Here is a 545,265-nt window from a genome sequence, read left to right on the forward strand (position 1 = left end):
TTGGGAGGTGAAACCCTGCGGGTGAACTTTGGGACTCTGGGTGGCACGGACCAGGCACAGAGACTTTTGGGGTGTCGGACTCTTTGGACTTCAGGTGATTCTTGACTGGGGAGGAGCTTAGCTCATGTTTGGGTTATGAACTCTGTTTGTGGTGTTTCCCTCAAGTTAATGCTGTATGACTTCTCTCTCTGTTTCATTAAATGTTTCTTTCCTACACTCAGACTCAGTGCTTGCGAGTGGGGAAGCATTGCCTCTCAGAGACACCCAGGGGTGTGTGAATTTCCCAGATTACTGGGTGAGGGCTCGAGCCAGTTCGGTGTGAGATGGACCCCAAGATATTGAACCCAGCCCTGGTTACTGCCAGGCCTACCCGTCAGAAGGGTTACCTCTGTAATCTAATTAAATGACAACCCAAGATGCCGCAAGCCGCAAAATGTCCTAGGGAGGTTGGCCAGCCCCCCATGTTCTTTCCGGTTATGTCCATGTGACTGACTTATGGAATTGCACATGCATGTTCATATGGTTCATCCAATAGTGTGGATTTTACAAGCAGCTTGCATAGCCCAGAAGCTAAGATTGCATCTGTGTTGCAGCTTTTGTGAAAATATCCCAGACATTTGTACAGTGCCATAATTAGCCCATAGTACCAGTTTCACCATATGAACGTACATGTGGAATGCCATGCTTTGGTCACATGGACATAACCAAAGGGACATAGCCGGACTACCAGCCTGGCAGGGTCATCCTAAGGAGGAGCGTGGGCCTGGCACAAGTCTCCCCTCAGTTCCCCAGACATGGGGCTCAGGGCAACCGCCTGCTGCAGGCCCCATCCCCACTCCACCCCTTCTGCAAATTCCGTCTCTGTTCTGTGCCCGCCCCCTCACCTGAGCAACATGGCTAGGGGAGATTACAGGGGCCAGGCACAGTGGCAGCAGGGGTTGCCTCCCCCCCCGACTCACCACATGGGTGGCAGGAGTCAGAGCTGCCTGGTAGCCTGCTCGACTCTACACCGCCACCCTCCCAACTCTCTGTGCCCCACTTCTTCATGGTGGCGGGAACTGGAGTGCTCTGGGGCCAGAGTGCATTGCTTCCCACCGCTGCGGAGAAGCTGCCTGCAGTGGGCTGGGAGAGGGCAGCAGAGTGGAGAAGCCTGCTGCATTGCTGCTGCCGTGATGAATGGCGGGAACCCCTGATGTCACTGTTCCATACCCCTTGTAATCCTCTGGGTCCCTCCTGTCCATAGGATGGTTGGGGCAGCTACTGCGGAGGCCGCAAAAGTGTGGGACCTGGGTAGGCCACCCCAAACTGTCCTATGGACAGGAAGGCTCTGTAGCCTGACCAGATTCTGTACATATATAAATACTGAGTCTGATACTCTAGGGCCTTACACTCTGCCTCGCCATTTATAGCAGTGCAAATCGAGTGCTATGTGGAAAATGCTGCTTCTCTCAGAGCAGTGGATGCTGCTGCTGAGCATAGGTGCTAGGCAGGACCAGAAGGCTCCATTTTGGACCCCACAGCAGGAACTAGGTGTCCCAGTAACAGAAGAAATGTGCAGGGTCCCACAAGGCAGCTGCAGCAAGTGCAAGGGTGAGAGGAGTCACGTTGCGGTTTGGGTGAGGGGCTGAGGGAAGTGGGTGGCTGAGGCAGGTGTGTAGGTGTGGGGTGGGCCTGGGCAGGCTAGCGGAGAGGCTCAGCAGTTAGCCAGGGCAAGCTAAGCTCTCCTCTGTGCCGTGGCCCAGAGGCCCTCAGCTCCCAGCAGTGTCTCTCCAGGCAGCGGGAAGCCAGGCCTACAGGGTCGGGGGCTGCCTCCACTGGCCCAGAGCAGAGCCCCTGGAGAGGTGGCAGCGGGAGGAGGTGATGGGCCAGAAAGGTGCCAGTAGCAGCAGATTGGCACAGGCACAATACACTGGGACTGCCTGCTCTAGGCACATGGGCTGCTCCTGGTGAGGCTGGCTGGAGAGAGCCATCTCTAGCCCCTGTTGGAGCCTGGCAAGTGTCCAGTCCGAGAGGTGCCTCAGGACTCTCCTCAGGAACAGGTGCTACTCTGCACCTGCCCTGCTAGCCTACATGGTGAACCTGGAGTTGGGCTCCCACCCTGGGCAGACATCAGCTACTCAGTGAGGGTATGTCTACACTACCCCGCTAGTTCGAACTACCGGGGGTAATGTAGTCATCCGCAGTTGCAAATGAAACCCGGGATTTGAATTTCCCGGGCTTCATTTGCATGAAGCCGGCCAGCGCCATTTTTAAATGCCAGCTAGTTCGAACCCCGTGCCGCGTGGCTAGATGCGGCACGGAGTAGCTAGTTCGGATTAAGCTACAGGTGGCACGGGGTTCGAACTAGCCGGCATTTAAAAATGGCGCCGGCCGGCTTCATGCAAATGAAGCCCGGGAAATTCAAATCCCGAGCTTCATTTGCAACTGCGGATGACTACATTACTCCCACTAGTTCGAACTAGCAGGGTAGTGTAGACATACCCTGAGTGCGCAACTTCCTCATCAGGGCACCAGCAATGCTACCTTGCGCACAGGGCAGGCACCTGTCAGCCTGCCCACATTGGCTGCAGACACATTAGGCTGTGTGCTAGGCACTATGCACTGCTGGGATCCGGTGCTGCCATTTCTAGTTCTGCAGGGTGTTGTGTGTAGCCAGGGCATCTTCCACTGGTGGAATAAATGTCCACGTAGTCCCCCAGTACACTTTGCAGCTCTCTGATAACACACCTACTGCCTCTCTTACTGTTGCATCCATAGTAGAGCAATTAATGGATCAGAAGGGAAATAGAGAGATTATCTGTCATATTTTTGTCACACATTCAAGTAAGATGTATGCAGATATAAAATTGAATCTGGAAGTGTGTCTGTAGCACTGTATACTTACCGATCTCACATCTTTATACTGTACTAGGTTTAGGATGTGGTTTATATTCGCCAGTTCATACCACTGGGGCTAGCAGCAGGCTTTTGTGTGACATCTACCGATAACTGAGTATTATCTTTTATTGGACAGAAGCTATCCAGCTGTACAGAGCTCTTCTTCAGGTCTGGGAAAGGTACTCAGAGTGTCACTGCTAAATGAAAGAACAATACACTGAGCACGTTTCCCAGACCTGAAGAAAAACTTTGTGTAGCTGGAAAATTTGTTTCAGCAACAGAACTTGGTCCAAAATTACCTCACTCACCTCGTCTCTCCAACACCCTGGAACTCACTGCACACCGCATACAGCTACCAATGAGAAATTCCATGGATCTTGAAGACTGTCACTGAAAGCTTTTCAAAGCAGGGAAGGTCTAAGCAGTTATTTGGGGGTCAGATTCATAGATGAATCAGTCCTGCTACAGATCTCTTCAGAGTATGTTGCATTTAGTGCATGATTCAAAGCTCATTAAGGTAAATGGAAGCACCTAGAATCAGGCCCTTACTTTCAAATATTCTCTTCTCTGCTTTTCACCACTGCTATGTTTGGTTCTGTGATATCTCTGGTAGCCCTCATAAGCTTGTCAAATCTCCCTGCCAGACAACCCACATCCCTAGGACTGACTGAATAAATTCATGCTTGGGAAAGAATCCCCAACTATAATGCCCTTCTCACTTTAGTTGTGGTGCCCTTTGTTGTTGCTTCCCCTGAGGCAGAGAATGTGTATCCATGCCCCTGGCCGACATCAGTCACCACAGAAATCCTAATGGAGTTGCGATCCACATTCTGCCACTCTCCTTTGGAACATTAGGGCTGTGTCTACATTAGCACCCTTTTCCAGAAAAGGGATGCTAATGAGACACTTCGGAATTGCAAATGCCACGGGGGATTTAAATATCCCCCGCAGCATTTGCATGAACATGGCTGCCACTTTTTTCCGGCTCAGGGTTTTGCCGGAGAAAAGCGCCAGTCTAGACGGGATCTTGCGGAAAATAAGCCCTTTTCCAGAAGATCCCTTATCCCTTATTGCTTTGAAAGTAGGAATAAGGGATCTTCCGGAAAAGGGCTTATTTTCTAGACTGGCGCTTTTCTCCAGCAAAACCCCGAGCCGGAAAAAAGCGGCAGCTATGTAAATGCAAATGCCGCGGGGGATATTTAAATCCTCTATGGCATTTGCAATTCCAAAGTGTCTCATTAGCATCCCTTTTCCAAAAAAGGGATGCTAATGTAGACACAGCCAGGGTGATTAGATTGTCTCCAGCCCATCACCCTCAGTGATCATCAAGTACATGAATAGGTCCCATCCCAATCTTTCCCTATTTCTTTTTGCCTTTTCTTTGGAAGGGAAATAATCTATTTGTTCCCTTTAAATGGTGACTCTCAAACAGGGGTTCTGGGCCCCCCTGTGGGGCCATGAACAGGTTTCAGGGCATCAGCCAGCATAAAGACTCACTAGTGCCCAGGGCAGAAAGCCAAAGCCTTGCCACACAGGACTACAGATGGGGCACTGGGCATTACCACCTGGGACTGAAGCCAAAGCCCAAACAATTCTAACTTTGCAGTGCTCTCTTTGGTGTGGGGCCCCAGGCAATTGCCTTGCTTGCTCCCCCCTACATTGGTCCTGGTTTTTATATACAGAAAAACAGCAGCTGTGGTACAGCTGGGCCACAAAGTTTATATAGATTGGGGGTAGGGGCTCAGAAAGAAAAAAAATTGACAACCCTTTCCTTAAAAAACAGCTTACTGCTTTAACCCCTTGCAGTTCTTTACGCAGTCCCCATCCATAGCCTGTCAGGAAGTAGCCCCTCGATCTTAACCTGTTTTGTTCATTCCTGCATAGTTGCTGGAACAAGGGATTCTGGAGGGTGCTGCTGCAGCTCCTGCCTTGAAATAATTTCCTTCATATACTGGGCTTGCAATGTGGATCTATGCCTCTCGGCAACCTACTATACAAATAGTTCCAGTGCCCCTGTACCTTGGGCAGTGTGTGCTGCCCCCTGTCTCCATTGATTTATCATCCTCAACCACTGAGCACTCATTTCCCCCTTAAGAAACGTGTGTGACTATTAGTCTCAGAGTGGTATCCGTGTTAGTCTGTAACTAAAAAACTTTAAAAAGTTTTGTGTGTATATTAGTTGCAGTAGGGATGTGAAAGGTTAACCGGCTACCTGGTAAGCATCACCCTAAATGGGTACTGTTAACTGATAGGGGCTGGAGTCCCATCGACAGGAGCCAAGTCTCCACACCACCCAAGGAGATGGGGTGGTGCATGTCCCCAGCCTCCCCGGTCCAGGAGCATGGGAAGGATGGGTGGCATGTGGCCCCAGCCTTCCCAAACTCAGAGTATAAGGAGGGCGTACAGCTCCAGCGACCCAGAGCTTGGGATGGGCAGGTGCAGGGGCAGCAACACTCTTCCTCCAGTATTCCTACAGTAGGGCTGTGTCTAGACTGGCCACTTTTTCCGGAAAAGCAGCCACTTTTCCAGAAAAACTTGCCAGCTGTCTACACTGGCCGCTTGAATTTCCGCAAAAGCACTGACGATCTCATGTAAGATTGTCAATGTTTTTGCGGAAATATTGTGCTGCTCCCGTTCGGGCAAAAGTCTTTTTTTGAAAAACTTTTGCTCAAAAGGGCCAGTGTAGACAGCAGAGATTTGTTTTCCGCAAAAACGCCCCAATCGCGAAAATGGCGATCAGGACTTTTTTGCGGAAAAGCGTCCATGGCCAATCTAGACACGCTTTTCCGAAAATGCTTTTAACGGAAAACTTTTCCGTTAAAAGCATTTCTGGAAAATCATGCCTGTGTAGACGTAGCCTAGGTGTTCTGGGGGCAGAGTGTGAGCAGGGCTAAGCTGGCCAATGCCTTCTCCTGCCTAGGATACTGGATGCCCGTGCTGCCTAGCCCAGGCATGAGGCTTCTCCAGTCCCACAGGACCCATTGCCGGTAGGGGCTGCTCCAACCAACCCCAGTCTGTGCCAGGCCCAACCTACCGCCCTGTCACAGGTTACATGCTGGCTGTGGCAGTGAAGCCTCCTCCTCAGGAGGAGGGCTGGCAGCTCTTGTCAGCTCTGCTCCTGGGAAAGTGGCTTCATTCCTACCAGTTAATTGGAACCAGTAAGCTTCACCCACTGAGGGTGAGGCTAACCAGTTAACCTTTTACATCCCTAATTATTACATTGTAGCATGTTCAACAAAACAAATCCAGTCGTATTATTGATACTGTCTGTATCTCTCCAATGGAATGCTCATTAACCACAGCTCATATTTGCACATACCAGTAATTCTACAAGTGACTCCTTGTCACGGGTAATATGTTATGAAGTATGAAATAGAAATGCAGCACAATGTGCACCTGGTCTATGCCTGGAAGGTCTAATGTGCTATGATAATATAAATGACAATAATATACACACAAAACTTGAAAAGATTAGAAGTAATCCATTCCTCAGTCTTAACCAGTCAACAATTGACAGGATAGCAGGACTTAGGCCCTGAATTTTCTAAGGTAAGTGTTTCTAGAGCACCCATGCCACTATATATACATATAATGACTCTGTGCTTCCTGGAGCCCCTTTGACATTACTGGGGTCCATGTGGGAACTAAAGTCTACCTGCTGGGAGTTTACTGTAGAACCAGAACCTAATAAAAAGTTAGGCAACACCATCTTTCAGGGTGGTTAAGCACTGGAACAAATTGCCTAGGGAGGTTGTGAAAGGCCCATAATTAGAGATATTTAAGATCAGGTTAGATAAACATCTCTCAAGGATGATTTAGTCCAGGAGCTGGCAACCTATGGCTCATGAGCCAAATATAGCTCACTAGGGAGCCAGATATGGCTCTTTTGAAGTTCAAGCCCAGCCCCTGCTTGCTCCTTCTGCAGCAAGGAGCCTATGCAGCAGGCCTGGGCAAAACAATCAGGCCTACAAGCGCACCAAAGAGCCTCAGGCAAACACCCCTGCTTGCCCCACCCCCGCATGCCACTCAGAAAAGCAGCTGCAGGGCCCTTTGTTTTTCACAAAGGCTGTGTCTAGACTGCATCCCTTTTCCGTAAAAGGGATGCAAATTAGACAGATCGCAATTGCAAATGAAGCGGGGATTTAAATCCCCCCTGCTTCATTTGCATAAACATGGCTGCCGCTTTTTTCTGGCTCAGCGCTTTGCCAGAAAAAAGCGCCAGTCTAGACATGGATCTTTCGGAAAATAAAGCCTTTTCTGAAAGATCCCTTATTCCTTATTTTTAGAGGAATAAGACCATACAAGAGCACTGAACAGAAACTGCTCTAACAAATAAACCCAGGCTTCCTGGCACCCAGTTCTATGCCATTCTTCCTCTTATGCACAATAGCTAAGAATAAGGAATGAAGGTGAAATCCTGGACCCCCTGCAATCAATGGGAGTTTTCCATTGATTTCACTAGAGTCAGAATGTTATCTTGGGATGCTGTCTGAATTCTTTTTATCTCCCCAAGCAAACTTGCAGATCACAGTTTAGGCAGTCAAATGAAACACATTTGTCAGACTTCTGAAGATGTTTTAAAGAGCTCTATCCATAGTCAAATTTAAAGATGGATTGCTAATAAAATATTGAAATTCCAACTACTTTAACCAATGTTCAGTGGATGCCGCAGTTAGCAAGCTAAGAAATACATTACCTACAAACCACACCTTCCTCTTCCCTCCCCCGCTTCAGGCTCTATGAAGTCCATCCTACCTGGATTGTTGGCCCCATGCCATTACTGTGCTGGTGATTACACAACCATGATAGTTCTTCAGTGTGACATTTTGCATTTTTTAAAGTTCTTATTATTTTAAAACTCTGGGGGAATGATGATAATTAATACTGGAACAATGTGTAGACTTCCTTTTTAAGCTGCCCAAATGAGCAGTCAGCAGTTATTGATGAAAAGGATGAATTTTTCATATTTTATTTGCAGTTCACCTTTTAACATTCTGAAAAATTGTTTACAGATTAACTCCTTTTCTGTGGGGACACATTTTAAAAAAAATACTACTTTGTGTGAGTTTTGTGACAACAGCTGGTTGGAATGTTCAAGTATTTTGAGTATTCTGCCCTTTAATGGTTGTAGCCTACATTGCAAATCAACTGATACCACTATAAAAATATGAAAGATTGGCAGATCAGTTATCGTGTTGTGCAAATAAATTGCTAGGGGAAAAAACTATTTTTTAAATTTATTTTTTGGTTCCTGAGAAGATAGTACAAATAACGAAAGGAAAAATAAAAACAGAAGTATCCTTTATCCAGATTTTACTGGTTCTGACTTATGTAGATAGAAACTTTAATGTACAGTTAGTTCTGAAAAGTCAGACACTATGCAGGTTAATAGTAAATCTAGGTGGGAAATCAAATTTTAAATTCAACAAGAGAGCAGTTTTGGAAATTAAAACTGACCAGACTCTGAACTATCATTGCTATTCAGTGAGAGGCAGTGGTGATACTGACAGGAATGATCAGTTTCAGCCTGCAGATGCCAGGGCTTCCAGGATCCCCAGGTCCATGGCAGTCAGCCTGGTGGGCTGCTGGGAACCCAAAGAGCGTAGAAGCCCAGGAAAACTGTGTTCTCAATAGGACTCATGGCAGGCTGAAATGGAGCAGTGCACTTGGAATTTCTGGCTATGAGCAACTAAGGAATCAGGTGGAGGACCTGGCAGGAACCCAGGCAGGAGGATTCTATCAGAATAAACCATTTTGAAGAATTGGCAAATTTCAATACAAAAGTGTTGAAATTTTTTTGAGCAACTCTACTTAACAGCTGATCTATTTCAATCCACATGCCAACTGTAGACATTGAGCATGTCCCCGTTGGAGAAAGCTTTTTAGCAAAAATAATAATGGTATGGTAACAGTTGTATTGGTTACAAAGTTTTTTGTCATTGCATTTTCAATATTCATACATCCTTTTCTATTTTTTAATGATATCGGTTATTTCTGGAATAGGTATTTCACAACCTGTTTTTATTATCTTATATACAAATACAAGCCAGTACGCAGGAATTTCTATGCGGGGTGCTTTTTTGTAAATGTGGGCCGCCAGGGTACAAATGCACCCCCTTCATGGTCCTCCAAGTAAGCATGCTCCGGTCGGCTAGGGGAAGGCATGAGTAGTGTGCTGCCTGAGCCTCCCTCCCCCGTGCTCTGGCCAGCTGAGGGAAGGCTGGGTCCAGATTCCAGGGGGAGCGGTGTGTGAAATCAGTACCAGCCTTCATCTAGCTGGCTAGAGCATGCTTACTTGAGGAACCATGGGGAGTGTATTCCCACCCTTCGCACTCTACCCTACGTACAGGCCTGGCATAGCAGGCCCAGCTGGGCTGGAGCAGTCCCTCTACCTGTGACATGACCTGCTCAGGCCAGGCCCAGCCCACCATGGGTGCACTGCAAGCAGGGGGCTGCTCTGGTCAGGCTAGGGCACCCCCTCAGCCTTTTGAGCAGTGGGCCCAGCCACCACGAGCTGCTCTGGCCAGGCTAGGCCAAGTCTGCTGCAGGTGAGGACTGCAAGGGCCAGGCAGGTGACATCATGCCATGGGCAGGGGGCTGCTCCAGCCAGGCCCAAATTCCCTCAGCCTGCGGATTGGTGGGCCCAGCCAGTCTGGAACAGCCCCTCTGCCCAGGTTAGGCAGAGGAGCTGCTAGAGCCCAGCCAGGCCACCAGTTAACCAGGAAGCTCACCCTGTAAGAGGTTGGGAGGCCACTGCCAACTTTAGCCCAGCTGCTCCTCAGGCCAGTACTCCCCACACAACTGGTAGCAACCAGCTATTCAAACTCCCCCTCCCCTGAGAGAGCAGAACACAGCATGAGCCCCTGCCCCAATTAATGATGCCCCTCTAAAGAAGCAGCACTGGGTAGATTTCCCTCTCCCCCACCATAAGCAGGGCTAGGGCTGGACCTTGCTCCTGGGGGTGGAAGATCAGCCTCAGCCTTCCCCAGCTGGTATCAGGACGATTGGGGGGGGGGGGAGTATTTGCACCCTTCCCATACATCCCTGTGTACAGGCCTGAAATAGTACCCAGTCTTTCAATATTAGTCTTCAATCTAATAATAGCAACTGAATGCTTTACAGTTTTGTTCAGTGGATTTCAGCACCACCATTGCAAAAATTGTCCCAGTGTTATCCCAATAATAATAGCCATAATTGTTTACAAAGAAAAATAAGAGAAAATATTTCTATTTCTTCTTAATGCAAGGTGTTCTTTCCTTTTTGAAAAATAAGTTTCTTCTTCTTCCCCTTCCATCTCCACTGTTGCGCTCTTCCTCTGCTCATGAATTTCTGCTACTGGATCCCTCCTCTCCTACAGCATGATTCCCTGTTGCCTTGTCAGCCTGGGGGTCACAGCAGCACAGAGGCAGAACTATAGGTCAAGCTCAGCAATATGGGAGGTGCAGTGCCAGTCATGCACAACCTCAGCTAATCCCACCTAGCCATTCTCAGAAACTTAAGAAGGATCCAGAAGCTCCTTCGATGCTAGCAGACACCTCCAGTCCGCCCTCGATGCTTCACACATACTATATGGAAAAGATGGTTATGTACCTCTCAACTGTTATTCTTCAAGATATATTGCTCATGTGCATCCCGTTAGGGGTGTGTGCGTGCACTACGTGCATGCTCGTCAAAGTTTTTACCCAGGCCACTAGGATTGGCTGTGGGTCCTTTGGAGTGGTGCCTATATAGGACACTGCTGATCTGCTACATGCTCCGTTCCTTCTTGCTGGAATACTCTGATAGAGGGTAGGCAGGTGGGATTTGGAATCGACATGAGCAGGGGTGGATATAGGGCAGGGTGAACAGGGCAGCCGCCCCGGGCCCCGTGCTTCAAAAAGCCCCGTGCATGCGCCGTGGCAAAGGGGGGGCCCCGCGAAATTATGCTGCCCGGGGCCCCACAAAACGGTCATCTGCCCCTGGACATGAGCAACACCTCTCGAACAAAAGTTACAAGACGTAGGTAACAGTCTTATCATCTTTGAGTGATTGCTCACATGCATTCCAATAGGTGACTCACGAGTAGTTCTATGGGAGAAGAGGTCAGAGCTTCAGCTTACCCTGTTGCTGATAGTATGACAGCCTTGCCAAATGCTGCATCATCTCTTGTCTGATGGCATATTAGGACATGAAGATGTGGAGGAGGACCACGTCACTGCTTTACATATGTCCCGAATGGGGAAGTGCATGAGGAAGGCTGAAGAAGAAGCATGTGCTCTTGTAGAGTATGCTGTCTGTGGCAGGGGTGGGACCCTTTACCACGTAATAGCACATCCTGATACAAGCTGTGATCCAACACAAGATGTGCTGGGATGTAGGCTGACCCTCCATCATGATAAATAGTTATTATGTAAAATAGGTTAATAGGTTGATAAAGTTTAATGGTATTTGGGGCTGTTTGAGTAAATATCAAAAAGGAGTTGATATGGACAAAATGGAGTTTTATAAGACGTGACTTTGGGGAAGGGAGAGGTCCTTCCTATGGAGTGGTAAACAAGAACCAGTGCGAACTGGATTTTCCCACCTTTTTGTGGACCGAGGACAAACCACCTCAGAGGGTTTCCTGCCCAAAAGTTTATATAAGCTCGGACGCAGCCCAGGAGGGGTGCTGTCCACCCGAGAGACAGTGTTTGCGCGGGTACTGAGAGACCTGATCCAGACTGGTGTAGCCAGACAGCCCCCCCCATCTCAAACAATCTTGCTTGCCCTCTGAGATGTCTGTATACAGAGCAGAGAAGGAACAATAAGAAAATCAGCATAGCCATTAAGCTTTGATCTGCTTTGATGCAAGACCAGAATATGCGAGTTTCTCTGACTCTGAGTAACGATTAAGGAAATAAACTGAGCTCGAGGCTGCAAGAAGTGCCCGGCTGGCACCCATGTTGATTCGAACACACACAGTCCCTGGGAGAGGAATTTCCCACTGAGAAAAAAAATGTCCAGTACTTCCAATTTAATCCTCTCAACTCTCTCTTACAAGTGTAAATTAAGTTCACAACTCCCTTGTAAGAACTGGTCTCACAAAAGACAGACCAGCATCATTTGGCATTACAGATAAGAAAGAGAAATATGTGACCCAATGGGTATATAAGTGGGTACAGCAGCGCACTCACTTTTGAGTGTCAATCTGCCCTCTACCTGCTGGTCGGGTTAGGTGTTTGACCTCCCAAGGTTCCACGGGGACGCCCACCTCGTATTTTCGTCTTTCCGAGGAATTGAGGGACCGATCCTGGCCTGACAAGCTGGGACCGAGTGACGCAGAAGGGGGTAAAAATTGTACCTGTATGTGTCCTTTTGTTATAGTGCATGCATAGAATAGAGCTCTTTAAAGATTAAGCTGTCATTTGGTACCATTATTTTCTATTTCCTATCTTTATCTTCTTTGTAACCATTTTTTTCTATATATATACATATATATTTGTCAGCAGTTAAGAAATAGAACAATAGCCATTGCAACCATATGATTTATAAGCTTCCTCAATAAACCTGTAAATGTTTAAGTTTTAACCTGACTCCTTCAGTTGCTGTAACAGAACCAGGCACAATTTAAAAAGAACTTCAGCCGGTCATTAGGGACAGATATAGGAAGAGCTTGGGCGTTTGGATTTGTGTCACACCCAGGTGGCAAAATCTGTTGGGGCACTTCTCAGCCTCCCCGAGGCTGCCCGCTGCTAAGGAATCACAGATTCTAGCAGCTAAAATCTGAAGTGTAATAAGCTCTTCCTGTATATTTATTGGGGCGCCCATCAACCTCTTCCAGGTTGCCCACTGCAAGGGACCCCGGTCTCAGCAGTTGAAGTCTCGGGTGTATAGTATACACACACACACCACTCACTGCCCTGACCGTCGGCTGACAACTGGTCTGCAGCTGTGGAGCGGAATCCCATCTATCACTTTCCATCCTGCAAATACCACCTGCCTGCCATCCTCTTCGGGGCTCTTTTAACATCAGCGAGGGACTCCCCGGTGTACCGCCCTGAGGGCTCTCAACCAGCCTAAGGGTTGCAGGGTCCGAGCAACGCTCTCCGGATTCTGTCACTCCAGTTCAAGAAGAGCAAGTAGCCATCTGTAAATGGGGTACAACTTACCTTTATGTTCTCACTGTCTGTGGCTATATGAGGGGTTTTGACTGTTCACTTCCACTGTTTTGTTGATGATTATTAGTTTGCTCCGGGCTTCTTCCCCCATTCTTCCCATTTTTGTACACAGTCCCTAATACAGTTCCTTCGTGTTTTCACCTTTAATCTGAGTCTGTTATTCTTTTCCCTTTGGTTTCTTACGGGTCTAAATCACAGGTGATAGACCCTGAGGGACGGGGTGGATCTGTTTTCTTTTGACTGGGGCTGTTACCAGCAGGCCATATTAGCATGTTATCCAGGCCCCAGGGGTAACAGGGAGGAGATGAGAAGTCCTCTCATTCTCACAGCAATTGCAATAAAGAGCTGTGGTGACTTACAAAATGGCTTTGTGTACTTAATGTAGAAAGCTAGGGCACGTCTGACATCCAGAGAATGGAGCATTTGCTCTCTATGGTTAGCACATGATTTAGGGAAGAACACAGGCAAGAATATGTCCTGCTTTTACAGGAAACTGAGAGACCACCTTTGGTTGAAATGCCAGATGTGGGCATAGTTGTACCTTATACTATATTTTATAAGGATATCAGGGCTCAGAGTGAAGAGCCCAAAGCGGAGACCCTTCTGGCTGATGTTATCACTACAAAAAAGGGCCCTTTCCATGACAAATATGAGAGGGGGCAAGTGGCCAAGGGTTTGAATGGCGGGGGGAAGGGAGCCTGTGAGCTTGGATTACACAAGGCTGTGGTCCCACTGGAGAGTAGGCTGTCTGATATGTGGGTATAAGCTATTTCACCCTAAGGAATTGCCCAACCATGAGGTAAGCAAACATGGATTTATCCTGTGTCCCTGGTGAATGGCAGAGATGGCTGCTAAGTGCACCTTTATAGAGGATATTCCCAGATCTTTCTGCTTCAACTCCAGTAAGTAGCCCAAAATCTTGGAAATAGCTACCAGCCATGAGAGAGAACCCTTCTGCTGGGCCCAGATGGCAAACTGCTTCCATTTTGCCTGGTGTGCGGCTCAGGTGGACAGTCTTCTGCTTCCCAGAAGGATCTCCTTCACTGACTCCGAACACTAAGTCGAGAAGCTTCAACCATAGCATCTCCAAGCCGTGAGGTGGAGGGACTCCAGGTTGGAGTGATGGAGTCATGGCTGTGGCCTTGTGTTATGAAGCCCTTATGTAAGGGAAAGACTACTGTGACTGAGAGGCTCCATGGCGCAATGAACCAATGTCAGTGGGGCCACGCTGGTACTATCAGGATACTCAAAGCTCTGTTCTCTCTGACCTTGAGGCAGAGTCCCCCTAGGGGGAGAATGGTGGGAAGGCATAAAGTGGAAGTCTTGCCCATATCGGGTAAAACACATCTGAGATAGAGCTGGGGCTGAATCCCAGGAGGGACCACTCAGCCACTTCCTGTTGCCTTGCGCTGCAAACAGGAAACTTCCACTTCTGGAAGAAGGAGGGGGTAAAAAAAAGCACACTGACCTCGGGGACCATTCGTGGCTGGAGAACAGGCCACTGAGTCGATTTGCTAACCTGTTCTGTCTGCCTGGTGGCTATAAGGCTTGTATGTCTGGGAATTCTGCATTGTCATTTCCCTAGCTCTCTGAGGCTTCCTGGCAGAGGGGAAAAGAGCAAGCACTACCTTGCCAGCATGTTGTCCTTGAGCACTGACATGCAAGCCCTGGGGGTGATCCTTGAACACTCCAGGCGGATGGCTCTGAATCTCCGTACATTGATGTGTAGGGCCAGTTCCTCCTGTGACCGTAGGTCTTGTGTCTGGATCAGACCAATGTGTGCTCCCCACCTCAGTGCCCATACATCCATAACCAGTGGCCTGGTGGGTTGTGGCTTGATAAAGGGGACTCCCGCACACACTACTTGTTGTTGTAACCACCAGCATAAGGTCTGGAGGGTGTGCAGGGCAAGACAACTATCCTGTCCATTGGGCCCCCACTGGGCCTGTATCCTTGTGCTAACCATATCTAGTGAGGTCTGAGCCGGTCTTATGTGTGTGACCATATGTGCACATGGCCACATGTCCCAGCAACCTCAATCATACCTGGCTGTTGTAGGAAACTGAAGGCAGTTTCCTATGATGAATCGAAAGGCATGGAAGCACTCCTCTGGCAGGGGTGCTCTGGGTAGCTGAGTTCAGTAGAGTTCAAACGAAGGCAGTCTTCTGCTTAGGCACCAGAGTGGATTTGGATACATTTACTGAGACCCAGTTTGTGGAATGTGGCACACACCAGTGACATGTGATCTGCTGCTTGTGCTTGTGAGCTGGCCCTGATGAGCCAATCATCCAGGTATGGAACACCTGAATCTGGCGCTTGCAAGCTAGGCTGCTATGACTGCCATGCTTTTCATGGATACATATGGAACTGTTGAGAGCCGAACAGGCGCACGTGGAGCTGAAAATGTTGGCCACTGACCACAAAGCATAGGATAATGGAAATGTGGAAGTATGCATCCTTCATGTCGAGGGCAGTGTACCTTCCCCTGGATCCCGGGAGATCGTGCAAAACTGCATTGTTCTGATGAATGTGTAGAGGTTTCACAGGTCTAGGATAGGCCTGAGGGGGCTCCCCCTTTCAGTTTGGGGTTTAGGAAACATCTGGAATAAAACCCCTTGCCCCTGAATTCCTGAAGAACCTCCTCTAGTGCCCTCCCATAGCAAGAAGCGACTGCACCTCCTGCAGAGAGTTGCTCATGAAGAGAGATGGGAAGGAGGGGAGGGAGAGTGGTACTGGTACCCTGTCCACAGGAGCACCCTCAAAAGTTTTTTTTTTTTTTGGCTCGTGAGTGTTTAAAGGAACCCTGCCTTTGGCTTGAAGGAGTGTGGCTGTTGCTTCCTGTTATTTCTGCTCTTCCTAATAGTCCTCTCTTTGATGTCTAGAATAGAAATGGGAGGAGGGGTTGACGTTTAAATGTCTTTCTCTGGGGTGCTGGTGTGTGGATCCCCAGGAATTTTAATGCTTCTCTTGAGTCTGTTAGACTGTGCAAGTGAGTCTGTTTGCACCTCAAAAAGCCCTGCACAATTGAAGGGTAAATCCTGAATAGTGTTCTGGACTTCAGGGAGTATGCCTGAGGCTTGTAACCTAGCACTGCACCTCACCATGATCGCAGTGCTCATGGTCCTGGGTATGGAACCAGCAGAGCCCGAAATGGCTTGCAGAAATGTTCTTGATACTGCCTTGCCCTCCTCCAGGAGAGCAGAGAACTCTGTACTAGAATCCAGTAGGATCAACTCTCTGAATTTAAACCAACGCACTCCAGAAGTTGAAGGCCTATCAGCTAAGAAGAGCTTGTTGGTTGCTCACTCACAGCTGCAGACCCCCTGGGGTATAGAATTTGTCGCCAAACACGTCCATACTCCCACTGAGTATTCCAGCAAGAAGGAACTGAGCAAGTGGTGGGTTGGTTAGTGTCTGAGGCGGGGGGCTTAGTGAGCCTCTACGTTAAATATCACCCAACTGCAGCAGCTTTCCCCTATTGATTAGGGAGTCCCATCAAATAACCCTCACCTAGAAATGCAAGTTCCATGAAGAAGGGAAGAAAATGGACAGAAAAATCTGCTCCCCAAATGTCCGTCACTTTTCATTTGGCCTTTTAATATTTTAACCACAAAATAGATTGGAAGACTCTTTACAAAAAGCCTGAAAGCAATAGGTCAATTTTTTAAAGAGATCCTGACTTCCTGTCACACACAGGAAACTCCTCAAATAAATTGAAACCCAACAACAGTTTAATATAATCAAGACCTTTATTGATCTTGTAACAGCAACCATTATTGAGAGCTTTTCCCCAAACACCTGTTTGTTTAAAGGACAGTAAAAAACTGAATTGTACAGAAGCTGCCCAGTGACTATTCAGGCAGTCTCTGCTTTTCAGCCAAAATAACATTTAAAATTGAAAGGAGGTGGGATAGGAAAGGGAGAAAAGAAGGAGCTGACAATGGGACTTTTTAAAATTTATAAAGGCTTTCTAAGAACAATGAGTTTAAAAATGTGTCTCAGACACCCATGAAATATCATACGATTGGTACTGTCCTCTGTGCTCTCCTAAGACACCTTCACAACTCAGCAAAGAGTGTTTTGCAATGCTGCCGCTTTCCTATCTGAGGTGAAGAAAGGCACTGGGTCCCCATCTCGCAGTGATGCAGATATGGACAAGGGAAGCAGAACGGGGAAGTCACTGTTTTATTCCCAGTGTCACTAGGAACCAGGATACTTGCTGCCCTTGATTTTTTTTCTTTCACTTCTAGTGTGACTAACAGATACTGCATGTTACTCTTGGCTCCTGTTTTAGGTTAATTATCCTTTGATTTTGGTTTCTAGAGCAATTTTGTGAGAAGAGTTGCTCTGCTAAAATGGATACTTCACACAGCAGCTATTTGCCCTTCTTATTTAGCAAAGTTAATCTTCCCTGTGCTGCTCTATCCAAGACTCTAACAAGACTTCCTGGGATTTTAAGTAAAATATATTTATTTTTATATATTTGTGTGCACTATTAACATCCACATTTAAATTTGAACATACTCTGCCTCTGCCCTTCTGTGGAGATTTCTCATTTGATGAATAACCACTCAATTTTAACAGGGAAGTATCAAAGCATACTTCTCAACCTGCCAAACATTGTATGTGAGAATAAATCCCAATAACAGTAGGGCAAGTAACTTAAAATAATGCTCTACAATAAGTATTTATTTCTATAACACCAATTTTATGAATCAGAATTTTAGATCAATTTATAAGCACAAAAGAAAGCTCATTCCAAGCCCGTGTGAAATGGCTGAATTTAGACAGAAGTAGGGGGTGATTTGAGAGATGTGCTATTGAGCCTCATAAGAGTACCCACCTTTTACTACATCACTCCCTCCCCACCAAGAGGCATTACAAAAACCTCCAGTATGAGTTTAGGTGAAGGGGTGTTTTCCCTAGATGGACAACTAAGGGGAAGAACAGATAGAAGATGGCCACTGAAATCTAGGTGCTGCAAATCACTTATCAAAAAAGAGGCAAGCCCGGCATCTTTGATGCCAAGTGAGTCCCACTACAAAACTAAATTTGAGTTCAGATCATGGGGAAAAATACTGATTTGTCATGAAGTGGTATTTTTCACATGTAAGCAAGGGCAGGATCATTAACACAGAACAGGCACTAGGAATTAAGGCAAAGGAATACTAGCTCAAAAAGGGCAGGTGCAGTGAAAGGAGATCAGTGAAGAACAGCATCACATTTTTTAGGGTCTGGGAGGGAAAGCTACGAGTTAAAAGGTAAATAGTTCAGAAATAAAAGTGGAAAAAATGAAATTAAAAACACAGATAACCACACTGTCACTCCAAAGATGCAGTTCTCCTTTCTTTAGCTATGAGCAAATGGTTAACCCTTTCCCAAAAAATGGATTGGATTTTGTTGTGTCTTGGAGACTGGTTTCTGAGTGTCAACAAAAAGCCCCTGTATTCTGGGACCATTTAGAGGTTTCCTAGATATGAATAGAGAGACTGGGAAAAATAGATAATTATGAGGAGCATATTTTCCTTAAGGACGGTCAATTCCAAGTGCAAGATCATAGTCTAGAGAGGATCACAGTGCCCTCTGATGGCAAAACTGGTAAATTTAAAGTATTATATCACAAGGAACACACGTGCAAGAATTACACTGGCCTTTTCAACAGCATGGAAACAAGCCAAGACTACTGACTTGTCTGAATGATGGAACCTGAATGCAAATGGTCAAGGTGTCAAAAATGTGGGATTTTTCCAGTTCACAGACCACTGGGGAGGAGGAAAGGAAAGATGAGCCGTGCTCCGTGCCACATGCACAGATTCTATTAAGTAGTGGAAATGAAGGATGTTTAATAGCCAATGACAGAGAAGCAGAAGGCACAGAGAAGGAAAGTGCTGTGCAAGCTTCCCATACATCTGCTAATATACCTGATTTATAATAAATGTGTGACCAGCAGCACTTCTGACAGCACCACAGGCCACTCTTAACACAGAGAAGTGCAGAAGCCCAAACAGCAACCAAGCATGGGGTTTAGACCAACCACTCAATTCAACTGAAAATTAAACCACAATTGACTCCTAATATTTAGAGCTGAAAGGAGACTGCTTCTTGCAAGAGACATCCACTGGGAACAGTATAACTGGAAGCTATTTTATCCTTCTCTCCTTTCTCCAAGGTCAGTTTCAGAGGACTGACTCACAGGTCCACAGGATATACACGCAGGCTGAATAATTAGATAATTAAGAAGAGTTAATTCAGAATGGAAGCATGCATTAGTTCTGTCAGAGGTGCTCCATTGCTGATATCAAAGCTTATAAAGGAAATCATCACTTTTGTAAAACTTTGGAGACCTTAGGTGACAAAGACGCAAAATGGCTTATCAGTAATTCTCATAGCTCTTGGCACTATAAAGCAGCTGGCAAGTATTGTCAGATATGGCCCCTCCGCTTAGGCACACAGAGGAGATGCTGCTTTCAGTATAGGCAATTCAGCACATGAACCGCCATCAACAATTGCTGATGTAATGCTATTTTTGAGAAGCTTAAAGATTACTTTAGGTTTAATGTCAATGCTAGCCTGCCTCTAGGAAACAACCCTTACCCATCCCATGCAGTAGATAGCAACACTTCTGTAATCAGTTCCGTTGACAGAATCCTGTACCCGTGCAGCGACCCACTGACTTCAGTAGGGTTTCATACCAGCATTGTGACCTGTGCTGTGCAAAATCAGGAAAAACTTGACACTGGTTATAAAAATCAAGGCGAGAAGACTGATTCTCAGATGTGAATGTTGACTGCAGGTTTCTATAGTACAAGTCACTATTCTACATCAATCGCCATTCTCTTATATAAGCTGTGATCCTTTTTTCAAAATTCTGCATGCCTCTCAGGGCAAAGATGCAGGAAGGTGACTGAAAGGGGCAAAAAATTAATTTAAACACAATCAAGTCTAAACAAGCAGCACTTGGATTTTGAGTTCCCTGTACTATTGCTCTTTAAAAAAAAAATCACATCATTGAAGCCCCCTCAAGACTAAAATCAGCATTGAGAAAGACCAAACCAAAACTAAGAAAGGGAAAATTGGTCACGCCAGCTGGGACAGTGGATCATTTGAGAGGTAATAGGGGTTTTCTGTCTGTTTTTGAAATGTATGATTTTTTTTTCCTTCTTGGCAATGGAGTGTTTAGGGGGGTAAGGCTGGCTCTGGGCATAGTACTCCTGAGGAACAATGCCACAAGAAGATTAATGGAAAATGCTAATGAAACCAAGGTAGACACCATCTTATAGCATTGTCTATCACCCTGCATCATTTGTGCTCGCAGCATTACTGGAGGAAAGGATGCAATAATGTATATTCATCCCCATCTTTTTTTTTTCCCCCCAAATACAAATTTAGTACTCATGGAAGGAAGACCAAAAGCCCTAGCTAGAGCCAGGCACAGAGTCAGACTATGTTAGTTTGCCTTCAGCTCTACTGCTATATCCCCCTTGGCAGTCTCATCCTGTACCTCTCCTGAGTAGCAGCTGCCCATTATCTCAGACTGGTCTGCTATATGCCGGGGAAGTCTCCCTCCCCTCCAACTAGTTTAAAATTAGTTGAGCTAACCGATTTTGAAGTTAGCTGGAGCCTTAGTGTAGACCAGGCACCAGATAGTTTGAACTGTTTTGTTCACAGAATTGGTTTTTAAAAAAAAGTGCTCTGCATTATGTTCTTATGTTCTTAAATATCAATTAATTGAATAGTCAAGTAACCTCATGAATTCTTATTGGTTAGTCAACTATTCTGTAGTCCCTGGGGGTGGGGCTGGCAGCAGTGTGGGGTGCCAAGCAGGAGCTAGTCCATGAGGGGAGCCAGTTTAAAAACCAGCTCCTCTTGTGGACTGGCTTCTTGTCACCCTGTGCTGCTGCCCCTGATAAGAGGCAGAACCCCGGTCTGGGGTGTGCATGTCTGAGGTCCTGGATCCAGTGTGAACTGGAACTGAGCCAGGCTGCCTGCACGCCCAGCTCCTAATATACTTGAATACATAGCCACAGCGGGGGATAGGTCCCGGACCCGGCCTGAGCCAGAGCTGAGCTGGGCTGCTGGCCAACCTGCTAAAAAATTTACTGGTTGGGGGCGGGGAAGGGGACGTGCATGTAGTCTATAGCATTACATCCCTATTCTGCAGATTGTGAAAATTAATTCAGTTAAAATGGCTTAGGGCACTTTTAGCATAACCCATACTGGGTTGTGGTTTTATGAAGTGCATAAATAGGAATTAGGATGAATCTGCTAAATTTACTTATGGTTAGAGATAAATTCTGAAATAGGTTCCTGCACTAATCCAGTACATCGTCCAGGCCGTTTATTTTAATGGTTAAAAATAAGGATTAAAGCTGTGCATATTAGGCAAGGGGGAAAAAACTGCTCCCCCATCTCAGAGGTAGACCCATAACACAGATTAGAGCAGTCTAAGTGCTACTCTAAGGCAGAGTTCCCTCCATCTATGTACAAATGTGCACCACCAGTAGAAATGCATGTTGCCAGCTATAGACACTCTGGTAATCTGCTGGGTGTCATCTGAATCTCTCCAGGGTGGCTGCTGAAGTGCTTAGCTTACAAAAAACGCTGATCTAAGGGTACGTCTACACTGTCATGTAACAAGGCTGTGTCAGGACTTTTGCTGACAAAATATTTCTAGCCCCCATCAGAGTGCTCCTGCTGACAAAGTTTGCATTTGCATTTGCCACGGCAAATCTTTTGTCATTTAGAGAGGAGAATGTTTAAGCATCTGTGAACCACAAGTTTTGTCAATCTATTGCAAGTGTAGACAAAGTCTAACTCTGCCAAGAAGCCAGTACTATAGCCAATGGTTGCCCTAACCTTGTCTCCTGAGCTGGATGCAAAATGGAGTTGTGTGTACGAACTGCTATAATTGGCTCTGCACACTTAAGCATCTCACGATGCATGGAGAATCCTGCAGTAGCCTAACACTGGTTAAAAAGGGCACTGATGGGATGATAAAAAGCTGCCCTAATGCAGAGAAAGATCTGGCCTGTATAATGTCTGGAACCCCCAAAACTTCAGGTTTAATAAAATAAATCATTTACAAAACTGAACATCTTTATTATCTTCCCATCAGTTTTAACAAGAGCATTCAGACTGCATGTAAGTAAGTGTTACCCTGTAGTTGTAGCCATGTGGGACTTAAGAATCGTAAAGTAACTGAACATTTTTCATGTTCAAAGCTAAGTGTACTGGAAGTAGTAAACAAGATTATTAATGGAAGTAAAAATAGATTATATTATATTTTGGATCAATTTTATTAACAGGAAAGGACATGTTTTAGTTTGATGGTGCCATTTTAAATATCAAACAACTGAACTCATTTTGATTGTTCAACCAGGATTACACCAAAGTGGAAGTTAGGTTAGGCCTATTCCAGGTAAGGCCTATTCCACATGGCCGCTATCAAAGATGTACTTGATTGCTAAGAGAACAGGTTAATCCAAATCTAAATTCAAAGTGAAACTGAAAGTGACAGTGTGTGGCAATATGACTACCTGGAATAGTTTCTTATGGGCATTAATGTTACAGGACTCAGCCCTGAGCAAAATAGGTGAGAATTTCTTATCCAAACTGATTAACAAAAAGTGAGAGAGCTTGTTGAGTGCACTATTTTTAATTCAGTCATCATTTTTCATAACCAGAAGAGACAGGGGAAGAGAGAAAGCAGAAAGACAGTAGAGACCTGTCACTGCACAACATGCTGATGCTTTTAACACAACCTCTACTTTCATGACATCCTTCTGTGTTATCTGATGGTCACTCAAATACTAATGAATTTATCCTCACAATACCCCTGTGATGTGGGGGTAGTACTGTAATCCATATTTTACATGTGTCAGCCAACAGCTAAGAGGACAGTTGCATAATGGAAGCTCTTGCTGCACTGTACATTTAGGGAGACATTTTCAGTGTTGTGACAGGTTTTTGGCTGCACAATATGTTGTCAAATAGCTGAACCCCTGGTGCAGCACTATGTAAAGCTGTGAAGTTATCAACAAAATGTATCTCTAGCATGAGAAAAGTGACTAACAATACCTTATCGCAGCCCATTTATTTTTCCTGTTTCTCCCAAATCACCTCTGCTTAGTTCACTGACAAACCCAAGTTTTTAGTATTATCAGCACTACAGAGTAAATCTGGATTCTGTTCTGCTTCATCAAAACTGCCTGCTAAATTTCTGAATCTACTGGTAGTAGTGATACATGAAGCAGAATGAAGGGGAAAAAAAGGTCAAACAATATTTCCTATATGAGACAGACCTCACAGTGCACTTTAGAAATGTCTGAACTGAGCAAACTGGATCTGAGAAACACAAAGTACAACTGAGCTTTTTATAGCATCCTTCATACCAAACATAGGTGGAATAATGCCAGAAGATAAATAGAAGACAGAGATGTAGTTTTTGTCACTTTTCTGGCCATAGCCAAGCTTTAAGAAGACCTTGTATTTTCCACATCCACTACAGAGTCTACTGTATTCCTGAGAGAGCAAATTAAGCGTTTTGGCTCCTGCATTATTCACATTTGGAAGGGATGAGGGAAAAGGGAGAGATTTTCAGGAAAACTTCCTTCCGCAAAGAAGTGAAGTGCCCCTTTGTAAACTAAAGGAGAAAACAAGGGTCTTTTCCAATTTATAACTGAACTATGCAAATATCTGACTCACAGGTAATGGGAAACAAGTCCAGCTACAGTTTGAGCAATTCCCTCAGCAACTAAATCAAACCTCCCAAAAACTTCAAGAGGCTAGGCCAGACAGGAATTGGCCGGAAGCACCACATTCTTGCCAAAATCCACACTAGTTCAACTAATCCTTTTAGCAAGTCAGGAGCAGCACTGGAAAACATGGAACAAAAATGTCCCATACAAGTAAATGGTCAATATTACAAGTCAGCCAATGTACACCCCAGCAGTGAACATAAAAGTTGCCAACAAAGGGTCTTGGCGGAAAAGTAATGGCGCTAATGAATAAAAGTAGCATGGTGAACTTTAAAAGGAAGGATAGTGCAAGATGAAAAACAGACTCTCTGTTCTTCAGAAAGAGTTTGCTGACATTTGCTTTTTCCCTTCTGATGGAAGGTATTAATAAATGTTTAAGGTTTCAATTTTAAGTGTTTTCATTAAAACTGTTAGTGGGCAAAACACTGTTCCTAATGCAAGAGAGGTAAGGGATGTTGGAAATTAACCATTACTCTAATACCTTCAATATGAATAGACAACAGGGTAAAATAGCAAAGAAATCAGGAGAAACTAACAGGCAAAAGGAGGAAGTCCTGAAGATAAAATAAAATAAAACCTTCTCTGATAGGCCAGAAAAAAACGTTTTGATTTAGCATCGATGGACTTAAAGTACTCAGGGAATAAAGGGTTAAATTTTTGAAAGTAGTTTTGGGTGACATGCTTCTGGGATGGAAAGAGAGAAAGAAAGAGGAGGAAGTAGCAATATAATGAACTGACATGCTCCTCTAAATATACATAAGATCAAGAAATATTATCCAAAGGAAGTTTGAGGGCACAGGGGAGGACGGAAGGGAGGAGAAAATCAAGGAGGTGCAGGAACAAGATGAATTAAGATTATGCTTCTCCAGATGAGAAAACATGTTACTATTGTGGGGCACACAGAGTCTTGGAGAAAGGTCACAAGTGGGACTAGAAACCAGGGCCCCCCAGAGTTACCTAAGTGAGTGCTCTGCCCACTGAGGAAAAGAAACTCATACTGAGCAGAGACTCTTACCTCTCTCTCACTGTTCCTTGCAATTTTTAAAATGTGAGTGATCAAAAGTATTTGAGACACCTTATTACAATTGGTTACTTGCTGTGTGCACACAAGCCCTTTGTGAGTTGGGATGAGGCTGAAGGGAAGGATACAGGCAAAATATCATCTCCACTGAGCATAAATTCACCAGTCCTTGGCCCCTTTGCTATTTGCAATAAATATCCAATTGGTGATGGAGGTACGTTCTCGCTTGTGTACGGTTTGACGGGTTGCCTCTAAAGTGCGAGATGCCAAGGTTCCACTCGGCGTGTTCCTCAGCTCTGTACAATTTGACAAGGGCATCCATTCAGTCACAGAACAGGGAGATGGGGGTTAAAAACAAAGGGGAGGGGAAGGGTTGGGAGAGCTAGTCTTCTTATCCTTTGGCACTTGGAAGATGAGGTGGGGAGTCTAATGGAGACTGCTGCTGCCGCCGCCGCCGCCTCCTCTTCCACCTTTCAGTTATTGATCCTATTAGCAGAATCGGGTATGCACAGGTATCAGGAATTGCTGCCTCTCCATGGTTACGCTCTGGGGCAATCAGATGTCCATCTCAAACTGAGCATCATCCCCTGGTAACAGAAAAAAGAGCAGCATTACAAATAGATCTCAGGAAGTCCTCAAGAGAAAAGACAATCACTGCACTTCTACAAACCCTATTTCCTAATATATTTTCTGGCAGATAATATAATGGCAGATTTCATTCCCATAATTAACCTTGCACAACAGTCGGGGGCAAAATCAGATAATTCATTATGGAAGATTATGCTCTTCTTGGGATACTGCAATCACTTACAATGTGCATTAAAGACAGGAGAAGACAGCCCTGTCTCAGCAATCACTAGTTCAAGTTGGCAGCCTTACAAAAAAAAAATCACCAAAATATCACAATTTTTTTGTCATTTGAATTTATTTGCCAAAGGATTCTATGAAGATCAGTTTACAGCCTAGATGTCAATGCAAATAACCTAGTTATTGCTCAATATTAATTCGTATATGTAAAGGGCTATATTCCTGGAAGAGACACTGTCTCTTTGAAGTTACAAGCATGAATTTTGCTACCCATTTCTCATTACAGAAAAAGAAAAACTGAAAACCACCCAGTGGCCATTATCAATGAGGAGATACAATACAGCAGGAAGTAGCTACGGCTGCGTCTAGACTGGCATGATTTTGCGCAAATACTTTTAACGGAAAAGTTTTTCCGTTAAAAGTATTTGTGCAAGAGAGCGTCTATACTGGCATGTGACTTTGCGCAAAAGATCTGCTTTTGCGCAAAAGCAACCGTGCCAGTGTAGATGCTCTCTTGCACAAGAAATTAATGTGGCTGTCTACACTGGCCCTCTTGAGCAAGAATACTTGCGCAAGAGAGCTTATCTTTGAGCGGGAGCGTTGGAGTATTTGTGCAAGAACCACTGATTTTGTACATTACAAAGTCAGTTTTCTTGCGCAAATACTCGCGGCCAGTGTAGACAGGTGGCAAGATTTTGCACAAAAGCAGCTGTTTTTGCGCAAAATCATGCCAGTCTTGACACACCCTACCTGTTTAATCACATCCTTGTACACATACAAACACCCTTCATGGGCCAGTTCTGGCCTGCCAAGTCACTAGATCCAGTCCATGGATGCAGCAGAGAGACTCAGGCAGACTCCCCTGCTTGCCCCGCCCCTGCATGCCACTCAGAAAAGTGGACACAGGGCTGTTTGTGTTTCACAAACTGTGAGCCTGGACAGGAGGAGGGAGTGGTGCTTCATGGCTGCATCCCCAGCACAATCCCATTGGCCAGTTTCTGAAACCAGATGAGTCTCTTTCGCTGTCCCTGAGACTTAAACAATTACTGAACCATTACAGAAAACAAAGAACTCTGGCAAAGGAAACCTACATATTAAATTTCAGGCTTCGGGTATTTATGAGCCCATCACCATGGTATCTGAGCACAAGATCCACTAATATGACAAGCAAGGGAGCTTTAAAGACATTAACCATCACCCATTCTCTCTTACCCACTGCAGGCTTCCTGTCATGATTGTTCAGATTGTTTACTTCCACTTTGGAATCCTCAACCGTGGTACCTGGACTGGTGACTCCTGGAATATTTGGGAGATGGCATGGTGGCGTCTGAGCCATGGGGGAATTGCGGCGATCTAACAAAAATTTACGGTCGTAGATGATTCGGGTACCTAGCACATAGTGAAACAAAACGAGAAAAATCAGCAAGTAAGAATACACACAGAACATGTTGATAATGTTATGTCAATGTGAGCAGGATTCAGAGGAAAGAGGCACTTGGAATCTCATCACCAAGCTGGTAAAATAAAATGGAAATGAAATAAAAGAAGCATCTGGGCTTGGGAGCTATATTAACACCAATCACATCTGCTGTTCCATTTACAGAGAGTACCTGCCTTGTAACTCAGTTCAAAGGCCTTCTCCCCCCAACCCTACTCCTACAATCTTAAAGAGGCACAGATTAAAAATACATGTCACCAGGCCACATAGGAAAGAAAGCCCCAAACATTCTACATGTAGGGGCTCTCAAGTCAAAACTATGTCCAGCACTGGAGAATTGACACACTTGAGCCAACTCACTGTGCCCTCAAAATGGGAATACAAAATAAGTCTTATATTGAAACTAGTCCTCCCCAACTCCACATTTCAATCTCTTTCTGTTACCCAAGGAAGCAATAAAAGGAAGGAACCGCTAGGCAACTTAATTTCAAACTCTTCAGTGTTTTTTCAAACTGTACAACAAACATCAACATTCCCTATGTCCCAAGCTCCATATGAACACCAAATAAGATGAAGTCGACTTGCTCAAGTTTAACATTATAGACACTACAAAGCCCAAAAAAGACTCACTGATCATAATTAACTTTTACAACTTTTAATGTAGTGTTTGCAAAAGATGCCGACTGACAGCTCTGGTCAGCGGTCTTCTATTTATCAATAGTATAGGACAACATGGACTTGATAATGCAATCTCCAACGTGCTTCTAGTGCAGTGATCTCCAACCTTTTTACACCCACAATCACTTTTTAAATCTCAGAACAGGCGAAGATCTACCGCCCCGCCCCTTCCTTGAAGCCCCGCCCTCTCTGTTCTCCTCCTGTCCATCACTTGCTAACCCCAGCCCTTACTTACACACTCTGATAAACAGTTTATTTTTAAATTATGTGATACATACAATTAAAACCACACGTTTATAGTTATGAAATAAATGGTCTGTTTTTTATTCATGCTATTTAAATCTAAAATGAAGCATTTATAATTATACATTTTGTGAGGACAGAGTTCTGCGGCTCGGGGCAGGGGAAAGGGAACAGGGTGCTGGGAGGGCAGAGGACAGGGTTCTGCAGCTGGGGACAGGGTGCCAGTGGGGACAGAGTTCAGGGAGTGGGGACAGAAATAGGGACAAAGTTCGGGGAATGGGGACAGGAGAGTGGGGACAGTGTTCTGTGGCTGGGGTCAGGGGAATGGGGACAGGAGAGTGGGGACAGAGTTCTCTGGCTGGGGTCAGGGGAGTGGGGATAGCGTTCGGGGAGTGGGGACGGGAGTGGGGACAGTGTTCTGTGGCTGGGGACAGGGGAGTGGGGACAGAGTTCTGTGGCTGGGGAGTGGGGTGCCAGTGGAGGCAGAGAGTCCCCTGCATCTGCCTCCTCCCAGGATTCCCCCCGCCGAGGGAAACCAGCGTGTGCCTACCCCAGGGCCAACCCTCCCAGCGCAGGAAAGCCCCGCGTGCATGCCTGCCCCGAGGCCAACCGCCCAGCGCGTGGCAGAAAACCCCTTGCGCGCCTCCCCCGGGGCTGACTCACCCCTCATGTGCGGTGCAGGGAGCCAATGCTCCCTCCCGCAGTACACCTAGCAGAGCAGCTAGTGCACTTCCAGGGTCGCCGGAAGTGGCGCTAAGCTGCGGGACTTCTGTCCATCCCCGGGAAGCCGACACTACCTCCATTTTCACTTGAGGTAAGTAGTGGGGCTTCTCGGGGGTGGGAGGGAAATGGGGGCGGGGCGGACAGGACGCCTCGATCGACCTGTTGGTGACCACGGTTCTAGTGTAACCTGGTGGGATGGTGAGGGAAAAGGACAGGGTATGGCTTCTATACCCATGAGTGCCAATCATGGCAACAGATTTTGTGATGTCAGCACCTGCCCACTGTTACTATTACCTGTGATGAGCCCATTTAGGAAGGATTAAGTGAGGAAGAGGGGACAGGAAATGACACTATGTAAAAATGGCATTATCTGTTTCCAAATCTCTGATAACTGAGAAGATAATGATCTTGAGGGATTAATGGATCAATGCCCTAACACCGAAAGCATAAAACAGGTTACTAGTTGGTGTTTGCGACAAACAAATCACACTGGGAAACAGGAGGACCACTTTCTTACTCATCTTTGTATGATGAGCAGGAAAGGAAAGTGTGATCCCATGGCATTCCAATCTACAGTTATGTCTAGACTACATGCCTCTGTCAGCAGAGGCATGTAAATTAGACATACCGACAGTCAATGAAGCGGGGATTTAAATATCCCCCGCTTCATTAGAATAAAAATGGCCACTGTGTTGTGCCAGCTCAGCTGTTTGTTGGCACAAAGCAGCAGTCAAGATGGCGATCGGTCAGCAAGGAAAGCCTTTGCCGACCGATCACTTATACCTTGTGCAACGAGGTTTACAGGATCGGTCGGCAAAGGCTTTCCTTGCCAACTGATCCCTGTCTTGACTGCCGCTTTGTGCTGACAAACTGCTGAGCCAGCACAACGTGGTGGCCATTTTTATTCTAACGAAGCAGGGGATATTTAAATCCCCGCTTCATTGACTATGTCGGTATGTCAATTTAAACGCCTCTGGCAACAGAGGCGTGTAGTCTAGACATACCTTTAGTGACATGCTAGAGCTCTCATGGTGCCAGTACTAAAACATCCTTGGAATTTCTAAGCATTACAGAGGGCAGATTCCTAACTTAAAAAGTGTTGCAGCCAAGATGGGTGAATTCTATATTAGAGCTTGTCCTAACAAATAAAAGGGCAAAGGCACCGATCACAGAACTAAATTTAATGGTAGCTTAGGTACAAGTAATCATGACTTGATCACATTTATAATGTGCAAGCAGAATAAAGTCCAGAGTAGTAATTTATCCATGCAATCCATATGTACATTACACAGCAAAATGGACACACACAAATCACATGCACTTATGAGTGCATCTACATCTGGGGAAAAAAGAAGGCGGCCAAACTTACAGGACGGTGGACTCTATCCTTGGAAGCAGTGACTGAAAAAGATTTAGGCGGGCATGGCAGCTAACCAACTGAACATGATCTCCTAGTGTCATGCTGTGGCCAAATGAGCTAATGCAGGGGTGCGCAATAAAATGGCAACAGTTTGCCAGAGTTAGCCCCTGGTGGGCCATTGTCGCTACATTTCAGGGATGTTAGATGGCGTGTAACTGAATAGTCGTTTAACCACATAAAATGTTTCTCAACAGACCCCGAAGGTGGGGCCAGCAGCCAGTGTGCTCCCAGGCCCATTCCCAGGGAGCCCCCTGCCACTCCGTACTGCTGCCTCTGTATCAGAAGCAGCAGTGTGAGTTGGCAGGAGGCAGCTGGTTCACAAGGTGAGCCATTTTTAAAAAACAGCTTCCCACACACACCAGCTCCCAACACTGAGGCAGCAGCACAGGGTGGCAGCAGTCCATGTCTGTGCGGGGGTCTGAGCTCCCTGGAGACAGAGACTGCACCGTGACAGCAGCCCCTGTCTGCAGGGAGCATGGAACCCACCTCCACAGACAGGAGCTGCTGGTGTGGATCAGCCTCTGTTGGTGGCAGGCCCAGACTTGCTGCAAAGAGAGGCTGAAGGCAGAAATATTAAGCACTGGCTCACCTCAAAACAGTGCCAGAAGCCTTCTGCAGAAGGAAGGTTATTAAAGGTAAGATCTCTTTCATATAACGATTTCTGTCAATGTGGGAAAACATTCAATGTCCATGACAGGTGACAAGGTACAGTCAAAGCTTTCAAATTAAAGTACCACCATGAACTCAAAAGGACAGGCAGCTGTTTCCAGAAAACAGAAGGGACTTTGTACAAATGGGAGAATTTATCCTAGCTAAAGCCTCAGTATCCTCATTCAGAATTCTGTGTTGCTGGTCCTTAGTTTCTGCTGGCTGCTAATGTTCCCAAAGTGCCCAACTTGGATTCTGTTTCCGCACATTCCCTACAGGTAAGTTAAATATAGTTTAATTAACTAGTTGATGGATTTTCCATTGACTAGTCGATTAGTCAATAAGCGGGGAGCCGCAGCAGGATTAGCTCCTAGCCAGGGAACTAACCCCGCTGCTGCTCTGCCTTTTACATGCATTAAGAACCTGTTGGCTATTATTACATTTAAAAGGCTAAAGTGTAGCAGGAGGGACCCAGCACAAGCAGAGAATCAGCTGTCCCAGCTCGTGCAAGGTTCACCCTGCTGCGCTTTAGACGTTAAAATGTACATTCAAAAGACTAAAATGCAGCACGGGACCCAGCGCAAGCCAGGAACTAGCTGTCCCCACCTGCGCAGGGTCCCCCAACCAACAGGCTCTTAATATATTTAAAAAGCAGAGGTGCAGTGTCTGGGACTGAGAGCGAGCTGGGAATCAGCTGATTCTTGACTTGTACCCAATTCCTGCTACCCGCCAGCTTGACCTGCCCCCCGTGGAGACGATGCTGGGGGAACTCGCTTTTAAGCCAGCTCCCCCCACACTGGCTCCTGTTTCCCAAAGGCAACGGGTGTGGGTGGAGGTGGGTGGAAGGAAGCAACTAGTTGAGGGACTGCCTATCCAGTAATCTTTTGCTTATTGGATAGTTGTCTAGTCGACTAGTTGCTTACATCCCTAATTCCCTATCCCTTATAGGTGTCCTCAGCCACACTCAAAATGTTTCCAATACAGAGGGCTCTTGCATAACAGTGAGGACAGAAAAATAAGGAAAACAGGTAAATAGACCTGACAGTGATTTCTGTCCAAATGTGCAAAGTAAGTGAACAGCCACACAGCTGCCTAATAAGCCCTGTGAAGAGATTCAGGGCTGCTGTGGATGGGGGAGGCTCCTTCTCCCTTGCCACAGCAGCTCCCTGCTTGCCCTGCTGGTGCCAGAAGAGTGCATATCTCTTCTGGCTGCGCCATCTCCTTTCTGAGGCTGAAGGAACTCTCCGACAGGAAGTGCAGCAGCCAGGCAAGAAATGGGCTCCTCCGGAGCCAGCAGCCAGGCCATATTAAAGAGGTTTTAGGGCAGGACTGCACGACATGCGGCCCGCAGGGGCTCACTGTGCAGCCCGTGACAACTACAGGCGATGTGGCCCCATCCGATCCGCTGGCCGGGCGGAGGAGCGGAGCGCCGCCGGGGAGGGGGAAGTGTGGCGATACTTGCCGCCAGGCTGCCTGTGAGCAGTTCCTGTGCAAGGAGGCAGAGCGCGAGCCAGAGGGTGGGACGCCGGCAGACGCCAGGACGCTGGTGTGATGTGGCATCGTGACGTCACAGCCGGCGACTGCTGGATTCAAAAAGGCTCCGGCAGCCCCGCAAACTGGAAGGCAGAAGCAAGGTAGGGGAGGGGAAGGGCTTGTTCTGAGGGGAGGGGGACAGGTCAGGAGAAAGGGGAAGGCACCAAGGGACAGGGTGCAGGAGAGACAAATGCCAGGGGGCCAAGTGGAAACAATGAGCAAAGGGGCAGGAGGGGAGGAGTCAGTGGGAGAGGGGACAGGGTAATGCTGGGAGAGGAGAGGGTAAGATCACTGGGAGCCGTATGTTGTGCAGGCCTGATTTAATTGAAAAATTCTTAATAAAGTATCACCCACCTCCCAAATCTACCCTTGCAGCTAGGGTTGCCAGCTGTCCGGTTTTGTACCAGACAGCCCAGTATTTGCGATCTCTGCCCGGTAAAAAAAATTCAGAAAATATCGGACATGTGCAATGTCCGGTATTTTCTGAATTTCTGGCTGGGCACTGGATGAAAGCCTCCTGTGGTTGCATGCTGAAGCCAGGCGGTGTGGGGTTGTTGTTTTTTTTTTGCTCGACAAAAAGCCTGAGTGTTGGGTATTTTTTGGGAGAGCATCTGGAAACCCTACTTGTGTCCCGCAGCTGTTTTCTTTGGAGTAATATAGCCCTCACCACTTTCCGAGTTGTGCAGGCCTGTTTTAGGGGCTGCAACTTGTAAAGCCTCTGTGTTCTGGGGCAGCACTTTTTTGGGAAGGAGGAGGGGGCAATAGGTAGTTCCGTGTACTGCTGTCTTCTGCGAGCGCCGGGAAGCTCTGTCCCCACAGCTCCCATTGGCTGAGAATCATGGCCAATGGGAACTGCGGGGGGCAGTATCTGCAAATGAGAATGGGTCAGCATGGAGTTACCTGCTCCACACCACTACCTAATGGGAGCTGCTCCCATGTAAGTGCCTCTCATGCCCAATGCCCTGTCTTGAGCCCCCTCCACCACCATAGCCCCTTCTAGACTTCACACCAAAACCCTGAGCCCCTCCTCATCCTAACTTCTGCCCAGACCCCATCCCTCCACTCCATCCTCTTGCCCTGAGCCCCCACCCACACTCCAAGCTTTTTGGCCCCAATCTGGAGCTCCCTCCTGCCCCCCAAACACCTCATCCTCAGTCCCTCATTCCCCCAACATTGAGCTGCCTCCCACATTCCAAACCCCTCAGCCCCATCCCCACCACAGACTGTACATGTGCAGAATGAATATTGGTATGTGCACCAATATGGAGGTGATGTGTCAAAATTCATTTTGCACATAGACATAAAAATTTAGAGGGAACACTGACAGTGAATAGGGATGGTAAATATTGATTAATTGACTAGTCGATTAACCTTATGAATTTGTATTGCTTACTCAACTATTCTATAGTCCCCGGGAGTGGGACCAGCAGCCAGTGCGCTCTGATCCCACTCCCAAGGAGCCCCCTACCACTCCACACTGTTGCCTCTGATACAGAGGCAGCAGTGCAGTGTGCCAGGCAGGAGCTGATCTGTATGAGGAGCCAGTTTAAAAACTAGCTTTCCTCGCAGACTGGATGCCTGTTGTCCCACACTACTGCCTCAGATGCAGAAGCAACAGCGCAGGGTGGCAGCAGCCCTTGTGTGGGACGCTGGGGGCTGAGCTCCTAGACCTGGTTTGAGCCGGAACTGAGCTGGGCTGCCTTCCCACCTAGCTCCTAATACACTTTAAATGCAGAGCTGCAGCAGACCCAGTGCAAGCAGGCTCTGAGCAGGGCTGCTGGCCAGCCCACTAAAAAATTTACTGGCGGGAGAGAATGTGTGTAGTCTATAGCATTAAACTATAAACTTTTGCCCGTTGATTAATTGGTTAATCAACTACACTAGTACATCCCTAACAGTGATCCGTTGTTTTGGGTGTATTTTACTGGAAGGCAACAATTCTATGGAGCAGGGAACTGGGGAGTTGTTTCGGTCTATGCCTGACACCGCCACTTCTCTTATAAACCTTGGTAAAACACTTAATCTCATAAGAAAACTGAGCCCAATCTGTAAAATAGAGATTAATCATAGAATAATAGAATACTAGAATTGGAAAGGACCTTGAGAGATCATCAAGTCCAGTCCTCTGCCTTCATGGCAGGACCAATACCATCTAGATCGGGGTGGGCAATAATTTTTCATGGGGGGCTACTCCAAGATTTTGGAAAGTGGTCGAGGGCCACACTCTTCCATGATATTAATGGAGAAGATGCAGGGTCTGGAATGGAGGTTGGGTGCAGAAAGAAGCTTGGGGTAAGGGACTGGGGTGCAAGAGGGAGACTGGAGTCTGGGAGGGAATTGGGATGAAGCAGCTGGTTGTGACCTAGGGCAGGGGACTGGAGTGCAGGGGCTTGGGATGTGACCTAGGATAGGAGGGGATTGTGATGTGGGGCAGGAGACTGGGGTGTCAGATCTGGGGGGAAGGGAGGGAGGGTGTAAGAGAGTTTGGGTATGTTGAGTACAGGGGGCAGAAAGTTGGGGCAGGAAAGGGCTGGGGTGCCAGAAGCAGGCTGTGGCTGCCAAACTAGCCCCCTTCCTGCCTGCCTGCCTAGCTTAAAATGTTTCCCAGCCAGCCCAGCCTGCCTGGCCATGTGCTTCATGAATAACTGAGCCCAGGAGAGAGGGCGTGATTCTTCTTAGTTGCCTGTTATTCTAACAAGCACCTTCCATTGGCCGGTTTCTCCCAGAAACCGGCCAATGGGAATGTGCTGGAGACGGGGCGGCTCCTAAAACTCCCCGCCCCCTCCAGTTTTGAAACAGAAATGAAGCTCTGCAGCTGCATTTCTGCACAGTGCGCAGGATAAGCTGGGGAACCTGCCTGGGGCTCCCCTCTGCCTCTGACGGCCAGATCCGGCCTGTGGGCCATATTTTGCCCGAGCCTGATCTAGATCAGACCTGACAGTTGTCTGTCTTACCTGCTCTGATATAATACAGTAGTATTTCCCATCTTTGTAATGTACTTTGATATTCTTGGATGAAATGTGTTTTAAGTGCAGAGTGATGGCACTATCCTAAACACCAGGGATATTTTGACATCACAAAAATAAGCACACAATTCGATACTTATGCAGACACTGCCAAATGAAAGATCAAAACAGCGACATCAGATACAAAACAGATCTGTACTAAGTGGCAGAACCACCTGTAATGTTAGGTACGTGCAGAGCACAAAAGTGTTATAGCAGACTAAAGATTATGATTAAGATACCTTGGCAGCATGTGTGGGACAAAGACGTTTTCAGTGTCTGCTTGTACAGGCTGCCCCCAACTTGCGACTCGATCGGCTCCGGGGATAGCATCGCAAGTCGGGGGTGTCGTATCTCGAGCTCGCATTTACGACAGGCGTTGTACGCCGTTGTAAATGCGGGGGCCGAGGACGTAAGTTGGAGGATTTCAGCCCCTTCCGCACTTATGGAAAAGGTCATAAGTGCGGGAGGTCGTAAATCGGGCTGTCGTAAAGAAGGGGCTTCCTATAGTACAATGGGCTCAAGCTAAAGCCATAGCTCCTTTATTTCTCTGAGTGATCCATTTAAAAGGCATCCAGATGCAGCTACCACTGACCTATTTATAACCTGAATATTCAAATACTCCATTAAAATAAACAGGGCTTGACAAATAATACAATCTACTTGCCTGTGACGAGTAGATTGCAACCCGGAAGAGCCGAGTTCGGGCGATCTGCACATGCGCAGAACGATCTGCACATGCGCAGATTGCCGGATAGCATGGCTGGCGAGCGGGGCTCGCCGTGGTTTGGCGAGCCCTGAAAATAAAACCATCAAGAACACACTGAATGGAAGCAGGAGAGGAGGAAAGGAAAATGTGAACTGTGTGAAAAATTACTTAGCATTAGTATTGTTCAGTGTTCACGGATTTGACCCTGTAAAGTTTTAACAAAGTACAAAATATTAAGTAACGAAATAATGCAACATACTAATTCGCACTTAACATCATTTTCTTTTTGGGACTCTCAGAATCACTGAACCATTCACTGAACTGTCACATCTGACACTGAATCAAGCAATGTGGCTTGTTGCAGGAGTCATGAGGAGGAAGAAGTTTACTGCTTTTTAAATTCATATATTTTTCAGAAAGATGAGTTTATTTTTGAGGTTCACCTCTCTTTCCCTCTCACTCACGCTTTGATTTAATTAAAAATGTATCTCCTCCCACCCTTTATTTTCATAATTTCCTTTCCCATTTCTTCTGTGCATGTCTCCTCATATTTATTTAACTGTGCCTCTTTTTGTTGTGGGATTCTGGGATCTCCCAATGAACATGTTCTATCTAAATGTTACTTCTTCCTGACCACACCAGGCTGAACAAGGCAGAACTTAACTCCTCTATAAGCCCACCAAGGCACAAAGAAGGACAAAGTGAAACTAACTATTCCAGTCAACTGCACTCTGCTGGTCCTGCTGGGAAGTGTAATGCAAGATAAGGGGTGTGATGTGGAAGACAAGGCAAACTTGCTCAGCTTTCCTCTGCACCCCAAATTCTAAAGCATCCATCCAAAACCCTTTGTGCCTCTCTTTCTCCTGTTTATATTCTGCAGCAGAAGCAGCAAACAGATTCCAGTCGATTTCATTCTGGTGCTTCTGGACAGCAAAAGTACAGATGTGAAGCTCCTGTGGGGTATTCTTGTCCCAGAATAATTTTTAAAATGTAAGCTAAGGAAAAATAGGAACACAAAGTCCAGAAACCCTGCTCTTAACACAACAGAACCATACTGTACACTAGCACAAACCTCTGAGGTCAAATATTGATATTCTTTACCTTCTAAAAAATTGTGTCATTTTATGAAGTTTTTAAAATCATCATCCATAAATCTTTAAAACTGTGGTACCAACCAGTTGCTCACGATTGACTTGTCGATTGTGGGGGCTCTGCCAGACAATGGCGAGGCAGTATTCCCAGCGCCCTCCACCCCAAATGAGGAGACTGAGATGGTACTACAGCCTCCTGCAAAAATAGTTAGCTCCGGCTTCCTGCGGCATGGGGGGTGGGGTTGGGGGAAGCCCTGCGGCTCCATGCCAGATCCAGAGCCGGATCTGGTGTGGAGCCTCAGGACTTCTCTGCCATGCCGCAGAAAGGAAGGCAGCACGAGGAAAGAAGGGAAGACGAGAAAGTGCGCACTCCTCCCCCGCTCACAACAGTGAACGCACAAGCTTTCTTGTCTTCCCTTCCTTCCAAGTGCTCCAGGAAGGCAGGGAGGAGGGTGGGGCGTGTAGTTAAGATGGTGGCACATGATCTGGAACAGCTGGATTTCTTAAAGGAGCCTCACTTGGGCTTCTTCCAGCGCTGCCAGCAGATCCTGCCCCAGAGAGTCTCATCCCTGGAGACTTCCAGGTACCAGCCGAGCTGCTCCTGCCCCCTCTCCCTTGGCCAGACCCCCGCCAGTACCCTGCCCACACCCCCACCAGTACCCTAGCCCCTGACCCCAGGCCAGACACTCACCAGGATCCTGCTGCTGCTCCCTGGCAAGATCCCCAACCAGCACCTGCCCCCTTCCATTGGCCAGACCCCCACCAGAACCCTGTCACTTGCCCCCTGGCCAGACTCCCACCAGCACCTGGCCTCTGGTTTCAAGCCAGACACCCACCAGGACCCTGATGCTGCTCTCTGGCCAAACCCGCACCAGCACCCTGCTCCTGCCCTCTGGTCAGGCCCCCCACTAACCTCCTGTCACCTGGCCAGACCCTGGCCACCAACACTATGGCCCCAGGCCAGACCCCCACCAGGATCCCGCTGCTGCTCCCTAGACAGACTCCCACCACCATCCTGTCCTGCCCAGACACCTACCCTCAGCTTGCTCCTGTACCCTACTTTTCACATTCTGCACCCTCATCCCTATACCACTCACTGGCAGCCCTGTCTCGTACACTGGCTCCCTCATTTTTGGCCCCACGTCAGAGCCTGGGGACAAAAATCCACTAACCCTGCAACCCACAGAAGGGTTAATCTGGCCTGAGGCCTTGAACCTCAGTCCGACCTACCCTCTCTCACCATGGGGCAGAAGTGACAGGGGAGTGTGGTGTCTCAGCTGGGGCCACATCAGTGAGGCTTGGGGGATTTTTGGAGGGGTTGTTTTTTTGCATCTCGCTTGTGTGGTCCCCAGCTGATTTTTCTGTGGGTCAATGGCCCCTTACCCAAAACAAGTTCCCCGTTCCTCCCATAAATAAAGACAATGCTGAAATGTTTTGTGTTGGACATAGTATTTTATTTAAAAATGAAGCCTGGCCAACAAGTCCCCAATTGGGGCCAAGCCCCCATCTGACCACACATCATAGCACTCCTGAACCACCCACATACCCAAATCCATCATACACCTGAACCCCCTGCCCAGAGCCCCTCACATCCCCAAATTCCTGCACCACCCACATCCCCAGTTTTGTGCCACAACACTCCTGCACCATCCACACACAACAAACCTATGCCCTGAGCCCATTATACACCTAATCCAGGGGTGGCCAATTCATTTAACAAAGAGAGCCGCGGAAAAAATGCGAAGTCTCACAGAATTATCAAGCAAAAAAGAAAAAAAAAAAGAGGCCGCCCCTTTAAGGAGCAAGCAATCTTAGGCTTTCTGGCATATTAGGCTCCTGTCGATGGCCGCCATCTTGAATCACCAACCTGGTGATCACAGGAAAGCTGGGGAGGAGGTACTAGGGGCCATTTGGGGTGGGCTAAGAGCAGCTTCATGAGTCACACTTTTGGGGGAGGGAGAGCCGCGGACTGGCCACAGCTGACCTAATCCCCCCTGCCCTGAGCCCCTCATATACTCCAACCCAAACTCCTGCACCCCCACATCCACAAGCCCGTGGCTTGCTCCAGCACCCTGACCCTCCACCTGACTACAACACTCTCCAGCCTGGAGTCCCCTCTCTGAGCCAGCATCCCCTTCTCCACCTCCTCCTGCGCCCAAATTCCCTCCCAGGGCTTGCACCTCTCACCCCTTCCCACACACCCAAATCCCTTATTCCCACCCCAAGCCCGCATCTCATGTCTCAACCCAGTGAGAGTGAGTAAGGGTTGGGGACAACAAATGGTGAAGAGGAAGGGAAAGGAGAGGATGGGGTCTTAGGGATGGGATGGGGTACATCTTGGCTTGCCCTGCCATTTAAAAAGTGATCATGGGTGTAAAAAGGTTGGAGACCACTGCTTTAAAAGATTCGGTACCAGCAGTATAATACATTCTACAATGCCACATCAAGTAGGTATTTCACAACCCACAGTAAATTCTGAACAAGAATGTGTGTTACACTCATTTGCTAATATTATGTTCCTCTTATCCAGGTTCTATGTCATATTCTGCATATACTTCTAATAATAATTATTTTTCTCCTTCATTTTTCTCCTTCATTTACAAATAATTTTTAACGGCAAGTCACCTCCTGCCAACACAAAATATCACAACAGAAGCAAGACCCCACTTCATAGTTTAATAGCCAGAACGAGTTTTAAAATACCTAATATGGAGGAAGGATACACAAGGGGATCCAGCAATTTTAATCAGTCTTGGCCTGTGAAATGCACACACCACTGAGCTGTCTTTGCTACTTTCTGGCAACCACAAAAAAGTTATACTAATGTTTACATTTTTATAGCCATCTGCAAATCCAGCAAATGATAAAGTCAAGATAGGTTTGCTTCTTTAGCAGATACCAATAACAGACACAAACATGTTTACAGTCAACAGAGAAAAGTTATAGGTGCAAGAAAAAGAGAGTAGAGCAAGACTTAAATGATGTAGAATTCATGTATTCACTGACTACCCATCCATGAAATGTAGGTTATATAAATTCATAATTTTATATGCATAAAACAAAGAACAATGAATGGGCAAACAACATCCAGTTTAACAGGAATGGAAGTAAAGTTGAGCCTAAAATGGAGGGGAAATAGGAGGTCTGGGCTTTGAGACAACCATACCATACCCCAAAAGAGCAGCAGGTTTTCAGCCCTGAATATTATTATTTTAGTCCTCTTTGACAATCAGGATAGATTCGAGTTCCACTAATAATTTATTTCCACATATTTTGCCATTGATCTAAGCCAGGAACTAGGGTATTATTTTTAAAGCGTCTCTGAAAGCTACAGTGAAATGGCTGCTTGACTATTTAACAACAAAACAGCTTTGCCTCTGAAATATCTGTGAGTGCTTTTCTAATAGCTCCCCCTCAGGGGAACGTAATCAATATTTAGCTCAGGAATCCTGTCTTGCATGTATGTCAGCCTCTATGGCTTCTGCAACTATCAAGACATGTAACATATGATGGGACTTGCTGTTAAACGATTTTTATTTGGGGGCAATGGGGAGGAATATTTCACAGAACAGCCTTGCCTGTGGGAAGATGACACGGTTAAGCACAGACAGGATCTCCGATGCTCCTATGTTTTGGCTCCTATTGAGCTCTTGATAAAATCAACACGAGCAGCAGGCATAACCATAGGTTTATACAGGCCTGGTTTTCCAAGAACAGGCCTATCTGTCGATTGCTGCATTATCTACATCCGTGTTCGCCTGCAAAACTAGCACTTCCTTAAACTGAGCCCTCCACGCTCACCGATGTACTCAGGGCTAAAGGAATCCCCCGCCCTCGTGGTGAGGGCCAGAGGCAGGTTTCACACTGGGGGCGTCCGAGTTCTTGGCGGAGTTCGCGTTTCCCTCCTTGCTGCAGCTGCTGGAGAATTCCCCTTACTCCTCCCCTCCTATTGTGCAACAGTCACTGGCTCGTCCTAGCCTCTTAGGCCTTGTTTACAAATATCCCACCACTAACCCCACACTAACGAAGGAAGCGTTTGGGATCCAGTGTAACTGGCTCCAGACCCAAAGCAAGCTCCTCCCCTCCCCCAAATCCCAACATTACTATTAAATGCACAGAGGGAAAGTCTTTTTCGTGCTGTTGTCTCCCCCCTCCCTCTTTACAGTGATCTCCGGTGCAACTGTTTCTCTTTGCTCTTCTCCAGAGGCTCTGCTCCTGGAAAGCACTAGCCCATGCCCCTTTGCTTTGAGAACCCCAGCGAAGACGGAAAAGAGGAGATCCTGTAGATGAGCTCCTGACCCCTACCACATGAGGAGTAACAAACTCCAGTGCTTCAGACGTGGTGGGAATCGCGCCTGCCCCGCATATGACCAATTCCTGCACTTCCCTCTCCTCGACAGCACCCAGTGTAGTATTAATTGTATGCACCCCTTTCTCTGCAAATTCCCCTCCCCCATTTAACTGCATGCCCTTTCTTCTCTCCCCCGCCCCCATTAAAACTGCCTGTCGGGTAACGTTAATTGCATGTGCTTGGCTGCAGATCTGTCTCCCGTTAATTGCATACACCTCGCCCCGCAGCTGGTTGCACGGAGGAGCGTGGTGCGCGCACAGACGGATGCCTCGGCCTAGCTCGCAGAGGTAGGGGTGGGGCGCTCTTACCTCCAGGGGTGGTGGAAAACAGGGTCCCGCCGGGCGTGGTGCAATAGTCATGAGGTAGCTGCGTAGCGTCGCTGATGGGCACCGTCCTGGTGGGGATGGCCCGGCTCTGGCTGTGCTGGTGGCCGCCGGAGGAGGACATCTCCCTGCGCTATTGTCCCGGCTGCTGGGGGAGGTAGGTGGCTGGGGGGAGGGAAGGGGCAGAGACGCTGAAGGAGGAGGTGGTGGGGGCGGCGCTGGACTCAGTGGGGGTGGGCGGGCAGCAGCCGCCTCGCTTCTCCCGCTCCGCGGCGTTTTCTCTCCGTCCACCGCCTCCACCGCCACCTTCTCCCTCGGCCTCCGCCAGCAGCAGGAAACCCGGGGGCCGACGGCCGAGAAGGGAGGGGGAGGCGGGGACAGGCGGCGGGACTTGCGGGGAGGAGCAGCCCAGGAGGCGGGAGCGACGGCGGCCTGTGGCAGCTGCTGCTACGCGAGCTGCTGGGACCGCTCCCGCTCCAGGCACGCGGCTCTAAGGGGCCCTCCCGGCGCTTCTGCCGCCCGCGGGGAGGCGACTCCCCTGGCGGAGAGGCCGCGCGAGCGGGGACTAGGCCCTTGCGCGGGTCCCTTGGGCCAGGCTGGCCGGAGAGCCACCCAGGCTGCTGGACACGCGCTGGGGACACGTGCGTTCAGTGCCCATATGCCTGGCGCACAGACCCGCGGGCGGGCTCGGTGCGCACGTGGCCGGGGTGCCGCCGTGCCCAGGAGCGCGCGCTTGCACTTAGTGACCAGTAGATTCGGAAAGGTGCCGAAAAGGCCGCACCGGCACTCGGCAGAGTTGCCAGCACGCGCAGCCGCGGCGCCCACGAGTTTCCCAGCTACGTTGCTGACATGAAAAAACTTACAGCAAATAGTCCAGTAGCATCAGGGTGTGTGTCTAGACTACAGGGTTTTGTGGACAAAACTAAGGGTACGTCTAGACTACATGCCTCTGGCGACAGAGGCGTAGATGAGGCTACCAGGCACAGGAAAATGAAGCGGCGATTTAAATAATCGCCGCTTCATTTAAATTTACATGGCTCAGCGCGATAGTCTGGACGCGCGGGTGTCGACATCAAAGGTATTTGTCGATCACCCAGGTAAACCTCCTGGGATGAGGTTTATCTGGGTGGTCGACAAATGCCTTTGATGTCGACACCCGCGCGTCCAGACTACAGCGCTGAGCCGACAAACAGCTGATCAGCTATTTGTCGGCTCAGTGCGGCAGCCATGTAAATTTAAATGAAGCGGCGATTATTTAAATCGCCACTTCATTTTCCTATGCCTGGTAGCCTCATCTACATGCCTCTGTCGCCAGAGGCATGTAGTCTAGACATAGCCTAAATCTGCGTCTACAGTACCGCTGAGTTCTGTCAACATAACGTCGACAGAACTCAGCAGTTTTGTCGACGCTGGTAAACCTTATTTTACGAGGAATAACGCCTTTTGTCAACAGAGTTCTGTCGACAGAAGACGTTATTGCATCTAAACTGTCCTTTGCGTCCACAGTTATGTCAACAAAGCAGCTTGCTTTGTCGACAGATCTGAATGTAGTCTAGACACTCTTTGTCGACAGTATCTGTCGACAAAACTTCTGTCGACAAAACCCTGTAGTCTAGACGTACCGTTAGAGACTAACAAAGCATGTAGCTGGTCTCATGAGCACTACCCATTTCTTCAGATAAATGGAGTTAAGCAGTCCAGGGTACAAATTGCAGAGGGAGCGAGGGGATGGGGAGGGAAAGAGGAAGAGGGAAAATATTGTCAATGAGTGTGTCCCTGCTAAATGAGGCTAACAGGGTGATCTCTTAAGTATTCTAAGTACCCTGCTGCATAGATCATATTGGTAGAAGTGCAGTTATATGAGCCTCTGATGCTGTGGCTTATGTGGTTAGCTCCTGTGATGATGTTGCTTGTATAGATGTGTGGACAGAGAACCAGACGAGTACCCAGGCATCAGAGTCTTCAAGATAGGCCCAACAAAGAAAACAGAACATCACTGGCCATCACCTACAGCCCTCAGTTTAACCCTCTCCAGTGCATCAACAACAATCTAGAACAGTAGTCCCCAACACGGTGCCCACCGGGGCATTTATGTGCTCCTGCCTAGTGACCAGGGCCGGCCTGAGCCATTCTTGCGCCCTGGCGCATGCGCGGCCCCTACCCCGGGCATATGTGTGGTGCCGTGCCCGGCAGCCCCAAAAAGTTGGGGACCACTGATCTACAACCTTTCCTGCAAAATGATCCTTCACTCTCACAAGTGTTGGGGGAGAGGCCAATCCTCGCCTACAAACAACCTCCTAACCTCAAACAAATTCTTTCCAGCAACCCCATGGCACACTGCCATCATACTCATTCAGAAACCTACTCCAGCAATCGATTCCGGTGCCAACTCTGTCCACACATCTATACAAATGACATCATCACAGGACCTAACCGCATAGGCCACCACATCAGATGCTCCTATAACTGTACATCCACCAATGTGATCTATGCCATGAAATGCCAGCAATACCCCTCTGCCATGTATATTGGCCAAACTGGACAGTCTCTAAGACAAAGGATTAATGGACACACATCAGATATTTGAAATGGTAACACACACAAACCTGTTGAGGAACATTTCAGTTTGCCTGGGCACTCACTAGTGGATCTAAAAATGACTATATTACAAAGCAATTTAAAAAACCAGCTGGAGCGAGAAGCTGCAGATCTTGGTTTCATTTACAAGTATGACACTTTGAACCAAAGTCTGAACAAAGACCTTTGATGGGCCGCTGCATTCCACAGCCATATGACATAAAAAGTTAAGCACCACGTACTTAGAATACTTAGAGCCCACTCTATTAGCCTCATTTAGCATGTACACTCTAGCTGATAATATTTTTCCTCTTCTCTTCCCTCCCCATTCCCCCTCTCTTTCTCTGCTATTTATTTGTACCCTGGACCTCTTAACGCTGTTCATCTGAAGAAGTGAGTTGTGCCCATGAAAGCTCATGATACCATCTACATTTTATGTTAGTCTCTAAGATGCTACAGGACTTTTTCTGTTTTAAGTTTTTTTCAGTTACAGACTAACACAGCTACCCCTCTGAAATTTCAGACATGATGCAAGGAGTGAGTGAGAAACAGTGGGTCAATGGGGGAGTACAAGGGATACAAAAACAAGGCCAAAAACATCTGATAGGTACCATGTATAGCAATGTCACTCTGCCTACTTTTTGGTAACATGGGGTAAATAAGAAAGGATTGGCATTTGTCTTTAAAGAAAATACGTAACTCCTAATTTAATTTGGTGGTGGTCATCCTGGTTACATTAGTTAATTCTCACATGATTTAAACACAACACTCTATACTATTATTTAGATTTTTAGTATGAAGTGCCTATCAAAACACAGTAAACTTCCGATAATTCGGCACCTTTTAGGACCCAGGGTGTGCCGGATTATCAGATATGCTGGACTATCGGAAGGGGGGCTATGAGGGGTCTAGGGTGGGGTGGGGGGGATGCCGCCCCAGACCCCTCATAGCCCCCCCCTTCTGATAGTCCGGCTCTGCCCCAGGCGTCCCTGATTCAGCCGCTGCTGGTCAGTTTCAGCAGCGGCTGAATTGGGGAAGCCTGCAGCAGAGCAGCTGGAGTGCTGCCAGGTTGGTCTGGTAGCACCAACCCTTCGTGCGGCGAGACCAACCCGGCAGCACCCCAGCTGCTTTTGGGGACGCCTGGGGCAGAGCAGCTGGGGTGCTGTTGGGTTGGTCCGGCAGTGCTGCTCCTTGGCACTACTGGACCAACCCGGCAGCACCCCAGTTGCTCTGCCCCGGGTGTCCCCAAGTCAGCCGCTGCTGATACTCATCAGCGGCTGACTCCAGGAAGCCCGAGGCAGAGCTGCTCTGCCCCAGGCTTCCTGGAGTCAGCCGCTGGTCAGTTTCAGCAGCGGCTGAATCGGGGACAGCTGGGGTGCTGCTGGGTTGGTCCCACAGCCCTGAGGGGCAGCGCTCCAGCTGTTCTGCCCCCGGCTTTCCCGATTCAGCCGCTGGTCAGTTTTAGCAGCGGCTGAATCAGGGAAGCTAGGGGCAGAGCAGCTCCAATGGTCCGGCTGCCCGCAGCACTTTCAGGTTCCTGATGGTGCCGGACCATCAGATGCCGGACCATTGGAGTTTTACTGTACATGGTTAATATTGTCTTTTAAAATCTGATTTGGCTGTTTTTATCCCTGCTTTGTTCTCTCTGACACTTCCATTTTTTGGGGGGGACCTTTCATGTTAATTATTGCCTCTGCCCCTTTCTAAATAGTCATCCACAGAATGGGTTGATTGGGTTACAAAATAGCACTAGCACAAAGTACCATGAAATTGCTTTTCTTACAATATTTTGCTGTTGTGCTGTTACTTTTATCAACTGTATCTGGGTAACTGGGGCAGTTTTATTATCACTATACTCATATGATTTGTTTAGTAAAATATCTAAGGACAAGCTAATTGCAAATACTACTAAGTATGCAGTGTACTTTGATAGCAATCTATATTAAATTTGTCAGACTAACAGATCTGGTGTTGGATGCCTCAGGAGCTAAGAAGTTAAGCCTTTCATCTCCTGCCCACTGGTTGATGTGTAACCCACATTTTTAATGATAAAAGTAATTAGTGATGGCAATTTGACCTGTGTGAAATGAGCAGGTGTTCTCAATCTATTTCCTAGTGGACAGGTGTCCACATGATGAATAAATAGCTGTGCCTTATTAGCACCCTTATCAGTAATGTTAGGAGAGAAGCTGATGATTCCCTATGCATGGATTGGAGACTGAACTGCTTTCACCTTGCCATGTCTGAACACAGTTGTCAACACTCACCGTACCTGAATGAGAGCTAAACACAGTTGGCTACGTCTAGACTGGCATGATTTTCCACAAATGCCTTTAACAGAAAAGTTTTTCTGTTAAAAGCATTTGCGGAAAAGAGCGTCTAGATTGGCACGGACGCTTTTGGGCAAAAGCACTTTTTGCGGAAAAGTGTCCGTGCCAATCTAGACGCCGTTTTGCGCAAGAAAGCCCCGATTGCCATTTTCTCCATCTGGGCTTTTTTGTGCAAAACGGTTCTCAGTTGTCTACATTGGCCCTCTTGCACAAAAGCATTTGCGCAAGAGGGATTTTTCCCAAACGGGAGAGTCATTGTATTTGCGCAAGAACACTGACTATCATGCATTAGATCGTCAGTGTTCTTGCGCAAATTCAAGTGGCCAGTGTAGCCAGCTGGCAAGTTTTTCCGCAAAAGCAGCTGCTTTTGTGGAAAAACTTGCCAGTCTAGATGCAGCCAGTTGTGTTGCTAGTTGGCAGGTCAGTGACCACAATTTGTTGTAGTACTCTGTTCAGCTTTCATTCCGCTAGCATGGCTACTGCCGACAGCGTTTAGAAACAATGATTTCATTGTGTAGACAAGGCGGCAGAGATGCAGATTATGATTAAAACAATTATGGAGCAAGGTTTAGAAACTTGCATCATCACTGCCTATGCTGAATTTTCATGAGGAAAATCAGTTTTTAAAAAAGGAGGGAAAAGACCTCATAGTCCAGTAGCTTGAATACTTATCTATATCTGTGTTCCCAAGTGTATTTTATGTATCAGCTAGATCTTCTGCCTTTGGTTTTCCCATTCTCCTAGCCAAACACAGAAATTGGCAGATACATGTGGGTTTCCTGCATGGGACTCTTGTGATACTTCCTGGGGTATCCAGGGTTGTGAGGCACCTCATTACCACCTTTCCTCAGGCCCACTAAATTGAATGCTGAGGGCACCCCTGATCACAAGGAGTAAAGGAAGCTGATAGGAGCACTTGTCTTATCTCCCACTGTGATGATGGCACCAATCTCAGTTTAAGGTATATGGACTGCAGCAACATTACTTATGTAGCTGGAGTTGCATACCTTAAGCTGACATTCTGGCTTTAGTATAGACCTAGCCTGAGCGTGAGGCCTACTGTATATCACTTCCCCAATACCACCGGCCTCTGGAAACACAAATACTGCTTTCCAAGCTGTGATGCTCTCCCCACCCCTTACAGATTAACGAGAGGCATGCTCTAACGAACTCCTGAGTCCTCTGAGCATCTCCCTGAAATATCTAGCACCTGATTCTTCCCAGGAAAGTCACAACACTAGGAAACAGTACTTTACAGCTTACTAGTTACACCACAGAACACAGCATTGGTTAGTACACACTGAGACTTATTTATAGAGACATCAAGTGACAGTAAGCAGAAGTAATAGAAATAAAGGTTAAATATAAAAAATGCTCGTAGTAGAGCCTAAACTTAAATAACAAGACATTGTCAAGTCACACAGCAAAAGTTTATCCAAAATACTTCCATTGTACTGCAGCTAGGCTTGGCTGTGATCTTCCTTTCATGAAGCAAACCTTTTGTTTGCTTACTTCCTAGGTAAAGAAAGATTCAGGCTGTCTCTGTACCTACACTTAAGGCTTGTCTTCACTATGTGATTATTTGATGCGGTGTTCAATTCACCAGTGGCTGTGCAGATGCACTAAATCAATCTTGCAGGTCCCATTGACTGGTGTCTGGCCAATGGGAGATGCCTGGGCCATGCTTGCAGCTCAGGCAGCCTGTGGAGGGCCCTCCCCAGAGGCATGTGGAGCACTGAGATGTGCACAGACCCCCCAGCAGGCCACTTTGAGTGGCTTATGGGGCATGGCAGGCAGGGAGACTTCCTGAGGCTCCTGCTGGGCTGCTGGCCAGGAGATGCCTAGGTTAAGCATCTCCCCAGCCAGAGCCTGCACCTGGCACCCCACACTCCTCTGCTCTCCCCCTCTCCCAGCTCCTGTCCTAGGTCACAGCCCAAACCCATGCACTGCCTCCTGCACCTCTGGCCCAAGTGTCACACCCCTCCCAGACTCTGCACCTCCTCTTACATCCCTCCTCCAGGTCAGAATCTTCTCCTGCACCCTTACCCCTTTCCAGACCCCACACCTCCTCCTGAACCCCAATTACCCCAAGCTCTCTGCTGCATCCAACCTCCATCCCAAACCCTGCACCTCCTCCATTAATATCACAGAAGAATACAGACAGCAGCCACTTAACAAATTTTTGGCAGGGCCTCCCATCAAAGATTATTGCCCACTCCTGCCCTGGAGATTTTTCAATTAGTGCTAAGTTCAGACTGTAAGTAAGTGTTCATTGAGAAGTATGCAGATTTAGTTTACATGTAGACAGATGGAAAAAATCCCTCTTATTTGATTCTAACCTTTTGGTGAGCAGCTCCAAATCTCAGACGTTAACATAACTTTCAGTATATGTACATAACTCCTTACATCTTAGGCATACATATTTCATAGTACAGTAATTATGAAGTCCAGAGTGACACAGGTTTGCAGCAGCTATCTTGCAAACCTGAATGTAGATACCTGGGGATCCCTGAATTCTGTATGCACCCCGTGTTCTTGGTCAGTTGGCCCCAAATGGCGACTGCAACATAACTCCAGAATACCAACCATTAGCAGCAAGACCAACTATCTTGAGAGCACAAGGGTGGCAGTGACTATGAAGTGCTATGGTGATCAGAGATTAGATTGGCTTGGTTTGGGGTGATGAATGAATTGATACTTTTCTCTGGTGGCTGCATCTTTTTCTCCAGAGTAGGTAGGTCTGTACTGCACACCACTGGATGGTGGCGCTGTACAAGGTATATGTAGAGATGTGCTACAGTGAAAGGATTCAGCAGGTGGGGAGCAGAAGGAAATGGTTCCAGCAGCTCCTTGCAGTTGGAGCCTTTCCCAGTGTCTGGGAAAGGCTCTGGCTGCGGGATGCTGCGCTGCTAAAAATAGCAGTGTAAATTGGGGAGGTGCTACTTCAGCATGTAGAGCAGTGTAAGGTACACAAGCACAGGACTTAGCAGTGACTTATTCATCAGCCGTACTTCACCATCAACACTGTTATTTACACCCAATGCTGGGGGCTCTGCAGCATATGTGTCATGTCAATATGCCAAGTGTGTAGTGTACCTGTAATAACAAAAGAAAAACACTTCTAGTCCCTATGAATGCAAAGATAACCAAAATAAAAATCGCTGTAAACTACAGCAAGGATCTATGAGTCAGCAAGCAACTAGAAGCAATAGCACTAAGGCTTTGGCTACGTTACACATCTTTAAGTGACACAAATGTGCCGCTAAAAGTTGGGCAGCGTAAATGCTGGCTGTTTGGCCACAAGTAGGGAAACACTGTTTACTCTAGCACTTGTCCTGGCAAACCTTTTGTGTGGGTGCAGGAGAGCTTAAGCACCTGTGAACAGAGTTGTCCTGTCCATAGGGTGGTTCGGGGTGGGCACCTCAGACCTTGTGCTTTGTGGGGCCTTGCGCCAGTCACCTCACCCATCTCTGAATAGGCCAAGGCAGACAGAGGATTACTTGGGGAGCCTGGTGTGGGGCATCAGCAAGTCTTAGATCCCCCTGCAGTCATCACAGCAGCAAGCGCCTGAGTGACCTGGTAGCCTGCTCTGCTTGTTGTGGTGGGAGACAAGGCATCCCTGCACCAGGATGCTCCGCTTCCCGTTGCTGCAGAGAAGTGGAGTAGAGCTCAGCAGGCAGTGGTGCGGAGCAGAGCGGGTTGCTGGTAGGGATGTTAAAATGCGGGTATTAACTAATTGAGTAGTCGATAGAATTTTCATCAACTACTTGATTAGTTAATAGGCAGCACTGCTGCAGTTCTGCAATTTAAAAGGCAGTAGGAACTGGGTAGCCTGCCTCCTGGCTCCTCCTGTGTGTTAAATTGCAAAGACACAGCGGGGTTTTGTCCTGCCAGCTGGAATTGAGTCCAGTTGCCTGCCTGGCAGGCAGCAGCCCCTGTGTGCAGGGGTCCCAGTGCGGATTTGGTATCTCTCATTCATAGGAACTACTGTTGCAAAGCAGCCCCTGCCCTCCCACCTCTGATAGAGGCAGCGGAGGGATGGGTGGCACTGTGAAGATGGTGCTGTGGGGAAACCAGCTTTTAAGCCAGCTCTCTTTCCCCTCCCCCCCCCCTTGCAACCAGCACAGGCTTCTGCTCCTCCCCCCACTTGATACAGAGGCAGCTGGGGGAGGGAATGCAAGTAGTCGATTTGACTACCCAATAGGCATAGGATTATCAGGTAGTCCACTACTTCTTTACATCTCTCTTTGCTGGGTCGCTCTGGCTCCTGCCTTTGTGGTGAGTTCAGGGGTCCTAATCCCTGCTGCCACCCCCTGCCAGGCTCCCTGGACATCCCCCACAGCTGACATTGCTTGGGAAAAGGGGGCTGTGGGCAAGGAGTGCAATCACTGAGATCCCCAAGTATTTCTGAAGAGATGTTTGAATGCCACATCTCCCATAGTAACCCTGTGTAGTCAGATCTGTGAGCCATCAATATACGGCTTTCTTTCCATCTGTCTTTGCACTGGACTGGCACATCTGAATTTCTTCTATTCTCTCATCTCCCATTTATATGGCAGTCTCTTATCTACTAGATAGCGACTTGTGCATCTCAGTTACAGGGCAGACCTACAGCCTAGTTGTGAAATCCATACTAAGGATTTTAAGGACTGCCGTGGTATTTCAAAGCAGCAGTGCAGCATGGAGCCTGGGGTCAGTGGGGAACTCTGAGTCCCCTGTCCCTCGCTGACCTTGGGCTCCATGAGGGCGCTTCCACTTAGAAATGTAAGAGCCCCCGCTAGGGACTCTTGAACATTTCAAAGCTGGCATGCTGCCTGCAGCCCGGAGTCAGCAGGACTTCTGCTCACTTCATGCTGCATACGGAAGTCCGCATTCCTCCTTTGAAATGTACAAGTGCCTATCGACTAGCAGACTAGCGGAAATTCCATCGACTACTCAACTAGTAAATTAACCAATATTTAACATCCTTAATCCATACTTTCCCAAATACGCTGTGATTAGAAACTTCTGAACCCTACTTAGAAAGTGGTATCTATCAGAATGTGCTCCAGTAAATTGGAAAGTATGAAAGTCTAGTTATCATGCAGTTGCACATTATTTAGCTTATATAAGGAGTATATATAAAAAATGCCATGTAAGACCTGTTGTATATCCTAATCTCTCTTTCACTGGTTAAATACAAAGAGTAACTGTTGAACCTAGTTAAAGGGTTTTCTCTCTAGCTGTGTCAAATTAGCTAAATCTAACAATATTGAGCAAGCAAGACCTCTAAACCCCAATGATGGTGTTGTCTTCATTGGCCCGTTTCCAACCGTCCTCTCCCACCCCCATCTCCGGTGCAGGGAGCTACAGGGAGCAGCCACCTGCTCTGAAGTGGCTGGCTATTCCGTGTCTGACGGTCCCGCCAGGGCAACCCATGGTCCAGATCTGGCGGTTTGGCAGGTCAGATGTAGCATGTGGGCCATATCTTGCCTGCCCCTGAGCTAGATGATGGAATTTAAATTAGCTCTTATCACGCAAGAAAGTCATCTTGGAATCCTCCTGCATGGTTCCCTGAACATGTTTTCAATGTGCAGCAGCAGTAAGCTAACAGAATGTTAGGAACCATTAAAAAAGGGATTAACAGATATTTATTATTTACATTATAATAGAGTAATGTATATAAAGCTGTAATACACCTGCACCTTGAATCATGCAGTTCTGGTTGCCTCATCTCAAAGAAGATATATTCACACAGGAAAAGGTGCAGAGAAGGACAATTAAAGTTATTAGGGTGATGGAGCAGCTTCCGTATAAGGCAAAATTAAAAGGACTAGAATTGTTCAGCTTAGAAAAGAGATGATTAAAGGAGAATATGATAAAGGTCATATTAAAGGGGAATATGATAAATTATATGGAAAAATGCACAAGTGTTATTTACCCCTTCACATAAGGACTAGGGATCACTCGATTAAATTAATAGGTGGCAGATTTTAAACATAAGGAAGTCATTTTTTGCACAATGGGCGGACAACCTGTGCACCTCTGTGATGTAGTGGGGGTGTTGTCTGTTCTGTAACCCGGGGTTCCCCTGCGCTGTGATGTGTGACTCCCACCGACTCACCCACATGTGTATTGGCCCAGACATTTAGTCCCAGCTTGAGCAGATAACAAGTCTCTTCCCAGAGGGAGAAACAAAGGAAGGGAAGTGGAGACGGCCACCTGTTAGCCGGTGGCTGGGGTAATGAGTGGTCTGTGAGCCCTATCACACCCAAGTTTTTAACTGCTAGGACAGAGTCCCTTTGCAGCGGGCAGCCAGGGAAGCTGACGGGTGCCCCAAGAGTCCGCCCTGTGGAGACAGCACGACTCAACGCTCAGCTTTTATTGCGTTTACCCCTGGCCACGGCAAGATAGCCAAACCGGCTATGGTTCTTTGATTGTGTTCTATTCTGTTACAGCAACAGGAGGAGTCAGGTTAAGACTTAAACAGTTACTACAGTAAACCTCCGATAATCCGGCACCTTTAGGACCCAGGGGGTGCCGGATTATCAGATATGCCGGACTATTGGAAGGGAGGGCTGTGGGGGGGATGCCACCCCAGACCCCTCATAGCCCCCCTTCCGATAGTTCAGCTCTGCCCCAGGCGTCCCTGATTCAGCCACTGCTGGTCAGTTTCAGCAGCGGCTGAATTGGGGACGCCTGCAGCAGAGCAGCTGGAGTGCTGCCGGGTTGGTCCGGTAGTGCCGCACCTCGGCGCTACTGGACCAACCCGGCAGCACTCCAGCTGCTCTGCCCCAGGTGTCCAAGTCAGTTGCTGCTGAAACTGATCAGGGGCTGATTCCAGGAAGTCGAGGCTGAAAGTTGGAACTCAATGACTCGGTGGATCACTTGAAATCTTCTTGGTGTGTTCATTTCTCTGAAGCATCTGGTTAACTGGCCCATCAGACAGGATATTGAGCTACCTGGACCATTGGTCTGACCCAGTATGACTGTTCCTACGTTCTAGAATCGGAGCTGTCCTGTCTATAGATTAATTTGGGGTGGCCACCCCGGGCTCTGCGGTTTGGGAAGCTCTGCAGCAGCTGCCTCAACTGTCCTATGGATAGGATGGTCCCCACATTTATGGTAGCCCGGGAGACTCGGGGCAGCCTGGGGGATTACCACGGGGGCCTGGTACTGGGTGGCAGCAGGTGTCAGGCCTCTCTACCCTCATTGCAGTGGCAGGCATGTGTGTTCCTGCAGCCAGCATGAAGCTGAGCAACCTAGCTGGGAGATAGCGGTGGAGCTTATGTCCTCTCCTGGTATGGGTACACTCTCCTAAAATGTCCTTTGTGCCCTCAGGAGTAAGGGATCTTGGGTCCTAGCCCCAGCCTCCAGCCCCAGGTGACTGATCTCCCACACCTTCTGTTCTGCTAGTGGGCACTTGCCCCTGGTGTCCTGCCTTCTTTCACTAAACCAGCAGCTTCCCCTGTTCTCCTCTCATAGCAGTCAGAGTACAACTAGCTGCAATCTGCTACCTGGGTCATATAGGCCCATAGGTTTCCCTGGGCCTTGCACTGTTGCTGCTTGGCCCTCAGTAACTGCCTAAGTAATGTCTGCAGTCCTTCTTGCAGTGAGGACTTCTGCTCCAGTGGCTATACTGGGAGAGTACATGAGCCCTCTGCAAAGTAGACTTCCTCATGTTGTGCCTTGATAGTCTCAAACTCTCCCTGTGGCACAGTTCATTGGGTCCTTGCTCCACCCCTTGTATCAGCAGAATACTGTGTGCACCCACATTCTCCACTGCTGATAGCTTGATTTAAAAATCACCAGTGATGAAGAATCCACCATGACCCTGGTAAATTGTCCATGAGTCAGTTACCTTCACTGTTAAAAATAGACATACTATTTCCAATCTGAATTTGTCCAATATTAATATTCAGCCAGTAGAGAGTAATATACTTTTCTCTGCTGGACTGAAGAGCCCATTATCAAATATTTGTTCCCCTGTGTGTACTTGTAGACTGTCACGAAGTCACCTCCTAACCCTTTCTTGATAAAGCAAAATAAATTGAGTTTTTTAAAATATAAGGCATGTTTTCTAATCCATTAATTTATTTTTTTGTTCTTCTCCAAATCCCCTCTAAATTATTGGTATCCCTCTCAAATTGTTGGGACCAGACCTGGACACAGTACTACAGCAATGGTCACAGCAGTCGCAGTGCTAAATATAGAGGTAAAATAGTCTCTTTATTCCTATTCAACATTCCCTGCTTGTGCACTCAAGGACCACATTAGTCCTGAATATTTACCCTAGTTATGATACCAATTGTAAAAGGTATATGAATGTTCAGAAGAAGTTACAATGAATTGTAGCAAGAAATATGGATGGAAAGTAGATTAAGTTGCTTTCTGTAATGAATGTTACAAATAGTTATGAGAGAACCAGACAGACTAAAATAGTACAAAGTAAGTCATGGCTGATATTAGGAAAATGCAGCTGTGTATACAATTAACCAATGAGCTTGAACTCATTGGTTAACCTTCACAGTTGCTGGTTCCTCCAACACGATGGATCCTGGGGAGCTGCTGCCCCCTATGCTGCTGCATCAGTATCAGAGGCAGCATCATGGGGAGTCAGGTGAGGGCTGCCTCCGCACCTTCCTGCATGTAACCATTTAATGGCTGAAAATGTTAGCGGTTACATGGTTAAACACATTTTAACCTCACTAATTGATATGATTCAAGGAATATGTTGAAATAACCTTTGGTAAAATCAGAGGATGTGGAATGGGAAATTAATGACCTAGAATTGGCTTGTTGATTATTAGGCCCTTCTGGTCACTGCAGCTGTGCAGAACAATCTCTCTCACCACAAGACACTGGTTTCCCAAGCCAGAAATAGTGCTGCACCATGAAATAGTGCTGCTCTAGAAACTGCTCCTTTAGTAGCAGTTGCTTGGTCTCATCCTCATTTTCCTTGTCCTCTTTCTTCCACCACTGCTGAACCTGTGGTTCCTGCTGGAGGAGCTGCTCCTCTTACTGCATCCAAAACAATAGGTATCTGGCCTTAAGTGCTAAAAAACCAGCCAAAGCCCAGCCTCTAGGTGTTCATAGTTGCTAGCATAAAGGCATGGAATGCTGATGCTAGCCAACTCAGCAATTTAACAATCCTGTAACTAGTAACCACCATTGAAGGGATGTCTAGTTGATGAACCTGCAACCATGTCCATTACACCTAAAGTTTCTTCACTGCGTGAGAGATGGAACAGTTGCCATTGAAATCTCTCATTCCAGCCAAAGAGTATCTCACCGGGTAAGTCTACGCAGCAACATTATTTTGAAATAACACTAGTTATTTCAAAATAACTTAGTCTGCGTCTACACAGCAGGCAGTTACTTTGAAATAATATTGAAATACTGTCAAGCTGGAAGACTTCTTACTCTGACTCTTGTAACCCTCATTGCATGAAAAGCAAGGGAAGTCTGAGGAAGAGTGCTCTATTTCGAAATAAGTGCTGTGTAGACACTCCCAATTTCAAAATAAGCTACACAATTGACATAGCTTATTTTGAGTTAAGCCCTACTGTGTAGATGTACCTACAGGCTGTTGGTGTAATGAAATTTGAGGAACCAGTTGTACTTAGTGAAAATCAGAAAATTCATGCAGTTACTTGGAAATGACAAGTTCAGTCCTCTTATCTCAAATTCCCATTGATCCAGCTTGGAGACGGTGAAGCAGAGCACGGTGGGGCTGGGTTGCTCCGATTCCTATAGCTCCCACTGCTGCTGATGAGTACAGAGGTAGACCTGGCCCCGGCGTCTGGTACCTGGGCCTCCGGTAGTCTCCTAGGCTTTCCTGAGTCCCATGGGGCCCAGGATGGCTCTTCCTAACCTTACTCCACCTCTTTGCACCCTGGAGCTGCCAATCAGCCATGGTTGGTGGGTGCTGAGCATGCATGCATTTTTTTTTTTCCCTGTGCGTGCTCCAGTGCCTGAGCACCCATGGAGTCAGTGCCCATGGGGGCATCTATTTACATCCCCATTGTGTGTACTTTTTCATCTTCTTTGAAAATCATCTCCAGCTGGGGGTGCAAGAGGCAAGAAAGTCTGTGGGGATGGGAACTTCTAGCTGTTTTCTTTACCAAGATGTTCATTTCTCTGTGTCACCATTTTTCCTGACCAAGAATGGCTGCTGAACCAGGTGAAAGTCCAGCTGATTTTGTTGAAAGCTGGCTGATATGTCAGTTTATTTTGTCTCTGAGGAACTGGCTTTTATTCCAAGTCTGCATTGCCTCAGTATTATTATACAGCAGAATCTTATAACTTTATGTACAGGGTTGCCACTCGTATTTTACCCGGACAAAATGATCAGCAAATCTTGAGTTTTCAGATGATACCTCACAAGGCATTCTTTATACACTATTTATCATAGCCTTGAAAAAGGGGTGAACATAGGGATACAGACTGTAACAGTTACCCACAAGTGACAGTTTTTGGTCTGTCCTACTGCTAAACAGCAATGTCATATACAGAGCTCATGATAGCATTTTACTGTGTCCTGCAAAGGCTTTATTGATGATCACATCACTTACCTACCTCCTAATTCTTTTTTTCCAGTGGGTATGTCTAGATTACATGGCTCCGTCGATGGAGCCATGTAGATGAGTTTACTAGACATAGGAAAATGAAGCAGCCATTTAAATAATCGCTGCTTCATTTACATCAAAATGGCCGCCACGCTGTGCAGATCAGCTGTTTGGCGGCACAGCGGGGCAGTCTGGACGCGCCGCGATCGACAAGGGAAGCCTTTATCGACTGCTCCAGTAAACCTCATTTCATGACGGAGCTGATGGAGCCATGTAGTCTAGACATACCCAATGTGTGCTTGCCACCCAATGCCCTTGCTGGGGATTAATTTTTGTTCAGGTATTTCTTTGAATTTGCAAAGCCCCTCACTGCAGCTGAGTGACTACAGGATGTAACCTTGGCTTTTATCCCTAAATGTATAAGAAACTTTGGGTGTTTGCTGATCAGGTGTATTTGATATGAAATCAATTCCAAGGAATCTCAAATTCTCAAGATAAACATTTTCTTTTGAGGAAATCTTTTGACAGTAATAAAAACTTCTTAATTGCAATCCTGTAACTTTAAAGCAACACTGCAAACATGCTTAGTGAGCTGTCGGAGGACACATAGGAATCTGCACTCCAAATGCCAAAGTGGGGTTCTGTACGCATGTTTACATGCTGGCCTACAAATCCAGGGCAGGAAGCTGTTTTGGTGATGCATTCTATCTTCTGTGTCCTCCAACAATTAGGCCCAACACAAGCTGTTTGACCAAAGAGAAACAACAACTAGGCAGGAAAGGGCTGTCTTATTTCTTGCTTCCATTTCCTTCAGTTCCCTTGAGGTTAATTTTTAATGAAGACTTTGCTGGGAGGGTTGTTTTGTTTAAAATCCATTGTTTTTGTGTTTTAGGAACATGATATTTCCTATACCAGGTCAGACTAGTAGTCCAGTCTGTTTCAGCATCTTTCCTCTTAGGACAGCGATTCCTAGCCGCTGGTCTGTGGACAGGCAGTGGCTCTGGGGACCAGGGCAAGGGTACACTGACCAGCACCTCCCATCCCACTTCGGTGGCTAGGAAAGGCATTTCCTGCCCTGCCTCTCAGCGGGCAGGGGTTGGGGTCTCCTCCTGGATGCGGAAGAGCAGTTCGCTGCATGGCGGGAGGGCCATGCGGATCCTGGCACAGCAGCCTTTGAGCAGCCACAACCTGGATAGCAGCGCTCAGCTGGTGGCTGGGAGGCAGCACAGGGCTAGGCTAGTGCTGGGGAGGAGCGGGGGCTAAGGGTTGGGGGGCTGACACCAGAGGGCACTGGAGTGTCCAGGGTAGGGAGTTGCCGCTGGGGGACTCTGAAAACAGGAGGCTGGCACTTGAGGGGGGTCTGGTGGGGAGGTTCTAGGGGGTAGGGGGCTGGCACTGAGGCATTTGAGATGGGGGCTGGCACGTGGGGGTTCTGAGGGCAGGAGGTTGGCCCGGAGGGGTTGAGTGCAGGGGAGACTCGGTCAGTGATTGGAGCTGGAAGGGAATGGAGTGCTCTAGAGATTAGGGTTGGCACTGGGGGGCCCCCAGAGCTGCCACAACCATCTGGCTTCAGCTGCGGCAGCCACCCGCCACTTAGCGACTGCTGAAGCTAAAGCTGACTGATGAAAATAAAATATTACTGGTCCACCAAAAGTTTGTGAATGGGTTTGCCGATCTGCAGTATAAAATAGGTTGGGAACCACTGCTAGGAGTAGCCAGTATGTGATGCTATATAGGGCGGAAAAATGCTGCCCCATATACCTAGCTATGGAAGGAAAATTCCTGCCTGATTGTCATAAGGGGGTTTAGATCTAAAGTAAGGGGGCTGACAATTTCTGCAGGCCCCAAGGCAAGGGGTGGGGAGGTCAGCTCTGCACCTCCAGAAGGAGCAGGGCCATGGGCAGCCAACCCAAAGTGCCACTGGACCACAGCAGTGGCCTGCCTTCCCAACTCTGAAAGTGAATATAATGGAGATTGCCTATCTCCTAGAACTGGAAGGGACCTTGAAAGGTCATTGAGTCCTGTCCCCTGCCCTCACAGCAGGACCAAGTACCATCCCTGACAAATTTTTGCCCCAAATCCCTAAATGGCCTCTGCAACCCTGGGTTTAGCAGGCCAGTGCTCCAACCACTGAGCTATCCTCCCCCCAAAGTTGTGCTTTGATGGTGATTTAAAGGGCCCAGTATTCTGGCTGCCACCAGTAGCAGTGGTGGCAGTGGCTGGGAGCCCTGGGCCCTTTTGAATTGTCAGACCCTGGGGTAACTGCCCCTGTTGTGGCTCCCCCCATCAGTAGGCCTTATCTGAAGAATGAGATTTGATGATCAAGGATAATTTTCTCTTAAATAATAAAATACTTAAACTGTTCCAATAAGGATTCCTGCTTCCCTCTCCCAGACTTTTTTTTTAGATTTTTCCAAAGAAAAAAAGTTGTTCACAACTGATATTAGTGAACATTTCAAGATTGTTGAAAAAAATTTGACTAACTCTCTAAAGTACTCCCACACTTACGTGATAACTCAGGGTATGTCTACACTACCCCCCTAGTTCAAACTAGGGGGGGTAATGTAGTCATACGGAGTTGCAAATGAAGCCCGGGATTTGAATTTTCCGGGCTTCATTTGTATAAAGCCGGCCGGCGCCATTTTTAAATGCCGGCTAGGTCGGACCCCGTGCCGCGTGGCTACATGTGGCACGGACTAGCTAGGTTTCCACGAGGCGTACAGCTAGTTCGGATAGGAAGCCTAATCCGAACTAGCTAGTCTGTGCCACGTGTAGCCGCGCGGCATGGGGTCCGACCTAGCTGGCATTTAAAAATGGCGCCAGCCGGCTTTATGCAAATGAAGCCCGGGAAATTCAAATCCCGGGCTTCATTTGCAACTCCGTATGACTACATTACCCCCCCTAGTTCGAACTAGGGGGGTAGTGTAGACATACCCTCAGAGACCAATAAGTATGCAAAGGGAGGGGGTGTAGCATGAGCATTACTACATGCATCTTACTTCAAAGAGACTTAACACTAGATTACAGAGAGAAACTTCAGAACTTTCATTCATGCTTAAATTTGACACTTTACGAATGGGCCTTAACAAAGATGCTAATTACCTTACACATTATAAAGACAGCTTCCCCACTTATCACCCCTGATTAGCTATTCATTGACTTATAAACAGCTATTCCCTCCCTCCCTCCCTCTACCTTACCCCACCTGCTGTTGTAAATCTGATTTGTCAGTTTAATAATGTGTTCACTTTTTTATTATATTCCTGTGTATATATGGTCATGCCTATGTCTCTTTCAGAATACAATCTGAGGAAGTGGGTCTGGCCCACGAAAGCTCATCACCTATTAAACCATCTTGTTAGTCTTTAAAGTGCTACGTAGTTTTTCCTTTTGTTCTGGAAGAGGTTGCAAGTGCTTTGGTGGATAGGATTATAATTCAAAAGATTGAGACAAACCTGAGAAATGGTCTAAGGTAAATAGGATGAAATTCAACAAGGACAAATGCAAGGATTTCATTTAGGAAGAAACAATCTTCTTTACACATATAAGAAGGGAAATGGCTAGAACGGAGTATTTCATAAAAGGATGTAAGGGTCACAGTGGACCACAAGCACAAATTAGTCAACAGTGTGATAATGTTGCAAAAAAAGCAAACATCAGGTTTGGATCCATTAACAGGAGTGTTGTAAGCAAGACATGAGAAATAATTCTTCTGCACTGATTAGGTCTCAACTGGAGAATTGTGTCCATTTCTGGGTGCCACTTTTAAGGAAAGATGTGGATAAATTGGAGTAGTTCCACACAAGATCAACAAAAATGATTAGCTGCCTGTAGTATTGTGAACCCAATGTCGTGAGGTGAGGTGCATGGGAGGCAGGTGAGCGCCATGACATACACAAATTGAAACTATGCAGAATGAAGGGCCTGAGTTTGCCCTCCTGTAGTACCTTTCATGTGGAGATATCTGAGTGGGTTCTACAATTCAGGGAATTAAGACTCCTATCCCCTCTCCCTTCCCCCGTGAGCTATAAAGGTTGAATAGACTATCATTATCTTTATTTCACAGATTAAATGAGAACTGGAGAGGGTGAATTATTGACCAAGGAGCTACATACAGTGAGTCAGTGATGATGTAGGACACAAATCTGAAATCTAGCTAATAATAATACTTAGTTCAGATACAGCAGTATCACCCAGCAACTCAGTGGCAAAGCTGAGAATAAAAGCCAGGTCTCCCGTGCTCTGTTTGTGAGGTCATGATGCATGTAACAATGTCTTGTCAGTATCACTCTGAGCAATCCATAGTTCTGCCTGTCTGTAGTGTTCGTTTAGTATCTCACATTTAGTGACCCATTGCTGTACTATTGGGAAGTCCTGTGCATAAGGGCACAAGACTAGTCTATGGAACTGTACAAGGGAGGTTGGCTTAATGACCAAATGAGACCAATACACCCTGGCTACGTCTACACTGGCCCCTTCTCCGGAAGAGGCATGCTAATTTTGAACTTTGGAATAGGGAAATCCGCGGGGGATTTAAATATCCCCGTGGGATTTAAATAAACATGGCCGCCGCTTTTTTTCCGGCTTGGGGAAAAGCCGGAAAAGAGCGTCTACACTGGCGCGATCCTCCGGAATAAAGCCCTTTTCTGGAGGATCTCTTATTCCTTGCAAGTCTCCTGTCTCCTCCCCTCACTGCCTCAGCCTTCTCTGTCATTGCCCCCAACCTCAGCTCATGTACCCACTTTTACTGCCTCAGCGCTTCCTGCTTAAGATGGATCCTTTCACACCATTTATGCCCCCTCAGAACTTCCCATCCAACCTACTGCCTGGAGCTGCTTCCCTGACTGACTGATTCTGCTGCAAGGAAAACAGACGCTCACTCTGTCTGAGCACCAGGAGCGCTAGCTCATGCCATCGCCACATCGCCTCCTGAGCCTAATTCATCTTATGCCAATTACCTCTCACCATAAAATCTCCCTCTCACCATGAGCCATCTGAATTGGGCTTTGACTATTTTTAACAAATACTTCTCTGGTCACTTCAAGAGACATGTGACCATTAGGCTAGTCTGTGACCTTTAGGCTATTCTGAAGTAGCTAGTGAGTAGGGAATCCTCTGATCCTTGCTCCCAATGTTCCAGGAGCCTTATCAGTGAGGTGGGGGTGTGCCCTGTGCCAGCATAATACACAGAGGCAGTTAAAGGTTCAGGTCAGGTAGTGCAGTATTCGGTCTCAAACCAGGCTAATGATTTCACGGGGGAGGAGGGGAGGGGTGACTCAGGGAGGGTGTGTGTGACCGGAGATATATTTTTGCTGCATAACCAGTCAGTCAGTTAAACCCAGTCCCTTATTCTAATAATCCTTCATATCGAATTCCTGATGCAATTGGGCACAGCAGTCAATCTTATTGATCTTGGTGAAATTTCTTTAGAAAGCAATTTTACATGAATGCAGTTCCTAAGGCGTCTTGACCTGGGAACTGTCAATAAGGAACAAACTGCACCCTTGAGCTCCTGCCTTTATTGGCCCTGGCTCTTTCCTGTTGCTGCTCTGTCCGGTCCTCGTGGTTGGATTCTCTCCCCTCCCCCGCCGCTCGCCGTGTGGCCTGGAGGCAGCTGTTGCTGTTCTTCATAATGGTTGGGGGCGAGCGGACAGACGGAGCTGGGAGCTCGGGCTGAGACGCAGCGGGGGTAAGAGCTGGCTTCCCTCTTCTCACCGCTGCCTCTGGCCCCTCTCGCGCCATGGGGCTGGGATATCGCCGAGCTCCCCGATGGCGGGGGGATGGGGGTGCAAAATGCACGCGCAGCCCGAGCGAGTTCGCAGTGCTCCGTGCAGATCAGCCACTCGGAATGGTCTCCCCGGAGCTCGCCTGGCCTGCTGGCTGGAGGGGCTGCAGCCTCCGGCTCCAGGAAGCAGGGAGAGCCCTGCAGCTGAAAGCAAAAGGAAGCTACTGTCCTGCTCGCACCCTGCTTCCTGCTGCGTGTAGCTGGAGCGCTCTGTTCAAATGCAAGGGCGCTGAGGACAACAGCGGGGGAGGTCCTGGCTTCCCGAGCCTCAAAGTGGGAGATGTGGAAACGAACAACTTCTTATGCTATAGATCTTGCTGTTGGAATTGGAACGTGGAAGGGTGGGGAGGGCGAAATGGCACCAGGCCATGGCATTAGGGATATCCCCTGCCTCATCAGAGATAGGTGGCATGGAAAGTAATTCTAGCATCTATGCAGAAATACTGTTAATCGTCCTTAGGTTTTTTTTATTTGAGGAAAACTTAAGTGTTGGATCAGTGCAGACTCTGACAACATTTGGTTGTAATATCACTAGGGTTTGTTTATAGGGTTGCCAGATGGTTTCAACAAAAATACCATACACACTTGCAGGACGGGACGGAGGCATGGGCGAGCCAGGCAGCTGCCCAGGGCGCCAACTCATGGGGGGGCGCCTGATGGCAACTGTAAGGGGCGTGCAGTGTCCCTTACAGCTGCCATCAGGAGCCGTGCGCCTGGCTCCCGCAGCACCCTTCTCCCTCCCCCCCCCCCATGGCCACGGGGCCCTGCACGGCCCAGTGTGTGTGCCAGCAGCGCTAGCCAAGCCGGGCAGCGCATACGCCGTGCGCCCTGGGGTCAGACCCCGGGCTGCGCGCCAGCGGCTGTGGCCGGCCTGTGCATGCATTGTGCGCCCGGGGGGGGGGGGGGAGCGCGTTCCCGGGCCCAGGGCGCCAAAAGGGCTCGGGCCGGCCCTGCACACTTGACATTATATCACAATCTATATTACATCTTTAGAAAATACCGGACATTTATATTTTCTCAGTTATATTTTCTCAATTTGTTTCCTGAACAGAAAGCTCAAATACTTGAGTGTCTGGTTCAAAACCAGACACCTGGCAACCCTATTTGTTTAGGGAATATTGCAGCCCAATAGTGTCACATTTGCATGGATAGCTTGGTTCTGAAGTCTTGGGTTTCTGCCATTGTGTAAGCCTGTAGGGCTTGGGGAAGGGTGCCTCCCCCTCGGGGTCAGTGGGTGTCTTCAAATAGCCCCTCTACCTCCTGCTTAGTCTCTCTGGGGAACTAGCTAGGTCCTTTAGCTCTTCAGGGCTGGTGGCCAATCAATAAACAGTCCAGGGTCCAGTCCCGGCTTGGGGCAGGTGGCAGACAGTTCAGAGCCCCAGACCTCGGTTCAGGGCGGGGCAGCACACAGAATCCAGTGCCCCAAGCCTCAGTTCAGGGCAGGGCAGCACACTTGTTTTGCTGACGCGCCCTGAGGAAGGGCTTGGCTTTTGGAACTCTTTGGGTGTGCCTAAACTACACCCCTCTGTTGGCAGAGGGATGTAAACTAGACACATCAAAAGTGCAAATGAAGCCGGGATTTAAATATCCTGTGCTTCATTTGCATAATGAAGATCCTCCGAATACAGGATCTTTCAAAACAGGGCATTTCTGTTGAAAATGCCCTGTCTAAACTGCATTTTTGTTTTTTTTTTTCTTCCGAAAAGCCCAGTTTAAAAAAAAAAAAAAGCGGTGGCCACCATTATGCAAATGAAGTGCGGCATGTTTAAATCCCAGCTTCATTTGCAACTTCAATGTGTCTAATTTACATCCCTCTGCCGACAGAGGGGTGTAGTTTAAGCACACCCAAAGAGTTCCAAAAGCTAGGCCCTTGCTCAGGACAGGGCAGCAAGGAAATAACCAGTTCAAAAGTCTTGGTGTGCACATCCAGCTGGGGCCCCTTGTTTGGGCACCAGTTCTGCAGGTTCAGGCTGCTGTGCAGTAACAGCCAAGGGGGGGGGGGGTGATTGCTACCCAAGGGTGGAGTAGCAGGGGAACACAGGCCCACCCACTCCACTGCATCCCAGCCCAGAGCCCTAGTAGCAGCTGGGCCAGGGGGTACCTGCTCGGAAATGCACTGCCCAGGTTCTGGTGCAGCCAAATGGTGGTCGGTGACCCTGGGCTTCTTCCCTTCTCTCCCTTGGGTGGTACCTGAGCCTGGTGCAGGTCTTCTGGGCTTCGTAGTTCTGGAACCCCTGACCAGTCAAGCAGTCCCTCTAGGTCGCCATCCAGTAGGGGCCCTGGTGGCCCAGGCCAGTCCTCCACCTCTCCTGGGTCTAGCTCTTCCTTTAGGTGCACAGGGGAGGTTTCTGGCTCACACGGGCCTCTCTGATAGGCCTTTTATAGCTCTGACCCCGCCTCCTGGCTTCCTGTCGTCAGGTGTTATCCACCAAGATTCGGGGAGGGGCACCTCCCCCTCAGGGTCAGTGGGTGCCCACAACACACCAGTACAGTATTTTAATTTTACCACTCAATCAACTAAATATAGGACTACTCCTGGTGACTGTCCAGAAGGGCTTAGGCATACTCATTAGTAGAGTTACCAAAAGCATCCAAAGGAGGCATGATGTGGAAATGTGCTGCTCCATCAGCTATAGACTGGGGTTCTAGGTTACTGCTTTCTTGCGTGTCACCTTGCTACAGACATTCTCTGATCCTTTTCTAGTTCTTTCCTATTTTGGTTCATATATTGCTATTACAATTGTTTTTGAGCCAAAGGTATTTGTTGTTTGTCTCCCAGTTTTCTGTCAGTTCATACCAACAGAAGTGCCACAGGTCCCCTTTGAAAACAAAATAGATAAATAGCCCCTTCTGACCTTCAAATCTATGATAATGCTCGTCTGATATCAAAACACATACTATCCAATTCCACAGATAACTTCTGAGTATTGTGACTCTCAAAAAGGGCAGTTCAATTTATTGCTCAGAATTACTGTTGGTGTGGTAGGACTGGGCTCTGCATCCTAAGACATTCAACCAGTGTTCTCAGGAGTCATTATGATAGCTCCCCAGGGATCAGTTCTGCATACTTCCAGGTGAAGTAAGTGTAGAGTTGGCTGGCTGTAGCAGAGGTAGTTAGAAGTGACATGTCAGGTAGAAGGCAGACTTCTGCTTTCTGCTCAGTAAGTGAACTCTAGGAAAGAGATGATGGAGATCAGTGTGTCCTAGAATTCAAATCCCCCAGGGAAATACCCCAGAGAAGGCCTGATATTAAAGGCCCACTGTCTTAATTACTGGAGTTATTCTTCTGGATATACCTAAGTTTATATTTGCATGTATTGTTTCCCTGATTGCTTTTCCCCCCATGTTTATTTGTATATTTTTCTGGGCTTCAATTTGTGTGTGTAAATAATTAATGATCCATTACCCACTCAGTCGCTTGTAAGGATTTTAAAATTAGGCCATATATTCCATTTTTTGACTAGCTTTTGTGCTATGCTCTATTTAAGACATGCTATTGGGAATCAAGGAGAGGCATTCTGCCCTGGCAAGACAACAAAAGTGGGTCTTGGTGAAAAAGTATAATAAAGAAAATCCTTCAGAGTTTAAGGAGAATATTACAGGTTTTTTTTTTTTTTTTTTTCTTGTACTCTTCTCCCATCTGCACACCAGGGATAATCTAGTTCTTTGCAGTTAAATATAGAGAAGATTGCAGGGTCATGTCATGGGATTCCTTCTGATTTAACATAGTCAGGTATTCTGACGTCCTGAACAACTCAGATCATATGGAGATCAGTTTGTGTAAGGTTTAGGTGTTTTGAGTTTTGGTGGGAGGTGTTAATTTTTTTGAATACAGGTTGAAACTCTCTTAACCAGGATATTCTGGTCCAGCAACATCCATAGTCTGACACAGATGTTGGAGGACTAGTGTCCTGGTGGAGGGCCAGTGGCAGGGATCCCTGTGGGGTCTGCCCAGCGGGGTTGGGAGACACTCACGTGGCTGCCTGACAGGGCTGGGAGCTATGGTAGATTGGTGAGGCAGGGATCCATGGTGCGTAGCTGCTCAGCTGATCCCAGATTCCCAGCATGGTGCATGCAGCTTCCCCGTGAGTGCCGGAGCCCCAGCGCAACGTGCATGGTTGCTGTGTGGGTCCTGGAGCCAGGGCAACGATGGCTGTCCTGTGGGGTCTGCTGGCCCTGTTGCCCTGCTGGAGGTGAGGAGCCAGTTGGGAGGCCAGTGGGCAGACCAGAAATGATCTCCCTGGGTCCAGCAAAATTCCTCATCTGGGACCAGTGAGGTCCCAAGGGTGCCGGACCAGGGAGGTCCAACCTGTATATGTATTTATTTTTTGTGTGAAAATTTAGTTATTGCCGGGGGGAGAGTTACCAAAAGTAATCAATAATATTTAGAATCTACAAATGTGTCTGTCTTATTTTAATAGCCACGGCTATCAATTTTGATTTGAGAACTCAAAAGCAATTGATCATTTTAAAGATACATTTACTGATTTTTGCAGTCTTTTGGATGGTGCAACAATATTGCACCAATAGCAAGAGTAAGTAAAGGGGACTTATAACTGAAGTTTATGGAGTCTGTTAATAAAATCCAAAATTCAGAGGCCTTGCATGAAATTTAGAATTTAAAACTCAGAAGAGAAGGTTCACAAATCCTTTTTGTGTTAAGAAACACCTGTTTGATGCAGTAGAAGATAAACAGAAGTAAAATATGCTTATTTACTTAAAAATCATAATTGACTGTTAGAATTCATGAAAATTTTAAATTGGTTCATAATGTTAGGAAATGATGCTACAGTTATGGTTGAGGAAGCATTTTTGTTATCCACTCTTGTGTTTAGGGGCTTATAACTTTTAATATCATTTGGATGGAATCTCTTTTGCTTGTTCTTAGCTCAAGTTTTGTATATTTGAATGGAGCAGAAGGTAAGCTTGATAAAACTATTTTAGAAAGCATAAAAAGAATTAAATTGTTTAAAGACTACATGCAAAAAGGGCTCTGTGAGCTTATTTGATGTATAAAGTAGGCCTGAAAGCTTTTAAAAATTCCTTCTGCCTTACATGTAGATGGATATAAAACATACCTCTGAGTTGGGTTGAGAAGAGGGAAAGATACTGGGCAGAACAGACAAGGCCAGCTTTTCCATTGCCCTGTATCTTGTGTAGTTACAAGATTGCTGTTTCTGATTTAGTAGTATTTCACACTTTGCACTACAGGTTGGACCTCCCTGGTCTGGCACCTGAGGATTTTCTGGGGAGGTATCCCCTGCCCTGAGCCAGCTGGCCTCCTGCCTCTGGCCTCCTCTACTCGCTCTCCAGCTGGGCTGTCCATCACACTGCCACTGCCCCCTGGTCCCCGGCTGCTGTGGGTGGCCAGGTTTCCTTGGCTTTGCGCTGCTGTGGGTGGCTTGTGTTCTCTAGCCCTGTGCTGCTGTGGGTGGGTGGACTTCTTCACCTTTGGGGGCCCCCTCACTGCACAGGCAGCTAAGGTTCCCCAGCCCCATACTGTTGCATGCTGCCAGGTTTCTCTGGTCCCCAGCCCCACGCTGCCACGGGAAGCTGGGGTTCTCTAGCCCCTGGCTCCAAGCCACTGTGGGCAGCCAAGGTTCCCTACACTGCTGTGGGCTGCCAGGGTTCTATGGCCCTGGCCCCAGCACTGCTGTGAGGCTCTGGCCCCACTACCTTCAGCCTTGGCTGGACTGCTGGTCCTCCTGCCATTAGTCTCCTGGGATCTCTGGTCCAGGAGCATCCGTGGTTCTGCCGGACCACAGATGTTGCCAGACCAGATAGTGCTGGTTTTCAGAGGTGCAACCTGTATTGCAAATGACTACATAAAATGCAGGGCAATGGAGTACTGGGCTCATTGAAAAAATTAATTGCACTCTGCAGAGTGGAGTAGAAAGGAAGTGAGAGAAGGAGGATGTTCCATGGTTAGAGTGCTAGCCTAGGACTTGGGAGACCTGGGTGGAAGTCCTTCCTCTGCAATATTCCTCTGTAATACAAAACTTTCTGTGGGACCTTGGGCAAGTTCTTTAATTTCTCTGTGCCACAGTTCATCATCTGAAAAATGGGAATAAGTAGCTGTGACATTAAATACAACAGATTCCACTTAATAGGAGACCTGATATTAACAACATCTGGTCAATAACATCTACTTTTAATTGTCTGTTTCATGATAGGCTAGCACATTGGACCTCACTGTTTTTATTTCCTCATTCACAGTTTCCTCTGTGGAAGTGCTTCCCTGGTGTGACACCTGTATGGAGAAAAAAATGGGGGAAGCTGTAGCCAGAGTTGCCAGAAAGGTGAATGAAACAGTGGAGAATGGAGCAGACTTCCTAGGTGAGTTAATCAGTCTGGTTTTGCACATAGTATGAGTTGGTCCCATACAGAGTGACCCTTCAGCAGGAAACATTAGCCATGGTACTTGGACTCAATCATTTAGAACAGTGTTACCAAGACAGCCGAAGAATGGTTTTTGTTTTCCTACCCACTTGTTCTTTTATATTTTAGAAAATGTTGACTTCTGCACCTCCCGATCCATGTTTCCAAAGAGAGTAGAGGCCAACATGGCTTCTTTGACTTAACTATGCTAGCGTGTGCATGCCAAAGTTAACAATGCCATCAGGTATGTGCGTGGTCCAAAACATAGTGTAGGAGTGGGCAAAAGGGCCTCCATGGGCCAGATTCAGCCTGCCGAGCGGGTTGATCTGGCCCACAGAGGCCCTGCTGCTTCCCCGCCCCCAGGCCAATCAGGGCATAGGGACTAGGGAGCATGCAGTGCTTAGAGTCAACCTAGTGGTTGACTCTAAGCACCATGTGTCTGAGGGCAGGGAGCAAGAGACTTTTCGAGATCCCCCTACCCCCAGGCTCTGATTGGCCTGGGAGTGGGGAGAGTGTACGAAGTCTCCTCTTGCCCTGCAAGGGGCGCAGCACTTCTAAGCGTCGCACGCTCCTTGCAGGACAGGGGCAGGGTTGGAAGAGACTTTGTGTACTTCCCTCCCCCCACCTCAAGCCCTGATTGGCCTGAGGGAGGAGGGGCGTGTGCAAGTCTTCTCCCACCACCAGGGGCACAGACACCTATAGGAAACTGCCAACTGTTCAGAACAGCTGGTGGTTCTCAGGAGAAAGGGGGCAAAGACTTCTCATGCTTCCCCCACCACCAGATCAATTAGGGTCTGTGGATGGGGAAGCATGGAAGTGTCCTACCCCCCGCCCCCTCCTTCTGGGGCCACTTCAAAAATTTCTGAAGTGGCCCCTGGTCAGAAATTATTGCCCACCCTGACATAGCGTTAGCAATTAACCGTTTGCAGCAGATGGATACTTTAACTATTTTCGTGAAACAAAAATGTTTGTATTTATTTTGATGGAATTATGAGTTTTAAATGTGCCAGTATTGGTTAGCTTTCTGGCAGAGGTCCTTCTGCCACCTATTTGGAGTGGACACTGCTCCCCTCTGTGCCCCTAACCTGGTGTTTTAACTACTAGGTGCTTCATAGGAGCATTGGAATAATTTCTCTTTGAAAATATCAGACAGGTTTGTAAACAGAGGGCTAGATTCTACCTTTCTTTGAGTTATGTTTTACACTGCCATAGTGGTGCAAAGGGCCTGCAAAAGAAGTGGGAGCAGTCCTTACAGCCTCTGTCACAGGAGCAGTTTCTCCATTGAGCATAGAGCCAGCTCGATCATCTTATGCAGGCCATCATTGCATTACAAGTCCTAGTGTTGTGGTAGCAAATTATCCGTCCTCCACATTCAACACACATCAGTCATTATTTTTATGGTTTTTCCACCCAGAAATGGAAATTTTCTTTGTAGTTTGGGAATAAGACCACAGAAGGTTTCTCTAGTTACCATTCAATTTATTACCATTCAATTTATTTCCTTTGTCCTCTATCAGATAATGTCTGCACAGCAGTGTTATTTCGGAACAACGTCAGTTATTCTGAAATAACGTAGTGCGTGTCTACACAGCAAGCCCATTACTTAGAAATAAATTCAAAATAATGGTCTTCTTACTCTGACTCCTGTAACCTCATTGTATGAGGAGTAAGGGGAGATGGGGGAAGAGAGCTCTGTTTTGAAATAACTGCTGTGTAGACAGCACCAAAGGTCGAAATAAGCTATTTCAACGTAAGTTACGCAATTAGCATAGCTCAAGTTGTGTAGCTTATTTTGAGTTTAGTCCTGCTGTGTAGACGTACTCTGTGTCCTCATAAGCTTTCTAGGCTGGCTGTTTCAGTAGAATTTGTTACCCTGTGTTCGCTCTGTGTGTAGCCAAAAAGGTACATAAGTGCTGCCGGATATGGGCCGTTTTCTTTTTTAAAACTTTGACATATGGGCCCTTGGATGCTACCATGAAAGAAAGTATAAAGAAGAATAAATCTGGGCTTGCTTGAAATGAAAGTACCACAAGAACACTTGGAACATCTGTTCATTGCTCCTTCATCTATCAGTATTCTTACCTAGCAGCGACATTTCAGCGGAACCTGGGAGTCCCCTACTGGTGCTGGGCTCCATGGCTTTGAATGTACAAGAGGTCCCCTGGGGACTCTTGTACATTTCAAAGCAGGCACGCCCACAGGCAGCCTGGACTCAACAGGACTTTCTGCTGGCCCTGGGTTGCACATGGAGTTCCATATTCCTCCTTTGAAATGTACAAGAGCCTCAACAGGAGGGAAAAGACTGAACAATCCGACTGAGGGAGAATGCGGAAGTGCCTATTGACTATTCAAGTAGTCGATGGAAATTCAAAAAGCAGCACTATTTTGACAGGTCTTTCCTTACAGGTGGTTGTTCAGAGCAGTTGTGCTGATTGCCAACTTCCAGGACATCAAATTAACTGGGGAGGCACCTTGTCATTTAGCTGGCTGGATAGAGGGGGTTAAAAGGCATCAAAAACATTTTTCATCATGGGCAGCAGAACACTTAGGGGCAGCCTTGTATTATGATTCAGAATGATGCTGTGGGGTCTCACAGAAGTTCAGGTGCCTTTATGCTTCCATTCTCCTCCATGGATTGGGCAAGGCTCTCTGGCTGAACTGCATCTCTCTTCATGTACCATGCCAGGGATGCTCTCGAGACTGGAGAAGAGTGGTGTATCATGGGAGATATGGTTTGGCCAGAAAGCAAAGCTCAGGGAGAATGACAACTCCCACAAGGTACCACAGTGCCATGCTGAATCAAAATATTTCAGTTTGGGAACAAAATACTTCACTGAAAAGTCAAAATTTTCTGCAGAAGAGCTTATTTTCCAGCCTGCTCTACTCTCTCTAGCCTGGCTCTTATTAGAGGCATTTAGGGTCCTCCAGAGACCCATCAGATGTGTCACTCTTCTTTCTTTTCAGTACTCTGGTAGCTCTTCCACAGCTTGGAAAATTATAGACATGAGTCTCATGTCCCATCTAAAAAGGTAAATTTAAACAAGATAAAAGTCTTTCTTCACCAAGTGTTTTTCTTTATGTAATATGGTTGCTATATTTATGGAAATTTTTACTAAATATATAAAAGAGCATCCATCCTAGACTCTGGGTGTCCTTGAGAAACTCATAGTGAGTCATGCATAAGACTACAGTTGAACTACTAATACTACTACTCAAGCAGCAGCATACATTTAACAATAAATCCCTACCAGCAAAACTACCATTTGATTTTTTTTTTCCAGACTCACCCTTTAGAATATGTACCAATTTTGCCAACTCTCACAATATTTGTGTTTTCTTAAAGCACCAGCTCCAGGAATTGTGAGATTCTGGGACTGTCCTCTTTAATTGAAAATATAAGTAAAGTTTCTAATTTCCTTTTTGTTGCAGAGGAAACTTGAAAATGTGATTTAAGTGCGCCCTAAATGCACAGAAATCAGATGGCAAATAAAGCACCCAACTTCTTTTTACTAAAAATCTCATGATTTTTGTGGTCTGACTCTAGATTTATAAATCCTTGGATTTGGCAATATTGGTATATTTAGACAGACATCTGCCTGAATAAAGGCTAACTACAGACTATCAGATTTGGTCTAAGAGGTATTGAAATGTATATTACAGAGGTGGTGGACATGGAACTGACAAGCTTGTATTCTACCACAAGGTTACCCCGGACTTACTGACCACATTTCAGAGAGAATGTGTGCCTTTTATGTCAGTTGTTTAGGTTGATGTGTGGTGTTCTTCTTTTTAAAAAGTAAAAGATCATAGTTAAGGCTGGTAGATCAGAAGTTGTCTTGAACTTACAGTAGATGGTAATTTATTACTCAGCTATGGGGAAATGGTGGAATTCTCTGTGTTACGGCACGAACTGGCTTAGTAATAGACTTTATAATAATTAATTTCTTTAAAAAATGTGTGCGTTGTGTAAAAAAGCTCAAGCTATTTAGTTTATCCAAGAGAAAGATAAGGGGTGACTTGATCACAGTCAAGAAGTACCTATGATGTAGAAGGTAACTGATGGAAAGAGGGCTCTTTAATTTAATAGACAAAGGCATATGAAGATAAAATGTCTAGAAGCTCAAGCTTGATGAGTTCAGGCTGGAAATAAGCACTAGATCAACGAGTAAATCATTGGAGTATTTTATCAAGGAATGTGGTTCATTCTCTGTCACATGATGGGGGAACTGGTTACTTTACCGGTAAATCAAGATTGGATAGTCTTCTAAACAATATGCGATAGCTCGGCCATAAATTATGGTCTTAATGCAGGAATTGCTGGGTAACATTCTGTCAGACTTGTCAACTAGGGATGTAAAAGTTTAACCGTTTAAATGGTTAACGGATAAGCATATGTTTATTGAGTTTTATTACGGTTATGTATCTGTTCTGCAATATAAAGTTTTACTGCAGAGTCTGCAGCACAGCCAGCTCCCTGGAAGTGGGGTTGGCAGCCAGGAGCTAGTGCACACTGGGAGCTGGCTCCATTTCTGGAAAGCTGGCTGTACTGTGGGCTCTGCAGTGTATATATATCCTTTATATTGCAGAGCTTTGGCAGTGTGTGTAACCGCTAAGATTTTTAGTGGTTGCGATGTTGCATTTTAAAACAATTTTTTACATTCCTAATATCAACACCCTATTATCCTTGACAGACTTTTAACAAATTTCATAGGAAAAACCTTGCAAATACTGCCTTGCAAATACTTACTTACTCCTGTGCTTGATTTTTCTCAAGTCCCAACAAAATCTTTTCTCTGAAACCTTAATTAGTCACTTGATTTTTCTTAAAAACCTCTCTGACTCAAGTGTCAATCCTTTCCCTTCTCAAATACTCAATTTTTACTTTCATTTTTCTTATGTCATAATTTTACTAGTTCTCCAATCACTATAATAAATTATACCAGACCATACAGGACTTGACTTCCTGCTTTAATGAACAAACTGGGAAAAAATCCCTTTCTCTCTTTGAAAAAAAACAGCTAGCCAACAAAAATACCTTTCGGGCCTTTTTTTAAACTCAGAAATAAGCAAAAAGGTTGCAGAATCCTTTTTGTTGTCCTTTGCAGGTTCCTGTTAAACCCAAATTTATCTTTATAAATAAATTCCCATATGGGGAGACTGCAGGAAGAGAACCACTGTATTGGTAATTATATGGAATTTGGCAATGGATTTATTTCCTTGAGGGACTTATGACAGAGAGATGACTGGCTACTTGTTAATACTTAAATGTTAAAATAATTTAAAAGAAACATAAAGACAAGTAAAAAATATTGGTATTATGAGTCAAACATGTAATTGACTTGATTCAATTTGAATAGTAGTCCAGCAGGTGGTGCAGTTTCATTTCTGAAGAGTGGTTAAAACTAGGTTATTTGATAAATTCACCTCATTCTCCTGATTTCCCCCACATACACACATCCTGACAGTGAAAAAATGAATGAGGCTATTATCAGACTGGATTTCAGTGCAGCCTTATCACTTCTGATTATTGCATGCTCTCCCAGATCTATCTTCTTACAATTAAAGACTTGCTGCTGCTGTTCCATTTTTCTTTAATTCCTGACATGTTTTCCTTATGGTATCACTTCATACATCTTAATGTTGTTCTAATATAGACTGCCTTGAAAGTAAGAATAAATCATTGGCTTTGATATTTCATCTTGTTGACAAAAATTAATAGCAAAATAGGAACAGAATGGCTAATGAGTATTTCTGACTGAAGAGAACCTGTTCTGGTCCTCTTCACAAGTTTAGAACCCATAATTCTAAACCCATAATCAAGTGACTAATTAAGGTTTTGGAGAAAAGATTTTGTTGGGACTTGAGAAAATTCAAGCACGGGAGTAAGTATTTGCAAGGCAGGCCTTGTGGATATTTTCCTATTAAAGTTTATTAAACGATTGTCAAGGATAATAGGGTGTTGATATTAGGGATGTAAAACATTGTTTTAAAATGCAACCACATAACCACACACTGTGGCCTCTGCACTATAAAGGTTATATATAACCTACTCTAGGGTTACACAGTACAATGGTAAAAGTTATCTGAATCCTGTCTGTTCAGACAGCTTCTTATACTTGGGAAACTGCTGCAATGAGGAATGACAGCTACATAATATGCTGGTATAGATACCACCTATTGGCCTGATCCAAAGTAGCTACTGAAGTCAAGGTAAAGACTTCTATTTATTTCAATGGCTTTGATTCAGGCCCTATTAGTGAGCTGGTGCATATTATGCATGCATGGTGACATAAATCTTGTTTAAAATGACATTAGAAAATTTTAAATTTCATACTCCTACGGAAAAAGTCCTGTGCAGTTTTAAAAGAAGGACACCAATAAGGTTCTGTAGGAAATTACTGTTATAATTTTCTATTAAATTCAGTAGAACTTGTCCAGAAGGGCTTTTTCGCCATGCACTTTACTGTTTGCTGTCAAAAACCAGGCAATGGCAGAATTTCCTGGAGGCAGTCAGCAGTGTTCCCTCTAATTTTATCCATCAGTGTGCAGAATAAAGTTTGTTATGCTCACCAACTCATGTGCACCAATAGTAGAAACATATGCTGCTGGCTTGGGCACTGGGGGTATTCAGCTGGGCAGCATTTGAATCTCTCCTGTGTGGATTACTGGCAGTCAGTCTTTTGCTCTGTGGCTCTGACCAAGGGCTCCAAGTCAGTTTCCACTTAAACCTCCTCTTCCCCCCCTCCCGACCTCCCCATGGAGCAGAAGTTTTTCTATATGTCTGCAAATATACGACAGTGATTTATGCCCAAAATATGAACTGGACCTTGAAAGAAAGAGCGAAATATTTTAAAAAGAGAGAAAACTATATTAAATCAAAACTAAACCATAGAAAATAGCATCTAGTCTAAACAGTACAGCCAAATAAGGTAAACTCTTACCTTAAATCTGTGACTGTAACTTTAGGGTGTAAATGAAGACTTTTATGTTTGTCCAAATCCTCGAGTTATAGCCTCATCTTCACCCCTATATTCATTGTTTGTCTCAGTGTTATTCTATATTAGGGGCTCATCTAGACTACAGGGAACAGTCGAAAGAAGATATGCAAATTACTGCGGAATTTGCATATCTTCTGATTGCACTTTTGAAAGTGGAGTTTTCGAAAGTGAAAGTAATTAAGACATGGCTTTTTCGGCGAGCCCCCCACCCTTTGTCAAAAAGCCGCGAAAACCTCCTTTTTTGAAGGGGCAGTTCACCGTAAAAGCCATATCTTAATTACTTTCACTTTCAAAACCTCTGCTTTTGAAAGTGCAATCGAAAAAAGATATGCAAATTCCCGTGGAATTTGCATATCATCTTTCGACTGTTCCATGTAGTCTAGCTATGCCCTTTTGTGAAACTCTCTGTTTTGGCTTATTAAACATTGTGTGTTCCTATCCTCTTGTCTCTTCATATATGCCTGAAAAGCTCTTACATTCTTGGTTATGTATTACATGAGAACAGCCATACTGGGTCAGACCAGACAGTATCCTGTCTGCTGACAGTGGCCAATACCAGATGCCCCAGAGGGAGGTAACACAACAGGTAATCGTCACGTGATCCCTCTCCTGTCCCCCACTTCCAGACAAACAGAGGGCAGGGAAACCCTTCCTACCCATCCTGGCTAATAGCCATTGAAGGACCTAACCTCCATTAATTTATCTAGCTCTTTTTTGAACCCTGTTAAAGTCCTAGTCTTCACCACATTCACTGGCAAGGAGTTCCAGAGGTTGACTGTGTGCTGAGTGAAGAAAAGCTTCCTTTTGTTTGTTTAAAACCTGCTGCCTATTTATTTCATTTGGTGAGCCCTCCCCCCTAATTCTTATATTGTGGGAATAAGTAAATAACTTTTTCTTGTTCACTTTTTCCACACCAGTCATGAATTTATAGACCTATATCATATCCTCCCTTAGTCTCCTCTTTTTTAAGATGAAAAGTCCAAGTCTTTTTAATCTCTCTGCATATGGGACCTGTTCCAAATCCCTAAACATTTTTGTTTCCCTTTTCTGAACCTTTTCCAATATATCTTTTTTGTGATGAGGCTACCACATCTATACACAGTATTCAAGATGGTTTTATATAGAGGCAATAAGATATTCTGTCTTATTCTCTATCCCTTTTTTAATGATTCCTAACATTCTGTGTGCTTTTTTGACTGCTGCTGCACACTAAGGATGTTAAACATTGACTAATTGAATAGTTGATGCATTTTGCATTGATTATTCGATTAGGTGATAGGGTGATTCCGCCTTTGAACTGAAAGGCAAAAGCATTGCATGGAGCCCGGGATCAGCTGCGGACTCCAGCTGATCCTGGGCTCCATGCAGCACTGCTGCTTTGAAATGCTACGTTTGAAAGTGCAGCCTGATGATGGGCTCCCTGCTGCGTTTCAAAGCAACAGTGGAGCCTGGGATCAGCTGGGGATTCCCTCGCTGACCCAAGGCTCTGTGCAGTGCTGCTGCTTTGAAATGCGGCGGGAGCATCAGGCTCCTTGCAGCATTTCAAAGCGGCAATGCCCTGTGGAGCCCGGGATCAGCTGGGAACTCCCGCACTGATCCTGGGCTCCATATGCCGCTGCTGCTTTGAAACGCTGTGGGGAACCCGGGGTCAGTGGGGGAGTCCCTTGCTAATCCCGGGTGCATGTGGCACTGCCTCTTTGAAACCCTGCATGCAGCCCAGGAACAACCCAGCTGGCCCCAGGCTGCAGATGGTGTTTCAAAGTGGCAGCGCTGCATGGATCCCAGAGTCTGGCCCAGGCTCTGCATATTGCTGCCGCTTTGAAGTACCCCCTCCTCTTCCGCCTACCCCTTGCTGCCTCTTTCTGATAAAGGCAGCAAGGGGAGCGGAAGTGACTAGTTGACTAGAGTGTTGACTATCCTATCCAATAAGAATTTGCTTATTGTGTAGTTGACTATTTGACTAGTCCTTCACATCACTAATTATGTGACAGTCCGGTTATATTTACCAAACAGTCCAGTTATATACCTCTTGGACCACATCCTGAACTCCACTTAAGACTAAATCAAGAATAGCCTCTCTCCTTGTAGGTTCCAGAACTAGCTGCTCCAAGAAGCAATCATTTAAGATATTGAGAAATTCTATCTCTGCATCCCATCCTGAGGTGACATGTTCTCAGTCTATATGGGAATAGTTGAAATCCCCCATTATTATTGAGTTTTTTATTTTGATAACCTCTCTAATCTCCCTTGGCATTTCATAGTCACTATCACTCTTCTGATCAGGTTGTCGATAATATATCCCTACTAAATTCTTATTATTGGAGCATGGAATTACTATCCATAGAGATTCTGTGGAACATTTTGGCTCATTTAAGATTTTTACTTCATTTGATTCTACATTTTCTTTGACATATAGTGCCACTTCCCCACCAGCATGACCTGTCCTTCCAATATGTTTTGTACCCTGGTATGACTGTGTCCCATTGATTGTCCTCATTCCACCAAGTTTCCATGATGCTTATTATATCAATATCTTCCTTTTAATATGAGGCACTTTAGTTCACCCATTTTATTATTTAGACTTCTAGCATTTGTGTATAAGCACTTCAATAGTTTGTCACTATTTATCTGTCTGCCATTTCCTGGTGTTAGACTTTTTTTCATTTGATTGTGTCTCATCTGATCTGACATATACTTCCATCTTGTCCTCCTGACTAGAACATAGAGAATCTCTATTAATAGACCCTCCCTTATGAGATGTCTCCGTTCAATCCATGTGTTCCCCCGCACCCATCGGCTTTCCCCCAGCCCTTAGTTTAAAAACTGCTCTATGAACTTTTTAATGTTAATGCCAGCAGTCTGGTTTCATTTTGGTTTAGGTGGAGCCCATCCTTCCTGTATAGTCTCCCCGTAAATTAACTTTCCTGTACATACATCTTTGTTAAATAAAGTTCATTTACATGCTATCACCCTGTGTAGGTACTTTGGAAGTGTGTGTCTCCTGTCACATTAGTACATGAGCAGGTAAAACATATTAATGAGTATGCTCACTACATTGCTAAAAGATGGATAACTGCTATTATCAGATGAGGAAATTGAGAGAAAGAAAAGCTAAGATTTATGCAAGGAAGACTGGTAGGTCTGGAAATTGAACCCACATCTCCTCAAGTTCCAGCACCCTGCTGTAATCATAAGACTATTTTCTTTCTTGTTGTTTGTCTTTTCCTTAAGTGTCAGCTAAGAAATCATCTTCTATCTAGTTTCTGTAATAGGTAATTATATTTTTCTATAATTCCCTATTTCTAATTAATACTAATCTATATTGGATGTAATTTCTTAATGGACCACCTTTTTCCCATCACAGAAATATTGGATTGTTTAACTGAAGTGTCAGATTAAAGATACACACTGTTATTCATTGAAATAATCTGAAGCTGTCCCATGAAATAATTGACCATGATCACGATTTAATGCAGTATTGATCCTTTCATCCTTAAGAACGCAAAAGAGGGTGATGGGTAGAGAAAATATATGCTTGAGAACTACTTGGATACTCAGATTATGTGTTAAACTCTGAACATTTTATAGTAGAATCACACTGAGATTATATGAAATGTGATAATTCAGGCAAACCATGACCTTCACTGTAGACAGGAATACCTCATATTCTGAAGTCAAGATCCCAAAATACACAAATAATGTTTAGGAGGTAGGATGGTAAAATTAGTTGAATCAGTAAGAGTTGATAGGAATTAGGGTCAGACACTGGATCAGTTAGGCCAGGGGTTCCCAAATGTTTTGACACGGGGACCAGTAAATCCATTCATGAGCTTTTGGAGAACTGGTAATGTTAATTTGCATATTCATTAAGCAAATGATGAATATGCAAATAAGTTGTTTCTGGTCCTTCCAGTGCCAGCTTTAGCAAAGCTTTTGATATGGTCACCCACAATATTCTTGCCAGCAAGTTAAGGGAATATGGATTGGATAAATGGACTGTAAGATGGATAGAAAGCTGGCTAGACCAGGGTTTCCCCAACCTGATTGGGCCCAGATGGGGGATTTTTTTGGACCAGGGGAGGTCATTTCAGGGCTCCTGGTCCCCCCCCCCCCCCACTAGGCTTCTTTGTACCTCCCTCCCCTGCAACCCAATTGAGCTGCTCACCCTCACTGGCTCCCTGCACCACCCCCAAAACCATCCTTCACAATCCAAGGGAGTGCAGCCCCAGTTTCCTGCAGCCCCTCACAGCCCAACTGAGCTGCCCTTCTGTTCCCTATGCTTTCCCCCATCCACCTCAGCCCAGTTGAGCCCCACACTGGTTCCCTACATGCCTCCCACACAGCACAGCTGAGCCCCATTTCCCTGCACCTCCCCCCCAAGCCCAGCAAAACTGCTGAGCCCAGCTCTGATTTCCTGCCCCTCCCTCCCCTTGAGTCTAGCCCCAGGTTCCTGGCACCTCCCTCCTCCTGCAGCCCAGGTGAGCCCAGCGCCCTCGCACCTCCCCTCTTTGTCCCCCTCCCCCCTCCCAGCCTAGCCCGGCGCCCCAAGGGTCAGAGGAATAGTGAGGATGTTATGCACCCGGGGGTGTCACGTTATTGGATTTTGAGGGGAGCAGCTGGGTCACTGCTGCACCCATGGGGGGGCGTTCACCCCGAAAGTTGGTACAAAAGGTGCCATGTGAGGTATCAAATAGAAGAAAGTAAGCTTCTGATTCTATATATGCTATTCATGTAATTGTATAATGTCTGTGTGTGAAGTTATAAGCACGTACTTTGTATGAGTACTGAATGTTTCTCTGTATGTGGTTGAGCAATGGGCAGAGCTCAGCCTATGGACATGCTAATGAGCAAAGCTCTATGTAACAATGGCCCTTTCTAGGCTAAGGACACACTTCAAGAATGATTACTGATACCTAGGGGCTACCAGCAGGGGACACAGGTATAGGCCGCTGGCCAGGTGACCTGCTGCAGCCAAGAAGAGACCAGGAAGGAGGTATATATATGCCATGTGGCCGACTCCATCTTGGTGCTCAGCTCAGCCCTTCATCCCAGAGGCAGCAGTGCAGGGTTCGAAGAGCTGGAAAGAACTGTGGACCCATCTTGACGTAGGATGTTCACCAAAGACTTTTAAGCCAGCAGCTATCACAGCTCTTCTACGAGCCTGCATCGAGAACTGGGAGATTCGATGCATGTAATGTATGATACCTCAACAACCTTACTCTCATGCTTTTCTTTCTGGTAGTAATAAACCTTTAGATTTTAAAGGATTGGCTCAGCGTGATTTGTGGGTAAGGTCCAGAGGGTAAATTGACCTGGGATCTGTGGCTGGTTTCTTGGAACCAACAGAACTTGTTCGGGGAAGGTGAGATTGGGCTCTAAAACCCCTCACCTGTGTATGAGGCCTGGGGCTATCTGGAGCACGGATATTGCTGGGGTGTCAGAGGGGTTTTGCTCGTGAGGCTTCAGGCAGGCAGCTGAAGTGCTCTGTGGGACTGGCTTGTGGCCTATTTGGGAAGGTCTCCAGTCTGGGGGCTAGAGAGAGCCCTGAATTTGAGCAGTTTGTCCTGAGTGGATGCCCTCAGCTGTGCCCAGACCCAGCCCAGTCAGTCGCAGGGGGGGGGGCAAAAGAAAAAACCTGGCGCATGGCTGAGCTGGACCCTGAGAGGAAGGGAGCTTGTACTGCATCTTCCCCCGCCCCCTCCAGTTTGGGGCAGGGCCCCACATGCACTATCCACAACAATACATGCAGGGAATTGATCACCTCAGTAATGCCAACTCCTTTAGAATTGAGGCCCGGATTATCCAGCCCGAGTTGAGGTAGAGCGGGCGTTGTGTGCACGTGTCTGATATATTTGTACCAAAACTGCTACCTGCCCAACTTGCCAAAGGAAACAGGGAGGCCAACAGGAATGGTTTGGAGCAGTGTTTCTCAAACTTTTTTTTTTATAAAGTACCCCCCTTTTAAAAAAATTTTATCAGTACCCCCAGCACAGTTTTCAGACACACACAATTTTTTTCTACCATTGCAACACATTTCTTTAAACAACTTAATCATAGCTGGGTGGATGGCAAAATTTTTGGGTGTAAAATGTACAAAAATAATAAAGTACTGAATAACTTAAACCAAAAATTTAGCTTTCTCCAAATTTCAGTTGTGTTGATGTACCCCCCCCCCCCCCAGACTTCTCTCGACTACCCCTATGGGTATTCATACTACTGGTTGAGAAACACTGGTTTAGTGCAGTGTTTTTCAACTTTTTTAATAAAGTACTCCATTAAAAAATTATAAGTATCCCCGATGCACCCACCCCTCCCCAGATCCAGGCATCCCCAGCCCCCCTACTCCAACATAATGCCCCATCTGCCCCAGAACAACCCTTCCACCCCCCCTCCAGCCCGCTCTAATCCAATGCCCAGGGCTTGACAAACCCCAACGAGAGCTACTCGCCAGCCCCACCCTGTGCATGCGCCAGACCGGCACTGCGCATGCACGAAGCGCCCGTGAATGAGGTGCACAGAGTGACTGGCTGAAATCTACTTGCCACGGATGAGTAGGCTCGACCAACTGCTGAATCCTGCCAATGGCCCATACCCCAGAGCCGGGCACCCACAGTTTCCCTGCCCTAGCCCAATCCCTCTCCCCTTTCCGCAGAGCCAGGCAGGATAACCCTACCTTTACAGTGGCTGCTTCTGCCGCTTGGCCCTGCCTCGGAGGCTTGATTGCACAGGGAGCACGTGGCCCGACAACGCTCGTGCAATGTAGAAAGCTGCTACCTTATAGGAATGTGCTACTGGTAGCATTTTCTTATCTGAGTTAGGCCATGTCTTCGCTATGGGGAAGATTGATGCTGCCGTGACTGATCTTCCAGAGTTTGATTTAGCATGTCTAGTAGAGATGTTAAATTCCAATTCATCAGCTAATCGGATAGTCAGTGAAATTTGCATTGACTATTTGATTAGTCGATAAGGGTGCCTGCACCTTTGAAATGTAGCAAGAGCCCCACAAACTCTTGCTACGTTTCATATGTAGAAGCGCTATGTACAAGAGCCCACAGGGCTCTTGTACATTTCAAAATCTGGGAATATGGGGCCAGCAGAGGACTGCTTGTGTCCCCTGCTCACCCCATGCTTCCTGTAGCACTTCTGCTTTTGAAATGTAGCAAGAGCCCTTTTAAGCCAGCTCCCCTCAGCACTGGCTCCATCTCTCTTATAGAGGCAGCAAGGGGCAGGGGGAGTGACTAGTCAAGTCACTGTTCACTTACATCCTTATTGTCTAGTAAGACCTGCTAAATTGAACTTGGAGGGCACCCTGTTGGCACTGATGCTCCTGCTCCCCCACGTGTATAGGGAAGGTTATAGAACTCACCTGAAGTTCCTTCCCAGGGCTTGCCTGAACCCTGGAAGACATCCTGGGCGAGGGGGACTGGCTCCAGGCTGAGCAGCAGGTCCTGGCTGGTGGACACGGTGTCCTGGCTGCTGCTGCTGCTTCTTCCTGCAGAGCCTTGCCCTCGTGGAGGCTGGCATTGGGCATGGCCTTGCTGGACTCATATGATGACCCGGGAACAGGGGGGTGGAGAGGACAGAGACTGGCCCACCTTCCAGGATGGCATCCAGCCACTCATAGTAGTGGCAGGTGTGAGGAGCCACCCCAGAACGTGCACTTGGCTCTCTGGTCTTGATGTAGGCCTGCTGGAGCTCTTTGATTTTCATGCAGACCTGGTCGAGGATCCAAATGTGTCCTTTTTCGGCCAGGCTAGCAATCATATGGCCATAGACATCCACATTCCTTCTCCTGGTGCAGAGATACTGAAGGTTTGTCTCCTCCCTCCAGACCTCGATACGGTCCAGAATCTCTGCACCAGTCCAGGCTGGTGCCCTGTTTTGTCCCTGGTTGGGGCATCTGGGGATGTTGTAGGAGTGCTGGCAGACTTAGGGGGAGCGGAGGGAGTCACTCATGGCTCCAGCAATGGGTGCTGCATGGCATAGGGCTGTCAAAGCTCTCCTTGTGCCACAAGCTCTTTCCCTCTTGCCTGTTGCTTTCAGCTCTGCAGGAGAAGGGGAGCAGTGGATGCCACAAGTGCAGCTGTGAGAGGCCTCTGGAGGCCAGTTATTTTGAAATAGCAGCAGCTGAGCATCCGGACTAAACCATTTTGAAATAACAGTTTCAAAATAAGTGGTGTTCCTCACCAAAAGCTGGAGTTGCTATTTTTAAATAACCAGCCGGGTTATTTCGAAATAATGGGCTTGGTAGTGTGGATTCTCTATTATTTTGAAATAATAGAAGGAAAATACGGAGAAGTAATAGAATTGAAAATAAAACAAGGATCATTTAGGGTGAACACCAAGAACAGCATTTTGATAGTGAGACCAATTTGTGGAATGATTTCCCAAGGAAAATGATGGAAGACTCACTGCCTGAGTCACTGAACACTAGTCTGGATAGAGTACTGGAAACTTCCATAGATTCATAGAAATGAAGGGCTAGAAAAGAGTTTGAGAAGTCATTAAGTCCAGACTACCCGCACTGAAGCAGGACCAAGAAGACCTCCTAAACCATCTTTTGCAGATGTGTGTCCAACCTGTTCTTAGAAACCTGAAGTAGTAGTAGAATTGCAGATTTAAGTACCCAGAAATCTGTTGCTAACGTAATATGGCAATACACAAAATTTCCAGTAACTTCTTGGAATGAACTGGGGACAACTTTTCGCTTTAGAAAATGAGGGCAGTAACCAGCACAATTTTAGAGTTCATTCTGACCAACAGAAAGGTAGCGAATCTGAAGGCAAAAGGCAATTTTGTTGAAAGTGATTATGAAATCATTTATTTTATGATTGTAACAAAAGGAAAGTGAGAGCAGCCGAATGAGGACAATGGACTTCAAAAAAGACTAACAAACTCAGAGAAATGACAAGTAAGTTCCCCATGGAAAGAAAATCTAAGGGACAATGGCGTTCAGAAGAGCTGGCTGCTTCTCAAAGAGAAAATACTAAAGGCACAATTCAAACTATCCTGAAGAAAAGGAAGGATAGGAAGAACAGTAAGTGGCCAATATGGTTCCATCTGCAATTCATAGGGGCCTGAAAATCAAAAAAAGAATCCTGCAAAAAGGGAACATGGATAATTTGCTAATGAGTACAAAAGAATAACACAAGCATGTAGGACAATCGGAATGGTAGAGGCACAAAATGAATTACACTTAGCAAGAAAAGACAACATGAAGTTCTTTAAATACATTAGGAGCAAGGACAAAGAAAAGTGCAGGTCCTGTACTTCATTATGGAAGAAGAGCTAAAACTGGTGGCTGAAGTGATTTAATTCCTCTTTTGCTTCAGGCTTCTCTGAAAAGGTTAATGGTGACCAAATACTCAACACACTTTAATATTAACAAAGTGAAGGGACACAGGCCAAAATGAAGGAAGAACAGGTAAAAGACTATTTAACTAGCCTAATGCATTCATTCAGCAGGGCCTGATTAAATTAGTTCTAAGGTACTTAAAGCATTAGTTCAAACAGTCTCCAAAAGGTATGGCTAGACTGTGGGGGGTTTTTGGGATACCAGAGGTATCCTGAAAAAACTGCCACATTCAGGGAACGCATTTGCTCTTCTGCTTTTTTTTGGGGGGGGGGGGGCAGAAGAGCAAACGCACTCTTTCAGAAGCCCCGGTATTTCTCGTTCTACTAGGAAGAAGGGGGCTTCTGAAAGAGGGTTTTTTCCCCCACATTTGGCCCAGTGTAGATGGGCCAAATGTTGGAAAAGCCTCTTCTGACAAAAGAATCGGAAAAAGTTACGCAAAATGAGGAGCGCATTTTGCGTACATTTTTCCGACAAAAACTTGTTGTCTTGCCATACCCGAAGCCATTAACAGTTACTGTACCTTTAAGAACTCCCCAAGCTCAGGTGATGTCCCAGAGATGTGGAGAATGGCAAACATAGGGCAAGTCTACACTAGAAACTTACTGCAGTGGTAGATATCCACACTACACTCCTGTCAGTGATGTGTGGCCTCACCAGAGGCACTTCCACTGACTTAAGAAGGGTAGTATGGGGGCTGAGAGCCCAGGTTCTCATCTCCCCACTAGGAGCCTGGCTGTCCCCCTGGGCTCTTGGCTCCCCACTACCCACCATAGAGAACCTGCCTGTCCCCCAGAGGGAGCTCTGTGCCCAGATTCGATGTGGATCCTGGGAGGAGCCAGGAGCCTCAGTGTAGCTGTTGGGTTCCCCTCAGGAACCAAGGGCACACTTCAGCTGGGAACGAGAGCCTGAGCAGCAGCTAGGAGGGGGAGCTAGGATCAAGGGGCAGCCTTGCTTGGAGTTGCAAGTGGGCTGGGCACAGTCTGGCTGGGAGTGAGGAGGGGGAGGGGGAGGAAGAAGGAGAGGGCAGGCAGGCTCTCCTGTCAGTTTCATAGCTTCATGTTGGAGCTGATATTGACAAGAACAACAGAGTCCTGTGGCACCTTAGAGGCTAACAGATTTATTAGGCATAAGCTTTTATGGGTAAAACCCACCTCATCAGATGAATTACTGTAATTTACAGAGGCAGGGGTGTGTATATGGACAACAAAAGAAAGAGGGTGCTTGTATAAATGCAACTAATCAAGTCAGTGTGGAAGTATCTGGTTCACAGCTGTTGATGTGGAAATGTGGCTATCAAGAGGGGAAATTGCCTTTGTCATGCATTAACCAGTTAAGATTCTCGGAGACAGGCAATTCAGCTGTCTCCCTTTGTAACAGGGATTTGAAATTCTGTTGTAGAACAGTGGCTACTTTTAAATCCATTACTAAATGTCCAGGGAGATTAAAGTGTTCTCCTACAAGTTTGTGTTAGTTCCCATTCCTGATGTCTTATTTTTATCCGTTTATCCTTTATATGGAGACTGTCTGGTTTGGCCAATATACATGGCAGAGGGGCATTGCTGGCACTTGCTCTTACATAGGAGTATGCTATGTAAGACATAGGAAGACAATTACCTACTAAACTTGGCACTGGTGAGGCCTCAGCCAGAGTTCAGTCTCTGAGCTATCTCCAATTCTGGGTACTACACTTTGGGAAAGATATGGACAAATTGGAGCAAATCCAGGGAAGAGCAACAAAAGTGTTAAAGGTTTTAGAAAACCTGACCTGAGAGGAAAGGCTAGAAAAAACTGGGCTGCAGCAAGGGAGATTTAGATGAGACATTAGGAAAAACCTTCTAATAGTTAGGCTGCAGTACTGTTCCACCTGTGTACACTAGGGATGTAAGCCGCTAGTCACTAACTGAAAGCAGAGCTTACTGTCGACTAGTCGCATCTCCCCCCACACACCTCCCCAGCTGTGCCTCTGCAGTAGTAAGAGGTAGGGAGCCAGTGTGCGAAGATGCTGGCTCAGTCCCTGCTCCCGCAAATGTGAAGGGATGCGAAGATGACGGCTGCCCAATCCCTTGTAATGCAGAGCAGCAGCGGAGGAGGTTATGTGGGCTGATCAATGACCCGCAGGAGCAGGGACTGAGCTGGTGTCTTTGCACACTGGCTCACCTGTCACTTGTAGTGAAGAGCAGCAGCGGGGAAGGCTATGCTGGGACCTGCAAGCCAGACAGCACTGTAATGGCAATCTTTACTGACTAATCGACTAGTCGAAGAAATCGACTAGTCGAAGAAATCGACTAGTCGAAGAAATCGACTAGTCGAAGAAATCGACTAGTCGAAGAAATCGACTAGTCGAAGAAATCGACTAGTCGAAGAAATCGACTAGTCGAAGAAATCGACTAGTCGAAGAAATCGACTAGTCGAAGAAATCGACTAGTCGAAGAAATCGACTAGTCGAAGAAATCGACTAGTCGAAGAAATCGACTAGTCGAAGAAATCGACTAGTCGAAGAAATCGACTAGTCGAAGAAATCGACTAGTCGAAGAAATCGACTAGTCGAAGAAATCGACTAGTCGAAGAAATCGACTAGTCGAAGAAATCGACTAGTCGAAGAAATCGACTAGTCGAAGAAATCGACTAGTCGAAGAAATCGACTAGTCGAAGAAATCGACTAGTCGAAGAAATCGACTAGTCGAAGAAATCGACTAGTCGAAGAAATCGACTAGTCGAAGAAATCGACTAGTCGAAGAAATCGACTAGTCGAAGAAATCGACTAGTCGAAGAAATCGACTAGTCGATTAGGAGAGTAACCACATTTTTAATATCCTTAGTGTACACACCAGCAGTGGGCAAACTTTGTGGCCCGAGAGCCACATCAGGGTATAGAAACTATATGGCAGGCCATGAATGTGGGCTATGAAGTGGGGCTGGGGATGAGGACGTGGAGTGCAGGCGTGGGCTCTGGGCTGGAGCAAGGGGTGGAGTGCTGGGGGGAGGGGAGTGAGTCAGAGCTCCGGATAGGGATGCAGACTGTGGGATGGGACTGTAGAAGAGGCATTTGGGGTGCAGGATGTGGCAGGGGCTGGAGCACAGGAGTGTGTGAGGGCTCTAGTTGGGGGTGCAGGCTCTGGGGAGGCATTGTAGATGAGGGGTTTGGGGTCCAGGAGGGTCCTCTGGGCTGAGACCAAGAATGAGAGGGGGGAATCAGGGCTTGGGCAGGATATTGAGTTAGGGGCGTGCAGGCTCTGGGTGGCACTTACTTCATAGAACCATAGAGCTGGAAGAGACCTTTGAAGGCCATCAAGTCCAGCCCCCTGCTCAAGCCAGGACCAATCCCAATTAAATCAACCCAGCCAGGGCTTTGTGAAGCTGAGACTTAAACACCTCTGGGGATGGAGACTCTACTACTAAATAACCCATTCCAGTGCTTCACCACCCTCCTAGTGAAATAGTTTTTCCTAATATCCAACCTGGACCTCTCTCACCGCAACTTGGGACCATTGTTCCTTGTTCTGCCATCCATCACTACTGTGAACAGCCTTTCTCCAGCCTCTTGGGAACCTCCCTTAAAGAAGTTGAAGGCTGCTATCAAATCCCCCCTCACTCTTCTCTTCTGCAGACTAAATAGACCCAACTCCCTCAGCCTCTCCTCGTAGGTCATATGCTCCAGTCCCCTAATCATTTTGGTTGCCCTCCAATGGACCCTCTCCAATGCATCCACATTCTTTTTGTAGTGGGGGGGGGCCCAGAACTGGACACAGTACTCCAGATGTGGCCTCACCAGAGCCGAGTAAAGAGGAATAATCACCTCTCTGGATCGACTAGCAATGTTCCTCTTAATGCTACCTAATATGCCATTAGGCTACAAGGGCACACTGTTGACTCATATCCAGCTTTGTATCCACTGTACCCCCCAGGTCCTTTTCTGCAGACCTGCTACTTAGTGATTCAGTTCCCAGCCTGTAACAATGCTTAAGATTCTTCCGTCCCAAATGTAGTACTTTACATTTGTCCTTGTTGAACCTCATCAGATTTCTTGTGGCCCAATCCTCCAATTTGTCTAAGTCACTCTGGACTCTATCCCTGCCTGCCAGTGTATCTACCTCTCCCCCTAGCTTAGTGTCATCTGCAAACTTGCTGAGGGTGCAATCCATCCCCTCATCCAGGTCATTAATAAAGATGTTGAACAAAACCGGTCCCAGAACCTAACCTGGGGGCACTCCGCTAGAAACTGACTGCCATTCTGACATCAAGCTGTTGATCACTACCTGCTGGGCTCGACCTTCCAGCCGTCTTTCTATCCATCTTACCGTCCATTTATCCAATCCACATTCTCTTAACTTGCTGGCAAAAATGTTGTGGGAGACCCTATGAAAAGCCTTGCTAAAGTCAAGGTATATCACATCCACTGACTTTCCCATATCCACAGAGCCAGTTACCTCATCATAGAAGCTAATCAGATTGGTCAGGCAGGACCTGCCCTTCATGAATCCATGCCTAACTATTCCTGATCATCTTCCCCTCTTCCAAGTGCTTCAAAATGGATTCCTTGAGGATCCCCTCCATGATTTTTCCAGGGACTAAGGTAAGACTGACCAGCCTATAGTTCCCTGGATCGTCCTCCTTCCCTTTCTTAAAGATGGGCATTGCATTTGCCTTTTTCCAGTCATCCAGGATCTCTCCCAATTTCCACGACTTTTCAAAGATAATGGCCAAAGGCTCCTCAGTGATATTAGCCAACTCCCTTGGTACCCTTGGATGTATTAAGTCCGGACCCATGGATTTATGTACCTTTAGCTTTTTTAAATAGTTCCTAACCTGTTCTTTCCCCACCAAGGGCTGTCCACCTTTGTCCCATATTGCATCACTTAGCGCATTAGTCTGGGAGCTGACCTTGTCCATGAAGACAGAGGCAAAGAAAGCATTGAGTACCTCAGCTTTCCCCACATCATCTGTCACTAGGTTACTACCCTCATCCAGTAGGGGCCCTACACCCTCTCTGATTACCTTCTTGTTGCTAACATGCCTGTAGAAATCTTTCTTGTTATCCTTCACATTCATTGCGAGTCACAATTCCAATTGCGCTTTCGCCTTCCTGATAATTACCCTACATTCTCGAGCTATACATTTATACCCTACCTAGTCATCTGTCCAAGTTTCCACTTTTTTATAAGCTTCCTTTTTGTGTTTAAGTTCACCAAGGATTTCCTCCGTGAGCCAATCCAGTCTTCTACCATATTTGCTTCTCTTGCTATGCATTGGAATGGTTTCTTTCTGTGCCTTCAATATGGCTTCTTTAAAATACTGCCAGCTCTCCTGGGCTCCTTTCCCCTTCATGATAGCATCCCTGGGGTTTCTGCCCATCAGGTCTCTGAGGGAGTGTCAGCCGACGGTCAGGGCAGTGAGTCCCTTATGACCGGCTGAAGTTCTTTTAAATTGTGCTTGGTTCTGTTACAGCAACTGAAGGAGTCAGGTTAAAGCTTAAACAGTTACTATTTTATTGTTACAGGGTAAACTTAGCTGTTAAATGCTACTACTGTGTTACAGATAACACAGCCACTACAAAGGACAGGACAGAAATTACACTAAGAAAGTCACTTACAGGTACCATGAAACCCTTTTGGTTCTCTGAGCTCTTATTAAATGCATGCAAAATAGACACATAGCAGGTATATATTCTCACCCCTGCGTTCCAGACTTGGCGTGGCCAGCGTTTGTCTCTCAATCCCTCGGGAAGAAGTAGGGCGAGGTTGGGCGTCCCACAGACCTCGGGAGACAATCAATACCTGCCAGCAGGTATAGATGATTGGAGCTCAAATGGGGTGGGCGGCTGAACCTCTTTTTATACCCCTTGGGTCATGTAGGCTTCTTCCTGGTTTCAAGTGGCCAATTAGGAAAAATGGCTTTGAATGCCAAGTTTCCCACGAAGGGTGCAAAGCATAATTTACACCTGGGAAAATGCAGACAATGGGCACCTCTGGTATGTGATGGGCGAAGATTCCTCTCCTGGGACAGTGCAGGCGTGTCAATTACTGGTACTAGCCATCAGGGCAACGGGAGGCCCCGGGTCGTCAGCTAGCCCATTTACTGTCTGGTTTCTGTTTATGGTAGAGTCAGGGACAGGCAGCAAACCTGTGTTCCCAGGGCATCAAAGGCTGACTGCCTTTCTCTTGCTCTCTGGGGGTGGGGTGGGGGGGGAACAAGATGGGGCTCGTGGCAAAACAAGATGGGGTTTTTGTGTCTGGCTACAGGGAGTCAGTCTGCTTTTCTGAAGTCCAGGGTGTGTATTTTACTACTTTCTTTTCTTCCTTTGGTCAGGATCCTGAAATCTACCATCTCATGATCACTGCTTCCCAGGTTGTCACCCACCTCTACTTCCCCTATTAGCTCCTCCCTGTTTATGAGCAGCAGGTCAAGCTTCGCACGGCCCCATGTCGGATCTTTAAGCACTTGTACCAAGAAGTTATCCTCAACATTCTCCAAAAACTTCCTGAATTGTCTGTGTCCTGCTGTATTGGTCTCCCAACGGATGTCAGGGTGATTAAAGTCCCTGATGAGAACCAGGGCCTGCGATCTGGAAACTTCTCTCAGTTGTCCAAAGAAAGTGTCATCTACCTCATCCACCTGATTCGGTGGCCTGTAGCAGACACCAACCACAACAACACTGCTGTTGCTTACACCTCTAAACTTGACCCATAGACTCTCAACAGGCTTTTCTTCCTCTAAATACTGAAGTTCTGAGCAATCTTAGTGCTGTCTTACATACAGTGCAACTCCTCCTCCTTTTCTCCCCCACCTGTTCTTCCTGAACAGTTTATACCCTTCCATGACAGTGCTCCAGTCATGCGAGTCATCCCACCAAGTCTTTTATCCCAATCAAATCGTAGTTATTGGACTGGGCCAGGGCCTCCAATTCTTCCTGTTTGTTACCCAGGCTTCTCACATTGGTGTACAAACACCTCAGATAACCAGTTGATCGCCCTACCCTCTCCATTCGAATCAGGGGTCCTCCTTTGTTGCTCATTCCTCTTTGCATTTCTTCCTGGTATCCGACTTCTCCACTTCTCTCAGGGTTTTGGTCACCGTCCCCCAATTAACCTAGTTTAAAGCCCTTCTCACTAGGTTTGGAAGCCTGCCTGTGAAGATGCTCCTTCATCTCTTTGTTAGGTGGATCCCATCTCTTCCTAACAATCCTTGTGCCTGGAACAGAGTCCCATGGTAAAAGAAACCAAAGCCTTCTCTCCAACACCACCTGCCCAACCACGCATTTACTTCCTCAATTCGACGATCCCTATCCAGTCCTTTCCGTTCAACTGGGAAGATGGACGAGAACACCACTTGCACTCCAGATTGTTTGATCCTTCTTCCCAACTCTGCGTAATCTGCGGTAACCCGCTCAATGTCATTCTTGGCCATATCATTAGTTCCCACGTGAAGAAGCAGAAAGGGGTAGCGATCCGAAGGTTTGATCAGTTTTGTGAGATTCTCAGTCACATCCTGAATTCGAGCTCCCTGTAAGCAGCACACCTCTCAAGATTCCAGGTCCGGATGGTAGATGGATGCTCAGTCCCTCTTAGGAGGAAGCCCCCAACCACTACCACCCACCTTCTTCTTTCGGGGAGGTGTTCGTGGAACCCCCATTCCTAGGACTATGCATCCCATGCCTTCCAGTAGATGGTGTTCCCTTCCGGTTTCTTCCTTGTGAGGTCCCTTCTAAAGCATTTACCATTTCAGAGCCTGTGGAGAGAACCTGAAGGTGATTACTTACCTGTGTAGGAATGGGGGTTCCTGTGCTGGCCTTTTTTTCCTTCTAGAAGTTACATGCTGCTAGTTCTCTTCCTCATCCTGTACTGCCCTCTCTGGCTCTTCTGCTTGCCTTGCTTGCAGGATTAAACGCTGACTTCTGTCGAGGAAGTTTTCATTCTCTCTGGTCGAGCCGAGGGTTGACACTTGGGCCTCCAGTCCTCTAATTTTTTCCTCCAAAATGGCAACCAGCTTGCACTTAGCGCAGATGAAATCCCTTCTTTCTTCTGGGAAGAAGACAAACTTGGCACATGCTGTGCAGGTAACAACAGCAGGGCTATCGCTATCCATACCTGCTGTCCTAAAAAAGGGTTTAAAGGAAAGGCAAGAATACCTCGCCCCCTTCCCTCTCCAAATTCCCTGTTGGCAATCACCTGTTCACAAGCTCCCTGGTCTCTGACTCACTCCTTTATAAAGCCCCGGACTTCCTGATAGTCCCTCCCCCTACCAAGGCTCAGCCAATCAGCAGAGGCTTCTAGATTTCAAACTTTAATTAGAAGCCAACAATTTCTAGCTGCCAGTCACAGCACACACTCCATGGGGTGGAGGAAGGAGAAAGAAAGGGAAAAAATAAAAAACAGAAAACAAAACAAAAAAATCACACTCACAAACACAAACTCATCACACAGCAAGAAAGCCCTAAACACAACACACACTACAGACAGCCACTTCCCTCAAGAGTCCTGTAGTCACTTCTCCATTACCTGGAGAATTCCCTCTCTAAACTCCCAGTTTGCAATCACCTGTTTGCGAGCAGCTCCTATCCTAGAAGAAACAGCATGTGTCTGTCTTCTCTCTCCCTCTCCCCCCGGTGCCTACATGGAGGCATAGCTAAGCAGCTTAGCGTGCCTCCCTGTCTGCAGGCACTGCTCCCAGGGTCTATGGGTGGGGAAATCACGCAGTGTTACCATTCCCTCTGGTTGCCCCATGCTTAGGAGCTGGAAGTGGGGCGTGCTGCTGCTTCTAGGATCTGGGCACTTGATCCTGCTGCGAGGGAGCTTGAGGGATGGATTAAAATGGCTGATGGGCAGGATGCAGCCCACAGGGTGTAGTTTGCCCACCTGGGGTGTATGCCCCAATTGTATGGTCTCTCCCTGGTAGTGATGCTACAGTACTGCTTTGACAGAGGTTTGTTAGTATCCCTTTTCACTGCCTCCCAGCTAACTAACAAGTCTGCTAATATGAACAGTGATACTAAGAAATATACAAATGCCATTGTTCACAGAAGCAGACTTACTGGCTATCAAGTCTAAAAATAAAAATGTAACCAAAAAAGCAAAAGAAACAACAGGTTAAAAAGAAAAGCGAAGAACATGCAAAGCACTCTATTTATGTTTCTATTCTATTTTGGTACAGGAAAGACGAGACAACTGTACATTATTTTTATAATTGGGTCTGCAAAATAACCTCTGCATAAATAAATTACTGTGGTTTGGACAAGTACATGTGCATATTTATTTGTGTTTTCCTATATTAAATATTTTTAGAAAAAATGGTGGCCACCAGCAAAATTTTGTGGACACATTCTGAGGCCACCAAAAGTTGGTTGGAGAACCCCTGCTCTCGCTCATGTGTCATCAGAGATGAAGACTGTTCGAGTGAAAGCCTGTGCTCATTTTCACCAGTACAAACCTCTGGCATCTTTATTTATCCTATGTAAGGCAACTGGAACACAATTGAGTTCCACAGGTAGCTCTGCAATTGGAAACTGGTTTTCAGTTGTGTCTGTGAAGCATTAGCTCACTGTTTCCTAGCAGTGATGGCTCTGCAGAAAGTCATACAATGTTGTCACTAAAGTCAGCAAAGGTGGTTCTGAGTCTATATGGGGAATAGACCTGTTACATTGAAGAGGGAATACTTATACAGAGTTCCCATTTCAAAACAGAAATGCCCTTTGAATCTAGTTCATGTAATACCTTCTGACACAATTAAAGGCCTGTCATTTGGGGAAGGATGGGGGCTACTAGAGCAAAGGATTTCCCATCTTCTGCCACCTATACACTTTCCTTAGCATTGATAAGGTGGGAGGGAAAGAGACAAGTGATTGATTTTAAAATGTGAATTAGTTGTGTGGGATTATGATTTAGATAACTTGGAGTATGTGACAAATGGGGGCTTTAATCAGGTCAATCGCTGTGTGTTTATGCTGTGAACTGAGATACATTGAGATTAATCCCAAATGAAAAACACAGTGGCTATGTCTACATTGGCATCCCTTTCCGGAAAAGGGATGCTAATGAGACACTTCGGAATTGCAAATCCGCGGGGGATTTAAACATCCCCCGCGGCATTTGCATTTACATGGCTGCATTTACGTGTAGATGCGATTCTCCGGAAAATAAGCCCTTGAAAGTAGGAATAAGGGATCTTCCGGAAAAGGGCTTATTTTCCGGAGAATCGCGTCTAGACTGGTGCTTTTCTCCAGCAAAAACCCCGAGCCGGAAAAAAGCGGCAGGCATGTAAATGCAAATGCCGCATGGGATATTTAAATCCCCCGCGGATTTGCAATTCCGAAGTGTCTCATTAGTATCCCTTTTCTGGAAAGGGATGCCAATGTAGACACAGCCAGTGATTATAAAAATTCAAGTTTGTCAAAACCATCTGTGCTTCTGCCTACTATGCTTTATTCTGCTGCATATGTCCATGTACAACAATAGATTCAATATTGTATTTGTCTGTAATGCAAAGTAATACAGTGGAGATAATTTCAATTAGGAGCTTGAGGGAGCCTATGAGAGAAATCCAGTGAACAGCAACATATATATTGAAGAGGCAGATGTTGATTGCTTGCCTTCTGAACTGGACAGTTCATTAGCATGAAAAAACAATTCCCTTACTCTCCTAAAAACAAAACCAATTCTCAGGTCAACTAAGGCCCTCTAGTCACTTCTAATGAGCCAATCACATGAAGTGCTTTTTGCTCAAGGAAATTCTATGATGCTTAATTTGTTTTCATAGGTGTTCTAGGGCCCTCATCACAATACATGAGTGAGATGTAATTTAGCTTTTTCCTCATTTTCCACAACAAGTAGCTAGAGATGAAAGAACAACAGATACTTGACCTTCACCATAGGCCAAGAAGAAATTATTGATCCTTGCTCAGAGTGGCGGGAGGGGCATGTTCCGTTGTCTGTGAGGAGCAAGCCAAAACAAGACTGTCTGACAGCAAAGACCAGGGGTAGCCAGACCGGTGTTAACAGCAGAAATATAAATGTAACCCTACTGCCAGATAGCGCTAGCAGCAGCCAGGGCCAGGTTCAGTATCTAGGCCTTAGGGTTCCTCTCCATCCATCCAATACAGAACTGGCTTAAGCCCCCACCCAGTAACCTGGGAAATTCACATAACACCTCTGGACACCTCTGAGAGGCAATGTTCCCCCACTCGCAAGCACAAAGTCTGAGGCTGCGTCTACATTGACGCGATCTTGCGCTAAAGCGGCCGCTTTTGCGCAAAAACATGCTGCCTGTCTACACTGGCGGGGAGTTCTTGCGCAAGAACACTGTTCTAATGTGTGAAATCAGGGCTTCTTGCGCAAGAGCTATGATGCTCCTGCTCAGGAATAAGCCCTCTTGTGCAACTGTTCTTGTGCAAGAGGCCAGTGTAGACAGGCAACATGAATTTCTTGCGCAAGAAAGCCCGATGGCTAAAATGGCCATCAGAGCTTTCTTGCGCAAGAGAGCATCTACACTGGCACGGATGCTCTTGCGCAAAGGCACATGCCAGTGTAGATGCTCTCTTGCGCAAATACTTTAATGCAAGAACTCTTGCGTTAAAGAGTATTTGCGCAAGATCATGCCAATGTAGACATAGCCTGAGTGTAGAAAAGAAAGCTTTAATAAAAGGGAAAGGAAGTAGTGTAGCATTAATTTGGGGAAACACCACAAACCATAACCAAAACCACAAGTAACCGTCCCACCTCAAATAGATTGGGCAACTTTTTTTTCCCTCTCAGGTTCTTAAGTCCAGCAATGTAAATGTCTAGGATTGCCAGGTGTCCAGTATTGAACTGGACAGTTCAGTATTTTTGCCTCCTGTCTGGTAAAAAAAATTCAGAAAATACCAGACACCTAAAATGTCTGGTACTCTCTGATTTTTTTCCTGGTCAGAAGGTGAAAATCCCGGCTCAATACAGAGGCAGCCCGGCAGCCCTACTGCTTACTGGGTTCTGCAGGGGAGCTGTCTGGTCCCATGCAAGGAGGCAAGTTGGTGGGCAGCCGCTGGCAGCCTTTTAAGGCCGAAAAGCCTCACCACGTGTTTTTTTAAAGGGGCCATGCTGTGTGTGGTTTTTTTGTTTTGGTTTGGTTTTTTTGCTTAACTCTCGAGGGTGGGAGGGGTTTTTTTTGGTATTTTTTCTGAAACCATCTGGCAACCTTATAAATGTCCCCTTCACATGCCCAACCCTTCTCTTTACCCAACTCACAGGTGCTGCCCTTAGTCAGGGCAGACCCAGAGTTCAGAGGTGCATCTACAGAGTTCACCTCCCATGCTGAGTGGGAGGAGGCATCTTACTCACTCCACTGGTCACTTGCCATCTGCCTGCTTGCTGCTCTCTGCCATGACCTTGCTGGCTATTCGTCACCTCGTTGCTGCCGCTCTGCTGACTGCTCATTGCACCTCTCTGTCACTGCCCTGCTGGCCATTACTCCTCTCTGCTGACTGCTCGTTATGCTGCAGCCACTCTGTTGGCCGGCTGCTTGTCGCATCTTCTGTTAGCTTGTAGTGGGTTTGGCTTTGGGCCAGGCTTAGTGCTTTCAACTCTTGGCCCAAAGCACAATCCAGCCACAAGAAATTCTAGCATCCACTGGAATAAATTTAAACTAATGAAAGAGACTCCTTATGGAGTCTAGTTCTGCTCTAGTTCTATCATTGGGGGGAGGGAAAGAAATGGGTTGAACTGGTCTTGCAGCTCACACCTGGAGGGCATGTAGCCTGCTGATTCAGAGTGCTACAGGCTCCCCCCCCCCCCCCCCCCCCGTTAACTTCACAGAATCTTGGCAGACGGGCCCTTGTCCATCTGAGGTTCTTTACACTGTCATCCTCTCTCCTTTTGAACTGAGTTAAACATAGTCTGACTTTTCTGCCTTCCCCCAATAACTGCAAGCATTGGTGATCATATCTCACAATTCCTGCATTTAATGTTAATGCAGTTTGTGATCCCACAACAGCCAAATTGGTTACAATGAGCAAAACACCATTGTAACAGTTGAATATCATAGCAGGATAAGCAAAATGAGTGAACTGTATTTACATAAACACACCGGCTGTGTCTAGACTGGCAAGTTTTTCCGCAAAAGCAAGTGCTTTTGCGGAAAAACTTGCCAGCTGTCTACACTGACCGCTTGAATTTCCGCAAGAACACTGACTTCCTACTGTCTGAAATCAGTGCTTCTTGTGGAAATACTATGCTGCTCCCGTTCGGGCAAAAGTCCCTTTTGCGCAAAAGGGCCAGTGTAGACAGCTCAGATTTGTTTTGCGCAAAAAAGCCCCGATCGCGAAAATGGCAATCGGGGCTTTTTTCCGCAAAAGTGCGTCTAGTTTGGCCATGGATGCTTTTCCACAAAAAGTGCTTTTGCGGAAAAGCGTCCGTGCCAATCTACGCGCTCTTTTCCGCAAATGCTTTTAACGGAAAACTTTTCCGTTAAAAGCATTTGCGGAAAATCATGCCAGTCTAGACGTAGCCACCCAGGTTTTCTTTCTCATTCCAGCTGGCTGTAATGGAAGTATTGATTAAGACCCTGCTTACAGAAATAATCTCTTCTCGTTTACACTTCTGCCAATGAGAGGCTACAGTTATACTCTGGAGCAGCAATGTTGCCTGCAGAGAGCCAGTGCAAGCCCAAAAGTGGGTGGCTGTTGATCAGGGAGGAGTATGGACAGGATGGCTGAGGAGTTTCTACTTCATTACATGCCCATTGCAGCCTTTATCTACAGGATTCCCATAGGCACCTTAGTTGAAAAATAATCTGCCCTGCTCGGGTGCAGCCATCCTTACTGGCACTTCCCTGGGCCAGTAGGGGTGATGCTTGCCCCTACATGTAAGGGGACTGGGTTTCTATCTCTCAGCAACAGTTACTCCCCTTGCTCCTATCTGCCTGGCCACATGTAAGTTAAGTGGTGTGCTGTAGACTGCAGAGCTTTCAGCAAGAATGATAATCATTGCTACAGACCGACCAAAGACAACTGCTTTGTACCAGAAGTTGATTGTACAGTTTGTGTATGCTGTGTGTATCTCCCTTGTTTCTGTTCCATCGCTCCACTCTGGGCCTACATCATGGCTGCCCTGCAGTTCCTTTGTGCTGCGGCCATGGAGCCACAAAGCAGCTACATGTGCCCCCTGTGCAAGGGGCTGGAGCAAGAAGTTCCCTGCAGGAGCCAGAGGACAAGCTCTGTGCCAAACCTTGGAGGTGGCTCTATTCAGGAATGGGGGGGCATGTCGTGGGCAGGAAAGGGAGTGATTGGGGGTTCTTGCATCCTAGGAATTTTAGATCATTGTAATGTCTGATGAGAGTAATTCCAACAAGAATACAAACTAGGGTTTTGGGTGGGGAAAAGGCCCTCTGATAAAATGTCACTCTCCTTGTTAAAAAGTTGATGGGGCAGAGAAATAACATCCTCAGAGCAAAAACGAATACTCTCATATCTCTGGGCAAACTGTAGGCTGTAAAAATCTTGTTGCATCATCTTGAGCAGGGGCACTGGATCAACTTTTTAGTGGGAATTCTGAGACCTATTAAACCAAACTGTAAACTCTGTATATAATGGAAACCACTTCAAGCCAGGAGGTGTGGTAGCATTCCCAGCACCTATGATTTTGAACTCCTCTCAGTAAAATATGTCCCCTGAGCAATGTATATTGATAATGCACCAGTAACTTTAGAAGCTTGACAATTTGTCTCTTCTTATGTTGTTTTTTAATTAATAGAATAAAATATGTGAACATGGTAGTTACTTGAAGCCATTCTGAGTACGCTATCCTGCTCTGCATGTTTGTCTTTTTCAATTTGTTTCACTACAGATTTGGCTGACTGCAAGCTGATGATGTTCCCTATTGGCATTTACAAAGTCATGAGGAATGTCACTGAAGGGATACATCTCATCACTCTAGCCAATAATGAACTCAAGTCTGTGACCAGCAAATTCATCACCACTTTCAGCCAGATGAGAGGTAGGAGTGAGTCTCAGAAGTACCCACCACAAAAAAAGGGGGAGGGGCAGGAAGTGGAGGAAGACGGGGGGGGGGGGGGGGGACGGACAGGATAGATCTGTTTTTTGCTATATGCCTATAACACAAAGTTTTTGACACACGTGTCTGCAGCTCTGTTTGTGATTCTGCATCAACACTATTCAGTGCACCATTCTGTTGCAAGCTTGGGCTAAATGGAACACAACATTTTTTCCTTATTTCTTCATCCATGCTATATTACAATCTCCATCTAGTAAGTTGGGAGCCGTTCTTTCACAAAATAAACTTGGCTTTCAGAAATCCCTAATGTGAGACATGATATTAAGAGCTGACTGCCTTAAGTTATCATTGCAGTCCTATAACTTATTGACATAAATGGTGTAACTCTTAATTTGCACTTCTGTAAAAGAGATTAGAATCTGGTTTTGTATCTTGATAATGTGCCTGTACATAAGAATACAGATTGTTCTGTATCTCAATAGAGAGGTGGTGAATTGACAATGCTCTGTGGTGTCACAGGACTTCAATAGTGGGAAAAACTGCAGGTCAAGACTGAGGTCCATTGGCAGAGTTGGGTGGAAAGCTTATATGTTGCCATCCTGCACTTAATAGGTTTTTGTCAGTCAGCTAAAATTCAATTAACTTTTTTGAGGTGACAAGTTAGTTACATCTATTTAAAATCAGGTCAGAAGGGGCTACCACGGACGAGTAGATTACACTAATTGTCGAGCCCTGGTAATAGGAGATGATGGGACTCAGAAGAGTATTGCTATAGGAAATAACTAAGGTACCAACATTTTAGTAGAAGAAACTGGGAAATGTATAGCAACTATAGGGAAACCAGACAACCTTCCGTCAGTTCATTAGAGCTCCTGCAATTCAATTTTCAAAGAAGGTTAATAAAAGTTTATCTCTATTCAGAGCAGTTCATTAAACAGTTTAAAGAATTAGTGCTGACTTGTCAGCTGTCTCTTTTTATTCAGAGCTAAGGGAGGTTAGTAGTTATTTAATTCTCAGTCTCCTCCATTTTGGACACGGAGGCCAAAAAACAATTGGGCATTCCCAGTCTTCATGGTAACAAGAGAAGGAACAGATCTAAAACTGGGTTTAGGATTGTAATGCAGGAAGCACTCCTAGAATTTTATGCCTCCAAGCAACATATGTGCCAGACTCCAGGGCTTCCTCTGAAGCAGAAATTTCACGGGATCTTTGAACATTTTTTAATTAAATGTCTGTTTCTTCACTGGCTTTGGTGTTTTCCTTCTCAAAACTGCTAAATGGAAAACAATTCTTCTGGCCCTGTGAGTAGGGTGAAGGACAGCAAGCCCCAGGAATTCTGTTTTCATGTGGTGGTAGGGAAAAGGCCTTGCCACCCCTTGAGAAAAGTTTGATGGGAGCACGTGGGGGAGGGAAGACAGCAGGGGTGGGACCTTGGACAGAGGGGGAGATGCCAGGGACTAGCCACCTCCATGAGTGGCGTTCACCTCTCACCCATCCTGGAGCCTTCTCAATTTCAGGAGAACGCAAGGTCTCCTCCCATAATAACCAGGAAGAAAACAGTCCTGCTCTTACCTATCACATATGCCTGGGCTGTGCTGAGGTAGTTAAGATGTCCACAAAATTTACCCCCTTCCCACTTGCTGTTTTAGGTGCAAGGTCTCAGGTGCCATGAATGGTGTTGGCCTCTGTGACCTTTTTGATAGCAGTGACTTGTTTGTCCTTAATGGTGCTAGCTCATGTCTCTCTTTGTGCAGTTGGCTCCACTCAGTCCATTCCCGGCAGCAGTCAGTGTTGGTGATGTGATTCAAGTTCTCTTCCCTAAGAGTTGGGCTTACCTCTTCTCCTCTTTCAGGAGTCCCATTAGAGTCCATAAAGTGGCTACTCTTATTTTCATGGAGATAATGCAGGTTACAAGTCTGCAGACTGTCCTTTCAGTCTGTCTGGAAGCACACTGTGCCCCTCGCAGAAACCCTCCCCATTTGTAGTCTCGGGGGTTTGGCCCAGGGACCAGTTAATGATGTTGTTCACAGTCTGTACTTAAAAAGGGCAGTAGAAAGTCTTAAAACCTCTCATGGAAGTCTCCCCCCTAGATCTCTAGAGAGGAGGAAAAATAACAACAGCTGGGATTTTGAACAAGATACCTCAAATCCTCAGCAAAGCTTCCAGCCTTAAGCATAAATAGGGGGTTTGATTTCATGGCTGTTAGGGTTTTTAGATGACCTAGACTTTTGAGGTTATTACAAGCTTGATTGTAAGCCTGTTGATTAATTTTTTTGCATCCAGCTTCAGTTGGAAAACTAAAAAGGTGTGTGTAAAAAAATTCAAAAGCAGAGGTTATCTAAAAAATGGTTTAAAAGATAACGGCTGCTTGCTGCTCCTCTTGGCCGTGGGTCGCTATTACTGGCCAATAGAAGCTGTGGGAAGTGGTACAGACCAGGCCGCTACTTCCCACAGCTCCAATTGGCTGAGAATGGCGAACCGCAGCCAACAGGAGCTGTGAGCACCCATACCTGTGGATGCGCAGGTAAAGAAAGTGCTGGTGGCCTACTAGAGGCTAACCCTAGGAACTGCACCTGGTTGCCTACCCCTTGTAGAGATCATATTTAGTCCTGCCTCAGTGCTGGTTGTGACAGTCCCCCATGCTTTATGAAAATGACTTCTGGATACAAATATCTATAACTTGAAGATGCTTTGGACAAAATGTCTCATGTGACCTATCAATTTTAATGTCACGATCTGCTGGATCTGTAGATCTTATTTCAGTGTATGTATCACTCTTGTATGAAAAGTTAGAAATATGGAACATGGAATGGTTTATTGTTTTAAATGTGCGAATTAAAGTCATCAAGGGTGTTTTCCTCAGTGTTTGGGTGATCACTTGTAAACAGCCCCTTTAAGTCTTAGCAGTGATTGTTCGTAGTAAAACATGTGTTTTCCCTAACTGGAAGGGCCTGACCAGGTAGTTTTCCATGGAAGGGTAGAAACAGAATTCCTGCCTATTCAGGAAATAGGCTATTTAGGATGCAAAGTTGTCAGGCTTTTGTCTTTGGCTCGCCTGTCACTTTCAAAAGAATGAATGAGAGACCCCAGAGAGAAAAGATCTTCCCTAGCTTGGAGGGTTAGCTAAAATAAGAACAGTGTTTGGGTGAGTTTGCAATAAGCTTGAGTGTGTGAGACAACTATTTCTTATTTTCTTATTTTCAGTTTGTAATTCACTTTGCTCTGCCTGTTTTCACTTGCAACCACTTAAATCCTACTGCTTGTACTTAATCAAATCACTTTTATTTACTATCAAGCCCAATGTAAATAATTGTTACCTGGGGGAGCAATCAGGGTATACATCCTCCTTTCATTGTTAAGGGGGCTTACCTGAATGATTTATTTGGGTCCCATTTGGGGAGTGGGTTTCCTGAAAGCTGTGCCCAAAACTGCATTCTCCTCAGACGTGAAGAGGTTCAGTGTTTATATTGATCTTTAGGGGGGAGGGCAGTGTTCTCGGCTCTGTGCCTTGGCTGGGAAGAGGAAGAGATCTGGCCCCGCAGGACAGGTCACAGAGATACTGTGATCATACGTCCCCCCTTTTTCTGGGACTGTCCCGGATTTAAAGGTGCTGTCCTGGTGTCCTGATAAAGGTCCCAGAAAACCCATTGGGATCCAGCTACAAATGGCACTGCCATTTCCCCCCCCTCTCCGGGACACCCTCGCACACACCCAGTGCTAGCGCGGCACAGCAGCAACGCCCTGCCTCCACCCCACACGTAAGTGGCTCCCTTGCTGCTTTGCGCGGGCACCCAGGGCTGCTGTTGGTGGTGTGTAGTTTCCAGACCGCCAAGCTCCCATGCAGCACATGCTGCTGTCTGGTACGCCCTTCCCCCCCGCCCCCCCAGCCCGGCCTTCTCCACCCACAGGTGGCTGCCACCTCTGCCAGAGGGGGAAGGGCGCTGTTTGCAGCCAGTGAGGTGCTCCTTGGAGCTGCTGCCGGAGTCCCAGCAGAGACCCTGCAGAGCCCAGCAGGAGTGCTGCAGAGCAGGGAACGTTCTGGCTCTGCCGGTGCCCTCTCTGCACAACTAATGGGGGTCAGGCGCGTGGCTAATGTGTCCCTAATTTTGGTTCAGAAAATATGGTCACCATACCCAGAGAGCAAGGAGGAGAATGTCAGTGTGTTTGTCAACACTCCAGGAAAACCCCAAAGGGGTGAGTGCACCCCATCACATAGGGGATTAGTCTAGATGATCTATCCAGGTCCCTTTGGGTATGTATATACAGCAGCATTATTTTGGAATAACAGGCATCTACACTGCAAGCCATTATTTCGAAATAATGGCGAGTTGGAGGACTTCTTACTCCAACTTCTGTAACCCTCATTTCATAAGGAGTAAGTGCAGTGGAAGGAAGACAGCGCCAAAAGCTGAATTAAGCTATTTCGACTTCAGCTATGCAGTTGATGTAGCTGAAGTTGCATAGCTTAATTTGACTTTAGCCCTGCTGTGTAGGTGTACACTTCCAGTCCTGCATTTCTATAATTCAGTGTCAGTCTGATCCTTCCTTGGGGGAGTGCATTATGTGAAGGGCTCTTTTCTGGATATTTCTCACTCGTTAAGTAGTTTAAAGGGGAAGAAAGTGTTCTTCCAGAAAATCTTTACACTTTGTCAAGGCTGTGTGGCAGATAGTTTGAGTTGAATAGTACTCTGAAACGTCTTTAATCCAGCAACCCTGGGAAACAGTGCGTGCCAGAGTAAAGGTTTTGCCGCGCCAGGGAGGGTGCTGCAGCTTCTGGGCATGAAAGGGTGGGTAAGGGGCTCTTACCTGCCTCCCCACTCCCAGGGTCACACGTAGTTCCACACTCCCCGCTGTTGTGGGAGCAGCAGGGGAAGCAGCTCTGCATGCTTCCGTTCCCCCCAAATGGAGGGGAGCAGCAGCAGCATGGAAAACTGCTCTCTCCTTGGTACCACTGGTGTTCACAGATTAGGGACACCCGGAGTACAGAGGTTTAAGTGTACTTATAAACTTTTGTGTTGCTAGCTTTCCCGTCCCCCCCTCCCCCCCAAGCTTTGGAAGCTATAATGGTGAGTTCTTCCTGAAGAGTGGTGATAAGCCCAGGCTCAGGAAAAGATTTGCTCTGCCTCTAGTTGCCATGGAGACAAGGAACACTACAGAGTGAAAACTGACATAATGCTAGAATGAAAATTCATAGTAAATAGAACACAATTTCCCCTTGTGCAGGAGTTCAGGGGGTGGGAAAGCACCTCTTTCCAACCAATTTGCACCCAAGAGCACAATAAGATTCTGTCAGGGGATTATTTGAATGCAAAGGGAGAGCTGGAGTTGTTTGTGTGCTGGCTTAGTTGCTTGTTTGAGTGGAACAGGTGGCCTGTTGGCTCCAGTATGGATTATTGATGGGCTGACATTTTGTGCTAGAAATAGACCTGGAAGGATAAATAACCCTCTTCCAAACATGCTTGAACCAAGAGAAAGTTCAGTTTCAGGTACAAATGTCCCTGGCCCATCTCTGCATCATGGATTTTGCTGCTCACTTCCTTTGTCAGTGCTGCCCCAGACAGACGCACAAGTCACAAGACAGTGCTGGTATCTCAGCTGTCTGTCCTTTCTTTCCCAGGCTAGAAGAATGAATCCAGTTCCTTTTCTGCCTCTAGTTCTGTCCCACACTGCTGAAGAAATGTAGTTAAGAAAGCAGTTGCTATTGCTTGCATCTTTATTTTAAACTAGCAGATGTACCTGGTATTGCTCAGGTCTTTAACTGAAGGATTTTTTTTAAAGTACTAGAGGTCTGTGCCCCTTGCTCACTACTCTCACCAATCCCTCTCTCTGGGGGTAGGTAGCCCCGGCTCTCCCGCAAGCCACCGGGAAAGAGCCAGGCTGAGGCGTGGAAGCCCTGGCCTGTCCCGGGTCTCCCCTAAGCTGCTGGGCTCCCCTGAAGCTGGGCCAGCCCCAGCTCTCCCTTCACCCCAGCTACCGGGAGGCTGGACCGAGCTGAGGCAGGCCTGGGCCATCGTCAGCCCAACTCTCTCCCTCCGACTACCAGGGGGTTAGGCCAGGCCAACACTGCAGCTGGTCCGGCTCTTCCCTGCTGCCACCAGCCATGAGGCTGCCCTGGCTCTTGCCCCCTTCCAGTGCCTGCTGTCCCCCTCCCCTTCCCCAGGCCGTAGCTCTTCCCCATTCCCTGACAGTCGCAGAGGGGGGCCTGGGAGAGGTCATGCCTGGCTCTCCCCCCAGCTGCTGGTAGGGTTGCCAGGTGTCCGGTTTTCTACCGGACAGTCTGGTATTTGCGCCCTCTGTCTGGTAGAAAAATTCAGAAAATACTGGACATGTGCAATGTCCGGTATTTTCTGAATTTCTGGATGGAAGCTTGGCAGGGGTGGGAGAGCGACCGGGAGGCGGGGCCACGATTGGCGCTGGGAGCCCTGTGGTTGCGTGCAAAAGCCGGGCAGGGCGGGGCGAGGCGGGGACTGAGACTCCCAGCCACTCCCCCCGCCTGGCTTCTGCACACAACCAGAGGCTCCCAGCGCCAATCGTGGCCCCGCCTCCCAGCCACTCCCCCCACCCCCGCCCGGCTTCTACTAGCAACTAGAGGTAGTGCCTGCCAGGGGCGCGGCCTGTTGGACTCCGGCTGCGGCCAGTGGCTGCACCTCCCCTCCCTGCCAGGTCTGCTTCCCGCAACCCTTCCTCCGGCCCCCCCTCCTCCCGACCAGCCTCCCCGATCCCCCCCAGCTCTGCTTCCCGCCCTCCTTCCTCCAGACCCCCGGTCTCCGATCCCCCCCTAGCTTTACTTCCCACCCCCCCCCCTCCTGGCCAGTGCCACGGCCCCTGACCCCTCCCACTGCCATGCTTCATTGGGGGTGTGGCCCAGCCAGGAAGGGAGCGGTGCTGGCCACAGGAGGGGGGCTGGAAACAGCTAACGGGGGGAGATGGGGGGGCCAACAGGAAGCATGGCTGGTCATGGGGGGCGGGGCGGGTGGAACGGTGCTGGCCGTGGGATCTCGGGGGAGGGGCTGGCCAGGAGTAAGGGGGGGGGCGGGAAGTATAGCTGGGGGGGGAGCGGGGGCCGCGAGGGTGGTTGGGAGTGCAGCAGCACTGGCTTGGAGGAAGGGGGAGCGGGAAGCAGAGCTGGCAGGGGGGGGGGGGGTGCAGCGGCGCTGACTGGGAGGAAGGGGGGGCTGGGAGGAAGGGGGATCGGGAAGCACAGCTGGGGGGGGTCAGGGGCCGCTGTGTGTCAGCTGAGTTTCTGTTAGCTGAGTTTGTGTCAGCTGAGTTTCTGATAGGCTACGTCTAGACTGGCCCCTTCTTCGGAAGAGGCATGCTAATTTCTAACTTTGGAATAGGGAAATCCGCGAGGGATTTAAATATTCCCCGCGGGATTTAAATAAACATGGCCGCCGCTTTTTTTCCGGCTTGGGGAAAAGCCAGAAAAGAGCGTCCAGACTGGCGCGATCCTCCGGAATAAAGCCCTATTCCGGAGGATCTCTTATTCCTACTTGCAAGTCATAATTCAAAATGACTTGGACAAATTGGAGAAATGGTCTGAGGTAAATAGGATGAAGTTTAATAAAGACAAATGCAAAGTGCTCCACTTAGGAACAATCAGTTTCATACATACAGAATGGGAAGCAACTTTCTGGGAAGGAGTACGGCAGAAAGGGATCTAGGGGTTATAGTGGACCAGAAGTTGAATATGAGTCACAAGTGTGATGCTGTTGCAAAGAAAGCAAACATGATTCTGGGATGCATTAACAGGTATGTGGTGAGCAAGACATGAGAAGTCATTCTTCCGCTCTACTCTGCGCTGGTTAGGCCTCAATTGGAGTATTGTGTTCAGTTCTGGGCACCTCATTTCAAGGAAGATGTGGAGAAATTGGAGAGGGTCCAGAGAAGAGCAACAAGAATGATTAAAGGTCTAGAGAACATGACCTATGAGGGAAGGCTGAAGGAATTGGGTTTGTTTAGTTTAGAAAAGAGAAGATTGAGGGGGGACATGATACCAGTTTTCAGATATCTAAAAGGGTGTCATAAGGAGGAGGGAGAAAACTTGTTCATCTTAGCCTCTGAGGATAGAACAAGAAGCAATGGGCTTAAACTGCAGCAAGGGAGGTTTAGGTTGGACATTAGGAAAAAGTACCTAATTGTCAGGGTGGTCAAACACTAGAATAAATTGCCTAGGGAGTTTGTGGAATCTCCATCTCTGGAGATATTTAAGAGTAGGTTAGATAAATGTCTATCAGGGATTGTCTAGACAGTATTTGGTCCTGCCATGAGTGCAGAGGCCTGGACTTGATGACCTCTCAAGGTCCCTTCCAGTCCTAGTATTCTATGATTCTATTAAATTAATAGGCAGCAGGTTTTAAAAAAACATAAGGAAGTACTTCTTCACACAACATAAAGTCAACCCGTGGAACTCTTTGCCAGGGGATGCTGTGAAGACCAAAACTATAACAGGATTAAAAAAAGAACTAGATAAGTTCCTGGAGAATAGGTCCATCAGTGACTATTAGCCAGGATGGGGAGGGATGCAATACCATGCTCTGTGTCCCTATCCTGTTGCCAGAAGCTGGGAATGGGCAACAGGGGATGGATCACTTGATTACCTGTTCTGTTCATTCCCTCTGAAGCACCTGGCCTTGACCAGAAGACAGGATACCGGGCTATATGGACCACTGGTCTGACCCAGTATGACCATTCTTATGTAAAAATTAATTATACAGGCAGTCCCCGAGTTACGTAGATCCGACTTACGTCAGATCCGCAGTTACGAACGGGGCTTTTCTCGCCCCGGAGGACGGGAGCGGCGGGACGCCCAGGTGAGCCGGGGTCCCGCCGCCTGCGTCCTCCGGGGCGAGAAAAGCTGCTCCCCGTCTCCCTGGTCTGCTGGTCAGACCAGGGAGCCGCGGAGCAAAGCCACGGAGGACGCCCGCAGCGGGATAGCCCAGACGCGCCTGGGCTGTCCCGCTGCGGGCGGCTTCCAAGGCTTTGCTCCCCGTCTCCGTGATCTGCTGGGGGGGGGGGCGCAGCTAGTGCCCCCTCCGCCCCCAGCAGACCAGACTTTTCTGCCCAAGACGCCTGGGGCAGAGCAGCTGGGGTGCTGCTGAGTTGCTCCAGTAGTGCCGAAGAGCGGCGCTACTGGAGCAACCCAGCAGCACCCCAGCTGCTCTGCCCCAGGCGTCCCCAAGTCAGCCGCTGCTGAAACTGACCAGTGAATGACTACAGGAAGCCCGAGGCAGAGCTCCTCTGCCCCGGGCTTCCTGGAATCAGCCGCTGATCAGTTTCAGCAGCAGCTGACTTGGGGACACCTGGGGTAGAGCAGCTGGGGTGCCCCAGGCGTCCCCAAGAGCAGCTGGGGTGCTGCCGGGTTGGTCCCGCCGCGCCAAGGGTCGACGCTACCAGACAAACCCAGCAGCACTCCAGCTGCTCTGCCCCAGGCGTGTCCGATTCAGCCGCTGCTGGTCAGTTTCAACAGCAGCTGAATCTGAATGCCGGGGACAGAGCAGCTGGGGCGCTGCCGGGTTGGTCTGGCAGCGCCGACCCTTGGCACGGCGGGACCAACCCGGCAGCACCCCAACTGCTCTACCCCAGGTGTCCCTAAGTCAGCTGCTGCTGAAACTGATCAGCGGCTGATTCCAGGAAGCCCGGGGCAAAGCAGCTCTGCCTCAGGCTTCCTGTAGTCAGCTGCTGGTCAGTTTCAGCAGCGGCTGAATCGGGGACACCTGGGGTACAATATGTACCAGTTCCGACTTACATACAGATTCAACTTAAGAACAAACCTACAGTCCCTATCTTGTACGTAACCCGGGGACTGCCTGTATTTCAAAATAAGTGCTGTGAAGACGCTCCCAATTTTGAAATAAGCTATTTCGAAATAATCTATGCAATTGACGTAGCTGAAGTGTAGATACACCCTGAGAGTCTGACACCTGGCAGCAACATTCTGACATCTGGCAGGAAAAACTTATATATAAAATACAATTTTATTTTCCTCCCTCTCCCCCTAGCATCATATAGGACACTGTTTGGCTGAAGAGGTTTGGTTTGACAAAAGCAAGCAAACAGATCTTTGAAAACAACACACAGATTTATCTCAGTGGCATATTTGATTTTATTTTGTGAGGGATTTTTGTTTTTTGAAGAACAGGATAGAGCAGGGGCAAAACAGGAAGAGCTGTGCTATTATTCTTGATCTTATGTCATGATGGATCTCCAAGATATATTCAGAGACATGAGACTGAAGGCAGTATGCCCAGCAACCCCAAAGGACAAGTATCATGTAATTACATATTCTGGACAGTAATATGGAACAGATTAAATGGCTGTCTAGAATGCTTTGGCTGAGTTCTGACCTATGTGGATTTAGTCTCATCATTATACAGCTCAGACGTCGAAGGACAACTGTACTGTAAATCTAGAGTTAACGCTGGTAGTTTACACTGGTTTAAGTGAGAGATTATTTTGCCCCTAGTGGTCAAATGATTAGATTGCCTCCTTAGCCCGAAGCCGTTTAGTTATGGTAGATAAATCACAAATCCTCTTGCCTACAAAGGAATCTATTTCCTTTGATTCTCTAATACCAGTTGGGTGGTCAGGGACTTGGTACCAAATAACTGCCTACTTTAGGGTGAGGAGTATAATTATGTGTCCTACTTCTTCACTATGCGTACGGAGGCATTGAGAAACAAGTTCAAAAGAAAGGAAGGGAATCTGGATACAATTGAATATAGAAAGTGGAAAAAGAGGCACAAGTTGATGTGATGCTTCTGGATCCAGAATGCAGTCTCTTGATATGGACTACTGGCTAATTAGCCTTCTTCATATAATATTTAGCATGTATAGGTAATAGTTCTTTACACTCTGTGCTCTGCACTATCACACTAATGTATTCCTAGTGGTGTTATTCATACATAACATTAATGCTTTGGAGAGAGAATGTCTGTAACATTAGTTCATCAGTCTCATAGCAGCTGGAAGCATTCACATGAAGGGAATGTTAGATCTGCTCCTCTGCTCATTCTGCTTCGGCACATCTGATCGGTTTGTGGAGACAGTCTGCATGCAAAGCTGCAAGGCACGGAGAGGGAGAGGTTTGGCTGACTGAACACGGAACAAGACAGAAGTAAATTGCTGTTTACTTTCAAGGAAGAGTGTAACTAAGATATGGAGCAGCGGTCCTCAAACTTAAGTGCACGGCAACCCCCTTCTGGCAACCATAATAACCCAGAAGGGGGACTGAAGCTTCAGCCTGCCTAAGCCTCACTGCCCTCTGTAACCCAAGACCCACCCTCCAGGGCTGACGCTCTGGGCAGTGGTAATCAGGCTTCAGCTTTGGCCCCAAACTGTGGGGCCCAGGCGCTAGCTTCATCTCCAGTTCCCAGCAAGTCTAAGCCAGCTGGCAACTCCATTAAAAGATGGCTGGGACCCATTTTGGGTTCCCAATCCACAGTTTAAGAACCCCACCCAAGTGACTCCTGCCTGTGCCACCTCCATCTTGGGAGAGAGCCTTGACTGTGATCCTAAGCCCTACCCCTGCTCCTCCCCCCTCCTTCACTGCCTCTGCTCTGCCCCGCCCTGCTATTCTCCTAAGCCTGCTCCCCCGATGCGGACCAGGCCATTAGTGAGGACCAAGCTGCAGGGGCGGGGCCCCTCCTCACTGGCAGTGATGGAGGGAAGTGGAGTGATGCAATCCTACCTCACTTTGCTCCCCTGGCTCCCAGCCGTGTTGCTCCACTTCCCACCGGCGAGTGCAGGGGGTGGTCCCACCCCTCCCCCGAATGGAAGCTGGAGGAGTGGAGCCCCGTTGCTCCACTTCCCCCTGCCACTGCTGGTGAGGACGCAGGAACCTGACCCCTGCTGCAAGTGCCAGCCCCCTCCCACTAGCTCCTCATGCAGCCCAGACCCTTTGACCCCTTGCCCCTCCTGCAATGACATGGGGGGGTTACGTGCCTCCTTGCCCCCTACACACATCACCCCTGCTGATAATTCCCTCACATTGTTTAACATGATGACCCAAAGCCTGAGTTAATAAATTAACTACTGGAACAACTTCTGATGATTACAAATCATTTGCAATATTGTAAATATAAGGTGTCCTGTTTAGGGTTACTGCATTTCAGTAGTAGGGCACTGCCGGCGAGAGGGGTGGTACAGCAACAGCCACTCTCCAGCTGTCCAGCTTGGTAGGCTGCATTGCCTCCAGCATCAGTGCAGCACCAAGGGTGGCTGTACCACTGCATCTCACCTTTACTTCTGTGCTGTTGATGGTGGTGGGTGCTACTTTTGGAGCAGGGTGGCTGACCAGCAGCTGCCACTTTCCAGCCGTTCAGCTCTGACAGCCGCACAAAAGTAAGCATGGCAATTCCAAATCTTGGCACATTTGTTTGTCTTTCAAAAATCTGCCCAGAGATAAGAGGACCAAAAAAGAGGTCATTTCCAGGAAAACCCAGATGTATGATAACCCTGGTCCTGTTCAAATATGTTTTGTGAATTTTTATAGTAAAAGTGAGATGGCAGTTACCATAAATTAGCATGTATAACCCACACCTGTGCATAATCCATGGTTTTTCCTGGATGTATAAAAAAAGTTTTAGATAACCCGCGGATGTGTCTCACTTGTGGGTTATATACGCTACTTTAAAGTAATTGCACATACCAGGATAAACCGCATCTTCTGTTAGGGAGCCAACTACTGCCAGCGGGGGGAACATAGAGCACGGGGCAGGTGAGCTGGCTGGCCTGCAGGAGGGGAGCCGCACTTGTGCCCAGGCTCCGCGCAGCCGCAACCAGACACAACCCACCCTCCTCCGGGCAGGGGGAACGTAGAGCGCAGCGCAGGCGAGCTGGCCGGCCTGTGGGAGGGGAGCCGCACTCGCGCTCAGGCTCCACGCAGCCGCAGCCAGGCACAACCCACCCTCTTCCAGGCGGGAGGAGCAGAGAGTGCAGCACAGGTGAGTAAAAATAAACTTGTATACTCCGTGGACACGTATACCCCATGGGGATGGGGGGGGCAGGGTTTGTAAAAACGTGTATAACCTGCAAGTTATATATGCTAAAAGACGGTAAATGCAATGGAGAATTGAAAACCAAAGTATAATCTCTGTCATTTTATGACAGAGAATCAGTTCAGTTTAACTGTGCTGTCATTGTATGCCAGGGAAAGTAGGCAAGAGCGAGCAACTGCTTCTTGTTTATTTGCTTCCCTAAAATCCTGTGGTTCCTGAATAAGTTTCTGCATCAGTGGAGATGCATACCTGTGATGATGATAAAAGGGTGGAAAAGAGGCAGAAGTACAATAGCCTGTTGAATTTCACATTTTTATAACTTTTCCAGTTGCAGGGAAATTTGTATAGATATCAGATGGATTCTAAGTGATAGTGTATCGAACTTCATTTTGTATTTATTTTCCCTCAGAAGAATGTGATTTTGATGGAAGTTGAAAGGTGACAGTGTTGGTCTGGGAATGCTATTAATCCATCATATATAATAGTCTCAGATCACCTTTTAAAGTTCTGCAGTCTGTGTGCCATATTGAATCTAGTTCAGGGTCACGTAGGTAAGGGCAAAACATTTTTTTTTCTGTGGGTAGAACAGGTTGATGTGCTTTTTATGTTTATTTTCCCAGGATTGAAAGAGACAAAGTCAAATTCGCCCCCAGTGTTAGTTTTGTGTAAACAGTTCTCCCAGAAGCTAAAACCAAGAGAAGTGTTTCCTTGATCTTTAAAAATGTCAGTGGAAAGTTCCCTTTTTAAAAGTAAAGCAAATACAACCTCCTGCAGTTCTTGCACCATGAACACTGCAGTGCTTTGAACATTTAATGAAAGTGCCTCATCTACATTAATTCTCTAAGCAGAGAAAAATATGCAAAAAAGACTGTGGGGCAGGAATGAGAAAAGCACATGTGTTTCTTGTACCATCTGCCTCTGCTGGGCTTAGAAAAGATGATGCAGCATGGGACTGTAATTTGGAGGTGCATCTCCTGGCCTTTTGAGTTGGGGCCACATCCCTCTGACTGGAAAGGGTATATGTATGCCAGGCAGTGAAGGGGTGTCCTGTGCAACAGCTTCCCTTCAGAGATTTCCCCACCACTGCCATGGGATAGGTAGTCTAGCCCTAACTTGACAGTGTCCTATAAGAGAGCTTGTGCAAGAAAATCATGCTCAGATACTCCTCTGCCTTCTCTATTTTCCTCCTCCTCAGCTCAGTCCCTCCTTTTAACTTTCACTGTCGGTAACCTTGGTTTCATCTAGGGCAGTAGTTTTCAAACTTTTTTTCTCATGACCCAGTTAAAGACAGTTGTTGATGCCGGTGACCCAATGCAATTTGACTAAGTGTATGAGCTCTGGGGCAGAGCTAAGTATGCGAGCTTTGGCATATCCGAGGAAGCTCTGGATTTTGGGTGGGTGGGTGGGTCAGGGCTGGGGTAGAAGGGAGTGGTTCCCAGTCAGCAGTGTAGCAGGGGCACTAAAGCAGGTTTCCTACTAATTCCTACTAAGGATGTTAAACTAGTCGACTATCCGTTAAGCATTTGCTTTGCTTATTGGATAGTCGGTTGACTAGTCGAGTTCCCCACCCCCCTTGCTGCCTCTATGGCTACGTCTAGACTGCATCCCTCTGCCAAAAGAGGGATGCAAATCAAGCACTTCGGAAGTGCAAATGAGCCTGAGATTTAAATATCCCGGGCTTCATTTGCATACTCACGTTCCGAGGTTGTGCCGATCAGGCTCAGTGTCAAAAGTACACCATGATGCAAGCTCATGCAAATTCATAGGATCTCTTCCCCTCTCTGTGTGAAAGGGCAGAAAGTTGGCCAGTAATTAATGAGTTTACAGCCACTTCTTTTGAAAGAGCCTTCTCCTTTGAAGCTCTTGCCCTCTGGAGCAGCCTTCCTTTACTCTCTGCTTTCCCGAGATGCTCTCATTTCAAAATTTACACACACACACACACACACACACACACACACACACACACACACACACACACACACACACACTATTCCTCCCACTCCTACAATGTATTGTTCAACTCTGCAAGTACTGAATTATGTCATTAGGGACCTCTGAATTTTATCAGTTCTTATTAGTCATCAAACAAACTAAAGTTGTGTTTTATCATAGAGCTTTGGAGAAATCTATGTCCTTCCAAAAGTGGCTCAGAAAAGAAAAGAAACACCCTTAATATATTGTTACTGTAGGAAATGAAGAATGATCTTCTGTATTTATATGAGACATACTGTGAAACAGGGGTGGGCAATAATTTTTGATTGGGAGGCCACTCCAAGAATTTGGTAAGTGGTCAATGACTGTACTTTTCCATGGTATTAATGAAGGAAATGTGGGGTCTGGGATGGAAGTTGGGAGTAGAAGGGAGTTTGGGGTAAGAAAATGGGGTGCTGGAAGGATCTGGGAGGGAGTTTGGTTGAAGGAGGAGTTGTGACCTGGGGCAGAACACTGGGTGGAGGAGGTGGTGCAGGATTTGGGAAGGGGTTGTGACCTGGAGGAGGAGTGTAAGAGGGGGTGCAGAGTTTGGGAGGGAGTTGTAACCTGGGGCAGGAGTGCAAGAGGAGGTGCAGAGATTTGTGTTGTGACTGGGCATACAGGATTGAGATAGAAGGTCTGGGAAGGTTTATGGGTGCAGGGACAGGGGTGAAAAGGATTTGGCTTACATGGGGGAAGGAGGAACTGGGATGCCAAAGGCAGCTGGGCAGCTTAGCTGGTTCCTCAGCCAGGGTCCCTGCCTTCCATGCCACTGGACTGGCTGCAGCGGCCATGTATGGGTGAGTCTGAACACTGCAAGCCTGGATGACGGGAAGGATACGTCACGTGCTGCCTATCCTAGAAACAAGCAGCTCCCATTGGCCAGAAACCAACCAATGGGAGCTGCAAAATTTTGCTGGGGGCATGGGTAGCACACAAATGTTCTCTCCTCTCCTCCCGGATTGACAGCATTCAGAGAACTGCTCTGAGCACAGAGTGGGGACAGAATAGGCAGGGAGCCTGACAGAGGCTGCTGCAGGCCAGATCTGGTGGCTTGGAGGGCTGGATCCGACCCAGGGGCCTGCCTGCCCCTACTGTAGAGCATTATGTAATAGCATTTCAGTGGATTACAGAGGTCGTTGTGAAACTAGATTGCCTTCCAATCCATTCATCAAAGTGTTCACGAGTGATAGGTGAAACATTTAATTACTACAGAGTAAAGAAAATTAATCTGTCTGAAGAGCAAATACAGTTATTGACAAAAAGTAGTACATATGTTTCTTGTTGCCCATGGTGTTTGTCAGTTAAAATGAAAAGAGGCTTTAATTATGCCATAAACCTGCATATTTATTGGCTTTATTGATGCTCTGGGGAGGAAAGGGCTGGTAAGCAGAGATGTTTTTATTCCATCAGAGTAACTGGCCAGCAGATGCATAATAGGAGAATCTGAACAAGAGCCAGTGCTGCATTCCCTAGTGAGCTCCTTCTATTACTGATTACCTGTCTTACCCAGGACTCCTATTAGATAAATGGCAAGCTCACTGTTTCACTCTGAGGCATACCTCAGTAGCTGAAAAAAACCAGTCAGTTCACCAGAAAGAAGATTTCTCATCGGCCATGAGAATACAGGGGCTCAGACAACACCATGATGGGGCAGCAGAAAGATGTGAATCAGACAGAATTACACTTACCAGGCTCAGGCGGCAAACAATCGGGCATACAGCTAAGTGTTTTGATGCATTTCAGTATTTCCCCCTGTAATCGGCCCTGAGTTGTTGGGGGTGGTGGAAAGAGGAAACTATCACCAGCTCTGTGATTCTGATCATCAGGATTGTGTAACCGTAAGAGAGAGTTATTCTCTCAACTCTCCTACATCCTTTCAGCTGAAGATGATTTCCTGGTTTCCTTTTGAAGTCTTTCATTGCTTTTGAGAGTGCAGTTGCATCCCACTAGGCTGGGACAAGGCACTGTGCTGCACTGCCAGTGCCATGTAATTTGGGAAACAACATAAACCCCAAACTCCAATGAAATAATTAAAGACTTTCTCCTAGAGACTGAAGAAGAAGAAAAATTATTTCTAACCAGGGAAACGTTCAGAAGCTAGAGCGATGGAAACCATGTAAGTAGCTAGATTTGTCCCAAGTCAGTGTCAGCTTTCAGAGCAACTTCATAACTTATTTCAGTAGCTTGGTGTCTGACTTTACGGCCATGTCTACCCTAGGAAACTATTGCGAAATTACTACATTTGACTTCAGATCTCTTCATTTAACAAATTTGAACTAGTGTGTCCTCATTTTGGGAAGCCTCAAAATTAGTTCGAATTCGTCTGAAATAGCACATCCATATTGAACAGAGCCCACCTTGGACTTAGAGCCCCCAGAAGCACTCTGGGGAGGGCGGATACTTCCTGTGGCTGCTTGATCCTGCAGTCTGCGACGCGTGCTTACAGGGGCTCCTCTCTATGGCTGCATCTCAAGTCACTCCTCCATTGCCTCCCACTCACACCATGGAGCCAGAGATGCTGTAAAGCAGTGCCAGGGTCACAGGTCTCGTGCTGCCTCTCATGGCATGGGTACTTCCAAACTGCCTGCATGTTGCTCCAGCAGGACGAGAACGAGGATGAGGAGGACAAACCCCAGCGTGGCCTGCAGGCCCTGCTCAGCCAAGTACTGACACTCCTGTTGCTGTGCATGCCCCTCAATCCCCTGGACACTGTGGAATGCCACTTCTAGTGGAGAGACACGAGCTCAGGCTGGTAGGATACAGAGGCAGCAAGTGGGGAAGAGGGGGTGGGGGGACTGCATGGATGAGGGACTGCAGGGAGGCCATCTGCTCCTGTGTGAGCTCTGCTCAGGTACATTTTTGCTTGTGGATCCCGTTCAGTTGGGTAGATGGAGTGGGAGGTGGGGGATGTGTCAAGCTTGCAGCTGTTCCAGCTGTGAAGAAAAGTTACAAGGGCAGTCATCTCAGAAGACACTGTGTTGCCTAGACAATGGGCACTTTCCAGCAGGGGCACAGATGATCATCGCAACACCCACATCCTGGAGACAAACAAATGGGAAGGTGCTTACGAGGCCAGGAGCCTGCAGGCAGGAGAAGGGAATGGGGTGACTTGGCTTCCTTCTGTGTCCCACATGCACCAGGTCCAGCACTGGCACAGAGAGAGAACTTCTGTCCCTGCCAGCAGGAGGGATAGGGTTTTAGGGGAGGTGTGTGCGGCTGACACCACTTGCCAGAGAGAGTGCTCCTGGGTTCTCATCCTCTTCCTGGAAAGTTCCCATGCCTGATATCAGTCTTCTCCACATCACCACATTTGTTTGGGAGTAGTTGCTGCCCCAGTGCGGGCATGGCCCTGTGCTGTGTGTGGCACTGCTGTGTGGTTCCATTACCTCAACTGCTTAGTGGTGGCTTGTCATGGGAAGGTGTACCACTACAGTGGTTGGAATAAGGCAGCCCTCTTCAGGACTCTTATGAGAACAAATGAGGGGTTCCTGTGTGAGCACGTCATAGGGCTGTGTGCTCTGGACTGGTGCTTCATGTGCACACACATGAACAGGTCACATGTTGTGTGACCCCCAAGTTGAGTAGGCCAAGAGAGCCCTTGCAGTCCATTGCTTGCTACCACTTGTAGATAAGGAAAGGTAGAGAACTCACCTGATGTGCCCTTCTCGGGTTCTTCGGAAGCCTGGGAGATGTCCTGTGAGGGAGGACCGGCTCTAAGTGAGGAGCAGATGGTGGGCATGGTCGCCTGGCTGGCCTCCTCCTCCTCTTCCTTCTGCAGGCTGATGCTGGGTGTGTGCTGGCTGGACTTGATGACGACAGCTGGGGAGGTGACTGGCTCTCCTCCCAGGATGGCATCAAACCACTCATAGTAGCGGCAGGTGTGCAGTGCTGCCCCCGCCTTTGCTCCCTGGCTTTGTGGTAGGCCTGCTCCAGATCTTTTGTTTTCATACAACATTAGTCAGGAGTCCTGGTTTGCCCTTTCTCGGCCAGGCTGGCAGTGATCTGGCCTTAGATATCCACGTTCCTTTTCCTAATTTGAAGATCCTGGATATTGTACTCCTCCCCTCACACCTTGATGAGGTCCAGGATCTCCTCATCAGTCCGGCTCGGAGTTCTCCTGCATCCCCGTGCAGTGGCAGATGTAGGAGCAGCAAAAGTGCTGGCAGCCATTGGAGAGCCTAAGGGAGCATTGGGGTCACTCATTTCTACCCCGGGTCCTGGTCTCTTGCAGAGGGCTTGCAAAACTGACCACGTGCGAGAAGCCCTTCTCCTTTGGCTGGGACTTTGAGAGCTCTACAGGAAGAAAGCAGTGGAGACTCCTGGTGTGACCAGAGCAGTCAGAGCTGCAGCTGCGAGAGGCCTCTGGAGGCCAGTTATGTCGAAATAGCGGCACCGGCACATCCACCCAACCGTTATTTCAAAATATCTATCTCAGAATTAGCACTATTCCTGATGAGAAGCAGGCTTACAGATTTCAAATTAAGTGCCCAGTTATTTGGAAATAATGGGTTTGGTAGTGTGCTTATCAATTCAACGTTGGAGGGGTTATTATGAAGTAAAGTCCTAGTGTAGACCAGGGCCATGGCTTGTGAAATGACTCGAAGTTTGAGGAAGGATCTGTGTGTGTGAAAGCTGGTAGATACTTCTTTGGTGCTGCTCTGTTTTGCAAGACATCATCGCATTTACTTTCAATTGATCTGTGGTAATGGCCAGCAGGACATTGTGTCTTACCCCAGGTCTGCCCCAAGAGTTGTTTTATTTAGTCTTTCCTTCCTGAATAAACCACAAAGGAAATGTCTTTCCCAAAGATAATTCATATGTTAGGAACTAACCAAGATTGTGAGGACTAAAAGATCTGGCTGTTAGTGAAATGCTTCTCCTCAGCAAAATTGTATCATGTTAGGGCAAATGTGAGGAGTCAGGGTGGTGAATGGAATGTTAACTGTTAGTTTGTCAGTGTAAGACCTAATCCCCTTTAATGAATACAAAGCCAGGGAGGACATTCCTATTTTGCTTTGCATCAGCTTGATTTTCCTATAAGTGACAGCTGCAGTGGGCCAGATTCTCATGCTGTCCCTGCTGGGCTTTGCAGCTATCTAGAATAAATACCAGATTGTTCAGCTTTTCTTGTTGTCTCACATCCACAATTCAGTCTGTTGCAAACAAAGTTCCAATATAAGAATGTGAGATCCTGGAGAAAGGTTATACACCCCGTTAGCCTTATTGTGGAGTGCTTTAATGAGAATGAGAATGACATAGTGCATTGATCTTGTGCTATCCTCTCTGCATAGGCGTCAGTTTCACCTATAGGACTAAAATGAAGTCAACTTCAACATGACCTCATTAAGCACCCATATAATTGGAATCGTCATTGTGCTAGACAAGAAAAACTGAGAGATGCATCAGAGTGACATTAAATGATCTCCTCCTCCTGAAACTAGTCAATTAGCCTAGCCCCTAACAATACTGGGACCATTGGGTCAGATGTAGGATGCAAGTTCTGAGCCCTTGCAGGTCAGTGTATTGCATTAATGTTACTATTCTGTAAATCCAGATTCTAACCTGAAATCCCCTTTTTAATGGTTTAAAAAGTTTGTTCAGCGTACGGTGATAATCTACCTACTATCTGTTAAAGAAAAACAGAGATTCTCAACTATCGCATTTTCCACTCAAATCATCAACTAGGTTTGAGTTGGGAAATCAGGGCTACAGTTAAATCAGGACAGATAATGGCACTCTTTATGAACATATGCTAAACCTGTGGTGTCCAACACGCTAGTCACTAGCCACATGTGACTGTTTGGCTGATTGAGTGTGGCTAGTTGGTTTGAACAATAAAAACTCAAAAATCATTGTGTTAAAAAAATTTTAAATCAAAAACCAAAAATTTTCAAAGAATAAACAAAAGTTCATAAGATCTTTCTGAGTTCTAAAGCCATTTTCCATTAATTTGGCCTGTCTGCTGGATAGAGACTTTCACTAGTTTACGGAATACCTTAAATATACCACTTAGGGCAGTAATCATCCTACATTATCGTAAGCCACATGATATTAGTTTTCAATTGGTACAGTAAAACTACGATGGTCCGGCATCTGATGGTCCGGCACGCCTGATGGTCCAGCACCATCAGGAACCCGGAAATTCTCCGGGCAGCAGCGGGACCATTGGAGCTGCTCTGCCCCCAGCTTCCCCAATTCTGACGCTGCTGAAACTGACCAGCGGCTGACTCCAGGAAGCCCGAGGCAGAGCTGCTCTGCCTTGGGCTTCCTGGAGTCAGCCGCTGGTCAGTTTCAGCAGTGGCTGACTTGGGGACACCTAGGGTAGAGCAGCTGGGGTGCTGCCGGGTTGGTCCAGTAGCACCGCTCCTAGGCGCTGTGGGACCAACCCGGCAGCCCCCCAGCTGCTCTGCCTCAGGCATCCTGATTCAGCCGCTGCTGAAACTGACCAGCAGCTGACTCCAGGAAACCTGGGTCAGAGCAGCTCTGCCTTGGGCTTCCTGTAGTCAGCCGCTGGGCAGTATCAGCAGCAGCTGACTTGGGGACACCTGGGGCAGAGCAGCTGGGGGGCTGCTGGGTTGGTCCAGTAGTGCCAAGGAGCAGCATTGTGGGACCAACCCGGCAGCACCCCAGCTGCTCTGCCCCAGGCGTCCCCAAGAGCAGCTGGGGTGCTGCCGGGTTGGTCTCACCGGGCCAAGGGTCGGCACTACCGGACCAACCCAGCAGCACTCCAGCTGCTCTGCTGCAGGCGTCCCCGATTCAGCCGCTGCTGAAACTGACCAGCAGCGGCTGAATCAGGGACGCCTGGGGCAGAGCCGGACTATCGGAAGGGGGTCTATGAGGGTCTGGGGTGGCATCCCCCCCACCCCACCCTAGACCCCTCATAGCCCCCCCTTCCGATAGTCCGGCAAATCTGATAATCCGGCACCCCCTGGGTCCTAAAGGTGCCGGATTATCGGAAGTTTACTGTATTTATCTCTGAAGCCTTTCTGAAACTACTTATGAGTTTCTCTGTGAAATTATTTGTTCTTGTGTGAAGCAGATCAGTTTTCAAGCTGGCGAGTCTTCTCCTGGCATTCATTTCAACATTTAATTTAAATGCAGGTTCATCATGGGCACACAATTAGGTTCAAATATTGGCGATTAAGTAGCCAAAAATATAATAATTTATTTTTCTTGGTGGCTGTTTATGGCCATTCTAAACTTCTAAACAACAAAATCCAGCATACAAGCACACATTTGAAGAAAACAGTTTGAATTTTTTTTGAAAATTTAAAAAAATCTTTAAGTAAAATTGCATCCATGCATCGGTTTGTTATGAGAGAGCGTAATTCTGAAGCAGGTGAAGTACTAGTACAGAGTCAAACAGTGCTGGAAAGAACAAATCATCAGCAGAAACTGCAGAGCAAAGAAAAAGACTGGAAGGACATCAAATGTACATTTCAAGAGAAATGGAAATTGGAATATACCATCATTAAGGGGAATAAAAAGCCAATGCTTTTGCTATATTGTACAACAATTCAGGCAAATAAGATCGACAACATAAGAAGGTCAAGGCTTTGGGTTCCTTGACCATAGGACGCTAGTCCAAGAAGGACTGCTAAGCAGGGATGGGGTTCACCTTTCGAGGATGAGGAAGAGCATATTTGGATGGAGACTGGCTAACCTATTGAGGAGGGCTTTAAACTAGGTTCGATGGGGGCAGGTGACCAAAGTCCACACTTAAGTGAAAAATATGGAGACCTAGGAGATGAATCAGAAATGGGAGGGAACATGTGCTATAATAGCAGAGAAAAAGGAGGGACTAGGCAGAACTGGGAGGAAAAATCAAATCAGTATCTTAGGTGCCTACATACAAATGCAAGAAATATGGGAATAAGCAGGAGGAACTTGAAGTGCTAATAAATAAACATAACTATGACATAGTTGATATCACAGAGACTTGGTGAGATAATATACATGATTGGAATATTGGTATAGAAGGGTACAGCTTACTCAGGAAGGATAGGCGGGGTAAACAGGGAGGAGGTGTCACTTTATATATATTAAAAATGTATATACTTGGACTGAGGTGGAGACAGATGTGTTGAGAGTCTCTGGTTTAGGTTAAAAGGGGTAAAAACAAGGGTGAGATGGATGCTAGGGGTCTACTACAGACCACTTACCCAGGTAGAAGAAGTGGATGAGGCTTTTTCTAAATGTAACCCTTCTGCTAGGTAGTGCCAGTGGCAGCCAGGGCTGGGTTCAATATCTAGGCGTCCCTTTTCATCCATCTCACACACAACCGGCTTGAGGCCCCACCCAGTAGCCTGGGAAATTTACAGACCCCTGGGCGCCTCTGAGAGGCAATGCTTCCCCACTCGCAAGCACAGAGTCTGAGTGTAGAAAAGAAACTTTTAATGAAAGAGAGAGAGAGAGAAGTCACATGGCATTAGCTTAGGAAAATACCATAACCAGAGTTCATAACCAACCCATGAGTAACCATCCCAACTCAAATGAATTGAGCACTGTCCTTTGCCTCTCAGGCTCACTGGTCCCATTCACCTACCCAAGCTTTCTCCATACTCCACTTCAAATGCCCCACTTACAGCTCTGTCCAGTCAGTGCAGACCCAAACACAAAACCCTGATGACGCCACTCATTGAGCCTGAGGCTATGCCACCTTTGTACTGCTCTTGTGGCCCGCTTGCTCCACTAGCTGCCCTGCTGGCTGCCCGCCGCTGCTCCTACCAGCCGTCCGCCGGTCACTTCCACCAGCCACCCTGCTGGCTACCTGCCAGTGCTCCTATTGCCCGCCAGTTGCTCTCACCAGCCACTCTGCTGGCTGCAATGGGTCTGGCTCCAGGCCCTATCACTGACTTCAGCTCTTAGGCTATGTCTACACTCGCAGCTTCTTGCATGAGAAATATGCAAATGAGGCTAAGCGTGGAATATTGCCGAGCCTCATTTGCATTCCTAATGAGCCACCATTTTTGCAGAAGAGGCTTTTGCGCCAAAAGGAGCTGTCTACGCTGTGCCTTCTTGCACAAGAAAAACCCTCTTGCACAATGCCATTATACCGATTATTTTCAGGAATAACAGCTCATTAGGTATGCAAATGAGGCTCGGCAATAGTCCATGCTTAGCCTCATTTGCATATTTCTCACGCAAGAAGCCACGAGTGTAGACATAGCCTTAGTGATTTCAACTGTTTAGCCACCACCTAGGTTGGCAAAAAGATTCCAGCTTTCACTAGAACAGTGGTCCCCAACATGGCGCCCGCGGGGGCATTTGTTTGCGCCTGCCAAGTGCTGGTGGCTGTGGGGGGCGTCAGCCCCAGGTGCGCGGCTATGGGGGGTGCCGGCCCCAGGAGCACGAAGAATTGGCCATCTCCGGGCGCACAGCTGTGGGAGCCGCTGGCCCCGGGAGCGCAGCAAATTGGCTTCCCCACCCCCAGGCACGCAACTATGGGGGGGGGAGTGCTGGCTTTGGGTGCACGGCTCTGGAGGACACTGGCCCCAGGCTTGCTGCGAATGGGCGGCCCTTTTCCCCATGGCCACGCGGCGCATAGGGTTGCTGGCTCCAGGCATATGGCTCATGGGGGTGTGGCATATGCGCGGCCCCGCCCCCGGGTACACGAGTGTCCCCGCCCTCTGGCGCCCGGCAGGCGAATGGCCACATCCCCGGTGCCCGGCAGCTCAAATGGTTGGGGGTCACTGCACTAGAATAACAAAAAGACTCCTGATGGAGTCTGCTTTAGGCCTATCCTTAGAACAGGGGCGAAAGAGACAGGTTGAGCCAGTCTTACAGCTTACACCTGGCAGGCATGACGCAGGCTACCTCAAGCCCTTTCCCCCAACTCACTTCACTCATCTCTGGAAGGGGGAGGCTTTTTTATCTGAGGGTATGTCTACACTACAAAGTTAGTTCGAACTAATGGATGTTAGTTCGAACTAACTTTAATAGGCGCTACACTAGCGCTCCGCTAGTTCGAATTTAATTCAAACTAGCGGAGCTCTTAGTTCGAACTAGGAAAACCTCATTTTACGAGGATTAAGCCTAGTTCGAACTAGCTAGTTTGAATTAAGGGGTGTGTAGCCCCTTAATTCGAACTAGTGGGAGGATAGCCCTCCCCAGGTTTCCCTGGTGGCCACTCTGGCCAACACCAGGGAAACTCATCTGCCCCCCTCCCGGCCCCGGACCCCTTAAAGGGGCACGGGCTGGCTATGGTGCCCGTGCCAGGTGCATATGGCTCATGGATTAAAATGTTGAAGTGTTCTGTTGACATTAAAAGACAAGAATTGGTATGTTCCGAGAGTCTCACAAAATTATTTACATTTTCAGAATAATGTGGCTAGTTCACTATAGTGGCTAGTGCACTATAGTGGCTATAATGGCTATAATGTTCACTATGGTGGCTATAATGTTCACTAAAATGTGGCTAGTTCACTATAGTGGTTACTGCTTCAGAACTGGTTGGACACCACAGTGCGAAAGAATGTAAGGCCTCAATGCAACTGCCACTGAAGTCCAGAGGAATCTTTCCGTTGACTTTAAATGGATTTGGATCATGCTCTATATCTGCTTAGCACATAATGAACTTATTACAGTAATACTGAAATATCCTGCCAGGACCAGAGAGAGAAAGAGAGTGGAAATGATGTTATAGTCCAGTTGTTACGACACCCATTTGAGAGCAGGAGGCTGGGGTCTCATCCACCTGTTTCAATAATTCCCTTTTTAGCCACAGGCGAACAGTTTCAAAAGGACAGAGCGAGGGAGTCCTACATCAGACTATCCTATAGCTCAGTGGTTAGAATACTCTCCAGTGAGGTAGCAGACCCTAGTTTCAATCCTTTCTCCCCCTCTGCAGGGCATGGGGAATTGAAGTTGGGTATCCTGCATCCCGGGTGAGTACTCTAATCATTGGGATGAAAATTATAAGGTAGCCAGTGGTGGCACCACTGCCTCTTTGGCTTTTGAATGGGGCCTGAGCCTGTAGGCACACTTAAAGGGTGCTTACTAGATCAGCCCCCTCCCCCCAGGCAAGTTAGGTGGCTATATGCCTGTTTTTTCCTGGTTCATTAATTACTCTGGGGCTTAGGTGTGAGAGAGTTATCCAGACACCTGGGCCATGTCTGCACTGGCAAATTACAGTAAAGTAAATCAGCTCCCAGCATTCGTAACTCTCGAGATGTCCACACTGGCAAGGCACTTGTGTGCACTAACTCCACAGTTGCTGCGCTCTAGGTAAACCAACTTGACAAAAAGTGTAGAGCTTTCTATGCAGTGGCTATAGCACTGGGATGACAGTGTAAACACTTCAGTTGTCTCCTGCAAAGTAACTGGCCTCCAGAAATGTCCCATAATCCCTCATGAGGCCACTCTGGTCATTGGTTTCAGAGGGGTTACCATGTTTGTGTGTTTCAGCAAAAACAACAAGGAATCTGGTGGTACTTTAAAGACTAACAAATTTATTAGGGCAGAAGCTTGTGAGGTGCAACTCACTTCTTCAGATATGTGAAGAGGAAGAATCAGATGGTAAGAATTTATCCGTACATCAGAGATGGTAGGATTACATCAGTGCTAATTCAATCAGTGTGGATGTGGCCCACTTCCAACAGTAATAAGAAGGTGAGAATACAGAAAATTACTTATTGTAATGAGAGAGCCATTCCCAGTCTCTGCGATGCAATTCAAGTTAGCAGCACTGCTTTGTGTACCCGCATGGCCCCACAGTACGCAAACATTGTTATGGCTGACTAAAAACAATGCTACCTCTGCTCTCACTCCCGAGTGCCACTCCTTATGCTACATTGATGACATCTTCATCAGCTGGACCTCCGGGAAGAAGGCCCTGGAAGAATTCTACAGGGATATCAATAATTTCCACCCCACCATCAATCAAAAAGCCCTTCAAAAACAGGCTTCAAAGTGAAAAAGCTCAGTTGGCTGCCCTGTAGGCATGTGCATCGCGCCTTTCAAAGCTCTGTTTCTGACAGCGTGCATGCTGTGCTTTGGGACGCAGAGCAAACCATTCAGTCAAACATTCCTGCTGTTGAACAACGCAGAAGGAGGGGTGTGTGTGGGTTGTGTGTGAAGGGTTGGGGACTGATGCCCTGTCTCAGGACAGGTTATTTTCTGATACTGTCTCAGGTTACAAAACTGCATGCTGACACCCCTCAGAACACACACTCCCCCCCCTTCCCATACAGATTCCTCATGTAACTCCCACTTTTCAGTTGAAAAGCGGCAGTGAGTGTGATAGGAGAAATGGCTGTCAATGACCACGGAGAAGTGGGATTGGGAAACCTGCATCATGTGACGCTGTCTGCCCCATGCAGCATTGCAAAGCCTTTCCAAAGCGCTCTGCAGCCAGTTGCACAGTGGGATAGCTGCCCACTGCTCTCTGTGCTGTTGCAAGAGCTGCTAATGTAGATATGTTCCAGTAGCACTTTCCCTGCAGTGCTCTGTAAGCAGCACTATAAATGCCCACGCTGTATTTCTGCCAGTGTAAACAATCCTGGACAGATAATTCTGTCCAGCCAGAGGCACAAACTTAGATACCTATGGACTATTTACTTTGAAAATATCTGAGTGAGTTTAGATGCCTACAGCATTCAGCAGGAGTTTTATGGCTCACAGTGGGGAACTTAAGTGACTGACTTTTGGCAGGTCTACATTACGGGACAATGTTGACCTGGGGGTACGTCTAGACTACAGGGTTTTGTCGACAGAAGTTTTGTTGACAGATACTGTCGACAAAGCTTCTGTCGACAAAGAGCGTCTAGACTACATTCAGTTCTGTCAACAAAGCAAGCTGCTTTGTCGACAAAACCCTGTAGTCTAGACACAACCCTACATGCAATAACACCTTGTGTCGACAGAACTCTGTCGACAGAAGGCGTTATGCCTCGTAAAATGAGGTTTACCAGCGTCGACAAAACTGCTGAGTTCTGTCGTCGTTATGTCGATAGAACTCAGCGGTAGTGTAGACGCAGGTATAGTTTTGTCGACAAAAGTCCACTTTTGTCGACAAAACTCTGTAGTCTAGACACACCCTGGGATACACAACTCTAGCTACATGAATACCATAGCTGGAGTCAACATACCTTGGGTCAAGTTGCCATGGGGTTTTCACTGCAGGAAACTCTCCTGTCAACTTCTCTGACACTTCTTGTTCTAGTGGAGTACCAGGGTTGACAAGAGATAGTCTTTACTAGACTTGATAAATTGATCCATGGGAATTAATCACCACAGCACCAATCTCCTGGTAAGTTTAGACATGCCCAAAATATGCCTCCATCTGGGCTTAGATACCTAGTAGCTTAGTAGATTCCTCCCTAAAAAACTAGCTGTGTTACATTGTAAGCTATCAGTACAGATCCAGCACCAGGCCACAGCTGAGAATCTATTAATTAGGAACAGGAGTTCACAGGAAAATTTGGCACAAATTTTGCAGGTGCCCACCAATCTCCTCTGGAAAGAGAGATGGTCTAGACTTTTCTACTGTTTCTGTTGAATGATAACAGCTGAGGAAGAATAGTTTCAGCTCTCTACTTTCTAGTGGCTTTCCAGACTGCATTGCACAGATATTAATTAGTTGATGTAATGTGTAGTGCCTACATTTGGAGACATGTAGCTCAGTCAAGGGGACAGAAGGATGGTTCCAAACTTTTGCTCTGAAAAATGATTGTGTAAAAATCATGATTATTGCCCCTGAATGATTTGTTAAGTGCGCACATTTGATCAGCAATTGCAAAGGTTTTGTTGACCAAGTGTCAGGCCTGTAATCTGAGTGTGTGCCCTGCGAGTGAAGCTGGATTCTTTCTTCCATGCCGCATTGCCACTAATAAAGATTCTGCAAGTGCAACTCATTGTCATCAAATTGTGCCCTATTGGCATCTGCGCTATACTTGTGCCATTAAGCACATGTGGAGCTTAATTAAGCAAAACACAGTATAAAGGTTAGGTTTGATTGTGAAGAAGTAAAATGAGAAGGCTTAATCCATATTTATAAATCAAAGGTTATTAGTCAAAGCTTAATCATCACAATACTGAATACAAAAAAGTCATACATTACCAGGCCAATCTGGGAAAGAGGTCTTGCCAGTTGATTCACTTTCAACCAACTTTCAAAATTTCACCTCCTTCAATATTATGCTTGAGACAAAGCAATACCATTCCGCTAACTTTATTACCTGTGGGATTCCTTTCATGGTGTCTTAGCTTATATGATGAATAAAATGAAGACATATGTAACCAAGCTATTATTGCAGAAACCACTTCTGGCAACAACTCCAGATTTAGCTAAATTATCTCTCAATAGATTATTGTCTTGTCAATTAAAATAGACAGCTTCAATAACAGCTCTCCCTCATCAATCACAGAAGACAGCTACAATAACAAGAATCCTTCATTTATTACAAATGGTCACTTTCTGCACATCTGGACACATTCCCTATGGGACAGAGTAAAGGACTATACACAAACCCTCATTGGCAACACACTAAAGTTCAAACTAAGTTCAGAGTGCTTAGAATAATAGATCTGGAACACTTTTGGTTCAGATACAAAAGATCATGGAATTTGGGCAGAGAGTTATGGCAATTTAGTTCTTACTACCTACTAACAAGAAAGAATATAATGCATCTCGTTCTTTGTTACCTGCAATTGTGTGGCTTTTCCATGGCAAACAGGATTTAAAAGCAGTAACAACATAGATTTGTCATACAAGTAAACAAGTAGAAGAACTGCATTTTTACATGATAGGAGAGTATGACTAACAATTAGGGATGTAAAATCACATTTAATTGGTTAAACGGTATGTTTAACTGGTTAACCAATTAAACAAGGCGAGTGGGAAGGCCACTCCAGCCTGACTGGGGTGGCAAGACCCCCCCCCCCCCCCACCATGTATGGGGGCTGCTCCAGCCAGGCTGCTCGCAGTGTGAGTCTGCTCCATCCCCCACTGGTTAATCATAACTGGTAAGCCTCACCCATTAAGGGTGGCTTACCAGTTTACCAGCTAACAATTCGGCAATAACTCAAAAGTTGATTTGGTTAAGTTTCTTCTTGTTTTGAAAGTGTTCTCTCAACCGTCTGTAATGTAACTATTTTGTAGGAACACCTACTTTGTAAGATTGTTGAGAGGCTAAATTAATACTTGTAAAAATACCTGGCAATTTTCAGATAAAGTACAAAGAATTCTAGACTTCAGATACATAGAAGGGCAAAGTATTTTTATTTATTAGTGTAACAAAACAGTAGCTGTTCTGTTCATTAGCTTTTATTGGAGCAACGTGTGTGTAGCTTTGTGTAGGGCCATGATGTCCAACCAGTTCTGAAGCAGTAGCCATTTAGTGGCTACTTGTGGCGTATGAAGGCACGGACTCTGGCCGGTGCAAGCACGAAATCATTTTATTGCAAGATTACAACTATCTTTATACCCTCTCAAACTTCCCAAAAGTCCACAAACTGCTTTTTTACAAACTGCTTTTTCCCAGTCCAAAACACAGCATTCTCGAAGGTCATTGACTCAGGCAGATGTTATTGTTGGCTCAGGACTCTTGCTTGGTTTCGTCCTTGGGACGCTCTGTCACGCGGCCAAAGCACTATACTTGCCGATTCTCTACAGCTACTGCTATAGCGAACTAGCCACACTCAGCTGGCTAAATAGCCACATGTGGCTAGTGGCTAGCATGTTGGACACCATGGGTGTAGGGGAACAATATGGCTATGGCTTGTCCCTAAGCCTTGATAGGAAAGCAAGCAGACGCAGTTTGTCAAACATTACCAGTTCATGGGTATGGCCAATGGAAAAGTTACTACCAAAGTGCCGTCCTATGCACAGAGGGTCATGCTGTCAGATTAGGGTTGTCAGTTTTCTAACTGCATCAAACCCAATATCCTTGTCCTGCCCTGCGCCCCAAGGCTCCACTCCTGTACTTCCCTTCCCTGAGATCCAACTTCCCACTCATGCCATTCCCCCTCCCTCACTTGCTCATTTTCACTGGTGAGGACTGTTTGGGGGGGTGGACTCCAGGGAGGGGCCAGAAATTAGGGGTTCAGAGTGTGGAGTGTGAGAGGCAGTGAGGTCTCCAGCTGGGGGGATGGACTCTGTGGTGAGGCTGAGGATAAGAGGTTTTGGGGTACAGGAGGGTGCTCCAGGCTGGGGACAAGGCGTTCTGAATGTGAGAGGGGGTTCTGAATTGGGGCAGGAGGTCGGGTATGGGAGAGGTGTGGGATGCAGGCTCCAGGAGAGAGATTGAATGTATGAGGGGGATCAGGGCTGGTGCAAGAGGCTGGGGTGCAGGAGGGGGCAAGGGGTATGAGCCCTGGGAGGGAGTTCTGAGCAGAGTCTTGGAGTGTGGGGAGGTGGGGGCTCTGCCTAGGGGTGCAGCTGGGGATGAAAGGGGTTGGAATATAGGAGGGCACTCCAGGCCAGGGCCAAAGGGTTTGCCAGGTGTCCAGTTTTGAACCGGACAGTCTGGTATTTCAGCTTTCTGTCTGGGAAACAAATTGAGAAAATACCGGACATATAAATGTCTGCTATTTTCTAATTAAGTACATTTTATTATCATCATGAGTATCGGTACGTAGTTGCGTATTGCCTGGCTGGTAGACACGCTGACAGTGCGTGATTGTGTGTACCAGCCAGGCAGTACGCAACTACACAGTAGAGAGGAGGGGGATGGGGGTGGGGCCAGGGCTAGACTCCCCTCCCCCACCCCCTCCATTCTCCCTTGGCCAGCCCTGCTCCCCCTGACATCCTGCCGGCCAGCCCCACTCCCCTCCTGGCCAGTCCCCACTCCTATCTGAGATCAAGTGTGTCTCGTATTTTTTTGAAATCATCTGGTAACCCTAAAATCAAGTTACGGTGAAGAGATATTTATATTAATGGACATTTAGAAATTAGAGGCTGTTCCTTGCCACAGTGTGACTGTTTTAAGATGAGTGTAGTTTTGATCTTAAATAGCTCAATAGCATTCCTTAAAGGAGGAAGAGCTGGGAAAATTGTCATTTCATATTGCAAAGGAAACAAGCACAAGTCACCTCTGTAGTTCTAAATGTTTTACTTCTTGGTATTAAACTTAAGTAGTAAAGGGCTCTACACCTAATTCTGACAGATTTCCATACCCCCCTTTTTGCTTCATGTTCTGCCCTCGCATCATTTTTGGCTGTGTATATTTCTGAAATGGTGGCCATTTTGAATTTTTTTATTTTTTCATGGTAAATGTTAGAACTGCTCATGTGTGTATTTTTCCTCACATTTAGAACCATTTAAAGAGCTTTAGGTTAGAAGGAAAAAGATTCTTCTGAAGAATATAGTCTTTTTACATGTTAGGGCCCTTTTAAATAAAGTTTAGTAAGCAGAGAAATAAAGTGTTACAATAGAAATATGTTAATGGGCATTTTGGAGAAAATACATTTTACGCATTTTTTACAGAAAAGCATTAAATATTGGTAACAGAATATGTATTTTAGAGAAAATAAAGTTATTAAAGAAGACACAAAGTGAGAGAGGCAGTAGCACAGCCAAGGATAGCAAGAACCTTTCAGCTAAATCAATGAAAAGACGAACACTGTACATAACATAAGTTTGTGTAAAAAATTCACCATCCTTTAAAAAATATTGCTAGTTGGTATTTAAAGTTTTACCTAAAGGAAATACCTGTTACTTGTAATCTTTAAAGAAAGCTTTAAATTTACACATGCTACCCAAAACACAGAGAGACTATCTTATTTAAAACAATAAATGGCACTTTTTATTACAGATAAGAATGTGTGTGTCCCCACCCCGCAACTTTATAAAGCTCAATACTATTAAACCAAGTAAAGCAAAACCAGCCACAAATCTACTCTCTGCATCCTCTTCCTTTCCTGACTTTTTAGAATTGTAAACTGTCATCTTCTCCATGTTATTTTGCTAAACATACAGCTTTTAATGATATGAGATAAAACTGCGGGGTTTTTTTATTTTAAAAATTTAACATGTAAAACAGGACATGGGGAAAAGGGAACTCTCTCGGATTTTAGAGGAATATTGATAACTGAAATCCTTTTTAGTGAAACAGCTTTGTAGTAGCCATTCTTTGTTAGTTGCCATGGTTTTAGCATGGGCAAGCCTTTGTCTGGTAGAAATTCTTCCCCACTTTATGGGGCATCCGCCCCATATCACAGACTATCAAAAATAAAATATAGGTAAGATTTAAAATATTGGAGCATTACGTGCTTGAAGATATTTTGTAGCAATACCTGCAAAGCAACAATTACATTTTATTTTGTGTTTTTGTTTCTTATTACATTCAAGGGGTCCTGGAGTATTATTTCTCTGCTTGTATGTATCACCTTAGATGTTTTACAGTGGTAAACAGTGTTCCCTCTATTTTTTTCCATCCCATGTGAAGAATAAATTTTATGTGCACCAAGGCATGTACATGCACCACCAATAGAAACATATGCTAGCAACTGTGGGCGCTCTGCTAATCACCTGGATGGCACCTGAATCTCTCTGGGGTGACACCCAAACATTCAGCTTACAGAGAACACTGGGGTCAAGTAATGCAAGCCAGTAGAGGAGAGACCAAGAAATTACTAAAAACAGCAGTTGCCAAAGCCCTAATGCAGAGAGACTGTCAGGGAATTAAAAGGCATATCTGAAGTGGAAGAGAGCATGATTTAAGAGGGATTCTGATATACAGTACAATGGCCCACTTGTCCTACTGTTTGTATTGATCACACACAAGCACACTGGGGAGGGGGCTTTGTTAGAACAAGTTAACTATATGCCTTTTGTTTTTGACAGACTGTAAAATAACTACAACAATCATACAAAATTAAGAGTACTGAGTATTTCCCTTTTGACAATAACCCATCTCCCCTAATCCTACTGTGACACAGTAAGTTTCTCCTTGCCTAGATAAGGGAGACTAAAGGACTTCTGAAGCACTAGTTCTAAACTGTTAGTTAAGAAATCATTGCACAGCCAGGCTATGTCTACACTGCAGGCTTCTTGCACAAGAACTGTTTTGTGGAAGAGTTCTTGTGCAAAAGGTCTTCTATAAGAGCACGTCCACGCTGCTGTGTGCTTTTGCACAAGAGATGTGCTTTTGCGCAAGAGCATCCATGGCAGTATGGACGCTCTCTTGCGCAAGAAAACTCTGATGGACATTTTAGCCATAGGGGTTTCTTGCGCAAGAAATTCATATTGCCTGTCTATGCTGCCTTCTTGTGGAAGAGCTCTTGCGCAAGAGGGCTTATTCCTCTTGGGGAGAGGAATAGCTCTTCTGGAAGAAGCCCTGTTTTCCTATGCTTTACTGTAAATTTACTTGCGCAAGAACGCGCCTGCAGTGTAGACGTAGCCCCATTGTATAAAAGAGGATGGTCTGTTTGATGAGTCCTAGGGATGTAAGCAACTAGACCAATGACTACTCAACAAGTTGCTTTCTCCCCCTGCCCCACTGCCTCTGTATCAGAGCCAGCAAGTGGGGGAGGGGGAGAGCAAGAGCTGGTGCTGGGGGAACTGGTTTAAAAGCTGGTTCCCCCTAGCACTGTCTCCACAGTGCAGGGTGGGCAGGGGAGGTAAAGCTGCAGCAGACCCAGGGGCAAAGCCAGCTGGGACAGTTCAGTCCCAGCTTGCACCGCCCCAGGAACTAACCCTGCTGCAACTCTGCACTTTAAATGTAGTAAGAACCAGCCAGAAATTTCATCGACTACTCAATTAGTTAATTAACCAATACTTAACATCCCTAATGAGCCCTAGGGAAGGAGAAACTCAGCTTCAGCAATACCTTTTTCCAGGAATACCAAGGTATCAGAACCTGGCCCAAACGAAATCAGGTTGTTCTGCTTTCTATTTCTCTGTAATAGCATGGAAGGAGATGACTTTTTTGGTTTTTGCAAGGCGTGAGAACATTTTTCATTTGGAAATTTAACTCTTTTGCCTGGTAGCACCAGCAACTAGGGCTGGGATCAATAGCTAAGGGTTCCTCCCATCCATCCAACACAGAACTGGCTCAAGCCCCCACCCCATAACTTGGGAAATTCGCACAACACTCCTGGCGCCTCTGAGAGGCAATGCTTCCCCACGTGCAAGCACAGAGTATGAGTGTAGAAAAAGAAACGTTTAATAAAAGGGAAGGGAAGTAACATCCATTAATTTGGGGAAATATTACAAACAAGAATTCATAACCCAAACCATGAGTAACAGTCCCACCTCAAGTAAGTAGGGCAATGTCCTTTTCTGCTCAGTTCTTAAGTCCTGCAGTGTATATAAGTGCTCTATATAAAACTGTGGTACACCCACATCTTGAATACCGCGTGCAGATGTGGTCGCCTCATCTCAAAAATATATTTTGGCATTGGAAAAGGTTCAGAAAAGGGTAACAAAAATGATTAGGGGTTTGGAATGGATCCCATATGGCAGAGGTCTATAAAATCATGACTGGTGTGGAAAAAGTGAATAAGGAAAAATGATTTACTTATTTACACAATATAAGAACTAGGGGAGGGGGGGTCACTAAATGAAATTAATAGGCAGTAGGTTTAAAACAAACCAAAGGAAGTTTTTCTTCACTCAGCACACAGTTAACCTCTGGAACTCTTTGCCACAGGATGTGGTGAAGACTAGGACTTTAACAGGGTTCAAAAAAGATCTAGATAGATTCATGGAGGTTAGGTCTTTCAATGGCTATTAGCCAGGATGTGTAGGAAGGGTATTCCTAGCCTCTGTTTGTCTGGAAATGAGTGACAGGGAAGGGATCACGTGAGGAATACCTGTAGGCTGTGTCTACACTGGCATGAATTTCCGGAACTGCTTAAAATGGAATACTATTCCGTTTTCAGTTTTTCCGGAAAAGGAGCGTCTACATTGGCAGGCTGCTTTTCCGGAAAAGCCCTTTTTCCGTAAAAGCGTCTGTGGCCAATGTAGACACGCTTTTCTGGAAAAGAGCCCCGATCGCCATTTTTGCGATTGGGGCTTTTTTCTGGAAAAGACTACTGGGCTGTCTACACTGGCTCTTTTCCGGAACAGTGTTCCGGAATAAGGACTTATGCCCAAGCGGGAGCAGAATAGTTTTTCCGGAATAGCAGCTGATTTTGTACAGTAGAGCGTCGTTGCTTTTCCGGAAATTCAAGGGCCAGTGTAGACAGCTCGCAGCTTATTCTGGAAAAGTGGCTGATTTTCCGGAATAAGTGGCCCAGTGTAGACACAGCCGTTGTGTTCTCTCCCTCTGGGGCATCTGGTATTGGCCACTGTCAGGAGACAGGATACTGAGCTAGATGGACTTTTGGTCTGACCCAGTACGCCCATTTTTAATGTAAACATCCCCTTCACATGCCCAACCCTTCTCTGCACCCCACTCACAGTTGCTGGCCTTGGGAAGAGCAGACCCAGAGTTCAGAGGTGTATCTGCAGAGTTCACTTCCCATCCTGAGTGGGGTGGGGGGAAAGGTTAAGAGGCAGATTATTCACTCTGCAGTTCACTTGCCATCTGCCTGTTCACTGCTCTCTGGTGCTGCCTTGCTGGTCATTCGTCTCAACTTGCTGCTGCCAACCTGTTAGCCACTCATTACGCCTCTCCATTGCCACTTTGCTGGCTGATCATCGTGCTGCTGTTCCTCTGCTGGTTACTTGTCACATCTCTCTGCCACCCACTTGATGCTTCTGCTGGCTTGTGGTAGATTCAGCTTTTGGCCCAAAGACCATCCAGCCACAAGAAATTCCATCATCCACTGGAATAAATTTAGCTCTGTCATTGAAACAGTGAGGAGAAACAGCCTGAACCAGTCTTATAGCTCACAACTGGAGGGGAGAGGGTATGTAGCCTGCTGACTCAGCTTAAGTTCACAGGGTTTTGGAGCTGTAGCCTCTGTCCATTCAAGTTTATTTACACCGAGGCTACAGCTACACCGTGACTTTTTCTGCAACAGGCAATGCAAATGAAGCACGGATTAGCATTTTCTCATGCTTCATTTGCATACTCTCTTTCATTCCATTTTTGTGCTAGGGGGTTTTGTGCAAAAACAGGTAGTGTGGCCATCACCATTTTGCGCAAAAACCCCTTTTTCCATAAGATCCTTATGCCTCTCCGGGACAGGCATAAGGACCTTGTGGAAAAAGGGGTTTTTGAGTAAAACGGCGACAGCCACACTGTCTGTTTTTGCACAAAACCTCCTAGCGCAAAAACGGAACGAAAGAGAGTTTGCAAATGAAGCGTGAGAAAATGCTAATCCGCGCTTCATTTGCATTGCCTCTTGAGGAAAAAGTCATGGTATAGCCGTAGCCTGACAGTGTTTCTCTTCTTTGTGCCAAGTTAAACACCGACATTCTTCTGTTGTATTCCCACAATAACTACAGACATTGCAATTAGTGTTAACACAATTTGTGACCCTACACCAGCCAAGTTGATTACAATGAGCAAAACACCTTTGTAGCTACCAAATATCTAACACCTCTAAAGGAAAAGGGGCAAACTGTATTTACATAAACACACCCAGGATTTCTTTCCCATTCCAGCTAGCTGTAATGGAAGCATTGATTCAGACCCTGCTTACAGAAATAATTAAGTGATGAGTAGTAAAGTCACACTGGAATTGTTTTAGAAGCAGAGCTGGACTTGGAGAAAAGGGGTTGGCACAGTATCACCTCTTCATTTCTATATACAAATTGTAACATTAAATATATGTATTCACAGCAGCTACTAGTGTGATTTGCATCATGGATAGATGGATGCATGTGGGTTGGCTCTAGATTGCTGTATTTAGCACACTGTGTGGCCACAACAGCACAGGCTAGCTACCCAAGTCCATAAATCACAAATTCTCTGCAGTCAAACAACATCATCAGAGGATGCATTTCAGAATGAAATACTACATAAGGATTCCTGGGCAAGATCAGGAAGGGAACATCACTTTCCAAGCAAACTGCTATTAAATGCATTTTCTGGGATTGTTTAGAATTCATCACAAACAACTGCTTAGGGAAAATGTATTGAATATTTGATTGATAATACAGGCAGTCCCCGGGTTACATACAAGATAGGGACTGTAGGTTTGTTCTTAAGTTGAATCTGTATGTAAGTCGGAACTGGCGTCCAGATTCAGCCGCTGCTGAAACTGATCAGTTTCAACAGCGGCTGAATCTGGACGCCAGTTCTGACTTACATACAGATTCAACTTAAGAATCCCAGGCATCCCCAAGTCAGCTGCTGCTGAAACTGATCAGCGGCTGATTCCAGGAAGCCCCGGACAGGGGCTTCCTGTAGTCAGCCACTGGTCAGTTTCAGCAGCGGCTGACTTGGGGACGCCTGGGGCAGAGCAGCTGGGGTGCTGCCCGGTTGGTCCAGTAGCGCCAAGGAGCGGTGCTGCGGGACCAACCGGCAGCGCCCCACCTGCTCTACCACAGGCCCGGGGCTTTGCTCCACATTTCCCTGGTCTGCTGGGGGGGGGGCACTAGCTGCGCCCCCCCCCATAGCAGACCAGGGACATGGGGAGCAAAGCCGCAGCGGTGCGGGACCCCTCCGCTTCCCCGGCTTTGCTCCAGGTGTCCCTGGTCTGCTGGAGACGGTCCCCAGCAGACCAGAGACACCCGGAGCAAAGCGGCAGCAGCAGCGTGGTGCCGCGCCTCTGAGGCTTTGCTCTGGCAAAGCCTCAGAGGCGCGGGACTCCGCTGCCGCTTTGCTCCCGGTGCCTCTGGTCTGCTGGGGACCGTCTCCAGCAGACCAGGGACACCGGGAGCAGCTTTTCTCGCCCCGGAGGTCGAGGTGGCAGGACTGCTGCGCTCTGGGCGGTCCCGCTGCCTGCGAGCTCCGGGGAGAGAAAGCCCCATTCGTAAGTGCAGATCCGACGTAAGTCGGATCCACGTAACTCGGGGACTGCCTGTATAGCATACTAAAGAATTCCTGAGAGTCACTACTTCTGCAAAATGATCCATACAGATGGCTGGACCAAAAAAATGCAGGCAAACCTTCCTGATCATGTTTTCTTCAGATATTTTATTGTTGTATATTTATAGCTGAAATCCTGTAACATACTCAAATCCCCACTGCAATAATATTGCCCCATTTCATTTTCAGAGAAAGTATAAATCCGAAAGTCATAAAATAGATGTTGTGACGTAGTGGGGGTACCTGGCTGGTTTCTATGCTGCTGGCTCTGGGGTAACCCCCACTGGCTGCCGTGGGTACCACGACCCAGCAAAACAGGATGAGTCACTATGCAAGCCAGTATGGCCAGACACCCCCCATGGAGAGGAACAAAGGAAGGTGGAATGCTGCCCTGGCTGGGGGGCAGGGCTGGAAGAGAGTTAGTTAGTTGCTGGCTGGAAGCATGGAGGAGACAGCCTAGGGAAAGGGGCTGGAGTTTAGGGGCCCAGTCTCCCCCATCTCAAGGGGGCCTGAGGCATCCTAGCCCAGCTCTGTGACCAGATTACATCTGTGCTGTACTGTATCCTGGAGAGGCAATAAACTTCCTCTATTCCACCGGCTGGTGCAGTCTGTTTGTGCCATTTCGGGGTGCAGGAGACGGGGGACCCCCAACGCGCCGTCACAGATGTACATAATGAAATGTAGAAATATAAAAGAAGGTACACTCAGTCTGTGTAGGCCTAAATGGAAATTGAAGGAAATTTTGTTCTATATTACATCCTTGGGAGTGTGTGTCAGTGTCAAACAGAGGGAAAGAAACAAATGTACAGACTTCAAAGGATTGCAATGTTTAGACTAGACACATTTTTTTAAACATATATATATATTCCTTAGGATTGCATGGGACCCTAACATAACATCACTGAGGACCCAAGCAATAATTTAAAGCCCTCTAAATCTCTTAGGGTATGTCTACACTACCCCCCTAGTTCGAACTAGGGGGGGTAATGTAGTCATACGGAGTTGCAAATGAAGCCCGGGATTTGAATTTCCCGGGCTTCATTTGCATAAAGCCGGCCGGTGCCATTTTTAAATGCCGGCTAGGTCGGACCCCGTGCCACGCGGCTACACGCGGCACGGACTAGCTAGTTCGGATTAGGCTTCCTAAACTAGCCGGCATTTAGGGGTCCGAACTAGCCAGCATTTAAAAATGGCGCCGGCCGGCTTTATGCAAATGAAGCCCGGGAAATTCAAATCCCGGGCTTCATTTGCAACTCCGTATGACTACATTACCCCCCCTAGTTTGAACTAGGGGGGTAGTGTAGACATACCCTTATAATCCCCTTATTAGTTAGTACTTATTTGTATGGATCTGATAACTTACATTCCCCAAATGAATTACTATGAAAATTATTTAGTGTTGTTTCCTGCCAGTAGGTACCTCATAAAAACCAATATCAGGATATTTAAAGTGCAGAAAAGGAAGCCAGATATTGCCACAAATGTCATTAACTTTAGGGTTTTCTCCAGTTCTCTTTTCTTCCAAACTTTAAGTTTGGCAATTACTTGATTTATTTCCTAAGTCTGTGCACAGTCAAATCTCAGCATGGGAATGATCACCAACAGCAGAAATGAACATTAATGAAACACTTATCATCCTTATTGAAATTCAAAGGTAGCATGCAGAGCTAACTAACAGTTAAGTGACCATATAATACAGGCACTATATGCTAGTGAAGTGAACAGTGTTTCCCAATTTTATTTGGCTGAGGAACCCTTTTCAGCTTTTCAGAATTTCAAGGAACCCCTAGGTTTGTCAACCAAAAAAAGGGGGGGGGGGTGAGAGGGAAAATTTCCACCAATGCATGAAAATCACATTCCTTCCCTGAGACCCCTCCCCCCTCCTTCCTTGAGGCCTCATCCGCTCTGTTCCCCTCCTCTCCATCACTGGCTATCCCCAGCCCTTATACACTCTCACTAGGTTGAGACAGGAGGTGTGGGGTGGGAACGAGGAATTTGGGAGGTGGGAAGGGGTGAGAAGTACAAGCTCTGGGAGGGAATTTGGAAGCAGGAGAAGGGGATGTTGGCTCGGGGAGGGGGCTCCAGGCTCGGGAGTGTTGGGCTCAGGTGAAAGGCTGGGATGCTGAGCAAGCCAGGGCTTGTGGATGTGAGGGAGCAGGAGTTTGGGCTGGATATGTGAGGGACTCAGGGCAAGAAGATTGTGAGTATGACGGGCTCAGGACACAGATTTGCCATGTGTGGATGGTGTAGGAGTGTGGTGGCAGAAGACTGAGGATGTGGGATGCAGGAGTTTGGGGATGTAAGAGGCTCAGGACAGGGGGTTCCAGTGTATGATAGGCTCAGATTTGGGGCCAGGTGGTGCAGGAGTGTTATGATGCTGCAGTGAGATGGGGGTTTGAACCCAACTGGGGGCTTGTTGGCCAGGCTTCATTTTTAAATAAAATATTATGTCAAACTCAAAAGGTTTTAACATTGTCTTTATTTATGAGAGGGGTGGGGAACCTGTTTTGAGTCAGTTGGGGCCACACAAGTGAGATGCAAAAAAACCCTCCAAAAACCCCCAAGCCTCACTAATGTGGTCCCAAATGTGCTGGTGGGGGCAGGGGACAGAGTGAAAGTGGGGGCTGGGGAGAGGGTGCTGCTGGGTGGAAGGATGCTGGCTCAGGTGGCAGGGTGCTGGGGTCAAGGACATGGTCCTGCTGGGCACTAGGGTGACTGGCAGGGTGCTGGAGCCAGGGCCAGGGTGGTGCTGAGTCCTGGGGTGTGAGGCAGGGTGCTGGGGCCAGGACAGGGAGGGGACTTGGGTAGGAGTTGAACCTCCCTGATCTGACACCCTCTGGACCTGACTGGTCCCAGATGAGGGATTTTTGGACCAGGGGAGGTCATTTCAGGGCTCCTGGTTCCCCCCCTCCCCCCACTAGGCTTCTTTGCACTTCTATCCCCTGCAACCCAACTAAGCTGCCCACCCCTGCTGGTTCCCTGCACCTCCCCCAAAACCATCCCCCACAATCCAAGGGAGTGCAGCACCAGTTCCCTGCAGCCCCTCACAGCCCAGCTGAGCTGCCCATCTGTTCCATATACCCTTCCCCATCCACCTCAGCCCAGCTGAGCCCTGCACTGGTTCCCTGCATGCCTCCCACACAGCACAGCTGAGACCCGTTTCCCTGCACTTCTCCCAAGCCCCACAAAACTGCTGAGCCAAGAGCTGATTCCCTGCTCTTCCCTCCCCTTGAGTCTAGCCCTGGTACTCAACACCTTCCTCCTCCTGCAGCCAAACTGAGCTCCCCACACACACACTCCCACCCCGCAGCCCAGCCCAGCCCAGCCCAGCCCAGCTCCCCGGACCTCCCCACTCTGCAACCCAGCTGAGTTCAATTTCCCTGCACCTTCCCCCAAACCATGCAGACATGCTGAGCCAGCGCTGATTCCCTGCGCCTGCCTCCCTCCCACCCTGCCCTTGGCTGTGTCTACACTGGCAGGATCTTGCGCCAAAGCGGCTGCTCTTGCGCAAAAACTTGCTTCCTGTCTACACTGGCCGTGTGTTCTTGTGCAAGTAAACTGACATTCTCATGTATGAAATCAGGGCTTCTTGCACAAGAACTATGATGCTCCCACTCTGGAATAAGCCCTTTTGCGCAACTGTTCTTGTGCAAGAGGCCAGTGTGGACAGGCAACGTGAATTTCTTGCGCAAGAAAGCCCTCTGGCTAAAATGGCCATCGACACTTTCTTGGGCAAGAAAGCATCCACACTGCCATAGATGCCCTTGTACAAAAGCACAGCTTGCAAGTACTGAGTTCATGTGGCTTGTTTAGATGTGCCACTGTGGCACCCAAGTTATTAATACATATTTTTAAAACTTTACCTTTTCTCTCTGCTGCCATGTCTCCTCCCCTTGTTCCATCAGCTCCCCTGGTGCCTGCTGCCTCCCAACTCCTCACTCTCCTCTGCTGTCCTGACTCCTGCCCTTCTCACTGCCCTCAGCCTTCCTGAGACCTGCTCCCCTCCACCAGCCTTTCTCTCCTCCCCTCTGATCAAGTAAGCTATCCCTCCTCATCCCCTCTTCTAACATTTCCCTGTACCAACCTGCCCTGCATCTCTCCTCTGGTGCTGGTCCCTCCCCTGCAGGTTTCTGCTCTTCTGCTTCACCCCCAGAATCCCCTGGCACTTGCATCTTCTCTTACTCCTGCACCCTCCTGGTGCCTCCCCCTTCCCTCACTGCCCCTACCTCCTTTGCCCTCTTTTTCCTTGATGCCCACCCCCTCACCACCCTCTGCCCCCATTTCCCTCATGCCCCTCTGTGCCCTCACACATGACTTGCTCCATCCCGGCCTTCCTCATGCCCACCCCTTCTTTCAAGCCTTCTCCCAGCACCTCCCCCTCCAGCCCCTAATGCCCTTACCCTCTCCCCTCCCAGCATCACCCTGTCCCCCTCCCACTGACACCTCCCCTCCTGCCTTTTTCCTCATTGTCTGCACTTGGCCCCCTGGCATTTGTCTCTCCTCTACCCTGTCCCTTTGGTGCCTTCCTCTCTCTTCCCTCCCCCTCTGCACAAGCCCCTTCCTCTCCCAGCCCTTCCCCTTCCCCTACCTTCTGCCTTCCACTTTGCGGGGCTGGAGTCTGCACTCCGTCCCCGGACTCTGAACCCACAACTCAGCTGTGCGGCGCAACGCAGCGCCCAGCAGTTTTAAAATCCTGGGCTGTGATGTTACGTCATGCCCAGGCATCTCCCCGCCCACCGGTTTGAGCACACCGTGCAGGGCAGCAGCAGCTGGCAAGCGGGAGCACAGTGAAGGTTGCGCACGGCAGGGATGGGCCAGGGACGGGGCTGGGGGAGAGATGCTCTGGGCCGGGGTGGGATGATGCACGGCGGGGGGGGCTGCTCCAGCTCCAAATATTGGTGGAGCATGGGCAACACGAGCCCATACAACTCGCCGCCCATGCCTCTGCTGGCTAGCCAGCTCTCTCTCTCTCTCTCAGAGGGGGCGGGGGAGTGCCGGCTCCTCGCAGAACCCCTAGTTTTGCTTCGCGGAACCCCAGGGTTCCCCGGAGCACCAATTGGGAAACACTGCATTAGAAGTATCTGGTATCCTTTCAGATCATCAGGGGTCTCAAAACATGTAAGATTAAGATAATCTCTTGCATTTTCCCAATGATTTCTTGGATTCGAGATAGAATTTTGCATTATTTAATATTGAAATATGACGTGTCTCCTGAGTGCAGAAGGCAACTCCTGTGTATACAACCTCCCACAGAGCTTTTCCCACTGAGAGCTTTCTTTCAGGCTATTCTTCCATTGCCACTTTAAAATCACAGCCTCCTGTCTCAGTTACTTTTTTCAATTCTTCCTGCTGTTCTTGCCTCTGTTCCTCTTCTAATAGACTCCCTTATGATTCTTCCCTGTAAACGCAGTTGCCAGGCGGTGGGAACTTAGGGTTGTAAAGCCCCATAAAACATAAATAGACTTAAATTGAGTTTTTATCACTGCAAAACACAGTTTGTCCTTAAAAACTGTGAAAATTGTTGTAAACACTTATTTCCTTTGCTGTTTTCAAAGGGCTCACAAAGGAGATATCAAAGTAGGGAAAGGTCCCCTTTCAAGTTTCCAACACGGTGACTAAGTTTTGAGCACTTCTCAGACCTGTAATGTCTAGACAGAGCTCCTTCCCTATTGGTGTATACCACAATAGAAAATCGTCAGCTGCTAACGAGTGTGAAACAGCCTCCCACCACTTAGATACTATGCAGAGGGCTTGGAATAGCCACTGCAGGAGTTTCCAGTGCAGAAAGCATTCTTGGGAGTAATGTTATATATGCCCCAATTACTGCAAGACCTAGAGGTGTCCTTGTAGCCCAGGTGCAAGTTAGAGTGGACTTCAGGATTGCCCTCATCTCCACTGGGGACCAAACAGGGAGCCATACAATTGGAGGGATGTGTGCTTCTCCTTCTCTCGGAGTAACTCCTTCCACTCTGACTGGTTAGCTGGTGAGGTCCATGGAATGGTTGAGAGCACACAAAGCCTGATCCTGCGAGGTGGCGAGAGACTTTTTGGGGAGTTAAGGATCCAAAGAGAACAGGCCTCAGCCTGCACTACCAAACTGTCTTTAACAAAATATCTATATAAGAATAACAACCAAAGCTGAAATTTTGGTCGTGCTTTCAACCATTTGAAATCCAGCCAAGTCAAGGGATTTCTTATCCAGCGGAAGCCCCATCCCTTGCTGAACCATAGCTATCTACTTCAACTCAGCTTTCAACCCTCACAGACCAGAGCAAAATAATTTTTGTTGTAAATGTCAAGGATAGAGGGCTCTGCCTATCCCTGACAGCTCTGATATCAGACAAAAGCTCCGTGCAACAGGGAATCGAGCCCTTGTGGCATTTCAGTTGGTTCTGCAAAACATGGAGGCACTCAACATCATGCTGTAATAGCTACATTTATTTATTATTTATAACACAAAGCTGGTCTCTCACTGCCTCTCATTTTTCTGCAGGGAACATTGCTAACCCCGTGAGACTAAAGGTAACTGGAAAAGTTAGTATAGAAAAGTAACAATGTATTGTCCAGCCATCTGATTTTTTTCTTGCCATTTTTGGGAATGATGGGAGACAGTGACTGCAGTAATGGTTGAAAACTGACAGCTGAAAAGACTCCATTGCTGCAGGAAGGTTGAACCACTGACTTCAGATTGAAAAGCAGGTGCTGTTCCACTTGAAGTAGACAGGCTCTCATAGCTAGTGTTAGTAGCCATTACACCAGCAATGGGCAAATGAGGCTAGGGAGTGAGCTGCATGAGTGGCTCTCCTTTGTCTCAGTGGGCCGCAAAATGGTCTCTTGGGATAGGGTAATTTTTCTAACTGCGCTCGTATACCTTCAATTTGCAGGGTGTGCCAATTGAAACATCACAGAGGGAGCACATATCTCTCACAGTCCATGTTAAGGATGTTAAAATGTGGTTACTTTTCTAATTGATTAGTTGATAGATCTTTTATTGACTACTTGATTAGTCGATAAGGGTAGGCAGTTCCAGCACTCAGTTTGGCTCGCAATGGTCCCAGCCTAACTTCCCCCACTGCCGCTCCACATTGCAAGGGACAGAGGAGTCAGCACGCAAAGATGCTGGCTCAGTCCCTGCTCCTGCAGGTCTCTAATCAAACTTTAGAGACCCGAGGGAGCAGAGACTGAGCCAGCGTCTTCACACACCAGCTCCTCTGTCCCTTAATATCGAAGAGTGTCAGCGGGGGAGGATGCAACTAGTTGATAGTGCTAACAGATAAGCTCTTTCTTACATCCCTAGTCAGTGTAGTGTGCAATCAGAATATACCTCGCTTTATATGCGTGTCACTTTAGTAATACTGGTAGGGGGAAAAAACCTACATGAACGGAAACCAGAGGAATCTGTCAACCCTGCATGAGGGCATGTGTCAAGGCTGTGCCCCACTCTGGTACTCTGAGTGCAGAAGAAAGGAGCCAGCAAGGTACCTTGCCTCTATAGGCTGTGCTTACAGAAACTCTCCAGAGTAACAGATTTACTGACCGTGCGGGGTAACTGCCTCCATCAAGTGATTTAACCCTGAAAAAACAGGAAGGAACACTTAAATTCCTTCCCCAGGGGTACCCTAAGCTCTTTTGCCCCATGAGAGCTTGAAAAAAGAAGCAAAAAGCCCAGAAAAACATACTGTATCTCTGATAGCTGACTTCCAAGGCAAGGCAGACACATACAGACCTCCCGTTACCTTCTAGGACACAAGAATCAAATCATTGCCTTAAAAAAGGTGATCTTATTAACAAAACCAAAAGATATACTCGATAAAGCATACTTGGTTGCTAGTGTTACAGAGCAACTAAGAGAAAAACAAATCAAAACCACAAAGAATCATAGTTCTTCAGGCTGTAACTTAAATGGTGAGTGGGGGAGGGAAGGCACAGATTCACAAAGAGAAGTTTAACCAAACAACCAAAATAAAGAAAAATACCTTGATAGCGACTGAATACACATTTTCCCTCTACTCACCATCCATGCTGATCTGTACTTCAAGGCCCAGTTCATTCCCATGTCCAATATTTCTTACAGGCATGGTAATTCTGACTACTATATCTGCTCCCTCCATCTCTAAACTTAGATGACACAAAGGAAGAGCAGACGAGATCTGTATCCAATTCAGATTTCAGCACTGTATCCCATTGGTTCTTCTGGCCCCCTTCTAACACCCTTGCTACCTACCTCAGTTTAACCCCTTAGTCACCAGGTGCTGACTAGCATTCCTCCTATCCATCACAGCATGGCAAACAAAATGTCTCATGGGCCACATATAGAACCCTGATGGGTTACAGAAGAAAAACATAAGAACGGCCACACTGGGTCAGACCAAAGGTCCATCTAACCCAAGATCCTGTGTGCTGACAGTGGCCAATGCCAGATGCCCCAGAGGTAGTGACTAGAACAGGGAATCATCAAGTAATCTATCTCCTGTCACCCATTCCCAGCCTCTGACATACAGAGGTTAGGGACACCATTCCTACTCATCCTGGCTAATAGCCATTGATGGACCTAACCTCCATGATTTTATCTAGTTCTTTCTTGAACCCTGTTAAAATCGTGGTCTTCACAACATTCTCTGGCAAGGAGTTCCACAGGCTGACAATTCTCTGCTTGAAAGAAAAACTTCCTTTTTTTTGTTTTAAACCTGCTACCTATTAATTGCATATAGTGAGCCCTAATTCTTATGTTATGGGAACAAGTACATAACTTTTCCTTATTCACATTTTCCACACCAGTTATGATTTTATAGACCTCTATCTCATCTCCTTTTAGTTCCTATTTTCTAAGATGAAAAGTCCCAGTCCTTTTAATCTGTCTTCATATGGGACCCATTCCAAACCCTCAATAATTTTTGTTGCCCTTTTCTGAAACTTTTCCACTGCCAGTGTATCTTTTTTGAGATGAGGCAACCACATTTGTATGCAGTATTCAAGATGTGGGCATACCATGGTTTTACATAATGGCAATAAGATGTTCTCTGTCTTATTCTCTCTCCCTCTTTTAATGATTCCTAATATTCTGAGTGGGTTTTTTTTAGAGAATTATCTACAATGACTCCAAGATCTCTCTCGAGTGGTTATAGCTAAATTAGTCTCCATCATATTGTATGTATAGTTGGGATTATTTTTTCCAATGTGCATTACTTTATATTTATCAACATTAAATTTCTTTTGCCATTTTGTCGCCCAATCACTTAGAGTGTGTCTAGACTACACCCCCCCAAGGGGTCAGGAACAACTTAGAGTGGGGTCGCGAGCAACTGAGAGGAGGGTCACAGTATCACACGTTTGAGAACCCCTGACCTGAGCAGTGGAGATGTGTCATGCGAATCGCTGTTGCGCATAGGCACATGGCGCATGACTTAAACCCTGGGGCAGTAGGCATGCACTGGAGCCCTAAGGGGCTAACTGTCTATGGACAGCTACCCACCTCTTCTGAACTGGCTCAAGAAAAACACAGAAATAAAAATGAGATGATCAACTATCGTGCTTGCCTAGGCAACACAACTAGGAAGTTCTTACCATCGTGGACGGTAAGAAGGAACTGACGGAGGGATAGGGTTGGCGGTGGCATATGTGTACTAATATAGCGGGGCCGCTCTAAGGGGTCTCCACAGCTGACCCTAGGGGAGCTGCTAGGGGGAAAAGTTTCCAGCGCTCATGCATGCAGCATGCATACACCTGATTGGAATTGATGTGAACAAGCACTCGAAGAAGAAACAGAGTAGACAATCAGGTGTATGTGCACTGCATGCATGAGCGTTGGAAACTTTTTCCCCTAGCAGCAAATAAAAAGAAAGTCATACATATTTGCTTGTTTTTGTTACTCTGTTTATACTTCAGAATAGTTACTGGTGCACATGATGTATGTTTAGCGTATAGGACTAAGCCCACTTTTACAGACATAGAATACTGATTAAAGCTGTTTGCAAAATAACTTGTTTCATTATTGAAGATGAATGAAAAGATTCACAGCAGAAAATTATAAATAAACCAGCAAGACATAGGCAAGATAGTCATTTGCAAAAGTGGAACTTGCATTAATAACGAATTAAACAAATGCATGTTTACTGCATACAAATGAAAATAGCATCTGTATTTTCCATGGAAGCCTATTGATGTATAGGATGTACATGTGACAGGGTGTATCAACCCTGCACTGGGAACAAGGGCTTAACCTGGATCGCCTGACTGAAGAGACCCCCACCACCACAGCCCTGCTGGTCATGCTCCAGCTGGAGACTCGCTCCAAAGGCCTGTGGAGCTGCTCAGTCAGGGCTGACTGCTGCAGCTCCAGCTGAGTAAGCACTGATGGGCCAAGCCACAGTGGCCAGGCTGAGAGGGATTGCAGGAGAAGACCCAGACTGGAGCAAAGGGACGGAGAGGATTATCCACCAGACATTAGTAGGAAGCAGCCCAGAGCGGGGAATTGTTTCCTGGGAGCTTACTGTGTTGTGATGAGATTCTTCACCGAGCTAGCAGTGGACTGCTCCATTGCTGACAGGGCCCTAGGCTGGGAACTGGTGGAAAGGGAGGGTCCAAATCATCCTACACCCTCCTCATCTACACCACATGGGGAGCTTTGCCTTTTGTTCTGTCGCTAGCTACTAGGGGGTAGTATGCTGACCACAGAGGGCCTTATATAGACTCTGGTTGCTTGGCTGTGCTGTATATAGACTGTGTGGCTACTAGGCCTTATTGCCCTGAAAGAGGGGAGGCTATTACTGTAGATGTGGGCTGAGAGGACACACGACCCCGGGAGAAAAGGGAAGAGAACTGGACTCTGGCTGTTTGGCCACGCCACCTTAGAGGAGAATTTGAGGGGCCACAGAGGGCCCCTTGCTGCCCTCACAAGGGGATGGGCAAGATGCCCCTTGATAGTACAACTTCACTCTCCCTGCTGGTTTTGCATTGTTTGTCCTGAAGTCTCCTTTGCACTAAGCTACTGTCACAAAGTGAATGAAGGTAAAGCTGCCCTATTAGTCTAATAGCCAAGATTATTTATACCACTGCATAGTCCTCCTCTATGAAATATGTACCTGTTTCAGTAGAATGAATAGAATTCCATAATCTCTCGGTAAATAGTTTACAGGTGTCTAAATATAGACACAAATTCATCAAAACAACAGTTTCTAATATCGAACAAAACAGGAATCAAACCCATAAAGCAGTGATGGGCAACCTGCAGCCTGAGGGCCATAAACATCCCATCTGGGTTCTAGGTGTGGCCCACAAGACATTTTCTTTATCATTGTCCATACTGACAAATTCCACTGGTTTCCATGCGTATAGTTTTTTTTCCAACCAGTGTTACTCAAGTGACATGCACATAAAGGGAGAGAACATGACGTGAAGTGCATACTGATTGCACAACACATCGACTGGGTGCTCCCTCTGCATCCAGTCAAATTGCTGCTATAATTCAATTGGCACTCCCCACAAATACTAGGTATTTAAGCGCATTCAGCCTATCCCAGGAGACTGTCTTGGCTGTGACAATCTTGTGGCCCACTGAGGCTATGTCTAGACTGCAGGCTTCTTTCAGAAGAAGCTTTTTCAGAAGAGATCTTCCGAAAAAACTTCTTCCGAAAGAGAGTGTCCACACCACCAAAGCGCATCGAAAAAGCGATTTGCTTTTTTGAAAGAGAGTGTCCAGACTGAATGGACTCTATCTTGCATTTAAGCCGTGATTACTATGGATGGAGTGGCCATCAGAGCACCTGTGCTTTTTCCTCTTTCCCCTTCATTCAAAAGAACTGCCTCTTCCCTGTCCACACGCGCCTTTTTCCGAAAGAGCTCTTTTGGAAAAAGGCTTCTTCCTCGTAGAAAGAGGTTTACTAATGTCGGGAAAACCCCTCTGTTCTTTTGATTTTTTTTCGAAAGAACGTGATTGCAGAGTGGCCTTAAAATCTCTGCAGTGTAGACGTACCCAGAGATGAAAGAGCACCACTCATGCAGCCCACTCACTAGCCTAGCTTGTCCACTGCTGCTATAAAGCAGTTTGAGTTAATATGGGCAGACTTTTTCCTGTCACATAATCACAGATTTATATAGGGGCTCCATATTCTAGTGGTGCGATCTCAGGACAACTTCTAATTATTGGAAATCAGCTTTTGATAGTAAATAAACATCACATCTCAGGCTAAAAGAATGGGGAGAAGAGTCATCTGACTCGGATGATTTAATCATAGAATCATAGATTCATAGAATAATAAGACTGGAAGGGACCTCGAGAGGTCATCGAGTCCAGCCCCCCGCCCTCAAGGCAGGACCAAGCTCCGTCTACACCATCCCTGACAGATGTCTATCTAACCTGTTCTTAAATATCTCCAGAGAGGGAGATTCCACCACCTCCCTTGGCAATTTATTCCAATATTTGACCACCCTGACAGTTAGGAATTTTTTCCTAATGTCCAATCTAAACCTCCCCTGCTCCCTACATTAAGATGTATTCTGTGGCATTTCATACATTCCCATACGAGAGGCCCTTTGCAAGTATCTATTTTCTGTTTACCAATTGCAAGTAGCTCTCTGTACCTGGTCTCAAATTATAAATCCAGCTTTCAGAACTCTATGCCAGGGAATGTTCTGCTCCTGCCTTTTTTCACCACAGTAACTTGCTTATTCTCCACTGGTTGGACAGCCACATCATGCTGTTTGTTTATAGTTCTTCCACCTGTACAGTTTGTGCAGGAATATTATTTCAAAAGTCCCTTCGATGCCCAGCCCTTTCCCCCGTGCCCAAGTACAGACTCCCTTTCCTAAAAGATTTTTCTAATGCTAGTCCATTCCTCCCCCTTGTACTTCTATATTGTGCTATTTGTATCAGCTCTTAGGTGATGAGCTAATTAATCCTCTCACCCTGATCAGCTAATTACATTCCCCAATCAAACCTTTTGGGGGAAGCTAATTAGTATCAGGCTCATTGAAATGTAGGGTCATGTGTTAACGCCTCACACTCAGTGAGTAACCAGGGTCTGATGCTAGGTAACTGGGTTTATGAAATGTGCTTTCTCTCTTGCTTTTATTCAGCTACATTGTAGCTTGTGCTGTCATATTGAATATGAGGTTGAGGGCTTTTTAATCACACTTAAATTCCCAGGACATGTATTCCCTGAGGGTATGTCTAAACTACATTTTTTTTTCCGATCTCACTTTCAAAAGAGGATCTTTCAAAAGTGACAGTAGTGACCCCTTTTTTGAAAAAAACCACGTAATCCTAATTTTTTAAGGAAGAGCGGTTTTTTTGAACAGGGTTTTTTTTCCCCCCAAAAAAACAGCATCTAGACTATTTTCACTTTCGAAAGATTCTCTTTTAAAAGTAGATTGGAAGAAGAGATGCAAATTCCCACAGAATTGTATATCGTCTTTCGAAAATAGAACGTAGTCTAAACATAGCCTCACAGTTAAAGACAAAGCTTAGCATTTCTGTGGTATGGGGACTACATTCCTTCTGAATTTTACATTATGCATCAATGCAATTGCTGCTCCTGAGAGTATTCTGTGCCAGAAATTATATTCTGCACACAATATTTTAAAACTGGGCAAAACCCTTCATATTTTGTCACAATAACACCATATAACCAAACCAATTTCAATTATTTTGATAATTTATTTTAAAATGCTTGTCAACAAGCATGTCTCTAATAATACAGGCAATAAAAGATTCAGGATTTTGTTTGACAATTAGCTTCCTTACTAGGCATGTTAATTCACAGCTTTGCGTAATAGTTCATTTCAGCTACACTACAGAAACATATTTCCTGCTTTCCTAAGAAGTAGTGCAAAGGCTTAGGAGAGCCAGAGATAACAGGGGAGCTGGGAAGTGCCTGAGACTGAACCTGGAGGATTGTTGGATGTAGACGGGGGGAGTCTAGAACAGCCTTTTTTGGAGAGGGATTGTTAGAGAGTTGGGAAGCCTTCCTCATGCAAAGTCTGGCTGCCCCCTAGCCTCTCCCATTCAATTAAGTACATCTTTCCCTGTCCCCATGTGTCCCTGCATCTTTCTTCCCTCAGTGCCCCGCTTCCCCACTCTAACACTTGCCTCCTCCTACGCAGGCAGCCCTGCACTTCTACTCAGCCACCCCTCCTCACCTATCCCCATGTGTCCTTTCACCTCCACTTCCTCTTGTCCTCATGTGTCCCTGCAATACTGCTTCCATTCAGTCCTGCCCCCACAGTCAGCAATCTCCATTCTGTCGTCACCCAGCTCTGAAAGCAGAAGCGCAGAAGCCAGCATGTCCATACCATACCATACCATACCATACCATACCATACCATACCATACCATACCATACCATACCTTACTTCTATGTTGCTACTGACAGAATGCTACCTTCAAAGCTGAGAACCTAGCCAACACCTGCCACTCTCCAGCTCCCCAGCTCTGAAGGCAGTGCAGAAGCAAAACTGCGATCCCCTAAAACAGTGGTTCCCAACACTTTTTGTACCATGGACTGGCAAACCCATTCACAAACTTTTTTTTTTTTTTGGCCTTTGAGAAATTTTGGAAATATTTGCAGATGTTTTTGTTTATTATTTGGACTTTTCTTAGATAAAAGCATATTCAAATGTCATTTGGAATTCTTTCAGACAGCCACCTTGTACCAAAAAACCCCCCAACAATGAAGACAAAAATGTGCAAGGCACCTTATTAGTGATCCAAGTTGAGATTCCCCTTCCACGGTGGCCTGTGTCTCGGCCTTCAGGGCATGCTATGAGGGCCTCCCTTGCGAGTGTGATCTGCTTGGGACAGGGCATTGAACAGGTCTGAGTCCTGGGGGGAGGAATGTGAGCTGTAGCTGTGGTGTTGGCAGGGGCAAGCCTCACCTACCCTTTAGCCCCCTGTACAAACCTGAGTAAACAACACTGGTCTTAAGGCAGCAGCAGCAGGAGCCCTCTTGGTTTCCTTTGTCTCCATGGACAAATGTCACTAGAATTGGCATCAGGCAGAAGTCCCATTCCCACTGTGCCTCCTGCTTTCCGCACAGGGGGTGGAGGGAAGGAATAAGCAAGCTGCTTGTTTGGTTATAAGCTGCTTGTGTGGCAGGCCAGTGGATGCTTCACTGAGCTTATTGTAACCCAGCAAGGGGCTCCCCCTGCTGAGCTGATCCATCTCACTGGCTAGTACCCCACCTTTCTGCACCGACTCAGCTGGGAGCTCCAGTGTCCTACTTAGACAAAGATTTAAAGCTCCCGAGAGCAGGGCTGCAGCCTTGAACGACTCAGTCAGTTGGTGTTTTCAGTTCCCCTGGCATGGTGCTGTGCAAGGAATGCGCTGTGTCACCGGCTCCTGCTACTTTATTACTGCACCATGGGCCAGTGCACATCTAGTTCTCTACCTGCTCTCCCGGAAAGCCTGTTCCCCATCACCGCTCCGGAGGGCTTCCTGCTTTCCTCTGGCTGGCCCCGGAGAGTAGCTATGTCCTCATGCCTGGCTCTGGCTGCATTTCACATGTGTGCGTGATCACAGTTCTCCCCCTGCATGTTTTCTCCTTCACACCTTCTCCCTTCCCAAGCGCGTCTCATGACCCCATGAGTAGAGGTGGAGGGGGGAGCGTGGAGCCATGGCCAGGACACAGTCTTACCTGGGGACTAGTGGGGAAGAGAGGGATGTGCCTCCTGCTGCACCTCCTCAGCCCCAGTGCTGTCACTGAGCAAAATCAGCCACGTGGCCAGGGAGAGCAGTTGGTGGTGGCTGGTGCAAGGTGCACTCCCTCCTCCTTCCTGCCCCCTCCCTCCCCAAGTGTGTCTCATGTCCCGATGAGTAGAGGGGGGGGGGGGAGGAGCGAAGCTCCAGCTGGGCCATCATCTTACCTGGGTGGGGGAAAAGAGGGAGGAGGAGCATCGTGCTCTGCCTGCTGCCTCAGCCCCCCAGCGCTGCCACTGGACAAAATCAGCCATCACAGCTGCTGGAGCTAAGCTGCTGTGAACAGCTGGCTTCCGCTCTGAAAGCCACTGCAGCCTAGCAGCCAGCAATGCGCCATTCCACAGACCAGTGGTTGGGAACCACTGCCCTAAAGTAACCTTGCAACCCCGCTGCAACTCCCTTTTGGGTGAGGATCCCCAATTTGAGGAAACACTGGTCTCCTCCTTAAAATCTGCGTAGTATAGGGTAAAAGCACACAAGACAATATGTCATGGTCTGTGATGCATTTTTTTGACCTCCTCAGTAAATGTTGTTAGATTGGTGAGGCATGATTTCTCTCTACAAAAACCATGTTGAGTCTTCCCCAACCAAATTATGTTAATCCGTGTGTCTGACAACTTTGTTCTTCACTACAGTTTCAACCAGTTTGTCTGGTACTGAAGTACTTTAATAATATAGAATTTATACTCCATATTTCTAACTTCAAATACAGTAATGATACATGAACACAGATGGGTAATTCTATTGAGTAGATTACAAGCTCTGCAATAGTACCTTACATGAGGCATTTTGCATTAAGCATACTCCAGTGTGTCATTCATATTCTCCTTTTTTTCATGGTGTCAAGAAACTTTGTTTGCAGTCCCTCCTGAAGCGACATGTACTCAGTCAATGTGGGTGTGACAGGTTGCTCCCTCTAAGATGCCAATTAATTTCCTGGGATACCACTGAGTCCACCAGTTCTGCCAGCCTGGGAACCCTTTTATCCTGTCTTGGCTGTTAAGCCTCCTCTAGAGCACACACAGGCAGGGTCACATCCAACTGCAGAACGACACACATTCTGAGATCAGCTCAGGGAAGATACAATTGAAGGGGCTGCTCAGGAGTGCAGACCCAAAGGTATATTATGAAATTTGCCGCCTCCCTCAATGTTGGAGGAGAGAGATGCACAACTTTGCCCCACCCCCAATATGAATTAGACAAACTGAATTATATTATAAGCAAGAAATAAGCAACGACAAAAGGAGAATTTTAAGTGATAAGGGATAGCAAACAGAACAAAGGAGAGTACTAAGCAAATGAAACAAAACACTTACCAAGCTTAAAATCTTAAAGAAACTGCTTGCAAGTAGTTTTTTCTCACCCAAATGTTGATTTAGGAAGGTTGCAGAAATTCTTGAAGGTGAGCTACCCTGTTTGCAGCTTAAATCTTCAGTTATCTCATTCACAGACCACATCCCTTTTCCAGCCTCGGTTCAGTACACATCTCCCTTTTCCTTTGTCCTTGTTCCTTAAGGCTGTGTCCAGACTCAGGGGTTTTTTCGGGAAAAGTAGCCTTTTTCCGAAAAAACTTCCCCTGCGTCCAGACTCAAGCCGCGTTCTTTCGAAATTAAATCGAAAGAACGCGGCTTTTCTTTCGATGGCGGTAAACCTCATTTCACGAGGAAGAACGCCTTCTTCCATGTAAACAGGGCTTCTTCGAAAGAGAGCATCCAGACTCACTGGATGCTTTCTTTCGAAAAAGCAAGCCGCTTTTTCGAAAGTTCAACGTGCAGTCTAGATGCTCTCTTTCGAAAGAGGCTCTTTCGAAAGTATCTTTCGAAAGAGCCTCTTTCGAAAGAGGCTTGCAGTCTAGACATAGCCTAAGTGTTTCCAGAAGTCATCCTGGGTGGGGATTTAGTCAAGAGTGAACCCTGATCAACTTACTGCCTAGTCTTACATACGATTTACATAAGGCAGGAATCTTTTGTTTCCCAGTCTTGATCTCCCCCTCCTTTTAGTGGACAATTACTAGAAGTCCAAGAAGGTGATAGCAGGTGATAGGATCTATGTCTCTGGGCAGCCATTACTTGCAAGCTGACTGGAGCATCCACAGGAAAACTAGGTTCTTTCACAGTTCATTCTCTTGGCTAATGGGCCACAGGCCTTGTCTGGCTTTTTCATTGTTGTACCTGAAGGGCTAGTTGTGGGGGATACTCAAAGTGTCTACTTGAAATACAGAAACTTGGTCAATCCTTCTAGCTTCAGATATAGAAATAATACAGGCATACAAAGTGGGTAATCACATTCAGTAAATCACAACCTTTCCAATGATATCTTATGAGCCATTGCGTATAAAATACATCTTGATTATTTCATCCATATCCTCAATATAGTTTCATCAGGAATATGGAGTAAAATATCAGAATGAGGATAGTTGAAATCCCCCACTGAGTTTTTTTTATAGATTCTCTAACCTTCCTTAGCATTTCACAGTCATGATCACCACCCTGGTCAGGTGGCCACTAATATATCCCTACTGCTATATTCTAATTGTTAGAGCATGGAATTACTATCCACAGGGATCCCTTGCTAAAGTCTGGTTTATTTAAGACTTTTTACTTCCTGTGATTCTAACCTTTCTTTCACTTATAGTGCCACTCCCTCATTGGTATGACCTGTTCTGTCCTTCCAATATATTTTGTACACTGGTGTTACTGTGTCCCATTGATAATCTTCATTCCCCCAAGTTTCTGTGATGTCTATTATATCAATATCCTTATTCAATATGAGGCACTCAAGTTCACCCATCTTATTTAGATTTCTAGTGTTTGTATATGAACATTTTTTAAAATGATCACTTTTTAGCTGTCTGTCATTACATGATGTGATTGAATGGGATTCTTTTTCATTTGGCTGTTTCTCATTAGGTCCTACCTGTATTTTATCACCATTCATCCTTAGTAGAACATAGAGAACTTCCATTAACAGATCATCCCCCTAAGCCGGAATGTCTCTGTCCAAACCACATTCTCTTTCACCCTTACAGCTGTCCCTCAGCCTTTACTTTAAAAAATGTTCTACAACCTTTTTAATTTTTAGTGCCAGCAGTCTGGTTCCGTTTTGGTTTAGGTGGAATCTTCCTATATAGGCTCCCCCTTTCCTAAAGTTTCCCCAGCTCTTAATAAATGTAAATACTTCCTTCCTACACCATCTCATCTCTAGAGGCAAACTGCAGGTCTGCTTGTCTATCTGGCCCTGCACATGGAACTGGAGGCATTTCAGAGGACGCTACCATGGAGACCTTGGATTCTCCCATCTCTTCCTGAGAAGTGATCATAAGCTGACCCTGACCCTGACCCTGCAAGTTCCCCTGATGCCTAGGAGAAGCAGAAGCTCTGCACCTCTCTGAGGCTATGTGTACACTACCAGCTTATTTCAAAATAGGATAATTTGAAATAACTCCCCATTTTGAAAAAAAAAGCTTATTCCTGTTCACAAGCAGGAGTTATTTCAAAATAACATGTCCATCATTTTGAAATAACAAGCGTGGTAGTGTGGATGCTTGCCTTGTTATTTCAAAATAACTCCCCAGTGTTGACATGCCCTCAGTCAGTGGCACTGGTGCAGCCCTCCAGAGTCAGTACAGCAACAGAAAAGTAAAGATGTATTGGATTTTGGTTTGGGCACTCATCATCCCAATTGTCAACTGAGTCTTCATACATTTTTATCACTGATGATGACCTACAAAGCAGAAAGGAAACTGCTTAACTTTTTTTACAAATGCCAGATTTTTCTTGTAATTACAACACTTGTTATTATTGGTTTATAAATTCCCTGAATGACGGAATTTATTGCAAGAGAAGATTCTATGTACAAAACACTAAGATCACTCTTTTGAGTAAAACTACACTTTAAAGACTTGCTGCTGCAAGATGAAAATCTTTTACTATTATTTATTTAGGAAGAGTTCTGTGTACATAGCATATTGTGTGTTCTCCTTATATATTTGCAGAAATTTTCATGGAAACAAGATTTTGATCTCTGAAGAGTTCTGCTGTTGCTGGTGTTTCTGCACCTAAAAATGTAATCCTCTTTTTTGGGTCATCTTTGTTGTTGCTATGGAACTGATTATAATGACATAAACGGTGAATTCTGACCAGCAGTGGAAAAGAACCAGCTAGTGATAAAGAAATGTGTGAGCTATGTGTGAGCAGAATTCATTTTTCATGGAATCTTCAAATTTTTTTGAGACAGCAGTTGATGTAGTAAGAAGGGTGTGGACTGGTGATTTACTGAGAGCTCCTTAAAAGCTGCACAGCTGCTAAGTCTGAGGCAAAGTCCAGCCTGCATGTTTTAAACCCGTTCCAGAGGCTATAAGTAGGGCCTACCAAATTCATCATCCATTTCATAGTCATAATGAAATTTACCATTTTAAAATCTTATTTCAGATATTAAATCTTAAATATCATGGTGTTGTAAATGGAGGAGTGTTGACCCAAAAAGGAGTCGTGAGGGGGTGGGTCACAAGATTACTGTAGAGGGGTTGGGGTACTGCTACCCTTATTTCTCTGCTGCAGCTGCTTGCAGTGTTACACTCACAACTGAGTAGCTGGATAGCGATAGCAGCTGGCCTGGAGCCCATCTCTGAAAGCAGAGCTGCAGCAGCAGCACAGAAGTAAGCATGGCATAATATGGTATTACCACCTCTACAGCTATACTGCTGCTTGCAGAGCCGGGCCCTTAATTAGCAGCCACCATTCTCTGGCCGCCTAGCTCTGAAGGCAGTGCAAAAGGTGGTAATATCATAACCTTCTTCCCCCCCCCCCCCAAAAAAAAACCCAGCCCTGCAACCCCCTTGCAACTCCTTTTGGGTCTGGACCCCCAATATGAGAAATGTTGGTAAGCCCCACAAAATCTTTTTTATATAGGGTAAAAGCACACAAAAAGATTTCAGGGTCCATGTCTGTGAATTTGGTAGGGTCCTAGATGTAAGCAATCTGAACATAAATGTGACTAGCTTAAACAACAATGTCCATTTTAGCTGTAGTCTTGCCACCTCCTATTTGCTGTACAGTAGAGACAGTCCCTTGCCACTGTATATCGGTGGAGTCATGTGAGAATTTGTGAAGATTTGGGAGTATACTTTTGTTGGGTTTTTATTTTTGTACTGTGGAGAGGAAGGGATAGGCTGGTCCCGTAGTGGAGGAGGAGAGAGAGCAGTGTGATGGGAGTAAGGAGATGAAAATCCCTATCTGAGGCCATTGCTATGCTATCTAGTTCTTTCTTTGAGTTGCTGAGAAGGGCCTGCATCTTGATAATGCAGAGTCGAACTGGTAAGACATGGCAGAAGACAGTCCCTTGCAAACTTTCAAAGCAAAATGAATCACTAGATAGCCCAGGTACTTTTACACAACAATAATTTAAGGAGTTTGTTGAGTATGGTTCTTATCAAACTTCATTAATCTGTTGTGATTGTTCATTTGTTTTTGCATGAATCCACATGTACCAATGCCAGAGGTGGGCAAAATACAGCCTGCAGGTGGATTTGGTCTGCCCAACATTTCTATCTAGGGTTGCCAAGTGTCCAGTTTTGAACTGGACAGTCCAGTATTTGAGCTTTCTGTTCGGGAAACAAATTGAGAAAATATAACTGAGAAAATATAAATGTCCGGTATTTTCTAAATAAGATGTAATGTAGATTGTGATGTAATGGCAAGTGTGTCCGGTATTTTTGTTGAAACCATCTGGAAACCCTATTATCCAGCCTGCTCAGCTGATGAGCAGAATACTTACTTATAGGCAGCAACAGCAGCAGCAGCCACGTGTGTTCAGCTGCCCCATCACCATCTTTCTCCATCCTGCAGCTGAGCTGCTCCCAAGACCCTTCTTCTAGTTGTGCTGGACAGGAGGGAGACACATGATGGGAAGGGAGTGCTGATTGGGTCCCATATCCCTATACCCCAGATCAGGGGTCAGGGAGAGGGGGACACAGGAGTACTGCTCCAGTATGAAGTATGAATGGTGACCAAGATGGGTGCTTCTTAAAGAGGCAGTGCACTCTTCCTAAGATTTCTCCAGCAGCCAGCTCTGTCTCACACACACTCACAGTGTCTCTCTCTAGCCCAAGCTCCACCACTTTCACATGAGGCCCTGCCCCTTCCAGAGGCCCAGCACCTGTCAACTTCCCATAATTCATGGAGTGCCCCTCCCTGCAAAAATGATTGTCCATCTCTGACCCATGCTTTGCTCAATAGGCTTGTCTCCACTTCTAAATTGAAAGTTTTTGATAGTTAACTAATAACCTCTTGAGCTTATTTCAAAGCAAGCACTATTAGGAACTAATTCAAAGACAGATTTTTTAATGCATGAGACAAAACAGCAGTAGTTTTTCAACTGGGGGAAATGAGCAGAAGCAAACTTTGATGTCTCTTGTTTACCTGAAAGTGGCAGAATGACACAAGATTCAGGCTAAAAAGTAATAGAATAAGGAATTGTTGCTGCTTGTTTTTTTAAAAATTATTGTTTGTGAGACTTGTCACTGTAAAAGACAGAAAATCAATACAGTGCATTAAATATCAACCTGCCTCCCATCATTCTCGCAGTTGTAGGTGGTATAAACACCAGCATGTAAGCTCTGAGTGTCCTGAGGCATACAAATTAACCTCAGCATGACCAAAGGAAAGAAAAGTTGCTTTGTCAATGTATTTTTTGCAGCTAAGGAGTTGGCTGAGGGAGAGTGGCAGGGGTGGCTCTCTTGTCTGACACAGGATTCTGAAAATAGGTGTCAGACCACCCTGTGTTTGGATCAAAACTCATTAATGGTCATAGCCCATGTGCATCAAACTGTCAATGGACTGCAATAGTGTGCAGGAGTACAGGAAGGGAAAGCCATTTGTCCTCCTCATCCTTAGAGTAGTAGGGCACAATCTAGCCCAGGGGTAGGCAATAATTTTTGGTGTGGGGGGGGGCCACTCCAAGAGTCTGGAAAGTGTTCACGGGCTGCACTTTGCTGTGGAGGAGATGTGGGATCTAGGATGGGTACAGAAGGGCACACGGGGTAAGGGACTGGGGTGCAGGAGACGGTGCGAGGTATGAGAGAGAGTTTGGGTGAAGGAGGGGGTTGTGACCTGGATCAGGGGATTGGGGTGCAGGGTCTGGGAGGGAGTTTGGGTGCAGGAGAGGATTCTGGCTTGGGGTAGGGATGTAGGAAGGGATACAGAGTCTGGGAGGGAATTGTGACCTGGGACAGAGGATACAGAGGGTTTGGATGGTGACCTAGGGGAGGGAGTTGGGATTGGGAGGGGCAGGGGTGCCAGAAGCAGGGTATGGCTGAAGGTGCTTATGTAAGCCAGTAGCCCTGCAGCACCCCCAAGGCAGGCTGGGCTCCCTACCTGCTGCAGGCTGTTCCTTCCATGTGGCTCTCAGCTCAGGAGAGGGGAAAAGGTCATGCTGCCCTCATCCCCCAAGGCCAATCTCTCAGCTCCTATTGGCTGGTTGTTTCCAGCCAATAGGAGCTGAGAGAGTGGCTGGGGTCAATTCCTGTTGGCTGGTTGTTTCTGGCTAATAGGAGCTGAGGATTGGACTGAGGGTGGGGAGATCACATGAAGCATCCCCCTCCCTCCAGAGCAGAGAGCCACCAGCCTGTGTTTTAAACCCATGGCAGCTGTGTGCCTGAGGGTCATGGGCCGGATCCAGCCCCTGGGCCATATTTTGCGCAACCCTGATATAGCCCTACCTTAGAGTCAAAGATTAGAAGCCACTGTTTATCAATGCAGTAATACAAATACAGGATGCACTGGTTACCACAATGCACATACATATTTCTTTGGTGCTAACAATCTCAGGTGCCATGCATCCCAGTGCTCACATAGTATGTGTGTACATGTATGTATCCACTTCCTCCCTATGGTAGATATAATTAGTTTTCTGCATTAAAATCCCCATCAGTATTCAAGAGTGAATTTGTTTCTCATGAAAGAGAGGCATTTCTAACACTAGTTTGAGTCAGACACATGTACAGAAAGCATAGTGCAATTATTCCTGAATGGATCTCAGTTATTTCCCCCTGTTCATAAGAAATTAACTCAGAAGTACTCCCATGCATCTATCCCTTTGGCATACAAGAGCAAGGACAGAAACAAATATGTCAAATGGGCCACTGGAATGACATTGGATATAAATGCTCAATGTGAAATGATCAGTAATTACTCTCCATGTCTGTCATAGCCAAGAGTGTCATTTTCTGGAGTGTGCACTGCTTGTCTATAAAGATGATTTAACAGTAAATCCTCAACAGTTAGAGCAAATGCTCTGGGAAAAGCAACAGTAAAGCAGCCTCAGTAAAGAAAGAGGCTTGGAACAAAAGACTTGCATTTCAAATGCAAGATCTACCACTTTTAAGAGAGACCTTGGTAAAAGATCCCTCACTCTCATAGTCTTGGGAGACAGGCTAATCCTCACCTACAGACAGTCCCCAACCTGGAGCAAGTCCTTTCCAGCAACCACACATCACACCTCAGAAACACTCACCCAAGAACCTACCCCTTCAACAAAACCTGTTGCCAACACTAGCCACACATCTATACAAGTGACACCATCACAGGACCTAACCTCATAAGCCACAGCATCAGGGGCTCATACAACTGCACATCCTTTAATGTGATATATGCCATCAAGTGCCAGTAATGCCCCTCTGCCATGTCTATTGGCCAAACTGAACAGTCTCTACGACTAAGAATAAATGGACACAAATCAGACATCAGAAATGGTAACACACATGAACCTGTAGGAGAACATTTTAACCTTTCCGGACACTCAATTATGGATTTAAAAGTAGGCATTCTTCTACAAAGGAATTTCACCACCCAATTACAGAGACTGCAGAATTGCTAATCTGCTACAAATTTGACACTGTATTTTGGGATTGAATAGAGACATTAATTGGTTGGTGTATTACAAAGCCAATTTTCCTTTCCTTTAACTTCTGCATTTTCACATCAAAAGTTGTGTATAGGACAAATCCAGCCCACTTAATTAGCCTCATTAACATGGGTCCTACACTTGACAGGTACTACTTTTGTGGTTTATATCTTGATTTCTGTTATTTCCACTTGGTCAAGTGGGTTTTACCCACAAAAGCTCATGATACTATATATTTTGTTAGTTTCTGGGGTGCTACAGGACTACCTGTTGTTTTTAAAGTTACAGACTAACACAGAGGTCTCCAACCTTTTTACACCCAAGATCACTTTTTAAATGTCAGGACAAGCCATGATCTACCCCATCCCTTCCCCAAAACCCCACCCCTTCCTTGAGGCCCCGCCCTCTCTGTTCCCCTTCTCTCCATCACTTGCTATCCCTGGCCCTTATACACTCTCAGGATACAGCTACATTGTGGCTTTTTTTCGATCCTTCTGCTGGAAGAGATTTTTCTGACATTTGGCCCATCTAGACTGGGCCAAATGTCAGAAAACCCCCTTCTTTTGGAAGCACCCTTATGCCTCATGGAATGAGGAATACAGGGGCTGCCAAAAGAGCGTGTTTGTCGGAAAAACTCCTGTAGTCTAGCCATACCCTCACTGGGTTGAGACAGCAGGTGCAGACTCTGGGGTGGGAATGAGGGATTTGAGTATGGGAAAGGGTGAGAGGTGCAAGTTCTGGGAGAGAATGTGGATGCAGGAGGATGTGGAGGAGGGGATGCTGGCTTAGGGAGAGGGCTCCAGGCTGGGGAGTGTTTGGCTCAGGTGGAGAATTGTGAACAAGCCATAGGCTTGTGGATGTGAGGGTGCAGGAATTTCTGAGAGGCTCAGGATAGGGAGGTTGGGAGTATGATGGGTTCAGGACACAGATTTCCAGTGTGTGGATGGTGCAGGAGTGTTGTGGTAGAAGATTGAGGATGTGGAGGTACAGGAGTTTGGGGAAGTGAGAGGTTCAGGACAGGGGGTTCCAGTGTATGATAGGCTCAGATCTGGGGGCAGGGTGGGAGGTACATGAGTGTTATGATGCGGAGCCAGATGAGGGCTTATTGGCCAGGCTTCATTTTTAAATAAAATATTATGTCAAACACAAAAGGTTTCAGCATTGTCTTTATTTATGAGAGGGGTGGGGAACCTGTTTTGAGTCAGGGGTCATTGACCCACAGAAAAGCCAGTTGGGGCTATACACATTAGATACAAAAACACAACCCCTCCAAACCCCTCAGCCTCATTAATGTGGCCCCAGCTATGCTGGTGGGGGCAGGGGACAGGGTGCTGTGGCAGGGGAGAAAATGCCAGTGGGTTCTGGGGCAGGGTGCCAAGACAGGGGACAGAGTGCCTGTGGGTGCTGGGGCAGGAGGCAGGGTGCCAGTGGGTGCCGGGCAGGGGACAGGTGCTGGTGGGTGCTGGGGCAGGAGACAGGGTACTTGTTGGGGTCTGTGCAAGGGGTGGGGACAGGAACTGGTACCTGGAGATCCTGCAGCTGTGCGTCAAGGCCCAAGAAACGTGCGGGTTGCTCCTCTGTCCCCCAAACAGCGGTGAGGTCTGAAACGCTGGTCTGTTGCACACCGGGGACTTTCTTCCTCTGCTGCCTTCCTGCGTGGGGGAGAAAGAGTGGAGTGGGAGTCCTGGACCGTGCCAGCTCCAACTGCTCAGGCAGCACACACTTTGCTCTTCCACTCCCCACAGCAACCATGCGCTGCCTGAGCAGTTGGAGATGGTGCAGTCCCAGACTCCCACTCCCTCCCTACCTCCCGCATGCACAGAAAGGCAGCAGGAGAAGAAAGTCCCCAGCTCACAACAGACCGGCATTTTAGGTACCACACTAGTTGTTTGGGGAGGGGGGAAGAACAGCCTGCACACTTCTGGGACCTGGCGTGTATCTGCAGAACATCCCACTACCCCTCAGGAAGCCCGCGCTACCTCCGTTGTCACTGGAAGTAGTGTCAGCATGGGGTTTATCTTGGGGATGGAGGCAGGGGGTGCTGAAAGCCTTGCGATTAACTTGTCGAGCCCCCAGGATCGACCAGTCGATTGCAATTGACAGGTTGGTGACCACGGGACTAGCACGACTACCCCTCTGAAACTTTCACAGTGGGACAGTACAGAGACCTTTCAGGTGGGACGTAGGCTACAAAGCCTAAGCAGGGACTGAACAGGTAAACTGAATAATAACTGATTGAAGCAAAGTTATGTCTGCCTATAAACCAGTCTACTCTGATCCAAAACTATAATCACCCATGACTGGTAGGCACATAAGATGCTGCTATTATCCTTTGACTAGGAAGATGGGTTATGCATAAAAAGGTTTTTTATTATATTATGGATGCTGCATCACTGTCTTTTCTCTGTGAGACTACAGTTTTGTAATTCTCTATATCCCCAAGAGTGTGTAACTTGAAGGACTTGATTAACCAGTTGTCTGTACTGCACAGATGATGACATAACTAAGAAAACATGGATTTTTTCAACACAAGATATAGTGATCGATGGCTGCATCCATCTTTCTCCATATGGATTGCCTTCAGCAATCTCCAGAATCAAACCAGTGTCACTGAAATGGAAAGGTGTATTGAGAGGCAAATATCTTCCTAAAAAAGGGAGTAAAAGAGCTATCAAGACCTCTGCTGCAAAATCTTAAATGGTTTCTTGCTTAGTTGCAGAGGTTGAAAACTTTACCCAACACCAAAAAAGCCTTGCTTAAAAACAATTCCAAAAGCCATGCTCCTCCCTAAGCAACATCTATGCAATTTAAAGGAATATAGTCATCACCCTCCCTCCCCCCCAATCCAACCCCACAGGGTATGTCTACACTACCCCGCTAGTTCGAACTAGGGGGGTAATGTAGGCATACCGCACTTGCAAATGAAGCCCGGGATTTGAATTTCCCGGGCTTCATTTGCATAAGCGGGAAGCCGCCATTTTTAAATCCCTGCTTGTTCGAACCCCGTGTAGCGCGGCTACACGGGGCTCGAACTAGGTAGTTCGGACTAGGTTCCTATTCCGAACTACCGGTACACCTCATGGAACTGCTGAAACTCACTGCTGCTGAAACTCACAAGAGATCATCTCCCCTCCCTGTCCCTGCTGCTTTTACCAGTAGATCGGATAGTCCAGGATCAAAAGATCAAGTGAGTGAGCTTGCGCAAAAAAACAGAGGCAGCAGTTGAACTCTACTGCCCGTAGGAGGGAGAGGTGGGAGACGGGGGAGGGTAGTAGTCGGTGGGGTGGGGGAGTGCCAAAACCTCCCTCCTGTTGCAGGAAGGAAAAGCCTGCAAGCGGCAGAGCCAGAGAGGGGGGCGAGAGGCAGGCAGCTATTTCAAGAGGTTCTAGTCAATTACACTGCCCCGGGCTGGATCCACAGCCAACAGGCTTGCAATTTCTCTTTCCTCTGCTGCCTGGGGGGGAGGGTCGGGGGTCGGCGGGGAATGGGTGGATCTGCAGGTGACAGGCTGCTGCTGAAACTGAAAACTGATACAGGTGTATATACACTTCAACAGATATATACACTGCTGATATATACAGTCTGTGAGGGTATGTCTACACTACAGCACTAATTCGAACTAACTTAATTCGAATTAGTTAATTCGACCTAAGCTAATTCGAATTAGCGCATCTAGACCTAAAAACAAGTTCGAATTAGCATTTTGCTAATTCGAACTAGCATGTCCACATTGAGTGGACCCTCAACCAAAGTTAAGGCTGGCCGGAACCAGTGCCGGCAGGGCATCAGGTTAGGACTTAGAGCGTGGAGCTGCTGTCTCAGGCTAGCCGAGGGCTGTGCTTAAAGGGACCCGACTCCCACCCAGGACAGACAGTTCTCAGGGTTCCCCGCTTGCTTGTCTACCTCGATGAGGGACAGCAAAGCAGTCCTGGCTTGGAGTGCCCTGAGTGCCCACACTCGGCACATCACAGCACTCGGCCATCAGACCGGCTGCACTTGCCGCAGGCTGCCATCTGGGGGGGTCAATCGGGAGGCTGCAGGAGAATTTCCACCCCGAGGAGCCCGCAGAGCCACCCCAGTCCTCCTCATCGGGGGCTCGTACTCCATTCCTCCCTCACATCCTTCCACTTACCCGTCCCTAGCCCCCCTTCCTGATGTACAAAATAAAGGACACGTGTGGTCAAAAATAGAAACTCTCTTTATTTAACAAAACTAGGGGAGACTGGGAAAAGGAGGTGGGACAGGGGAGGGCAACTAAAATGATCAGGGGTTTGGAACAGGTCCCATATGAAGAGAGGCTAAAGAGACTGGGACTTTTCAGCTTAGAAAAGAGGAGACTGAGGGGGGATATGATAGAGGTCTATAAAAGCATGAGTGGTGTGGAGAGGCTGCATAAAGAAAAGTTCTTCATTAGTTCCTATAATAGAAGGACTAGGGGACACCAAATGAAATGAATGGGTAGCAGGCTTCAAACTAATAACAGACAGTTCTTCTTCACAAAGCAAATAGTCAACCTGTGGAACTCCTTGCCGCAGGAGGCTGTGAAGGCTAGAACTAGAACAGAGTTTAAAGAGAAGTTAGATCAAGTCATGGAGATTAGGTCCATGGAGTGCTATTAGCCAGGGGGTAGGAACGGTGTCCCTGGCCTCTGTTTGTGGAAGGCTGGAGATGGATGGCACGAGACAAATGGCTTGGTCATTGTCTTTGGTCCATCCCCTCCAGGGTACCTAGTGTGGGCCGCTGTCGGCAGACAGGCTACTGGGCTAGATGGACCTTTGGTCTGACCCAGTATGGCCATTCTTATGTTCTTACGTTCTAAGCTCAGGGCTCAGGGTCAGGGGTCTCACTGGACCACCTTGATATTCATGCAAACCTGCTCCTGGGTGGCCAGTCTGGCAACTATCCTGCCCTAGACGGCCACTTTCCTGTGCCTAGTGCGGAGATCGTGGACGTTGGATGCCTCCCCCCAAACCTGGATGAGGTCCACGATGTCCGCACTAGACCAGGCAGGCGCCCGCCTCTTGCGACCCCGGGCAGGCTCCTGGGAGCTGCCAGCCTGGTCCTGGGAAGAGGCGGAGGGCTGGGTGGCAGCGGGTGGCTGGCTCGTGCCGTGCCAGGTGCAGGGTCTGCTGGCTGGGTGCTGGCAGGCTTGCACCTGGCATGGGCACCGTAGCCAGACCGTGGCCCTTTAAGGGCTCCAGGTCCGGGAGAGGGGCAGCCACATTTCCCTGGTTGTGCTCAGAGTGGCCACCAGGGCAAGCTGGGGAGGGCTAGCCTCCCACTAGTTCAAATAAGTGGCTACACAGCCCTTAATTCGAACTACTGAATTCGAACTAGGCGTTACTCTTCGTAGAATGAGGTTTACCTAGTTCGAATTAAGCGCTCCGCTAGTTCGAATTAAGTTCGAACTAGCGGTTTGTATGTGTAGCACTTATGAAAGTTAATTTGAACTAACGGCTGTTAGTTTGAATTAACTTTGTAGTGTAGACATACCCTTAATTATTCACTTAAACACTAAAAAATGCAAACTTTAACAAACCCCTGAAACTTAAATCTGTAACTTTATTTTGCCATGCTGCACAATTACTCATCATCCAATGAAACCAGTGCTTCATCATCCCTGTTATCATCCCCCTCTTCAATATCCTCCTTTGCTTCTATGGGAGTGTCAACAACAGTAGGCTCTGATGGAGGCGGTGAAGAAAAAGGCTGAACTATCTTCTGCGCCCTTGCAAACATATCCCTCAGATCAGCTTGCTTAGAGGACTGTGACTTCTTGGCGTAAAAGTTATTCAGATTAATATAAAGGTTCATCACTTCAGCTGCATTATACTGTATTGACTGCAAGTCTCCAGCTGATAAAGGTGTATATACTCTTCAGCCGATATGCAGTATACACTGCTGATATCTATATACAGTCTGTTAATTATTCATTTAAACACTAAAAAAACGCAAACTTTAACAAACCCCTGAAACTTAAATCTGTAATTTTATTTATTTGCCATGCTGCACAATTACTCATCATCTGATGAAACCAGTGCTTCATCATCCCTGTTATCATCCCCCTCTTCAATATCCTCCTCTGCTTCTATGGGAATGTCAAGAACTGTAGGTGCTGGTGGTAGTGGTGAAGAAAAAGGCTGAACTATCTTCTGTGCCCTTGCAAACATATCCCTGAGATCAGCTTGCTTAGAGGACTGTGACTTCTTGGCATAAAAGTTATTCAGAATAAGATGAAGGTTCATCACTTCAGCTGCATTATATTGGCTGCAAGACTCTGCAAATTCTATGATTTGGAAATAAATTCAGTTGCCTCTCGCCAGGTATATTTTGCTCTCTCCATCACTTCCTCTTCTTCTTCTTCTTGAGGTTTTTGTGGATTCAAAACACTTTCAATGATCGCAGCATCACTCAGAATTTCTACAACTGGTTCATCTTTGTCCTTGGCAAGCCATTGTTCAATGTCATTTTCTGAGAGCTTTGCAACAGCATTCTTCTCAGAGACATTTTCAATTATTTCTTGTATGTTATTAATGTGCTTAGGCCTAACATTAAATCCACAAAATTCCTCTTCATCAGAAGAATCATCACAAAACATGATGCTAGGCCAAAGTTTCCTCCAACATTTTCGTACAGTAGCCTTCTTTACGTCTTTCCAAGCCAATGCAGCCGCATACACAGCATCCTTAAGGTTGAAATAAGATTGAAATTCAGAAACACTGCAGTCTGAGTTTATCAACTTTTGGACAAAAGTCCCCCTGTAGAAACACTTAAAGTTCTGTATCACACCTTGATCCATCGGTTGGATCAAAGACGTCATATTTGGTGGCAAATATGTAGCGAAGATATTTCCACTTACAAGCTCTGAAGGGGGCGGATGTGCTCTACAGTTATCGAGCAAAAGAACAGCTTTACTATCCTCCAGTAGACCCTCCTTTCTAAAATTCTCCTTAACTGCGAGCACAAAATGATTAAAAAACCAGTCCTTAAAGATTTCTGACGTCATCCAAGCATTCCCCTGTGCCTCCAAATTCACTGGCAAACTCGTAAGAGTTTTAAATGCCCTTGGTTTTTTGTACTTCCCTATGACAAGAAGCTTAAGTTTATGCGTGCCAGACGCATTTGCGCATACCAGAACTGTAATGCGGTCTTTGTTCATTTTGAAGCCATGAGCAGCCTTTTCACCACCGCCAACTAGAGTCGAGTTTGGCAAAAAACGCCGTAAGAGCCCAGTTTCATCAGCATTGTACATTAGACAAGGCGACAACCTGTGTTCCTCCACCAACTGCTCATAGCACTATACTCTTCAGCGGCTACATGATTGGCAGACTTTTGCTCACCACTGATATCTAATTTACAGATCCCATGCCGATCCTTAAAATTACGCAACCAACCTTCTGAAAACACACATGATTCGCTATAATGTTCATTTGACTGTGAAACTGTTTTGCTTTTTCTATGAGCACTGGCCCAGTAAAGGGCTTACCTTCAGAACGCTTTGCACTAATCCACTTAAACAAAGCTACATTCAACTGTGCCATCTTAGGCATTTTCAGAGTTTGCCGTAGCTCAGTACGTTTAGTAGGTGTTTCACTTTCAGCAACAAATGCTCGCAGTTTATCCTTCTGTTTCTTTATGTCATAGATTGTCGAAGATCCAATGTTAAATTCACTCATGATAACGTTCCGATTTATGCCTCTTTCTAGCATCTTTATAATTTCTAATTTCTGGTTCAATGTCAGTGTTATATGCTTCCTTTTTAAAGTTTTCTTACCACTACTACTAGCACCTTCATTCACTTTTGACTCCATCAGTCTGTACACACTGATGGGCAAAAATAATCAAAAGTCAAAACAGCACTCTCCAGTGGGTCACAATGCTAATGGCAGACTGACTCAGTCCCTTCCTGGTTCACTGGGTTCAACTGCTGCCTCTGTTTTTTTGCGCAAGCTCACTCACTTGATCTTTTGATCCTGGACTATCTGGTCTACTGATAAAAGCAGCAGGGACAGGGAGGGGAGATGATCTCTTGTGAGTTTCAGCAGCAGCCTGTCACCTACGGATCTACCCGTTCCCACCGCCCCCTTCCCCCTTAGGCAGTAGAGAGGAAAGGTAGATTGCGAGCCTGTTGCTGGGGCAGTGTAATTGATTAGAACTTCTTGAAATAGCTGCCTGCCTCTCCCTCCCTCTCTGGTTCTGCGGCTTGCAGGCTTTGCCTCCCTGCAGCAAGAGGGAGGGTTCAGCACCCCCCCTCCCACCTTCTGACCCCCTACCCCAGGCAGTAGAGAGGAAAGGTAGACTGAGAGCTGTCGGCTGTGGATCCAGCCCGGGGCAGTGTAATTGACTAGAAATTCCTGAAGCAGCTGCCTGCCTCTTGCCCCCTCTCCACCACCTTGCAACATGATGGAGAGTTTGGTGCCCACGCCCCCGCCCCTACCCCTGCCACCGACCTCGGTCCCCTTCTCTTCCCTCTCTCCTTCTCCTCCCACCCCCCATAGGCAATAGATAGAGCAAAGATAAATTGCAAGCCTGTCGCCTGCAGATCCAGCTGCAGTTAGTGTAATTGATTAACAACTTGAAGCAGCTGCCGGAGCACTTCCGGGATGCAGTTGGTGCCGGACCATCAGGCGTACCGGACCACTGGATGCCGGACCACCAGAGTTTTACTGTACATATACTGGAAATTAGAACAGTCTGTTTGACCTGCAATGCTTTCCTCCCTGCAGTGCTACCTGGAGCTCCTTATGCACCTTCACAAGGCATTACACTTTGGTTTAGTTTTCTACTAAAGACACAGCTGTGGAGACAGCTATACTATACTCACCCATTATTCCTGCATCCTTGCACCCACCTTCTGTTTGAGTACTGCTTGCTAATCTCCCACATGTGGAAGACAAGAAATGGAAGTTACTTAATTGTGACAAGAAGTTCATCAAGATATGTGGTCCCTGTCTGTATTGTATTACCTGTCCAATGTCTCTCCCCTCCCCTCCCTGTGGGTCCAAACTGCCCCTGATTCCCTCAGTTCCGAACATGAGGAGAACTCCTCCCAACAGACATTGCTTACTAAAAATCTCCATGGTGAGTACATATACCTTCATGTGGAATAGGGACCACACATCTCAGAGAACCTTCAGAAAAATAACCTCCGTTTTCATTATTGCTGTGCTACAATCCAGTATCACCCTGTTCGATTCTCTCTACTCCTATTAAAGGTGCTAAGGCAGCCTGAAGGATTCCATTTCTTCCGCAAGAGTGACTCCATGAGAAATTTCTAACTGAAGTGAGCTTTTATTTCTCCCCTTTTCCAATGACTTATGAATGAACTAAAGCATTTGGAAAGGAGGAAATTGTTGCATTGTGAATCCTTTTTCCTCCAACCCTACTCTTTGACCAGCTCAGGTGTGCTGGGTATAACCAAACTGCTTTACAAGGCCACTGAACATATAGGGTGAAATCCTGTTATAACTGAAGTCAACTCCCTTTGACATCAACAGTCAGAATTTCAAGTGTAATGTGCTTCAGGACAAGTCTTTTCACTTTTAGTTAGTTTTACACTATTTCTAAAATAGTCTAATAATGAATTCCTGACGTTTCACATCAGAGAAAGAGAGAACAGCTCTTCCCAATACATTAGCCTTTTGAGATTTCAAAGGGTTTCTCATTAGTGAGAATATTAAATGGAAATCCAGGTCTCTCTCTGAGTTACATATTAAAAAGCCACGGTTTTGCTCTAGAAATGACATTTTTAGAGATGGAAAACAATTCTTAGAGTCCTCTAGCTTTGCCCTAATAACTATAGATTAGGCATTGATTGCTTTTTTCCATCCATATCCATTAATGTCTCAAAAGTAGTAATTTAATGAAGAAAAAGTATACTTACATTTCCTCTTTCTTCCCAGACAGTCAGATTTTGGAATCAGTCAATCCCACTTTTCTTACCACCTCAAATGGCATCTGCCACTGGGCCAGTAATTTTGAATCTGAACATGGCACCAAAAACAAGTGTCTAGTCACTGGTCTCCGATCTTGTAAACCTGTTCCTTTGTTTTTAGGACTTGTCTTGATTTTTATTGGGCTTTCAATAAGTTTTATTTTGCAAGGTCCTCTTAAGCCTTTCTTTTAACTGTAGTATGTATTGCACCACGTTTGCTGTCTTTGGTCTTTCTTCCTCCCATGCTTCTTGGAGGGGCTCTCAGATCCCCTGACCCTGACTCCTATAAAACATGTGAATGAGGAGAGTTCTGCCTGCAGAACCTCTGGTAGCAAATAGTAGTGGTGGGAGCAACTGGTCCCCCAACAAGGATCTGATAATACAAATTTCCTCATCTCTTTCAGCATCCAATCGAACCATTCAGATAATCTGTCCATCTAGGGGAGGAAGGGAAAACAGATGTTCTTAGAGTCTTAATCTTTAACAGAGCACATAGCTCTTTCATCAAGCACAATGTAAATTTCCTCATTGCTTAGGATTTCTTTTGGTATCCTGGTCAGATGAACAGCTTCATAAGTTTGTCCACGATGGTTGCCTCATTTGCAGAGAGGATGGGGATGGCTTGGGGATATTGGGTTATACGTTTCAGGACCTGCTGGTACCCAATCAGGATTTTTTCCAGTGGCCCCACTAGGTCCATCCCTATTCTTTCAAAAGGTACCTCCACTGTAGAAAGCAGGTTGTCAAAGAGGATCCCAACATCTTCCCTCAATGTGTAGAATAAATGTTTATGTGCACTGAGGCACATGAAAATGTGCCCCACCAGTAGAAACAAAAAACATAGCTGTGGGCTCTCTGCTAATCAGGTGGATGGAATTTGTATCTCTCCTGAGTGGCTGTACAAGTGCACAGCTTACAGGGATTACTGCTCTTGGGTCCTACTCTACATTCAGGGTATGTCGTGCTGTAGTCTTTGATCTTTGTGTGCACTCCTGGCCAGTAGAACCTATTCATTACCTGTTCCAAGGACATTATCTAGCCCCAAGTGCCCTTGCATGGGATTAAATGAGTGAGTAGTAATGCTTCTCTTTTTATGCCTTTTTGGTACACAGAGCTGAATTTTTATCTAGTTAAATGGTCCCTCACCAGGCAATATAACTGTCCCCCCTCTCAAGTTCAAAGAGGGGCCATTACTTTAGCAGGTGCGTGTCCACTACACCATTGGCTGTTGTCATTTGATTGTAAGTTTGCTTTAGTGACTGGTCATCTCTATGTTCCCCTGTGAAATCTGCTTCTCTGATTAGGTATGGGAGGCAATAATGGGTATGGGTTCTCATTAGTCTTTGGGGACGGAATAAGGCCTCTCCCTTGGTGAGAGGTCCCTTTCCTGACATCTGTTTCACCCAGTCCCACCACTTCCTTTGGCCCCATGAGTTCTTGGACCTCCAGGAGTAGGGAAGCCCCCCACAAGCAGGTGATTTTTACTCTTTTGAAACTTCCAGTCCCTGTTCAGGATTATTGGCAAGCCCAGGGTAGAAACTAGTCCTACAAAGAGGTTCCCAATATGTTTCCCTACCAAATATCAGACTTGTCTGGTGGGTAGGTTCATAAATCTCCATGTACACCCTGGAGAAAGCCTGTTTGTCCAGGCGAGCCTTCCTTGCTCATCAGCTGCTCTGTTATCAAAGTCTAGCTGAACCCCATGTCAGCTAGCCCAGGTTTCTTCCCCCCTCTTCCCTCCCTCCGTGGCCTTTACTGGGACCAATATTTTAGATGGGCCCCCATTTTCAGGCTCTGACGTCAGCTGTCTAGGCTTGTTCATAGTCACAGTTCATAAAGGGGCAGTCACGCAGAAGAGACCTTGTTGCCTATATGGGGAAAGAAGCTTTCATCAGTTGTGGTGGTGATTGTTTCATCACTGGAGCGTGGGGAGCAGGGGGAGAGGGGTGGTCCCCTAATCCTACTACTCCTCAGTGTCTCAGAAGTGGGTCTGTTTGCAGCTCTTCGTCTCTTAAATGTATAGCTTTGGCCAAAGTCTCAGGTTAGTCTTCAACCCCAGCTCATCTCCTCCCGTCCCAGCCATGTCTCAGGTTGGAGTGAAAAGCAGCAGTGTTACATGAGTTTCTGGGAGACCACCTGGTGCTAGTCCCCTGGTGAATATTTCTCTCAATGGGAACAACTGGGATACATTTCAGCTGTGATGTCCAGATAATCCCAAATGGTGACTTTGAATGTGAGCATAGTCTTGCACATCTGCTAAGTCTAGTCCCCTTCAGACAAGCTGGGACGGTCCCAGTAAGCATGAGGCTAGTAGAATTAACCCAGTGTTCAGGCAGCACCTTGCCACTTGTTCAAACATAACCAAAAAAGTGACTCAGGATCGTCTTATGGCCCCGTCTTTGTAAGCTTTACCAACATTGTGGTGGTTAGGATTGGAGTAGGTGCTCCTGTGGGAGGATCTGCCACCCTCTTCTGGCTATATGAGCACCAGCACTTGCTGAATAAGAGGCTGCTGCTGTTCTTGTGCTACCAGCTTTTAAGTGGGCTGCTGCGGTCGTTGTATTGCTTATTGCTGCTGCTGAGTGATCATCTTCAGCAACAACAGGTGTTGCTTCTGTAACCTGTTGCTGCAGGTTATCAGTTACCTACTTTAACAATGTCTCCCTGTTCATGTTTTGTTACCTTTGACGCTGAGGAAAAGTTTTTTGGTTTTTCTCTCCTTCCATTAATCAGGGGTGGGACAAACCTGCCCGTGTTCTTCACCAGTTGTAAATGGGAACTTCTCCACCAGTGCTGCCTGTTGGCCCCCTTCTGACATCTCCCTTTTCAGTTACAGCTTTGTCTTGTGGGGTCTGTTCCTCCTTTTGTAGCTCAACCCTACTGTGTGGGACACATGTTCCAATCCCTCCATTTTGGGATATCCCAAAAGTCCAACCACATAACATGTTTTCAGCACCTAGAGGACTTTGAGGCTTTCATCTGAGCTCAGGCCCTTGAATTGTCAGGGTCTTCCCTAGCTGGATTCTCCACCTTTGTTGTCACAACCTTGGAGTTGGTAGGGGAGCCCGAGTCCACTAGATTGTGATCCAGAGCCCAATGGTAGGCAGCTAAGTGCTGCACCTTGGGGTGCTAAGCAGCTGCCTCCCAGGATCTCTTCCAACATAAGTCTCCCCTTTTCCCCACAGGGTAGACTCACAAATAAAGTTTCTGACCTTCACAATCCCTGGTCCCTCCTGTGCAGGCTTTGTCAGGTCTGTATTGCAGGCAATGAGAGCTCCTGGACTATATTTCCCCAGAGCTCAGAGCAGAGGGTCTGTTCCCGTCCACTGCCTGCCTTCAATAGTTCTGCTTTCCCTTTTAATCTCCACTTCCAGATAGCTCAGGCTTTGCAGATGTGGCAGAGCAGGGCCACCCAGGCTCTTAGGTGCTCCTTTACCCATTGTTGTCCAGTGTGAGGTGTATAAACCATCACAGGCAGACATTCAGCATGGAAAATTTTAACCTGAGCACTTAAAGTTCAGTGAGGTATAAGTAACTGAAAACAGGTCTTATAATGGAAAGTGCTTCCTACCCCACTTCTAATTCCTCTTAAGGAAGATACCATCAATGTCAAACTGTTTCTGAAATTTTTAAAATAATCTTTTATCACATTGCTCTGGTTGGCAAGGAAGATGAGGTGCAGAGTATTTTCATGCTGTCAAATGTACAAATATCTAATAAATGTATCCATTAATTTGGATTTTCTGGGACTCTAATTGTTGTTTCTAACAATTACCCAAAGTTCTGGTGAGGCATTTTATCCTTAAACTACTGGTACATTCTCTCATCTTTAACTGCAGCTGAATAACATTATTTTTTCTGGGAATTGTTATCAGTGAATCCATCAGATGTTTCAGAGCATTAGTCTCCTCTGACTGCATGGGAAGGTATGCTGTTACATGGTGAAATTCTTATGGGCTACGTCTAGACTGGCATGATTTTCCGCAAATGCTTTTAACGGAAAAGTTTTTCCATTAAAAGCATTTGCGGAAAAGAGCGTCTAGATTGACACGGACGCTTTTGCGCAAAAACACTTTTTACGGAAAAGCGTCCGTGCCAATCTAGATGCAGTTTTGCGCAAGAAAGCCCCGATTGCCATTTTTGCCATCGGGGCTTTTTTGCACAAAACAGTTTTTAGCTGTCTACACTGGCCCTCTTGCGCAAAAGCATTTGTGCAAGAGGGCTTTTTCTCTGAGAGGGAGCAGTATAGTATTTGTGCAAGAACACTGACAATCTTACATCAGATCATCAGTGTTCTTGCGCAAATTCAAGCGGCCAGTGTAGACAGCTGGCAAGTGTTTCCGTAAAAGCAGCTGCTTTTGCGGAAAATCTTACCAGTCTAGACGCAGCCCTGAAGTTATAGAAGAAGGATTTTTAGTTAAGCAATCTGTTAGGGATTGATTCGGTTCCCTTTATTCACAGTAAATAATGTCTTACTCCATGAGTAACCCCATTGATATCTGTGGCACTGTCCCTGAAAGAAGATATTGGCCATTGTGGTGAGAGGATGACAGAACTGGCCCCTTAATGAGAAGTCTGGTTGCAATTGCTGACAGGGTAGACTGTGGCCAACACCTACATGGACACAAAGTGGTCAAGTCAGGAGTAAGAGAAATCTCCTTTGTATAGCCCCGTCATCCCCCAAGCAGAAGAGCTGCTCCTCTCTAGAACCTGTTCTTCCAAAAGAACGTGAGAGAAATATAGTGGTGACTTTAAGGGAGCTCAGTGATACAATCTGTCTATTTGAGCCATAATCCTCCCTTGTTGCTTACCTTGGGGTAGTGCAGCCCTGTACTTCTCATAATGTAAAGCTGTGGTTAGCTAAAAGCCACAATTTAGCCCAAAGAATGTAGAATTACCATTGATAAGGCCACATATGTAACAGGGTAATACAGAATAAATTTGATTGTTTGTCATAAAAAAATCACGTCTTTCTTCTTCCTTGTCATTAAGACTTTGCAGAAGCAGAAGCAATGGTGGGTTTTGGGGTTGTGGTCGGTTTTCTTTAAGTTTTCATGATGTTACTTTGTTTTTCCCCGGCCCTGTTCACACCCAAACTGCAGAACTCAACCTGGAAGGGAATTATCTGCATCGTCTGCCAGAAGAGATGAGAACCCTGTTACATCTGAAGGTCATCAACCTGTCCAGGAACAAATTCCGACACTTCCCCGAGCAGTTGACTGCCTTGAAGGCTCTTGAAACCATCAACCTTGAAGAGAATGAGATTTCAGGTAACATGCCCTAATAGGAGTGTATATGAGAATGAAGTACGTTTATGTTTGATAACAATAGACCAGCTAACATATCCTGGACAGCATTTTGTTTTGCAGTAGTTTTCCTCATGTTTTCTATTCAGGGAATTTGAATCAGAACACAGTTTTGTTTCTTAACTAATTATGTGCTACCTATTCCAGCAGTTTATGTCTGTCAAGTCACAGATCTCATTTCGTTTCATCATAAACATCTCCATAGCAACCAGTTTTCATGCCAAATATGGAGCATTATGGGCCAAATATGGACACAGTAAAAGCACATGCATCTGTTGAAATTAGAAATGGAGCAGCTTATTATATTTGAGCGAGTTGAGGTCACTGACTCTATGTGTAAGCTTTCATCTGCTCCTGTTGCTTAACAACAAAGATCTGATTTATAGGCAAAGGACTTTGTGATAAATGACAGATGTATTGCTGCAACTCACAGCTATTCCCTTTAAAGATAGACAGTTCAACTGAATGGAATGCCATAACTTATAGTTGTCAGTTTAATACTATTTTGTTTTATATTTATTATGTGCAGCAGCCCCTCTCAGTCAAAAGTCTTTCAGTATTGAGTCCTTAGTAAGCCGAAGTATGACTTTTCATTTTTGTCTTCTTTGTAGTAGTTTAGAAAGTTTTCAGCGTTTTCCCAATGGCATTACCCCATACCACAACAGGAAAAAAATGGTGCTAGTAGGACCCCTTCTCCAGGCACAGAGAAAGGACGGGTATAGAATGCAATGGAAACTACAGACTTCCAAGTTGCTTAAGAAAAATCCTATTTTTGTAAAGGTGGCTGAACAAGCTGTTAAATTAAAATAAATCAACATTATGGAATGTACATTACATTCTAACAGCTTTGACAGTCTGATTTCCAGTGTCATTAAATGGCAAAGTAAATTTTTTACTGAAACTGGCTATCCTGCTGGGAAATATCATTTCATGTCTATCCTCGCATAACTCTTGTATGCACATAATTCAGCCTAGAACATTTCTCTCTTTCACTTAACAACCTTTTCCTTTTTTGCTAAATCTTTCTTTGTTTCAGCTGCATTTCTCATCTCCTTCCACCAGTAGCTCCACAGAGGTTTTTAGGTTTAGATTTTTCAAAGCCACTTAAGGGATTTGGACAGCCAATTCCTAATTGGTATTGATATCCCTTGGGCAGCTTTGAAAAAACCTTCATCTTAATGTCTTTCCTCTCTTTTGCTTTTGCCACGGCCTTCTGAGTCCTCTGTTTTCTCTCAGCCCTGGAATGGGGAGATAGGATATTCTCCCTTGCTGCCCCTTTGGACAAGGTGTGGCTTTCTGTTCTGGAGCAAGCCACTGCCAGTTCCCCCTGATGGCGTGAAAGTTGCGGTAACTTGAGGTCTTTGAGGGAGAATAAAATGGGGAGACTGATAGCTCCGTCAGCTCTCCAAAGAATGACTGGACTCTCTCTGGAAGGCATCAGGTGATGCTCTGCATTAAAAGACATTATGTAAGAGAAGATTCTATTATATACTGCCTCTTCTGTTCAGCACAGCACATTAAATTCATATAGTAATAAATATGGAGCTCTGACAGAGAAATAAAGAAATTAATTAGTCTGGTGGACAAGGTGCATGAGGTCTGTTGGACCATCTTCTGCTGGTGACAGAGAGACACGTTTCAAGCTGATGGAGAGCTCTTCATCAGGTCATATTAATTAGATTGCTTTTGTAATTTATCTAAGACATTTGTAGCCCTCAGGAGAGATCCTATGTTACACTCTTTACCTATCAAAGAGCTATAACCTCAAGGATCTTCTGCTGGAGTAAATTACCTTTGTCATGTGTTGCTAAATGAATCTGTGCCCTCTACACATGCCAAATTTCATTTTCACACATGTGCAGTGGCCTGGACTCCAAGGCTTTTTGTACTCAATTGTGCTAAATGGAAAGCAGCAGCTAAGAGGCTTTGGAGAGAAAGTTCCTCTGTTCTCCAATTACAATCTCTGCATCCAGTTAAGGAGAAACATCGAAAAGCTCCAGTTGTCCTAACATCTCTACTGGAAGAACAGTACCCAGTGGTCTTAAAATCAGGGGGACCCTGTGGGTCTAATAAGGATGTGAGTCTCTGGGAAGAGGAATAGGGAGCAACTCAATTTACTGACCTCTCAGCAGTGCACCTAATTCCATGATGCACAGTTTCTTAAAGCTTTTCCTTCTTTCTGGAATGCGCTAGTATCCCATGATAAGTTATGAGAGGAACATGCACACTGGCCAGGGAGCCAGTTCACTTGTTTTCAGACAATAGGCTTTTTCTGCCTTTAAAACCTTGTAAGTTGGGATCCTAAAGTTCCTTATATTAAATGCGAGGGATACGAGGAATCTGTCATTTCACTGATTCTATCTGTAACAAAATTAATCAGCAAGTTTTAGTTAATGAATGTGCTCCATGCAGGGCCAGCTAAGAGAGATAATGAAAGTTACAGTTCTATGCTCCATACATTGTTTATTTTAATTGAATTTTAACTTTGACCGAATAAAATTATTTTCCTGATTACTCTGGTATGGTAGCACAGGACAAGCGAGATCAGGTGACAGATAATGCACTTTTCATTTGATCACACTAGACAAAACCTCTCTTGGAAGGAAGGATCAATTGTAACCTGTAAGGCACTGATAATTGGCCCAGTTTGAGTATTTAGGCTGCTCACCAGACAGTAAGCCAATTAAAAGCTTGCCCTGTTACTCAAAGTTAAAGAGAAGCATGTTTTGAAAGGTGGTGGGAAACAATGCCAGAAAATGCTTATAAAAAAAGGAAGGCAGAAGTATAACTCCTTCCTCCTACGCCTCCCAATTATAGGAATGAAAAAGATCATTGCAAAATTTTTTCCTTGTTGCTTGATTAGTTCAGATTCAAAGTATAATAATGATGCAGCGTTATGAATTCCTTCAATTATTTTTTCACACGTCTCATATGAGAAATTACAAGCTAAATATTTGTGAACTTTCTTAAATGTACTTACTCTGCTGCAATACTACAAGAAATAATATAAGTATGATTTTTTTAAAAGAATTGTATATGATTTGAGTAAAGTTTTTGCAAGTACAACTGCACAGAGGGGTAGAAACAGCTTTTGTTCTGGGGACACTAGGACTACTGTCTTGAGCAGATATGAGCTTGGAGCCTCTCTGACCCTTCTTGGCTCTTATTTCCCCGGGTCTATCCTGCTGCATGCTCATAATGGTGCCCACTACAGATCATTTAATCTGCACAGATTTTATTTCTCTGAAATATCGAGTCCCACAGGCATCAGCCAAACTAGCACCCCTACAATCCATTTTTCTGTACAACTTAGCATTCCCTCTTTGTCTTTTCTCCCTCCCCCCCCAGCCTGAATGACCAATGCTCCTCACTCTCTCTATCCCATCCTCACTGCAATTGGCAACACCATAGGGATTAAAAATCTAACACACTGTAATGTAGCTATTTACTGAAACAGCAGGTACAGAGAGAGACAAGGCAATAAAACATTTTGCTTCATATTTGAGCAACACCCTGTGCCAAGGGTTGGCAACGTGAGCCAATTTTGAGTGGCGCACGCAGCCTGCGATGGGAGCTCCCCCCCAATTTCCTCTCCATGCAGCTCAATGCATCCTCTCCTGGGCTCTTGTGGTGTACGAACAGCCAGCGCCCTCCCCCTTCCCTGGCAGCAGGTTAGGCTGCGTGCACAGCAGCTGGGCACCTGGAGGCGCTCCTGAGCCAACTACGGCTCACACTGCAGCATTCCCCAAGTTCCAGTGCAGTGCGTGCCGCCGGTGGTGAGTCTCCACCATCCCCAGCCCCACCACCATATGCCATGTGGCCCCTTTCCTCCCCCACGGGACTGCCTCTGGCATGCGGGGCCCCTGGTCCAGCCACCTCCACCATCTCCAGGTTGCTTATTACAGAGGCTGCCACTGCCAGCAACAGCTGCTGCTGAGGGGCTGCCCAAGGATGAAGCTAAACCAGAGGCTCATCAGAGAGGGTTGGGAGTTTTTGAAGGAGTTTTTTGTTTCTCACTTGTGTGGTCCCCAACTGATTTTTCTGTGGGTCAGTACCCCTGACCCCAAAAAAGCTTCCTGACCCCTTCCATAAATAAAGAAAACATGGGAAACTTTTGTGTTGGACATAAATTAATATTTTACTTTATTTAAAATGAAGTTTGATAAACTAACATTAAACCGCTCTCCCTAGCTGCAGCACTAACAAAATAGCTTGGGCGTAATGTAATTAACGGTGAGTTTCCATTAGCGTCTGTGGTCTGTGGAAAGGTTTACATTAAGCCAGTGGTCCATGGGTCAAAAAGTTTGAGAACCACTGCACTAGAGGGTGAGTGCTGCCTGGGCTGCGGCTCCAGGGCTGGGTGTTGGTGAGGGCAGCTGAAAGGGAGAGGAAATCGGGGGGGGGAGGGGGTGCATTGGCCTCTGAGCACTTGGGTCTCTGGCAGGAAGACGAGGGAACCATGGACTGGACCCCAGAACCCTGCCCCCAGCAAAGGGGGATACCCCAGTGTCACCCACCTGCCCCCACCTTGTACATTTCTCTGACCCCCTCTCCTCCAAGCCACCCTGACCCCATCCTGTGCTGACATTCCAGTATCATGGCCCCAGCAAAACTGGAACCAGCTGCAGGTAGGAGAGGGGGAAAGAGAAGCCCTGAGGCTCCACACCGGATCCAGCTTCTGGGGAAGTGCGTGTGCACTGCTCCTCTCCTCCGCACAGCAGAGCCCAGGGCAGAAGACCAAGCAGGGCACACAGTGGAGAGAGCCCTCCTCCTCTTCCAGAACGGTAGGGCCCAGGGCAGGAGGATTAAATGTTGGCATGTCACTTCAGAAAGATTGCCGACCCGTGCCCTGAGCTGTTAGCTACCATAGCATTTAGGAAATGTATTTCCCAAAGTCAGACATTTCAAAATGCTTTGTGATTATATAGCGTTCATGGCTATTTGCAAAGCAAAGGGTAGGAACAAATTGTCTGTTCTCAGAATGGAGAGAAGTAATTAGTGATGTCCCTCAAGGGTCTGTCCTGGGACCAATCCTATTTAACCTATTTATAAATGATCTGGAGAAAGGGGTACACAGTGAGGTGGCAAAATTGCAGATGATATTAAACTGCTCAAGATAGTTAAAAACAAAGCAGACTGTGAAGAGCTTCAAAAGAATCTCACAAAACTGGGTGATTGGGCAACAAAGTGACAAATTAATTGTAATGTAGGTAAATGCAAAGTAATGCACATTGGAACAAAATAATCCAAACTATACAAACAAAATGATGGGCACTAATTTAGCTACAACTACTCAAGAGACAGATCTTGGAGTCATTGTGGCTAGTTCTCTGAAAACATCCAGTCAATGTGCAGCAGCAGTCAAAAAAGCAAAGAGAATGTTAGGAATAATTTTAAAAGGGATAGAGGATAAGACAGAGAATATCTTACTATAGATCAATGGCCCGCTCACATCTTGAATACTGCATACAGATGTGGTCGCCTCATCTCAAAAAATATATATTGGCATTGGAAAAGGTTCTGAAAAGGAGAAGAAAAATGATTAGGGGTTTGGAACGGGTGCCATATGAAAAGAGATTAAAAAGACTGGGACTTTTCATCTTAGAAACGAGTAGACTAAGGGTTGGGGATATGACAGAGGTCTATAAAATCATGACAGATATAGAGAAAGTGAATAAGGAAAAGTTATTTACTTATTACCATAACAAGAATTAGCGGGTCACCAAATGAAATTAGTAGGGCGTAGGTTTAAAACAAAGAAGAGGAAGCTTTTCTTCACATAGTGCACAGTCAGCCTGTGGAACTCCTTGCCAGAGGATGTTGTGAAGACCAGAAATTTAACAGGGTTCAAAAAAGAACAAGATAAATTCATAGAGCTTAGGTCCATCAATACTCATTAGCCAGAATGGTGTCCCTACCCACTATTTGTTAGGGGCTGGAAATGGATGACGAGGGGGATCCCTTGATGATCATCTGTTCTGTTCACTCCCTCTGGGGCATCTGGCATTGACCACTGTCAGAAGACAGGATGCTGAGCTAGATGGACCTTTGGTCTGACCCAGTATGGCCATGCTTATGAGTCTCAAGCTTTATCTACACTTGAAAACACAACAGCAGCACAGCTGTTTCAATATAGATGGTCACTACAACATTGTGAGGGATTCTCCCATCGGCACAGAGCAATGGAAGAACTATTCCGTTGACCTGTCCATGCTGGGCATTAGTGAGACTTAACTAAGTCGCTCAGTCGTGTGGATTTTTCATATCCTATAGAAACATTCATCTAACTTTTGAATGTTGACCTGGCCTCAAAATTGTTATCTTCTTGAGTTCATAAAAATCCCTGCAGAAATCTATTCATTTTTCGGTGCTCTTTGTGCTGATCTACAGATGTCATAAAAACATTAAGGTAAAGATAGTGCTACATTTGGCACAAATGGTGGAAGGAGGTGTCTTACTTCAGAGGTTGAGCCAGCCAGACTCTGCTCTCAGGTTCGGAGGGTAACCAAGAAGACACAAATTGCTTAATGTGAATAAATGCAAGGTTTATTAGATATTATAGGTGATATAAGAAAGAAGAGGCAAAAGAAAGCTTTCAACATCCCATTGGCTTGCCGGGGACTCTGGCTCAGCAAAGGATGGACTCCTGGGCCATGTCCGAGAGGCATCTCTGTACAGTTCCAGGTCCTTTGGGAAGTCCAAAGGGCGTTGGCAACATTCAGTGATATATAGCCTGTACACAGAATCCTAGAAGCAGCAGCTAAGTCTGTGCTAAAGAAGAAACCAAAACAAACACCTGCCTTTGTGAGGAGGAGATTTCCATGGGCAGGCATGTCCACCCTGAAGCTTATCTAAACTATGCGGCAAGCTCACCCCCACACTAGGCACAGCCTATCTCTCTTAACAAGCTAGCTAGCTGGGAATTTTCCTTGCTAACAGCAGGCCAAAGCCTGTTTTCTAGTTTGCAGACATGAGAACTGGGAAGATTCACTAACTCTTTGAAATACAATGGTCTTCCAGTTTTCCAACCACAGCAGGCAGTGTAGCCTTGTTGGGGGCGTGTGTACAAACAAGGAAGTCCTATTCCTACAGACTGATCTTGGGGCACCATTATGGTGAACAGCAGAACTGCATATCTTGCTGTCCTGCCCATTGATTTTTTTGAACAAGACCTTTCAGCAACATGCCTCAGGGGTCACATCCTCCAAAATACAGAGTGTCTTCAGAAGTGCATGTGCAATTATGAATCTGTGCCCTGCTGCCCCTGCCAATCATATCTACCCACTCTCCCCACATCCTGAGTCCACCGGTGACTTTCATAAAGGCACATGCCATTACTAACCAACCCTGTGCTTCTGCCATCTACCCATCACCTTCCTAGTTCAACACCTAGTACGCTTTGGTACAGGGATCCTATACAAAGTGAAAGTAATGTGGAAGACATCTTATCTCCAAGCTTAGGGATCTCATGTCTGCAGTGCAGAAGAGAGATAAGGCGATAAATGAAGGGACGGTCTCCTTAATGGCAGAGGAGAAAGAATTGACAAAGGAAGAGCTTGAGAAAGGATAGTGATATATAGAAACAGCTACTGGAGCTGATGCAGATTAATCATGGTTGATGTGTTTGATAGGTAACATAGGCTGGGGACCAGCCTAATACTTGTAGAAATGTGAGATTACACCCAGAAAAGGGAAGGGTACGCATGAGACCCAACATCAGAAGAGGAGCGCTCAGAGATGCTAGAAGAGGGGACAGAGATGCAGCTAGTCCTGCAATCATAACACCCTTCTCCACCCTCCCAGCTACCTTCTTTCCCCTGTTGCTTGTTACACTCGTGTTTTTGCACCTTGTTTCAAACTAGATTATAAACTCTTCAAGGCAGGGACTTACATATTCCTGTGTTTTGCAGAGTGCCTAGCAAAATGGGAACCACATATTGTTCAGAGCCTTAGGGTATGAATGTATCACAGTTAATAGCTACAGTGCGTGGCCCCAACCTCTTCAGTTCCATGGGGAGGGCATTCTGCCCCAGCCTCAGCACTGCTGAAGCCCAGGAACTAAGCTGAGGCTAGGAGTGGAGTGGGGGGAATGCCTGTCCAAATGTCATTTACATTTCAGATTTAAGATTAATCCATAGTAGAAAGTTTGCTTTATAGCTATACTGGCAAACCATCTTAGTGGAGATGCAGCGTATACCAGAAAAGAAGTTCCCTGCACAATATAAACTGTAGCAGCACAAGGACTTTTGACATAAGTGCTTTTGCTGCCTTAGCTATGTTGGCTGGATGTATGTTATTTTCATACTCTTAACTGACTTAGCTGTGATGGCAAAACTTTAAAGTGTAGATCAGATCTGAGCAAAAAAAGTGTACCTGCCAACGCACTTTCATGCCAGTTTAACTTAATCTGTGGTAGGGCTTTTCTGGTATGTAAACAGCAGGACGATGCTTGGAAGAAGAGGCAGGTTGGCTGCGGAGCACTGCGGCCAGGGGCCAGGAGCCAGGAGCGCAGTCTGGTGGTATTGGGATTTGGTGCATTCCCCCCGGGCTGTGCTCCTTATCCCCAGCTGTAGGGCTCCGCAGCCACCCTGTCTCTTACTCCCAACCCTCTCAGTCTCTGCCTAGTCAATGTCAGCCCTTCTGCTGCTGCTGGAGTGGAGCAAATTCCCTGTTTTGGGACCAGTCAAGTCCTGAGGAGGTACAACCTGTACCAGCAAAAGTTTCCAGTGTTAACCTGCAGTTATATTATCTGGATGAGATGAAGTATTCTGCAGTTGGGTGAAATCTTTATAGGTTCAATGAAGGAGTGAGTCTACCATTTTTCTCAGGATAGAATATGGACCTGTTTGTATTTCCACTTAAATTTAACTAGTGTTGCATCCTGCACTGTACATATATTTCAGTTTCTTCTTCTGCTGCTGCAAAGGAGTAGGGCTGAGAGCACCACAGACCATGTAAAACATAGATCAAAGGACACAAACTCTTAGCTTTTCATTCCTAGTTTTGTTGTTCTGGTATTTGTTTTTCAAACACATGGAAGGGTCTTTTGTGATTAGCTGTTCCATACAAATGCAGAAAGGGGAGAGATGTGAAACTTTGCTTTTTATTCAATGAACTGAGTGCAGCTGCCATCTGTAATGCATGGCGAGACACTACAGTTATTTGCAGAAGTGCATCAAGCTGAAGCTTCGTGGTTTGACAGACCTTTCTTTCTCTCGGGTCTTGGCATTGCTTTAATCTGAAAGAAATCTCAGCAACTCAAGGAATCCTTCTTAGATAAAACATTTTGCTTCTTTTCATTTCATAGTGTCAGGTCCCTTCTTTTTCTGACCTCACTGTATTCTAAGTTAAAATGAAATTGGGAACATTCTTTAGTGTTAGTAAGAAAAAATTGCTTGTTATCCAGTGATGCTTGCAGAGGTTAAGTCTGCTTAGTTCAAAAAAAGTCCACACTGGACCATGATGACAGATGGGTTAGTAATGACTTGGAGAGAAAGAAACCACCCAACTGAGTCACCCACTCCACATCCTGCAGCTTGTTTCTAGAGTTCTCCAGTCCAAACAGTGATCCTTTTAAAGACAAACATTGATCCTGCTCTTCCCTCATCCAGGGAAGAGAAAACATTTCAAACTGGCCTTCAAGCGGATCATTAAATTGACAATCGACACCTCCATGTTCCATTTCTTGCTAATGGACACCAAAGGCAATGGTGGATTTAGAGTTAGTGGGATCCTGTGCTCAGCTTCATTTTTGGGGCCCCTCTGGAGACCTCGCCAAGAAAAAAAACTTTCACACTTCCTGCCCCTTTATTTTTCATTATTTTTTCTTTATCCTCCTCCTATGTTATAAGTAATAAGTAAATGAAAATAAAGTGAGGTACCTTGATGGTTTTTGTATTCTAACATTTTTTTTCCATATGGTCTCGGTGGACCACTTAATAATCTTTCCAAATATTGTTTGTACCATGAGCTAACTATTGTAAAGTGCTTTGGATAAGAGCACTTTATGAAAAAACAAAATAACCTTTCCTCAGTCCACCTGAATGGAGTTCTTGGAGCACAGTTTGAGAACTTCTGGTCTAGATGAAAGCTTGTATTTGCATTAAGCCAACATGAAAAATGTGTAAAAATCAAGTGAACAGATGATGCATGAATGGAAAAGTAAAAGTTTACTTCCTCTGAAGAAACTTATTCAATTTGAAAAAAAAAATTTATTCAGATAGCTTTCTTTCTACACTTTTTCTTTACAAAATCATCACTTATGCCATCATAAGTAATCCTTCGTAATAGAGGCACTTTCAATTGTCAATATTGCTGAACTTGTCAAGTGTTCCTGACTCATCGTATTTCACAAGTAATTTTAACTCATTTCAATACAGAAAAAGAACATTCACCAGAAGCATTTGTGACAGGTATTGTTAAAAATACTTGCAGAATGATTTCTACCTTTGGAAAAGTTGCTTGCAAACCATTATGTACAAGTCTATACAAATCAACTAATGGTCTTGAAGCACAGACCTCATTATTTTTGATAAAATGAATGAAATGTTTCACTTCATCTTCAAAAAGATTTGTGTTTATCTCCTCTCAGTAGAATTCACTTAATTTCTTACAGTAGTGGCTTTTAGCACCTTCATCCATATGTGTCAAAAAAACATGCAAAATAAATCACTAGTTTTTTCAAGAGTTTCACCTCTACTCTGCAATTGTACTATTATTGTGTCACAAATAACTGATGGTTTCAATGTTGATCTTCACTTTCCCCTTTAAATTGATTTCATTGTCTCTAGTTTCATCGAAAAATAGCTTCCTAGGTTTTTTATGTTTCTCATCAGATATATCATAGGAACCTATATTTTCTGTTCTGCTTCCATGGACCTATAGTTATTTTGAACTTTCATGACAAAACTTGTAACTGAGGCTAACAACTATGCAGTATTCAATACATTTATATCAACTTTTTGCAATGATTTGCTGACACCATTAATTCTTTGAAGTAAACGGTTCCACAAAATAGTAAAAACAGCAATATCATAATTTTCAAACTTTTATGCTAAGGATTTTGCTTCAGTTTTTGCACATGCTTTTCCAGAATTTGATGTAGCTATGCCTAATAAGGTTCTCTTTATAACATTATAGCTCATTTTGAAAGCTAAAACAGTATCTGCACCAGCAGACCACCTGGTGTCACAAATTCTTTTGACTGTCAAAGGTTTTCCATTTGCCTGCTCCAAGCGTGATTGCAGCATATTTCATCAATGTGTGGAAACTGGGAAAAAAATGTGTTTTGAATGAAATCAAAAAAAGTGTAGCTCCCTCACAAGATGCAGCTGCAGCATTGCAGATTAAATTTAAGGAATGGCTGAAACATGGTATGAATAAAGCAGAGGGATTTGAATTGTTCAGTCTTACCTGTAGACCTGAATATTTTCCTGCCATATTCGTGGCATTATCAAAGCTCTGCCCATGACACATTTTGATGTCCAAGCCCAAATTTGCAATGATTTCTAAAACCACTATCTCTAGACATTCAGAAGTATGGGATTTTAGTGGGACAAGACAGAGAAATCACTCTAAAACTTCACTATTGCCAGTCACATATCTTACATTAAATGTTAATTGGTCTACATGACTCACATCTGATTTTGGATTGACTATTATGGAATAGTACTTGGCATTATTACTTCATCAATGAACTGGTTTCTGAGCTGCTCTGCCATTATAGTAATGAATTCACTGTAGGTTTGGTGAGTCAAAAAGTTGGTTTTCTCTGAGCCACAATACTGATAATTTTTCAAATGTTCATTGAGAAAATTGTCAAATTCACTAAGATATTCAAGGCGGGTTTAAAAATTTACCTTTTTCAGTTGACACTGATGACTCATCATGTCCTCTTAGAGGTAGTCCCAAAGAAGACAGCAGTTTCACCATGGCAACAACATGTCTCAGCACTTTCCTCCAATAAGAACAGTCTTTCTCAAAGTGAGTTGATAATGCAGAATCAATTCTTCCAAATAATTTACATCTTTGAACAAACTTACACATAGCATTAAAATTAGCTTTGGAAGTTTCATAATCAGCAATATCTCTTGCAACATTTCTTCAATTGGAGTTCCCATCGACAAATGTTTGTTTTCCTTTACTTTGGCCGGGGAATAATTTGCAAACATAATAGTAGACTGCCTTCGTGGTTTCTGAAAAAAATCAACCACTTTTTCATTTCTGTGGTCTCATTTTTCTTCATCCTTAGAAAATGGGACTCATGAAGACCTCTAAATTGCTTTCATCCTCCAACCTCATACTCTTTTCTCAAAGTTTCCATGTTACCCATGTTTTTCGGTTTAGTTACTAAGAAATATTCTGTCCTATCCAATGAAATAGATTTTGGCCATAATGCAATGTCTTCAGGGTATGTTTCTTCCCTTGCTTCAACAAAATTACCAGTATTTTGTAGTTCCATTGCCCCTTCAGAGTCCACTTGTTCAACTTTTGCAGTCGTCATGGTATCCCCACAACTCGGCAAGTGATCAGATAATTGAGATGTTTCCTTGCCTATACTTTTTTGATGAATATCCTTTATTTGATACTTCAAGATTTTTAAAATAAGATGACAAACTGTCTTTTTGCTTCGCTTTGTCTTTTTTGCCTTGACTTTGTGTGTGTGTGTTTTTGACTCTCAGCATCACTTCAATATTGCTGAAAAATTACCTTGATTTTTAGGTAGATTAAAAATGTCTGAAAGAGCAGGGGTGTAGCTATTGGTGGGTCTGGGTGGGCTGTGTACTGGACCACCCATTCCCCAATTAAATTTAACACCAGTGGCACTGGAACATTTTTAATAGTGGGGTGCTGAAAGTCAGCGCCGTCTCTCCTAGGTGCAGGTCCAGACCTGGGTGTGGGCCACAGGCACAGGAAATAAGGGTTCACTTGGGGCTTCTGACAGAATAGCCAGGCCCCTGGACAAGTTGTGAAGGGGGCAGGTCTGGGCCCCCAGAAGGGCAGGGCCTTGGATGGAAGGGGCAGAGCTGGGGGCCAGCACAGGAGCAGAGCCGCCATGGTGGAGCTGGAGAAGAAGACTGACAGGAGATATGAAGTTCTCCATGGCCATAGAGGACAGCTTCAGGCACCCTAGTGGCCCTGGGGTGACTGGCTCTGAGAAGTGGGCAGAGATCCACCTGTGCTCCACCTGAATGTGAGTGGGGGTGTGGGGGTTTTGCCCCCGGGGGAGGCTTACGTCCGCTCCCCCCTCAATCCTTTTATCCGCTGTCGGCGGCGCGTACTCAGATCCGGCCAGCTCAGCCGGTTGGGGAAGGGGGTCCGGGCCCGCCCTCGCTCTGGACCCCGACCCAGGGCCCTAAGGTCAGGATAAAATCCTCACCTAACGGGGGGGGGGGTCGAGAACCCTAAACTCCCCCGCTCTCGGGGTCCACGTCCCCGCCCTGGGCCACTTCTTCCCCCGTCCTAAATCGCCTCGCCCCCCAAGGCCTTCCACCCGGGCCTCCGCCCAGGGTCTCCAGTACCTGAGTCCCCCAGCTCGCTGCCCAGGTGGGTCCGCCTCCCCAGTGTTCCCCCCTCTCGCTGGTCTGTGGCGGCTTTTTAAACTGCCCGCCGGTCGCAGGCAGATGACGTCACCGCCCCCGTCATCCTCCGGCCGTTTTCCGGGCCGGTGCGCCGGTGACGTCACCCTCGTTCCCTCCTCCCCCCGCCCCTGGTCTATGCCGTCCGCCTGCCCCGGCTCGTTACCCGGCCGGTGCGCCCCCGCCCCCGCTCGGGGGATGCGGGCGGCCGTACTCGCCGCGCTCGGGGTGCCCCCTTTCCCCCGCTGCCGCGGCCCCACGGCGGTTTCCGAAGGAGGCGGGGCTACCCCGCCACAGGGGGTACAGTTCCATCAGCCACCTGAACACCGCCTTGGGCCCTCCATCCCCCAGCCACTCTCCCCTCGCTTGTGGGTAGCAGCCACTCACCAGGTGTCAGCCAACAGCAGCACAACATTACAAGGGCTGGAGGACTCAGGAGGAAGGGGCAGCACAGCCACACAGCCAGCTGCTGGAGAGAAGCAGCGCCTTCCAGCTTCAAATTGTGGCTTTTTCCAGCTGGCTGTACAGCTTGTGGGCTTTGTGCCCCCTCCCCCGGCAACCCTCCACTCCTGCTGCGGGCAGCTGCAGTTGGCCACCCTCCTGAGTCCCCACCCTGTGGGCAGCCACTGCTCACCAGGTGGTGGCCAGCAGCATGAACACGGGCTGGAAGGCTTCAGAGGAGCACTGGGTAGTCACACAGCCAGTGGCTGGAGAGAAGCAGTGTTTTCCCACTTCAAAGTGCTGCTTTTCTCTGGCTGGCTGTGCGCCTGTCCCATGCTCCTCTGAAGCCTTCTAGCCCATGTTGGCTCTGTTCACTGCCTTCTTGCCAGCTCTCCTGAGGCTGCAGCCTGTAGGTGAATCTCCTTGCCCACCTGCCCCCCCCCCCCCCACTCTGCAGAGGGACTGGCCCCAGCAGTGCAGCCACCTCCTTCATCTGGGGAAGGTGCCAGACCCGGTGCTGGATTGCCCAGCCCTGGAGCCCCGTGTCATTAGGGGGGCCCCGTGCCAGGGCACGGTATGTTTCATTGTAAATCTGCCCCGACCAAAGGACACCGAAAGAATTGTGATCGGTCTAACTTTGTTTTGAGGCAGAGGCACATCATCGTCATCATCAACAGCCATGGGCTCAATGCCCGTTAGTGACTGATGCCTCCTTCTCTATTTCCTTCCATCTTTCCCTGTCCAGTGCGGAGTGGCTTAGTTTCTGTAGACTAGCTCTGCACCAATCTACTATATCATCTACCTATTCTCTATGGGGTCTGCCTCTCCTATTCAGACCATCCATTATGCCGAATACCAGGGTCTTAACTTTTCGCTCGTTGTTCATTCTGCAGTAGGTTCTGTAACTTCTGTTGTATAACCTTCTGCAGTAGGTTCTCTTTCGTCCATATCTTTCTATATAATTCCTCGTTGGTAATCTTCTGCATCCATCCTATTCTCAGGATCTTTCTATAACAACTCCTCTTGAACACCAAGACCCTTCTCTTTGAATCTTTCATTGTCACCCATGTCTCACATCCATACAACAAGCTGCTAAATACACGTTTTCAAGACACTCAGCTTTATTCCTAAGTTAATCACTTTACTTTTCCAGATCTTATCCATCGCCTTCAAACTTGCTCTTGCTTTTGCTATTCTAGTCGCTATTTCCTTCTTACAGTCTAGATCATATGTCATGTTGCTCCTCAAATATGTGAAGTTCTCTACGTTCTCTGGTTTGATCCCATCTACACTGATCTTCCTTCCTATTTCTTTATCTCCAAATACCATTGTCTTCGTTTTATCAATATTCATAATCAGTTCATACCACTTCCCTTCCTCATTTAGCACCTGCACCGTTCTTGCTAGCTTCTCTTCATCTTCCTTGATGATAACTATATCATCCACGAACCTCAAGTTGTTAATTCTCATCCTTTCTACCTCTTCCTTGATCTTGTCCATCGTTCTCTCTAGGTGTGCAATGAAGATACTCAGCGATATTGGATCTCCTTGACTCGTACCTCTACTTGTTCTAAACCAACTTCCCAACTCTCCACACGTTCTCACCACATTATCATTGATATCCTTCAACAATTGTATCAGTCTACTATCCACTCCGTATGACTCCAACACCACCCAGCTCACTTTCTGACCTATCCTGTCAAATGCCTTCTGAAAATCGACCAAGCAATTGTAGATGTTCTTGTTCTTTCATTAAGCTTTCTCCGCTATTAATCTTAATGCCAATATCTGCTGTGTGTTACTTCTATCTTTCCTGAATCTTGCTTGCTCATCCACTAGATGTTCTTCTATCTGCGATCTCAATCTCTCCATCAGTATCATCATCAGCACCTTCCCTAGATGACTCGTTAAGGCAATCGTTTTGTAGTTCTTGCACTTCAACACGCTTCCTTTCTTATGTATTGTCACTTACACAGATCTTGTCCATTCCTTAGGTGTCTTCCCTTCTTTCCACGCTATATTACATAGTCGATGTTTTTCCTGAATCATACTTTTTCCGCTGTATTTGATCATCTCTCCCGTGATCTTATCATTTCCAGGGCTCTTGTTGTTGTTTAATTGTTTCACTGCTCTTTCTACTTCCTCCTTCAGAATATCAATCTTGCTGTCAATACTCGGCGGTGATATCTCTTTCAATTCTTCTATCAGTCTTTCTGAGACACTCGGGTCCAATTGTGCTTTGTACAGATCGATACAATATCTCGTCCATTGCTAAACAACCTTCTTCTTGTTCATGAGCACCTTATCAGTCTCATCTTTGATCACCATCTGTTTCGTCTGCCACTTCCTATTAGTATTCCTAATCATCTTATATACCTCCTTGATCTTACACTCACCGTAAATACCTCTCTACATCTTCACATTGCTCCTCTAACCATTTTGCCTTACCCATTCTGGCCGCTTTCCTCACCTCATTGTATTTCACTCTATATTGCTGTTCCGCCCTCTCAGAGACATCCCTTCTAATCTTCAATACTCTCTTCTCCTGGACCAACTTCAGTGTCGCCTGCATAATCCACTTCTTATTGATCTTCTCTTCTTCCAGAACCATCTGCTCAATGACAAAATTCAGTTACATTTTAATATTTTTGCTTGTCATACAACGAATGTCACACTTAAGCAATGGGAAGAGAAAGAATAGGATCACAATCATATGTGGTGGGACAAAATCAAGCTGGATGGTTGCAAGAAGGCAGTCCTATGCAGTTCTGGGAAGTGACCTGTGTGATGGGTTGGGTTACAGGAGGCCCTTTGGGATTGTCGCTTGGGCTACGTCTAGACAGCAGAGCTATTTCAGGCTACTGGAAGTATCCCGAAATAGCAAGTCCGCGTCTTTAAATGTGCCCATTATTTCGAAATATATTTAAAAATAACTGGCCTTCTATTCCAGTGTCTCTGTAACCCTCATTCCATGATGGTTAAGGGATTTGTTGGAATCAAATTGCATAGCTTATTTCCAGGTAACGGAGCTGTATAGATGTACCCTACGTGTGCTGGTCATGCCATTGAGCCTACCAAGCTGCCTCTTATGGTGCACCGCCCTCTTCTGCTATGCCAGAAGCTCTGGTCTTTCCCAGCCAAGGCAAAGAGTTAGGGTAACAGCCCTTGCAGTGCAGCACAGACACTCAACTAGCTCAGCTCTGGGAGGGCTCAACTATAAGGCTGTTGACAGCACCTAGAAACACAGCCCTCAAAGAGGACCAAAGCCTGAAATAAATTTGTCTTACTCTGTATAAAACTTGTATACAGAGTAAGCTTATAATGGGCCCTTCCCCCTTTATCAGTGAAAGAGAGATATGCACAATGGTTGCTTTCACATCCCGTGTCCCCCAGGGAATGATAATTCACACTGGGCTTGATAATAAACAAAAATGTTTTTATTAAGTATAAAAAGTAGGATTTTAAGTGATTGCAAGTGAAAACAGAGGAAATTAATTTACTAAGCCGAAATAAACAAAACATGCCAGCTACTCCCAATACACTAAGAGAAACATGTCACATGCAAATACTTACCCTAAGAGTTGTTCTACTCATCTTTCACAAGCTAGGCATCCTCCTAACTTGGGCCCAGTCTTTTCCCCATTCAGTCTTAGATGTTTTCCCAACACTTAGGTAGTAAGTGGGAGTCTCCTGCCATCTGACCTCTACCCTATTGTTTGGTTTCTCCCTTTTATACCTCTTTTGCACAAGGCTGGAATTCTTTGTGCTCGGTTCAAAACTTCTCACCTTAAGTGAAAAAGTACCAGATGCAAAATGGGTTCCAGCATCATGTGGCATGGTCACATGTCTTTGTAGGACCAACCACAGTTTGGGCATACAGCAAAAACAAAACCATCCACAGGTATTTGACTTGATCACCCAGCAAGTACATTCTTAATGTATCACTAATGGCTTTTATTAGAATGTCTGGACTAATTAAACAGATTTCCACTTAATATTTTAACTTCACATACAAGACAGATACATACACACAAATAGATTATGCAGATTCAGCAGATTACAACATTTAAAATAACATGTCACATGATGTATTTTGCATAAAGTATCATTGAGTTATGCTAATTTTCATAAAGCATGTTGCAACCGTGACAGCCTCTTTGCAGCTAGTGATGCCTCCTTCAGCACAGGACTCAAATAAATAAGTATGAAGAACAACAAAAGAGAAAACCAGGACAGGTGTGAAAGTCAATAGGTCAAAAGTATAGAACCTGAAGAGGATACTGAGAAGAGAACCCCAGCTCTTCAAACAGTTCATTAGCCCTAGAACAGTGTATTAGCTCTAGAACGGTGAAGGCCCTTTTTCTTATATGATGAAAAAGTGTTATAGGGTTGCCAGGTAACCAGTTTTCAACTGGAACACCCAGTCAATAAGGGACTTTTCTCGGCACCGCTGACTAGCTGTGAAATTTCTGATCAGCGGACCTAAGACAGGTTCCCTGCCTGCCCTGGCTCTGCATAGCTCCCAGAAGCGGACAGCATTTCCTGACTTCCTGCAGCCCCTAGGTGCAAGGGTGGCCAGGGAAGCATCTTGTGTTGCCTCCTACCCCAAGCACCACCTCCACAAATCCCATTGGCTGGGAAACACAGCCAATGGAAACTGCGTGGCCAGGCAGTATGCTCCATGCACATCCACATGACTGCTCCTCTGCCTAGGAGCCAGCCATGCCATTCGCTTCTGGGAGCAGCATGGAGCCAGGGCAGGCAGGGAGCCTGTCTTAGCCTCACTGCACTGCTGACTGGGAGCTGCCTGAGGTAAGTGCTGCCCAGCTGGAGCCTGTACCCCAAACCTCCTGCTCTAGGTCAGAATCCCCTTCTGCACTCTAGCTTCCCTCCCAGACTCTGCACCCCAGCTCCCTGCTTCAAGTCAGAACCCCATCCTGTACCCAAAGTCCCTCCCAGACCCCCACTCCTCTAACCTGGTGCCTCAGGTCAGAATGCTCTCACATACCCAAACACCCTCCCAGATACTTCAACCCAACCTTGTGCCCCAGCCCTCAGCCCTCTTCTACACCCAAACTCCCTTGTGGAGCCTGCATCCCAACCTCCTGCTCCTTTCTGTACCCCAAACCCCTCCCTGGTCCTACCAAATGAGCCCACACCGCCCAACTACAGCCTATACCCCATCCCTAAGTCTGCTCCCATGATCCAAACACCTTGGCCCCAGCCCAGAGTCCTATCCTGCACCCAAGGCCCCTCATGCCCAGCCCTACCCCAGAGCCTGCACAAACAGGCAAAGCCCTCATCTTCTGCACATCAACTTCCTATCCCAGTTCAGAGCCTTCTCCCTCTGAACCCATTTCTGGCCCCACCCTAGAACCCACACCCCCAGCTGGAGACCTCACCCCCTCCCACATACCAACCCTCTGCCTCAGCCCACTGAAAATGGGGGAAGGGAGGAGGCAGGGAGTGAGCAAGAGAGGCAGAAGGGCTGGAGTGAGAGGGGCATTAGTGTGAGAGGGGGAAAGGTGGCTCTAGGGGAGCTGGTGCTCGTGGGGAGCTGACATAAAAGCCAGCTATCCATGTACTGGCTCCCACTCCCGCCTCTGATACAAAGGTAGGAGGGAGGGGCCTAGGCTCATCGGTTTACCATGTACACAGGTACATATTGAAATCCCTACCTCTAATATATCTTCCCACCCTTTAGTCATTTATTTTCCAAGATGACAAGTCCCAGTCTTGTTAATTTCTCCTCATATCTTTTTTAGATGGATGAGCAGATCTGTATGCACTATTCAAGAAGTGGGCATACCATGACTTTATACAGAGGCAATATGATATTTTCTGTCTTACTATCTATTCCTGTCCTAATAAGTCCCAATATTCTGTTAGCTTTTTATATAGGCACTGCACAGTGAGCAGATGTTTTCAGGGAACTATGCACAATGATTCCAAAGAACTCTTTCTTGAGTGGTAACACCTATTTTAGACCCCATCACTTTTGTATGTATAGTGGGGATTATATTTTTCCATGTGCATTACAGGCAGTCCCCGGGTTACATGGATCCGACTTACATCGGATCCCTACTTACAAATGGGGTGAGGCAACCCCGCACTAGCTGCTTCCCCCCAGCAGACCAGGGAGACGCGAAGCTAGCGCCCCCCCCAGCAGACCAGGGAGACGCGGAGCGGCTTTTCTCAGCAGACACCTCAGCTTGAGAATAAAGGACTGAGGGAAGTGAGGTGTGGGAGAATAAAACTGAGCTCTGGAGAAATGTTTGGCTAGAGTTTCCCCTACAATATGTACCAGTTCCGACTTACATACAAATTCAACTTAAGAACAAACCTACAGTCCCTATCTTGTACGTAACCCTGGGACTGCCTGTACTTTGGATTTCTCAACACTGAATTCCATCTGCCCTTGTGTTCCATCACCGAGTTTTGTGAGAGCCCTTTGTCATCAGATTTGGACTTAATTATTTTGAGTAATTTTGTAACAGCAATAGTCCAAAAGCCGAGCTCTGCAGCACAGCACTATTGAGTCCTACATTCCCCACCCCCATCTTTGAGTGGAGTACCCACAGTGGCGTAGCGAAGGAAGGCTTGGGGGGGGGGGCAGTTCCTCCATCTCTGCCGGCTGGTAAGTGCATGCGGGGGCCTGGCCCCAAACTGTAGGGGGTGGGGGAAGATGCAGTACAAGCTCCCTCTCCTCTCCTCCTGGGGTCAGGCTCAGCCTTGCACCAGGTTTAAGGCCCCGCTGGGCAGGGCGTGGGCACAAATTTTGCTTTTGCTCCCAGGCGCATAACACCCTCATTACACCTCTGAATACCCAGTAATGTTTTCATGATGATCTTTAGTAATCCTTCAATCCCTTTAATGACAAAGCTTTTTGTTATCTTAATCACCCTATCTCCCTCTGTTTATCAGCAAGCTCCCTGCCCCAAGGGCAAGGCTGGAAGCAGCTCAGACTCTGTTGCATTTAAGAACTGCCTCTGGAGCTAGGGCCTGGGCTTTAAGCAGACCTCAAATATGAAATCCGGGGGTTAAAAGTTTAGGGGGCTGCCCCCTCTAGGCCCCCATAAATGGCACCATTGGTTATATGATTGGTTATATGATAAAAAGCTAGTAAATCAATTACCTTTTTATAGGTGGATGTTACTTGGACTGAATCCCCAACTGTGTGGGATAGCGTCTTGTAAAGAAGATCTTTGAGGCCTAGCCACTTTGCTTTTGTCTGATGTTCAAGACATTGTGTTACAAAGAAGTAAATGGGGTGTTTCATTCAACACTTTTTCTGACGTGTTACAAACAGCTTTATAGTTCCAATTTGACAACTCCTTTTCCAGTAGTACAGTAATCAAGAGACCAGCATCAAGCACATTATCCATGGTGCCAAGTAGTCCGATTTTTAGATGAAAATGTCACGAGTAAATAAGTGCTGCCTGCGTGCAGACAGTGATAAATGCCTTTTACATAAACAGGTCAGGAATTCAAGTTCCCTTAGAAAAGCAGAACCTTCTAGGTTTAGATTTGTTATTTACTATAATGCTGGTACAGTGTTTCACACTGTCTCTCTCTTATAGCTGACACTGAATGTATCGTTTATGTATAGCAACAGCAGAGCTACATCGTGTAGAGCAGTTGTATCAGTCATCAGCTGGAGCACAGAATCAATTCGGAACATCTTGTCAGCCATAAGGATTAGAAACTTACTTTTTTATTAAATAGTAATTTATTAAATTTGCGGAATCTAAGTGGTCCATGAGAGAAGTGAAAGTTTGCTTAATTTGACCCCTAGTCCTTATGCTGCAGGATGCAAATCAACTGTGATAGCCTAGCATTAGGAAGAAACTTCTCAGATAGGGAGGTTATTATTTAATTGCCTGTCAAGAAGTCTTTATATTATCCTCTGAGCCATCTGGGAATAGAATAAATTGCCTCACTGATCACATCAGTGGTCTGTTTCCTCTGCTCTGCAAAAATAGAGGCTCCTTTAACCAAGCATTTGTTTCAGTGTCATTACAAATAGGAAAGTGTTCATCACTTGACTTTGTAGCTAACTGTCACTGCATTCACCTACTGAATTGCTGTTCTGCCACTCTGGAAAAGCCTTTATTTTTTGGAGGGTACAGTGAACTGACTGATTCGGGCAGGTTATTTGCCTAGAAGATTAACCCAATGAAATGGATTCAGTGCAGAAAATAATAAAAGGCGGAATCTAACAGCATGTACTGTGCTGTGATGCCTCTTTAGGGTTTGTTTTCAGAGGCAGCTTAGCTGGACTTCCTTTTAGGACCATGGTCACCAACCAGTAGATCGCAATCTACCGGTAGATCTCAGGGGCTCTAAGAGTAGCTCTTGAGCCCTCTCCGAACTGCGCACCTGCGCAGTACATTTACATTGGATTTCCTCATTTGAGGAGCAGCTACTCAGCGAGCAACAACACAGGTGAGTAGCTGCGAGGAATGGTGGGAGCTGGGAGGTTGGGAGGGCTGAAACACCCCAGCCAGCTGACTGTGGCTTTCAGCTGAAAGAGGCTGCCCCGTGCTCCAGCTGATCGGCGGCTTCTCCTCTGCGCCTGCCGATGTGGAGCTTGGTGCACCCTGGCTGAGCGCCATGGCCAGCTGGCCAGGCAGCCACTTCTCTTTCCTCCAGCCCAGCTGCCCTGCGTTCAGCCCAGGGAGGCTGCGTCTAGCTCCAGCTGTGCTGGAGCAAGCTTCCTGGGCTGAGCGCAGGGCAGCCGGGCGGGAGCGAAGAGAAGTGGCTTCCTGGCCAGCTGGCCATGGCGCTCAGCCAAGGTGCACCAAGCTCCATGTGGGCAGGTGCAGAGAGGAAGCCGCCCAATCAGCTGGAGCCCGGTTCAGCCTTCTCCCGGCTGAAGGCCACAGCCAGCTGGCCAGGCAGCTTCTTCTCTGCACCAGCCCACGTGGAGCGTGGTGCACCCTGGCTGAGCACCACTTCCACATGTTGAAAAACCTCTTCCAAATGTTGGAAAAACCTTTTTAAAAAAGCAGCAGTATAAGGATTGAGGATAGCAAGTGATGGAGAGGAGGAGAATAGAGAGGGCGGGGCTTCAAGGAAGGGGCAGGGTGGTAGATCTTGGCTTGGTCTGTCATTTAAAAAGTGATCTTGGGTGTAAAAAGGTTGGAGACCACTGTTTTAGGATATGGTTACACAACAGCTAGCCACTCGTGACTGGCATGTGCCAGCTGACTGACTGGGTTGTAGGACTGTCTGATTGCTGAGTTGACTTCTAGGCACAAGCTTAAGCTCTGGGATCCTCCCATCTTGCAGTGTCCTAGAACCTGGGCTGCAGCCCGAGCCAGGAAATCCACACAGTAATCAGTTAGCCCCACAGTTTAATTCCTGCAAACCTAAGTCAGCTTGTGTTGGTGAGAGAGACAGGCTTTCAAGCTACCCAGAGATCTTCCTTTCCCCTCCCTCCAGAAGAGCATTGACGGTTGATGAAGCTGCCTCATTAACACAAATAGTTCTGGTACGAGCTGGCCATGAGGTGTGGACTAGCTTTGCTTCACCCCCTTGCCCTAGGTTATATATGGCGTATGGTCTGTGTGATGTGGTGGATGTGCCCTGCACTGAAGAGGGGGGCTAAGACTCTATGGGCAGAGGAAGTCCCTCCCTTTTTCCCAGACTGGGCATGCTCCAACAGCTGGGGCTGTATAAAAGCCTGTGTAACAGCTCAGTCTGGGTGGACCACCCGCAGGGAAGGAGCTCAGGCTGGAGTTCCTGAGCAGTCCCTGCCACCACCACCACAGCAGCAACCACAGGAGCTGCAGCCCAGACAGCAGCCGCTGCTGCTACTACAGCCTCAAGAGCAGCCACCCTGGCAGCAGCCGCCACAGCCCCAGCGACAGCCCCGACCAGGGAGGCCTTCTTCGTGAATTGGACCCATTGAGCAATGCCCCGAGAAGGGGGCGACATCAGGGATGGCAGCAAGTGGTCCAGGGCGCAGGTTTGTCCCTCTGGGAGCTCAGTGCATTTTGGCGGGATGCCCCGCTGAGCAGGCAGTGGAAGCATCCACTGCAAACAGGGCCCTGGGCTGGGACCCGGTGGAGCAGAAGGGCCCAGCTCCCCTGACCTCCCTGCTCTGTGACACTCGTCTCCCTGACAGCCAGGGGAGACTCACCTGGGGTGTGGGCCTCCAGGCCAGAGACCACAATACCTTTGACTAGGCCTGCAGGGCCATATTCCCCCTGAAAGAGGGGACAGGACTTTTGGCCAGGCCTCTTGGCTGTATTTACCCTAAAAGAGGAAACAGGACTTTGGGACCAGGCCCGCAGGCTGGTATTTATTGTAAAAGGAGGTAATTGTTCTTTGGGGACCACACACGCCTTTTGAAAAGGGACATCGATCCTGACTTTAGGGACCCCCCCATCCTCCAATTGTTTCAGGGGTCTGGCCCCCTACAGTCTGCTATAAAGAGCTACGGCACACTTCTGCTGCCATTTCCTCCAGGATGTATGTTAACACTATGTTAAGAAACCTCTGAAGACGCTACAGTGATATTTTAGTCTCTTCAGCGTGCCTCTCTGAAAACTGAATATTTTCATGGGTTAACATAGACAAATTCAATCATTAGACCTGAAAAATCTTTCATAAAAAGGCGCAGGAGGGGAGCCCACATTTCTTCACTGCCCTAACCAGATCTGGTAAAACAAATATTACATGTTACAAAGAGAAGCATTTGGAATCATTACAAACTAAGCAAAAATGACAGCCATCAAATTACATGCAGATGGACAGGCAATTCTTCAGAATGAATTTTTAAAGCTTTAAGTCTGACATATCGCAGAAGACACTTCACCAGGAAGTGAATATCAGCAGCAGTCAGCATTTTTAGGTATATATCTGGGATCAACTGATAAAAGAACCTTATTTTCAAAGCTGTCCTTTAGGGTCCTTATTTGATTAGAAGTGTCAGGTGTGTACCATAGTTGCCTGTAAAAGTCTGACACATTAGACTTTTAGTTACCAAAGCCTCTCCTGACATTCTCTGTTTTGGAGGAACAGTACAAAACAGGAATGTAGTGGTACCACACAGCAAAGCTGCTTCAAGTGGAGAATCTTCAAAATTTACACCCGAGCTCTGACTTTCAAGGCTTATCTGTGACTTTGATGTTCTGCTTTGAAAATTAATAACAGTGCAGTGGAGCTGGATTCAGCAAGTATCTGTTAAAAGATCAAACCTAGTCCATCCTATCTCCTTGGTATTATACACTTTTTTCAACAGCCAGTTAAAGAAACAAAGACAGTGGGGAGGGAGGGAAGTAATGCTCCCCACATGAGGGAATTTGTGTGTGTAAGCATATTGATAAAGTGTTGACTGTAGTAATTGAAAGCAGCAGGTCAAATGTCCATCTTTTAAAAAATGCTAGAGCATTAGATTGCTCAGCGGAAAATGTCTTTCTAATTTGTTTCTTCTTTCAGGACTTCTTGTATCCTACTGTGTTAATACACATTCTAGGAAGATGGTGGTAGATGGTTCAGTATTTTCATGGAAGGGCTACAAAGTCTGTATTTAGACTTGAAATTGCCATCATGATAACCAAGAACTGCGTGTGTTTACTGATGATTATCAAAGTAAACTACTCAGTGACTGTGATCTTCCACTGCATTTGCTGTACTGTTGTTCTATTACGAAACAGTGGAAAATTGGGGTACACTTAGTATGTTGAGCTGCATGGAATGAGGTTTACCAGGGCAGTTGACAAGGGCTTCCCTTGTCGACCGTGGAACGCCAAACAGCTGATCGGCACAGTGCGGCAGCCATTTTGATGTAAATGAAGCAGCGATTATTTAAATCTCCGCTTCATTTTGCTATGTCTAGTAAACTAATCTACATGGCTCCGTCGACAGAGCCATGTAGTCTAGACATACCCTGACTGACTGCCTATGAAATGCCCCCACACTGAGCCATTCATTCAAAATCCTACTAGATTATTTGTAAGAATAAAATTTTGTCATGGATTCCGTGACTTCAAAGATTTTTGTGACATTTTTTGCTTCAGCCCTGGGGTGTGGGCATGGCTGCTGTTGGATCCCCTTGTGGTCAATTTGTCTTCCCTCTACACCCTCCCTCCCCCTGTTATAGTTAGTAGAAGTTGTGGGCTTCTGTGAATTTGTGTTTGTTGCCCATGACATAACCATGACTGTTACTAAAAATAACAAATTCTTAACCTATTATTGGAGTTTCCTTGGAAGTTAGAATGGTCCAAAACCTTGTGGTTTACAGGAGAAAGCAATACTCTCAGCAGGTGAACCATGGGGAAAAAAAAGCGAGAATGTTAACATCATCAGGGTGTTTGTACTGAAGCCAACACCCGTGACATATCAACCTTATAGGACATTGAAGTATAAGGGTACATGGTAAACCCAGTTCCTAAACTCACTGACAAGTAACAGGAGTGCAGTTTTAGTGTATGTTTGTGTGTATGGGGGGAAGTATTTGTGTGGTCTCCTGTCTCCCAGGAAGGTAGAGCTGGACTGAAATCCCCACATAGGCTGATTTATGACTGCTGATCTCCATTGTGCATAATAAAAGACTCAGACAGTTTGGTGGCTTGTCTCCCCACCCCTCCACAGTCTGCCCAAATCAATAGGAAGCAGTTTAAAAAACAACAACATTTATAAGATCGATTGTGTTTACTTTGAATTACAGTGTAATTCATATGGAAATGAATAGTATTTACACAGAAATATTACCAGGGTTTATATCCTATCCTTGTTATAAAGACCCAAGCCATCTATTAATTTCACCAGCTTGTTACTGTAGGGCACAGTGAAAATTAATGTCCTGCTGTATCACATGAGAGTTATGTACAGCGAGCAGGTAGGATCAGAGTCTGTGTGTGGTGTATTGTGAGGAACAAATAAAAGAATCTTTGGATTTGACTTTTCCTCTGGTGCAAAAAGGATGTAAAACAGGGTTGGGGAACCTTTATTGGGTCAGAGGCTACTGACCCATTGTGATGGGGTGAACCCGTCCCTGCGCACCCGCCCAAACGGCCCCAAGACCTTAGGTGCCGGGAGAGAGGCAGCCGGATCCCCCCCTCCCCCCGGCGGTGCTGCGCATGCGCCAGGATCCGTGCCCTGCATTTAAAAGAAACGCGGGATCAGCTGGCGGGGAGGAAGGAGGAAGCGGCGGAGAACGCCAGGGGTGAGGCAGAAGCAGCCGGAGACACCAGGGGCGGGGTGGCAGCAGCGGAGAGAGAGGGCAGAGGGCGAGAGCAAGGAGAGATGCCGGGAGGTCGGACCAAAGCACCTGGAGGACCTGAGACTCGGGGAAGAGAAGCCGGAGGTGCCGGGACAGTGGCGTATGCGGCCAGAGGCCCCGAGGACCGGCCGGAGGAGTCGGTAGATCAGAGTCCAGGCGCAGGGACTGCCAGGAACGAGGAGGCTGAGAGAACAGCCGCCTGTGGGGGCGGACAGGTAGCCCAAGCCCCAGAACGTGCACGGCATGCCCCTTTGTCCAACGAGGGACGGGGCCGATGGTGGAGTGGGTGAGAGCCCGCGGGAGTGGTCGCATGCGAGGGCACCCACTCTGACGGCGTCCATAATACCCCCCTCAGGAGGGGTGGTGAGTAACTCATCCGTGGAACCCCTCCCCCCGAGTGAACCCCCTGTGTAAGGCTGTGGCGGGTAACCCCGCAACGAAGGTCAAGACCTCCCCCGTACGGCTGGTGACTATTACCCAACCCCCAGGGAGATACACGGCTTGCAGGGCGGTAGGTTGGCCTATCGTAAGCTCACCTGCATGGGCCGATACCTAACCCCTTAACTTTACAAGCTCAGAGCAAAGGTAGGGACCGGGACCTCCGTGCCGTTAACGTGAGGACTTGCTCCCACACGGTCTCGGGAGGGGTGAGTTGGGGTGGACACGTGACACCCACAGAAAAATCAGTTGGGCGGGAGGCTGCAGGGGCTGGAGTGCCAGTAGGGGCTCCCCAGTGCTGGGGGGAGGAGGAGCCCTGGGAGCTGGATTCCAGCAAGCCGGGGACCACATTTAGTCCCTGAGCATTATGTTTTCCACCCCAGTGTAAAATGTGAAACAGATGGAAAAGTCTGATCTGGTGACACATTGCTCTGCACAGGTTTAAAGGAAGATAGTGGGTCCAAAGCAGGCAGCAAAGAATCTGACATTATGAGCTGCCCTACTTGGACAGCACCCAAGTTCCCCATATAAGCTGTGTCTAGATTACATCCCGCTTTCAACAGAGGAATGTAAATTAGGCGCTTCGACATTGCAAATGAAGCCGGGATTTGAATTTCCCGTGCTTCATTTGCATAATCATGTAATGGCATTCTTTCAAAAAAGCACCATTTCGAAAGTAAAACCGCGGTCTAGGTGTGGTTCTTTTGAAAAGGGAAGGCTTTTTCGAAAGACCCTGTAAACCTCAAAGTTTAAAAAGGTTGACAGGATTTTTCAAAAAAGCCTTCCCCTTTCAAAAGGACCATGTCTAGACCACGGTTTTACTTTTGAAATGGCGATTTTTCGAAAGAGAACCATTACATGATTATGCAAATGAAGTGCGGGAAATTCAAATCCCAGCTTCATTTGCAATGTCAAAGTGCCTAATTTACATTCCTCTGTTGAAAGAGGGATGTAATCTAGACACAGCCATAGAGGATGGATGGGAGAGAGCAGATATTTTAAAGGTCTAATAGAAGGGTGGGGACCCTTTTTGGGGTTGGGGCCCAATGACCACAGAAAAGTCACTTCCAGCCCTCACTGACATGGCTGCCAACTGAGAAGCAGGGTGGGGGACCAAAAAAAGACACACTCCCCTCACGCATTCAACTTGGGACACCAGGTTTCCCCTTGCACCAAGGCTCAGGGCTCCCCCCCCCCAGGACCGAATTAACTTTTCTGGAGGCCTCAGGCTAATGGATTGTGAGATCTCCTCACCCAGGTTCTGAGGTAGGGCCAGAAATGAGGGGTTTGGTGTGCAGGAGGGGCCTGCTGGAGAGTGTGGTGTAGGGTCTGTATAGAACCGTGGTCACCAACCAGTAGATCGCGAGCTACCGGTAGATCTCAGGGGCTCTAAGAGTAGCTCTTGAGCCCTCTCCGAACTGCGTGCCTGCGCAGTACATTTACATTAGATTTCCTCATTTGAGGAGCAGCTACTCACCGAGCAACAACACAGGTGAGTAGCTGCGAGGAATGGTGGGAGCTGGGAGGTCGGGAGGGCTGAAACACCCCAGACAAGCTGACTGTGGCTTTCAGCTGAAAGAGGCTGCCCCGCGCTCCAGCTGATCGGCGGCTTCTCCTCTGTGCCTGCCCACATGGAGTTTGGTGCACCCTGGCTGAGTGCCATGGTCCGCTGGCTGGGCAGCCACTTCTCTTCCCTCCAGCCCGGCTGCCCTGCGCTCAGCCCGGGGAGGCTGTGTCTAGCTCCAGCTGTTATACCCCATGATACCCTTGCTTAGTATCCCAACACTGCCCAGCCTGGAGCCCCCTCCCTGAGCCAGTGTCCCCTTCTCCACCTCCTCCTGCATCCAGATTTCCTCCCAGAGCTTGCACCTCTCACCCCTTCCCAAACCCAATCCCTCATTCCCACCCCAAAGACTACACATCCTGTCTCAACACAGCAAGAGTCCAGCTAGACTGCAGGAGTTTTTCAGGATTCTGGAGATATCCCAGAAAAACTCTTCTGCATCCAGGGTTGCGTTTGTTCTTCCGCTTTTTTAGTGGAAGAGCAAACAGGCTCTTTTGGTCACCCCTATATTCCTCTTTCCACAAGGAATAAGGTGGCTTCCAAAAGAAGGGGTTTTTTTTTCTGACATTTGGTCCAGTCTAGACAGGCCAAATGTTAGAAAAACCTCTTCCTACAGAAGAATTTTTTTTTAAAGCAGCAGTATAAGGATTGGGAATAGCAAGTGATGGAGAGGGAGAGAATAGAGAGGGCGGGGCTTCAAGGAAGGGGCAGGGTGGTAGATCTTGGCTTGGTCTGTCATTTAAAAAGTGATCTTGGGTGTAAAAAGGTTGGAGACCACTGATATAGAAAGTATGGTGCAGGAAGAGCGGGAGGTCTGGGATGGAGGATGTGGGGAGGGGGAGCAGGGGATTGGGTCACTTAACTGGCACAGTTCTTGGGGAGGGGACAATGATGTCTCTGCACTGCGCTGCGTTTGCAGGCACCACCCCATGCCCCCTCCATTGCCTGCAGTTCCCAGTCAATGGGATTGATGGGGCTGGAGCTGCAGACAAGAGCTTCCCTGCATAGCTGCTTGCCCAGCTGTGGTGGGGGAGAGGGAATGGCAACACGTGGAGCTGCTTCCTCCTCCTGCCGGGCAGAGTTGGCCACACAGAGGCTTTGGCGCCTGCTCCCTGCTAGTTTTCTCTCACAGTGGGCAGCTGGCGCTGGCGCTCCAGCCACACAGGTGGGTGCAGAGGCTTGGAGACATGTCACAGGGCTGGAGCACCAGTGCTGGCTCACCCTGCTGCAGGAGAGGGGAGCCCCTAGCCTCACAGGCTGGATCTGTAGGTTCCCCATCCCTGGTCTAATAGGAAGGTGAAGGGATTTTTTTTTCTTCTAAAAAGAAGCGCCAGGAACTGCTTTGACCAGACTAAATCAGTGTGTTCTGAGAGCATGGGGGCACTGTGTTTTTCAGTACTCCCCCAGTTCCTCACTGTAGAAAATACAGCAGTAGGTGAGGTGCAAATGTACCTTCCTGTGTTTAAAAAAAAATAGCACAAGGAGGCCTTTAAAGTGGTGAAGCAAAATACAGGACTATTTTGCTTCAGCTACACCAGACTAACACGGCTACATTTCTTTAAAGTGGTGATTTACATATGATAATACAATACAGCTCATTATGGCTCTGCAAAAAGCCTTTGTAGTCTTGTGCTGATCAGCTTTCCTGCTAACAAGCTACTTTTTCACACTTAGCACTTGCTAATTAAATGCCATACAGGTCACCAATTAGTAGATCTGGAGGGGTGATCTGGGAGGTGATCCTGACTGGTTTGGTTGTGAGGTTAACAAGTGCCTGCACTTCAGCTGTCCCCCCCTTCCCCGGCCATGCTGCTCCTACCCTCTGCCTTGGTGCTGCCTACTGGGAGCTTTCTGCTGGCTGTCCGTGGTGGGAGAGATGGAGGACAGGGATGCTGAGATGTTAGGATGTCCCCTTCCACTGATCCCTGTACCCCATCTCTACAAAGTGAACAGCATGGGACCTTGGAGGGGTGGGGCAGAGGCAGGGCCTCGGAGAAGAGGTAGGGAAGGAAGTGGAACAATGGTATTTGGGTCTGAGTTAGATCCTGGACTGACAAATTCAAAAAGTGATCTTGTGCTTTGAAAGGTTGGAGACCACTGCTGTACTTGCAACTGTGTTTCTGCAGACCCACTCTGAGAAAGCTGCTAACAGGCCGCTCCAGTCTGTTTACTTACCAGCTCTGCAGCCATGGAGTCTCATGGCTCCCATTGGCCCTGGTTTGCTGTTTGCTGCTTTCCGCAGCTCCCCTTGGCTGCAAACAGCAAACCGGAGCTAGTGGGAGCTACGAGGCCCCATGGTTGCAGAGCTGGTAAGTAAACAAACCAGAGCAGCCCATTAGCAGCTTTCTCAGGCTATGTCTACAGTATGGAGTTTTGATGGGGTCTGTTTATATCTCCGGTATCCCAGAAAAACTCTGCCGCATCCAAGGAACGTGTTTGCTTTTCCGAATTTTTTTTCGGAAGAGCAAATGTGCTCTTTCGGAAGCCCCGTCTTCCTCATTTTATGAGGAATAAATGCTTTTCCGAAAGAAGAGGTTTTTCTGACCTTTGGCACAATCTGTAGCTTTCTCTAACACTTTCCATAATTGCTTTGGCAAACTAGTTCTTAAAGTACATATGAATATATGTAACAGTGACCATCGGAGGGTCTGGACCAGGGATGTTAAATATCGGTTAATTGAATAGTCGAGTAACCTCATGAAATTTTATCAGTCAGTCAACTATTCTGGGGGCGGGGCCGGCAGCCACTGTATCAGAGGCAGCAGCATGGGGTGCCGGGTGGGAGCTGGTCCGCAAGGGGATCCAGTTTAAAAACCAGCTCCCCTCACAAACCGGCTGCCTGTCGCCCTGTGCTGCTACTTCTGAGAAAGAGGCAGCAGCACAGGGTGGCAGCAGACCCTGTCTAGGACGGGCCTGAGCTCTCGGACCTGGCACAAGCCAGAACTGAGTTGGGCTGCCTGCCAGCCCGGCTCTTAATACACTTTAAATGCAGAGCCGCAGCAGGGGTAGGTCCTGGGCCCATCACAAGCCTGGACTGAGCCAGGCTGCTGGCCAGCCTGCTAAAAAATATATTGGCAGGGAGAGGGAGAGAGGGAAATGGCATGTAGTCTATAGTATTAACCTATTAGCTTTTGCTTGTTGGTTAATCAGTTACTCGAATATACTGTTACATCCCTAGTCTGAACCTATAGTTCAAACAATCTATAGAATACAGGGGCAGAAAAACAAGTACAAGCTATACAGGAAAACTTCCTACTTTTGACTGGTAATAACTTTAAGATTAATCCTACCCTGAGGCACATGGTGAATGTGTTCTACATGAATTAGGAGAATAGAAGGTTTGTCAGATAGTTACAAAAGATTATGAATGGCAAAACTCAAGAAATTAATTCATAAAGAGGTAGAGTCAGTAATTCTGCAAGGCAACATTGTCTCCCTCAGAGCTATTGTGGTCATCTTCCTGAAGTGATTAATAGAATTTACACTGAGCTTACAACTAATATGTAATAGAAGGTGAAAAAATCCCTGCCCTTTTCCCAGCCTTACACAGTGGAAAAACAAAGGAACCTCTGAGTCTAATTGGCTGTGAAAGTTACACAGTTCCTTTCCTTTTCCCCCAAAACACATAAACAATATCTGACATTTCTGTAGCACCTTACTGCTGAATACCTGTTTGTTTTAGGCATATTAATAAAATTTAGCCTCCTACTTTTTTCGATATCGCAGAATTGTTATTTGCAATTAATGAGAAAACTTAAAAGCATGGAGAAATAAAGTGAAGGTCAGAGAAGAAGTCAGTGGCAGAGCTGAAAATTGATTGTAGGAATCAGACTCTAGCTGAGGGGTGGGTAATAATTTTTGCTTGGGGACCACTCCAAGATTTTGGAAAGTGGTCAAAGGTGCACTTCTCTATAGAGGGGGTGAGGTGCTCGGGACTGAGGTTGGGTGCAGAAGGGAGCTGGAATAGGGGATTGGAGTGAAGGGGGTTGTGACCTGGGGCGGGGGATTAGGGTGCAGAGTCTGGGAGGGACTAGGGGTGCAGGAGTGAATTTTGACGAGGGGGAGGGATGTGGCAGGCGGTGCAGGGTCTGGAAGGAAATTGTGACCTGGGGCGGCATGTGTGTGCAGAGGATTTGGGTGATGATGTAGGGCAGGAGGGGGTGGTGACCTGTGGCTGGGAGTTAGGAAGTGGGAGCAGAAGTGGGAGGGGCTGGGATGCAAGAGGCTGCCGGAGGCAGGTTCTGGCTTGGAGTCACTTAACCACTAGACCATCTTTTCTCTCATTCTCTTCAACAGCCCCTCGTTAGATCCATTGAAAGATGTCTATGTCAGAAAAAAGAGGCCTCAGAACAGAAGGAAATTCTCTTCTGAATCCCAACAGCAGCTATTTGTTCTCCTCCAACCCCAGGTGTCAGAGCAAGCAGGAGAGCTGACACACTCTCCGAGTCCCTAGGCAAGGGATGGTGGCCAGCTCCATGCTCCCAGTACAAGTGGGGCTGAAAGGGCAGCCTGCCCTCAGTATTGCTCAGACTGCACCTCCCGCCCATCAGCGCCATCCGGAGCACATGCCTGGGGCTCTGCAGCACCCCACACAATGTTCTGCCAGAGATGTAAAGGACCCAGGGCTCTGGCCACCATGCAACTACGGTAGTGGCAGCAGCAGTCAGGAGCCCTGGACCCCTTTGATTCACTGGGCCCTGAGGCAATTGCCCTCTTTGCTCTCCCTGTCAGCCGGTCTGAGGGCAGGTCCTCAATCAGGAAGAGAAAGCAAGGTTATCAGTATGACTTCAAAGTGTACTAGTAAGGAGAAATCCAAAAATAATCACTGTGAACCTCTGTTACAAGATTCATTCCCAGCCCTCCCCAAAATGCATTTTACCAACTCTAATTTTGGATTCAGGTTTTTTAAAACCCTAGAACTATGGTCACACATTGAATGATTTACATTATGAATAATTCATTCCAAACTGCAGTATGGTGGTTTCTTTCAATACATTGTGCAGTTTAAATCAGTAAGGGAAAGAATGTGTTGCACACTAGTATCGATTTGAACTTGTTTTCTGAACCAGCTTTATTTCAAACTTTGCAAAATATAGGTCTCCCGATTCCCCCTGAAGTACTATGCAAGAGCTGTAGTTAAACATCTGAAACAAAACCATTTTTGAGGTAGAGCACAAAAGGCAGTTGGAACATTTTTCTAAAAATGTGAAAATCAAATCTGCCCACCCTCACTCTTCAGTATCTTTACTGAATGGATTTTCTTCAAATGTCAAAACAAATGACCTATCAGAGCTAAGAATAAATATGAGAATTGGAACTTGAATGGTAGTGCAGTCTGAATTTTTTAGATACAAATCACTGAAAATATGGGTGAGAATGGAAATATCTTTATATCTCTACTCATAATGTCACACTGTGGAAAGCAGTTGACAATATCCATTTATTATATATCCTATGTTCAAAATTCAACAAAGAAAAAATATGGTGTTCATTTAGGATCAGAATTTTATTTTTTATTTGTTTGTGATTTCCCCTTGACTGCTAATAATTGTAGTATTCAGACTGGGCCTGAGGGTTAAAATGACTTCCACTCTTCATTGCAATATCACTGATAAACAACTAGACACAGCACCAGGTGACTTTGCTACAGCAAAGAGAGAGCAGCTTAAAAAAAGGGAAAGGAAATAGGATATCGAGAGGCAGGATGAAGAGCAGGTAAGCTGCTGTGCTTAATCTTCATAATTAAGAATGGTTTTATAACCCTGGGTGATGCTTAAAAAGAGAATCATTTCCCAATTGAAATCCAGGGCTTTTCCTGCTATACCATTCTGATAGCAACACTGTAGTATTTGGCAGTAGCCTTAGGAGTACAAAGACTGGGAAGCTTTACATGCCCACAAGAGGTGAAAACAAAGAGAAGAAGGAACAATTAGCAATATTTTTTCATCTGTAAGACAGTCAGAACTCCGGCTGTCTAAGCTGGAGTTGCAGTGGGACTGCACAATTATTGCTGTGTCACTTCAAAGACCTTTCTTTGAAAAGGTTTTTAAATAGAGAGTCTTAAAGTAGTCAGATTCTGTCTGCATTGACTGCCACTGTTGCCAAAGAGCCATTACAGTGGCCAGGAATCATTCTGATATAATCATATCCCTGCCAAAACCTTACACTGGCCTCAGAGATACAGGGACAGGGTTGCACGGGAGCCATTATGCCAGCTTAATGCTATAGGAGGATCCCCACACAGTGGGATCCAACTAGGCTAATGTAAGAGATGGCTGGTTTAATAAAATATTCCTATCCATAACTGCTCTGTAAGCTGCCGCTACCCCTGGTCTGATATTAATATGGTACTTTAATTCTTTATTTCCCCTTTGTAAGGAACAACTCCAGAGCCACTTGGGCTATGCAGGTGTCATAAATTCCAGCCAATAAGAAAGCATGTGACCATAAATACAGCTTTTCTTTTGCTACATGAATTAGAGATACTGTAATTCAGATTAGTACTGTTATCGGTCTGAATTGCAGGGACGGTTAGCAGCTGCAGTTCTGAGAAAAAATCCTCACCATCTGGTGATGAGCAAAATATTTTCTCGCCCTCATGGGTTTGTGTTAGTTTTTAAACACGCTATCACATTGACCAAAAATATAGTAATGTACAAAATGGGATAGGTAACTCAACAGAAGAGGTGAAGTGGTAGAGTTTGGCAAGTATGCAAGCATTATGCTGACTATGGTAAATGTGGGCAGGCTACTTGATGCTACAACAGAATTTTAGAATCAGCTTCCAACCTGGGATTTTCAGTAAGCTAGTCCACCCAGCTGAAATCATTACAGAGGATGAAGTGTGTGGCCTCTAAGGGTAATGTCTGCTATAGTAAAAGGTAAGCTCCTCCCATAAGCTATGTCTACACTACAGAGTTTTTTTCGGAAAAACGGTCATTTTTCTGAAAAAATTTGCAGAGCGTCCACACCTCAAGCATGTTTTTGCACAAAAAAAATCGAAAGAACAGAAGGGTTTTTAAGGCGTAGGTAATCCTCATTCTACGAGGAAGAACGCCTTTTTGTGAACATAGGTAACCTCATGAAGGGCTGGAAATGACAGCAGGATGGGGAGGAGAGAGCTGCCGGCTCCCAGCCTACATGGGTTCATGGGCTGGGAGTCAGCAGACTCATGTGGGGCCAGCTGCACTTCCAGACCCATGTGAAACTCCTGGCTCCCCTTTTGATTATAATAAATAGAGGCTCATTGTAAAACTGATATCAACCACTATTTCTTCTGGATCCTTCCTGTGCCCTCTGAAACGAGATACAAAACAAATAGTAGTGAGCCACAGTCAAAGCTGTAGCATGTTTCACAGACAAACTCTAACAGAGAAGACTCTGCATTTGTTTCCATGTGAACTGATCCTGTTGCCATCATGCCAAACAATGCTGCCAGAATCCAAGTGATCCTCTCTCAAAGAATTTGATAATTCCTCACAGAAAGAAAACACACGACTCTGTCACTGGATGTAAACAGTTTGGATTGAGCAGGTTGTTAAGCAGAACAGTTTGGGTGATTGGGATTTGAAATGCCATGAGGAAGGCAAAAAACATTTCTTTGCCTCCTGCAAAACCATGGCAAATGTTTTCTGAAACTCTTCATGCTGCCTTGAATCTGATTTGGAGCAAGACTTTTGTCCTTGGTGATGTAGGCAGCTTCCCTACTGACTCATCTGACAATAAAAGGACATGGTGACCTGTGAGGGAGAACATGATACATAGAACAAGTAGGCATTGTTGTATCAATTGTTGAGGGCAACAGATCATTGGACTATCTCACCAAGCCACAGAAAGAGTTGTTTGTGTAGCCCACTTCAGAGAGACATCACACCCCTCGCTGGGTTCATCAGCAACAGGTATCAGACCTGGGACTTCTGAATCTTAACAGATGAGTCTCTACATTGGTGCTGAAACAATTCATGTAGTGGGGGTATTGAGAGCCATTGAACCAAACTAAACAACGAGAAGTCCTGTGGCACCTTACAGACTAACAAATTTATTGGAACATAAGCTTTCGTGGGCAAAGCCCCACTTCGTCAGATGCATGTCACATCTGACAAAGTGGGTCTTTACCCATGAAAGCTTATGCTCCAATAAATCTGTTAGTCTATAAGGCAGTGGTCCCCAACACGGCGCCCGCAGGCGCCATGGCACCCGTCAGGGCATTTGTGTGCGCCCGCCAAGTGCTCGGGGCCGGCCCTGCCCTGGGCGCATGGCGCATGCGCGGTGCTGTTCCTGGTGTGCTGCCTATGCGCGGCGCCGGCCCCGAATGTACTCCGCATGGGGAGCGCCGGCCCTGGGCGTGCAGTTCTGGGGGGGCGTCAGCCCCGGGCACACAGTAAATTGGCCACCCTGGCCCCGGACATGCGGTGAATTGGCCGCCCCGGCCTCGGACGCACAGCTATGGGGGGTGCTGGCCCAGGCATGTGGCGAATGGGAAGTGCTGGCCCCAGGCTTGCAGCGAATGAGCGGCCCTGCCCCTGGCTGCGTAACGCATGGGGAGCGCTGGCCCCGGGCGTGCGGCAAATGGGCGGCCCCGCCCCTGGCCGCGCGGCGCATGGGGTTGCTGGCCGCGCGGCGCATGGGGTTGCTGGCCCCAGGCACGCAGCTCATGGGGGACCCCGCTCCCGGGCTTGTGGCGCATGTGCGGCCCACCCCCGGGCGTGCGAGTGGCCGTGCCCCATGGTGCCCGGCAGGTGAATGGCCCCGCCCCCGAGCGCCCGGCAGCGCCAAATGGTTGGGGACCACTGCTATAAGTTGTCACAGGACTTCTCGTTGTTTTTGTAGATTCAGACTAACATGGCTACCCCTCTGATATTGAACTGAACTGTAAATCCTGTGTGATGGAAGCCACTTCAAACCTGGGAGGTGTTGCTGTTCCCCATACAACCCTAGTTCCAGCATGTCTAATCCTCTACTACCTATGCTAAAAGACTCACGTATGTTAGCCAAAGTGGTACCTCGGTGTCTTGTACCTCGGTACCTTCGGTGGCCTGAACTGTCAGTGTCGTCTGGTCAGGGTTGTCCTGGTGCGCTCCTGACAGGACCTTTGCTCGGTCAGTGATGATAAACTTTTGGCTGCGTGTGTAACAATCGGTACTTCCTTTATCTAGAGTGTTAGACCCCGTGCACTTGGGTCAACACAGGAGATCTCTTAGAGGCCCCGGAAATGACAGATGCAGGCAAGGTTTGAAATCAATCAAGCAGGTTTATTGTCAGATGTGAAGCTCTATCAGTTGGTAACAGAGATCAGTACAATGTTACACCACTGGGTACTATGGCCCGCGTTGACAAGGTACCAACACCAGGCAGGCCTATTGCCACATAACAGATATTAACAGCAGTCAGTCAGAGTTAAGCTACTGTGCATTCTGTAAGTTTAGGCAATGACACCTGTTGTTCAGGCACCTAGTGCGCCCCCCATAAGGTTGGCCGGAGAGCACCCTCTGTGGTGTCCTTTTATAGACAGGTACAAACAACTTACATTACTTCTTTACGTACCGGATTACTACCCTCTGTTGCCTAGATACCACCCCTCACCTTACGGATGGGGGGCTTACTTACTATCCTTCATGCTGTCAATTTCAACCCGGTCCTGAACCTAGGTCGGTATGTGCATTAGTTTTTAGGGAGTTTTTGTACCAGGACATTCCTTAAGATGATCCGTTACTCCCTTTTGGCTTACAGTCGGTACTTGGTGCCTAACTTACACAATTATCAATAGGGCCTCTTTCTTGGCTCCTGTATTACTGAACCAAAGTCTTGCTCACTAGATTGCAGGCCTGTTGCTTTTTTCATGTTACAGGCCTCTGTTTAGGCCGACTGACTCCATGTTACTGACCCTCAACTTACTACAGCAGGCTCATTCTCCTCTATATGTGGCACAACTGCCACTAGAAGTCCAGAGTGTCACAGCGACTAGGTGAGGGTTACATCTAGAGCCAGCTATTTTTCTTCCTCACACCTCTTAAACCCAATGGTTTTCATTAGTCTTTGGGAACCAATGTGTCTTTCACCCCTAAACAAAGGAAGTACCATAACAAAGAAATAATTTCTACTCTTGCCTCCAAATCCTCTACTAAGAACAAAATCCAGTTGTAGCCAGCTCTGAATAGTCAGTCTGAATCAGACAGCATTTCTATCTCATACTGTGGCTATGAGCAGGGGTGCCCTTTCAGATTTTGATGGGATAGGGGCAACCTATGCAAGGCATGATGGAGGGGAGAGGGAGGGAAATGAGAGCATAGGGGCAGACAGAGGACTGTGGCTTCAGCAGTGTTACTGAGCATGCTCAGTACAAGACAAGCAGCAAATTGGGAGCGGGGAGACCAACCCATCTACCTTCCCCACACATCACCTCTTACCAATGGCTACTAAGGCACTAAAAACCTCCAGGGTTTTTTTGGCACATAACTTATCAATTAGCTGTCAAAAGCACCATATTTAATTCCTTAACATTTTAATATACTTACTTTGCTACTAACTCTGTGGGGGAAGAGAGAAAGAGAGACTGTCGGGATTCCTGGGCTCTATCTTAGCTCTGAAAAGGTATTGGGGGTCTAGTGGGTTTCAGCAGGGGGCAGATACGTTTCCGTTCCATATAAGAATATCAGGGTGGCCATATTGGGTCTGACCAATGGTCCATCTAGCCCAGTATCCTGTCTTCCAACAGTGGCCAATGCCAGGTACTCGAAAGAAGCAATAATCAAATGATCCATCCTCTGTTGCCCATTCACAGCTACTGGCAAACAGAGGCTAGGGACCACCATTGATGGACCTGTCCTCCTGAAATTTATTTTGCTCTTATTAGAACCCTGTTGTATAGTTTTGCCCTTCCCACCATACCCTGGCAAAGAGTTCCACAGGTTGACTGTAAAGAAATAATGTATTTTTTTTTTAAATCTGCCACCTATACATTTCATTGGGTGAGCTTCTTACATTATGTTGGTAAAGGAGTAAATAACATTTCCTATTCTATTTTCCACACCATTCATGATTTTCTACACCTCTAACATATCCCCCCACATTTAGTCATTTCTTTTCCAAACTGAAAAGTCCCAGATTTGATAATCTCTCCTCATACGGAAGCTGTTCCTTACCTCTTTCTGTTGCCCTTTCTGTACCTTTTCCAGCTCCAGCATGTCTTTTTTTCTTTAAGATGGCATGACCAGATCAGCATGCAGTATTCAAGATGTGGGCATATCATGACTTTATATAGAGGCAATATTATGTTTTCTGTCTTATCTATTCCTTTCCTAGGGTATGTCTAGACTGCATCCCTCTGTCAGCAGGCTGACATTGCAGATGAGGCAGGGATTTAAATATCTCACACCTAATTTGCATAAAAATGGCCACCGCGTTTTACCAACTCAGCACTTTGTCGGCAAAAAGCGGCAGTCTAGAGGGGAATCTGTCGAGAAAGAAAGCCTTTTTCAACAGATCCCTTGTGCCTCCTGCAAGGAGGATATTTAAATCCCTGCCTCATTTGCAATGTCGACCTGCCTAATCTGCATCCCTTTGCTGACAGAGGGATGCAGTCTAGACATACCCCTAATGATTCTCAATATTCCTGTTAGCTTTTTAGACCTGCTCACTGTGCAGTGGCAATGTTTTCAGGGACTTATCCACAATGATTCTAAGCTTTCATTCTTGAGTGGCAACAGCTATGTTAGACCTCATCACTTTTGTATGTATAGGTGGGATTATATTTTTTCATGCGCATTTCTTTGCATTTGTCAACACAGAATTCCATCTGCCTTTGTGTTGCTAATCCCCCAGTTTTGTGACATCCCTTTGTAACTTTTGCCATCAACTTTGGATTTAACTATTTTGAATAATTTTGTATCTGCAAATGTTGCCACCTCACAGTTTACCCTTTTTTCCAAGAACATTTATGAGAAGTTTAACGGCAGTGGCCCAAAAGTGGGTCCCCTGCAGCACACCATTAGTGATTTCTATTCTTTTCCCCTGTCTTAAGTGGAGTATTGCCCCCCACCCTCACAATGTTTTCATGATGATCTAATGATCTTTCAATTACTTGAATGACAAGCCTTATGTTATCTTAATCACCCTGTTTCCCTCTGTTTATAAATAAACTCCCTTCCCCAAAGGCAAGGCTTAACTGCAACAAAGTTTGTGCTGCTTTCAGAGCTGCCTCTAGAGCTAGGGCATGCACTTTAAGCCAAGTGCAAATATGAAATCCAGGGGGTGGATTTCAAACTTAGGGGAAGCTACTCAACTCCCATAAATGGCACCTTTGGCAATGAGATCTAGCCCAAAGGAGTCCTCAACCACATAGACATTGAGGTACCCCAGAATAATTAGCCTTGGCAACTCCAAAAATGAACTTTATCAGCTCAAGCAGTGACTTTGTTAACCTATACTGAGTTAAAAAAGGCCCATCTGTTCAAGGACTTGTACATGAGTATGGGCTCTAACAAGTCCCCTATTGGGATTGGAAAGCTAATGCAGACCACAACAATACAAACTTTCGCAGGTTTCCAGGTCAAAAGGACCTCAAAAGAGGTCTTCACTTCTATTCTAAAGTTTCTATGGGAGTTTTTTTCTTAATTGAAAGTGCAAGATCAGTTCCAAAATGATGTACTCACTAATGAATTCACACTTTCCAATAGTGATGTTCACTTTTAGTATGCCGGCAAAAACATTACTTAATGAATGCTGCTCTTTCAAGAAGAGATCTTACATAGAATTCATTTAAAGCATACTTCATGATTTCCAGCATAGAAAATGCTCTTGGATAACAACAGTGCTTAAGCCGCCCACAGTCTCTATTATAATCTCTGTCGCTGGTTGTGGCTGAGAATTTATCTACTAGCTTTGTGGGAGTTTACACTGTCATTGCTTGATATCCCTACTTCCATTAGTGACCTGCTGCTTTTCCTATCACAAATTCTCTTTTGCACTCAGTCAACTGAAAGATCATTAACCAGGCCCAGGCTATCACCCAGGTTTGTCTGCACAAAAAGGAAACCTGCACGAGGGACAATCGTGCTAAACAAGGCCTCCCAATAAGGCATAGTGCAGGCATGTCCAAAGTCCGGCCCACGGGCCAATTGCGGCCCGTGTTCTGGTTTAATATGGCCCCACAGGTAATTTGGCAATATCTATCTTTTATGGCCCCCAACGAATCCATATGTATTGAGATGAATACATTGTAAAATCTCAGTTAATGTCAGTTGGTCTAAATCAGTTATAAATATATTTGGACACAACATGTATACTTGGTGTTATGTTCCTGTTCATATTTTTTGAACTTAAAAGTTGTCAGACAACCTTTATTACCAATAATATGTAATGTACTTTACAATGTTCCTGACATATATTTCAGCTTCCTGGATTTTTTTTTCATCTGGCCTTCAGATATGAAAGGCAGAGTGATTTAACACCTGTTTAGATTTGTCACCCATGTGACGAAATGAAAAGTATGCCGTTTGCAATAAACTTTGCATAAAATAGTTAATTTGCATTTAATTTTAATGGTTCAAAGAATGTCAGGCAAAATGGTCGGCCCTCACGCATGTTCACTTCATCAAATCTGGCCCTCTTTGAAAAAAGTTTGGACACCCTTGGGCTAGTGTATTGGAGCTTCAGACCAGTGACCTGCAATGGGCAAGACATTTTTGGCATCAACAAAAAGTTAGTAAGTTTCCCCAGCAAAGGCAAGGTTGTGTTTACTTCTGGCACTGTATTTAAACAGCAGATATATAGCTGTTGGAGGGAATGGGAAGTTTCACCGTTGTAGTGCCCTTCCCCTTTTTTCTTAACCCTGCAGCAGTCCCTTTTCTAAGTGCAGTCCAGACCAGTGAAGGACTGCATCACAGCCTGCCCCGCAACCATGGTGCCTTGCTATGCTTTGCTGTTGTACCTGCCAAATCAGGCCTACTCATGAACAGCCTTACAGTAAGTATGGAGGTCACACCCTGAGTGCCCCAGTATAGCTACAGCTCTGGGTCCAAATACTCTGACCCCAGAAGCTTGTCAGTAGAGTGCCAGCCACACTCTGACTTCCACTAGTGCTTCATTAACATGATCTTGCCGGCGCGTTACCCCGATGCCAGCTGTTTCAAAAGTGAAAGTGCGCTTATGAGGAGTAACATTAGTTCGAACCAAGGGGTTTGGTTCGAATTAACGCGTCCCGGTGTGCACTTTCACTTTCGAAACAGCTGGCATTCGGAATAATGCACCAGCGAGATCATGCTTCGGCCAGGCAAAGGTCGGGACTGATTCTCCCCACTCCCCCAGGAGCGAGGCCCAGCTCTGCCCCCAAACACACTCACTCAGCCCAAGCCTTCCCCCGGCCAGCTCTGGGTTTTTTATTGCCATGTATGTACCCCAAATGACAGCAACTGGATTCATACCCAGCCCCTGGGAGCAATGGACAGGAACCATCACACACCCCATCCCTGCTCAAGTGCACCAACATGTGCCCTCCCGCTCTGCACTCCCCCTGTTGCTGACCCCATAGGAGAGTCAGGCAGGGGCATGCCCTCCTCACCCCCAGGCTCAGGTAGCTCGTTTTCCTACCTCCTTGTCATTCACCCATTGACACCTCTTGTCAGGGGTTTAATGGCATTGCATTGTTCTGGGTGATGAGCTGCTTTGCATATTTAAAGAGACAGGACCAGACCCAGGTAGCAGTGGGTGGGGTCACAGCCTTGGATTCTCCCCTGAAGCAGGATTAGCACAGACCCCAGCCCATGAAAGCAAAGTCACAATACAATGCAATTTGCCCACTGTCGGCTCTGCTGGGCCTGTCCGCACTGGGGGCTTTCAGCTGCCCATGCCTAGCCCATGGGGAGCCCACAGCAGGGCGGATGGAGCTTTGGGTAGGGCTCCCTACCTCTGAGCTCTGGATGCCCCATGTGTGTGAACAAACACTGGCAGCCCCTGCTTGTGTTAGCGTGCCCAAACCAGCAGGGTGGCACCAGTGGGCATTCCCTTTCTGTGCCTTGTGGGGGTAATCCATGCACATGGGCACTGCCTTGTCAAAAGGGCACCCCAGGTGTTCATTACCTGTGGGGATTTGAGGTACCTGTCCTTTTCCAGGGGAAGGAGCAATTGTGCCAACCTAAGGATTGCAAAGCAATGGAGAAGGGGGAGAGCTGTCGCTACCGCCGCTGTAAAGTGGGGGAAACTGAGACACAGAGTCTAACAGCCTGATGTTTCAAATGCTCCCAATGGGAGTGCTGACATCTGCCAACTGGGCAAACAGAGTTCTGCTAAAGACCATGGCAACGAGACAGTGCCTGAGTTAGGAGTGGGCCCAGGAGCCCCAACTCCTACTCTAACCACTAGACACACGCTGCCTGGCAGAGGAAATTAGGGCTAGGGTCCTGCTCAGTCCCCAGCAAGGGAAATGTAATGAAAGGCCATGGCCTTGCTTCACCAACACAGGTGACGTTAGCCAACTCTGCCCTACACAACGCAGTCCGGCCAACCGCTGCTAATTTCAGCACCATGTCTTTATGTCTAATTCTCAGGAGCTCGACAACAGCATTTATGTCCCTGAAGTGTCCATCTCTCCCTTGGGGTAGAGGGGCTGCCTCCAATAGGGATATTAATGCTCATTTTGTACCTGGGCCTTCTGGGGCTGCAGCTCTCCATGGGTAATGTTGAAACAGGATGGAACCACGTCCTGCACTACCTCCCCTTTAGGGATTTCTTTGGTTAGAGCAAGGAGTAGGTGGTGCTAGGATGACCAGGCCCTATTCCTAGCCCTGCCACAAGAGTGGAGTTTAGCTAGAGCAAATGAGGCTGGGAGCAGGACTCCTGGCTCCTAGACCTACCTCTGGCAAGGAAATGGTGTCTGATGGTCAGAACAAATTGGTTGGGATTGGTCCTGCTTTGGGCAGGGGGCTGGACTCAATGACCTTTTGAGGTCTCTTCCAGCTCTATGATCCTATAACAGAAATGTTTGGCTTCCCAAAGTCTCTTTCCAGCTCTGCCCCTGACTTCTTCAGTGGCCTTGGGCAGGTTCCATAGCCCCAGTGGCTCAGCTGTCCCAGCTCCAAGATGAGAACAGTGGTCCTACCCTGCATCCCAAAGCTTGAGCTAGCTCAGCGCTGCCTTAGAAACTGGCCTGAACTAAAAGCTGAGCTTGTAACAGCCCCTAGCCTGGCAGAAGCTCATTTCTGGCCACTGTGTGGGCTGCTTTCTCCCCAAGGCACCAGGCCGAGACTTACGGGCAGCCAGCGATCCTGGGTTCCCCCAACCAAGGTGAGAAGTGGAAGCCAGTTAAACCTGACATGCTTCCAGAAAAGGGGCTTTGCCTGTTGATAGTGTGGCATTTGACGAGCGACTCCCACCTGTGTAATGAGTGCCCCAGGTCTCTGCCAAGCTGCCTGGGAGCTCAGCAATGACACAAAAACATGTGCTTCAGCCAACATGTTCAGAGCCAACTGCAGCGTTACTTAGGCAGAACCCAGCTCCACTATTTGCCTCTTTGAGTTGTACTAGTGTTTGTGTGATTAGGGTGGGGGGAACCCCCCCCCCCAGGCCCATACGTGGGGGGTATGAAGGGTGCAAATGTACCCGTCATGGTCCCCCAAGTGAGCGTGCTCTGGCTGGCCTGGAGAAAGCTGGGGCTGATTTCCCTTCCCCCAGGAGCGAGACTGGGGACAATCCCAATTTACAAAAAAAGCAGCCCCCCTCTCCACAGAAATTCCTGTGTATGGTCCTGAGGGGTGAAATAAGTTAGGTCTCTTGCTAAAATGCAGATCAGTCTGTTCCTGCCTTCTTCATTGCCAAAGAATGGCCACTTGACTGATGATAGCTAATCAGCTTTGACAAAACCTGGCTAAAGGCGTTAACTGGTCCTTTGTCTCTGAGAAACAGATTTACTTCCTCCCCAGACTTGTCTGGTAATCACATTGGAATAATAATTTCAGTTTATGTTCAAAACTCTTAATACACATTGCACATACAGTACACAAGAAAACTGATCGTATGTTACTAGTTTTGAAATACTGCACAAGGCATAGTTTTCCCAAATATTATAAGAGTAGTGGTCTGAATACAGGGTGCTTCCAGTCACAGAGGCTGGGACCCACAGAGCTAGAGCAGAGTCACAAGATCACTGTGTAGATCAATCTGACCTCCAGTGGGTTTTCAGAGACTAAGATCTGAACATGTGCCTCCCTGTTCCCTTCTCTGACAGAGGAGAACATAGGAAACTCAGTTTCCTCTACTCTTGCTTGGGAGAATGGAACACTAAATTATTTACTCTTAATATTTTCATTCTCCAGGTTAGAGCTGAGTGGTTGGAGGCTTTCAGAGGAACAAATGCGTGAGGATAAAATCCTCTTTTTATGCATGTGTCCCAGTGATACATAACAAGGGGAAGGAAATAAAAGATTGTGTATATGTTTAAAATAGTTTATAAATTGAACATTTCTCAAAGTTCTCCATGGTTCATCTGCAGCATTCAATAGGTAATTTAAAGAAGAGCTTTTTAAAGAGCCAGAGAAAAACGAATAGAAAATTCAGTAAACACTGCAGCTGTGCACTCTCACTGCATCATGGCAGAGAGAAACAAAACTAGCCCTCAAGGAGATTTAAAATGTCATAAAGAGAGAGTGAAAATAGATATTTTTAAACTGAACGTGTTTTGGTTGATGAATACAAATTAAGCCCTAACAGTGAAATGGAAAGAGAAAGCCACTATTCAAATGAGATGTTAAACCAAAATCAATTCCTCTCATCTCTGATGGTACCTGTTCAAGTTGGTTTGTTTATTAGTTCTTATACTGTCACTTGGAAACAGTAGAGACTACTGAATGCATAATGCATCTGCATGGTATATTCTATCTTCAGAATGTTACGAGTTGGAATCCGAGCTTAAAGGAACTTAAATTTCTAATAGGCACTATCATTTTGCACATACATCCTGGGGTGGAGAGCTTGGGGAAGGGATTTGAAGGGGTTGTAATATGACTGTACCTGTAAGAAATTTAAGTGTGGGGTGGAGTGCAGGAGTTAGGGCAGGGGCTTGGAGTATGAGGGAGTTGTGGGAGTCAAAGTTGAAGAGCGTGAGGAAGGGCTCAGGGCAGAGAGAGTATATGGGGGGTACAGGAGTCAGGTTGGTGGATGCCTGAGTATGGCTGGCACTTTGCTAACAAGTAAATAGTGGAAATAGTGACCATAATGTAATAAAATTTAACATCCCTGAGGTGGGAAAAACACCTCAGCAGCCCAACACTGTCGAATTTAATTTCAGAAAGGGGAACGACACAAAAATGAGGCAGTTAGTTAAACAGAAATTAAAAGGTACAGTGACAAAAGTTAAATCTCTGCAAGCTGCATGGAAACTTTTCAAATACACCGTAATAGAGGCCCAACTTAAATTAAATAGAACTAGGTTCGTTGGGGGACGGTGACCAAAACCCTGAGGGGAGTGGGAAAGTCAGATACTGGGAAGACATGCAAAGCGGAACAAGCAAGAAAGGAGGACCCCTGATTCGAATGGAGAAGATAGGGCGATCAACTGGTTATCTGAGGTGTTTGTACACTAATGCGAGAAGCCTGGGCAACAAACAGGAAGAACTGGAGGCCCTGATCCAGTCCAAGAAATATGATTTAATTGGGATAATAGAGACTTGGTGGGATGACTCGCATTACTGGAGCGCTGTCATGGAAGGGTATAGACTGTTCAGGAAGAACAGGCAGGGGAGAAAAAGAGGAGGAGTTGCACTATACGTAAGAGAACAGTATGATTGCTCTGAACCCCAGTATATAGAGGGAGAAAAACCTGTTGAGAGTCTATCGGTTAAGTTTAGTAGTGCAGCAACAGCAGTGATGTTGTGGTTGGTGTCTGCTACAGGCCACCGAATCAGGTGGATGAGGCTTTCTTCAGACAACTGAGAGAAGCTTCCAGATCACAGGCCCTGGTTCTCGTGGGGGATTTTAATCACCCTGACATCTGTTGGGAAACCAATATGGCAGTACACAGACAATTCAGGAAGTTTTTGGAGAAAGTTGGGGATAACTTCTTGGTACAAGTGCTGAAGTATCCGACCAGGGGCCGTGCGCAGCTTGACCTTCTGCTCACAAAGGGTGTGTCTAGACTACATGCCTCCTTCGACGGAGGCATGTAGATTAGCCAGATCGGAAGAGGGAAATGAAGCCGCGATTAAAATAATCGCGGCTTCATTTAAATTTAAATGGCTGCCCCGATCTGCCGATCAGCTGTTTGTCGGCAGATCGGGGGAGTCTGGACGCGATGCCCCGACAAAGAAGCCTTTCTTCATCGACACAGGTAAGCCTCGTGAAACCAGGTTTACCTGTGTCGATGAAGAAAGGCTTCTTTGTCGGGGCATCGCGTCCAGACTCCCCCGATCTGCCGACAAACAGCTGATCGGCAGATCGGGGCAGCCATTTAAATTTAAATGAAGCCGCGATTATTTTAATCGCGGCTTCATTTCCCTCTTCCGATCTGGCTAATCTACATGCCTCCGTCGAAGGAGGCATGTAGTCTAGACACACCCAAACAGGGGAACTAAATAGGAGAAGTAGAGGTGGGTGACAACCTGGGAAGCAGTGATCATGAGATGGTAGATTTCAGAATCCTGACCAAAGGAAGAAAAGAGAGTAGTAAAATACACACCCTGGACTTCAGAAAAGCAGATTTTGACTCCCTCAGAGACCTGATGGGCAGAATCCCCTGGGATGCTAACATGCAGGGGAAAGGAGTCCAGGACAGCTGGCAGTATTTTAAAGAAGCCTTATTGAAGGCAGAGAAAGAAACCATACCGATATTTAGCAAGAGAGGCAAACATGGTAGGAGACTGGATTGGCTTACAGGGGAAATCCTTGGTGAACTTAAGCACAAAAAGGAAGCTTACAAAAAGTGGAAACTTGGTCAAATGACCAGAGAGGGGTATAAATGTATAGCTCGAGAATGCCGGGGGGTTATCAGGAAGGCGAAAGCGCAAATGGAATTGAGACTGGCTAAGGATGTGAAGGATAACAAGAAAGGTTTCTACAGGCATGTTAACAAGAAGAAGGTGATCAGAGAGGGTGTGTGGCCCCTACTGGATAAAGGAGGTAACCTAGTGACAGATGATGTGGGGAAAGCTGAAGTACTCAATGCTTTCTTTGCCTCTGTATTCACGGACAAGGTGGGCTCCCGGACTAATGCGCTAAGTGATGCAAGATGGGATGAAGACGGACAGCCCTTGGTGGGCAAAGAACAGGTTAGGAACTATTTAGAAAAGCTAAATGTACACAAATCCATGGGTCTGGACTTAATGTATCCGAGGGTAATGAGGGAGTTGGCAAATGTCATTGAGGAGCCTTTGGCCATTATCTTTGAAAAGTCGTGGAGATCGAGAGAGATACTGGATGACTGGAAAAAGGCAAATGTAGTGCCCATCTTCAAAAAAGGGAAGAAGGACAATCCAGGGAACTATAGGCTGTTCAGTCTTACCTCGGTTCCTGGAAAAATCATGGAAGGGATCCTTAAGGAATCCATTTTGAGGCACTTGGAAGAGAGGAAGGTGATTAAGAATAGTCAGCATGGATTCACAAAGGGCAAGTCGTGCCTGACCAATCTGATTAGCTTCTATGATAAGGTAACTGGCTCTGTGGATATGGGGAAGTCAGCGAATGTGATATACCTTGACTTTAGCAAGGCTTTTGATATGGTCTCCCACAATATTCTTCCCAGCAAGTTAAGGGAATGTGGATTGGATAAACGGACAGTAAGATGGATAGAAAGATGGCTAGAAGGTCGGGCCCAGCAGGTAGTGATCAACGGCTCGATGTCAGGATGGCGGTCAGTTTCTAGTGGAGTTCCCCAAGGTTTGGTTCTAGGACCGGTTTTGCTCAATATCTTTATTAATGACCTGGATGAGGGGATGGATTGCACCCTCAGCAAGTTTGCAGATGACGCTAATCTAGGAGGAGAGGTAGATATGCTTAAGGTCAGAGATAGGGTCCAGAGTGACTTAGACAAATTGGAGGATTAGGACACAAGAAATCTGGTGAGGTTCAACAAGGACAAGTGCAGAGTCCTGCACTTGGGACGGAAGAGTCCCAAGCATTGTTACAGGCTGGGGACCAACCAGCTAAATAATAGTTCTGTAAAAAAGGACCTGGGGGGTACAGTGGATGAGAAGCTGGATATGAGTCAACAGTTTGCCCTTGTAGCCAAGAAGGCTAATGGCATATTAGGGTGCATTAAGAGGAGCATTGCCAGCAGATCCAGAGATGTCATTATTCCTCTTTATTCGGCTCTGGTGAGGCCACATCTGGAGTATTGTGTCCAGTTCTGGGCCCCCCACTGCAAAAAGAATGTGGACGCATTGGAGAGGGTCCAGCGGAGGGCAACCAAAATGATTAGGGGGCTGGAGCATATTACCTACAAGGAGAGACTGAGGGAGTTGGGTCTGTTTAGTCATTGATAACTGGTTAAAAGACAGGAAACAAAGGGTAAAAATAAATGGTAAGTTTCCCGAGTGGAGAAAGGTAACTAGCGGGGTCCCCCAAGGGTCTATCCTGGGACCCATCCTATTCAACTTATTTATAAATGATCTAAAGAAAGAGGTAAAGATGGCAAAAATTTGCAAATGATACCAAACTGCTCAAGATAAGACCAAAGCAGACTGTGAAGTGCTTCAAAAAGATCTCAGCAAATTAAGTGATTGGGCAACAAAACAGCAAATGAAATTTAATGTTGATAAATGTAAAGTAAGGGGGAGCAGTGGGAATGTCCTCCAAGAGACTCTTCCAGCACAGAGACAGCTAGTCTCCCTTTGCTAGGACCCCTAGCCCTGCTCCCAGGCAGCACCCCTCTGTGGGGAGAAGGTAAAACCTGCCCCCCATGGTAGCGCTACTCCTGGGGCAGCCTGTGTGCAGGGCAGGGGCTGCCTCAGGCTGCTCCCTGTAGGACTGGCTGCAAGTCCCTGCCTGAGGCAGAGGGAAGCTGCTGCCAGCCCCCGTGGCTTTCAGGGAGTTTGGGGCTGTGGTGAGGTAGCAACATGTGGGGAGCCAGAGGGAGGAGTCAGCTGGGGGCTCTGAGAGCCAGAGGGCAGTGTGGGGGATGGACAGGGATGCAAGGGGCTCTGGTCTGAGAAGCTGCTGCACTGCTGTCCTGGCTCCAGCAGCCAGCCACAATGCAACCTGCCTCTCACCAGGGCTGGAGCTTTGGCCAGGGCTGTGAGGCTGCTCGGCTGCTCCTGGGACAGGCCTGGTGGGTGGCTGCCGGAGCTGGAGCCAGGGTTGCAATGTGGCAGCTCCTTGGACTGGGCCCCCTTGCATTCTCCCCTTCCCTTCCTCACTGCTCTCCGGCTCTCAGAGGGCCCTGCCCCCTCAGCCCCCTGCCAGCTCCTCCCATGTTGCTGCCCCAGCACCCGACTCCCTGCAAACCATGGGAGCTATCAGCAGCTCCCCTTTGCCCCAGGCGGGGACTCACAGCCAGCCCTGAGGGGAGCAGCCTAGGGCAAGCCCCTGCCCTATACACAGGCTACCCAGCGAGCACTCACTTTCTCCCCACAGGGGGCCCTGCCTGGGAGCAGAGATCCCAGCAAGAGGGGTCCAGACTGAAATCTCTGCCCTGGGAGAGACTCTCGGGGAGCAGCGGGAATGTCCTTCTCGCGAGGAGCCTCCCCTGCACAGTGGCACACATCCAGACAACCGCACGGGACCTCAGTACCGGTGCACAAGACAAAACTCACTCCATGGATGAAAAATCTTAGAGGGAACGCTCTTCAGGGGGTGCAGGAATCAAAGTTGGGGATGTGGAGAGGCTCAGGGCAAAGGATTAGGGTGTGTGGAAGGGTACAGGAGTCAAGGTTGGGGGGTGAATAGAGCCCTGCATGGATATAAAATTGGTATCTGCATCCAAGTAAGCGTCCAAGTGAGTTGCAGATAGCTGCATCCACCGATCTACAGGGCTCTAGATGTGAGGAGGGACTCAGGGTAGGGGTTGGGGGTGGAGGGGAGATGTGTAAAGAGAGAGTGGGGACAAGGGCGCTATTTAGGGATGGCATTGGGGCTGAAACCACTTCCCAAGATTTGTACCAGGACGCTGCTTGCTGTTGACCTTCATCTCTGTTAGGGAGTGAGAGAAAAGCTCACAGGGTGAGCCAGAGCCACCCACTTCTCTGCCCCCTCCCTCCCCAGCCAAGAGCTAGAGGAATGCAGGCATGCTATATGCCTTCCTCTCACTCCCTATTAGCAGTGAGAAGGGGAACAGCAAACAGCATCCCACCATGAATCTCAGCTAGCAGGAGGCTTCAGCCCCTGCACTGCCTGCCTTTCCTAAATGGTGCTCTGAGCTGGGGAGGGGAGGGGAGGATACTCAGGGCTGGTGCAGTCCTGGAGCCGTGTCAGGGAGGGGCAGGCCCCCAGCCAGCCTCTTTAACTTAATTGCCTGCTGCTTAATTGCCTGCAGCCCCGAAAGCCCGGCTGGGAGCATGCCAAGCCACCTCTTGCAGCTGAGTGCCCCTGCCAGCTGGCTCCTCCTTGCTGGAGCAGTGCAGCGGAGTGCACCGCCTTACTTTCACCTCCGGGTGGTATGCCTGTGAAGTACAGGCAGCGGCTCCTGCATCTAGCCACCATGTTTCAGGTCCTCGGAGGTAGTTTCCATTCTGCTTTCATTGGGCTGGAGATGATTCCTGCAGGAACGTCGGTAGGCAGTTGGGGTTGGACCGCACACATTAGAGTGCACTGGGTGCGCAGGACGGCTTTAGTTACAAAATGGGGCTCCTCACTCAACTTGAATTCATACCCTGATGTTTCTGATTATTCCGAGATGCTCCGCCTGAAGGGTGCCAAGCTCCTTTCCAATCTTGACAGCAAGAAGCTAAGTCTCAGTGCTGCAGGTCAGAATACAGCCCACAGAAACTTTATATCCTCTTAAAATTCACTAGGCGGCTGCATATCCTACTCGCCAACCCCCCTGTCCCAGCGAGTAGGCAACCCTGGCTCTCCCCCCGACCACCGGGGAGGGCTGGGCTGCAGCAATGTCAGCCCGGGCCCCTTCCGCCCCCCACCTCCCAGTCCAGTCTTCTCTTCCTCCCCACCCCTACCATGCGGGTCCCCCCCGCCGGCGCCCTGGAGCAGCTGTTTTTAGAACACCGGCAGCTGCCCGCCACGTGGTGACTGCTGGAACTTCAGTCAGCCACTGTGCGGTAGCTCAGGGCGCCGGGGTGGACCCCCGCAGTGGTTTGTCAGGGGTCCGGCTCACAGAGCCAGCAGTGGCCAATTTCCGGAGAAGGGCCACGGCTGAGCCAGGGGGTGGCAGGGGCAGTGGTTCCTTGCTGTGCTTGTGGCCCTGTTGCTCCTGTTGCTCCAGGACCCAGCTGCCTCCTGCTGCTTGGCCCAGAAGTGATCAGGCTCTGTCTGCCAGTGCTCCATCCTTGAACCCTGCCCCTCCGCCCCCATCCTCCAAGAGTAGTGCACCAGTGGCGGTTTCCTGCATCGGAGGGGAGAGAGGAAGAAACCCTGAGACTCCTTGGTGACCACGCCTGGAAGCAGATGCCCAGGCTGCGGGCCACCTCCAGTGGGAGCAAGCAGGAAGGAGAATGGGGGCAGCAGGCCCTGCGCCACTTTGGACTGGTTCCAGAACAGCCACTTGCTAGCCCAGGGCCACTCACCCTGGACAGGCCTCCTTCCCGGCAGCCGGGGAGGTGGGAGTGGGAAGGTGTCTGAGGGCGGAGGGGCGGCAGGACAAAAACTTTTCCTGCAGGACTCAGAGTGACGCTTAATGTTACTTCTGTCATCCTGCAGGAAAAAATTTCTTTAATATATAGTAACGATGGGGGACTCTTTTCAAAAGGGTAGGGAAGAGTCCTGTCTGGGCCAACATTCCTGCTTCACTATACTAGTCTCACTGGTCAGACTATATTTCCTATGATAAAGAGTGACTTCCATGATATACCATGTCAATTCAACTAGAGGGGAACCTCAGTGCATCTTGGGAGTTGGAACCTCAGTGCATCAGTCAGGTAGGCTGGCCTATTGGGGAGCGGCTGGGGTAGCCAAACTATAGCTCCCTTATGGCACCATGGCAAGTAGGCGAATGTAGTTCAATATCTAACTGAACTGAAATTAAACATTATTTTTCCAATTTGTCAAACCAGAATGTTTGACTCAGTCCATCCCAGGATTCAGTGTTTAATTTTAATCTACCTCATGACAAAAAAAAAAAAAAATCTGCACAATCGAATATTTCCCACGTAAGATTTCAGTGGTACAGAAACTGAATTTTCTATTAAAAATGCTGGGGGAGGAAGGAGGCCTGGCCAAGCTGTTTCTACATACTGGCTTGTGTGGCTGCTATGATTCCCATAAAAGCCATGACATCCAGAACTCAATTTAAGGCAGTTCTCAGGACTGCCTTAACAAGCACTAGGAAGCTGAATTGGCCTTTGGCAGCACCAGGATAGAGAGGACCAAAGTCTCCATTCCCTGGGCTCTGCCTGAGCACAGAGATGTAGCAGGGCCTGAGATAGTATTGGTTGTATACAGCCACAATCTTCTGTGTTTAAAAAAAAATGATTTTATTATTCAGCCCATCTCCTTGCCAGTTCAGGCTCATCTCATAGAACTGTCCAATCTAGTTTTCAAAACCCAAAGCATGAGATGTGGACAGAATTATAGCTGGCCACCCTCCTTCCCAAATAACTAGGCTAGACATATTGAATTATGCAAGTGGAGAATTTGGCCCATTAGATTTCATTAGCATGTGATGCAACCTGGCAAGGACAGATAAAGAACGGCCATATTGAAATGATCAGTTAATTACTTTCTGTTGACTCTGCGCGTGTGTAACACAAACTGGGGAAGGAAGAGTACAATGAACCTTACTATTCTGCTCCTTGTTAACAGAAGAATAGGGCTTTGTGTGTTTCATGATTCTGTGGCCAAGGTATGTTATGGAATCCATCACTTCTGCAGAATTAGAGTCTTGGGTCCAAATTTTATTTTTAAAAAAGTTTTTAGTTGCAAAAGCAGTATGAATGTAAATAGACTCATTGATGTCTGCCAAAGTCTGCAAACATCCAAAAAAAATTGCATTCAGAAGTGTGAGCTTGCTTTTTCTTTCCAATGATATATTAATGCTGAACTCTTAATTATGTAAATTTGTGTGAGTTAACTTTTCTGCTGCTTATTAAAATATCAAACTAATGTGCTTATTCCCCAAATCCAGACTTCCAGGGTACATCTAGACTGGTAAAAACTCTGCCACGTCCAGGGAACGCGTTTGCTCTTTTGCTTTTTTTTGTAGAAGAGCAAATGCACTCTTTTGGGGAGCCCTGTATACTTCGTTCTACGAGGAATAAGTGCTCTGCTGAAAGAGGAGGCTTTTCTGCCATTTGGCCCCAACTAGATGGGTCCAAATGCCAGAAAAGCCTCTTCCGGAAATGCAATTGGAAAAAGCTACACAAATTGTGGAGCGCAATATGCGTTGTTTTTTCTGATAAAAGAGTGTAGTCTAGACCTAGCCCCAGAGGCCAAAAGCTTCAATTTTCTCCTAGTCATCTGCAAAACCCTAGGCTTCTATGATAGTTATCCATTTCCAGGTCAAGATTCTATAGCACATTGACAAAAATATAGGTATAACAGTGAATTTTCATCAATACGCTAGTAAATGAGAGACTATTATGCTTATTACAATTATTTTAATTTAATATTTTTAAACAGGATAGAAGGGCAGTATCATTTCCCATTATTAAATACTAGTGTGATGAACAGCCCAGCATTCGATGACTAATGGGTTAAACTCAGGTAGCCAGGGGGTGTTGGCAGGGAACCAGGAGAGCCAATGAATTAAGTATTTAGATTTGAAATGGAAGATATACCTGCTTGTTTTTCTGTGTGTGAGTTTTCAGCCAGGTGTTGGGGGAAGAAGATGAATTTAGCCAGGCAGAACTACTATGCCTACAAAGAATACTGTGCATAGAAATGGACTTAACCTTGAAGCATGGATCATGAATAGATAGGGAAATGTCTATTTAAATGCTATCATGTTATTTTCTTTGTTCTGATGTTTGGTTAAACTTCTGTACTAAATCAATGTGCCCCCATCCCATACACTGTACTTTAAGCTGAAGCCCAGGGAGACAATTTTCTGTGCTTTGATGTATTCCCCGCCACCGCCACCACCCAGTTGCTCTAAAACACCTATCAACTAAGTATCTTTGTTTTGTTAATTAAACCACCCTTTTTAAGGTGATAATTTGATTCTTGTGTCCTGGAAGGTAGTCTGTGATGCATGCCTGAGACAGGGAGCGAGCTATCAGAGATTGCAGGGTTTTTTTTTCTCTTTTTATTCAAGCTCTCTTGCGTTTAGAAGAGCTTGGGGTATCTCTCTGGAAGAAGCTTCTTCCCGGGTTCAAGAAAGGGTCCCTCTGCTTGTTGGTAAGGTCTCTTGCAGGCCCCTACCTTCTGTACTTTGAGTGCCAGCGTGGGGAACAGCCTTGACAACTAGTCTAGTTCTCCTGGCACTAATGAAGCTTTAAAAAAAAACCTGACCTTCCTGCCTTTCTATGTGATTGCTCTTGAACTGTCTCTCTATTTATTTAATGAGACTAGGGTTGCCAGGTGTCTGGTTTTCTACCGGACAGTCCAGTTTTTGCACCCTCTGTCCAGTAAAAAATTCAGAAAATACTGGACATGTGTAATGTCCGGTATTTTCTGTTTTTCCAGCTGGGCACTGGATGGAAGCCTGGTGGGGGCAAAGGGAATGGCTGGGAAGAAGGGCAGTGGGAGCCTATGATAGCATGCAAAAGCCTGGCAGGGGTTGGGGGAGTGGTTGGGAGGCAGGGTGCAATCGGTGTAGGGAGCCCTCAGCTGATTGCATCTGAGGAGAAGTGGCACCTTGAGGAGGAGGAGGAGAAGCCCTGCCCCTGCTCCTGAGTGCTGGTCAAGTGCATTGTGACATCATAGACCAGGAAAGAAGCCTGCAGGTGCCTTGTAGTTGCGTATAGGCGCCTTCCATGGGCTCTCAGCCAAAACTAATTGGGGTGGAATTTCTGCTTCTTCCCACTGGGACACCCAAAGACCTGGCTAGGGGGGAGTCACCTTCCTACTCATGGTTGCCCCCCCTTCCCACCCCACCATTGTGTTGCCCCAGGGTCTGCCTCTCTCTGCTTTGGGTAGCAGGCAGCTGCTTTGCAGAGCAGGCTCTACTGCTTCCCCCTTTGTTCCCAGCCTAGTGGCTTATGGTAGTAGCTGCACAGGATGTAGGTTCAGTGTGGGTGGTTTTTTTTTTTTGCTCGACAAATTTTTAGCCTGTCTGTTCGATATTTTTTGGGAGACCATCTGGCAACCCTAAATGAGCCCTATGCTGCAACAACTCATAGTATTTTGCTATAGGTCCTATTAGGGATGCAATTTCTGTTTCTGCACAGCATCCATACTGTTCATATAAACAAGAACCAAAAACAGGAATATATATTTCTCTGCTTGTTTCTTGAGTTCAGAGAATCAGCTGAACAGCATAAAAAAAAGTATAGATAATATATTATTTCCTGAGTAAGCCATGCTCTTCTTTTGTTTGCCCATAGGGCAAAATTGGCTCCCTGCAGTACCATGGCTGGCAAACTGACATGTTACTTAATACACTGAATCAGTTAAGAAACAACATCCCTGCTACTTGAGAGGTCTAATAACTCTGTGGGTGTCATTCCTGAGAGAAGTACCTGTTTTTCCATTAGCAAGTAAATATTTTCTTGCCCTAATACAACAAATGCAGTTTCATGGGTTTTCAAAAAGATGCACAGATATGAAAGACATAGATGGTAAAAAGGAATGGATCTGTTTCATGTCCTTGTAACAGGGTGGTACTCACCTCCCCTGGACACCCATCTGGCTGAATGTGCATGCATGCACTCTTTCCAGTTAGAAGTCTCTTTGGCAACTCAGCCCTCCAGCTGAGTGACACACACCCCTATGCAATCAAACAAAGCCTTTTCCAGGGTACACATCTACCGGAGGTCCATTTTGTAGTATCCTTCTTTAGTTTAGTCCCCCCACCCCTCAAGGCTTCCCTTCCTGGAAGCAGTGTCCTCACCCTTACCTCAGGGCATTAGCTCAACAGCAGTTTCTCTGAGGCTACAGCTACACTGCTGTTCCCCTTCCCCCCCCCCGAAGATATGTAAATTGCACTCACATTTGCATATCTTCTTCCGATTCTTTTTGCGGAAGAGGTTTTGCTGCTATTTGGCCCATAAACCTCAGTTTACAAGGAATAAGGGGTCTTGTGAAAGGTTTTTTTTCCCCTGACATTTGGCCCTGTCTACACAGGGCCAAATAGTGGCAAAACCTCTTCCACAAAAAGAATCAGAAGATATGCAAATGCAAGCATGATTTGCATATCTTCTTCCAGGGAAAAAAACAAGACTCATTTATTTCAGAATAGCACTAGTTATTTTGAAATAGTGTAGCAGTGTAGACGTACCCTAACTGAACAGTCTTCATTTTAAATAGTAGTCCAGAATAACACAGGTAATGTTTAATGCAGTGAGCTTGCATTAAACACCTGCTGTAATAGAGAAGTTAATTTAGCAGACTAATACAGACTCCAATATTCTGAAAAAATAAAGTGGTGAGTAATATAGCTATAGATCCTAATCCTCAACATGGGGCTATTCATTTTGAAAGAGGGGTAAAAGGCTGTTCATAGTTTGCTTGTTTCCTGCAAAAGAAAAAGAAAAAAACCACACTTGCTGTAGGTGTCAACATGACAAATCTTCTGTTTGACCAAAAGATTAAGTTTTCCTTCCATATCAGCATCCATAATGTCACAGGTAAGAGGAAATTCTATTTACTGAATATATTTACCAACTTTCATTGAATTACATCAATACAAATCTTTAATATGTTAATACAGGTATTTTATCTGGAAATACATATCCAGTGGAGTAACACTGATTAAGTATTCCTACCAATACAACTTTTATACAAGACAATAATACTGACTTTTTACCAAACAAAAGTTACTGATATGTTCGCCCTTAACATAGCTTAAGGGCAACAAGTGTTACAGATGTTTTAATTATTTCCATGGTAGCCATTATAAATTCAGAGTTAAGGATATGTTTAAAATGAATACATCCATTACAACTCATAGAAATACATAAGGAAACTAATGATGCCACATGAGAACCATATGATTACAGTTATGTCATTTTGTGGTCCCAGCTTTGATTAAATTGATGTTTAAGGTAACTCCCTCCCCTCCCAGCCCATGATTTCACTTTGAGTCCTCGAAGTAGGCAAATAGTAAATCACCCATGCACAAAGGCTGAGTCTAATAACCCAAATAAGTGTATACTATTAGATATGCCTGTTAATTGTTGTGCAGTCAAAAATAGAATTCAGCTCATATCTTTTAACTGAATTAGTTCTGTAAGATTGTTTGCTAAATTCCAATTCCAGGGTTAGTCAGTTACACCCAGGTGCACCCACTGACAGCAGTGGAGTTAGACAGGTGTCATTAAAGGTATAATTAGAAGGCAATAAAGATGCACAGGTGGGCAGCAGTTCCCCTGCATGAACCTTTGTTAATGATGCATGTGAAGTAAACAACCCTGCTTGGTTCTCAGGGTCCAGTGGATTTATCCCTGGGATCCACAAGGGTACTAATTATCTTGTTTCTGGTCTGCACCAGATTGCAACAGAAGTTAGCTTTTTTAAAAAAGCTACCTCCTACTAGCTGCTGCTACCTTCCCTAGAGGAAGCACTAGAGCAAGGTGGTCTGAGAGAAGAGAAGGAGATTGTGTTATAGAGTTAGGGTAACAATTATAAAAGCACCTCAGTTATTTAGCAACCTTAGTCTTACTGGCTTGTACTTGATGGCTAAGGAAGGCAGAGACTGTTACAGAAGAGAGGCTTAGTCAGAAGCAGCTTTTTCCTCTCAACATCCCATGTCAATTCCTAGTGCAGGAATCATTATATTACCTGGAAATGCTACCAGACTGAATTGTACTTACCCAGGAAGTAGCCCTTGCTCTCAGCATCCTTGATGAATTTAGAGGCAGCAAGATCAAATTCCCTGAACCCGTGGGTTTGAAACTGCCCCTGCTAGCAACTGAACACAATAGGGAGCTTCCAAGCCCATCTTTAATCTCCAACTCCTCCTGCAAGCTCAGTCAATACACAAGACTGGGATGTTCACAAGGCACTCACATTCCCAGACACATTAAATAGAAACGTTTGAGGCAGGGGGCTTAATTCTCCTCTTGCTGATCCCAGGAAACCTGGGGAGTAGTTCCACTAAAGTGAGTGGAGGCCCCATTGATGTGAGACAGGTCAGAGGACAATCAGGGACAAGGAATCTTGCTACAAATGGCTTTAAAAGCACACCAGCGGTGACCTCTTCCAATGCAGAATTTTTGTGCTCTGTAATAAGCTTAGTTCAAACCTCTTTACTCAATAGGGGGCTTAAGTGAACAGTTTTGTTCCATATTGTAAGTGTATTTATTGGTTTCAACATATTTATTAGCCAAGTCACTCTTTAAAACATTGATAAGTCAGCTCTGGGAGGGCTCAGCTATAGGGACTTGCCAGCCCCTACGAGCATAGCTGCCCCAAGCACTCAAATCCCACAAAAATCCTTCTTACTCTGTATAAAAGTTTTATAGAGAGAAAATTCATAAAGTTTGCCCTTTTATCAAATGAAAGAAGGTGATGCACAGCTGTTGTCCACCTTCAGGTAATAATCATTACACTGGGTTTGATAGACAAGTGTTCTTATTTTCATTCAGTACTTTGGGCTACAAAGTTGTTCACTAGTGAAGGATGGGAAACAAAATAATCTAGCATACTTCTGTAAGAAGAACTAGAGTTAATCTTTCTATTATATTACTTACTAGAAGAGGTATACAGCCTAGACATCTGTATGTAAGGCAGGGGAAGGCTCTGCCTTCCTAAATGACCAGGCATGGCCCCGCCCACACACCACCCCCAGAACGCCTGCAGTAGGCATTCTGGGGCAGGGGGTTACTGTCCCCAGCTCCCATTCTACAGGGCTGGGCCAGACTATGCAACACTCTCCTCCAAGGCTGGGGCCATGCCATGCACCCTCTGCCCTTCTCCCTCCCCAGGGCTGGAAAGGCTGCAACATGCAGAGCACTCTCCTTCCTCCCCCAGTGCTGCAGGGCTGGAGAGGATGGGCTGTGCCAGGTCATGTAGTGCAGTGTGCCCTCTTATCATAGAATCAGAGGACTGGAAGGGACCTTGAGAGGTCATCGAGTCCAGCCCCCCACCCTCAAGGCAGGACCAAGCTCCGTCTACACCATCCCTGACAGATGTCTATCTAACCTGTTCTTAAATATCTCCAGAGAGGGAGATTCCACCACCTCCCTTGGCAATTTATTCCAATATTTGACCACCCTGACAGTTAGGAATTTTTTCCTAATGTCCAATCTAAACCTCCCTTGCTCAGAAACCAAGAGGAACAAATTTTCTCCTTCCTCCTTGTGACACCCTTTTAGATATTTGAAAACCGCTATCATGTCCCCCCTTAATCTTCTTTTTTCCAAACTAAACAAGCCCAGTTCATGAAGCCTGGCTTCATAGGTCATGTTCTCTAGACCTTTAATCATTCTTGTTGCTCTTCTCTGTACCCTTTCCAATTTCTCCACATCTTTCTTGAAATGTGGCGCCCAGAACTGGACACAGTACTCCAGCTGAGGCCTAACTAGTGCTGAGTAGAGCGGCAGAATGACTTCATGAGTTTTGCTTACAACACACCTGTTGATACAACCTAGAATCATATTTGCTTTTTTTGCAACAGCATCACACTGTTGACTCATATTCAACTTGTGGTCCACTATGACCCCTAGATCCCTTTCCACCATGCTCCTTCCTAGACAGTCGCTTCCCATCTTGTATGTATGGAACTGATTGTTCCTTTCTAAGTGGAGCACTTTGCATCTCTCTTTATTAAACTTCATCCTGTTTACCTCTGACCATTTCTCTAACTTGCTAAGGTCATTTTGAATTATGTCCCTATCCTCCAAAGAAGTTGCAACCCCACCCAGTTTGGTATCATCTGCAAACTTAATAAGTGTACTCTCTATCCCAATATCTACGTCAGTGATGAAGATATTGAACAGTACGGATCCCAAAACAGACCTTTGCGGAACTCCACTTGTTATCCCTTTCCAGCAGGATTTAGTACCGTTAACAACAACTCTCTGACTACGGTTATCCAGCCAATTATGCACCCACCTTATCGTGGCCCTATCTAAGTTATATTTGCCTAGTTCATCAATAAGAATATCATGCGAGACCGTATCAAATGCCTTACTAAAGTCTAGGTATATGACATCCACTGCTTCTCCCTTATCCACAAGGCTCGTTATCCTATCAAAGAAAGCTATCAGATTAGTTTGGCATGACTTGTTCTTCACAAACCCATGCTGGCTATTCCCTATCACTTTATTACCTTCCAAGTGTTTGCATATGATTTCCTTAATTACCTGCTCCATTATCTTCCCTGGGACAGACGTTAAACTGACCTGTCTGTAGTTTCCTGGGTTGTTCTTATTCCCCTTTTTATAGATGGGCACAATATTTGCCCTTTTCCAGTCTTCTGGAATCTCCCGTCTGCCATGATTTTTCAAAAATCATAGCTAAAGGCTCAGATACCTCCTTGAGTATCCTGGGTTGCATTTCATCAGGACCTGGAGACTTGCAGACATCTAACTTTCCTAAGTGATTTTTAAACTTGTTCTTTGTGTATCCTATCTTCTAAACTTACCCTCTCTCTGCTTGTATTCACTACGTTAGGCACACCTCCAGACTTCTCGGTGAAGACCGAAACAAAGAAGTCATTGAGCATCTCTGCCATTTCCAAGTTTCCTGTTACTGCTTCTCCCTCCTCACTAAGCAGTGGGCCTACCCTGTCCTTGGTCTTCCTCTTGCTTCTAATGTATTTATAAAAGGTCTTCTTGTTTCCCTTTATGCCTGTAGCTAGTTTGATCTCATTTTGTGCCTTTGCCTTTCTAATCTTGCCCCTGCATTCCCGTGTTGCTTGCCTATATTCATCCTTTGTTATTTGTCCTAGTTTCCATTTTTTATATGACTCCTTTTTTATTTTGAGATCATGCAAGATCTCCTTGTTAAGCCAAGCTGGTGTTTTGCCATATTTTCTATCTTTCCTACACAGCGGAATTGTTTGCTTTTGGGCCCTTAACAACATCCCTTTGAAATACTTCCAACTCTCCTCAGTTGTTTTTTCCTTCAGTCTTGCTTCCCATGGGACCTTACCTACAAGTTCTCTGAGCTTATCAAAATCTGCCTTCCTGAAATCCATTACCTCAATTGTGCTGGTCTCCCTTCTACCTTTCCTTAAGATCATGAACTCTATTATTTCATGATCACTGTCCCCCATACTGTCTTCCACTTTCAAGTTCTCAACTAGTTCCTCCCTATTTGTTAAAACCAAATCCAGAACAGCTTCTCCTCTGGTAGCTTTTTCAACCTTCTGAAACAGAAAGTTGTCTCCAATGCAGTCCAGAAACTTATTGGATAGCCTGTGCCCCGCTGTGTTAGTTTCCCAACATATGTCTGGATAGTTGAAGTCCCCCATCACCACCAAATCTTGGGTTTTGGATAGTTTTGTTAATTGTTTAAAAAAAGGCCTCATCCACCTCTTCCACCTGGCTAGGTGGCCTGTAGTAGATTCCTAGCATGACATCACCCTCATTTTTTACCCCTTTTAGCTTAACCCAGAGACTCTCTACACAGCTATCTCCTACATTCATCTCCACTTCAGTCCAAGTGTGTACATTTTTAATATATAAGGCAACCCCTCCTCCCTTTTTTCCCCTGTCTGTCCTTCCTGAGCAAGCTGTACCCTTCCATACCAACATTCCAATCATGCGTCCCATCCCACCAGGTTTCTGTAATACCAATGATATCATAGTTGTATTTATTGGTTAGCAATTCCAGTTCTTCCTGCTTATTACCCATACTTCTCACATTTGTATATAGGCATCTAAGATACTGATTTGATACTTATGGGGCTAGGGAGAGCACGCACCTCACTGCTCCCCTCCTGTCCCCGTGGTTGGGAGGAGGAGCACATGCACAGCTGGCTGTCCTGTCTCCCCATGGGGGTAGGGCTAGGGGATTGCCTTCCCTTGCTGTGCTTTCACCAGCCACCCATGGTACACAGTGTTGTTCAAGTTCTTAACTCAGGTTTTTTTTTTTTCCCCCATTTATGTCATTGTTCTGTGGTGGAGCTGGAGATGAGGGGCTCTGTGTGCAGCCTGCCTCAGTGAGTCTATGTCTACACTGGCAGCTTCTTGTGCAAGAAGTCTTGCGCAGGAAGTCGTCCACACTGCCATGTGTGAGCTGTGCTTTTGCGCAAGAGCATCCATGGCAGTGTGGATGTTCTCTTGCGCAAGAAAGCTCTGATGGCTATTTTAGCCATAGGGCTTTCTTGCGCAAGAAACCCCTGCTGAGCTCTTGCACCAGAAGCCCTCTCTTATCATGCCGTACTGTAAATCTTCTTGCGCAAGAGCAGGTGGGCAGTGTGGACGCTCTGCGGATTCTTGTGCAAGAACCTGCCAGTGTAGACATAGCCTGAGAGAGGACAACCCCAGCCCTCTCACTGCAGCTTGGGGCCAGGTGAGAAGCACCTGTCTATGGCCGCTGCAGCACAATGGTTACAGCCAAGGGGAGGTGTTGATCTCCCCCACCTGGGTGAGAAACTCTGAATTAGACAGCTGTCCCTTTCTCCATTCCTGCCAGTCCAATGAGGTTATAATTGTCCTGGTCCACATCTGTCCATTGGTGCCCCCTGTAGTCATTCAGGAGTATTACTGTCCCTCCCACCAGACCCCTCCCTTTCCATTTTAGGAGAAACAGTCAAATTCCAGGCACGTCTAGTTGTCCTAGTACAACCAAACCCTGACCTTGCTTCAAGTTAAGAGGGAGTTGCATAACAAATTTGGGGGCCCTAGTGTAACCCACACACCTAGGCTGTGTCTAGATTGCACCCCTTTTCTGTAAGAGGGATGCAAATTAGACACAGCACAATTGCAAATGAAGCAGGGATATAAATCTTCCCCACTTCATTTGCATAAACATGGCTGCCGCTTTTTTCCTGCTCGGGGCTTTGCCGGCAAAAAGCGCCAGTGTAGACGGCGATATTTCGGAAAATAAAGCCTTTTCCGAAAGATCCCTTATTCCTGATTTTAAAGGATGAGGGATCTTTCGGAAAAGGCTTTATTTTCCGAAAGATCGCCGTCTACACTGGCGCTTTGCGCCGGCAAAGCCCCGAGCTGGAAAAAAGCAGCAGCCATGTTTATGCAAATGAAGCAGGGAAGATTTATATCCCCGCTTCATTTGCAGTTGCGCTGTGTCTAATTTGCATCCCTCTTACAGAAAAGGGGTGCAATCTAGACAGAGCCCTAGTGTGGTTACTGAGCAATGCAAGTGGTACCTAGACCACAGCAGCAGTTAAGACCAAGAGACCTCTACAGCATGGGCAGGGAGCCAGCTGGCTTTTAATTCAGAAGGTAGAGGTTCCTAGACTCAGCTCCAGAGGGCCCAGGTTCAAATCTGTCTAGTGGGGGTTACACTAGCTCTTACCAGTTAGGCAGAGTTCCTTAACAAACGACTCTGTACAGAAGAACACAGATGCACAAGTACTCTCAAATATATAGCAGAGTAAAAAGTAGGATTTAGGTGATTATAAGTGAAATCAGACCAACCAAAGTGAATTACTAAGCAAAAATAAAACACACCAGCTAAGTCTAATGCACTAAGAGTAGTTATGAATCATATTTCTCACCCTAGTTCTTATTTCAGGTACAATTCTTCACAAGCCAGAGCTGATCTTTCTCTGACCTGGGCCTTGCAATGCTCTTCCACCCATCTTGTTACATAGCACACACACACCTTGTGTAACCTCTTAAGGTGGGAAGGCAGTTTCCAAAACCAGCTGAAGACCCTAGGGCTACGTCTATATTGGCAAGATTTTGCGCAAATACTCTTTAACGCAAGAGTTTTTGCGTTAAGAGTATTTGAGTAAGAGAGCGTCTACACTGGCATGTGCCTTTGCGCAAAAGATTTGCTTTTGCGCAAGAGCATCCTTGCCAGTGTAGACGCTCTCTTGTGCAAGAAAGCTCCGATGGCCATTTTAAACATCGGGCTTTCTTGTGCAAGAAATTGATGTTGTCTGTCTACACTGGCCTCTTGCGCAAGAACAGTTGCGCAAGAGGGCTTATCCCTGAGCAGGAGCGTCAGAGTATTTGCACAAAAAGCACTGATTTTATATATTAGAACATCAGCGTTCTTGGTACAAGTACTCGCAGCCAGTGTAGACAAGTGGCAAGATTTTGCGCAAAAGCAACTGCTTTTGTGCAAAATCTTGCCAATGTAGACGTAGCCTAATTGTTTTTAGCCTCTCCCTCAAATAGAATTTCCATAGGGCAGGAAATCTTTGTTCCATCTTCCCCAACATTCCATTGAAGAAATACAAAATTCAGGTTGGATTCCAGTACTAGGCAGCATGGTCACAGGTCTTTGTAAGACCAGCCACACTTTGGGTACATAGGAGAAACAAAACCACTTACAGACCTTTGTCTTGAGCACCAAGCCATTAAGGTCCAAAAGTGCCACTAATGGCTTTCACAAGACAATCTAGATTAACAAGCAAGTTTACACTTTATCTTTCTATCTTCACATAGAAGAATGATGTATGCATACAAATAGAATATACAAATTCAATGGATTAACCTCTAGTTAGAAAGCTTGTACATTCCACATTTTGCATAATGCAGATTTGAATTATGCATATTCAAAACACGTTTCCATAAAACATGGGGGTATAGCATCACAAATACATAATTTTAAATAGTGTTCTCCCATCAGAATTAAGTGAGCTCTTCGCAGTTGCCACTCAGTAATAGGCCATGTGGCGTCAGACTTCTGTCTAAGATAACGGATACACATCGTGGCACCATACGGAGATGTAGACTTGCTTTGCACAGAGAGCTGGCAAGGGCTATCCTGAGGTGTTTTGTTGCCCAGGATGAAACACATCATCTACCTTGGCATTCCTATTGGTACCTGGACAATAGCTCTGATTACCTGCCCCTAAGGCCAGCTCTGGAGCCATCCAAAAGGTAAATATTCAGGGCCTCAAATCACTCATTCCCCTTTTATCCACTTAGCACACAGTGGCTCGCTCATCGCTCCCCAGGGGGAGCTGTCAAGTCCCTGGGTTTCTTGAAATCACACCCCAGCCCCCCACACATACTGTAACAACTGCAGTTCTAACCCACAACCCTTCTCAGGGGCTGCAGGGCAGCCTAGCAACCAGAGTCCATAGCAGCAGACCTCACAGGCTAGAGCTTGAGGAGTAGGGTAGGGGGACCCAGGCCCTTCCTACTCCACCAGGTCCCAGCCCAGGCAGCTATTAGCAACAGCACAGTCCACTGCTCACTCAGCAGGGAATCCCACCACAACACACTGAGCTCCTCAGGATGCAACCTCCCACCCTGGACTACTTCCTACCAGTCCCCCCTAGACTCCTTCCAGGGGCCTTCCACTAGATCCACAGTAGCATTTCTGGTGCCTCACTAGCTTGTCTCCCAGCCTAGTCCTACTAGCAGGTCAGCTCTGGCAATACCTTCCTCCTCATCAGCCAGCCCAGACTGAGCCTCTCTCCAGGCCTTTATATCTGTGCTGCAGTCCAAGTATGCCCAGCAGTGCTGTGGGCACAGGACTTCTTCAGCCAGGTGAGCATGGTTAAGCCTTGCTTCCCCAGTGCAGGGCTGGTACACTCCATCACACCATGGCAGAGGAATGTTGGCATTAAAGACTTCTGATTGCAGCACTGTTGTCAGCAGGTATCAGAACAAAAGACACAGACGTGGGAAGGGGATGGAAAGGAGAGGTTGTGAGAGAACAGACTGGCTCAGATTCACATGGATATCACCTGCTTAAGTGGGCTGTTTGCTTTCCTGCATGGAGGTGTGGGGCTCGGAGCTCATCAGCACAGCTCCAAATATGGGCAAGGCAAGATCAGGCTGGCTGGAGGAGGAATTGAATCAGCACATCACCCTTGTGGAGCTCTAGTTGGAAATGCTGGGGGAGGAGGCTGGGGTGAAATAGCCTGTCTTTTTCCCCTCCCTGGGGTAATTGCTTGCTCCATTGCAAAGCATTGGGAATAAGCAGGGAGCTGAAGGGATCAGTTTTTTGAGAAAAGATTAAAAGAACTAAAGAGCTATAGTGATAGAAATGTAGCCGTGTTAGTCTGGGGTAGCTGAAGCAAAATGCAGGACAATGTAGCACTTTAAAGACTAACAAGATGGCTTCTTAGATGATGAGCTTTCGTGGGCCAGACCCATTTCCTCAGATCAAAAAAAAATTTTTTGATCTGAGGAAGTGGGTCTGGCCCACGAAAGCTCATCATCTAATAAACCATCTTGTTAGTCTTTAAAGTGCTACATTGTCCTGCATTTTGTAAAGAGCTATAGTTCTCCTCAGCTAATGAATGATTGATTGCAGACACCTAGTAAGTAAATACGGAGGAGAGGGAGTGTGGAAGAAAACAAGCCTTCACTCTGCGTTTTTAAGCAACAAGTAGTCACAGGCAGTTTTATTAGGAGCTACAGCAAGGGAAAAACTGATTCGGATGTGGGGGGAGGAATCCCCCGAGGCAGATCTTCGAATACAAGCAATTATGAAGCAGTTTATATACTGTCCATTACATATAATAACAATAAACAATTAGTCTCCTTCCCATTACAAACACCAATGGCTAACAGTTATTTTAGTTCCACCCAGATGCTCCTTATCTGAAGGTCCCTGCCAGAGTCAGCATTCTATCCTTATCTCCCTATGGAGGCGAGAAGCGAAGGCATCATCTTATTACAGCTCTCTCATTGTCAGGCCACAGACTTAGCTTGACTCTTGCTCTCTGGCTAACAAGACAAAGATGGCTGCACACAAATTCCCTTATTCCCTTTTTCCTGCCTCCACAGGAGGAATAATTTAGTCTGATATGTGAAATGATGGATGAAATGAAGGACAATTTTGAGGAGCTAATGGGACTCTTTTTTGACTGCTTCCCTTGAGTGATATGCCAGGCTCTGATATTGTAGCACGATTTCCCAATGGAGGCCAAGGAAATTTTAACTTGTACCATCTAAAGACAGTGCCAGTACTAAGGAATAGACTGTCAGGAACAATTCTGCACTTGCTGAAGTAAGAGGGACCAGAAGAACTAATGGATCTTTTTATCTCTAGCTTCTCTGATTCTGTGGGTGAGGAAGAGACAGAAGGAAGGATGTTAAGCGAAGACAAACCCAGGGCAACAAAGGGGTGGCAAAAAACAAGCCTAGAGAATCCAATTGCTGCTTCCATTGGGGGACAAAAACATGTTAGCAACATCTAGGCCCAAACTGTTCCTGTCAGCTATTTCACAGCTCAGGGCTAACTAGCATGCTTCTAGCATAGCTACCTCCTCAAATAGTTTGTTGTAATTAGCACCTCCATAACTGCTTGCAGGAATCCTGCTACAGATACCCCTGCCCCAGCTGCAAGAATTCTCAACAGCTCTTGGCACATGGTTTGAAATTGTGCTCTGTGGGAACCCAAATCCTTCTTATATCTCTGCTTGGATGTAATTGTGTTTGGAAACTGTTTCAAACGCAGTTGCAAGCCCCTGTGGTGTTGGGTTCTAAAAAAGTGCATGATGGCCAATTCTCCATCTGCCCAGTGGTCTCTTTATCTCTGGCTGCAAACACACAACATTCCGGGTGGTCTCCCTATGTGCAATAGCAAGTACTTCAGCTAGATTCCAACAACTCCAGCCTTTAATGGCAGGCTCCCTTCCCACCCAGGACCCTCATCATCTTGGTGGCCTTGCTGTCTCTTTATCATTTCACCAATCAGTGGTAATGCCAGTGATTTATCATATGACTGTTGCATAGTTTCATTATAGATTTCACTATAGGGCATTGATACAGATGTTAGGTACTTTTAACTTTGCATTTCTTACCCTATCAGGTTTGAATTTCTTGCCTTTGTAATGCTTGATTTGGGGATAAATAAAACATCCTTATCATGCTGAAGTGTACCATCCTCAAAGTACCAACCCATTTTCAATTCTCAGTTCCGTTTTAAAATTGTTTTTGCCTGGGAATTACACAGATATGGAATTACTTGCAAAGAGGTGAAGAGGAGTTATTAAATGGCATTTAATAAACAATTCTGTTGATGATGTGCAAGAAGGAATAGAATGTGGCTCTGACTCTTCAGGGCTAACTGGAGTAAGAGCCAATAAAACACAGAGGAAGCTCGTAACTCTAAAATAAACGTGGGGTCAGATCTGCAGAGAAAAGTGGCCCTATTTTTACATAATAATGTTTCAGATTAGATCCCCACTCCTCTGTGGACAGAGAACCTATGTGTCTGAAATGACTCATTGTCTGTTTTCTGTACAGTGCTTAAAATCCATCCCACCCACTTAGAGCTGAAGTATTTGGTTTTCTAAGCAATTGTAGCCATGTTCTGATCTGAGAAAATTACTATTTGGTTTAATTATGAAAAAGTATTATTTCTTTTTGTTTAACTGACAAAAACATTGAAAAGCTAGTGCTGCTAATTAAGTCCTGAATTTGTGTGACTAATCAGAATTTGTCAAGTAACTTCCCTTTTGAAATAGTCTAATTATTTTAATTTCCATATGAGATGTCTGTTGGTGATTGAGGGAGATAGTAGTGCATAATAGATGGTAATTTCATAATGTTAATCCTTTTCCAAGCCAAAACAAAATAATTTTAATTATTAATAATTGAATTTTATAGAGGCAGGATTAAAACAGGATTCTTCATCAATTTTCAGTAGAAAACACAGTAATACAGACATGACATCTTTAAAATGAAATCATAATATTAAGGATGAAAAGCTGAGTTCACTTCATGAGGTGAAGACTGAAAATTAATGTTCAGGGGGAACCTCCAAAGGAAACACAAGAATAAAGAAAGGTGGATATGGGGAAGGGGGCTGATAGAAGGGTCTCTCTTCTCTGGAAAATGATTGTCTAAATGCTAAACATCTCCAAGGAGTGCCTTTTAGCAGTTAATTTTTGCTACATATAACCCAGTAAAGCTGTGTGTGTTTTGGATTTGTAAAGCCAGAAAATGAAGTTTAGGATTGCCTGTACAATAAAATGTAATTTAGCTAAGAACAAAAGAGAACAACAAAAGCTTTTTGCTTAACATACATGTTTTTCTAGTGAGGAGATGCAGAATTGTACTCCATGTTCATGTAGCCAACTTTCATGACTTTTATTGCAAGCCTTACAAAATGTTGTTGTTTGTTAAAGCTCCAAGGTCCAGAGTCTGTGATTACATGAAAATCTTGGATTTTATTAAAAAACAACTTATGTTTCTAGCATTTATAATTGAAGAAAAGCTTCAAAATTCCCCCAAAGGGTCCAAAACCAAAAGACAAATAAAAAGAACTCCACATTTATTATTGTAATATTTTGTTGTTTATTTAAGATAACCTCATTATTTTGGGGGTACTGACATTTGAGTCCCTGGAGTTGTCAGTATTGCAATATATCCAGCTTTTCCTAAGACCATGCCCTTTTCTAGCTGACATATATTTCTTCCCAATGTTTACAGATCACAAACCAACATGGCTGTGATGTCAGCAGAACTCTGAGAATAAGATTTGCTAATTGGATTTCTCTCTCCGTAAACAGCACATAATGTTGTAGGACCATGCAGACAGAGTTGCAACTGGATTTTTTAAAAATGTCATGCCAAGCACTAGACTTTATAAATAACAGAATCTAGTGGTAGATTACACCAGATTACAATGGTAATAACTTGTGGTAAAACTGACAGTTAAACTACATCGCTCTCTAACAACTATATTAACTTAAATGTGAATATACACCATGTCAAACAAATTAATATTGAAGGTATGAACTCTGGATTATTGCTTTCTTTGGGGAAGTCTGTCTATGAAACTGTGAGGTTCAGGATTTCTCCAGTTTGATTGTTGTGGTTAGCATCCTTCTTTCCCTCAGGGCTTTACTAGATTTCTGTGTAAAACAACTCCTTCCAATACATCTGCCTATACAAACAGGGACACAAACATCTGTATGGAGGCTAATTAGAATCCATCTTCTCAACTGAAGGAAGTGAGTTGCTTAGCCTGAGAACAGTTATTTGGCAGCTTTCTGCCCAAAAGACAAGCAGCTCTGACCCTATGACCAGACATGCGTTGTTCATTATCAACAGTTCCAGCAGCACAGACCTTGCTGCCTGAAAATTTTTATGTATTTATTTATTTTTATTTTACCTCTCCCAAAATAAGGAAAGTGAGCTCAATGTAGCTTTAAGGTTGGTTGTTTCGTTTTAGTTCCAAACTTCACAATTTCAGAAATAGCCCATGTTCCTATAATCAAATCCATGCACTAACCAGTTTCCATTTCCACGTGTTTTCCAGTTCTTTGTCCATCAATCACCCTCATCCATCTTTAAAATACTGTTCATTGACTATCAGCTAATCTTTAAATAGGCCCAAGATGGAGGACTGTGAAAGGTCAGTAGCCACTGATTCCAGTGGCTGAATGTCACAGTGATTGTTCAGCTGCTTGTTTATAGGTGCAGGCAGTAAAGGTATGGGGGGGGGGGGTGCTCAGGTTTTACACTTGGATTCCCCATGCCCAGGGGCTGGCTCCACTGCTGACCCACTGCAAGCTCCTCCAGCCCTGACCCCACATCCTGCCACCCGCCGTCCCCAGCAAGGGCACCATTTCAGGAGGGTGAGGAGCTGCAACTGTGCATACCAGGAAGCTGATTGCTCTTCTTCCTGAACCCCTGACTCTCAGGGAGTGAGGGGAAAGTACACAGCTTACTGCATTCCTCTCAATCCCAGCTGGTGCAGGGTAAGGGCAGAGGAGTAAGTCACACAAGTTATGTACTTTCCTCTCACTCCCTTATATCCATCCTCCCAAAATGGAGTGCCCTCTGCAGCCCGCTGTCCCTGGGGTCCAGGCTGCTGGTCCCGGAGGTTCCAATACTACCTCCAGCTGTGTCTAGGGTTGCCAACTTTCCCTGATCAGATGTACAGGATTAAGGTGACCAGACGTCCTCCTTTGAGGAGGACACTCCTCCTTTTGAGGGGCTTGCCCTCCCCAATAATTATGTCCTTCTTTTGTCCTCCTTTGAAAAAATTGTCCTTCTTGTCCTACTTTGCCAAAAAAATATATCCCGCTGTTTTTTAAAGTATCATTATACTGCAATTGAACCCCTGTTAAAAGGCTTAATATACAGCAAAAGTACACTTAGAGGGTATTTATAAAATGTTATTGTTTATTTTGAGCCATTTTAATTTAATGTCAATCTGATTTTTTAGTTGACATTGACACAAATACTAATTTTGGCAGTGTAAATCGCAAAGGCGATAAAAATGTTCATAAGAAAATGATTCATTTACTTGGGAAAACTATTATTGGAATCGGTTGCAATGCCCATATTGTATCTAATGCCATCAATACAGCATCAAGCTTAATGTCCATCTATGTGGAAGTTGTGATACCTCAAATTTATTTACATTTTGAACGATTCACTGTAGGAGTTACATCAATAAAGACTTCTTGCGGAGAAGCCTCAGTTGAATATAAAAAACTGTTGGGATATTCGGAAACAAGATGGTTAGATTTAATGCCAGCCATTGAACGAATGCTGCAATTGTTCGAGCCTTTAAAATCATATTTTCTAAGTTTGGAAAAATGTCCACTGATCTTGAAAAACTTTTTTAAGAATGAATCTGTTGAAGTAACTCTGTATTTTGTTCACAATCAAGCAACTTTGTTCTAGTCAGTTATAAAAAGTATTGAAAAAGAGCATATAACTTCTACAGAAATGGGATTCCATATTAAACAATTAAAGGAGCAACTTCAATCATGTCTTGAGTCCAACTTCCTTCCATTGGTTGCAATTACTAATTTAAACAAATTACGAGAGAGCAATCTGGGAATGAAGAAAGAATTTACGAGGGAGGTGATGAACTTTTATAAAAATACTCTTGAATATCTAGAAAATTGGACTAAGCATGACAAACTAGTGTACGTGTTTGATTGGATTCTGCTGAATGAAAACATTAAATGGAATAAAATCCTTGAAACAGTTTTATTCGTTAAAGAAAAATTTAGCATCACAATAAATGACAATTTATTGTTCGACAAAGTACAAAGAATTAACAATATAATAAAAGACAATGAATAGACTGAACGTGAAACTGATAAAAAATGGATCGAGATTTTTAATTTCTTAAAAGAGTGACAAATATTGATGTTTTTAATGTTATATGATTGTTTTTGTTAAGTCTGTCTTATAAGATGACTAATATTGTGATCATTTATTTATATGATTATTTATATACATATACAAGTATGGTTTTTTTTGTCAATTCAGTGTCCTCCTTGCACATTTTCAAATTCTGATCACCTTAACAGGATTCCATTTGCAGCAATAGCATCTGGTCTGGGAGAACTGGCAACCAGGGGCGGCCCTAGACTAGCTGCCAGCAACTAGTGCCCTAGGCGAACCATGCAATCGGCGCCCCCACCTCCAAACCCCTCAATGATATTGCATCACCATTTGGTGCCCCATTTAACTTGGCACTCTAGGCGACCACCTAGTTCGCCTATATGGACGGGCCGCCCCTGCTGGCAACACTACATGTGACCCCAGCCTGGGGCAGTGAGGCGCAGCTCAGCACCCCTACCCTAAATATAGTTCCATTGCCACTGTGCTTGTTCTAAGTAGAACATAAGCAGGGGGTAGTGGGGCTGCAATAACTCCCAACACTAACTCTCTTTCAAAAGAGCCAACAGAGGCCTATTAGTTCTAGCTAGTGCTCTTGTTCACACTGAATCCTCTAGCTGCATTTTTGTACCAATTAATAATTAAATTGTAGTAATTATGAAGACATTGGTTGCAACTTTGTAGCTTAGGACAGGGTGCATATTGCACACAGATTTGTGGAGTTTGCATAAGGGGGTTTCATAAACAGGCAGTTCTATTTAAGCAAACACAAAAATTATAGCGTTGAAAGAGAGCCTGCTTTTCAATTCATCTGGGATCAACAGGAGTTAGAGAGTCACAGAGTAAGATGCATAGACATAAAAGATGAACTGTGAACAGTATGGGATAGTCTTCCACCTAAGAAACAGTTTTGTTTGAGTAAAACCATCATCTTTCAAAGACCCTTTAGCATTATCGAGCACATGCGATTGTATAATCACTTTTAGGACAATGTAAAAAACATTGGCAGGGTAGGTGGCCAGTTCAGGATTGTAAAGATTTTCTTTGAAATCCAAACGAAAATCTTTACAGCATCTCTCAGACAATCAGTCCGCCTAACAAAAGGAGTTTCTCTCCCTCCCCATCTGCCATTCTGCAACTGCATGGGGTGAGCATACAAATATACCAGAATTCGACTACATTCAATAGGTGAGTCATTGCCTATTAACACTTACATACAGAAGTAGTCTTGTGGCATTCAGGCTTAGAGACACTTATACCACATTTACCAATTATATGCAAATCAATTAACACTAGTAGATTTGAAACCAGAGGCAGTGTTTCATTCCTCTAACTCAGTGGTCCCCAACCTTTACGGGCTCCCGGGCGCCCGGGGGCGGGGCCACACACGCGCCGAGCGCCCGGGGGCAGGGCCACACTCGCGCCGGGTGCCCGGGGGCGGGGCCGCGCCTCCTGGGGCATGCCAGGGCCGGGGCTGCCCAAGCCCCTTGTGCCTGGGGCCGGCACCGGCGCCGCGCCGCGCACCAGGCGCCGGTGAGTGTTGCGCGCCTGGGGCCGGCGCCTCCAGTGCGCCGGGGGCGGGGCCAGCCCGGGTTGTCGGCGGGCGCCTACAAATGCCCCGGCGGGCGCCATGGTGCCCGCGGGCACCACGTTGGGGACCACTGCTCTAACTCTTACTATACTGCATAGTTTTATTTCTTCAACTATATTAAAAAAACTTAAAATAAGAAAACCAGAAGAAGATAATTTCATAAATTTGGTCCTTGAAAAACCTATGACTTAATGACCAAACTATGAATCTTTGTCTCAAATGTCATTTCCATCTTAATATATGGATATGAAAGCTGGGAAGTCACCAAAGATACAGATATTTAAATGTTTTCTAATTAAATGTCTGAGGAAAACATGGCGTATTAACAGAAAAAGTGCCAAGATGTGCTAGAGTTCAATGATTTCTTATCTCCAAAGTTATAGAAAAGATGTAAATATATTAGTGCTGTCAATTAATTACACTTAACTCATGCAATTAACTCAAAATTAATCATGATTAAAATTAATTATGATTAATCATATTGTTAATAGGATACCAATTGAAATGTTATAAATGTGTTGGATAGTTTTCTCTATGTTCAAATATATTGACTTCTGTTATAACAAAGAATACAAAGTGCATAGTGCTCATTTTACATTATTTTTATCACACATATTTGCATTGTAAAAATGAAAAAAGAAATAGTATTTTAGTTTACCTCTAACAAGTACTGTAGTGCAATATTTTTATTGTGAAAGTGTTACTTACAAATATAGAATATTTTTACTACATAGCTGCACTCAAAACAAATTAATGTAAAACTTTAGAGCTTAAAGTCCACTCAGTCTTACTTCTTGTTCAGCCAATCTCTCAAACAAGTTTGGTTACAATTTATAGGAGATAATGCTGCCCACTCCTTATTTACAGTGTCAGTTGAAAGTGAGAACAGGCACTCTCATGGCACTTTTGTAGCCAGCATTGCAAAGTATTTATGTGCCAGATATACTAAACATTTGTATGCTCTTTCATGTTTCAGCTACCATTCCAGAGGACTACTTCCATGCTGCTGATGAAAAAGTGTTACAGTAAAACTCCAGTGGTCCAGCATCCAATGGTCTGGCACTCCTGATGGAACCCGGAAGTGTTCCAGGCAGCCGGACAATTGGAGCTGCTCTGCCCCCAGCTTCCCCGATTCAGCCGCTGCTGAAACTAACCAGCAGCTGACTCAGGGAAGCCAGGGGCAGGGCAGCTGGGGTGCTTCCCGGAGTCAGCTGCTGGTCAGTTTCAGCAGTGGCTGACTTGGGGAAGTCTGGGGCAGAGCAGCTGGGGTGCTGCCGGGTTGGTCCCGCAGTGCCGAGGGGCGCATCCCCTCCTCGTGGAATGAGGTTTAACAGCTGATTTGAGTTAGGAGTTTACTTCAAACGCCCATTTCACTGCTGCGTGTAGACACGGGCAGTTATTCCAGGTTAGTCAGTTTTCAAAATAGCGACCGCCCAGGAACATGCTAATGAAGCATCGGATATTTAAATCCCGGGCTTCATTTGCAATTTTGGTTGCCCTCATTAGCCTCCCTAGTTCGAACTAGGGGGCTAGTGTAGACGTACCCCAAGGGAGTTTAAGTGTGGGAGGGAGTGTCAGGTGCGGGCTCTGGGAGGGAGTTTGGGTGCAGGAATGGGTGTGGGCTCTACTAGAGAGTTTGTGTATGGGATGGGTGCAGGCTCTGGAAAGGAATTTGGGTGCAGGAAGGGGTGTGGGCTCTAGGGGAGAGTTTGGGTGCAGGCTGAAGGCTGAGGCAGGGTGTTGGGGTGCAGTGCTTACCTCAGACAGCTCCCAAAAGTGACTGTCACATCCCTCTGGCAGTGGCTTCTAGGACTGGGAGACAGGGGATCTCTGCATGCCGCTTCTTGTAGGCACCACGCCATAGCTTCCCTTCCCAACCAATGGGAGCTAGGAGTTAGCACTTGGGGCAGGAGCAGCACATAGAGGTCCCTGGCCCCTCCAGCCACAGGGCTGTAGGGATAGTGCTGGCCCATTGCATGAGCGGCGTAGAGCCCAGGCAAGTAAGGAAACCTGGCTTAGCCCTGCTTCACTGCAAGACAGTTAGTGCACAGAATCTCCCAGTTTGGCTGAAGTGACCTCTGAGAGAGAGGGCATGATTACTGAAGACTCTTGGCAAAACCAAAAGAGTTGGCAATCATGGCATATACTGAAGATTTCAGAGCAAATGTTGTATAAAAATAATTGAATTAATGCAGTATAAGCCCTCATTGGAGTAGGTTGGATTGATGGATATGATAACATTCTACAGGAAGAAATGATCAGTCTCATGCTCTGAGATGAATTTTGTATTGTTTCTTCCATATCTTCACAGTTTATAGGCAAGTTAATAGTTAAAAGTGGACGTGCGTGTAGTCGACAAGATTAACCAATAAGCTGAGGCTTATCGGTTAATCGTGTAGTCGTCAACACATTGACATTCCTAATTTAGACTGCAAGTTCTTCAGACTATGACATAGGACAAGAAGGGACCTCCTTGGTCCAATCCCTTACTACCATACTCAACTCCATCATATAATCTGGTTCGTAAATTTATCAAGCTCCATCTTAAAACTAGACAGCTTGTTACTCCCCCTTACTCCAATTTAGGAGGCTGTTCCAGACCCTCACTCCTCTACAGATTAGAAATCTTATTTTTAGCTTACTTTGTGGCCTTCTTGTGCCAACATTGTCCTTTAACTGAACTAGCTCTTTTCCTCCCTAATTTCTTTATAGTGAGTAATGATTTCCTCTCTCAGCCTTTGTTTTGCTGGGTTAAGCAAACTAAGTTATTTTAAAAAACAAGGAGGAGACCTGTGGTACCTGAGAGACTAACAGATTTATCATCCACTTAAGTAGGTTTTACTCACAGAAGTTTATGCCTTACTAAATCTGTTAGTCTCTAGTGTGCCATAGGATTCCTCATTGTTTTTGTAGTTACAGACTAACATGGCAACTTTTCTTAGACAAATTCTTTTAGTCTTCTGTCCTAAGATTGGCCTTTATCTTTCTTGAACATGGGTGACCAAAACTATATACAATATTTCAAATGAGGTCTTACTAATACCTTATACTGTGCTATTAATTTTCCCTATTTCTACTAGAAATACCTTGCCTGGTATGTGCAGGGATCACATTTGCTTTTTTTCACAGCCACATCCCAACACTCATGCCATTCAGCTTTCCATTTCTAATGGAAATAGTTAGTCCAGAAATGCATGACCTTGCATTTTGTCCTAGTAAATTTCACTCCATTTTTACTACTCCCATCCTCAAAGTCATCTAATTCTTCATGTATAATAGTCTAATCCTCCTCTGTGTTGACAGTGCCTACCAAGTGGGTGTCATCAACAGATTAGCACTCCTACTTTTTGTGCTAAAGTCATTAACGAAAATATGTAATAAGGTCAGTGCTAAGGTTAATCTAGTAGGCACTCTACTAGTAAACTCTCTCAGTCCCCATAGTTCTCCTTTCAGCTCAACCATTGTCATCTTCCCTTTAGCCAGTTCCTTACACACCTTGCTATTCTGGACTAACCCCTAATGTTTTTGCATGTGTTTGCACAGTACATGGCACAATGGGTTCAATCCAGATCAAAATCTCTGGGTGGTATTTCAGTATAAATATTTAACACTGTTCACTTGAACAATCTTTTAAAAGGACAGTTCTCTCTCCTCCATTCCCCTTTTATCCCCACTTTCTCCCCGTTATCCTACATTTCATGGTACATTGTCTTTGGGGACTGAGTTTGCACTTTTGTCCAGATTTGCAAACAAAGTAAGTTTTGGCCTTGTTTCTTACCATTCCAGCCCACTCACTTTCTGGCTGTGTCTAGACTGCATCCCTTTTCCGTAAAAGGGATGCAAATTAGACATATCACAATTGCAAATGAAGTGGGGATTTAAATCTCCCCTGCTTCATTAGCATAAAAATGGCTGCCGCTTTTTTCCGACTCGGAGCTTTGCCAGAAAAAAGCGCCAGTGTAGACACGGATCTTTCAGAAAATAAAGCTTTTTCCGAAAGATCCCTTATCCCCCATTTTAAGAGGGGGAGATTTAAATTGCCGCTTCATTTGCAATTGCGATATGTCTAATTTGCATCCCTTTTACAGAAAAGGGATGCAGTCTAGACACAGCCTCTCTGTATATCTTTTCTCATTAGCTATGTGCCATTTCAGCACTTTATTTCCAGCCAGCATTGCTGTGTGAGGACAGTTGTCATACTCAAAAAAGGTGTAGCTACTTTACTTGGGCCTTATCTACACTTTACAATTGCAGCGCGTTGCAGTAAGTGTAAACTAATACAATATTAACCACTCAGTGAGGATAAGCACTTGTCATATATAACATCCAGCAGAAATTATATCAGACACAGCACAACTTTGTCTGCGCATTTAACATTATGTTAGTTAAGATGTTCAGATAAATATGCTCAGATTTTCTACTCTAGTTAAGACAACGAAGATTCCTGTCTCTCAACTACACTACATGTCTGGGGTCAAAGTTGCTTCAGCTCTTGACCAGAGATACAGCTACTGCACTTCACCAACTGTGTGCAAAGGTTCTGATGTGAACTTCAGCCAATAGAATTGGCTTTTCTCCCAAGCCTCTTGCTATTATGTGTCATAGTGTTTCAACAGATTAGATGAGAGACTCATGGGGATTTTGTTATTTTACTGTTTTCAATCAATGTTTTTGTCTTCCTGTGGGAAAACAAATTCAATCAGATGTCCATCTGCAGGGGACTTTTGTGAAACTAAATCATCATTTCTAAATGACATGAGCAATTCCAGCAGAACAAAGTAAGGCATATAGGGAAAGACATGTTAAGACAAAAGTAAATGTCAATATAATACAGCAGCTAGGGATTCTAAACCCTCCAAGCCTGCATGACTGCAAGGTGCATCTACACATACCGTACACCAAGTTGTTTAACAGTATATTTAATGTATAAAAGAGAGAATGGCCTGGTCATTGAGTTGTTTCTTGTCCGGTATTTGTCATTTAAACCTAATGCAGAAATTCCATATACATACACACTCACACAAAGTACAAAAGCCAGTATTTTTCTACCCTCCCATCCCCTTTACACATCATTGTGTATATATATTAAATATACAAAATGCAGCGATAGCCTCTCTGCATTTGATGCTTACTCTTGAGAATTATCGCATTGAAGCCAGTAAGATTCAATACTCTTGTGAATAGGACAAGCACCTCACCATTGAGTGGTCCACTATATTAATCTGAAGGGCTATTTTTCTATGGTGCTGCAGGCCCTGGTCGACTACCATGGACACTTCACAGACATTTTTGTCGGGTGATCGGGGAGGGCACACGATGCCCGAGTCTTTAGAAACTCCAGCCTGTACTGCAAGCTGGAGGCGGGCATATTCTTTCTCCCCCTGGATTTTGTGGTTGGGGATATGCAGATGCCATTGTGCATTGTGGAGGACATGGCTACCCCCTCATGCTGTGGCTGATGAAGCCATACACTGGCCTCCTGAACCCCAGCAGGGACCTATTTAATACCCCCCTGACTCATGCCCGAATCCAGGTGGAGTGTGCCTTCAGCTGCCTCACGGCATGTTTCTGGTGCCTGCTGACCTGCTTCAACGTGGAGGAGCACAACATCCCTGAGGTGGTCGTGGCATGTTGTGTCCTCCACAACATTGTGGAGAGAAAGGGGGAGGCCTACCTCCTGGGGTGGGGGGCAGATGCCAACCATGAGGGGCGAGCGTTTGAGCAGCTGAGGACAGCTGCCATCCGCCAGGCCTATCGGGCCGGGGTGTGCAACCGGGAGGCCTTGAGGGAGAGGTTCTCTCAAGGACCCCAGTAACTCTCCCCAGGGCCTCCTCCCTAAGAGCCTCTGGCTTGCTGCACTATCCCTTTCCCACCACAGTCCCTCCCTTTGTCCCTTCCATGCTCTCAATAAAGACACCTGTTTGGTTTTGAAAACAAGTCTGTATTTATCTAACATTAAGAAAAGGTAGGGAGGAGGGCTCATAATCTGGAGAGGGAGGGGGGCTCAGGGCTGGGAGGTGCATGGGGGGCGGCTAGATGTGCCACCTCGGGTGCAGGAAACTTGTCAGGTTGGGTGGGTCTGGGGATCACAGGAGGGTGGGCTGGAGCTTGGTCAGGGAGAGCAGGGGGGGTCAGGGAGAGGGGGCATGGGTATCACCTGGGGAGGGAGCAGAGGCATAGCGGGGGGGCAGGAGTTGCGGTAGCCAGGAGCAGCCACAGCAGGCGGGTGTACCATCATGAGTGACTTGATGGCACACATGCTATCACACCGCTGCATGTGCTGGTCCCATGCGCGGTTCCGCCACTCTGAATCCTCACGGACCTTCTGTGCCAGAGTCTGCTGCATGTCGCGCATGACGCTGACATGCTGGCGCATGAGGTCTTCCTGGATCTGGCGTGCTTCTGGGTCCCCTGGGCTCTGGCAGCTGGCTCTGGTGGCATGGCTCACCCCTCAGTCCGGCTGTGGGGAACACAAAGAGCGAGAGGCGGTCAGCCATCCATGTAGACACTGAGGCCAGGCCCTCCTCTGTGAACAGCAACCAAGAGTCCTCGAGGCAGAGGAGGGAGATGTCCTGGGAGCAAAGCCATGTGTGGCCTGCACAGCAGGCCCTGCCTCACAGGGGCCCTGACGTGCCCAGGGAACCGTGCTGCTCGCTTCCTCCCTCCCCCTCCTTCCCCTCCGACCCATGGACAAGCAGGCAAGGGAAGTGTCCAGCCACAATGGGATCCCCTCATGAGTGGCAGAGGAGCTGGGAGCAGCTTGGTGGGGTCTGCACACACACCTGCAGTTCACAGCGCTGTCTGTGGGAGTGGGTACTGCCTCAAATGGGCAGGCATGTCTGTGTGTTGTGTGCAGGACTCCTCGGTCTGTGTGGGGTCGAGCTTGTGCCCTTGTGCCCAGCCTGCTTCAAGTCGTGGCACACCCCCTCCCAGTGGCAGGACATGAGTGGCCTCCCCTGAACCTGGCAGCAGGATCCCACCTGTGCTCAGGGACTGCCTGCTGCGTCTGCGTGCCGCACACTAACACTGCACGTGGTTGCACGTGCATGGACCGCAACACGATGTCTAGCCCGAGCAGCGCGAGTGACACTCGCCCCCCGCCCCTTGTGTGCCCAACTTCCCCATCCTGTGTGTGTGACAAAGTGAGACCACTCATCTGAAGATCACTCCCAGGCATCCGAGGAGGCCTGGGAGATGTCCTTGCTTATGGGCACCAGCTTCAGCGACAGGGTCACAGGCTCCATCTCCTCCTCTTCCTCTGCCTCCAGCTGACCCTGGTCCTCCTGCTCCTCCTCCACCGAGACCTCCAGCCCGGCGATGACGGAGGCCTCGAGGCCTGAGTCCATGAGGACGGGTGAGGAAGATGTTTCCCCACCCCCCCCCAGATTCTGGTGGAGCTCCAGGTAATAGAGGCCGGTGGGGGTCCTGCCCCTGAGTGCGAGCTGTGCTCTCTGGCCCAGATGTATCCCTGGCAGAGCTCTTTGACCTTACTCCAGACCTGTTCCAAGGTCCAGGGCAGGTGTCCGCGCTCCACCAGGGATTCGGCCACGCGCTCATGTATGTCGGCATTCCGCCAGTTGGAGCAGAGATCTTGCAATGTGTCCTCCCCTCCCCACAGCTTGAGGAGGGATAGGGTCTCTGCTTTGGACCAGGAGGCTACCTGCCTCTTGGTCCCCCTGGGTGCATCGTGGGACCCCTGGGGCTGCTCCCTGTTAGGGCCAGGGAGGTCGTGGGGGGCTTGAAGCTCTGTCATGGCTGGCAAGGTCTGTGGCAGGGAGAGTCGCACGGTGAAGTGCTGCTCTCAGACTGGCTTCCTGCCACAAGGCTTGCCCAGGGGGTGCCTGCAGCTTTAAGAGGGGCCAATAGACAGGAACTATAGGCTATGTCTACATGTGGCTTCTTGCATGAGAAATATGCAAATGAGGCTAAGCGTAGACTATCGCTGAACCTCATTTGCATACCTAATGAGCTGCCATTTTTGCAGAAGAGGCTCTTGCACCAGAAGGAGCTGTCTACACTGCCCCTTTTTGGGCAAGAAAAACCCTCTTGAGCAATGCTGTTATTCCTGAAAATAATCGGCGTAGCGGCATTGCGCAAGAGGGTTTTTCTTGCACAAGAAGGGGCAGTGTAAACAGCTCCTTCTGGTGCAAGAACCTCTTCTGCAAAAATGGCGGCTCATTAGGTATGCAAATGAGGTTCAGCGATAGTCTACGTTTAGCCTCATTTGCATATTTCTTGCGCAAGAAGCCGCGTGTGTAGATATAGCCATAAAGTCCTGATTTTTTTGGATGGAGTGGCTACCAGGGCACCTGTGTTATTTCCTAGAGGCCTCTTCTTCTGAAAGAAAACCCTCCTCTCCATCCACATGCCTTTTTCCAATAAAGCTTTTTCGGAAAAAGGCTTCTTCCTCACAGAAAGAGGCATCCCAACGTTGGAAAGCCCCCTCGGTTCTTTTGAATTACTTTCAGAAGAACGCAATTGCAGTGTGGACATTACACAAGTTTTGTCGGAAAAACAGCCATTTTTTCCACAAAACTCTATAGTGTGGATATACCCTTAGCTATAGTGGAATAAACTATTCAGTTATAGCTATGCTGGTCAGTTTCCCTGTGTACACAAGCCCTCAGACAAGAAAATGCAGGATGCTTGCTTTTGGAAAAGGGTTGTGTGACAAGTATGACAATTTCCTACAATATCTTTGTGATGGGGTGGACCAGGCCCAGATGATCCCTGCTGGATTCTTGTGGCCTTGCCATAGCCTGTGCAGAAAGCCACAGAGAAATCCTCCAGGAAGCTAGAGTGACTGCAGGAGGAAACAGCCAATCAGAGGTCAGGAAGGCCTATAAGAATAAGCTGCAGGACCAGAATCACCTTAGTGTCTGTGGAGCCTGGAAGTGATGCATATTGTGGCTGGCTAAAAGAGCAGCTGTGCCATGAAGAGCTCCTTGTGGGGCTCTATTATGGACTATGGTGAGACTATACTGGACTGAGATTAAAGCCCTAGGTGAGGGTGAGAAAGCTCTCTTCAGGAGGGGAAGTCCTGGAGGCACCACTCTCTCTGGGTAAGTCTACCCTTGCTCCCTAGTTGGAGCTAGGGAAGCAAATGTAGCCGACCGAAATTGCTAGTGAAGCAGGGATTTAAATAACCTGCACTTCATTAGCATAATCTCACCCATGTGTTATTCCGCTTGCCAGCTGATATGAACCAGGAAGTGCGCTCTGGGACGCGTTAGTTTGAATCAAACCCCTTGGTTCAAACTAACATTGCTTCTCGGAGGTTTGATTTGAACTAACGTGTCCTGGAGCTCACTTCCTGGTTCGAATCAGCTGGCAGGCGGAATAACGCGCAGGCGAGATTATGCTAATGAAGTGCAGGATATTTAAATCCCCACTTCATTAGCAATTTCAGTCAGCTACATTTGCATCCCTAGCTCAAACTAGGGAGCAAGTGTAGACGTACCTTCTGAGTGGGAAACAGATTAAGAGGCACATTTCAGAGGGCACCAGGATGGGCCCCTGTTAAGTATGTACCCTGCAAGGGGTTGTTTGTGTACTTCACACAGGGGTGTGAGTTGGCCAGAGGGCTGAGAGGCTGTCAAACAAAGGGAGTGCAGGCACACACACTCGGCCAGATGGGGGTGCTCATGAGAGGTGAGTGCCACCCCGTTACAATCCTGGATAAAGCTTATTGAATTAAGTGCAACCTTATTGAATTACATTTCAATATTTTAGGAGTTCATTGTACTAAAAATACAAATGTATATGTATTATTATGGGATCATATGTAAGGTCTCTGAGGAGGAGATGGAGCTAATGTAAACCCTGGGAAATGTGAAATTCAAAGGACTCCTTGAAACAATACTCAGTGGGATTCCAAACAAATACTTGTGAGTTGGGGAAGGCAACTTATCTGCAGATCCAACTTTTTGAAGCTGGGAGAAACCCATTGTCTGCTGACACTTGTTACATGAGGATCAGAGCAAAGGCCCAAGCTGGAGAAAACAGTGAGTCACAGATTCATGAGTGCACTTGTTCTGAGCTATTATGAATTTTTGGCCATAGAGATGTCTGACAGTGTGCTCAGCTGCCAAAGCTCAGGGGGTGATCTCTCGGAAACTTTTTAGCATGATTGTAGGTTATTTTATTGTTTTTAAAATGTTTTCTCTGAAATGCTTTTACCCAATGTACTTGTTTAAAACTATCTATCTATCTCAGTGGAGAATTGTGCTGTTTATGGCCTCCGAAGAGATGGCACAGCAGGCCTGCCTAGGTAGTCTTTTTTGCTGTGGAGTTCACGCTGCCCTCTTTTCCCCAACTCTTGCACACATGCAGAGTCAGGCAGAATCTGCCCATGCGTAGAGTTTGCAATACATTCTTGCTTGGGATACTAAAGAGGTAGAAAGTGTCACAGCAGCTGTGAATACACATCTCTTGATTGTTTCATATGCTGCTGCTTCCAGTTATGGAATGATTATGCTGTAAGAGTGGTTCCAAACCCTCCCATGCTCATCCTCTGTGTATTATTTCACAATTGGTGGAATAGTCTGTTTCATTCCCTCCATCCTGCTGCCTCCAGTTTAACTGGGCTCTCTAGAAAATTACCCACTCATTGCTTATTCTAAACTGCAGGGCTGTCCCTAGTGAAATGTGGAGTGTGGGCAACCCCCCCTGCAGCACCCAGGGAAATCCCCCCCACACCCACACACACATACTGCAGGCTCCACCCCCAACCTCCTTTTGTTCCACTGCACCTCCACCCCCACTACACTCCTTCCTGTCTCTGTTCTATCTCCTTGCCCCTCCCTCAAGCAATATGACCCAGGGATTATTGGAGCACCTGGTGCAGGGTGGCAGCAGGGGTCCCCCCACCACACATCCTCACTGCAGTGTCAGGAGCTGGAGTGACCCGGCAGCCTGCTCCGCTCCACACCACCCTGCTGCCCTCTCCCAGCCCTCTACACTTGGCTTCACCGTGGCAGCAGGAAGCGGAGGCATGCTGATGAGAGATTAATCTTATTTACTGGCTCCAATCACCTGATATAGGCCCAGTAGCTCCTGGTAATGCTACCATCATTTGTGGCATAGGAATTTAAATAGAGACTCCAAAATGAAGCATTACATAAGCAATAAGCATGTACTACTAAAAAAACCAATTTCAAAACATTTTCAAGTCAAAAAAATTGCTGCAAAATTCCTGACCAGCTCTACGTGGGAATCAATTTGTCAGCAATACACAGGATTTTACTTGTGTCTTTTCTCCCTGCTACTGCTGCTATTGCCATAACTAGAAAATGAAATTCACTCTTTAGTAATGATAAAGAAATTTCAAACAGAGGGATTAATTAGGGAACATTAAACAGCAATGAAACTTACATGTGGCTTCTTTTAGACCAGGGGTGGGCAAATACTGGCCTGCGAGCCAGATCCAGTCCACCAGGTTTAGCTCCTGGCTGGCTACCACCACTATATTTGACTGCATGGCTGCAGATACCGGTGATCGCAGCTCCTATTGGCCACAGACCACCATTCCTAGCTAATGGGAGCTGCCAGAAGTGGTATCCAGTCTGTGCTGCTTCCCGCTGCTCCCATTGGCTGGGAACAGCTGTCTGCAGCCAATAGGAGCTGCAATTGCTGGTACCTTCAGCTGTGCAGATAAATATAGCAGCAGTGGCCTGCCAGGGGCTAACCCTAGCGAGCCACCACCACGTTATTGCCCACCCCTGTTTTAGACCATGTCTCTTGTTAGAGAAACCTCTGGGAGGGTTTACACAAGCACGTACTGGTCTTCAGCTTCCACTTCCATCTAGCTGGAGCTTTTAAAAAACTCATTCTTTTTCCACAGCTGTTTGTTTGAGAACATATACATAGAGATGTGTGTATGTTCTATTAATATTGACGGAATACATGAGCTAAAGGTGTTAACATTATTGTCCAACATTAAACAATGTTAAAAGACTAGAGTTTGGTATATAGAGACTTCAATACCATGGCAAATACACCATTTAAAATCCTTTATTAAAGATTGTAAACGTGTTGGGCCGTGCGCCCTTTTTTCACCTGGTACCACTTCCCTTTCCCCGTGTTTCCTTTACCTTTTTGAGCACCCTTCAGCATTCGAGTCTGTTTTGTCCAAGGCTCGCCGGGCCCTCACTTGCCTGGGATTTTGCTGACCCCTAAGCAGGGACCGGTCTCGCACCGTCCGCGGGGGGACAGGGGTCCGGGCCCACCCCCTCTCACAGACCCCAGCCCAGGGCCCTAAGGACACAGATGCTTCTACTGTCCGGTCTGGCTGGCGGGGCATCAGCTGTAACTCGCCAGCCCACAGGCTCCCTTTGCCTGCCCTGGGCTACTTCCTCTCTCCGCGGTCAGATATCCCCTTGCCTCCGGGCTCACCTCTTTGCCTTGGGTTCCATCCGCTGCTGGGCCTTGGCGAGAGGCCACTTCCTCGGACCTCTCCTCTCTGCGGCATCTCCAGGGGTTTAAATCCCTGAACCGACTCCCGGACCATGGGATCCCACCCCTTCCGGCGTGGCCCTGCTTCCGGTCCGTTGGCGGGGCCGTGGTCCGACGTTACTCCCCCCACGCCGGCGCCCGGCCTGCAGGCGGTGCATGGGCGTCCTGTCGGGGCAGCAGCCTGGGAACAGCTGCCGCACAGCCGGTAGGCCGGCCCCTGCGCCACTCGGCCCGCGTCACGTGGTGCGCCCGATGCCGCTACCCCACCCCCTGCCCCGAGAGTCGCCAGATAAGCGGCCGCTGGCGGGATTGGAGTGCGGGGCGCCTCTGCCCTGTCACAAAGATAAAAAAGGAAAAACAGTTAAATCACTTGAAAAGTAAAGTATTAAGCCTTCCATTTTAACAACAGCTCTAATTCCCTTTACCTGGGAATTACATTTTAGAAGGCAGAAAGTCTTGTTTAACTGTCTTTTAGCTGTTATCAAAGGTGGTAATAACCATCCTTTTGGGGAAAAGAAAAGTTAGTTGAGGTGGGATGGAACTGTTGTTATTGTTGCTGTTGCTTTTAAAGTCCAATTCCACTTCATCCCAGATGGTGTTTTAGATTCCACTGGTAGTGGTGGGAATGTCATCTGGGTCTCTCATGCTGGGCTGGGCTGATCAGGACATCTTTCTGAATCAGGATGACAAAGGCCCAGCATCCCAGGAGATGGTGGGAGTGGCAGTCTTGACCCCAAAGCTTACTTCAGTAGCTAATTTCTCTTCCCCAAGTTTCATTCTTTAAGGATCAGTCAAGAGAATGGTGATCTGAATAACCTATCTCTTCATTATGTTGTCCACCAATTAGACCTAGTACCTGACACATCAGTTTTGGTTCACTGATTTCTGATTCCCTAGTTTTCTCATTGACCAAGCATGATCTTCACACAGTCCTTGAGCTATGTAGGCAGACCTTTGGATTAAGTCTTTTTTATCTTCCTTTTCATAGCTTTTGCCATCATTTGTTATAGCTTAATGTGATACAGGCACGCTGATAGACTCACCTGAGCAAGGTGGGGGGCAGGAAGCCTGGCTCTGTGCTCCCAGAAGTGGCAGGGCCTCAAGGGAAGGGAAGGAACTGGGGCAGCCAGCCCTCAGTGATGCTCAGATCGTACCGCCAGCGCTGTCTGGGGCTCTGCAATGTGATTTAAAGAACCTGGGGCTCTAGCTGCTTTGGCCAGAAGCCCTGGCCCCTTTGAATCACTAGGGAGAGGCAGTTGCTTCCTTTGCCCACATGTTATAGCTTTAAAACAGGGATCTCAAACTTCTGGCCGATGGGCCATCCCTTGCCAGAGCAATTGCGTAATCCAGTCTTGAACTCCCAGCGGGCGGGTGGGCCTGAGCACTACCATCCTCTAAGCTCTGCCCTTTCCTGCCATTGCCACACTTTCTTCCCTCGCCCCCATAGCACCCCATTCCTGAGGATGTGGCTTTGGGGATTATTGCAGGGGAGGGCTAGCACTGTGTGGTGGCAACAGTGCCCTCCCCCACATTATCTGCTGCATTCCACTTCCCCCACAGCTCCTGCCGTTGCATGGCGGTAAGCCCTCCAGTGATCCCCCGAAGCCACATTCTCTGGGATGGGGTGCTATGGGAGGCAGAGGGAAGGTGATGACAGGAAGGGGTGGGGCTTGAGTACCAGTAATGGACAACCCCCTCCCGCCTCCCACGAGTCCTAGGCCAGATTGTGTAATTGCTCCAGCCAGGGATGCCCTGTAGGCTTAGAGTGTGAGAGCCCAGCTTTAAATCTCTTTTTGTTGGGATTAAAGGTGTCTGCAAGAGTATTTGTGTAGGTGCGTCCATCAGTTTAGTGTGATGTACATTTTTAGAGTATGGTTTAGAGAGCTTGTCCCTGAACTCTTGTGAACAGAGCATTTTAGTGGCTGGTGAGTGCCTAAGAACATTCTGTGGAATACAAGGCTTTTGGGAATATCTACAAATTTCCAGTAAATTTAAAACAAATATATTGGCTCCTCAGAGCTAATTATTTTTCTTTTCCAGAAAATAATAGCCCCAACCCCCGTCAATTATTCAGTCTGGAACAGGAAAGATTATCCATTTATAATTAATAGAAATAATTCAGCTGTCATAGCTGTGCACATGTGTGTGACTTTTATGCCTGCTTCTCTCAGCTTGTTGATAATTGTAGTTCTGATTGAATTCTGTGCCTTTCCAGGGAAAGTACTTTCCAGATGCCTTTTAATCAGCTCTGTAGACCAATTTCATCAATTACAATGTGCAATTTTGGAGTGGGTCAATTTGTTAGCAAAAGAAACTTCTTGGTTTTTAATATTTTTTTCTTTAAAAATGAGTGACTTGAGTGCTGTTAAAAGCTACTTGGCCAATAGCCTTAGAAACTAAAATTCTGTATAATTTATCTCAGAAAAGGAGAAGCAGCAGTGCTAGTTTTGCCACAGTGACTAACAAGAGAGTACTTACAAAGTAATTCAGTCATTGGCCTCTCTGTAAAGACTGTCAAGTAGCTATCAGATGGTAACAACTTCATTTGCGACATGGGTATATTTGAATCAAACTAATTAACCGGCTTGTTTGTAGATTTTCAGAAAATTCATTCTATAGTTATAGTACATCGGGGAGGGAACTCTCAGGCTATGTCTATACAGCTGTTCTTGCGCAAGTAAATTTACAGTACAGTGTCGGAAAACAGGGCTTCTTCCGGAAGAGTTATTCTTTTCCCCATGAGGAATAAGCCCTCTTGCACAAGAGCTCTTGCGCAAGAGGGCAATGTAGACAGGCAACATGAATTTCTTGCGCAAGAAACCCCTGTGGCTAAAATGGCCACCAGAGCTTTCTTGAGCAAGAGAGCATCCACACTGCCATAGACGCTCTTGCTCAAAAGCACATCTCTTGCACAAAAGCACATGCCAGTGTAGACGTGCTCTTATGGAAGACTTTTTGCGCAAGAACTCTTCCGCAAAACAGTTCTTGTGCAAGAAGCTGCCAGTGTAGACGTAACCTCATTATCCATACATAACAAACAGGTTTCATCTCTGTTTTAAATACTGGTGTGACAGACTGCTGGCTAAGCCAGAGCTCTGCCTCTACAGCCTGGCTGAAAAGGACAATTATAGCCAGCTGAGCAAGCTGAGGCCTGAAGGGCTAATGGAAGCAACTGTGGGCCTCATTAGCAAGAGGGCTATATAAGGCAAACAGAAGGGAAGTAAAAGCGGAGGAGCCAGGGTGTGGCTGAGTGTGTGCCCAAGCCAGAAGAGGGTGGCTGAGTTTGTGGTGAACAAAATCTCTGTAAATAGAAAGTGGTGGGAAAGTGGCACTGACAATAAAAGGCATGGGTGACTGCATCAGAAAGGGTCTCCAGTTGATTTGTGACCCAAGAAGGGGTCCCAAGGCAAGGGGCCTGGGCAAATACCTTGCCACACCGATCTATCACAGCCTTCACTATAACAACATCGTAACCTAGAAAAGCCATCACTGGTACATGGATGCCTGTCACGGAGTGGGATGCCCATCCTTCCGAAGGGCAGGGAGGGGAGTCTCTTAAGTCCCATCTGGGATACTCCATAATCGTTTCACCCGTCTATGGCCACTGTCAACAGGGCAGTAAGGCCCGGCGGCCAAGTCAGCAATGTAGTTGAGCCACCCCCTCTTTTGGGGGGTCAATGGGATGGATTAGGGGAATCCAAGCTCTCCCTTTCCACTGGGCCCCAGCCCAGGGCCCTGTCAGCGGTGAGCCTGTCCCACTGCTAGCTCAGTGGGGAATCCGCCCAAAACACACTGAGCTCACAGGGGCCCTTCAAGCTCCCCATCCTGGATTGCTTCCTACCCTGCCAGATGGCTGGCATCTTCCCCACCTGCACCCTCCACACTAGTCACTCCCCCCACATCTGTCCCTGCTGGCAGGCCTCTACCCCGGCATCCACCTGCTACTGGGCACTGGCACGAGCTCCTTCTATGGTCGGTCCTGACTGCTTGTTCCCGTGGCTTTTATACTGGGCCTTCAGGTGGAGCATGCCCAGCAGGGCTGTGGTGTGGGGGAGGGGTCCTCGCAGCCAAGCAGGCCTGGTTAACCCCTCTCGGGCCAGTGCAGGGTTGGTACAACCTGTCACACTGTCCATGGGGAGAAGAGTACTCAGATGAGGATGATTTTTGAGAAGAGAGTGTTGCCTGCCCTAGAAATCAGCCAAGGAATAAGTGCAGACAAAGGGGGTGCATGTAGACTGGCAAGATTTTGCACAAAAGCACTTGCTTTTGCGCAAAAACTTGCCAGATGTCTACACTGGCTGCTTGAATTTGCGCAAGAGCACTGACTTTGTAATGTACAAAATCAGTGCTTCTTGCGCAAATACTTTCACGCTCCCGCTCAAAGCGCAAGAATACTTGCTCAAGAGGGCCAGTGTAGACAGGGAAGAACTGTTTTGCGCAAAAAAGCCCCGATGGCTAAAATGGAGATCGGGGCTTTCTTGCGCAAAATCGCGTCTAGACTAGCCATGGATGCTTTTGCACAAAAGCACTTTTTGCGCAAAAGCATCCGTGCCAATTTAGATGCACTTTTGCGGAAATACTTTTAATGGAAAAACTTTTCAGTTAAAAGTATTTCTGCAAAATCATGCCAGTCTAGATGCAGCCAGGGTGAATTGCAGCACTGAGGCTTGTTTATTAGTACAGATACTTAATGGTACAGCAATACTCACACATCACATTCATGCTGGCAGTTTAGAGGCAGGCTGTAAGCACAGCAAGGCTGCGTCTAGACTGGCATGATTTTGCGTAAATACTTTTAACGGAAAAGTTTTTCCATTAAAAGTATTTGCGCTAGAGAACGTCTATACTGGCATGTGCCTTTGCGCAAAAGATTTGCCTTTGCGCAAAAGATTTGCTTTTGCGCAAAAGCATCCGTGCCAGTGTAGACGCTCTCTTGCGCAAGAAAGCTCCAATGGCCTTTTTAGCTATCGGGCTTTGTTGCGCAAGAAATTAACATTACTGTCTACACTGGCCCTCTTGTGCAATAATACTTGCGCAAGAGGGCTTGTCCCTGAGCGGGAGCATCAGAGTATTTGTGCAAGAACCACTGATTTTGTACATTACAAAGTCAGTGTTCTTGCACAAATACTTGCGGCCAGTTGTCAATCGATGGTCAGGGCAGTGTGTGTGTGTGTGTTACACCCGAGTCTTCAACTGCTGGGACACAAGGTCCTGTCGCAGCGGGCAGCCTAGGGAGGCTGATGAGTGCCCCGAGAAGTTTAACGTCCGTGTCTTTGACTGCTAGGGCCAGGTCCCTTTGTGGCGGGCAGCCAACAGGCTGACAGATGCCCCAGAGTTTACAGGGAGAGCTTATTAAATCTCAGTTTTTGACTGCTAGGATACAGGATCCCTTCACAGCGGGCAGCCTAGGGAAGGCTGAGAGATGCCCCACGGATCTGTCCTCTGGAAGCGACATGATCCAAATGCCCAGGTCTGCCTGTATCTGTCCCTTATGACCGGCTGGAGTTCTTTTAAATTGTGCTTGGTTCTGTTACAGCAACTGAAGGAGTCAGGCTAAAGCTTAAATAGTTACAGGTTTATTAAATAAGCTTATACAGGCAGTCCCCGGGTTACGTGGATCCGACTTATGTCGGATCCCTACTTACGAACGGGGTAAGGGAACCCCGCAGTAGCTGCCCTCCCCAGCATACTGCCGAGACGCGCCGCGGTGGTCCTGCTGCCCGCGTCCTCCGCAGCGAGAAAAGCCACTCTGCGTCTCCCTGGTCAGACCAGGGAGACGCGGAGCAAAGCCGTGGAGGATGCGGGCGGCGGGACCGCAGCGCATCTCGGCGGTCCCACCACCTGCGTCTCCCTGATCTGCTGGGGGGGGCGCAGCTACCAGACCAACCCAGCAGCACTCCAGCTGCTCTGCCCCAGGCGTGTCTGATTCAGCCGCTGTTGGTCAGTTTCAACAGCGGCTGAATCTGGACGCCTGGGACAGAGCAGCTGGGGTGCTGCCACGTTGGTCCCCGCAGCGCCGCACCTCGGTGCTGCAGGGACCAACCTGGCAGCACCCCAGCTGCTCTACCCCAGGTGTCCCCAAGTCAGCTGCTGCTGAAACTGATCAGCAGCTGATTCCAGGAAGTCCGGGGCAGAGCAACTCTGCCTTGGGCTTCCTGTAGTCAGCGCTGGTCAGTTTCAGCAGCGGCTGAATCGGGGACACCTGGAGTACAATATGTACCAGTTCTGATTTTACATACAAATTCAACTTAAGAACAAACCTACAGTCCCTATCTTGTACGTAACCCGGGGACTGCCTGTAAATCATATGGTTACAATGGCTATTGCTCTATTTCTTAACTGCTAGCAACTATAGATCTTAAAAATGGTTACAAAGAAAATAAAGATAGAAAATAAAAAGAATGGTACCAAGTGACAGCTTAATCTTTAAAGAGCTCTAAGTCTATGTATACACTTAAGACAAAGGACACATCCAGGTACAATTTTTACCCCCTTCTGTGCCTCTCGACTCCAGCGTATCAGGGCAGGGCCGGTCCCTCAATTCCTAGGAAAGATTAATACGAGGTGGGCGTCCCCTATGGAACCTCGGGAGGCCAATCACCTAACCCGACCAGCAGATAGATGGTAGATTGACGCTCAGAGTAAGTGTGCTGCTGGACCCATCTTTATACCCATATGGGCCAGTATCCTCTTTCTTATCTAAGATGCCAAATTGTGTTGGTCCGTCTTTGTGACGTCAGTTCTTACAAGGGAGTTTCAACTTAATTTACACTTGCAAGAGAGAGAACTAAATTGTGAGTACTAGACATTCTTTACTGGGCAGGAGATTCCTCCCCCCCACCGACGGCTGTGTGTTCGTATCAATATAGGTGCCAGCCAAGGCAGTTCTCGCAACCTTGATGTCAACAATTGGCGTATCTCTGTTCACAGCCATCCAGGGTCATAGCAGCCAGCATATCCGGGCCTTCTGTCAAGGCATCAAAGACTCTGCTGATTTTACTGCTCTGTCTATGCCCTGTATGCTTCCAGGCAAGCAAAAATGGATGTTACAAGGGGAGTTCCTGTCTGGCTACACCAGTGTAGACAGGCGGCAAGATTTTGCGCAAAAGCAGCTGCTTTTGCGCAAAATCATGCCAGTCTAGACACAGCCCAAGGGTTAGTTTCAGTTTCACAGGTGGCGAAGGCTGGCCTGGCAACAGCTCCCCGGAGATCAGCCACGAGGCAATGAGAGTCCCCAGAGTTATTGCAGGAGGGCTCTACTGCTTCTGGTCTGGTCCCAAGCGTGGCATGCTGTTACATCTTTTCTGAGGAGAAAAAGACTCCACCCAGCTGCCCATCACCAATTTATGCACTTTGAAGGAGTTTTCCTTAGCTCTAAAAGTTAATATACATGATGTGCTGCTTTATAATTGGCGGGTTCTCACTCATATGTCCTCTTGCATACACTGACAGGTTACATATTCATAAGCATAAACACAATAGAATCTGTTAAAGCAATGTGGTTTTAAAGCAAGCACTTAACATTATTGGGAATTTTCCGCATTTGCTTAACATAACAGGAACTGCTCAAGCTGCAGCCAAAAGGGCAGATGAGTGGAAAGGGAACTATGTTTGGTTACATTCCCATCCCTTGATCAATAATATAACTGATCACAATAAGGACTGTTGGACAGCAGCCCCCCAAAACACTTGATGGAGCTTGGTGACTCGCTGAACCTATGGCATAATAAAACAATATGGCTGTGTCTACACTGGGCCACTTATTCCAGAAAATCAGCTGCTTTTCCGGAATAAGCTGCGAGCTATCTACACTGGCCCTTGAATTTCCGGAAAAGCAACGATGCTCTACTGTACAAAATCAGCCGCTATTCTGGAAAAACTATTCTGCTTCCGCTCGGGCATAAGTCCTTATTCCGGAACACTGTTCTGGAAAAGGGCCAGTGTAGACAGCCCAGTAGTCTTTTCCGGAAAAAAGCCCCGATCGCGAAAATGGCGATCGGGGCTCTTTTCCGGAAAAGCGCGTCTACATTGGCCACAGACGCTTTTCCAGAAAAGGGGCTTTTCCGGAAAAGCAGCCTGCCAATGTAGACGCTCCTTTTCCAGAAAAACTGAAAACGGAATAGTATTCTGTTTTAAGCAGTTCTGGAAATTCATGCCAGTGTAGAGACAGCCTAAAAGTATAAAAATATATCAAGAATATTCAGTAAAATGACAATGGGGTGCATTAAACACTTTAGAATTCCTGAAGCTTTGGGGGACCAACTGGTCCTTGAAAATATCCCACTAATAATGCTTGGTTAGGTTGACTACTTCATTGCCCAGTTGTTCAATCTGGCAGTGTTTAACTAAAACAAGAATTTGGGTGGTTACTGCAGACTGGGCTACTCATTGGGCTACATCAGAATTCTTGTTTAAGAGCTTGGTCCAAATGGACCAGTTCTGGAGAGGGGGAAGAGTCAGACAGGGCATAAGGGCCAAAACATCAATGGTTTGGGGTGAGGGTGGCACCCATGCACTATGATGAGTATCGTTGACCAGAGCAACCGGACACATTGTGGGTGTATTAGGTATGGCTATCAGTAAAATTATATTCTTTGCCTCAGGGCAACCAGTAACAGGAAAGATTTTTGTGTAAGGTTGTGACATACATAGAAGAAGGCCCTATGTTAAGAACAGATACCCTATTCTGCAATGGTTGGAAAACAGAGACTCTCCTTCTCAGGGCCAGCATGAAGAAGCAGGCATCCTGAAGCACTGAGCGAGGTGGACAGACCCAAGAGCCCAATTTAACCTGCAAGCAGTGAACAGGGGGGGTGAAGTGTCCCAAAGCTGGAGTCCAGTGGGACTGAGTTCTAAGGGGGAGCCATAACGGGTCCACTGCTGACTAGAGGTTTTCAACTAGCTGTCAAGGGATGGTAGCTGGTTTGGTGCCATCCTGAATTTGTAAGCAGAGCAAACCCTGCCTTGGTCCCATTGAAGTCCATGAAGAGCTGTGACTAAAATCCCAGTCCAGATTAGGGTCCTGCCAGACCCAAAGGTGAATTGCACCACTATTCATTTGGGACAATTGACCCTCCCACCAAATTTGTGTTTGCAAATGGCTCGCCACACAGAACTGGTCCCAAGAGCAGCAAGCCCATGTGGACACCGTCACTCAGAGGAGTTACCACTGAGCTATCCACTGACAGCTGCAGGAAAAAAAGAGTCTTTTTCTCCTCAGAAAAGATGTAACAGCATGACTTAGCACTGCAGGTATGTCAGAGGAGCTATTAGATGACAACTTTGCGCATTCCCCTAGGCATGAACCCATAACTGCCAGTTTATTAGCAAGGACTTCCACATTTATGGAATTGAGGATTCCCATTCCCGCCCCTGTGTGCACTTCATGAACGGGGACCACCACCCCTTTTGTTCATCTGTGTTTCATACCACTTTGGGTAACTACCTAAACTTTAAAACGTTACTTTTACTAGCTTAAACCATTACCATACCAAGCTACTAAATTTCCTGTGCCTATACTTCCTATTTTACCCCTTCCATTGATCCCCCTCTTAGCTCTTTTTTGTTTGGGCTCCATCCTTTTTTTACTTGCTGAACCTTCCTTTTCTACCTACCCACTCCAACTTCTGCTTTACTTGCAATATTTCCTTTAAAAAAAAAAAACACAACAATGCTAGCATTGAGACAAACACCACAAAACAAACATAAAACATGAAACATAAAACATAATCTTGATTGCGACAATACATCCATGTTATTGTTGATGCTCTTTAGCTGGTACCAGCTCTTTTGATGTTCTGAAAAACAAAAAGAACATTTTTCTACCCCTTTGGCAGTCATACATTATATCTCGTAAAACTTCCTTTTTTTTAACAAATATTTTTGCTGATTTGCCTGCAGTAACCCCAATACTTACGTATACTTTTGTTCTATAAACCGGTCAGGTTTCAATAATTTCTTTCCTTTATGGGTTTAGGGTGAATTATCCCACTGTTTATTAAATTAATGATGAGGCAATGTACCTCAGCTTCCTTTTTATACTCCAGACAAGATGTGTTTTCAACTATCACTTCCTGTTTTAACAATGTTTCTAGAATTTTCCCAGTTGCTCATTTGGCCTTAGGAGAATAGTAATACTGCTTTTAGGGCAGACTGGAGAGCCATCAGTTTGATAGGGTCCCCCAGGTAACAGCCACAGTCATATTTGTCTGTGGCCCAAATCTCAAGTATCAGGCTTTTCCACATCTTCTGGTCCTCCAGTGACACTTGCCAAGCCCAACAAGTTTGCCACAGAAGCCACACTGCCATGGCTGTCTGTCCCTTCTTATCAGGTTTATACAAAGTCATCTATTTTTCATAGTTATTCTCCAATTCTGGAATCATGCCGCCTCTCCCCTCCTCCCTCTCCCCCCCCCCCCCCCCCACCAAGATCACCCCGGGACTCCAGGAATCTGTGCCTAAATTCTGAGGCCATACCAGAAAGGGTGAGGGGTCACCCACAGTGCCCCATTCCCGCTTCTCCATCTCTTCCCGTCCACCCTTACCTTTACTGAGCAGGGGCATGATGTTTGTCCTATCCCCCTTTGCATCTGGCACTACCCACGCACATCGACCAATCCAACTATGGGAGCCAGGAAGTCAAGAGTTCCTGACACTACTTGGGCGCTCACTAGCCTACGCATGTGACAGTCAAGAATGGGAACACTGTCAGATGCTGCTTGAGCTCAAATTAATCCTTTGCTGCTCAGCATTCTCTACCATTGAATGTTGCTGGCCCTTGAAATCAGCCAAGGAATAAGCCCAGACAAAGGGTGAACTGGAGCAGCATTAAGGCTTGTTTATTAGCACAGGTTCTTAATGGTATGGCAATACTCACAAACACATCACATTCAGGCTGGCAGTTTAGAGGCAGGCTGTAAGTACGACAAGAGATAGTTTCAGTTTCATCGTGGAGTCCCTTTGGATCCGCAGGAGGCTCTACTGCTTCTGGTCTGGTCCAAGCTTCGCATGCTGTTACATCTTTTCTGAGGAGGTTCATTTGTTGTCTGTTCTAAACAATGACAGTGCATTGAAGTTGTTCTAGATCTGAAATTTTACAATACGTCATTGGAGATGGATTACATCTTAGATGCTGGTGAGGCAGTGAAAGGCACCATGGTGAATTCACTTATCACATGGCTCTCACATCTGCACAGCTGAGTAGATGTAGATATTGTACATATGCATCACTTAACACTAAACTAAAAAGCAACCATTTTGGAGGTGGAGTTGGTGCAGCCACTACAATAGTGCCAGAATAATGACACATTTTTAGGGTTAAGAAGTGAAAACTCATATCTAATGAAAGCAAGGTGGGAATTACAGTCCATGAAATGTTAGTCTCCTAACACCATTGTCTTTCACCACATATTAATGGAGAAGCTATGCCACCTTCTGAGTCACCAACATTTCCCTCATCATCTGACTTTATTTTGGATTCTTCCCATTCAAGTACTGAGTAGGTGAGCCTCTGCTTCCACTGAAAGGTCTAACAAGACCACATGCTAAGATGGTCAGACTGTACTGATATTTTTGCTGAATTTCTAGAGGCTTTTTGTGTTCTCCCACACCATTGCCATATGTGGCAGTCTTGTTTAAAAGAAAGAATCAGGAATGAAATGCGAAGGAAATTGCTGGTTAAAGTGTTCTGCAGCCAGAGCTGTAGTCCTAGTAAACTCCATTAGAATTTTTCAACTGATCTCTATTAGTTTCTAGTGCCAGAAATCATGATACTAATATCTATTGTTTTGTTTACAAACACAATTAGTCAGCTGAAATTAATCTACATTATCCACTAGGAGAGCTGTGTAGGGCTCAGAACTGGCATAGCAAATCAGGAATGAAGCAATGTTATTTTCAAAATGACTTTATAAGGGGTACACTCAAAGGTGAGACGTTAGTCTTTCTTGGATTTTGGGCATTCACATGTTAGAATTCATTGTCTTTAGTAGACAAGAGAGGAGGCAGGTTGGCCAACACTGGAGAGAATAGAGAAAAGTGTTCTAACAAGTCTTCTCTGAACCCCTTTTTGCCTTTGTTCAATGTGCGTATAGATAATCTTTTAAAGTTTGTTTGTGAAGCTGTCATTCTGTTTCTCCACGGAGAGCGGGTATCGACTCCTGATCTTTGTTTGTAGTTCAATCACTTCTCCAGTGATACTGACCTTGCTGTCAGTCGATTGTTCAGTTTGAAATAAAAAAGCTTTTCCCCAATAAAAAGGTACTCTAGAAATCTTTCTGTTCTTCCTAGGTCTCTGATCTACTGGCCTTGAGCATCCCTTCTGATAACGTTTCAAAATATCAGCATCTTCATCTGCCTTGGATAGGACATTTGTCTTTTAGCAAAGATATGGCAGTTTATCAAAGTTTCAGAAAAATTTGTTTCTAATCAGTTGTCTTTTTCTAACATTTCCCTAGTTTCCCTGTAATTATCTGAATAGCATGTTTACCTTATACAGCTTTCAAATATTAATTCCTTCCAGCCCACTTTTGGACTCAACTGACCTGTCTACCATCCTGCAATAGCAGACTGTATGTGCGGTAGAACAGTGACTAGATTAGCTTTGCAGCTCTAATTTTGAATGAAAAGTTGTTTAGATTGCTAAATATGTAAATAAATATTCCTTTCAGTCTTTCTGTGCATGCTCTTAAGTTAAATTATTTATGTTTTGCACAGGTGCTGACTTTTGTTTTTGTCAGTGAGTGCTCCTCTCTGCTCCTCTTCTCCCCCTTTGCAAGCAGCAGGCGGAACCTGGGGAGAGGAAGCAAGTGAGAACAGGGCCCCAGGACAGAGCATGGCTTGGAAGGAAGAGGCAAAGTTGCAGGAGGGACCCTGGTGAGAGCGGGGATGGGGCGTAAGGGCAAATCAGGGGGTGGAGCTGTGGCCTGGGCTCCAGGGCCCACAAAAGATTAATCAGGTCCTGCTGGGAGCACTCCCACTTTGGGGGGGTGGGAGGGTCGGGCCCCAACACAGGCATGAAGTTGGGGCTTATGATGTTTTGTAACTCAGGCAGGTGGATGGGGCTGACTGGGGGTGCTTCCCATCCAAGACTGCCCAGCCTCAAGTCTCCAATCCCCCAAAGACCCTTTAGAAAAGATGGGGGAGAAGGCTAAAGCTCCCTTCATCTCCCCAATTCATACAGGAACATTGCTGGCTGTACCCTTTTGTGAGGGCATGAGTGGAAAGTGCACAGTTTCCTGCATTCCTCACTTTGGCTGGGAAGTGCAGGGGGCAGGCAAACCTCGACCTGCTTCAGCAAGGGAACTTGCACCCCTCCCTCAGCTGTGCCTGCTGGAGGTGCAGCGGCTACGGAGAGGTATTTCACACTTGGCCCCAAGCTGCTGCAGTGAGAGGGTTGGGGTAGTCCTGTGTCCCCAGGACAGTCTGCATATTGGACCTCTCATTCCCAGCCTCACCTCAGAGCAACGCTTCAAGTAAAGCATGTATATTTTCATTTTATTTTCCAAAAAAAAATTGAGTTAAGGGTCTGAGCAACACCAGGTAAATGTTCAAGTATTTTATAACATGGAGAATAGTTGTCCATCTGTGGATACAAACATTTCACTGTAAGTTAGTATTATGCAGTTTGTAGCCTTTGGAGATTATTGTATTTGTGAATTTAATGCACACTTTTATTACACGGTGTTTAATTCTCTTTTACACCCGTTGTTGGTCTCAGGCAAACCTGTCAATCATTCTGGCAGAGCCAAGAGAACACATGCAGCATAGTTTACAAGAGAGTGAGAATAATTACCGGGCAAACTTCTTTTTACAGTTAGTTTGAGAGGAAGTATTGGGAGTTTTGCATTTCACTGCATCTACTAGTAACTGCTCCATCTTATCTTTGGTTTGCAGTTGTTTGACTCTTAACAAATCATATGATTCTTTGTCAGTGTGATTATACCATATGATTTGTGTTTGTTTATTGAATTCCAGAGAAATTACTTGTTTTGCACTTTGATCACTTGTATTATGTTAACCAGTTATACTAGACTTCGATGCATGTGTATTAGCACCAGAAGGCTCCACCCATGTGCAGGCAATGAAACCATGTTTGCGCCCATGGTGGGAAAATTGCATACACTGTGCTGCTTGAACCCCCAACCATACACCAAAATTGTTAGCAGTGGTGCATAGGCATTTCACATAACCATTGAAATTGTGCATATACCAAAGGGTACACGGGCCCAGAGACAGTTTTTATAAAGGTTCTCTGTGAACAATCAGGGCTTCCCTAGCTCCTCCTGTCTCGCTTCCTGCTATCATAGCAGGGCTGGCCTCACCATGAGGCGAACTGAGGTGGCTGCCTCAGGTGCCAGACTCTGGGGAGGCGCCACTAGGACCCAGAGGCTGTGTCTACACCAGGCCACTTATTCCGGAAAAGCAGCCGCTTTTCCGGAATAAGCTGCGAGCTGTCTATACTGGCCGCTTGCTTTTCCGGAAAAGCAATGACAATCTACTGTAAAATTGTCAGTGTTTTTCTGGAAAAACTATGCTGCTCCCGTTCCGGAAAAGGGCCAGTGTAGACAGCACAGTAGTCTTTTCCGCAAAAAAGCCCCGATCACGAAAATGACGATCAGGGCTTTTTTCCGGAAAAACGCGTCTACATTGGCCACGGACACTTTTCCGGAAAAAGTGCTTTTCCGGAAAAGCATCCAGCCAATATAGACGCGCTTTTCCGGAAATACTTATAACGGAAAAACTTTTCCGTTTTAAGCATTTCCGGAAAAGGGTGCCAATGTAGACACAGCCAGAATGTAGGAAATTGTGTCTGCTGCTGGTGCATATGTATTCTCTCTGCTCCAGATGCACAGAGATGGTGGAGTGCTGTGCTGAAGGAAGGTGGGCACAAGAGACATAATAGGCAGACAGGAGAAAAGGTGGCATGGGGGCGTCATTTGAGCTACCCGTCTCAGGTGCCAAAATGTTGTGGGCCAGCCCTGTATCATGGCAGAGAAACAATGTATCTTTAAAGGCTCCCATGGGCTCGATTCCTACTCTTTTAAAACCAAATCCTGCCTCTGGAGCAAGAGCCGCTGGGACCACCACCGCCACCGTTGCTGCTACCATCCCCAGGTCGAGCGCACCCGCAATGCCAACCCCGGGGGGCCGCCTACCCTGCTGCGGTGGACAGCCCCTTCGCTGCTGCCCCAGACACTGGACCGGCCAACGTCATGGCCGCCGCAAGCCCAGTGTCTGCAGGTGGGGTTTCCATCGGCCACAGGACTGGGGTAGGAAGCAACCCAGGTCAAGGTGGGCTCAGTGTGTTTTGGGAAGAACTCCTCACTGAGCCAGTGGTGGGAACCATCCACCACTAATAGGGCCCTGGGTTGCGGTCCGGTGGAGAAGGAGGGCCCGGACCTCCCTACCCCATCCACCCAGAGCGTGTGCTAGGACTCAGGGCCTGCTTTGACCTTGGACTAGGCCGCTGGGCCTGCGTTTGTGCTGGACTAGGCCTCAGGGCCTGCATTTAAAAGACTAGGCCGCTGGGCCTGCATTGAAAGTTTTTCATAAAATCTCCCACAAATGCTAGCAATGCATTTTTACCATACACTTTTCCAACGTTCTTAGCATAAGTTGTCTAATATTTTTACAGCAGATCTAGACAATGTGGTGCTAAAATACCAGCAGCCTTTTTGCACACGCTGCTCAAAAAGGTTCCGTTCCATCAAGTGGCTTTCATCTTCTCAGCAGGCACCGCAATGTGAACTGTTGTTCATACCAATGGGTATTTCTGTTAATTAAACAGTCGTTTGATCTGGGCAAAGTGTGTGGCCCCTTTATTATTATTCCAGTGCTAGTAGGAAGTTGGCAGGTGTTAAAATAATGTGTAGTTGGAGGATTTTCTAAAATATTCTGTTCCACATTTTTATCATGTTTATGCAGGAAAAAAGGCACAGTATTAATTTAGGTTATAAAATATAAAATAGCAAAAAAAAACCTGTTTTATCTCAACCAAATTTTCTAATGTTGGGAGACATTAATAACCCTGTCACCTGTATGGGTATGTCTACACTAGATCGTTAGTTTGAGCTAGGTAGGCAAATGAGGGCAACTGGAGTTGCAAATGATGCCTGGGATTTAAATATCCTTGCTGCATATTAAACCCATTACTTCTGGTCTTACCGTCTGTGGACATGGAGAACAACTGATTACACTCCTTTTTTCTAACAGCCTTTACACAGTTGGGCTTTATCTACACTACAGGGTTTTTGTGCAAGAAGCTTTTTGCGGAAGCGATCTTCTGCGAAAACTTCTTGCGCAAAAGTGCATCCACACCTCAATAGTGCATCGCAAGAGCGATGTGCTTTTGCGCAAGAGAGTATCCACACTGCATGGACACTCTTGTGCAAGAAAGTTCTGATGCCATTCAGAGAATGGCCATCAGAGCACCTGTGCTTTTTGTGATAGGCTCTTTTTGCACAAGAAGCCCCTGTTGAGCATCCACACACACCTTTTTGTGCAAGAACTCTTGTGCAAAAAGGAGTTATGTCTCATAGAAGGACGTATACCTACACCGCAAAAAGCCTTCTGTTCTGTCGATAGACTGTAGATTTTCTTGTGCAAAAACCTGCAAAGCATCCACACCTCAAGCACGTTTTTGTGCAAAAACAACTGTTTTTGCACAAAAACCTTGTAGTGTAGACATAGCCTTGAAGGTTATTTTTCAAGTCCCCCCCATAGTCATCTTTTCTCAAGATAAAGCATGCCCAGTTTTTTAACCTTGCCACATAGGTCAGGTTTTCCAAACCCTTTACCATTTTTGTTCTCATCTCGACTCTCCAATCTGTCCACTGGTTTTCTAAAGTGTGGCACCCAGAACTGAGGCCTCATCAGTGATGAATAGAGCAGGTCAGTTTCCTCCCATGTCATATACACAACACTCCTGCTAATACACTCCAGATTGATATTAGCCTTTTTTCTTATTTGTCACATTGTTGATCCATATTCACTTTGTGATCTGTTCTCACCCCCAGCCCTTTTCAGCAGGATGACTAACTAGCCAGTTATTTCCCATTTTATAGCTGTGCTTTCTCTTCCTGACTGTAGTACTTGGCACTTGTCTTTATTGAGTTCCATCTTGTTGATTTCAGAACAATTTTCCGATTGGTCAAGGTCATTTAGAATGCTAACCCTGTCCTCCTGTACCCCCCTGCTCCGCTCCACTCCCTAGCTGTGTGTCATCTGCAAATGTTATGAGCATCTTCTCCATTACATTAGTGAAGTTATTATTGAAAGTATTGAATAGTACCAGACCCAGGACTGACCCCTCTAGATTAGTGTGACGAGGTGGTGGCGAGATCCGTCACCTCACCTACTTGTAACTCGATTCCGCTCAATACACTGCCCAGTTCCGAATCTCCCGGGCGGAGTGGGGGGTCCGGGCCCACCCTCACTCCGGACCCCGACCCAGGGCCCTAACACGGAGAGTGTGCCTCTCGGTGGTAGCAGGGGGGCTAGTACCCCAAACACACCTGCTCCCGGGTTCCACTGCCCGCCCTGGGCCCTTCTCCACTCCGCCGGCCCTTGGCCGCGCCGGTCACCAGCTGACTCCCGCGGGCTGCCTGCCTCCTCCGCTTCCCCCTTGCTCGGGCCTCTTGGTCGTCTCCTCTCCCTCCTGACCTCCTGATTCCCCTGGCTCCGACCGCCCTTCCCTGGTCGCTGCCGCCTCCTTTATGCTCCCCCTCTCTTCCGGGTTCCCCGGCGTCGCGCCCATGACGTCATCACCGGTGCGCCCGGGCGCCGCGTGATGACGTGTCCCTCCCTCGCGAGGGCCGGCCACGCTCGTTATCTCCCTCTCGGCTACCCCGGTCGGCGTTAGCGAGTGACGGGGTTGCTCCACCCCGTCACAATAAGCCTTCCTGGTTTAACAGCGGAACATAACTGTTCTTTGAATGTGGACTCTTAAACAGCTCTGCATCCCCCTTATGTTAATTTAATCTTTGTCACATTTCTCTAGTTTGCTTATGAGAATGTTACGTGGGACTGTGTAAGGATAAAGCATGTCTATTGCCTTCCCCTGTTCACTTCCCACTAGGCCAGTAACTCTGTCAAAGTAGGAAATTAGGTTTGCTTGGCATAATTTGTTCTTGACAAATCCAGGCTGACTATTGCTTATAAGCCAATTTACAAAATGATTGTTTGATCAATTTGTTCCAGTATCTTTGCAGATATTAGTGAGGCTGGATGGGCTATAATTCCTTGAGCCACCTTTGTTTCCCTTTTTAAAGACTGGTATTATGTTTGCACTTCTCCAGCCCTTCAGGATCTCACCAGTCCTCCATGAGTTCTCAAAGAAACAACAGTGTATAATATGTCTGTGACGTAGTGGGGGTGCTGTCTGCTCTGTAACCCGGGGTTCCCCCATGCTGTGATGTGTGATTCCCACTGACTCACCCACATGTGTATTGGCCCAGACACCTAGTCCCAGCCTGAGCAGATAACTCTTCCCGGGGGAGAGACAAAGGAAGGGAGGCGGAGGCAGCCACCTGGCTAGGGGGCAGGGCCTGGGAGCTGGGCAGTCTTTTGGCTGGAAAACCATGGAGAGAACAGACTAAGCAGAGTGCTGGGAGTTGAGGGGCCTAGACACCCGTCCCCCAAGAGGTCTAGGGCTGCCAGCCCCTGACTCCTTATGGGTATGTCTACACTACAGCACTAATTCGAACTAACTTAATTCAAATTAGTTAATTCGAACTAAGCTAATTCGAACTAGTGCATCTAGACCTAAAAACTAGTTCGAATTACCATTTTGCTAATTCGAACTAGCATGTCCACATTAAGTGGACCCTGAACCGGGGTTAAGGATGGCCGGAAGCAGTGCCGGCAGGGCATCAGATGAGGACTTAGAGCGTGGAGATGCTGTCTCAGACTAGCCGAGGGCTGTGCTTAAAGGGACCCGACCCCCACCCCGGACAGACAGTTCTCAGGGGTGCCCCGTTTGCAAAGCAGTCCTGGCTTGGAGAGCCCGGAGTACCCACACTCGGCACATCACAGCACTCGGCCATCAGTCCGGCTGCACTTGCCGCAGGCTGCCATCTGCGGAGAGGGGGCAATTGGGGGGCTGCAGGAGACCTTCCACCCCCAGAAGCCCGCAGAGCCAGCCCAGTCCTCCCCATCGGGGGCTCGTACCCCATTCCACCCTCACCTCCTTCCACTTACCCTTCCCTAGCCCCCCTTCCTGATGTACAAAATAAAGGACACGTGTTCAAAAATAGAAACTCTTTATTTAACAAAACTGGGGGAAACTGGGAAAAGGAGGTGGGAGAGGGGAAGAGAGAGGGTGGGAGAGGGGAGGGGGAAAACTGGGAGGAGGGAGCTGGAAAGGGAAGGCAAGGGAAAGGAGGGGGTGGGGAAACTCAAGGATCAGGGGTGGGGGTCTCGCCGGGCCAACCGCCTCCCAGCACAGTGAGGGAGGGGGCCTCGGCGTCCCCGGGGGGATGGGGTGGAGGGTGCGGAGGTTGAGGTGGGGGGTGTGGACATTGAGGAAGAGGGTGTGGGGGTTGAGGAAGAAGAGGTGGGAGGGAGAGCAGGAGTGGGAGGAGGGACAGCAGTTGGGGGGGCAGCAGGCGCAGGACCGGCACGGGGCACCATGCTCTGCAGCAGGACCTGCAGGTTTGTGCTCAGCCCTCGGACCTCAGCCAGCAGCTCGTGGCGGAGCTGCAGGTCTGCCCACATCCAGGCCTCCAGTGTGCGGTGCACAGCTCGCAAGGACCCCAGGTGCTGGTTCCAATACTCCTGCTCCGTGCTGGCGGTCCGGAGCAGGCCGCGGGTGCGGGAGCATGTCCCGGGCGGGGTGGTGCGCCCTGCACGAGCAGCTGGTGCAGCTGTAGAGAAAGAAGAGAAGTGGTCAGTTCTCCCTGGGAACACAGAGGATGATGCCCAGCCCCCTCCCTCACCCCGCAACGTGAGGGTGACCATGTCCTGCACCGTCACAGCCGCTGTGCTTGTACAGAGGCCATGGTCAGGATGTCTGGCTCTCCCCGGGACTGGGAGCTGCCCCAAGAAAGCACCCATGTCCCTGTGCCATGTATAGTGTGGCCGGGGCGGCGCGGGGGAGGGGGAGATGTCCCCTGCCTCCGTGTAGAGGGGACATGTGAAGGGAAAGCATCCTGCCGGGTCCCGCCCCGGGGTTGGGAGCATGTCAGGTCTCTTCGCACAAGCATGTGCCTATTGGGCCATGGCCCCTGGGTGTCACGCAGCTGGAGCCACCTGCCCAAGGGTGGCATGGCACGTGCGAGCACATGCACAGGTGTCTGCGTGATTCGTGGAAGGCATGGCCTACGTGCGTGGTTTCTGGTCTCCCTCCTACTTCCCCCCCCTCCCCCGAACTACTTAATTCGAACTACTTACCCGGTACGGTCTCCCTGGATGCTGGGACATCCTGTGGTGGCCCCTCTGGTGTGCCCGGGTCAGGGCTCTCCGGTCCCGGCTCGCTGTCCCCCGGGCTGGCACAGACCGCCCCGCCCCCCAAGAGTCGGTCGAGGGCGGGGAAGTAGGGGCAGGTGTCAGCCCCTGCAGCGGCGCTGCCCCTGGTGGCCCTGGCATACCCCTGCCGCAGCTGCTTCACTTTAATGCGCACCTGCTCCCGGGAGTGCCTGTGTCCCTTTCGGGCCATGGCAGTCGCTATGCGGCCATAGACGGCCGCGTTCCTCCTCCTAGTGCGGAGATCATGGAGATTGGGGGCCTGCCCCCAAACCTCAATGAGGTCCATGACCTCCGCACTAGTCCAGGGGGCCGAGCACCGTCTAGGGCCCCTAGCTGGCCCCTGGGTGCTGGGGGACTGGGCAGGGGATGGCTCGCTGCCACTGGCTGCCTGGCTCATAGTGGGGCCACTGGGTCAGGGGCAGAGACTGCTGGCAGGGCTTGCTGTCTCAAGTGCCGTCTGGCCAGAGTTTACCCCTTTAAGGGCCCGGGGCTGGGGGAGAGGAGAGGAGTTTTCCTGGTTGTGCCCGGAGAGGCCACGAGGGGGAACCTGGGAAGGGCTAGCCTCCCACTAGTTCGAATTAAGGATCTACACAGCCCTTAATTCGAACTAGTAAATTCGAACTAGGCTTAGTCCTCGGGGAATGAGGTTTACCTAGTTCGAACTAAGTGCTCCGTTAGTTCGAATTAAATTCGAACTAGCGGAGCGCTAGTGTAGCGCCTATGAAAGTTAATTCGAACTAACGTCCATTAGTTCGAATTAACTTTGTAGTGTAGACATACCCTATGTCCACATCACATCTATGCTGTGGTGTATCCTGGAGAAGCAATAAACCCTCTCTATTCTACTGGCTGGCGGAGTCTCATCTTGCTAGAGACAGGGTGTAGGATTGGGGGAGGGGAGGAGGATCCTCAACATGCCGCCACATTGTCATCTTGATGCATCACGATAGGTAAGCCAGTCTCAGTGTGGTATGATTGCCCAGAATAACTATGGCTGTGTCCAGACTCAGGGGTTTTTTCGGGAAAAGTAGCCTTTTTCCGAAAAAACTTCACCTGCGTCTAGACTGTAGCCGCGTTCTTTCGAAATTAAATCGAAAGAACGCGGCTTTTCTTTCGACGGCGGTAAACCTCATTTCACGAGGAAGAACGCCTTCTTTCGAAAGTGCTTCTTTCGAAAGAAGGCATTCTTGAATGTAAAAAGGGCTTCTTCAAAAGAGAGCATCCAGACTCACTTGGTGCTTTCTTTCAAAAAAGCGGCTTGCTCTTTCGAAAGTTCCGCGTGCAGTCTAGACTCTCTCTTTCGAAAGAGGCTTGCAGTCTAGACATAGCCTATGGGATTAATCTTGCAGGACACAAGCTTGTCCCAAACAAATAGGAATGATCTCATGACTTTTAGTTCAAGTGGCTTCCCTGGTGACAAGCTCATGGTCTGGGGAACTGAAGTAAGAGTGTAGGCTCCAGTTATTATCGAACAAAACTTTAAAACCTATGCTACAGCTGCTTGAATGTCCATATGTGTAATTCTTCCTCCCCTCACCAGAACTCCCAGTGCACACATGCACAGCTATACACTTTGGTACCTGTACGTTACAATTTGTAACATTTTAAATGGGGGCAGTGACATACCTCAAACATATCTCCATCATTAATACAGCAGACACCAGATTCAAGGCACCTCCCCATGGAAACACAGCACAGTAATCAGCCTCCACGGTTTGTTCTCTCACAATCTCACAGCTGCCTTTGTCTGCTTTCTGTGGGGTCTCCAGTATAACTGCTGGGATGTATTTGGTGCCTATCTTTCTACCTTCCAGTTCCAATACAATTATACAGATGCTGTCAGTCGTAGTTCTGGGATGTGGCATAAGAGAAAGCACTGATTTATCATTAATGATTTTATAAGGCATGAAGAAAATAGACATAAATAATCCAAAGCGACATAAGAAAGGAAGCTATGTATTTTAGGAAGAAGAATGCTTAGGTATTCATATCTGCTGTTGCAGTTCAGGGCTTCTTGCATAAATGTAAGGACACAATGTAGTGATTTCTACCACTGCTTTATTCTCACTTCAGGCCTGAATTTCCATCTGGAGTCTCTAAGGCTCAAAGGTGAACAAGAGTTAAATTGTCATGTTACTGAAGAAGGTAGCAAAGTCTTGGTAAAACAAAATATACAAGCGCCTATTAATATTAAATAACGCATGTGAATTTGAGTGACATAACAAGGGCTCGACAAACTATAGAATCTACTCGCCCACGGCGAGTAGATTTCAGTCGTGTGCCCTGTTTACTGGCGGTGCGCGCATGCGCAATGCGGCTCTTGTGCATGCGCAGTGCGGGGCTGGCGAGCGGCTTTCACCGCCATTTGTCAAGTCCTGGACATAACCATTATTTTACATTTCTCCCAGTCTTCACATGGCTGGTAACTGGGATGCAAGTTGTCTAAGGCTTGGTACATTTTGTTTCATTTTATTGGTTTTGCCATGAGCTTTGAAGATTAAAGAGGTGTATTCATACTCCTTCAGACATCTCTCTTCAGAATCTTGAACTGGAACCCTTCATAGTTTTCTTAAAGACAAGGAAGTTATTGCCACATTTTTTCAAAAGACCTGTTGTTGGGGACTGTACACAGCGGGAGCTCTCTGAAAAACAAGATAAAAAAATCTACTCAGTGTGATGTAATGTTTAAGTTAGTTTTCTCCATACAGGTAGGGGAATATCTCAAGAAGCTTTTGGGACAAGAATGTTTGAAAAGTTGTCTAAAACCATTTCACAAGGCAGAGCAGGGATTATTCCTTGCAATCTGGGACTGTTGGTCATTATGGTAATGCAAATATAAAAATAATTAATTCTATGAACATTCATGAAATACACACAAGTATTTTCTGTAAAGTTGGTTCAAATAAGGCAACTGCATATCTATTTACATTGTGACAACTGTATCTTTACAAAAGAAGTAACAGAAACATAATTTTTGTATTGTTTAATTAAACCTTACAATATGCAAAATTAACTCATTCTACAACACTTGCACCCATCTAAAGGGAGGCCACTCGTACTTTCAGCTTCCAGGGTTTTGGCAGTTTCTGCAGTTAGACCCTCTTCTTCTTTGAGTAATTGCTCGTGTCCATTCCATGTTGGAGTGCATGCTCCATAAGCACGGATTGTTGGAATTTTTTCCCTCAGAAGTACCCATTGGGCCAGCAGGGGAGCCCCCTTGAGTGGCGCCTGCATATACATGCATATATACCCCTGCTGGCCCCCTACCCCTCAGCTCCTTCTTACCGCCCGTGACAGTTGTTGGAATGCTCCTTGCTTTCTCTGCAATTGCGCCTTAGCGGTCTTAGTTCAATTTGTTGTAGTTGTAGTTTTAGTCTTAGTTTTAAATACTTTGTCATTAGCAATGTAAATAGGGGTTTGCTCTCACAGTCCCCTGTCCCTTGCCTTGGGGCGTGCCCAGGCCCCAGGGCTTTAAGCCTTGTTCTAAGTGCCTTAAGCCCATGCCCTGTGGTGACCTGCACAACATGTGCCTCAAGGGCCTGGGACAAGGGCCTGGGAGAAGTGCACCTATCGGTCAACTGTAACACCTGCCACAGTTTCAAACCTCATACTGAGAGGGACTCGGCATTGACTACTCAGAGCATGCCGGCATCGGTATGGGAGGTTCTGGGCCTGTCCAGGGTCTTCCTGGTGCCGTAACACTGTGCTAGGCACCACTCCCAATCTCCAGTGCTGCAGAAGAAATGAAGATCCAGCAGAGGCAGGTCTCCATTGCAGCACGTGCCCAGAGTGCATCCCCAGATGGGACACTCAGTTGCTTAGGGCACAGTGCCCAGGCCTTCATATCCTGCGCCTTCCCAGCACCAGTTGAGCCCTGCTCAGGACCCAAGCCTGGAATATGATTTGGCTGAAGGAGACTGGCCCTCCCTGGATACTTTTGAGGTGGCTAGGGAGCTCATTGAACTATCTTCCTCACCAGCCTCTCCCTTGGGATTTAAAGCCCTAACTTGAATTAGCTGGTATTTCTCCTGCAATGAGGTTTACCAGCTAATTTGAATTAGGGGCTTTAAATTGGAATCCTGTTTCACTGCCGCGTGTAGACGCAGGCAGTTACTTTGGGCTAGTCAATTTCTAAAATGGCGACCGGCCGGGAACATGCAAATCAAGCGCGGGATATTTAAATTCCAGGTTTGGTTTGCAATTCCAGTTGCCCTCATTAGCCTCCCTAGATTGATCTAGGGGGCTAGTGTAGACGTTCCCTTAGACCTTAGGAGTCAGGAGTTATCTTCATCAGTCAAGGTGTACCTTGCAGCCATCTCCGCTTTTCACTTGGGTTCCCAGGGCAAGTCGTTATCACAAACCCCCTGGTTCACCATTTCCTGAAGTGTCTGGATGGGCTGTATCTACATGTTCTCCAACCTCTTCCACCCTTGGACCTTAACCTGGCCCTTGCAAAGCTCACAGGTCCCCTCCCTTTGAGTCATTGGCGACATGCTTGCTGCTACACCTCTCATGGAAGGTCTCTTTTTTTTGTAGCCATCATGTCCACCAGATAAGTATCTGAGCTTCATACTCTAACCTCAGGTCCCCTCATGCTGTTTTTTAAAGATAAGGTCAGACTTCTCCTGCACCCCACTTTCCTGCCTAAGGGGGTGTCCCAATTCCACATTAACCAAGATATATTTTTGCCTGTGTTCTACCCCAAACCGCAGGCTTCAGGTAAAGAACAGGCTCTATGCACTTTAGATGTACGACGTGCTTTAGCTTTTTATTTAGATAGAACAAAGCCCTTTTGTAAATCTCCGCAGCTTTTTATCTCAGCTGATAGAATGAAGGGCCTCTCAGTTTATCCCCCCCTGGATCACTTCCTGTATTAAAGCTTGCTATGAACTGGCCCAGTTACCAACTCTCCCGCTTACGGCCCACTCTACTAGAGCTCAGGCCTCATCTGTGGCCTTTGTTGCTCAGATGCCCATCCTGGACATTTGAAGGGCTGCCACCTGGACCTCGGTTCACATCTTTGCTAACCACTATGCCATAGTGCAGAGGCCAGAGATGATACAGCTTTTGGCAGAGCAGTATTACAATCGATCTCTAGTTAGGCTCCAACTGCACCTCCAAAGGTATGGCTTGGAAGCACCTACATGGAATGGACATAAGCAATCATTTGAAAACGAAATAGTTACTCACCTTCTCGTAAATGTTGTTCTTCGAGATGTGTTGCTCCAAATCCCACTCGCCTCCCCTTTGTCAGAGATTTCCAGCAAGAAGGAACTGAAGGGGTGGAGGGAAGCAGGGTATATATACGTGCATATGCAGGCACCATTCCAGGAGCCTTCCCTGCCGGCCCTACAGGTACCACTGAGAGAAAAACCTTCTGACAACCCGTGCACACAGTGCATACACACCTTCATGGAATGGACGTGAGCAACACGTCTCGAAGAACAACAGTTATGAGAAGGTAAGTAACCATTTCTACTTATGAATAAATAATAGACATGGAAATTGAGGCATTACCAGAGCTTCCAAACCCTGCACTCTTGGGCTTTGGCTATCACAGAGAGCAGCTTCTGCCATCACTCAGATTGGATTCATTTTTTTTCACAGATTGATTGCCCCTAAGCATATGAGTGACAATGATCTTTAATTCCAAAGGGCCTGACCAGCATATGTGAGTTTCTCTCTCTAGTAATCCAGGTGTCTTATTTTATGTATGTTCTTCTTGTTACAGATGTCCCCGTTGAGAAACTTTCTTCCATGGAATCGCTGCGGAGTGTAAACCTGAAATCAAATCCGCTGAATGAGGAGGTCCAGGTGATTGCCAGGCCGCTGATAAAATTTGACCTATTGGTGTCTCCAAAGGGAGCACATGCTGCTCCGTAAGCCTGAAGCACTGGCTCGGGTGCCATACATTTGGTGTGACTTCATTTGAGCCTGGTTTTAAAGGGACAGCTAGGGGATCAGATTGTAGGGCATGCTGATTCAGAATGGCTCCACCAGCTTTTGCAAGCTGCATCATTCCTGCATGTGTGAGGTTTTGTAGATGTGAAGAGTGGGACGGCGGATTGTGGTGGGTTTTTTTGTTTTCAGAATTGGTATTTCATTGATAGAAAGAGGATCTGCTTATTGTGAATTATTTTCTGCTGTCTAAAATGCACCACACACAGAAATGCAGCAAAGTGCTAGAAATTTGCTATTTGAAAAAGGAATAAATCTGTGGGGAAAAAAAGATTTAACTTTCAGGGCAACAGGAGGGAACGTGCAATGCAGAAATAGATCAGATAAGAGAGACAGTTTCCTGAGTGTATTTTCTATGCACTAGGCAAAACTAGAAATAGTGTGAGAGTAGAGCTTTCTCTGGTAAGAAACAGATCTGCTAGAAGAATAATATTTTGCTTCAGCAAAGACGAGTGTAATAGCCTACTCCAAGGATGGCCAACCCGTAACTTGGGAGCCATATGCGGCTCTTCTCCCCCAAAAGTGTGGCTTGCAAAGCTGCTCCTGCGCCCTCCCCAACAGCCTCTGCTTTCCCCCTCCCCTCGCCCCAGCTCCCCCAGGGCCCTGGCTCCCCTGTGTTCACTGGGGCAGTGATTCAAAATGGCACTCAAGATGGTGGCCATCACTGGGAGCCTGATTTGGCAAAAAAAGCCCTAAACTTATTTTTTAAAGGAGTAGCTTCTATTTTTTGTTTGTTTGTTTGTTTGCTTAACAATTCTGGTGTGGCTCTTTGCATTTTTTCCACTGCTGTTTCAACTCTCTTTGTTAAATGGGTTGGCCATCCCTGGCCTACTCCATTCGTGTATCAGTCAGAGCCCTGCTATTCAGCATGAAACACAGTATGGAGTAGAGGAGTGCTGGAGGGAGGCTATGTCCCATGAATAACAGGAAGGCACTTTTTTACAGAGCCTTTCTGGTTCAGGATTGAAAATATACTGGATGGACTTTTCCTTTTCACTAATTTGATCTTGGTGGCTTACTGCTAAAATCTCAGCCAGCTGTTTTATGAAACATGTTAATTGGGCACCTCTATGAGCATCAAAACAAGCATTACTATACAGAGGTCCTCTTAGGAAAAAATATCCTTTCTACATACATCTCCTTTCCTTCTCTGGTTCTTCATTCAGCATTTGATTCACACAGCATAAAGATCAACCCTCCCACTTTTTTGACAGATTAGTTGATTTTGTCCATGATAAATAATTTCTGTTCAGCCTCTTTGGACTTGTCTTCACTGCAAAGTTAACTCAAATTATAATTTAAATGTTGCCCTTCATCCAAGTCCCATCCACACAAAAAACTCTTTACAGAAGTGTGATGGACATTTAAGTCAAGTTGGCAGACCTGAGAGGGAAGGCATAGACCAAAAGTCAAGCCAGTACAACTCATCAGCTGCTAACATGGCCACTCTGTAACATAGACATAGGCTAGCTCCACTTGAGTGCCAACAGTCCTCCAATGCCTTCCCACAATTCCTTTTCCTGTGACCTAAAAAAACAGATAAATTCTCTCAATTTACTGGAAAAGAATTCATAGAATGACTTATTTTACTACATCACTAAGAACCATGGATTGTGTGCGTCTCCACAGTGTCACACTAATGAGTGCAGCTCCAGAGTGGATACCTGGGGTGGAGTAACTCAAATGTAGATAACTTGTTATATTCCTAGTGTAATATTATTGATTGGCAGTTTATTGATATTAAGATGTGAAGGAGTGAAGGAATGTTCAAACCTGTTTGAAAACCTATGGTTTCCAGCTCACTCCAGTATGAACACAATGAAACTTTGCTATGAAGTAAAGTAGATGGTTGGTTTTGTAACATTGGCCAATTAGTAGAAGCAGTGGGATGGATTCCTAAAGCTCTGCTGACAAAAAGTAATGTTCATTTAATAAGCATGTGAACTATCAAGTGCCAAAATAAATGTATCATTGTGCTACATCTCTTGTATGTTCACTTTCAAGTGAGCAGTTTTGTTGCTGCCATCTGGCCTTGGGATTATAAAGATGATTTCTTTAATCAATTGATACATTGTGTGAACTGAATGTTCTTTTATGCTCTGGCTTTGAAATCACAGTACCTGTGCTTTCCTTTTTAAAGCCACACTCTTGATGCCAAGTTCCTGATGGAAGAAGTGGTACATGCATATGTGACTATAATACTGTATATTAATTCAGGATTTTTTTGTGACTGCATATTGATGTTAGAGAAATCAACATTGTACTACTCCAGTTACCAAGATGACTGGAGTCTGGTAACATGACTTTCAGATTCCGTGATATGGTACATCCATAAAAAGAGAGCATAGAGGAATATGACAAGTTAATTTAAGATTCAGCCCAGTCTCATCCATCTTTTATACCTACATGATAATTGATGTTAATAATGACAACCCTTAGGTCAATGCAAGATCCTGAAGTGCCTTCTGAGTAACCAAAAAAAAAAACACCCCTAAAACTATACTGAACATAATTCAATCTAAGTGTTATTTTCGCAACCTGAGGGTACATCCTGCTCTACACATAGTGATATGTAGAATCATGAGATAATGTACGGTGAAAACGCCTAAATGCTTCAAGAATTCAGTGATTTTGCAATGTAGTACTACTACTGGATGGGTGAGCACCTGTAGACTATTTTATACTTTATTCATTTTATTGTATTCTAATACTTTGAAAATTAGTATTTCATTGGCAAAGTACAAGTCTCAGTTAACCAGAATATTCTATTAACCAGCACCCAACATTGTGGATAACTGTGTTTAACTTAGAAAAATCCTAGACTGGATGCCATTCATGTTTTTGAGATTTAGACATATTTTAGAATATGCACCAAAGACTTCCCTAGTTGTGACTGATACATTATCTAGGAGTCCTATTGGTCATCTAGATTCTTCAAAGGCTCTCAGAGATGCAGAAGCACATGTGGGTGCCATATTGAGTTGTCTGCCAACCTCACTACAGAAATCAGAACTTATTAAAATAGCCACTACTGATGATGCATAACAGCAAATGATATCAGATGTTACGTAGCATGGGTCCCAAATCCAGCCCATGCCTTCTATCAATAGTGAGAATTCTCTGAATCCTTGTCTGATGAACTATCTTGATAGTACCAGAAGCCCACAATCCTCGCAGGATCATGTGAAGGAAGAGATCCAGGAAGGCCTCAGAAAGCACCAGGAACAAACCCCAGTATGTGAGTAGCCACCTTCTAAGAGGTGGAGCTAAAATTGAAAGTAGAATCATGCAAGTCTTGAACCAAAAACATTCAACTCAAAGAATATGGGAGCCATATTCCCATTCCTCTAGATTTGCAGAAATTTTACTTTTCACTAGACATACTAGCCACCAGGTCATAAAATAGATACAATTAGGCTGTGTCTACACTGGGCCACTTATTCTGGAAAAGCAGCCGCTTTTCCGGAATAAGCTGCAAGCTGTCTACACTGGCCCCTTGCTTTTCCGGAAAAGCAATGATGATCTAATGTAAAATCGTCATTGTTTTTCCGGAAAAACTATGCTGCTCCCGTTCGGGCAAAAGTCCTTTTCCGGAAAAACTGTTCCGGAAAAGGGCCAGTGTAGACAGCACAGTAGTCTTTTCCGCAAAAAAGCCCCGATCGCGAAAATGACGATTGGGGCTTTTTTGCGGAAAAGCACGTCTACATTGGCACGGATGCTTTTCCGGAAAAAGTGCTTTTCCGGAAAAGCATCCTGCCAATGTAGACGTGCTTTTCTGGAAATACTTATAACGGAAAAACTGTTCCGTTTTAAGCATTTCTGGAAAAGGGTGCCAGTGTAGACGTAGCCTTAATCTTTTAGTGTTTTGGAAGAAATAGTCATTTACCAGGCCCACACTTTGCTCCCTCTAAAATCCAAGTCGCTGGGCTACGGTATAATTTCACACACATTAATTCTTCCAACAAGGAAATGAACTGGCAGAAGGAACTTTTGTTAAGAGATTGTTAAGAGAATTCTAGACCAGAAAGATCTCATATTAGATCTTTTGTGTTATAGGGCAACTTCCACAACATTGGCACAACAAATTACTTGCATAATCACAGTTCAGCTTCTTATGGGTTGACAGAATGCTGCCCATCTATATGGTGTATCTTTATCATAATTGGTTCTTCTTAAAGATGTGAACCTGAGAGATACCAAATGTGAGAGATCTCAAGGTTTCTCGGTTAGCTGTTGGAATACAGCCCCAAGCTTAAACAAGGAGAACTAGTCCTGATCAAACTGAATGGGTAAAAATATTGAACAACAGCTGTTGTCACTGGCATAGCTGTGCCCCAAAAGTCTAGATGGAGATGACAAACCAAGGCACTCAGTGTAGAAGTAATGAGTGAAATATTCAGCTGGCATATATAGTTTGGGTCTGTGGTGGGCCTGATACCGAAATCACTGCGTAGAATTCTATGGCCTGTGGTATTCATGACATTATGGTAGGTAATCGTAATGATCTCTTCTAGCCTTACAGTCTCTGAATCAGTTGAATTGCTGTTGACTCTAATGACAATGATATTCACACCACCGGCTGTGTGAAAGTTAAACACAATTTTTTATAATCCGAGAAAATAAACTGGACAACTTTCTCCTCAAAGCCAGAGGACCATCAAATCTGGATGATTTGTGAAACAACCAACAAAGTGATCTGCAATTTTGTTTTTAAAAGTTGTTTATACAGAAAAAGAGGGACAAGATATGAAGAGGGTTTGTTTAAAATTGTAGCAGGAGCCCAGGCAGAAGGTTGAGTGAGGAGCTGTAGACTGGAATGCTACAATGACAGAAGTAGATTAGCTTTAGGGCTGATACCTTTTTCCTCAAATATTTTCTTGTTCAGTGTGAAAAGAAAGTGACTTTCTGTGATTCTTTATCACAGAATCACATGACAGCTGTCAGTGATGGAAATAAAATGTGAAAAACATCTTGGGTTGGGGAGGGGGAGTGTCTTTTCTCCTTTTTTACTTTTCAAAGAAAGTCAGTCTCAGAATGGAAAGATGCCAAGTCTAATAGAGGTAGGGCATAAAAGCCTTTCAAGAAAATTGCGGATCCACCTTCAATCTAGAGGGTTAGCAGCTTTTGTGAACAGGTGCACACGTACAGAGCACCAGAAATTAAAGTTAAAGAGTGCTGCTGACCTGTTGAACCACTGGGCAATAAAAGTCTTCTTTTGTGTACTGTGCATTCAGCAGCTGATAGAAGGCTTGATCACTGCCTCAGCTGCCTGATACATACTGGAAAGCAGAACAAGGAAAGAATTTCCAAATCCCAAAGAGCATTTTCATTTTTAACTGATAAATCAGGTATTTTCTCTGCAGATAAACAATATATCTTTGCAGAGGCATTCTGAGAAATGGGTTTTTCAAATGGGCCAGGCAACACATTGCACAGGAGAGAGCTCTGAGTGAAACTGGGAGCTTAAATCCTAAGCGGATGCATGTTTTATTTGTTTTCTGTACATACATGCTTTACCGTGACTTTTCCTTTCTTTTGCTTCTTGAGGCTGAACTGTTTGCCTGCTCTGTGTATCAGAGCTAAAGAACACTTTGGCCATTTCAGAGATGATGAAGGGTGCACTAATAGTCAGTTCACCCAAATGCAAGGGAAAATACCATTTTTAACTGTAGCATCTCCAGCGCACAACCCTAAAGGGATCCCAGTGAGAGAGACTTCTCCTTTGTTTGGTGCAGAAACCCAAAGCCTTAACCGTGGAATTCTTTACTTCTTCAATTTCTGATGTCCCATGCTGTTGGCTGAATTTTCTTTCTTTTGGGCAGCCCTAGTGGTAGCACATTGGGTTTGATTACTCATCTCTGCCTAACCTAGTGGGTGAGAGAAGCTGTACAGTATTGTATGACCAATGCATTCTTGTCCTTGTGGTAGCAACTCAAGTCACTCATCACCAATTCCATCAGTCAGTTGACTTGGACAGATTATTTACTTCAAAAGAGGCCTGTTCTTCCTCTAGGATGCCAATTATTGGAGGTTAAGGAGGTCAGTATCCCCTCTAAAGTTTGAACCCCAGGATTTCATATTTGATGTCTGCTTAAACTTAAAGCACATGCCCCAGCTTCAGAGGCAGTTCTTAACAACCTGGTATCCCAGCATTCTGTGCACCTGGAGCTCTGATGCGCACCTCATGCCTGGGGCTTTGTTCCTGGCCTCAGCTGAGGGAGGAGAGACTGGACTGAAGTAAGGAGGCAGGATTTCAGCGCGTGCGCACACACACACACACACACACACACACACACACACACACACACACACACACCCCACGCTCTTAAAAAAACGTTGCAGCGCCATTGACAAGGAACTGGGACTGCACATGCCTCTTATACCACGTCCCCTGCCAACCACTTTAACCTACCTGGCTGCCTGCTGCTTAATGTAGTGAGCAGTGTCACTGCCAGTGCGAGCCCGCAGGAGAGCCTCAGGAGGTGGCGGGTGAAAGAAAGGCAGTGCACTTCTTACTGGTACAGTGATCCAGGGTTCACTGCCTTTCTTTCACTTCTGGTCCTGAGTGAGCTTACGATAACTTCCTCCCAGTGTCTAATATGGAAGTTTGCATACTGTGCTGTGTTAGGAGGTGCTGAGTTCCACTGGAAATCCAATTCTTCAGAAGTGATGGCCTGGGACATCGGGGCAGCCCTGGAGCTGTATTTTGTGCTTTGCACCAAAGATATGCTACAGCAGCTCAGCATCTTGTTCTGGTTCCTTGTTTAGTTCTACCCTCTGAAGATGGTTTGGGCCAATTTATGTTCTCTTATCTGGTTGGTTCTGTAGTGGCAAAGCATAATTTTTTGTAGGCTGGAAACATAACAAGTAGTTATTACAGAGGTTTTATATCATGACAAAGAAATTATGTGGTTTTTTTTTTAAATAAAGCCTTGGAATCTAGTGAACGTTCTCTTTCAATTTGGGGACAGAGAAAGGACTCTACAAACATAGATCAATGTTTACATCTCAATTACTTGACTGTTATTTGTGCATCACACTTCCTTTTAGAAACTTGTTTTGAAAAACCCAAGCACAATGGGTGTGTCTAGACTGGAAAGATTTTGCGCAAAAGCGGCTGCTTTTGTGCAAAAACTTGCCAGCTGTCTACACTGGCCACTTGAATTTGCACAAGAGCACTGACGTTCTAATGTAAGAATTCAGTGCTTCTTGCGCAAATGCTTTGACGCTCCCGCTCAGGGATAAGCCCTCTTGCCCAAGAATACTTGCGCAAGATGACCAGTGTAGACAGGCACTTTAATTTTTTGCGCAAGAAAGCCCGATGGCTAAAATGACCATCGGAGCTTTCTTGCACAAAAGTGCGTCTATACTGGGCATGGATGCTTTTGCGCAAAAGCACTTTTCGCACAAAAGCATCCGTGCCAATCTAGACGTTCTTTTGCGGAAATACTTTTAACGGAAAAACTTTTCTGTTAAAAGTATTTCCGCAAAATCATGCCAATCTAGACGCAGCCAATATGTGCTCTTTGAGCTGCAGGCAAAATATTGATGATTCTTAATCCATTCCAATAAATATGATTTTAAACTCCAATAGGATTTATTTGTTTTCAACACTCTAAGACAGAAAGGGGAAAAATTATAGTTTGGCCAGGAGGAAAAAGTTAGCTTGACTTTGTTTTGTGGTCTTATCATTTAAGCCTTTGCTGACATGTTATGAAGTCCTTTAATATTGTGGTTTTAGAAAAGGGGTAGGAGTGAAGGAAGCAGCCTGAAAGAATAGCTAATATTGCATTACTGTGAAATTAAAGGGCAAAAAGAGCAGTGTTTGGAACTGCTGCTCTTTTTTTTTACTTGCTACAAAAGTCAATTTTCTAAATCTAAGGTAAAGACCAGTCTAAGGATTGTTGTATACTAGTCTATTGGATACTGGCAATTCTTACCTGTCAGCATAGGGCTGTTAATCAATTGCAGTTAATGCAAGCAATTAATGCAAAACAAACAAATGCCTTTTAAACAAGCATTAATTGCACACCTCTGTTTTGATCTTCACTTACTATACTTCATATTTTGGCAGACACTGGCACTGTTCTACATGTTCTCATGACCTGGAGTGATTAAATACTGGAAAAAGTTAATGGAGCAAAGCAGCAAAAGTTCAGGTCCTCTGAATACAAAGTTAATTTAATTTAAAAAAACTTCTGGGTAGATCTCTGAATAAAAAGATCATTATCTGAAGCAATCGCAAGGTGAGTTATAGTTCAATCAAAGCGAGTACTTCATGTCTGCAGTGCCACCTCACACTAAGCATGCTTTTGCCTCCAGTTCTTGTGCTACAGATAATCTGCCAACAGCAAATTAATCCCACCAGCTGCAACAGACTACACTAAGGCCTGGTCTACACTAGACCAGGAAGGATGGCTTAAGGTACACAACTCCAGCTACATAAAATGTGTAGCTGGAGTCAACTTAAGCCGAACCTTGGAAGCATCCATACGGTGGGAAGCTGATGGGAGCCAACGGTCCCGTTGGTTTCCCTTACTCATTATAAAAGGAGGAATACTGGACACTGGCGGGAGCTGCCCTTGGCATTCGAGTCATGGGTCTATACTAGACCTGTCAAATTGAACACCAGAAGATCAACCTCCAGAGTGTCAAATTTCCGGTAAGTGTAGATGTGCCCTTACAGAGTCTGAAAGCATGACTTGTATCACAACGAGAAGGGTACAAAGTGGGAGCTTCTGAAAAATACACTAGCTGTTGCATGACTGGCAGGATACCATTGGGCAATCACAGCTAACTTGGAGTAACAACGCAGCTGATTGATGCAGCATAGAAACTGTAGTCATTTTCTTATAGTCACTCATATGGAAGGACATTATGCTGAGACATGCAGAGCATCTCTTGCATATTGTAAAAGAATGGAATATTCAAGAAAAGGTAACAACAACTAGTACTGACAGTGCATGTAATGGGATAGCAGCAGCCAGTCATTTGCCTTTTGACCACGACATGCCTCACTCACACTCTGCAACGGTCCGTTACAGTAGCACTCACTGATGGTGGTTTTGAAAACAAGCTGGCAAAATGTAGAAAACTTGTAGGCCATTTCAAACTCAGTCCAGTACAGCGCTAGAAATCCAACAAGCCAGAAATAAAGAGAAACAAGAATTTCCTGTACAGACTAACTTGGCTAACCCTCTGAAGCTCTTGTACAAGATATTTCAACCAGATGGAACTCCATATTAAGTATAAGTGGCAAGGAGTCGCACCTTATAGACTAACCGAAGTGTTGGAGCATAAGCTTTCATGGGCAAAGACCCACTTTGTCAGATGCATGTAGTAGAAATTTCCAGAGGCAGGTATAAATATGCAGGCCAGAATCAGGCTAGAGATGAGGTAGATCCAATCAGGGAGGATGAGGCCTACTTCTAGTAGCTGATCTGGAGATGTGAATTCCAAGAGAGGAGAAGCTGCTTTTGTAATTAGCTAGCCATTCATATATTAACCATATTAGGTATGGTTCAGTGCCTATTTATAAATAAAATCAAGATTACAGCTTTGTTAGCTCTTCCAAAGCACAATCTAGCAGCGCTGACAGGTAGTGATTTTGAAGCATGAAGGGGCATATGAATGTTTAGCATATCTGACACATAAATACCCTGTGGCACCAACTACAGCAGTTCCGTGTGAACACTTGTTCTCACTTTCAGGTGATATTGTAAATAAATGGGCAGTATTATCTGCTGCAAATGTAAATAAGTGTGTTTGTCTCAGTGATTGACTGAAAAAGAAGTAGGAGGGAGTGAACTTGTAGGCTGTAATATTTTACAATGTTTTGGATTGGGGTACAGTTATGTTAAAAAATCTACATAGATATTGCCTTACAGTATTTGTATGAGATTAATTGAAAAATATTATTTCTTTTGTTTACCTTTTTAAAGTGCAAATATATGGAATGAAGAATAATATAGAGTGGGCACTGTACACTTTGTGTAGTGTCATTGAAATCCGTGTGTTAGAAAATTTAGAGAAACATCCAAAATATTTATAATACATTTAACTTGGTATTCTGTGTAACAGTTTAAAACTTCTATTAACAGTGACTTGTTTTAATCTCATGATTAATTGCCATTTTTTAAATCATGTAGTAGCCCTACTTAACCCTTGTGCCTCCTTCTGCTCCCACAGCATCTGGTTATCTCACAACACTATGTCCCCGTAGTGGGATGGTCACCCCGCTGCCAGATAAAAAAAGAGTTAAAACTAGCCCAGGAAGAGGGCTGTCCCTGGAATGAATTAGATGGAGGGCAGCAACAGCCAATCAAGGCCTAGCTAGGCCCCTATAAGAAGGGTTCCAGGAGAGGAGCACATGCTCTTGCTCCAGCTTTGGAAGGAGAAGGACCTAGCTGTTTGCTAGTGAGGTACCATGGACAGAGCAATGCTGGGAAAGGCAGGGTGAGTCAGGGGAGCTCCTGTCTGAGTAGTCCCAGGCAGATGCCCTGAGGAGTACTAGGGCTGCAGAGGAGCAGCCAGGGCAGAAGAAGGCAGCAGGTCCACACCACCTTGCCTACGATGAGTGGCCATTTCAGACTGCAGTTTTCCCGAAGTAAGGGATTACATGACAACTGGCAGTAGGATCACTGATGCAAGGTGGATATAGGGCAGAGGTGGGCAATAATTTTTGACCAGGGGCCACTTCAAAGGTTGTTGACGTGGCCCCGGGCCGCCCTAGAAGGGGTGGGGCCTAATCCGGAAGGGGCGGGGCCAAGATGCTTCTGGGCTACCTCACCCACAGACCATGATTGCTTTGGGGGTGGGGGAGCTCCTTCTCCCCCATTCCCACTAGGCATCCATGCCCCTGGCAGGGCGGGAAGAGGCTTCGCACACTCCCCCGCACCCAGGCCAATCAGAACCTGGGGGCGGGGGAGCATGTGAAGCCTCCTCCCGCCCTGCGAGGAGTGTAGAGCACTTTACAGTGCCATGTGCTCCTCGCAGGGCAAGGGCAGGGTGAAGGAAGCTTTGCGCAGCTCCCCCCTGATTGGCCGGGGGTGGGGGAAGCACACGAAGCCTCCTCCTGCCCTACCCCCGCCCTGCAAGGAGCATGCGGCACTTCAAGGTGCTATGCACTCCTCGCAGGGCAGGAAGAGGCTTCATGTGCTCCCCCCAACCCTGGCCAATCAGGGTCTGGGGGCAGGGGAGCTGTGCGAAGCTTCCTTCACCCTGCCCCCGCCCTGCGTGAGCATACGGCACTTTCAAATGCTGCGCGCTCCTCGCAGGGGGAAGGGGAGGGTGGAGGAAATTCTGTGCGCTCCTCCCACGCCCAGGTCAATCGGGGTTTGGGGGTGGGGGAGTGCATGACGTCTCCTCCTGCCCTGTGAGGAGCACATGGTGCTTCAAAGTGCTGCATGGTCCTGCCAGGGCAGGAGGAAGTTTCACGCGCTCCCCTGCCCCCAACGGGAGCGGCAGGGCCTCCGTGGGCCAGATCAACCCACTTGGCCGGCAGGATCCGGCCCACGGAGGGCCTTTTGCCCACCCCTGATATAGGGGGTTGGTGGTCCCTGAAGGCAAGGACCCCAGAGTGTGGGGACACTGCAGCAGGGCAGTAGCTTGAGGGAAGGGCACCATGGTTTGGGAGGAACATGGGTGCCAATACAAGGTGGTGGAGAATGTACAACCGAGAACAGTGGTGAGGATGTCTGGAAGAGGGTGCTCCAGTGCTGAGCTAAGCTAATTCCCAGAGGGACCAGAAGGAGGCGCTGTGCTGGTGAGTCACAAATTGTTGCAGTCCCTGTAATGTGCTGTTCACATTTAAGCTACTATAAGAAGCAGTGGCTGCCGCAGACCTCAATGCACTTTCCTGTCTGCGAGTGCTTTGAGGTTGTGAGCAAAGAAAGGTATACATTGGCAGGAAAATAGTGTGGTGATGGCTGGCTGTTGAGCTGCGGTGATACAGTGCACAAAGGAGGAAATTGAGTAAGTAAGCATAGCATTTGCTTAGCTTATTTTTTGTCTGCTTGGCTGTCTGCTTTGAGTAACATTTGAACAGTGAACATTAGACTCCAGACTGTCAGTGGGGCTTTTGGCCATAAAGTTGATATTTCAGTTATGGTGCATTAGCCTCGTCTGAAGTGGAATCAGCAGAGTCTGTGGGAGCTGGAAGGATCTCAACACAAGGTGCTATGGCTCAAGCTCAGTGGCAGCAAGCAGGGCCTTCCTTAGGATTTATGGGGTCCTACTGAGTACTATTAAACTGGTGCCCCTATGCCAGAGGGCAGCCATGGGAATGAACGATTTTTTAGAGACATGATTCCATAATCTTCAGCAGCACACAAATGAAATGTTTTTAGAGAACATTTGAAAGAAAGGTCCTGTAGACCAAGGCCTGGCTAGTTTTTGTTGCCAAAAAACCCGTTTTGGTGACAAAACCCAGGGAGCAGTCACATTGTGACATGACAAAAGTTGTGACAAATGGCCAATTTTGGCGACAAAAAACTTCCATCTCTGCAAGAGACTCTTGCCTTTCCCCCTCCCTTTATTGTCGCCAATCATGTAGTATGTACTACAGTAGGATTTTTGTCACATGTTTTGAAGTCCAGCATGTTTCCACAATGCCCAAATGGCCACTCTAGCCAGCACTTTGAACTCTGCTGCTCTGAAGCCATATAAACAGGTAAACAGATATACCCCTCCCACCCACAAACCCCGGGAACTTTAAAATACATTTCCTGGTGTCTGACTGCATAGTGGGCCGCATGGCATGCTCTCAGGGAAAGAGGGATGGCTATAGCTCAAAGTACTGTCCTCTTGGAGCACTGCAGAGCTTTTGGATCTTATCAGTGGTTGGGGTGAAGAATCGTGCAATCACAACTGCGAGTGACCCGTAGGAACTGGGACACATACGGTGACAGTTCACAAGCCCTGTGTGAGAAGGGGGATCAGAGAGACACCCACAGTGCAAAGCCAAGATAAGGAACTCCCGCAGTTGCACCAGAAGGTGAAGGAGGCAAACAGCCAGTCTGATGCTGCACCCACAACATGCTGCTTTTATAGAACTGGACACAATTCTTGGTGGGAACCCCACACCCACACCCTAGGAGAACATGGATACTTCCCACAGCACAGAGTCAGAAACAGGAGTGGGATGACCGGAGGCTATATTTCTGTGAGCTGGCTAAGACCTGCCTGGCCTACGCTATGTCCAAACAAGAGCATCGATGTACAGAGATAGCAATAGAATCTTGCAGAGAAATGGTGTTGAAGCTTTGCCCGATGTACTTATTAATCTTCTCATGGAGATTCCATGGCAGGGCTGCCATTTCCCCATCGCCTTGGCATGACACTCTCCCAAACTATTCCTCAAACAGTGTTGCTGGAACCAAGGTGGCACAGAGTTTGGCTGCATAATCCAGAGGCTGAACCCAAGTTTGTCTGATAACCTACAGCAATATGTCAGCCAGAATAATGGTAGGCTGTGGATAAATGTAGGGTTATTACAAATTGTTTCCATGTACACCTGCTGCATTAGTGCATTCTGTACTTTCTTGTGGAACCAGATCCAACCCTCCTTTCCTCTCCCTCCCCTCTCTACCTTTAAAACTCCCCATAGTCAGAGTGTCTGGAGAGATCCATGTTTGCCTCTTGGATAACAAGAAAAGGGGCAAGTTTTGTTCAGAGATGTGCATGTTAGTGAAATGTTTCAATCTTTGTCATGAATTCAAGGCTGCTCGTTGTTTGTTAATGGTGGCGTTTCCAGACCAGACCTTGAGAAGTCAGGCATGTTCACCAGCAGACAGACTCCATTAACTAAGGAAAAAAACCTCAGACGACAAGGGAGGATCCAGTCAAGGGTGTGTTGCATCATTCAAACAGAGGAAAGGGAACAAAGAAGAGCTAGGGAGATGGAAGTCAGAACAGAAACCACTGGGTTCATTCTAAAGCTTATGGAGGTCCAAAATGAGATTCTGAAGTGTCTTATCAAGATGCAGAATGAACAGGACTAAAGGCCTCCTGTTAGCACATGCAGAACTCTGTTCACAGCAACCATCCCTCCATATCCACACATCAGCTTCCATGACTGCACATGCAAAATACTTTCTCCAGCAACCCTCCTTCTATGCCCACACACTCGTTTTCACAAGCAGATAATGTTTTTTTTCCTGGCACATTCCGCTCCCCATGAAAGCATCTGTGACTGTGACAGCTAGCCGTTATCACAGTTGTGAGGTTTTCCAATAACCCTTATTATTTCTCACCACTGAGCATCTTGATTGAAAGACATCAATAAAGACAAATGTGATGCAGGTTTCCATGAGTTTATTTTGTAAAAAAAAAAACTACACCAATTGCTCTGGTCCCTGTGGCAGCCTGGAATATCCCTTGGGTTTCATGGGAATGCCTCACTCAGAGTGAGCAGTGGGACAAGGCAGGGAAGCAACCCTAACACAGAGAAATGTCAGTGCCCCTCATTGTGAAATAAGTTCCTCAGAGCCTCCTTAACATTGATGGACTCCTGTGACAGCCCAAGTGTCTGGCTGTTCAAATTGTGCATCCAGTTTGAGTCTCATTGTTCCACCCACAGCCAAATATTTCACCCTTCCTCTCACACAAATTATGTAAGCAGCAGCATGCAGTCACCATCATGGGGATATGATTCTCCAAAAGGTCTGACCTGCCACAGAGACATCTCCATCTCCCTTTCAATCTGCCAAAGGTACATTCAACAACCATTTGGCAGTGGCTTAGTCTATCCAGAGGCCCCATGAAAGGCTTCATGAGCCAGGGCTGTAAGGGGTAAGCTGTGTCACCTAGGATCACTATGGGTATTTCTACATCCCCCCTTGTAATTTTCTAGTATGGAAAGAAAATCCCAGCATTCAGCTCTCTGTACAGGCCACTGTTTCTGAAGATGGACATATCAAACACCTTTTCAGACCACTCTGCATTTTTGTCTGTGAAAAGTCCATAGTGATCTGCAAGAGCCTAAAGCACCATGGAGAATTACCCCTTACAATTGATGTACTCTGTGGCAAGGGGGGTGGCGCTATATTGGGATTGTGTGCACCATTGATTCCCTGCCACTGTTTGGAAAGCTCAAGTCAGCAAAGCCAGCCACCATGTCCTCCACATTTCCCAGAGTCACAGTCGTCCACAGCAACATGTGATTTATTGCCTGTCCACTTGCAGAAGTGCTGCCCCAAGGATAGACTTCCTCACTCCAAACTGCTCTGCAACTGAACGGTAGCAATCAGGAGTCACCTGCTTCCACAAAGCAATGGCAACATGCTTCTCTACTGAGAGGGCAGCTCTCGTTTTGGTGTCCTTGTTCTGCAGTTCAGGGGCCAGCTCAGAACACAGCTCCAGGAAGGTTGCTTTATGCCCCAAATTTTCAGGTGCCCTACACAACTGCATGTGGGTGAGGATTGCCTTGGCAGTAGAAAAGGGCAGTAGCAGCAACTTAACTCAAATTCATCCTAACTCCTCCTGCATCCTGGCTGAGATTTGCAATGTTGAAAAACTGGCAAAAACAACTTCTGCTGTTTGTGGTCAAATTACTTTGAACTACATTTGACCACAATCTATGCTCTTCTATCAGTCTCCCTAGCCATAGTCACTGAACAGCACTGCTACTTTTGAAAGCTAGAAAGCAGCTTCAAGAACGCTGGAACCTGAAGATACTACCAACCCTAATCTCCCAAACTCCATTGAAACTAGAGAGGGAAGGTGCCATTGAAAAGTATCAGTAAAAACAGTGTGTCCCAGCCAAAGCCCTATTATCAAATGTACGAAGCCAAAAAATCCCAAGTCATTTAGGGTATATCTACACTACAGCGTTATTTTGAAATATCTAATTTCGAAATAGTTGATTCGAAATAAGATATTTCAAAATAACACATCTACACACAAAATGCATTTTGAAATAGCATTTTGCTATTTTGAAATAGCATGTTCACACTGAGTGGACGCTGAATCGCAGTTAAGGCCGGCCCAAACCAGTTCAGGCAGGGCATCAGGTCAGAAGTTACCTTGTGGCCAGGGTGGCCAACAGGTCACCCTGGGAAGGGCTGCAGGCCCCCTATTTCGAAATAAGCATCTACACTGCACGTATTTCGAAATAGCAATTTCAAAATTGGCACTATTCCTCATGGAATGAGGTTTACCAATTTTGAAATAAGCCATCCACTATTTTGAATTAATTTTGAAATAGCAGTTGGCTTGTGTAGACGCTAGTAAAGTTATTTCGAAATAACAGCTGTTATTTAAAAATAACTTTGCTGTGTAGACATACCCTTAGTGATAGAACCAAAACTAGTCAACCAAGAAGTTAATGTTATAATGGATCCTCTATGAAGCTCACTATGGCTTTCATTATGCAGCTCTGCTTTTCAACAGAAGCATGTGTACAGTATGGTAATAAGCACTATAGAAAACGACAATAAACTGATCAGCGAGCAGAATGAGAACAATGGCTGGGTCCTTACTTCTCTCTCTCCTATCAACTGCAAAAAGCTGGGTTGCCAAGATTTCCTCCATCTCAGACCTTCATATCACTCTGCTGGTTTCTCAAGAGAGCCCTACCTTAGAACTCATGATAGGACACTGTTTTTCACCCCACCTGCCTTTCCCATGTGTCAGTTACCTGATATCCTGATGAATCCACAGTAAGACCATCCATTTCATTTATAGTGCTTATTCTTCGGAGAATATTTTTAATGATTCTTGCTGAAAAAGAACCCAACATTCTCAAGAGGAAAATTAGGACCTGAGAATAAACACAGGCGCTGCTTAACATACAGATAATTTTCAACAATTGATTAAAAATTCACCTTCTCCCTGACATTCAGCATATTTCCTCTGAAGTCCATTTTTACCAGGGAAAAACAATGAGTAGCCCTGTGGCACCTTAAAGACTATCAGATTTAATACAGATACAGACTAACATGGCTACCCCCTCTGATACTTTTCACCAGGGAGTAGATCTTGGAAACCCACTGTCTGAACTGTCCTTTGTTTATCTTTGTATATGATGTCCATTAACATACTATGTGGGGACACAATTGTGGCATAACACAGCAGTAAGACTTCTATTGGATACTAAATACTGGAAAAAAGGAAGACAACAGGGGAAGCCAAAGAAATATGCATATTTAATACTAGGCTGGCTCAACACTCCACACTGCACTGATGTATGTCAGCATAAATCTGTCCCCTTATGTTTTCACTGATAAAAGAAGGAGCTAAATTCTTGGCATCTATGTGTCTGCGTTACCATAGCAAGGGGAAAACAGAATTAGTCCAATTATTATTTGGTTCGGAAAAAAGTTAAAGTCTTTCATGTCTCCTGCATTTTTTTAAAATTCATGCATAATAGATTGACATGGTCCCTAGATCCTGGTTGTTATAGAAAGATGGGTACTGCTTCCAATGGCTAGCTGGAAAGCTGTCAGTACAATTAGTGAGTTCCTTTCTACTTCGAGGACCTTGATAGAATTAGAGATTGTAAAGGTAAGAGCTGCACAGTGCAGTGTGGAAGTACTGGGCAAAGACTGAAAGTGGAATTTTTTATGAACTTGGTCATGATGAATATCATTTCTCATGCTTCAGCTCCAGGTACATGTTCAGTAATTCCAGGTCACTGAAAGATTTGTAGCCGGGGAAAATGGACTGGTGATTAATGTACAGGCAGTCCCCGGGTTACGTACAAGATAGGGACTGTAAGTTTGTTCTTAAGTTGAATCTGTATGTAAGTCGGAACTCGCGTCCAGATTCAGACACTGCTGAAACTGACCGCCAGTTCTGACTTACATAGAGAATCAACTTAAGAACCCCAGGCGTCCCCAAGTCAGCTGCTGCTGAAACTGATCAGCAGCTGATTCCAGGAAGCCCGGGGCAGAGCAACTCTGCCTCGGGCTTCCTGTAGTCAGCGCTGGTCAGTTTCAGCAGAAGCTGACTTGGGGACGCCTGGGGCAGAGCAGCTGGGGTGCTACTGGACCAACCCAGCAGCACCCCATCTGCTCTGCCCCAGACGTCCTGATTCAGCCGCTGCTGAAACTGACCAGCAGCGGCTGAATCAGGACCTGGGGCAGAGCAGCTGGGGTGCTGCCGGGTTGGTCCAGTAGTGCCCACGGGCGCTGCAGGACCAATCGGCAGCGCCCCAGCTGCTCTGCCCCAGAGTCCAAAACAAAAGCCTGGTCTGCAGGGGGGGGGGCACACTAGCTGCGCCCCCCCCCCCCAGCAGACCAGGGACACGGGGAGCAGAGCCGCAGCGGCAGCGGGGTGCCGCGCCTCTGAGGCTTTGCTCTGGCAAAGCCTCAGAGGCGAGGGACCCCGCCACGGCTGCGGCTTCAGTCTGGGTGCCTGTGGTCTGCTGGGGACGGCCCCCAGCAGACCACAGGCACCCGGACTGAAGCCGCAGCCGCGGGGGGTCCCGCGCCTCTGAGGCTTTGCCAGAGCAAAGCCTCAGAGGCGCGCGGAACCGCCGCTGCTGCCGCTCCAGTCTGGGTGCCTGTGGTCTGCTGGGGACGGTCCCCAGCAGACCACAGGCACCCTGACTGAAGCCGCAGCCGCGGGGGGGTCCCGCGCCTCTGAGGCTTTGCCAGAGCAAAGCCTCAGAGGCGCGGGGAACCGCCGCTGCTGCCGCTTTGACTGAAGCGGCAGCAGCGGCGGTTCCCCGCGCCTCTGAGGCTTTGCTCTGGCAAAGCCTCAGAGGCGCGGGACCCCCCCGCGGCTGCGGCTTCAGTCAGGGTGCCTGTGGTCTGCTGGGGACCGTCCCCAGCAGACCACAGGCACCGGCACCCAAGCGGCAGCAGCGGGCAGGTTCCCGCGCTTCTGAGGCTTTGCTAGAGCAAAGCCTCAGAAGCGCGGGAACCCCCGCTGCTGCCGCATGAGACCCGGTGCCTGTGGTCTGCTGGGGACCGTCCCCAGCAGACCACAGGCACCGGGTCTCATGCGGCAGCAGCGGGGGTTCCCGCGCTTCTGAGGCTTTGCTCTAGCAAAGCCTCAGAAGCGCGGGAACCTGCCCGCTGCTGCCGCTTGGGTGCCGGTGCCTGTGGTCTGCTGGGGACGGTCCCCAGCAGACCACAGGCACCGGCACCCAAGTGGCAGCAGCAGCGGTTCCCGCGCTTCCAAGGCTTTGCGCTGGCAAAGCCTCAGAAGCGCGGGAACCCACCCGGTGCCCCTGGTCTGCTGGAGACGGTCTCCAGCAGACCAGGGGCACCGGAGCAGCTTATGAACGGGGCTTTCTCGCCCCGACTTCCGGGGCGAGAAAGCTCCGTTCGTAAGTGCGGATCCGACGTAAGTGGATCCGCGTAAGTCGGGGACTGCCTGTACACTAGCTCTGAGAGGCAAGACTACAATCAAACTTGGAAGCCACCTGGGAAATGCTCACATTGTGATGCTCCAGTCTGCTGAAAATTGAACTGTGCTGTGAAAACTAAAGGTTGGAGGATGGGAGCTCAGGAGGAAGCAGAGTTCATGGGGATGGGGGGTTAGAATCTGAGAGCAGGAGACAAACAGTGGAGTGTGTTTTACAACGTTGTGAGCACCTAGAAGGGCAAAAATATTTGGCAGCTGGGTTTTCACACAAGGTTTAGAATGCAAACTGCAGTCTTTATTCTGTACTCTGCAGTGGGATCCGGCATTAGTACCAGGGTGCAATCTGGGAAGATTGGGCAGTTGAGATTAGTAGGCCTGCATTTCTGATAGTCTCGTTTCTCGTTGTTCCTCCTTCATGGAACAGTCTCTTCTCAGCGAGGCTGCGGGCTCCGATGTCTCAGTCTATGCAGCGAGCTGTTTAGCAAGTTTGATTTCTATCACAAGCTGCCCAGACTGGCAGGGACTGCTTGTGTTTTGCTGTTAATAGGGAAAGGAGGCTTTATGCTGATCTACAGTGGCCTCTTCTGCTGATTAAACAGCAATGCTGCCATGCTCCAAAGTGGGTTCTGGCTGCTTCCTGAGTGCAGTAATGATGGTTAGAATAGGAGTTAGAAAATAAGGTACAATCAGGTCTTCAGTGGAGACATGAAAGACTCACTTAGGGAAACATTCTATTGTCTAATTCCCCTTTGCCGCACCAGGAGCTCTAAAGAGGGCCCCAAGTCCAAAGGTGCCATGCAATCAAAACTCTATGTGGATAGAAAAACATCCCCATGAAAAAGCAAGGACTGTGGCCTATCTATCACTTGGTTCATGGCCTCAGAATGCATTATGCATTCAAGAGCCAAATTCTGTATTCTAAGATTTGGATAAGTATTCTAGTGTGGCAGTGCAAGACTGGGGAAGATGTTGACTTAGTGGAGAGGGGCCTAGAGGGACCAGCCCAGAAATCTGGGTTCTGTTCCTGATCCTGCTGCTGCTCTACTGTATGACTGTGGGCAAGTTGCTTTCCTTCCCCTGTGTCTCTCTTTCCCCTCCCACCTTTTGAGTGTCTTATGTAATTATATTTGGAACTCCTCTGTGCAGGAGCTTTAAAATGTGTTTGTACACAATGGGCCCCCAATCTCTGATGAGCCCTCTGATGGAGTGTACCAGGTATTTGGTAATGGAAGCCCTACTGCATTGGCTTCCATTACCAAGAAATGGCACACTCTTCCCCCAAGAAAATGCCCAGCTGGAAGAGAAGAGGAGTTCAGACCTCCATGAGATGCCTAGAGAGGCCTTACATGATAAACTGCATGCAGAACCAATGAGAGCTGGTTCTCTGGCACCTAGAAGGGCTGGGAAGAGGCAAAGGCCAGTCAGGGTCCATCAGACTACATAAAAAGGTCTGTCTGCTTCTACTAAGGACCAGTTGTGAATGATGCCAAGACATGCAAGGTTGGTTCTCCCTACCCTGATCTGAGTCTCCTGGCCTGGTCAGGGACTTAGCCTTGGCCCTGGCTAACCATGAAGGCCTAGTCTTATATGTGGACTTCAATGCCCTGGTGGCTGTTTTGAGTTGAGGTTCAAGTTTTTCTGTTACCCAGAGCTCTTCTGAGGTTCAGAGAGCTGACATGGCTGGAGAGCTTGTCAGCCTACGGTCAGGGCAGTGAGTGGTGTGTGTGTGTATACTATACACCCGAGACTTCAACTGCTGAGACCAGGGTCCCTTGCTGTGGGCAACCTGGAAGAGGTTGATGGGCGCCCCAATAAGTGTACAGGAAGAGCTTATTACACTTCAGATTTTAGCTGCTAGAATCTGTGATTCCTTCGCAGCGGGCAGCCTCGGGGAGGCTGAGAAGTGCCCCAACGGATTTTGCCACCTGGGTGTGACACAAATCCAAACGCCCAAGCTCTCCCTATATCTGTCCCTAATGACCGGCTGAAGTTCTTTTTAAATTGTGCCTGGTTCTGTTACAGCAACTGAAGGAGTCAGGTTAAAACTTAAACATTTACAGGTTTATTGAGGAAGCTTATAAATCATATGGTTGCAATGGCTATTGTTCTATTTCTTAACTGCTGACAAATATATATGTATATATATAGAAAAAAAATGGTTACAAATAAGATAAAGATAGGAAATAGAAAATAATGGTACCAAATGACAGCTTAATCTTTAAAGAGCTCTGTTCTATGCATGCACTATAACAAAAGGACACATACAGGTACAATTTTTACCCCCTTCTGCGTCACTCGGTCCCAGCGTGTCAGGCCAAGATCGGTCCCTCAATTCCTCGGAAAGACGAAAATACGAGGTGGACATCCCCGTGGAACCTCGGGAGGTCAAACACCTAACCCGACCAGCAGGTAGAGGGTAGTTTGACACTCAAAAGTGAGTGCGCTGCTGTACCCACTTATATACCCGTTGGGTCACGTATTTCTCTTTCTTATCTGTAATGCCAAATGATGCTGGTCTGTCTTTTGTGAGACCAGTTCTTACAATGGAGTTGTGAACTTAATTTACACTTGTAAGAGAGAATTGAGAGGATTAAATTGGAAGTACTGGACATTCTTTTTCTCAGTGGGAAATTCCTCTCCCAGGGACTGTGTGTGTTTGAATCAACATGGGTGCCAGCCGGGCACTTCTTGCAGCTTCGAGCTCAGTTTATTTCCTTAATCGTTACTCAGAGTCAGAGAAACTCTCATATCCTGGTCTCGCATCAAAGCAGATCAAAGCTTAATGGCTATGCTAATTTTCTTATTGTTCCTTCTCTGCCCTGTATACAGACATCTCAGAGGGCAAGCAAGATTGTTTGAGATGGGGGGGCTGTCTGGCTACAGAGCTGGACAGTGGCAGTGCGTTGCGGAACTAGGACATGGCACGGCTGATCCCCACTCTGGCATTCCGAATGCATAAGGTGTGGGTCTGCAAAGACCTTAAATGGCTTGCCTCTAGGCTCTGCTTACAAACCCTTCCCACCCCCCAGAGTCACAGATACACTGGCTCTGAGAAATAAACAAAAAGCTTCCACCATCAAGTGAAATAAAATAAAATAAAATAAAATAAAACCTTTCTTCTTGAACCCAGGAAGAAAGCACTTGGACCTCTTCCAGAGGTGGTGCCTCCAAGCTCCTTTACCACAAGAGAGCTTGAAAACAAAGAGAAAACAACTGCAGTCTCTGGTAGTTGACCTTTTCATCTGAGGCATGCATATACATACACAAACAGACCTCCGGTTACTTTCTGGGACATAAGAATCAAATAATCGCCTTTAAAAAGTGATTTTTATTACAAAACAAAAGATATACTTGATAAAGCATACTTGGTTCCTAGATGTTACAGAGCAACTAAGAAAGAACAAATCAAAACCCAAAGAACCATAGTCCTTTGGGCAGTAATTTAAATGGTGAATAGGGGAGGGAAGGCGTGGATTCACAGAGAAGTTTAAACTAAATAACCCAAAATAAAGAAAAATACCCTGATAGCGACTAGATACACTTTTTTTCCCTTTTATTTACTCACGGTCCCTTCCTGGTTCTCGCCACTCCCATGCCCCGAATTTCTTGGAGGCATGGTAGTCCTGCCTGGGTTTAAATCATCCTGGGTCTCTCAACTCCTGCCTTAACTCTCTGACAGAGCAAACAATCACAGGTAAATATTTGAAAATGAAACATCAGCATTGTATCCCATTGGTTCGTTTGGCTCCCTGCCAACAATACCCCTCGTTACCTGAGTTTAACACTTTAGAAGGCAAACACTCTTCCCTATTTATCACAGGACTTAAGTTTGTGCTAGACAGGAAGAGTTCTTATCACCAGGGGGTGGCTTTCATGGGAAGCACACATTAACAGATCCTAATCTAAACACTACTGTAATATAAATAATATGAGAGGCCTTCTTTTGGATAAAAGATTCAACACCAATCTTTTCTCATCCTCCTTGATGATTGTTCAAGGCAGAAGTTAAAGGTCCCACAAATCTCTGGAAGGCTATATCTATTCAAAAAGGCCTTTGCTGGCATAGATATGTCTTTAGGGGTGGTATTTTTACGGACATATCTGTACGGGCAAAAGTCTTTCACATAGACACAATGTGACCCAGGAATCACTTGATGCCAACTGGCAGAGGGCACAGGGCACAGTTTTTTCAGGGATCCCTTGAGTCATTTATATGCATACTTATTCACTAAAGAGTGGCCTGTTAGACCTCTACTGAAAGTCAATAACCCATTGGTCATCATAACCATTGCAAACTGTATGTAAATATAATATTTAAGGAATTACAATATACCTGTAATGGAAATTATATTCTTCAGGGCTGTGAAGCAAAGGGTGTCACCAGAAAGTGACAAATATTGCCTTTTGAGACAAGCAGGAGACTCTGTCCAATCTAGTCTATCTATTTATGTGCAAATTGAGTGTTGCATACTTCACAATGAATACCAATCTGCATACTAAACCACCAGCTAATTAAGGTTAAAAATAATAAGAGATTTCCAAATCTACAGAAAAAATACACAGCAGGAATGTGTCTGGCTTATGAATGAAGATCCAAGGACTGTTTTGATATGTTGGGTTGCAAAGGGCTACCCTGGTGCCTTTTACCCAGGAAGTAAACTGATGGTGGTCTTGTTTCATGAACAGAAGATCATGGACAAGCTATAATATGCTGGATGGATTTGGGGTGAACTTTTGCTCTTATGACCTAATAATGCCCTCTTAGTTAAGTTAAGTTTCTAGAACTGTTATGATTTTATTTTATACATAATGTAGCCCTTTGTTTCCAATATTACTACTGGCCTCTCTTTAATCTGTTCAGGTATGTCTACACTACAGTGCTATTTCGAATTAACTTAATTTGAAATAGTTAATTCGAATTAAGCTAATTCGAAATAACACATCTATACACAAAACCTATTTTGAAACAGCATTTTGCTATTTCGAAATAGCACGTCCACACCGAGTGGACCCTGAACTGAAGTTAAGGCTGGCCGGAACCAGTGGGACTGCTGCCTGAGGCTAACTGAGCTCCGTGCTTAGAAGGACCCTACCCTGGCCCAGGACAGACAGTTCTCAGGGTTCCCCGCTTGCTTGTCTACCTCGATGAGGGACAGCAAAGCAGTCCTGTCTTGGAGTGCCCTGAGTGCCCGCACTCGGGACACCACAACACTCGGCCACATGGAGCCAGAGCTGCCCTTGGCACGCCAGTGCATCTTGTAGGGTCGTTGCCATCAGCCCGGCTGCACTTGCTGCAGGCTGCCATCTGGGGGGTCCATCGGGGAGCTGTCAGGATGCCCTGAGGGACAGCATCCACCAGATCAGGGGCAGTGACTGCTAGCTCTGGGCTGGCAGGCTTGGAGCTGGCACAGGCACTGTGGCCAGAGTCAACCCTTTTAAGGGCTCTAGGGAGGGGGAAGGGAGAGGAGTGTTCTTGGTTGAGGCTGGAGTGGCCACCAGGGCATCCTGGGAAGGCTGGAAGCCCCCTATTTCAAAGTAAGTGTCTACATAGCACTTATTTTGAAATAGCTATTTCAAATTTGGCATTATTCCTCGTGGAATGAGGTTTATCAAAGTCAAAATAAGCGCTCTGCTATTTCAAATTAATTTTGAAATAGTGGTTTGGTTGTGTAGACGCTGGTAAAGTTATTTTGAAATAACTTTGCTGTGTAGACATACCCTGAAAGAACTGAGATTATTTAATCTGGAAAAGACAAGACAGAGAGGACATGATACGAGGTTTCAAGTACTTAAAAGGGTGTTACAAAGAGGAGCGAGGAAAATTGTTCTCTTTGACCTCTGAAGATAGGATAAGAAGCAATGAGCTTAAATGGCATCAAGGGAGGTTTAGATTGGACATTAGGAAAAACTTCCTAACTGCCAGGGTGGTTAAACACTGGAATAAGTTGCCCAGGGAGTTTGTGGAATCTCCATCACTGGAGATATTTAAGAGCAAGGTGAATAGATATCTATCAGGAATTATCTAGAATGATGCTTGCTCCTGCTGTGAGGGCAGGGGACTAGACTTGATGACCTCTCGAGGTCCCTTCCAGTTCTAGTGTTTTATGATTCTATGATTGTATGTTAATCACCCTGCCTCCGATTATAAAGAAACTTCCTGCTGCAAAGGCCATGCAGTGCCCATCTTACAAATTCATCACATATCACACTCAGGCTGTGTTGCAGTTAAGAGCTCTGTCTGGGAGTAGTGTGAGTAGGTCCCTTGTGCAAATTTCAGGATGTCCTGTATCCAGGTTAATGATACTCAACTGTTCCTCATCTGGGAGATACATTATACCAGCCCTAATAGCAAATGGTTGATTCTGCATATACTGAGAGACAGGGCAGCCTCCAAGTGGGCATGGGGCCTGGGGCTCCTTGCCCTCACTGGGGCAGCAGGAACCTGCTCTGCTCCTCCGACCTCTCCTAGACCACTGCTCTGCATCATTGTGGCTGTGGGAAGTAGAGTGCCCCAGCCCCAGTCCACTTCGTTGAGGCCTGCATTCCTCGGGGGAGCAGAGTGGGTTGGGTCTCTGTTGCTCCTCTTGCTGCTGCCATGGTGAAGCGTAGCGCAGTTGGCTGGGAGACGGGCGGTGGAGAGGAGCAGGCTGCCGGGTCACTCCGGCTCTTGCTGCCATGGTGACTGTAGGAGGTCCAATCCCTGCTGCCGCCTCATGCCAGGTCCCCCAGGAAATCCTCTAGACCATCTGACCTTACAGGTTCTGTCCATAGGACAGTTGAGGTGGCCACTGTGGGGTCCCCTAAGCCCAGAGCAGCTGCCACACACTGTCCTGTGGATGGGACAGCTCTGCTGAAGGATTCATTGATACAGCAATATCAAAAAATCATTCTGCATTCATATGTTTTACACAGACAATTTTTCCAAACTATCATGCTGACAAGAGCACAGTTTTGATTGACACTTCCCCTGGGTACCCAGCTACCACCTGCCATTAGAGCAGGGGAGACTTGTCAGGGAGCAGACTCCTGGATGGCACAAATCCCAGCAGGCATAGTCATCACAAGCACTACCATTCAAGCCCACGCAGGTTCTGCTGTTCCTCTGCAGGTTAGCAACAAGTACACTCCGACTCTGAGTCCTCCGAGCATCTCCCAGGAATGGCCTCAGCCCCGATCCAGAGAATTCCAGATCCTCGGTTCCGTGGGCCCTGTCTCCTTCCCTGCCCAGGATCTGCCCCCTTCCCACTGTCTCCCTCCTTTCCTCCCTGTGCATCCTGTGTCCCTGCTCACTCCATGCTTGTCTCCTTCCAGCCAAATCCCTGAACCCAAGCAAATTATTTAAAAAAAACCCTCTCCGCTTTTCTGCGATTTCTTTCTCAACAAAATGGAGCCTGTTTTGTACCATGTGCCAGATATGCAAAAGGTACCTAATTAACGGCACTAAATTTGGGAATAAGAAATGTCCGTCATGGTTTTATTAGATACTCTCCTGGCTGACATGCAGACCTCTTGCAAATGTCCCGAACTCTTCTCATTGATCCTGGGAAACAGAATGGCAAGTACTAGTTAAAGCTAATTGAGAAATCTCTGTCCTTTCTTCACGCAATCAAACAAGGTGACAGGGCTCACACTCAGCTGGCGTTTGCACACCTCCCACAGGAAGAAAATTACTAGAATCAAACTTCAAACGTTGGCACCTCATTTTCACTTCTTCACACAAACAAGCGGAAAGCTTCCTATGTTGATTTTTTCAATAGCAGTAAGCACCTCAGACAAGGAGTAAGAATTGCCAGCGGACATGCCTGTAAAATACAGGCAGGCTGCTGCTTTAACAACAACAGCACCTGTTCTGCTCACAGAACCTAGAAGGAGAAATGTCCCACTGAGGCAGTATGATGGTGACAGATTTATGCATCAGATTGGCAGACCCAATATCCTCAGGGATGAAGGATCCAAATCCTCAGCCCTGTTCTCACCAGGCAAACATCATCTCCCAACCACTGAAAAGAGTTGAGATTTGTCCTACTAATAATTTCTCTCTTCCTTGCCACCACGTCCCTCCTTCCTCTGCCTCCCCTTTCTTCCCTCCACAGCACTCTCTCCCCAGGCTCTCCCTTCTCAAGATCACTGCCCTCCCCAACCAAGAGCTCCCCTGCCCTGCCCATCTCAGAATTTGAACAAGTTAAGGAAAAAATGCCCCAGCTCAGGTATCTTCTTACCTGTGCAAAAGCTCTGTAGGGCTCCTCTGGCCCAGGTGGAGGAGGATTCATTCTTTCTGGCCATTTTATTGTTCTGCCCAGTTCCACTTATCAGGCCAGCACAGGGTACCTGCTGCCACAAATGATCCAGCCCTCCCTGCAGCACATACACTTACTGCAAAAGCAGCATAAGGCTGGCTGGCCTACCTGTAACTTTCACTTGCCCTTTGAAAAGAGATGATGGAGGAAGCCAGGTGGAGTCCTGCTCTCACTACCTCAGCCTCTTCTGGCAAATTGCTCCAGCATCACACAGTGGGAGGAGTCATCCCATAAAGTCCCAAATTGAAATTCTCCTGTAATCCTGGAGCAACGGCTACTGCATGAATAATGCAGGAAGATTTTGAAATTGTAAAAAACATTTGCAAAATTGCACTTCTCAGCACTTTCCATCTGATGACATCAAAACCCTAACTAAACCCAGTGGATTTACACAAACCCCTGTGGGGCAGGCAAGTATTATTATTATCCCTTTTTTCTTATGGAGAAACTGAGGCACAGGATAATTAAGTTCCTTATCTGCTTGGTTTTTTTTTAATTAGTGGAAAAACTCCCCTGGAGACCAAGACTTAAATGATGGGTCCAATGTCACCGGAAGTTTGTGACAGGGCCATTGAGAAACCCCCCCCCCCCATCTTCATATTTCTAGCAGAAGGGAGCACAAGCCACTGGCTGCATTGCGGTGGGGAGATCATCCTGAAACATCAGCTTCCCTTAGTACAGAAACTCAGCAGGGAGGCTGAACCTGACCCTAACACAGTGTAAGGGCTGGCCCTGCCCCTCTGTGCCAGGTGTACCAGGTGTGTCTGGGTAGGCTACATGATTCATTGAGGAGCCTTCGGCCATTATCTTTGAAAAGTCATGGAGATCGGGAGAGATCCTGGATGACTCGAAAAGGCAAATGTAGTGCCCATCTTTAAGAAAAGGAAGAAGGACAATCCAGGGAACTATAGACTGGTCAGTCTTACCTCCGTCCCTGGAAAAATCATGGAGGGGATCCTCAAGGAATCCATTTTGAAGCACTTGGAAGAGGGGAAGGTGATTAGGAATAGTCAGCATGATTCATGAAGGGCAAGTTGTGCCTGACCAATCTGATTAGTTTCTATGATGAGGTAACTGGCTCTGTGGATATGGGGAAGTCAGTGGATGTGATATACCTTGACTTTAGCAAGGCTTTTGTTACGGTCTCCCACAACATTTTTGACAGCAAGTTAAGAGAATGTGGATTGGATAAATGGACGGTAAGATAGATAGAAAACTGGCTGGAAGGTCAGGCCCAGCGGGGAGTGATCAACAGCTTGATGTCAGGATGGCGGTCGGTTTCTAGCGGAGTGCCCCAAGGTTCGGTTCTGGGACCGGTTTTCTTCAACATCTTTATTAATGACCTGGATGAGGGGATGGATTGCACCCTCAGCAAGTTTGCAGGTGACACTAAGCAAGGGGTGGAGGTAGACACACTGGAGGGAAGGGATAGAGTCCAGAATGACTTAGACAAATTGGAGGATTGGGCCACAAGAAATCTGATGAGGTTCAACAAGGACAAGTGCAGAGTCCTGCACTTGGGATGAAAGAATCCCAAGCATTGTAACAGGCTGAGGACCAACTGGCTAAGTAGCAGTTCTGTAGAAAAGGACCTGGGGATTACAGTGGATGAGAAGCTGGACATGAGTCAACAGTTTACCCTTGTAGCCAAGTAAACTAACGGCATATAAGGTTGCATTAAGAGGAGCATTGCCAGTCGGCTCTGGTGAGGCCACATCTGGAGTATCGTGTCCAGTTCTGGACCCCCCACTACAAAAAAGATGTAGACGCACTGGAGAGGGTCCAGTGGAGGGCAACTAAAATGATTAGGGGGCTGAAGCGTATGACCTACGAGAAGAGGCTGAGGGAGTTGGGTCTGTTTAGTCTGCAGATGAGAAGAGTGGGGGGGGGGGGATTTGATAACACCCTTCAACTTCCTAAAGGAAAGTTCCAAAGGGTCTCGAGAAAGGCTGTCTACAGTAGTGATGGATGGCAGGACAAGGAACGATGGTCTCAAGTTGCGGTGGGAGAGGTCCAGATTGAATATTAGGAAAAACTATTTCACTAGGGCTGTGTCTACACTGGCACCCTTTTCCGGAAATGCTTAAAACGGAACAGTTTTTCTGTTATAAGTATTTCCGGAAAAAGCGCGTCTACATTGGCAGGATGCTTTTCCGGAAAAGCACTTTTTCCGGAAAAGCATCCATGGCCAATGTAGACATGCTTTTCCAGAAAAAACCCCTATCGTCATTTTCGCGATTGGGGCTTTTTTGCGGAAAAGACTACTGGGCTGTCTACACTGGCCCTTTTCTGGAATAGTTTTTCCGGAAAAGGACTTTTGCCCGAACAGGAGCAGCATAGTTTTTCCGGAAAAACACTGACAATTTTACAGTAGATCGTCATTGCTTTTCTGGAAAAGCAAGCGGCCAGTGTAGACAGCTGGCAAGTTATTCCGGAAAAGCGGCTGCTTTTCCGGAATAAGTGGCCCAGTGTAGACACAGCCTAGGAGGGTGGTGAGGCACTGGAATGGGTTACCTAGAGAATAGTGGAGTCTCCATCCCTAGAGGTGTTTAAGTCTCAGCTTGACAAAGTTGATTTAATTGGGATTGGTCCTGCCTTGGGCAGGGAGCTGGACTTGGTGGCCTTCAAAGGTTTCTTCCAGCTCTATGGTTCTATGATTCTAAGTCTGGAGGGGTTATTGTGGGAGCATGTGAGCATGGGCAGCTCAGTGGAAGATCTGGATGTACAGGGGCTCAGTGGGGGGAGTTCTGGTATAGGGGCAATGGGTCTCTGGTTGAGCTCAGTGGAAGAGTTGGGGGGAGATGGGGTTTAGTGTGGGGTCCAAGGGCTGGGGAAATGGGACTTTGTAGGATAGAGGTTCCAGGTGCAGCTTGCTGGGGCTCAGTGGGGTGGGGAGCTTGTTGAATGAGTCCATGTATAGGGGAGCAGGGCTTGTCAGGGTAGGGTTGCCAGATGGTTTAATAAAAAATACCAAACACCCCTCCCCCCCCCCCCCCCCCCCCCAGGAAGAACACCAGGAAAAAATTCTGTTGAGGAAAAAAAAAGTGCTGAGTCTTACCCTGGGGGCAGAGGGGTGAGCTTGTACCGCATCTTATACACTCCCTCCAGTTTGGGGCCACACACTAACCCCCAATGCACCCACCCCTCTCCCTGAGCCAGGCCCCCTACAGCATCCCCCATCCCAGTGCACTCACCTCTGCCTCAGAGCCAGGTATCCTCAGCACTGGGAGCACCCCACCCCAATCAAATCCTCCCCTCCCCCCACGAAGCCAGGCACCAAAGGAACGGGATGGCCAGATAAGGAAATCTTACTTTTAAAGTTGCTGCTCCTGCCTCTCGGTCCGGCTGCCTCGGCTCATGGTGTATAGAGGGAGGCATCACGTGGCCAGCTCCCAGGTCTCTGCTCAAAGGGTCCTGTGGGCCAGAGCACCGTGCGCTTCACTCCCACCCCAGCCTGGCACCCCCTAATGTGGTACCCCGCAAGTGCCCCCTTCTGCCCTCCTTCGCTATGCCTTTGCCGCACTCCTCACTCCCCTGCCCCTGCCAGATGCGGCAGGGGAAAATTGTCCCTGCCGGGCTTCTGTCCCAGGGAAACATTTCACAAGTTCGGTATTTTCTGGGTTTTTTTTTACCGGACGGAGGATCCGAATAACGGACAGTCTGGGTGAAAACCGGACACCTGGCAACCCTATGTCAGGGTGAAGGTTAGATGGGCCTGCTTAATCAGGGAGCCCCAGCTGCTGCTGAAGAAACAGTGAATGCTGGACTCCTGCTCTTCTTCCCTCCTGCCCTCCTTGATTCCTCATTAGGGACTTCCCTACACCCCCCCAGGAGGGTGTATGCCCCTGTGACCGTGCCCCCGCCCTTGGTCCGTCTTGGGGGGGGCGGTCACTCGTCTTTTCAGGTAATTCGTTTAGCCTCGGGCGACAAGCCCGTTTATGGTTAGGGTTCCCTCAGGAGGGGAGAGGGAAGGGGGGCCCGGGCCTGCCCTCACTCCCGGGCCCCAGCCCAGGGCCCTGAGGACGGAGACTATCCGTAAGTCTCTGTCCGACTGGCGGGGGGGTGCCCCTAAACACACCAGCCCACGGGCTATTTCGCCGCCCTGCCCTGGGCTACTTCCTTCCTCTCCCCTACCCCGGCTCCAGGGTGTCGGTGCTCCACCGCCGACTCCTCCTGCCGAGACCGTCGGCGTCTCTGCGGCTCCTCCGCCGCCGGGGGGGGGTGCTCCCGCAGCCTCCTCGCGCTCCCCCCATCTCTCCGGCGGCCGGCCAGCTTTTAAAGATCCCCGCCGGCACGGGGGGGGGTTTACGTGCCCCGCCCCCCTTTTGCGTCCGCCGCCGCGTGCCCTCTTTCCCCCCGCCTCCCTGGCGGGGCCGTGCCCCGCTCAGCTGTGCCGCCGTGCCTCTCCAGCTGGGCGACGGCGCCAATCAGCTGAGTCGTGGCTTCGCTCAGCCGCGCCACGGTGCCGCTCAGCTGAGCCGCGGCGTGCGAGCAGCCAGCACAGCGGCGGTAGGTGCTTCGCTGCCCCTCTCCAAGGGCACAAAGTCTTAGGGGTTGGGTGCGGGGTCTCGGCACCCCGTCACAGCCCCCCTGAATTTCCCCAACCCGCCCCCAGTTTTGTGAACTCGTTACATGCCAATTTAGTGATTGTTTGGAAATCTGAATTGAAATTGAAACATTAATACAGACTTCAAAAGCATATACAGTGTGTAAGATATGTGTATCTGAAAAACTATAATAGATTTGAAAAGTATGAACACAGACTAGCTTCCTTATACAGCTGTTGTTTTTTAAGACAATGTCAGTGCATTCATTTTGGTGATGTTGGCCAAACTAATAATTTCAAATTATGATTTGTAAGCAACGTCAAAATGAGCTCTCCCTGACAGCTAGTAATGAGCTGGGGGCTGAGGGGAAAGGCTTCAGGACCAGACTGTATTTACATTCACACCAAATCTACCTAGGTATCCAGCAAACAGAGCTGTGTTGCCCAAGTCATAGATTTTGGCTGGGGTTGGGTTACAAGTCACTTGAATGGGGGAGAGGGGAACGGGGAATGAAATGTTGTTGTTCTTATTGTATGAGTAAAGGGAAGTAGAACTGTACTTAACCTGTACTGATTGAAGGCATCAAGAGAGGGGGTGGAGACAGGTGCTTTGCTTGATGGTCTGTCTGAGTCACAAGTACTATTTGACCTGCCCCTCTCCACTGTTTAAAGACAGAGCTGATTAGGTTCCATATATAGGCTTTTGTTTTGTTAAGTGACCACTACAGCTGAAATCACTGATAATCAGCTCTAAGTGCTTAGTCCTGCTGTGGAGACAGTGTTCCTGTGGGTACAGTGTTTTTGTGTAAGAGAGAGCCCAGACTGCACTAGCAGCGAGGTTCCCCCACTGAGGGTATGTCTACACTACAAAGTTAATTTGAACTAACGGACGTTAGTTCGAATTAACTTTAAGAGGCGCTACACAAGCGCTCCGCTAGTTCGAACTTAATTCGAACTAGCGGAGTGCTTAGTTCGAAATAGGTAAACCTCATTCTACGAGGACTAAGCCTAGTTCGAACTAGCTAGTTCGAATTAAGGGCTGTGTAGCCCCTTAATTCGAACTAGTGGGAGGCTAGCCCTCCCCAGGTTTCCCTGGTGGCCACTCTGGCCAACACCAGGGAAACTCGTATGCCCCCCTCCTGGCCCCGGATCCCTTAAAGGGGCACGGGCTGGCTACGATGCCCGTGCCAGGTGCAAGCCTGCCAGCACCCAGCCAGCAGACCCTGCACCTGGCACTGCTCGAGCCAGCCACCCGATGCCCCCCAGCCCTCCCCCTCTTCCCGGGACCAGGCTGGCAGCTCCCGGGAGCTTGCCCGGGACCGCAAGAGGCGGGCACCCGCCTGGTCTAGTGCAGACATCGTGGACCTCGTCCATGACCTCCGCACTAGGCACAGGAAAGTGGCTGTCTAGGGCAGGAGAGCTGCCAGCCTGGCCACCCAGGAGCAGGTGTGCATGAAAATCAAGGTGGTCCACTGAGACCCCCGACCCTGAGCCCTGAGCTTACAATGGCCGTACTGGGTCAGACCAAAGGTCCATCTAGCCCATCAGCCTTTCTGATGACAGCGGCCAACCCTAGGGACCCTGGAGGGGATGGACCAAAGACAGTGACCAAGCCATTTGTCTCGTGCCATCCCTCTCCAGCCTTCCACAAACTTTGGGCAGGGACACCACTCCTACCCCCTGGCTAATAGCACTCCATGGACCCAACCTCCATCACTTTATCTCACTTCTCTTTAAACTCTGTTCTAGTTCTAGCCTTCACAGCCTCCTGCAGCAAGGAGTTCCACAGGTTGACTCTTTGCTTTGTGAAGAACAACTTTCTGTTACTAGTTTGAAGCCTGCTACCCATTCCTTTCCTTTGGTGTCCTCTAGTCCTTCTATTATGGGAACTAATAAAAAACTTTTCTGTATGCACCCTCTCCACCCCACTCATGCTTTTATAGACCTCTATCATATCCCCCTTCCATCTCCTCTTTTCTAAGCTGAAAAGTCCCAGTCTCTTTAGCCTCTCTTCATATGGGACCTGTTCCAAACCCCTCATCATTGTAGTTGCCCTCCCCTCTCCCACCCTCTCTCTTCTCCTCTCCCACCTGCTTTTCCCAGTCTCCCCCAGTTTTGTTCAATAAAGAGAGATTCTATTTTTGAACACAATTGTCCTTTATTTTGTACATCAGGAAGGGGGGCTAGGGAAGGGTAAGTGGAAGGAGGTGAGGGAGGAATGGGGTACGAGCCCCCGATGGGGAGGACTGGGCTGGCTCTGCAGACTTCTGGGGGTGGAACCTCTCCTGCAGCCCCCCAGTTGCCCGTTCTCTCCAGATGGCAGCCTGCAGCAAGTGCAGCTGGTCTGATGGCCGAGTGCTGTGATGTGCCCAGTGTGGATACTCCGGGCACTCCAAGCCAGGACTGCTTTGCAAGCGGGGCACCCCTGAGAATTGTCTGTCCGGGGTGGGGGTCGGTCCCTTTAAGCACAGCCCTCGGCTAGCCTGAGACAGCATCTCCACGCTCTAAGTCCTCATCTGATGCCCTGCCGGCACTGCTTCCGGCCATCCTTAACCCCGGTTCAGGGTCCACTTTGTGTGGACATGTTAGTTTGAATTAGCAAAATGCTAATTCGAACTAGTTTTTTAGTCTGGATGCGTTAGTTCGAATTAGCTTAGTTCGAATTAGCTAAGTTAGTTCGAATTAGCGCTGTAGTGTAGACATACCCTGAGAGCTCAGCTGAAATCACTGAGAACTGGGTGGAACCTCAAGAGACCAACTCCCAGAGGTCACAGTGTCAGGTGGCAGCAGAAGGTGACGGAGCAGGGCCATTGGCTACAGAGCAATGGAGTGAACGGTGGCACAACGAACAACAGTGGCCAGAGTGAACAGTGAGCAGCTGGATGAACAAGCAAGGTGCCTTCTTGCCCCCCACCTGGGAGGTGCACTCACGTGAACGCACCTCTGACCAAGAACAACACCGGTGAGTGGGGTGAGGTGGAGGGGAAAATGAGGGGCACGTTAAATAAACATTTGTTTGTTGGACTATATTTTAGTGACTTTGCTCCAGAATGCTAGATTTGTGACTGGGAATGGAAACTTACATAAATGTGTTTCCTAGTAGGCCAAGATTTTTAAAATGCATTATTTGCCAAGGTTGTTCTCTCACATCATTGCTATCTTGAGGGGTCATTATGTTGGGGAGTTTCTGTACTAAACATTTTTATTATTATAATTAATTTTTACATAAGAATGGTCATACTGGGTCAGACCAGTGGTCCATATAGCCCGGTATCCTGTCTTCTGGTCAAGGCCAGGTGCTTCAGAGGGAATGAACAGAACAGGTAATCAAGGGATCCATCCCCTGTTGCCCATTCCCAGCTTCTGGAAACAGGCTGGGGGACACAGAGCATGATATTGCATCCCTCCCCATCCTCGCTAATAGCCACTGATGGACCTATTCTCCAGGAATTTATGTAGTTCTTTTTTTAATCCTGTTATAGTTTTGGTCTTCTCAGTATCCCCTGGCAAAGAGTTCCATGGGTTGACTTTATGTTGTGTGAAGAAGTACTTCCTTTTGTTTTCTTAAAACCTGCTGCCTATTAATTTCATTGGGTGACTGCTAGTTCTTGTGTTATGTGAAGGATTAAATAACATTTCCTTATTCACTTTCTTCACACCAGTCAAGATTTTATAGACCCTTTTCATAATCCCTCTTTAGCCGTCTGTTTTCTAAGCTGAAAATTCCCAGTAATTTTCATCTCTCCTCCTTTTTCATACCCCTAATCATTTTAGTTGCCCATCTCTGTATCTTTTCCAATTCCAATATATTGTGGGGGATGGGGTGACCAGATCTGCACACAGTATTCAAGATGTGCACGTACCATGGATTTATATAGACTATCATATGAAGAATGAATGAAGATTTGACTTCAACTTCTTTTTTTATCTTCACTAGTGGCTTGACCGGGCCTTTGTGCTATGTTTCCTGGGATGAAAGAACTGGGAATTCAGTTCTTGCTACTCCCAGTCACAGCAGCTACAGTTGAGCGTTTTTTTTCATCACTGAATAGAATTTTATGTTCTGAAAGAAGTCACCTTCTGCCTGATCATGTGAGTATATCTATTGAAGGAATGGAAGTACCGGACACACGAGATGCCACCGAAGATGAACGCATTGCATTTGAGAAGTTCATTAACAGGTTGTGCAAAATTATAACAAGAAACCAAGAAGAATGTAGATGTAGTGCTTCATAGAAGCCTTGAGTAGCCAACTTTAATTGATGTGATTATAAAACATGAGTTAAATCTAATAAAATGGTCATGAAACATTTTTCAGTTTTTACTATGGTGCCATACAGCCCACCTTCACCCTCATTGGCCCTCACACCCCCTCCGTAAATTCGACCCCCCCCATTTCAATTCCTGGGGAAAATGCTGTTCCTCATCCCCTTTTCTTCTCCATCCCCCATCCCTTATTCCCCTCACTTCCCATTCCTTCCCCACAACCTCTTCCCCCTACAACCTCATTCCCCCTTCCTACATTCCCTTCACTCCCCCCATTCCTTCCCCCACCTCTTCCCCCACCTTATCACCCCCCTTACCTCATTCCCCATTGCTTCCCTACTGCCTAGTCCTCCCATCTCCTCACTCCCCCCACACATCTCTCATTCCTACCCACCCACACACCCAACTCCACTGCAGGGCACAGAAAACAGGAAGCCCATGGGGAGAGGACAAGAAGGGAAGGGAAGGGGACCAGGCAACAATTTCTGCAGGGCTCGTTGGGCTAGGCAAGCCCCCACCATGCCACACACTAGTAAGGGGTAGGAGAACTATGGGGAGCATATGTGGGGAGAGGACAAGGGGAGAAGAGCCCTCAGCAGCAGCCTCAGTAGCAACTGGACTGGGAAAATGAAACCAAATCCACCCCCATGCCATACACTAGCAAAGGGGGGGAGCCAACTGAGCATGGAGAAGACAAAGGTGGAGAAAGGGGACAGCAAGGAAGACCATGTTGCCCACCCTGGGCCAAGGTTCAGAGGGACTGCATGGGTGAGGGGCCATGCAGGGAGGGAGCTAAACCAACAAGCAGCATCAGAGACACAGCAAGCTGGGTGAGGTGGTTTCTGCAGAGCCAGGCTGGCCCTCCTCTCTGAGCAGATCTGTAGGCTGAGAGCCTACCTGACTGTATATGCAGCCTTGTGTCTGTGCCATGCAGATTCAGGGACAGGCTGCTGAGGAGGCTCCCTGCTACTCTGCCTTCCTACTTCCCAGTCACCTTGGAAACTGCCTGAACCACACAGACAACTTTCCACAGCAACTCCACATTCAAATTGGAGGCAGAGAAAGGAGGGGTGGGGCAAACACAGCTCCAGCATTGGATAGGTAGAGCCTCCCTCTGCCTTACAAACCAGATGTTCATGCTCTGTTCCCAAAGGAACAGTACATCACAACTTACCAGCTATACTGCAGAACACTCTGCTTAACACACAGCACTCAATTTGTTTATAGAGATAGCTAGTCTAAGTTTGTTAAATAAACAAAGGTATGTCTACACTACAAAGTTAAATCGAAATAACAGCAGTTATTTCAAATTAACTTTAATAGCGTCTACACAGGCAAACTGCTATTTCGAAATAAATTCGAAATAGTGGAGCCCTTATTTCGAATTTAGTAAACCTCATTCTGTGAGGAGTAACACCAAATTCTAAATAGGGAGCCTCCAGCTCTTCCCAGGGAGCCCTGGTGGCCACTCTGGGCACAACCAGGAAAATTTACAATCCTCTCCCCCAGCCCCAGAGATATTAAAGAGGTAGACCCTGCTCACAGTGCCTGTGCCAGCTCCAAGCCTGCCAGCCCAGAGCCAGCAGTGGCCACTGGGGCCCCTGACCCATTGGCCCCAAAACATGAGCCAGCAAGCCACTGGCAGCCAGCCCTCCACCACTCCCCAGGAGCAATCTGCCAGCTTCCAGGAGCCTGCCAGGGCCCGGAAAAGGCAGGCGCCTTCCTGGTCCAGCGTGGAGATCATGGACTTTATTCAGGTTTGGGGGGGATGCCCCCAATGTCCATGATCTCCACACTAGATGAAGGAACGTGGCCGTCTATGGCAGGATAGCTGCCAGCCAGGCCACATGCGAACCCAGGAGCAGGTTTGCATGAAAATAAAGTTGGTCCGGTGAGACCCCCCCAACCCTAAGCTTCCCCTCCCCCTTCTTCCCCTTGCTTCCCCCTTCCAGCTCCCTCCTCCCAGGTTTCCCCCTCCCCTGTTCCACCCACTGTCTTCCCCTCTCCCACCTCCTTTCCCCAGTCTCACCAGAGTTTCGTTCCTCCCCTCCGCCCCAGTTTTGTTAAATAGAGTTTGTGTTCATGAAAATATGTGTATTTTATTTGACATCAGGAAGGGGGATTAGTAAGGGGTAAGTGGAAGGACATGAATGAGGCACAAGCCCCCAGTGGGGCAGACCAGGGAGGCTCTTAGTGCTCCTCAGGGTGGAAGCTCTCCCGCAGGGCCTCCTGGATACTGACAGCCCCCCAATGGATCTCCCAGATGGCAGCCTGCAGAAAGTGCAGCCAGGCTCACAGCAATGCGTCCAAGAGAAGCACCAGAGTGCCCAGGGGCAGCTGTGGCTCCATGTTGCCGAGTGCTGTGGTGTCCCGAGCGAGGGCAACCAGAGCACGCAGAGACAAAATGCTTTGCTGTCCCTCATCAAGGTAGGCAAGCAAGCAGGGGAAGCTGAGAACTAACTGTCCGGGAGGCGGGGGTGGGGGTCCTTTTAAGCCTAGGCCTCAGATTGCCTCAGGCAGCAGCCATACTAAGTAACTCCTGACCTGATGCCCTGCCAGACCTGGTTCCGGCCAGTCTTAAATGCGATCAGTGTCCACTCAGTGTGGACGCGCTATTTCAAAATAGCAAAATGCTATTTCAAAATGCATTTTGTGTGTAGACACGTTATTTCGAAATAACTATTTCAAAATAAGATATTTTGAAATAACGCTGTAGTGTAGACATACTCTCAGTCTTCCCTCATAGGTCATGTTTGGGGCTTGTTGTCATTAAGGTAAACTAAGGCTCATTAAATGATCTCAAAAGCATTGTCAGGTACTCCAGTCAAAAGATAGGAAACAAAGGGTGGGAATAAATGGTATGAATGGAGAGAAGTAAATAGTGGTGTCCCTCAGGGGTCATTCATAAATGATCTGGAAAAAAAAGTGTAAACAGCCAAGATGGCAAATGAATGATGTGGAAAAATCAAATAGGAAGTTGTAATTTACTCCTTCAAATAACACAAGAACTATGAATCACTCAATGAAATTAATAGCCAGCAGATTTAAAACAAACAAAAGAAAGTATTTCTTCACAGTCAGCCTGTGGAACTCTTTGCCGGGGGATACTGTGAAGATCAAGACTGGAACAGGGTTCAAAAAGAACTAGATACATTAATGGAGAACAGATTATTAGCCTGTGTGGGCAGAGATCCAAAACCATAATCTGCATGTTCCTCATCTCTGTTTGCCAGAAGATGAGAATGAGTGAAGGGATGAATCACTCAATGATTACCTGTGGTGTTCATTTCCTCTGAAGCATGTGACATTGGCCACTGGTCAGAAGACAGGACACTGGGCTAGATGGACCTTTAGTCTGACCCAGTCTGGCCATTCTAATATTCTGACACAGAACCCAAACGTATCTGCCCCTGTTGTAACCCACTAGACCCACTGCCCTCCCAGAGCCGAGAGCGAACCCAGGAGTCCTACTAAGGTCTCACTCTCATTCTCACTCCACAGAATTAGTACCAAAGTAAGAATATATATTAACATTTTAAACTTTACAGTGTCCCTTAAGTTACTTGCCACAAGATGTCAGAACATGTTAGTGTTACAGCTGAGTGGGTCTCTTTCTTGTGTATAGGAACTACATACAGGGCTCTTGTCAGCAACTGCTAAATTATCTGCCAGAAAACAAGAGTTTTCAGCTGCCTGTGGAATCATGGTTAAAGTTGCCTCCCTAACCAAAATCTGAAATGCTGCCCCTGCCTGGTAGCCTCCCAATCAAATGGCATCCCATTGTTTTTAAGGGCTCCTACAGCCTAGGAGAAACTGGATTTATCCAGATAGTTTGCAAGTAGGGGAGCTGGACCCATTCAAATTCTTTTGCAGAAATGAAGGAAGAAAGAAACGAGTTAGTGGAACTTTTTAAAACACATGCGCACGCACGCACACACATACACACACACGCACTCTCTCTCTCGCCCCCTTAGAGGTTCAGGAAACACAAAGGGACTTGCTGAGCAGCAGGACCTTTTGGCCACCAGACTGAACATGCTGAAGAGACCCTCCTACAGAAATTAGAGGAGACTCCTTGACTAGAAAGAGAAGACTGAGCTGGGGGAATAGTGTCAAGAGAGGCACAAATCCATACAGTACACCCCCCAAAAATGCTCAAAGAGTGTTGAAAACTGAGAGAGAGAATTGGGAGCCTGTGTTTAGTATGTTGACTACATCTGCGTTGTCTCATTTGTCTGTGAATAAATTGTGATGGGCTTAGAAATTCCTCTGGAAAGGTATTATTTGCTTCAACTGTTACATGTCCCTGAAGGGTTAAACTATAAACCAGAATACCCAAGAGGATGGAGTTCTAGGAAGGGTGTACTCAAGTCCTGGGTGGACTTTAGGATTGGGGGAGCGGGGTCAGTGCTGGTTTTGAGGCTTTAGACAGCTGGACTTCAGAGCCCAATTCCTTAGAAGTGTTACCAAACAAAATCCCTGCCTTGGGAGCAAGGCCAAGAAGCCAGAGCCTCTGCACAGGAGCTCAAAAGCACATGGATCCAGCACATGAGTCCAAACACGGTTGCTTGTGAGCATCCAGAATGGGTGTTTGTTCAGCCAGGAGAATAGCAGCTGGTATCATTTATGCCCCAAGGGGAACTGGAGTAGGCTATACCAGCAAATACAGGTTTGCTGTGTCCCCACTGGGAATGTTATACTGGGAGAGCTATAACTGCAAAGTCTGCTGGTATCAACATATTTGTATTCTTTTAGGCTGGCAGAGAGGATTGGTGTCCCAGACAGCATCCAGTTAAGCAGATTCACTTATCGATGCTGTGCACAAGCTCCTGCTTGGTGCGTAATGTTTGCTGCCTTTGTGCATGTAGCCTCTGATCTCACTGTGTCTGACTCACAATTACATGGCTCTTTGGGATCCTTTTTAAGTATGTGGAGCACTATCTGAAACCAAGTTTTCTTCTGTTATGTAGACATGACTCAGAGTATTCATCGTAAGAACAGCCAGACGTGAGGGAAGAAAGCGAGCAAAAGTCACTATACAATTGATCAGGCAGGCAGAGGGGGCGAAGGAGTTATCATTCACTTACATTCTTCTGGTTAGTTAAGAGGCATTCACCTGAGATTATACTCTGCGCAAGAAAGAGACAGTCCCATTTTAAAAAACGATCACGTTAGCAGTGGCAGCTGCAAATGAGTCAGTTGCAAGGTGGAATAGGACTGTCAGTACCTTATGGCTGATCTTACGCTGAATAGTTACAGCAGCTTAAAGGCTTTGCCTGTCTTTTATTAGAGTCTTGAGCCTGCCCCATCAGCTCTGCTGCCCACGCCATGTCTCAGAAATGACAAGAAATCAGGAGCACCAATTTCTGTGCTATTTGTGACGGCTAAGGGAGGGCAGAGCCACCTGCTTTTCAATACTGTGAGAGCAGCTTGCCCCAGGATCCTCTCCAATCTATCTTCTAATACCACCACCATCCTTTAGAATGGTATCTGAGTACCTAGCTAACCACTTCTCACTTAGAACATTACCTCTGGAGGGAAACAGTTTTAATCTGGATATAACAGGAAGTGTCATGTAACTCATGAAGAGTTTCACTGATAAAGACAAGTTGGAAGGAATGGAAGTGAGGGTCTTACCGTTGAGACACAAGAATAGAGGTCTAAAAGCCAAGAAATTAGCATTCTACTCCCAAATCTGCTACATCCTTCTAGTGTGACCTTGTACAAAGTCACTCAGTGTCTCCTTTCTTGTTTCCTCAGCTGAATAATGGAGATAATACTATCTCCATTGCAAGGATGTTGTGAATCTACACTCCCTCTCTGTAAAGCACTCTGTGATTTTTGGGGGGTGGAAGGAATTATGTATATGCAGGTAGTAATGTAGGTTTTGTGTTTCAGCTGAAACACTTTGGGTATGTCTACACTACAGAGTTTTGTTGGAAAAATGGCCATGTTTCCACCAAAACTTGTGGAACATCCTCACTGCAATCGTTTCTAAAGTAAATTGAAAGAACAGAGGGTTTTTTCTGACGTTGGTAATCCTCCTCATATGAGAAAGAAGTCTTTTTACGAAAGAGCTCTTTTGGAAAAAGGCGGGTATGGACGGGCAGGAGGGGTTTTTTTCCAAAAGAAGAGGCCACCAGGAAATATCACAGGTGCTCTTGTGGTCACTCCACACAAAGTAATCAGGACTCAGTAAACAGTAATCAGTTCCTGTCGCCTGGCCCCTCTTAAAACTGCAGGTACCCTGGACAAGCCTTGGGGCAAGAGGCTGGCTTCAGAGCAGCACCTCACCAAGCGGCTCTCCCTGCCACAGGCCTTGCCAACCATGGCTGAGCCTCATTCCCCCTGCAACTTCCCTGGCCCTAGCAGGGAGCAGCCCCAGGGGTCCCAGGATGCACCAGGGTGACCAAAAGGTGGGCACCCTCCTGGTCCGGACCGGAGATACAGTCCCTCCTTGAACTGTATGGTAAGGAGGAGACCTTGCAGGATCTCCGGTTCAAGCACCAAAATGCAGACATTTGTGGCCAGATGGCCTGGTCCCTGGTGAAGCGCGGACACCCACCCCAGGTCTTGGAACAGGTCCACAGAACAGAGTAAAGTAAATGAGCTCCGCCAGGGATATGTCCAGGCCACAGAGTGCAGGTCAAGCTCAGGGGCAGGACCCCACACCTGCCCCTATTATCAGAAGCTCCACCAGATCCTGGGGGTGGGGAAACACCCGTCATTGCCCAGTTGGAGGTCTCTCTGGAGGAGGAGCAGGAGGGTCAGGGCCAGCCAGAGGCGAAGGAGGAGATGGAAGCCGTAACCCTGTCCCTGTCATCGATGCCACTGACCCAGGACGTCTCCCAGGTCTCCTCGGATGCCTGAGAGGGATCTTCAGGTGAGTGGTCTCACTTTGTCACACACAGGGCTGGGAAAGGGGGCGCACAGGGGACAGGGAGTGAGTGTTGCTCAGGCTGGACATTGTGCTGCGGTCTGTGCACGTGCAACCACATGCAGCGTTAGTGTGTGGCAGCAGGCAGCCCCTGAGCACACCCAGGATCCTGCTGCCAGGCTCAGAGGAGGCAGTTCATGTCCTGCCATGGGGAGGGAGGCCGCCATGGCTGGAAGCAGGCTAGCCACAAGGGCACAGACAGACCAAGGAGTGCAGCACACAGCACATGGACATGCCTGCACGTGTGAGACAGCAGCTGCTCCCTTAGCCAGCACTGCGAGCCGCACCTGTGTGTGTGGACCCCAGGGAGACCCAGGCTGCTCCTGGCTCCTCTGCTGCCCATGAGGAGATACCACTGTAGCAGGACACTTCCCTTGCCTGCTTGTCTATGGGCCAGGGGGGTGGAGCGGGAAGCGGGCAACACAGTCCCCTAGGTATGTCGGGGCCCCTGTGAGGCAGGGTCTGCTGTGCAGCCTACACATGGCCTTGTTCCCAGGACATCCCCCTCCTCTGCCCCAAGGACTGTTGATCACTGCTCATAGAGGAGGACACGGCCTCAGAGACAGTGTCTGCATAGATGACTGACCACCTCTCCCCCTTTGTCTTCTCCACAACTGGACCAGCTGGGACTGAGGGCCAAGCAACACCACCGTAGTCACTCGCCAGAGCCTGGGGGACCTGACGGCTCACCATGAAGGGTCTATGAAGACCTGATGCACCCGCACATCAGTGTCCTGCACAACATTCAGCAGACACTGGCACACAAGGTCTGCAAGGACTTAGAGTGGCAGAACTGTGCCTGGAACCAGCTGATGCAGCAGTGTGACAACGTGTGCCATCATGTCGTACACGATGGCACATCCACCTGATGCTGATGCTGCTCCTGGCTTCCCCTCTCCAGAACCCCCTGCTATGCCCATTCCCCACCTGCCTGCCCCCCTGCTATGCCTCTGCTCCCTCCCCAGGTGATGCCCATGCCCCCTCCCTTAGCAATGCCCATGTTCCCACCCCAAGTGATGCATATGCCCCCTTCTCCTGCCTCCCTGCCATACCTGACCCTGCTCCAGTCTCCCACCTGTCCACCCCACTGTGATCCCCAGATCCACCCAACCCCAATTCTGACAAGGTCCCCACACCTGCAGTGGCACATGGAGCCTCACCCTTCCCCTCCCAATTATGAGCCCCCTCCCCCTGCCCACCTTTTCTGAATGGTTCATAAACACAGATGGGCCTGGCGGATGGCAGCTGTCCTCGGCTGGTCAAACGCTCACCCCTCGTGGCCAGTATCTCCCTCCCACTCCAGGAGGAAGGCCTCCCCCTTCCTCTCCACAATGTTGTGGAGGACACAGCATGCCGACACCACCTCAGAGATGTGCTCCCCCACGTCCAGGCTGGTCAGGAGGCAGCTGAAACATGCCTTGAGGTGGCCAAAGGTGCACTCCACCTGAATCCTGGACCAGTTCAAGTAGGCATTAAATTGGTCCCTGCTGGGATCCAGGTGCCAGTGTACAGCTTCATCAGCCACAGCATGAGGGGTTAGGCCACGTCCCCTATGATGCACAGTGGCATGTGCACATCCCCAATGGCAAGGTCTCGGCAGGGGAAAAATGTGCCCACCTCTAGCTTGCAGTACAGGCTGGAGTTTCTTGTGACTCGGGCCTCATGTGCCCTGCCCAACCACCCAACAAAAATGTCTGTAAAGTGTCCCTGGTGGTCAACCAAGGCCTGTAGCACCATCGAAAAATAGCCCTTCTGCTCAATATACCGGGCTGCTCGATGGTCAGGTGCACAGATCGGGATGTGGGTCCCATCAATCGCTCCCCCTCAGTTTGGGAACCCCAGAGCACCAAATCCGGCCATGGTCACATCCAGGTCTCCCATGCAGATGACCCTCCACAGCAGGATCGAGTTGATGGCTCTCACCACCTACAGAAGGAGACAAACAAACACACAACACGGAGAATGAGAGGGGGAGTGCCAGAGCCCTTGGGCGGTGCCTGCCCTGCCCCCCTCAAACACCTCAGGATCCACCCTCTATGAGGCCACCCCACCAGCAGCAGGACTATGTGAGGGTGGGACAGCACAACCCCCCTCAGGGCCGGGCTTCCCTCCCACCCCCACAGCTCCTAACCCCCATTCCTGAGGGACCCCTTTTCCAGGACTCCTCCCCCCACACAGGGACTGCAGCCCCAGAGTACATTATCTCCATGAGGAGGGCCTCAATGGTGGACTTCCCCATGCCGAACTGGTTGCCCATTGACCGGTAGCTGTCTAGGGCGGTGAGCTTCCATACGGCAATTGCAACTTGCTTCTCCAGCGGGATGGTGGGCCGCAGGTGGGTGTCGTGTCTCCGGAGGGTGGGAACAAGCCAGGCACACAGCTCCAAAATGGTGGCCTTCCACATGCAGAAGTTTTGGAGCCACTGCTGGTCATCCCACGGCTCCATGGCCAGCTGGTCCCACCAGTCTGAACTAATGTCAAGCCTCCAAAAATGCCTCTCCACTGTGGGATGCAGTTGCCAAAGTGTAGTTCCTACACCCAGGGAGAGGGTCCCCAGAATGAGCTAGGGTCCAGCTCATGCAGGACCAGGAAGGCAGCTGGCACAAAGTGCTGCACAAACTGCAGCATGGCCATGTGGGGCCATCGCATGCCCAGGGGCAGTTCCAGTGCCATGGCTCAAAGGAAAAAGCCGTGGTGACCAAAACCAAAAGGGCAACCACAGCAGGCACTGCAAGAGCTTTGCTGTCCCTCGAAGAGGTAGCAAGCAGGCAGCAGCAGCAGCAGATAAACGGCTGTCCGGGGGGGTCCCTTTCAGCGCATGTCTCTGCAAGTCTTGGCACCAGCCCTCACCGGAAGCGACTGGTGACCTAAAGCCATGCCTGAAGTGGTTCCAGGTGGCCTTTTATGTGAGAGCATCCAGTCAGTCTGGATGCTTCCATTCACAAAAGCGCATCGCTTTTGTATGTGGACGCTGTCTTTTGGAAGAAGTTTTTTCAGAAAATCTCTTCCGAAAGAAGCCTGCAGTCTAGGGCTGTGTTTACATTGGCGCGATCTTGTGCAAAAGCAGCTGCTTTTGCGCAAAAACATGCTGCCTGTCTACACTGGCCGCGAGTTCTTGCGCAGGAACACTGACATTCTAATGTATGAAATCAGTGCTACTTGCGCAAGAACTATGATGCTCCCACTCAGGAATAAGCCCTCTTGTGCAACTGTTCTTGCACAAGAGGCCAGTGTGGACAGACAACATGAATTTCTTGCGCAAGAAAGCCCTGATGGCTAAAATGGCCATCAGAGCTTTCTTGCGCAAGAGAGCGTCTACACTGGCACGGATGCTTTTGTGCCAAAGCACATCTCTTGCCAGTGTAGACGCTCTCTTCTGGAAGAGTTTCTGCACAAGAACACTTCCACAAAAGAGTTCTTGCACAAGATCATGCCAGTGTAGATGTAGCCTTCATGTAGCCTTTCTTGTAAAAAAATCCCATCTTATTAAGCTATAAATGTTATTCTCACTGAAATAGACTGTCACTGTTGTGATCTAGCCAGCTGATTTTCTCAAGGCATGGTCCTCACGTGGTGCTTGTGGAGTGAAAGGACAACTCTCAATAACTCGCTTCTAATCATCTTCAAAAAGTTTGGCTGATAGTTGAGAATTGGCTTGTCTTATTATGAGCTTCTTCAGGGGAAACCAGAGACTTCAGCTCATCACAAATCTTGTCACAGCTCCCCCTAGAACTCCATATAATGGGTTCTTTCCCCATAACTGAATGTCAGCAAAGAGCTAGTCCGTCAGTATATCAGAGGAAATAAGCAGGCAGTGCTGGCTCTTTCCATGTTGGGAATCAATTATCTGATCCATTGCATTTATTTTAAATTATGATTTTTTTAAAAATGTCCAGATTACAACAGCTGACAGATATGAAGCATTTGGAAATGTAAACAAATAAGAATGACACTGTCATAAATAAAAGGCCATTGAAGTGGCAATGAGTGCAAACTACATCAGTTTAAAAGTAAAATCATTTGTAGAAGTCCAGAAAATTATTATTTATTGATACTATGGCAGCATTTTGAGGCCCCAACTGAGATCAGGGCCCCATTGTGGCATTAAACATAGTCAAAAACAGCTGCTGCCCCAAATAGCTTACATTATACAGTAAAACCTGTGATATCCAGCATTTAACTAGCCAGAAAACTTTAGAAACCAGTAAATTTCCGAGCCAGGAAAAAAACTTGTTAAAAGCAAAAAAAAAAAAAAAATTTTTTTAAAGGAAACTGGCACTTTAAGTTGGGCCACTCCTCAGATGCTCCCCTCCACCCCTGCCAGATGTGCATGCAGCACATACCTGGTGGAGGGGCGAACTGCTGTCCCAGCCGCCTGATGCTAGGCCGCATCCCGGCCCCCCTCACAGCTCCCAGCAGCCCGGCACCCCCGCAGCGCATGGCTGCCCTGGCAGCCCGCCCACCCCGCATGCCTCCTGGCCGCTTCTACCATCTTTGCCCCCCAGCTTTCACTCCCCCTCACCAGGCCACATCCTGCCACCACCTGTGGCTCATAGCCTCCCCTGCAGGCCACATCATGGCCCCTGCACTGCTCCTGCCCCCTCGTAGGCCCCGCATGGCTCCTACCCCCCCCCTCAGATACCCTAAATTTTTAGAAAACTGGCATGACTTAATCCCCAAGCATGCCAGATAACACAGGTTTTACTGTAAATAGACAAAAGAAATATTTTACAACTGGAGGCTAGAGAGACCAAAGACTTGCTCAAGACCAGACAGGAAGGCTATGGCAGAGCCAGGAATTGACCCCACAATCCTGGAATGGCAGTCTAGTGCTTTAACTTCAAGACAGTCTTTCCCCTTGGTATTAAGCCATGAGGGTATTGGCACAGTATGTGGATATTCCTTTCCCCATAAGTAACTACTCACTTGAATGCAGCTCTTTTTCTATGCCACAACAAGCAATAGCCTTCAATATTTCTGTATTCCCTGTGTTTGCAATGAACAGTAATTATCAAGCATGAAGAAGAAATGCTGTCATCCAGTGCTGACTTCTCACTGTTTGGGATTGTGATTAAATGAATTACTGCACAGATCTCATTAAATAATCATTTGTAAGCACAATTTCTCAGAAAGAAAATGTTGAAAGGGCACCACTAGTCTGATTAGAAAAGAGCTGGTTTTGTTTACAAGGAAGCACATTAGTTGAAGAAGACCAGCTTCCTTCCATCTGGCTGTGATGAGAGCTGATCCAAATGATCCCACACATTGTAATGAGGGAAATAGATGAAAGTAGGAAAAATGGGGAAAAGACTGGTGGTAGAAAGCCTTTTTTTTTAACTATAATTAAGGCAAACTCTGTCTTTTCATCCTTTCCCCTACTCATCAGTTGCTTATCCAGACTATAGACTGAGAGCAAAAGCGGTGTAGCAATGCTAACATATTAGCACTGCTTTGCAATTTGTAGCTCACTCTCTGCATAGTTGAGCGGTCCAGAGCAGAGCTCCAGTGTGCCCCTCAGGGCCGAAGTTGCAAGCCCCAATGCCAGCCATGGGGATGAAGCCCTGGCATGCCCCATGGGACTGAAGCCCTGAGTCCAGGCACATGCTGTGGGGCTGAAGCCCCATGTCCCAGCTCTTTCTATGAGGCTGAAGCCCCAAACCCCAGGGCTCTGGAAAATATTTAATGAGAATTTAAGTCCTGATCCATAGGGAGAGAATTCAAACATTGGAAATACAGTGGCTACGTCTACACTGGCAGCTTCTTGCACAAGAACTGTTTTGCGGAAGAGTTCTTGCACAAAAAGTCTTCCACAAGAGCGCGTCTACACTGGCATGTGCTTTTGCACAAGAGATGTGCTTTTCTTCAAGAGCATCTATAGCAGTGTGGATGCTCTCTGACGCAAGAAAACTCTGATGGCCATTTTAGCTATAGGGGTTTCTTGCGCAAGAAATTCATGTTGCCTGTCTACACTACCCTCTACACTGCCCTTTAACTTCTTGCGCAAGAGGGCTTATTCCTCGTGGGGAGAGGAATAACTCTTCTGGAAGAAACTCTGTTTTCTGACGCTGTACTGTACATTTACTTGTGCAAGAACGCACGTGCAGTGTAGATACCCGGCAAGTTTGTGCACAAGAACAACTGTTCTTGCGCAAGAAGCCACCAGTGTAGACATAGCCAGTCAGTTTATACATGACTGCAGTGACCTCCTAGCCCTAGGTCTGGATTAAAAGCAAACTTTGGCAAGCAGGAGGAAATGAGATTCATAGCTACAGTGTGTCTGGAATCATGTACCTTATGCCGGTCTAGAGGAATTGCTTCATAACACTGCTCCCTCTCTTTAAAAGGCTCTTATTCTGGGCCTGTTTTGATGAAATGCTGGCCTGAAAAGCCAGTGTCCCACTGAAACTGAGGCAGTGTGAGGCCTGCTGTGTTTTGCTCTGCTGCGGAGAAGCATTTTGATGGCAAACATACTTTTTATTTCCTAACTCCCAGTGCCCCGATTTTCACAGGACTTTTTAAAACTTTCCTCACCTCACAAAGAGGAATTCATGCTGTGGAAGAGCCAATGTCAAGTTTAATATTCAGTAGGCTTCTTTACAGTAAATCAGGTTTCTCAATTCATTCAGGCACTTAAAGGCACTTACAGTACTTGTAAGCTGCTGCTGCCAGGACAACATTGTTAAGCAGATTCTATGGTCCAATGAAATAATACTGACATTTTGCTCTGTGCCACTAATCCAAACCCTATTTGGAATTTACACGACTTTGTGCCTAATCTTGCTCTTTATCATGTTGGCTGGTGAAGGTTTGCAATTGGTGATCAAAGAAGTTGCCCCTAAGGGAGGAAGGTAGAAGGCAAAATGGATTTGGTGTCATCCCAGCATTGGTTAAAAAGGAACATACCCTGTTTCAAGAGTACTGGTTTTAGAGAAGCCTGAGTGCTAGGCCAAGCCTGCTACTCCCAGCACATAGCTGTGGGCCTCCCAGGAGGCGCCTCCGGGATGAGCATAAGAATTGTTAGCAGGAATGTAGGAATTGAGGAACTGAGTTCAAGCCACTCATCAAGATTGTTCTTGTTAATACCATGCTGCATCTGTTCCCTCCATAAACGAGTTTGTCAGAGTCCAGCTACTGAATTCTGTGCATTAGAGTCTGCTATTCAAATAGCATATATGGGGAGAACTGAAGTACAGCAGCATTCTAATGAGCTATAAGCCTGGCACACTGGAGTGGAAGCTGATCGTTTAATTTGAATCCAGCCCAGGACTGCATTAATTCCCATCTCCTCTCTCTCACCCCCTACCACTCCTGCCACGTCTCCAGGTTTCCTGTTAGATAGGCAAGAAAATGCCCTGATGCTCTTTGTGTTATTCATTTCAGTACTCTGACTGAGAGTGAATCCAAGTGCATGCCAATCTTAAAGTGCTATTGATTTATTTTAAAGAACATGAAGGTTAGTTCAGGAAAACATGAGATGAAAGAGAAAGGCACCAAGTTTAGATGGGGAAAATTATTCTTGGCCAATTGGTAGACAGCAAGAGGAATTTTCTCTTTAACAAGTCCTATCACTTTGCCTTTGCCTATCTGAAATAAGGACCAATGATTTTCATATTCTGCTACAGAATATTTCTCTGGGGGTACGTCTAGACTACGTTGCTCTTTCGAGATACCGGAAGTATCCCGAAATAGCAACGCCATGTCTTTAAAAGCGCCCGCTATTTCCCAAAATAGTGGGCATGCTATTCTGGCATCCCTGTAACCCTCATTCCACAAGGGTTAAGGGATTTGTCAGAATATTGCCTTAATTTGAACTATGTAGACAGCACCAAATTTCAAAATAAGCTTTCAACTTAGACTCGGAATAAATGATGCAATTTGCATAGTGCGAATTGTGTACCTTATTCTGACAGAAGGGTGCTGTCTAGACACACCCTGAGAAAAATCTAAATTAGCAGCAGCAGCAATAAGTTATCCCAGGAGGTACATGTCCTCCATCAGATACTAACCAACGGTCTGACAGCTCCTATGAGTAATAGAATGAAAATGGTGAACCAAAAATAAAAATCTTCAGCCATGGAAGTACCATGCATCAGTTGGTAATGGATATATAGGACGGGGTACTAATAATATAAAGGAAATGCAGAAAAAGACTGATACTTCTATGATCCCATTGAATGGTTTAATCCCTACCATTGACACCCAAATATCTTGTCTTTACATGCACATTGGCATAGAGATTACTGTAGAGCAGAGAGTACCTAACCTTAATCTAGACCTCTCCATGTTTAACCATGGACATAACTGTTAGTAGGTTGTTGCCCGAGAAATGGAAGTTCCTCACTGAACAAACAGAACAATAATCAGGGCTAAATTCTCATGGAGTATTTCCTGGAGCCCCCCAGGCTCTTTGTCCTCCCTCCTCCCATGCTATAAAAACTCCAGGGAGGTTGAAAATATTTTGCCGGAGCTCTGCTCCAAACAACACTAGCTGAATTTTACATCCTGACAATAACTATGGTAACACTTGATTATCTGTCATGTCCTGTCATGGTGCTTGAGCCCTGTACTTCTAGGGTCTAGCTCATTCCCCTTTGTTAGCCAGATGCTTTGGAAGATTCCATCCGATGCCCTCATGGAGTTTCCAGCAGATAATTGTGACAGGTACAATTTGGCTTTCTCCTCCTGCAAAATAAATAGCCCCAACATTTACAGATTACAAGCCTCCTCCTCAGCCCTCCCCCAGGTCAGGCCTGTTGTAATGGTTCTGAATTAAAATGCTAGTTGTTTGTTTCAATTGATCTTATTCATTCAAAATCATTTTCAGCTAAGAAATAACCTAAGAAACCAAAGATTATGCAACATACCTCAAGACGTGAGGTCCAGTTTTAGTTTAGTTTGTTAGTGTTCTGATGGATAACTTGGGTAGTTTGGGAATAACACTGAAGTCCATGAATCAGTGACCATAAAGAAGAGCTGGAAACAAGAGATACAAAATACTGTGGGAAACTTGGAGAGGAAACAGACATCTTCTTTGCTAGTGCCCAAAATACAAGGGAGCCCAAGGAAGGTAATTCTGTAAGAGATTGGAAATAATTAATAAGACTTTGCATCAAGAAGAAATGAGAAATAATCCTGCCTGAAGCTGTTTAGTGCAATAGAGCAGAAATGGCATCATGCTATGTACCAAGTGTCACTGGAGTGGACAATAATGACAAATGGCAGCCAAACCTGTGACAAGGCCCCAAATAATGTCCTCAACTCCCTCGTGGGGTTACTGAGAACTAAGACTATTCTGCAATGCACCCTGAAAGGCTGGACACGTGGTATTACAGTCTGCAGTGCCAGTGTGAGTGCAGCCATTTGAAGAGAATGCAATTATTAACAAATATTTGTGTTTGGGTTCTAATATAATGGGCCTAGCTGCCATGGCGATAGTTGATATATCAGCTAATAAAATAAATTACCTATGGAAAGATTCTGCCATCTGCATGCTTCAGCAACTACCAGTTATTGATCCAAATTAATTTTTCATCATTTGGAGGATGCAGGAGGGTAGTGTTAATTTTCAGTTTTTCCCTCTAATATTCCATCAAGTTTAGCACGGATACTGTGTTCTATAACTCAATCTAATGGCTGTGATACATTGTGTTTTCTTCTATAAGTCCTTTGACTGTTGAAATGCTAGTAAAATAAGTACTAATCAAAATAAGTACTAATCAGGAAATAGCACCTGTAATTTCCTGTGAGCATCCCCTTCAGGGCCATTTGTGATTTTTTAACTCTTTGGAAAGCGCACACATAATACAGTCTATGCTGATATCTCTTACGCTACCTTCCTCTGGTCCAGTCCAGAATGGACAATGGGGATGCTGCTTTAGACTGTTGACTAATATATGCCCAGCAAAGTGGATGTTTCATAATCTTTGCTTTAACACTGATGATATTAGCTGAGAGAACACTAGCATTGGTGTGATCATCTTTCTACAGAAAATCTTCTTAAGGCAGCATTGGTGGTACCATGCCACACACCCAGAAAGAAGAGTGAGGATGACTACTGCAGTAAAATGCTCCATTAGTATATTAGAATGGATTAAGCACAAATACTGTAATAGTGATAGAGCCTAAGTTGGCCCTTATGCTAAGTACCCCATAATACTTTGCATTTGATGAGGTAGGCATTTGGCACAAGCAGATAGGAAACAGGTCGCAATCAAGATACAGTCATGCTAAGGAAGTCCCTTCATAGCTCAGTATCTGACATGCTAGTATCCAAAACCAAGATAAAGAAGAGAACAACAAGCTGGGGAAGTGGAACAAACGGAGGGGTTGGATTTTTACTGACATGGGAAGATGTGTGTAACATAAAATCATATAAACAATCCTAGCTGAAATGTGTGGCTTGGGGAACCCACCTTTTTGTAAGGTGAATGTAGCATTGCTTTATGGGACTGCTTTTCAGGAACTGGTTGGCTACGTCTACATTGGCCCCTTCTCCGGAAGAGGCATGTTAATTTCCAACTTCAGAATAGGGAAATCCGCGGGGGATTTAAATATCCCCAGCGGGATTTAAATAAACATGTCCGCCGCTTTTTTTCCGGCTTGGGGAAAAGCTGGAAAAAAGCGTCTAGACTGGCGCGATCCTCCAGAATAAAGCCCTTTTCCGGAGGATCTTTTATTCCCACTTTCAGGGGCCAATGTAGACGTAGCTGTTTTGTATAGAACAGGGATGTGAAAATGTAACTATGTACATGCTTAACCAATGAGTCTGGGCTCATCGATACATTCGTGGTTACACACAGGCTCCTAGTATGCGCAGGGAGCCAGCTTTCCAGAGGCAGCAGTACAAAGGGACAGGCGGGAGCCAGTAAGCATGGGGAGCTGGTTTAAGAGCAAGCTCCCCGTACGCACCAGCTCCCGGGGAGCCAAGTGCCGTCCCGCGTGTAACTGCTGAAATGTTCAGCATTTACATGGTTACTTAGTTACATGCATTTTAACATCCCTAGTATAGAATAGCAATTATCCAACCAGAGCCATCTCATCCATAGGATGATTAGATGTGGCCACCCCAGGTCCCATGCTTTGGGGGGGTCCCATGGCAGCTGCCTCAGCCATCCTGTGGAGGGAGCCCAGGGCAGCCTGGGGTATTACTAAAGGCTTGGTGTGGAGCAGCAGCAGGGGCTGCCATGCCCCCTCCCCCATACACATACACTGTGGCATTTGAAGCTGGAGCAACATGGCTCCAGGGTGCTCCGCTGACTGTCACCACCATGAAGAAGCAGAGCGCAGTGGGCTGGGAGAGGGCAGCGAGGCAGAGTGGAGCAGGCTGCCAAGTCACTGCAGCTCCCGCACCAGGATGAGTACAGGGCGGGGGGCTGACCCCTGCTGCCACCCTACGCCAAGGTCCCTGAAAATCCTCCTCCTCCCACTGCTTGAGGGAGGGAGTTCCAGGCTATGGGGTGGATCAGGGACAAGGCTTGAGAGAAGGCGTGGAATGGGAATGGGCTGCAGTGGAGCAGAGGTGGGCCCTGCAGCAGGGGGATTGTCAAGGCCCCACACCTGAGGCACTGGGAGAGTTACCCCAGGCCCTGCACTGCTCTAGGCCCCAACAGGGGGTTGAGACCCCAGTTTCAATGGGGTTACCAGGACTGTCATTAGACTTGCTGGGATCTGGGGCCAACGCCCAAGCCTCAGACCTTCAGCTTCGGCAGACCTTCACCTGCTTTGGGTGGCAGGGCTCCAGTTACAGGCCCCCTGCCTAGGACTGAAGCCCCGGAGCTTTGGCTTTGGGCCCCAAAATTGAATTATGGGTATGAATATGCATAACCGGTTGTGTAACATATCGATTTTAAAGTTACAATCTGTTGAATCTGTCTTACTTTTGTGCATGTATCATTCTTGTATGTGAAATTAGAAATATGAAGTGTGGGTCTGTTTGTAGTTCTAATTGTGCTAATGAGGGCTATCACCGATGCTCTGGATCTTAATGACTTGGTACTCAAACCAACGCCCCATGAATAGTCTTGTTTTTCCTGTAAGCTCACACTGAGATTGGTCCTAGAAAGACATGTGACCCTGCCACCTGATACTGGAATCCATCTTGAACCTGGTATTTTTCCATGGGAGGTGGTGACAAATGGGTTCCCACCCTGAGGAAAAGTCTATTTAAGAACTGGGAAACCATCAGTCCTTTGTAATTAGCTGGACTTTGAAACTTCCTGGCCCACCCTAAGAGGGTACACAGAACTTTGAAGAAGTTGTAGACCTGGGCCACAGTAAAGATCAACTCTGAGTGCATCTGTGTTGCTCTGCAGATGGGTAGTAACCCCGACTCTGCATTGGCTGGGGGAGACCAGAGGATCTGACCCAACAGGACAGGGTGGTGCGGAGCCCCAGAGAGCAGGAAGGTTGGTGTCAGTGACATGATCAGCACATTAGGAGACAACCCTAAGGAGACTTCTAGGATTCAACCTGTCATAGCTGTTTCTTGTACCATTTTAATAGACCAGATTCTCACGGGTTTGGTATTTTGGGGATACATCATAAGAAATGATGAACCAAGGCATAGTCAAGCAACTGATTATAAATTTAAAAGACATTAGCATAATGAGCTCCTTCTATGGCCCTGACATTCTGCCTTTTCTAGTAAAGGGCAGAGGAAAGTCTTGAGTACAAAGCAAATGGAATTGATCTGGGATTCTTGGTTTTCTCAGCTTGCACTTGTAGATTCAGCTACAATATTTTAGCAGTGACTAGGCATTGAATTGTCTATGCTCCTGAAAATGAAACTACCCTGATATTATCATTACCATAATCCCAGGCTTAGACATGTTTCCTGTTCCAGTCCCATCATTTTAATATAAATCTCAAAATTCTACTGTAAACCTTTTCATCAGGTTGCTGGCCCCTGTAAATAGAGAAGGTCCAGAAGGCCGTGCCAGAACAGGTGTTCACATTTGATCAGTTAAGAGTGTGAGACTGCACCTGAAGGCTATAAAGGACCTCATGAAGCATGGCCCACCTGAGAGGAAGGGGTCAGAGCTACAAGAGATGGAGGGGGTGCCTAGGGGAAAGCTGGACACAAGAAAAGTAGCTGATGTTCTCAAGCCGGAGAGCTATAACTGAAGGCAGGGGAGCAATGAAAGGGCTTAACTGATGATGTCAGCCAAGAGCTGGACATAGAGAACTGGTGAAAGGACTTAGGGTATGTCTATTCTGCCACCCTAGTTCGAACTATGGTGTCTAATGGGGTATGTCTACACTACCCCGCTAGTTCGAACTAGCGGGGTAATGTATGCATACCAAACTTGCTAATGAAGCCCGGGATTTAGATATCCTGGGCTTCATTTGCATGTTCCCAGGCGGGTGCCATTTTTAAATGCCCGTAGTTCAAACTCCCTGCCCGCGGCTACACGCGGCACGAACTAGGTAGTTTGAATTAAAGCTCCTAATTTGAACTACCGTTAAATCTCCTTGCAGGAGGAATAACTAGGGTGGCAGTGTAGACATACCCTCAGGGATGCTACCTGGGTAAGGATGATCTCCTAGCAAAGAGTCTGTTATATTAGGGAAAACTGGTATGAGATTAGAATCCATACTTGCTTTATAAACACCTGCTCCTTCCCACAAACACTCATCAAGAAACTGCATTTGGTTTGTTATAAACAGAAAAAAATGATTCTCATTGACAGTAAGTCCCATTATAATACTTGGGGTACTCTTAACATGATGACAAGCCATAGCACATTTCAGCATTGACTCCCTGCTACAGAAAAGCCCAGGACTGAAATAGCAAGGGTGCTGCAAGTCAGTAGACCACAAATGGAACAGAAGGGCCTCTAAAGGTCAGGTTCTGAGATGCATTGGCAGCATTCTGGGGGAATTACTTGCACCGAAACTGCCTGACATGTCTCTTGTACCCCACGTAATTAGTCTTCCTGCTTCTTAAATAATGCACCCACAAAATTCCAATGGTGAATTTAACTAAGTGATTAATGAGAGACTCCAGGGTGAGTATTCTGCACTAAGTACAGTCATTACCTCCTTCTCTTTGCATTTTCTTCTCCCTTTTAGGTTTTCTATGCCTGTGACTTCTTAGCAATCCATTTTGCAGGAATAAAGTATTCCCCTTCTTTCATTATGTGCCATTTTCCAAGATTTTTGAAGAGACTTGAAAGGGTGACTGTTCTTCTGGGTGACTTTCAGTAAAAGCAAAGCTGATTAAGTTCATTTGTTGGAGAAAATACACTAAGACTTGCCGACCCAGTCACCCAGACACTGTTTTTACCTCGTTCTTCTCCCAATTAAAATATAAAGCTTTTCATGTGGAAATTCTTTTTTTTTATTTGCATCATTAAATAAAAGAATTTGATGGCTTTCTCAAAAATGTTCTTACATCAAATGATTCTGTCTCGAGTCTTTAAAACAGAATGCTCAGCACGTCTATGAAAAATTAGTAATTTTATCTGCCGGTGAGACCCTTTTCGCCCTCCAATTACTAGATCTTGTACTCCCATCTCTACCCTTCTCTGTGGTCTGATAACTGTGGATAAATGCTTAAATAGTCCTGGGGCCAAAGAGAAATTGAGACTGACTCTGTAGCCCACTGGTTAGGGCTCACCAGTGGGGGGTGGCAGACCTTGAGTGAGAGCCAGTCCCTGCTCCAATTGCTTTGTCCCTTATCTAGCCACAGTGAAATAGCTTCAATAGCAGAAACAAAGGGACTTTCCCCACTTTAGAATATCCCACAGCTCTGTTGTTGGAACACTCTCCTGAGAGGCAGGTTGTTCAAAGCCTTCTCTAGACATCTATTTATAGCCAATCAGCCCCTCTCCAATTCCACACTCCCCCAGAGGAAAGTCAAGGGAAATTTAACAGATGTAATCCTGGATCCTAAAACCGCACAACTGAGAGGAAAGTGGAATTCCCATCCAAAAATCACCATGTACAGCAACAACTGGGCATAGAGATGTGTGCTCAGACTCAAGTGGAAGCCACACATACAGGATTGCCCTTATTCCTACATTATTAAACAAACTTGTTTTAATCGTGTTACTGCAGCATCAGTCCATACACATACACTGGGGTCCTCCTGGCATACACACTGCAGCCCTACCTCTGCCATATATCTCCCTTCTTCCCCCCATGTCTATCCCATTACTTCCCTTCCCAGCCTGTAGTACAAATATAACACCTAGTGGGGTGACAGCCCTGTGGCTATTACAACCCACCCTCTTGTACGAACACCCCCCACCACCTCAATGCGGATTGCAACAGGGACGGGAGGGGTGATAATTCCTTGATGAAGGAAGAACACCGAGCAGGGGCATCTCGGGAATAATCCCCCCTGAGGAGCCAGTGGGGATCAGATGGGGGGGAAAAGGAGGCAGCAATGGGGGGGCGGGGGGACTAACCTCTCTCGGGGAGAAAGGACTGGGAACTGATATTCTTCTGGAGATGAGAGGCGGGTTCCTGAGTGGCTGGGAAATCACTAGGGTCATGGCAGGGCGAGAAGTCAGTCTGCTCCAGCACCACCATCACCGTGCTCCCCTGCAGCAGGTATGCGGCTTGGGGCGGACCTGCCTACAAGCAGCTCACACACAGGGCGGCTCGACCCCCGCCCCCAGGAGGTAAAGGAGCCTCCCTGCAGCGCAGAGGCCAGCTGGCCCCACTCGTCACAGCCTCCCAGCAGTGGGGGCTGGGACACTCTCCAGGCAGAGCCAGGGGAGAGACCTCGCTCCATATTAGTGGAGCAGGGCCCCCGGCTCTGAATATTGGTGGAGCACAGGCACCACAAGCCCATATAACTCACCGCCTATGAGAAAACCATCTAACTCATTCCTGCAAGAAAGGCCTTGAATGACTAATCTGTCTAATTCCAGGAGAGAGATTCCCATTTATGGATCACTATCCAAGGGTGACATTTCCGAGGGGTGGGTTGGGGGGCTACAGCTGCGCATAATGGGAAGGGACTGGCTGTTTGTTCTTCTCCTTACACTCATGATCAGAGAGCGAGAGGAAAGTGCACAACCGGCATGTATTCCTCTGACTGCCAGCCAGCGGCGGATATAGGACAGGTCCTGTGCTTCAATAGGCCCTGCGCCCAGCACCAGGGGCGGACTGGCCCGGCGGGATACTGGGCCATCCACCAAAGGGCTGTCTGGCGGCTGCTGGAGGAGAAGGGGGATGGTGACCGGACGCCGCAGCCCGGCGCCGGCCAGTACAGGCCATGTGGGGCTGAGAGAGTGCATGCGCAGCATGCTGAAATGCCGCACAACAGCTGAGAGGGGAGATGCCCGGGCATGGTGTTACATCACGGCCCGGGACTTTAAAACCGTGCAGCCCAGCGTTGCACCTCTCGGTTCGGCACATGGTCTGGAGCCTGGGCCAGGGTCATGGCCACCCTGCAAACTGGAAGACAGAAGGTGGATGGCAGAGGAAGGGGCTTGAACTGAGAGGAGGGGGGCAGGTCAGGAGAAAAAAGGGAAGGCACCAAGGGAGAGCGTGGAGGAGAGACAAATGCCAGGGGGCCAAGTGGAGACAATGAGGAAAAGGGCAGGAGGGGAGGTGCCAGTTGGAGGGGGGACAGGGTGTTGCTGGGAGAGGAAAGGATAAGGGCATTGGAGGCTAAAGGGGGGAGGGAGAGGTGCTGGGAGAAGGCTTGAAAGGAGGGGTGGGCATGGGGAAGGTGGGGATGGAGCAAGGCATGTGTGATAGCACAGGGGCATGAGAAGAATGAGGGCAGAGGGTGATGAGAGGGTGGGCATCAGGGAAAAAGAAGGCAAAGGGCATAGGGGCAGTGAGGGAAGGTGGGGCACCAGGAGGGTGCAGGGGCTAAGGGAAGGTGCAGGTGCCAGAGGATTCTGTGGGTGAAGCAGAAGGGCAGACACTTACAGAGGAGGGACCAGCACCAGAGGAGAGAGGCAGGGCAGGTGTGTAGAGGGAGGCGTTAGGAGAGGGGATGAAGAGGGGTAGCTCACATGATCAGAGAGGGGACGACTTTTTTCTATTTTTTCTCCAAAGGGGGGGGGGGGGGCATGAAATTGTGTTGCACTGGACCCCACAAAACTCTCATCCGCCCCTGCTGCCAGCTGATACGTGGGGCTGGAGGTACATGGGCAGAGGAGTGTAGTGCAAGCTGTGTACTTGCCTCTCACTCTCTCATCATGAGAGGAAGGGGAAGAAGAGTAAGCAGTGTCCCGGTACCTGCAGCTGCAGCCCACAGAAGCAGCCACAGGTTGGTCTGAGTGGGCCATGGCCCACCCACTTTGCATATAGGCCCACCCCCTTGGGGCTTATCCTGCTCTGCCCAGTAAGCCAGCTGTGGAGTGGGGCTCAGGGCTAATCACGCTCTGCTTCAGCCATGAATGATGACTACACCTTCATGGATTCTGACAGGTTTTAAGCCACTCTGATTAAATGACAGGGAAGGGGTGAGAGTGATCACTAGTAGAAAAATCATCCCCGTAAGGCTGTGTCTACACTGGGCCACTTATTCCGGAAAAGCAGCCGCTTTTCCGGAATAACTTGCCAGCTGTCTACACTGGCCGCTTGCTTTTCTGGAAAAGCAATGACGATCTACTGTAAAATTGTCAGTGTGTTTCCGGAAAAACTATGCTCTCCCGTTCGGGCAAAAGTCCTTTTCCAGAAAAACTGTTCCGGAAAAGGGCCAGTGTAGACAGCACAGTAGTCTTTTCCGCAAAAAAGCCCCGATTGCGAAAATGATGATCGGGGCTTTTTTCTGGAAAAGTGCGTCTACATTGGCCACAGACGCTTTTCCAGAAAAAGTGCTTTTCTGGAAAAGCATCCTGCCAATGTAGACGCGCTTTTTCTGGAAATACTTATAACGGAAAACTGTTCCGTTTCAAGCATTTCCGGAAAAGGGTGCCAGTGTAGACGTAGCCTAAGTGTGTTCCAAAGCAGGAGATTGAGCTGAGTGTTGCTAAGTCAGACCCATACGCAGGTGAAGTGCAAATGCACCCCCCCATTGTCTGCCTGCCCAAAACAACAACAATGCCCTGTGCCCCAGAACCACGGCCTCATAGGGCTCAGGGACCCACTTGGGGTGCTCCGGCCTTTCAAGGCTGCAAAGCAGGGCCCAACACTGGGCCAGGGCACCAGGAGAGAGCCCTTTCTCCTCTGGTCTGCACCAGGGCTCAGCTGCATTAGCAGGGTGCTGCCAGGGCACCTGCAGCCTCACAGGCCCTTGCCAGATTCCTGGTGAAATCCAGGCCTCTCACAAGTTCCAGGTGGGAAGTGGGGAGGGAGGCAGCAGGGCTGGGATTTCAGCCCTCCCATCTCAGGTCCCCGATCTCCAGCAGCCATGGCTCCAAAGCTATGCAGCCCTCTGAGAAAAGGTTAGCAGGCATCAGGCCCAATCTGGGTGATGGCAGCTGAGGCAGGAGCTGCTAGGGCCAGATTTGGGCCTCTCAGGTAAGCCCTGCTACTACCCCAGGGAGGTGAGCTCATCTGGGCAGGGAACCAAAGGGAAACCCCCACTGAATGTGCAGGTCTGTCCCATAGCAGCACAAGGGGGGGCTACATCTAGACTGGCATGATTTTCCGCAAATGCCTTTAACGGAAAAGTTTTCAGTTAAAAGCATTTGCGGAAAAGAGCATCTAGATTGGCACGGACGCTTTTCCGTAAAAGCACTTTTTGCAGAAAAGCAACCGTGCCAATCTAGACGTGGTTTTGCACAAGAAAGCCCCGATCGCCATTTTCGCAATCAGGGCTTTTTTGTGCAAAACAATACCGCGTTGTCTACACTGGCCCTCTTGCACAAAAGCATTTGCCCGAACGGGAGCAGCATAGTATTTCCGCAAGAAGCACTGATTTCAGACAGTAAGAAGTCAGTGTTCTTGCGGAAATTCAAGCGGCCAGCGTAGCCAGCTGGCAAGTTTTTCTGCAGAAGCAGCTGCTTTTGCGGAAAAACTTGCCAGTCTAGACACAGCCCAGGAGAGCTGAGACCTGTAACCATCCCAGCTGTATTGAATTTATCAAACAGAGCTGGGCAAAAAGCCACCAGATCCAGCCCACAAGAGCCTCAGCCCACTCAGCACTCAGTGAAGCCAGCTGCTTCTCACACTGCTCCCACCCCCACTAGCTCTCATTGGCCCATTTCTGGCCAATAGCTGCTGTCTGTTTGCAGGACAGGCAGCATGTGAAGTGCCCCTTGTTGTAAAGCAGGCTTTTTCTGTCCACGGCCTTCGCGTATCGCCCAGCCTGCCACACAAGGCCCCTCACACAAAACCCAGATACTCAGAGGAGCATAGGAAGCACAATGCAGCTTTCTGTAAAATGGAATTTGACCTTACAGGCATCCTGAGACTCACAGGCACCATAAAATAGGGAGATGAGCATGACTAGATAACGCCTAGCTGCATTTACAGATAAGCCTCATTTGCCGGTAGCTTGACCGGTCTAAGGGGCAAGGAGAAAAAGCAAACATAGGGTAATAAAACACAACTGTCTCACACTAACTATGCCCCATCTGGTCCTGTCCACGAGGAGATCATGCATACATCACGAAAATTCCTATAGGGCAGTATTGTCATACTATCTCATCACTAGCCTATCAGGCCCTGCCAAATGCAGACCCTAGTATGGCATTAGACACCGAATTTTTGTATAAAAGACCCTCTACCCCTTTGTTCGATGGAGGTTCCGTGTATTGAGGGCACGTGTCTTTTTTTGCCCGGCTAAAGGATTGATCACCCTGAGGCTGCCTCCCCACCCTTCAAGTCAAATATAGGGGTGCACAAGTCCTGAGCATGCTCCGAGGTCTAGTGTGTCTTTGTGTCATTATCGTTGCTGGATTTGTAAGTATTGCTTAAATGTATTAGTTATTGGTTTAATTAATAGTTAAATTGTGTTCATTTCACTGTGTAATTCGGTAAAGTGTATCTAAGTTCTGTTAACCACACTGTATAAATTGTATAAACTTGTGTTGTATTTAGGTTAAATATAAGTGTTAGAAATAGAAGCCCCGGAGTTGTTAAGTTGTAAAAGTAGATTTATGACTAACTCCACCAGCTGCCCTAAAATAACCATAGAGGAGCTGGCTTTAGACAAAGTTTTTATTATCATTATATTGTCTTTGTTTTTGTATTTTTGTTAAGCAAATTAAAGACAGTGATTTGGTATAGTTGAATTGTAATCAAAGAAGTTTGTAATTAGTTAAGTACAGCTAAGTTTAGGGTTTTCTACCCTGTAAAAGCATTGGGCAATTGCTAGTTTAAAAAATCCATTTGCTAATTGTTAGTTTTGATAAAAAAATCATTCCATTTAATAAAAATAATTTGTTTCACCATCATCCAGTAGTTTTCACTAGTCAGCTTTAACCCTTGAGGCTCCCATCACATCACTGAACCAAAGTGTAACACCCCTTTCCCCCCATCACTCAGGCTCACAGTGTTTGCAATAACAAACATGGCCCCTGTAGCTACTGTGAACAGCTCTGGGATGTGGAAGGCAGGGACCCTGCTGGGCTGCTAGCTAGGAGCTGCCCAGGTAAGGTCTGCCTCTGGCATCCTAGCCCCTCCCTCCCCCAACCTTTTGCCCCCCTCCAAGCCCCTGTAACTCAAACCTTCTGCACCCCTGCTCCAGCCCCCAAATGTCTTCCCAGACAGCATCCCCTCCTACACCCCTCTTAAGGTCACACCCTCTTCCCAGACCTTGCACCCCTCTCTGCTATCCCTGGTCACAGCCCAAATCCCTGCACACCCTCCTCTGCATGCCTGCCCCAGGTTACAGCCCCCTCCTAGACTCTGCACCCTCTCCTGCACTCCTGCCTCAGGTTATGACCTTCTGCCAGACCCTGCACTCCCTCCTCCTACACCCCTCCCCCAAGCCAGAATCCTCTCCTGCACCCATATCCCTCCCAGACCCTGCACCCCAATCCCCTCTCCCAGCTCACAACCCAAATCCCTATACCCCTACCCAGGCCACACTCCCCTTCTAAACCCTGCACCCCCCTCCTCTACCCCAGTTTTTTGCCCCAGTTCACAATCCCCCTACTTCACCCAAACTCCCTCCCAGATCCCACACCCCAATTCCTTACCCCAAGTTCCCTTCTATACCAAATCTCTATCCCAGACCCCAGCACCTCCTTGATTAATATAATGGAAAAGTGCAGCCCTCAACCACTTACCATATTCTTGGAGTGGGCCCCCATCAAAAATTATTGCCCACCCCGATCTACAGTGTGCGATTGATAATTCTCCCCTCCCAGCTGGGTGGTGGGTGACAATTGCTGATCCCTCCCAGCCCCCTCCTGCATCGAAATTTCCCCTGCGGGATTTATAATCGGTCACTTCTCATATCCAAAGGGTTTCAGCTGAAATGATAAATTATAATTATAAAGATTTGTAATTTATAAAACCTTTATTACTGTATACATTTTTAGTATGTTATAAAAAAATCATTTTACCAATCACTGTTTCCACTCAAATTTTTCATTAACCTCTCTTATGCACACTTATTGCATGACTATTTTGAATATCTTTATATTTAAAAAAATTGCAGTCGACATTTACAAAAAAACACACCTCTCATAGCATTTCCTGCATATGGGCCTATAAGTCCTGCTGGAAAGCTTTGTTCAGTGAGTGCTACGTGATGCTCCAGTTCTGTTGTCACATGAACTGTGCTGTGGTTCATAGTGAGCTGCTCATATTGTCAAGGAAAGTTTTAGAACTGGAGAACTAACTAGAAGTCAACCCCGAGAAAATACTTCTATTACCTGCACAGGGTACAGAAGTTTGTTGTTCTGCAGAGTTAATCCACTGCAATAACCTGACAAAAAGTAGCTGGAGTACCTATTACAAGAGCTTCTTCCCCTCCTTCCTGTTTCATCTTCCCCGATTCCTGTCTCTTGGTTGACTGTATTGTTTCTTAACATAGCTTTACTGATGTAAGCAGGATCTGAAGGAAAGTGTCCATTACAGTTAGCTGGAATGGGAGAGAAACCCTGGGTGTATCTTTGTAAATACAGTTTACTCCTGATTTGCTTAGATGTGTTTGATATTCTGCAGATGGAGTTGTATCTTGCTCATTGTAATTAACTTAATTTGTGCCCCAATGGCAGCTATGTTTGTATTAAATGCAGGGATAGCTGAAAAATGGTTACGAATGTTTGTAATTTTGTGGGAATACAGAAAAAAGTAGGATGGTGCTAAATTGTTCCAAATGAAAGGGCTTACAGTTAGCAGAATCTTGCTAATGTAAGGGCTTGAGTTTCTGAGCTCAAAGGGGTGAGAGAAGGTTATTGAGGTCATTATTGAGGATTACACTCGCTTCACAGCATAACACAACTGACATGGAAATGATGAAAGTACTGGAATCAAATACTGACAAATATCCAGAATCAATTCAATTAAATAGCTTTTTGCTCTATTAAGAACCAATTATTTATGGTCTTGTCAGCTTACCTAACAAAAACAAACTTGATTAGACAGGGTGAAAAGAGGAAGATTCAGTTAAGAAAAACAAATAGGCAAGAGACTTTTGTAAAGGAAGATCAGTGACCAGCATTATCCATTAATGTTCCCTGAACTATAGTAGATGTTTTGTTGTTCCCACAACAATCTATGAATTTAACAATAATTTTTCAAAGTGGCACATGTGGATGAGTTGCTAGGGAGATGAATGAGCTCTTCATCAGTAATGAAAATTATCACTTATCTCAGCCTGTTTTTTTCTGTAGCTGCTTTCTGGCTAGCTGCCAAAAGGCTGTGTCTGAGAGATCCAACAGGTAGACTATTTTTTTGTATCAGTCCTGTCTGGGTGGAACATAAAAATAACAGAGGTGTAAATATGCCTCCTTTCCAATGGAGGTACCCCTATATGCATCTACAGTCTGCCTATAGCTATCTGAGCATTTTTAACAATTTTTTTTGTCGGAAAAAGGTTGGTTCATCAAAACCAAAACTTTTTGTAGCTGCCAATCCCTTGCAGTGACACGTTTGTCAAAAAGGCTTCTCAGAAAGGAATATCTGGTCAGCAAGAAAGCCTTCCACCTTGAACAGCCACTACCCTGCCAGTTAGGGCACTCAACTGATCTGTAGCACTGACTTGAATATGGGTCTCCCACCTCCCCGATGAGTGACCCATCCAATGGTTTGCAGAGTCAGGCTCTCACTATCTCTTTTTGGCACAGTGGATATTTTATAGTATGCAACATCTTCAACACGATTGAGAGACTTTTCCCTTCCTTTCTCCCCCCTTGCAGCCCTCCCCCACCGCCCAGTATAACACAAAATTCTGGTGGTTAGGACCATGCTCAAGTCCTCGTTCTAAAATCAGGAAGGTTGAGTGGGTGGGGGTGGATAGAAGAGTGGAGGAAGAGCTGTCTCTTCCCTTCACTACCAAGGTTCCCTCTAAGCTGCGCGGCAGCATGGCCGTGCAGCTGCTTAATGAGCCCTGCTCAGGGGCTCCAGGCTGCCTGGCTGGGGGAGGGGCACTTCTCCCTCAGCAACACCAGCAGCTCCTGCTGAGGACAGAACAGCAAGTCTCTCTCTACTGTCTTTGTTCCTGCTCTTGCAACATGCTGAATGCCCTGTGCCATTGTAGTCAGTGGGAGCTGAATGTTCATTATAGTCTTTGGCCCTTAGACTACAGTCATTCAAACCATCGTTTAAGGTAGCATCATGAAGGCTTTTGTGCTTCACATGGGGGTGGGGAAGCAAGAAATCAGTGTGGTATTTTCAGTAGATTTGTAATGATCCTTTGTCCTTCTGCACTCTGCAATTTTAAATCATTAAAAACTCTGTCTAAAGAGACTAGTCACCATTTCATGTTCAGTTTTGTGAAGACAGTTACAGAGAGTAGCACTGTGCTAGCTCAGGACAGCAGGGCTGACAGCCTGGCCAGGCCCCTGGGCAACGCCCCCATGAGGAGCAGAGTCTCAGGCAGGAGAGGCAGGGCTGGGGCTGGGAACCCTCAGTGCTCCCTGGAGAGCTCTGTGCCTCCCCCAGGCAACCGTCAGTGCTGTCCAGAACATTTTGTGTGGTGCTGCGGCCACGATTTAAAGGGCCCAGGGCTCCAGCTGCGGCCTCTGCTACAGGAGTGGTGGTAGCCAGGAGTTCCTGGCCCTTTGGAATTGCCAGGCCCTGGGGCGATTGACCCATTTCCACCCTCTCGCGTCAGCAGGCCTGGCTCAGGATGACTTTAGTTCTTTATAGTTACTTTTATTTTGGATTAAAAAATGTAGTTCCCAAACTGAGGTCCATGTATGAACAATGCTATTCGGAACACTAGCAGATCACGTGGTAACAGCTACTCCTCCTTTTTCCTTGCTTCCATGTTCATTGCGAAGGACAGCCTGGACAGGATGCCTGTAAAAGCCGCTGAAAATAAGGAGATAGACAGAGCCTAGTGTTTAAGAGAATGAGAGGAAAAGAAGCACTATTGTTAGAGACTATACAGACTAACACGGCTGCCCCTCCAAGACTGAACTGCTTAGATACTAGACAAACTGGGACTGGTCAGCTATTAATCTGGGTCTCGCAGCTCCATTTCTAATAGTGGTTATGTTGTCTAGTCTTAAGAGTATGTCTAAACTACACCTCTCTGTCGACAGAGAGATGTAGATTAGGCACGTCAAAATTACTAATGAAGCAAGGATTTAAATATCCCGCGCTTCATTAGCATAAACATGGCCACCGCTTTTTTTCGAAATTGAGCTTTTTTAAAAAAAAAAAAAAAAAAAGGCAGTCTAGACGGGGATCTTTCAAAAAATAAACCCTTTTTCGAAAGATCCTGTATTCCTCAACAAATGAGGTTTATAGGATCTTTCGAAAAAGGGTTTATTTTTCAAAAGATCCCCATCTAGACTGCCATTTTTTCGAAAAAGCTCAGTTTTTAAAAAAGCAGCGGCCATGTTTATGCTAATGAAGCACGGGATATTTAAATCCCTGCTTCATTAGCAATTTCAACATGCCTAATATACATCTCTCTGTCGAGAAACAGGTGTAGTCCAGACACAGCCTTATTGGTTTTGTGGGACAAGGGAGAGGCAGGATTTGCTGTTTCATTATCTTACTCCAGAGTGTTTTTATGAACAGCTAAACTAAGTATTGTATTTAGTTTCAAGTACAGATAGTAATAGAAGATAACAGCACCAGGGCTGAGGACAATTTTTCAGTTCTTAAGAGCCTTTAAATAGTCAGCGGTTGAAGAGCTATACGTTGCGATTTTGGACCCAGTTGTTTAGAAGAGGAGTTCTGCTTGTTTCCCACCCCTGGTTTTTTTTCAGCACCCCAAGCAGATATGTCCTCTAGAATCCTAGATGTTGATGTATAGGAGTACTTTAGCCCAGAAATGCCATTTAAAATGCATACAAGGATGTTCACCTCTCTTTACCCCCCTTGTACCTGCTTTTTTTGTGATGTCAGGGAGTGCACTGTTTAGCGGTTCAGTTCCTGTTTGGGACCTGCGTTGGGGGTGGAGAAGAGTTCTGCTCTCTGGCATTAGGTGCTTGCCTAGCTACATTCACATAAACTGGGAAAAAAGGAACCTGGGAACGTTAGCCCTATAACTAAGGGGTGAAAGTAAAGGGGCCAGCTGGAAAGAGACCCAGGGAAGTAGCAGCACCTAGCTGAAGGAAGCAGTACATGCCTGCTCTTTATAGGGGCCTTCGGTTGGAATCCAGAGTAGTGAGTAGACCTAGGTTCCCCCACTGGTGAAGTGGTTGAAGTCCTGAGAGGGGGACAAGGCTCCTTTAGGAGCCCAAGCAAAGGGCTGGATTGAAAGGGACCAGAGTTGGGGCTGAAGACCCTGGTAAGGGCTGATAGTTTTGTTGGACCACTGCTGCACATGGAGGAAGGCTCTACAGCTTGGCTATACACAGAGAAAGAAACTGGAGCTCCGCTACCATTAGAATCAGTCGTAAACTTAGATTATTACCACTTCCCTAAGGAGAAATAGGTCACAATTTTGGCTGCTAGCAAAACGTGGGATGTGGTTATCCCTAAGTCTGAATGTCATCCCTTCTTATATTCAGAGACTCCAATATAGAATAACTCCTGAATTGTTATTGCACATAAACCAATTCTATGCCTCAAGTGGATTTAAAAGAGGATTTTGAGAATAAACCATAGAACTGAAATGATTCTTCATGCCCTTTTCTTCTGCCTTTAGAGAGAAATTCCAACTGGACCTGAAAAAAGAATGGTAAACCTCAAACCTGCTCTGAAACACCTTTTGTGGATGGATGCCTTAGCAGCACCAGACCCGCCCTGCTCCCCTGATCTTTGGGACTTTCTAAAGTCACACAGTCTACATTGTCTAGTCTGTATTCTTCCCTAGTGGGCAAACTGGCAATCCATTAGAGACAATGTTAGAAAGAAATGGGAACATGATCTATGTCTTCTTTATCAACATACAGCGATACTGGGTTGCTTGCAACATACAACTTTTCTCACTAGATTCAGGGTTAAGATTGATCCCTCAGGAAATTCTTTAGAGGACACGCAGGACTCCAGCTAGACCAATGGTGGGTAACCTGCAGCCCTTTAGAGTTCTATGCGTGGCCCATGAGACATTTTGTTTAGTTGCCCATGCACAGGGTTTCCATAGTCTGCTGGTTTTCATCCACATAGTTTTTTTCCTCTGGATATTACAAAAGTGACATGTAAGTAAAGCAGGGCTTATGACGTGAGGTGCATGCTGATTGCACACATTGTGAGAGCTGTGAGCTCCCTCTGCATCCAATCAAATTGCTGCTATAGTTCAGTTGGCACATCCTGAAGATTCTAGGTATGTAAATGCAATTAGAAAAACTACCCTATCCCGGCAGACTGTCTTGGTTATGACAGTCTTGCGGCCCACTGAAATAAAGGAGGGCCACCCACACGGCCCATTCACTAGCCTAGGTTGCCCCTCACTGATACAGATTTTTCAGATCCAGAGCAGCTTGGTCTGACAAATGCTGGTGCGACAGTGTGGCTGGTGCTTATTTATACCATATGCTTTAGGGTTGCCCAATCATCTGTCTTTCCTGGACAGAGATAAATATTTGGGCTGACTTCCTTCTCTCTATCAAAGAGGAATTGCAGGCTGGTCACACTGTCCTAGAGTCTATCCAGTTCATTTTGGGGACTGAAATCCTTTGAAAAAGTATTATTTGTAGAGCTCTTATCATAGACAATGCCTAACTTTACAGTAGTAAAAGTCCCATTTGTGCCAAACTATTTGAGAGTTTCTCTGACTAGGTGAGCCTGGCAGAGATGGAACAAATGTTTTGCAATGGAAACTAGCAGGATATTTATAGGTATAAGGTCCCCATTTTTTTTTAATCATCTCAATATTCAGTTAAAAGCATCTCTGATTTAGGATCTCTCCCTTATCTTTTATTTACTTTTCGGGCTGTTCTCTGGTCCTTTTTCTTTTTTTCCCCTTTTATTCTCACCATTCTTTTTTCTCTTCTACTTATCTGGTTTTTCAAAAGGAAATAACATGGAGACTTCATGATCTTATTTGATCTTATTATGATCTCACTATTTACTTACCTTGCTTAAAATTGCTATTGGCTCATTACTCCATGTTAAATACCTTTCTTTTTTTCATGCTAAAATAAATAATAATGAATAAATGCATTTAAAAAAATAAATAGGGCAGATTTGTAAAAGGCTTAAAGGTGAAGATGAGCAGCTTAAGTGTACATTAAAACTAGAAATGAAAAATTAAATAAAAATTACATATGCTTCACTGTACCATTTTACTTCTGCACCTGCCTTCTTCTGAGCCCCAAATTTTTGCGGTTCTGTTCTAGTTTCTCCAACCACTGGTCAAGACTGTAGTGAGAGAGAATTGAATGAGATACAAATGATCCAGAATTACCTTTTATAATCATCACTCTACGATAGCCTCTTGGCTCTAATTTTATCTGAAGGTATAAGTGAAACTTTGTAGTGCTGCATCTTCAAACAGCTGACAAAGGCATGACACACAAATATATTTTTTAAAATCTATCTGTCCTCTCAGCTCTCACTTTTCTTCTACCTCTGAGAATAACCGGTATGTCCCCTGCATCATCTTCATTGTCATGCAGACCAAGAAAAGAGTTTTGATCCCTTTTATAGTGAATGCTGCATCCTTCTGTCAAGTCATTCTCTGGTCTGTGAAACATCTGCAGCTTTCAGACTATGGCATGCTCTGTCATAGTGAGACATCTGCTGGCAGGAATCAGCTCAGTAAGACAACTTTACAGAAAGTAAAAAGCGGTTCGCTACAATTCCCCCTAGCTAAAAAGCAATTACTTATACAGTTCTGTCAAAATAAACCACCACAGTTCCACCACCACCACTAAGAGCTGTGCATATTTACTGCACTATACATTATTTATAATTTCATTTCCCTTTGACTGGAGGATTCAAGCCTGTTTGAATTTCAAGCAGGCAAACATTATCTTTCATTGTGCTCTTAGCTTTTAAGAGAGCATAAGACTTGTTTTGCTTTAGAAGCACAGGCATGAATTTTTTCCATAGGTGAATGCTCAAGTGACTCAATGTTGTTTTGACTAATGTCAGCTAAATTGCAAGCAGATTATAGATTTCTGAAGTAAAGTTTAATCCACCATTATTCCTGGCGTGGGGATCATATTATTCATAAGTATTTTGAAAGAGTGTTTTGCAATCAGGGCGGGATGGAGGCATGGGCGAGCTGGGAAGCTGTCCAGGGCACCAACCGATGGGGGGCGCCTGACAGCAGCTGTAAGGGGCGCATGGCGTCCCTTACAGCTGCCATCAGGCGCCGCGCACCCAGCTCCCGCAGCACCGGCCCACATCTCCCACATCCCCGCGGCGCCTGCCAGCAACACCCTTTCCCCCACGGCCGCGGCGCCCTACACTGCCCGGCGCGTGTGCCAGCAGTGACGGCCGGGCTGGACTGGGCACACTTGAGCCATGCACTCCGGGGCAGGCCCCGGCATGCGTGCCAGTGGCCATAGCCGGGCTGCACAGGCGCCATGTGCCCCAGGGCGGGCCTGCACACCCTGGGGGGGTGGGCCCGCTCCCCACGGGCGGGCCTGCGCATGCACCATGTGCCCAGGGGTAGCATCGCACGCCCATGCCCAGGGCACCAGAATGCCTCGGACCAGCCCTGCTTGCAGTGATGAAACATTTTGTGAATCTTGGAAATTTGACAACTTTTAGCACTAGTGATTATTTTGAAAGTTTCCGTGGAATGTGTGTTGTTCATTACTTATTAACAACAGATTGTTAAACAGTGTTCAGGATAGTCTAGGAGGTGTATTCGGCCCTGCCTTAGCATGAGAGGTTGAACTAGATGATCTTTTGATGTCCCTTTCAGCCCTGCAGGGAGAGGGGGATGCAGGCAGAGGAGCAGGTAGAGGGCATATGAGGGCATCCAATTTAGCAATTAAAATTTTGGTGGCAGCATGGGGTGTGGTGCACCGCCAATGTGCTACCATGGATCACATCCCTGTTTAGTTCTATGATTAGTCTCCTGTTTTTTAAAAGTTTCAGGCATCCAATCAGAGCTGATGATGTAGTTTGTGAGCTGAATGGTCATTCTATCTCTTGAAAGCAATTATTTGACTCCCAAGCCCCAGTTAGTGTGGTATATGAATGCCCCATGATCTTTAATGAATTTATCCTCACAACATTTCAGTGACTTCAGAGGGGTAGCCAAGTTAGTCTGTAACAGGAAAAACTTAAAAAACAACAAATAGTCTAGTAGCACCTTAAAGACTAACAAATCATGTAGATGATATCATGAGCTTTCATGGGCATGACCTACCCATTCTCAAATTGGGAAACTGAGGCACAGAGAAACTAAGAGCCTTTCTATACAGGGAAATTTACCATCATGATGTATAGTGGTAAATTTCCCCTTATAGACAAGCCCTAAGTGAATTTCCCTCAGGGAGACTGTAGCAAAGCAAGACATTTAACATGAGTCTCCAAAGCAACTCCCTTCCTTCTCTTCACATCCCTGGAATAGACAAAGTGAAGATTTTACAGAACAGGCTGAAACGTATGAGTGCAAGCTATGTGGTGAAAACTTGCAATTACCTTATTATGAAACCCAGGGGGTTGTGAACCCAGCCCTGTGAAGCTGTGAGACAGCAACCCTCACTACACTGCCACCAGATTACACTCCATGTCCTGCTGTGGACACAGACCATGGGCAGTCCAGTCTCAAGGTGTCTGATAGACAGCAATCTCCTGCGCCTCGCCCCATATAAACCCAAGGAGCGGTCCAGGAAGAAACCAGGTAACACTGTGGATCTCTTGTAGCTGCATTCCTGCTTTGAACTCCTGGGTCTCATCTCAGCTTGATTTAGGCCTGGCTTCAAAACATGATTAGGACTGTCCCAGCCTGGAACTTGACTATGAACTCCTCTACTACTGTCAGCCTCAGGTCTGATGCTGCTATGATTCTCAGTCCTAACTGCCCTTGTCAGGATCCTGACACCTGTGTTCTCAACACAGAAAATCTGGCTGTTCCTTAATTAGGGCTATACGTTTTCTCTCATAAATGACTAACTCTGTGGCACCGTGGACACTAACAAAAATACATAGTATCATGAGCATTCCTGGGTAAGACCCACTTCATGATACTAGATATTTTTGTTAGCTTCTCAGGGTGCATCTACACAGTAGGACTTACCTTGAAATAAGCTAGGCAAATTGAGCTATGCCAATTGTGTAGCTCAGGGGTTCCCAAACTTTTTGACACTGGGGACTAGTAATTCTATTCACGAGCTTTTGGACAACCAGTAACATTTATTTTCATGTTTGCATATTCATTAAGCAAATGATGAATATGCAAATAAATTGTTTCTGGTCCTCCCAAAACTCCCTAGTGCCAACTTTAGCCCACATAATAGTCATTTGTGGCCACACAAGTGAGATACAAAAACACAACCCCTCTAAACCCCGCAAACCTCACTAATGTGGCCCCAACTGTGCTTGTGGGTGCTGGGACAGAGTTCTGGGGAAGGGTGCCAATGAGTGCTGGGGCAGGGGACAGGGTGCTTGTGGGTGCTGGGGCAGGGTAGTTGTGGTGGTCAAGGGGGGAGGAGGGGACAGGGACCAATACCTGGGGATCCTGTAGCTGCCAAGGCCCAGGAAGTGCACAGGCTGCTCCTCCACCCCCCAAACAGCAGCACAGTACCTGACATACTGGTCCGTTGCACGCCTGATGCCTTCCTGCGTGGGGAGAGGGAGAGTCCCGGCCCGCGCCATCCCCAACTGCTCGGGCAGTGCGCCTTGCTCCTTCACTCCCACGGCAACACGCCGCACAAGCAGCCAGAGCCCGCGCAGTCCCAGATCCCCACCCACTCCCCCGCGTGCAGGAAGGCAGCAGGGGAACAAAGTCCCCAGTGCACGATGGACTGGCGTTTTAGGTACCGCACCGGCTGTTGGGACGGGGGGAGAGCAGCCTTCACACTTCCGGGATCTGGTGTGCAGCTGCAGAACTGCCCCCTGGCCCCGCAGGAAGCCCGCGCTACCTCTGTGGTCCCTAGAGGAAGCATCAGTATGGCTTGCATCTTGGGGATTGGGGGCAGCGAGGCGGGCTCTCTCGCAACAAATTTTCTAAAGCCTGGTATTTTTTTCCATGGACCAATACTGGGCCGCAGACCACAGTTTGTGAAACGCTGGCATAGCGTATTTTGAAATAGGGAGCATCTACGCAGCTGTTATTTCTAGACAGAGCACTCATCTTTCGACTTCCCTTACTCTTTGTGCAATGAGGGTTACAGGAATCGGAGCAAGAAGTCCTCCAGCTTGACAGTATTTCGACATTATTTCAAACTAACTGCCGGCTGTGTAGACGTGGACTAAATTATTTTGAAATAATGTTGCTGTGAGGATGTACTCTAAGGTGCCACAGGACTACTTGTTGTTTTCAAAGTTACAGACTAAAACGGCTATCCCTCTGAGACATTTTCTCTCATGTTCACCCGTTCAAAGAGAAGGGTTACTCAGTGACCAGTTGCTACCTGGACAAAAAGGTGAGACAGTGCACAGTCCCTTCTGACTAGGGCTAACAGATTCATCAAGGCACTGTGTTACTAAAACAGTGGTCTCTGAACAAAGTGCAATCACACACATTATAAGCAGGTAAGACAAGAAGAGGCTGCCAGAAATAAATCTGATTTTTCTTGTTGTTCAGTATAGTGACTAAAACCTTCACTTTACTCTGCTGATAAATGAGAGAGGCTGTAGATCCAGTAATTAATTGACCAGCTCTTTGCCTGTACATCCAACAGGTGTTCTAGTAACTATGACAATGGGGAGATGTAGTCCCCCTCCCCACATACAGATACACGCACTGTGCCCCTAACTAATAGAAGCAGCCTCTTTGCTACTGAGCAGTAAGAGCTGGTGTGCAGAGAGTCCGAGGAGCAGAAGCTGAACGGAGACAGAAGTCATGCACAGAGAATGCAACAGGGCTGATGAGCTAACAACGTGTGCTTCATTCTCCAGCTGAACTGAAAATCGCTCCAAGAGCTCAGCTTGCGACGGTGATGGTAAGAAGAAATTTTTGGAGCTGTTTGAGTGAGAGCGCTGGAGCATTTTGAGATGTCTTAATCCCATAACAAAGAGTACATCAGAGGGACTGAGCATTAGGGAGCATTTTAGCAGGTGTCTTTTCAAAAGGATCTGATTCTTCTGATCTTCCTTCCATCCAAAAAAAAAAAAAAAAAAAGCATTTTCTTTCAATAGCTGCAAATTCAGTATCCGCAAAGTCTGTGCTCTGTAGATTTAACCAAGTCCCTAGCCTGGATGCCAATCATCCTTAACTAACAACCACATTGCTTTAACAAAGTTCTAACATTTGACTATCTTCTTAGACTTGGATAAAAATAGTATCTCCTTTCGTCTCCTACCTTGGAACTGGAGCAGGCTGCCCTAAAGACTGAGAATCCTTGAACTGTATGGGGATTTTTTGAAGGCAAAAAGCCCCAGTTCTGCAGGTGCCTTTCATGCATTATCTTGAAGCTCTGAAAACCTGGGATGAGTGCAGGAGGACTCTAGCAGTGGATCAAGATAGCATTCATCCCCAAAGCAGAGTCGCTGCTCCCACTCTGAGAGCAGGTGGCTGCAGCTAGATAAAGAGAAACATTAAGGAGCGACTCTGATCTCAAGACTCCAGTCTACCTGCAAACAAACTACACTCTAATATACTGAAGCAAGAATTGGGATCGGGCTGTCATGGAAGGTGAGGACATCCAGTTTTTATCTCTCTGTGAAATGTACATTGCATGTGTTCAACTATGTTTCCCAAGGGCCTGATCTGAAACCTGTGGGAGTCTTTTTACTGACTTCAGTGGGTTTGGATCAGACTCTTCTAGGATAACTTACTATGGAATATTTGTCTTCTGTGAAATGTATAGGAAAGGTATTTAACACTGCAGTGAAGGAGAGTGAGGGAGGGAGAGGAAATATACATTCTGTAGCTTCCACAAGAATTGTGTTACTCTATGCTATTGATATTTGATCCTTAATATCCCATATAACTTAAATTTAATCAAGTTATGGTTGCTGTGGGAGCTATAACTTTGCATTTCCTGTTTCTTGTGCATTTAAAAAAATTAAATTATTACAGTGATGCAGTTTTTTGCATTTAATTTAATTGTCATTTTAATAACAGTACAGAGTTAAATAAGGAGCCCGTTTTTCACCAGCGATCAAGGTCTCATAGATGTGAAACTACACATTTGATAAGCATACTACAGCTGACCCTTTTTAAGGTGAAGTCGTTTTCTTCATAGAAAACTTTGTCATGTTGAAGGTTTATGCTAAAGCAAACTGCTATTTGCGCACTGAAATGCACTGACATCTATATAGGAACATACCAGTTCATGTCTGGATAATCACAAAAGGAACCCAATCCAAACCCTCATGAAATTCAAGGACAGTCTCTAATTGACGTCAGTGGGCTGTGAATCATGCTTTTCGGCACCCTTATATCAGCGAAGGAAATAACATGCCCAGGAACCTATTTTCAATATTCACATTCCCCCACAAACACCTTACCTCCCTCAACAAAAATACTGAGGAACGCATCCCTTCCTGACTGAAGGCTGCTTCTGTGCCCTCTCAAACACTTCAGCTAATGACTCTTTTGCCTTTGTTCCAACTCCAGGCTCACCTAATCCCCTTCTACTTCTATCCCTTCATTACTCCTCCTCATCTACCATTCTCTTCCTGCCTCTGCTTGTATTCCTGCCATTTCCCCCATTCCCATACGCTCCTGTCTTTCAATAGCTCCTGCTGTACCCTTTCCCCAAATCCTGTCTTATGCCCCTCTCCCATGTTATCCTTGTCTTCCCCAACCATCTTCTGACCCCTCATACTTCTGTCCATCTTCCCTGACCCCTTCTTCTGCTCTGTGCATTAGAGTGAAGCAATTCCTTTCCCTTTCCTCTATGCTACCTGAATGATAGCAGTGGGAACACTGAGAGCACTGGAGCTTCTTCGTGTGGCTAACACCACCATAGCCCCCAACAGCTGGAAGGAACAATTGCAGGGAGAGAAAAACGTAACAGGATTTAGCAGCTGAATTCTAACAAGTCTCTGCTGAGCCTATATAAACTGAATTTTTTCCCAAGGATTATAATGTACCTAAATATAGCAAAATCTTCCTTGGAATGGCAAAGGACACTGTCTTGACACCAGGGTGATTCTCCTGCCACCTTTCAGGTCCCTGTTGCAAAGCACAAAGGAGTTAGAGCAGTGGTCCCCAACCATTAGAGGTTGACGGGCGCCAGGGGGCGTGGCCGTTCGCCCACCGGGCGCCAGGGGGTGTGGCCGTTTGCCCGCCGGGTGCCAGGGGGCGGGGACACTTGCGCGCCCAGGGGCGGCGCCCCCGATAGACACATGCTCGGGGGCGGGGCCCCCCCCATAGCCACGTGCCCGGGGCCAGTGCCCCCTGCAAACGCCGCGCACCCGGGGCCGGTGCTCTCCCCCCCAAGCGCCAAGCGCTCGGGGCTGGCACTCTCCCCCCGCCAAGCGCCGAGCGCCCGGGGCCGGTGCACCCAGCAAACGCCGCGTGCCTGGGGCCGGCGCTCCCCCCCAAGCGCCGCGCGCCCAGAGTGCGGGCGGCCAATCCGCAGCGCTCCCGGGGCCGGCGCTCATCGTGTGCCATGTGCCCAGGGCCGGCTCCGGCACCGCGCATGCGCCACGTGCCCGGGGCCAGGCCAGCCCCGAGCACTTGGCGGGCGCAGACAAATGCCCCCGTGGGCGCCATGGTGCCCACGGGCACCGTGTTGGGGACCACGGAGTTAGAGCATCTCAACAAAGGCTATGTCTAGACTGCAGGCTTCTTTTGGAAGATGCTTTTCCAGATCTTCTGAAAAACCTTCTTCTGAAAGAGTGCGTCCACACTGCCAAAGTGCATCGAAAAAGCGATCTGCTTTTTCAAAAGATAGTGTCCATTCAGTGTGGATGCTATCTCAGATTTAAGCTGGACGGAGTGGCCACCAGGGCCCCTGTGCTTTTTCCTCTTTCCTCTTCTTTCAAAAGAACTCCCTCTTCCCTGTGCACACGCGCCTTTTCCAAAAGAGCTTTTTTGGAAAAAGGCTTCTTCGTAGAAAGAGGTTTACCAACGTCAGGAAAATCCCTCTATTCTTCAGATTTTTTTTCTCTCAAAAGAATGTGTTCACACAGTAACACCTGAACAGCATCCTGTATTGCTACATGCATCTGTAACCGAAAACACATCCTCAGCAGGTACAAACATAACAAGCAAATGTGCTGCAGCTACTACAGCTCCTAGAAGTACTGTTTGACTATGAAAAGAGACTATGCAGAAATGGTGCTTTCTTACTCAACCAGTCTCTTCTTTATATATGAATTCTGAGTTGGGGAAGGGAGCATGCTCTGCTGATTAATCTCAGTTTGTGCGCCTGTCAGCCCCGAAAAGCTAAAGGATGAGTGGTACGATGGCAGCATGGTCTTGCTGTGACTCAGGAAAATGGGGTTCTTTTCCTAGTAGGGATGTACATGGTTAATTGATGAGCCTGGTTATCCTTTATGGTTACACGCAGCCTTCCTGCCCCCCGGCCCTGTGCTTGCTGTCTTTGTATCAGAGGCAGCAGCACAGGGCTGGTACACACGGGGAGGTAACTTTTTTCAACGGCTACACGTTTACCTAAATAAACACTTTTTAACATGACTAATTCCTAGCTCTGTCACTGACTTGCTATAAAATGTTGGTCAAAACCCTTCATCTCCCAGTGTCTCCATTTTTCCTCTCACATTTTGTCTGCATTGTCTATTTAGATTATTAGCTCTAGGACAAGACTATGTCTCACCAGGGACGGATTTACAATGAAACATACCGTGCGTGGCACCGGGCCCCACCAATGACATGGGGGCCCCCAAGGCTGGATAGTCCAGTACTGGGTCTGCACGTCTTCCTATGCAGGGGGCAGCCACTCTGCGGGGGCCAGTCCCTCTGAGGAGAGGGCTGGGGGGGGAGGAGGCAGGTGGGCAGGGAGGCTCACCTACAGGCTACAGCCTGAGAAGAGCTGGCAGGAGGCAGTGAACAGAGCCAACATGGGCTGAAAGGTTTCAGAGGAGCATGAGACAGCCGCACAGACAGCCAGAGAAAAGCAATGCTTTGCAGTGGGAAAACACCACTTCTCTCTGGCCACCGGCTGTGTAGCTACCCAGTGCTCCTCTGAAGCCTTCCAGCCTGCCTGGTGAGCAGCAGTGGCCAGCAGGGTGGGGATTCGGGAGGGTGGCCAACTGTGGCTGCCTGCAGCAGGTGAGGAGGACAGCCGGGGGGACAGAGCTCACAAGCTGCACAGCCAGCCGGAAAAAGCCACAGTTTGAAGCTCGAAGATGTCGCTTCTCTCCAGAAGCTGGCTGTGTGGCTTCCTGAGTCCTCCAGCCCCTGTAATGTTGCACTGCTATTGGCTGCCATCTGGTGAGTGGCTGCTGCCCATGGGCAAGGGGGAGAGTGGCTGGGGGATGGAGAGCCCAGAGTGGGGAGGGTGGTGCTCAAGTGATGGGACTGTGTCCCCCCCCCCACACACACAATTAGGTGAAGCATATGTGGGTCTCTGCCCAATTCTCTGGGCCAACCAGCATTGGGCCACTGAAGTGTCTGAAGCTCTTCTCTGTGGCCATGAAGATCTCCGTATCTCCCCTGTCCGTTGTCTTCCCCAGCCCCACCATGGTGGCTCTGCTTCTGCACTTGGCCCTCAGCTCTGCTCCTTCCATCCAAGACCCCGCCCTTCTGGGGGCCCAGGCCTGCGCCCCCCACACATACATCTTGCCCAGGGGCCTAACTATTCTGTCAGAAGCCCTTAGTTCCTGTGCCTGTGGCCCGCACCTAGGAGAGACAGGGGCTGACTTTCAGCACCCCACTATTAAAAATGTTCCAGTGCCACCGGTGTTAAACCTAATTGGGGAATGGGTAGTCCAGACCACAGCCCACCCACAGCTACACTCCTGCTCTTTCAGATGTTTTTAATCTGCCTAAAAATCAAGTCATTTTTCAGTAATAATGAAGCAATACTGTGAGTGAAAAACACACAAAAAATTAAGGCGAGGCAAAAAAGACGAAGCTAAGCAAAAAGGCAGTTTGCCATCTTATTTTAAAAATCTTGAAGTATCAAATAGAGGACATTCATCAAAAGTAGGGGGAGGAAACCTCTCAATTATCTGATCACTTGCCTAGAGGAGGGAATACCATGACAACTACAACCGTTGAACACGTGGACTCTGAAGGGGCAATGGAACTACAAAATACTGGTAATTTTGTTGAAGCAAAGGAAGAAACTTACCCTGAAGACATCGCATTATGGCCAAAATCTATTTCATTGGATATGACAGAATATTTCTTAGTAAATAAACCAAAAAACATAGACAACATGGAAAATTTGAGAAAAAAAGTATGAGGTTGGAGGATGAAAGCAATTTAGAGGTCTTCATGAATCCCATTTTCTGAGGATGAAGAAAAATGAGACCACAGAAATGAAAAATTGGTTGATTTTTTTCAAAAACCACGAAGGCAGTCTATTATTATGTTTTCAAATTATTCCCTGACCATAGTAAAGGTAAACAAACATTTGTCGATGGGCACTCTAATTGAAGAAATGTTGCAAGAGATATTGCTGATCATGAAACTTCCAAAGCTCATTTTAATGCTATGTGTAAGTTTGTTCAAAGATGTAAATTATTTGGAAGAATTGATTCTGCATTATCAACTCACTTTGAGAAGGACTGTTCTTATTGGAAGAAAGTGCTGAGACATGTTGTTGCCACAGTGAAACTGTTGTTTCCTTTGGGACTACCTCTAAGAGATAATGCGGCGTCATCAGTGTCATCTCAAAAAGGTAACTTTTTAAACCTGCCTTGAATATCTTAGTGAATTTGACAATTTTCTCAATGAACATTTGAAAAATTATCAGTATTGTGGCTTAGTGAAGATCAACTTTTTAATCCACCACAGCTACATGAATTCATTACTATAATGGCAGAGCAGCTCAGAAACCAATTCACTGATGAAGTGAAGGACGCCAAGTACTATTTAATAATAGTTGATCCAACACCAAATGTGAGTCATGTAGATCAATCAACATTCAATTTTAAGATATGTGACTGGCAATAGTGAAGTTGTAGATTGGTTTCTCTGTCTTGTCACACTAAAATCCCACACTTCTGAATGTCTAGTGATAACGGTTTTGGAAATCATTACAAATTTAAATTTGGACATAAAAAAATTGTCATGGGCAGAACTTTGATAACACTGGCAAAATATATTCAGGTCTGCAGGCAAGATTGAACAATGCAAATCCCTCTTCTTTATTCATACCATGCTTCAGCCATTCCTTAAATTTAATCTGCAATGCTGCAGCCACATCTTGTGATATATATATTTTTTTTTACTTTGTTCAAAACATACATGCTTCTTTTGGATTCCACACATCGGTGGAGTATGCTGCAATTACACTTGAAGCAGGCAAATGGAAAACATTTGACAATCAAAAAAATTTGTGACACCAAGTGTTTTGCTGGTGCAAATGCTGTTTTGGCTTTGAAAATGAGCTATAATGTTATAAAAAGAACCTTATTAGGCATAGCTACATCAAATTCTGAAAAAGCATGTGCAAAAACTGAAGCAAAATCTGTAGCAGAAAAGTTTGAAAAGTATGATATTGCTGTTTTTACTATTTTGTGGAACCATTTACTTCAAAGAATTAAAGTTTTAGATAATCAGATATGAGACAGGATCACAAAGAAAAAACAGTTTCTTGCCATTTCAACCAGAAAGGACACTGTCTCAATGACTTGATTACCTGCATCCTGCTTCAAAGGCCTTTTAAGACTACACTTGAAAGAGAATCCTCTGAAATGTCATTCATGCTTAAATTCAACACTTTATGCCTAAGTTTGAATAAAGACTTTAATTATCTTACCCATTACAAAGATAGCTTCCCCAGTTAGCACCTCTAATATCATTAGCTCACAGACATTTACCTCCCCCCCCATCCCCTTTCTGTTCTGAAATTTGATTTGTCCTTTTCATATGTGTTCATTTTTTTTAATTGTATCCTTTGGTATATATGGTTGTGACAATTTTCTTCCACTATTTGATCTGAGGAAGTGGTTCTGGCCCACGAAAGCTCATCACCTAATAAACCATCTTGTTAGTCTTTAAAGTGCTACATAGTCCTGTTTTTTGTTTGAGGAAATGTTGTTATGGTTTTTTTAAATAAAGTGCTCTTACCCAAAGCACTTTAAAATAGTTAGCTCATGGTACAAACAATATTTGGAAAGATCATTAAGTGGTCCACTGAAATCGTCAGCAATTCTCAAGTGATCTGTGGAAAAAAAATGTTAGGCTACAAAAACAATCAAGGTACCTCACTTTATTTCCATTTACTTCTTTTTACTTATAATATAGGAGGAGGATAAAGAAAAAAGAATGAAAAATGGAGGGGCAGGAAGAATGAAAGTTCTTTTTCTTGACTGGGTCCTCAGAGAGGCTCCAAAAATGAAGCTGAGCACAGGGCCCCACTAACACTATATTTGCCACTGACCAGAAGTTAATCAAGCGTTTATCCATCAACGTTTAATAGCCTTCTGCACAGCGCCTCCTCCTGCTGCCCCAAACAAGCTATTTTTCCCAACCTTTCTCTCCAGACCCATCCTCCCCCTGCCTGAAGGTTGTGAATTTGTCTTCCTCCAAGTCCTATGTGGAGATGAGCTAAAACCCAAATATATATTTGAAAACCCTAACTTTAGGGTTTCAGTGAAATTGGACTTGGTTCCAATCTCTCTCTCCTTTTGAATTTACAAAACCCAAACCACTGCCAGTGCCAATGAGTTTCAGAGGAGTAGCCAGTTTACCAGCTCCCACTGCTCCCAAGAATGAGGCAGGCCAGACAATTCAAGTCCAATACATCAGAAAGTCAGTCTATAGCACTTAGCTGTGTGCTGTACCACTCCCTGCGATTCTGCTTCTGATTAATTGCTGAATCCAGGGCTCCTGCATACGGTGGTCCCTGATCCCCATTATCTTGCTCTAATCTGCACTTCACAGCTATTTCATCTTTGATTCTCTCAGTGAGAGGCAGAAATCCACTATTTAGGTAGTAACGTATAAAGCCTTTTTGTAAGAACTCACAAGACTAGAACCTGGGTGAAATTGCAAAGAGCAAAAAATGTAACGGTTTGGCCTCGCATATTTTATATTTTTGCACTATGCTGAAAGTCAGTTTTGGAGGAAGGGGTATGTGTGTTTGCAGTGGGATTGTGCTTCTATTTCTCAGCACAACCAAGAAGACTGGTTTTATTAGCCAAAATAGATGAGATAAAATGGAAGTAAGGTGCCAGTAATTTGTAGCTGGTAATAGCAGCACTTTGCAAGTGTTCATTGATTCATGGTGACATCTCTAGTAATGAGTGTGAATTTTGCAGGGGTAATATCAGCTACAAATGATTTCTTACCAACTCATTCATGAAATCTCTCACAAATGTGTCTGTGCAGCACATAATGAGCCAAGTGACAACTAGTCAGCAATCGGTCAAGGGCACTGCAGTGTCTGGTCCAGATTAGGGATGTTACATATTACTTAATTGAATATGTGATTAACTTCATTAATTCTTATTGGTTACTCAACTTTTCTATAAACCCCAGGGGTGGAGCCAGCAGCCAGTGCGCTCCAATCCCACTCCTGAGGAGCCCCCTGCTACTCCGCGCTGCTATCTCTGTATCAGAGGCAGCAGCATGGAGTGACAGATGGGAGCTGGTCCGTGAAGAGAGCCAGTTTAAAAACCAGCTCCCTTGTTGCCCCATGCTGCTGCCTTCCCTTTCAGCTCCTAATACACTTTAAATGCAGAGCCGCAGTAGGGATAGGTCTCAGACCTGGCGCAAGCCAGGATTGAGCCGGGCTGCTGGCCAGCCTGCTAAAAAATTTACTGGCAAGTGGGGAGGGAATGCATGTAATCTACAGCGTTAACTGATAAACTTTTGCTTTTTGGTTAATCCATTAATAAACTTCACTATTACATCCCTAGTCCTGATGGTCAAACAGATTAACTCCTACTGAGCTGCCTGCTCCCTTGGTGCAGATCTGTAGGTGAGAGAACTATAAAAGTGACTGTATGAGGAGAAAGTCTTTGGGACGGATGGTCTCTGCATCCAAAGGCAATAGGACCAATTCTAACCCAAGTTTTCTATTATCTTATGTCAGGGGTGGGCAATAATTTTTGATGGGAGGCCACTCCAAGAATTTGGAAAGTGGTTGAGGGCCGCACGCTTCCATGATATTAATGGAGGAGGTGTGGGGTCTGGGATGGAGGTCGGGTGCAGAAGGGAGCTTAGGGCAAGGGAGGGAGTTTGGGTGAAGGAGGCACTTGTGACCTGGGGCACTGGACTGGGGTGCAGGGGCTTGGATTGTGATCTAGGGCAGTAGGGACTGTGATCTGGGGAAGGAGTGCCAGACCAGGGAGGGTATAGGTGTGCAGGAGGGGGGCAGAGGATTTGGGTATGTGGAGTGCGGGGTGAAGGTTGGGGAAGGGCGGTGTTGGGGTGCCAGAGGCAGGCTCTGGACACACTTGACAGCCAGAAGCTGTTCCTGAATCAGCCTCCCTGCCTGCTCGTGTTCCCTCTAAGCTGGGGGCAATACAGCTTCACAGGTGATTAACCAGCCCCGCCCAGTCAGTCAGCTCCATGCACTGAGCCCTGAGCCTCTGACTGGGCAGAGCTGATTGAAGCTGAGCTGCCACCCAGCTGAGAAGGATCACTCCTGCCTGCCCCTCCCCCACATGGGCTGCAGCCACGTGTTCTGGAGCCCCTTCTGCTTCGTGGCTGCCTGTTAGCGGGTTTCTGGCCAGAAGCCAGCCAATGGGATGGTGCTGGGGGCAGAAGCAGCTTCAAAGCTTCCCCTCCCTTCCGGACTCTCAGGGCTTAAAGCAAAACCGCCCCGCAGCTGCGTTTCTGAGCAGCGTGCGGGTGGGGCTCACCGTAGCGTCCGCAGACCGGATCCAGTGGCTTGGTGGGCTGGATGTGGCCCGCAAGCCATATTTTGCCCAGCCCTGCCTTATACAGTAACTCCTCACTTAATGTCGTCCCAGTGAATGTTGTTTCATTGTTTCATCCCTGATCCATTAGAGAACAGACTTGTTTAAAGTTGCACCATGTTTACTTACACATTGTTTGGCCACTTGCTGGAACCAGGGTGAACCAGCAGCCCCTCCACCATCATCCGCAGTGCCTTCCACCTGTCAGTGGGCGCCACAGATCAGCAACTGCCTCCTCCTGCCTGCAGCACTCAGCTGTTTGGCCATTCAGTGGGCTCTGAGGAAGCACGCAGCATGTAACCTCCCCCTCTTTCCCGAAGCCTTCTGAACATCACCAAACACCTGATGACTGCAGGCAGACAGTGCAGCCACCATACTCTAGTTAGTACTGTATACTATGTCGTGTCTGGCACAAAATAGTTTCCTGGAACCTAGCACCCTATTTACATTCATTCTTATGGGAAAAGTGGATTCACTTAACATTATTTCACTAAGTTGCATTTTCCAAGTACAGCACTAAGCAAGGACTTACTATACTTTCTTATTCAACATTGGCCTTGAAGAAAAGATCTGTAGGTATAACATGAAAATGTAAATTAAAATAAATCATGAAATGGCTTGGAAAAAGTGTGCTGTGAATCAAATAATCCCTTTGTCGAACTGAGCATTCACAAGTTTTTCTACCTTGTTTCTCGCAGGTGATATTTTTCTCCCCTCCAATAGCAGCTCATCATACTCCAGGAATGACAGCAGAAGTCGTGTCTCCAGGGAGATGTACATTTTTTCGTCCTACTATCAGCATTCTTCCCCCATAGCAGCCATGTTCATCCTGGCCTATATCTTCATCTTTCTGATGTGCATGATTGGCAATATGCTGGTCGGTGTCATCGTGCTGAAGAATCGGCAGATGCGGACTGTCACCAACATGTTCATTCTCAACTTGGCTATCAGTGACCTGTTGGTAGGCATCTTCTGTATGCCGACTACCTTAGTGGATAACCTAATCACAGGTGAGCAAGGGAATGAACAGTGACCCAGATCACAAAAGAAGGAAAGAAGTGGCTTAAGACCTATGAGTTCCCAGAGTTGGGAGAACTGGAGAGGGAACCTGTTTGAGATTGCTGAGCTTTCTTTGTCTGAGGCTAAAGTGAGTAAGCCCAGTGGAAAGGGAAATAATGTAGAACAGTGGCACAGCTATTTCCTAGTAAAGGGTTCTCAGATTTCATTGCACCACAACCCTCTTCTGACAACAAAAAATAATACACTACCCCAAGGGTGGGGGACTGAAACCTAAGCCCACCCAAATTCCACTGATGGATGCAGCCCAAAGCCCAAGTTCAAGGGCTTCATCCCTTGGGGGGGAAGGCCTGTAACTTGAGACTTGCCACCCAAGGCTGAAGCTCTCGAGCTTCGGGTTTAGTTTCAGCACTGCGTGGTGGAGCTTTGGCTTCAGCTCCAGACCCCAGCAAGTCTAACGAGAGTCCTGGTAACCCCATTAAAATAGGGTTGCGACCCACTTTGGGGTCCCAAACCAAAGTTTGAGAACCACTGTCCTTAGGGTTGCCAGCTCTCCTGACCAGATGGCCTGGATGCCATTTGCAGCATGATGTATAGACCATCTGGTCTGGGGAAGTTGGCAACCCCAGCTGTCTTGGGCCTTCAGGCAAATTTTTACCCATTGCCACCATTCCACTCTTACAGCAGAATGTCTTGATCTTTGGCCTGGATGTCCCTTTTCTAGGAACTGAGAGAAAAGCAGGGTCTCTGGGTATGTCTATACTGCATTCCTCTTTTGAGAGAGGAATGCAAATGCAGCCGAGAGAAATTGCAAATGAAGCATGGATTTAAATTTCCTGTGCTTCATTTGCATAATCACATCCGTCTGCTATTTCAAGATAAAAAATGCTGTGTAGAGGCGGTTATTTTGAAAGAAACTCCTTCTTTCGAAATAACTGGAGTAAGGGTTATTTCGAAAGAAGGGGTTTCTTTCAAAATAATCACGTCTACACGGCATTTTTTATCTTGAAATACGGTATTTCGAAATAGTGGCCAGGCGCAATTATGCAAATGAAGTGTGGGAAATTCAAATCTGCACTTCATTTGTAATTTCACTTGGTTGCATTTGCATTCCTCTCTCGAAAGAGAAATGCAGTGTAGACATACCCTCTGTGAATAGTATTAAACAAGATCTGGTGGAAATATTGTAAACAAAAGTGAACTTCAATAGAGGCAGAGAGGAACATCTCTGGTTATGATTTGCACATGGACTGTGGTGATTTTGTTTCTTAGGGTGAAGGGACCAGCAACTCTCTAAACTGATATTCTCCCTTGAGTCCCATTGCACAGACTGTATAAATAGCAGCAGAGTAAGAATCCCCAGGCTCTTCCTGCTCATTCCTTGCCAAATCTACATCAGTCCAGTGAAGACATAAACGCCCCAACATCTGAGCACTGTACTGGATACATTCATAAATTGGTCATTGAAGGGTGGCATGTAAAAAACAGCCCAAAGGTCTGTTTTTACAGAGCTGACTCACAATAGCTGCCTGTGCAACTATTTCCACTGCTCCAGCTCACCTGTGTCTCTTCTCTCTTCTCTTCCCGCCATTCCCACACCAAGCTTGCAGCACACTGCTCCTGCACTGTGCTTAGCCTCTCGGTGCAGCTCGCTATATGATAGCTGATTCTTTCATGAAAACTAAAGATTTAAATGGAAAGCCTGGATACCAATTTCAGTACTGCCAGCCCCATGCATTCAAAAGTAATGTCAGGCCCCAAAACATTACAAAATGGGCTTAAAAATCATTCAATTTTTTTTAATTGGGTTATTTTTATTTGCTTTCTAGCTTTTAAGCTTTTGAGTTACATTACAGTCATGTGTTCAAGTTCTTCTCTGTAACCATGAGGACTAGAAACTAATTAAAAAAAAACCCTGAGATGCTCATGTAGTATATAAATCTAGAAGCTGCGGCTTTAATGAAAGCATCAAATAATACAAGACTTGGCAACACTGCAGTGCTTCCTGACATATTAAGTAGGTGAAAGTAAGCAGGTGCACCCTGGTGTGCAGCTCTGGCAAGAGCTGACTGAGCTGCAAGCAAAAGCCAGCAGGGAGCTATTTAAAAAGCTGGCAGGGACTTGAGAAGCAATAGGACAGTACCTGTAAGAAATTGTAAGTTGCTTTCACTGCTGCATATTACTTATATTTCTTTTGAACAATTTGAAGACAGAAGTCCCTTCCCACATTCTACACTTTGACATTAGAGGGAACCAAGCCAGCAATGCAGAAGCTCTGTGCAACATCTGTTTCCTACACAACAAGGCTGAGCTATACCAACTCTTAAAGAGACAAAACAGCTGGAACTTCTAGGGCTGACATCAGTGGCAAAGGTGGGGGGATACTGAGGGGGTTGGAGGGAGGAGTCTGTATTTTCTTTCCTTTGTTTTTTATTTCACAGCTGATCATTTCTGGCTGAATTATATATTGTTAGCTTTTAGGAGCATGGTAAAGTAGGCAACTCTGGTTGGAAAGGATGCCATAAAGATTTATTGAACCCAGAATATCCTAGGCAAGAGTCAGCAGCATTACGCAGTGGAATTTTTAAATGCTATGAAGATCCAATGAGAGATCCAGTTTTTCTCTCTTTGAGTCCCTTTCTTCCCATACTTACTCCAACAGCTCTCAACCACATCCAGAACATGCCAGTTTTTTTCTAATCCCATTATCATTTGCAGATCACTTAACACAAGATGCCTCAGAACAATGCCAGGAGAGTGATGGTGGAGAGAATTTTCCACGAGGGGCCAATAAAACGTCATGTTGGATTTCTTGAAACTGGGGCTTCAGATATTAGTGATTCAGATCCTCTGCTTGGCAGTCTCCCTGCCTTTGGCAGTATTTCCTTTCTCACCCCTCAAAGACTGGAAAGGTTTCCTTGACAATGTAAATGTGTGAAATTATATCAGAACTGGAATAGCGCAGCTGCACAGGTCCAGAAGTTGATGGTGTTTGTCCAGTTTGGAGGGGCAAATAACCAAATAATAGAATAGCAGCCATATTTGGCACCCATTGGTACCCTTGTGGTAATCTTAGCAGAGATCAAAGACTGACTAGGCCTGAAGAAGCAACTCAAAGTCCCTCAGGATTAGGGAGGAGGTACATGGAGGAAATTAGTTGTCACTGTCACTGACATGCAACCTGTTTTGTGAGTAAATACCAGATAACAATCTCCACCTTTTCAGCTACTAAATTCACAGAAACAAAAGGGGGGAAATAGCTGGATTTAATACAAAAGAGAAGCCATCTACTCATGAATTGGCACACTGTAATCATGAGCACCAAGTGCCTTTAAAAAAACAAATACCAGACAGCCTGATTGACAGAACACATTTATTAGCACAGCATTTAATTCCTAAAAGCTGATGTGCTTTCTTTCTCTTTGATCCTTTTTTCTATTGTTGGCTGTAGCCTGCAGTGTAGATTTGACTGGCTGCATTTCTCTGCAGAAAATAGATTTCAGTAGACAGAAGAAAGCAGCAATTTGCTTTTCTTCTCTTCCCCATCATCACAAACATTTCTGAAGGGCAAAATATATGATAAGATATCTGAAATAAGCATGACAGGAGGCTGTGGTGTTTTTAATCTCTCTTGTTACAACAACCCTCTTCCATTGGAGCTCTTATCATGCACCAGTGGGGGAAAAAAAGTATTTGAATTAATTTGAAGAATTTGTTGGTGCTGTTGTTTAATTTTGTGTATTCAAAACTCAGTGCAACCAGCTGTTTTTTCCCTCCATCTACTTAAATATGAGCCTTTCATGCTAGAGTCACTGATTTCATGCTAGAGTCACTGATTAAAAACAGCTTTATATAACTGCATTCTTCTAACCACAAAAAAAAAAATGAGTAGCAAAAAGATCATATCAAATTAATAAGTTACATGCTCTAGCTTTAGTAGAGATGATTTTGTATAGACATTCAACTGTTGGAGTGCAAAATTGTTAGGGAAAGATCAGTCAAACTGGGAGTGTTTGCCCTGGGCTTCCAATTAGAAGAGATGTTGGGAACCCAGCACATAGAAGCAATTAAAGTGAATAAAGAAGATGACCAGCCATGGGATTAGACCATTATCTTAGACCAGTGGTTTTCAAACTTTTTTTTCTCATGATCCAGTTGAAGAAAATTGTTGATGCCTGAGACTCAACATAATTTGACCAGAGTGTGGGTTCCAGGGTAGGCCTGAGGATGAGAGTTCTGGAGTGTAGCTCCAGCTTTGGGGGGCAGGGCAGTCAGGGCTGGGGCAGGAGGGGCTTACTTAGAGCAACTCCTGGTCAGCAAAGCAGTGGTGGGTGCTAAACCAGCTTCTTGCCTGTCCTGGCACTGTAGAACATGCTGTGCCCCAGAAGCAGACAGCAGCAAGTTCCCAGCCAATGGGAGTATGGAGCTAGTACTCAGGGCAGAGGCAGTGTGTGGAGCCCTGTGCACTCCCTTCCCCCTTCCTCCCTGCCCATCTACGAGATGGGCCTGCTGCCAGCCGCTTCTGAGGCAAAGCACAGTCTGCGGTGCCAGGTCAGGCTGGTACTCTGCCTTAGCACCCCCACTGGTCACCTGATCACCTTGCAGCAATGAGACCCAGTACCTGACATTCCACTCCCAGTCCTGGGACACAATGCATAGAATAGTTAAGAACTGGCTAACAGATCTATGAGCCATTAGAGATGACCTTGACAAAGCCCTGACTGGGATGATTTAATTAGAATTGGTACTGCTTTTAACAGGGGGTTAGACTCGATGACCTCCTGAGAGATCTTTCAACCCTATGATTTTATGATCTGTGGTGTATCGAAGTTGACAGGGGTTCTGTGCCATTAGCAGTTAATTTACTGGGTGTAGTAAGCACCTGCTAAATCAAACCCCAGGAGACTGATCTCTGCAGCACTGGATCTCCCAGTAAGTGGAGACAAGTCCTCAGTTTATGAGCATTAGAAGAAAATAAGGTAACAAGTAACAGTCAACATAGTTTTGACAAAAACAAATCATGTCAAATCAACCCATTATTATTCTTTGACAGAGTAACAAGCCTTGTGGATAAGGGGGAAAGCAATAGATGTTGACTTTAGTACAGCTTTTGGAGCTGCCTCATATGACATTCTCATAAACAAACTACAGAAATATAGCCACACTAGCCTACTGTAAGATGGATGTACAACTAGCTGAAAAAATTTTCTTAGACAGTTGGCAGTGGTTCACAACTGAGCTGGAAAGGCATATCAAGTGGAGTCTTGCAGGGATTTGTCCTATGTCTTCTTCTAGTCAACATCTTCATAAATGATTTGGAGAAGAGCATAGAGGATTAACTTAAAATCTGAGGATGAAACTAAACTGGGATGGTTGGAAACACTTTGAATAACAGGATTAAAATTCAAAATGATCTTAACAAACTGGATGAATGGTATGAATTAAATAGAGTGAAATTCTATAAGAACAAATACTATGCATAGAAATGAATAATCAGTTGCATAAATACAAAATGAGAAATGACTGCCTAGGAAGAAGCCTGCAGGTTGGAGTGGAAAACAAATTTAATGAGTCAACAGTGTAATACTCTTACAATAAAAGTGAACATCATTCTGATATGTATTAGTAAGAGTGTTGTAAACAAGAAACAAGTAATTCTTTCACTCTGCTCAAAACTGATAAGGCCTCAACTGGTATATTGTGTCCAGTTCTGGCACCATTCTTTAGGAAAGATGTGGTCAAATTGGACAAAGTCCAGAGAGGAGCAACAAAAATAATTAAAGGTCTAGAAAATATGACCGATAAGGAAAGATAGGAAAAACTGTGTTTGTTTCATCTGGAGAAGAGAAGATTGAGAGAGCACCTAATGATAGTCTTTAAGCATGTTGAAGTCTGTTGTTATAAAGAAAAGGATGATAAATTGTTCCCTTGCAGCAAGGGAAGATTAGGTTAAACATTAGGAAAAGCTTTCTAACTGTGAGGGTAGTTAAGAACTGGAGCAACTGGAGGTTATGGAGTCTCCATCCCTGGATTTTTTAAGAACCAGTTAAGCAAACTCTGGTCAAGGATAGCCTAGATCAGGGGCAGGCAAGATATGACCCACTGGGGCCCTCAAGCACAGAGCAGCCAGCTTCTTTACAGAAGTCCCGCACTGCTTTAAATGGCTGGCTGCTCCCTGTGGCTCTCCGCTCCGGGCGCTAAGGGGAGGGGGAGACTCTGTGTGCTGCCCCTGCCACCTCGCAAAATCACTTAGCTGAGACATTTTGCTGGGGGCAGGAGCAGCATGCAAAACCTTCCTCTACCCCGGCACCTGCAACAGACAGCCACAGGGAGCAGACAGCCATTTTGAGCAGACTGGGGCTGCAGCAGGCAGAGTCTGCTTAGAATCCTGCAAGGCTGCTAGCTGGAAGCTACCTAGGTAAGCACTTCCTGGCCTCTGGCACCCCAGCTCCTCCATATCCTCCACTTCCTGCCCCAGACCATCACCACCTCCTATGCCAAGCCAGCCTCTGTCCCCTCCTCCCCCAGGTCACAACTTCCTCCCAGACTCTGCGCCCCTCTTACACCCCTCCCCAGGCCAGAAACTTCTCCTGAACCCATATCCCTTCCTGAACCCTGCACCTCAAGCTCCTGCCCCAGATCACAACCCCACCCTTCACCCAAACTCCTCCTCAGACCCCACACCCTCTCCTGCATCCCAGTGCCCTATCCCAGCTCCCTCCTTCACCCAAACAGAAGGCTTCACCTTCAGCCAGATCTAGTGCAGAATCTTACTGTTAGTGACAGAAAAAGAAGCAGAAAGAGCCTAGATTGATTTTCAGATCCCAAGTAAATTTTCACAGCTATCAAGGAAAAGAACCATCTGGATTTCATATCATTTTAATAGTACCACTTTTCAGAGTGTACCTGGACCTGAATATTGGAGTTTTTGTGTCTGTGAAAAAATCAGATATTTTCCCCCTAGCTTTCTGTATATTATATAATTTTCTCTATGTCATGTGATGTAATATAGCATAACACAACTCAATGAAACAGTTTAAGAAGTAATTTTTTTCACTCTGCTCAGCACTGATAAGGTTTTGGGTATGCTAGACATGACAATTTAATAATTAACATAAAACACATGTAATAACCTGCTGCAATTCTAGATTGAAACCACAGTTTAATAAAAAGTTCCATAGGTGTTTATAGTTTTTAGTATTAGATTTTCTTTCTTCCTTGTGACTTGGGGTGCCTATACTGCACGGCTATTTTGGGATATCAGAGGTATCCCAAAACAGCTACCCTGCGTTTACACAAGCCACCCGTTCTTTCAAAATATTTTTCAAAATAAGGGGCACATTATTTCAGCATCCTGGTAACCCTCGTTCCATGCAGGTTAAGGGATGTCTAGAAATAGCATGTTATTTCAAAATGTGGTGCAGTGTAGATGCGCCAAATTTCAAAATATGCTATTTCAAAATAGATTCGACATAAGATATGCAATTTGTCTAGCGCAAATTGTGTATCTTATTTTGAGTTTAGGGTGCTGTGTAGATGCACCCTTAGTAATTAGTTCTTTGACTGGACCCTTAGTAATTAGTTCTTAGCCTGGCAGGAAACGTAGGCCCAACCCCAGTTTCTAGCCTTGTAAGCAAATGGAGACTCTCAGTCTAATGTCAGGGTTAGTGTGTACATGTACCACTGCCCCCTCTTAGGTGAAATGTCAGATGTTGTCAAATGTAACTCTCTAGTGGTTATAGACTACAAAGATATAAACCTTGTAATACCTACATAGGGTATGTCTACATTACTGAGAAGATCAAATTAGTGGGTCTAGTGAAGACATGTTAATTCGAATTGAGAGGGGCACTTCGTTAGATGCCAGTGGTCCTGCTTCTACAAGGAGTAAAGGAAACAGAAGGAAGAGTGTTCTCCCTTCAAATTCCTGCAGTGTGGACACTGTCAAAAAGTCAATATAAGGTACTCTGACTTCAGCAATGCAGTTAATGTAGCTGAAGTTGCGTGCCTTAATTCGACCTTATCCTGTAGTGTAGACATAGCCATAGTCAGGGTTTGACAAATAATGTAATTTACTCACCTGTGGCGAGTAGATTACAACCCAGAAGAGCTGGTGGAGAATGCAGAACCACACGGCTGGCAAGCGGAGCTCACCGCCGCTTGGCGAGCCCTGCCCATAGTAAAAAACACAAGTAGTCCTGTAGCACCTTAGTGCATATCTGCACTAGGAAATTATTTCGAAATAACTTATTCTGAAATAATAACTCCCTATATAACTATTTGGAAATTAGCCTATTCCCCAAGGAAAGCAGGAGTAATTATTATGAAATAACCAGCCCCTTATTCCGAAAACATGGCCTTGTGAACGCTTTGCTTATTATTTCAAAATAACTCCCTAGTGTAGACAGGGACTTAGAGACTAACAAAAATATATATGTCTGTACTAGGGAGTTATTTCAGAATAACTCCCCTTATTTCGAAATAGCAAGGCAAGGCCCCATACAGTGAGCCTGTTATTTGAAAATTATTTTGAAATAACGGGCTTGTTATTTCAAAATAATAACCCCTGCTCGTGGTAAGAATAATGCTAATTTCAAAATTGCAGAGGGCTCTCTCAGCTGTACTTATGGCCATTCTGGCCACACACCTGACAACACTAATGCTCCCCGTCTCCTGCAGCCTTTAAAGCTACAGGCAGAAGGGAAAGGGCTTGTGGCACAACACGAGCCCTGCTAGCCTCATGCCACACATCAGCCTGTCTGTGAGCCATGGCAGATACCAGTGCTCCCTCCAAGCCCCCTGCGGCTGCCAGTTCACCTGCAGCCACCTCTGAAGCCCCTGGCCAAGGGCAAAAGAGGGCACTGGCCTGCACTGGTGCAGAGATCCTGAATTTCATTAAGGTCAGGGGTGAGGAGACTGCACCAGAAGGCAAAATGTAGATGTGTATGGCCAGATGGCCACCAGGCTGACCCAGAAGGGGACCAGGAGCGGATGAAAATTAAAGAACTGAGGCAGGCCTACACAAAGGCCAGAAAACAAAGTTCCCACTCTGGGGCAGCACCACAGACCTGTGCTTTTACAATCAGCTGGATGCCATCCTTGGAGGGGGGCAGTCACCTCCCTCCCCCATTGTCAACGCTGGCTAAGACATGCCCATCATCAGCCTCCATGGGGGCAGGCTTGTGGAGGAGGGCAACAACAATGAGGAGGAGGTGGAGCAAGCCAGCTTGGATACCATGCCTACCAGCCAGAAGCTCATCATAAGCCTGGAGCCAGTCCCCTCTCCCAGGATGTCTCCTAGGGCTCAGACGAACCTGGAGAAGGCAGTTCAGATGAGGCCCATCACTTTCCTATACGTACGTGGGGCAGGCAGCAAGGGCCTGCGCACTCCTTGTTCAGCCTTCTCGGCCAGGAGATCGCACAACTGCATGTGGGTGTAAATGGAGCGCCAGTCTGAAGCACTCAGCCCCATGACGTGTTCACACAGGAACCTTGTGCTGCTTCTCACAAGGTTCTTGGAGAGGCCTGCCTTACTCTGGACTTCATGTTGGGACACCTTCCCCCAACAAGCCACCACCTAGGAGGCTCGGGTCATAGAACCACACAGCCATGCCGCACACAGCACAGGCTCATGCCTGCACCCAGGCAACATCTGCTCCCGGTCAAGCACAGCAATGCAGAGGAGACCAATCCCCTGCATGGGAATTTGCCAGGGGGAGGAAGAGAAGGAGACCCCAGAAGCACCTTCTCCAGCAAGCGGCATCTGCCACTCACCCACACTTCCTCCAACACTTTGCCCCCCTGCTCCCTCCAGCAGGCAGGGATAGAAGTTCTCTCTGTGGAACGCTGCCAATGCCGGACCCTGTGTGTGTGGGACACAGAAGGAAGCTGATCCACCCCATCCCACCCCACCCCTGCAGGTTCCTGGCCTGGCTGACACATTCCCATGCCTGCTTATCCCTTGGATGTGGGGGTAGTGAGGCTCCCCTGGGATGTCTGTGCCCCTCCTGGGAAGTGCCTGCTGCCTAGGCAACAGATGGCCTTGCTTGAAGCACATTGCCATCATCTGAACTGAGACCTTTGGTGTCAGCTCTGAGATTAGGGCTGGGCTTCATCAGCCAGGGAAGCAAGGGGCAGGCTGCATTGCCCAGGATGCACATGAACATGGCCACCTCCCCAACCATGATGGTACAGTTGGGGGGAAAAAGTCCTGACATGCATCCTGTGGAAGAAGCTCGAGTTCCTGAATGCACAGGTGTCATGCGCATTCCCTGACCACCCAACATAAATGTCTGTGAACCACCCTTGTGATTCACGAGGGCCTGCAGCACGATGGAAAAGTACCCCTTCCTATTTAAATATTTGGGGGCCAGGATGAGAATGCGGGTGCTGTCAATGGCTCAACCCCACCCTGCAGTTGGGAAAGCCCATGGTGACAGAGCCAGTGATGATGGAGCCGACATGACCCTGGGTGATGATCCTCCACAGCTGGATGGCTCTAATGGCCTTCACCACATATAGAATCACAGAAACATAGAATCACAGTGTTACATGCCCTCAGGAAGTCACCAAGTTCAACCCCCTTCCCAAAGCAGGACCACCCCAACTAAACCATTTCAGCCAGGGCTTTCTGAAGCTGGGACTGAAAAGTTTCTAGGGAGATTCCACCATCTTGCTAGGGAATCCAATCCAGTGCTTCACCACTCTCGTAGTGAAATGGTAAAAGAGCCAAACCTGCATGAGCACAGCCCCCACTGTTGATCTCTCCTCAGTGAACTGGTTCCCGATGGAATGGTAGTTGTCCAGTGTGGCGAGGTTCCAAAGTATGATGGTGACATGCTTCGGGGGTGGGGGGGCGCGATGGCAGGTCTCATCCAGGTGTCCAATCACCGGAGGGCAGGGGCGAGCCATTTGCAGAGCTCCAGGAAGGTGGCCTTCTGCATGCAGAAGTTCTGGAGCCACTGCTAGTTGTCCCACTGCTCCATGACGATACGGTGCCACCAGTTGGAACTGGTCTCCACTGCCAGAAGCGGCATTGCACAGTGTGCAGAGGAGATTGGAAGGGATTGTTGTGCATCATGAGCGCCAGAGCCTGGGTGAAGAGGTTCCCCAATCCAGGCAGGTCATCGTCCTACAGCAACACATGGGCAGTCTGCATGAAGTGTGCCATGAGGAGCATCAGGAGGCCCAAGAGCCTGGCACTGCTTTGCCGCAGCTCTGGCTCCATGATGAGAGTGCTGTGGCATCTACAAGGGCACCCAGAACATGTGGCATGAGTTTACTCTCCCTCGAAGGGGTAATCAGTGGAGAAGAGGAGCGTGAGACGCAGCTGTAAAGAAGAGACCCTTTAAGCATGCCTCAGGAAGCAGCTACAGGAAGTGACTGCTGTCCTGATACCCTTTCTGGAGTGCTTCCAGGGGGATTTAAATGCAGCTCAGGCTCCAATCAGTGTGGACATGCTATTCTGATATAATTCTCTGCTATTTCAATGGTGCCTTGTGGTGTGGACACATTATTTCAAAATAATTATTTTGGGAGTTATTTCAAAATAACTTATTTCGAAATAATTTCCCAGTGTAGACATAGCCTTGGGTACTGCAGGACTACTAATTTTTTTTAAAGTTACAGACTAACATGGCTACCCCTCTGTTACTTACATAGTGGTTATTCATTTATCGAAGAGATAGTTTGCAGCATATAATAGACAACACCATGGTGCAGTAAGCCATAGTAGATAGTTTATGGAAAGACAGGCAGCTATAAAATTGTGCAATAGTCTATGGCTATGTCTAGACTACATAGCTCCATCGATGGAGCCATGTAAAATAGTATATTCAGCATAGTCAAAGAAGCGGGGATTTAAATAATCCCCGCTTCATTAAAATAAAAATGGCCGCCGCGCTGTGCTGACGATCAGCTGATCTGGTACAGCGCGCAAGTGTAGACGTGGCGCGGTCGACAAAGGAATCCTTTGTCAATTGCTCCGGTAAACCTCGTTTCAGAGTGGTTGACAAATCCCCGCTTCTTTGATGATGCTGAATAAACTATTTTACATGGCTCTGTCAACGGAGCCATGTAGTCTAGACGTAGCCTATGATTCCTTTGAGATACCTGTCTTGTATTAGGATGCCAGACACAAAGATGGTGGCTAAGATTTAGTGTGTCTGGCTTAGTCTACGCTGCCGGGTTTTTGCACAAGAAGCCTTTTGCACAATAGTTTTTGTGCAAAAAATACTTGAGCAAAAACGTGTCCAGACTTCAAAGCTCAATGTGCTTTTGTGCAAGAGAGCGTCCACACTGCATGGCCATCAGAGCACCTGTGCTTTTTCCAATAGGGGCTTCTTGTGCAAAAACCCCTCTAGAGCGTCCACATCTGACTTTTTGTGCAAGATCTGTAGCACAAAAAGGAGTTATTCTTCATGGGGAGAGGAATAATTCTACTGGCAAAAGCCCTCTGTTCTGCTGATTTACTTGCACAAAAATGTGCTTGAGGTGTGGATGCTCCACCAGTTTTTGCGCAAAAAAAGGCTGGTTTTGCGCAAAAACCTTGTAGTGTAGACATAGCCTCTGAGTAGGATTAAAAACAGAGAGAATGCTGATTGATTCATCTGGGCTTTTTCCTAATGCTGGGCAGCTTTGTCAGTGGGGAAAGGACATTAAAATTCCCCCTCTCTTTTGGTCACTCTGTATTGGATATTGAGGTTTTTTTCTTTATTCTGTGTATTACCACAATATTTAGGAGCTCCAGTCATGCACCAGGACCCCTTTGTTCTAGGCACTCTACAAATATAAAAATAAGACTGTTTCTTTCCCAAAGTGCTTATAAGCTAAATGTAAGACAAGAGAGAGCAGACGGACAGGGGAGTAGAAGTAAGCCTTGAGACTACTGGCCAGCATGATAGGCAGTGGTTCCATTGGCCCAACCCAGATCAAGTCACCAAAGGAGAGTTTTAAGGAGGGACTTGAAGGAGGCTAACCTGGTAGCGTGATGGATGATTAAGGGGAGCTCTTTTCATGCATGAAGGGCAGGATGAGGAAAAGCACAGAGTGGTTGTTTGAAAATGTAACTAGCAGGCAATGAAGGCCGGCATCATTGGCCAATCCAAGGCAGAAATTTACATCTTTCATGGCGAAAGGAAGCTAGGAATAAATTGGGAAGGGCATGAAAAGTGAAGACAAGCTGCTTATATGTGATGTGATAGAAAAGGGGAGCCAGTAAAGGGAAGCAAAGTGAGATATGACATGCTCAAATTGACAGGCTAGGAAAATAATGTTTGAAGCTGCATTCTAAATGGATATGAGTGGCACATGATTGCACTTGTCAAGCCTAGAGAAAAGGCCATTGCAATAATTTAGATGCAAAATTATAAGATCCTGGACAAGACTTTTATCTGTGTGGGTGCATAGGAAAGATGGTGACTTAGAGATCTTATGCAGATAGAATCAGGTAAACTTTAGACTGGCTGTGATGTAAAGACCTAGACAGATTTACATGTCAAAAATGATGTCCATATTGGAGGCAGGATGGATGGTTGTCCCTAGTGATTGAGAAAAGAAGAAAGGAGAGCTGGGGTGGGGGGAATCTTAAGCGCTCTGTTTTAGCCATATTGAGCTTGAACAGAGGACTAAACATCCACAAGGAAAAGTCAGAGAGACAGGCTGAGAGTTTAGTTTTGACAAAAAAAGAAAGGTATGGAATAGAAAGGCTGATCTGTGAATTATCAGCATAAAGCTATTATTGCATATTTGTTTGTGGATGCAATTATACAGAGATAAGGTGAAGAGGGAGAAGAGAAAGGAGCCAAATACAGAGCCCTAAGGAATGCCCAGAGAAAGTTGGGGTGGGGAACAGGTGAGGCTGATTCCCTATTGGACACACAGAAGGAATCATTAGGAAGAGTACCTGGAGAAAGCAGAGTCATGGATACCAAGGGAGGACAAGATTCCAAGAAAAAGAACATGCATAACTGTATCAAAGGCAGATGACAAGTTGAGGAGGATGAGGATCGAGTATTGCTTCTGAGGTTTGGCTAAGATCACTAGAGATGTTTTTAAGAACTGTTTCAGTGGAGTGCAAGGGTCAGACGCTGGATCGGAGAAGGTCTAGGATAGAATTTGAGAAGAGGAACTTTGATAGCATTTGTATACATACTGCATAGTCCCTTGATTTAGAGATGGAAGGGAGATAGGGATTTTAGGATTATTTTATTTTGTTTATCAATTTAGAAATTGTGGTCTATAAAGAGCATGGCTCAAATGCATCCAACTTCATTGAAGTCAATGGAGTTGCACCTGAGATTAATTTGGTCTTGTGTCTTCATAAACTTCCTTTTTCACTATTATAGAAATGATATTTTCTTCATAAGGCTTCATTTTCAGTGTGTAACATTTTAGATAAATATTAGGCTAAACCTTCTCTCAACCTAAATTGTCACAGTGGCTGGATTATTTTTCACAGTGTGAAAGGAACAGAGCAATTACATTATTCATGGTGATTAATAGAATTTGTTAAAGCCTACTCATGATGCAACACACATAAACAGCGTACGATCTAAGAGGTTATGGTTTATTATAGCTTCTCTGCCTCAAATAATTCCCACATCCTACTGCACCTAGTCCAGTAATAATGCTCTTCTATTTCCAAATACAATGCAAAAGAGTCACTGCCCCATATAAAATGAAAACACATGATAGTGGCTTAATAAGTAATTTGTTTTGTTCCATCTAACCCAAAAATTAAGAGGATATGCACTATAGAAAAGTTAGAATGCACAGCCTATCTATGGCAGACTTCAGATTGTAAATGGAAATGCATTTTATGTTTTTCTGCAAACATCAGATGCATTAATCAATATAAGACCCAGCAGAGTATGTTGTTATGATAAGTTGTTTAGTAGCATGTCAGATATGCTTAAGTGAGCAATAACTTCACTTAGGGCCATTGGGATAGAGTTTGCATTGTAATACAGAACTAGCTTTCTAGTCCTGAAATGCAGCAAACAATGAAACAAGACTGGATAGTTTATTTTGCTAATATAATCTTGTTCCTCCCAAACCTTTTCCACAAGCTATCCCACCGGGGGATCAATGCAAATCAGTGCTATGTTGAAGGCGGAAATTAACACTTTTTCTTCTGTTCATGAAAGTTTTGAGGGTGGCTTCTTGTTTCATTCTTTCTTCACATCCCCGGCGCATGTGATGGGACATGCCCGGGCCCCAAGGCTTCAAGCTCTCATAAAGTGCCAGAAGCCTAATGCCCTGTGGGGAGCCCCACAAAGCCTGCCTCAGGCACCTCGGAGAAGCCCACCTGTCCGAGGTGTGTAAGATCTGCAGGGGCTTTAAGCCACATACCAGGTGGGAATGAGAGTCCTGCTTGAAGATCATCCTCATTGAGGTGGCTCTTCATCTGGCACTGGTGTCAGATCTGGCACTGGCAATCCAAAGCGCACTGGCTTCGGTGCGCGAGGCACCTAGCCACTCATGCACCCCTCCTGCGCTGTGTTGGCCTCAGCACCAGTCCTAGTCTCTGATGCCCCAGAAGAAGCAGAGACCCAGCCAGGGCAGGTCTCTGCCGAGGCATGTGCTGTCTGTGCACTCCCAGGTTGGGCATGTGGCACTGGCGAGTGTGGGACACAGACCACCATGGTCAGGACTTCACCGCTGTAGCCCACATCGGTACTCCAGTCCTGCAGTGGACCTTCCAGAGCCCTCGACACTGAGCACTTTTGAGACCACAAGGGACCTATTCGAGCTTACCTCATCCCCAACCTTAGTATCGAGCCTGGTGAAGGAGTGTGATGCCAGATGGCACCGTGTCGCAGCCATGGCACTGAGCGCCCCAGCACCAGATGTGAGAGGACATCACTGCACAACTCCAGTGGTGACTTCAATGCCAGTACCAGGCCCATGCTGTCTCTGGTGGTGGCACCAACCTTCACTACAACCCTGGCCTAAGGTCCGACACCAATACGGTGGTGTCTTTGACAGCTTCCCAGGCCCCTCGCAGGTCCATGACTCAGAGGACATAGGCCTGAAAGGGTCATCTTCCTCTTCACTGGTTGAGGCCCTTGGTGGGGGCTGCCCTGCATACCTTCTATGGACTCAAAGTCACACCAGGACTTTCTGCGTCACCTGCCCCAGAGTCTGAGAGTCCAGGCAGAGAAGGTGCTGGAGGATTCGGATCCGACGGTCGACATCCTGCAGCCTGACACCCCCACCAGAGTGGCTCTGCCCTTAACAAGACCGTGATAAAGATCACAAAGACTCTCTGGCCAACCCCAGTTTCCATCCCACCGACAGATAAGAAGGTCGAGCAGAGGTACTTCGTGCCACAGGAGGGGAATGAGCATCTCTTCTCCCATTCCCCCCTGGGGTCCCTGGTCATCCAGTGGGAGAGGCAGGGACAATAGGGCCTAACGACCAAGAGCAGGGATGCTAAAAAGATGGACTTCTTGGGCGGGAAGGCCTATGCTTTTGGGGGCTTGCAGCTCCACATAACAAATCAGCAGATCCTGCTGAGTCATTATGCATACAGTACATGGACTGCAGTGGACAAATGTATTGAATTTGTCCCACAGGACTCCCCGTCCAAGTTTAGGTCTCTCTTAGAGGAGGGCTGCATTGTCTCCCAGGCTGCCCTTCAGGTGGCCCTAGATGCAGCTGATGAGGTGGCCCACACCATGGCCATGGGTTCGAATTGTGTTGCAGCTCTTGGCTAAGGTGTTGGGAGTGCCTCCTGAGCTCCAGACCATCATTCAGGACCTCCCCTCTGAAGGGCCGTCCCTGTTCTCCGAGCAGACTGATACCGTCTGCATGGCCTGAAGGACACCCAGGCTACGTTAAAGTCCCTCAGGATGCATACCCTGGCTTCCCAGAAGTGCTCCCTCTCGGGCAGGAATACCCCCAGGCCTGCCCAACAGGGCACTCACTGGGACTTCTCCTGGCATAGGGGGTGGAATGGGAACAGTAGAAATAATAGGCGCCATTCCCACATAGCCTTGGATTAGGGACCGGGCTCCTCCAGCAAGCCCCAAGGGTCCCATCAGGGGTTTTATGGGTACACCTGAGGACAGCCTACCAGTCTTGCCCCTCCAGTTCCTGGACTGCCTATTCCCTTTCTGCCATTCCTGGAAGTCCATAAGCTCAGCCCAATGGGTGTTGGAGATGGTAAGAAGGGGATATGCCGTTCCCTTCCTCTCGCCCCCCCCTTACACTCCCTTATCCTGTCCCTCCTCAGGGACCCCCTCATGAGCATCTCCTCTGGGAGGAGGTACAAAAGCTCCTAAGTCTAGGAGCTGCCAAAGTGGTCCCCCAGGAGTTCACAGGCAAGGACTTCTACTCCCGGTATTTCCTGGTCCCCAAGGCCAAGGGGCGGGGGGGTGGGGGACGGGAGGAGTTTCGGCCCATCCTAGATCTCAGGGACCTCAACACCTTCATTGCCAGAGCCAAATTCAAGATGGTGAAACTAGCATTGATCATCCCCTCCCTAAATCTTGGAGACTGGTACGCTGTCCTCTATCTATTCTAAAGGATGCTTATTTTCATATTTCTATTGCCCCTCACCACAGGCAGTTCCTCCACTTCACAGTTGGCCAGGACCATTTTCAGTTTATGGCCTTTCCCTTTGGCCTCTCTATGCTCCCTCGAGTTTTTACAAAATGTATGGCTGTAGTTGCCGTCACCCTGAGAGAGTGCGGTGTCCCAGTGTTTCCCTATCTGGACGACTGGCTTGTCCAGGGCCCTTCCTCGGACCAGGTGCTGGTCCATATTGCCATAATGCAGGACCTCTTCCTGGAACAGGGCCTTCTCCTGAACATGGCCAAGTCTACCCTGGTCCCCACCCAGGTTATAGAGTTTGTGGATGCCCACCTGGACTCTACATCAGCCATGGCCTCCCAACCCAGGCCCTATTCTCTGACTATCAGGGAAGCCATCCTGGCTATGAGGGCGTTTCCTATGACCAAGGCCAGAAGCTGCATGTGTCTCCTGGGGCTCATGGCTGCTTGTACTTATGTGGTTCAGCATGCCAGGCTTCACATACGCCCACTGCAGTTGTGGTTAGTGTTGGCTCACAACCTGTCCCTCCATTCTTGATACAGGGTGGTGACAGTTCCCCCACTGTCCTTCACTCCCTGAATTGGTGGACCCAGGAGGAGGAAGTCTGTGCAGGAGTCCCATTCTCCTGGCTGCTCCCGACCCTTTGGTTGGTGACAGACGTGTCTGACACCGGTTGGGGAGCCCATGTTGGCAATGTGCAGACCCAAGATATGTGGATGCAGGAGGAACTCTCCCTGCATATCAATGTCAGGGAGTTGCAGGCCCTCCATCTCACATGTCAGGTCTTTCTTCCCCGACTCCGGGGCAGGACAGTTCTTATCCAGTCCAACAACACAATGGCAGTTCCCTACATAAACAGGCAGGATGGGGCTCATTCCCCTCTCCTGTGCTGGGAAGCCCTCCGGCTCTGGGAACTGAGTATCGAGGCCGGTATTCACTCAATCACCTCCCAGCTCTCTGGGACTCAGAACACTCTGGCTGACCAGCCAAGAAGGTTCTTCTTCAGCCACACGTGGTCTCTTGGGGGCATGTGGCCCTTCAAATCTTCTGCAGATGGGGATTTCCCCTCCTGGACCTGTTCGTGACCCACCAGAACAGAATGTGCCCAAATTCCGCTCTTTCATGGGAATGGGTTGCGGGTTTCTGAGAGATGGACGCCTTACCCCCGGCCCAAGGGTCTGCTTTATGCATTTCCACTGGTACACAAGGTGGTCCTGTGGGGTCGGGAGTTCAGGGCTTTCCTCATACTCATGGCACTGGCATGGCCCAGACGGTACTGGTTCACATCCCTTGTTGAACCTCTCCTGCAAGAGGCCGATTGCTCTCCTGCTGTATCTGGACTGGACATAGGACTTAGGCAGGCTTCGCCACCCAGACCTGCTTTTTACTTCTGGATACTTAAGTACAATTAAGATGCAATACTTTTGTACTTTTACTCAAGTAGTTTTCCAGAAGGATACTTTGACTTTTACTTAGTTACATTTTTTTTTCAAAGTAGCAGTACTTTTACTCAAGTTACTTTTAGGGGAACTTTTTCCACCACTGCCTGCGAGAGGCCAATTGCTCTCCTGCTGTATCCGGACTGGACACAGGACTTCGGCAGGCTTCGTCACCCAAACCTGTGGTCTCTACATCTAATGGCTTGGAAGCTCCATGGCTGACACTCAGGAAGATGCCATTTTTATACAGCTATTTTATACATTTTTATACAGAATAAAATAAAACTTTCATTTTGCATTTCTTTACTTTTTTGTGTTGAAATATGTAACCTTAACATTGCATTTATATAGTTAGTTTGTACTTGAAGTTCAAACTTAATCTGGCAAGGGACTATGCAAAAAAGTCACTCTTCTTACTCTACCAATCTGCACCCTGCATGTATTCAATCATAGTTGCTGACTTGGGGAACTAAAATTGTATTCTTCCCCTTTTCACTCTTGGGGACCCTGCAGATTCAGCACAAGTGCATGGAACTGGATAACCGTGTGAACCATCACCAGTACTGTTAATTAAGTTACAATTGCAGAACCTTTCTTGATTATCATGCACAAGCCAAAATAGTCCAGTTTGGCTTTTGTATCCCATGCTCTATTCACAGGGCTCGCTGTTAGAAAAAAACATCTTTTTTTATTTGTACATTGAGTATATTTGACTTGAAAATCAGTGACAGTGACAAAAAGAGCCCTATAAGTCATGCTGCATAGAAGTTTAACATTGTAATAAATATTGAGTCTATTTGTTAGCGGAGTGCCCATACAGATGTTATCCAAAAATGGACATCTGGTTATTAGTGTTATAGCGTAATATAACTAACAGAGATGACCAGAAATTATATATATGTCTGACTATTCACTAGTTCTTTAAAGAATGTGATGCACCTTAAAGTATGTAATTATTCAGGCTGTCATGAAGTGGAGTATGGCTTAGTATCATCCACAATTTATGCTGGCTCATGATGAGCCATGCCTTTTTTAAAAAGACATTACATTCCTAAAGGACATATTAGCATGAGAGCAACCCAGATGTACAGCCAGCCTAGTACAATTTCAGGAACTGATTTTTCATCACACAACCAATGGGTACATCTAGAGGAAATTCAGGCTTTAGAATTTCCAAAGCTGCAGGGGATTGATGAACATCTGTAAAATGTCAGTAGTAGCAGCATTGATGGCTTATGGGTAGGACCCTACTAAATTCACAGCCATGAAAAAACAGATTTCACAGTCTGATGAAGCCTGTGAAATCTGGTCTCCTCCCATGAAGTCTGGTCGTTTGTGTGCTTTTACCCTACACAATGTAGGTTTAATGGGAGAGAACAATGTTTCTCAAATTGGGGATCTTGATCCAAAAGGGAGTTGGAGGAGAGGTTACAAGGCAGCATTACCTTCAAAACCCCATAACAATCTTGTGAATCCCTCCCAACACCTTTTTGTGTCAGGAGCTCTACAATTACACCACCATGACACTTCATATTTAAATAGCTAAAATAATGAATTTATTACTTTTAAAATCCTGTGATCATGACATTGACCAAAATAGTTTAGTAGGGCCCTACTTCCAGGGTTTTGTCCAGACCTCAGTGAGAAAGATTGTGACCAAAATGCTATGTAGAAACTAAGGCTTGTGAAATTAGGCATCACCAACATTGTGTGGAAGAAAATTTGAATAACTCTTTTTTTTTCTTTTAGGAAAGAAAATTACTCAACTGCCAACTGCCAGCTCACTGCAATTTAGATCATAGAATCATAGCGCTGGAAGAGACCTCAGGAGGTCATAAAGTCCACCCCCAGCTTAAAGCAGGATCAATCCCAACTAAATCATCCCAGCTAGGGCTTTGTCAAGCCAGGACTTAAAAACCTCTAGGGACTGAGATTCCACCACCTCCCTAGGTAAACCATTCCAGTACTTCACCACCCTCCAGGTGAAATAGTTTTTCCTAATATCCAACCTACACCTCCCCTTTTGTAATATGAGACCATTGCTCCTTGTTCTGTCATCTGTCACCATTGAAAACAACCTCTCTCCATCCTCTTTGGAACTCTCCTTCAGGTAGTTAAAGGCTGCTATCAAATCCCACCAAACTCTTTTCTTCTGTAGATTAAATAAGACCAAATCCCATAGCCTCTCCTCATAAGTAATGTGCTCCACCCCCAGTCATTTTTATTGCCCTCCACTAGATTTTCCGTCCTCATCCTTTTTGTAATGGGGGGCCCAGAATTGGATGCAATACTCCAGATGTGGCCCGTGACGAATAAAGGAGAATAATCACACCCCTAGATCTGCTGGCAATGGTCTTACTAATGGACCCCAAGATGCTGTTAGTCTTCTCGGCTACAAGGGCACACTGTTAACTTATATCCGGCTTCTTATCCATTGTAATCCCCAGGTCCCTTTCTGTAGAACTGTTGCATAGCCAGTCAGTTGTAGTGATTGGGATTCTTCTGTCCCAAGTGAACATAAGAATATTAAAAGGGCCATACTGGGTCATACCAAAGGTCCATCTAGCCCAATATTCTATCTTCCATCAGTGGCCAATTCCAAATGTCCCAGATGTCCCAGAGGGAACCGACAGAACAGGTATTCATTGTGTGATTCCTCTGCTGTCATCCATTTCCTGCCTCTGACAAACAGAGGCTAGGGACACCATTCCTACCCATCTTGGCTAATAGCCACTGATGAACCTAACCTCCATGAATTTAGTTCTTTTTTGAACCCTGTTAAATTGCTGGTTTTCACAACATCCTCTGGCAAGGAGTTCCACAGGTTGACTGTGCACTGCATGAAGAAAAACTTCATGTTTGTTTTAAATCTTCTACCTTATTAATTTCATTTGGTGTGACCCCTAGTTCTTATGTTATAGGAACAAGTAAATAATTTTTCCCCATTCACTTTTTCCACATCAGTAATGATTTTATCGACCTCTATCATATTCCCCCCTTAGTCTCCTCTTTTTTAAGCTGAAAACTTCCAGTCACTTTAATCTCTCTTCATATGGGATCCGTTCCAAACTCCTGTTGCCCTTTTCTGAACCTTTTCCAATGTCAATATATTCTTTTTGAGATGAGGCAACCATATCTGTACGCAGTATTCAAGATTTTAGGTTTTATATAGAGACAAAAAGATATTTTCTGTCTTATGCTCTATCACTTTTTAACATCCTAACATTCTGTTTGCCTTTTTGACTGCTGCTACACATTGAGTGGATGTTTTTAAAGAATTATCCACAGTGACTCCAAGATCTCTCGTTAGAGTAGTTATAGCTAAATTAATCCCCATCATATTGTATGTATAGTTGGGATTATTTTTCCAATGTGCATTACTTTACATTTATCAACATTAAATCTAATTTGCCATTTTGTTGCCCAAACACTTAGTTTGGTGAAATCTTTTTGAAGCTCTTCACAGTTAAGACCAAAGCAGACTATCTGGAGCAGTTTGATATCATCTGCAAATGTTGCCACCTCACTGTTTACCTCTTTCTCCAGATCATTTATAAATAGGTTGAATAGGATTGGACCCTTGGGGGACACCATTAGTTACCTCCCTCCATTCTGAAAACTTACCATTTATTCCTACCCTTTGTTTCCTGCCCTTTAACTAGTTATCAGTCCATGAAAGGACCTTCTCTGTTATCCCTTAACACCTTACTTTACTTAAGAGTCTTTGATGAAGGACCTTATCAAAGCCTTTTAGAAATTTAAGTACACTATATCCACTGGATTCCCCTTGTCCACATGTTTGATGACCCCTCAAAGAACTCTAGTGTATTAGTAAGGCATGATTTCCCTTTACAGAAACCATGTTAACTTTCCCTCCAACAAATTATGTCCATCCTTGTGTCTGACCATTTTATTCTTTACTATAGTTTCAACTAATTTGCCTGGTACTGACATCAGACTTACTGGTCTGTAATTGCCAGGATCACCTCTTGAGCCCTTTTTAAATATTGGCATTACATTAGCTAACTTCCAGTCATTAGGTACAGAAGCTAATTTATAGAATAAGTTACAAACCACAGTTAATAGTTCCGCAATTTCACATTTGAGTTCTTTCAGAACCCTTGGGTGAATGCCATCTGGTCCTGGTAACTTGTTACTGTTAAGTTAATCAGTTTGTTCCAAATCCTCATCTAATGACACTGGGACAATTCCTTGGATTTGTCACCGAAAAGTACAGAACTCTGCACTTGTCCTTGTTGAACCTCATCAGATTTCTTTTGGCACAGTCCTGCAATTTTTCTAGGTGACTCTGGATTCTGTCCCTACTCTCCAACATAGCTATCTTGCTCTCCCCCTAGCTTTGTGTCATCTGCAAATTTGATGACCATGCAATCCATCCCCTCATACAGATAATTAATAAAGATGTTGAACAAAACTGGCCCTAGAACTGACTTTTGGGGCACTCTGCTTGAAACTGACTGCTAACTAAACATCAAGCCATTGATCACTACCCATTGACCCCGATGATCTTGCCAGCTTTCTATCCATCTTAAAGTCCATTTATCCAATCCATACTTCCTTAACTTGCTGGCAAGAATACTATGGGAGACTGCATCAAAAGCTTGCTAAAGTCAAGGTATATCATGTCCACTGCCTTCCCCATATCCAGAAAGCCAGTTACCTCATCATAGAAGGCCATTAAGTTGGCCAGGCATGACTTCCCCTTGGTGAATCCATGTTGCCTATTCCTGATCTCTTTCCTCTCTTCCAGGTGCTTCAAAATGGATTCCTTTAGGTTCCCCTCCATGGCTTTTTCTGGGGACTAAGAGGCTGACCAGTTGGTAGTTCCCCGTATTCTCCTTCTTCCCTTTTTTAAAGAAGGGCACTACATTTGCCTTTTTCCAATAGTCTGAGTCCTCCCTCGATCACCACGAATTTTCAAAGATAATGACCAATGGCTCTGCAGTCACATCAGCCAACTCCCTCAGCACCTTCAGATGCATTAGATCTGGCCCCATGAATGTGTGTATGTCCAGCTTCTCTAAATAGTCCTTATCCTGTACTTTCTTCACTGAGGGCTGCCCTCTTCCTTCCCATACTGTGCTGCCAAATAAGCAGTCTGGGACCTGACCTTGTCTGTGAAGACAGAGGCAAAACAAGCATTGAGTACTTCAGCTTTTCCCACATCATCTGTCACTAGGTTACCTCCCTACATAAGAACATAAGAACGGCCGTACTGGGTCAGACCAAAGGTCCATCTAGCCCAGTAGCCTGTCTGCCGACTGTGGCCAGCACCAGGTGCCCCAGAGAGGGTGGACCGAAGACAATGATCAAGCAGCTTGTCTCCTGCCATCCTTCTCCAGCCTCTGACAAACAGAGGCCAGGGACACCATTTCTATCCCCTGGCTAATAGCCTTTTATGGACCTAACCTCCATGAAATTATCTAGCTTCTCTTTAAACTCTGTTATAGTCCTAGCCTTCACAGCCTCCTCTGGCAAGGAGTTCCACAGGTTGACATGCAGGGGTTTAATCAGGTAGGCCAAAATGCAATTGGAACTGCAGCTAGCAAGGGATGTGAAAGGTAACAAGAAAGGTTTCTACAGTCATGTTAGCAATAAGAAGGTAGTCAGGGAAGGTGTGGGACCGTTTCTGAATGAGGATTTTTAAACTGGCTCCCCTTGCAGACCAGCTCCCGCCTGGCACCCCACGCTGTTGCTTCTAATACAGAGGCAACAGTGCATGGTGGCAGGGGGCTTTCCAGGAGTGGGGCCAGAGTGCGCTGGCTGCTGGTCCTGACCCTGGGGACTATAGAATAGTTGACTAACAGCTAAGAATTCATGCAGTTAGTCACTGTTCAATTAACCAATAACTAACATCCCTATTTCAGACAGATCACAAACCCTTGAAAGTCATGTTGACAGGCAGCCTTTTCACATGGCTTAGGTGTGGAAGCTCTGCACAACTATAAGTTTATATAAATTTATCTGCATGGTGGGTTTATAACATGAAAGTGTCCCCATGATGCTATCTGTGTAATTCCAGGTTGGCCATTTGACATCATCATGTGTAAAATGAGTGGACTGGTGCAGGGGATGTCTGTCTCATCTTCAGTTTTCACTCTGGTGGCCATTGCAGTCGAAAGGTACGTAACAGCAATAATCTCTTTCGAGCCATTGGCCTGCAGAAACAGACTAAGCTTTAAGGTCATTTCAGCTCTGTTTCTCTGGGGGGGACCCCATCTGGTGACAGAGTACTGCATCTGCATGACAATTGTTTTCCTTCCCTAGAACATACACACAGTACTCAGCTTGTATTTCAACATCTCTCACCCCATTTCCTTGTGATCCAATATAAAATGTATGTGATGATGGAGAGAGAAAGACAATTGAGGAGGAAGGCAAAGAAAGAAGATATTCAGGCCTTTACCACACACTGGCATATGAGCCTAAGATATGTGTAATGGACATCCAGGAAGCTAGAAAAGTAACTGTCATGGATCCACAGGGTTGGTTCTATGGCTCCAGCTTTGGAACTGTCTCTGGAAGGACAGCCCCCTTAGGTGTCTCACTCTTCCTCCAGGATGAGCCACACCGCTTCACTGCCTCCTTTGGCTGGACCTCTGGTGCAACAGGGAAAAACTCATGAGGGAGACTTGTACAATCTGTAGGGAGCACCTCCTCCATTAGCATGTGCAGTGACAGCCAGCATTATAAAAGAGAAGAGTTTATTAGTCAACTGCAATCCAGCACAGTAAGTCCTGGGTTAGCAAAGAGAAAATAAAGTTGCAGCAAAGTCAATCCTAGTCAGGACTCCTCCAGCAGCCAACTTAATTGCCTTTGTGGCACTTCCCTAGTCCTTTATTCTCTAGGACTGCATCTAGACTGGCAAGTTTTTCCGCAAAAGCAGCTGCAGGGTTGCTACACTGGCCGCTTGAATTTCCGCAAGAACACTGACCATCTCATGTAAGATTGTCAGTGTTCTTGCGGAAATGCTATGCTGCTCCCGTTCGGGCAAAAGCCCTCTTACGCAAATGCTTTTGTGCAAGAGGGCCAGTGTAGACAACACGGTATTGTTTTGTGCAAAAAAGCCCCGATCGCGAAAATAGTGATTGGGGCTTTCTTGCACAAAACCACATCTAGATTGGCACGGACGCTTTCCCGCAAAAAGTGCTTTTGCGGAAAAGCATCCGTGCCAATCTAGACGCTCTTTTCCGCAAATGCTTTTAACGGAAAAACTTTTCCGTTAAAAGCATTTGCGGAAAATCATGCCAGTCTAGACGCAGCCATGCAGTTTACAACATTCATTCCACACATGGATGGGAAAAATTAGAGGGAACATTGTTCCATGTCTACTTAACGGTTGTACCTCATCGTAGAAAGTGAATTGTCTTCTACTACATGTATGGAATTCAATTCTCTGTAATGGTAGAAAGCATATAGATTGTCCTCCTAGTTTCCCTAAACAGTATTAAATAGCTCCCAATGTGTAACTCAGAGCTCTGTGTGAGTTTAAGAAATAGTTCTGACATAGCTGATTACTCAGACTAACATTTCCCACTGAGCAACTGACAAAAGGTACAATAATACCCTCCATTAAAATAAAATGGATTCTCTTCTACACTTTTTAAATCCAGCAAAATCTGTGACTGAGCAGCTGAAAACTGATGTGACTCAGAAAATGTCCTTCTATCTATAGCAAATGGTTTATTCTCTAAGGCTATATCTAGACTATATGGTTTTGTTGGAAAAACAGCCTTTTTTCTGACAAAACTTGAGTTATGTCCACACTGCTAGTGCATTCTGTTGACAGTAAATTGAAAGAACAGAAAGCTTTATGCACAATTGGTATTCCTCATAGAAGAAGCCTTTTTGCGAAAGAGCTATTTCGTAAAAAGGCGTATGTGGACAGGGAAGAGGGAGGTTTTTTGGAAGAAGGAGGGAAGAGAAGAAAGCACAGGTGCCCTGGTGGCCACTCTATCCATAGCAATCACTGCTTAGATACAAGTGTGTCCAGGCAGTCTGGACGCTATCTTTCGAAAAAGCGCATCACTTTTTTGATGCGCTTTTGCAGTGTGGACGCTATCTTTCGAAAAAGCGCATCACTTTTTTGATGCGCTTTTGCAGTGTGGACGCTCTCTTGCACAAGAAGTTTTTGTGGAAGATCCCTTCTGAAAAAAGCTTCTTGCACAAGAAACCTGTAGTCTAGACATTGCCTTTCATCTGAGCCCCCAGGCTAACAGCATCCTAACAGAATGTTTATCCATTAAAGCAAACCAGCTGTTTAAATATTTTCCAAATTAAGTAAGACAAAATGTTACCTTGTGTTCGATCTTTAGGTGGGTGAGTGGGTGGATGAAAAATGTTGTGGGCAAGGTATAAAAGACTTGATATATCAATAGTGTTAGTTTAGTTGTAGAGACAAAGAATGCTTATTTGTAAACAGAACCAGCAAGGCATTTCATTTAGAAATGTTCTGCTCTCTTCCTTTAGAAAACACAAATGTGAAAGTCTTCTAGCTGTCTCTCTATGATTACCACTTTTGGCCTCAGCTACATTGCAGTTACAGTTTTTTAGAATACCCTACAGCTGTGTCCTGAACTTTTCACTATATTCTAGAGACCATTTATGTTCTTGTAATGTGACTATAAGACTGTTAGGTCTAAGCCACACTAACAAAAGTATGTGACATTACAAAAGACTTGTGACATTTTCTACATAAGACATATTATAGTATCTTTTATTTTAGTATATTCCATAAGCAGTTTGCACTTGTAAATGTGAAAGGGAGAGATTGAACCATAAATTGCTAGGGTTTTTTCTTCTCCCACTAAAGCATCTTGACTGAAATTTCTTTGTTGTTTATTTCTTTTTTTCTACATGGCCCTGCTCTTTAAAACTCATGAGTTTATTTGTTGTACAGGTCAGTGCATTCACATACACAATAACATCAGCCTGTTGTAGGACTGACAGCATCCTTTTGCTAAACTTCTCACTCTTCTGTATTGTGCAGTGATTTAGCTCCATAATACAAGCGGATATCTGATTATGGGGAAAATTACTCATTTAGTCCATTGCATTTTGTACAATTATTATTGTCTTCTTAATCATTTTTGCTCCAGTACAAGGACAGAGGTAAGGATGAGAGGCCTCAAACATGCATCTTCTGCGTGAAAAGAAGTTATAAAAGGTCTCTATAAATGTGTCCCTTGGTACATAGATTAAGCACCTCAAAATGTAAAAACCAATACTCTTTTTCTTCCTCTCATAGGTTTCGTTGTATTGTTTACCCCTTCAGACAGAAACTAACCCTAAGGAAAGCCCTGATCACAATAGTTATCATTTGGTTTTTGGCCTTGATAATCATGTGCCCCTCTGCAGTCACCTTGACAGTTATCAGGGATGAATATCATTTCATGGTGGATGCGTACAACAATTCCTACCCACTCTACTCCTGCTGGGAGGCATGGCCTGACAAGAGAATGCGAAAGATCTACACAACTGTACTCTTTTCTCACATTTATGTAGCCCCTCTTACCTTAATTGTAATCATGTATACACGGATTGCTTTCAAACTTTTCAAGTCCTCTGTGCCCATAGGAGACTCCCAATCAGAGGAAAATGAAGGGAGGAGGGTCTCTAAGAGGAAAGTCAAGGTTATTAACATGTTGATCATAGTGGCATTGTTCTTCTCGCTCTCCTGGTTGCCCCTCTGGACTTTAATGCTTCTGACAGATTATGGAAACCTAACGGAGTACCAGCTCAACCTGATCACAGTTTATGTTTTTCCATTTGCCCATTGGCTGGCATTCTTCAACAGCAGCATCAACCCAATCATCTATGGGTATTTCAATGAGAACTTCCGAAGAGGGTTCCAGGAGGCTTTCAAGGTCCAGCTTTGCTACATAGAGAGCAAGCACAGAGATACTTATTCAGAGAGGAACAATAATGGGTTCCTTTTTGGAGCACGAAACCGCATTTTTGTTGAAGCCCGCCCTAGTGATTCAGTACAACCCTCTGAGTCTGGACAAAGTAATCTCCCAAGAATTGGGTTATTTCCTCTCAGGAATGGGTGTATTGGTCACCATGGGCTGATGGTGGAGGACTTGGACAATACAGGTTGTTCACACAACAGTGTCAGTGTCCCCGCTTGGGATATCTAAGAATACTGCATATGGGGCTCCCATAGTTGATGGACCTTTCAGTGGACAATCCTGAAGATCTGTGAACCATAATATTTGAAAACAAACGCTCTCCATTTTGATTGGAAGATGTCTGAAGAGCAAACTATTTATAATGATGGACATCTAGACAAAAAAGCTATTCAATTTTAAGGACTAGATCGCTAAAGGTTTATATACTTATGTTTGGTACTACATGCAAAAGAGAAGGCTTCATGTTGAAGTTTCCAGATGTATTATTGTCTCCTACACTTTTGTGTGAATTAAGGAATATTTTACAGAGGGATTTTTAGGATCCAGACCTATGATGAGAGAGGACCCAGGAACAGTAGTTATTCAGTGAGATAACTGTGGTGGTAATGCAGAGCACAGCCATTACTTGTTGGTTACCTTATGGAATGCACTCAAGCTGGCTAGGCTGCTTCATTTGAAAGAAAGATCAAAGGAAAGGCAAAAATTTAGCCAGGAGTGGGGGAATGGCAGTGACAAATAGGCAATGTATAAGAATGCATCTGTGCTGGAAATAAGATAATTATTGGGAAAAATCACATGTACCACCTGGGAGCCAATTCTAAACCCTTGATTCTTCAGCTCAAAAAACCAAACAACCAAACCTAGCTTTTACAACTGGAACTAAGAGACTCTTTCTTTGTTGTTACCAATAGCTAGTGCATTATATATTAACCTCCTTCCTAGCCAGCTAACCAGATCTTGTCACACACAACTGAGATTCAAGGAATTAAACTCCAAAAAACGAGGCACCAAATCTATAGTAAATCCATGTGCTGTAGACACCAGACAGATGGCTAAAGAAGGCACCACACTAGCGTCTATTGCTGCATCTTACATCATCAGCTAAAAAGGAGCTGTTACCTCACTGAGGAACAGAGATGTTTTTCTGCTTTTAGCATTAGACGGGGAATTGTGTCCCCCTGTATTTTAACTTCTGATTGCAAGCATAGAGAATGGACCATGGTTTTGAATTATTTGGGCCCTGTTTGCCCATAATACACTGCTATATTTTTTTCTGAAAACACAGTAAATTTGTCACTTTATTATTTACACTTTTATTTTTAAGTTGTAAATTACTTTAATTCTCAAAAATGATTGGCTTACCCCACTAGTTAGAGCCAGGCCTAGTGCAACCACTTATTTATTAGCTATTTCTTACTATCTCTATTCTCCTTGTAACACTTTGATTCCTCATTTTTTCAGGAAGAACGGCTCTTGTGCAAGAGCAGTTTTTTGCAGTCTACACAGCTCCTTTTTGTGAAAAAGTGGCTGTTAATTAATTATGCAAATGAAGCACAGCACAATCTTTTCCAGAAGAAGGCTACAGTGTAGCCATAGCCAGGGTGTCCTGGTTGCTTGCAGCATGGTGAGGCAGGAGAAAGGCAAAGCATGGCCTCTGTATTTGGTTTCTATACCTTCAGGCCATGTGCTTAGAAAAAACAAGTCCTGGTATGTCTGGGGTGTTGCAGAGTTTGTAGGTAAAGTTGAACAATTCCCAGGATTAGGCCTCATGCAGATGAGTCATTGCACTGTAGCTTCCTTTGCTGGACAATGGTCATTGATAGCAACTTGATATCCTACCTGGGTGTTGGCTACTCTCCTTAATCTTGACTCTGGGGAACTAGTATCTGGTTGATTTCCCAACTTCCAGCATGTTTTAATGACAGCTATATAACACAATCTTGTAACTTCAAATGCATAGATGATATATATAGAAATGACTTTCAGCAGATCACAACCTTTCCCCTGATACCTTACAAGGCATGTTTTATATGTAAGATCACAATGACATAAAAATGAGGAAGATGGGGGATACAGGATGCTCCCCTAAGGTATAAAATATCACAATATACTCACTGTAACATAAATTGTAAACCATTATTGTGCATAGCCTTGAGCTATGACTTCAAACAGTGTATTGTCAACCTTATAGAGCTCTTGCCTCATGCTTCTACTATACACCTCTACATTCTTTCAAAAACAATCCAAGCATCTGAAGTTTAAAAAAAAATGTTTGTGATATACAGTTGCTGTGGGGTTACACTAAGAACAAGGCTCAGTCTGTGTACATTAGAATATGCACTAGTAAAGGAAATGTGTTTAAGGTAGAGTGCATGAAGTATTCATAATATTTAGCATTGATATGCTACTTCTGAGTTGCTATGTGCTCTACAGATATTACATTAATCTTAATAAATACCCTGAGATATTGAAGTATAATCTCCATTTTAATTATATGGAATCAAGTATCCTAACCAACCTGCTCAAGTTCACAAAGCCATCAGTGTAGGAGCTGGAATTGGAACTCAATTTCTGACTGGCAAGCCTATCAGCAGTCCTCAACTCTCTGTCAAAGTTGTCAAGTTATTTAAAGTAATATCATCAGTCAAAATACCTGAACCTTTTCCATTCCTACAGTGAAGTAAACTCTGTTGCTAAATAAGGCCTTTGCAGACACATTTTTTTTAAATGGGCCTCAGAATTTGGATGCCCAATTTGATGAACACAAGAAATGCCTCAACTTCCACTGTACTTCTAGGCAGTCAAACCTAGATTCTCCAAGCTATTTAGGTACCACTCAAATCAATGGACATTTGAGGCATCACACTTCACCTTTTCTAAAAACCAGGCCTTGGTCAGAAGTGGAACATGAAAAACGGAGGTATCTAAAATTACAGGCTGCTTTGGAAAATGCTAAGACTTTCATTTTCTTATGACAAATATTTTCTTAACAATGCCCATTCTGTCTGGTTATCTGCAACAATTTATCAGATTAAGGGTGAGATTTAGCAGTGGCCTATGGTTGCTCCCCCTGAACTCAATAGTGAAACTAATTGACTTCATTGGGAGCAGAGGACAATGCTTGCAATTTTGAAAATGTCACCTAAATCCTGAGCTGTGCTAAACAGTCCTGGCTGCCTTCCATTCAGTAATGTAACCCAGGATGGAGCTTCCAAAACAAGAGTATATTTGGAAAAGTCACATGATGGGAATTTGGCACAGCAGCTCTGGCTTGATTTAGATCATGCTCAGTTTAGAAACAGATAAGCCCACACAACAGGGCCTAGTACAAATGAAATATCGAAGGAAAAGTTGCAGCTGAGAGAAAACTGTTCCCTGGAATGTGTATCTCTATCAGTCCATGTGCTGTTGTTGTTTGCTAACTTTAATATATTAGTATTCACTACCTCTTGCCTCTAGTGACACTGTGACTGAAGTTTTCCTGTATCAGAATTGTTATTTTGGTGTTTAGTAACTGCTCTCTCCATGTGGCACAGAATGGTATTACTGACATTTCTGTATCACTGACCACTAATCACAGAAATAAAACATTGCTTTTCTGGGTTTCTAACATTATTGCTAGAATGTGCTGTGCGGGCTGCAGGGCGCTACACAGATCGGTTTGGCCCCGATGTGAAGAGAGCAGAGAGCACAGCTGGATCCAGGCTAGAACCCAGGGCTCCACATTCACTACGGATATTTTCGGGTGCCAAGTCCAGCCCCTCCACCAGAGCGGGGCCTGCCTACAGCGCTGAAAACGACGGAAGCGCGGCTCTCACCGCACCAGCTAGGAGGTGCCGGGATGTCGAAGGGCGGGGGAGGGAGCGGGGAGGCCGCCAAGCTGCGGATCTCAAGCAGCGCCACGCAGGCCGGGGCCAGCACGTGTGTCTGGACAACGCGTGCGACTGAGCCTGAGAAAAGCGCGCCTGCGCACAGTGCGCCCCATGATGGGCCAGGCGGTTCAGTAGGTGAGGCGCGGCAATGCGCTTGCGCAGCGGTGTTCTCTGGTAAGGCCACATCGCCATGCGCCTGCGTAATGCGGTTCCTGATGAATGGCAGGGCGGGGCGTAAGAGGAGGGGATGGCTTGGCGCCTGCGCAAAGCTCTGCCGGGGCAGCGATCAGCGAGGCGAGTGTCAGTCAGAAGTCTCGCTCGCTGCCGGCGGCACCATGGCCAGCTACAGCGTGGAGGAGCGCGCCGCCCCCAACAGCCTGGAGTACCGGCTCTTCTTCAGTGAGTGCGCGCGGCGGGATCCCGCCCTGGGGTCCTGAGGCGGCGTAACGCCCCGGGGGGCAGCTTCCCGCCCGCGCCGCCCCTCATCCCCGGGGGCAGGACCCGGCCCCTCGCTGCCCGGCGTCGGGACCCGGCCCCGCTGGGTGAATCCGTGCGGAGCTGCCTTGGTGCCCTCACCCCCGCCGGGCGGGTTAAAGTCTGAGCGCGGCGCAGGTGGGGCCGGCCCGGTAATCCCGTAAGAGGCTTTTCTCTGCTCCACCCAGACCTGGCCCCGGAGCGACCTTTAGCCTGGCCGGGCTCCTGGGGGGGTAACGTGGGGCGCTGCCTGAGGGGACACCCCGCTCCCAGAGCCCAGCCTGGCCGGGTGCAGGGGCTGGTGGGAACGAGGTTAGCCGTCGTATGGGGCAACAATGAAAGAGATGCTACGTGTCGATCCTGCCTGCCAGTCAATGGGGGGAGGCACAGATACTCCATACTTATGTTAAAAAAGATTAGAAGGGATGAGCAGGTGGGGAAAGGGAGCTATGGACCACACCTAAAGGGTGGGAGAACAGCAATCGGGGGAGAAACTAGCTGCTTTATAGTGCCGGGTCCCTGATACTATTGTTCATCCTATTTCTAGTAGTTCTTCAAAGCTAACAAGATGTGGTGTTTTAGCTGCTGCTTGTAATTATTAGAACTGGGAGCATTGGCTGTTGGAAGCACAGAAAACAAGGAGGAGGGAGATGATTAGCCAGGACCAAATGAGAGCTATAGAGGAACACAGGAGCTTTATAAAGAGGTTTCACTTTTGGTAAATAAAGTCCTGTTGAAGCTTGTTAGTACTTTGTTTGCATGGTACAACATTTTGGCACAAGGATGGATCTTCTGCCCCTGAATCTACCTGCACCCTTTCTGCAGTGCCTAAGTGAGCCTCCAATTCTTTTTACTGCCTGGATTCATATGTTTGAGACTTACCTGCTTGCAATCAGTGCTATAGCGGTTTCTGAAGTAAGAAAACTTGGCTCTGCTACACCACTGCTTTGGAGCAGAAGGGAAGTGTATATTTTACACTTTCCCTTTGCAGATGCTAAATATGAGACTGCGCTCACTGCATTAAAGAACTTTGTGCCAAAAGTGAATGTAGCTAATCACTACAGATTTTGCGGGCATGAGCAGAATCCAGGGGAGACTAATGCAGTATATTACTTCTCTGAGGAGTCTGACTGTAAATTGTGACTTTGGGAATATGGCAGATGAGATCATTAGAGACCAACTAATTGAGAAAACAACCACGCGCTTGCTTCTAGAACCACAACTTACTCTGGAAAAAGCAAAAACCATTGCCAGGGCTTGACAAATCATGTAATCTACTCGCCTGTGGCAAGTAGATTACCTGCCAGCGCAGCGCGATCTGCGCATGCGCAGCTCACAGAGCAACGCAACTGGTGAGCAGGGCTCGCCGCTGCTTGGTGAGGCCTCACCATTGCTACCCCGAGTGGCTTTTACTATAGCTGACTCAAAATAATAGGCATGGATGCAGGAGGCCTAGTCCAGGCTGTGACCCTTTTGCAGAAAAGTCCACTGTCACTGCAAACAGTTACAAGGAGAAAGCTAATGAAAAACCATAGAATCACCTCTGCTCTGCCCCTAGCTCAGCTCTGCTCCTTGCCTGGCATTCTGGCTGGCACCCCACATGTGACCTGCCCTGCCATAGCAGCCCACAGACCCAGCCACTGGGCTCAGCTTCACTGCTCCAAACCACTGCCCCGTTGCTGGTACTCTTGGCCCTGCCAGTCCTGTTGCAGCAGCATTGGCCCTACCAGCCCACAGTTCCACCGCAGTGACTCTCATCCCTATCCACAGCAGATCATTGCTCAGCAGCTGGGGATCCTGAGCCCTCCTGCCACAGCTCTGCGATGTTGCTGCTGACTCACTGCACAGACCACAGTCTGCTGGACTCTTACAGCAGGACTCCCTGCCACAGGATTCCCTGAAGCCACCCTGGCTGGTTTCTCAGCCCCTGCAAGACTCTTGCTTCTGGCCCTCCAAAGGATCTCTGGTCCAGCAACATCTGTGGTCATACCATGGATGTTGCTGGACCAGAGAGTCCAGGTTGAGAGAGGTTTAACCTGTAGTAGCTAAGAATCCTAACTGGCTTTTCTAATATAGCCATTTAAAACAGCAAGTAGGTCTAGTACTGTATTATAATCTTTCTAGCAGAGTGATTGTCATAACCATGAGGAAGGGCCAGCAGCCTGGGGCTAAGGGGTTAACTATGTCCCCTGTACCTAGTCAGGTAGCGGTCAGCCAATAGAAATGCAGATAGAGATTTCAAACAGGAATTTTTGGATTTTCCCTCCTTTGTCTGAGCTAGTTTGCTTTCTAGATACTGAAGGAGACAGACAGGAGACATGTGTCTCACCAAGAAAAAGACTCTTCATAATGTGTAAGTAGGGTAAAGTCTAGATAAATCCGTCAGGTTTTATTGTTTTCTGTTTTGGGAATTTGGATCTGATGTCTGCCTTTAGAAATGGGTTTTCCTCTCTTTTGTAACTAAGTTTTGGTCCATGGCGGAATCCTCCATGAGTACAGGTAGTCCCCGGGTTACGTGGATCCGACTTATGTCGGATCCCTACTTACGAACGGGGTGAGGGAACCCCGTACTAGCTGCGCCACCCCACCCCCCCCCCCCAGCAGACCGCCGAGACGTGCCGCGGCAGTCCCGCTGCCTCTGTCTCCCTGGTCTGCTGGGGGAGGGGAGGGCGCAGCTAGTGCGCCCCCTCCTCCCCCACCCAGCAGACTAAGCTTTTCTCGCCGCTGGTCAGTTTCAGCAGCGGCTGACTTGGGGACACCTGGGGCAGAGCAGCTGGGGTGCTGCTGGGTTGGTCCTGTAGTGCCGAGGAGCGGCGCTGCGCGACCAACCCAGCAGCACCCCAGCTGCTCTGCCCCAGGTGTCCCCAAGAGCAGCTGTGGTGCTGCCTGGTTGGTCCCGCCGTGCCAAGGGTCAGCGCTACCAGACCAACCCAGCAGCACTCCAGCTGCTCTGCCCCATGCGTGTCTGATTCAGCCGCTGCTGGTCAGTTTCAACAGCAGCTGAATCTGGACGCCTGGGACAGAGCAGCTGGGGTGCTGCCAGTTGGTCCCCGCAGCGCCGCACCTCGGCGCTGCAGGAACCAACCTGGCAGCACCCCAGCTGCCGTACCGCAGGTGTCCCCAAGTCAGCTGGTGCTGAAACTGATCAGGGCTGATTCCAGGAAGCCCGGGGCAAAACAGCTCTGCCTCAGGCTTCCTGGAGTCAGCCGCTGGTCAGTTTCAGCAGCGGCTGAATCGGGGACACCTGGGGTACAATATGTACCAGTTCCGACTTACTTACAAATTCAACTTAAGAACAAACCTACAGTCCCTATCTTGTACGTAACCCGGGGACTGCCTGTACATTAATTGGTGGCTCTTACATATAGCCATTCCAACTATGCTTGTAACTGGGATATTGTTTTGATAAGTCCTTTTTTAATTTAACCTGGTATTGGTTAATTTTTGTGTCTTGGTTTTACTTTAGGGCTGAGGTTTCCCAAGTGACTTCTTCCCTGGTTTTTCTTGTAATACTTGGGTGGTGGCAGCGGGGTTGTTGTGGTGGTGGTGGTTTGTTTTTTTTTGTTTTTTTTCCCCCCCAAAGTCCAGGTGTTAGGATTTTTGGGGAAGTTTTGTACCAAAGCCTGTAGAGATCAGGTTTTGGAATGCTTTTACAGGCCCCCACTTCTGCATTCATTGTGCCAGAGTGGGGAACAGCTTTGACAGTGATATTGGATGCAAAATGTTTCAGAATGTCAGTTAAGACAGCCAAACCAACAACGCAGTCTGTGGTAGCCCAAGTGGCAGGGCGTGGCCTCCAGTCTTAGTTCGGGTAGGCCAGAGAGCAAAGTTTCAAATAAGCTGCTTGGCAGTGTATACGCCCTGGCTCTGGGTCAGGTTGGGCAATCAAAAGTCTAACATATAAAGGAGAATGTATGTTTGTGCTCTAATAACTTGGATACTAAGATCCACTGCAACCAAACTTTGCATGGAATAACCTTTCCTCCAGGAGAAGGTTTTAAGGTACTGTGGGAGGGTGTGACAGGGCCCCACTCTTCCCCCCCCCCCTCCCCCAAGCACTAGGTCCGCCGGCAGCAATGCGCTCCCAGGCCACTGCTGTTCTGGGCCTGTGGCGCTTGCGCAGAGGTGGCACGCGGAGGACTGCCTTCATGGCACAGGCGTGCCTCAGCCAGTGGGCAGGTGGACCCAGGGAGAGCAGGGACGCCAGTGTGGAAAAGGGCGCTGATGGTTAAACCTGGCACTGAGCTAGACACGGGGGGGCGGAGGGGAGAGGAGAAGAGAAGGAGGAGCAGGGTTGGCTCTTTTGCTTGCTGCTACCCCCCTTCCCTCCTCTCTCCCGCCACCTCCCTAACTGCCAGCCTGTGCCCCACCCGGAGAGCGCCCTGCTCCTTCCTACCCCTCACCTCCCACTACCTTAAATCTCACTGTGCCCCCCACACACAGTGCCCCACTCCTCCCCACCCTTCCCCTGCCACCTCCTTAAATGTCACCTTGTGCCCCACATAGACAGAGAATCTGATTTTCTTCCACCACATGTGTCCCAAGTACCACCCTATCTAATATATAAAGGAGAGTGTTTGTAAGTTTGTGCACTAATAACTTGGACACTATAAGAGCTACCTCATTCAAACTTTGCATAGGATAACCGTTCATCCAGGAGAAGGTTTAAGGTACTTTTGGACCTGATCGGGGTCCCACTCCCCCCCCCCCCCCCTTCCACAGCACCTGTGGCCCTGGGTGTGAGCTGGGGTGCCCCTCCTGCATGTAGCCTCCCAGGACTCGCTCTCTCCCACACGTGAGGTTACATAACCAACCCTCTTTCTCCCCCCCCCCCCCCCCGGGAGCACAATAGCTCGGGCACCCGCCCTGCCCCTAGCAGCACCTGCAGCCCTGGGCGCAAGCTGAGATGCCCCTCCCACATGTAACCTCCGCTCCACCTGGGGTCATTCCACACCTGCCACTCCCCCTTCCGGAAACCAAAGCCTGCCTGCTCAGTTCGCTGGGCTTATCCGAGCAGAAGGAAGGGGCCGGGTTAAACCCTCAATGTGTTATACTGCTGTGAAGCCAGCCGGCTGCTGTTCATGCTGTGAGTGGTGCTCTTCTGTGTCTGGTTCCAGCCATCGGGGTTAGATGTGAGCTCTGAGCTTTCGCTTGCCAAGGCAGGGCAGGTGGATTCCTGAGCCAACCTTACAAAGAGAAATCCCCTTGCTACTGGCCCCATGACTGTGTACTGTTCTCTTGGGGGCTTGCTGCTCGATCCTGTGGGGAGGAGGTTCCTGCTGCTCTCAGAGGGTCCAGGTGTGGGCCAGGAGCCTTCATCCCCCAGGGTCTGTGGCTCTGGGGGGTCCCCTGGCTCAGGGTCCCCTCCTTTTCTAAACTCAGGAAACCAGAGGAACAGAGTAAATCTGGGAAAGTCCAGCTAGTCTTATATATAAAGGAGAATGTTTGTAAGTTTGTGCACTAATAACTTGGACACTATAAGAGCTACTGCAACCAAACTTTGCATGGGTTGGCCTTTCAAGGTTTTAAGATACTTTTGGACCCGATCAGGCTCAAGCTGTAAAAATCAAAAAGTAACCCGCTGTGCTGCAGGGGCCGCCCTGCCCACTGTAGGGCCTGTGCCTGCGGCCCTCAGCACCATCCAGGACTCAACCCTCCTGCCTGTGAGATTACATAAGCGGACCCCCCCCCCCCCTCGGCACACAATGCCCCAAACCCCACGCACACAACAACTCGGGCATCTGCCCCCTGCGGTACCTGCAGCCCCAGGTACGAGCTGGGGTGCCCCTCCTGCATGTAACCTCTCCTCCACCCAGGGTTGCACCCCCCTGCCTCTGAGGATGATGTGACATATTTTAATCCCTATAGAAATCAGTGCAACTTTTCTACCATTTAAAAAAAAAAGACTACTGTTTTTCTACATTTTGTTCCTCCGGTTTCCCGAGCAATGCCAGGTCACTCCAGCTAGTAGTCTATAAAGTAAATTCTAAACAGTAAATAGTCCACCAGGTTTAATGGCACCAGCTGATGTACAGGCAGGGTCTGGGGTCAGGTCTCCGTGCTGGCAGAGAGCTGACAAGCACGGGTTTTTGTCCACAGAGGTTTTTGTCCACAGGGGAGGAAGCTGCCACCCAAAGGAAAGGGTGGTGGAGGGCCACATCCCAGCCCAGGTCCAGCAGCAGCCAGGACGGTCTAGGCCAGTTGACAACCCAGTTGTCCAGCAGAGGGCGGCTTGGCCTGGCCTTCCTCCACTGGCTCTGGAGGAGAACCTCTGTCCTGTTGTGCAGCTGGACTCTGACTGAGCTGGGAGCTTCCCTTCTTATATCCCCAGCCTTAGCTTCCTGTTTCCTGTGGGTGGAGCTGGGTGATTCTGGCACCACCCACCAAGTGGTTTTGAGAGGAGTTTCCTTCTCTGGGTCAGCAGGAGGTCATGCTGACTCACTACATATTGGCTAACCAGATACCTGGCTAGAGATAGGAGACCTAGTTAACCCGTTAGTCCCCGGGCTGCTGGCCAGCTCTCCTGGTTATAACACCCCCCCTTCCCCTAATCAGAGACGGCGCTGGCCACGCTGCCTGTGATTTCTTCTTGGAGGTCTGAGATAAAACACAGTAAAAAAGTATATGCTCTAATATTAGCTCACAGACATTTACCTTCCTCCCCCCATTCCCCTTCTGTTCTGAAATTTGATTTGTCCTTTTCATATGTGTTCATTTTTTTAATTGTATCCTCTGGTATATATGGTTGTGACAATTTTTTTCCACTATTTGATCTGAGGAAGTGGGTCTGGCCCACGAAAGCTCATCACCTATTAAGCCATCTTGTTAGTCTTTAAAGTGCTACATAGTCCTGTTTTTTGTTCCTGTGAGGTGAGAGTGCTTCTCCCCCATCTCTCCAGAAAACAGGTACAACAGTGCTAAAAGGAGCTGGAAATGTATAATTGTAACTTATGAATGAGGTTAGCCAACATTAACTAGCTGGTAGCCTTTAAGAGTTAGTCTTTAAAAATGGTCCTTTGTATATGTAATATATATTGAAACCATTATGACTTGCTGGGTGATCTATATTACTTATGGGGAAGAAAAAATGTATAGGCCCTATCTATTAACAAGGCTTCTGCATGTAGTTAGTAAAGTAGATTTCCTATTCGGGATGTCAAGTCCCAGTTTAACTGGTTAAACATTAGGAAAATCTAATGTTTAATGAGTAAGTGGGATCAGGGCGGGAGATGAATGCATGAGGGAAATAACAAGATTTAACTTCTCCAAGATTATGCTACTGTGTCTAGCTTTCTAATCTCAGTACCGTTTTAAAAGAACCAACAGCTAGAATGTTTCTATTTCAGACTCTAAAGAGGAATTGATATTGCGGATATATGATACACTCAAGTAGTTAGACAAAGCTATTTTGAATAATGGAAGTAGAATGTGGCACATTGGAGAGTATAGGTGGGAAATGGCACAGGACACCCTCAAATGACACCTATCTTGTGACACACAGTCAATTCCATGTATACAAGGGCTTTAGTACCCTGCAGCACAAAGGTCCTGCCTTGGTGTGGGCGAGGGCTACTCCAGCCCATCTGGTTTAATTGGACCAGATGCCAGTTAACCAGTTACCCTGGTAAACATGTTGGTAAGACAATGCTTACTGGTTAACCGGTTAAACCTTTACATCCGTAGTTTCAGGGCACAGTCAACCTCTTTTAAGCTAGGCATTTGAATAAAGCCAACTTTGTAGCCACAGTAGTTTGTTACATTGTTTTCATTAGAGCTAATTAATGCATCTTTGTTTACTATCTTAATATGTTGCTCTTTCAGAAAATGAAAAAGGACAATATATTTCACCATTCCATGATATTCCAATGCACCCGGATGCTAGCAAGGTAATGTATATGGCAATATTAAGCAGATTCTTAGCTATCCACTGTAAGAACTTGAGTATTAGAAATCATTACTTGCAGATACACTGAAAGGAGGAACCAATAGTATCTGTGTGGTAAATGACTGTGCAGCATATACTATGGCAGTAGTTGGTCACTGGCCAAACAGTGCAACTGCAATCTCTCTAACTGAGCAAACTGGATTAGGTAGACTTACATCATCCTCTTTCTCTGGTGATAAGGGAAATTCAGTACAAAATTAGTCATAAAATGAATGGTGAGATCGTCTGTACTTTGGAGCTAATAACTAACTTCTGGTGCCAAGACACTGAGCCAACTTGACTAACTTAAACATGTGAAATAATGGCTTTGTGGATGAGCGATACAAAAATGTAAACTGTAAGAATGCTAATGCAGAAGAAAACACTTGAAAAGTGGTGATTTTGACCAGTGTTCCTTCTAATCCTTCCCAGCCATGTGCAGAATAATATTTTATGTGCACCAAAGCATGTGTGACTGTTTCTGCTAGTGGGTGCATAAAATCTTGCTGTAGGCACTCTGCTCAACAGATGGGTGGCATTTGCTTCTCTCCTAATTGGCTGCACAAGTGCACAGCTTACAGGGAACACTGTCTTAGACCCTAATCCTGCAAACAATTCCCCATGAGCAGAATCCACTGAAATTGTTTTGTCTTCATTGCATTGTCCTGCACAGCTGCTTAGTTCTGGGGCTAAATTCTTAGCTGTATTAGGACTGCTTTGTGGTGTTTTCCCACTGAAGATCACTCCTAATTCCAGTTTACCAGTTACTGAAGTAACATCCTAGTGTGAGAAGCCTGATGACCTTACAACCATCGCATTAGTTCCTAAAAAAAATTATCTGCTTTGGGAGGAGTGTGGCTAGGGAATCGCAACATTCTCTGATCCATGGATGGCATAATAAGTCTTTGTGGTTGTTAGCAGCTCCTGCTTGCTCTCAAGGTGTGTCCCACTAGCTCTTCTTTTACCCCCCCCCCCTCCCCACCCCTTAAATTTCTTTAAATGGCAGCACAGGATCCTGGGAGTGATATGCTATGTAGAAGGAATTTTTCACTCAGCTATCCTACCCCTTCTCCCCAGAAGGGTTTTTATTGTACTCTTTCAAGTACTTTTATCAAAACATTGTGCTAGTTCATAATTGGCAACGCTTGTGCTATGGTGATGGGAGTAGGGTAAGACTCTCTTCCAATAAATCTGGAAAACTGCATCTTTTTTTAAGTTTCTAAAACCTCTTCAACTACTGTGGTACTTCCACTGGTTCCATGGGAGTGTGGCATATAGGTCAAAGTCTATAACAGACTTGAGGTTTTTCTGGACTCCGCATTTCAAAATGATATCAAGTTATGTAATGTCAATACTTGATCAAGGAGTTGACTCAAAATAAAACTGTCTCAGATGTCTCTTCCTCCTTCCCTTTGTTTTAAAAAAATCCACATCTAATTCCTCCTCTCCCCTCAGGTATTAATTCTAATCTCTTATTATTCAAAATAGTTTCTGGAGCTTAATCTTACAAAGAGGACTGTATATGGGAATAGTGATCTGTGCTGCCATAATTAATTTTGTAGAGTGCTGACTGGCTATATCATGCTATCTTTGTTTCCCCTTACTACTAGTATTAATTGATCTATTTATTTTTAAACTATACTTTAACTATTAAGATGTTGCCCAAACTCAACTAAAAAGCTTAATCCATGCACTAGTTTTTGGTGCCCTCTGCATTCCTCCTTACTCAGTCTAGGAAAGGCATTTCTCGTGCTACCTCAGTGTACCACATCATATGCACATCAAAACCTCAAGCTTAATAAAAGACAGCTGGAAAACTGCTGTCCTGTGTGTAAATACAGTGACTGAAAGCTACCTAACCTCTCTTTGGACTGCTTTGTTCTACCCATGGGATTCCTCTCCATGAAAAATTCCTCTTGAGGAAGTAGTACCCATTTGAGAGGGTACTAAGATTGCATTCTGATGGTGGTGATAGTCTGGGCTCTTGCCTCTTATAAGTTAAGTGCAAAATGTGCAGCTATTTCTTACTTTTTTAATAGTAATCCCTCCTGGTAAAAATATCTGTTCTGACTTGCCAGAATTATACCACTGAAGTAAATACAGACATCATTATGAAAGCATTCCATATATTGACTGAGGCCATCTTTACATTAGGAAATTTCAAATTGACTAGATTCAACTTAAGGACTCCCAATTTAACACATTCAAACTTAGAAATAAATGGAGATTACCTATCTCCTAGAGCTGGAAGGGACCTTGAAAGGTCATCGAGTCCAGTCCCCTGCCTTCACAGCAGGACCAAATACCATCCCTGACCATTTTTGCCCCAAATCCCTAAATGGCCTCCTCAACGATTGAACTCACAACCCTGAGTTTAGCAGGCCAATGCTCAAACCACTGAGCTATCAGTCTCCCCACTTGTGTGTTCTCATTATGGGGAAGCATTGAAATTAGTCCAAAATAGCGTGACCACATTATTAAACAGAGCCTCCCTCCGAGTTAGAGGCCACAGAAGCAATCTGGGGAGGTGCCAAGAGGGCAGATACTCAATATTCCCTGTGGCTGCTTGGTCCATAAAACTGCTGTCATAGCTTATCATGACTCCTTCCTTACTCTGGCATAAGTGCAGAAGTGGGGGCCAGTAAAAGTACCCCAAAACCTTATCTACCAGGCTTTGGTATAAAACTCCCCCCCCCCCCCTCCAGAATCTTAACCTAGATTTTTGGGAATAAAATCTCCACTGCAACAACCCAAGTATTGATACAAAAATCAGGGGAAAGATCACTTGGGAAATCTCACCCCTAAAGTAGAAACTAGGACACAACCTTTAACCAATACCAGGTTAATAAAAGGGAAAGAAAAAGAACTTTTTTTATCACCACAATATTTCTGTTTCAAGAATACTTTTCCATCTAGTCATTAACAAAATAATATACTCATGGAGCAGAAATTTACCATGGGCCAGGAACTTAGTTACAAAGGAGAGCAAAACCCATTTTTAAATGCACAGACATCAGATCCCATTTCCTAAACCATAAAACAATAAAACCTAACAGATTTATCTAAACTTTATCCTACTTACAGACTGTGAAGAGTATTTTCTTAAAGGGAGCCATCCTGTCCCCTTCAATAGCTGGGGAGAGAACTCCCTGAACAAAGGAGGGAAAAACCCAAAAATTCCTTTATCCCAGTTTGAAATTCCTACTTGCATTCCTGTTGGCTGAATCTACCTGGTTAAGTAAGGGACATAGTTAACCCCTTAGTCCCCAGGCTGATGGCTAACCCTCATGACAACTGCGATGGTGCTTACAGGGGCTCCTCTTCATACTCACGTCTCACAAGGCATTCCTCCGTTCCCTCCCCCCTTGCGGTACAGAAAAGGGAAACTGTGGACATGCACCTTGTTGTGCTCTGGGTTGCCAATGAGGATGCCACAGCCCTGCCCTCAAGGAGCCAGAACTGCTGCAAATGCCATGCTCATGGCTCTTGTGCTGTGCCTCATGGTGCGATACATTGCAAATGCCCACATTTTGCTCCTATAGGATGAGGAGCATGGACCCTGGGACTTCCTCCACCCATAGGGTTTTAATCCCCCCTGCTACAGTGTAGGGTATGCCAACCCCACCACACATCGCCAGTTCTGAGACTCTCCACAAGGGACCCCTACATTCCCTGTATGTGTCTTTCATCCCCCACACCTCCCCTCTCTTGCAGAGTAAATACAGAAGAGATTGTTCTTGGTCAACTTGAAGTCTTTATTCTGGGGACATACAACAGGGTAGGGAATGGGAAAATAACCTGGATTCGGGGAGGGGAGTTCAGGGATGGGGCTGGGACTGGCATCTGCCTCCAGGTAGCCTGGAGGCTCCGGCTGCCCTAGAGATTTCCCTCCTCCCCCCATGTTCTGGGTCCCTGTCAGTCCCTGGGGACTTTTGCAGGGAAAGCCATCAGGTGGGTGGGAGGTGACTGGTGGCCCACTCCATAGCAGAAGTGAGTGTGGGAAACATCCTCATGCTGGTGCGCCAGCTCTTCCCAGGCAGCTTTTCTCTCCTCCTGGTCAGCCTGCCACTCTTCTCGCTTGGCAACATGCTCCTGGCACTCTGCCTTGAGTCCCTGCACGAGGGACTGCAGACAGACCATCTGCTCCCTCGTGAGCTTGTCCCAAGTTCTTTTCCACCTGAGAATCCCGCTCAGGTGGATAGATGCAGTGGGAGGTAGGGGACAAGAAAAGTTACAAGGACAGTCGTCATAGGAGACACTGTGTATAAAGCTTAGCCCTAATCTTTGAGCTGACATGGAAGGTCTCAGTTCAGACAAAGGGGATGTGTTTCGAGCAAGACCATATGTGTTTCCTATGAAGCAGGCACTATACAGTAAATGCACAGACATCCCAGGGGAGCATGGCAACACACACAGCCTGGGGACAAACTGGTATGGGAAGGTGCCAGCCAGGCCAGGAGCCTGCAGGCGGAACAGATGGGGCGGCTTAGCTTCCGTCTGTGTCCCACACGCACTAGGTCCTGCACTTGTAGCGTCCTGCAAACAGAACTTTTATCCCTGCCTGCTGGGTTGAGGGAGATATGTGTGAATGGCAGATGCCACTTGCTGGAGAGAGAGAGCTAATGGGTTCCCCACCTCTTCATCCTCCTAGCAGGTTCCCATGCATGATATCCGTTTCCTCCTCATCACTGCACTTGATCGGGAGCAAATGCTGTCTGAGTGTGGGCATGAACCTGGACCCTGTGCTAGGAATGTGAAAGAGTAGTCGGTTACTGAACTACCCGATAACCCTAAGAGTTGGGACCCCTCCATGGCCAGCTACGGTAAGGCTGGTCACGGACAGAGGCTGCTGCTGGAGCAGCCTCTGTTTATGACGGCCAGGGCTGTTGGACATAAGACCCTCCACGGACAGGGGCTGTTGGACCCAGCGTAAGCCAGGACTGAGCAAGCCTGGCTCATGCTGGGACCAGGAGCGACCCCTGCTGCAGCTTTGCAGTTTAAATGTTGTAGGAGCTGGGCTGCCTGCGTGCTCGGCTCTTACTACATTTATACTGCAGAGCTGCAGCAGGGGTAGCTCCTTTGGCGTGCCTTCCCTTATCGACTAATCGTGTTGTTGATACAGATCATATCAACTATCCAATTACTCACCTCTTAACATCTGTAGAAACAAGTGTGATTAATGTTGTAGGATTTGGACTACACAATACGGTGTTGACTGTCACATTTCTTTTTTTTTATTGCAGAGCTATCTCAGGGAATATTCCTGGTTACTCTGCTGGTTCATTAGCTGCGTTATTAGTGAGTTGAGCTTAGGGAAAAAGCTTATGTTACTCTGGGCACTGTCGTTAGCTCTTAATCTTGGTATTTTTAAGATCTTGAGAGGATTGTAAAGTATTTTTAGTGTAAGATTTGAGATGTGCTAAACCTATTTAATTTCAAAATATAAACTAGCTTCTACATAGACACAAGTTTACAGAACTTGCCTTATCTTGAATTTAGCTACTAGCCTTCAGCTTCTTCTCCTTCCCTCCAAAAGTTGGTTATTTCCAGGGCTTGACGAATGGTGGCGAAAACCACTCGCCAGTCCCGTACTGCGCATGTGTGCGCTGCAGATGAACGGGGCACGCGGCTGAATTCTAATCGCCATGGGCAAGTAGATTGTATTGTTTGTCGAGCCCTGATTATTTCCATTCTGTTGTGATCCACTGCATTTTCCATACTAATAAATTTTGTCTATCCTCCTTAATAGGAGAAATGCACAAATACTAATAGGGGCTCTTTGTTATGGATTTAGAGCTCCAACACAGAAAGAGTAGATATAGAAACTGTAGAACATGTAACAGCATACCATCAGTCATACCATGGAGAAATACAGGCGCAAGGAATTTAGCATCTCCGATATAACTGTTCTGAGATACTAATACTTCTTCTTAACTTGGGGATTAGATGTACAAATGGTTGATATGGAGCCAGGAACTTCAGGTGCTCAGCACTTTGAGAAAAATCAAGCCAATTTTATTTAGGTTGTAGCTTAAAAGTGTGGGGGGAGGAAAAAGCTCTGATTTCTGGAGGAAGAGCGGACTCATGTGGGACTTTCAGAAAAAGTACTCTGTTGGTCTAGCTCAGTAGACATTGCTGCGAAATCCCACCCATAGTCTCATTACTGCAAGAGATATTTCTATACAGTAGACTCTCTGAATTATGAATTGACGAGTCAAGCACACTCCTTGTCTGGCACTGAAGTATGCAATCAGGCAGCAAGAGAGAGAAAATACAGTATGGCTTCTTCTACACTGCAGGATTTTTCCGCAAGAAGCTTTTTGCAGAAGAGATCTTCCGCAAAAACTTCTTGCACAAAAGCACATTCAGACCTCAAAGCACAAAATGAGAATAACTCTACCAGCAAAAGCCCTCTGGTCTGCTAATTTACTTGCGCAAAAATGCGCTTGAGGTCTGAACGCACTGCCATGTTTTGCGCAAAACCAGCTATTTTTGCACAAAAGCTTTGTATTGTAGATGTAGTCTATGGTATTATGTCGAACTATTTTAAAAAGCAACTTTTTTTTTTTAATGACGAGGTAAAGAAACTGTTTCTGTGCATGTTTAATTTAAATTAAGATAATAAAAGTAAAAGTTTTCCTTTTGCATAATAAAAGTTTCAAAGCTGTAGTAAGCCAAGTAAACTATAGGGCCGTGGTCCCCAGCACGGTGTCCGCGGGCGCCATGGCGCCCACAGGGGCATTTGTCTGCGCCCGCCAAGTGCTCAGGGTTGGCCTGGCCCCGGGCACGTGGCGCATGCGCGGTGCCGGAGCCGGCCCCGGGCGCGTGGTGCACGGTGAGCGCCAGCCCCGGGGGCGCTGCGGATTCACCCCCCACGGCGCTTGGGGGGGGGGGAGGGGGAGAAGAGCGCCAGCCCCGGGCGCGCGGCGCTTGGGGGCGGGGGGGAGGAAGCGCTAGCGCCGGCCCCGGGCGCGCGGCGCTTGGGGAGAGAGCGCTAGCGCCAGCCCCGGGCGCGCGGCGCTTGGGGGAGGGAGGGGGGAAGAGAGCGCCGGGCGCGCGGCGCTTGAGGGGAGAGCGCTGGCCCCGGGCGCCCGGTGGCCGAACGGCCACGCCCCCTGGCGCCCGGCAACCCCAAATGGTTGGGGACCACTGCTATAGGGGGAGAGTAACATTTTGTTCAGAATTATGAGCACACCAGGAATGAACATTATTTATTACTTGGAGGCTCTCCTGTGTTCCTGACACTCCTTGTACCTACTATGTTAAATGTGCCATAGCTATAGATGGGCCATCTTTACAGAGAGGGGGACAATGGTCACAATCCTTCCAGGATCTCTGGTTCTTTTGTTTAATCAGGGTAGAATTTGTATTACTGCAATGTTGAATGCCTATCAAAAACATTTTTTCCTTAGAAATGTATTAATCATGTTCATCCTGTAAATGAAACATTAGTGTCATAGATGTGCTTATGCTTTTCTTTTTGGCTTCCATTTTGTTTCTCACTAGAAACTCACATTTGAATTCTTGCTATAGGTTTAATAAAAATAATACAAACTTAATTGAAAACTGGTATATAAGGACCTACTAGTATTATAAGTTATGTAGCTGAAAAGATACCTGTTACACCAACTTTCTGTGGCTTAAAAAAAACCCCGTAGTACTAGGCTTACATGGAGTAGTTACTTTAGTCTGAATGTTGAACACTTTACTGTTGACGTTTAAGGTCCCACTGCCCAGTCTGTTACCAAGAGGTAACAAAATTATCTCACTTGTCAGACACAACAAAATGTTATAGAATTTTAAATAACTTATTATTATTTTTATTAATTTGTGTTTGCTTTAGAATATGGGGATGTACTTCTCATTTCAGATTTTTGCTGATTTACTACTTGCTTGTTTCAGAATGTATTCAACATGGTTGTGGAAGTGCCTCGATGGACAAATGCAAAGATGGAGGTAAGTGAAAGATAATTATTTGAAGATCTGGCTGGTTCTTAAATGCTGATTTCTATATGGCTTTTTTGAAGGGAAGGTAGTAGTCTAATATAGTACATTTGTGGGCTGGCACAAGCAGAAAAAATCGAAGTTAACACCTAAATGTAGAACATGGGTAACAAGCTTTATAGTGTATAATACTAGTGGGTGCGTCAGAGGGGACAGGGTGCCAGTGGGGACAGAGTTCTGCGGCTGGGGGCAGGGGAGAGGGAACAGGGTGCCGGGAGGGCAGGGAACAGGGTGTCAGTGGGAGCAGAGAGTCCTCTCCTCCGGGGCCGATGCCCCCTCCCGCAGCACGCCCGGCACGTCACAGACCTGAAGGAAGGGAGCAGCCAGCGCACTTCCGGAACCCCCGGAAGTGGTGCGAAGCTGCAGGACTTCCGTCCACCCCACGGGAAGCCAGCACTACTTCCATTGTCGCTGGAGGTAAGTAGTGGGGCTTCTTGGGGGTGGGGGGGAAATGAGGGGGCCTGAACGCTTCGTGATCGACTGGTCGAGGCCTCGCGATCAACCAGTCAATTGCAATCGACCATTTGGTGACCACAACTCTAGGCATATTTTGACTCTAGTCTGTGTTGTCAGACTTTCAAAGGTACTGAACCCAACAGCTTCTGTTGACTTTAATAAGAGGTAATGGGTTCTCAGCACCCCTGCATAAACAGCTAGGTTTTCAGATTAGATTCAGATTTTTGAGGTTTCTGATTTTGAAAATCTGGAGGCAGGGTAACTAAATGGTAATGTATTTTATTAGATTAATGAAATACTAGTAACAGCATTTGTCTGTTTTAGATTGCAACAAAGGATCCTCTAAACCCAATTAAACAAGATGTGAAGAAAGGAAAGCTGCGTTATGTTGCTAATGTATTTCCCCACAAGGGCTATATCTGGAATTATGGTGCTATCCCTCAGGTATTGCATTGTGCATTTATCTTCTTCTTGTGATGGAAACTGTATATTAACCCGACACACACCATCCTGAACATCTTTTTATATTTTTTTAAGTGAATGCTAGCACACTAGCAAAACAAGGTCATCTTAATCTATTCTGTGGCAAAATTAATGAGGGTAAATATGTAGTCAGTAGTGACAAATTTCAAGAGGAAGGTAAGAATGCAAGTCATGTTGTAAACAAGCTAACAAAAGGATAAACTAGTAGCAAAATTCCAATTTTATTCTACATTAGTGTTACACTAGTAATATGTCAGTTGTACTACAATGACCTCACCACCACCTATCAGTCCGATTAAACATCAGTCTTCAGAAATTAGTTGTAAGTTGATCTAGGGCCGGCAATTGGTAAATACTCTGATAGTGATTCTACACCCATGTGTAAATCCCGGATCCCTGCTGCTTTCAATTCCCAGACAATTCTTAAAAGCAACCTGTCAGGAGATTGTTCGTTATTTGAATGAAGGGACTCCATGATAAGTTATGTATTGACAATGAAAAATCATGAAGAGTAATATGTGCATAACTTGAACATGTTTTACAATCCTAGGGGTAATTATATTAAAATTACCTTCGACAAGATGCAGTATTAAAACTTGCATTTCCCTGGGCTTCATATTTATAATTTAAACAGTTTTGGTCTCTTCTAGAAATAGACTTTCTCTCTCTCTCATAGATACAAGTTGGATTTTTAGTTAATGTTATAGTTAACAAAACACACTGCATGGCAATTTATACAGAATGGATCTCTTTCATACTTCTCTGAACTTTGTCCATATACTGTTCTCACTGCTCAAACAACTTTTTCCAGCACTGAAGAAATGGGAGTGGATGGACAGGTTTGACTGCCTGCCAACATAAAGGTGTAAATAATGCCAGTACAAGTTCCTTATTGTAAAAGGGCTATCTTAAGACTGCCCTTATTTGTCTTTTAATTACCTTACTAGCTTTCTGTATTCTTCCCTTTGACCTAGGAAGTCAGGTCAGTGCTAATAATGGGAAGTAGTTTAAAAGTATAGTTGGAGGAAGCGAGGATGCAGCTTTTGCTGATATAGAAGTCCCAGATCCATGGGCAAAGTAAACAGGCTAACTTAAAATTGATAGGGTTAATAAATATAAAAACACGTGGAAACTTCCTAACCAGCAGTCAAAACTGACATTCTTCCTACTAAACAGAGAAATGTTACATCTTAATTAAGCTTCTTCACTAGACCATTGCTGCCTGCGTGAAAAACTCAAAGCCATTCATTGACAAATTCTGAATCTCTGGGATTCTCTTGTGGCAAAAGTCTTTTTCTATTATTGTAGACATGGGAATATCCAGGACATAAAGATGAGAATACTGGCTACTGTGGAGATAATGATCCTGTTGATGTGTGTGAAATTGGAAGCAAGGTAATGTGCTATCTTCCATAGGATGATTATTTTTGCTACATTAACTGATTTTCAGAGATGACCTACTCATATTTCTGGATCTTTTATTATGAACTTGGCTTCTCCTGATGCTGAAATGTTATGAATCTTAATTGTCCGAATTCATATAATTCAGACCAAGGTTCAAGTTAATGGTTCACCAGTGGTGTTGATTTAGACAGTCTCTTATATTGATCCTCTGTACTGAACATGTTTTGAATGTTTTTACTGAATTTGTTATCTGTTCCACACCCCGTAATACATTTGTAAAAATATTTACGTTTATTTAATTAGATATGCTCAAGAGGAGAAGTAATTAAAGTGAAAGTTCTGGGCACACTGGCACTGATTGATGAGGGGGAGACAGACTGGAAATTAATTGCAATCAATATTGAAGACTCTGAAGCAGCCAACTATAACAGTAAGTAGCACAGAAGGAAGGTGTTTTAGCTCTTTATTTCCTAAATGAGGACCTTGAACAAAACGTTCCTTCATACTGAAAAAATCTGGAATCTGTAGAGCTAGATTTTAGCCTGTTTCTGCACAGGTCTTTGAGCAAGATGAACACAACTCCCTTTCCCAGCAGAGCCAGCTCTAGGCACCAGCAAATCAGGCAGGTGCTTGGGGCGGCACTTTGCCAGGGGCAGCATTTCAGGTAAGCAGCTGGTGCCGCCCCTGGCAATGCCTAGCCCCGCCCCACTGATTTAAAGGGCCGTGGCTGGGAAATGCCGAGAAACGCTGTGGCTGCACGCAGCTAGCTGGCAGCACCAATGCTCCCCGGAGCCTGCTGGCTTCCCCTGTCTCCTCTCCTGCTCCTCCCCTCCACTGTCAATGCCTAGCCCCGCCCTTCCCTGCACCGCTGATTTAAAGGGCCATGGCCCAATGCACCCCAGAGCCTGCTGGCCGCCCCATCTCCTCTCTGTCCTGCTCCTCCCCACCCCCAGCAATGCCTAGCCCTGCCCCGCTGATTTAAAGGGCCACGGCCTGTGGCCCAATGCGCCCCGGAGCCTGCTGGACACCCTGTCTCCTCTCCTGCTCCTCCCTTCCCCCAGCAATGCCTAGCCCTGCTCTGCCCCACCCCGCCAATTTAAAGGGCCACAGGAGACGCTGCGGCTGCTCAGCCAGCACTGGCACCATGTGCGCCTGGCCCCAGAGCCTGCTGGCCATCCCTGTCTCCTAGTCCTGAGTCCTGCTCCTCCCCGGCAGCCGCTACCTCCGAGAGTCTCTCCCCTCCAAGCCATCAGCCACTTCTCCGCCTACATAGTATGGAAATCCCAGTTAAGATGCCCCCTTTCCACCTAGGCTTGCCATGTGTCTGGTATTTTCTTTTCCTGTCTGGTCTTAAAAAAAAAAAAAAAAAAAAAAAAAATCTGAAAATACTGGACACCTGGCAAACCTACAAACACTCAGCCGACTGGCCCAGACCCTGGCCTCTCCCCCCAGGCCCCAGCCCCCAACAGCCTCAGCCCCATGGATCCTTTGAAGTCTGTTCCTAGTATATTTTTCTTGTTCGTGTTTGTAGTAGATGTAGAACCAAACAAGGATCCAGCACACAGAGAGAGAATATTAACTGTTCTGTACTCTTCAAAGAAACACACATGCTGTTTCATAGATATTTCTTTAAAGAATTAAACTTCGTTGATCTGGGTAAACTTTTGTGTTTGAGGTCTCTAAGGCAAGCTTCATTCCATATATAATTGTACTGAGCACATACAACTCTCCACTCCCTCTAACACCTCATAAACTTGAATATATAATGGCTTCTAACAAGATGGACACACGAAAATAATGTGCACATGCACACCCACTGATCTCAATTTATCTGATAACATAGATGTGTTAGAGCCACATAAGGAGTCACTGCATTCCAAAACAATCTAGTTTAACAGTACAACTATTATTGATGTAGTTTAGATGTCTTATGTGCTATAGTTATCATAATTGGTTGACAAGTATGTTTAAACAGAGTGGTATTTGTTAGCCAATTGTAATTGGTTTGAAGATTGATTAAGTACAGCCATAAAATACTTGAGTTTTAGATATGGCACAAGTTCTCCCTTCTATTTTTGGTACTTAGTTAAGGAAATATAAACTATTTGTGTTAATAGTTTTCCATGCATTCAAACCACAATTAAAAAGTAGCCTATTTCTATAAGAACAATAAAGTAGAGATTTAAGGTACATTTCCCACTCTTGAAAAAGACCTTTGTGTGAGCTGGAAATCTTGTCTCTATCACCAAAACAAAACAAAAAAACTTGCGAAGTGCAAATGTGTAAAAGCCAACAAAAAGGCGGGGAAGGGGGCAGCCAAAAATTTTTTTGCTTGGGGCAGCAAAAAACCTAGAGCAAGCCCTGTTTCCCACTCTGGTCTAGCTTCCTGTGCCAAGGAATCTACATATTCCTACAAGTGATGCTGGCCTGGGCAGTAGAAGGATACCTTGTTTCATCATACTTTATGCTTTCTGTTGGCAAAGGCCACATGGAAACTGCCAGTGGGAGCTGGTTGCCCTTGTGCAGCCAAACCCCTGAGAAAAGATGATAGTGGAAATTCCATAGAGGGTGAATTGCCTACATAGCACTCAAGATTTTACTGGCACAAGACACAATTTTCACCTCCATGTAACAGCTCCTTCATTGGATCCATACAGCTAAGTGAACATGTGATGTCTGAAAGAAAACACATCTAAGTTCTCCTGACTAAAGATCAAAGATCCTTCTGTCCCTTTTACCCTGAATATTAAGAGTCCAGTAAAATAAGTTGGGCTAATCAGACCTGTTAAAAGTTACCCATAAATTATCTTTGTAAAATAACAGACATCAATTATCTTACCCATTACAAAGATAGCTTCCCCAATTATCACCTCTAATATCATTAGCTCACAGACATTTACCTTTCCCCGCACCACCATCCCCCTTCTGTTCCGAAATTTGATTTGTCCTTTTCATATGTGTTCATTTTTTTTAATTGTATCCTTTGGTATATATGGTTGTGACGATTTTCTTCCACTATTTGATCTAAGGAAGTGGGTCTGGCCCACAAAAGCTCATCACCTAATAAACCATCTTGTTAGTCTTTAAAGTGCTACATAGTCCTGTATTTTGTTTCAGCTACACCAGACTAACACAGCTGCATTTCTATCACAATTAAGTTGAGTACCACTTCAGGTGAATGGCTCCTTAAGACTAAGCCAGTTGCAGAGCCTCCAGCAAGGGGACTTTTTCAAATGTGTGAATGCACCGGGGGAGACACTTGGCAGCCCTTTTGAAATGTAATGGTGACCCATATTTGGGTCTGACCCATAGGTTGGGAAACCTGTAAGTCAATCTTACGCTAAAGCAGTAGTATAACAAAACTTGTCCCTAACAAATGACTTCTGATGAGAGCTAGGCATTAGCTGTTGAGGAGATATTGCAGATATTCTGCTGTAGCCAACAGTCATCATGCTCATCTTCCTCGGTAGTGCTAGACTCAAAGGTGGTCTGGATAAGAGAATTGCACTAGAATTGAGACTAGTTTGAGACTGCACGTATTTGCATTGACAGTGAAGAGGTTTTTTCCCCTGATGTTAGATATTGATGATGTCAGAAAGATGAAACCTGGCTACCTAGAAGCTACAGTGGACTGGTTTAGAAAGTACAAGGTACCTGATGGGAAGCCAGAAAACCAGTTTGCATTTAATGGAGAATTTAAAGACAAGGTAGGTAACCGCCTCTTCATCTACTATATATTTGAGACTGTGCATCTGTGTCTGTGAATCCATTTGTTCAAGAATTTCTGCTAAGTGGTAATAACTAGGACCACCAAATTTGGTATGCAGTTTCGTCTTAGTTTGGTTGTGCGAGGACAATGAGATGTGTGGAATACGATTGTTTCGCATCAAATGGAAAGGGAAGGATGTGATAGCAGGGACCGTTACACTTAGGAATGACCACAAGGGGCAACATGTGTCACAGCCCCAAGCAGCATGCATCATGGTCTCAGGCAGCATGCCCCCACTGACCCCAAGGAGCAGCTGCCCACTATGTGACAGTCTTCCCTCCTCCTTCCTCTGCCCCCACTTCTGCCACCTTATATCTGCCACCTTGTATCAGCTCCAGAGAGAAGCCAGGTAAGTCTTCTAGTTAGCTTTTTTTTTAGATATACAATCTGATTGTCCGAAAAGCACATTAGTTAAGGAATAGTAGTCTGTATATTGAGAGAGGCTCCTATTGCTAGTGTACCTGCAAAACTGAACTTTCTCTTAAAACTTAGTCAAATGACTTAGGCTATTTTTTTCATCTATTCTAATATAAATCACTAATTCATTCCATTTGTAACTCTCCCCAAACCGGTCTTTACATTAGAACAGCCATACTGGGTCAGACCAAAGGTCTGTCTAGCACAGTATCCTGTCTTCTGACAGTGGCCAACACCAGGTGCCCCAGAGGGAACAAACAGAACAGGTAATCACCAAGTGATCCATCCCCTGTTGCCCATTCCTAGCTGCTAACAGAGGCTAGGGCTAGACCATTCTGGCTAATAACCACTGGTAGACGTATACTCCATGAATTTATCCAGTTCTTTTTTGAACCCTGTTTAAGTCCTGGTCTTCACAGCATCCTGTGGCAAAGTGTTCCACAGGCTGACTGCATTTTGTGAAGAAATACTTCCTCGTGTTGAGGGAGTAAGTAAATAACTTTTTCCCTTATTTATTTTCTCCATGCCAATCATGATTTTATAGATCTTTGTCATATCCCCTCTCCCCCCTTCTTCTCATTTCTAAGCTGAAAAGTCAGTCTTATTAATCTTTCATCCTGTGGCAGCTATTGTATATTCCAATTGCTTTTGTTGCCCTTCTTGAACTTTTTCCAATGCCAGGATACGTTTTTGAGATGAGGTGAGGCAACCACATCTGCCAGATGTATATATGCAATAAGATATACTCTTAATGCTGTATCCTTTTTTTAAAATTATTCCCAACATTCTGTTGTGTTCTGACTGCTGCTGCACATTTAGTGGATGTTTTCAGAGAACTAGCCACAATGATTCTAAGATTTCTTTTGAGTGGTAACAGCTAATTTAGTGTAAAATGATAGGGACTAATAGTTGGGATAATGTTTCCCAATATGCGTTACTTTGCATTTACCAACATTAAAATTCATCTGCCATTTTGTTGCCCAGTCACCTAGTTTTGTAAGATCCTTTTGAAGCTCTTTGCAGTCTGCTTTGTACTTAACTATCACTTGCAGATTTTGCTACCTCACTGTTTACCCTTTTCTCCAGATCATTAATGTATGTTGACTAGGATTAGTCCCACTATGGACTCTGTCCGACACCACTCATTACCTCCCTCCATTCTGAAAACTGGCCATTTATTCCTACCATTTATTTACTATCTCTTTAACCGGTTTTCAGTCCATAAGAGGACCTTTCCTTTTATCCTCATTTTGCTTGTTGTTAGAAACATTTAAGGATTACATCCTTAGTGCAATGCAGCTGTTGAATACTCCTAGTTGTTGAAAAACCACACAAAATATGAATATCCCTCCACAGGAAGATCACTCCAACATACAGGATCTTCTGACATAGAAACATAGAATAGTAGAACTGGAAGGGACCTTGAAAGATCATTGACTCCAATCCCCTGCCCTCATGACAGAACCAACCACTGTCTAGGTCATCCCTGATAGATGTCTATCCAACTTGTTCTTAAATATCTCCAGTGATGGAGACTCCACAACTTTCCTCAACAATTTATTCCAGTGTTTAACCACCATGACAGGAAGTTTTTCCCAATGTATAACCTAAACCTCCCTTGCTGCAATTTAAGCTGCTTGTCCTATTCTCAGAGGTCACAGACAAAACATTTTCTCCCTCCTCCTTGTAACACCCTTTTGGATACTTGAAAACTACTATCATGTCCCCCTCAATCTTCTCTTTCCTAAACTAAACAAGCCCAATTCTTTCAGCCTTTCCTCATAGGACATGTTCTCTAGACCTTTAATCATTTTTGTTGCTCTTCTCTGGACCTTCTTCAATTCCTCCATCGTTTTTTAAATGTGGTGTCCAGAAATGGACACACTACTCCACTTGAGGCCTAATGAGTGCAGAGTAGAGTAGAACGATGACTTCTCGTGTCTTGCTCATAACACTCCTGTTAATGAGCCAGTATGGTAGCTAGCATGGTAGCTTTCATGCTCTTCTTTTGGCATGTGGTGTTTAGCCACAACAAAGGAGGCATGATGGGAGCTTCCCTTTATCCTCTTTATCCGTATCTCCTCTTCCTTTTCCTTCTCCCACCCCTTAGTTTTGGCCTTTTGAAGCCTCCTATCAGGTGACAGAAACACACAGGCAGTCCATGAAGACTGGGTGGTGAGCTTGTGTATACTCCCTTCTCCTTCAAACATGTGTTGTCGTAATTTGCTATAATAAAGGAACTGACTTATGTTGTCTTAATTACTGTAGCTTGGTTGTACATACATTCTGAAATTCACCCTGATGAAATCAGGCTAAGGGTTTTGTTTTGATAGCATCCCTCTCTTCAATTATTTCTAAATAGTGAAATGAGAATATTAGTTTGTTTTTGTTTTGGTTTTGTATTAATCATGTTCAACCAGCATTTCACTTGGCATTGACTATAACTATTACATTACTATCTTCACTTTCTGGATCATATGTTTGAAAAGCTTCGGGTTACACATTGTAAAGTCTACAAATGTTTTGAATTTAAATGTTTACCACTTTTTTTCTTTTATACCATCTTTGTTTAAAAATTATTTAGAAATATCTCCTTCCTCTAAATATTCAGGAAATGTTAGCATTATTTCCAGAAACTGACCAGGATCATGGTTACTTTACATAGATATTGCTCTCCCCCTCTCCCCTTATCCCACCCATTCTTTCAGATGTTGTACTGGTTTGTATCTAAAAGTTTTATTAAACTAGGGATAGAGAGTAGTAAGTATAAGCCAATGCATGTTAGAAAAAAGCCGTCTCTTTCACTAATATAGAAGTTCTGTTAGGGCACGTCTACCCAGCCGGGCTAAAGCCGAAATAAGCTATGCAACTTGAACTATGTGAACTGCGTAGCTGAAGTCAGAATAGCTTCTTTTGGCTTTTGGCGTTGTCTGTACAGCAGGAAGTCCAAGAGCACTCTTCCTCCAACTTCCCTTGCACCTTGTGCAATGAGGGTTCAGGAGTCAGAGTAAGAAGTCCTCCAGCTTGACATTATTTTGACATTGTCGAAATAATTGCTTGTAATATAGACATGGACTACGTTATTTTGGAATAACACTAGTTACTCTGAAATAATGTTGCTGTGTAGACATAGCCCAAGTGAGAGGTAAAATGGTCTTATGGTAAAGGTACTGAACTGAGATTTGGGAGATCAGAGTTCATTTCCTCTGTGTGCCACAAACTTCCGATGTCACGTTGGGAATAAAAGTAGAAGACATTTTATAATACACCATTTTGTCCATTAAGGTGTTTAGGCCAAGCATTGTGTCTTACTAGGAATCTGTAAAATGCCCAACACAAAGGGACTCTAATCTCTTTTATCAGCTCAAGCTGCTACTGTAAAGGCAAGTAATAGAAGGGAAGAAAATTTGCCCTTCTGTAATATCTACCTGTAAACACTAGGCTCTGTTGATTCCTATCTAATTGATAGAATGGGGGATGATTAGAGTATTTGCTTGTAATATTAATTTATTCTTTTAAATTTTAGGATTTTGCAATTAAGGTAATCAAAACCACTCATGAACACTGGACAGCGCTAGTATCTGAAAAAACTGATGGAGGAGAAATCAATTGGTAGGTTTACAACTCTTCTGTTGCAGTGCTGCTTTGTTAAATTCTAAGCAAATGGGAATAAAAAGTAGAGGTCTTTGTTGTTCTAGTGCTAGCTACTTTATTTTGTAACTTATTCAAAAACTGAGGATTCCACCTAGGGATGTTAACAAGTGATTAACTTACTAGTCAAGTAGTTAATGGAATGTCCTTTGACTAGTCGATAGGCACCTCCGTGTTCTGCCTTTGAAATACACAAGAACCCCAGCATGGAATTTTGTGTAGTTCAGAATTGGAACGCTGCGTGGGGCCCACTGCCAGTGGGATGTCTCACTGACTCCGGGCTCCACGTGGGCGCTTCTGCTTTGAAATGCACAAGGGCCCCTACTGGGGAGTCTTGTACATTTAAAAGCTGGCACACCACACCAAGCCCGAGGTCAGCTGGAGACTCCCCAGCTGATCCTGGGCTTTGTGCAGCGCTGCCACTATGACGTACCTCCCTCTTTCTACCTCTATCTGATGGAGGCAGCAAGGGGGCGGGAGGAAAAGCAATTAGTCGACTAGTCCTTAACATCCCTAATTCAGCCTGTTTTTTTAAAATAGTAATAGAGATGTAGCCATGTTAATCTGGTCTTGCTGAAACTAAAGACTAAGTGCTGCATAGTCCTGTCATTTTTTTAAAAATGGCTTCTTAACACTATTAATGCTGTTATTTGATACTCTTGGAAGGAAGAACTTGGCTCTCATAACTTAACCTTTCTTTTTTAGTGCAAATACAACTGTGTCAGACAGCCCACTTTGTATTAGTCAAGAATCTGCTAAAGCTATTGTGGAAGCAGTAAGTACAAACAGATTTAGCTGTCTTTTATTTTTTTTAATAATATCTGGTTTAGGTAATCTTAAAGAGAAGACAAGGGGAGGTAGATGGTGCACTGAAAAAAACCCTTTTCCCTACAGGAGAGCTCGTTATACTGGCTAAAATCATTCTGAATGGCCAACTAAGCATGAACTTGAGGATGCAGAGGTTCACGAGTGTACAGAAACTCAAACATTTTTTTTCAATTCCTTCTTGCCCAGCTTTCATTTGGGAATGAGCTCCTTTGAAACACTGTTTTAACTGAACCAATGTACAGGCAGTCCCCGGGTTACATACAAGATAGGGACTGTAGGTTTGTTCTTAAGTTGAATTTGTATGTAAGTCAGAACTGGTACATATTGTAGGGGAAACTCTAGCCAAACATTTCTCCAGAGCTCAGTTTTATTCTCCCACACCTCACTTTCCTCAGTCCTTTATTCTCAAACTGAGGTGTCTGCTGAAAAAAGCCGCTCCTCGTCTCCCTGGTCTGCTTGGAGGGGGGGGGGGGGGATCGCTAGCTTCGCGTCTCCCTGGTCTGCTGGGGGGAAGCAGCTAGTGCGGGGTTGCCTCACATCGGATCCCTACTTACAAACGGGGTAAGTCGGATCCATGTAACCTGGGGACTGCCTGTACTTGTTTTTGTATCATTAACTCGCACTAATGACTTGAAGCTTAAAATTTTTAATGACTTTTTAAAAAATTGGTAGCTAAGACATCATGTGAACTTCAGTTTTTAAAGTTTAGATCCCTGTCACAATCAGAATGCCTGATTGTGACAGAATGACTTCTAAAGGACTCATCTCTGATTCCTTGAATATTTCCTGTCAAGTGGTAATGTCTAACATCTGATAGAATTGATGCTAAAAAGTGAAACTAGATAAGTAATGAAAAAATCATTGCAGTGTGTTAAAATAATTCTGACCAAAGGGAAAGGCTGTTTAAAAATAGATGAAGATATAAACCTGTTTAACTTATCCAGGTTTTTGAAAGTGTCATATTGTACATGTCAGAATTGCATGCTAATATTCTGTAGATAGAAACTTCAAGTCCACAACCTAATGGAGTTGTCACCAGGCATAACACTTCTCCATCTTATCGTTAGGAAAGTAAATATTCCTAGGAAAATGTCCTTTGCTCTTGTTTTTTAGAATTCAGTACCAGGACATTTTGTTGTGTGGTTCGATTTATTTTGGATCCAGGGAAACCGGTACACACCAGGGCTACTTAACCACTTTCCTATTTATTGCAAGCTTTAAGTAGTTAATACAGTTACAAGCCTTAAGAACAATTACTATACAATTTAAACCTTAAATACTATACATTCTAAAGCAATTAATACAGCGCAAAGCAATGCAAAAGATCTACTTTACTAAAAGATCTACTATATACAATAATAAAGCCTAATTCACTTACACTTCACCTGTATGCTACCTACAGTGCCAGGCAGAAGTTCATGGTTCCATTTTCTTCCCACGCAATGGAATGCCAATCACTGGGTCATCAGTGTGAAGGGCTTAATTACTTCTAGTTATATCAAGCAGGACGTGTGGGTCAATCCTGCCCATTCCTTCCATCGATTGTTCTTACTAAGCCCAATTTATAGCAAAGCAAGACTTGGTCGTTCTAAAAATATTTACCAATTGATTACGTATTGTGTAGGATATGTAAAATGCCCAATGCTCCTGTTTGGGGTACATCCTGCTACTCAGGATGTCACTGCTATGTACACAGTTGACAGTTTCATGGCTGCATCTGTACTTTTTGCTTATCAGAAACAAGTACCAGTACAAGGCTGCTTGTCCTGTGTTCTTGATGTGGTCTCGCATACTATGCTTAGTCTGCGTTGTTATGCAAAACAATTCCTGTCTCTTGGTCCCTGCCTGCGTGCTTTGACGCACCAGACTTGAAACAGGCCAGAAAGCTGCACTTTGGACAAGGCAGACATCACCATTTATTGCCAAGGCAGGGTAGTCCAGGCTCCCCCACAGACATAAAATAGCACTGACTGCAAGAAAAAATAGCATATTATTTCCTTGCCTTTGTTAAGGTAGATACGCATAGTGCAGAATGCTAACAAAAAATAGCTGGTTTGGTTACTTCCATGTTATCTAGAAGCTATGCTGATTTACAGAAAGCTGACTATTTGTAATTCTGTTCATCACCACCTAGTCTGGTCCACACTAGACCAAGCAGTTCGGCTTAGTACACAATCCAGTTATGCAAAATGTGTAGCTGGATTCAGCTCACTTTAAGCCAAGCCACTGCAGTGTCTACTGTGGAAGGCTGATGGGAGCACATACTCCCATTGGCTTCCCTTACTCCTAGCATAATGAGGAGTACAGGACACAGGTGGGGGCTGCCCTCTGCATTTGATTTAGGGGGTCTACGCTAGATGTGCTAAATCAAACACTAGAAGATCAACCTCCGGAGGGTCCATCTTCTCCATAGTGTAGATATATCCCTATATTTTTCCAGTATGAGTGTCTCCATATTTATATAGCTTGGATTTAAAATTTAGTTTAGTAAAGAGAGGGCTTTGTGAATACCTAGAAGTGTAGTAGTGTCCAAAACTTAAAAGTACCTGAATACACTCCATAATCACAAACCCATATTGCACTTCTTATTTATTAGGTACCACCCCTTGGAACTGCTAATCCAATACCATCTGACGGTAAGCCTTTAATATCTAGCTCTCATTCTAAAGTGACTTTGAAAAGTAAGAGATTTTCTATCGGAAAAATGGACTGCAAATATTTTAAGTATGGTAACATTTTTTTCTGTTTGACCTTCAAGAAGAGTACTCGAGAGGACTGAAAGCATAGTGGCAGCATCAAAATGCACACCTCTCTACCTTATACAAAAAAGGGAAAGGGGGAAAAGTTTACAGTAGTGTAACATATTTCCATTAATAGCATGCTTTATAAGTGAGCTGAAAAAAATGGGGGCTTGATTTCACACGTCTCCAGGACTCAGAAGTAGTAAATATCAGACAAGTTTCCAGAAAAGTACTACTTCCTCTAGTCAGTTTCTCATGCATTTGTTACTGACCTGTTGATTAAAAATGCTTTTGTCTCACTGAATGAAGATGCTTATGTCTCTAAGCTTGTAATTCTATATTCCTAGTAACGACATGAAGGTTTAACCGGTTAACCTCATCCTTAACATGTGAGGCTTAGTGGTTTAAGATTAACTGGTGGGAGCTGAAGTGGCTCCCCCTGCTCATCCCCCTTTAATCAGTTAACCAGTAAATAATTAAATGGGATTTTACATCCCTAATTCTTGATAAGATTAAATGGCCTTACTGCTCTATTCCACTGTGTAGAAAAGATGGGAAGGATGGTAAGAGTCCGTCCTAGTTTAACCAAGAGCTCTTGAATGATCTAAAAATAGTCCTACAAAAAGTAGAAACTAGGTCAAAGTATAAAGGATGAATATAAACAACACAAGTATGTAAGAGCAAAATTGGGCCAAGGCATAAAAGGATTCAAGCTAGCTAGAGATACAAAGGGTAACAAGAAAACATTCTACAAATATATTAGAAGCAAGAAGATGACCAAGGACGGGGTAGGCCCATTGCTCAAGGAAGACAGAAAAACAATAACAAAAATGTGCGAATAGCATAGATGCTTGATGGCTTCTTTATTTCGGCTTTTACCAAGGAGGTTGGTGGCAATTGGTCCCCTACTGTAGTGAATGCTGGTGGAAAATGGGGTAGGTTCAGGAGCTAAAATCGGGAACAGTTAAAATTACTTAGACAATGTAAATGTTGTAAAGTCCCCAGGGCCTGATTAAATGCATCTTAGAACACTCAATGAGCTGAGTGATATCAAAGTCATTAGATATTATCTTTGAAAAGCATGGATACAAAGAGAGATTCCAGAAGACTGCAGTAGGGCAAATGTAGTGCCCATCTATAAAAAGGGGGAAAGGGACAACCCAGGGAATTACAGACCAGTCATCTTAACTTCTGTCCTAGGAAAGATAATGAAGCAAATAATTAAGGAATCAATGTGCAAATATATAAAGATAATAAGGTGGTAGGTAATAGCATGGACTTCTCAAGAACAAATCCTGTCAAACCAACCCTGATAGTCTTCTTTGATGGGATGATAAACCTTGTAGAGAAGGGAGAAGCAGTAGATATAGTATATCTAGACTTCAGTAAGGCTTTTGTTACAATCTCACGTGACCTTCTCATTCACAAACTAGAGAAATGCAGTCTAGGTAGAGCTACTATAAGGTGAATGCATAATTGATTGGATAACCGTTGTCAGAGTAATCAGTGGTTCAGTAGTAATCATGCTGGGAGGGTATAACGAGTAGGGTTTTGCAGGTATTGGTTCTGGTTCTGTTCAGTATTTTCATCAATGACTTAGATAATGGCATAGTTAGCACACTTATAAAGTTTGTGGATGATACCATGCTGGGAGGGGTTGCAAGTTTTTTGGAGGGTAGGATGAAAATTCAAAATTATTTGGAGAAATAGTCTGAAGTAAATAGGATGAAATTCAATAAAGACAAAAAGTATTCCTAAGTGGAGTAATCTATTTTATACATATAAAATGGAAAATGACTGCCTAGGAAAGAGTACAGGCAGTCCCCGGGTTACGTACAAGATAGGGACTGTAGGTTTGTTCTTAAGTTGAATCTGTATGTAAGTCGGAACTGGAGTCCAGATTCAGACACTGCTGAAACTGACCGCCAGTTCTGACTTACATACAGAATCAACTTAAGAACCCCAGGCGTCCCCAAGTCAGCTGCTGCTGAAACTGATCAGCAGCTGATTCCAGGAAGCCCGGGGCAGAGCAACCCTGCCTGGGGCTTCCTGTAGTCAGCGCTGGTCAGTTTCAGCAGAAGCTGACTTGGGGACGCCTGGGGCAGAGCAGCTGGGGTGCTCCAGTAGCGCTGCTCCTCGGTGCTACTGGACCAACCCAGCAGCACCCCGTCTGCTCTGCCCCAGGTGTCCTGATTCAGCCGCTGCTGAAACTGACCAGCAGCGGCTGAATCAGGACCTGGGGCAGAGCAGCTGGGGTGCTGCCGGGTTGGTCCAGTAGTGCCCAGAGCGGGTGCTGCAGGACCAATCGGCAGCGCCCCAGCTGCTCTGCCCCAGAGTCCAAAACAAAAGCCTGGTCTGCTGGGGGGGGGGGGGGGGGGGGGAGCACACTAGCTGCGCCCCCCCCCAGCAGACCAGGGACACGGGGAGCAGAGCCACAGCGGCAGCGGGGTGCTGCGCCTCTGAGGCTTTGCTCTGGCAAAGCCTCAGAGGCGAGGGACCCTGCCGCGGCTGCGGCTTCAGTCCCGGTGCCTGTGGTCTGCTGGGGACAGTCCCCAGCAGACCACAGGCTCCTGGACTGAAGCCGCAGCCGCGGGGGGGGGTCCCGCACCTCTGAGGCTTTGCCAGAGCAAAGCCTCAGAGGCGCGGGGAACCGCCGCTGCTGCCGCTTCAGTCTGGGTGCCTGTGGTCTGCTGGGGACGGTCCCCAGCAGACCACAGGCACCCAGACTGAAGCGGCAGCAGCGGTGGTTCCCTGCGCCTCTGAGGCTTTGCTCTGGCAAAGCCTCAGAAGCGCGGGAACCCGCCCGGTGCCCCTGGTCTGCTGGAGACAGTCTCCAGCAGACCAGGGGCACCGGAGCAGCTTACAAACGGGGCTTTCTCGCCCCGACCTCCGGGGCGAGAGAGCCCCGTTCGTAAGTGCGGATCCGACAAAGTCGGATCCGCGTAAGTCGGGGACTGCCTGTACTATGGAAACGGACCAAGCAGTCATAATGGATCACGAGCTAAATGAGTCAGTTTACTTTTTTTGGGGAAAAAAAGTAAACATCATTCTGGGATGTATTAGCAGTATAGTAAGCAAGCCACAAAAAGTAATTGTTCTACTCTACCCCACACTGATTACTCCTCAGATGGAGTACTGTGTCCAGTTTTGGGTGCCATGTTTCAGGAAAGATGTGGACAAATTAGAGTCCTGAGAAGAGCGCCAAAAAAAAATCAAGGTGTAGAAAACATGATTTATGAGGGAAGATTGAAATAATTGGTATTAGAATTGGTATTGTTCAGTCTGGAAAAGAGAAGACCTCAGTTTTCAGGTACTTAAAAGGGCTTTCTGTCACTCATGGGGAATGCCTGTTGAAAGTTGCACTCTTAGGCTATGCCTAACTACATTCCTCTTCCGAAAGAGGAATGTAAATGAGCCAGAGTGAAAATGCAAATGAAGCATGGATTTACAAATCTCATGCTTCATTTGCATAATCGCACAAGAGCAGTCTAAATAGGGTCCCCCCCCCCAAAAGAACCCTTTCAAAAGAACCTGTACTCCTGAAAAAATGAGGTGCACGGGGTCTTTCGAAAAAGGGTGGTTTTTTTTTTTTTTGTTTTTTTTAAAGAACCCCGTCTAGACTGAGGTTTCTTTTTCAAAAAACTTTTTCAAAAAAGTGCTCTCATGCAATTATGTAAATCTTTCGGAAGAGAAATGTAGTTTAAATGTGCCCTTACTGTCCTAATTGCTTCTCTATTTAGCAATACTGGTAAGATGCCAGTCTCCCATTTTCAATAGCAAAGCTTCCACTGACTATGGTAGGAACAGGAGTAGTTCCAAAATTACATTAGAAAGTTCATGAGTTTAGGTTATGAGTAAATAGTTTGAGAATTGGGTCGTGACTCCTAATAGCCACTGGCAGATAACATTAAGGGTACGTCTAGACTACATGCCTCTGTCGCCAGAGGCATGTAGATTAGGCTACCAGACATAGGAAAATGAAGCGGCGATTTAAATAATCGCCGCTTCATTTAAATTTACATGGCTCAGCGCAATAGTCTGGACGCGCGGGTGTCAACATCAAAGGTATTTGTCGACCACCCAAGTATGCCTCCTGGGATGAGGTATACCTGGGTGGTCGACAAATACCTTTGATGTCGACACCCGTGCGTCCAGACTGTCGAGCTGAGCTGACAAACAGCTGATCAGCTGTTTGTTGGCTCAGTGCGGCAGCCATGTAAATTTAAATGAAGCGGCGATTATTTAAATCGCCGCTTCATTTTCCTATGTCTGGTAGCCTAATCTACATGCCTCTGGCGACAGAGGCATGTAGTATAGACGTACCCTAAGTCCATGAACTCTTCTGCAGAAATATTAATGGTCAGTGGGTCCTGGAGAATTTTGAAATAAATTGCAGTGATAACTGAGTTTAAATCTTTTTTTTTTTTCTTTTCTTTTTCTGACTACAGTGGACAAGTGGTTCTATTACCAGAAGAACTAAGACCTAAGGATGGATGTTTGAAATGCCTACATTCCTCCTACCAGGAATCCATAAGTGGTGGGCAGGGGATGAAAAATTCTAGCATACAGTTCCAAAAGGGAGGAGGGAGCGGGAAGGTCTTATCATAGGTAACTTATTAAAACAGAATTGCGTATCTACCAATGATGTGGAATGGTCTAAATGTACCAAGATAACGTAGAGACTAAAGGCAATATTTTTGTACGAGTGGCTTCATGTATCTTTGTACATTATAATAGTAGTTCTGCTCAACTGTGTACAGAATATTTGATGGACGTTCACTGTATGTTAGAAATAAAATTATTTTGCTGAAATTAATTCTGTGGATTTCTGTCTCCTCCTTTTTTCTCTTCTAGTTTGCTAAACACAAAGCTACTCTGCTGAATCAATTAAGATTTAAAAAATTTTAAAAACCTCTAAAAAGGTTGCATATGTTCATTTTGTGAGTCACAGCACAAGGATTTGGTGGAGGAGGGTATAAAGGACCACGCTGCCCCGTGAGGTTGCTTACTCACACCACTCTATTTATTAGGACACTCCTTGTATCTACAATCCCAACACAGGCTTGCGCATCGGAAGGAAAATCCCAACCTCCCTGCGCTTTCCGAGGAGGTACGTTTTTAAGTCTCATATACCCAGCTGTGGGGCTTGCTTCGCTCCGGATGATGGAGTAGGGGGGTTTGGGCCCTCCCTCTCTCCGAACCCCAGCCCAGGGCCCTAAGGCAGGGATCACCTATCCCTGCTCAGCGGTTGGGGTATTGCCCCTAAACCCACCTGCTCACGGGCTCCACGACCCTGCCCTGGGCTGCTTCCTACTCCGTATCTAGAGGTAGGTCCATTCTGGCTCCCCACTCACCGTTCGCCTGTCCGAGCATATCTCTCTCTCTCTCCCCTCCTCCTGGCTGACGAGACGCCTTTTTAAATCTCCCTCCAGCGGGGGATCCTGGTGTCATTGCCTCTGCGCCTCGGAGTTGCTCCATGGTGATGTCATCTGCCCGTGCCTCCGAGTTGTCACCGCGGGCTGCTCTAGCCACGCCTCCCGGGGCGTTCCCTGCCGACGCTTCGCGCTCCCCGGGGCCAATCCAGAGCGGCGTTGCCTGGTCCCGCGTCCCCCTGACTGGCATGCCCTCCCCCCAGGATTTCGCATGCCCCTCGCCCTGATCCTCCCGAGTGCGGGTCAGGAGTGCCCTGTCACAGAGGGACTGTAACATAATTTCAGTGATTGTAAGAACATGGTGCCTGTGCTTGAAAAATGCAGATATCTAGACATGCCATGGTAGCAGAGTGCTGCTAACATGTAAATCTTAATTACAAATCTCTTACTCCAGTGCATCAGCTAGACCTTAAAACACGAAAACCTTTGCTTGAGTATGTTAACTTTAATACATTTGTGTAAATCTAAGTGGTGTGGTGGTAATTTAATATTACTAAAATTCACCAGTTAGCAGAATATTCTATTTACTCCATACCTGAGTGGATACAAACGGATTTAAAAGATCTAATTTGACTTAGATACATTTAAATACTTTTTTTAAATACAGGTTTATTTTAAAAATCAATTTAAAATTTGGAAACTGACAACCTATACCAATGGCTAAACTAATTATAAACTGTTAAAACACTGAGGCTATGTCTACACTGGCGCGATCTTGCGCCAGAGATATGCAAATGAGGCTAAGCGTGGAATATCGCCAAGCCTCACTTGCCTATCTAATGAGCCGCCATTTTTGCGGAAGAGGCTCTTGGGCCAGAAGGAGCTGTCTACACTGCCCCTTCTTGTGCAAGAAAAACCCTCTTGTGCAATGCCGTTATTCCCGAAAATAATCAGCGTAGCGGCATTGTGCAAGAGGATTTTTCTTGCGTAAGATGGGGCAGTGTAGACAGCTCCTTCTGGCGCAAGAGCCTCTTCCGCAAAAATAGCAGCTCATTAGATATGCAAATGAAGCTCAGTGATATTCCATGCTTAGCCTCATTTGCATATCTCTGGCGCAAGATCGCGCCAGCGTAGATATAGCCTAAGGGTACGTCTACACTACAGCGTTAATTCGAGTTAACTTAATTTGAAATAGTTAATTTGAATTAGCTTAATTCGAATTAACGCATCTAAACACAAAACCTATTTCGAAATAGCATGTCCACACTGAGTGGACCCTGAACCGAAGTTAAGGCTGGCCAGAACCAGTGCTGTCAGGGCATCAGGTTAGGCAGCAACCCCACACACTAAGTCCTAAGGCTAACTGAGCTCTGTGCTTAAAGGGATCCTACCCCCACCCTGGATTGACCGTTCTCAGAGTTCCCCACTTGCTTGTCTACCTCGATGAGGGACAGCAAAGCAGTCCTGTTTTGGAGTGCCTGTACTCGGGACAGCACAGCACTCGGCCACATGGAGCAGAGCTGCCCCTGGGCACACTGGTGCATCTCTTGGGGTCGTTGCCATCAGCCCGGCTGCACTTGCTGCAGGCTGCCATCGGGGCGGGGTCTATTGGGAGGCTGTCAGGATCCAGGATGCCCTGCAGGAGAACGTCCACCCCAAGGAGCCCTCAGAGCCACTCCAATCCTCCCCACTGGAGGCTCATGTTCCATTCCTCCCTCGCGTCCTTCCACTTACCCCTCCCTAGCCCCCCTTCCTGATGTCAAACAAAATACACGTATGTTCAAAAACAGAAACTGGGTTTATTGAGCAAAACTGGGGGAGGAGGGATGAACCTCTGGGGAGACTGGGAAAAAGAGGTGGAAGAGGGGAGAGAAACCTGGGAGGAGGGAGCTGGGGAGGGAAAGCTCGGGGCCCAGGGTTGGGGAACTTGCCAGACCAATTAATTTTCATGCAAACCTGTCCTGGGTTCGCATGTGGCCTTTGGTGTCCAGGCTGGCAGCTATCCTGCCATAGACAGCCGCATTCCTCCGTCTAGTGCGGAATAATGGCTGTTATTTTGAATTAACTTTGCAGTGTAGACATACCCTCAAAGATACCAAGCAATATTGAAAACCATTTTAAAATGCTGCTGTATGCATTTAATTGAATTTGAGTTGTCATCCAAACAAAGCTAGACACAAATCTTGTAGTTAAAAATTATTACATTTTTATTTTAGAAAAATTTAAGAATCTATACACAAATGGTAAGCTATGGATCTGCTAAGTATGTGTATAGGTATAGGCTGCGTCTAGATTGGCATGATTTTCTGGAAATGCTTTTAACTGAAAAGTTTTCCGTTAAAAGCATTTTCAGAACAGAGCGGCTAGCTTGGCATGGATGCTTTTCTGCAATAGCACTTTTTGCAGAAAAGAGTCCGTGCCAATCTAGATGTGCTTTTCCGCAAAAAAAAGTCCCGATCGCCATTTTCGCAATCGGGGCTTTTTTGCGGAAAACAAATCTGAGCTGTCTACTCTGGCCCTTTTGCACAAAAGCTTTGCCTAAATGGGAGCAGAACAGTATTTTTGCAAGAAGCACTCATTTCTTACAGTAGGAAGTCAGTGCTTTTGCAGAAATTCAAGAGGTCAGTGTAGACAGCTGGCAAGTTTTTCCGGAAAAACTGGCCAGTCTAGACACAGCCATAGAGTATTTCCAGCTTAACAAAAAGAATCTCAACTCTTACACTAAACTTAAGTTGTGAATCAATACATTTTAATAGTTTCCATTATTTAAATCATTTAATCTGATTTAAATATTTTGATTTAAAATCAGTTCACCTTGCTTTATAAACCTGGATAAATTATTTTGTTATTGATCAGTTGCTTCCTTCCCCCCCTCTACTTCTTGTACTACAATAAGCACTGTTTTGAGGGAGTGTGAGCACACACTTTCAACTCCACAAGAGGGTGTTTCATCTGTCGGATCCACAAAGAAAATCTTTCCCCCTTGAATTTCTGTAGAGAACAGAAGCAGGTCTCAGTGTCTATGGGTGACATATAAGAGGTAACATATAGGAAATGTTAATATTAAGGCACTTGACTGTACCTTCAGAAATCTGGGTTCAATTAATTGCTTATTAGAATCCCTGTTTGACCTTAGCCAGGTAATGCCTTCTCTCTGCCTCAATTCCCCATTTGCAATAAAGAAAATACTTTAATCTTGTAGAACTATATACACTTTGCTAATGAAAATCCATTGTGTGCAGAAGGAACAAATACCGTATTTTCCGGCGTATAGGGCGACTGGGCGTATAAGACGACCCCCTATCTTTTTAATTAAAAGATAGGGTTTCATCTTATACCCCAGCGCCCTTCCGCCTCCTTTGCTCCCGGTGTCCCTGGTCTGCTGGAGATGGTCCCCAGCAGACCAGAGGCACCGGGAGCAAAGCCGCCAGGAGCGCCTGGGCTCCCCCCCGCCGGAGCCCCTCCGCGGCTTTGAAAGCCTCGGGGGAAGCCGGCGGCGGGGCATCCCAGGCGCGCATGGGCTGCCCGCCCGCCGGAGCCCCTCCGCGGCTTTGAAAGCCTCGGGGGAAGCCGGCGGGGGGGCATCCCAGGCGCGCATGGGCTGCCCGCCCGCCGGAGCCCCTCCGCGGCTTTGAAAGCCGCGGAGGGGCTCCGGCGGGCGGGCAGCCCATGCGCGCCTGGGATACCCCGCCGCCGGCTTCCCCCGAGGCTTTCAAAGCCGCGGAGGGGCTCCGGCGGCGGGGCATCCGGCGTACAAGACGACCCCCGATTTTTGGGGGATGTTTTTTAACTTCAGAGGTCGTCTTGTACGCCGGAATATACGGTACTGTTTTCTGGATAGCTTTTTACCAGTAAAGAAAAGTTAATTGTTTGAATAACCACAGGCTATGTCTACACAGCAGGCTTCTTGCACAAGAACTTTGTGCAAGAACTCTTGCACAAAAGCGCATCCACACTGCCATGTGCTTTTGCGCAAGAGCATCCATGGCAGTGTGGATGCTCTCTTGCGCAAGAAAGCTCTCATGGCCATTTTAGAATTAGGGGTTTCTTGTGCAAGAAACCCCTGTTGCTGTCCACACTAGCCTTTTTGCGCAAGAGCTCTTGCACAAAAAGGCTTATTCCTCATGGGAAGAGGAATAACTCTTGTGCAAAAGCCTCTCTTCTGACAATCTACTGTAACTTTTTTTTGCACAAGAATGCGTGTGCAGTGTAGACACTGCAAGTTTTTGTGCAAGAACAGCTGTTCTTATGCAAAAAGCCTCCAGTGTAGACACAGCCTCTGAAGGACTTGCCTAACTACAGCTTTGAATTTTCAAAATGTCCAAGATAAATGTCTTTGCAATCCCAAAATGATAGCACTTCTGATCTTTGGCTACTCCTATTTTTCCTTGCACAAACACACTCTTAACTTAAAGCAAGGGTATCATAAGAAGATGTTGAATACTTGGTGATCCTAGCTCTTACTGTTTAGAAGGAATGCTAAGAGAACAAGGGTGCTCAGAGTAAGACAGAAAGGGATTACTAGAATATTCCCTGATTCCTCAGCCAAACCTCCTCTAGCTCATCAGTGGGGGAGGTGTGCTGAGAGGAGAAAGCAGGGAAGTCTACAGCGAGGAGCGCTGAAGGGAACTGGCGTTCACACAGGGGCCAGAGTGATCAAGAAGCTTCATGGAGGAGCAGGGGGCAGGAGTGGAAGCATGGTCAAATGCTGGTATGGGAGGGGGGAGGAGAGCGCTTTAAAACTTCCCCCTATTTGGTCTTTTCCACGCTTCCCCCAGTCGCAGTCGTAGCCTGCCCCCACAAATACTTATTGCCTGTGGGGAGGGATGTAACGACAGAAACACCAACTTCTCCAAATTTGCTCCTTTGGGTGCACTGAGCACGCGCACCTGAACTGAGCAGACTCAGTAGCCTTTGCTGTGGCCGCTGCCCTCACTGCTACATAGGATTTGCTGCCTCCTCTTTGGAGAGGTTTAAAATGATAAAGGGGGGCAAATTGCAGCGGGGGGGGGTGTCATGGTCTGAGCAGGGGGCATAAATTTACTGGCTGGGGGGATCAAGCTACTGTAGGTAGTGGCAGAAGAAGGTCTAAAGGGGAAAAATCGGGGGGGGTAGCTGGGGTTGAGTCTGGGGGGAGGGACACTGCCAGACCCTGTGCAGGGACAAAACCCCCATTTAGTGAGGGGGAGAGGGGGGAACAGTTAACCCATGGGATGAGCCACCTGATGTCCTTGTAAATAGTGGGGTGTGAGGGGTGCAAAGGCTTTTTTCTTTCTCTTCCCTGGATGCTGCATGTCAGCCCCAGAGCAAGGGGGTGGGCTTCTGGGCTTGTGTTCTTAAAGGCACAGGCCTGCCAATTCCTAGACAGTCAATATTTAGACACTTCACTTCCTCTCTATGTATACAAGTGTGAAATATTGTACAGACAGTTCCTGCCTCAAACTCTGCCTCTCACGTTTGGAGTATTTAAGCGTCTTCTCTCAGTTTCTATGTCAATATGAAGTCACTGCAGCTCCTTTCTGTTGTGTACTGTGCTGAGGTGCTAAACTCCCTCCCAGAGCCCACACATCCACTCCCCCTCCTGTTTGGCAATCCCCTGGCCCAGGGCAGAGCCCACCTCCCACACCCAAACTCCCCCTAGCCTGCACCCCTCCTGCATCCAAACTCCAGCCCAGAGCCTGTGCCCCAAACAGGGCTAGGTTAACCTTTTGTGGGCCCTCATAGGGGACAGGGAGACATGGGGCAGAGACCTCAGAGCAGTGGTCTCCAGCCTTTTAAAGCACTAGATCACTTTTTGAATGTAAGTGCAATCCAAGATCTACCTCATATATAAATACCCTGGCCCTGCCTCCTTCCTATCCCTTCTCCAAGGCCCCCCCCTGCTCCCTCTGTCCTCCCTCTCTTGCCTATTCTCACTCACTTTCATCAGCCTGGGACAGAGGGTTGGGGTACAGGCTTTGGTCTTGGATTAAGGGATCTGGAGTGTGAGAAGGGCTCTGAGCTGCTCTTGGGGCGGGCAGGTGGACGTAGGAGGGGATTCTAGGTGCAGGCTTTGGGAGGGTATTTGGATGCAGGGGTGCTCAGAGCTAGGATAAGGGCTTGGGTACAGGAGGGGGTTCATGACTGGGGTAGGAGTTTGGGATGTGGGCTCCATTTGGGCACTGCTGGTGGCTCCTGGGTGGTGGTGCAGTGGGGCTAAGGCAGGCTCACTCATGCCCTGGCCCTGAACCACTCCCTAAAGCAGTCAGCAAACTGCATCCCTAGTCTTGTTGTGCCCCCTCTCTGCTCCGTGGAGAAAGAATACAGAATGGGAGAGGGGGAACCCTGACATCAGCACCCCTCTTTTCCCTCCTCTGCCCTGCACAGAAAGCAGGAGACTCCCAGGGGAAAGGCTTAGCCAAAGGGCAGGAGGTGCACAGCAGTGGGGGTAAGGGGCAGCTGAAGTGCTGGCACTTGATAGCCTCTTGGCCAAACCCACCAGGATCACCTGTCAGAGGCTCCAAGATCTACCAGTAGATCCCAATCTACTGGTTGGTGACCACTGCCTCAGAGTGAGGGGCTGGCCAGAGACAATGGGTCATGTTACTGCAGGGACAGCCCTGCTCCACCCAGCTCAGGACAAGGGCACTGTTTACAAATGGGCATCCGCCAGACACACAGTGGCCCTCTGGCCCCGCGCTGCTGCCATCATGCTTCTTCCCTTGGAGGTGGGCCCATGCCGCACTCTGCTACCCCCACCCAGCACCCCTTTGACTCCCTACACCCAGTGCCATACCACCCAGAGACCCCCACAAATCACTATGCCCAGTGCCTCCCACAGATTGCTATGCCCAGCACACCCCCACCCACCCAGTGACCCCCCACAGATCCCTTCACTGCCCAGTGGTCCCCATAGTCCCACCACACAACTGCACAGTGCCCCTCACAGACCCCCCACGCTTCCCAGCGCCCTGATACACACATCTCCCCACTGCCCAGTGCCCCGAAAAAACCCCTACTCCCCAGCATCCCAAAACAAATAATCCTTCCCCACTGCCGAGCACTTCCCACCCTCTCACTGCCCAGCACCCCCCCCTCCCCCCAGGCCCTCTAGAGACCTACTCTCCCACACCTGGACCCCCCGTCCACAATAGCCAGCCCTGATAGGAGGCGAGGGGCCAGACCCTGCTGTGTGGGTGGGCCTGGTGCCACAGTGCCATTGGCACCATTGTAAACCCGGTAGTGACGCCAAACCAACTCCCTTCTGTCCCTGGTGCTACTTTTCTGCTACAGGAGACTTGGTGCAGTGAAATAATTTACCTACATTCCCTCAAACTCTGTGTCACACATTTTGAGAATTTAAAAGAGTCTCTTATCACTCACTATATGTCTACGTGAAGTCTCATAACGGTTTCCAATTTGGTTTTTATCTGCTGTGATTCCCTGAATTGCACTCTCTTCTTGTAAACCATTTTAATTATAGTTTTGCAACTTTAAAAATGTTATTTCTATTACTCTGAACAAGTTGTAATTTATCTGTATTATCACTTTGTAATGCATGTGTGTTTATGTTTTATTTTAATAGCTAATGCTCATCCAAAATTTTAAGTAAGCAGTTGCTATTGGTTTTAGGAATTCCATCTGTGTTTCTGTTTTTGCGGAAAAGTGTCTGTGCCAATCCAGACGCGCTTTTGCACAAAAAAGCTCCGATCTGTCTACACTGGCCCTTTTGCGCAAAAGCTTTGCACAAAAGGACTTTTGCCCGAATGGGAGCAACATAGTATTTCCACAAGAAGCACTGATTTCAGACAGTAGGAAGTCAGTGTTCTTGCAGAGATTCAAGCGGCCAGTGTAGACAGCTGGGAAGTTTTTCTGCAGAAGCAGCTGCTTTTGCGGAAAAGCTTGCCAGTCTAGACACAGCATTCATGTATGTAAAAGGCTGATATTATAAACTGGAGTCAGGTTGGTGCTATGCAAATTTATATAGGAACTGCTAGACTGGCTCAAACCTAGGGTCCACGTAATCCAGTATCTGATGGCTGCAAGTATTAGATGTTGTTGTAGAGAAAGGTGTAAAAAAACCCACAAGAGGCAGATGTGGGCTAATCTGTCCCCCATACGTCTCATCCTATCACCTAATATTGTCTTCAGTCCTGAAATATAAATAGGGGTTTATATTGCTTTCAAAACTCTTTTACAACTGGACATTCTTGTTACTTGTCTGAACATCTACTTCCCCTTTGAATTTTGCTAAATTCTAAGTTTAAAAGTTACCATGTGGCAAATGAGTTCTACTGTCTAACTATATGCAAGTAGAACAATATTTCCTTGTATACATTTTGGCTGCGTCTAGATTGGCATGATTTTCCGGAAATGCTTTTAACGGAAAACTTTTCCGTTAAAAGCATTTTCGGAACAGAGCGTCTAGATGGGCATGGACGCTTTTCTGCAAAAGCACTTGTTGCGGAAAAGCGTCTGTGCCAATATAGACACGCTTTTCCGCAAAAAAGCCCCGATCGCCATTTTTGTGATCGTGGCTTTTTTGCGGAAAACAGTACTGTGCTGTCTACACTGGCCCTTTTGCACACAAGTCTTTCGGAAAAAGACTTTTGCCAGAACGGGAGCAGCATAGTATTTCCGGAAAAGCACTGACAATCTTACATGAGATCGTCAGTGCTTTTGCGGAAATTCAAGCGGCCAGTGTAGACAGCTGGCAAATTTTTCCGCAAAAGCAGATGATTTTGCGGAAAAACTTGCCAGTCTAGACACAGCCTATGTGTATTATATTGTGTCATCTTACATCCTTCCCAAAGGCAAAAATCTTTTGCAACAATGGAGGTTTGGGCTGATGAGCAGTGGCTGCAAAACTTTTGGATGCTCAAGTCCACATTCCTGCATCTGTGTGTAAAACTCACCAAAATAAAAGCTATACTGACAACTGAAAAGCAAATATAGATTGCACTATGGGGGCCTGCAACACCAGATTCTTATTGGTCAATAGGCTTACCAGGTAGGTTTAGAAAAAATACTGGACACACTTGATGGGGGTGTGTGTGTAGTGCAGTTAGCCTGGGGCATGTCTACACTGCCACCCTTGTTCGATCTAGGGTGGTTAATGTAGGCAACCGAAGTTGCAAATGAAGCCCGGGATTTAAATATCCCGGGCTTCATTTGCATCTTGCCGGACGCCACCATTTTTAAAGCCCCGGTAGTTCGGACTCCGTGCCAGCGCAGCACGGAGTAGGTAGTTCGGATTAGGCTCTCTAATCCGAACTATCAGTACAGCTCGTTCCAGGAGGCTTGCTGAGGCCTGTGGGGGTAATGCGTCAGAACTAGCCAATTCACTACCCTCACGCCGCAACACCGGCCTGGAGGCACCGCCACTAGCACCCCACAGTGTGGGAGAAAACAGGGCCTGACCTGACCCCCAGTGCAAGGAATCCACTTGAGGGAGGGCCCTAGCACCAAAATTTCACTGGTGCTCAGGAGGCTACAGGGCCTTTCTAGGGGGCACTGGCTCCAGTTCAGTCCCACGGCAGGGGGCACGGGCTGACTCACGGAGGTATGGATGGGCTCTGAAGAGCCGTCCCTTCTAGAGGGCACCAGCCTCCGTCTAACCCCATGTGGCAGTATAGAATCACAGAACACTAGAGCTGGAAGGGACCTCAAGAGATCATCAAGTCCAGTCCCCTGCCCTCACAGCAGGACCAAGCACCCAGGGCTGCTCAATACATGGCCCATGGGCTGCATGCTGCCCATGGCCAGTTTGTTTGCGCCCTGCAGTGCAGTTTGGGTTTATGTGGGGATCAACACGTGGCCGGCGAGTGGGAACCAAAACCAAAAAAGTAGTCAGTGTAATGATCTTCTGTTGAGATGAGTTTTAGTAGTTCCAAAGTTGAGTTGCCCTAGCTCATCCCTGACAGGTGTCTGTCTAACCTGGTCTTAAATATCTCCAGTGATGGAGATTCCGCAATCTCCCTAATCAATTTAATCCAGTGCTTAACCACCCTGACAGGCAGGAATTTTTTCCTAATGTCCAACCTAAACCTCCCTTGCTGCAATTTAAGCCCATTGCTTCTCTTCCTAACCTCAGAGGCCAAGGAGAACAATTTTTCTTCCTCCTCCTTATGATACTCTTTTAGATACTTGAAAGCTGCTCTCATGTCCCTTTTCGGTCTTCTCTTTTCTATGGTAAACAAGGCCAATTCCTTCAGCCTTGCCTCATATCTCATGTTCTCTGGACTTCTCATTATTTGTGTTGATCTTCTCTGGACTTTCTCCAGTTTCTCCACGTTTCCTGAACTGTGGCGCCCAGAACCGGACATGATACTCCAGCTGGGGCCTAATGTAGATGGCTCATTCCCTGCCTAGGGGACGTAAGACTGGGTGGGTGAATTTCCAATCCTCCTGTGTATGCTTTTCTTAAGCCAGAAGGGCTCAGTGGTTTTGATGGGGGCCCTGCAGGAAGGCAGCCCGCACTGCCCCCTGCCTGAAACCTTCTGCAGGTGTTAAACAGCTGTCCAGCCCATCCTAGAGGTGACTGCATTTCAGCGTGCCTGTAGCAACACAGCACCAGCAATGGACAGGAGAATGGCTCCCGGGCATGGCTTGCTCATGACTGCTTCAGTCCCATTGGATGGGCCTCTGCCTCTTTCCATCCCCTCCCCCGCTTTGCAATGGGGCTGTAGAGTCTGGGGGAGAGTGGTGGAGGCAGGCAGAGGTGTCTCCCTGCAGCAGATATAGACACATCTCTGTATTAATCATTCTCTCATTGAAGTTTTTAGCTTTGTATTGAGTCCTTTTACATGAAAACTTTGTATTATGTCTTGGTAGAATAGTCCCTAGGACAAGTGAGGCAGAGACTGTCCCTGTGGGGTGAATGAGGTGGGACTGTATAAGGCAGAAGGTGAGCACCTCTGGGCAGTTGCGAAGGTTGGAGAGGGGATGGAAGCCAAGATCAATGAGCCCTGGGAAGTGGGCCCATTGAAAGAAGACTGGACCTGTGGATGCTGTGGGGGTCAGCAGCAAGGGCCTGCTTTGGGAAGCCCCCTCTTTGGAGGTGAATGTGGCAGCACTGAGACACCACCCAGAAGCAGGTGCCAGAGACACTAACTGCAGATGCATGGGATGGCCTTCTCAGATCTAGCACATGAATAAGATGACAGATCTGCAGGAGGGGGGGCAGTGGCATAGCAAGGGGGCCGGAAAGATCAGTTGCCCCTGGGCACCATGCTAGGGAGGCGTCAATTTAATCCCATTCTGCTCCCCATCATCCCTCAGCTCACGTGCTCCTCCTCCGCCTGCCACCTGCAGCTGGAGCCTCCTTCCTGCCTCTCTGCTCCAAGCCCAACCCTCCTCCATCTCCACCAGCAGGTTAGTGCACGGGGGAGCCCGGCCTCAAACTATAGGGGGTGGGGGAAGATGCGGTACAAGGAGCAACGGGTGAGTGTTTTCGACCACAGAACCCATCCCTCCGAATGTGCAACCCCTGGAGCAGGTGTCAGAAGAGGGAGCGCGTTGTGAGCGTTCTGGAGCAGGAACCCCGTCCCTGAGCATTCGCAGCCCCTGGACCAGGTAGCGAGTCCTGAGCAGTAGCCCACAATTTCACGTTTGCATGGCAGAAACCCCAACGAGGCGCAAAAAATGGGGGTTTCAGTTTTCTTCGCGGCACCTGGCCCATGTCCCAGGCAGCCCCGGGCTTAGCGACTCAAAGGGCAGCCTGGAGCTCAGCTGCCCCCAGCGGCAGCGCTGACCCACCCGGCTGCCAGGACACCCCTGCGCGCCTGCGCCCTCTGCTGCCGGAGCCGGCCTCTGACGCCCACCCACCAGCCCCGAAGCATCAGGGGAGGGGCTAAAACCTGCGGCCAGCACCGTGACACGTCACCACGTCGTAACCGCACGCAGCGCGCTAGCCAGCGCGGCGGACCCATCCCCGGAAGTAGCCGAGCGAAGAAGTGCTACGTATTTCCGGCGTGTAGCTGGCGGTTGCCGACTCCGAGTAAGTGAGTGGGGACCGACGCCTGTGGAGGGATCGCGGCCCAGGTCGGCCATAGAGGGGCGAGGCGGGTGCTGCTGCTGCGCGGGGAGGTGAGGGGCGGCCAGCTGGCCGGGGCTAGTGGAGGGGGTGCTGGGCCGTGGGCTGGTTCGGTGGGGGAGGGGAGCCGAGTGACACGCAGTCGGTTTGGGTGGGAGCCGCTACGCGGGGGGGAGGGGTGACGCCGGGGCGGGCTGCTCTGCCGTAGGATGGGGGGGGGCGGGGGAAAACAGACCTGCTGTGGGGCTGATGTCCGGCTCCCTTCCACGTACGCTGTCGGGGCCCCCCTCACTTAGCCTGGGCCTGCGGGTCTAGGGCAGCGGGTTTCCGCTCCCGCCGGTGTCCTGGAGCTGTCACGCGGCGGGCGGACCTTCACAGTCAGTCCAGGACATGGGGCCTTTGAATCAGGGACCTGTGCGCGGACGAGTACACGGGCAGGCGCCCCGGGGAGCTTTGCCCCCGTGGCAGGTACTTCACCCCATCTCCATTTAGTGTTTCTTCACGCAGGATTTCTACATCCTCTTCAGGCACCTGTGATTCAGAATTATGTTTGTTGTGTTACATTTAGTTATGTGAGAATTTGCCCCTCCTGCAGTTGCTTTAATTTTTGAGGCACTGTCAGTAAGATGGGCTAACCTTGAGCCACAACATTACTTATGGCAACAGTACTAGGCATGTGAAAGGTAACCAGTAAGCATCTCCCTAAATGGATAATGCTTACTGGTTCCAGGTAACTGGTGGGGGCTGCAGCAGCTCCCTCCCTCCCCTCCCCCCCTCTCCCTCCCTGCCACAGATGGGCTGATCTTGAGTCCGGAGCAGCCTCTCTCTGCAGGGAGCCCAGGCACCTTGCAGTCAAGGACTGCTCTAGCAGAAGCCCCCAATGCAGGGCTGTGAGCCAACAGCCAACTCTAGCATGAGGTTGGGGGCTGGAGCCCAGTGGGCTGAGGGCTGCTCCAGCCAGGTTGGAGCATTCCCCAGCTGGGATTCTGCTTAGTCAGATAACCAGTTAAATATTATGTCAACCTAATGTTTAACCAGTCAACTGATTAACCGGAATTTTACATTCCTAAACAGTACTAGCTGAAACTTCAAAATGCTCCTCCTGTGATTGGCACTTAAAAATCACTGCTGACTTACAAGCCCCACTTTGGACTAAAGACAACCAAATGAAAGTATTATGGATGGGTGGTTAACTTGCAGGTCCCCTTGTGATACTTGATCTTTTCCTAAGGATCGTTTTGCATTGTAGCTTTGGAGAGATAAAACCTAGAGTGGGGATCTGATTTGTGTTTCACTTTCATTCTGAGTGCTACTGAAATGTGAGGGTGAACTTTTTATGTACTTCAGAGTCAACCATACTTTTATAAAGATTGATCTAATGCGGGGATTCTCAGATTGGGTAGCAATCCCATTATGGGGTTGCCAAGGCAGCCATTAGATTTGCTGAGGCCCCAAGTGTGGAGCTGAAGCCCAATCTCAAGGGCTTCAGCTCTGGGTGGTGGGGTTGCAGCACTTGAGCTTCAGCTTCGGTTCCGCCCCGCTCCCCCTCCCACATATGCGCACATCTCTTCCAAGACACCAGGGTTGGGCAGGCTCAGGCCTTGGTTCCCCTCTCCCCCATGGTTATGTAGTACTTTCTGAGGTCAGGAGGAGGTCGCAGTGAGAACCCCTTGTCTAATGGAATTCTGATTTTCCAGATATGTAGAAACTATTTACATTGTGTGACCAAAACGGATCCAATTTATTACTGCACCAAAGAGAGTGTGGTAATGAGCATGATAGCTAAAAGAAGCAGGTACAGACATATAATTCAGGAAGCAGCTAAAAGAGTGAAATAGATAAAAATGAGCAGCTATATGTTAACATAGACATTAGTGGGATATGTCCTGGAATGGCTGTTAGTACATCAACTCCACGGCTGTGTCTAGATTGCCGTGACCTTGCGCAAAAGCAGTCGCTTTTGCGCAAAAACTTGCTGCCTGTGAGTTCTTTCGCAAGTACGTTGACGTTCTCATGTATGAAATCAGTGCTTCTTGCGTGAGAACTCTGATGCTCCTGCTCAGGAAGAAGCCCTCTTGTGCAACTGTTCTTGTGCAAGAGGCCAGTGTAGACAGGCAACATAAATTTCTTGCACAAGAAAGCCCCATGGTTAAAATGGCCATCAGAGCTTTCTTGCGCTAGAGAGCATCTACACTGGCAAGGATGCTCTTGTGCAAAAGCACATGCCAGTGTAGACGCTTTCTTCTGGAAGAGTTTTTGCACAAGAACTCTTTCGCAAAAGAGTTCTTGCGCAAGATCATGCCAATGTAGACGTAGCCCACTGGTACATATAGCTGCAGTTGATAATGCCATCTTTAGAAGAGAGCATGTTGATCTAAAGTGAAAATGTTTGAAAATGTTCAGGGATCTTTAACGTCATCCAAAATAGGAACCATAACCTTCTTTCAACTCCAATAACATTTAGACAACAAATATGAATTCTGCCTTTTGGTGCAGAGGCAAGTATACCATTAACTTGGTTTGGTAAACCTGTGAATAGACCACTCCAATAACCACCTATTTTTTTTATCACAGTCAAATACTGTCAAATCATAGCAAGCATACCCTGATGTAGGTGGCAGTCTACCTTTATGACTGCAACATGGTCTTTCTTTCTATCTTTCTTAACTTGATGATCAACATTTTTCTGAGATAAAGTAACTCAATTAAGTAATGTTGGTGTAATTAGTCATGTGTATCTATCTAAGGGTAAACATGTTGGAGTCGATGAAGTTTTACTTTTTTTGCTGCTATGGTTCTTTAAAATGTTGTGTTAAAATATTTGATTGTTCTTAACATTATTTGTCCAGTCAATTGACCACTTACTTGTGGACCTGTCAACTCCTCTCTCGTACTACAGCCTGAATCTTGCTGGGATATGGCATAAAGTTTTTACTGATAAATGTCTCATGTTTATTTTCTTGCAGGCAACTAATCTTCAACCATGTCTTTCATTTTTGAATGGATTTACAATGGCTTCAGCAGCATGTTGCAATTTTTAGGTAATATTTCAAATGTGTATTCACCAACAAACATAAATTGTTGATTTAACTAAAAAGATTTTAAATTCTGATTAAATCAGTGCAAATGCTAAACCAAAACATAATTATTACTTAAATTAGTTCAATTTATTAACTTACTGACATAAAATATCCCTTTTTAATAAGACTTGCACTCGCTTGAGTGCATCTACATTAAGCCTTTGCACTGCTTTTAATTAGATGAGATTAAAATCTCGTTAAAAAATAAGTTTAAACAGATGCACCTTTTATAGTACAGTTAACTCTCTTCCTGAACTTAATAGTACATTAGATTTTCTCTCCTGTTTTATAATAACAAAAAAATTGGTGAAATATTGGAGTAGTACAATTTATACTTACTTTTTTTTTTAAATTCGACGTGGGCCTAGCTTCTCTTATTACTTAGATTTTTGAAAATGAAACATCCATAAAATGTTCCTTTCCTTTTTCTAGGTGAACCCTGCATGTTCTTCTACTGTGTAGTAATCTGATGCAGTCTATAATGAAGATACTCTCTCCTTCCATGAAACTTTTGAGACATCTAATTTTTTGATTGTCTGCATGGCTATTTGTCTGAGTTTTCTAGACAAAATTGGAGGCACGGAAGTTAGGTTATGCTCATGCAAATGCTTATCAGATAGTCGATAAGCTTGTCAACTAGTCTTCTCCCCTTCCCCCTTGCTGCCATTATCAGAAAGAGGCGGGGATGGGGGGAGAGAGAAGAAGGAGGTACTACAAAGCGGCAGTCCTGCGTGGAGCCTGGCACTACCACTTTGAAATGCCACCATGGAAGCCCGGCGTCAGGCTCCTCCCGGTGCTTCAGAGCAGCAGCACTGGTGGAGCCCGGGATCATCTGGGGACTCCCCAGCTGATCTTGGACTGCAAGAGGCTGGGCTCCAAAGCATTTCAAAGTGGCAGCGCCGCACGCAGTTTGGGATCAGTTGGGGAATCCCCAGCTGATCCGAGGCTCCTTGCAGCACTGCCACGGAAGCCTGTCATCAGGCTCCTCCCGGCATTTCAAAGTGGCAGTGTTGGTGGAGATCCACTGACCCTGGGCTCCACATGGCCTGTTTGCCTTTAAAGTGTAGCAACGGCCCTGTGGCTGTTTCTACACTTCAGAGGTGGAGGCGCCCTATCAACGGGTCATCTAGTCAATGCAGAATGCATAGGTTATTCGATTAGTCAGTTACCTGCAATTTAACATCCCTACTCAGGAAGAGAGTGCATAACTAAGTCTAGTCCTTCTGGTTTACAAGTTAAATATTGAATCATAAAAATATAGGGTGCAAAGCAGAAGTGGGCAAAAGGAACTCTGACAGCTGGATCTGTCTGCCAAGCGAGTTAATCTGGTCCATGGAGGCCCTGCTGCTCCTCTGCCCCCAGGCCAGGTAAGGCCTGGGGTCAGAGGAGGGGAAGGGGGAGGAGAGTGCAGGAAGTTTCCTCTGCCCTGCAAGGAGCTTCTAAGCACCATGGGCTTCTGGCAGGGTGGGAGGTGACCTTGCATGCTCTCCCACCCACAGAACAATCAGGACCTGGGGGCAAGGGGAAGCGTGCAAAGTTTCCTCCACCCTGCAAGGAGAAGACTTCGTGTGCTCCCCCATGCTCTGACTGGCTTGTGGGAGAAAGGGGAATGTACACAGTCTCCTGCCGCCAGGGGCATGGAGTAAGGGGAACTTGTAGGGGGGCAAAGACTTCATGTGCTCCCTCACCCCCAGACCAGTCATGGTCAGTGGATGTGGAAGCAGGGAAGTATTATGGCCCTGCCCCTTCTAGTGTCACCTCCAAATTTCTGAAGTGGGCCCATCCCTGCTTCAAATTATTGCCCATCCCTGCTTCAAAGGAAAAGGTTCATCTGTTCCATCCTCCTGTGCTGAGGCAGGACCAACAATACCTAGACCATCTTTAACAGATATTCGTTTAGTCTAATCTTAAAATCTTCCAATTATAAAAGCTCTGCAATGCCTAACTATCCTTATATTAGATATTAGGAAAATAATCTAATCTACATCTTCCTTGTTGCAGAACTGTAGTTTAATTAACTAATTGACTAGTTGATGTAATTTCTGTTGATTAGTTGATAAGCAGGGGAGCTGCAGCAGAATTAGCTCCCAGCTGCTGGGGCAAACCCCACTGCAGTTCTGCCTTTTAAATGTGTTAAGAGCCAGCAGGCTTTTAATACATTTAAAAAGCAGAGGAACAGCATCTTGGGACTGGGTGTGGGCCCTCTGCCCTCCACAGAGATGGTTCTGGGGGAGAACTGTCTTTTAAGACAGCAAGGGTGGGGGAGAGACTAGTCGAGGGACTAGTCGACTATCTAATAAGTACTTGCTTATCAGATAGTTGACTAGTCGCTTACATACCTATTGCAGACTAAGCTGATTTCCTCTTTTCTTGCCTTCAGCAGACATGGGGAATGAGTGATCACTTTTCCTCTGTATGAAAGCTTTTAATGTGTTTGAAGGCTATCGTTAGATTCACTCCCTTAGTTGCATTTTCTCAAGAATAAATATACTCAGTTTTTAATCTGTTTATAGGTCAGTATTTCAAATTATTTTATCATTTTGCTTGCTCTTCTCTGTCCTATCCTCTCATTTTTGTGGATTTTTCTCCAGTTTGTCCACATCTTTCTCAAAGTGTGGTTCCCCAAACTGGACATAATACTCCATTAAAGGCCTCACCAGTGCCAGTGGACTGGGACAAATATCTTGCTTTTTGTGAGTAAGACATGACACTACTGTTAGTACATGCCCTGTAGTAGCTTTTTTTTTTTTTGCAATTTCATCATTTTAACTCATTCAATTTTTGAGCCATTTAAATGACTAGATCTTCTTGTGCAGTACAACCAACCACTGAGCCAGTTATTACCCATTTTTTGTTTGTGTATTTGATTTGTTCTTCATAAATGTGATATTTTTGTACCTTATTGAATTTCATCTTGTGGATTAGGGTTGTAAAATCCTGTTTAATCAGTTACAGTTAACTGCTTAAAGAGGGGTGGACTGGAGATGTCCTCCACCGCAGCATGCTGCTTCGGCCCGACCAGGCCCACTACGGGCGGGGTTGCATCAGCCGGGCTGGAGTGTCCCTGCTTGTGGCATGCTGGACCAGGCCCGCTGCAGATGGGATCTGCTCCATCTGGGCTGGAGCTGCCCTCCGCTCACAGCAGACTCCGCTAGGCTGGAAGAGTGGAGGGATGAATACTCTTGCAAACTGCCTAATCCTAATAATGGCAACCAGGGTTTTCTGACCACTCCTGTCATTAACAGCCCTAAGCTTCAAAGATGTAGCTGAGTTAGTCTGTAACAGGAAAAACTTAAAAAACAACAAATAGTCTAGTAGCACCTTAAAGACTAACAAAGAATGTAGATGGTATCATGAGCTTTCGTGGGCACAACCCACTTCTTCAGATGACAGGAATATTAGAAGTCCAGATCCAAGAATAAATAAGGGAAGGGTGGGGGAAGGATGAAGGGGAAAAAAGAGACACAGTGAGTAGATAGAGGCTGATAAGAACAATTAGCACCTCTATTGTTAGGTTGGTTAGTTAAGTCATTAGGACCGTGGTCACCAACCCGTCGATCGTGATCGAACGGTTGATCGCGAGGCCTCGACCAGTCGATTGCGAGGCGTTCGGGCAACCCCACCCCCCATTTTCCCCCCACCCCCGAGAAGCCCCACTACCTACCTCTAGTGTACTGCCGGCTTCCCGCGGGGTGGACGGAAGTCCTCTCTGAAGCCCTCTCTGAAGCCCGCGTCACTTCCGGGGGTTCCGGAATCACGCGGACTACTCCCCCTCCCACAGTTCTGTTGCTTGCTGGGGGAGCGGCATTGGCCCTAGAGGAGGAGTGCGGAGGCTTCCCTGCGCTGCTGGTGCCAGAGGGGTGAGTTGGGCGCAAGGGTTTCCCTGTGTCGCAGGAGTCGGCCCTGGGGTTTGGCCGCGCTGTGGGAGGAAAGGGAGTTGGCTGGGCCGGGCTGCGCCATGGAAGGGGGGCTTGACCCGGGGCAGGCGCCCGTGGTGGTTGGCCATGCTGCAGGAGGGGGTTGGCCCCGGGGTTGGCCACGCTGGGGAGGGGAGGGGCCGCGCCGTGGAAGGGGGGTTTGGCCCCGCTGCGGGAGGGTTGGGGGTTGCCACTGGTGCAGGCTCCCGCGGGGGTTTGCCCCGGCCCCGGAATGGGGGGGTTGCCCCCGAGGCAGGCTCCCGAGGGGTTTTTTGGCCCCGCCACAGGAGGCGGGGCTTAGCCCCGGGGCAGGCACACTTGGGTTTCCCTAAGCTGCGGGGGGCCCGGAGGAGGCATGTGCTGGCTTCCCGCAGGGGGGGGAGGGGGGGGAGAGAGAATCCTGGAAGGAGGCAGATGCAGGTGACTCTGCTGCCACTGGCACCCTGTCCCCGCTCCCCAGACTCCACTCCCCTGTCCCCAGCTACAGAACTCTGTCCCCATTCCCATCCCCACTCCACGAACTCTGTCCCCACTGGCACCCTGTCCCCTGCTGCAGAACCCTGTCCTCTGCCCTCCCAGCACCCTGTTCCCTCTCCTCTGGCCCCAGCCGCAGAACTCTGTCCCCACAAAATGTATAATTATAAATGCTTCATTTTAGATTTAAATAGCATGAATAAAAAACAGACCATTTATTTCATAACTATAAACATGTGATTTTAATTTTATACATCGCATAATTTAAAAATAAACTGTTTATCAGAGTGTGTAAGTAAGGGCTGGGGTTAGCAAGTGATGGACAGGAGAATAGAAAAGGGGCGGGGCTTCAAGGAAGGGGCGGGGCTTCAAGGAAGGGGCAGGGTGGTAGATCTTCACCTGTTCTGAGATTTAAAAAGTGATCTTGGGTGTAAAAAGGTTGGAGACCACTGCATTAGGATGTGGAAATTAACAGAGGTAGCCCTGTTAGTCTGATCTTGGTAAAACCAAAAAAAGCAGTCATGAAGCACTTTAAAGACTAAGAAGATGGTTTATTAGGTCATGAGCTTTTGTGGGGCAGACCACTTCTTAGATCATCTGAAGATAGTGTGTGAGTCAGCTGATACCCAGTTCATACCATTTGCATAAGAATTAATCTTGTGAATGAAGTTGAGTTCCAACCCGTCTGTGTATTTGGCTTGTGGAATTGGCCTGAAACAAAATGGTGACTTGGAGATTAACGAGTGTCCAGGCAGATTAAAGTGTTCTCCAACAGGTTTTTGTACTATCTACTCACTGTCTTTCTTTTTCCTCCCCTCCTTTTTTCCTTCCCCTCCCCCTCCCCCCTTATTTATTCTTGGATCTGGACTTCTAATACTCCTGTCATCTGAAGAAGTGGGTTGTGCCCATGAAAGCTCATGATACCATCTATGGCTGTGTCTACATTGCCATCTCTTTCCGGAAAAGGGATGCTAATGAGACACTTCGGAATTGCAAATCCGCGGGGGATTTAAATATCCCCCGCGGCATTTGCATTTACATGGCTGCCGCTTTTTTCCGGCTCGGGGTTTTTGCCAGAGAAAAGCGCCAGTCTAGACGAGATTCTCCAGAAAATAAGCCCTTTCCCGGAAGATCCCTTATTCCTAATTTTCCGGAGAATCTCGTCTAGACTGGCGCTTTTCTCTGGCAAAAACCCCGAGCTGGAAAAAAGCGGCAGCCATGTAAATGCAAATGCCGCGGGGGATATTTAAATCCCCCACGGATTTGCAATTCCGAAGTGTCTCATTAGCATCCCTTTTCCGGAAAGGGATGCCAATGTAGACACAGCCTATATGTCTTGTTAGTCTTTAAGCTGCTAGTAGATTGTTGTTTTTCATTGATGGCCGTGTTTCCCATTTCTTCTCTGGCAGTGGTGGCAATTCTGGATCTGTGCAGATTTTAAAATATTTCATTGCTTTGGTTCCCATTTGGAAGGCTACCTTCTCAAACAAGTCCCAGAAAATTTTTTGAAATGAATGTTTAGGTACTACAGGAAATGACACTTTCCCAGGAAAGATGCACGCTTCGAAATTGATTTTTTTTTTCAAGCTTTGTTCATATTTACACAGTCTAAATAGCATTCTCATTATTTCACTTTGCTTCCTGTTCTGTTCTTCTTCCCTTAGATAAGCTCATTTACAGTTTTACCTCCTTGTGGGTAAAATTGTAATTCCACTCTTTATTTTTTTTTTAACCCATTACGTCTAAGACTTGGTTTCTTCTAATCTGTTTTATAACAGGACCTGGTTACATGTCGGCTTTATGTAGTCTCATTCTCTTCATGTCATCCATAGATGTGAAAGTGGCTTTTAAGAAAAGCTAAAATGTCCTTATAGAAAATGAGTTTTGTTGGGGGAAGCCAGAACTGTTTTAGAAAACACTGTCCAGTGTAGTATTTAACACTTTGCTCTACCCTCTCAAAACCATAGGTTCATTTCCCCGTGTTTTGTTCCCTGTGCTGGGAGTTTGTGGATAGTTTTACACGATTGTTATTGGAAGATGAGGATTATGTGGTACTACTGTATTTAATAGCTATATTAGAGCATGACTGCAAATGTAAACCCATTGAGTTTTCTTTTCATTTCCAGGATTGTACAAGAAATCTGGAAAACTAGTGTTTTTGGGCTTGGACAATGCTGGTAAAACCACTCTTCTGCACATGCTCAAAGATGACAGATTGGGTCAACATGTCCCTACACTACATCCTAGTAAGTTATCCAGTGATTTGATTTAAGTACCTTGTTTACTGCTTTTTCATCTTTAGAAATTGACTTAGATAGTTACAATAGTCTTCAAGGTCAGTTTTGAGTTGTCTTGTTTCTTCAGGTGAAATTAAAGTTAACTTGAGTAAGTCTTGTAATGAAACACCAGTTGATTTACATAAAGTGAATGCAGAATGACTGACTTAGTTAAAACAAGCTTATTTTAAACATAATTGCTTTTCTAGATTAGATATAAAATCCATGTTTAGGGACTAATCAGGATGTACTCTTAGGTAAGGAGTTGCTCTTTTCTATTTTAATGATCCTATGAAATGACTTGAATCCTCTGTAGCTTTGTCTTAATGTAATAGGTGTCTCATACCATTCTGTGTATGGCTGTTGAAATTATTTGAAATTCATAATATGATTATGGGGAGGGCTCGACAAATAGTACAGTCTACTCGCCCGTGGTGAGTAGATTGTAACCCGGAAGAGCCGGGTTTGGGCGATCTGCGCATGCGCAGAACCCCGGACAGCACAATTCGGCGAGCCCTGAGTATGGGAAACCACCAAACACCAGTTTAGCCATACATTCTTCATTAAACCCAGGGTCAACTATTATTTAATACAGTTGCTCTGAACATGTCTAACAGCCTAAAAATAAGCAGTCACTATATCCAAGCAGTTTTTTAAAAGGTATATAAGTACACTGAGCAATATACTTAGAAATAGGCAAGACCTAGAGAAAATAGTCTCATCCTTATGTACTGTAGTATAATAGGGTGGTGCCTGACATAGAACCTAAAAAATTAATTCCTTTTTATATTCTTCAGCAAATAGATGTCATAGCCAATTACCACTTTAGCTAATAACTAGTTTGAGACATTTCACCCTCATTTTTTAATTTTACAAAATACATTTACAGCCTCCTTCTTCCTGAGTCTTTCCTCTTTATCTTTTCCCTTTTATCCTCCTGACCAACAGCTTACATTTCACCTAGGGTTCACACAGGAGACAACACTGGCACATGGGTGGGAAAACCCAGGTTGACTCTTTTAAATGCAGGTTATTTTTGTCGTCTTGAAACCCATTTGCAATCATCCTTATCAATCAGAGACCTTCTTTTTAGGAACTTATTTCGTTAGATACCCTTTGGACTAGAAATCTTCCCTATTTCATTTCTTTTGGCCTTATAACTCATTATTTTCAGGGCCTTCCTTCTATTTGTCAGTCAGGACCTTTCTTTACAACTCCTATGTCCTCAGCCAAATTTAAGCTAACTCTTACGGGACAGTAAAATATGGTGGATGTGATGATGGCTGCAATTCAGCTAACTCAATACTTTCTTCTTTTTTTTTTTAGCATCAGAAGAGTTGACTATTGCCGGAATGACTTTCACAACTTTTGATCTTGGTGGACATGAGCAAGGTAAAAATGGACTTTTTTCAGGCTGGGGGTATTGAAAAGATCAGTCAATATTGCATTTCATATTGACACTAAGACTTATTCAATCAGCAGGCTAAACTTTAGCCATCTTAAGCAAAATATGTTGGAGAGCCCTGATTGTGGTCTCATTTTAACTTTTAAAATTGAGTCATATTCATTTTGATTAACTTAAACTTCATTTACTGTAGCAGTTAAATTTTAGTTCATCTGCTTCTGACAGTTTGTACAAAATCATCCTTTCAGTACACTTCTGCTCTAAATCTCTTACCATAGAAGGCTTACATGTGCATAAAACCACAATGAAGCTTCCTAAAGGTGGTTTGCAAAGAACTCTTTAAATATAGTTGACCTTTCTTTGCTTTTTTAGAACATTAAGGGTTCTACTGAAAGCTTTTTCTGATTCTTTTGCCTTAGAAATATCAGAAATGTCAAATCTAGAGTCCCTTATCTTTTATGGAGCATCTTCTGTGAAACTTATCAGTCTCGTGAGTGCTTACATCTTAATTGAAGGGACTGGAACGTTCTTGTCTCCAAAATGATCATTAGTAATTGAAATCAAATAGACTTCTAGTCCTGTTTATTTTTAAATAACCTGAAAAAAGTCCCTTCCCACTTAGCTTCTCAGCTTTCGCTCTCAATTCTGGGGTTAGTCACCATCTTACTAATTCTCCAGCTCAAGGAAGCCCAGACCTGTTAATATTTGGGGAAAACCTGTCAGACATCTTATACCTCAAAGAAACAAAGGTTGCAAACCCATTTTTTCTTTGCGTATCACTTTAACCCATGGTCTAGTAGTTCTTTAAAGCTAACATGGTATCACGGTGGTGGGCTTGGTATAAGAACCTGAAAAGAACGAATAAATAGCTTTTAAATAGTACAAAAATAAGTCATTCAAGTGGCTGATCAATGAAAAGTTTAAAAAATAATGTTAAACGTCTGCAGAATGGTTTGGTTAATTCTGCTAGCAAAAGAGAGGGTAAGAGGTAGAGCTGGCAATTAGTGCAAGTCATTGCTTCAATATAGTTGTTTATCCGAAGTATTTAAAGTTTAAACAAACCATACTTTTCCTATTTGTGGGCATGAGGTCCTCTCTCATAGCAGAGTTTTCACAGAAGTATGTATTCTTTTCTATTCTAGCTCGCCGGGTTTGGAAGAATTATCTGCCAGCAATTAATGGAATTGTCTTTCTAGTGGATTGTGCTGATCATTCACGTCTCATGGAGTCCAAAGTAGAACTTAATGTATGTTTCTAGTTTGTAGGGTTGTTTCGATGTAGGAGCCATGCAGTTTTATAGATTCAAACTTTCTCCCCCTACTAGTAGGCTGGAGCTTAATATAACACTAATTTCTTGGCCATTTAGAGAAATTTTCCAAGCATTATAATGTTCCTTTAAATGTAAATGGCTTTAGGCAACTCACATTAATCATCCCACTCCCCCCAAAAATTCCAGCATTTTAAATTCCAAACACTATTGTGTTTATATATTAAAAAAATAAAAACCACACCATCAGTTCACTCTGCGTCTCCAGGAGCCTTGACCATATGACTGCTATGTGAAATGGGGGGGGAGGGGAGGGCACAGTGGCTCCATCTCCGCATGCCCCCTGAAGTAGCATCCTCCTGCCTCTGGATTCTGCCTCCAGCCTGCCCAGCCCACGCACCTGCCATGCAGCTTGGTCTGTGGCCCAGGCTTAGGCACACTCTCTCAGGAGCTCAATCCCCGTGTACCACCTCAGCATCTGGCTGCATCTGGGCCCTGCCTGCAGCCTACCCAGCCCACGTGCCTGCTGCTTGGCTTGGTTCTTTGCAGCCCAAGGCTCAGGTGTGCTCTCGCATGCCTGCTGTGAGCTGGGCAGATCTTGCACCCCAGCCACTTCCCCAGCTCTCCAGAGCAGCTACTCTGCACTTCTGGCTTCCTGGACTCACCATGGAGGAAAGCTGCCCCAAAACACCTGTGTGCAAAGGCTGGATGGGGGCAGGCTGTGGTTCTTGCTGCGGTGGCCAGGGCTGTTCTGCGCATCTGGGTGGTGCTCTTGGCAGGGCGGTTGGGGGAGCGCAGTTTGACAAATTTGTGGGAGGGTGCAGGGTGTGTATAGGGAGGGAGGAGGATAAGGTGTATGTGGGGATGGGTATGCAGTAAGGGGGATGGTGGGTGAGGGAGCTATAGGAATGGAAGCAGGGGGATGGTCAATGTGAGGTTGGGGTGGGATAAGGGAAGAATGGATATGTAGAAATGAATGAAGAAAGTAGGGGTAGGGATAGGAGCGTGGGGTGGGAAGTGGTGTTAGGGAGGATGGTTAGTGCAGGAATGGAGGCAGGAGGATCAAGTTGAAGTACAAGTTGCACAATGGAGGAGAAACTGAGGGAAAGGCGGGGCTGCCTATCCCCAGAGACGGGGGTTGAAGAGCATAGCAAGCAGGAGATACCGCCCCCTAGTTTTTTTAATGGAGAATTATCTATTGTACAGTCAGTCACAGGAGCAACATATACTGCTACTGCATATACCAACACAAGTTTTAAAAACTGGCTGAAAGTGTTACATGCTCTTGTGGGCTTACTGTCTATTAAAAAATCTTCAGATAATTTTCAATAGCGAGTGTATTTTACACAACAGCCGTCTTCAGGAAACCATTGTGGTGAGATTTGTACTCAGTTCTCAGGAACCTTTTCCTCTTCAAAGTGCCATAATATTAAAATATTTTAAATTGTTGCCAGTTCTGATTTGAAGCAAAGAAATAAAAGGTTATTACAGATAATGAGTTTTTGTATTGCATCGTATGAACACTTGTGAATTGCTTGTAGGCACTAATGACAGATGAAACAATATCCAATGTGCCAATCCTTATCTTGGGTAACAAAATTGACAGACCAGAGGCCATCAGTGAGGAGAAACTGAGGGAGATTTTTGGGCTTTATGGACAGACTACAGGAAAGGTAAGAAGAAAAATTTGAGCCTTTGACCATTCATAAGGGAACTGAGATCTTTTTTTAAGAAATAATGTAAGGTGTTACCAAGAGTGTACACCGGGGAATTTTTTACCAAGGCATTCTGTCCAAACATCATTTGAAAAATATTAAAAATATTGGAGTATAAATATTTCTGAAAGAGAATGCAATAGTTTGTCAATTTGGAAGCTTTTTGTACTGCTCACCTAAGTTCTGCTCCTGTCTTAGGCATCCTTGTGTTTTTACTTTGTTAGAAATGAGTGCATTTTCTTATAAAGCAGCATTAAATAGATGATTAAACACAATTATGAAGGAAAAAGTGGAAAAATGCAAGAATACACTTTTGGTACTCTAGAACTTCCACATTCTATGCATCTTGTATTTCAATTTTAAAATTCATTAAGTTGTATGACTGCTATATCAAAATAGTTGCCCAGATGTTCTCTTAAAACAGATTTCAGGTTATGTACTTCCATGATCCTATTGCTCAAATGTCTGTCTGAGTCTCTTGACTCTCTCTAGTCTGGCTGTTAGGTCTGTAGGAGCAACTATTGAGATACCGTTATGGACAACTAACTTTAAAAGGCTGTATAGAATAATACTAAAAAGGTCTCTGAAACTGGTAAGTGAAACTTCAGAAGGAAAACCTTGTTAGTCCAGTATTTGATTCCTAGATTACCATTTAATAAGGGTGAAGAAACTGTACCTCCTTGCACCTACATACTCAGTGCTTATTCTTGTGTTTCTGACTTCTTCCTATTTTGTTGATTTCCCAGGGAAATGTGCCACTGAAGGACCTGAATACACGTCCCATGGAAGTGTTCATGTGCAGCGTGTTGAAGAGACAAGGCTATGGTGAAGGCTTTCGTTGGCTATCGCAGTACATTGACTGATGTTTGGACAGACATAGTTTTACTCCTTTGGACTGATCCTGTTCACAGCTTCCTTATGGACTTTTCTATTAGAATGTGGAAGGCTCTCCTGCCACATATTGGCATTGACCAAGAGACTCCTGGTTTTCAACTATCCTCTTGCACAGTGGTGACACAACTCTTTTCCACATGACTGGGAGATAACACAATTCTGCACACTGGTGCAAGTTGTCCCTTTTTGTTGCCATTGTTGCCCACAGAATCCATGGCTTTCAGCTACAATGGGGCTGATGTGATCTGGAATCCAAAAGTCTGCGCACTGCACTGTAACAGCTGAAAAAGAGAATACGTCTCACCACTGTGGCTAATTGACTTAAAGAAAGCAATTATATTTTTTAAAAGAAAGTGTTAATGTAAGCATTGTCCCTTCTAACTTTTTGGTTAAACATTTATCTTGTTTGGTCTGGAGTCTATTAGGGTTTTTTAAAATCTATTTAATGGTATTTAGATATTTTCCACCTTATTGAACCCCAAGTATCATGATATCAAGTCCTAAATAAACACAGATTTGGGCTTAATTGGTGTATAGGATGGTTGTGTTGTGTCACATTAGGTGATCATGAAGAGGGTGCTGTTGGGACAAACTTGTGCAATGAAACTTCTTTAATTTACAGGGATTTTAGTTGGAAAAAGGACAGAGACAAGCACATATGTTCTGTTGATGCCTCATGCTTAGGTATTTGAATGCAGTTTCCAGCCTCACCTTAGTGAAGGGGTGATGCTATGGAAGGGATTGTAGCTGTTTTGTTCAGTTTCCCATCAGCAGTCTTTCTGCTGTGGTGGATTAGATTTATTGGGTTCTCACTCTAGAATGTAGAAAGTTCTTTGTTGCAGGGTTCCACTGTATTATAACAGTAAAAAATCATGATGTTATTTTGTTACTGTAGCATGAGTGTTCCTTTGCATATAAGGTTGTTCATGTAGACTACACCAGTTTCTTTTTATACTTAACAGACATTGTCTGAAGTTTCATTTCTGTCTAAAACTCCTCCTTTTCAGTTAAATAAAATAAAGACATATCTTCCTCCACAAGAGGTGGTGATATTTAGTTTAAACTTATTCATGCTTTCATAATTGGCAAGTATCCATCATTGGGGAAAGTGAAGAATATTGATTGTTACACTATACAACGTAAAGCCCTGATAATAGCTTGTGTGAACTTGCCTGCCACCTCTCACATCCAATAGTTAATGGAAAAATTATATATAAATGAGAAGTAAAACAAATCTTAACTCTTAAATCCTGTTTATTCTTGTGCCATTGACATTCGGATAATCTCCACACTAAACAGAATTATACTCCTGTAAAGTGAAGACTAGACTCAGCTCTAATTCCCTAGACCAACATCTGTTGCTCCTACTGAGGAAAAGAGGAACTTTAGGGATAAATGATTGAAATAGTACTCAATTTTTCTTTTTGCCAGCTGATTCTATTCCCACAAGTGGTAGTGGTAAACATTAAGAAACAGTGTATACTAACGTTGGGTTTGTCATTTTGAGCCAGTTTCATCAAGCATTCACTGGTTTGTCGGAAGCCATATATTTTTCTAGGGTAAGTGTTAGAATATTCTATGTAAGTGTCATTGTGGCATGTGAGACACCATATGTTGGGTATGAATTTAGTTTTGCAACCAGAAAAGGCTAACTGTGCTGTAAAAAATGGTACATATGTTCTTCTCATCTGGCATAGAAACATATAGCCCTTACTTATTTCACTAAATGAGTGTTAGGTTCTAAGTTGAGCTGAGCTTTCTTTAGGAAAAGCTTCAAGGACTGGCAGGTTTGCTGAAGATGAAGGGAATTGAGAGAAGGCTGACCCTTCCTGGGGTGTAAAGCATCTGTCTGTCTGCCTTTAGAATATAGGATAATTAACATGCTAATTTGCTGTGATGTGTCCTCCATTGGGCTGTACATCAGTCATGGTCACAGAAATAAGGCCTGCTTATCACTTCAAACTTGTTAAAAGGGTTTGAATGACGTGTCTTCCATTCTTGTTCAGATATTAACATCAAGGTTAGAGTGTTCATTAACTTGGTGAGATGGCATTGTCATGAACCTGGCCATCACTAACAGTGATTCCACTAACCAGCTTAATATTGCTGATTTTGTTTCTTAGTCAAAAACACTACAGTGTTACAATTAGAATATAGGGAAGTGTTCTCAAAGTGGACCACAGGCTCACTCAGAGAGCTGCTAACAGATCACTCCAGTTTGTTTACTTACCAGCTCTGCAGCCATTTGCAACCAAGGGAAGTTGCGAGGCTCTGTGGCTGCAGAGCCAGCAGTTAAACTGGAGTGGCCTGTTAGCTTTCTTAGAGTGGGCCTGTGGCCCACTTTGAGAAACACTGATCTAGGGCTAATTTTATACTTGGCTCATGAATAAGAATGGTTGGTTTTGGACTAGCTTCTGTTGATCAATACAAGACTGGCAATTCTGATTATCTGTAACTGTGTACTAGAGCATTTAGAAATATTTAGGTAGTATCTTAACATAGCACAGCCTTCTGTGAAAGTGGTGTCCCCACCACTGGAGAAAGAGGGAACAGTAAGTAACACTCATCTGTTCTGTGCACCTGTAGATACATCTTGTTCCCTGAAAAGTTTTATACATAAATAAATTTCAGAAATTAGGGAACAGATAGTGTTAGTGTATCTAGATAACTCTTCAGTCTGTTTTAGTAAGTGTTTGCTTTCTTATTCCTGGAAGAGTGAAATCATGCATATTTTTGCAAAGGAAGTTCATCTGTATCCAGAGCATTTTAATAAAGTTTTTTTAATTAAAAGTCCAGATTGAATGAGTGGGTTCTGGCATTCTTTATATAAATGGTGAGGAAAACTGCATGTAGGATTATAAAACTGGATGTGGGAATGTGGAGAACAAGCTCCATAAGTGAGATTGAAAAACTGATGACTTTGATAAGCAGATGTGAAAACTGGTACGGAATGTGCGTGAGGTTCTTGCAGTCCAAAGTGAGACTATCATGCATGCAAAATATCTAGACTCAAATTATTAAAGGATGTCCGATGTAAATATTTTACAGAATGCAAATATCGGTGCTTGCATTTTAACTCAAGACAAATTGGCTAATAGCTCAAACCTGGCTGAGTGATGCTATTGGGAGGTCAATTATGTTTTTTGTGAAGATCTTTTAGAAGATGCATTCTGTGCTGCAAGGATGCTTCAAGTGTGACTGTAGTTTGAAAAGGCATATAGATAAGTAAGAGACAAAGGGACCTCTAAAAGATGAAAAAATAGGGAAGAGGGTGAGTTAGGAAAAATGTAGGCCAGTGAAGAGATTCAAAGGTACATTGGACATAGTGCAAAACAATTGCATAAATGGTCATGATTGGAGTAACACTGAGGCTCTCTCTACACTGGCCTGAATTTCCGGAACTGCTTAAAACGGAATACTATTCCGTTTTCAGTTTTTCTGGAAAAGGAGCGTCTACATTGGCAGGCTGCTCTTCCAGAAAAGCCCTTTTCCCGGAAAAGCGTCTGTGGCCAATGTAGACGCGCTTTTCCAGAAAAGAGCCCTGATCGCCATTTTCGCGATTGGGGCTTTTTTCCGGAAAAGACTACTGGGCTGTCTACACTGGCCCTTTTCCGGAACAGTGTTCCGGAATAAGGACTTATGCCCGAGTGGGAGCAGAATAGTTTTTCCGGAATAGCAGCTGATTTTGTACAGTAGAGCGTCGTTGCTTTTCCGGAAATTCAAGGGCCAGTGTAGACAGCTCGCAGCTTATTCCGGAAAAGCGGCTGATTTTCCGGAATAAGTGGCCCGGTGTAGACACAGCCTGAGAGAATTATCAGAGGGGTAGCCGTGTTAGTCTGAATCTGCAAAAGCGGCGAGGAGTCCTGTGGCACCTTATAGACTAACTGAAGTGTTGGAGCATAAGCTTTCGTGGGTCTTTGCCCACGAAAGCTTATGCTCCAACACTTCAGTTAGTCTATAAGGTGCCACAGGACTCCTCGCCGCTTTTACTGAGAGAATTGTGGTACAATACGGTACCAAATCTGGGTTGGTAGCCTATCTGTATTATTAATCTCACTCTCATAAGCCCTAAAATTTATCAGCTTCCTAGTCTTAAATATTTATTAAAAATTCTTTCTTACGTTACTTTTATTAAGTGCCACTAACCCAGTGAATCGGGTATAGAAACTACTACTGCTCGTACTCCACCTCTTTTCAAGTACAGGTTCAGTATTTGTCATCAACTTTTGAATAGTCTGGGCAGTGTGGCGTCCGTTCCTTTTGAGACTAATTGCAAGAGTTTTTCTTGAATCTATTTCTCCTGTTTCCACTCTTATTATGCAAATTCTTTTCCTGCAGGGTTTACATTCCTTAGATGTATGTAGACTTACCTAAATATATTTTTGTTTACAAAAGACACATTCAGCTCTTTGTCTGTCCAAGGGCCTTGTATAGGCAGAATTTATAATCTGGCAAATGATTGGTTCATAGGAAAATGAACCCGTTCTCAACATTTTACTTCCCTCTCCTCAGCTTATCAATCTTTTGGGTAGTGCACTATGTGTAGCTCTTCTAACTTGCTACCTTATCCGTAAGAATTTCAGTCTTGACATCTTCCAGGTTTTTCTCTCTCTCAGAGACATTGAGCTATTCCAGATGTTTTATGTCCCGATTGTGGAATATGTTATAACTACATTTGTTCTCAAGGCATTTGAAAATTAAACACAAAATGCTGTTGATCAGTGACTTGTTTAAGAGATCAGGGTTTGATTTGTTCCCATCCTGGTTTCAGCTAGTCAGATTTTTAAATTGATACTTTTTCACTGGTTAAGTAAGAGCTCTGTTACAATGAGCAACAAGAATGATTAAAGATTTAGATAACATGACCTATGAGAGAAGACAAAGAATTGGGCTGTTTAGTTTAGAAAAGAGAAGATGGAGAGGGGGATATGATAGCAGTTTTCAAGTATCTAAAAGGGTGTTGCAGGGAGGAGGAAACATTTTTCTTGATCTCTGATGGTAGGACAAGAAGCAATGGGCTTAAACTGTAGCAAGGGAGATTTAGGTTGGCCATTAGGATAAACTTCCTGTCAGGGTGGTTAAACACTGGAATAAGTTGCCTAGGGAGGTTGTGGAAACTCCATCTCTGGAGATATTTAAAAGCAGGTTAGTCAGACATTTTATCAGGGATGGTCTAGATCAGTGTTTCCTAAATGGTGTTCCACAGGATTCTGCAAAGTGAAAATAAGGGTTCTGCGAGAAAATTCCATTACAAAATCATTTTATTTTAAAAAATGTGATTTTTATTTTTAAATATGTGCAATTAAACTAAATGTTGCCCTCATGACCGTGGTTAGCATTTATTTTGAGCCTTAGTTGTGGTCTACTTTTTTTAGCTCCATATATTAACTATTAGGGGTGCTGCAAAATTATTTCAAGTTTAAAAGGTTCCGTGGTCACCAAAGTGGGAAACACGGGTCTAGACGGTGCTTGGCCCTGCCCTGAGGGCGGGACTGGAGTTGTTGATCTCTGGAGGTCCCTTCCAGGCTACACGGCCCGGCTCCCCGCCACCCCTGCAGGCGGCCAGGCGCTGCCTCACGCGCTGTCTCGCCCAGCCCGGCGGAGCGGCTCCCCCACGCTAGCCGCGCGGAGGCGAAGCGCGGTGCCACGTCGCGAGGCGGGCCAGGCGCTGCTGTGCCGGCTCCCAGCAGGCCGCGCGCCGCTCGGGGTGGGCTCCGCGGACACCCGCCACGCCTGGGAGCTAGGCCCGCGGTAGCGCCCCCTCCCCCCGCCGCGTAGGTGCCTGAGAGACGCCACCCAATCCCCGCTCGCTCGCGGACGCGCCGGCCAATAAAACGGAAGCCTGTGGGCTCCTCACGTGACTACGGGCGGAGCTAGCGAGGATGGTTGCGCGAGACGGGGGCGCTCGGTGCGCGCGGAGGGTGACAGGTATCCGGCACCCAACTGCCTCCCCTCCCCCCGGCACGGTGTGACTGGCCAGAGGCAGCAGCGCTACTGGCTCTCGTCCCCGCCGGGCTCTAGTGTTCGCTCCCTGCCCCCCCCCGATAGTCGCCCCGCGGGCGCGCTTGTTGCCGGTGCCCTCCCCGCGCCGCCTGCGCCTCTTCTTGCCATTGCTCCTTCACCTCTGCCGTGCTCCTGTCGAGGGTCCGTGTCCAGGCGTGGGCCTGAGATGCTGCTGCTGTCTGGGGAGAGGGCCTGCTGCGTCGTCACTGCTTTTACTGCACGTGGGAACTCGGCGGGGGCTGCAGCCCTGGGACCCTGGAGCTGTAGTGGGGTCATCTTGAGCCAGAGTCCAGGGATTGTGCTCTGCCATGGAGCCCTCTTCTCTCCTTTCCTCTTGGAGGAGGTGAGAGCAGCACAGCCGGGCAGCTGGCTCCAATGCAAAGTCCTGCTGGCAAATAGTTTCTCCCCAGATATTCAGATCCAGATTCTCTGGCCTACAGAAAGTAGAAGCAAAGAGGACCCCAGGGGTTTGTTGGGCAGAGAGTTGGAGGCTTGCAGTCCAGTTCTGGGGTTCAATCCCCTTTCAAGCCAACAGGGGGGCCCCAGCACCCTCAGGCAGCATGAGGCCAAACTCCTTATGATAGTGCCCTGCCCAGATTTTCAGGATACCTTCTCCAAGGTCTTCAGCTGTGCCGAGCAGTGGCATTTTTGTAAGAGTGAACATGAACAGGAGTGTGGAGCATTTTTGGATGATATACATTGTTTGCATTGGTTTGCCTTACTGGAAATCCCAGACCTCAACTCCCCTGGTACAGCTCAAGTCAGCTGTGTGCTGGCAGAGTCACTGAGGAAAGGTGACACACTTTTTGCCTGTGGCTCCCCTTTCGGCTCATTTTGCCCAGACATTTTTATGAACACCCTTAGTAAAGGGGTAGTGAGTAACATAGCTGGAGAAGGCAATGTCCTTATTCTGACTGATGCTCGTTGCTTGCCTGGCACTGAAGGAGGAGGGGTCTTCGTGTTCTCTGAACATGGATTCAACCTAGTTGGAATAATTGTGGCTCCGCTCTGTTGGAAGGCCAATGAATGGGTTGGATTGACATTGGTTTGTTCTATTGGCCATATCCTGGAGAATATCAGAAGCATCTTAGTTGAGTCTGGCATTTCTATGAAAAGCTGGTGGCCTCATGTGCAATTGGTTGCTAAGCCTGTCAGGAATGTGCCAGCCAGCCACAGGCCTGCAGAGCACCTCCTATCTACTGTGGTTTTGGTGGAGTGTGGCCAAGTGTGGGGATCTGGAGTGCTGGTCAGTTCAAGGCTAGTGGTGACCTGTCGACATGTAGTGAATGAAGCCTTTGGTGTCTGTGTAAAGGACCAACACAGCCTTGAAAAGTAAGTCTTGACTTTCATTTTGATTTATCTTTAATAACCAGTAAATAGGACAGCACAACCCTCATGGTAATACAATAATCTGTGAAGTATAATATACTTTACCCTCTATTCTGTTCCTTAAATGGCCATTTTGAAGTTTCTAGTAAAACTTCTGTGCATATCCTAACAAACACTGCCATCCAAATTTCTGAGCAACCAGGCAGTTCTGGATAATGAGGATGAAATGGCTGGTGTTTACATTTCAAACACTAACTGACCCAACTTTGCACGTGCATATTCTATGTTTGATTTGTCATGCCCAGAGTCAGCATGCAGTTAGCCTTCAAACCTGATGCCAACAAGAGGATCCCATATGTGGCTGTGCAAAAGACGATATCACTCATTACTGACTGCCCTTTCACCAGATGTGATAGTCATCTTGTTGCTCTGCACTTTGCTGATGGGGCTCTACTGCAAATTAGTTTGGCAGCCTCTGTATTTGATAAGAAGGATCAAACATTATGCATCTTTTTTTTTACATTCTTCCAGAGGTCAAATATGTTTTATGAATTAAAATTACTGTCTGTCCTTGGTGTTTATCAATATGCTTCTAATATGATCACTAAATTCAGCCTAATGTGTGACGAGTTAATGCATTCCAAAATCCATCTTGCTTTGCACACAGCAATTTTACTGTATAGCAAGCAGTGCAAATGACAAATTTCAGAGAAGTATGCACAACACAACTTGTCCATTAAGTACTATGGACTAACCAAGCAAGTTGTATTAATCTGGGGAATTTTTGGTATTCTGTAAACAATGTATTGTTGCCAACGCTTTGTAACTAAAAACATTTTGGATTACAAGGAAGTTATCATTTATGAAGGGCACTTGGGGACTTCAGCAGTGGGAAGGTTCAAAATTGAAGACTTCCAGGCTTAATACCCAATTTATGCCCCCCTTCCCCCTCCCGAGGCAGAGTGCTACTGAAAGAGTGAATGTCTCTTGTATCCCCGGGAGTTATAAAATTTGTTTCCATGTTTGATTTGCAGGTTTTCACAGATTTGCAGGGCTCTAAGGATCTATTCCTTTTTAGTGCCTCCTAACAGCCAACTTGGGAGTAGCAAACATGACCTGTAGGGAGTACCCCCTACAGTTGCAGCTGGAGAGTAGAAGGGGTGTTAAACTCAGATGCGAGGAAGAATGAGGCAGCGCTCTTCTACAAATCCCCAGTGGTGGAGGAGGTGTGTTATTTAGAATGTCTGTCTGAAAAGTTACATGCTCCTGTTGTAGTCAGGCTATCACTAATAGTCATAGTTCTTAATAATCCAAGCAGTGATCCAGGAGTCTGCCTGAGATCATAGGTTCACTCGAGTTTTTATTCTCTCACCCCCAGGTCCCTGTCTCACGGTCTACCTGTGGCAGATGGCATTCTTCTTAAGATCCCTTTTTTGTGTCATCTTTTTTTAATCCAAAAAGGCAGTCTTTCTGCCAGCATGACACTTTTACATAAGTTGGATTTCATTCCATTGAGTGATGCATTCCCCTGCTTCCTGTTCTAAATGTGCATGTGGAGTGAAATCTCAGGGGTACGTAACATTCCAAGGGGCTGGAGGCTTTGTCAGATCGAGAGGTGGTTAAAACAGTCTCTTCCCTGTTGCCTTTTATTTTCAGTGCAACCTTATATCATTGGCTCTGTCTACACTGCAAGGCTGTGTCTACATTGGCACCCTTTTCCGGAAAAGGGATGCTAATGAGACAAGTTGGAATTGCAAATGCCGTGGGGGATTTAAATATCCCCCATGGCATTTGCATGAACATGGCTGCCGCTTTTTTCTGGCTCGGGGCTTTGCCAGAGAAAAGCGCCAGTCTAGACGGGATCTTTCGGAAAATAAAGCCTTTTCCGGAAGATCCCTTATTCCTGATTTTAAGAGGAATAAGGGATCTTCCGGAAAAGGCTTTATTTTCCGAAAGATCCCGTCTAGACTGGCGCTTTTCTCCGGCAAAGCCCCAAGCCAGAAAAAAGCGGCAGCCATGTTCATGCAAATGCCGCGTGGGATATTTAAATCCCACGCGGCATTTGCAATTCCGACTTCTCATTAGCATCCCTTTTCCTGAAAAAGGTGCCAATGTAGACACAGCCCAACACTATTTCAGGATACCGGAATATCTCGAAATACCTATCCTGTGTCTTCACAGCAAGCTCGTTATTTCAAAATATAATGGGCTCACTATTCCAATGTCCCAGTAAACCTCATTCCATGAGGAGTAAGGGATGTTTTGGAATAGCAGGTTATTTCAAAATTTGGCACTGTGTAGATGCACCCATTCTGTCCCACCAGATAAGAAGTGGTAAAGATGCTGGGTTCTGTTTAAGCAATTCTAGAGAGGCGCTCGGCTCAGAACTGAGAGTGCTGATCAGTTGTGCCCTTAAGATTGTGGTACTGGGATAAGTAGGGGACCAAGTGGATTGCTGAGGTGGTGGGATGTGTCCCACATGGGGTGTTTAATCTGCTTGGAACCAGTTTTGTTTTACCTACACCATATTGGAATGAGGGATTTCTTGGGATTGTGTAATGCCCATAGGTATTGAAGAGTTGAATCCTGCTTCCTTGAGAGTGAACTTCATTCATGGTAAACTTGGAGGCATGAACCCGATGTAGAATATCATTAGATTTGGAGTCTGTATTCCTTTCTAAAACTAGCACTTTTGAACTTACACTGAAAAGCTCTGTTGTTTGTATTTGCTCATAGGGGTGGTGTCCTTAAAGGGAAAGTGGTGTTTGCTACAAAAGAGGATTCTCCCTATGATATAGCAGTGGTGGAACTAGAGGAAAACGCACTCTGTTTTACAAAACCTGTTTTAGCTTCTAAGTTTTGTGCAGGTAACTATTCTTCTATTTATTGTCATGCTTGTAGCTTCTCTGGTCATGGGGTTGGATGTCTGATTCTGAGTGGTAATTTGATAAACTCTGAGGGCCTGAATCTTTAGCTAGAGAAGTGAAAGCACAAAGAGCTATGTGATTATGGTTGGTTAAACTTACCTTTTAGAACAGGGGTTGATATGGCAAAGAGTTAGACTTGGATACAACTGCTAGACTTATACAATGGTACTAAAGGAAGTGCTGCATTCAGCAGTTTCATTTAATGATGGAAGATTCTTGCCAATTTGCAGGGTAAGACATTTAACAAATATCCCTTCTTATTTAGCTGTTTGGCAGAGGAAAAGACTGGGATTATGTTTGAGTTAGTGTCCTGGACATCCCCTCCAAGTAAAATACTTTCTGGTGTCCAAAGCTGAGTGTGCTGTCACCAAACATGGTTTGCTGCATCTGCATATGGAGTCATTATTACAGTGCATGAATCCAGTACATAAAGTGCAAAGCAGAGGAAAGGAACACCGATGTGATGTACTTGATTTTCACTAAAGATTATGTATCAAATGTTTGCATCCGCTTGTATATTTATGCTGTCCCATGACCTGCAATCTGTCTGAAGGATGGTAAACAAGGTAAGTTGTAGTGAAGGCATGTCTCACTTCACTATGGAGGTCATTTTTACATCTACCAGGTAGTGTGAAGCCTTTTATATCCTGACGACAACATGGTGAAGGGCAGTATGCTACTGGAAGCAATCAATAGTACAATGTTAATAAACAGCAAAAACAAACTTGGGCAGAAGAATAAAAAAATTATATCTAAGGCAGTTACAAATATGGACAGAAAATGAGAACTACAGATGTCCTTATTGTGGCTTATAGGGGTTATTTTCAAATTGTGCTTGGGAAATTTTTCCCTAATGGCTTTAAGTGTTGCTAACACTTCGACAAACATTCTGTTTCTAGGTCACATTGCATTCTCTCTTTTCTGACTTCTTCCATTACAGGCGACATCTTGTCTGAGTGCTCATCTGCTCCCACTGCTTATTTACTACATGAATTCTCCCTTTTTATTTACCTCTCCTCCACCACCTGATTCTTGCTGCCTTTTGTCTCCTCCATGCAGGAGAAGAAGTGAGTGTTGTTGGTTTTGGTGCATTTGGCCAGAGCTGTGGCCCATCGGTAACATCAGGAATCTTGTCAGCTGTGATCACCGTGGATGACAAGCCAGTAATGCTTCAGACAACTTGTGCAGTGCATGGTGGCTCAAGTGGGGGAGCCCTTCTCTCTACAAACAGCGGAAAGCTCCTTGGTAAATATGTTTTGTCTCCATTTATCTCTCTTCCTCCCCTTCTCACCCCACATGAAGGGATTGGTCAGTCATGTAAGGAATCACGCTGCTGGGTGCTGCTAGATGCTTTCTCTGTTCTCATGACCACTTGTTCAAGAGAGACCTTTTTACTTTTACAAAGATTTTAACAATGTGTATATGACCACCATCGCATAAAAGGTAGGACGAGGTTGAAGCTTCCGTAATGCTTTCCATATTAGGATTTCAGAATGTGTCACCAAAATTAACCCTCACAATGCCTTTTTAGAGTAAGACTATTTCCTCCTTCTCAATGGGGAGACTGAAATACAGAGTTTCATTCAGGTCACACATACAGTCATGAAACATAGCAATAGCATCTGGGGCTCCTGATTCCCAGTTTTGTTTTAACCACTAAATGATACTTCCTTACTTGAACTTGCTACTCCCTTTCATTGTGACTAGCTGAAACCTTTTTCAAGGGCCTAAGTAAGTTAATACCTCTTTTCATTCTTTGAAATCATAGTTGAGATTCTGGGTCTGGTAACGAGAGAAAAGATTTTTGGTGGTCTCTTGTTATCCATTTGTGTATATCTCAAATTATATAATTCAACATTCTTTAGTAGCTGGTTAATGAGAGGGCAGGCATGAGATGTTTTCACTTCACTATCAGAGTACAGGGGAGTATAGAGCTGTTCAAGGCTGGAAAAGCTGCTGAAGTTCTAAGCCAGGAGTAGGGAAAAGTAGCAGAGTTGTACAGGCAGTCCCCGGGTTTCGTACCAGATAGGGACTGTAGGTTTGTTCTTAAGTTGAATCTGTATGTAAGTCGGAACTGGCGTCCAGATTCAGCCGCTGCTGAAACTGACCGCCAGTTCTGACTTACATACAGAATCAACTTAAGAACCCCAAGTGTCCCCAAGTCAGCTGCTGCTGAAACTGATCAGCAGCTGATTCCAGGAAGCCTGGGGCAGAGCAACTCTGCCTCAGGCTTCCTGTAGTCAGCGCTGGTCAGTTTCAGCAGAAGCTGACTTGGGGACGCCTGAGGCAGAGCAGCTGGGGTGCTGCTGGGTTGCTCCAGTAGCGCCGCTCCTCGGCACTACTGGACCAACCCAGCAGCACCCCATCTGCTCTGCCCCAGGTGTCCTGATTCAGCCACTGCTGAAACAGACCAGCAGCGGCTGAATCAGGACCAGAGCAGCTGGGGTGCTGCTGGGTTGCACCAGTAGTGCCCAGAGCAGCGCTGCGGGACCAACCGGCAGCACCCCAGCTGCTCTGCCACAGGCGTCCGGAGAAAAGCCTAGTCTGCTGGGGGGGTGGCCTACTAGCTGCGCCCCCCTCCCCCCCAGCAGACCAGGAAGACTCGGGTGGCGGACCGAGATGCACCGTGGTCCCGCCGCCTGGGTCCTCCGCGGCTTTGCTCCCTGTCTCCCTGGTCTGCTGGAGACCAGCAGACCAGGGAGACGGGGAGCGCCTCTGAGGACGCCGGCAGCGGAGCAGCCCAGGCGCGCCTGGGGTGCCCCGCTGCCCGAGCACCCCCCCGCGGCTTTGCAAAGCGCGGGGAAGCTGGCGGGGCAGTCCAGGCGCGCCTGGGATGCCTCACTGCCCGAGGCCCCCCTCCCCCCCCCCCGCGGCTTTGCAAAGCGCGGGGAAGCCGGCGGTGGGGCAGTCCAGGCGTGCCTGGGGTGCCTCGCTGCCCGAGCCCCTCCGCGGCTTTGCAAAGCGCGGGGAAGCCGGCGGCGGGGCAGTCCAGGCGTGCCTGGGGTGCCTCGCTGCCCGAGCCCCCCCCCGCGGCTTTGCAAAGCGCGGGGAAGCCGGCGGTGGGGCAGTCCAGGCGTGCCTGGGGTGCCTCGCTGCCCGAGCCCCTCCGCGGCTTTGCAAAGCGCGGGGAAGCCGGCGGCGGGGCAGTCCAGGCACGCCTGGGGTGCCTCGCTGCCTGAGCCCCTCCGCGGCTTTGCTCTGCGTCTTCCTGGTCTGCAGACCAGGGAGACGCAGAGCAAAGCCCCAGAGTACACGGGCGGCAGGACCGCGAGGTCCCGCAGTCCGTGTACTCTGGGGCAGCCCCGTTCGTAACTGCGGATCCGACATAAGTCGGATCCGCGTAAGTCGGGGACTGCCTGTACTGGCAGCACTGCATGGTTCCTGCCTGCACTATTCTGGGCTATATCTGTTTCTCTTATCCTCCACATTCTGAGAGAGCAATTTGAGAACTGGTTAACAGACAGGAAACAAAGGGTAGGAATAAATGGTAAATTTTCAGAATGGAGAGTGGTGTCCCCCAAGGGTCAGTCCTAGGACCAATCCTAGTCAACTTCTTCATAAATGATCTAGAGAAAGGGGCAAGCAGTGAGGTAGTAAAGTTTGCGTATGATACTAAACTGTTCAAGATAGTCAAGACAGAAGCATACTGTGAAGAACTTCAATAAGATCTCACAAAACTAAGTGATTGGGCAACAAAATGGCAAATGAAGTTTAATGTGGATAAGTGTAAAGTAATGCACGTTGGAAAAAATAACCCCAGCTATACGTATAGTATGATGGGGGGCTAATTTGGCTACAACAAATCAGGGAAGAGATCTTGGAGTTATCGTGGATAGTTCTCTGAAAACGTCCACACTGTGCTGCGGCAGTCAAAAAGGCAAATAGAATGTTAGGAATTATTAAGAAAGGGATAGAAAATAAGACCTAGAATATCTTACTACCCCTGTATAAAACTACAGTATGCCCACTTCTTGAGTACTGTGTACAGATGTAGTCTCCTCACCTCAAAAAAGATATTTTGGCCTTGGAAAGGGTTCAGAAAAGGGCAACTAAAATGATTAGGGGTTTGGAACAGGTCCCACATGAAGAGAGGCTAAAGCGACTGGGACTTTTCAGTTTGGAAAAGAGAAGACTGAGGGGGGATATGATAGAGGTGTATATAAAGTCATGAGTGGTGTGGAGAGGGTGAATAAAGAAAAGTTCTTCATTAATTCCCATAATATAAGGACTAGAGGAAACCAAATGAAATTAATGGGTAGCAGGTTTAAAACTAATAAGCAAAAGTTCTTCTTCACACAGTGCATAGTCAACCTGTTGAACTTCTTGCCAGAGGAGGCTGTGAAGGCTAGAACTATAACAGAGTTTAAAGAGACGCTAGATTAATTCATGGAGGTTAGGTCCATAAAAGGCTATTAGCCAGAGGGTAGGAATGGTGTCCCTGGCCTCTGTTTGTCAGAGGCTGGAGATGGATGGCACGAGACAAATCGCTCCGGGGCACTTGGTGCTGGCCACTGTCAGCAGACAGGCTACTGGGCTCGATGGACCTTTGGTCTGACCCAGTAAGGCCATTCGTATGTTCTTAAGCAAACCATGTGCCTAAATATAAGAATTTGAGTACTTTTTTGTTATGTAGGACTACTTACTTCAAGTATGAAGCCCCACTTTTAGGGCAATTTTAGGCCCTGTTCCAATCAGCATCTTCACAAGCCTGGGGAGGGAACAATTTTTTTATGTATCAAATTTAATAAGTACACATTTTTCAGAAAGCATCTTGCAGGGCTGTTTGAAATACTGGTGGCATGTGCTTGCTAATGAGAGAGAGAGCGAGCAAGAGAGCTAGGAGATCTTTCCCTGTATATGGTTACAGCCACAAAATGCAATTACTAATTGTTGCTGCTGTGATACCTCATTCTTCAGTGTCTCTATATTATCAATAGAAAGTGTGGGCTACGTCAAGAGGATGGTTCAGTACTTGTATCCTTTTTTGTTAGTGTTTTTTAGCTTTCAAAAGGGAATTGCTATTTTCTCTGTTAGTTATGTCCCCTTCAGAATAGAAAGTTTCTCTTATGGAGTCTCTGCACTAAGGGTATGTCTACACTACCCCGCTAGTTCGAACTAGTGGGGTAATGTAGGCATACCGCACTTGCAAATGAAGCCCGGGATTTGAATTTCCCGGGCTTCATTTGCATAAGCGGGGAGCCGCCATTTTTAAAACCCCGCTGGTTCGAACCCCGTGCAGCGCGGCTACATGGGGCACGAACTAGGTAGTTCGAACTAGGCTTCCTAGTTCGAACTACCGTTACTCCTCGTGAAATGAGGAGTAACGATAGTTCGAACTAGGAAGCCTAGTTCGAACTACCTAGTTCGTGCCCCGTGTAGCCGCGCTGCACGGGGTTCGAACCAGCAGGGTTTTAAAAATGGCGGCTCCCCGCTTATGCAAATGAAGCCCGGGAAATTCAAATCCCGGGCTTCATTTGCAAGTGCGGTATGCCTACATTACCCTCCTAGTTCGAACTAGGAGGGTAGTGTAGACATACCCTAAGACCCTATCCCCAGTTGTGGTACTGTTTAAATTGTGTAGCCTTTAAGCAAAGGAATTTAATAATCTGTCCGTCAGTTTTCCCATCTGAAAAAAAGTTAGAATACTTACCCTGATTTGCAAAGTTCTATCACATGGTACAGATGTAAATAGCTATTTAATACAAAACATTGTAAATAATCCAAATAATTATAAATACAAAGAATGATATTCTTTATCTTACTCTGGCCTTTTTTCCATTTGCACTGATATGCCAGATTTGAGGAATAAGATTGTCTATGCTTGATACAAAGTAGCAAAGGACACATGCTTCTGTTTAGGTCCTGCAATCTATCTGTTGTTTTGGGGCATTTTTTAAGTTCTTAACTTCTTATGTAACCAAAGAGTTCACAAATTATACTTTATCTTCTTTTTATTCATCTCCATATGCAGGGATTGTTGCTAGCAACACAAAGGACAACAGTATGGGAGCGACATACCCTCACCTGAATTACAGTGTTCCCATCACAGTTCTACAGCCAGCAGTCTTGGAGTACAGCCGTACTGGAGACCTGCATAGTTTCCAGGAGCTAAACAGAGCTAGTGACAGGATCAGACTAGTTTGGCGGCTCCAAAGAAAGACCACAGGAACATTGCAAAGCAAGCTATGAGGCTGGCCATCTCAGAGAAGAAAGGTAGAGCTTTCCTGTGAGCAGGATGTTCTAGGGCATAGGGGAGAGGAGGACTTTACATAATATTGAATTGTGTGATCTGTAGCTATGTCCAGTTGGTTATAAATTTTCCAGGGCATACTTGAACGCATGGTGTCTTTGGGTCTCACTAGCTAATCTCACCTAGCTAATCTCTCAGGGTCTCACCTGAAATCAGTGATGTTAACATTAGTTCTGGCTGAACTGTGTGAAAGCAAAAGATGATCAGCAGCTGTTATACTGGGCAGAGCCAATCAAAATAAAACTGTAGAAATGAACTACATGGGTGCCTGGCCAGGCTGCAGACTCTGCATTAAGTGAGTTCCCTGGATGATGCCAGGCTCCTCTCCATCATTCCTGGAAATGCTGTCCCCAGGAGTGCAATTCCCTTCAGCTGCAGACACTGACTGGCTATTCTTCATTATTTGGAAGTGCTGATTAGGCAAGAATAACCAATACGTATGGCCAGGCAATTGCTAAAAGGGTGGTGTGACTTTCTGGAAGTACTTAGTGTCAGCAGGCGAGAGATGAATTGCTCATGATGCTGATGGTGCAAGGAACATAACTCTGAGCTGCATTTTTTTTTATAACCGTAACAAAATTAAAGCTGTGGGATTGCATTGTGGGAGACCGCTCAAGTCCTATCTAGCACTGACACAGAGGGAAATAATCCTGCAGAGCAGAGGATTATCTGATGACTTCCATCTTTAATGTCTCCTTCAGGAAAGGAGATTAAAGCAAGACTGTGGGTGAGAGCTTTTAATTCAGAGCACCTGTGGTGTATTAGAAGCCTACAGGTATTCTACAGATTGGCTAATCCTATGCCATCTCTTATTGGTCACCTCCTTCAGTGGCTTGGCAGTGAGTTATTTAAGGGTAGAGATGTTTTCTCTGTCTATTTGAATCCAGTTTTAACTGCAGATTATGGAGTACTGGAAGGGAAGAAAAGGGGTATATTAGTTGTAAATATTGTCACACTTTTTCTACATCTTCCTTTTCTCTTTTGCTACATAATATTTACCAATGCTTATTTTATGTTCAGACAAGAATTTTCAGTCTCTGAACACATCCTCGTGTTCATGCCATGATTTCCTATTACTGCTACTGACATTACAATTTAGTATTACTATTGCATCCCAAAGTGGGCCAAAGCTACACATTTTGGGAGTGTGTGCATCTGGAGCTTTGAATCTGGTGGGGGCAGCTACTGACGCATTCTGAAACAGCTTTGAGTCTTCCCTGTGGAAGCATACAGAAGGAGAGTTCACATCATAGCCTGAAATAAACATATTTGGTTCTTAACACATTGGAAACTTGTTGTGCCAGACTTCAGCTTGGAGGCTCATTTCTGCTATTCAAAGAGGTAAATAGTCTTACCCAGAGATCCAATGCCATCTAAGGCCACTGGGTGCCACTCAGACTCCAGCAGCTGCAGTGGGGACAAGACTTCTGTTAGCAGCTTATTCAGATGCCAGTGCTATTCATATATTTTTTTATTTGTTTGGGGGTTGCACCAGTTCACATTAGAAGCCTTGCTTTGGGTTGCACTGGTACATGACTTTACCTGAAACAGAAAGAACAGTTACTTACCTCGTAACTGTTGTTCTTTGAGATGTGTTGCTCATGTCCATTCCAATTAGGTGTGTGCATGCAGTGTGCACGCGTCGTCTGAGATTTGTCCCTCAGCAGTATCCGTCGGGCCAACAGGGAGCTCCCTGGAGTGGTGCCGGCATATCAGCCAATATATACCCCTGCTGGCCCTCCACCCACTCAGTTCCTTCTTACCGGAATACTCCGGAGAAAGGGCGGTGGGTGGGGATTTGGAATGGACATGAGCAACACATCTCAAAGAACAAAAGTTACGAGGTAAGTAACCGTTTGTTCTTCTTCGAGTGATTGTTCATGTGCATTCCAATTAGCTGACTCCAAAGCAGAACCTACGGAAGAGGGCCAGATACTGAAGCTACTGAGGAGTGGAGAACCGTCCTACCCAGGGCAGCATCCTCTCTGACTTGATGCGTTTGACAATCACTGTGTGCTAAAGTATGGACAGAGGACCACATGGCAGCTCTGCAAATGTCCAGGATGGGAACCTCTGCCACAAAAGCAGTGGAGGCGGCCATAGCCCTTGTGGAGTGCGCTCTAAGGGGTGGAGCCAGCACCCCCGCCAGGATGTAGCACACTCTGATGCAGGCGGTAATCCAGGAGGAGATCCGCTGTGAAGACACGGGCTGACCCCTCACCCATTCTGCAATGGCCACAAAAAGTTGCGGTGATTTTCAGAATGGTTTTGTTCTGTCTAAATAAAAGGCTAATGCCCTATGCACGTCTAACGTGTGTAAAGCCTGTTCTTTGCCAGATGCATGCGGCTTAGGGTAAAACACTGGCAAGACGATATCCTGGGAGGCATGGAAAGAAGACACCACCTTGGGCAAAAAAGCCGGATGGGGGCGGAGCCTGACCTTATCTTTGAAAAACACCGTGTGGGGGATCTGAGGTGAGTGCCCTGAGTTCAGATACTCACCTAGTGGACGTAAGTGCTACCAGAAAGGACACCTTATATGACAAGTACAGGAGGGATCACGTGGCTAGTGGCTCGAATGGGGGTTCCATGAGTTTGGCAAGGACCAGGTGTAGGTCCCACTGGGGAATTGGCTGGCGGACGTGTGGGTAGATTCTGTCCTTCCCTTTCAGAAGCCTGTTAACCATAGGGTTGGCAAACAAGGTTCTCCCCCCCCCCCCCCCCCCCCCTGGGTGGAAGGCTGAGATGGCTGCTAAGTGGACCTTAATGGAGGGGGAAGAGAGGCCCTGTAGCCTGAGGTCCAATAGGTAATCCAGGATCAGGGGAATTGTTGCCCGCCTTGAGTGCACCCCTTTATGGGAGGCCCAGATGTAGAACCACTTCCACTTGGCGAGATAGGTGGCCATAGTGGAGGGCTTCCCGCTACCCAGCAGAACTTCCTGGACCCGTGCTGAGCACAGAAGCTCTTCTGCTGTCAGCCACGGAGCTTCTACGCTGTCAGGTGCAGCGAAGTCCGGGTGGTGGAGCCTGCCTGAGTCCTGGGAAATCAGGTCCAGGACCAGGGGGAGGGTTAAAGTTCTCTCGCATGACATGCTGAGGAGGGATGAGAACCGGTTTTGTCTGGGCCATGCAGAGGCGATTAGGATGAGGGATGCCTTGAACTGCCGCACTCTCCGGAGAACCCTTTGAACGAGTGGGAATGGGGGAAAGGCATACAGCAGGCTGCCCAGCCAGGGAAGGAGAGCGTCTCCTAGAGAACCCCTCCTTTGTCCCATGAGGGAGCAGAACCTCAGGCACTTCTTGTTCTGCCCTGTGATGAATAGGTCTAGATGGGGAGACCCCCACGCACAGAAAATAGAGTGGGCCACATCCCACCTTAGGGATCATTCGTGCCCCACAAAGTACCTGCTCAGCCTGTCCAAGAGGACATTTTGGGAACCCGATAGGTACGAGGCCGTCTGGTGGATATCTGCCCTGATGCAGAGATCCCAAAGGCAAATCGCTTCTAAGCACAGGTGAGGGGAGTGTACCCCGCCCTGCTTGTTTATATACACCACCGCTGTTGTGTTGTCTGGCAGAATAAGGAAAGACTTGCCCCTGAGGAGGGGAAGAAAAACCGCACAGGCCAATTAGACTGCCCGGAGCTCCCTGATGTTGATATGCAGGGGAATCTCATCCGCAGACCACATACCTTGTGTAGGTGGGCTCCCCAGCTGGTGTCCAATGTGGATGTGATGAGGCGGGTGGATGGCACTGGATTGGAGAACGGGACCCCTGTGCAGACCTCCGCTTGGTGGGTCCACCAGTCCAACGCAAAGAGGACGGGTGCAGGAACCGTCACCACCCTGTCCTTTGAGTGAACAACTGGGTTGTGAACTTGCGATAGCCACATCTGTAACGGGCGCATGCTCAGTCTGCTGTGCTGTACTACATAAGTGCAGGAAGCCATGAGGTCCAGGAGACATATGCAGGTCCGGGCGGTAGTCACTGGAAAGTTCTGGAGCGCCTTGACCGTTGCCTCTATTGTGAGGAACTGGGAGTTAGGTAGGGAGGCTCTTGCCGACGAAGAGTCCAGAGTGGCACCCACAAACTATTGTCGGGGTGGAAGTTAGGGTTGATTTGTCCAGATTTAGAAGACCTAAGTCTTTGAAGAGGCCGCAGACTATGGCAATGTGGGCTCTCTCCTGGCTCTTGGAATCCCCCCTCAGGAGCCAGTTATTGAGGTAGGGGAACACTTGAACACCCCTTTTCCTGAGGGCGGTGGCCACCGCTGCCATGCATTTGGTGAAGACCCAGGGGCTGTTGAGATGCCACAGGGGAGGGCCGTAAATTGGTAGTACTCTGGGCCCTTAGTAAAGCGGAGGAACCTCTGGTGGTGGGAGGTGATTGAGATGTGAAAATAAGTGTCTTTTAAGTTGAGGGCAGCGTACCAGTCTCGGGGGGCTAACAAGGGAATTATGGACACCAGGGTCAGCTCTAGGCACCAGCAAATCAGGCAGGTGCTTGGGGTGGCACTTTACCAGGGGCAGCATTTCAGGTAAGCAGCTGGCGCCGTCCCTGGCAACACCTAGCCCTGCTCCACCGATTTTAAAAGCCACGGCCCGGGAAACACCATGGCTGCGCAGCCAGCTGGCACCAATACACACCCGGAGCCTGCTGGCTGCCTGTCTCCTCTCCTGCAGCCTGGACCCAGCCATCAGCCACCCCTCCGCCTACATCATGTGGAAATCCCCGGTAGGGCACTCCTTTCCTGCCTAGGGTTGCCAGGTGTCCGGTATCCACACGGACAGTCAGGTATTTTTGCCCCCTGTTCAGTAAAAAAAATTAGAGAATACCGGACACCTGAGATGTCTGGTATTTTCTGATTTTTTTTTTTTTTCCCCGGCCAGGAGGCAAAAATGCCGAGCATCTGGTAACTCTACAAACACTCAGCACCTGGCCTCCTCCCCCAGCCCAAACTCCCTCAGCCCCGCAACACCCGCAGCCTCCCGACGCCAGCCCCCATGCTTACCTGGTTCCACAAAATGGCTCCCGGCCAAAAGATCTAGGGACCGCTCCCCTGTTCCTATCCATGCACTCACTCTTAAAGGGGACATCCTGTTTTGTTTTAATTTTTTTTCCCTCAACAACTTCAGTCTCCCCCCCCCCCCCCAACAGAATTTTTTCCCAGTGTTGGTTTTTGGGGGGGGGGGTGCAAAATTTTTTTTGCTTGGGGCAGCAAAAAACCTGATGGACACCACTGTTGCCATTTTGAATTTTTCTTTGGCGATAAAGGAGTTGAGGGCTCTGAGGTCCAGGATGGGACGGAGGCCCCCTTTTGCTTTTGGGACCAGAAAGTAGCAGGAATAGAACCCCTTACCCCGAAACTCAGGAGGGACATGCTCTACTGCCCTTAGCATAAGGAGGTGTTGGACCTCCTCTTGGAGCAGAGGCTCATGAGAGAGGTCCCTGAAAAGGGATGGGGTAGGAGGTTGGGAAGGAGGAGGCAAGTGGAAAGGGATTACATAACCCCTTTCCACTATCTCCAGCACCCATCAGTCCGACATAACAGACCGCCAGGCTTGGAGAAAGTGAGATAAACGGTCCTGGAAAGTTAGTGGGGAGACTGGTAATTTACCCTCGGAGGGCCTGTCAAAACCCCTGACGGGGGCCCGAGGGTTTGTTGGGGGGCCCCTGGTTATTGTCTGGGGCTGGGCATGGTCGGCGCCTGTTGTTCCTGCCGTTGCCGCTCCTATGACGGGAGAAGTCAGGATGCGGGGCTTGGGGAGGCGCTCTAGGAACATTCCTATTTGAGAAGTGCGCCTCTGGGTATCAGGGGTATGCATACCCAAGGATTTCAGGGTAGCCTGGATATCCTTGAGACCATGGAGCCTCTGGTCAGTCTGCTCCGAGAAGAGCAAAGGGCCCTCAAACGGGAGGTCTTGGATGGTGTTTTGGAGCTCTGCGGGGACCGCAGGGCCCTGGAGCCAGGAGCTACGGCATGGGACCACACCTGTGGCTATCACCTGGGCAGCAGCATCTGCCACGTCAAGAGCTGCCTGGAGTGCTGCTCTGGTGATCGCCTTCCCCTCTTCGTGGAGTGTTTTGAACTCTGAGCGGAAGTCTCTGGGGAGCAGGTCCGTGAACTTGTCCATGGATGCCCAGGTGTTATAGGCGTAGCACCACAAGAGGCTGGTTGGCAATGCGGTACCGGATACCTCCGGATGTGTGAACCTTTCTGCCAAGCAGGTCAGTATTTTTTGCCACCTTAGGGGTGGCAGCGGGCTGACCATGCCTTTCCCTCTGGTTCATGGCTTGTACCACCAGGGAGCCCGGGGGAGGGTGGGAAAACAGGTACTCATTGCCCTTTTGGCATGATGCCCTTTTGGCAGGATGTCCACCGTAGGGTCCAAGTCTTCGGACACCTTCTCTGCCTGAACCCCCAAACTCTGGACTAGGCGGCGGAGAAGGTCCTGGTGGGCCCTAGCGTCCATGGAGGGCATGGATGGTGCAGAATTGCCTAGGGCCTGTCCAGACAAGAGGACGATGACCCCTTCTGTCCCTCTCGTACAGGGATGTCCATGTGCACTGGATCTTGCGAGGAGCCCAGGGACGAGGATGGGGGAGGTTGGCTCACAAGAGCTGCGCTCCCGCCAGAGCCTGGAGACGACTGGTCAGGAGGTAGGAGACCTGGCTAAGGGGGTTGCCGAAGGAGGGGCCCGCAGGCATGAGGAGACAGAACCCAGCCTGGATGGATCTACTCCCTGGCTTTGGTGCTACCCCCAGGGTGTCTGGAATGGCCACTGGCCCAGAGGTTGTGGGGGCCACGTTTGCTGAAGCAATGGCACCAGAACTGGCTGTGCCCTCTGTTGGTATAGGCAGGGCGGACTGTGGTGCCGGAAGTGGTGCTGAGAGCGGGAGCGGCACCAAGAACAGGACCGGGAACCCCTTGAAGACCAAGTGGATTCCACCTCAGAGTCAGACAAGTGCTCCGAGGCAGACCAAGGTGGATCCAATGCGGGTGCCGATGAAGCTATCACATGTCTGGCCATGAATTCCAGCTTGTTGCGGTGCTGAGGCGGAGGTGGTGGCATGGTGGTGTGGGCGTCCCACGCGGGAGTAGATGCTGGGGGGCCCTGAACCGGTAACGGTGCTGAACGGTGGTGCTGCGCCAAGTCCGGTGCTGTGTCCTGGAATGGCACCGTGAGTGAGGGCGTCTCGGTGGCCGGTGCCATGTGTGGTGCCTCCAGTGCCGGGAGGGGTGGGCAGTGGTCTCTAGCCTCTTGCGCCGCACCCTCAGATGCCCTGGAAGGAGGCCAGTGCTGACCCACCCCATGCTGCCTGGAAGGGGTCGGAGTGGGAGGAGGTGAGGGGGGAGAGTCAATCAGGACCCTTGCTACCTCTAAAGCCTCCGGCGTGGAGGGCTCAGGGAAGTCCTCCAGGGGACTGATTTCCCTGTGTTGGAAGGAAAGTCCACCCGACCTGGAAGGCCTGGGCTCAGGACTCAGCAGTGCCGCATGCCCCGCTGGAGGGTGCACGTCTCAACGGAGACCGGCCCCTGTGAGGCCTCCTCTTTTTCTGAGGTGCTGGAGACTGGGACTGGTGCCGGGGTCTCTGCGGTTCTGGAGAGGCGCGGTGTGCAGAACTGTCCCACACTGATGCTGGTGCACTTTGAGAGGCCGGGGCCGGGTCCAACGCCAGTGCCGGCCTGAGAGTTGCCTCCATTAACAGGATCTTGAGGTGCAATTCCCTCTCATGCTTGGTACGGAGTTTGAAGGCCTTACAAATCTTGCAGGCTTCTGCGAGATGAGCATCCCCCAGACACTTTAAGCACGCTGAATGAGGGTCGCCACAGGGCATAGGCCCGTCACACTTTTTGCAGGGCTTAAAGCCTTGCGGACTGGGCATGCCCTGCTGTGGTGCTACGGCGGGGAACAAACAAACAAAAAGTAACAAAAGAGTCTTTAACATAATTCCCAGCTACTTCGCTGGGGACTAATTGAAAGGAGAAAAACAATGCTGAAGACAATGATCTCTGTGAAGAGCTGAGGGTTGTTCCAACGACCATCACAGCGGTAAGAAGGAACTGAGTGGGTGGAGGGCCAGCAAGGGTACATATTGGCCGATGTGCCGGTGGCATTCCAGGGGGTTCCTTGCTGGCCTGACGGATACCGCTAAAGGAAAAATCTCCGATGATGCGTGCATGCTGCGCTCGCACACCTAATTGGAATGCACATAAGGTTCTTCTTCGAATGATTGCTTATTTCCTGATTAAATACAAAAGAATGTGAACTTCTCCACTAGTGATCTATTACAAACCATGCAATTCCATCAAACGTGATGACCTGGAACAGGGGTAGCCAACCAGAGATGAAGAGTCAAAATAGCGGTGGATGGAGTGTGAAGAGCCATGTATTATATATTTCTTCCTATCTATCTATAGTACACAACATGTAGTGATAAAAATAACATTACAGGACATTTTGGACAAAAACCAATTAAAAAAAAGTCTCTAGTCGCTTAAAAAATTCATGGCCAGTCCATAGATCTTCAGAGAACTTGACAAGGAACAAACATTACATTAAAAAAAAAAAAAAACCTTTAAAAATACAGAAATATTCTCTCTCTAACAAAAAAAAAAAAAAAAAAAAAAATCCCCACCATGTATTTTAAATTTAACATTGCTGCCCTATTATGTCCTGTGAGTTTTTTCAAATTAAACTGAACTGAAAAGTAAATTAGCACAATTTGAAGTGCCTGTCCCAGACTGCAAATATAAGCGGTTCAAAAACAATAAGGGAGAGACTCATATCTCAGAATAATTGCTTCAGCCTGGCAAACAATAGCCTTTAAATTTTCTTTAAAGAAACAGTGCAAACCAGGTACATACTGATTCTTTTTTTGCCCTGGAATTTAAATATGACATCTGTGTTGGCTGCCTTATTCTGCACCCACGAAGACTTTGAGTTTAAGGTGCTTCTGCTCCCAACCCCATGTCCATACCTTCCCCCAGAGCCAGGTATTCCCAGCCCCCCTGCTCTAACCCAATGCCCTCCCTATCCCCCAAAGCCAGGCCCCGCCCCCCTGCTCTAACCCAGTCCCCTCCCCTCCCCCAGAGCCAGGTAGGCGCATGCGCGTGTGCACACACTCACCCACCGGCTCTAACCTAATGCCTGGGTCCTAGAGCCACCACTGCCACCACATGCTTCTCCCTCCAGGTGCTGGGATGCTGAGCGGGCAGCCATGAACACATGATGGAATGCCATGCGCTGAGAGGCCCAGTGCATTCTGGGCATGCAGCTCAGAAGCAGCATGAGCTGCATTTCCTTAATCAAACACCCGCGTGCTGCTCAAGAGCTGCGGGTTGGCCACCTCTGACCTAGAACAGTACCTTAAGGGGTACTCGAGAGAAGCCTGGAGGGTACGTCAGCACAACTGACATTTGGAGAAAACTGGATTTTTGTTAAATTTTACAGTGTTTTATTATTTTTGTACTTTTTACACCCAAAAATTTCATTGCCCGCCTAGTTATGATTAAGTTGTTTAAACGAATGTGTTGCAACAGTAGGAAAAATGTTTGTGTATTTGAAAACTGGAGGTACTGGGGGTACTTTAAAAAAAAATTGTAAGGGGTACTTCATTTAAAAAAAAAGTTGAGAAACACTGAAGAGAGAAACTCTAGCTGGCTGATAGTGAAGTGTGCTCTTATGACCAGCTTTCTCCTCTATTCAAAAGCACTGGAGTAAAACTCAGTGACCTCCTGAGGACTCTTCCAACCCTGTGATTCTATGATTGTTGAAGACTGAGAACAGATGGGTCTTAGGTTCTTACTTTGGACCTAGTTACAAAGTGCACGACCGTTCAGATTCAGAGTATATGTCTCTAATAAAAGCCATGTACACATCTGTGGGAGGAAATGGGTTGAAATGCCTGATATAAGGGCTGGAAAGTCTGCACTGCAGAGCCATCACCTCTAATTCGTGTGACTGACATGTATTAGCAGTGGTTCAATTATTGGCTTATGATTGTGGCAAAACCTCTTTCAACTGGTGGTTGTTGAGGCTGTCATTGGCTAGTATCTGTGACATCTGATTTTTTTTCCCCCCCCACATACACACCTCACTAGACAGGTAGCAGGGGCTGTGCATACAACAAAGTTGTGTGGCAGCCGATACCTGCTGATACTTAGGATGAAATAAAGCTCGATCACGCTTGCCGTTTCTGCTAACTTCACGGACTACATAGTGGTATGCACTCTGTGCTTTATTATGTCGATGCAACTCTAACTTTGTTGCACAGGTAAAAAAAGAGTAGATATTTTGGCCTAAGATGGTAATGAATATACAGCTTTTTCTTGCCTTCTGCAGTAGGATCCTTCCTCTGCTCTTCCAGATCATGTATTGTAGATCTGGCTGAAGGGTAAGGCACAGCTTCCTGTGATATCACTCATTGCTGACACACTCCACTGAACTCTGAATTATCTGCTTGAGGGATGTAGACAAATAGGTGTAAAAGCAATACTGAATCTATTGCTGTGATGGAGCTGGAGTAAATTGGCTGCTTTTGTGGCTGGGTCCTCTGGGAAGTTTGTGTACAGCCCATTTATCTCTCAGCCTACTAGAGTCACCTTGAGAAATATCCAGTTGGGACTTGATAGCCCTTAAGAAATGAAGATCTTAGTGTACACCTGCTTTTTTTGGCAGTTCATAAATGATCTGGTTTTTCTGTCACTTGAGCAATAAATATCTCTGACTTCAGCTCATTCTTCCTCTGTCATATAGAAGAGGAATGAGTTTGTTTAAACAACAAATGTTCTCGGAGGAAAATAAATTCTTCCTTACTGGGATGCAAGAGAAATGGGCACAGAGCTAATAGCAGCAGCCTGGCATTGCAATAATCTCTCTTCCTGGTATCCAGCTGCCACCCTTAAGGCCCACAAAGAGGCAAGCTGAGTTGGATAGTGAGTTACAGATGTTGGATCCAGTGCAGTCTCTGCAATGGTTATTTTGTTTCAGGGAGATAATTTGATGATGTAAGATGACACTAGGGTTTGTGACTATTCCAACCGTTTAAAAAGGAATATTCCTGAGCAGCATAGATGCCCTAGACCAGGGGTTCACAAACTTTTTGACACTGGGGACCAGTAATTCCATTCACGAGCTTTTGAAGGACTGGTAACATTTATTTTCATATTTGCATATTCATTAAGCAAATGATGAATATGCAAATAAATTGTTTCTGGTCCTCCCAAAGGCCCTAGTGCCAACCTTAGCCCACAGAAAAGACATTCATGGTCACACCAGTGAGATACAAAAACACGACCCCTCTAAACCCTGCAAACCTCACTAAGGTGGCCCCAACTGTGCTTGTGGGTGCTGGGACAGAGTTCTGGGGAAGGGTGCCAATGAGTGCTGGGGCAGGGGACAGGGTGCTTGTGGGTGCTGGGGCAGGGTAGTTGTGGAGGTCTGGGGGAGGAGGAGACAGGGACCAATACTTGGGGATCCTGTAGCTGCCAAGGCCCAGGAAGTGCACAGGCTGCTCCTCCATCCCCCAAACAGCGGCACAGTACCTGACATACTGGTCCGTTGCACACCTGATGCCTTCCTGCATTGGGGGAGGGAGAGTCCCGGCCTGCGCCATCCCCAACTGCTCGGGCAGTGCGCCTTTCTCCTCTGCTCCCATGGCAACATGCCGCACAAGCAGCCAGAGCCCGCGCAGTCCCGGATCCCCACCCACTCCCCCGCGTGCAGGAAGGCAGCAGGGGAACAAAGTCCCCAGTGCATGATGAACTGGCATTTTAGGTACTGCGCTGGCTGTTGGGACGGGGGGAGAGCAGCCCACGCACTTCCGGGACCTGGTGAGCAGCTGCAGAACTGCCCCCGTGGCCCCGCAGGAAGCCCGTGCTACCTCCGTGGTCCCTAGAGGTAGCATCATCACGGCTTGCATCTTGGGGGTTGGGGGCAGTGAGGCGGGCTTTCTTGCAAAAAATTTTCTGAGGCCCAGTATTTTTTTTCCATGGACCAGTACCGGATCGCAGACCACAGTTTGGGAAACGCTGCCCTAGGCCTAGGTTATAATATCAGCATGATTTATGAATTCAGTAGCTGATGTTACTCTTAAGTTTCTTTTTGTTTTTTATAGTCTTAGAAACTGCCACCCTCCCAGTCCTGTTCCTGTAGGCTTGGCTTTGCTCCTCAGACATTTTGAATTTGTACTTTCCAGAGTCCATCTCCTAGGATGTGCATATCTCTATGTAAGTGCAGGAGCTCTGCATTTTGTGCATCATCCCAGATCCTCTGCTACTCAATTCCAATAACTCTCCCTTGGCAGGTTGAAAAGAGGCCTGTGTATCTTGTCACCTCTATCCAATAACATTTGCATTCTGACCGTTCTGAAGCCAGTAGACACATCAGAATACCTCAGATCAACACACTGTGGTGCAGGCAGGAACAGGTGTGCTGTGGTACTTCAGTGTTTCAAGCTTTCTGGTTTATGTAGCTTTGTTTATTCTGGCTCTGACATACAAGCTGTGTCCCTAACATTCACATTCCCCTGCTGGTTGGAGCCAAAGGTGATACCTAAATGGCTTGGCAAATGCAGCCCTGAATAACATCTCTGGAAAACCTCTCCCAGCATGCACTAGCTCCCTCCCCCTTTTGGTCTATGGTGAATCTTTGATTGATAGTTGGCTGCTATGCATGTGGCAGTGTCTGTAGAGTCCATAAATACTTTTCTGCTCCAGCTAAAGGATAACTTTTTGTTTAGCTGAGCTATAATGAAGGCTTATCTACTTCATAAGTCAGCTGCTGAGGGCAGATGGGACAGCCCTGACCATCTTCCGTATTAGCTTTGTGCCACTCTCTGTACTGATTGCACTTCAGCTACTTGTGATTTACACAAATGTAGCAAAGGAGAATAAGGTCCATACGTTAATGAGCAGTGCTATCATTCCAGACATTAGGGGGTAGCACATGACCTACATGCAGGGATATCATGGTTGCATTGCGTCAACTTCATTGCTGCTGTGCTGGCACCAAGTGGTTGTAAAACAGCTGTGGAGTAAGGAACCTCCTTTACAGGTGCAGAGTTAGCATCACTGGTGAATGACGACCCCTGGAATGCTTTAACCTTCAATGGGTGCCAAAAACCCACAGCCTTTCTAGGCTGGGGTTGAGTACAGGATGAAATGCACGCACTACCTCTCCTGTCTGATCTGCAGCATGTTACACTGTCTCTATGCAGAGTTTTGAATGACACAGCCAAAGCACGACTGACTTTAAAAGTGCCTCTTGGAAGTGAATTGGCATGCTGATGGGCAACCAACTGATCATCAGATCCTGGTTGGGAGTACAGTACTTACCCATGGCTACAGAGACAGGGAAAATGACAATTTCCTGCAAAATCCTAGATGAACTTTATTTAATTAAGTTTTACCATATTGAATTAGGTTTAATACCTTTGGGCAGTAACAGATTTACTATGGCACCAGTGGTTCTGTGGGACCAGGCCCAAGCTTAGAAGGGACTTGTATCACTTTCTCCTCTTTGGCAGTGCTCTGCAGTGGGAACCTGCAGAGGATGGTGGGAACTGAGAGTCCAAAGTTCGCTGGGAGCTGTAGTTCCTTGGCCAGCTCTCTGCCTGGAGAGCTGGCCCTGGAGCAGGGAAGGGACTACATTTCCCAGCATTCCCTTGACAGCCAGCAACAAGAAAGAGAGAGGGAGGGAGGGAGCATGAGATAGCTTTGAGACCGGAGCAGCTTGCTGTGAATGGAAAGCTGACTGCTAGGGTTGCCAGGTGTTCGGTATTGACCGGATATTCCAGTATTTTTGCCTCCTGTATGGTAAAAAAAATTCAGAAAATACCGGACACCTAAAATGTCTGGTATTTTCTGATTTTTTCCCAGCCAGGAGGCAAAAATACTGGACTGTCTGGGTCAATACCGGACACCTGGCAACCCTACACACACTTAGCAACCAGGCCCAGCCCTCTTCCCCCTCTCCCGGCTTACCTGGTTCTGCAGAGGAGCTGTCTGGTCTGAAGCAGGGAGAGAAGATGGCCACTGGCTGCTGGCAGCCTGTTAGGAGAAGCAGAGCCCACCCCCTGTTCTTAAAGGGGCCATGCTGGGTTTTTTTATTTTTTTTGCTTAATAACTCTCAGGGTTTTTTTTCCCCCCTCAACAACTTTGGTCTCCTCCCCCCTTTTTTTTCAACAGAATTTTTTTTTGGGGGGGGGGGAGGAGTGTTTGGTATTTTTGGTTAAACTATCTGGCAACCCTACTGGCTGCTGAGGATGGCAGTGTGAAAGGGGGACATGTATACCGAAGGGATACGTCTAGACTGGCATGATTTTCTGGAAATGCTTTTAACGGAAAAGTTTTCCGTTAAAAGCCTTTTCGGAACAGAGTGTCTAGATTGGCATGGACGCTTTTCCGCAAAAGCACTTTTTGCGGAAAAGCGTCCGTGCCAATCTAGACGCGCTTTTTCGCAATCGGGGCTTTTTTGCGGAAAACAAATCTGAGCTGTCTACACTGGCCCTTTTGTGCAAAAGCTTTGCACAAAAGGGACTTTTGCCTGAACGGGAGCAGCATAGTATTTCCGCAAAAAGCACTGATTTCTTACAGTAGGAAGTCAGTACTTTTGTGGAAATTCAAGTGGTCAGTGTAGACAGAAAGCGGCTGATTTTCCGGAAAAACTGGCCAGTCTAGACACAGCCAAGGAGCAGAAGGCTTTGGCTCAGTAACCACCCTCAGAAGACTGTCCCAGGCTGGATTTGGATGCTTGTAGCCTCAGCTGGCCGCCCCCAAAGAAGGAATTGGATGGACTGAGTGGACAGTGCATATTTGTCTGAAACCTACCAAGGGAGGTATGGAGACTCCACCAGGAGAAGATAAAATAAGTAAAGGAGGGAAAGCTCTGTTAGAGAGCCTGGGAAGCTTTAAGTACAATACCAAGGTACACATGAGGATTTGACTCCATTTTCACAGCCATGGAAGCAGAATTTGGCTTTTCCTTTCTGTTTTTTCTAGCTTTCCTGATCTGAACACCCTTACAATTCAGAAGTGCTCATTAAGTTCAATTTGGGCTGCTGTTACATCATTTCTCCCAGATCATATACTGATCCACTAATTTGCTATAGAAAAAGGATTAAATTGAGCAAAAATGCTGCCATTTTCCCAGTACTAACTAGGACTGGAATTGTTACTTACTCCAGCCATTATTATTTATTTAAAGTTTTCTTCTTTTAAAAAGAAGATTGCCAAATGCAATATTACTATTTACCCACAAAACAAAGAGGCTGTGTCTACATTGGTGTGATCTTGCGCAAAAGCAGGATCTTGCGCAAAAATTTGCTGCCTGTCTACACTGGCTGCGAGTTCTTGTGCAAGAACACTGACGTTCTAATATAGGAAATCAGTGCTTCTTGCGCAAGAACTCTGTTGCTCCCGCTCAGGAAGAAGCCCTCTCGCGCAACTGTTCTTGCACAAGAGGCCAGTGTAGACAGGCAGCCAAGAGATTTTGCGCAAGAGCCATCCAAATGGAAAAAAGCCCTAGTGGCTGCTTGGATGTTCCGTATGTGCAGACAGCTGCGGACTTCCCGGTAACCCGAGCTTCATTAAAGGCAGATGCAGCCTGCAGAGGCCACGAGGCAGAAGCCCTTCTGCCACCCAGCTCTGCCGTGCAGCTCTGCTCCCTCCCCGAACAGCCACAAGACCACCAGGATGGCCGCTCCGGGGGGGGAACAACCCACACCCCAGCGCAGGAGGCCCCAAGGGGCACAAAGTGGTGTGCCCTGTCCTGGTCCCTAGGGGAGATCGAGGCCCTCCTGGATCTCTGGGTTGACAAGGAGGCCCTCCACGACATCTGGTCCCGTCGGCACAACGCGGACATCTTCCGCTGCATGGCCCAGGCGCTCTCCAACCAGGGTCATCCAGCCCAGACCCTCGAGCAGGTCCAGGCTAAGGTCAAGGAGCTGCGCCTGGGCTATGTCCGGGCCAGTGAGGGGCAGGGGGCAGGAGCCAACACCTGCCCCCATTACCAGCGGCTCCACAGCATCCTGGGCCAGGCACCACCCTAGGGACCCTCGGTGCCAGTGGACACCAGCAGGCACCCCCCCATCACCAGGAGCGAGGGAATGAAGAAGAGGTGGCCAGTGGATCAGAGGAGGAGGAGGACTAGGGGAGCAGCAGAACCCTCCAGCTCAAGGAGGTTGCCTCAGGCAGCCCAGACGTTGTCAGAGGCCGAGGAAGGATCCACTGGTGAGTGTTGCACTTTGCACTCACAAGGGTGGGGGGGAGCCAGGCGCCTGGGGGGGAGGGAGAGGGAGCATCACTCAGGCAGTGTGAGCTGCACGCTGTGTAGCATTAGCAGTATGCTGCACGTGCAGCCTGGTGACCAAGTGGCACGTGGCCATGGCAGGCAGCTCCAGGGCATGCCTGGGACCGTGCTGCTTGCACACATCCAGCAGGACCAGGGGGAAGGGTGGATGCAGGCTGGAACCAGCCAGGGGCTCAGGCCAGAGCCCACACCTCCCGGGAAAGGGTACAGTACAGTGTTCCATGCCTGGCTGTGCAGCATAGCCAGCTGCTCGTGGGAAAACCGCAGTGACACAGCCCTGTAAGTGTGGCCCCCACTGAGCCCCTTGCCTGCTCCCAGTGCCTTGGCTGGCCCCCCGAGGAAAGTCCCCACTGCAGCCACACATGTCCCTGGGCTTACGTGTCTGAGGGCTAGTGGGAAGGGGAGGGGGAAGCGCTCAGGCCAGCCCTAGGACCACCTGAGTTTTGCTGCAAGGATGGTACACTCCCCAGTCACCCCTGGTTCCGTCCATAAAACATCCACGCTCGATGCACCAGGGCATGGACGGGGATGTGGGTTGCATCCAGGACTCCCCCGCAGTTGGGGAACCCCAGGGAAGCAAAGCCGGCCACCGTAGCCTCCACGTCCCTCAGGCGGATGACTCGCTGGACCAGGACGTCGTTGATGGCACGGACGACCTGCAGAAGGGTGCACAGAAACACAGGATAATGCATCACATCAGGCAGGGTGAGTGCGTGCTCCCTTGGAGGGTTCCCACCCCCCTGCGATGCCCTCTGCCCTCACACACACCAAGGCCCCCTACCCTCACGGGCCACCCCTCGTCCCCCACCAGCAGGCCTGTACAGGGGAGAGCAACCCAAACTCCTGGGTGACGGGGCATTCCCCATTGCCCCAGCCTGGATTCTTGCCTGCCCCTGGGCATGGAGTGCAGCACCCTCCCCTATTCTCCCCCCAGGATTTACTTGCATGACGACAGCACCAACGGTCGATCTGCCCACCCCGAACTGGTGCGCCACCGATCGGTAGCTGTCCAGGGTAGCCAGGTTCCATATGGCGATGGCAACCCTCTTGTGCATAGGGATGGGTGCCCACAGCCGGGTGGTGATTCTCTGGAGCGCAGGGGCGAGCCAGGCACATAGCTCCAGAAATGTCTGCTTTCACATCCAAAAGTTCTGGAGCCATTGCTGGTTGTCCCATTGTCCCAGGACCAGCCGGTCCCACCAGTCGGTACTGGTGTCCAGTCTCCACAGTGGCCTCTCCACGGTGGGGTGGGAATGCCACAGAGACACCATGGCCTCCCTGGTGAGGGAGTCCAGAGCGACCTGCACCTCAAGGTCCTGGAGGAGGAGTGCAGCAGCCTGGAGCAGCAGCTGCAGGCACTCCAAAATGGCCGGAAGGGGCCAGAGCAGGCACAAGGTCACCCCTGGCTCCATGGCACAAGAAAAGAGTTAACGGCAAAAAATCACCAAATGATTTGGAAAGGGCTCGTGCCCTTTTGCCCTCTCCAAAATGGTTCCGGGCTCCTGCTTTTGCACAAGAGCGTCCCGCCAATGTAGACGCTGTCTTGCGCAAAAGCGCATTGTTCTTACAATGAGTCCGGCCATTATAGATGCTCTCTTGCGCAACTACTTTAACGCAAGAACTCTTGTGTTAAAGCGCAGTTGCGCAAGATCATGCCAAAGTAGATGTAGCCAGAGTGTAACAAAAGAACAATAAAGGCACCTCAACAATTCCTCATTTTGTGGTACAGTCTCACAATATGGCTTCAGAGATCCTCCAATCACACAACTGAAAATTGTTTCACTTTACTGCAGTTCTGTAACCATGCAGGAGTTCCTCTACTGGATCAGTCTTAGTACATTCCTTCTGAACAGCGAGGACAAGACCTACACAAAAGGATCAAGAGTGTCAGCCTTCAAGAAAGGAGCTGTCCTCTTACTGGAGAAGCTGTGTGATGGCTCTACCAGCATGCAGGTGGTTGGACTCTATACTGGTAGCAGAATTGTAACTATAAACACTCCAATAAGTGAGAGAGATGAGTTAGAAATCAATGATGTTGCCATTTCCTATTTCTTTTGTTTCATACTTGTCTGTTCTCATGGCAATGCTGTAACTATAGTATCACATGCCCTTACCCTTGAGACATAATTTTGCTCTGCCAGCCTCCTGTGACCAGACATCTCCCTCACCTGCTTTTCATTCCCTGTTCTTGTGTAGGGTGAAATGGCCGGCAACTACACCCATTCTTGTTCTTTTAGTCTCTTGTGTGGAGGCTGTGGGGCAAGAATGCAGCCATCCCTCCACAGAGCCATCTTTCAAATAGGGATCAAAATCCAAACTCATATATTAGATACAGTTTCAGCCCAAATGTATAGGTGCTGTATCTCACACACCAGATTTACTCTTCCAGGGCTACAGGACCAGTACTTTTATAGTAGCACAGAGAACTGGGATTATGGATATATTTCTATGTCCTTCTGTGCAGTGTTTTCCAGATCTATTTCAAGGTGTGTATATCCTATTGGTAACTAGGGACATGTCTACACAGCAGTGTTATTTAGGAATAATTGATGTTATTTCCAAATAACAAAGTGCCTGTCTACACAGCAAGCCATTATTTCGAAATAATGTTGAGATGGAGGATTTCTTACTCCAACTCCTGTATCCCTCATTTCACGAGGAGTAAGGGAAGTCGAAGGAAGAGTGGTGGGAAGAACACCTCAGCAGCCCAACACTGTGGCATTTAATTTCAGAAAGGGGAACTATACAAAAATGAGGAGGTTAGTTAAACAGAAATTAAAAGGTACAGTGACTAAAATAAAATCCCTGCAATCTTCATGGACACTTTTCAAAGACACTGTTAGCAGGAGTCTAATATAATTAGAAATGCACTAAAATAAAAATGGAGACCATGCTTGAAGGGACAATCCAAAATGGAGTTGTGGTGCATGACGGGATTTTAAAATGGAACCCAATAGACTGATAGAACTTTTGCCGCCAAAACCATCCTTTGCACATGGCACGTGACTATACACACCGCACCAGTTTGTCTGCACCCAGCATCATTCTCTGCACTCGGCACTCCAGCTGCTTTCCCGCTCAGAGACATTTATAAGCTCGGACCCCAAGAGAGCTCGGGTTCCTGTTTTTCTGGATCCTTCGTTCCTGTTTTGTGGGTTCGTCATTTGTCCAGCTTGCTGTCTCCAGGACTGTGGCGAAGGCCGGGACCTATCCTGATAGCAGACCAGCATCCATTGGCTAGCAGGGTGCTCTAGTTCACCCACTGTGGCGAAAGCCCAGTGTAAGTGGACTCCAGCTACCTGTCCTGATGAACTGGACACACCGCCTAACTCCGACTGCTGTGTTGAATACCCTCTTCTCCGGAGCTGGGAAAAAAAACATCTTGTGTGTGTTTACCCATGAACTGACTGTCATACCATCGACGGAGTAACACCAAGGACTCCTCAGTGTTCCTCCCCGGAGGCTGTCTGAGCTAAAGGGTTGTAGGTCCTGAGCCTCGGCTGCCGGCTACCATCTCCAGACAGACTGAGTATAATTTCCTTTACCCACTGCTTAACATCTTCAAAGGGCGTAGGGTTGGTTGTATAGTGTTGTGTTTGGGGTTATTCAATTATTAGGTTATCTGTTGTATTCAATACACCTTTTAAAATTGAGATCAGAGTCTGTGTTTATTTCCATCTGAGAAATCTGCCTGTGACAGATATGGTGGGTTCCAGGTCGGACCACCTTCTGGGACAAAGGCATTTACCATCTAGTCAGCCCCATTCTAAATTAGTTTACTAGTGTGCCGTTGCTGGTGACAAATTGGCGACCGTGGCAGGACCTGGAAGGGATTTCTTGGCAAGGTCCTCTGTTCAAATTGGCTCTCCCAGACTTGTATGGGACAGGCCGCATACATACAACAGATAACACAGTAAACCAACACTGTATACGGTCCATTGACTCAGGGAGGATTTTTGTTTTGCTTTGATTCTACCTACTTGGTTCAGTAGTGAGTTGGGGACGCCTGATCACTGCTGTAGCCATTATTACAGCCACCCAGTATGGGCAAGTGGCCCATCATTCGGCACTAGGCCTGAGCTGTGGTTTTTACTGGGCAACCCAGAAGTGGAACTCCGGCAGGACTGGACACCATCTTGAGGAGTCCTTTTCTAGCCACTAGCCTGCCTGTGCTCAATTTGAGCCATTTGGCTCTGGGTAGTGGGATTGGTTGTAATTATACACCAAGAACTTTATTCACAGGTTTTTGGGGGTAGAGGTTTTGAACCTCCTGGATTCAGCTGTGGTTTTACATCACCACAAAGCTATTGCCCTTTTGTTTTATTATTTTTGTAACTTTTGATATTGGGTAAGCAATACTGAAGAACAGAAGATGGCCCAGAAGCAGACCAATAAAAGTAATCTGGAGTCTGCAATATCTGTGTTTGGGAAAGGGTCCAATCCATGGAACATCGAATCATTCAAGGGGGAAGAAACTTTACAAAATTTTTCTACTTTATGGGAACAATATGTGTTAGCTAAGCCCCCTCCCACATGTAAATACCGTAAGCGAGCATTGATATACGAGCTTGCTATGACATCACGTGAATTGGCCACCTGCGTGAAAAGGTTAAAAACGTAGTTAGACCAAGCTGCAACTGAAAATGAGTTGTTGCAGAACCAAAATGGAGATTTAAAATGGGAAAATGAAAATTATGCTGTTTTAAATACCAATCTGAACAGCCAGGTTTTACAACTGGAAAACCAGTTGAGGGATATGAATTCAAAGATGGTAGAGGCAGAAAGAGTAGTCTCCCTTACCAGCACTGAGCTACAAGAGACTTGGGCCGCAGTCAGGCAGCTACTCAAAGAGGCTAAGACCTCTGAGGAGCATGTAAACCACTCTGCCTGCCAGACAGAAATTGCCACTCTAAAATCTCAGTTACAAACAGCAAAGGGTTTGGTGTCAGCAGTAAAGCCTGACAGTTATCGGGGACTGGAAGAAGGTTCCAGGGACACTTCTAAACATCCTAGTGCTTCCCCAGCCTATCTTGGAGGGGATGCCATGGCCCCCATCACGACTACCTACACTACCACTGACGAGAGCAATTACCCAGTGGTAAAGAGGGAAACCAAGCCACTGCCCCTGAACAGGCCAGAACATTGGGAAAATCATTAGGGGTATGTAATAGAGACATAGCTTTTGGATTGGCTAGCCAAGGTTGCCACCACTCCTAACCTTGTGCATGAGGATTTAGTGTTGTTATTGCGAGAATGTGTTACGGGAGAAGACTATAACATGATGCCATACTCCATTGTAAACAACCAGAGTATTAGATTGGATGAAGTGTATAAACGTGATTATAAGGTTTACTTCCCATATGATAACCTGATGGGGAGAATGTACATTGAAAGCCAATGTGAGGGCGAAAGACCCGAAACATATACAATGAGTAAAAAACTATTGTTTTGGATTAATGGTTTTGGGGAGTTGAGGGGACATGAATTGTCATATGACACCCCCAAACTTAAAGAAGTTTATTTTCAAGGTTTGCTTCCTGCTATCAAATTAGCTCTAGGGACAGTTGACATTAGAAGCACACCATTGCATGTGCTAGAAAACAAGGTGAGGGAGATATTTGATCTCCACCAACTAGCTCACCCTAATTACAAAAATCAAAATAAAAGAGTAGCAGCTTTCCAAAACCTCGAAAATAAACCTTATCCTAATCAAAAAAGGCAAAGTGGACAACCCAAACTATTTACTGGGAGACCAGAGGATATTAACACCATGAGAAGGCTCCTTTGTCAGCGGTTAAGTAAATATGAAAAGTGGGAAAAATTTAAATCTTTAACCACTGATGAAATATTTTGGAAACTCGCCACTTATGAAACAACACCCCATGACAATATGGCGCCTGTCCATCATTTTGGAAACAACGGAAGTCGGCCATATTGTACGGACAACGGAAGTCAGCCATCTTGTTGTACGGACACAGGGAGTTGGCCATCTTGCGACATGGACTCACTGCAACATTGTGACAAGGAACAGCAATGAAGATGCTGAGCTTCCCAGCCCCTATCTACTGTATACCAAGACCAATGGGGAAGACCTTGTATTCAAGTAACCCTGGCGGGAAGTTTCGGATCTACAACACAGCGAATGCTAGTAGATATGGGGGCATCTGTTAGTTTGATGTGCAGTATTGCCATTCCTGATTTCAAAAGACTAAGGATTGATCATGTAAAATCTTTGCAGTCGTATAACAGAAAAATCACCAGCACACCCTTCCTTAATAACATCCAGTGTACCATCGGATCAATTACCAAGATGGTTACCATAGGAATGCAGGCTTTAGACGGGACTGGAATATTAGGTATAGCTCTACTAAAGCAGTTCCGAATCGTTGTGGACGTTCCCAATTATGTGATAAGATTTGAAGAAAGCAAGAACAATTATGGATTTGTGATTCCATCCAGTCATCGGATTGGAGCTATCAAAGCAAAAGAGGATATAGAGATTCCTGCATGGGATCCTGACATTGAAGCTGTTACCAACCAGCACCTTTCTGTCTTCGCTCAACACAAACTGAGCTGTGGGAAAACCAATGATGAAATCAGAGTCATGGGACCTGACCCGAAACCCCAACGACAGTACCGGTTTCCAGAAGAAGCCAGAAATGGAATCCGAAGCACCATTGATGCATTATTACAACAAGGAGTGATGATACCTTGCGAGAGTGTATGCAATGCGCCCATCTGGCCAGTACGAAAAGCGGATGGCATCAAATGGAGGCTTACTATTGATTATTACCACCTGAATCAAGTAACACCAAGAATGACCCCTGTGTGGCCAAGTATCCAGAGATAATAGCTCACGTCACAGAAGGAGCATCATGGTTCACAGTTCTGGACATTTCGAACGCATTTTTCTCTATCCCTTTACACCCTAGTTCCTATTACAAATTCGCTTTCACTTACAATGTCGATCAATTTACCTTCACACGAGTACCTCAAGGGTTTCACAATGCCCCGAGCATATGCCATAAGATAGTGGCATCATTATGGAAAAATTCTCAATTTGCTCCATACATCATCAGTTATGTAGACGATATATTAATCGCTACCAAGGATCGAGAGACCAATTTAAAGGCATTAAGTGAAGTGCTTCAAATCTTGCAAGATCACGGATTTCTAATCAACCCAAAGAAGGCACAACTTGTGCAACAAGAAATTACCTATCTCGGGGTACGTCTAGACTACAGGCTTCTGTCGACAGAAGTTTTGTCAACAGATACTGTCGACAAAACTTCTGTCGACAAAGAGCGTCTAGACTACATTGAGTTCTGTCGACAAAGCAAGCTGCTTTGTCAACATGGTAGTGTAGACGCAAAGGACAGTTTACATTCAATAACACCTTCTGTCAACAGAAACTCTGTCGACAGAAGGTGTTATGCCTCGTAAAATGAGGTTTACCAGCGTCGACAAAACTGCTGAGTTCTGTCGACGTTATGTCGACAGAACTCAGCGGTAGTGTAGACGCAGGTATAGTTTTGTCGACAAAAGTCCACTTTTGTCGACAAAAATCTGTAGTCTAGACACACCCTCGGAGTCAAATTGGGACCACACAGAAGAAAGCCTGATGAGCAACGAGTGAAATTAATATCCAGAATTCCCGCTCCTACAGACGTAACCAGTTTAAGATCATTCTTAGGCCTAATAGGATTTTGTCGGGTCTTCATTGAGAAATTTAGTTTAACAGCTAAACCATTGTACAACCTGCTGCACAAGACTCAAGCATGGAAGTGAGAAAAGCCTCAGCAAGAAGCTTTTCGTGCCTTAAAAACAGCTCTCATGAGTGCACCAGCTCTGGCGTATTCAGATCCATCAAAACCTTTCCAGCTAGAATTGACAACAAATGGTCCAGCAATTGGAGCAGTCCTTCTCCAGCACAATGGAACGGCAATAAAACCAGTGGAGTACGGTTCAAGATTGCTCTCAAATGTAGAAGAACAATTTCCACCTTGTGAAAGAGAAGTATTGGCTATGGTATGGGCGATGCAACATTGGGAGTATATCATAGGGATGGCTCCCATTGTACTAAAAACAACGCACACTACTATTCAATACGTCATATCCGGACGGATCAATGAAGGAAGAGTAAGCAACCCCCGACTGGCCAACTGGACATTGGCTCTACGAAACAAGGATATCAAAGTAGATAAAATCAAGAACCCAAGTGTCATTCCAGTTCCACTATGCAATCCAGGGGAGGAAGATCATGAATGTCCAATACCTCCAATACACTCATCTAACTACGAGTCACCGTTTACCTTGGCTCAAAATTATGAACTCAGCAAAGCCAAAGTCTGTGATAATCTATGGGTCGTAGACAGAAGCAACTACCACCTTGAGGGAAGCATCAAAAGAGGGAGTTCAGCATTACACGTTCCTTCCAAGAAAGAGTTTCTATACGCAATTGAGATCCATTCGGCGCAAGCGGCGGAAATAATAGCCATTGCTATAGCTCTGGAAAATTCACCAAGTGAAGAGGATGTTATGATATGCACCGATTCAGATTGGGTCTTACGGGCTCTTATTGACTGGATGACCATATGGAAAGAGAGAAACATGGAGACCACGGATGGAAAACCAGTAGCACATTCCAAATATTTAAACTATTTGTGGAAACTGGCCCAAGAAAGAAAAGGGAAAACCTACCTTTTTAAAGTACGAGCCCACAGACGTAATCAGGCGGAGATCTCTGCATTACATAATTATGTGGACCAACTGGCGAAGAAAGCAGCCTTGTTGGGAATGGATCGTGTATGGAAAAGCTTAACGAAACTTAGTGCTATAAAAATCAACAAACCACCTAATTTTCAAGACATCATACATCTCCAAAAACATGATCCAGAGACACAACAACTGTTAAAATCCAGAAAAGGCAAAGATCACATAATCATGAAACGTCCATCGGGACTAATAATGGCCACTAAGATCAACAAAAATCAAGATCCAGATCAAGATTCAACACCTATTCTGATTATTCCAAATTGCTTACGGCAAAAATTGATTAGTCTATCTCACAGCCAAGGACATTTTGGTTTGCAGAAAATGGTACAATGCCTTTCCAACGTAGGATGGTGGCCCAACCTAAATAACGACGTGGAGCAATATATCAACAATCGTCTTCCTTGTGCTCGCAACAAGCCTGACGCCAAGATTAGAAAAGGTCCTCTTCTCCATCAAAACATCATTGGACCATGGGAAGGAATACAGATTGACTATATAGGCTCACTGCCAAAGACCGGACGAGGAAATAGTTATTGTTTAGTCATCGTAGACCCATTCACAAAGTGGGTGGAAGCATTTCCAACCCGAAACTGCACGGCAATAACAGCTCAATTGTTACTAAACAATACTTTTACTAGATTCGGTTTACCAAAGACAATTGACTCTGACCAAGGAACTCATTTCACTGGCGAGGTCACCAAAGACCTGTGTACTGCCTTAGGCATCAAACAGAAATTCCACGTTGCAGGTCACCCTCAGTCATTAGGACAAGTAGAAAGAACTAATCGAACCATAAAGACCGCTTTGAGAAAAGTGGTAGACGCATCTGGGAAACAATGGGATCAACATCTCCCGTTGATATTGATGGAATTGCGTTCTACAATCAGCTTGCATGGATTCACCCCACACAAAGCTCTTTTTGGAAGACCCATGAGGACACCCGAGATGTGGTAGATACCAGGAGGGGTGCCCCCAGATGAATATCAGCCACGAGTAGTGACGGACAAATTTATCAAGTCCTTGCTACAAGTAATATCAGACACTCAAAAAGCTGTAATTATCACCTTGAAGACCAACGTGGCAAAGATGGACCAAAGACTGAATGACAACCTACAGTTTGTGGAATGGGAAATTGAAGATAAAGTCTTGTTGAAACATTTCTCTGAAAAGGCACATCCTTTAAGTCCTAGGTGGCCTGGACCTCACGTGATTATAAATAAAGCTGGACCCACTGTTTATCAATTAGAATTGACATCCGGGAAAACAAGGATTAAAAAGTGGTTTCATAGCACTCAACTCAAATTATGGAAGGGCACTGACTCTAGAATCTCACAACCTCCATAACCTAAAACTTTTCTTTCTTCTTTCCTAGACTTACAAGAATGAAGATCTGGGCATGGATACCTGTATTGTATATACAGGCAGTCCCCGGGTTACGTCAGTCCGACTTAAGTCGGACCCCTAATTACGAACGCGGGGGAGGGGGCACCGAGTGTGGAGTGCCTCCCCCACTGTCGCCACCTCCGGCGGCGTGGGGGGCGCTTCCCCCCAGCAGACCAGGGAGATGCTGAGCGGCTTTTCTCGCCGTGGAGGACGCGGGCGGCGGGACCGCCGAGACGCGCCGCAGTCCCGCCGCCCGCATCCTCCGCGGCAAGAAAAGCCGCTCCGCGTCTCCCTGGTCTGCTGGGGGGGGGACGCAGCTAGTGCGTCCCCCCCCCCACAGCAGACCAGGCTTTTCTTGCCGATGCCTGGGGTAGAGCAGCTGGGGGGCTACTGGGTTGGTCCCACAGCGCCAAGGTGCGGCGCTACTGGACCAACCCAGCAGCACCCCAGCTGCCCTGCCCCAGGCGTCCCCAAGTCAGCCGCTGCTGAAACTGACCAGCAGCTGACTACAGGAAGCCTGAGGCAGAGCTGCTTTGCCCCGGGCTTCCTGGAATCAGCCGCTGATCAGTTTCAGCAGTGGCTGACTTGGGGACACCTGGGGTAGAGCAGTTGGGGTGCTGCCGGGTTGGTCCCCGCAGCGCCGAGGTGTGGCGCTGCGGGGACCTACCCGGCAGCGCCCCAGCTGTTCTGTCCCAGGAGTCCAGATTCAGCCACTGTTGAAACTGATCAGCGGCTGATTCCAGGAAGCCCGGAGCAAAGCAGCTCTGCCTCGGGCTTCCTGTAGTCAGCCGCTGGTCAGTTTCAGCAGCGGCTGACTTGGGAACGCCTGGGGCAGAGCAGCTGGGGTGCTGCCGGGTTGGTCCCGCCGTGCCAAGGGTCGGCGCTACCAGACCAACCCAGCAGCACTCCAGCTTCTCTGCCCCAGGCGTGTCCGATTCAGCCGCTGCTGGTCAGTTTCAACAGCAGCTGAATCTGGACGCCAGTTCCGACTTACATACAAATTCAACTTAAGAACAAACCTACGGTCCCTATCTTGTACTAAACCGGGGGCTGCCTGTAGTTGTGTTTGGAACAGAAAGTGTTGATTCATTCCTATTTAAGGAAAATGAACATTGGCAGTGTGTAGTCATTGGACAACCACTCTCCAGCTGGGAAATTCCATCACAGTCCCAGATCTGGTGAAAAAGGAGAATTTCGATTGAAGAAACTACCAAATCATCAAAACCCTTTCAACAGTCTATAATTATGTACGGGTACCACTGGGATAACAAATGTTATTTTGTCGTACTTTGGGCTAGAGAAGGTATCATTGAACTAACGTTTTCAGTGCTAGCAAAAGACGACCACATATTTTTAAGAACAAGAAACCATAATAGAGGCCCAACTTAAATGTATACCCCAAATTAAAAAACACAGTAAAGAACTAAAAAAGAGCCACCATGGCTTAACAACCATGTAAAAGAAGCAGAGAGAGATAAAAAGGTATCTTTTAAAAAGTGGAAGTCAAATCCCAGTGAGGAAAATAGAAAGGAGTATAAACACTGCCAAATTAAGTGTAAAAATGTAATATGAAAAGCTAAAAAGGAGTTTGAAGAACAGCTAGCCAAAAACTCAAAAGGTAATAACAAATGTTTTTTAAGTACATGAGAAGCAGGAAGCCTGCTAAACAACCAGTGGGGCCCCTGGATGATCGACATACAAAAGGAGCACTTAAAGATTATAGTCTTTGTGGAGAAACTAAATGAATTCTTTGCTTCAGTCTTCACGGCTGAGGATGTTAGGGAGATTCCTAAACCTGAGCCGTCCTTTGTAGGTGACAAATCTGAGTAATTGTCACAGACTGAAGTGTCATTAGAGGAGATTTTGGAATTAATTGATAAACTTAACAGTAACAAATCACCGGGACCAGATGGCATTCACCCAAAAGTTCTGAAAGAACTCAATGTGAAATTGTGGCACTATTAACTATGGTTTGGAACCTGTCCTTTAACTCAGCTTCTCTACCCAATGACTGGAAGGTAGCTAATGTAACGCCAATATTTAAAAAGGGCTTTAGAGGCCATCTCTGCAACTACAGACCAGTAAGTTTAACGTCAGTACTGGGTAATTAGTTGAAACAATAGTAAAGAATAAAATTGTCAGACACATAGAAAACATAATTTGTTGGGCAAAAGTCAACATGGTTTCTGTAAAGGGAAATCATGTCTTACTAATCTCTTAGGCTACATCTACACTGGCATGATTTTGCGCAAGAACTCTTTTGTGGAAGAGTTCTTGTGCAAAAACTCTTCCAGAAGAGAGCATCTACACTGGCATGTACCTTTGCGCAAAAGATGTGCTTTTGCGCAAGAGCATCCTTGCCGGTGTAGATGTTCTCTTGTGCAAGAAAGCTCCGATGGCCATTTTAACCATAGGGCTTTCTTGCACAAGAAATTCATGTTGCCTGTCTACACTGGCCTCTTGCGCAAGAACAGTTGCGCAAGAGGGCTTATTCCTGAGCAGGAGCATCATCATTCTTGCGCAAGAAGCCCTGATTTCATACATTAGAACATCAGTGTTCTTGCGCAAGAACTCGTGGCCAGTGTAGACAGGCAGCAAATTTTTGCGCAAACGCGGCTGCTTTTGCGCAAGATCGCGCCAATGTGGACACAGCCCTAAAGTTCTTTTAAGGAGCCAATAAACATGGACAAGGAGGATCCAGTAGATATAGTGTACTTAGCTTTCCAGAAAGCCTTTGACAAGGTCCCTCACCAAAGACTCTTACGTAAATTAAGTTGTCATGAGATAAGAGGGAAGATCTTTTCATGGATTGAGAACTGGTTAAAAGAAGGAAACAAAGGGTGGGAATAAATGGTACATTTTTGGGCTGGAGAGGGATAACTAGTGGTGATCCCCAAGGATCAGTCCTAGGACCAATCCTATTCAACTTATTCATAAATGATCTGGAGAAAGGAGTAAACAGTGAGGTGACAAAGTTTGCAGATGATACTAAACAGCTCAAGATAGTTAAGACCAAAGCAGACTGTGAAGATCTTAAAAAAGATCTCGCAAAACTAAGTGATTGGACAACAAAATGGCAAATGAAATTTAATGTGGATAAATGTAAAGTAATGCACATTGGAAAAAATAACCCCACAATATGATGGGGGCTAATTTAGCTACAACTAATCAGGAAAGAGATCTTGGAGTCATCGTGGATAGTTCCACACAGTGTGCAGCGGCAGTCAAAAAAGCAAACAGAATGTTAGGAATCATTAAAAAGGGGATAGAAAATAAGATGGAGAATATCTTATTGTCCTTATACAAATCCATGGTATGTCCACATCTTGAATACTGCATACAGATGTGGTCCCATCTCAAAAAAGATATACTGGCATTAGAAAAGGTTTAGAGAAGGGCAACTAAAATGATTAGGGGTTTGGAACGGGTCCCATATGAGGAGCAATTAAAGAGACTAGGACTTTTCAGCTTGGAAAAAGGAAGACTAAGGGGGGATATGATAGAGGTATATAAACTCATGAGTGGTGTGGAGAAAGTGAATAAGGAAACGTTATTTTCTTGTCCCCATAATATAAGAACTAGGGGACACCAAATGAAATGAATGGGTAGCAGGTTTAAAACAAATAAAAGGAAGTTCTTCACACAGCGCATAGTCAACTTGCGGAACTCCTTGCCTGAGGATGTTGTGAAGGCTAGGACTATAACAGGGTTTAAAAGAGAACTAGATAAATTCATGGAGGTTAAGTCCATTAATGGCTATTAGCCAGGATGGGTAAGGAATGATGGGTATGTCTACACTACAAAGTTAGTTCGAACTAACGGACGTTAGTTCGAACTAACTTTGATAGGCGCTACACTAGCGCTCCATTAGTTCGAACTTAATTTTACGAGGATTAAGCCTAGTTCGAACTAGCTAGTTCGAATTAAGGGCTGTGTAGACCCTTAATTCGAACTAGTGGGAGGCTAAGGCTTCCCAGGTTTCCCTGGTGGCCACTCTGGCCAACACCAGGGAAACTCTATTGACCCCCTCCCAGCCCCGGAGCCCTTAAAGGGCCACGGGCTGGCTACTCACTTTGTGCCAGTTGCAAGGCTGCAAGCACCCGTGCCAGCAGACCCTGCACCTGCCACACCATGAGCCAGCCACCCGAGGACACCCAGCCCTCCACTGCTCCCCAGGACCAGCCTGGCAGCTCCCAGGAGCCTGCCCGGGGGCGCAAAAGGCGGGCGCCCGCTTGGTCAAGTGCGGAGATCATGGACCTCATCGAGGTTTGGGGGGAAGCCTCCAATGTCCACGATCTCCGCACTAGCCACAGGAACGCGGACATCTACGGCCGCATGGCTGCCAGCCTGGCCGCCAGGGGCCACCAGCACAGCCGGGAGCAGGTCTGGTGCAAAATTAAGGACCTTCGGCAGTCCTACTCCCGGGCCTGCCAGCCAGGGGCCGACCCGGAGGCCTGTCCCCACTTCCACGCCCTGGACCGCCTCCTGGGGGCTCATGCCGTCCCTGCCCCCCGGGACGTGATAGACCCCGGGGCAGATGGCCCGCTCCAGGAGACGGAGAAGGAGGAGGAGGAGGAGAGCTCTGAGAGCCAGGAGCCTGCCGCCAGCCTGCCCAGGACCCGGGACCCCTGAGGCACCCCACAGAGCCGCTCGCCTGTGTCGTCCGAGGCCGGGGAGGCGTTCACATGTGAGTACCATCGTGTTCCCCTTATGTGTACGGGGGGCTGGGGCGAGAGGGAGCCCCAGGACCGTGCGCCTGGGCCTTGCCCACCAAGGAGCAGCAGCTGGGGATCCTGCAGGGGCCCTGGCCTTGCAGAGGTGAGCTGGGTTTCACACACCTGGGCCCCTGGGGTAATTGACCGCTGGTCTTGTTGCACCACAGCTGCAGCACCTGGGCCTACAGGGCGCACCACACCGCCTGCAGCAGCTGCCCGTGCCCGGGCAAGCAGGAGAGCCAGGAATGAGGAGGAGTACCAAAGGCGGCACCTCCGGTTCATGGACCACCAGCTCCGCACCCAGGACCACTGGGTCCAGGAGGACCTGAGGCTGCGCCGGAGGAGTCTGGAGGCCTGGAGGAGCAGGGCCATGCCCTTCGAGGCCACCTCCAGAGCCTGCTCGACCGCTTCCCATTTCCTCCTCCCCCTGCTCCTCCTGCTCCACCTGCTCCTCCTGCTCCCCCTCCTGCTCCCACTCCTGCTTCCTCCACACCCCCTGTCCCTCCTGCCCCCCCCACAACCATTTCCCACCGACGCCCCCGGACCCGCAGTGTGGCGAGACGGGAGAGGCAGCCGGACTCCCACCACTGAGCTTTCCTTTCCCTTCCTCCCTTCCCTCCCCTTCCAGCTCCCTCGTCCCAGGTTTCCCCCTCCCCTCTCTCACCCTCCGCCCTCCCTCTCCCCACCGCACTTATGTTAAATAAATATACGTTTTTGTTTGAAAAACAGGTGTCTTTATTTTACAGTAGGTAGGGAGGGGAAAGGGGAAGGGGGGTAGGGTGGAAGAAGGCCCCAGTGGGGCATGCAGGGAGAGGTCAGTCCTCCTCCTCCGCCAGGAAGCTCTCCCGCAGGGCTTCCCGGATCCGGACGGCCCCCCGCTGGGCTTCCCGGATGGCGGCGGTGCGGGGCTGACCGTAGTGTCCAGCCATGCGGTCAGCCTCAGCCATCCAGGCTGGCAGGAAAGCCTCCCCCTTCCACTCACACAAATTGTGGAGCACACAACATGCTGCCACCACGGGAGGGATGTTGTGCTCGGCTAGGTCCAGACGGGTGAGGAGGCATCGAAAGCGGGCTTTCAGTCGCCCGAAGGCCCCCTCCACCACGATGCGGGCCCTGGTCAGCCTGGCATTGAAGGCCTGGCGGGAGGGATTGAGGTGCCCCGTGTAGGGCTTCATCAGCCACGGCTGCAGTGGGTAGGCAGCATCCCCCACCAGGCACACGGGCATGTCCATGTCCCCGACCCTGATGTGGCGGTTGGGGAAGAAGGTCCCGGCCTGCAGCCGCTGGCACACGAAGGAGTTGCAGTACACCCGGGCGTCGTGTGCTTTGCCGGACCAGCCCACATTTATGTCCGTGAACTGTCCCCGGTGGTCACACACGGCCTGCAGGATCACGGAGAAGTACCCCTTGCGGTTGACGTACCGGGACGCCTGGTGTTCCGGGGCACAGATGGGGATGTGCGTCCCGTCGATGGCCCCCCCGCAGTTGGGGAAGCTGAGGGCACCGAAGCCCCGGATGACGGCGTCCGGGTCGGCGAGGCGGACCACCCTGCGGAGCAGCACCCGGTTGATGGCCTTGATCACCTGCGGAGAGAGACACAGCAAAACGCCAATCACTGGGGCGCCCAGGTGGCTGGGAGCGTTCGTGCCCTGGCAGTGCCCCGCGCCCCACTCCCGGTAGCAACCCCCCTGGCGGCGTGTAGTACGGCCGGGACAGACCGACCCCTACGGTGCGGGGCGCTTTCGCCTCCTCCCGCCCCCCCCTTTGTCCCTGGGGCGGCCCATCCCCTCCTCGCAGCCCCCCTCCCCCCCGGCTCGGTGGCCGACGAGTGCCATACCTGCATGAGCACCGCTCCGACAGTGGATCTCCCCACGCCGAACTGGTTCCCGACGGATCGGTAGCTGTCCGGCGTGGAGAGCTTCCAGAGGGCGATGGCCACCCGCTTCTGGAGGGGGATGGCGGGCCTCATGCTAGTGTCCCTTCTGCGCAGGGCAGGGGCGAGCCACTCGCAGAGCTGCAGGAAGGTGTCCCTCCTCATCCTGAAGTTCTGGGTCCACTGTCGGTCCTCCCAGCGCTCCAGGACGATGCGGTCCCACCAGTCGGTGCTGGTGTCCAGACACCAGATGCGGCGGGGCACGCCGGTGCCGGGGCGCCGTAGCGGCTCCTCCACAGCCCCCAGGGCGGCCAGGCGGAGAGGCAGGGGGCTGACATGCACCAGGTGGTGCCAGGCAGCCTCGAGCCATTGGTGGCAGGCTTGCAGCAGCAAGTCCAGAAAGTGCACCAGAAGGTACAGGGCGAGCTCTGGCTCCATGTTGCCACCTGCGGCGGCCCCCCCGAAGGGAAGCACCGACACAGACGGACACAGAGACCAACGCTTTGCTGTCCCTCGGCGAGGTTGGCAAGCAAGCAGGAAAAGCTGAGAACCAGCTGTCCGGGGGGGGGGTCCCTTTAAGCTCGAGCCTCAGATAGCCTCAGACAGCAGCCACACAAAGCAACTACTGACCTGGTGCCCTGCCAGAACCTGTTTCAGCTGCCCTTAAATGCCCCCCTGCATCCAATCAGTGTGGACGTGCTAGTTCGAATTAGCAAAACGCTAATTCGAACTAGTTTTTAGTTCTAGATGCGCTAGTTCGAATTAGTTAATTCGAACTAAGTTAGTTCGAATTAGCACTGTAGTGTAGACGTACCCGATGTCCCTAACTGCTGTTTGTCATAGGGTGGAGATAGATGGCAGGAGAGAGAGATCGCTTGATCATTACTTGTTTGGTTCATTCCCTCTGGGGCACCTGGCATTGGCCATAGTTGGCAGACAGGATACTGGATTGGATGGACCTTTGGTCTAACCCAGTATGGCCATTCTTATATTCTTATGTTCTGCTGTGTAGACAGAACCCAAAGCCGAATTAAGCTATTTTGACTTCAGCTACACAATTGATGTAGCTGAAGTTGCGTAGCTTAATTGGAGTTTTGTCCTGCTGTGTAGACGTGCCCTAAATGAGACATATTTCAAAGCCATCCTCTCTCCAAGTTAGGCTAGTAGTGCCTTGCTTATGTGAGATTCCTCTGCTCTCTCACATGCACTGATGTTAATAGCAATTTTCAGCCCTTTATGAAAGGTTTTTCAGTTGCAAATGTCAGTGTTGTGCAAAGCCCTGTTCTAACAAACTCCTTTAAAAGGACGAAGAGGCTTGTCTCAAGTTCTCATAACAAGGGCAGGGCAGAGCCAGAGCTTGAGTCCCCTTGCTCTGTCCAGCGTACTGCTTCCTTGTACATAAAAAGGATGTGGGATTGGTCTTTTAGGGCACAACTGGAGTGGCAGAGGGCATCTGACCAAGCACAAGTGAGCAGGTACTGACAGAGATAAAAGGCTTCTTTTTTTTTTTTTTTTAACAAACCAACATCAACTTCCCCCTTGCATTTTCACTGCAACAAGAGATGCAAGCAGTTCATTAGTTCCCCTTGGTAGGGCTGACTCTGCCAGGACCAAAGGAAGCTGCACTCTAATCATGCAGTTGGACATAAACCCTGCTGAAGGAGAAACACATAGCTAAATATTTTAAATTCAGTGCAATACAGGTTTGGGAAATCGTCGTAATTACAGGAGAAACCATCTCTGTTGTCAGCTAGTATTTCCTCTCTTAATTGATTATTTTGCAAGTCCTTGTTTGCCAAAGAAAATAAATGGCTCCTCTCTTCCCAAAGAACCATCAGCACTTCATATAGAACTTTGAACACCGTTTTCTGCAGAGACAATGACATCATTTTCTCTTCGGCTCTTTCCTTAGCTTTTAATTGCTAAGAATATTTGCATGAAAATGGGCTTTTTGTTTCTTCAATCCATCTGCTCCTGCTGTTTATTCCCTACCTGAAATCAGAATCCATTCTTTGGTGCACTAGAAGTGATTCCCTTACAGACATTAGTGAAGTCAAGACAAGGATTAGAATAATTTCAGGGGCAAATTAAATTTCATGGCTCTGAGGCTTATTAACAAGCACATGCCACATGTAAAAACAAGTCTGCATAAATATATTTATTTGTTCACCTGTAGCCCTATTAGCACATGTGTATGCACACCCCTATTGTATCATACACAAACTTCCATATGCAGACATGTAGCGGGGTTGAGACTCACCGCTACAGTACCTCATGCTAGTCACTCCAGGAATTAGTGCTGGCAATCAATCAGCAGGGCTCTCTTTCTGGCCAGTGTCTTGCTTGTAACTCTGCTGGTTCTCCTGGGACCTGAGTTGCTCTCAGGACCACAGCAACCTCTTTGGGACACTGGCCTCTGCCTCTGGCAGTACCCAGTACTCCAGTCTTTTGCCCCCTTCCAGGAGACCTCAATCCATGCACCTAGCATTGTGACCAACTGCAGCCCCAAAGTCTAGCCCTATACCTCAGGAGCAAGCCATAGTCTGTATAGGCCACTCTTCCTGGTGGCAAGGTGTGGGGTAATGGGGGGGCGACTACTACTGCCCATTACTCTGAATCCTGGCCCAGGGATCATCTGGTGGCAGTTTTGTCCTGCCCTCCTTCACTCCCTCTTTCTTGCTTTCACTCCCTGGGCCATTTTTCTGTGACCCTTGCTCCCTCTTGGGCCTCATATCAAGGCCTACAGCCTGGCAGGTATCAAGCTGGAGCCTCTCTCCTGCTCCCTTGAGTCTCCTCAGCACTGCTGGCTCCAGGTGCTTCTCTCTTGCTGGGAGCCAGTCCTGCGCCTTCCCTGATCAGGAGGAACCAGCCCACTGCTCTGCCCCAGCAAACTATTCTCTGATTGGCTCCCTACGAGCCCTTTCCTGGCTGGAGGGATTTGCACAGGCTCCCTCCAGCCAGCTTTAACCCCTACCTACATGAGAGGGGCAGCACATAATTGGTTATTTATTACTCAGTATTCTAGGTGGACCTGGTCCAGGAAGCCATGGTCCTTGCTCAGAAACACAATCACGGGGGGAAGATGTGAACAAAGGAAGCAGCACATAAAATGGAGTGGGTACACTCCTAATTGACCATGAGCTAGGGTGCATTTTAAGGAGCCACTAGAAGAATGAGACAAGGGAGTTGAGTGTCAGTGAAAGAATAGAAGTAAAGGCACAGTGTGGGAGTAGAAAAAAGCAATCAGCAGAGAAGGACAGAGTGTAGGCAGTAGGAGACGACAGAGACTAACAAGAAGGCAGTGGGAGACTTAAACCTGATTCAGTGATGCCTTACTCTCTGTTGACTTACATTGAGTGTGATTTGCTTATTTTATGCCTTATTTGCAAAGATGAAAACGATCATCCTGGTAGTGTTCTTGCTCCAGTGAAAGTTGGGACTGCACATGGTGCAAGGTAGTAAAGTATCAGGGCTGTGAATATGAGGCTGAAAAGGAGAGGATGCCAGTGAAGGAAGAGAAGCAGCTGATTTAACTCTGGCATTTTGGGTAGACTGAAGTTCAGAAAGGCAATAAGGGCCATGTACCAACAATCTCCACCCGTAAAGAAGCTCCTTCATTTTTGTTTAGAGCGCAGCATAAGAGGACACAGTGCTTTGCAAACTCCTAGAACAAGGTTACTATGCTTATTTACTCTTGGCCCAGAGCCATAAAGATATATAGGTGTGTGAACCCCATACTTAGGCACCTTTTTCTGAGTTTTGGCTCCCCTGCAATCTGCAAAACTCCTTCTGAACTCCATAGGTATTTAAATTTAGTTGGCAGACACCTGAATTTTCAGCCAAAAGTTCCCCAGAGACCTATGCTTCTGTGTCTGGATATGCTCCCTGCTCTTCCCATGAAGTAGCTGCATAAGTCCCAAGCTGAAAGAAGCTGGGCATTCTGCTGTTCAGTATGCATGCAGAGCCTGATGTGCTCAGAGGCTGCCTACCAGATCACTCCCATTCCAGCTCCAGCCAGAGGAGGTGCTGGTGCTCACTGCCTTATAACTTACTGTAATGAGTAGATCACTCACCTGGCACCCATTTAAATCCCGCCTCTCAAAAAAGCATGCTAACAGCTGAGCTAATGGGATGGTCTCTCCTGTTCCACTGTGAGTCAATAGTGAAAGTGTGATTGGAACAAGGGGCCTGCATTCAGAGTCTTCCACATGGGTGCTCTAATTAGTGGACTAGAGAGTCATTTTCCCTTTCTCTGGCTCAGTGCCACTATGGTGAAATACTTTATAGTCATTGGACCAGACTGAGAGACTATGAAAATGACACATACCGACTGTGTCTAGACTGGCAAGTTTTTCCGCTTTTCCGCTTTTGCGGAAAAACTTGCCAGCTGTCTACACTGGCCGCTTGAATTTCTGCAAGAACACTGACGAGCTCACGTAAGAAATCAGTGCTTCTTGCGGAAATACTATGCTGCTCCAGTTCGGGCAAGCCCCAGGGGCCACGATGATACTCACAGTACATGCCAAGGGCCGCAACTTAAGGCTGTGTCTACACTGGGCCACTTATTCCGGAAAATCAGCCGCTTTTCCGGAATAAGCTGCAAGCTGTCTACACTGGCCCTTGAATTTCCGGAAAAGCAACGATGCTCTACTGTACAAAATCAGCCGCTATTCCGGAAAAACTATTCTGCTCCCGCTCGGGCATAAGTCCTTATTCCGGAACACTGTTCTGGAAACGGGCCAGTGTAGACAGCCCAGTAGTCTTTTCCAGAAAAAAGCCCCGATTGCGAAAATGGCGATCGGGGCTCTTTTCCGGAAAAGCGCGTCTACATTGGCCACAGATGCTTTTCCGGAAAAAGGGCTTTTCCGGAAAAGCAGCCTGCCCATGTAGACGCTCCTTTTCCGGAAAAATTGAAAACGGAATAGTATTCCGTTTTAAGCATTTCCGGAAATTCATGCCAGTGTAGACACAGCCCCAGTGTTTAGGGCACCCTTCAAGGAGATGGAAGACACTGTCCAGTCCCCCGTTCCAAACACTTTCACTGCTCAGAATTCCAATACCCAAGTCTTATCATGGATCCCACCCTAAATGTCTCATTTTCCGAGGTACTGAACACCTGCAGCATCCATTGAGCTCAGCTAGAACTACAAGTACTCAGCATTCCTGAAAATCTCTGTAGTCTAAATGGGATGGCTGTGCTACACCTGACACGCGTGTAGATGAAAAAGATAACTGAATGGCCTTGCAAACGCAGTGATTTCTGAGAACGGATTGGAAGAGGAGAGTCTATGCTGCTCTCTGCTTCAGCATGCCAGGGGTTTTGCAATGAAGAGGTTTAATCTCTATCTCGTAGTCCCTACATAGCAGCATAATGCGTGTTGGCATCACATTTGGGAATCTTTTATTTTTCTTTTTAAAGAAACAAAGTCAAGATGTTCAAGGCCTAAGTTTGGCTTTGATTTAGCCATGAGCCACCAGTCCACTGGTGAGCCTCCTTTTAAAAATCAGATGAGGAGTTTTGTTTCCAAAAAGTTAGTTATCTTGGGTCTTGGCTATATGGAGAAATAATCCAGACTAGCTGCTGGGAAATATCTATTCTGTACTAAATCCCAGGTAGTCACTCTTATTCTGCATTGACTGCCTTTGAGAGGATTTTCTTAATCCACTTCAAACTTTGAAGATAAATCATATAATCTCTCTATAGTGCCCCTTTAAGTAAAATAAATGAGTAATAATGCGAGTTTATAGTATTTAGCACTTCTGCACCACTTTTCATTGCCAGCCTTTCCTATAAAACCCCTTGTAATGGGGTGGCACTCACCTCCCGTGAGCACCCCTGTCTGGTTGAGTGTGTGTGTATGTACTGCCTTAGTTTATCAGCCTTTTTTGGCTACTCAGCCCTCTGGCTGAGTCACACTGTGAATCACAACCCCTTCTGCGATACACATCTAACAGGGCCTCCTCCTGTTGCCCTCTGCTAATGTCCCTCTGTTTTTTGTCTCGGTTTGTTTCCCCACTCAGAGAGAGTGGTGCCTCCCGGGCTTCCCTTCTTGGAAGCAGCTCCTCTCCTTTACCTCAAGGCTTGTATCTCAAGTCGCATAGTCCACAACTCTCCCCATGGAGCTCTCCGTGGTGCTGCTGCTCACTCAGACAGCCACTGTCAGCAACTCGTCAAGGTGTCCTCCAAGGGTCCGTACTGAGACCAGTCCTATTCAACATGTTTAGAAATTATCTGGAGAAAGGGGTAAACAGTGAGGTGGCAAAATTTGCAGCAGGTACTAAACTGCTCAAGATAGTTAAGAACAAAGCAGACTGCAAAGAGCTTTAAAAAGATCTCACCAAACTAGGTGATTGGGCAACAAAATGGCAAATGAATTGTAATGTTGATAAGTGCAAAGTAATGCACATTGGAAAAATAATCCCAGCTATACATACAAAATGATGGGGACTAATTTAGCTATAACCACTTAAGAGAGATCTTGGAGTCATTGTGGATAGTTCTCTGAAAACAGCCACTCAATGTGCAGCAGCAGTAGTCAAAAAAACAAACAGAATGTTAGTAATCATTAAAAAGGGTTAGAGAATAAGACAGAGATGATCTTATTGCCTTTGTATAAAACCATGGTACGCCTACATTTTGCACCTCATCACAAAAAAGCTATTTTGGCATTGGAAAAGCTTCAGAAAAGAACAACAAAAATGATTAGGGGTTTGGAATGGGTGCCATATGAAGAGATTAAAAAGACTGAGCCTTTTCATCTTAGAACAGAGGAGACAAAGGGGGATATGATAGAAGTCTATAAAATCATGACAGGTGTGGAGAAAGTGAATAAGGAAAAGTTATTTACATTTTCCCATGAGAATTAGGGGTCACTAAATTAAATTAATAAGGAGCAGGTTTAAAACAAAGAAAAGGAAGTTTCTCTTCATGCAGCACAGTCAACCTGTGGAACTCCTTGCCAGAGGATGTTATGAAAACCAGGACTTTAGCAGGGTTCAAAAAAGAACTATATAAATTCATGGAAGTTAGGTTCATCAATGGCTATTACCCACTATGGGTACGAATGGTGTCCCTAGCCTCTGTCTGTCAGAGGCTGGAAATGCATGACAGGAGAGGGATAACTTTGGGTACATCTATACTGCAACGCTTTTTCACAAGAGGAAATGCAAATGGAGCACTCATTTGCATGTCATGCTCGCATTTGCATTTCTTCTTCGGATCCCTTTTGTGCAAGAGGTTTTTGCACAAAAAAGAGCTGTATAAGCAGCTCCTTTTTGCATTAAAAAACCCTTTTGCGCATGCCATCTACACAGCTCTTTTTTGCGCAAAAACCTCTTGCACAAAAGGAATCCGAAAAGGAAATGCAAATGAGAGCACAACATATGCAAATGAGAGCTCCATTTACATTTCCTCTTGCGGAAAAGCGTTGCAGTATAGATGTAGCCTTGATGATTACCTGTTCTGTTCACTACTTCTGGGGCATCTGGCATTGGCCACTGTTGGTGGACAGGATACTGAGCTAGATGGACCTTTGGTCTGACCTAGTATGGCCATTCTTATGTTTTTGTGCTCCAGAGACACTGAGGCTGTGTCTAGACTGGCAAGTTTTTCCGCAAAAGCACATGCTTTTGCGGAAAAACTTTCCAGCTGTCTACACTGGCTGCTTAAATTTCCTCAAGAACACTGACTTCCTACTGTAAGAAATCAGTGCTTCTTACGAAAATACTATGCTGCTCCCATTCGAGCAAAAGTCCTTTTGCGCAAAACTTTTGCACAAAAGGGCCAATGTAGACAGCTCAGATTTGTTTTGCGCAAAAAAGCCTCGATCACGAAAATGGCGATCGGGGCTCTTTTGTGCAAAAGCACATCTAGTTTGGCATGGACGCTTTTCCGCAAAAAGTGCTTTTGCGGAAAAGCGTCCGTGCCAATCTAGATGCTCTTTTCTGCAAATGCTTTTAACGGAAAACTTTTCCGTTAAAAGCATTTGCGGAAAATCATGCCAATCTAGAAATAGCCTGAGCCTACTCTAGGTCAACCGTTTCTTCTTATAGGCCTTTCTGGTCTCTGACTTGCTGGTTTCTCTAGCCACTCTAGCCTTCTTGGAGGACTTTTCTATATCTCTTTTCTGGCTTCAGGGCCCAGTCTGCTCTATTATAGCCCTCAAATAGTATTATCCCCCTTTCTGAACTGGATTGGGACCTAGAGATGGCATAAGGTTAGGCAACTAGGCGGAATCTCCCAGTAATCTTGGTTATGAGTTTAATAGCATGAATCTGATATTCTTTATATCATTTTGTTAATATGAGAGTATGAGAGTAAATATCCAAGGTCTGAATACACAGACTAAGTGCTAATAAGTGAGACCTCCCCATGTAAGCGAAGTATAGAGCATCATTTACTGTTGTTGCTGCCTAGGGGCAGAGCTAGCAGGAGTGATTCGTTCACTTCAAGACTGGAAAGCTCAGTTTAATATTTGACCACTGCATTGAATTAAGAATGAGTTGCCAGGGAAACAAGCTGAACCTACCACTCTGCGCAATCTGCAGTGACTGCAATGAAATCACACCATGCCACTCAGAAAAATGAAAAGTAACATGCTAAATGGGTCTATGTGCAGTGTTAAGTGTGTGCTGCATTTCCACAGAGGGGGCTTCTGCCTTTCCAGCCTGCCACAGCCAGTTTCCTGCTCCTGTCTTGCCCCAAGGATCTGACACAGCCTTTCCCTCTTGTTGCAATAAAATCCTGTGTCCCTTCTCCTTGCATGTTCCCTGATTTATTTACTTGATGGGATTCACTGTGCTGCCAACTTTGATTTGTGTTTTTCTTTCCCATAGTCATGAGTCGTATTGCAGATGTCATATCCTCATGCAACAGAAGGAGGGAGATGGAATTAGATTCAGAGCAGAGAGAGAGAGACTGTCAAGCTGTGTTTGTGAGGGTGCTATTTTATTTTTGAGTTAGACTTTTGCTCATTGGTGTGGCTATTTTATTTGTTGTTTGTATGGCCACCTGTGGTAGGCATTTAACTATCCTACTGCAAAACCCCTCGGCTACGTCTAGACTGGCATGATTTTCCACAAATGCTTTTAATGGAAAAGCACTTTTTGCGGAAAAGCGTCCGTGCCAATCCAGACGCGCTTTTGCACAAAAAAGCTCCAATCTGTCTACACTGGCCCTTTTGCGCAAAAGCTTTGCGCAAAAGGACTTTTGCCCGAACGGGAGCAACATAGTATTTCCACAAGAAGCACTGATTTCAGACAGTAGGAAGTCAGTGTTCTTGCAGAGATTCAAGCGGCCAGTGTAGACAGCTGGGAAGTTTTTCCGCAAAAGCAGTTGCTTTTGTGGAAAAGCTTGCCAGTCTAGACACAGCCCTCATGTATGTAAAAGGCTGATATTATAAGCTGGAGTCAGGTTGGTGCTATGCAAATTTATATAGGAACTGCTAGACTGGCTCAAACCTAGGGTCCACGTAATCCAGTATCTGATGGCTGCAAGTATTAGATGTTGTTGTAGAGAAAGGTGTAAAAAAACCCACAAGAGGCAGATGTGGGCTAATCTGTCCCCCATACGTCTCATCCTATCACCTAATATTGTCTTCAGTCCTGAAATATAAATAGGGGTTTATATTGCTTTCAAAACTCTTTTACAACTGGACATTCTTGTTACTTGTCTGAACATCTACTTCCCCTTTGAATTTTGCTAAATTCTAAGTTTAAAAGTTACCATGTGGCAAATGAGTTCTACTGTCTAACTATATGCAAGGAGAACAATATTTCCTTGTATACATTTTGGCTGCGTCTAGATTGGCATGATTTTCTGGAAATGCTTTTAACGGAAAACTTTTCCATTAAAAGCATTTTCGGAACAGAGCGTCTAGATTGGCATGGACGCTTTTCTGCAAAAGCACTTTTTGCGGAAAAGCATCCGTGCCAATATAGACGCGCTTTTCCGCAAAAAAGCCCCGATCGCCATTTTCGCCATCGGGGCTTTTTTGCGGGAAACAAATCTGAGCTGTCTACACTGGCCCTTTTGTGCAAAAGCTTTGTGCAAAAGGGACTTTTGCCTGAACAGGAGCAGAATAGTATTTCCGCAAGAAGCACTGATTTCTTACAGTAGGAAGTCAGTGCTTTTGCGGAAATTCAAGCGGCCAGTGTAGACAGCTGGCAAGTTTTTCTGGAAAAGTGGCTGATTTTCCAGAAAAACTGGCCAGTCTAGACACAGCCTTTCAGTTTGCAGCCTTTTCAATTTCACCAATTGGCCCCTTGTTCTTATGAGATGTTTTCTCATCTATGCCAATGCATTTCCATTACGAACTGCAATGCCCTGCCTCTGCTGTTCCTGCTTGGACCGTTCCCAAGCGGAAGCTGCCAATTGTGTGGTGGTTTCATGAATGCACTAATAGTCAATGGGAGCAGAAGAGACCCCTAAATCAGTGCATTTGAATGTTATTACCCGGTAACAAGTTTTGATGGAAAAAGCACTCGTCTCATTCCAAATCAACATCCATCTGCTCAAGACAAATGCTTGAGTGCCAAGAACTGCCAGCCCACATGACAATATCTGACCTTTTGTGTTATGTTTTCAGTAGCTATAGGAATCCAGCCAGAAAAGGTCCAGTAAATCGTCTGCTAGGTCAGTAACAGGGACTGGGATACAGGACTTGAGTCTCAGCTGTTACTGAGAAGAGCTATGTCTAGCTTCTCTGACTATCGCTTTGCTGGTTTGGTGTGAGGCAGTCTAGCAGCACCAGAGGGCTTGGGTTCATGTCATCTGGCTAGACACAGTAGAATCTGACAGACTGTCAGTGCTCCAGGGACAGAGAAGCTGTTACTAGCTGACTTTCCTATCTTGCTGCTGGTTTTCTATTTTCTAGGGAGCATATTTACTAGTCTGTATGCAGCTGCAAGCTGGCAGGACATGGCTGCACTCTCACTAGCACATCACATGCACGGATTACCACAAGCCCAGCTAATCTCATGTGGCATCATGCAGGTGCTGGCAGTATAACACCACACTACATTAGTGTGGCTAATTATACCCTACTTTTTGGGAGGATTCTCACTATGGTTGCAGAACTACAATATGTTTCGGTAGCTAAAGAGCCTTTTGTCACTGGAATGGCTTGAGAAAGCAGAACTAACTCTTCTTCCCAGGTAGTTGTGGCAGTGCTTTTTGACAGCAAGATTTCTGGGGAAAAAAGAAGTGCAGCAAGGAGGGATTTGTTGTCTTAATTTTGTGCTGTTTGATGACTGCTTCTACTGCTTCTTCTTGAGATGCAGCTTGCTAAGCCAGGGTGCATTTGCTCAGCTGCACTTTAAAAGGAATTTCCCCAAATAAGCTTTCACAAGCCTGTATAAAAACACCCTATTGACACATACTGGGAGCAAGTCTGGGAAGAGAACATGATCTTCCACTCAGAAGCTGCAGCACCTTGACCACACATGGCTAAGGTGGAGGAAAGAAGAAGTACTTATTTATTTCAAGGTATTTCTTGACTTACAGGGATATGCCCCATACTCAACATGGAGTGAGGCCTGATGCTCAAAATGGGAGGCATCTGCATTACTTCAGAACATAAGAATTGCTCTAACAGAGCAAAACAGCAGTCCTCTAGCTAAGTGTCCTATTTTAGACACTGGCCAGTAGCCTATGTTTCAGGGGAAGACAAAATTCCCTGAAGTGTAATAACCTGCTGTTACAGTCTGACATGCAATCCAGACCAGTGAAGAGTTGTGCATCTCTTACCTGTAACCCTGAAAGGCCGTAAAAGCTTTGCTATGTAGCTCTTTACCTGGGACATCCACAGTCAGCAACAAGCATGCCCTCTGTCTATATACTGAGCTGCCCTGGTCCAACACTTTGAATGTAGAAGCCTGCCTGAAGTACCATACACTGCCACTCATTTCCACCAGCTTTGGCTAACAACTGGTATGGTGATCCAAATTCTCCACAGCCCCGAATTCCCCCAAAAATGTGGGTTCTGAAATGTCCAGCCCTGATCTTCAATAGTCAGAGGAATGTTAAGGGCTATTGCTCCTTTAACAGACAAAAGTGCTTTATAGCTTACTTGGGAAAAATAGAACCTTCCTTTCAAATGTATCTCTGAGTTGGTTTATAGTAAAAATAAAACAAAAATATTAGCAATAGGACATAGGTTAAGTGATGCCAAGTAAAAGTAATGTAAACAGAGATGATTACACACAAATAGAAGGGAACAGCAAATAGTCCTGTGGTACAGGACTACTCGTTGCTTTTTAAGTTACAGGCTAACATGGCTACTGCTCTGAAACAGAAGGGAAAACACACATCTAAAAATCTAAAGCTTATCTTAGCAGGGTACAGGCTTTTTTCAAGATGGTTTCACCAATTCTTTTTCCCAGCCAGGGCTGACTTTCCGTCAGTCAGAACTTTCCACTGAAGTACAAGGGCTTCCCTTGTCTTCCTATGCAGAGGATCTTTCTTTGTCTAAGTAGGTTCAGTTACCAGAGACTTCAGTCCACCCATGCCTCTTTGGTTGAAGAAGCCATCTTTGTCAACTTGCCAGCGTTCTGGCCCCTTATGTCTGTCTCATGATAAATACTGAATATAAGGACAGTCATACTGTTTTATCTAGCCCTGAGTCTTGTCTTCTGACAGTGGCCAGTACCAAATGCTTGAAAGTGAACAAATAGGGAAATTTGTCATGCGATTCATCTACTCCCAACTTCTAGTACTCAGATGTTTAGAGACACTCAGAGCATAAGGTTGGATCCTTGACCTTCTTGGTCATTGTCATAGTCATTGATGGACCTATGCTCTAAGTCTTTTGTGAGTACCATTTAGGCCTTCACAATATACCCTGGCAATGAGTTCCAGGGTTGACTGTGTGTTGTGTGAAGAAGCACTTCCTTATGTTTGTTTTAAATCTGCTACCTACTAATTTCATTGTGAGACCCTGATTCATGTATTATACAAAGAGTAAATAACATTTCCTTGTTCGTTTTCTCCACACCTTTCATGATTTTATAGCCCTCTATCATATCCTCTCTCATTGGGCTCATTTCCAAGCTGAACAGGCCTAATCTTTACTTTTTCCTTATATGTGTAACCCCTTCTGTTGGCTAGCCCAGTGGGAGGCTATTCAGCATAAGGGAAGCTTGTGACTTCTTACACCACTATGGGGGGAGGCTAGGCCTGAGGCTGCTTGGTGTGCTCTGCGTTGTGTATGTGTGAGTGCACCTCAGACCAGACCCACTCCCACAAATCACCAGGAACAGGCTTTATTCTGTAAAAAACATAGAACAGGAAAACAGCCTATGTGCTGCTTCTAGCACCGTCCTTGCTAAGACCCTCCTGGGGGCAGAGGGCCTACAGCACACAACACAGCCCCCTTGGAACACATATTCCATCTCCCACAGTAACTAAACCCCACGTTACCAAGTCCAGGTTCTCCCTTTGTGTCACTTAAACTCCTCTCGGGGTGCTCTATACCCCTTTCTGGTCCTACCTGTAAAAAACATAGAACAGGAAAACAGCCTGTGTGCTGCTTCTAGCACAGTCCTTGCTGAGACCCTGCTGGGGGCAGAGGGCGCATCCTGGCAGGAACCAGGAAGTTCTCCCAACATGCTGCAGTTTGTAGTCCACAACTTGTAGTTTCCAGGGCTGCTGCTGAAACACTCTGGACCTTGGGCTACATATGGAAGCTTCTCCAGATACCTTATCATTTTGTTACCTTTCTCTGTACTTTTTTCAGTTCTAATGTACTTTTTTTGAGATGGGGTGATCAGAGTGGTATACTATATTTGAGGGGTGGGCATACTATGGATTTATATAGTAGCATCGTGATATTTTCTATGTTGTTATACAGGCAGTCCCCGAGTTACGCGGATCCGACTTATGTCGGATCCGCAGTTACAAATGGGGCACTTCCTCTCCCTGGTCTCGAGCAGACCAGGGAGAGGAAGCAAAGCGGCGGCGGAACGCGCGGCTAGCTGACAGCCCAGACACGTCTGGGCTGTCAGCTGGCCGCGCGCTCCGCTCTGCTCTCCCCCCCCCTCTGCAGACCAGGGGGAGGGGGAGCAGAGCGGAGCAGAGCGGAGCGGCGGAACGCGCAGCCAGCTGACAGCCCAGACGCGTCTGGGCTGTCAGCTGGCCGCGCGTTCTGCCGCTCTGCTCTGCTCTGCTCCGCTCCGCTCTGCTCCCCCTCCCCCTGATCTGCAGACCAGGGGGAGGGGGAGCAGAGTGGAGCACGCGGCCAGCTGACAGCCCAGATGCGTCTGGGCTGTCAGCTGGCCACGTTCTGCCGCTCTGCTCTGCTCCGCTCTGCTCCCCCTCCCCCTGGTCTGCAAACCACGGGGGGGAGGGAAGCAGAGCGGAGCACGCGGCCAGCTGACAGCCCAGACGCGTCTGGGCTGTCAGCTGGCCACGCGTTCCGCCGCTCTGCTCTACTCTGCTCCCCCTCCCCCTGGTCTGCAGACCTGGGGGACGGGGAGCAGAGCAGAGCAAAGCCGCGGAGCCCAAGGGCAGCAGGATAGCCACGGCGCGTCTGGGCTGTCCCGCTGCCTGCGTGTTCCGCCGCTTTGCTCCCCGTCCCCCTGGTCTGCAGACCAGGGGGACGGGGAGCAAAGCAGAGCAAAGCCACGGAGCCCGAGGGCAGCAGGATAGCCACGGCGCGTCTGGGCTGTCCCGCTGCCCCCGTGCTCCGCGGCTTTGCTCCGGACACCTGTGGTACAGCAGCTGGGGCGCTGCTGGTTGGTCCCGTAGCGCCGCTCTGGGTGCCACTGGACCAACCCAGCAGCACCCCAGCTGCTCTGCCCCAGGTGTCCCCTAGTCAGCAGCTGCTGAAAATGACCAGTGGCTGACTACAGGAAGCCCCTGCCCCGGGCTTCCTGGAATCAGCCGCTGATCAGTTTCAGCAGCAGCTGACTTGGGGATGCCTGGGGTTCTTAAGTTGAATCTGTATGTAAGTCAGAACTGGCGTCCAGATTCAGCCACTGTTGAAACTGATCAGTTTCAGCAGCGGCTGAATCTGGACGCCAGTTCCGACTTACATACAGATTCAACTTAAGAACAAACCTACAGTCCCTATCTTGTACGTAACCCGGGGACTGCCTGTATATGCCTTTCCTAATCATTCCTAACATTCTGTTTGCTTTTTGGACTGCTGCTGCACATACAGCAGCTGTTTTCAGAAAACGAGCTACAATGACTCCAAGATCTTTCTTGGGTGGAAACAGCTAGTTCAGGCCCCATAATTTTGTATGTATACTCGGGATTATATTTTTGAATTTATCAACACTGAATTTCACCTACCATTTTGTTGCCCAGTCACCCAGTTTTGTAAAATCTCTTTGTAATTCTTTGCAGACTGCTTTAGAATTAATGTTCTTGAGCAATTTTGTGTCAGCTGCAAAATTTGACACCTCACTATTTAGCTTTTTCTCAATAATTTATGACTATGTTCAATGAACTGGTCCAAGTACAGATTCTTGGGGGACTTTACTATTTACCTCTCTCCAGTGCTTTTTTTGTTTAAAAAAAAAATGCCGGTACTCCAGGGGAAAAGTTGCTGAGCTCTGACTAGAGGTGCTGGTACTGCATACTGGGCAGTACTGTCACCAAAAAAAAGCACTGCCTCTCTCCATTGTGACAACTGTCCATTTATTCCTACCTTTTGTTTCCTATATTTTATCCAGATACTGAGTCATGATAGGACCTTCCCTCTTATCCCAAAACTTCTTACTTTGTTTAAGAGCCTTTGTTGCGTTACCTTGTCAAAGGCTTTCTGAAAGTCCGAAAACACTATATGCACTGGATCACCAGTGCCCCCATATTTGTTGATACCTTCCAAGAATTCTAATAGATTGGTGAGGTATGATTTTTTTTTTAGAAAAGCCATGTTGACTCTTCCCAACATACCATGTTCATCTGTGTCTGATAATTATTTACTATAGCATCAGCTAATTTTCCTGTTACTGAAATCAGATTTACTGGCCTATTATTGCCAGAACCATCTCTGGAGCATGTTTTAAAAATCAACCTCATATTTACTATCTATCTGCCAGTTATTTGGTACAGAGGCTGATTTAAGTTATAGGGTTACATACCATAGTTAGTAATTCTGCAATTTCCTATTTCCAATTTCCTTTATCATCTTGGGTGAGTATAATCTGATCCTGGTGACTTATTAATGTCTGCCAGTCCCAAAACCTCCTGTATTGACATCTCAGTCTGGGACTGTTCCTCAGATTTGTCACCTAAAAAGAATGACTCCTGTGTGGGAATCTGTGTTGGGCTCTCCGGATTAGAGCCCTGCAAATCCGTGAATATCTGGTTTATATCCCTCTGTCACTGTGATATTGTGACAAGCTGCAGACCTCTCCTGGTCCTGCACTCTCACAAATATATACAGGCAAGGACACATCCAGCTGTGCTACATGAATGCTTTTGCCAGCCACTCATGAACCAACAGTAGAGAGGCTCCAGCCAATTCCTCACAGCACCGCAGCCTAGGATCATTTTGCCTGGTCAGCAGCCTGACAAGTGTAAGTTTATTTCCCAGTCCATCCCTCTTTCAGGGTGGAAAGGACAATGCACCAGCCCCTGCTCTTGAACAGGTTTCCCTTTGCTCTTCAAACACACTGTTTTAAGTAAAAAATATAAAACAAACAAAATAACTCTATAGAAACAGATATAAGTTATTATAAGTAATAATGTACAGGTTAAAGTAGCTTGCCTAAGAATAACACAAAATCACAATCTGAGTTCTGTTAACTAGAAAGGATTTGAATCAAGCAGTATCTTACCCTTGATGGTACAAACTGTTCACCAGTCTTCCTTACACAGCCTGGGATTCCTTCTTTGTTGCCTGGAACCACACCCTAGTTCAGTCTCTGTTCCTGAGGTGTTTCCATGTGTTAAGTTGTTGGGGCAGTGAGGCCATATGACATTAGCTCCTACATGGAGGGAATGTCATTGCCCCCAAACAAAGCCCCCAGCACAGTTAGGCTGTGTCTAGACTGGCCGCTTGAATTTCTGCAAGAACACTGATGATCTCATGTAAGATTGTCAGTGTTCTTGCGGAAATACTATGCTGCTCCCGTTCGGGCAAAAGTCCTTTTGTGCAAAAGCTTTTGAGCAAAAGGGCCAGTGTAGACAGCTCAGATTTGTTTTGCGCAAAAAAGCCCCGATCGCGAAAATGGCGATCGGGGCTTTTTTGCGCAAAAGCACGTCTAGATTGGCACAGACGCTTTTAGGCAAAAAGTTATTTTGCGGAAAAGTGTCCGTGCCAATCTAGACACTCTTTTCCGCAAATGCTTTTAACGGAAAACTTTTCCGTTAAAAGCATTTGCAGAAAATCATGCCAGTCTAGATGTAGCCTTAGTGAAAAAGTTTGGGCACAAGATGGAGTCAGGTGTCACATGAGCAGGGAAGTCATATCAGGGGCCACCACCCATATTTTGGCTCAAATGTTCACAGGAAATTGTAGTAGTTTATGCCTCGTCCAAGGTCAGTTGTGTTCATTGATGAGCCATCAACCTGAATAGTTCATACACAATGTGCTGGCTAGATACAAGGTAAACTAGTCTGTAGGAGTTATCAAAGAAGCAAACATATTTGAATTACAAGTATATAGTATTCATAACTTCAGACAGAAATATGATACATACATAATCATATTGAGCAAACCATAACTTTTCCACTGATGTGTTACATGATTTATTTGGTACAAGATTTGTTGCTGTTATATAACAGTGGTGAATCTGGGAGTGTTAGGATGTTGCTTTGGAATATAGTGTGACACAGAATTTCCCTCATTATCTTCTGAAGTGAAGATGGATGTAAAGAATTCATTCAGCTTCACTGCAATGTCCTCATGTTCCCTGAGTGCACCTTTAACACCTCGATCATCCAGTGACCCGCTGATTGTTTGGCAGCCTTCCTGCTGCTGGTGCATCTAAAAATGTGCTGCTAGTTTTTGTGGGTTTTGCTAATTGCTCTTCAGATTCTTCTTGGACTACCTAATTATACTTTTGCACTTGACTTACCACAGTTTTGCTTCTTTTTTTTCTCAGTGGGAGCTGACTTCCAATTTCTAAAGGATGCCTTCTTGTTGTGACCTGCTTCTTATCTCTTGTTTCAAGAGGAAGGATAACTTTATGCTGCTCTCCCCTTCCTGTGGTCTTGCTGTCCCCCTGCTGATTTCTATGTAAATGAGCTTCCCCTGATTTTAGCCACACTTTAATTTCTTTGGAAACAGGAAGATAGCTGCCTTCCCTCTTATATGGGTAAGAATAGTTTTTCCCTTTGTTTGGTTAGGGGGTGTAAATCATGGCATCAATGAGTATCCATAATTGCCTATCTAGTATTGAAACATGCATTTCATGGTGATGTTACTCACCTGTGTGACACAGAAATTCATAAAACACCTCACTTGGTACACTTTTATAATACAGTAATATTATGTACAGTCACTTGATTCAGTTACTAAACATTGGCGCTTCAGAGCTATGAGACCCACTGGCTCTATAGCCCAGATAAAGTTTTTCTTTCTTGCTGGGCTGTAGCCACCATGCTGTCTTCTCCCCCACTTGCTAACTCTCTTTACCTTATGGAAATGCACCTTTATTGTCTCTGTCTAATGACCAGGGTGGAGAGAGCAGCTAATGCACATTCTTTTGTCTAGGGCAGACCAGTTTACCAACTCCTGTAGACATGCCTCATTTAAACACAGTTTAGTCATAATTACAGCATATATCCATAACTTAATATGCAAGAATATTAATGATCAGTGAGTTACCAGTGACATATTACATACCACCTATTAGCTGCAGCTTGCGCTATCAGGAAATTGGGGTACACTGAACTAGTTAGGCCAGCTAAAACACATTACCTGATACCAGTGAGCCCCTTGCTCTATGGCACTGATATGCTCTTAGGGCCACATCCATTCAAAGGGCCAATAACAAAGCACAAGTAGAGGCAGTCCCCGGGTTACGTACAAGATAGGGACTGTAGGTTTGTTCTTAAGTTGAATCTGTATGTAAGTCGGAACTGGCATC

General features: G+C 46.6%; 6 protein-coding genes across 11 annotated transcripts; 5 read left to right on the forward strand and 1 right to left on the reverse strand.

Annotated features, from left to right (window-relative positions):
- Positions 1 to 16,743: 16,743 nt before the first annotated feature.
- Positions 16,744 to 41,884, reverse strand: EIF4EBP2 (eukaryotic translation initiation factor 4E binding protein 2). Its single transcript, XM_006122777.4, has 3 exons — positions 41,746 to 41,884; positions 26,811 to 26,987; positions 16,744 to 25,378 (listed from the first exon to the last, which is right to left on the reverse strand). Exons 1-3 carry the CDS (start codon positions 41,882 to 41,884, stop codon positions 25,347 to 25,349), a joined length of 348 nt encoding a protein of 115 aa, XP_006122839.1. The 3' UTR covers positions 16,744 to 25,346.
- Positions 41,614 to 296,479, forward strand: LRRC20 (leucine rich repeat containing 20). Of its 4 annotated transcripts, none has more exons than XM_025184483.3 (5): positions 41,614 to 41,724; positions 69,216 to 69,335; positions 100,538 to 100,687; positions 179,170 to 179,337; positions 294,186 to 296,479. In XM_025184483.3, exons 2-5 carry the CDS (start codon positions 69,254 to 69,256, stop codon positions 294,335 to 294,337), a joined length of 552 nt encoding a protein of 183 aa, XP_025040268.3. In that variant the 5' UTR covers positions 41,614 to 41,724; positions 69,216 to 69,253; the 3' UTR covers positions 294,338 to 296,479. The 4 variants fall into 4 exon arrangements, with proteins under 4 accessions (XP_025040268.3, XP_006122841.3, XP_006122842.3 ...); XM_006122779.5 differs by lacking the exon at positions 41,614 to 41,724 and adding an exon at positions 41,780 to 41,917; XM_006122780.5 differs by lacking the exon at positions 41,614 to 41,724 and adding an exon at positions 62,747 to 62,903.
- An 84,424-nt stretch (positions 296,480 to 380,903) lies between these two features.
- On the forward strand, positions 380,904 to 412,463 carry NPFFR1 (neuropeptide FF receptor 1). The gene is made up of 3 exons (XM_006122776.5): positions 380,904 to 381,286; positions 406,332 to 406,431; positions 409,557 to 412,463. The coding sequence occupies exons 1-3, from the start codon at positions 381,049 to 381,051 to the stop codon at positions 410,446 to 410,448; spliced, it is 1,230 nt and encodes a 409-aa protein (XP_006122838.2). The 5' UTR covers positions 380,904 to 381,048; the 3' UTR covers positions 410,449 to 412,463.
- A 1,871-nt stretch (positions 412,464 to 414,334) lies between these two features.
- On the forward strand, positions 414,335 to 449,059 carry PPA1 (inorganic pyrophosphatase 1). The gene is made up of 11 exons (XM_075934984.2): positions 414,335 to 414,491; positions 422,388 to 422,452; positions 430,393 to 430,446; positions 431,275 to 431,394; positions 432,742 to 432,828; positions 433,141 to 433,267; positions 436,417 to 436,544; positions 440,550 to 440,635; positions 441,380 to 441,449; positions 444,099 to 444,138; positions 448,692 to 449,059. Exons 1-11 carry the CDS (start codon positions 414,428 to 414,430, stop codon positions 448,721 to 448,723), a joined length of 873 nt encoding a protein of 290 aa, XP_075791099.1. The 5' UTR covers positions 414,335 to 414,427; the 3' UTR covers positions 448,724 to 449,059.
- Positions 449,060 to 461,461: 12,402 nt separating this feature from the next.
- Positions 461,462 to 479,451, forward strand: SAR1A (secretion associated Ras related GTPase 1A). 3 transcript variants are annotated; one of them, XM_075934985.2, is made up of 7 exons: positions 461,462 to 461,592; positions 464,595 to 464,669; positions 471,226 to 471,345; positions 472,702 to 472,767; positions 473,923 to 474,026; positions 475,589 to 475,720; positions 476,509 to 479,451. In XM_075934985.2, the coding sequence occupies exons 2-7, from the start codon at positions 464,612 to 464,614 to the stop codon at positions 476,623 to 476,625; spliced, it is 597 nt and encodes a 198-aa protein (XP_075791100.1). In that variant the 5' UTR covers positions 461,462 to 461,592; positions 464,595 to 464,611; the 3' UTR covers positions 476,626 to 479,451. The 3 variants fall into 3 exon arrangements, with proteins under 3 accessions (XP_075791100.1, XP_075791101.1, XP_075791102.1); XM_075934986.2 differs by having other exon boundaries at positions 461,538 to 461,681; XM_075934987.2 differs by having other exon boundaries at positions 461,564 to 461,636.
- Positions 479,452 to 482,280: 2,829 nt separating this feature from the next.
- On the forward strand, positions 482,281 to 493,282 carry TYSND1 (trypsin like peroxisomal matrix peptidase 1). The gene is made up of 4 exons (XM_006122774.5): positions 482,281 to 483,991; positions 486,725 to 486,855; positions 487,975 to 488,160; positions 492,887 to 493,282. The coding sequence occupies exons 1-4, from the start codon at positions 482,826 to 482,828 to the stop codon at positions 493,102 to 493,104; spliced, it is 1,701 nt and encodes a 566-aa protein (XP_006122836.3). The 5' UTR covers positions 482,281 to 482,825; the 3' UTR covers positions 493,105 to 493,282.
- The last annotated feature ends 51,983 nt before the right edge of the window (positions 493,283 to 545,265 follow it).

This window comes from Pelodiscus sinensis, chromosome 8 (assembly GCF_052426305.1).
Source record: "Pelodiscus sinensis isolate ZL-2025 chromosome 8, ASM5242630v1, whole genome shotgun sequence".
NCBI classification, from domain to species: Eukaryota; Metazoa; Chordata; order Testudines; family Trionychidae; genus Pelodiscus; species Pelodiscus sinensis.

Coding starts and splice junctions, on each gene's coding strand:
- NPFFR1 (XM_006122776.5), top strand. CDS start 381,049: ATGTACATTTTTTCGTCCTACTATCAGCATTCTTCCCCCATAGCAGCC. Junction 381,287..406,331: donor AGTGGATAACCTAATCACAG/GTGAGCAAGGGA, acceptor GTGTAATTCCAG/GTTGGCCATTTGACATCATC. Junction 406,432..409,556: donor GTGGCCATTGCAGTCGAAAG/GTACGTAACAGC, acceptor TTCCTCTCATAG/GTTTCGTTGTATTGTTTACC.
- LRRC20 (XM_025184483.3), top strand. CDS start 69,254: ATGGAGAAAAAAATGGGGGAAGCTGTAGCCAGAGTTGCCAGAAAGGTG. Junction 69,336..100,537: donor GAATGGAGCAGACTTCCTAG/GTGAGTTAATCA, acceptor GTTTCACTACAG/ATTTGGCTGACTGCAAGCTG. Junction 100,688..179,169: donor CACTTTCAGCCAGATGAGAG/GTAGGAGTGAGT, acceptor CCCAAACTGCAG/AACTCAACCTGGAAGGGAAT.
- PPA1 (XM_075934984.2), top strand. CDS start 414,428: ATGGCCAGCTACAGCGTGGAGGAGCGCGCCGCCCCCAACAGCCTGGAG. Junction 430,447..431,274: donor GGACAAATGCAAAGATGGAG/GTAAGTGAAAGA, acceptor TGTCTGTTTTAG/ATTGCAACAAAGGATCCTCT. Junction 440,636..441,379: donor GATGGAGGAGAAATCAATTG/GTAGGTTTACAA, acceptor TTTCTTTTTTAG/TGCAAATACAACTGTGTCAG.
- EIF4EBP2 (XM_006122777.4), bottom strand. CDS start 41,884: ATGTCCTCCTCCGGCGGCCACCAGCACAGCCAGAGCCGGGCCATCCCC. Junction 26,988..41,745: donor GTTTTCCACCACCCCTGGAG/GTAAGAGCGCCC, acceptor ACTATGTGCTAG/GTACCCGAATCATCTACGAC. Junction 25,379..26,810: donor TGACAGGAAGCCTGCAGTGG/GTAAGAGAGAAT, acceptor TTCTGTTACCAG/GGGATGATGCTCAGTTTGAG.
- TYSND1 (XM_006122774.5), top strand. CDS start 482,826: ATGCTGCTGCTGTCTGGGGAGAGGGCCTGCTGCGTCGTCACTGCTTTT. Junction 486,856..487,974: donor AGCTTCTAAGTTTTGTGCAG/GTAACTATTCTT, acceptor TCCTCCATGCAG/GAGAAGAAGTGAGTGTTGTT. Junction 488,161..492,886: donor AAACAGCGGAAAGCTCCTTG/GTAAATATGTTT, acceptor CTCCATATGCAG/GGATTGTTGCTAGCAACACA.
- SAR1A (XM_075934985.2), top strand. CDS start 464,612: ATGTCTTTCATTTTTGAATGGATTTACAATGGCTTCAGCAGCATGTTG. Junction 464,670..471,225: donor CAGCATGTTGCAATTTTTAG/GTAATATTTCAA, acceptor TTTCATTTCCAG/GATTGTACAAGAAATCTGGA. Junction 475,721..476,508: donor ATGGACAGACTACAGGAAAG/GTAAGAAGAAAA, acceptor TTGATTTCCCAG/GGAAATGTGCCACTGAAGGA.